General features: G+C 34.7%; 4 protein-coding genes across 4 annotated transcripts; 3 read left to right on the plus strand and 1 right to left on the minus strand.

Annotated features, from left to right (window-relative positions):
* Positions 1-76,185: 76,185 nt before the first annotated feature.
* On the plus strand, positions 76,186-81,172 carry LOC139847080 (probable 26S proteasome non-ATPase regulatory subunit 3). Its single transcript, XM_071836684.1, has 9 exons — positions 76,186-76,289; positions 76,373-76,463; positions 76,640-76,830; positions 78,609-78,743; positions 78,837-78,973; positions 79,376-79,430; positions 79,504-79,614; positions 79,736-79,975; positions 80,398-81,172. Exons 2-9 carry the CDS (start codon positions 76,379-76,381, stop codon positions 80,908-80,910), a joined length of 1,467 nt encoding a protein of 488 aa, XP_071692785.1. The 5' UTR covers positions 76,186-76,289; positions 76,373-76,378; the 3' UTR covers positions 80,911-81,172.
* A 15,608-nt stretch (positions 81,173-96,780) lies between these two features.
* Positions 96,781-97,998, minus strand: LOC139849552 (uncharacterized). Its single transcript, XM_071839194.1, has 2 exons — positions 97,872-97,998; positions 96,781-97,718 (listed from the first exon to the last, which is right to left on the minus strand). The coding sequence occupies exons 1-2, from the start codon at positions 97,996-97,998 to the stop codon at positions 96,781-96,783; spliced, it is 1,065 nt and encodes a 354-aa protein (XP_071695295.1).
* A 20,210-nt stretch (positions 97,999-118,208) lies between these two features.
* LOC139847192 (protein CHAPERONE-LIKE PROTEIN OF POR1, chloroplastic) lies at positions 118,209-121,730 on the plus strand. Its single transcript, XM_071836829.1, has 3 exons — positions 118,209-118,656; positions 120,391-120,748; positions 121,336-121,730. The coding sequence occupies exons 1-3, from the start codon at positions 118,306-118,308 to the stop codon at positions 121,509-121,511; spliced, it is 885 nt and encodes a 294-aa protein (XP_071692930.1). The 5' UTR covers positions 118,209-118,305; the 3' UTR covers positions 121,512-121,730.
* A 118,202-nt stretch (positions 121,731-239,932) lies between these two features.
* LOC139850712 (24-methylenesterol C-methyltransferase 2-like) lies at positions 239,933-241,332 on the plus strand. The gene has a single exon (XM_071840268.1). The coding sequence runs from the start codon at positions 239,990-239,992 to the stop codon at positions 241,070-241,072; it is 1,083 nt and encodes a 360-aa protein (XP_071696369.1). The 5' UTR covers positions 239,933-239,989; the 3' UTR covers positions 241,073-241,332.
* Positions 241,333-576,716: the final 335,384 nt, after the last annotated feature.

A 576,716-nucleotide genomic window follows, 5' to 3' on the forward strand; every position in this document is an offset into this window, starting at 1 on the left:
TTCAAAAGAAGGAATTGAAGTGGATAGAGCTAAAGTAGATGTAATTGCTAAACTTCCACATCCCACCAATGTTAGAGGAGTTAGGAGTTTTCTAGGGCATGCCGGTTTTTACCGACGTTTCATAAAAGATTTTTCTAAAATTGCCACTCCTATGAATAAACTCCTAGAAAAGGATACTCCATTCATCTTTTCAGATGAGTGTATCAAATCTTTTAGTATTCTTAAAGAGAAACTCACTAATGCGCCGATCATGATAACACCAAATTGGAATCTACCATTTGAACTAATGTGCGATGCAAGTGATTTTGCAATGGGAGCCGTTTTAGGACAAAGGATTGAAAAACGATTTCAACCTATATATTATGCTAGTAAGACATTACAAGGAGCACAAAAGAACTATACAACTACTGAAAAAGAACTCCTTGCTATTGTCTTTGCTTTTGACAAATTTCGATCATATCTCGTTCTAGCAAAAACGGTGGTCTATACCGACCATTCTGCTCTTAGATACCTATTTTCAAAACAAGATGCTAAACCAAGATTAATCCGTTAGATCTTACTCTTACAAGAGTTTGATATTGAAATCCGAGATAAAAGAGGAGCAGAAAATCTCGCCGCTGATCATCTTTCTCGTCTTGAAAATCTCGAATTAGAAGTTCTAAATGAATCGGCCATACAAGACAACTTTCCTGATGAATATCTATTGAAGATAGATTATAATGAAATCCCATGGTTTGCAGACTATGCAAACTACTTAGTTTGTGGATTCCTTGATAAAGGATTATCGTACCAAAAACGAAAGAAATTCTTCAGTGATATAAAACACTATTTTTGGGAAGATCCACACCTGTTTAAAAGTTGTCCAGATGGAATAATACGCCGATGTGTATTTGGAGATGAAGCTAGTAAAATTTTAAACCATTGTCACACAGGACCAACAGGAGGGCATTATGGGCCACAACTAACAGCAAGAAAAGTTTATGATGCTGGATTCTATTGGCCTACAATTTACAAAGACGCACACCTTCTTTGCAAATCCTGTGATGCATGTCAAAGGGCCGGAAAAATAAGTCAACGTGATGAAATGCCACAAAATGTCATCCAAGTATGTGAAGTATTTGACATTTGGGGTATTGACTTTATGGGTCCATTTCCAAAATCTCATAATAATCTCTATATTCTCGTAGCCATTGATTATGTATCTAAATGGGCGGAAGCACAAGCTCTCCCAACTAACGATGCACGAGTTGTAGTCAACTTTTTAAAACGTCTTTTTGCAAGGTTTGGAACACCGAAAGCTTTAATAAGTGATCGGGGTACTCATTTCTGTAATAATCAACTTGAGAAAGTTCTTAAAAAATATGGAGTAACTCATAAAATCTCAACCGCATATCATCCACAAACAAGTGGACAAGTTGAAAATACCAACCGAGCTTTAAAACGTATTCTAGAGAAAACCGTAGGATCAAATCCGAAGGAATGGTCCATTAAATTGGAGGATGCACTCTGGGCTTTTAGAACAGCCTACAAAACTCCAATTGGAACCACACCTTTTAGACTTGTTTATGGAAAAGCATGTCATCTTCCAGTAGAAATTGAACACAAAGCATTTTGGGCTTTGAAGACATGTAATCTTGATTTACATGAAGCTGGACGTCTACGGTTAAGTCAACTAAACGAATTAGAAGAATTAAGACATGAAGCATACGATAATTCGTTAATCTATAAGGAAAGAACGAAGAAATGGCATGATAAAAGAATCAGAAGTTTAAAAGAATTTAAAGAAGGAGACAGAGTTCTTCTTTTCAATTCACGATTCATGCTATTTCCTGGAAAATTGAAATCAAGATGGTCTGGACCATTCATAGTTAAAAGAGTTTTCCCATACGGAACGATAGAATTAATAAATTCAAATGGGATTGAATTTAAAGTTAATGGTCACAGAGTTAAACACTACATAGATAGTCCGATGGAAGTCGACAACGAAGTTAATCACAATTTCAACACCACAGCTAACTAAGTGTGGGGAGAATCAAGTCTTTAAAGGATAATATGTATTTCTGTTAGATTTAGATTGTCTATTTTCATGTAGTTCTCGAAAATGGAACCCGAATGGTCTTTCCCTAGCAGACCCTAAAGAACTAGTCTTCTCCCCCCATTCTGAATTTTTATTTTTTTTAGGAAATGAAGACTGCATGTGAACTAAACCATGGTCTAATGCTACACGCTTTGATCACTAAACGTAATAATAACACACTACCGAGTGAAATAGTATCAGTAATCAGAGAAAGATTGGACGGAGTTAGAAAAGAATCCAGATGCGAAGATAATAAGTTACAATTTGGTAAAGGAAAATCAAAATCCGCAGCGAAAAGAAGAGCACGACACCTAGAAAGATGTCACAAATGCGGAAAATGGTCACATGGAGGTAAATGTTCAAATAATCAAACCTATTCAAATACCTAATTTGTTACTTTATGCAGAGACGGACCGTTCATATGTTTAGAAGAAAAAACACTGAATGCTCGAGGTTACGCCTATGTAGCTATGGAAAACCAATTAAACCGACTATCTTATGAATGGGATAGATCATATAACTAAGAATACTATCTCACAGGTAAGTCTGTACAGTTTTTATTTTTATTTTTTAACCTTTTGATAATAAACGCTAATTTGTTCGCTATAAAGTATTAAATTGGTATTGAATAAAATTAGGTTTGGCGACCGAAATTATTGATATCATACAAAAATATATTACATCACTGCGAAATTTAACGTTTATTCTTAAGGTATAAATATCTTTAATCAATCAACACAAAATATTTCAAAAAATCGTCATGAGTTAAATTAGGTTTTGGAACCGAAATTACTATACCGAAAAGAGGGGCGTATATTTTTGATAATATTTGATTGATTAAAGTGGGATAAAAAGCCAAAAAGATTTTTAATTTTATTTTTACCATGTTTTTAAAATTAATATATAAATCTTAAATTAATATTGTAAACTTTGTAAAATCAATATATTTAAAATTGTAAATATTTGAAAAATTAATATAAGTTTGGTGTGAATTTATAATATGAATTTTTAAATTAAGTTTGGTGTGAATTTTTAATTTTTAAAATATGAATTTTTAATTTTATGCATTTCAAATTTTAAGTTTGGTGTGAATTTTTAATATTAATTTTGAATTTTATATTTAAGTTGTGTGAATTTAAAAACAAAAATTTACTTTATCTCATTAAGTTAAAAATATGATTTTTTTAAAATTCGTCGTAAGTTGAAGACTAGGTCTTTGAACCGAAATTGCTTTACCCGAGGGAGGGACGAGAACTTTTATTATCATTATTTTTAATCTTATTGAATTAAAGTATGCCAAAAACATTAAAAAACCCAAAAATCTTTACTTTTAAAAACAGCGCATTTTCAAAGACTAGCATTAAGTTCAGCAAAACCTACTAATTTTGACGACAATATGACAAATAAATGTGATGTAACAACAGACGAAATGAACAAATGATATGCACCATTTATCATTCAGGAAACAAACGCCAATATGTTTGAAAACTTTGGTAAAATTTAATCATTTCTACGCTAATCACCCTCAATAATTTAAATTGTACTGATTTCTTGCAAATGAGGGCATTGCAAGATCTTAAGTGTGGGAAGGGGTTAAATTTTTTCGGATTTTTAAAATTTTTATCTTTATACACTTGGTTACCATTAAAAATACTAGTAACGTAGTAGTTGTATTAGAATCTAGTGCACTCTGATAATAAAGAACAGCCCTAGTCTTATATACTGACTACCCAATTCTAGTAAATTTTTTTAAAATTTTCAATTAAATGAACTCAAAATCATGTTTATACATATTTATGAACGATAAAACTAGGTGTTAACACCGAAATTATTGTTACCTCAGAAAGGACATAAATTGAGAAACAAACCAAAATGTTAAAATTCATTTAAAATGGACAATAAAAAGGAAAATAAAAGCCAAGTGTGGGAAAAATTACCAAGTTATCTTAAACATATGTCACATATTTCTGTAACAAATAACTGAAAATACTTTTGCTTTGGACTAAACTAAACTATTTTACCCGATGAAAGAAAAGAATAGATGGATCTACACGATGAATCAATTCCATCATTAAAAGGAAGTAAAGTCTTCCGAAAAAGAAACACGTTTCTTGAGTTAGGTCATGAAGTTGTCGTCCAGACCAGCTGTAGGTTGACGAAAAACCTAGAAAAGTCATCACTAAAATCAGCAGGAAATCCACGGACCTCAGCATTAAACAGGGTCGCCAAGTGGTCAGATTTATCCTAACCATGAGAAGGATTTATCTCGTAAAATGGGGGGGGGCACCGTGCAAATTAGCTGGATAAGACTAATGAATCAGATCTCCAGAAAGGATAATCTCCTTCAAGATTAAAAATCAGCTTTTAAGCCTGATATTACTCAAGCCTAGAGATTGACCTTAAAGATTGAGAATTCAAACTCATGGAATTCAATGATATCTAAACTCGAGCTTGAACGAGAAAATATTTTGATCAAAATTACAAACCGATTTGTTTTCTGAAAACCCTATTTTCAATGCGTTCATTACCATTGAACGTAAAATTCTAGGAATTCACCTGGAATTCATTAGGTCACGTGAACCAAATCGGGTGTCAACCGTAAGAACGGTGGTTGCATAGTGGTCAAAGACAGGACCTTGTGCCAAACCTACAAATTATAAGGGTGAGCTTTACTATTGCTCCTACAAAGGATAGTAATTGCGTCCGACACGTTATAGACCATAATTAAAAGCATGTCAGGGGACATTGCATTAACAGTTACTTGTTCAACGCTTTCCTTTACAACCGGACGGTAGTTTACCGAAAGGTAATATACGGGAAAAGTAAACTGGACGTGTTGCTTTCCTAATACAAGGTTAGCAAGTGGGTGACACAAAACCATAAGTTTTGAGCTAAAATTTTCAAATCTGAAACCCACCAAGCCCACAAAAATATTTTGCAAACACCGGTGAAGGGTTATTCCGGAAAAACTTATCTAGGGTAAAAACTAGATTTAATTTTTAAAAGATCAAATGTTTTTATAAAGATCCAATTTCCTTAATGGATCTAAATTTTTATAGTCATGTGGGACTGTAAACCATATCGTTACTACCATTGTTTATACCGCCGTATAGAAATCACTGATGTACAAAGTGTGAAGAATAAAGAAGTGATTCTAGTATTTCAAGACGATATTGCTTGAGGACAAGCAACGCTCAAGTGTGGGAATATTTGATAATGCTAAAAACGAACATATATTTCATAGCATTATTCCTCAAGAAAGACAAGCTTTTAGTTGCAATTGTTCTATTTACAAGTAATATTCGTTTAAATAATAAAAGGTGAAGACAAAAGACAGATTCGACGAATTCAAGACGCAAACGACCAAAAAGCTCAAAAGTACAAAATACAATCAACGAGGTTCCAATTATTGATAAGAAACGTCTCAAAATTACAAGAGTACAAGATTCAAAACAAAAAGTACAAGATATTAAATTGTACGCAAGGACGTTCAAAAATCCGGAACCGGGACCAGAGTCAACTCTCAACGCTCGACGCAACGGACTAAAAATTACAAGTCAACTATGCACATAAATATAATATAATATTTAAATAATTCTTATAATTATTTAATATATTATATTTATTTATAAAACCGTCGGCAGAAGAAAACAACCAAATGTGAGCCTCCCCAGCTGGCCATGCGATCGCATGGCCTTGAAGAGCAAAGCTCATGCGATCGCATGAGCTCCTTTTTCAGTTCACAGGTCTATAAATTCGCAGTTTAGTGAACGTAAAATCCATCTATCTTTCTCTTCTCCATTCATACATAATATTTATATTTATAATTTTAATTTTAATTATAATTCTAATAATAAGGGTATTTTAGCGAATGTTGTAAGGGTGTAAGTCGAAATTCTGTCCGTGTAATGCTACGCTATTTTTAATCATTGTAAGTTATGTTCAACCTTTTTAATTTAATGTCTCGTAGCTAAGTTATTATTATGCTTATTTAATCCGAAGTAATCATGATGTTGGGCTAATTACTAAAATTGGGTAATTGGGCTTTGTACCATAATTGGGGTTTGGATAAAAGAACGACACTTGTGGAAATTAGACCATGGGCTATTAATGGGCTTTATATTTGTTTAACTAAATGATAGTTTGTTAATGTCAATATAAAGATTTACAATTGGGCGTCCCTATAAATAACCATTTACACTCGATCGGACACGATGGGCAGGGTATTTATATCTACGAATAATCGTTCATTTAACCGGACACGGGAATGGATTAATAGCCACTAGAATAATTAAAACAGGGGTGAAATTATGTACAAGGACACTTGGTATAATTGATAACAAAATATTAAAACCTTGGGTTACACTCAGTGACATCCTGGTGTAATTATTAAACAAAGTATTAAAATCTTGTTACAGTTTAAGTCCCCAATTAGTTGGAATACTTAACTTTGGGTATAAGAATAATTTGACGAGGACACTCGCACTTTATATTTATGACTGATGGACTGTTATGGACAAAAACCAGACGGACATATTAAATAATCCAGGACAAAGGACAATTAACCCATGGGCATAAAACTAAAATCAACACGTCAAACATCATGATTACGGAAGTTTAAATAAGCATAATTCTTTTATTTCATATTTAATTTCCTTTATTCTATATTTAATTACACTTCTAATTATCGCAATTTTATTTATTATTATTGTATTTAATTGCACTTTTAATTATCGTACTTTTTAATTATCGCAAGTTTATTTTATCGCACTTTTATTATTCGCAATTTCATTATCGTTATTTACTTTACGCTTTAATTTAAGTCTTGTATTTATTTTTAATATTTTACATTTGGTTTTAACTGCGACTTAAGTTTAAAATCGACAAAGTCGCAGTTAAAACCAAATGTAAAATATTAAAAATAAATACAAGACTTAAATTAAAGCGTAAAGTAAATAACGATAATGAAATTGCGAATAATAAAAGTGCGATAAAATAAACTTGCGATAATTAAAAAGTACGATAATTAAAAGTGCAATTAAATACAATAACAATAAATAAAAATGCGATAATTAGAAGTGCAATTAAATATAAAATAAAGGAAATTAAATATGAAATAAAAGAATTATGCTTATTTAAACTTCCGTAATCATGATGTTTGACGTGTTGATTTTAGTTTTATGCCCATGGGTTAATTGTCCTTTGTCCTGGATTATTTAATATGTCCGTCTGGTTTTTGTCCATAACAGTCCATCAGTCATAAATATAAAGTGCGAGTGTCCTCGTCAAATTATCCTTATACCCGAAGTTAAATATTCCAACTAATTGGGGACTTAAACTGTAACAAGATTTTAATACTTTGCTTAATAATTACACCAGGATGTCGACTGAGTGTAACCCAAGGTTTTAATATTTTGTTATCAATTATACCAAGTGTCCTTGTACATAATTTCACCCATGTTTTAATTATTCTAGTGGCTATTAATCCATTCCCGTGTCCGGTTAAATGAACGATTATTCGTACATATAAATACCCCGCCCATCGTGTCCGGTCGAGTGTATATGGTAATTTATAGGGACGCCCAATTGTAAATCTTTATATTAACATTAACAAACTATCATTTAGTTAAACAAATATAAAGCCCATTAATAGCCCATAGTCTAATTTCCACAAGTGTTGTTCTTTTATCCAAACCCCAATTATGGTACAAAGCCCAATTACCCAATTTTAGTAATTAGCCCAACATCATGATTACTTCGGATTAAATAAGCATAATAATAACTTAGCTACGAGACATTAAATTAAAAAGGTTGAACATAACTTACAATGATTAAAAATAGCGTAGCGTTACACGGACAGAATTTCGACTTACACCCTTACAACATTCGCTAAAATACCCTTATTATTAGAATTATAATTAAAATTAAAATTAAAATATAAATTATAAATATAAATATTACGTATGAATGGAGAAGAGAAAGATAGATGGATTTTACGTTCACCAACTGCGAATTTATAGGCCTGTGAACTGAAAAAGGAGCTCATGCGATCGCATGAGCTTTGCTCTTCAAGGCCATGCGATCGCATGGCCAGCTGGGGAGGCTCACATTTGGTTGTTTTCTTCTGCCGACGGTTTTATAAATAAATATAATATATTAAATAATTATAAGAATTATTTAAATATTATATTATATTTATGTGCATAGTTGACTTGTAATTTTTAGTCCGTTGCGTCGAGCGTTGAGAGTTGACTCTGGTCCCGGTTCCGGATTTTCGAACGTCCTTGCGTACAATTTAATATCTTGTACTTTTTGTTTTGAATCTTGTACTCTTGTAATTTTGAGACGTTTCTTATCAATAATTGGAACCTCGTTGATTGTATTTTGTGCTTTTGAGCTTTTTGGTCGTTTGCGTCTTCAATTCGTCGAATCTGTCTTTTGTCTTCACCTTTTATTATTTAAACGAATATTACTTGTAAATAGAACAATTGCAACTAAATTGTCTTTCTTGAGGAATAATGCTATGAATTATATGTTCGTTTTTAGCATTATCAATTATTCCCACACTTGAGCGTTGCTTGTCCTCAATCAATATAGTCTTGAAATACAAGAATCACTTCTTTACTCTTCACACTTTGTACATCAGTGATTTCTATACGGCGGTATAAACAATGGTAGTAACGATGTGGTTTACAGTCCCATATGACTATATAAAAATTTAGATCCATTAAGGAAATTGGATCTTTATAAAAACATTTGATCTTTTGAAAATTAAATCTAGTTTTTACCCTAGATGAGTTTTCCGGAATAACCCTTCACCGGTGTTTGCAAAATATTTTTGTGGGCTTGGTGGGTTTCAGATTTGAAAATTTTAGCTCAAAACTTGTGGTTTTGTGTCACCCATTTGCTAACCTTGTATTAGGAAAGCAACACGTCCAGTTTACTTGTCCCGTATATTACCTTTCGGTAAACTACCGTCCGGTTGTAAAGGAAAGCGTTGAACAAGCAACTGTTAAGGCAATGTCCCCTGACATGCTTTTAATTATGATCTATAACGTGTCGGACGCAATTACTATCCTTGGTAGGAGCAATAGTAAAGCTCACCCTTATGATTTTTCGGGCTGGTACAAGGTCCTGTCTTCGACCATGCTATGCAACCACCGTTCTTACGGTTGACACCCGATTTGGTTCAGGTGACCTAATGAATTCCAGGTGAATTCCTAGGATTTTACGTGCAATGGTAATGAACGCATTGAAAATAGGGTTTTCAGAAAACAAATCGGTTTGTAATTTTGATCAAAATATTTTCTCGTTCAAGCTCGAGTTTAGATATCATTGAATTCCATGAGTTTGAATTCTCAATCTTTAAGGTCAATCTCTAGGATTGAGTAATATCAGGCTTAAAAGCTGATTTTTAATCTTTAAGGAGATTATCCTTTCTGGGGATCTGATTCATTAGTCTTATCCAGCTAATTTGCACGGTGCCCCCCATTTTACGAGATAAATCCTTCTCATGGTTAGGATAAATCTGACCACTTGGCGACCCTGTTTAATGCTGAGGTCCGTGGATTTCCTGCTGATTTTAGTGATGACTTTTCTAGGTTTTTCGTCAACCTACAGCTGGTCTGGACGACAACTTCATGACCTAACTCAAGAAGCGCGTTTCTTTTTCGGAAGACTTTACTTCCTTTTAATGATGGAATTGATTCATCGTGTAGATCCATCTCTTCTTTTCTTTCATCGGGTAAAATAGTTTAGTTTAGTCCAAAGCAAAAGTATTTTCAGTTATTTGTTACAGAAATATGTGACATATGTTTAAGATAACTTGGTAATTTTTCCCACACTTGGCTTTTATTTTCCTTTTTATTGTCCATTTTAAATGAATTTTAACATTTTGGTTTGTTTCTCAATTTATGTCCTTTCCGAGGTAACAATAATTTCGGTGTTAACACCTAGTTTTATCGTTCATAAATATGTATAAACATGATTTTGAGTTCATTTAATTGAAAATTTTGAAAAATTTTACTAGAATTGGGTAGTCAGTATATAAGACTAGGGCTGTTCTTTATTATCAGAGAGCACTAGATTCTAATACAACTACTACGTTACTAGTATTTTTAATGGTAACCAAGTGTATAAAGATAAAAATTTTAAAAATCCGAAAGAATTTAACCCTTTCCCACACTTAAGATCTTGCAATGCCCTCATTTGCAAGAAATCAGTACAATTTAAATTATTGAGGGTGATTAGCGTAGAAATGATTAAATTTTACAAAAGTTTCCAAACATATTGGCGTTTGTTTGCTGAATGATAAATGGTGCATATCATTTGTTCATTTCGTCTGTTGTTACATCACATTTATTTGTCATCTTGTCATCAAAATTAGTAGCTTTTGCTGAACTTAATGCCAGTCTTTGAAAATGCGCTGTTTTACCCTGTTTTGTACAATCGACAATATACATACATACAAATATAATCATGCATGGCAATTTTAAATGGGACTTAATATCCCACTTTCAAATTCTAAATATGAAATATTAGTACACAATAATAATAAAATAATAAAAATTACATAAATATATCCAATAACATAAGTTTAAACATGAAAAAGTCAAAAGATAAAAACATAAAAATCATAAAAATAACCAAATGGAACTAAATCAGTCTGGATAGGGGTTCCAGTTCATCTCATCGGGTGGGTTCCATTGTTGGTTATAGGTGTTCTGATAGGCTTGGTTATAGTCATACCGGTTAAAGGGTGGTCGGATATCGGGGCTATGTGGCGGAAAATGAGCAGGTCGCGTAGGTACATAGTTATTTGGTACCTGATATGATAGCTGGCTCATGATTTGGTGCTGATGAACTAACCAGCTATCGTGTTGGAGTCGCCTATAATCCTCATATACTCGCTCGGAGTTCCACTGCTCATACAAACTATGTCTTGCCGCGTTCGTCATTGCTTCCTCATCTATACGAACGTGGACGTCAAGAATAGCATCTCGAAAGACATCCCTAATGTCTTCCGCCTCCTCCATTTCCTCGTCTGAGCCTCTCTCTACCTGAGGATGAGATCCCTCATAGGGTACTGCCTGGTTACGTCTACTTTTCAATAACTTAGCACCCACATAAACTTTCAATCCTAAGGGCTCAACCTGTTCTCTACAAATCTGTAATGGACCCCCTTGGTTCCTATCAACACCTAAATACTCTCCAATGAGAGTAACAAAAATACCTCCTCCTATTATACTCCCGTCCTGCATTCCCTCTACCATTTTAGATAAATAAAAAGCAACACAGTAAGGGATATTGACAAAGCTTCTAGGATCCCGAATACACTTTAGGTAGAATAAATCATATAAGGTAATTTTTTATTTATTATGACCTCTTTGTGTAATCGAGTTAGCCAAAAATCTATGAATAATACGAAGCTCGGCTCTGTCAATATGTGTATAGGAGTGTCCTCCTGCTCGTGTAAAAACATCAAAATGTGACATACGCCTCCAAATGGCGTCGGCGTCAAAGTTACTATCTACCCGTTCACCATAATGAATCAAGTTTGTACAATCGGGTAATACCAAGGATAGTAATTGCTTCCGACACGTTATAGATCATAATTAAAAGCATGTCAGGGGACATTGCCTTAACAGTTGCTTGTTCAACGCTTTCCTTTACAACCGGACGGTAGTTTACCGAAAGGTAATATACGGGACAAGTAAACTGGACGTGTTGCTTTTCTAATACAAGGTTAGCAAGTGGGTGACACAAAACCGCAAGTTTTGAGCTAAAATTTTCAAATCTGAAACCCACCAAGCCCACAAAAATATTTTGCAAACACCGGTGAAGGGTTATTCCGGAAATCTTATCTAGGGTAAAAACAAGATTTAATTTTCAAAAGATCAAATGTTTTTATAAAGATCCAATTTCCTTAATGGATCTAAATTTTTATATAGTCATATGGGACTGTAAACCACATCGTTACTACCATTGTTTATACCGCCGTATAGAAATCACTGATGTACAAAGTGTGAAGAATAAAGAAGTGATTCTTGTATTTCAAGACTATATTGCTTGAGGACAAGCAACGCTCAAGTGTGGGAATATTTGATAATGCTAAAAACGAACATATAATTCATAGCATTATTCCTCAAGAAAGACAAACTTTTAGTTGCAATTGTTCTATTTACAAGTAATATTCGTTTAAATAATAAAAGGTGAAGACAAAAGACAGATTCGACGAATTGAAGACGTAAACGACCAAAAAGCTCAAAAGTACAAAATACAATCAACGAGGTTCCAATTATTGATAAGAAACGTCTCAAAATTACAAGAGTACAAGATTCAAAACAAAAAGTACAAGATATTAAATTGTACGCAAGGACGTTTGAAAATCCAGAACCGGGACCAGAGTCAACTCTCAACGCTCGACGCAACGGACTAAAAATTACAAGTCAACTATGCACATAAATATAATATAATATTTAAATAATTCTTATAATTATTTAATATATTATATTTATTTATAAAACCGTCGGCAGAAGAAAACAACCAAATGTGAGCCTCCCCAGCTGGCCATGCGATCGCATGGCCTTGAAGAGCAAAGCTCATGCGATCGCATGAGCTCCTTTTTCAGTTCACAGGCCTATAAATTCGCAGTTTGGTGAACGTAAAATCCATCTATCTTTCTCTTCTCCATTCATACGTAATATTTATATTTATAATTTATATTTTAATTTTAATTTTAATTATAATTCTAATAATAAGGGTATTTTAGCGAATGTTGTAAGGGTGTAAGTCGAAATTCTGGCCGTGTAACGCTACGCTATTTTTAATCATTGTAAGTTATGTTCAACCTTTTTAATTTAATGTCTTGTAGCTAAGTTATTATTATGCTTATTTAATCCGAAGTAATCATGATGTTGGGCTAATTACTAAAATTGGGTAATTGGGTTTTGTACCATAATTAGGGTTTGGATAAAAGAACGACACTTGTGGAAATTAGACCATGGGCTATTAATGGGCTTTATATTTGTTTAACTAAATGATAGTTTGTTAATGTCAATATAAAGATTTACAATTGGGCGTCCCTATAAATAACCATTTACAGTCGATCGGACACGATGGGCAGGGTATTTATATGTACGAATAATCGTTCATTTAACCGGACACGGGAATGGATTAATAGCCACTTGAATAATTAAAACAGGGGTGAAATTATGTACAAGGACACTTGGTATAATTGATAACAAAATATTAAAACCTTGGGTTACACTCAGTCGACATCCTGGTGTAATTATTAAACAAAGTATTAAAATCTTGTTACAGTTTAAGTCCCCAATTAGTTGGAATATTTAACTTCGGGTATAAGAATAATTTGACGAGGACACTCGCACTTTATATTTATGACTGATGGACTGTTATGGACAAAAACCAGACGGACATATTAAATAATCCAGGACAAAGGACAATTAACCCATGGGCATAAAACTAAAATCAACACGTCAAACATCATGATTACGGAAGTTTAAATAAGCATAATTCTTTTATTTCATATTTAATTTCCTTTATTTTATATTTAATTGCACTTCTAATTATCGCATTTTTATTTGTTGTTATTGTATTTAATTGCACTTTTAATTATCGTACTTTTTAATTATCGCAAGTTTATTTTATCGCACTTTTATTATTCGCAATTTCATTATCGTTATTTACTTTACGCTTTAATTTAAGTCTTGTATTTATTTTTAATATTTTACATTTGGTTTTAACTGCGACTAAAGTTTTAAAATCGACAAACCGGTCATTAAACGGTAAAAACCCCCTTTATAATAATAATATTACTTGTATATATATTTGTATTTTTATAAAAGTAAACTAATATAGCGTTAAGCTTTGTTTAAAGATTTTCCCTGTGGAACGAACTGGACTTACTAAAAACTACACTACTGTACGATTAGGTACACTGCCTATAAGTGTTGTAGCAAGGTTTAAGTATATCCATTCTATAAATAAATAAATATCTTGTGTAAAATTGTATCGTATTTAATAGTATTTCCTTGTAAAATTTAATAGTATTTTATATACACCTCGCGACAAAAATAACTTGATGTGTCGCGAGGTGTATATAAAATACTATTAAATTTTACAAGGAAATACTATTAAATACGATACAATTTTACACAAGATATTTATTTATTTATAGAATGGATATACTTAAACCTTGCTACAACACTTATAGGCAGTGTACCTAATCGTACAGTAGTGTAGTTTTTAGTAAGTCCGGTTCGTTCCACAGGGAAAATCTTTAAACAAAGCTTAACGCTATATTAGTTTACTTTTATAAAAATACAAATATATATACAAGTAATATTATTATTATAAAGGGGGGTTTTTACCGTTTAATGACCGGTTTGTCGATTTTAAAACTTTAGTCGCAGTTAAAACCAAATGTAAAATATTAAAAATAAATACAAGACTTAAATTAAAGCGTAAAGTAAATAACGATAATGAAATTGTGAATAATAAAAGTGCGATAAAATAAACTTGCGATAATTAAAAAGTACGATAATTAAAAGTGCAATTAAATACAATAACAATAAATAAAAATGCGATAATTAGAAGTGCAATTAAATATAAAATAAAGGAAATTAAATATGAAATAAAAGAATTATGCTTATTTAAACTTCCGTAATCATGATGTTTGACGTGTTGATTTTAGTTTTATGCCCATGGATTAATTGTCCTTTGTCCTGGATTATTTAATATGTCCGTCTGGTTTTTGTCCATAACAGTCCATCAGTTATAAATATAAAGTGCGAGTGTCCTCGTCAAATTATCCTTATACCCGAAGTTAAATATTCCAACTAATTGGCGACTTAAACTGTAACAAGATTTTAATACTTTGCTTAATAATTACACCAGGATGTCGACTGAGTGTAACCCAAGGTTTTAATATTTTGTTATCAATTATACCAAGTGTCCTTGTACATAATTTCACCCCTGTTTTAATTATTCTAGTGGCTATTAATCCATTCCCGTGTCCGGTTAAATGAACGATTATTCGTACATATAAATACCCCGCCCATCGTGTCCGATCGAGTGTATATGGTAATTTATAGGGACGCCCAATTGTAAATCTTTATATTAACATTAACAAACTATCATTTAGTTAAACAAATATAAAGCCCATTAATAGCCCATAGTCTAATTTCCACAAGTGTCGTTCTTTTATCCAAACCCCAATTATGGTACAAAGCCCAATTACCCAATTTTAGTAATTAGCCCAACATCATGATTACTTCGAATTAAATAAGCATAATAATAACTTAGCTACGAGACATTAAATTAAAAAGGTTGAACATAACTTACAATGATTAAAAATAGCGTAGCGTTACACGGACAGAATTTCGACTTACACCCTTACAACATTCGCTAAAATACCCTTATTATTAGAATTATAATTAAAATTAAAATTAAAATATAAATTATAAATATAAATATTACGTATGAATGGAGAAGAGAAAGATAGATGGATTTTACGTTCACCAAACTGCGAATTTATAGGCCTGTGAACTGAAAAAGGAGCTCATGCGATCGCATGAGCTTTGCTCTTCAAGGCCATGCGATCGCATGGCCAGCTGGGGAGGCTCACATTTGGTTGTTTTCTTCTGCCGACGGTTTTATAAATAAATATAATATATTAAATAATTATAAGAATTATTTAAATATTATATTATATTTATGTGCATAGTTGACTTGTAATTTTTAGTCCGTTGCGTCGAGCGTTGAGAGTTGACTCTGGTCCCGGTTCCGGATTTTCGAACGTCCTTGCGTACAATTTAATATCTTGTACTTTTTGTTTTGAATCTTGTACTCTTGTAATTTTGAGACGTTTCTTATCAATAATTGGAACCTCGTTGATTGTATTTTGTACTTTTGAGCTTTTTGGTCGTTTGCGTCTTCAATTCGTCGAATCTGTCTTTTGTCTTCACCTTTTATTATTTAAACGAATATTACTTGTAAATAGAACAATTGCAACTAAAAGCTTGTCTTTCTTGAGGAATAATGCTATGAATTATATGTTCGTTTTTAGCATTATCAGTTAGTCGAGTGTTTTAAAGTTTTATAAGTCACTCTTTTTCTTTCTTATTTTTCGACGCCTTTTATTTTTCAACCCTTTTCTTTTTCGACCTTTTCCGACGCGCTCTTTTTCTTTTATATTTCTCGCCATTCTAGTTTTTAGGACTTAGAATTTTTCTACTTCTTCTCTAAATTTCTTTAAATTACAAAAATTTATTTTAAGTGGTTAAATTGATAGACATCAAAATTTTCTGGTTCGTTGTAATAGTTGGATTTGTACGTGGACCGGGTTATTGAAGCCAAACAGTACTCAATTATATTGAGACCAAACGAATCCTGCCCCTCTGCTGCATCTTTTGGCTATTCGAAACGTGGGCAAAATCAGAAAAGTCTATTAATTGGATAACTTATATAATTTTTCTTTTTTTAAAAAACTAATAGGATATTCAGTGAATGCACCGAGCAAAACGTTCACCACCTTTTGTACGTTCACCACATTTTGTACGTTCACCACCTGTAACTCGATCAAGACATCTAGCAAATATTGTCACCGTTGATTTTTCTTTAGAATCGTCATCCAGTCGACCAAGTACTCCAATTCAAATTTCCGATAATCCATTTTTTGAACCCGACCTCACAATTGAGAATTCGAAGAATATTCAGGGACAATTCATAGATCCTGAACCATTAATTTTTCCTCCGGAATCACCAATCTTTCAAACAGAGATTGTTGAGGAACGAACTATTAAATCAGAATCCTCTAGTGATTCAGCTTCAACAAATTCAATTATGGAGAATCTGGAACCTCTAAGTATGGAAGACCGAATGCGAGCAAAACGCACTGGCCAAGGTCACGCAATTACTCATCAAGACATTAATGCGCCAGATTATGAAATCAAAGGACAAATTCTACACATGGTAACAAATCAATGCCAATTTAGTGGTGCGTCGAAGGAAGATCCAAATGAACATCTTCATACCTTTAATAGAATCTGCACACTATTTAAAATAAGAGAAGTTGAAGATGAACAGATATATCTCATGTTATTTCCCTGGACTTTAAAGGGAGAAGCCAAAGATTGGTTGGAATCGTTACCTGAAGGGGCGATTGATACATGGGACGTTTTAGTTGAAAAATTTCTTAAACAATTCTTTTCGGCATCTAAAGCCGTAAGACTTCAAGGAGAAATTGTTACGTTCACACAGAAGCCAAATGAAACTCTATATGAGGCATGGACCAGATTTGGAAAGTTATTGAGAGAATGTCCGCAACATGGTTTAGACACTTGTCAAATAGTACAAATATTCTACCAAGGATGCAACATCACTACAAGGATAGACATCGATATAGCAGCTGGTGGTTCTATTATGAAGAAAACCGAAACTGATGCTTACAAAATTATTGATAACACTGCTTCCCACTCACATGAGTGGCACCAAGAAAAAGATATCGTTAGATCATCTAAAGCAGCTAGAGCCGATTCTAGCCATGACTTAGATTCCATTTCCGCAAAGATAGATGCTGTCGAGAGACGAATGGAAAAGATGACTAAGGATATACACTCAATACGAATTAGTTATGAGCAGTGTGGAGGACCACATTTGACAAAAGATTGTCTCAGTATTGAACTAACAATGGAACAAAGAGAGAATATTTCATACATAAACCAAAGGCCTGGAAATAATTATCAGAATAATTATCAACCGCCAAGACCGATTTACAATCAAAACCAAAATTATAATCGAAATATTCCATACAACAATCAACAAGGTCCTAGTAATCAACAAGTATCCAATAATACTTACAACCAGCAAAGACCTAATTTTCAAAACAAACCACCACAAACCGATGATAAAAAGCCAAATTTAGAAGATATGATGACGAAGCTAGTTGAAACTCAAACGCAGTTTTTCACATCTCAGAAACAAACGAATGAACAAAATGCTCAAGCATTTTGAAATCAACAAGCTTCTATTCAAAATCTGGAACAAGAAGTAAGTAACCTAGCAAGGTTAATAGGTGAAAGAAAACCGGGAAGTTTACCTAGTGATACAAATGCTAACCCCCGGAATGAAACAGCTAAAGCTATTACCACAAGAAGTGGTATTACACTTAAACCACCTGAAATACCTGTAATTTCTGATGAAGCTATTCCTACTCCACAAGAACCACAACCTGAACAAGATAAGGAAAAAGAACCGGTAGTTGAAAAGATTAATGAAGATAACACAGTTAAGGCTAAACCTTATGTTAAACCATACCAACCACCACTTCCTTACCCGAGTAAAATGAGAAAAGAGAGACTTGAAGCTGAGCAATCCAAATTCTTGGATATGTTTAAACAGATAAATGTAAATCTTCCTTTCATTGATGTGATTTCAGGAATGCCTAGATATGCTAAATTTCTGAAAGATCTGATCACGAATAGAAAGAAAATGGAAGAACTCTCGGCCGTTACTATGAATGCTAATTGTTCAGCAGTATTGTTGAATAAGATACCAGAAAAACTATCTGATCCAGGAAGTTTCACAATTCCATGTTTTCTGGGTAGTCTTAGTTCAATAGAAGCATTGGCAGACTTAGGTGCTAGTATAAATTTAATGCCGTATTCATTATACGCTAAACTAGACCTTGGAGAATTGAAACCAATAAGAATAAGTATACAACTAGCCGATCGATCAATAAAATATCTTAGGGGGATAATGGAAAACATGCTAGTTAAAGTTGGTACTTTAGTATTTCCAGTAGATTTTGTTGTTCTGGACATGGAAGAAGATTCTCAAGTTCCTCTCATATTAGGAAGACCATTCTTAAACACGGCTAAAGCAATGATAGACGTGTTCGGTAAGAAACTGACCCTAAGTATAGAGGACGAGAGTGTTACCTTTTCAGTTGATAGAGCAATGCAACAACCGCAATCTGCAGATGATACATGTTATTATATTCAAACTATAGAATCACATGCAGAATTGTTAGAAGAATTTCCAAAATTACAAGGAACAGGAGAATGTTCTTTAGGAGAAGGAACTGAACCAATTGATGAAACTAAAATGTTAGCTACACTTATGGCTAATGGATATGAACCAACAACAGAAGAAATTCAAATGCTAAAAGAAGAAGACAGATATCGATATAAATCATCGATAGAAGAACCTCCGACATTAGAGTTAAAGCCACTTCCAAATCATTTGGAATACGCTTATTTACATGGTGAATCTGAATTACCTGTAATAATATCGTCTTCTCTTACTGAAAATGAAAAATCTCAACTTATTTCTGTGTTGAAAGCTCATAAACCATCTATTGTATGGAAGATTCTTGATATTAAAGGAATAAGTCCTTCGTATTGCACACATAAAATCCTTATGGAAGAAGGTCATAAAACGTATGTGCAACGCCAACGAAGACTAAATCCTAATATGTAAGATGTTGTTAAGAAAGAAATTATTAAACTACTAGATGCAGGTTTAATTTATCCAATCTCTGATAGTCCATGGGTAAGCCCAGTTCAATGCGTGCCTAAGAAGGGTGGCATGACTGTCATTACAAATGAGAAAAATGAGCTTATTCCTACTAGGACTGTAACAGGATGGCGTGTTTGTATTGATTATAGCAAATTAAATGACGCCACCAGAAAAGATCACTTTCCCTTACCTTTCATTGATCAAATGTTGGAAAGATTAGCCGAAAATAGTTACTATTGTTTTCTTGATGGTTTTTCCGGATATTTTCAAATTCCAATAGCACCTGAGGATCAAGAGAAAACCACATTCACGTGCCCTTATGGTACTTTTGCTTATAAACGCATGCCATTTGGACTTTGCAACGCCCCTGCAACCTTTCAAAGGTGCATGATGGCGATTTTTCACGACATGATAGAAGAATGCATGGAAGTTTTCATGGATGACTTTTCAGTCTTCGGTGATACTTTTGAAACATGTTTAGTTAATCTTGAACGAATGCTTATTAGATGTGAACAATCAAATCTAGTACTTAATTGGGAGAAATGACATTTCATGGTTAAAGAAGGCATAGTTCTTGGACATAAAATTTCAAAGGAAGGAATTGAAGTGGATAGAGCTAAAGTAGATGTAATTGCTAAACTTCCACATCCCACCAATGTTAGAGGAGTTAGGAGTTTTCTAGGGCATGCCGGTTTTTACCGACGTTTCATAAAAGATTTTTCTAAAATTGCCACTCCTATGAATAAACTCCTAGAAAAGGATGCTCCATTCATCTTTTCAGATGAATGCATCAAATCTTTTAATATGCTTAAAGAAAAACTCACTAATGCACCGATCATGATAACTCCAAATTGGAATCTACCGTTTGAACTAATGTGCGATGCAAGAGATTTTGCAATGGGAGCCGTTTTAGGACAAAGGATTGAAAAACGATTTCAACCTATATATTATGCTAGTAAGACGTTACAAGGAGCACAAACGAATTACACAACTACTGAAAAAGAACTCCTTGCTATTGTCTTTGCTTTTGACAAATTTCGTTCATATCTCGTTCTAGCTAAAACGGTGGTCTATACCGACCATTCTGCTCTTAGATACCTATTTTCAAAACAAGATGCAAAACCACGATTAATCCGTTGGATCTTACTATTACAAGAGTTTGATATTGAAATTCGAGATAAAAAGGGAGCAGAAAATCTCGCAGCCGATCATCTTTCTCGTCTTGAAAATCCTGAATTAGAAGTTCTAAATGAATCGGCCATACAAGACAACTTTCCTGATGAATATCTATTGAAGATAGATTATAATGAAATTCCATGGTTTGCAGACTATGCAAACTACTTAGTATGTGGATTCCTTGAAAAAGGATTATCGTACCCAAAACGAAAGAAATTCTTCAGTGATATAAAACACTATTTCTGGGAAGATCCACATTTGTTTAAAAGTTGTCCCGATGGAATAATACGCCGATGTGTATTCGGAGATGAAGCTAGTAAAATCTTAAACCATTGTCACACAGGACCAATAGGAGGGCATTATGGGCCTCAACTAACAGCAAGAAAAGTTTATGATGCTGGATTTTATTGGCCTACAATTTACAAAGACGCACACCTTCTTTGCAAATCATGTGATGCATGTCAAAGGGCCGGAAAAATAAGTCATCTTGATGAAATGCCACAAAATGTCATTCAAGTATGTGAAGTATTTGACATTTGGGGTATTGACTTTATGGGTCCATTTCCAAAATCTCATAATAATCTCTACATTCTCGTAGCCATTGATTATGTATCTAAATGGGCGGAAGCACAAGCTCTCCCAACTAACGATGCACGAGTTGTAGTCAACTTTTTAAAACGTCTTTTTGCAAGGTTTGGAATACCGAAAGCTTTAATAAGTGATCGGGGAACTCATTTTTGTAATAATCAACTTGAGAAAGTTCTTAAAAGATATGGAGTAACTCATAAAATCTCCACCGCATATCATCCACAAACAAGTGGACAAGTTTAAAATACCAACCGAGCTTTGAAACGTATTCTAGAGAAAATCGTAGGATCAAATCCGAAGGAATGGTCCATAAAATTGGAGGATGCACTCTGGACTTTTAGAACAGCCTACAAAACTCCAATTGGAACCACACCTTTCAGACTCGTTTACGGAAAAGCATGTTATCTTCCAGTAGAAATTGAACACAAAGCATTTTGGGCTTTGAAGACATGTAATCTTGATTTACATGAATCTGGACGTCTACGATTAAGTCAACTAAACGAATTAGAAGAATTGAGACATGAAGCATACGAAAATTCGTTAATCTATAAAGAAAGAACGAAGAAATGGCATGATAAAAGAATCAGAAGTTCAAAAGAATTTAAAGAAGGAGACAGAGTTCTTCTTTTCAATTCACGATTCAAGCTATTTCCTGGAAAATTGAAATCAAGATGGTCTGGACCATTCATAGTCAAAAGAATTTTCCCATACGGAACAGTAGAATTGATAAATTCAAATGGGATTGAATTTAAAGTTAATGGTCACAGAGTTAAACATTACATAGATAGTCCGATGGAAGTTGACAACGAAGTTAATCACAATTTCAACACCACAGCTAACTAAGTGTGGGGAGAATCAAGTCTTTTAAAGGATAATATGAATTTGTGTTAGAGTTATATTCCTGTGAATTAAACCATGGTCTAATGCTACACGCTTTGATCACTAAACATAATAATGACACACTTCCAAGTGAATTGGTATCATTAATAAGAGGTAAATTGGACGGAGTAAGAAAAGAATCTAGATGCGAAAATAATAAGTTACAATTTGGTAAAGGAAAATCAAAATCCGCAGCGAAAAAAAGAGCACGACACCTTGAAAAATGTCACAAATGCGGAAAATGGTCACACGAAGGAAAATGTTCGACGAATCAGACATATTCCAATACCGAATTCATTACTTTATGCAGAGATGGACCGTTCATATGTTTAGTAGAAAAAACGTTGAATGCTCGAGGTTACGCCTATGTAGCTATGGAAAACCAATTAGTCCAACTATCTTATGAGTGGTCTAGAGCATATCACTAAGAAATCTATCTCACAGGTAAGTATGTACAGTTTTTATTTTTATTTTTTTATTTTTAACCTTTTGAAAATAAACGCTAATTTGTTCGCTATAAAGTATTAAATTGGTATTCGATAAAATTAGGTCTTGCGACCGAAATTATTGATATCATACAAAAATTTATTACAACACTGCAAAATTTACCGTTTATTCTTAAGGTATAATTATCTTTAATCAATCAACCCAAAATATTTCAAAAAATTTGTCATGAGTTAAACTAGGTTATAAAACCGAAATTACTTTACCGAAAATAGGGGCGTATGTTTTTGATAATATTTGATTGATTAAAGTGAGATAAAAGACCAAAAAGATTTTTAATTTTATTTTTACTTTGTTTTTAAAGTTAATATTAAAATAATATTGTAAACTTTTTAAATCAATATATTTAAAATTGTAAATATTTGAAAAATTAATATTTTTAATATAAATTTGTATGTATAAAAGCAAAAATATAATTTAAGTTTGGTGTGAATTTTTAATATGAATTTTTAATTTTATGCATTTTAAATTTAACTTTGGTGTGAATTTAAAAACAAAAATTTACTTTATTTCGCTAAGTTAAAAATATGATTTTTAAAAATTCGTCGTGAGTTGAAGACTAGGTCGTTGAACCGAAATTGCTTTACCCGAGGGAGGGACGAGAACTTTTATTATCATTATTTTTAATCTTATTGAATTAAAGTATGCCAAAAATATTTAAAAAACCCAAAAATCTTTACTTTTAAAAACCGCGCTTTGAATTGACGAATTTTAAAATTTTGTCGAAGGACGGACTAGGACAACGATCCGAAACGCCCTCGCTCCTAAAAAGAAACAAATTTTTAAAATTTTATAAATTTATGTTTTAGAAATTATAACCTTTATATATATATATATATATATATATATATATATATATATATATATATATATATATATATATATATATATATATATATATATATATATATATATATATGTATATGTATATGTTTGGAAACATTGGTAAAATTTAATCATTTATATGCTAATCACCCTCAATAATTTAAATTGATACTGATTTCTTGCAAATGAGGGCATTGCAAGATCTTAAGTGTGGGAATGGGTTAAATTCTTTCGGATTTTTAAAATTTTTACTTTATACACTTTAGTTATCATTAGAAATACTAGTAACGCAGTAGTTGTATTAGAATCTAGTGCTCTCTGATAATAAAGAACAGCCCTAGTCTTATATACTGACTACCCAATTCTAGTAAAAATTTTCAAAATTTTCAATTAAATGAACTCAAAATCATGTTTATACATATTTATGAACGATAAAACTAGGTGTTAACACCGAAATTATTGTTACCTCGGAAAGGACATAAATTGAGAAACAAAACAAAATGTTAGAATTCATTTAAAATGGAATATAGGACAATAAAAAGGAAAATAAAAGCCAAGTGTGGGAAAATTTACCAAGTTATTTTAAACATATGTCACATATTTCTGTAACAAATAATTGAAGATACTTTTGCTTTGGACTAAACTAAACAGTTTTACCCGAGTTACTGTAATAAAGATGGATCTACACGATGAATCAATTCCATCATTAAAAGGAAGTAAAGTCTTCCGAAAAAGAAACGCGCTTCTTGATTTAGGTCATGAAGTTGTCGTCCAGACCAGCTGTAGGTTGACGAAAAATCTAGAAAATTCATCTCTAAAATCAGCAGGAAATCCACGGATCTCAGCATCAAACAGGGTCGCCAAGTGGTCAGACTTATCCTAACCATGAGAGGATCTGTCTTGTAAAATGGGGATGACGCCGTGCAAAATAGCTGGATAATCTCCTTAAAGATCAAAAAATCAGTTTTTAAGACTGATATTACTCAATCCTTGTGATTGACCTTAAAGACTGAGAATTACAAACTCATGGAATTCGATGATATCTAAACTCAAGCTTGAACAAGAAAATATTTTGATCAAAATTACAAACCGATTTGTTTTCTGAAAACCCATTTTCAATGCGTTCATTACCATTGAACGTAAAATCCTAGGAATTCACCTGGAATTCATTAGGTCACCTGAACCAATTCGGGTGTCAACCGTAAGAACGGTGGTTGCATAGCATGGTCAAAGACAGGACCTTGTGCCAGACCGAAAAATTATAAGGGTGAGCTTTACTATTGCTCCTACAAAGGATAGTAATTGCATCCGACACGTTATAGACCATAATTAAAAGAATATCAGGGGACATTGCCTTAACAGTTGCTTGTTCAACGCTTTCCTTTACAACCGGACGGTAGTTTACCGAAAGGTAATATACGGAGCAAGTATACTGGACGTGTTGCTTTCCCAATACAAGGTTAGCAAGTGGGTGACACAAAACCACAAGTTTTGAGCTAAAAATTTCAAATATGAAACCCACTAAACCCACAAAAAGAATTTGCAAACACCGGTGAAGGGTTATTCCGGAAAACTTATCTAGGGTAAAAGCTAGATTTAATTTTTAAAAGATCAAATGTTTTCATAAAGATCCAATTTCCTTAATGGATCTAAATTTTCATAAGTCATGTGAGACTGTAAACCACATCGTTACTACCATTGTTTATACCGCCGTAAAGAAATCACTGATGTACAAAGTGTGAAAAATAAAGAAGTGATTCTAGTATTTCAAGACTATATTGCTTGAGGACAAGCAACGCTCAAGTGTGGGAATATTTGATAATGCTAAAAATGAACATATATTTCATAGCATTATCCCTCAAGAAAGACAAGCTTTTAGTTGCAATTGTTCTATTTACAAGTGATATTCGTTTAAATAATAAAAGGTGAAGACAAAATACAGATTCGATGAATTGAAGACGCAAACGACCAAAAAGCTCAAAAGTACAAAGTACAATCAAAGTGGTTCCAATTATTGATAAGAAACGTCTCAAAATTACAAGAGTACAAGATTCAAAACGCAAAGTACAAGATATTAAATTGTACGCAAGGACGTTCGAAAATCCGGAACCAGGACATGAGTCAACTCTCAACGCGCGACGCAACGGAGCGAAAGTTACAAATTAATTATATATATAAATATAATATAATATATAATTAATTATATAAATTATATATTTATATTATATTTATATTATAAATTCCGTCGGCAAGAAAGGATCCAAAGATGTGTGAGCTGTAAACATTACCTCCGCAAGTCGCGGAGTTCGAAGGCAACAAGGGCTGCTACTCGCGGAGCCCCAAATTTCAGTGTGGGCCTATAAAAGGCAACGCATTTTTCTGAATTCAACACATCTTTTTCTTTCTCTCTATCATACGAAATATATATATATATATATATATATATATATATATATATATATATATATATATATATATATATATATATATATATATATATATATATATATATATATATATATATATATTAATTTTAATTTTAAGTTTAATTTCTAATAATAAGGGTATGTTAGCGAATGTTGTAAGGGTGTAAGTCAAAATTCTGTCCGTGTAACGCTACGCTATTTTTAATCATTGTAAGTTATGTTCAACCTTTTTAATTTAATGTCTCGTAGTTAAGTTATTATTATGCTTATTTAATCCGAAGTAATCATGATGTTGGGCTAAATATTAAAATTGGTAATTGGGCTTTGTACCATAATTGGGGTTTGGACAAAAGAACGACACTTGTGGAAATTAGACTATGGGCTATTAATGGGCTTTATATTTGTTTAACTAAATGATAGTTTGTTAATTTTAATATAAAGATTTACAATCGGACGTACCTATAAATAACCATATACACTCGATCGGACACGAAGGGCGGGGTATTTATATGTACGAAAAATCGTTCATTTAACCGGACACGGGAATGGATTAATAGTCTATGAAATTATTAAAACAGGGGTGAAATTATGTACAAGGACACTTGGCATAATTGATAACAAAGTATTAAAACCTTGGGTTACACGCAGTCGATATCCTGGTGTAATTATTAAACAAAGTATTAAAATCTTGTTACAGTTTAAGTCCCGAATTAGTTGGAATATTTGACTTCGGGTATAAGGATAATTTGACGAGGATACTCGCACTTTATATTTATGACTGATGGACTATTATGGACAAAAACCAGACGGATATATTAAATAATCCAGGACAAAGGACAATTAACCCATGGGCATAAAACTAAAATCAACGCGTCAAACATCATGATTACGGAAGTTTAAATAAGCATAATTCCTTTATTTTCATATTTAATTGCACTTTTAATTATCGCACTTTTATTTATTGTTATTGTATTTAATTGCACTTTTAATTATCGTACTTTTTAATTATCGCACTTTTATTAATCGCAATTTCATTATCGTTATTTACTTTACGCTTTAAATTTAGTCTTTTATTTATTTATTATTTTACATTAGGTTTTAACTGCGACTAAAGTTTTAAAATCGACAAACCGGTCATTAAACGGTAAAAACCCCCTTTATAATAATAATATTACTTATATATATTTGTATTTTTATAAATTAAAACTAATATAGCATTAAGCTTTGTTTAAAGATTTCCCTGTGGAACGAACCGGACTTACTAAAAACTACACTACTGTACGATTAGGTACACTGCCTATAAGTGTTGTAGCAAGGTTTAAGTATATCCATTCTATAAATAAATAAATATCTTGTGTAAAATTGTATCGTATTTAATAGTATTTCCTAGTAAAATATAAGCTATTTCATATACACCTCGCATAACATCATTTATTTAGTTTACTTTCAAGTTTGTAGCTTAATATTACTAGTAGAACTCATGTATGTGTCGGATCTAAGAACTTGATGTAACTTTGGTTCATCAAACTACATACAACTCTTAAGTGAGTTGTGCTACATATCTTAGACTTACACTAGTGTTATGATGGTCAAACCTTGGTTAAGATGATGCAAACCCATTAACGAGTTGTACACTTGAAGCTATACGCATCAAGGATGAGAACCGTGATGAGTATCAAGCACCAAGAACCCACCGGAACACCTTTACTTACTGTTTCTGGAACTGATCAGACAACCTGGGCTACTATAAAGATGATTTTCAGTTAGTTCAGTTCGAGTAGATGATTTTCCGTTTAGACCTCGTCTTAATCCGAGTTACGGTTTAGGATCTATCGCCTCCCGAAAGTCACTACACCCTATTAACGTTGTGCTTATATTTCTGACCTACTCGCACTTAAACCGTCACCACGGTCAAACGAAGACGAGTTTGGTTCTGGAAATTGGTAAGCCTCTAGGGAACTCATATATGGATCCATGGCCACTGGTCTCACCACATTTCAGTTTTTATAGAGGTCGTAGCAACTGAACGAAGTCAGCCCTTGATTCAAACCCTAGTCTTGACTTAAAACTTACTTTACACTTTTTGTTTAATGATGAATGATGATGGTACTTAAGACCTAATTTACATACTTTTAAACCTTTGGGAATGATTTACTGACTTAGTAACTTTTGACTTAGGTTGAGGAACTTCCGGACCAACCACTTGCTTACTATTCCCGCATATCGACTTTTACTACTTTTCACTGTGAGTTATAGCATCCCTTTTTACTTTAACTATTTTGGGAACTGAGAATACATGCGCATTTTATGTTTTACATACTAGGCACGAGTACTTAAACTTTATATATGTGTGGGTTATACAACGGCATAAACTTTCCCCTTAGCTCAGTAACGTTTAGTCATTGGTTTTTGAACCGGTGAACGCGAATCTTAGATATGGATCCATAGGGTTTGACATCCCCACTCGGGCTAGTAGCGCTAGCATTTAACGGGTGTTTAATACTTCGTAAACATACGTACTCTCCAAGTTTACTTTTAGGGGGTGTTATTTACGTTAAGTTAGTTACCAAGTGCCCACGGTTATACATATACTTTTCATACTGTTTTGAAACGCTGTTAAAGCACTGAAATCTTGTGGCCTACCTTACATTACTATTATACTTAAACTATAGCTCACCAACCTTTATGTTGACATTTTTAAGCATGTTTTTCTCAGGTGCTTAAGGTTTGCTTGCTTCTGCTGTACTAGTCATGCTTTGTAGACACCTGCTGCGCTTATTAGAGATGTCACCGCATGAAACATTTATTTTACATTCAAACTATATTACTTTTGAAACGATGTGCTTGTAACGACCTATGGGTCACGTACTATTATTGCTTGCTATTCGTAGAAGCATACTTTTAGTTGTTAAACATTTGACGTTAGTTAAGACATTACCTATATTCATGAATGCAAACTTATTTTGAAATAGCATATAGTATTTGACCTTGTAATGATCCTATTGTTAATGATTCGTACACGAAGGTTTTGTATGGGGCAACACAATATATTTAATTAGAAACAACTGAACATGAGACAGCGTAGGTGGATTGAACTGTTGAATGATTACGACTTTGAGATTCGTTACCACCCGGGGAAGGCAAATGTGGTAGCCGATGGCTTGAGCAGAAAGGATAGAGAACCTATACGAGTAAAAGCTATGAATATAATTATTCATACTAACCTTACTACTCAAATAAAGGAGGCGCAACAGGGAGTTTTAAAAGAGGGAAATCTGAAGAATGAAATACCCAAAGGATCAGAGAAACATCTTAATATTCGGGAAGACGGAATCCAGAATAGGGCTGAAAGAATTTGGGTACCAAAGTTTGGAGATGTGAGAGAAATGGTACTTAAGGAAGCACATAAAACCAGATACTCAATACATCCCTGAGCGGGAAAGATGTACAAAGATCTCAAGAAGCACTTTTGGTGGCCGGGTATGAAAGTCGATATTGCTAGATATGTAGGAGAATGTTTGACGTTGTAACGACCCGGAAATTTCCGACCAAATTTAAACCTTAAACTCTATATGTTTCCGACACGATAAGCAAAAACCCTAATGTTGAGTATAGAAAGTCTGAAATCTATATCTGGATGATTAGTTACCCTTTGACCAAGCCTGACGATTCACGAACATTTATGTGTATACGTGTTATATATTTATTTATGGATAACAATAATAATGTATTAGATATGTAATATTAGGTATCGATATAAGATTATCATATTTATTGGCGAGAGTAGAAGTTAACGGAATTTTATAAATATTTGGAACTGCCTTTGTCAAATTATGAACGAGTTATTTTAATAAGATTAAAAGTTTTAACGATTTCTTAAAAGTCGGAATTTTCTAGAAACCTTTTGTCTTTTCGTAAACTTTAACGGCCCGTGATTTTTATAAAAATAAACATTTAAATAAAACGTGTTCTTTAAAAATATATATTTACGTATTTTACTAAACGACTAAATATAATACAAAAAGATTTCGATTTAAAAATATATTTTGGAAAAATAATTAGATTCCGATTTATAAAAGTAAATGATCACGGTGTTCAAAAGATTATGTTACATTTTTGGTAAGATTGTTTTCGTGATTTAAATTTATTATTTTTGACAAAGGTACGAGTCCCAAAACATAAACGTTAATTTTCTCAGCATACGAAACTTTATTTGGAAAACTGGAACCGGGACTTTAACTGGGTGACAAAGTAAAAGTAAATTTTGTAAAAAAATTATATTTTTACCATCAACCTAAATAAAATATAATATTTAATTATATAAATTAATAAATATAAATATTAAATAAAACTCATCGGCTAGATATTTTTTTGAAACAAGATGACAGCTCAGGTCTTTAAATACTCGATCAAGTTTACCTACTTCATACTTCATTTCATCAAAACACGCACACAGCCACACTTTTACAATTACTTACACGCATACACTTATGATATTACTTTACATACATATTAATTATTATAATTATTATTATCATAATTATAATTATAATTATTATTATTAATCTAAGATTAATATTATTATTAATCCTAAGATTAGAGATGTTATTGTTATTAAAAATCTCCTATATATTATGACGGGGCTCTGCCCAAGTGTTCCAAAAATGGGTTGATGAGTGGGACAAAATTTAGGAGAATATGGGTAATAGCTAAGGAGATTATGGGTATGGATCGGGGGTTTTGCTCGTGAATTAAACTAGTATATATCGTCTCCGGGTGTTTATATATCTATCCTGCAATATTGAATCTCAATATTGATACGTGAGCACTCTAAACTTAACTTTTATTTAATAATAATGTATCCATGACTAGTGCTCGAGAAATTAGGATCGAGTATGTTTTTAAATTCATTTTTGTCAAATTATATCTTAGGATAGAATCTGAATTAGTTACTTCTGCGGTCAAGATAAGTTATATGAATTATATGTTTTTGGAAAGGTAGCGAAAAACTATAAATTTTTCATTTAGATGTCGAATGGATTCGACGGACGGATTTAAAGTTATAGTCAACTGAACTTTTGTACAAATTATTAAAAATGAATATTTTTATGTCATCGTTAAAATTATCGTTACTACTATAATTACTATCATTAAAATTATTATGATTTTTATTATTATTGATAACTAATATTTTTATCAAAAACTGTAAAATTATTATTTTTGAAATTATTAATATTGTTATTGTTATTATTATTATTATTATGATTATTATTATTATGAGTATTTATGTTAGTAACTATAAATAATTATTATTTTTGTCAACAACTATGAAAATATTATTTTGATTATTATAATTAATAAAATTATTAATTTATTCTTTTTGTTATCATTATTAATATTAAATTATTATATTGATCATTATTAAAAATTATTAATAAAATTATCATTTTTATTTAATGTATCATCTTTAAAGGAAACATTATTATTATAAAATATTAACTCATCGTTTAAAATATTTTAACAAGTGAAGTATATTATTACTAATTTTGTAAAATATTTAAAAATATATATATATATATATATATAAAATGATGATATTTAATTATGTATAAATTTAGAAATTATCTTGAGTCAATGAATTTCTGTTAACTTTTGCATAATAGTCTCGAGCATTAGGATTGTGGTACACTGTAAATTGACTTTATCTGTTAATTAGATATTAATCAATACAAATATATATAATTAACTAGGTTCGTGAATCGAAGGCCAACCATATAAGTTATCAATGGTGTTATATGTATTTTTACTACAAAATACATTAGGTGAGTATATAGATCCCTTTTAAACTCTAAATATTTTTGGGTTGACAATACATGCGCTGTTTTTATAAATGATTTACGATATGGACACAAGTGATCAAAAATAAACTTTACGTTGAGTTGTACCATGGCATATCTCTTTATACTTGGTAACTGCTAATTACGTGAGGAGCGTAAACGCGAATTCTGTTGATAGATCTATCGGGCTGACATCCCCAACCGGGCTGGACGACCAGCATTTAACGGTTGCACAGTACTTCGTTTCGTTACTACACTTTGGTACGGTGTAGGATTTATTTAAGAATATGCTGCTGTGGCTTTTAGTTAAGTATGGTTACCAAGTGTTCAACGTCTTTTCATACACGAGGAGTGTATTATGTATAAACTTTAAATCTTGTGGTCCATGGTTATTATATCGCTGCTAGCATCAAACCTATATATCTCACCAACTTTATGTTGACGTTTTAAAGCATGTTATTCTCAGGTACGAATTAAGTCTTCTGCTGTGCATTAGCTCATGTTAAGGATACTACTTGGGACCATTTAAGCCATGATACAAGGACGTTGCATTTGAGTCATTGAAGTTCATTAGAGATTATTATTAAGTAAATGACAGTTTAGGTCATTTGGTTATTATGAAATGTTAGGTGAATATGTCAATTCTCGATGTAATGATAGATTGCCTTTTAAGAATAAATGCAACGTTTGTAAAATGTATCATATAGAGGTCAAGTACCTCGCGATGTTATCAACTATTGTAATTCGTTTATAATCAATATGGACGTTGTCCAGATGGATTAGTTCGGGTTATTAGAGTTGGTATCAGAGCGGTGGTCTTAGTGAACCAGGTCTTGCATTAGTGTGTCTGACTAGTAGTTGTTAGGATACATTAATGAGTCTGGACTTCGACCGTGTCTACAAGTTAAAAGTTTTGCTTATCATTTTAGTCAGAAATTATCTGCTTATCATCCTTAGGAAATTTCCTGCTCATCATTCCTAAGTCTAGACACGTCTTACTGCATTTAGTGCATCGATAGTGTATAGACAAAATTCATATCCTAGCGTATCTGATAATTCATATCTTGGCACATCTGTAGACTTGCCTGACATATGCCGTAGGTTCCTCTGTAGTCTATGAAATCTTTTGTATTATATATAGATATTCTATATATCTAGAATATCATCTGATATCCGAAAATTATTCTGCATCGAAGATCCATTCCATCCACCAAATTGCCTCTTGGCGACGAATCTAAAACACTTACCGGCGAACCTGTTCGAGAAACCATTTACCCTCTTATCTCTAGAGTATTCCGTCACGATTATATATTATCCTATATTCGAATCTTAATCATTCACTCGCTTCAACCGTCAATCATTCCGTAGTACTAGAAGAAGTTAACGAACTACGCGCTCGTGTGACGACTTTGGAGAATCTGGTGCGAAGATTACGAACACCAGCAGCAGCACCGGCAGCATAACCAGTACCTCCAGTAACATCAACATCGCAATCTTCAGTACCAGCACCATCAACAGCATCACTATCATCAACATCAATGGTATCCTTATCACCCTCAAACCATAACCACGTCGTGAATCTCAACGTCACAAATTACACCTCGAGTATAATCACCGTTCTACGTATCGCTCTATCCACTTTATTTTCGTTCTACATACCGTTCTACCTCGATTATCTTCGATTTACGTACCATTCTACCTTATTACCTTCGTACAATATGACGATTAAGTAATCTCTAATGTTTTAGAGATTATGTAATCTAGTATTAACAATAAACCTGATGAGTTTAATATCTTATTGACTCATTAAATCTATGATTACATCTAAAGAAAATATATATGCAAGTATATTTTCATAAAGATTGTAATTAAAAATTTCTTTCGTACAACTGTTAATGATGAAAATATTTTAACGGGTGGGTAGTACCCGAGGAATATTTAGAATTCACATTAATAAGTTACACTGTATATTCTCCGAATCTGATTCAACGATCGTTTGTTATTCTATTTACAATCACCGATATACGTATCCGTTCATCACAAAATAACCATTTCCATCCAAATTTTATATTCGGATTTTTACCTATCCGAATCCAACAAGTGGCATAAAGAAGAAACATTGGACAAATTAAAAAAAATTGTTAGAAACACACGAATTAACTAATTGAAAATCTGTTAAGGATTCCACGCTAACTGTTCCGGCTAACTGTTCCCAGCTAACTGATTAACATTTAATTTATCGCAATTTACATTCTCGCAATTTTAATTTCTGCACTGTACTACTGTCGGGACACATGTACAACAATACGTCGGATTAATTCTGAGACAACACGTTGTATAATGGGTCATGATATATATTTATTTATTTTACGCAATTTAATTAACGGGACACGTATACAAGGTTTCGACTTATCATATTGACCCATCTATATATATATTTCGGAAAAACCGTAGACACTCTATATGTGAAGGTGGGAGTTGGCTATACAGGGTCGGAGTTGATTCCAAAATATATATATACTTTGAGTTGTGATCGACACCGAGACCGGTACACGGGTCACGATACGTATTAATTAATTATGTATATTAAATTATATATGAATATATTGAACTGTTGAATCATTGAACAATCGGACTATTGGACTACTAACTTTGGACAATTAAAATGAATTAAAATGTTAATTATAACATATAAAACTAAACAATTCTTCAAGTTTGCCACTTGATTTAATTCTAAACCTCATTTGTATCTCGACAATTACAATTCGTATTCAAATCTTTCATGATTCTTGAAAACACCTCGATCGAGAAGTTGAATCAGCCGCACCTCGTCTATAAAAGAAAGATTCATGCATATAGTTAGGCACCTGAAAAACTTTCGAAACCGAAGTTATAGTTAAAACGTATCCGCATCGAATTACTAACACTAAAAAATAACCATACGATTCCTTTTCAAGAAGCTAATTTTGTCACAGCACCACTTCGATTTCTCAGTGAGACTACTCCTATTATAACCTCGATATTTATACCTTGTCCTTTCGCTGTCATTACCAAAGAACCTTTTATATTTCACAACATCATCAGCAGATGTACCAGCAACTTGTTATCTCTTGGGCGGAATCCACAATCAGTATTTTGAAGATCTCGTAGAAATTCTCCCAGTTATACCAAAAACGTCTATTCCTAAGAGTTACATATTTTGAACGTGAAGTTTCTGAAAAACACCCTGGACTGTGAAGTAGTTCTTGAAATGCTGATGAAGCAGTAAAAACTGTAAACGACTTTAACGGTCAAAAGTTTGATGATAAAGTACAGTGTATTGGTAAAGCTCCGAAAAAGAAGGTTGAGAACTGGAAAAGGTTGGAGCAAAGTATGAAGGAGGCCGTAAACAAATCATGAAAACTAAACCTGACTCCAAAGAATCAAAATGATTCAGTGCCTGCTGAAACCGTCAGTAAGAACCCTACTCTTTATCCTAAACCTTGCCCGGATGATATTCTTCATCATCATCTCATCTTAGATAATATAAGATATCTTCATCTCCATATTTCTGGATATATCTTCATCCTTCCGTAACTTCTGCGTTACAATACAAAAGAAACTGTGTTAGTTCCTAAATTCTAAAACCTTCGAGTTTAAAATAGGAATGTTCTGAAGCAGTGTTGGGAACTGATGCATGAATTAGTATAATATAATGAAACTTGATCAACTTCATTATATTACAGTAATACATGTTAAGATTCTAATAAAGCATGATGATTCACAGTACCATCATCATGTGCCATGTTACACAGCTCTTACATTCTATCCAATCTCCAAGCATATTAGAACGTATCACCCTGATAGTTCTAATTTTCCGAAATATTCGGGTAATCTGACAAATTAAAATTGTACCATTCCTTTCTGAGAACATTAGTCATGATACCTACGAATTCCGAACCATTGCTCGCTTGTCTTGAGGACAGGAAGAGGAAATGAAAGAATGAAGCTCCAAAATAGAAACTAGAGTATAAATCGCAGCAAATAGGAGAAAGAGTAGAAGTTGTGGGATATGGAAATAAGGAAACGAAGGGGGTAGTTTTATAAGTGAAATATCCGACAAAGAAATCACAACAGATTTGCCGAAGAACCAAATCTTATTACAAAAGATTTTCTTTAAATTTCGTGAATTCCGGAAATCAATCATAACCACGTCATCAGTTAAAACGATACCATATTACTCATTTCATTCTTTTGTGATAGCTTCACTCGTGCGCTTCACATGATCGAATTGTTTTATCCATATCTTTCAAAAATGATAAAACTCTATCATTACCTCATATTCGTCATGAAAACATTTCTATTGTTATTTATGACAATTCCTACCAAATTTCGAGGACGAAATTTCTTTAACGGGTGGGTACTGTAACGACCCGGAAATTTCCGACCAAATTTAAACCTTAAACTCTATATGTTTCCGACACGATAAGCAAAAACCCTAATGTTGAGTATAGAAAGTCTGAAATCTATATCTGGATGATTAGTTACCCTTTGACCAAGCCTGACGATTCACGAACATTTATGTGTATACGTGTTATATATTTATTTATGGATAACAATAATAATGTATTAGATATGTAATATTAGGTATCGATATAAGATTATCATATTTATTGGCGAGAGTAGAAGTTAACGGAATTTTATAAATATTTGGAACTGCCTTTGTCAAATTATGAACGAGTTATTTTAATAAGATTAAAAGTTTTAACGATTTCTTAAAAGTCGGAATTTTTCTAGAAACCTTTTGTCTTTTCGTAAACTTTAACGGCCCGTGATTTTTATAAAAATAAACATTTAAATAAAACGTGTTCTTTAAAAATATATATTTACGTATTTTACTAAACGACTAAATATAATACAAAAAGATTTCGATTTAAAAATATATTTTGGAAAAATAACTAGATTCCGATTTATAAAAGTAAATGATCACGGTGTTCAAAAGATTATGTTACATTTTTGGTAAGATTGTTTTCGTGATTTAAATTTATTATTTTTGACAAAGGTACGAGTCCCAAAACATAAACGTTAATTTTCTCAGCATACGAAACTTTATTTGGAAAACTGGAACCGGGACTTTAACTGGGTGACAAAGTAAAAGTAAATTTTGTAAAAAAATTATATTTTTACCATCAACCTAAATAAAATATAATATTTAATTATATAAATTAATAAATATAAATATTAAATAAAACTCATCGGCTAGATATTTTTTTGAAACAAGATGACAGCTCGGGTCTTTAAATACTCGATCAAGTTTACCTACTTCATACTTCATTTCATCAAAACACGCACACAGCCACACTTTTACAATTACTTACACGCATACACTTATGATATTACTTTACATACATATTAATTATTATAATTATTATTATCATAATTATAATTATAATTATTATTATTAATCTAAGATTAATATTATTATTAATCCTAAGATTAGAGATGTTATTGTTATTAAAAATCTCCTATATATTATGACGGGGCTCTGCCCAAGTGTTCCAAAAATGGGTTGATGAGTGGGACAAAATTTAGGAGAATATGGGTAATAGCTAAGGAGATTATGGGTATGGATCGGGGGTTTTGCTCGTGAATTAAACTAGTATATATCGTCTCCGGGTGTTTATATATCTATCCTGCAATATTGAATCTCAATATTGATACGTGAGCACTCTAAACTTAACTTTTATTTAATAATAATGTATCCATGACTAGTGCTCGAGAAATTAGGATCGAGTATGTTTTTAAATTCATTTTTGTCAAATTATATCTTAGGATAGAATCTGAATTAGTTACTTCTGCGGTCAAGATAAGTTATATGAATTATATGTTTTTGGAAAGGTAGCGAAAAACTATAAATTTTTCATTTAGATGTCGAATGGATTCGACGGACGGATTTAAAGTTATAATCAATTGAACTTTTGTACAAATTATTAAAAATGAATATTTTTATGTCATCGTTAAAATTATCGTTACTACTATAATTACTATCATTAAAATTATTATGATTTTTATTATTATTGATAACTAATATTTTTATCAAAAACTGTAAAATTATTATTTTTGAAATTATTAATATTGTTATTGTTATTATTATTATTATTATGATTATTATTATTATGAGTATTTATGTTAGTAACTATAAATAATTATTATTTTTGTCAACAACTATGAAAATATTATTTTGATTATTATAATTAATAAAATTATTAATTTATTCTTTTTGTTATCATTATTAATATTAAATTATTATATTGATCATTATTAAAAATTATTAATAAAATTATCATTTTTATTTAATGTATCATCTTTAAAGGAAACATTATTATTATAAAATATTAACTCATCGTTTTAAAATATTTTAACAAGTGAAGTATATTATTACTAATTTTGTAAAATATTTAAAAATATATATATATATAAAATGATGATATTTAATTATGTATAAATTTAGAAATTATCTTGAGTCAATGAATTTCTGTTAACTTTTGCATAATAGTCTCGAGCATTAGGATTGTGGTACACTGTAAATTGACTTTATCTGTTAATTAGATATTAATCAATACAAATATATATAATTAACTAGGTTCGTGAATCGAAGGCCAACCATATAAGTTATCAATGGTGTTATATGTATTTTTACTACAAAATACATTAGGTGAGTATATAGATCCCTTTTAAACTCTAAATATTTTTGGGCTGACAATACATGCGCTGTTTTTATAAATGATTTACGATATGGACACAAGTGATCAAAAATAAACTTTACGTTGAGTTGTACCATGGCATATCTCTTTATACTTGGTAACTGCTAATTACGTGAGGAGCGTAAACGCGAATCCTGTTGATAGATCTATCGGGCTGACATCCCCAACCGGGCTGGACGACCAGCATTTAACGGTTGCACAGTACTTCGTTTCGTTACTACACTTTGGTACGGTGTAGGGTTTATTTAAGAATATGCTGCTGTGGCTTTTAGTTAAGTATGGTTACCAAGTGCTCAACGTCTTTTCATACACGAGGAGTGTATTATGTATAAACTTTAAATCTTGTGGTCCATGGTTATTATATCGCTGCTAGCATCAAACCTATATATCTCACCAACTTTATGTTGACGTTTTAAAGCATGTTATTCTCAGGTACGAATTAAGTCTTCTGCTGTGCATTAGCTCATGTTAAGGATACTACTTGGGACCATTTAAGCCATGATACAAGGACGTTGCATTTGAGTCATTGAAGTTCATTAGAGATTATTATTAAGTAAATGACAGTTTAGGTCATTTGGTTATTATGAAATGTTAGGTGAATATGTCAATTCTCGATGTAATGATAGATTGCCTTTTAAGAATAAATGCAACGTTTGTAAAATGTATCATATAGAGGTCAAGTACCTCGCGATGTTATCAACTATTGTAATTCGTTTATAATCAATATGGACGTTGTTTAGATGGATTAGTTCGGGTTATTAGAGACGTGTTCCAAGGTCAAAGCTGAACATCAGAAACCATCAGGTCTACTTCAACAACCCGAAATCCCGGAATGGAAATGAGAAAATATTGCCATGGATTTCATTACTAAATTGCCAAGGACTGCAAGTAGTTATGATACTATTTGGGTAATAGTCGATCGTCTCACCAAATCAGCACACTTTCTGCCAATGAGAGAAGATGACAAAATGGAAAAGTTGGCGCGTTTATACTTGAAGGAATTCGTCTCCAGACATGGAATACCAATCTCTATTATCTCTGATAGAGATGGCAGATTTGTTTCAAGGTTTTGGCAGACATTACAGCAAGCATTGAGAACTCGTCTAGACATGAGTACTGCCTATCATCTACAAACCGATGGGCAGAGCGAAAGGATGATACAGACTCTTGAAAACATGCTACGAGCATGTGTTATTGATTTTGGAAACAGTTGGGATCGACATCTACCGTTAGCAGAATTTTCCTACAACAACAGTTACCACTCGAGTATCGAAATGGCACCATTCGAAGCACTTTATGGTAGAAAGTGCAGGTCTCCAATTTTTTGGAGTGAATTGGAGGATAGACAGATTACGGGTCCAGAGATAATCCAAGAAACTACCGAGAAAATCATCCAAATTCAACAACGGTTGAAAATCGCTCAGAGTCGACAAAAGAGCTACGCGGACATTAAAAGAAAAGATATAGAATTTGAAATTGGATGGTCATGCTTAAGGTTTTGCCTTGGAAAGGCGTTGTTCGATTTGGTAAATGGGGGAAACTAAATCCAAGATACATTGGACCATTCAAGATTTTAGATCGTGTCGGACCAGTAGCCTACCGACTTGAATTACCTCAACAACTCGCCAATGTACATAATACCTTCCACGTCTCAAATTTGAAGAAATGCTTAGCTAAAGAAGATCTCACTATTCCTTTAGACGAAATCAAAATCAACGAAAAACTACAATTCGTTGAAGAACCCGTCGAGATAATGGATCATGAGGTTAAAAGACTCAAGCAAAACAAGATACCGATCGTTAAGGTTCGATGGAATGCTCGTAGGGTGACCCGAGTTCACCTGGGAGCGTGAAGATCAAATAAAGCTGAAATACCCGTACCTATTTCCAGAAGATGCGTCAACACCTTCAACAGCTTAAAATTTCGGGACGAAATTTATTTAACGGGTAGGTAATGTATTGACCCGAACTTTTCCTTGTTTATATATATTAAATGAAATTGATATTTACATGATTAAATGTTTCCAACATGTTAAGCAATTAAACTTGTTAAGACTTGATTAATTAAAATGAGTTTATGTAGTCAATTGATCACCCAAGTTGACCGGCGATTCACGAACGTTTAAAACTTGTAACAACTACATGATATATATATATATATATATATATATATATATATATATATATATATATATATATATATATATATATATATATATATATATATAGTTAACATGATAATTATTATAAGTAAGTATCACACTAAGTATATTAACAACGAGTTATATACATAAAAATGAGACTATTGAATTAAGAAACTCGAAACGATATATATAACGATTATCGTTATAACAACGTCTTACTAAATACATATGAATCATATTAAGATATTGATACACTATGTTTAACATGATAAAATGATAATTAAATATATCATTAAGTGTGTTAACAATTAACTACATATGTAAAACAAGACTACTAACTTAAGAGTTTCGAAACGAGTTATATATGTAACGATTATGGTTGTAACGACGTTTTAATATATATATATATATATATATATATATATATATATATATATATATTCATACACCATGTTATCATGATAATATGATAATTTAACATCTCATTAGATATAATAAATAATGGGTTAACTACATTAAATGAGATCGTTAACTTAAAAGTTTCAAAACAACACTTACATGTAACGACTAACGGTGTCTTAACGACTCAGTTAAAATGTATATACATGTAGTGTATTAAGATATATTAATACACTTTTGAAAGACTTCAAGACATATATCAAAACACTCATACTTAACAAAAATGGTTACAATTACATTCCCATTTATTTTCATCAACAATTCTACTCGTATTCATTCAGTCTTCTTACTTGTATTATACCCAGCTTCTAGATGTACTTACTATGGGTATATACCAATAAGAACTAGCATGGGATTCAACTCTTGATTATGTCATGCATGACTAATCAAGTTTAACTTCTATCATGAACTAGTCAACTAACTAGAACTTCTTTTAACCCCACTCACCACTCACCACTCACCATTCACTTCATTTCATTTCCATTTTCCTTTCTAATTCTCTCTCAACACACACACATACACACACATATGAACAAATTTTTCCAGTAACTAAATCATAATTTTTTATCAAAAACTACTTCAAGAATCAAGCTATAATCATCATAGGAAGAACACTTCAAGAACACTTCAAAAATCCTTTCAAATTTGCAAGTATACTTCCAAGCTTTCTAATCTATTCCAAGTAATCATCTGAGATCAAGAAACCTTTGTTACTTACAGTAGGTTATCTTTCTAATTCAAGGTAATACTCATATTCAAACTTTGATTCAATTTCTATAACTATAACAAATTTAATTCGGGTGATAATCTTACTTGAACTTGTTTTCGTGTCATGATTCTACTTCAAGAACTTTCATGCCATCCAAGGATTCTTTGAAGCTAGATTATTTCTTATCACTTCCAGTAGGTTTACCTACTAAACTTGAGGTAGTAATGATGTTCATAACATCATTTGATTCATATATATATATAACTATCTTATTCGGAGATTTAAACTTGTAATCACTAGAACATAGTTTAGTTAATTCTAAACTTATTCGCAAACAAAGTTAATCCTTCTAACTTGACTTTTAAAATCAACTAAAAACATGTTATATATCTATATGATATGCTAACTTAATGATTTAAAACCTGGAAACACGAAGAACACCGTAAAACCGGACATACGCCGTCGTAGAGAAACCAGGGGCTGTTTTGGTTTGGATAATTAAAAACTATGATAAACTTTGATTTAAAAGCTATTCTTCTGGGAAAATGATTTTTCTTATGAACATGAAACTATATCCAAAATTTATGGTTAAACTCAAAGTTGAAGTATGTTTTTCAAAATGGTCATCTAGACGTCGTTCTTTCGACTGAAATGACTACCTCTACAAAAATGACTTATAACCTGTATTTTCAACTATAAACCTATACATTTTTATTTATATTCATAAAGTACAGTTCAATATGAAACCATAGCAATTCGATTCACTCAAAACGGATTTTAAACGAAGAAGTTATGGGTAAAATAAAATTGGTTAAAAATGGTTAATTTGACTACTGGATGATTTTACAAAAATCTATACTAACCATATCCTAACTAACTTATATTGTATTGTACATGTATTCTAACATATATTATGTAACCTTGATAGACCATAGACACGTATACAATGTTTTGACATATCATATCGACCCATCTATATATATATTTCGGAACAACCATAGACACTCTATATGCAGTAATGCTTGAGTTAGCTATACAGGGTTGAGGTTGATTCCAAAATAATATATATACTTTGAGTTGTGATCGAGCCTGAGACTTGTATACACTGGGTCGTGGATTGATTCGAGATATTATATATTGATTTATTTCTGTACATCTAACTGTGGACAACTAGTTGTAGATTATTAACGTTGGACTGTTAACTTAACAAACTTAAATCATTAAAACGTAATAAAAAATGTTGTGAATATATTCGATCATACTTTGATATATATGTACATATTTGTTATAGGTTCGTGAATCGACCAGTGGCCAAGTCTTGTTTTTGGCAAAGTAAAAATCTATGAAAGTGAGTTATAGTCCCACTTTTAAAATCTATTATTTTCGAGATGAGAATACATGCAGTTTTATAAATGTTTTGCAAAATAGACACAAGTGATAAAAATTACATTCTATGTTGAATTATCGAACCGAATATGCCCCTTTCTAGCTTGGTAGCCTAAGGATTGGTTTTTATGATAATTGCCACCAATTGACGCGAATCTTAAAGATAGATCTATTTGGCCCAACAAGCCTCATCTGAGTTACGGATGCTTTAGTACTTCGATTTATCATATCCGATGTGAGTCCCGGAATAATGGGGATATTCTATATGCATCTTATTAATGTCGGTTACCAGGTGTTCATCATATGAATGATTTTTATGCAGATTGCATGTTATTGAGAAATGGAAATGAAAATCTTGTGGTCTATTATTATGATTTGATAAATATATAGGTTAAACCTATAACTCACCAACATTTTTGTTGACGTTTAAAGCATGTTTATTCTCAGGTGATTATTAAGAGCTTCCGCTGTTGCATGCTAATTTATGGACAAGAGTTGGAGTCAGCATTCTTGTATAATATTGTTTAAAAACTGCATTCGAAGACATATATTGTTGTGTAATATTATTGTAAACCATTATGTAATGGTCGTGTGAAAATGCTATATTTTAGATTATCATTATTTGATAATCGTCGTAATATTTTAAAGGTTATGGTTTGTTTTAAAATCGAATGCAGTCTTTGAAAAATGTCTCATATAGAGGTCAAAACCTCGCAACGAAATCAATTAATATGGAACGTTTATAATCAATATGAACGGGACATTTCACCTGGTTCGCTAAGACCACCACTCTGATACCAACTTTAACGACCCGTCCTAATTCATCTGGACGAATACATTACATTTGGTTACATCGCGAGGTATTTGACCTCTATATGATACATTTTACAAACATTGCATTCGTTTTTAAAAAACAAACTTTCTTTACATCGAAAGTTGACAGGCATGCATACCATTTCAGAATATATCCAAACTATGAATGACTTAATAATAATCTTGTTGAACATAACGACTCGAATGCAACGTCTTTTGAAATATGCCATGAATGACTCCAAGTAATATCTCTAGAATGAGCAAATGCACAGCGGAAGATTTCTTTCATACCTGAGAATAAACATGCTTTAAAGTGTCAACCAAAAGGTTGGTGAGTTCATAAGTTCATTGTAAACAATAAAATTCATCATTCTGATAGACCACATGATTCAAATACAGTACACCTATCTCGTGTACGAAACCATTTTTCATAATGCTTAGCAGAGTAGGTTCGTATCCTTTTCTCCCCCGTAGGTTGCCTCGCATTTTTAAATAATCGTGCACATATCTCGTGCACAAAACTAATACACATAACCTGTGTATAAAAATCATTCTCTCGACACATAACATTCATTTCGATTTTATTGCTCAACATGGTAACCGACCTTAACATATAATACGCAGCAATAATATTCCCAAAACAGAACATCTCGTCTGTATAATATATAAACTTCGAAGTACTAAACACCACGCCCACTAGCCCTTCCATCTAGTGAACATTCTGGGTGGGGGTGTTAAATCCGATAGCTACCTTTAGGATTCTCGTGAATTAGAGCCATACCCGTTTCTAATTCTTAGGTTACCAAGTAATAATAATCAGGGGAAAATATATTCATCAATTGGTGGCAATTATCATGTCCACCTAATTCAATAATAATCAACAGAACTTCTGTCCGTATAATAATTCATTCGAAGAATGTTTTGCTTGTGTCTATCTCATCAAACATTTATAAAAGCATTTCATGTATTCTCAGTTCAAAATATATTTCAAAAGCATTTAATAAAGCAGTTGTAAAAACAGCGCATGAAACAACCCCAATCCGTTTAACCAAAAACGGAGTACATTTTTTTTTTTTTTTGGTTAGTTCCCAATAGCATCCAAGTACACAACCATTTCAAAATAGTTTTCCGTATACAATTTATCATAATAACATGTTAACGTTTTATCTCGACTCTTGGTTTATAAATGACATCATACATCCTTACGAGAATGTATTTCACATACAAGGTTTGACTCGACATAACCAAACAATACAACCTTGAAACATTTATTCAACACCACGGTTAAGACACAATAGCCCAACCCGATACCAAGAGCATAATCCCGAGGATCTACCAAATCCCCAATCCACATCCGTATCCAAAAGCTACCCCATCGAGCCCAAGCGCTTCTACGCATCTAGTCTAACAACTTGCTAGATTCACAATCACAATACCTGTAAAAAGGTAAACAACGAGAGGGGTAAGCTAACGCTTAGTGAATGCAATAATTATACATATACATATATAATTTACCTACTTGCAATCACTTACACAATTATTGCATACACGCTAGCATTTTAATTAGCATACCATCGCAAGGTATAACGCTAAAATCTCCAATACGCAAGCTAGCACAAACAATAGCATATAATTCGAACAATATAATATGCTACACTACAACACATAACACATTGACGTTCACAACATCCATTAGTAATCAAGATTTCAAGGCTAGCCCCACGAATGGTATCGTCAACATCGAACTTAAATCCCATCCGTCCCAATAAATGTGGTATCGTCAACATCGAACTTAAAACCCACGTATGAGGTATCGTCAACATCGAACTTAAAACCCTCATCAAATGAATTAATGCGGTATCGTCAACATCGAACTTAAAACCCACATATGAGGTATCGTCAACATCGAACTTTAAGCCCTCATCGAATGTCACTACAATAGTGGTATGGCTTCGTCAACATCGAACTTTAAATCCATACATGAGTTATCGTCAACATCGAACTTTAAGCCCTCATCAACACACCAAAATACTCTAGGATATGGTATCGTCAACATCGAACTTTAACCCATACCCCACAAGTAAATAAATCATATACATACATATATAATTATTCCACTCGCCTTGAAATGCCCGCACAAGTCATGTATAACATGATCTCCGTCCTCAAATCTGAGCAAGTAACCACCTATATCACACATAGGTACAATATACACATAAATAGTCATTCTCTAAAAAGAGAACCCGACACAAACATCCCTTGACCAAGGGATTACACCTTGCTCGCCAATACCCGCCCATTTAACACCTAATGGACACAAACCAACTACCACTTCGGGTGGTAATTTAAACCCACTCAACAAAGTACAATTTAGCCTAAATCATACTTAACACTGATTAGACCAACCTAGGTCTTAACACTAAATTACTACTTCGGTAGTAATCATTTCAAACGCCAATGTACACCAAAAACATAACACGTGCAATATCGACCCATATTGCTTTTGACCACATTTGACTTTTGTTAAAATGTCATTTTAACCCAAAATCACTTCTCGCGATAACTTTCATTCAAAAAAACGCCATTTAACACTTAACAAAAGTGTTTAACATCCATTTAATCCAAATTAGAGTCATCATCAATTTTGACCCAATTCAAAGTCGACCCATTTTGACATAAGTCCCAAAAATGCCAAAACTAACCAATAATCACTAGCACAAGTGAAAATGGCCCTAATACACCAATTAAACCAAATCACAAATGTTAAACACTTATCTTACCTAATTTGACACATAAACCCTAATTTTTACCCATTTCAAACTAGTATTTCAAACATACCCAAATGGGTTCCAATACTTCCATAATCACTAAACTAAGTGATTACATTCAAGATCAAAGTCTAATCATGACCAAATCGGTTTTCAACCCAAAACCCGCCTTCATCACTTATAAACCCGAATCTTGGTGTTAACCTTCCATTAACAACTAATGGGGTTTCATTATGAACTCACAATCAAAAACCCCTAAAATATGAACACGAACACAAAAACAAATTTCGAATAGAAGACTTACCGCTAGTATCAAATTGTAGTTAAGAACGAGGAGGACAACGTTGCCTCTTGCACCAAAGATCGAATCACGAATCTTTCTTTCCAAATTTCACTTTGAATCAAATGGGGTTTTGAAGTTTTGAGAGAAAATGAAGAAGAAAAGGAAAAAGAAATGAAGAAATGAAATGAGTGGATGAGATTAAGATCTCAAATCTGGCTCACATATGAAAAGACCAAAATGCCCTTGAACCATATTTAAAATTACAAAAATCTGGTACCAGTTCGCCCAGAACACCGCGTCGCGGCCCTCATCGTCGCGCCGCGAGAATACACGTGTTTTAATGCTTGTTTATCAAGCCTCCTGAAATTGAAACCAGTGAAACCCCGCGTCGCGACGAGCCTTGTCGCGCCGCGACCTTGGCCGTGGTCTGGTGCCTTTTAACCAAGCTACAAACATTCGCATAAAAACCCATTAAAATGCTTAAACAAATCCTTCGATCACCCGCGTACTCTATTTACATACATGTATCATGTATATACCTACTCGATACACCTATAATCATATACGGGGAAAACGGTGTGTTACAACTCTCCCCCACTTAGATTCGATCACGTCCTCGTGATCCTAGTCACTTAACCAATCCAAACCTGCACATTATGGTTCTCAGAAAATCGTTCCAATCCGACTTCCAACACATTTCTCCTTAATCCGAAGATTAACCCATTTACCAAAACACACCAGTGCACGCATTTCGAGATATGCAATGCACAAATCATCCGAAAACTACTACAAACGTTTTGCATACATGGAAACATCAAGCATTTCTTCCAATTCCTCTAGGCGATTTTCCCCAACGAATCATCTTAATCACCAAATCGTCATCCTCGATTTATCAAATCCAAAAATTCGAGCACTAGAACTTGCTCAATCGCTCACATTGGGAAAAACTCGACCAATCTCTTACCGAGAAATCAATTCCTTAGCGTACCCTTACCAAGTACAATGCTAATAGCAACCAAGTCTCAACCTAAGGTCAACAACTCGAACAATGAAGACCGAACATAACGAATCCTTACGGATAACACTTATCACTAAACATCCCTTGTTTAGTGCGCAATACGACTAATACGCGACTATCGTAACATCATAAGCAAACGGTTAAAATCGATAGCGTCTAAAACGACTATGGCAACGCTAATCCCAAGGTGTACAAAATCGACTATTGTAACACCCGTAACAACATGTGAGCGAAACACGGCTATCGCATCACTAGTCACACAACATGGTCCTGACGACCCCACCATCGGTGTATAAAACGACCGATAGTTTTCAACACTAACCACATGAAGGCTTTCTAGTACTAGCACGGAGACTATTCATATACTAGAATCCCATCAACAGCAAATCATCATCACCACAATTTTGCCACTCGACACACGACCCATAAAATATTCACTGATGTCGGGTGAACCCTCCCACCTAGACCGTCCATTAAGGGTGGCCTTGACATTTCCATGCAACCAACGAGTCGCATCACTAGGGAACACACTCTTGCAAACAAACAACAACCACGTGTCTCGACGTGAGACAATAAGAATCGGCACTCCCCGCCTCACAATCATCCACAAAGTGGGATAATCCACTGAAAATTCTCACTATCGCGTTTCCCGACAGGGAAAATACAGTATTCACCACCATCTCGAACTCGTACTCACTCGACAGTACTATCCGAGTTTCACACCAATCCAAGTTTATATCACGAGAGCACACGTAATAACAGTTACATTCTCTCACTCCCGTGATCTCAAACTTCACACTTGGTCTCACACTGCACTTTGGTACTACACGACCACCTTACATAAGAAATTTTACACTTCACTTGATCTAATACCACGGGAGCTTCCTCGAGCGGCAATAAGAACTCCCCCACTTAGGATTTAGCTCCACATTCTTATCGCAAAGATGATAACATCCCGTGGAATTACCATTCCACAACAAACGTGATCATTCTCATCACTAATCATAAACATCGATTCACTGAAAATTCACTTTAGGCTCTCAGAGCTGTCATACAAAATTTCCAGGGATGTCGTACACGCGACGACTTCGCACCTTCATACCACAAATAACAATCGACTGCCTTAATCGTTTGCAAAGTGAACTCCACCAAAGTCCCACATACGTCTCTATGCCTAAGCATACATCACTCCGATAAATCAGTCGTGCATCTCAGTCGAGATCACCGGACCTTCCACTCAACGAACCTTTACCAACAATTGATCACTCTCATGGAGAAGAGTGACCAATCCGACACAATAATTGCGTCAACCGCAATATCAACATTTCATTATAACATTCGATCTTAACCGAACATTAAGTCCGTCACCGGCTCGCCGGTCATCTTCACCCGTCTAACACTTAAGAGCAACAAACTTCACTCATCCGGCACTTCATAAGAAATATTCACCGCAATGCTCTTAAACTTCGACTTTCGCAACCGTCAGATTACCATCACCCATCGATCACTATTGTAATCTCCGCTGCTTCCAAAGATAACTCAAGGACTCCCTAGGCATAAAGTGACCACACCATCATCGGAGTTGAACATTACACCAGCAGGGTATAAGAAGGCACCTGTCGCAGTGTCATGCAAACTCCCACCGCAACCTATCGAGATTTAGAAACTCGATCTTTAGGTTCCATACACCCGATGTCACTCATCTCTCTATGATAATGACCCGAAGTCATACCTACCCGACAAACCTTACGGCTTATTGTCTTCTCGAAAGTTCTAGCGATCACACGCTAGCCACAATTTCCACAAGGCCAAAACGATATAGCCTCACGAACCCTTTCATCTAACACTAAAGAGATGCTTGGAAACACCAAGTCTTACACCCTTCCGCACATCGCCACGACTACCACAACAAGGGATATTCTGTTAGGAATGTTACCTTATAATCCATAACACGCTAACACACTAACGCAATCATCGTCATACAGGTCCCACTCCCATGAGTTTAATGACCCAAAGACTCCTTGATTCACCAATTCCAATGCGACTCACAACTAGAATCCTTACATGATTCTCAAACCAAACACACTCTACCGAGTGTAACCCAAACTACAATCATTAGACTTATCGCCTTCCATTACGGAATTCAAGTCTTCGTCGCACACACACGCTCACATAAATCGGTCATCCAAGTTACGATGGGTAACTACAACCAATCACAATCTCAACAATGCACCCACTACCTGGGGTGACTAAGCACGCACTAAACTCGTGAGTTTACTCACTCACCTTAACTAACCGAATCCACCGTAACACTTCCCGACTCACAAAGAACCCGATGTGACAATAAGTACATCACCCGAGACCATTATATTCTAGGAACCAATAAAAGATTCCTAACTCGTCCCGATTCTACCCCAACCATGCCACGTTTCCTTCGTTCCGTACTCGTCATGTCATGCTTGATGTCAAGATACACTTTCGTAATAATGGTGATCAGTCACTATTACAAATGCGTACCTTACCATTTTCACATGGTCACGCAAAGTACTTTACCCGGACTAACGCAACATTCACACAAGATAACACGCGATAACTCCTAGTACCCGAATGACCAAAGTCCTTACCGCGAACTTGATCACTCAACTGCCAAATATCCGAATCTCTCCAATAGATTCGTCCCTAGGACACCGCACCAAAAGATACCTGTATATATATACACCTACATACAATATAATAATAAATATACACAAGTACACCGCAACAACAAGTCAACCTATAACCTAGGTGACTATCCCTAAAATAACGTCCAAGTTTGCCTACTTACATTAGGCACTAGCTATCTAAGGCACTAATTTACACGCGAAATAAGGCCCCACATAATCACACTTTGGACAAACACAAGTCCTAGTTAGTCACCTACTCTAAGGCACTAACAAATCTCAATCCGACCCGTATTCCTATAAGTCCCGCAAATAACGCACAATCTCCAATAAGTCTAAGACTAGGCACCTATTCCAAGGTCACCTAATTCCCTTAGACTATGCTCTGATACCACTTGAAACAACCCCAATCCGTTTAACTAAAAACGGAGTACATTTTTTTTTATTTGTTAGGTCCCAATAGCATCCAAGTACACAACCATTTCAAAATAGTTTTCCGTATACAATTTATCATAATAACATGTTAACGTTTTATCTTGACTCTTGGTTTATAAATGAGATCATACATCCTTACGAGAATGTATTTCACATACAAGGTTTGACTCGACACAACCAAACAATATGACCTTGAAACATTTATTCAACACCATGGTTAAGACACAATAGCCCAACCCGATACCAAGAGCATAATCCCGAGGATCTACCAAATCCCCAATCCACATCCGTATCCGAAAGCTACCCCATCGAGAACAAGCGCTCCTACGCATCTAGTCTAACAACTTGCTAGATTCACAATCACAATACCTGTAAAAAGGTAAACAACGAGAGGGGTAAGCTAACGCTTAGTGAATGCAATAATTATACATATACATATATAATTTACCTACTTGCAATCACTTACACAATTACCGCATACACGCTAGCATTTTAATTAGCATACCATCGCAAGGTATAACGCTAAAATCTCCAATACGCAAGCTAGTATAAACAATAGCATATAATTCGAACAATATAATATGCTACACTACAACACATAACACATTGATGTTCACAACATCCATTAGTAATCAAGATTTCAAGGCTTGCCCCACGAATGGTATCGTCAACATCGAACTTAAATCCCATCCGTCCCAATAAATGTGGTATCGTCAACATCCAAATTAAAACACACGTATGAGGTATCGTCAACATCGAACTTAAAACCCTCATCGAATGAATAAATGTGGTATCGTCAACATCGAACTTAAAACCCACATATGAGGTATCGTCAACATCGAACTTTAAGCCCTCATTGAATGTCACTACAATAGTGGTATGGCTTCGTCAACATCGAACTTTAAATCCATACATGAGGTATCGTCAACATCGAACTTTAAGCCCTCATCAACACAACAAAATACTCTAGGATATGGTATCGTCAACATCAAACTTTAACCCATACCCCACAAGTAAATAAATAATATACATACATATATAATTATTCCACTCACCTTGAAATGCCCACACAAGTCATGTATAACATAATCTCCGTCCTCAAATCCGAGCAAGTAACCACCTATATCACACATAGGTACAATATACACATAAATAGTCATTCTCTAAAAGAGAACCAGACACAAACATCCCTTGACCAAGGGATTACACCTTGCTCACCAAAACCCGCCCATTGAACACCTAATGGACACAAACCAACTACGGTGGTAATTTAAACCCATTCAACAAAGTACAATTTAGCCTAAATCATATTTGACACCGATTAGACCAACCTAGGTCTTAACACTAAATTACTACTTCGGTAGTAATCATTTCAAATGCCATGTACACCAAAAACATAACACGTGCAATATCGACCCATATTACTTTTGACCACATTTGACTTTTGTTAAAATGTCATTTTAACCCAAAATCACTTCGCGCGATAACTTTCATTCAAAAAAATGCCATTTAACACTTAACAAAAGTGTTTAACATCCATTTAATCCAAATTAGAGTCATCATCAATTTTGACCCAATTCAAAGTCGACCCATTTTGACATAAGTCCCAAAAATGCCAAAACTAACCAATAATCACTAACACAAGTGAAAATGGCCCTAATACACCAATTAAACCAAATCACAAGTGTTAAACACTTGTCTTACCCAATTTGACACATAAACCCTAATTTTGACCCATTTCAAACTAGTATTTCAAACATACCCAAATGGGTTCCAATACTTCCATAATCACTAAACTAAGTGATTACATTCAAGATCAAAGTCTAATCATGACCAAATCGGTTTTCAACCCAAAACCCGCCTTCATCACTTATAAACCCTAATCTTGGTGTTAACCTTCCATTAACAACTAATGGGGTTTCATTATGAACTCACAATCAAAAACCCCTAAAATATGAACATGAACACAAAAACAAATTTCGAATAGAAGACTTACCGCTAGTATCAAACCGTAGCTAAGAACGAGGAGGATAACGTTGCCTCTTGCACCAAAGATCGAATCACGAATCTTTCTTTCCAAATTTCACTTTGAATCAAATGGGGTTTTGAAGTTTTGAGAGAAAATGAAGAAGAAAAGGAAAAAGAAATGAAGAAATGAAATGAGTGGATGAGATTAAGATCTCAAATCTGGCTCACACGTGAAAAGACCAAAATGCCCTTGAACCTTGTTTAAAATTATAAAAATATGGCACCAGTTCGCCCAGAATGCCGCGCCGTGGCCCTCATCGTCGCGCCGCGAGAATACACGTGTTTTAATGCTTGTTTGTCAAGCCTCCTGAAATTGAAACCAGTGAAACACCGCGCTGCGACGAGCCTTGTCGCGCCGCGACCTTGGCCGTGGTCTGGTGCCTTTTAACCAAGCTACAAACATTCGCATAAAAACCCATTAAAACGCTTAAACAAATCCTTCGATCACCCGCGTACTCTATTTACATACATGTATCATGTATATACCTACTAGATACACCTATAATCATATACTGGGAAAACGGCGTGTTACAGCGCATGTATTCTCAGTCCCAAAAATATAAAGAGTAAAAGGGAGCAAATGAACTCATGATACGATATTTTGTAGTAAAAATATGCATACGACGGAACTGAACAATGCAGGGTTGGCCTCGGATTCACGAACATATATCATGTATATATATTAACACATATTATGGTAATCGAACAAATTTATGTATTATTAGTGATATAGTTGTTATTTTAATGTTTCATTAATAACTTAATTAGATATATTTATTCTTATATACTTTAACTAGATAGTTAATGTTTATTACTAAAATATTAATATAGTCATGATTTATGCCATAAATATATTTTTATATAGAAAAATCTTTATTTGATATATTAGTAATTAGTAATACTAATAATAATAATGATAAAAATAATACTAAAAATCATGATAAATCTAATAATAATAATAATAATAATAATAATAATAATAATAATAATAATAATAATAATAATAATAATAATAATGAAGATATTAATAATAAGAATGATAAAAATAATAGTAGTAATAATAATAATAATGTTAGTAATACTAATAATTTTAATAAAAATGATAATAATATTAATTATACTAATAATCTTATTTCTAATATTGGTAATGATAATAATTACTTGATATCAATCAATAATAAATAATAATAACAATAATAATGATAATGAAATAATAATAATAATAATAATAATAATAATAATAATAATAATAATAATAATAATAATAAAAATAATAATAATAATAATAATAATAATAATAATAATAATAATAATAATAATAATAATAATAATAATAATAATAATAATAATAATAATAATAATAATAAGAGTATTAGTAATAACTACCTCAAAGGAATAGCTCCTAAAAAAATGCCCAAGTTCGGGTTTGAACCCGCGACGTCTCGCTAACCCGATAACGCATTTAACCATTCCTCCCATTATGCTATTCTGTTATATCTCCTTACTCAAATATATTTGACCCGTCATCTATAAATAATCTAGCCCCCTTACATATTCAGAATTCTCGGCCCAATGGCTAAACCTCACGGCCCAATTAATCAAGCTACGACCCAACTGAAAATAATCTATTTCGGCCCAACAACTAAGCATGTGCACGTCCCAAGTTAAAACAATTCACGACCCAACAGAAAATAAATAATCTCGGTCCACCATGTAACCAATTACACGGCCCAACTCCTAAGATGAAGGCATGCGGCCTGTTTTCCACTTCGAAGTAAAAAGAAAAAAATATATAGGTTGCAAAGCAATTACATGAATTGTCACGTGAATAAAACAAGTGGGGTTTCGACAAATAGCAGGAGGAAAGAAAAATTTAGTAGCCATCCATTTTGCTCATGGAAGTGTCGAGTTTAAAAAAAAAATAAAAGCTCGACAATTATAGATGGGTGGGGTCTGATACTTTTCGAGTGGAGTAGAATCAAATAAAAAAAATATTCAGCCGATTTAATATCATTATTTGATATTGTGAATTAGGTAGGAAACAAAGTAGGGATGTTCAAGTTGTAAACGTGTAGCATTCATGGATCTCGTACAGCTCGTTACAAAAGGAGTTTAATAATATTAGTGGTAGGGTTGTCGAGCTGGAAATTGTATGTAATTAAAATAACACAAGTGGGTTTCTATGGTAAAATTGAGTCGTTCAAATGGCTGGAACAGAAGCAAAAGTAGAACACAATTATTGAATGACAAGTGGAGTTTAGCTGTATTGGAATTATCGGCCAACTAGTCACTTTTAAATCTAACTTGTAGTAATATATACCTACTCAAGTGAGGTTGTTTGCCAACAACCATAAAATGTAAAACGCATGGTAGCAGCACCTGTGTTCGAGCATACTTCCATTATAATAAATTCGATAACGGTAGAAATTAACAAATTTTACGTGCGGGTGCTTGTAGCTGTGGTTGCCAAACAAAAAGAAACAGATAGTAGCAGCACGTACAGCAGTTTGTTTTAGTGGTTTTGGTTATTCAATGGTTGTGGTTTTCATGGTGGCAATTGTTAATGGGTTTTGATTTAAATATTTTTGAGGGTGGTGAGAGTTTTCAAGATGGCTTTGTGTTTTGTCTCCTGAATATGTTATGTAGGATATATATAGATATAGTTTTATAATAAAATAATAAATATAGTAATAATATATTCTAATATATTTCATTGATTGAAACGTGAGAATATGAAAAGGGTACAGTAATTTGCATAATTTCTAAATTAAACAGTTGATAGATATAGGTAACCAATTGCTAATGTATAATTCACGGATATTTCAATCATCTATCAATCAATTTACATTTAACAATAGGTTAAAATGAAAGAACCCACAGTATAGCCATCCACAGTATAGCCATAGATATTTATCTGTCAACAATTTTGATTTCAGATATAATATCGTGGTCCGTTGTTAATCAGTGGCGGATAAAAGTCCTCAGAAAAATTCCATATTTTTAAATTAACTATATTTATTTATTTTGGTCATTATGGTATAAAATTTGCTCATTAGTTATAAAATAAAAATTACATTAATTATTCACTCCCAACCCAAGTAAAATATAAAAAGTTTTGAAATTTAACAAATAGCTCCTAAATACATTTTTACTAAGCCTATAATTTACAAAACCCATTTTCAGATCACCGTTTATTTTAAAATCACACAAGTTCGTTTCTAACTTGATTATTAACTCTCAAAATGACAAACGAGCGTTTATTAAATAAATTTTAAATCATATATATATATATATATATATATATATATATATATATATATATCTTTTCATATATATATAGATTTATAGTAATATCATATATTATTTTTATTTACACAAATGAATTAAATCACATAAGTTTCTCTTTCATATTTATATATATATCTATATATATATATATATATATATATATATATATATATATATATATATATATATATATATATATATATATATATATATATATATATATAGTGGTTCGTGAATCGTCGGTAATAGTCGAAGGTCAATTGAATATATGAAATAGTTCAAAATTTTCGAGACTCAACATTACAACTTTGTTTATCTTGTCGAAATTATATAAAGATTAAGTTTAAATTTGGTCAGAAATTTTCGGGTCGTCACACTGCTTTTATAGTAATATGGACGGGTCATTTCAGTTGGCATCAGAGCAGGGGTCGTAGCGAACCAGGTCTTGCATTAGTGTGTCTAACTATTAGATGTTAGGATGCATTAGTGAGTCTGGACTTCGACAGTGTCTGCATGTCAAAAGTTTTGCTTATCATTTCTTATCGGAAATTACCTGCTTATCATCTCAAGTCTAGACGCGTCTTACTGCATTTATTGCATAGATAGTGTATAGACAAATTTCATATCTTAAGCATATCTGTTACAGTAAACTCTGTCTAACATCTTCCATAAAATCCCCCGTAACTTATGGAATTCTGGTATTATAAATACATATGTAAATTATGTATTGAGGAATACCAAACTAGTCCTATAATTTATTTCATTTCAAAAATCTTTTCCCTACTCTGTACGAAATGGATCCTTCAACCGGTTTAAGTTCATTGGATTCTGACAGCTATTCTGATATGGATATTCACCTGAGCTCCGAAAGCAGTGTAATCGGAATGGATCAACTAATTAGCCATCATCTCTTCTGGATGGATTGGGGATGGGTTCGTAGCCAACTCAGTCAATGCAGATGAGAAGAAGGCGATCCTTTCCACCCACCAAATTTCCCTCTCGGCGAAGAACCTGAAGCACTTACCGGCGAACCAGTCCGAAACACCATTTTCACCCTCATTTCCAGAGTATCTCACCACGATTATATATTATCTAAACTTCTAGATCTTATTCATCCGCTCATTCCAACCGCCAATCATCCCGGTGTACTAGAAGAAGTCAACGAGCTTCGCGCTAGAGTGGTGGCTTTGGAGAATATGATGCAGAACTTACAAGCATCACAAGCCCCACAAACACCAACTGCACCACCCGCATCAACACCAACAGTACCATTACCACCACCAACAACATCCGCGTCGCAAGCCCCAACATCACAATCTGTCCCACGAGCATCAACGTCATACGCCCTGTAGATAGGAATACCAATAAAATCAAACGATGAAGTATTGATTCATAATTTCATCGGAGAAATATTCTACGATGATTATGTAATCTCTAAAGTTTTAGAGATTATTTATTCTAATCATAACCGTAAATCAAGATGAGTGGATGGATAGAGATGATAGAGGGGAGAATAGAAACCTTGACAGGAATGGTGCGTGCGTTATAAAATAGACTTGTTATACAAGCAGCACCAACAGTACCGACAGCATCACCAGTACCAGTAGCACCTACAACATCACAAGCTCCGCCAGTTCCATAATCACCGACATCATCACAAATCAACAACGAGCATATTGTATCAACGAGTTATGAAGTATTAACTCATTCCCTCTAAAAAATTTATATGTATATTTTATATATATATATATGAGTTTTTAAACCACAATATATCTTTTCGTACTAAGCTATTACGTGTGAATGTTAAAGGGTAGATACTACTCGGTTAATTCATATTACTAATATGCTATGATGTACATCCTTCGTTAATGACTTAACAATCATTAATTATAATCTCTGCTTCAACTCAATAGATCCCATTTCATAATAAACCAAGTGTATTGTTCGAGTACTTGTTAGATTTCACACTTACATTTTCGATGTACTCGAAACTTTCTAGAAAACGTCATTCGTGTCTTGCGAAATTCACAAGAATTCTACGAATACCAACATCAATCACCGAGGAAATATCAATAAAAATGAATAATGAAGTATTGATTCATAATTTCATTTACGTTGAAGAAATACTCCGTAAAAATTATGTAATCTCTAAAGTTTTAGGGGTTATTCATTCTAGCTCCAGCAAAAATCAAATGAGTTTAATAGTATATTAACTCATTAAATCTATATTACATCTGCAGAAAATATAAAAACATATATTTTCATAAAGACTGTAATAAAAATTCTCTTGTACAAAATATTACTTGTGAAACTTTAACGGGTAGGTAATACCCGAGAATTATACAAATTCACAATTAATATGTTATATTGTACATTCTTCAATTCTGATTCAATAATCATTAACCATAGTCACTACTTTCATAACAATATACATTCTTTCATAGAAACCAGAACAACCATTCTCATTCAAATTCAATTACATATTCTGGTTTTGACATATCAGAATCCAAGTCAAGATTAAACAGATGACATCACTCTTAGATTCCTACATCCTTCAAAATCATACTTTAAATTCAAACTATACTAGAACATCACTTTCATTCACAAAAACTCATAAAGATATTCGTATCATTCAAGATTCACGACGAATTCATTATACGGATATTGACAATGACAACCTGTGTCTAAACCCTTCAAAATTCTTGAAAACACCTCAACTAAGGAACAATCGAGAGAATGAACCAATCAGACGATACATACAAAGAATATCTGCATATAGATATGCATCCGGAGGACACTTGGAACCTTAGAAAAGGTTCAACACATATCTGTGTCAGATCCTTTAGCATTATTATTACCCAAAATAACTTTACAATCCCTTTTCAAAATAGCGAATTTTGTCACAGCTCCAACAAGACAACTTCGACTTTTCATCCAGAGTAGCCTTATTATAACCTTGATATATACGTTGTCTTTTTGCCATCATTACCAGGGAACCTTTTATATTCTACCACATTAGTAGTAAGCTTACCAGCAACTTTATTGCTCTTTGACTTAAATCTCTCTGAAAGATCACTATAAAACCTTAACATGTACTCATCTACATCTTGTAACGCCATACCAAACCCCAGGAAGCATCAATAATTATTCTTGAATCTCACATCATTTCTGCATATACATATAACATTATCTCTTGGAATTATAATTCTGAAATCCGGAATAACACTTCAGCCTACGAATCAGTACTATGAAGTTTTGAAAAAGCTGAATGAAGCAGCAGAAACTGTAGACAACCGTAACAGTCAAAAGTTGATGATAAAGAATATTGTGTTAGCAAAGTACAGAAAAAGAAAAGGTCTGGAACTGGAAAACGGATTGAGCAAACCTTGAAGGAGGCTGTGGACAAATCACAAGGACTTAATCTGCCTTCAAAGAATCCAAATGATTCAGTGTCTGCTGAAGTCTTTAGCGAATACCTTGCTCCTTACTCTAAACCCTCGTGAACAATATTCTTCATCATCCTCTGATTTTAGATATTCTAAGATATCATCGTATCTTTCATTATAAATATCCTCCATATTTCTGAAGATATTTTCATAATTATTCTTATCTGAAATCTTTTATCTCTTCGCGCTATCAGTGTTACGTCATAAAGGAAAATGTTTTAGTTTCTAAATCTAGGAAAAATTCAAAATTTAAAATATGAGTGTTGTCGAAGTAGTGTTAGGAACTGAAGCATGAGTTAGTATAATATAATGACGCCTGATCAACATGATTATATTATAGTAAGTCATGCTGAGTTTATAATGGAACATGATGATTCATAGACCATACCGTCATCATGCTCTATGTTACACGACTCTTACATTCTACCTAATCTCTAAACGTATCAAGAACATATTTTCTTGATAGTTCTATCTTTTCTCTTGAATTCTAGTAATTTGACAAATCAAGATAGTGCTATTACAAATTCTCTCTTTGAACATTAGTCATGTTCATCTGAAACTCCATACCTACGAATTCTGGATCATTACTCGCTTTACTTAAAATCGAGAAGAGAAAACAAAAGTATGAACCTTCGAAATAGGAATAGGAGTATAAATCACAGCAAATGAAGGAGAGAGTTAACCGTGAATGAAAATACACAAGCACAGGAGCTCCGAAATGTAAGGAAAAATATAACCACGACAACAACACAGAGAATTACAAACTGTGTATATCAATGCATATAGCAATATAAAGATACGGGAGAACTAAAAACACTATGAACCCAAGAGCATAGTAGAAGTAAACAGATCCCTCCGGTGGTAGATGAAAAAGAAGAATACATATGTGATAGTCAAGAATATATCAAGAATTAGAACTGGATGGAGCATATTGACGAATGTTTTGGAAGTATGAATTAAGGAAGAAAGTATAGAAGATGAGAGATGTGAAAATAAGGAAACGAAGGGGGTGTTAATTTATAGCAAAATATCAGACATAGCAATCGAGGCAGATTACGCATCTAATCGAAGAAAATTCTAATTTCCTTAATTACTGAAGAATTAAATCTTATTAAGATTACAAAGATTTTCTTTAATCCGGAAATCAACCGTGATGACGTCAAAATTTAAGACGAATCTTTACTTTCCTCATTTCACTATTTTGCGATAGCTTCACTCATACACTTCACATAATCGAATTGTTTTATCGATATTACTCACTAATGATATAACTCTAATTTTCAACTCGTATTCGTCATGAAAACATACTTATTGTCAGCCATGACGATCTTGATCAAATTTCGGGACGAAATTTCTTTAACGGGTAGGTACTGTAATGACCCGGATTTTTCCGACTACTTGATTATACTATTTACATGATTTAATAATTCCGACTTGAAAAACAATAAATTTTAATAAGTTTTGAACCTCCGGAAAGAGTTTTACACAAGCTTTTGGTCACCCTTTTATTTCGACGATTCACGAACGTCATAACTTGATTTAATTGTTTAATTGTTTAATTATTGTGTATATATATAGATTTATATATATTTAACTTGAAAATATGATAATTAAATATCTCAGTAAGTATATTAACAAAGTATTATATATATATATTTTTTCATACTACTAATTTAAAGAGTTTTTGAACAATATATATGTTACTATTTAAACGACGTAATTAATTTATGTTAAAATGTATTTACATATAATGTATTACGAGTGTAAATACATCCTTACAAGTATTGAATACACTTTATAATATACCAATACATATAAAGGATAGCTATACTCATATTTTTGTTCAATTTCCTCAAGAATTCTATTCTCATTTATACGGTATTTTTACCCGTATTATACACAGCTTCTAGAAGTATTTACTATTGGTATATACCAATAGAAATCTGCAATTATTTGTGTAATATGTCATCTATGACCTAATTAATTTAATATGTCATCCATGACTTAATACATTTTAACTTATACTAGATATTTTCACTAAAAACCAAATTTTCAAGCCTATAAATAAGCACCATTTCTAACTCATTTTTACACATTCATTTTCCAAATTTTACTTTCAATTTTCACACACACTTGCAAGAACTCTCTCAAGTTTTGTTCTACTAATTCTTTCCAGCAACTTTACATTCTAAACATGAGGTAAAAACTCTACTTCAACCCTTGTTCAATTCATATGTTTATAGCTATCTATATAAGAGTTTATAAACTAGAACATAGTTTAGTTAATTCTAAACTTATTCGCAAACAAAGTTAATCCTTCTAACTTGACTTTTAAAAACAACTTAACACATGTTTTATATCTATATGATATACTAACTTAATGAGTTAAAACTTGGAAACACGAAGAACACCGTAAAACCGGGCATACGCCGTCGTAGTAAAACCGGGGGCTGTTTTGGGTTGGATAATTAAAAATTATCATAATCTTTGATTTAAAAGTTATTCTTCTGGGAAAATGATATTTCATATGAACATGATACTATATCCAAAAATCATGGTTAAACTCAAAATTGAAGTATGTTTTTTAAAATGGTCATCAAGATGTCGTTCTTTCGACGAAAATGACTACCTCTTTAAAATATGGATTATAACTTGTAACTCCAACTATAAACCACCAATTTTTTAGTTTAGTTTCACAAATTACAGTTCGTTACAAAACCATAGCAATTTGATTCACTCAAAACGGATTTATAACGAAGAAATTATGGACAAAATAATATTGGTTAGAAATGGATAATTTGATTACGGGATTAATTCATTAAAATATATACTAATCATATCCTAGCTAACTTTTCTTATATTATACATGTATTCTAACATGTCATGGTTACACAATACGTCAGATAAATCAAAAGACACCACATACACAATACGTGTAACTACATGTACTACTGATTGTGGACTACTAACTGTGGACTACTAACTGTGGACTACTAATTGTGGACTACTAATGTTGGACTGCTAACTTGACAACTTAAACAATCACACGTGATTGAAAATATAAACTTAAACAATCACACGTGATTGAAAATATAAACCTAAACAATCACACGTGATTGAAAGTATGAACTTAAACAATAACATGTGATTGAAGATATGATATGAACTTGCTATATTAATTTTGTTCACATGTATTATTATCTGAATCGTTATTATTGTTATAGGTTCGTGAATCCAAGGACGACGACCATATTTTTAATAAGTTGAAAACTTATTATTAATATACTTTTACTACCGTGAGTATATAGTCCCATTTTTAAACTCTAAAAATATTTTGGGATGAGAATACATGCATTTTATATTTTACGCTATGGACACAAGTACTTAAAATATATTCTATGTTGAGTTGTACCACCTTGCATATATTCCCTAATAGCTTGGTAACTAATATTTACATGTTGTAAGAACATGTAAGCGTGAATCCTATTGATAGATCTATCGGGTTTGACAACCCCAACCGGGCTAGTCGCTCTAGTATCGTAAACGGTTGCATAGTACTTCGTTTTTACTACACTTGGTACAGTGTAGGGAGATTTCATAATAAAGGGAGTATGCCATATTAATGGTTAAGTATGGTTATCGAAGCGCTCAACAACTTATAGAATATCTTTATTGAAATGTTTGTAACTATGAAATCTTGTGGTCTATATTTATATCGATGCTAACTTTAAACCTATATATCTCACCAACCTTTGTGTTGACTGTTTAAGCATGTTTATTCTCAGGTCCTTAAGAAAGTCTTCTGCTGTTGCATTATCTGAGCAAGTTGTGCATGGAGTCTCATTTTTTTAAAATATAGTGTTGCATTCAATAAAACCTTTGTCATGTATTATATTCGACTGTTATATCACGTGTGTAGTATTTGGAAACCGATGTATTATGGGGATTATTTCTTAAATAATTACCCACTTGTTTAAAACATGCATTACGTATAATAATGGTGTGCTTTTTATGAAACGAATGCGATATTTTCTAAATCGTATCATATAGAGGTAAAATACCTCGCTATGGGACCAATGAATAACGTACTGCGTTTATAGTAATATGGACGGGTCGTTTCAGAACTTCTTCCCATTATGAGTTAACGCAGTCAAAGGGCGCGCAATCAAAGAGAAACCTTCAATGAATCTACGATAGTAACCGACGAGGCCTAAGAATTGGCGGATATGAGTAGGAGTAGTGGGAGTTTCCAACTTACTGATAGTTTCGATCTTTTCGGGATCAACTTTGATACCCTGGTCGCTCACAATATGACCTAGAAATTGGACTTCCTTCAACCAAAACTCACTCTTGGAGAATTTGGCATAAAGCTGCTCTTGTCTCAAAAGTTCCAACACTAGTCGAAGATGTTGTTCATGTTCTTCTTCATTTTTGGAGTATATGAGGATATCATCTATGAAGACGATAACGAACTTGTCCAGGTATGGTTTGCATACTCGATTCATGAGATCCATGAATACAGCAGGTGCATTGGTTAAACTGAATGGCATCACGAGAAACTCATAATAACCATAACGGGTTCTGAACGCAGTCTTCATCACATCGCTCTCCTTCACCCTCAACTGGTGACAACCGGATCGCAAATCAATCTTAGAGTAAATGCTTGATCCTTGCAGCTGATCGAAAAGATCGTCAATTCTGAGAAGGGGATACCGATTCTTAATCGTCAATTTGTTGAGTTCGCGGTAGTCGATACACATGCAGAAAGATCCATCCTTCTTCTTCACAAACAAAACAGGAGCGCCCCAAGGCGAAGAGCTTGGTTGGATAAATCCACGGTCTAACAATTCTTGTAGTTGACTCTGTAACTCTTGCAGTTCGGAAGGTGCTAGTCGATAAGGTGCGCGAGCTACATGTGCAGCTCCTAGTACTAGATCAATCTGGAATTCCACTGATCGCGACGGCAGTAATCCAGGTAACTCTTCTGGAAAGACGTCGGGAAATTCATTCACAATTCGTACATCATCAACGCTCTTCTCCTCAGTTTCTAACTTCTTCACATGTGCCAGAATAGCAAAGCGCCCTTTCCTCATGACTTTCCGTGCCTTCATGCAACTAAAAAGGTTCAACTTTGGGCTACCTTTCTCTCCGTATACGATCAATGGCACACCATCTTCGCGAGGTATACGGATAATCTTCTCTCCACAAACAACTTCTGCTCTTACTTTGGACAACCAATTCATACCAACTATCACATCGAAACTTCCCAACTTGATGGGTATCAAATCAATCTCAAAGTCCATACTGGCTAGGTTTATTATACCTCCTCGGCCAATTTGGTCAGCCTTCTCAAGCTTCCCATTGGCTACTTCAACCAAAATACTCTCGTCTAAAGGCACTAACGACCAGCTTATCTTAGAACAAAAATGTCTACATACGTAACTCCTATCGGCACCAGTATCAAATAATACAGAAGCGAGTAGATTATTGACAGTGAATGTACCTGTGACCAAATCAGGATCCTCACGGGCATCCCTGGCGTTCATGTTGAAAACTCTCCCACGTGCTGGTCTGGCATCCTTCTTCTTGTTCGAGCACTCATTCTTAAAGTGGCCCTGTTGACCGCACTCAAAACACTTTCTTGGTCCAGTAGGGTTTGTCTTCACAGCTGGGGTGGTGATCTTGCAGTCCTTTCCAATGTGCCCAGTCCTCTTACACTTTTCACAGACCACGTTACAGTACCCTGTATGATGCTTGTAGCATCTCTTGCACTGCGGGAGACTACCCTTGTAGTTAGGGTTTTAGCTAGGGTTCAGGTTGGGGTTCCTCCAGTCGTTGTTTCCCTTGAAACCCTCATGCCTCTTAGCTGGGTTCTGATCAAAGACCTTCCCTTTGTCGCCTTCCCACTTACGCTTCTCATAACTAGCTCCTGATTCTGATTTCGCTTTCTCTGGTTCCTTGTGAACTATCTGGTTCATCAGGGTGTGCGCCATGCACATCGCTTCCGGGACATCTGCTGGTTTCGAAGAGGTAACATTTCCCTGAATGGTCTTGGGAAGTCCCCACAAGTATCGTTCCATTCGTTTAAATTCAGGGGTAACAATCGTGGGGCACATCAAAGCTAACTCTAAATACCTTCGGTTATAGCTATCAAGGTCGGTTCCCACAACCTTCAGCTCCCAAAACTCAGCTTCCATTTTCTGAATCTCCGTTCTGGGGCAGTACTCCTCGATCATAGCCCCTTTGAATTCCTCCCACGAGGTAGCATAAGCCTCATCAATTCCTTTAGCCTGAGCAAGCGCGTTTCACCAGGTTAAAGCGCTGTCCGACAGGGTACAGGAGGCGTACTTAGTTTTATTCACTTCCGATCAGTTGCTCACACGGAACACAGCTTCCAACTTCTCAAACCACCTTGTCAGTCCAACTGGCCCCTCAGTACCACTGAAATTGTGGGGCTTGCAGCTCTGAAATTCCTTATAGGTGCACCTGTTATGATTGTTCTGGTTAGCGGGTGGAGCTTGGGGGTTGGCATTCGCCATAGCTGCAGCTACTCAGGAAGCAATCATTTCCTCAATCTGTGCCGTTGTGGGCGTTTCCCTTGGGATCCTTCCGTTTTCCATTGTTCCTCTGAACAAAAGTTTTGACTCAAGTCAAAATTTCGCGTTCAACAATATTATAGCATAAGGCACCCAGTATGGAATCAACACAACACACAATTAATTAACTAAAGCAACCAGATACAGATACCACAAAATCATCATACAGTAGCGTAAATAGAACACCGTACAAAATTTAAACAACATTAAGTTCTATTCATTAATAAGAAAGTTGCATACATCCGAATAAGGTTCGTACAATACATGAGTAAAACATGAAACTACTAACAGAGTTACATAAGAAAATCTAATATAATAATCCTACGGTGATGGTGGGTAAATGATGTCCATCAGGTGGGACATCTGTTCCTCGAGCTCAGTTACCCGAGCACGGAGGATATGCACTTCCCTCGTCAGTTCCTCGATGACGGGGGATGTTGGTGGGGCAGGCGGTGCAGATGGTGCAGCCCCAGAAGTAGATGATGCGTAACGGGCAACCTTACGCACGAATGGATCAGCAAGATATGGCACAACCCGCTTATGGGCGGTAACCCTAACTAACTGTCCACGTGTGTCCAAGAATGGTCTACCTCCGTTAACCCCTGGAATAATGGTACCATTGAAACGATACCGCTTCTTTGGTGGGGTAGAGGGCGGCTGCACGGGCGCCTCCTCAGGGTCCTCCTCGAAATCATCCTCGGAATCCTCTTCGGAATCCTCCTCGCTGGAGTCATCAGATGATGAATCGTCTGAATCATCTGAAGGTGGATCTGCCTGGCCGGTGGTCATAAGTCGATATCTGCTAGGTGGGATCGGCACGACACGTCCATCAGCAAGGCGTCTGACCTAATGTCCTCGTTCATTATGGAAAGGACCGTCTCCATTTCCCCCAGGAATCACAGCATCACCGGAATGGTGCTGTGTCTCCGGGAGTCTAGCGCTGGGTGGTGCTGGAATCTCCTCGGGATCTTCGTTTCCATATGAGACGTCCATCAGGTCAAGCACGAGTCCACTGGAAGGTGAATCGCTAGAGTCTTCGAAGGGTAGCAGTGACGGGATCTGTGAGTCAGCAACAATGGTAGGCGAGGCAACAGTCGTCTCTGAGTCACTCTCGAAGTCAAAGGTCATGGGCAGCATGTCTGACATCTGAACAAGGAAAAATAACTTTTTCCATGTTAGTAAGACATATAGCAAGCACGTAATTAGACACTACAACATCCTAGCAGTACATATCATGGCAATATTAACAAAATCCTACAAAAGTATCATGTAATCGAAAGCAGATAGTAGCATGCAGTAGCGAGAATAAGCAGTAGCATACAGCAAGTACACATAGTAGTAAAAGTAAGCAGTAGCAAGCAGTAAGTTCCGCAGAAACAGTTAAACAAGCAAGTTGTAGATTAGTCCTATCAGTGAATCCTACTCGGTCTGGTCTAGACTCACTAATGCAACCTAATTCCCTATAACCAATGCTCTGATACCAAATGTGACGCCCCGTACAAAACCATCGTGTACGATTCGTTAACAACAGGATCTTTACACGGTCAAGTACTACATGCTGTTTGAAAGCCAGTTTTGCATTCGTAAAAAGATAGCGTTTACAAAAGATAACGTGACACAAGGGTCGTTACAAAGTCATTATTTGAAAATAACATAAGTTACGAATGCAAGAAAAAAATTTCATGATTGAGACATCTCTAAGTAATGCAGCGGAAATCTAACACAGCAAGTCCATAACAGCACGTCTATAACACCAAGACAGCAAATCTAACAGCGGAAGCAACATCGTCTAAGCACCTGAGAAATACACGCTTAAAAGTCAACACGAATGTTGGTGAGCTATAGTTTGTAATCAGTAAAGTAATGTAGACCACGAGTTATCTTATTCAAAACAGTATGAAAAGTATATGCTTATCCGTGGGCACCCGGTAACTAACTTAACGTAATAGTAATACCCCCTACAAGTACACTTGGCGAGTGCGTATGTCCTCGAAGTATCAAACACCCATTAAATGCTAGAGCGACTAGCCCGAGTGGGGATGTCAAACCCTATGGATCCATATCTAATATTCGCGTTCACCAGCTCAAAAACCAATGATTAAACGTTACCGTGCTAAGGGAAAAGTTTATGTCGTTATATAACCCACACATATGTAAAGTTTAAGTACTCGTGCCTAGTAAGTAAAATGTAAAAATCGCATGTATTCTCAGTCCCAAAAATAGTTGAAGTAAAAAGGGATGCTATAACTCACAGTGAATAAGCAGTAAAAGTCGATATGAAAAGTATGCAGGTAGTAAGTCGATCTGAAAGGTCGTCAATCTAAGTCAAAGGTCACTAGGTCAGTATGTTGTCCCAAAAGGTTAAAAGTGAATAAATTAAGTTTAAGTGTCATCATTGACATCATCATTATCATCATCATTCATCAACACTAAGGTAAGTTTAACAAGAATAGAGATCGAAACAAAAGGCTGACTTCGAACAGCTGTTACGACCTCTATACAAATCGAAAAGATGCGTAGTCAGTGGATATGACTCCGTATGTGAGTCCTATAACCGCTGACCAATTTTCAGAACCTAACTCGTCTTCGTTTGACCGTGGCGACGGTTTAAGTGCGAGTAGGTCAGAAATTTCAGCACAACGTTACAAAGGCGTAGTGACTTTCGGAAGGCCATAAATCCTAAACCGTATATCGGATTAAGAGGAGGCCTAAATGAAAAGTCATCTAATCGAAACGAACTAGCTGAAAATAAATTTTCCAGAAGTCCAGGAATCAGATCAGATCCCGAAAAAAAGTAAACAAGTGCTCCAGTGGGGTTCTTGGTGCTTGATGCTCATCACGGTTCTCATCCTTGTTGCTTGTAGTTTCAAGTGTACAACTCGTTGATGGGTTAGCATCACTTTGATCAAGATTCAACCATCAACACACAATATATTAGGACCAAGTAAGAACACAACTCATTTAAGAGTCTTAGATGGATGATGAACCAAGGTTACATCATATCCTTAGTCTTAACACAAATACGAGTTCTATTTACAACTAAAGCTACAAACTTTACTTCAATCAAACAAGTATGAACACAATCTTAATCAAATAAAGTGATGGAACCCTAAGCTAGAGAGCTTTGATCCTTTTCACACAAGTTATGAGATTACAAAGCTAGAAAGCTTGAATCTTTGGTGTTCTTGAAGATCTTGAAGCATAAATCTTGGATCTTTAAGTTACATGAAGATTACAAACACAAGTTTGAATCTTTATAAAAAAATAACAAGATTAAAGCTAAAAGATTTAGATCTTCAAAATAGGTGAAGATTCAAAGCTAGAAAGCTTGAATCTTCCGTGTTCTTGAAGGATTCAAATCCATGTTTGAATCTACAAGATATAATCAAGATCAAAGCTAAAAAGCTAGACCCTTTGATGATGATGATGATTTCGTGAGAGAGAAGGGAAGAAGAAGAAGAAAAATCAAATACTTACACTTTTTAGAGAGAGAAGAACTAGAGAGAGAATTAGAGAGTATGTGTGTGTAAATTACAAATGAAATCTAGTGTGAAATGGGTGAAGTAAGGCTTGTATTTATAGGTGGTGAGGAGGTAGGAGGTGTGAGGTGGCCGTGGGTTTTGGTGGGGGACAAAGGGCACACCTTTTTGCTTTTTGGTTAATGGTTGTCTAAAGTTGGTGCTTATGTTAGGATCCCATGCAACATTAAGGATAATGGTGAACAAAAATGCTAGTATGTTCCCTCTAATAAATGGGCATTTGTCTTACTCATTAATGGGTCACTAGTTACTTATAATTGGGCTAATTAAATAGTCCACTAACTAGTGTAGGGTGGGCTAAGGTCCAACAAGGTAGAAAGTCCAACAAGACTAACTAGTAAGCATAAGTAAATTACTAAGCGTAATTAAGCATCCAAAAACCCAAGTAATTGTTATTATAAAATAACAATTAGTATTTCGTAGTCATAATATTCCGATTACGACAAAAGTTAAACGTGTACGCAGTACACAGTTCGTTAAAAACGTCAAGTAACACTAACGGTCATAAAGGCTTCCGGGGGTTAAGTTAAGTATCCTACGTACTTAATGATACGTTTTAACATATAAATGAAAGTAATCAACATGTAGGGAGTTCCTAGAGTATAATATAGCTCAGTACGCACAAATACGCAGTTTCGCGAAAACACAAAGCATAAAAGCAAGTCAAAAAAGTCGGGTCGTTACAAGCACGCACGGTCGCACCACGGTCGACCGTGCAGGCAACCGTGTGTCAACGGCTATTTTTTGAATCCCACTATAAAAGGCAAACATTTAAGAGCATTTGAAGCAGACCCTCTTGCACATTTCAAAGGCTTATCTCCAGTTATCACAAGTGCATCAACTACTACTCAAATGTGATCAAGCAAGAGAAAATTCTACGATCTTATAGATATAGAATTGGGTTGTTGTAAACTTACTAATCAAAATCATTTATCTTGTGAGTTTACTTAATGTAATGTGTGTCCTAGTATTGTGTTAGGATCATCATTGCAGAGTGTATAAGTCTTGTAACTTCAATTAGTGGAAGCATAGGCTAGCTTAGTGATCTATTTCCTTAAAGGGACTTAGGAAGTTGATTAATCTTATTTGGAGATTAATACTTGTCCAAGGTGAAGAAAAGTTGATCTAGGTTGGAGTTTATCTTTCAAAGGGATAGAAAGATTAGGTTTGTTGTCTACTAAAGAAGATTGAAGACTTGTAAATCGGATCTCCACCGGGTTTGGAGAAAAGTGCTTAGTGAAGCAACAAATCCCGATTAGTGTAATCGGGGAGTGGATTAAGGTGGATTAGTTAACATCCACCCGAACCACTATAAGTCATTGTGTCTATGTTCTTTACATTACTTCATTTATCATTTTGAACATATACACTACATACATCAAGTTTGAGTTGAGTTGGTTGATCAAAGTAAAATCGAATTTGGTGATCAATCGAAAAATTGTTAAAAATGTATTAAGTAACTATTCACCCCCCCTAGTTACTTACAAGTAGTGTTTTCCCCATCACCATGCTCGATTTTGTTGGAAATTAAACTAGTCGAGTCGAAACTATCTTTTGATGGTGTAAACGGGTTTTGGTAAACTATTGTGTATGCCCGTTTGAATATTTAAACTTATGTATTAAACGTTTTAAAGTTGTCCAAACTTACTATTGTAGTGGAAGCGTTTTGGAAATATAAATGTGACCTTAATGTTAATAAGATTAATGTATTATGAAAGAAAAATTTTTATGGGCCGGAAAATGACGGGTTGGGTCGTGATGATGCCAGTATAATATATATTACCAACTATAATAATACCTAATACGAAATTAAGGTTACTGAGGATATAGTCTACGTAGGTTGTTTTTGACATGGATATAAAAGTGTAACGACCCAACTCGTTATCCAACCGAAAACACTTGGGAAAAAAAAATTTACAGGGAGGGTGCGCGGCGCGCGGCCCCATGTTGCGCGGCGCTCAAAAACTGTCTGTCCGGATTTTCTAACTTGGGCAAAAAGATCTCCCACTTCCCGACACTTTTAGACGAAACGGTTTTCACAATACATTACAATAAGTAAAACTAAGAGATTTCCAAAATAAAAATGAGTTTTACAACACCGGGCCCACATCATCCCGTATTACGAATTTCGTACAAAATACAAGTTTCGACCACAAAAGTTTAATTTCCAAACGGCACTTAGAGCATGGTGTTTGGGGTTTAAACTACCCGTATCTTGGTCGAACTTCCAAAAGCTAATCCCCCGAGAGCCACTAATCCAAACAAATACCTTTGCCCTTATCCACGTCGGAGCCTAAAAAGGTAAACAACGAGAGGGTAAGCATAACGATTAGTGAATGCAATAATTATACACATACATATATAATCTACTTGCATGCAGTCACTTACACAATTATCGCATACACGCTAGCATGTTAAATAGCATACCTTTGCAAAGTAATACACTAAAATCTCCGACAACACGAGCTAGCACAACAATAGCATATGACACGAAATATAATATGCTACACTACAACACATAACCATGGTTAACCAAAGTACAAAAGGGAACGATTCTCGCGAATGAACCGTTAGCCACGCAGACGCCACTAGTATGCATCACTAGTCCCGTGGGTGGTATCGAACACCCAAACTTTAAACCCACCCGTCACTTGAAATGTGGTATCGAACGCCCGAACTTTAAACCCACACTTCACGCCCGCACACATACATATGATATGGTATCGAACGCCCGAACTTTAAACTCATATCACATGTCACGCATGAAGATGAGGTATCGAATGCCCGAACTTTAAACCCTCATCCCATGCCAACACGATGTGGTATCGCATACCCGAACTTAAAACCCCATCGCATTTCGCACAAGTAAATACATTACATACACACATGTATAATTATTCCACACACCTTAACACCTTTGGTGAATTAGAAATCAAGCTTGCAACCTTCAATGTAACGTACCTATTACATTATTCATATAATCAATCACACAATCAAGTTGGTCAACCAACTCACTCACCATCCTAGTGTCATTTTGACCCATGGTGCAATTTCGACCCAATTGCACCCTTAACCCTAATATTAGGTCAATTTTGGTCTTAATAAGCTTATTAACACAAGGTCATCTCACTTTCACACTCATTAGACAACTTAGGTCACCCAACTCATTTGACCCATTTCAAGGTTAACATACCCATTTTGGGTCATCCACTAACCCAAATAACACCCATTCACTTAACAACCATGTGTGCTAGTGATTAACTAACCATTTAAGACTCATAAACACCAATTATTACTTTAAAACCCTAGGTTAGTTCTTCTTGTGTCCCCATGACTCAATCTTACCCAACCCCCCCCCCCCCCCAAATCACCAACAATGGGTTTCATGTTCATCATTTACCCAAAACATAACCCTTAAATAAATCAAAGTAAGGAAAATCAAGGTTAGGACATACCACCACTATCAAAACGTAGCTAGTGACTAGATGAACAACTTTAATACACGAGCTTTAACCCGAATCAAGCTTCTTCCTCCTTGATTTGAGCTTTCTCTCTCTCAAAGTGTTTCTCACTCTAAAATTGAAGTGGAGTAGGAGATGATGTTGGCGGTTGTGTTGAATGAGTTTCAACCACTAAAAATCTGGCCATAAATGACTTAAACCCGGCTCCAAGCAAAAAGACTCAATTGCCCTTCATTTAAATCTAATTAAAAGTAGGAATCTGTCACAGGAAGGGTGCGCGACGTGCGCCCTCAACCCTGCGCGGCGCGCCACATGCCAGATCAGTTTTCTTTAGCTTTTTAATTACACTACACTCCACACACTTAATGTACATCATATTTACTCTTATGTACAATAAATATTTGGGTCTTACAAAAAGACTATAACCTATATTTTGTAATAAGTTTTCTAGACTATGTTTTTTTATAGTATTAACTACATAAAGACCCCTCTTATTATTAATACCGTCATCAATTAGGTAGGCTAATATCTAAAATTGGGGGTTCTGGACAAAAGAATATTCGAAATCCGCCAATTATATGCCTTCCGTTCAATCCTTCCCAGTTGTGTTCGAATTCTGATCGCTTTTACGTGAGAAAGCGGGTGTTGCCCCACCAAGATACATATATTAACCCTTATAAACTATTTGTCTCACCAATTGTTGTCAATCAAGGATGAAATTGACCTTAGAATAAAACTACAATTGCAACAAACATCATAAGCAAACTGCGTACTTGAACTTCAAGCAAAAAATTTCAAGCAATCAATAAAGAAGCAAATATTGACTATAAATTAGGTAAGCTCAGATTTAATATTGGAGGTTCGGGACAAAAAAAGGGTTCGAAATCCGCTTTAGCTGCAAACACACACAATTGCATCAATTATATGCCTTTTAGGTGTTGGCCCGCCAAGATAAGGATTGAATATCCAATATTCCTTAGACATCTAGTCAGCTAGTCTTATAATAACGACGATCATCACAGTCTTTGTTTAGCACATCTTATTACCATTGATACAATAACAACCATTATATGCACCGTCAAAATATTTTCCCCCAGATAAGAATGAATATAACATCTTTATGTTGATCAACACACATGAATTTAACAACACGAAGTAATCAATAAGATTGATTAAACAACAAAATCGAAAGAAAAGTAATCAAACCCAAAAATATCATATCAATGATAGCAAAATAGATAAATAGCTCATACTTGCAATAGCAATTGAACAAAGAGTAAGTTTATGAGCACTTATAATATTGGCAGTTATATAAAATGGACAACTACAATAGTAAATGTATACCTCCCAAGTTCAAACTGGTAGGAGACTCACAAAACAAACTACAATCGCGATGGTAAGAAACATTCATACAAAACAAAATAATCGAAAGCAATCAATGCATATTTATTATTTGGCCTATACTTAACTACACTACCAAATATATCCTTTATCATATAACACAGTGTACCCTTCCGTAGCCCAAATGTTATTTTACCCTTACAAAATAACTCTACATACAAACACATTCTCAAGCTTTTGGGCTTTGCAATCAAGCATACACAAAAACAAAGTAACAAACAAAGGAACTAAAAGGAGGGACATGTTGCACATAAATCAGAAATAACAAATATAAAACATACTAAACCAACACTTGTTAATCCATTAAATTAGCTTATCTAGAAATCAATACTTTCAATTTCTAGGCAAACACAACATAGGTCGAACACTCTTATCGATTGCTTCAAAAAGCAATATATCGTTGACCCATAAAATCATCGAGACAAAGAGGTACGAACACCCTGAAACCAATATTTAAATCGAATAAACCCAAACTTTAGAAGTAGAAAAGGGTTAACACAAACGAATATAAACCTTAATAGTACTTTTGGTCATTGTAAAGGATCAAATTATCAACAAAAAACCATTCAACCGATGCTCATTAACATTAAGACTAACCGATGATGGCGGTGGCGATTTAAGGTTTTGTTTTATCGTCAACAATCGCATAATCGGCCCGATAAACTTAGGATGAAGCCTTGAACATGGCATGGTGCTTTAGGGTTTTCTTAATGTGTTTTTGTTTGAAGAAATTCGCAAAAGATGGTGCTTTAGGGTTTGTTAATGAGTTTTTGTTTGAAGAAAGTCGTAGAAGAATGTCGAGATAGAAATAGATTAGCGGATATAACTGGAGTAGATAGAATAGGTTAGTGGATAGAAACCAATCAAATAATAAAGATTAGGGGGAATGTCATTTGATGATTCAAACGACATAAATAGGTGAGGCTAATAGTACTTCAAACGACATAAATAGGTGAGGCTAATAGTATATAAGGGGGTTAATATAATATCATTATTAGTTATTTGTTTTTCATTAAATTAAAATAAAAATAAACTGAATTGTTAGTTGGGTGTTTGTATATAACAAATTTTTATAACTAGTGTAATAATTTATATCTTCCATATACTCCAGGGGTTAAAATGGAAATATCGATACATGTAAAGCGAGACCGGCAGACTTGACTTGGGGCAAAAGCAGCCCTAATTCCCCTACCGATTGCTTAAACCTATAGGCTATAGTATCATCAATAATATCAATAGATTGCAATACACCTTTTGCAGGTAATATTAGGGTTTACATCGAGCTGTTGTCGTTAATATCAATCGCTCGTTTCGATTCGTAAAACTTAATTTCAATTTTACAGGAAAAAATGACTCAAGATGTTGAAATGAAAGAGCAACAGGTTCAAGCAGCTCCTTCGAATTCGATTTCATTACCTACTCCTGTTTTACAGCGTAAGTATCGATCAGATCTTGCCTCAGTTATATAACTTATATTTTTATGTAATACTGTTCGGATGTAATTACTTTCGAGTTAAAACTGTATGAATCAGGTCAAGTACCTTTTTTTTTTTGGATGATTATGAAATTCGAGTATAACTTAATTTCAATTATGTGAAATTGATGTTTAGATTTGAAGGAAATTGCGGCATTGATCGAGACTGGAGCTTATGCTCGTGAAGTTCGGAGGATATTGAGGGCTGTTAGGTTAACAATTGCTCTGAGGAAGAAGTTAGAGGCTTCTGTAGTTTCATCTTTCCTGAATATTAGTCTTGCTCCTGGATCTGAAGCACATACTCGGTTATCTGCGTATCTTCCAAAGGTTAGCATCTATGTTATATGAATTTTGTAGTAAATGTTTGGCAAATAAAGTGTAGATTGGCAGGGACACCTTAACCATGTGTTTCATATCGAAACCCACCAATCTTACCTACTAAGGGTTTGATGTCTGTAGAATACCCCCACTGATACCCAATATATGACGGGAATAATACCCCATACATTACTGTACCATTGAGCCACTGGCTCGTTGGTATATGTAGGAAATGTTGGTTTACACGTTTGGCGTCCATTAGAGTGATCACTAGCTTAAGGCTGTAAATGTAGAAAGAGGAATTTTGTTGTAGGTAAATACTTACTTGGTTAGATATCGTCATTGTGTATTTACTTTTATCTATTTGAATGGAGGTTGAAACTTGAGTTATAATATTGGAAGTAGGAAGGGATTGCAGTTTTTAGCCCATTCATGCTAGGTACAAATTTTGTTAATAGTATTGCAAGTCGATAGCTATTACAATATTGTGATGTTAATGTGTACTTGACAACAAGGTTGTAACATCACTAATCAGAAATTAATTTGCTAGAACCTTCTATGGATCAATTGGATTGGACTTTAATACATTTCTATTACGAAATTTATAATTATATATTTGTAAATGTAGAAGAAACCATAAACATAAACTTTAACATTTTTATCTAGTAGAAACATATACATAATCGTTCAATTGTTCAAATACTTCAAAATTCTAATATAAGTTCATATAAAAATGTTGACAAGCTTGACTTTGATCTACTTTGATTGACTAAATATTACTTTGACCAAATAAAGTTGATTTTGACCCATTGACCGGGTCTGACCGTTTAATTGGAGGGAATTTGGAAGATCTAGTCTGCCTACCTCTAAAAGGGGATTAATAGGCATTTATGCAACAGTGCTTAACAACATATTGCACTTGCTTGCAAAATGTAATGATATTGTATATACCAAATATGTTACATAATGTATAAAATAATGGTTCTTCGATAGTAGTTTAATGTGTAAGAATTTGATTAAATGTCCATGATGAAATATGTCAGCAGTAGTAGATTGAAATTGGACCCAACGGATTTAAGGGTGAGCATAGTTAAAAAAACATCTTTTTATGTGATGTTACATGTTTGAGCATCATCATTTTATTGTTTTTCACTTCAATTTGGTGTTTTTGACTTCGGAGACTTGACCCATTAGTTGTGTTAGAGCTGTTTAGTTGTGTTAGGAACTTTCACTTAGAATAGGGTTAGTATACATGGACTTATTCAAAAATGGGCTGAGTACTAAATAATGAAGACTAGGCACACTTTTTCCTCTGTTGCATTGGATATACAATATTACTTATTATTTAATAGTCAGCTAAAAATTATTGCTTGGATGAATATGTGATATTATTTACTTTCTTCAAGAGGATAAAAAATTAGGATAACTTATGAAATTAGAAAATTCTACATCTACGAGGATTGGTATGGTATCTGAGGAGTTACAATCGAATAAACACTGATATTTTGACAAAGTTTCATAAGTAACTGTAATAATCATTCTACTGAATTTAGTTTATTTTGGGTGTTTCACTCTATCATTAAAGAAAAATATAAATTACTTTATATTTCATTTCATTTATAATCTTAATTTGAATTTTTTGTAATATGCATAATTGCGTATACTTTACCTAAATAAAATTTCAAACACCTGTTATGATCAGTGTGTTGGCTTTTCTATTGATTTTTTAATTCGATATGACAAAAAAATGTTAGATTTGTATTAAAATTCTTTTATGTTATGTGAAGGATGACCAACATGATATGGAAGTTGATACAGCATCATCTGCTACTCAAGTTACTGTCAAGCATTCCCCTGAGCTCGAAATATACTGCTACTTGCTCGTTCTCATATTCCTTATTGATCAGAAAAAATATGCTGAGGTCAGCTTGTTTATGACTTTATATGCCCTATTATGTTAAATTTGATTGTTGGTTAATTATTATCTTTTTACTAACTCATCAATTATCAAGCAGGCTAAGGCTTGTTCCTCTGCAAGCATTACCCGTTTGAAGAACATGAACAGGAGAACAGTTGATGTTCTTGCTTCCAGGCTCTACTTTTATTACTCTCTCAGCTATGAACTTACTGGTGATCTCTCTGAAATCAGGGGGTGCGTACTATTTTTTTTATTTTTTTTATTTTTTTAAACATCTCAGTGAAATTGGGATCCTAAGTGTAGCACCAGGTGTCAATGTCAACCCATTTATCTATAAACGGGTAGATATTGTCATATAGGTTATGTTTCATCTTTAATGGGTCAAATGGTGAGTTGAACAAAAAACAAAATGCATCGAAAGTCATCCCAAGTGTCGTACTCAAATGCGTAAAACCTCTTAGTTCACTTTATGATCATGATTTTTTATGGTATTAATGTGATATACTTTTGTAATTAATTTTACTCATTAATTATAAAATTCAAAAGTATAGAGGGCCTAACTTGATATGTTCCGACTGGGGATATTGATATTATTGTTCAATTTGGTCTAATAAAAATTGTGACATTAATGTGCAGTAATCTTCTTGCTTTGCACCGGGTTGCTACATTGCGCCATGATGAATTGGGCCAGGTTTGTTTCTCTTATAATTGCTGGTAATTATTAAAATTACTTATGATCATCAATTTGGGATTCTAATTAACAGGAAACACTCCTCAACTTGTTACTTCGCAATTACCTTCATTACAATTTGTATGATCAAGCCGAAAAGCTAAGGTCAAAGGCACCACGTTTCGAAGCTCATTCAAATCAGCAGGTACTCTTTATGATCATCATTTAAATTTCTTCCACTTATTTCACTGATTTCAATTGAATTATGTGAAATTGACTCTGGTAAATGTTTAGTTAACTTGCATTTGTTCCCGTTTTTGTTTCAGTTTTGTCGCTACCTATTTTACCTTGGAAAGATTAGGACGATTCAGCTAGAGTACACCGATGCAAAAGAATCCCTTCTTCAAGCTGCACGCAAAGCCCCTGTTGCTGCTCTCGGTTTTCGAGTCCAATGCAATAAGTGGGCCGTGATTGTCCGCTTACTATTGGGCGAGATCCCTGAGCGTACCGTCTTTATGCAGAAAGGAATGGAAAAAGCCTTGAGACCATACTTTGAGCTGACAAATGTGAGTTCGGTTTCTCTCTTCCAATTATGGGGTTCAATTTTGCTTACGATGTTGAATTATTCAACACTGAATGCTGAATCATTCAGCATTCAGCGCATTTATTTCTTTGTTTCTGAATGACTGTCATTCATATGATGCTGAATGGTTCAACATTCAGTGCTGAACCATTCACTGTTGAAACACTCTTAACCATTAAACATCTAAAATTTTCTGTTGTATCCTCCTTAATTTATATAAAGAACACTTATCAAACAACTATATTTAATTTTTTATTCATCTAAAAAGTTAATAACGTAACTTTACCTCATTCATATTGTACATTTACAATAATTATCAAACATGTTATTGTCATTCAGTGCTTAATCATGATGTTTTATCAAACCTTGATCTGGTCTTAATCAAGCATAATTCATCTTGTTCAGGCTGTCAGAATTGGAGATCTCGAGCTATTCAAAAGTGTCGCTGAGAAATTCTCAACAACCTTCACCTCAGACCGAACTAACAATCTGATCGTGAGGCTACGCCACAACGTGATTCGAACCGGGCTCCGCAACATCAGCATCTCCTACTCTCGTATCTCCCTTGCTGACGTGGCAACGAAGCTAAGACTCGACTCCCCAAACCCGGTTGCCGATGCCGAAAGTATCGTGTCAAAAGCAACCCGTGATGGTGCGATTGATGCAACACTAGATCATGCAAATGGATGGATGGTGTCTAAGGAAACGGGTGATATTTATTCCACAAACGAGCCTCAGCAGGCCTTTAATTCTAGGATTGCTTTTTGTTTGAATATGCATAATGAGGCTGTTCGGGCACTTAGGTTCCCTCCTAATTCTCATAAGGAAAAAGAAAGCGCTGAAAAAAGGAGAGAGAGACAACAACAGGAGCAAGAACTTGCAAAGCATATTGCTGAAGAAGATGATGACGATTTTTAATTGGTGGTGGTGTTCTACCACTCATGAAGGTAAGCTTAAGCTTTTGATTTGTGTTCTTATCGATGTTTAAAACGTTCAAGTCAAATTCGGGGATATCACCTGATTTTATCAGGAAAGTAAGACTGGTCTAGTGAATTTGATTTGAGACTATGCTTTTTCATGTTATGTTTTGTCTTGTAGACTCGTTATCACAACATGTGAATTTCGGAAATGTTTGATATGTTTCAGACCAGCTTTACATTTGAAAATTTAATTCAACTTTAAGCATCCTATTTTTTATTCTAAGCAATAGGTAATAAATGTTATGAGCCAAGACATTAGGAAAACTTTGTATGTTAATGATGATATTATGAAGGGGTCATTTTTCTCACCATTATGAAACAAAAACCCTTTGGATGAAGATGAGAAAGAAGATCTTGATATTACTTTGTCTACAAACCATGAAGTTAAGTGGGCATAATGGCACTAGTGAAACACTCCAAGTTGATTTGCCTTGTTAAATCAGATTCGAATGAATATTCATGAATTAAGTGGTTTTACTTTTGACATTTAATTCCAGCATATATGCTTACTGAGTTGTGCTAAGCTAATAATGTATGGAAGTCGTTCTAACGGGTCTTTAAAAGGCATAAAAGACACTGAGACTACAACATCTACTCGATAGTTCACTGTTTGGGGCACACAACTCCTTTAGGTTCTTGGAGTGACCATAAAAGGTTTAGGTTTTGGAAATGGTTACGGACTGTTCTGGATATGCCGCGTATATTAGAGAGTGAACATAGAACACCTAATAAATAAAAATAAATACAATAAAATGAACAGATAATTGCAAGCTTTTTTGATTGTTTGATTACAAATACAGAAAGACTTTGCACAGTTTAACGTCTAGCTAAATCAAATCATATTGGAATGCTCGAGAGCAACATATATATATATATATATATATATATATATATATATATATATATATATATATATATATATATATATGGGCAGGATCAATGGGGAAGTAACCAATCGGGGGGAAGCAAATTTTTTTTTTCTTCGTTTTTTTTGAATTTTTTTTCCCGGCATCAAGATCACACGAAAATATGAACATTTAGAAGAGACACTTCGTGATGAATGTTATTATTTAGGCGGGAAAACGATCGACAAAAATAACATTCAAGATAATATTGTTCGTGAAGAATATGAACGTTTTTTTTCTTTCATGTTTTGTGAAGTAAAATTTAGCCCGATTTAGAGTTTAGGGTTTAGGGTTTAGGGTTTGGTGTTTTGGGTTTATTCCATAAACCCTAAACCCTAAACCCTAAACTCTAAACCGTTTGTGTTAAAAACTCAATCTAAATCCTAAATCTAAACCCTAAATCTAAACCCTAAACCCTAAATTTCTAAACCCTAATATCTAAACCCTATAAACCCTAATATCTAAACCCTAATATCTAAACCTCAATAGCTAAAACCTCAACATACGCTCGAAAAACACGATAATTGTTATATATTGCTTCTTCGAGCGTTTTCCCGCCAAAATAAAAACATTTATCACAAAGTGTCTCTACTAAATGTTCATATTTTCATCCCATCTATAATGTTCGTGAACAAAGTTTTTTCAAAAAACGAAAAAAAAAAAAGTTTTTGCTTCCCCCGCTTCCCCCCGATTGGTTACTTCTCTCTTGATCCTACCCTATATATATGTGTGTGTGTATTAAAACTGGGGTTTATAGTAAATGCTTGCTATTAACAACCAAAAACGAACATCATACAAAGATGTAAACGTAGGTCAGGTAATTAAAAAAGATGGTGATATTTGTTAATCATAATTACATATAAGTAACTGTATAGTGCAAAAAGTTAATGCATGAATTGAACCAAGTGGATTTTTAAAAAGAAAGATATATTGTTCGATAGTCTTCTTATCGCAAATGAGGTTGTTGAATGTTGATGATTTGAAAAGGACAATGAAAAAAGATTTTATCTTCAAAGTCGATTTCGAAAAAGCATTTGATTGTGTTAAGTGGGACTTTTCCGAAAAGGGGTACCCGGCAAATTTTATTAATAATTAAAAAGGTACAAAAGGGGCGGGTGTTTTGAAGTGACCACCCGAAACACTTTAACAAAATGGGGACTGATTCGTACACCACTTGAAATTATCCATACACCACTAAATATGCTTTAGAGAGTTGTACAGTACAGCACTGTGTTGCATATTTAGTGGTGTATGGATAATTTTAGTGGTGTACGAATCAGCACCCTAACAAAATACCCTAAACTAGAAAAGAAACCAAAACTATACACTTCCAAAAAAACAAACCAAAACCTAATACTATACATAATTTAACCATCCAACAAAACTACTCTAAAAAGGATCCCAAACAAAAAAGTGATCACATGCACAAAACGCACATTCAATAATATAAATGAAATCTATAGTTAATATTAAATCTCTAAAATGATGATGTAATAAATAAACATTTTCTAAGCATAAAAATAATTCAAAATAAAAAAGAAAAATTTTAAAACATATTTGATGATGTCATTATTTTATATTAAATTTAATTAAAAAATAATACGAAATCTTTTATAAAAGGAAATACTAATCTTCAACAAAATACCAACATATTTACAAATTTTAAAGCATATTGTACAACTTTTATATAATAATAGTATTTTAATTTTTTTTTTAAATTTCAAAAGGCAGTTATTATTACTAATTACTAATAATTATTATTAAAAATATAAATAGCAAACTTTATTATTATTATTTATTTTTATTATAGTAATTATAATTATAATTATAATTATCATATTATTAATATTCAAATATGGATTCTCTTTACGAGATTAATTACGTTATATATGTATGCGAAAGTACATGTCTCTATATATTTATAAAAACAACAAGTTTCTTAGTCGAACAGGTCATTAAAATAAATGACTTTAGCATTTAGATTTAGTTAATACCTAACACATGTAATTAAATTATTTCGTTTAAATAAACCTGTGATTCCACGGGTACCCGTGACTCCACGGATCATTTCACTAGCACTTACCTGAATTCAGCAAACAAGTCCAGCATGCCATATTCTTTAAAACATTCTTCCACTTCGACTTTCTTTGACTTCTTGACTTTATGTCTTCAATATCAGGGATAAAAAAATTGCTCATAAAAACCATTTCCATAATTCTTTCACTAGGATCCAACTGCAATATTTCAAATCTGATCTTTGGAATCTTCAATAAAGAACGTTGACCAGCATTGACTTTGACCATCCAGAAATTCACAGCAACATTAACTTCATTGCCTTGAAAGATCATCAAAACTTCACTTGAAATCGCCATCCTGTAAATAACCACACCACTAAAACAACAAACGTGACACTTTACAAATAATTTTCCTTTTTCCCTTCTAGAATTCATGACATTTAATCTAAAAATCAAAAATAACCAAATAAACAGATCACTAAGGATCCACCATTGCCAAAACAGAATGAAGTAACCAAGACTACAGCCATCCCATAAACATTTGAAACCCTTAGCATTGCAGCAGCTCAATCCATTCCCATTTTGACCAACATAAGTCAACTTCCTCAAACCATCTCCATACCAATTTTCTTTGCAATAAATCATGAACACAATATTAATCATTGATATCGGGCAAAAAGTCACGTTTTTACCCCCTAAATTAGGCCTTAAAACAATAAAGATTAAAATTTTGTCTGCAAAATTATCGTTTTTTTCGGTTGATTTTGTAGATTAAGTAATTACAAAGGCGATGCAAAAAGAATCAAGCAAAACGGAGCTAAAACGAAGATTCTAGAGCGAAAACGGTGAAAGACAAGAAATCAAGTTACGATCCAGTGAATCAAGCCTGACCAAGCAAGCCATACGGCCTGCCACTATGGAAACGGCCTGCCAAATACGTGCCACCACACGAGCCACCATGCGGCCTGCCAAAAACGTGCTGCCATACGCCCTGCCATACGCCTTGCCATCAAGTCTATTTAAAGGGCCTTTCTCCATCCATTCCAACACACACTCAACTTGAAATACAATTTATATTTTCAATATTTTAGGTAGTTTTTAGTAGTAGTTAGCTTAGCTTTTATTTTCCGGAGGATATCCCGGCGAGTCCCTGCGATCCCGGGCAGATTAGTTCGGCTTTTTCAGGTTTTATTCGAAACGCTTGTCTTTTGTATTAAACATGTATTCTTACTCTTTATGTTTAATAATGCGTTCCGATATTGCCATGATAGCTTAATTTATCTGTATGTTGCCATGATGGAAGTTTGGGTTAGCGTAATTATGTTAATATAGTACGATTACTGTTATAATACTGAACTAGGAAGTCTGATAGATTTGTATGCTATCATCTTAAGGATTGACCAACTTAGGTTGTGATCAGGACTTGTCCACCTATATGAAATTAGCTACTTCATAGGATTAAGACCCCTGGTTATACTGTATCTAAAGATTCTATGAACTCGATATGGCCGGAGTTCCCGAGAGGCATCTAATGCACTTTTAGGACACGGAACCTAGGAATTGAGACATGAATGACATAGTATGCCTATTGACTGTTCCGAAGAGACCTCTTAGGAGCTGTTAAGATCTAGTTAGTACCTCTACTGTATGACCCAAGCCTATTGCATGTTCTTGTTTGATTGTTGCCCTAGGTCTTAGTCATATCAACTGTTTAGGTACTTATTAGGTTTCTATCTGCTTTACTATCAGTATATTAACTGAAATGCTGTATAATGTTTGATTTGTTGTGATCTCACTAGTATGATGAAATGGTTTTTAGTCTTCATTTAAGGTTTTTCCAACTTAAACCGACGGACTCCTCCCGTTTGTGATCAGTGTTCAATCAACACGACACGTTGTTATTCAGTTATCTAAACTGATAACGAGGGTTAGGATTAGAGCTTAACTCACTAATAACCTAGTACTCTACTGAGGATAACTTCCGAGGTATTGTTACACTTCAGTTATACGACCAAGTGACATACTTCTCACTGCTCAAAGAGAACTCCGAGAGTTCAGAGATAAGTAGGTCTGTGTAATTGGCTCATCCAACCAGATCAACATCAATCCAAGCATAGTCTTAACATAAGCATAATTACCTTTCCCTAACCCAATACTGATATCTTGGTCAACATTTTGTTGATCTGCATACTCCAGATATCCTCCCACTTTATTTACTTTTTTCTTTCTGCATTTAGGACCTTTAGCTAAAATCAACTACTATCTTTTATCCAGGTAATTTAACTAAAAGACAATTATCCACTTGATCTTCAATTCGTTAATCAGCATAAAATTCGACACTAGGTTAACTTACACCTTCTACACCTTAGAAAGTAAAGTAAATTTAGGCCCCGCAAAATATAAAACGACTGAGTGCTACCTTGATCGACTGATTCAGACGTCCTGCGACCTAACGACACCGCAGAAATAAAATCATCCGTTTCGGCCATATCTTTGTACCCACATCAAGTTTTTTCTGGCACCGCTGCCGGGGAATCGAATATTTTGATCGAGAAAGATTTTAAACAGACAAAGTGTTGTTTAGTGGTGTCTAAGAAAGACAATCATACACGGACTTGGTTATTGGATTTTCCGAACAGTTTCCAATTATATTGGAACTAAAAGGATCCTGCCTCTCCGTAGTCGGCCTGGCCACCTCGATACAAGTAATCTGTGAGAAGTCCTATCAGTTAAGATATCCGATCTGGTTAGCGACCGAATTTTAAGACTAATTGTTTTTATTAAATTATCGATCCTTTTAGTAAATTAATATTTTCTAAAAGTTACTTTTAAGTCTTTTTATTAACAAAAAAAAAAATAGAACAACAAGACACCCTTGCTTCTATGCATAAGTCATGCTTAGAGGAAAGAGGAGGACCAATCACCTTAGGAACCGAAGGAATTCCTGAAATCAGTTCACACATGATTAAACTAGTCAGTATGATCTGTAAATTTCAAGGATTACCGACTGACGATCCTAATTTTCATATAAACAAATTTATCAGTCTGGTTGACTCTTTTAAGAAGGAATCAAACGAGAAAAACATTTTAAAACTTCATCTTTTTCAATATTCACTTTCTAAACACGCTTCAGTATGGTTTGACGCACTTAACCCGAATTCAATCCATACGTGGGAGGAATTAGCCACTAAATTTCTAAATAAATATTATCCACCCTCCCTGCAAACCTGTTTAAGAAATGACATCACTAACTTTTCCCAAAAAGAAAATGAGTCATTGTGTCTAGCATGGAATAGAGTAAAGATGATGCTTAAAAGATGTCTGAATCATTTGTTAAGTCGGGCAAACATAGTCTGTACGCTTTACAATGGTTTGACCAAGGATGATAAGTCTCTCCTAGACATGGCCTCGCAAGGAAATTTCATGTCTCGAACAACAGATGAAGCATGAGATCTCTTGGACACGATAGCTGCACAACAGGAAGACTGGAACAATGAAGCTGCTGAGAAGGATGATGTCTTCGCTCATACGGTAAAAATGCTGGAAACCAGGTTACAAGATCTCACCCTCACTCTTCAAAGTTTACAAATTCCTAAGAACTCCGATGCTACTAGAACCAATCTAAGGTATCCTTACCCTAGATGGGCACACAAACAGCAAAATAGCTCGGATCATAATATAATTTTTCCATTGCACAAACCTACTCTCCACTCTAAGGAAATTTTAGCTGAATTTATGAAAAAGCAATACATGATAAACCTTCAAGTCATAGAATGCCAGAATAAGTTCGACACGTTGATAAAGACTTTTGAAGAATTAATCACTAATTTTCAGCTTACGCTTAAATGTTTAACCACTAAAATTGATATAGAGTGTAGTGAGTTTGATGCCCTAGTAATTACTAAAGGAGGAAAAGAAACAACTGTCAATATACCCATACAAGATTTTTCCGATAAGGAACCTGTGAAAATTAACCCAGTCGTCAATCCACCGGAACCTATCTCTCCTAAGGCCCCGAAAATTATTCCGCGTGCCCGCATACCTTTCCCAGGTAGGCTTAGGAAGGAAAAACAAGAAGCACAATTTGCTAAGTATTGGGATATTATTAAGAATTTGCATTTGAATGTACGTCTAGTAGATGCTTTAGTAGAAATGCCAAACTGCGCTAAATTTTTCAAAGAACTACTTTTAAATAAAGAGAGATAGTTAGCTTGCCCTTAAGTGAAGAATGCTCGTTAGTGTTATAGCATGGAATTCCCCCTAAGTTAGGAGATAAAGGAAGATTTACGGTACCTTGCTACCTGCAAGATGTCCAAATTAGCAATGCGTTAGCAGACTTAGGAGCCAGTGTAAACCTAATGCCCTATTCATTATTCAAGAAGCTAGGATTAAATGACTTAAGGCCAAGCAGAATGACTATCCAACTCCCGGACAGATCAATTAAGATTCCTCGGGGAATAGATGAAGATGTCCTAGTCAGAGTGGATAAGTTCTCATTATCCGTTGATTTTGTCATTATGGATATTGAGGAAGACACGAAGGTCCCACTCATTCTTGGCAGACCATTCCTAAATACTGCCAAGGCCGTAATTGACGTTCACGAGAAATCATTGAAGTTAAGGGTTGGAGGAGAAGAAATCACATTCAATGTTGATCGCCTCATGAACCATCCTGCGGAAGAGGATGTGAATCTCTCTGATTCTTTTCAAGAACTCGTCAACGAATACCTGGAAGAGACTATGGCTATTTGCAGTCAAGATCAAATTTCTAAGGATATGTTCTTTACACCTCCTGAAGGAAATCTCGACAACCATTCAGCCATAGACCTTAGTCATCCCATATCTCCCCTCTCTGAAAGTATCCTTATTGGCCATACTATTCAAATAGCACCGCTAGGACAAGGCATTCCTTTACCTCTACTAAGGAGAAGACCGAATAAAGAAACAGATTTCATTCCGGTACATCAGGAACTCCAGTCAAGGGAAGACTGTGGGGAATTTTCAGAACCTACCTTCGAAACTAAAGAAGCCGTTTCTGAAGAGGAAGCATTAAGGAGGAAAATTTCCAGAAATGAAGAACAGATAGCATCAGTGACCGCTACTGAAGAATCAGAATTCCAGGAGAGGTACGACTCGTTAGACCGTAAGGAGATAGCTAGAATGAAGCCATCTATCGAGGATCCTCCGGAATTGGAATTGAAGAAGTTACCCGACAATCTGGAGTATGCGTTCTTAGAAGGAGAATCGCAACTCCCTGTGGTTATATCAAAAGACCTCACGCCACAAGAGAAGGCGAAATTGATTCAAGTGCTAAAATCATATAAGAAGGCAATTGCTTGGAAGATCTCCGACATCAAAGGGATCAGCCCCAACTATTGCACCCATAAGATCTTCATGGAAGATGATTTCAAGCCATCAGTTCAGAGGCAAAGAAGGGTCAACCCTATGATTCAAGAAGTCGTCAAGAAAGAACTAATCAAACTTCTGGACGCCGGTCTGATCTATCCAATCTCTGATTCACCATGGGTCAGTCCTGTTCAAGTGGTACCCAAAAAGGGAGGGACGACCGTAATTCAAAATGAGAATAATGAACTTATTCCAACTCGGGAAGTTACCGGTTAGAGGGTTTGCATAGATTATCGTAAATTAAACAATGCAACCCGGAAGGATCATTTTCCATTACCTTTCATTGATCAAATGTTGGAACGTCTATCAGGAAATGAATACTACTGTTTCCTAGACGGTTTTTCCGGCTACTTTCAAATTCCCCTCGATCCAAAGGACCAAGAGAAAACGACCTTCACCTGTCCTCATGGAACATTTTCCTATCGACGTATGCCCTTTGGGTTATGCAATGCACCAGCTACATTTCAGCGATGCATGGTAGCAATATTCCACGACATGATTGAACATTGTATGGAAGTCTTCATGGACGACTTCTCAGTCTTTGGCAGTACCTTTGATTCGTGCCTATCAAACCTTGACAAGATGCTCACTCAGTGTGAAGAGTCAAATTTAGTTCTTAATTGGGAAAAATGTCACTTCATGGTAAAAGAATGGATAGTTTTAGGACATAAGATCTCTAAAGCAGGAATAGAAGTTGATAAGGCTAAGATTGTGACCATCACTAAACTTCCAGAACCTACCACGATAAGAGCAATAAGGAGTTTCCTAGGACACGCCAGTTTATACCGACGTTTCATTAAGGATTTTTCAAAGGTCACACGACCTCTCACTCACCTCTTAGGAAAGGAAGTCCCGTTTGTCTTCGATGAAGAATGTCGAAAAGCATTCCACTATCTGAAAGAACAGCTAACACATGCACCGATCATGATAGCTCTTGATTGGAGTCTACCATTTGAGATCATGTGTGATGCGAGAGATTTCGCAGTTGGATCAGTGCTTGGACAACGGGTAGATAAACACTTTCATCCAATCTATTACGCCAGCAAAACCTTAACCGGAGCTCAAGAGAATTACACTATCACGGAGAAGGAGCTGCTAGCCGTAGTATTCGCCTTCGACAAATTTCGTTCCTATCTTTTCTTGTCCAAGACTACGGTCTATACAGATCATTCAGCCCTCAAATATCTATTCACTAAGCAAGATGCGAAACCGAGACTCCTACGATGGATCTTACTCCTTCAAGAATTCGACATCGAGATTAAAGACAAGAAAGGAGCAGAGAACATCGCAGCAGATCATCCTAGTCGTTTGGAAAACCCAACGATGGAAAAACTTGCAGAACAAGATATCAGAGATAAATTTCCGGAAGAATAGCTTATGAGTTTAGGACAAACTCACATAGGATCACAGTTTAATGACACTCCTTGGTATCCTGACATGGCCAACTACCTAGTTGCCGGAGTAGTACAAAAGGGCATGAGTACCTCCCGAAGAAGGAAGTTCTTCAGGGATGCCAATTACTACTACTGGGAAGATCCTTACCTATTTAGAATTTGCCCTGATCAGATAATCAGGAGGTGCGTAGATGAGAAGCAAACAGCAGGGATTCTCCACCAATGTCACCATGGACCAACTGGAGGTTATCATGGAGCAAATTTAACCGCTAGGAAAGTCTACGAATTAGGATTCTACTGGCCATCTATATTTCGAGATGCGTAAGAGCTTGTAAAGCGTTGCGACGCATGCCAAAGGCAAGGCAATATCTCTATGAAGAACGAGATGCCTCGGACTAATATCCAAGCTTGCTAGATCTTCGATATATGGGGATTAGACTTCATGGGCCCATTTTCAAAGTCTAACGGGAAATAATACGTCCTCGTAGCAGTAGATTACGTCTCCAGATGGATCAAAGCTCAAGTATTTCCGACTAATGATGCCAAAGTCGTCACAAATTTCCTGAAGAGACTATTCTGCAGATTTGGAGCTCCCCGTGCAATAATAAGTGATAGAGGCACACACTTCTGTAACACTCAGTTTATGAACGTGATGCAACAATACGGAGTTACCCACAAGATGTCCACTGCCTATCATCCGCAGACCAACGGACAAGCAGAGGTCACGAACAGAGCACTCAAAAGAATCTTAGAACACACTGTCGGCCATCATGGAAATAAATGGGCCGAGAAGCTAGATGATGCTCTGTATGCATTCCGGACTGCTTACAAGAATCCTCTAGGAACTACACCCTACCGAATGATCTATGGAAAAGGTTGTCACCTTCCATTAAAACTCGAATACAAAGCTCTCTGGGCGCTGAAGACCTGCAACCTCGACCCCTCAGTTACCGGAAGACATAGAAAAATGCAATTGAACGAACTCACCGAATTGAGAGACCAGGCATATGAAACGTCATACATCTACAAGGAATGAACGAAACTTACGCATGATGCCAAATTAATCCCTACAAAGTTTGCCCCTGGAGATAAAGTTCTTCTCAATTCTCGGTTCAAGAAGTTCGCGGGAAAATTTAGATCAAGATGGAGTGGCCCATACAAAGTTGTACACGCTTTTCCACACGGAGCCGTGGAATTGGAAGAACCTACTGGTAATTTCAAAGTCAATGGTCACCGGTTGAAAGCCTATTTAGAAGACCACGATAAGGAGGAGCACCTCTTCTCCTTTGATCCATTCTAAAGATCTGAAAAGGAAAAGTCGAGCTGTAACGACTTGATAAACAAAGCGCTCTTAGGAGGCACCCCTTGCTTATCCTTTTTATTATTTATTTTCATTTTAATTATTTTCAATCTTAAGATATTATTTCTGTACTAACAAACTAAGCGCCATACTTGCGCTTAGTGCTTACAAGTTTGTTGAATGTGTTTAGGCGCAATGCCAAGTTTAGGAGCATCAGCTTACATTCCCGTTCGCAGGAGGAGGACTCCTGTAGTTTACTCATCCGGAAGCAGTGCTGATAAGAAAAGGCCATCAACAGGGCAATTAGGCCCAAGGAGATTAGTATTAGAGAGCGTTGAGGAAGACATCCGCACAACACCGCCATCTCCCCCAGTCCAACGATCTAGACGTCTAGCCAGGAGACCGGTCGAGCATATACAGTTTCCAGATGCGGATGAGCCTCAGATGGTGATTCATTATGGAGCTACTTTGAGTGACCCTGATGTTGCATGGGCACTACTCAGAGATCAGCAGAGCCTTTACAAAGCTCTAAGAGCATACCTCCGGCGTGAGGGGATGTCACGCACTCTGGGCCCATCTTCATTTAGGCTAGCACGCCGTGTTCAGCCGACACGACAGTCTACGCCCGGGCATTCCACACCAGCTTTAGTTCACTCTGTTGCCATGCCTGCACACGCTACTCCTACTCCCATCGTGCCGCCTGCCCCAGTTACAGAGCCAGTTCCAGTTGCTGAGTTGCCAGAGGGTTGTCATTTAGTCACTATTCCTATTTCAGTGGAGCCGCCAACGGCCCAGGTATTTGAGATCACTGGGAGCATGCCTGACGAGGAGCTTTTCCCAGACTTATCCCACCTGGAGATGCCGACAGACTTATGTCTATAGTCTTTACTAGGCCCTGAGATGGATATAGGGCAGCCTTTCGAGCACATGCCGAACCTGGAGGATGACATTTTCAGATACTTTGCAGAGCCGACACATATTGACCAGGATAGTATCCCATAGACTACTTTATTTTTATTTTATGTTTTAGTTTTTATCTTTTTGAAGCATTGTATAAAAAGTTATATATAGTGGAAATGCTGCCTTTCTCTTTTTGTTCTTCATGCAGAAATATTATTAAAAGAGACTGGTATGTAGGAGATGGACCATAGGAAGGCCCAGCACTAGGAAAGTAACACGATCATAGGGAAGTAATCCTTCCTCAAACCTATTTCAATTATAACGTACTAAAATCTCTAAGTGTGGGGTAACCCCCGCAACCAACTTAGAATTTTAGAAGTCATGTCCTTAATTTATATAGCATAAATATTCTTTCTAGAGAACATTAGGGACAATGTTCTTCTAAGTGTGGGGTAATGGGTAAGGTTTTTAAGGTCGAAAGTTTTAAGTCAAGTAACCACAAAACGCCAAGTTTTGAAAAATTCTTTTGTCCAAAAGTAATTAAGCAGTGGATATTGGGTAATTTTGAAAAATTTTTACTTTGTTTTTGCCCAAAAGATCTAATAAAATTGCTAGAAATCGGTTTTCGAAACATTTATTAGAACGGAACGATTAAGCTAAAAACTAATGTTTTGTGTCAAAAGATTTCTTTTAAGAAAATATGTTAAAGGCTACGCATGATCAAGCACGACCCCTACTCTAAAAAGTGAGGAATATTGGACCCAAAGTATCTGTATGACCCATCAAATCTACAGTACTTTGTTATTTCAATTGATGAGCGTGCCGGTGTACGGTTCAAGTTAGAACTTGGTTCAGTCATACGTTTCAAGGCCAATGGTTAATGAGCGCCATACGTGGTGCTGGTGCGATACTCCTTTCGAAATCATTCTGAATAGAGAAGACAAAAAGCCATCCGTTTCCTTTTCCACTCCACGTATTTCAACCCGACCAACTCACATAAAGAGTTGATGAATCAGAAATATTCAGCCCAAATTTACTCCCAAAATACACCATTCACATTTCATTCCCCTTTCCATTCACCAAAGATCCAGAGATCAATGAAGAGATAGATCGATCAGATTCACTTTAAAAGCACTAGTCGAAAGATTTCGAACCCCTGATTGTTTTTGATAGGTCAAAGACCTATTTTCAGTAGATTATCACTTCCTCTCTGGGCACCAGGAACGAAAGACAAAAGTTATGAAGAAAGGGTATGCCATAAAAAAAAAGAATGATGAAAGAGCAAAGTCTCTAAGAGCAAAGTCTCTAATAAGGCAAAAAGAAACCCAAGGAGATGCCCTGAAGAAGAATGAAGGAAGAGCAAAAGAAAATTCTAGACAAAGTCTTAGCATAATCCGCCTCTTCCGAAGAAAACCTTTACGGAATTCTCAGCCATTATCTATCCAAAATGGATACTCTGAAGAATTAAAGTCTATCAATTCTCTCAAAATCAAAAGATCTGGATACCTTTCACCAAAACTCATAAATTTCCAACCAAACCCTATAACCCGTCTTCCTCTTGAAAGAATGATTAGGAAGAAGATTAGTGTCGTCCTTACTTAACCGGTGAAGATATCGATGCTTTACCAAGCCTATGATGAGAACTGTTACACGACTGGCTTCTGAGCGACAATACAATTAGAATAGGACACCCTAAACACTTGAGTGATATGAGTGATCCATCAGTGAGGAGCCTGATCATGTATACTCTACATCTGAGAGTTGGAAAGTACGCCTTTTTCCACTATGGACGCAATTGAAATCTAGCGACCAAATCATCAAAGTTCGAAACTTTTTCTAATACTTTCGAAAGATGAACCGACTTCTGATGAAGGCATAATAAAAAGATCTACGGGTGGGGCAAGTAAGAATCTATTAGAAAGATCCCGATATTCCCGCTTTCTTGCTTGAGGACAAGCAAAGCTAAGTGTGGGGTATTTGATATCGGGCAAAAAGTCACGTTTTTACCCCCTAAATCAGGCCCTAAAACAATAAAGATTAAAACCTTGTCTGCAAAATTATCATTTTTTTCGGTTGATTTTGTAGATTAAGTAATTATAAAGGCGATGCAAAAAGAATCAAGTAAAACGGAGCTAAAACGAAGATTCTAGAGCGAAAACGGTGAAAGACAAGAAATCAAGTTACGATCCAGTGAATCAAGCCTGACCAAGCAAGCCATACGGCCTGCCATACGGCCTGTCATACAGCCTGCCATACGGCCTGCCACTATGGAAACAGTATGCCAAATACGTGCCACCACACGAGCCACCATGCGGCCTGCCAAGCATACGGCCTGCCAAAAACGTGCTGCCATACGCCCTGCCATACGCTCTGCCAGGCGTATGCAGGCAAATTCCAAGTCTATTTAAAGGGACTTTCTCCATCCATTCCAACACACACTCAACTTGAAATACAATTTATATTTTCAATATTTTAGGTAGTTTTTAGTAGTAGTTAGCTTAGCTTTTATTTTCCAGAGGATATCCCGGCGAGTCCCTGCGATCCCGGGCAGATTAGTTCGGCTTTTTCAGGTTTTATTCGAAACGCTTGTCTTTTGTATTAAACATGTATTCTTACTCTTTATGTTTAATAATGCGTTCCAATATTTCCATGATAGCTTAATTTATCTGTATGTTGCCATGATAGAAGTTTGAGTTAGCGTAATTATGTTAATATAGTACGATTACTGTTATAATACTGAACTAGGAAGTCTGATAGATTTGTATGCTAGCATCTTAAGGATTGACCAACTTAGGTTGTGATCAGGACTTGTCCACCTATATGAAATTAGCTACTTTATAGGATTAAGACCCCTGGTTATACTGTATCTGAAGATTCTATGAACTCGGTATGGCCGGAGTTCCCGAGAGGCATCTAATGCACTTTTAGGACACGGAACCTAGGAATTGAGACATGAATGACCTAGTATGCCTATTGACTATTCCGAAGAGACCTCTTAGGAGCTGTTAAGATCTAGTTAGTACCTCTACTGTATGACCCAAGCCTATTGCATGTTCTTGTTTGATTGTTGCCCTAGGTCTTAGTCATATCAACTGTTTAGGTACTTATTAGGTTTCTATCTGCTTTACTATCAGTATATTAACTGAAATGTTGTATAATGTTTGATTTGTTGTGATCTCACTAGTATGATGAAATGGTTGTTAGTCTTCATTTAAGGTTTTGCCAACTTAAACCGACGGACTCCTCCCGTTTGTGATCAGTGTTCAATCAACACGGCACATTGTTATTCAGTTATCTAAACTGATAACGAGGGTTAGGATTAGAACTTAACTCACTAATAACCTAGTACTTTACTGAGGATAACCTCCGAGGTATTGTTACACTTCAGTTATACGACCAAGTGACATACTTCTCACTGCTCAAAGAGAACTCCGAGAGTTCAGAGATAAGTAGGTCTGTGTAATTGACTCATCCAACCAGATCAACATCAATCCAAGCATAGTCTTAACATAAGCATAATTACCTTTACCTAACCCAATATTGATATCTTGGTCAACATTTTGTTGATCTGCATACTCCAGATATCCTCCCACTTTATTTACTTTTTTCTTTCTGCATTTAGGACCTTTAGCTAAAATCAACTACTATCTTTTATCCAGGTAATTTAACTAAAAGATAATTATCCACTTGATCTTCAATTCGTTAATCAGCATAAAATTCGACACTAGGTTAACTTACACCTTCTACACCTTAGAAAGTAAAGTAAATTTAGGCCCCGCAAAATATAAAACGACTGAGTGCTACCTTGATCGACTGATTCAGACGTCCTGCGACCTAACGACACCACAGAAATAAAATCGTCCGTTTTGGCCATATCTTTGTACCCACATCAATCATCATTAAGATTCAGCCCAAAATCCCCATTCTCCTTCAAATTCCAAAGTTCAAAGGTCGGTTTTGTTTGCCTTGACTTTTTAATAGTCAACCCTGCCAGTTTTAACATTATAGTCTTTTTGATAATCTTAACCAAATCATTCATTGGTCTAGATTTATTCTGAAATAGCCTCAAGTTTATTTCTTGCCAAACATAATAAACACAAGCACCTAAGATCAGTCTTTGAATAATGCTCCAAATGGACTTATTTATAGGTCTTTTTTCCAAAAATTCAATGATCCCATACCATTCATCAGGAGCAAAGTCCAAATTCCCCAACATTTTAAAATAATTCCATACACCCTTAGGATAATCACATTTGAAAAATAAATGATTATGACTAGCCTTTTGAGTCAAACAAAAAGGGCACCCTTGAGCAAACTGGTGATTCACCACTATATACTTGTCCGGAGTTTTTAATTTTGAATGCAATGCAACCCAAGTAATGAAAGAATGTCTAGGCACACATTGGCTAAACCAAACAAGCTTAGCCCATTTTACATCAACCCATTCATCACATAAATCTTGCCAGGCAACTTTAACTGAAAAAGAAGTAAGCTTTGCATACATAGTCCTCCATTTACACACATCATCTTTATTATTAACAAGAATAGGAGGATCATTATCAAAAATAATCCTATACTTATCTAACCATTCATTGGGGACATTCCACACATCATTTCCCACAATGTCAGATACAACCTCTTTCTTGGAAAAATTAGCTTCATATAGGTCTCTGTAACTAATTATGTTGCCAATAGGCCCACAAGGTAGCCAGTTATCATACCAGGCAGATGTTGAAGTACCATTTCCCAATTGTTTCACAATAAATCCAGCAACACTACTTCTAATATGTAAAATCTTCCTCAAGCTCCAACAAGCATCTAAAGGTGCTTTGTAATCCCAAAAATTTCTATATTTCAATTTAACAGCTTTGATTTACTTAACCCAAATAGAATCCTTGTCATTAACTATATTCCAGATATGCTTGACCATAAGGGCTTGGTTCCTTATTCTCAAAGATTTTATACCTAAACCACCCTTACCTTTAGGTCTACACACATCAGCCCAGTTCACTTTAGCTTTCCCTCTTTTGAATTCTCCATTACTCCACAGAAAATCCCTCATTAACCTTTCAATATCAGCAGTAACATTTACAGGCAGGATAAACATGGAAGACCAGTTAACTTGAAGAGAACACAACACAGAATTAATCAGTTGTAGCCTGCCTGCAAATGATAAAGACTTGTTTTTCCAATCAAAAAGCCTCTTTTTTTACTTTATCTATAAGAGCCATACAATCTTTTCTAAGTAAACAAGATGATAACAAGGGAACTCCAAGGTATCTAACAGGTAATTCACCAATTTGAAAAGGCATAATATCAGTGATGGCATTTTTCATATTATTCCTGACATTGCTAAAATAAATTGTACTCTTAGCAACACTGGGAATCAAACCAGAAACACCACTAAATTTACTTATAGCATCTTTTAGCACAGAAGTAGAATGCACATCACCATGGCAAAATAACAAAAGATCATCTGCAAAGCATAAGTGAGTGAGCTCAGTTTCCTCACACCTCCAGTGATACCTAAAATCCTCATCATTAGCCACTTTCCTTTTAATCATCAAAGTCAAAACCTCCATCATCATTGTAAATAGATAAGGAGATATAGGATCTCCCTGCCTTAGACCTCTCTTCCTTTTGAAATAACCTTTGTGATCCCCATTAACATTGATTGTGAACCAAGTAGAGATGATACAATTCATTATCCACATAACCATCATTGGATGAAAACCAAACTGAATAAGACAATTTCTCAAAAAACCCCACTCAACAGAATCATAAGCTTTCTGTATATCAATCTTAATAGCACACCTAGCTTCACCTCTATTCCTATGATAATTTCTCAACAATTCTTGACTTAATAGAATATTGTCACTTATTTGTCTACCAAGGATAAAAGCACTCTGATTCTCATCAATGATCCCATTCAAAACTCCTTTAATCCTGTTTGCTATAACTTTACTAATGCATTTATATATAGTATTACAGCATGCAATAGGCCTATATTCATTAACCTTTTGTGGAGCTTGAGACTTAGGCACTAAAGCAATAACAGTAGCATTGACCTCACTTAATAACTTACCATTTTGAAAATACTCCCTGACAGCTTTACAAACATCACCACCAATAATATTCCAAGAGGATTTGAAAATTTTTGATGAATAACCATCTGGGCCAGGGGCTTTATCATCATCAATATCAAACATTGCTTCTTTTATTTCATTATCAGAAATAAATTTTACCATGTCATGAGCATCAGCAAAAGATAATTTCTTGGTACACAGCTATTCAGGATTGGAAATAGGTAACACCTGACTACTTTCACCAAGAACATTCTTAAAATAAGCAACAAACTGATCATCAGCCTCATGACCATGATGTTTAATACCATTCATATCTTCAATAGCAGCAATTTTATTCCTGTTAAAATTACCCTTTATAGCTTTGTGAAAATATTTTGTATTATTATCACCTTCCCTAAGACATGTAACCTTTGCTCTTTGTTTAAGAAAGACTTCCTCATCATAGATAGCATCATTATAAGTTTTCAACCAAGCAATTTCTTCATCTCTTAACTCAGAATTTGACAACAGTTTTTTGGATTCTTTCTAATTCCACCCTAATGCATTTAACCTTTTTAGTCAAATCACCCTGTTTAGCTTTCAAAAGTCTAATAGGCTTCTTAAGACTCTTCAATTTAGACACAACTTTGAACATCTCACAACCTTGATATTCCATTCTCCAATACTGATCAACCATTGGAACAAACTCATCCTTATTAACCAAAAAATTTGGAAATTTAAATGGTTTAGGTTTAGCTCTTACAATTTCAGGAATGGTCAAAACCATAGGACTATGATCAGACATCAGAAAAGGTAAGAATTCCACCTCAGCAGCAGGGAAACAAGATAAAAAATCAGCATTACCCATAACTATAACGCCCCGTACAAAACCATCGTGTACGAATCATCAACAACAGGATCATTACAAGGTTAAGTACTATATGCGTTTTCAAAAAGAGTTTGCATTCATTAATAAAGTGATGTCTAAACCAACATCGAATGTTTTACATTCCAAAAGAATGCTTCACTAAGTAGAAGCAAATAATAAGTGTATATGACCACAACGGTCGTTACAAGTCATAGTTCAAAAGTAGTAAAGTATGAATGCAAGATAAAGTAGTTCATGCGATGACAACTCTAAGCAGCGGGTGTCTACAGCACGACTAGTACACTGCGGAAGCTAACCTCAAGCACCTGAGAAAAACATGCTTTAAAACGTCAACACGAAGGTTGGTGAGCTATAGTTTAAGTATAACAGTAAGTAAGGTAGGCCACGAGATTTCAGTGCTACAAAGAGCGTTTCAAAACAGTATGATAATGTATATGTTAACCGTGGGCACTTGGTAACTAACTTAACGTTTATACCCCCTGAAAGTACACTTGGCAAGTGCGTATGTTTACGAAGTATTAAACACTCGTTTAATGCTAGCGCGACTAGCCCGAGTGGTGATGTCAAACCCTATGGATCCATATCTAAGATTCGCATTCACGGTTCAAAAACCAATGATTAAACGTTACCGAGCTAAAGGGAATGTTTATGCCGTTGTATAACCCACACATATATAAGTTTAAGTACTCGTGCCTAGTATGTAAAACATAAAATTCGCATGTATTCTCAGTTCCCAAAATAAGTTAAAGTAAAAAGGGAATGCTATAACTCACAATGATAATGTAGTCGTAAAGTCGAGTCGGGAAAAGGTGTGCAAGTAATCGGTCCGAAGGTCCTCAACCTAAGGCAAATAGTACTAAGTCAGTAAATCGTCTTAATAGGTTTAAAAGTATGTAAATAAGGTCTTAAGGGTCATCATCATTCATCATCAAACAAAAGGCGTAAAGTAAGTTTCGTTTATGAAAGTAGTTTAAAACAAAGACTGACTTCAGTCAGTCACCACGGCCTCTACCCTTACTGAAATAAGGTGAGACCAGTGGCCATGGCTCCGTATACGAGTTCTTTAGGTGTGGTAAAATTTACAGAAGTAAACTCGCCTTCGTTTGACCGTGGCGACGGTCTAAGTGCGAGTAGGTCAGAAATTTCTGCACAACATTAAAGGACATAGTGACGATCGGAGGGCCATAAATCCTAAACCGTAACTCGGATTAAGACGAGTCCTATATGAAAAGTTATCTAATCGAAAATATCTATTTGAAAATCAAGGTCTAAGTAGCCCAGGTCTACTAGTCTGTTACAGAAACAGTAGGACAGAGTGCTGTAAACAGAAAACAGGAAGTTAAAAGTGAGTTCCGGTGGTCTTGGTGCTTGATGTTCATCATGGTTCTCATCCTTGATGCATATAGCTTCAAGTGTACAACTCGTTGATGTGTTTGAATCATCGTGACCAAGATTTGACCATCATAACCCAAGTGCAAGTCTAAGACATGAAGCACAACTCACTTAAGAGTTGTATGAAGTTTGATGAACCAAAGTTACATCAAAGTCTTAGATCTAACACATACATGAACTTTAAGACTAATAATAAGTTACAAACTTGAAGTAAACTTATGAAATCAAGATCTTAAGTAGTAGAACATAGTTCTTAGTTAGATCTTGAAGATCCAAGACTCAAAAGTCTAGATCTAACATAAGTGTACAAAGTTATAATTAAAAAGTTTCATTTACATGTTCTTGAACTTTTAAAGTTACTTTTAGTTCAAGATTAATGAGATCAAAGTTAACTAGTAACATTTGACCAATCACAACCAACAAACAAGAAATTAAAGTGCATAAAATGAAGTGATAAACTAAGTAAACAAGTAAAAGGTTCATGGTTTGTTCATACTTTTAAAGATTCAACCAAGGTTTGATCTTTAAGTAAAGTAAACTTTAAGTTTACTTCAAGAACTACAAGTATGAGTTACAACACAAGAACTTTCTTTCTTTAAACAAGTATTGGAGATCATAAACTAAGAAGTTTATGTCTTGTGTGTTCTTGTTATGAACAAGATAATTATGTAGAATGAAACTAGGTAGTTTGATTCTTGAAACTAATAAAGAACAATAACAACAACAATATGAAACAAGTAACAACAACAAACAAGAAATCAAACAAGCAAGTAACAAAAGATGATGATGATTATGGGGTGACTTGGTTTGGTTTTACCAAGAAAAAGAAAGGAAGAAATGCTTCAAGTTACTTACAAGAATGTAGAAAGAATTGAGAGAGAAATGAAGCAAGTATGTGTGTGTTTTTGAGAGAGTAAACAAGTGAGCAAGTAGTAATGAAAAATGAAACCAAAATGCTCCATCTAATGGCCTAAAGGCCACGGTTCTGCAGCAAAAAGGGAGGGGGGAGTTTGTTTGTTAGGTTCTTGCATGCTAAAGCTAAAAAGGGTGGATAAAAGAGATGGTTACATGGGGATTAAGAGCTAACAAGATTCCAATTGATCTAACCAACTAGTTACATATTCTAAGTAATACTTACAAGGAAGAGTGGGCTAACTAAGTCCACTAATAATGTAGGGTGGGCTTATAAGTCCAAGGTCATAAGTCCATAACACTAATAAAGCCCAAGTTCACTTAATTAACAAATAAACCCAATTAAAGCCCAAGTAACTAACTAATCATCATAGTTACTTAAAATGATTAATAAAACTAATCATGAATGTAAATAATACTTGAAAATATTATTCGTGTAAGTTCCGGGTGTCACAAAGACGTTTCGGGCAATTAAAGTCAAGTACGGGCAATCATGGCAACATGTAAATGTAATAACATACATTCGTTTTATCACACGTATTAATAATAACAATTATTAATAAATAAATGTTGGAAAAATCCAGGGTCGTTACATTACCCACATGTTAAAGAAAATTTCGTCCCGAAATTTAAGCCGAGGTAGATGGAGGAGTCGGGAAAAGGTGAGGATACTTCCGCATCATTTGATCCTCTCGCTCCCAAGTAAACTCAGGTCCTCGTTTGGCATTCTATCGTACTCGTACAATCAGAATCTTGTTGCGTTTCAAAGTTTTGATCTCACGATCCATAATCTCAACTGGTTCTTCCACAAAGTGGAGTTTGTCAGCAATAGTAAGTTCTTCAAGTGGTATGAAAAGTTCAGGTGCAGCAAGGCACTTCTTCAAGTTTGACACATGGAAGGTAGGATGAACTGAGCTCAACTGTGCTGGTAGGTCCAAACGGTAAGCAACGGGTCCAACACGTTCCAGGATCTCAAAAGGACCAATGTATCGTGGGTTCAACTTTCCACATTTTCCAAAACAAATCACACCCTTCCAAGGTGCAACCTTTAACATTACACGGTCGCCGATGTTGAATTCAAAGTCCTTACGTTTAAGATCGGCATAACTCTTTTGACGATCGTGGGCAGTCTTAAGTCTAGCTTGAATCTGAGCAATCTTCTCCGTGGTTTCGTGGACTACCTCGGGCCCGGTGATTTGCTTTTCGCCTACTTCGGCGCAACAAATAGGAGAGCGGCACTTACGGCCATACAACGCTTCAAAAGGTGCAACATTAATGCTCGAGTGATAACTGTTGTTGTACGAGAATTCGGCTAGTGGCAAATGCCTTTCCCAGGCCTTTCCAAAATCAATGACACATGCACGCAACATGTCTTCCAAGGTCTGAATCGTTCGTTCACTTTGTCCGTCAATCTAAGGGTGATAAGCAGTACTCATGTCAAGACGAGTTCCCATGGCCTCTTGCAAAGAACGCCAAAATCTAGAGGCAAAACGGGATCGCGATCTGAGATGATCGATAAAGGTGCACCGTGTCGTGATACAACCTCCTTAATGTATAATTGAGCAAGTCTTTCCATTGTATCAGTTTCCTTCATCGCTAGGAAGTGTGCAGATTTGGTGAGGCGGTCAACAATAACCCAAATAGTATCGTATTTGCCCACCGTCTTCGGCAGCTTAGTAATGAAATCCATTGTGATCCGTTCCCACTTCCATTGTGAGATTTCTGGTTGTTGAAGTAAACCAGAAGGTCTCTGATGTTCGGCTTTAACTTTCGAACAAGTCAAACACTTCCCAACATAAGTTGCAACGTCTTTCTTAAGATTCGGCCACCAATACTGTTCTTTAAGATCATGGTACATTTTGCCCGCTCCAGGATGAATCGAATACCTTGATTTGTGTGCTTCATCAAGTATAAGGTTCCGTAGATCTCCATAAAGAGGTACCCAAATTCTTCCGGCATAACATCGGAGTCCAGACTCCCTAACCTCGAATCGAGAGACAAGTATGTTCAAATATTCGTGAAATATGTTCTCCTCCTTGAGAGCCTCATCTTGGGCTACTCTGATCTGGCTGTTGAGGTTCAAATGGATGGTGATGTTCAGAGCCCTAACACGAAGAGGTGCCGTCCTCTCCTTTCGGCTTAAAGCGTCAGCTACAACATTGGCCTTGCCAGGGTGATAATGGAGTTCACAATCGTAGTCGTTGAGTGTCTCGATCCATCGACGCTGTCTCATATTCAGTTGCTTCTGATCGAAGATGTGCTGGAGACTCTTGTGATCGGTGAAGATAGTGCTCTTAGTTCCATACAAATAGTGTCTCCACAATTTGAGTGCAAAGACAATGGCTCCAAGTTTAAGATCATGAGTAATGTAGTTCTGCTCGTGAATCTTCAATTGGCGGGAGGCATAGGCAATAACCTTTGATCGTTGCATCAGTACACAACCAAAACCACTCTTTGATGCATCGCAATAAACGACGAAATCGTCACTGCCTTCGGGAAGCGATAGGATAGGTGCGGTGGTTAACTTCTTCTTCAAAGTTTGAAATGCTGATTCGTGTGCGGGTTCCCAAATGAACTTCTTGCCCTTGTGAATCAGCGCGGTCAAAGGACGCGCAATCAGAGAAAATCCTTCAATGAACCTTCGGTAGTAACTGGCGAGACCTAGGAATTGGCGAATATGCGTCGGAGTTGTGGGGGTCTCCCACTTGCTGATGGCTTCAATCTTGGCGGGATCAACTTTGATACCCTGGTCGCTCACAACATGACCCAAAAACTGGACTTCCTTCAACCAAAATTCACACTTGGAGAATTTGGCGTAAAGTTGCTCTTGTCTCAAGAGTTCAAGTACTAGTCGGAGGTGTTACTCATGTTCTTCTTCGCTCTTAGAGTAGATGAGGATATCATCTATGAAGATGATAACAAACTTATCCAAGTACGGCTTGCAGACACGATTCATAAGATCCATGAACACAGCAGGTGCATTTGTCAAACCGAATGGCATCACAAGAAATTCATAATGACCATAACGAGTTCTGAACGCAGTTTTCATCACGTCACTTTCCTTCACCCTCAATTGGTGATAACCGGATCGTAAATCAATCTTTGAGTAAATGCTCGATCCTTGTAGTTGATCAAAAAGATCATCAATTCGTGGAAGAGGATACCGATTCTTGATTGTCAATTTGTTGAGTTCACGGTAGTCGATACACATACGGAAGGATCCATCCTTCTTCTTCACAAATAATACAGGTGTGTCCCAAGGCGAGAAACTTGGTTGGATAAATCCACGGTCTAACAGCTCTTGTAGTTGACTCTGTAATTCTTGCATCTTGGAAGGTGTGAGTCTATAAGGTGCGCGAGCTACAGGTGCAGCTCCTGGCACTAAGTTGATCTGAAACTCTACAGCTCTCGGCGGTGGTAATCTAGGCAATTCTTCAGGGAAGACATCGAAAAATCCGTTCACAATTCGAACGTCGTTCACGCTCTTTACCTCAGTTTCTACCGCTTTCATATGTGCTAGGACAGCAAAACGTCCCTTCTTCATGATCTTTTGCACTTTCACGCAACTAATGAGGTTCAGCTTCGAGGTACATCTCTCTCCTTAGATAACCAGTGGTTCGCCATCTCCTTGTGGTATGCGAAGTGCTTTATCTCCACAGATAATATCGGCCTTTATCTTGCTCAACCAATCCATACCGACGATCACGTCAAAACTTCCCAGTTTGATAGGTATCAAATCAATTTCGAAATCTGCACCAGCTATGTTGATAATAGCTCCTCGACTAATGTGGTCAACTTTTTCAAGTTTACCGTTGGTGACCTCGACAAGCATACTCTCTTTTAACGGGACTAATGACCAATTAATCTTATCGCAAAAATGTCTACATACATAACTTCTATCTGCACCAGTATCAAACAAGACAGAAGCTAAAAGATTGTTGATTTTGAATATACCTGTCACCAAGTCAGGGTTTTCGGGTGCGTCCCTTGCATTAACATTGAAAGCTCTAGCGCGGGGTGGTCCGCCGTCTTTTCGCTTGTTTGGGCACGCATTTCTAAAATGGCACGTCTGCCCACATTCGTAGCACTTCTTCGGTCCATTGGTGTTCGGCTTCCCATTCAAAGTGGTAACCTTGCAATCCTTGCCAACATGCCCAGACCGTTGGCACTTCTCACAGACAACATTGCAATACCCAGTGTGGTGTTTATAACAGCTCTTGCATTGGGGTAAGGTTCCCTTGTAGTTCGGGTTAGAGTTGGTGTTGTTGTTGGGGTTAGGGTTTCCACCGTTGTTGTGCCTCTTGGCGGGGGTCTGGTCATAGGTTCTCCCCCTGTTGTTGTGGTGGTTATTGTTGTTATTATCCCACTTTCGCTTTTCGCTACTACCAGCTTCAAACTTAGCCTTCTCCGGCTCATCAATAAGAATCTGATTCATGAGGGTATGCGCCATGCGCATTGCTTCGGGAACATTCAGTGGTTTGGACGAGGTGACGTTTCCCTTGATGCTCTTAGGGAGTCCCCAGAAGTACCTTTCCATTCGTTTGAATTCCGGGGTGACCATTGTCGGACACATAAGAGCTAGTTCCAAAAATCTCCTGTTGTAACCATCAAGGTCGTTCCCAACGGCCTTTAACTGCATAAATTCGATTTCCATCTTCTGGATTTCGGTTCTCGGACAATACTCATCAATCATAGCCGCTTTGAATTCCTCCCATGGCGTAGCATACGCCTCATCGATACCTTTCGCTTGAGCTAACGTGTTCCACCACGTTAGCTCGCCGTCAGATAGCGTGCACGAAGCAAACTTGGTCTTGTTGTCCTCCAAACAGTTGCTAACTCAGAATACTGATTCAAGTTTCTCGAACCATCTGGTGAGACCAACCGGTCCCTCGGTTCCACTGAAGTTATGCGATTTGCAGCTCTGGAATTCCTTGTAAGTACACCCATTTCGAACGGGTGGGATAACCGGTGGTGGTGGTGGTGGAGCTTGGAGGTTTCTTTCTGCTAGGGCTGCCGCTACACGTTCTTGGATCATCTCTTCAATTTGAGCAGCAGTAGGTGTGGATCGACCGTTAGCCATGATGTTCTAAACAAAATTTTTGACTCAAGTCAAAATCTAGTATTCAATATATAATAATATAGTATATAACAACCAACATGTAAACAGCACAACACATGTTAATTAAGTAACGCAAGTTGATACAAGTACCGCAAAACACCATACAGTAACGTAAATAGAACACTTGTGCAAAAAGTAACATCACAAAGTTTCCATTCATTAATAATAATAAGTTTCATACATCTGAATATGTTCGTACAATACATACGTGAAATATGAAACTACAACTAGATTACATAACGAAATCTGAATACAAAAGTCCTACGGTGAAGGTGGGTGAAGGATGTCCGAAACCTGAGACATCTGCTCCTCAAGCTCTGCTACCCGAGCTCGGAGGATCTCCAACTCCCTTGTCAATTCCTCGACAGTGGGAGATGGTGGAGCATGTGGGGCCGGTGGAGCGGATAGTGCTGGTGGAGCGGGTGGTGCAGACCGCACGAAACGGGGTGCAGATGTCCCTGCTCCAGAAATAGTAAGCACGTAACGAGGTGCCTTACGTATGAGTGGGTCGGCAGGGTACGGCACAAGCCGCTTACGGGCAGTAACCCTCTGACGCCGACCAAAAGCGTCAGTGAAAGCACGACCTCCATTCACCCCTGGAATGACGGTGTCATCAGGACGGTACCGCTTCTTCGGCGGGGTGGAGGGTGCCTGTATAGGTACGTCATCAAGTTTCTCTTCGTCGGAGTCACTGGAGTCATCTGTAGAGGAGTCATCGGATGAAGGATCATCAGAATCATGTGGTGGTGATACGGGTGGCTGAACTGGTCGCCCATGAGCGGCCATCATCTGTCTGTATCTGAATGGCGGAATCGGCACTAAACGTCCATCTGGAGCGCGTCGGCACGGCATGCGTATATGGTTACGGAATGGCCCTTCCCCGAACTCCGTGGGGATCACAACACCACCGATGCGGGGCTGTGACTCCGAGGATCCGGGAGCAGACGGAGCTGGAATATTCGTAGGGTCCGCGTGTCCGTCAATAGTAGCCACTGGTGCAGGCGGCTGGCTGCTAGTCCTGAAAGATGAAGCGCCGGGGTCACTCGTGCGTATCGGGATCGTTGGATCGGCAACGGTGGTAGGTGGAGTAGCTGAAGAGTCTAAACTGCCTAAAACGATAGCAGGTGGAACATCCTACATCTGAACAAGGAAAAATAAATTTTCCATGTCAGTAAGTCATAAAGCAAGCATGTATTAGGCCAACAGTTTAAATCATGTATAACAATAAGTAGCATGGCAATAACAGCAAATCGTACGAAGGTAGCATGCAATCGAAAGCAAGTAATATCATACAGTAGTGAAATCATGTAGTAACATATGGCATATAGCAGTGAAAGTAAGCAGCAGCATGCAGTAAGTTCAGCAGAAACACGTAAACTAGCAAGTTGTAGATTAGTCCTATTAGCGAATCCTACTTGGTCGGGTCTTAGACTCACTAATGCAACCTAATTCCCTACAACCAATGCTCTGATACCAAATGTGACATCCCGTACAAAACCATCGTGTACGAATCATCAACAACAGGATCATTACAAGGTTAAGTACTATATGCGTTTTCAAAAAGAGTTTGCATTCATTAATAAAGTGATGTCTAAACCAACATCGAATGTTTTACATTCCAAAAGCATGCTTCACTAAGTAGAAGCAAATAATAAGTGTATGTGACCACAACGGTCGTTACAAGTCATAGTTCAAAAGTAGTAAAGTATGAATGCAAGATAAAGTAGTTCATGCGATGACAACTCTAAGCAGCGGGTGTCTACAGCACGACTAGTACACAGCGGAAGCTAACCTCAAGCACTTGAGAAAAACATGCTTTAAAATGTCAACACAAAGGTTGGTGAGCTATAGTTTAAGTATAACAGTAAGTAAGGTAGGCCACGAGATTTCAGTGCTACAAAGAGCGTTTCAAAACAGTATGATAATGTATATGTTAACCGTGGGCACTTGGTAACTAACTTAACGTTTATACCCCCTGAAAGTACACTTGGCAAGTGCGTATGTTTTCGAAGTATTAAACACTCATTTAATGCTAGCGCGACTAGCCCAAGTGGGGATGTCAAACCCTATGGATCCATATCTAAGATTCGCGTTCACGGTTCAAAAATCAATGATTAAACGTTACCGAGCTAAAGGGAATGTTTATGCCGTTGTACAACCCATACATATATAAGTTTAAGTACTCGTGCCTAGTATGTAAAACATAAAATTCGCATGTATTCTCAGTTCCCAAAATAAGTTAAAGTAAAAAGGGAATGCTATAACTCACAATGATAATGTAGTCGTAAAGTCGAGTCGGGAAAAGGTGTGCAAGTAAACGGTCCGAAGGTCCTCAACCTAAGGCAAATAGTAATAAGTCAGTAAATCATCTTAATAGGTTTAAAAGTATGTAAATAAGGTCTTAAGGTTCATCATCATTCATCATCAAACAAAAGGCGTAAAGTAAGTTTCGTTTATGAAAGTAGTTTAAAACAAATACTGACTTCAGTCAGTCACCACGGCCTCTACCCTTACTGAAATAAGGTGAGACCAGTGGCCATGGCTCTGTATACGAGTTCTTTAGGTGTGGTAAAATTTACAGAAGCAAACTCGCCTTCGTTTGACCGTGGTGACGGTCTAAGTGCGAGTAGGTCAGAAATTTCTGCACAACGTTAAAGGACATAGTGACGATCGGAGGGCCATAAATCCTTAACCGTAACTCGGATTAAGATGAGTCCTATATGAAAAGTTATCTAATAGAAAATATCTATTTGAAAATCAAGGTCTCAGTAGCCCAGGTCTACTGGTCTGTTACAGAAATAGTAGGACAGAGTGCTGTAAACAGAAAACAGGAAGTTAAAAGTGAGTTCCGGTGGTCTTGGTGCTTGATGTTCATCATGGTTCTCATCCTTGATGCATATAGCTTCAAGTGTACAACTCGTTGATGTGTTTGCATCATCTTGACCAAGATTTGACCATCATAACCCAAGTGCAAGTCTAAGACATGAAGCACAACTCACTTAAGAGTTGTATGAAGTTTGATGAACCAAAGTTACATCAAAGTCTTAGATCTAACACATACATGAACTTTAAGACTAATAATAAGTTACAAACTTTAAGTAAACTTATGAAATCAAGATCTTAAGTAGTAGAACATAGTTCTTAGTTAGATCTTGAAGATCCAAGACTCAAAAGTCTAGATCTAACATAAGTGTACAAAGTTATAATTAAAAAGTTTCATTTACATGTTCTTGAACTTTTAAAGTTACTTTTAGTTCAAGATTAATGAGATCAAAGTTAACTAATAACATTTGACCAATCACAACCAACAAACAAGAAATTAAAGTGCATAAAATGAAGTGATAAACTAAGTAAACAAGTAAAAGGTTCATGGTTTGTTCATACTTTTAAAGATTCAACCAAGGTTTGATCTTTAAGTAAAGTAAACTTTAAGTTTACTTCAAGAACTACAAGTATGAGTTACAACACAAGAACTTTCTTTCTTTAAACAAGTATTGGAGATCATAAACTAAGAAGTTTATGTCTTGTGTGTTCTTGTTATGAACAAGATAATTATGTAGAATGAAACTAGGTAGTTTGATTCTTGAAACTAATAAAGAACAATAACAACAACAATATGAAACAAGTAACAACAACAAACAAGAAATCAAACAAGCAAGTAACAAAAGATGATGATGATTATGGGGTGACTTGGTTCGGTTTTACCAAGAAAAAGAAAGGAAGAAATGCTTCAAGTTACTTACAAGAATGTAGAAAGAATTGAGAGAGAAATGAAGCAAGTATGTGTGTGTTTTTGAGAGAGTAAACAAGTGAGCAAGTAGTAATGAAAAATGAAACCAAAATGCTCCATCTAATGGCCTAAAGGCCACGGTTCTGCAGCAAAAAGGGAGGGGGGAGTTTGTTTGTTAGGTTCTTGCATGCTAAAGCTAAAAAGGGTGGATAAAAGAGATGGTTACATGGGGATTAAGAGCTAACAAGATTCCAATTGATCTAACCAACTAGTTACATATTCTAAGTAATACTTACAAGGAAGAGTGGGCTAACTAAGTCCACTAATAATGTAGGGTGGGCTTATAAGTCCAAGGTCATAAGTCCATAACACTAATAAAGCCCAAGTTCACTTAATTAACAAATAAACCCAATTAAAGCCCAAGTAACTAACTAATCATCATAGTTACTTAAAATGATTAATAAAACTAATCATGAATGTAAATAATACTTGAAAATATTATTCGTGTAAGTTCCGGGTGTCACAAAGACGTTTCGGGCAATTAAAGTCAAGTACGGGCAATCATGGCAACATGTAAATGTAATAACATACATTCGTTTTATCACACGTATTAATAATAACAATTATTAATAAATAAATGTTGGAAAAATCCAGGGTCGTTACATTACCCACATGTTAAAGAAAATTTCGTCCCGAAATTTAAGCCGAGGTAGATGGAGGAGTCGGGAAAAGGTGAGGATACTTCCGCATCATTTGATCCTCTCGCTCCCAAGTAAACTCAGGTCCTCGTTTGGCATTCCATCGTACTCGTACAATCGGAATCTTGTTGCGTTTCAAAGTTTTGATCTCACGATCCATAATCTCAACTGGTTCTTCCACAAAGTGGAGTTTGTCAGCAATAGTAAGTTCTTCAAGTGGTATGAAAAGTTCGGGTGCAGCAAGGCACTTCTTCAAGTTTGACACGTGGAAGGTAGGATGAACTGAGCTCAACTGTGCTGGTAGGTCCAAACGGTAAGCAACGGGTCCAACACGTTCCAGGATCTCAAAAGGACCAATGTATCGTGGGTTCAACTTTCCACATTTTCCAAAACAAATCACACCCTTCCAAGGTGCAACCTTTAACATTACACGGTCGCCGACGTTGAATTCAAAGTCCTTACGTTTAAGATCGGCATAACTCTTTTGACGATCGTGGGCAGTCTTAAGTCTAGCTTGAATCTGAGCAATCTTCTCCGTGGTTTCGTGGACTACCTCGGGCCCGGTGATTTGCTTTTCGCCTACTTCGGCGCAACAAATAGGAGAGCGGCACTTACGGCCATACAACACTTCAAAAGGTGCAGCATTAATGCTCGAGTGATAACTGTTGTTGTACGAGAATTCGGCTAATGGCCTAAAGGCCACGGTTCTGCAGCAAAAAGGGAGGGGGGAGTTTGTTTGTTGGGTTCTTGCATGCTAAAGCTAAAAAGGGTGGATAAAAGAGATGGTTACATGGGGATTAAGAGCTAACACGATTCCAATTGATCTAACCAACTAGTTACATATTCTAAGTAATACTTACAAGGAAGAGTGGGCTAACTAAGTCCACTAATAATGTAGGGTGGGCTTATAAGCCCAAGGTCATAAGTCCATAACACTAATAAAGCCCAAGTTCATTTAATTAACAAATAAACCCAATTAAAGCCCAAGTAACTAACTAATCACCATAGTTACTTAAAATGATTAATAAAACTAATCATGAATGTAAATAATACTTAAAAATATTATTCGTGTAAGTTCCGGGTGTCACAAAGACGTTTCGGGCAATTAAAGTCAATTACGGGCAATCATGGCAACATGTAAATGTAATAACATACATTCGTTTTATCACACGTATTAATAATAACAATTATTAATAAATAAACGTTGGAAAAATCCAGGGTCGTTACAATAACCCTGTCTAACTTTTTCAAAATGCCATCAGTACAACCAGGTTTTTGATTCCATGTATGCTTCAAACCAGACCATTTAATGTCAACAATTTCAGTGTCACATACACAATCCATGAATTCACTCATACTTTTAGTAATAAAATAAGGACCTGCAGAATGCTCATTAGGATCTAAAGTTGCATTAAAATCTCCTAATAGCACCCATGGCTTCCCAGAAACAACTCTCTTATGTTTCATTGAACTGTGCCATAAATGCCTTCTACCCACCATTCTATGATAACCATAAATGAAAGAACAAAAGAACCCTTTATCTCCATTAATAGGTTCAACATAACAGTGTAAAGCCTGACTATGCATTTCTAGTACAACAACATCAACATTATCTGTATTCCACCCTACCATGATTCTAGTACCACCATCACAACATGACGCATTTGAAACCCAATCCCAAACACCAAAAACATTACTTGCAACTTTATTGACATTCTTTTTAAGAACATGAGTTTCAACAAAAGCACATATACTAAAATTACCATCATTCAAAAATTTTATCACTTGACCTTGATCAGATATCTTATTCAGGCATCTAACATTCCATGCAGCTATTTTAACTATCATTGGGAACAATAGTATTTGTGGCACCATTAATACTCTTATCATTGACACCTTGTCCCCTTAGATCCTCCCTTGCATCCAAACCCATGAACTTGGCAGTTTCATTAGTATCAGACATAACATCTTCATTATCATCATACTCTTCTGCTCTATCCAATCCAACCCTACCAACTTCTTTACTCTTAAAATTAAAACAGTCTATCATTTTAGAACTCCATTTAAGTTGAAGTTCCTTAGAAGGGTACTGGTTGTTTTCTATAAGCTTATCAATTTCCTTAATATCATTAAAATATAACTCATGCTCTACATCCCACTCATCATCTTCATCATCATTATCATCTTCCATGTCATCATTTTCATTAACAAGAGAAGCAAAAGCATTTTTAGATGCAAATTTATTTAATTCTTCCCCTTCTTCCAAAACCACTTCCTCTAAGACCACATTCTCCTTTAAACCATAGATATTCTTAGGGCTATTCATCTGATTTTTACCAATACTCTTCTTTAAATGAGAAACATCAAGAAGGGTAGATCTATCTTCAATTAGCTTAGCTAAATCAGTGACATCAACATTTTTCTCAGCAATAGAAATACCACTTGAAGACCCCTGCACTTTGCTAACCTTTGAAGGAACCCATTTAGAATAATTCTTCTGCCTTATTTTATCAAACATATTCCCCTGATATGGAAGAGTTCCACTCTTTTTAAGATTTAAATTATTACCCTTATAACCTGTTGACTGCATTTGACCTTTTTTATCACCAAAATTTAATCTATCAAAAACCCTTCCTTTTTTCCCTACTATTTGAAAGCCATCATCATCACAATTATCATGTATCGCAACTGTTTTACCACTTTCATTCACCTTCAGGGCATCTTTTATTACTTGAGCTGCAACTTCATCTGCAGTTTTTGGTCTCATCTTAGAAGCTTTAAAGGAATGACCAAAAACTTTACAATGAGTACAAAGTGGTGGTTTCCATTGGTAAGTAACCTCCAATTTACCCACTTTAGCAGGGAATGACCCAATAGCAGGGTAAGCAAATTCAACAATATTTGGTAACTCCTCTATGGCATTGATTTCTGTAAGCACTCTTGCAAATCCTAATTTGCCACTCTTATTTAAACATCTATCTGCAGTAACTTTATCCATTAATAATGGTTTACCAATACCACTTACTAATTTCCCAATACCTTTACCATTCCATAGTTCAATAGGAATATTATGAATGCAAACCCAAATAGGGACCTTCTCTGGTTCAATCTTTTCTAACCAAACACCTGGTTCCCATTGATTGATAAAAAAGGGACATTATTCACCAACCATGGTCCACTTTCAAGCACATGCTTCATACCTTTTTCACTCTTAAATTTACACAAATAGAAGCCTGCAGGTGTCTTAATCACTTCCTTAAGGTCATACCTCCACCACATTCTTCTTAAATGAGCATTAACATCCCTATAATCCATTGATGTACCAACAAAGTACCCATATAACTGCAATGAAAATGCACTACCCCCTTTTTTAACTTCATCTTCAGTAAATACAACTCTCTTCTGTCCATTAGATAACAAAGTAGGAGGGATAAATTCCATTTTCGACTCAACTTCATCTTTATTCTTCTTAACTAAATCAATAAAGGTGGAATTAGGATCAGTCCAAGCCCTTTGTCTCTTAGAATCTCCATCATTTGAGATATGCTCAGATGGAATAATTCTAATGGGAATAACATCATTAACAGGAGTAGCACTATCCAACCCCTTATCACTACTTTCATCATCACCATCCATAGTATCAGAAGTCATACTAACACATTCTTTGCCTCCTAATTTAAATTGAGAAAAGTCATCAGGAACAACCACAGAAGATTGCAGTTCACTTTTCTTGAACATAAGGGCAGCACTTTCAGCTTCAGCAACTAAATTTACATCAACTTCATTAACATTACCCTCTTTTGTACTTTTAAACACAACCAAAGGTCTTGCAGCTGCAACTTTCTTAGAACCCATAACATTTTCAACAATAGATTTAGCAATAATATTCTCATTGGTAGTAAAATCATCAGCACAAACATTATCAATAACATTATCATTAACAATAGATTTCTTCTTACCACCACTACCTTTCTTTCTACCCCTTTTAGTCTTCGTAGGAAGCACATAATCTTGAATAGGTATAAAAAGATCACCAGCATAAGAAGCACTAGTAACATACTTCTTTGACATCCCAGTACCAGCAATTTCTTCCAAACAATCATTCACTTTGTCCTTCCTCTTCTTAACCCATTCTTTCTTTAGAAAAACACTCTGAACAACAGGAGACAGCTTGTCCTTCTTCTTATCAACATCAATACGTTTCACAGACCTTGTACGTGCTCTAATCTGAGCAGGAGTTAAACTTTTCCCAGTTAGAGGAGTAACAATAGGCCAAGCCTCTGGAGTACTACCACAACCCACCATAGATGAATCAGGCGGATCTGGAGGTCGAATTGGAGTATCAAGAGGTTTAGAAGATGATTCCATGATCGAAAAGGTGATAACAGAGTACAGAACTCAAAAACCCTAATTCAATTTCAAAAACTGTACAAAAATAAAAATATGAACCCTATAATCAAAATTGATTATAAGGAGTAAAGCAAAGGATTCACAGCTCAAAAGAGAATCATGTAACCATACTGAAGCTATTACAAATGATTTTTGAATTCAAGAACACCAGGTGAATCAAAGAAAAACTGGAACAGTGATAACGGCTAGTTCCAAAATTTCAAAACCCAGATTTCAGAAAAATAAGAGAAAATCAATGAAATAAAAGCACAGATTCAGTAATATGAGATGGGAACAAGAATGATTGAGTGATTTGATGTAATTAAATAACAAGATCAGGCTGATAATCGATGAAACAGTGAAAAAAAGAAATTTCGTACACAATCGCCCATACAAACGAGAGAGAATACACACACGTTAAGTGGGACTTTTTGTCAACATAGTATCGGGCTTTGGTAAGAAATGCATCGGAAGGATCAAAACTCGTCTCTAATCTCTTTATCAATCTCAATTCTTGTAAATGGATCTCCAACTAATGAATTTTTAAACGACAAAGAGGAGTGTGCCAATGTGATCCTATATCACCATTCCTAATTATCATCGCGGTTGAGGGTTTAATTTTTTAATTTTATTATTATCATTACTCCGTATTATTATTATTATTATTATTATTATTTATTATTATTATTATTATTATTATTATTATTATTATTATTATTATTATTATTATTATTATTATTATTATATCAAAACGTGCTCTCTCAACGGCTGATTCAAAAAGTTTAGAAATTGGGAACGACAACATATTGATCTCACACCTTCAATACGCGGACCATGCGATTTTTTCAGGGAATGAAGTTGGAGGAATATCTCAAACGCAATGAAAATTTTGAAATGTTTTGAAAATCTCTCAAGGCTCAAAGTTAATTTTCATTAATATAATTTAGCGGTGTAAATTATTATTTTCTTGTACCAAATATAAAGAAATAATCATAATTTTAATAACATAAATATAAATTTATGAACATTATATAGTAGTTTTTATTTGTTAAGCTTTATAGCAATATTATATATAATCTTTTAAACTTGTTCATCATTATTTTATTATTGATATATTACTCTTAGTGTTTCATTACAAGTGTTCATTATAATTTGAATGATTTTGTCTGATTTATTATTTGACTTGATTGGTAAATATAAAATTTGATCGGTAAAAACGTATTTCAGTTAATTGAATTTTAAGATTCTGGACCGAAACTCATAATCATAATCATTATATTATAATTAGATTTAGATTTAGATTAGATGTGCATACTAAATACCAAATGAGTATTTGTTTCCATCGTGATCGAAAAAGTCTACTCGTTTTTCAAAAGTGGAAAGGAAACATGTTGATGGTTTCTAAAAATAAGAAAAGTCTCCATCGCTGTTTTAGAAGTTTCGCGGCTCATATGAATGCTCATATGAATGGCGTTGACGTTGATGGCTCTCCGAGAGAGTAAGGGTCCAACTTTCTTCGGCGTTAGGCAGTTCTTTTTTGTTTGATCGTGTGTTCGTTTTTGTTTTGGGTTTCAGGGTTTGGTGCGTGTATTTTTATAGCTTGTAGTTTCGTTTGGTCATTTGTGGATTGTCGTGTTTTTTATTTTTTGATTTGGTACTTCGGCCCCTCCCCTATATCATTTATGGGTTCTTTAATTCATTCTTTGATGACAGCTTCCTGTTTTATACTCTTTTTCATTAAGATATGATAAGATAAGTTTATTTTATACAATAATAATACGGACTACGGAGTAACCAAGAATTTGTAACTTTTTTTTTTTTTTTTTTTTTTTTTGCAAAGAAACAAAAACTATATATAAAATTTAGTTTTCAAAAAGGAGACCAGAAAACAAGATACAAAGAGACCATCAAAAAAGACTCGAAAACATAAACCAAATACTAACGAAAACACAAAACAAGACGCAAACAACCATCGAACCATAACGCGAGCTAAACAAAGCAAAAGGACCGAAAAAACATATATCAAAGCTACAACCATCCAAACTACGAACAAGAAGAAGGAATTTGTAACTTGAAAGCAATATAAAACCCAACCTTCAATTATCAATTTATCAATTATTCAATAATTTCAATTTCAATAATACAAACAATACGACAATAGATAGATACAATCCTCAAAAACCAACCAACCAACCGATTCTGATTTCCTTTCTTACACGTATGGCTACCACTCCTCTCTCTACACGTCCTTATCGCGCCTCCTTTCACGGCGTCTCCGGCCATATCCGCCACCACCGACAACCGTTAACGCCGGCGAACAATCACACAACTGTTAAACTATTCAATTCTGATAAACTAGGTCTTACTTCTTCTCGCCGGACGTCATTATCACGGTTCGTTGTTCCAGCCGCCAGCGGTGGCTCCTCGGCCGATGAATCGTCGTTTGAGATGTCGGTTGAAACGGCGTTGAAATTGTTAGGTGTATCTGAAGGAGCTTCGTTTGATGAGATACTTAGAGCTAAGAATTCGGTTTTAGCTTCTTGTAAAGATGACCAAGACTCAATTGCACAGGTTTAGTCGGTTAATTTGATACTTAGTTTGTTTAATTAGTTGTAGAATATGATAATTTTATAAGTTCTATCCTAAGTTTGGAAGTTGTGAGGATGGAAGTTGCGAGGATGGAAGTTGCTTGTGTTTGAAGAATTGTGTAATTGATTGAATTACTATTAGGGTTAAAGCCACAAATTGGCTATATATACTTTCTCAAATGTCCCGATGTCACCCACCCATATACCCATTTGCGTCCCACAGTCGTCTACAAACTTTCAAAAATTGTACCGATGTCGCCCACTATACTTTTTTCACCTGTAACGAAAACAATTGATAACGTGGCTTCTAAGTAGTCATGACACGTCGGTGATACATCGGAACGGAAACTGAAAGTATATGGGCGTCATCGGAACACAATTGAAAGTATATAGGTTACATCGTGACATATAAAATGAAAAATAAAAGTTAAATAATTAACTTTACCGGTTCAGCAGGTAACCGGTAACGAAATGTTGACATTGGTTCATTTTTTGAAAGTTTGTAGACGACAGTGGGACGCAAATGGGTATATGGTATATGGGCGACATCAGGACATTTAAGAAAGTATATAGCCAATTTGTGGCTTTAACCCTTATTATTATTGCTCTTAATTTCAAAGCTACGGTTATTAGGCTCGTATACTCGTATGTCTCCTTGATTAATTTGACACGAGTTGAATTTGACCATGCTTATGGTATATGCTTAAGTGGACTGATTTCTCTGTTCTTTTACCTTAATTTCTATTTTGGAAAGTTAACTATTATGTGGACATAACATACTGTGTGTATCTGGGCATCAATTCTTTTACAGTTATTTGTGGGTGATGCCTGAGAGATATGGGGCAGTTTCTAACATAAAATGATATAATGATTTTAAGTGTGGATCATTTTCGGAGGGAAGTAGAATGTGGTATTCTCATTGCATCACTATATTAGTGTATATTTCTTGGAAATTTCATTTATGGGATGTTTAGTCACATTCATGATCTTATTGAGTTTGATTATATAAGTGAGGAAGGTGTTTGTATGTGTGCAGTACATGGTAGAATATGCGTTTTGTTGGTTGGCTAGGTCTCCAGTTAATATCGGATCCAGATTTTTTTTGACAGGGTAAAAACGTTAAATTTTGAAAACAACAATGTAAAGATTTCGAACTTTAACATATAAATACATTAAAATTTTCGGGCGTCAGGTGCGACTGACCTCAATTTTTTTTTTTTAACTCGGTTGAGTTACAAGTATTGTGTATCTGGGCATTAATATAAGAATTTGATTCTCATTTATTCAGTTAATTTGCTACTATTTTATTTGATTAATTACTTGTATGATATGCTAATTTTATTAGTCGTATCATGAGTTTGGAATAGTTATGTTTGAAGAATTGTACGGAGTGTGATTGTCTGAATTACTGTTAATTTCAAAGTTAGGGCTATTAGGCTCGGATACTCGTACGTGTTCTTGAATAATCTGACATGGTTTGGGTTGAACATGCTTATGGTATATGCTTACCTGGACTGATTTCTTAATCTATTTATCTTAATTCTCATTTTAGAAAGTTTTAACTATCTTATCGAGGTAAGATACTGTGTATATCTGGGCATTAATAGAAGAATTTGAATATCTTGCCTATGTACAGTTATTTGCGTGTATCTGGGCATTAATATAAGAATTCGATTTTTGAATATCTACTAACTAATACGGTCCAATTACTTGCCAGGTAGAGACTGCATATGATATGTTGCTGATGAAGAGCTTATCACAAAGAAGAGCAGGGAAAGTTGTAAACAGTAGCATTCGTTATGCCGATGTTAAATCTGTAAATTCACCTCAAATGGGATCAATGCCTCAATGGGTACAAGGTGCCATGAAAAACCCGCCCATTTCAGTTGAAACACCATCTGCTCGTGATTTGGGTATTGAAGCAGGAGTTTATGGAGCTTTAGCCGTGTTAACTTATGTTAATGGTGCATCTTCTCCAGTTGGTTCTCTTTCAGGTGCAGATGTTCCTGGACTTATCTTGGCAAGCAGTTTTGGAGCTTCGTTATATTTCTTGACCAAACGAAATGTTAAGCTAGGTATGAAGTTTTACTATAATCTGAAGTTTGACTTTTTTTCTGAACTTTGACTCTTTTTGGAAATTTGAATTGGCTGATAGTTCTTTGAAAGTATTTGACTACTGTTTAAAACTCAAAAGTGTTGGTCAGTACAGATAAATTTAGGGATCCAATGGTTCCTAATTGTTTCTTAGTAACAATGATAAGTAGAGTTGGTAATTTTGACTGATTGATACGAAGTATATAAAAACTTGTTTATGGGTCACTTAAACCCTCCAACCTGATATGACCCATCTGACTGGCACCAAATTACCCATTTTGACACATTACTTAGCCTGCCCATTTTGCAACCTCTAATGAATGGACAAGTAGAGTATCTTAACTTGGCCACTTTCCACAGATTGAAATATTTGTTTTTTGTGGGACTTGTTCTAAAGGAACCCCATTATGCCTTTTGTTGTGCACAAGCAAACCTTTAGATTGCTTTAATCATCATTATCTGTGTGAAGCACAATGCATGTCTTTTTGATGATGAATTTAACATTATTTTGGATTATTATTCAGTTTAATCTAAAACATTATGTTAATGAATAAGTAACTTTGTTCAGGTAAGGCGGCTGTGATAACTATTGGGGGTCTTGTTGCGGGTGCTGTGGTTGGATCTGCAGTTGAGAATTGGTTGCAAGTAGATATTGTCCCGTTTTTTGGGATACATTCTCCTGCAACTGTGGTAAGCGAATTTGTTCTTATATCTCAATTTTTGGTCTCCTTGTACTTAAGCTAATTAAGGCTCAAAATTTGATGATTACATCATATTTTCTCTTTGAAAATGTGATAATATAGGATGTGTATTCAATGTATTGTACAAAATGGATGTTGTAGAACGTAAATCAGTTGATAACTTTTGCCATCTGTATCATGGAGTTCATAGCGTTATCTTAATTCATCTGCGCCTTCAAAAAAATCTGTATTCCAGTTGATATATGCTCAAGATCTATAAGTGATACACTATGTTTGTTTGGTTCCTTGCATGGACTTTTTAGTTTTTAGGACGCGTTTGACACTCATTTTCGTGCCCGATTTGATCTTTATGTTAACGCATAAAGATGATTAAGTAGCAATCTTGTGGTTTTGATCGATGAATTGAAGTTTTCATGTTCATTAATATTGCTTCCTTGGTTCATGTATGAGCTGTGAACTTGATATTACCTTCATCTTGTTAATTGAATTCTGTTTGGTACATAAAAAAGGAAGTACTGATTAAACTGTAGTCGAATAAAGCATAATCTGTTTGACAATGAGGGTCAAGTTAATATTCTCTCTTAAAAAAGCAATACCTGTTGGTGTCAACTTGTATGTGCTTTCCAGATTTTGTGATTTGAGAAGTGTATAAATGGCCAAACTTTGAAATGTATCGAAAATCGTATTAAGATTTGACATTAAGACCATCCGCAATCATGACTGGGATGTGGAGTCGGATTTTGTACTTTTTGGAAGAGAGAAGAATCTGACTGTGATGTGACAATGTCTATTTTTAACACTCAATACTCGTGGGTTTAAGATGTTATTGTCAAACTTATGGAGCTCCCACTGGTTTTATTATTTGTAAGTTATTTTTACTAAAATAAATAAAAATAAATAAATTGAACAATACCGATAGAATAGAAAATGACATAAATTAAATTTCATTGAATTTAAGATTACATATATTAAACTTAAATGCGAAAATTACATAAGTTAAGAGAATTACATAAGTTAAACGTTAAAATTAAAATTGCATAAACATACTACTAATTATGCGTCGTGAGAAACGTAGGTGGAAGGTGTCGTATGTTCTCGACTTGGTCATCTCTCAATTGGGCGTATACCCGCCTATTTCTTATCTCTCTAACAATGTTTTCACGATCTCTTCCTCTTTCCACGTTCAACTCTGTTTTATTCTTCAGCAATCATTTCTTATACGGTAGAACTAATAACGAATTCGTTATCTTCTTAAATCATGATGTGTAGTATTATCCACAATTGTACATAAGTCGGCGCATCTTGTTTATACTCATTGTAAAAGGAGTCTTTAAAAAATGAAATCGGCCTTTAAGTACATGAAAGGTTCGCTCGACATCCTTTCGAGCACTTGCTTGATATCTAGTAAACTTGCTCGTGACTCATCAGTATGGCACGGCCACCCTTTTAACAAGTGTCACCCAATCGGGTATATACCATAAGCTATTCCTTTGGTATAGTGATGTCCATTTACATCAAGTGGTGCTGGAGAGCAGTGCCTCTTTTTCAGTGTATCAAAGAGCGAAGATTGATTCGACACTTTTATATCATTTTTAGATCCAACTATCATGAAAAAACGCATGCCATATGAACATATCATAAGATGGAACTTCAAGCATGACCGTAGGGCGTTTATAGTATATTGTCTTCCATCCAATTAGACAATTCTTCCAATCCAATGCATACAATTAATGCTCCCCAACATCCCCTTGAACTCGTGTTTCTCTTTATGTACATTACATAAAAGTGCAATATCCGATGCTGTAGGTTTTCTCAAATACTCATCCTGATATAAGTCGACGATACACTTACAAAAGTTGTTCAAACAAAGTAATGAGGACGACTCGCTCATTTGCAAATATTCATCGAACATATCTACAACCGTCTCATACGCCAATAGGCGTAAAACGGAAGTACATAATTGTAAAGTAGTAAAGGATCGTCTATCGTTTGCATCAAAAGTTTGTATAAAATATACAAAATGTTTATGAAGATGTTGGATAGAATATTAACTTATACCTTGACATCTCATAGAGAAGTGTCTTTTAAACATGTTTAGCGGATATTTCAGAGTCTCCGAAAAATAAATCCCATAATCGTTGTGTGGCTACCTCACGAGCCCTCGCAATGTAAAACCAAGATCTTGGAACACGTTCTTCTCGAATCATGTATCGTTGAACAATATCTATAATAGTTTCGTCCTTAGAATCAGACTTGAAAATAATATCGTATGATTCCATTTTGTTATCTGGAAAAAGAATAAAGGTGTTTGATGTGTGAAAAATGAGAAGGAATGAAAGTGTTTGAAGTGTGAAAAATAATGAAAATAGTATTGTTTCATAGATGAAATATAATATATTTTTTTAACGGCCGGAAAATTTTATTAAAACACGCTCCCTAGCAAGACGCTAAGAGAGAAATAGTTACAAAGGCTTTTGGAGCCATAAGTTCCAATTGGAAACTAGATGACCCCGGTTTTTAAGCCAACCAAAAGAATACATTTGAATTAAATCAAAAATACAACTTCTACTACAAAAAGATTCATTAAAAACAACGCCGCTCCGGAACCGCCAAATAATCCAAAGCAAAGTAACCAAGGTCGCAACTAGACGATCTCTCACATCGCTGCGAAAATTGCAGGCTTCGATCCAACTATTCATTTGATCCCAATTGTCGAAACAGACTAAACCACAATCTAACCAAGACCGACACTTGCTCCACACATCGCGAGCCAACGAACAACCAAAAAACACATGATCTCTAGTTTCCACCCCATGATTACATAACGGGCACATGATTGAATTAATAAAAACGCCTCTTGTGGATAAATTCCAACGTAGAGGTAAAGAAATAATAATATTATCGTTTGAAAACAGTAAAAAACGAACAACCAATCACAACTCGCCACGTGAGATGAAACATGTTTTTTTCTTTACTGGCGCTTCCAAGCGTCACCACTAACACCCCATTAACGCTGTTAGTAGGCTTTAAAAATGTCATGTGTTGCCAGATTTGAAAAGCGATGCGTTGGGGGTAGTCTAATAATGTATATTAAATTATTCGAGCTTCCGTTGTGCGTAATAAATGTAATTTTTTTCCCTACTGTATATATTTTGGTGATGTGTCAACTTGAAAGGTGTCGGGTGCACTTTATATAAATTAAACGCTAGTAGAAATACCATACCATGAATTATATAAAATAACAATGAATGACTAGTTCACTGCACAAGATGGAAGCCCGAATGGTTTGTTAGATCTTAGTTTCATACATTAACCCTACATAAGATTATGAAGCTTAAGACAACTAGTATCGATACGTCAAAAATAGCGTCAACCAGAGCTACCTTTTGGCGCCGATACTAGTAAACTTCCTTGCTAGCGCCAATCATCCACCGTACTCCATTTCATGAATTTTGTGCATATTTGGTCACATGCATATTATCGTGTATCGTTTATGAAGTAACGTGCACCTCAGTTATTGTAGGGTGTGGTTATCAAACACAGCAGATGTGTCCATATGATTCGCGCTTACATAGGTAATTTAACATGTTCGAGCTAAGGTCTTTTTGGTCTGTAACTCATGCATTACGTAGTTTATATAATCGTGTCTATAATGTAAATCGTTTCAATGCAGCATGCATTCTCATCCCAAAAATTTAAAGCAATAAAGTGGGATTGTGAACTCACATTTGATTGCACAACTAAGTATTCAAAAAATATGAAATGTAAGCTTTAATTGACCCGTGTACTCAACCTAGAGATACGTTTGGTCAATAAGTGTCTAATAACGCTAAGTCGGGTCTATGCTTGAGATTAGTGCAAAAGTCAACAACAGTCAACAAAGGTCAACACTAGTAAAAGTCAACACTTTAGAACAAAAGTCAACACTAGAAGTCAAACATCCATTTAATAGTCAAGTAACAAAATTTTGACCTTAAAGACACATTTTCTCAAAGGTTTCATCCTTTTCAACAAAATACAACATGATCGTTCTAAAATAATCAGTCATATCTCCCAAAATAATAATAAAGAAATCCCAAGGATCTCCAGATCAGTAGATTATACAAATATTACCAAATTGCCTAGCCATTTTTAAAACAAGCGATATAACTCGTTTCCTCAACAGTAAAATCAGCACGCGCTGTCAGACCAAAATATTCATAATTAAATCACAAAATTTCAAAAGCTTTTGATTTCACCTAGAGAATTTCATAAAAACATAAATCTATCACCATAAAAATAATGAAAGTAATTATTTTAGTCAATTGGTATAGTTTATTCCAATGAGTCAAACCTTCATTTTTTGTAAACAATCCCAGAAACATGCTTTTGTACAGGGCGTAACTTGTTCTTAAAAAATTAGAACACGTGAATGGAAAAATCTCCCTTAATTCGTCCATATTCTTCAATCAAAAGATGAGGTTCTAGTTCCATACCAAATTTTCTGAATCACACGTTTTGTAAGCAAAGGTCGAATTTTGACGCGCAAAAATACAAATTTTATCTTAATCATAACTTAAAAACCATACGTTGAATAAACAAATGTAATAAACAGAAAATCATCTAATCGATGAGTAGAATCTAAATATCAAGTTTTTAAAACCCAAAAATAGTTTAACTAATTATTTACAGCAGATTACGAAAACGAATTTCGAAAAAATTAACGATACGATAATTATAACAATGAATATGCATGCACATAATCACTAACTCGAGCATTAGACCTATCTACACTATTAAGTAATAAAAGTTAGGATTTTGAGATTTATACCCTAGAGCAAAATTGATGGTATAGACGCGTAGAGGAGAGCAAGACTAGCACAAATCCATAATCAATTTTGAGATCAAGCAAGTTTTTGAGGTTCAATCGATGATGAAAGTGGGAGACAATGGTGATGATGATATGTTGAAGATTATGCCTCCAGAGGGAGGTAGGATAAAAAAAAAAGCGTATTATGATTTGTGGATTATGTGGATTAGTATGAGTTTTGTCTAATTAAGATGAGTTTAACAAATGGGCCAAACAAATAATCGAATGGACCATGGGGAGGGGAATTTTGGCTAACTGGGTCCATGGGGATTCCATGGACTTTCAATTTGTTGCTAGGTAATTTCTATGAACTTCCGTTACGTGTCGTTAACTAAAACGCAAACCGAAATGTTTAAAACTAGATTTCTTAGATCCAAAATTTTATAATTTCCTAATTAATTAAATAAATCCTAAAAATCATAAATGCAATTACTATAATTATTAATTGGTCGTTTTGCAGTCAATAAATGACGTTTCATGGTTCTTCACTCACCGAAATGTTTTCATGTGTTTTCCAAGTACTTCTAAACCGAATCATGTAAACACGTAGGTATAAAACATGAAATGCCCCGTTCATATCGATTATAAACGTTTCATATTAATTGGTTTCATTGCGAGGTTTTGACCTCTATATGAGACGTTTTCAAAGACTGCATTCGTTTTTAAAACACATCATAATCTTTATTTTATCGACAAGGTTTAGAAAAACATAACATAGATTATCAAGAAATGATAATCTAAAATATATAGTTTACGCACGACCATTACATAATGGTTTACAATAATAATATGTTACATTAAAACAAGTTCTCGAATGCAGTTTTTAAACAATATTATACAAGCATGCTGACTCCAAATCTTGTCTTTATTTAGCATGCAGCAGCGAAAGCTCTTAATAATCACCTGAGAATAAACATGCTTTAAACGTCAACAAAAATATTGGTGAGTTATAGGTTTAACATATATCATAAACCGTAATAATAATAGGCCACAAGATTTCAAATATTTAACCGCACACGTAACCGTGTACAAAACATGATACACATAACCTGCGTATAAAAATCATTCATATGGTGAACACCTGGTAACCGACATTACCAAAATGCATCTAGAATATCCCCATCATTCCGGGACTCTAATCGGACATGATAAAATTGAAGTACTAAAGCATCCGTAACCCGGATGGGGTTTGTTAGGCCCAATAGATCTATCTTTAGGATTCACGTCAATTAGGGTTTCTGTTCCCTAATTCTTAGATTACCAGACTAAAAAGGGTGATATCCGGTATAATAATCCAACCATAGAATGTAGTTTCAAGTACTTGTGCCTATTTTGTAAAACATTTATAAAACTACATGTATCCTCATCCCAAAAATATTCGATAGTAAAAATGGGACTATAAATCACTTTCACAGATTTTTACTTCGTCGAAAAAAGACTTGGCCACTGGTCGATTCACGAACCTATAACAAATATATACATATATATCAAAGTATGATGGAAATATATTCATATCAATTTTTATTTACGTTTTAACGTATTAAATTGTCAAGTTAACAGTCCAACGTTAGTAGTCCACAATTAGTAGTCCATAATAATCCAATAATATATATATATATATATATATATATATATATATATATATATATATATATATATATATATATATATATATATATATATATATATATATATATCGTGTTAGAATTAACTAACACTATTATACATTGTATACATGTCTCAGACTCGATCACAACCCATGGTATATATATTATTTTAGAATCAACCTCGACCCATTATATGCTAACTCGAGCATTACCGCATATAGTGTCTTATGGGTTATTCAAAATAATATATATAGATGATGTCAACATGATATGTCAAAACATTGTATACATGTCTATGGATATCAAGCCATATATATATATATATATATATATATATATATATATATATATATATATATATATATATATATAGTGTCTTACGATTTTTATTAAGACTATAATATATTGTCGTAGAATTAACCCCGACTATTATAATTTGTATTTCTACTAATAAGGGATCAAGACATGTATAAATACATGTAGGATATAGGATAAGTTAGCTAGGATATGGTTAGTATAAATTTGTTATGAAAATTTTCGTAGCTAAAACTAGTAATTCTATCCAATTTTGTTTTACCCGTAATTTCTTCATTACAAATCCGTTTTGAGTGAATCAAATTGCTATGGTTTCGTATTGAACCGAAATTTAATAATCTAAGCAGAAAAAGTATAGGTTTGTAGTCGGAGTTACAGGTTACAAGTCGTTTTTGAAAGAGGTAGTCATTTCCGTCGAAGAACGACATCTTGATGACCATTTTGAAAAACATATTTTTACTTTGTGTTAAACCATGATTTTTGGATATAGTATCATGTTCATATGAAATATCATTTTCCCAGAAAATAAACTTTAAATTCAAAGATTAAGATAGTTTTTATTTTTCCAACCCAAAACAGCCACCGGTTTTACTACAACGGCGTATGTCCGGTTTTACGGTGTTCTTCATGTTTTCAAGTTTTAAATCATTAAGTTAGCATATCATATAGATATAAAACATGTGTTAGGTTGTTTTTAAGAGTCAAGTTAGAAGGATTAACTTTGTTTGCGAACAAGTTTAGAATTAACTAAACTATGTTCTAGTGATTACAAGTTATATTCTTCGAATAAGATAGTTATATAAGTATGAATCGAACGATGTTATGAACATCATTACTACCTCAAGTATAGTAGGTAAAACTACTGGAAAAGACAAGAAATCATCTTGAGCTTGAATGGATCTTTGATGGCTTGGAAGTTCTTGAAGTAGAATCATGACACGAAAACAATTTCAAGTAAGATTACTACTCGAATTAAGATAGTTATAGTTATAGAAATCGAATCAAAGTTTGAATATGAATATTACCTTGAATAAGAAAGATAACCTACTATAAATAACAAAGGTTTCTTGATCTTAGATGATTACTTGGAATGGATTTGAAAGCTTGAAAGTAATCTTGCAAACTTGAAAGTGTTCTTGATGTGTTCTTGATGTGTTCTTGAGTAGTTGTTTTGTAGGTTGATCAAAGGTTGGATTTATGAGCTAGATTGATGTAGTTTTTGATGAATATGATGAAAAACACTTAGAACATAATCATAGAACAAAAGAGAGATCAAATGGATGAAAGAAAATTGAAAAATGCAAGTGTGTGTGTGAGTGAAGAAAACGTGAACCATGGTGTCCATATATGGTCACATTATTTTGATTTTTAGTGTAATCATTCATGCTAAGGAGCTGATCATTGAGTGTATATATCAATAGTATATACATTTAGAAGCTGGGTATTATACGAGTACGAATACCGAACGAATACGAGTTGAATTCTTTGATGAAAATGTATGAGAATGTTATTGTAACCAATTTTGTTAAGTACAAGTATTTTGATATATGTCTTGAAGTCCTTCAAAAGTGTATTAATACATCTTAATACACTACATATATATGCATTTTAATTAAGTCGTTAAATCAACATTAGTCGTTACATGCATGCGTTGTTTTGAAACCTTAAGTTAATGATCTCGTTAAATGTAATTAATCCCATTGTTATTATATCTAATGAGATGTTAAATTGTTATGTTATCATGATAACATAGTGTGTTAATATATCTTAATATGATATATAAATATTAAGACGTTATTACAACGATAATCGTTACATATAGATATCGTTTTGAATTCCTTAAGTTAGTAGTCTTGTTTTATGTATATAGTTTGTTGTTAATATACATAATGAGATACTTAAATATCATTTCATCATGCTAAATATATATATATATGTCCATATATATTATCATGTCATATACAAGTTATAACGTTCGTGAATCATCGGACAAACTGGGTGGTCAAACGTTTACATAAAAAACCGTTTCAATTAATCAAGTCTTGACAAGTTTGATTGCTTAACATGTTGGAAACATTTATTCATGTAAATATTAATCTCATATAATATATAATCATGGAAAAATCCGGGTTATGACAAAACATATATTAATATAGTATGTTCATAAGAATCAATTCCTAGTATGTCAAATAGTAGAATTCAAGTAATGACCGTTTACAAATGTAACGTATATAAATGAAAAATATTTGAAAAAATCTTAATGGAAAGAAAAACTTATTTTTTTTTGTAAATAGAAAAGAAGAAAAGGTGATGTAACCCAAAGAAGAAAATAATTATAAAAAAATTGTGTAGTGATCGTACCAGATCTGGAATGCGGATAGGATACGAGTGCAAATCACAATCAGGTTAACGGTGAGCGATTTAAGTCCCCGAAAGCTCTCCGAAAATAACAATGATTGCCGGATTCAAAGTCAAATTGCGAATCCAGTCGAGGTCAAACTTGGTCAAACACTTCGAGAAAGAAAGTTCTTCTGTAGAGAGAGAAAGTTCTGCTCTGACAAAGTGATGTAATCTTCCTATAAATGAAATCTAGGTGACCTATTTATAGACGATAAATGTTAAAGGTTCTTCTACGTATCATGTTCTGATTGGTGGGTTAACCCCTTATTCTTCGAAATTTTGACCAGTCAACTCGTATTTTTAGGCATATGAGTTTCGTCTTCATTCGCTATCCGCCATATCTATTCGCAATCTGCTGATGCATTAATTTTTTATGCTTTCATTCACGTTTATGGTGTTCGGTTCTTCTTTGAAAATGTGTTTTCTATACGCTAACTGAATAGCGTATCATTAAGTCCCCCAGTTTGAGAATGATGACTTTTTGAAAGTATCATTGTCAAACTTAAAAGTATGTATTTTCTCTTCGATGTTTGTTACTGCATTAAATGCTTTCTGACATGCTGATTTGACTTCCTCAATGCACTTGATTGCCTACGATGTTATCTTTCCTCCACTTATTACCCTCTGGTTTCCTTTCGTTTGAATCTGCACCGTACACGTGTCCCATGAGTCGTTTTGTATCCGTTTTGCTCTCATATAAATACCCCATTTGTATCATCTAGTTTTTACCTTTGCTTTTATTATCTCTCCAATCTTTTCAAATCTTTAAAGACCTCTTAAGCTTACCGGTAAGATTTACTTATTTCTTTTACTCACTTATTTCTGTAAAATGACTACTAACGAGGCGTCGACCAGCGATTTGCAAGCTAACGTCAAATATATTATTCCACTTACAATGCAAGATTTTCTTGACGATATTTGTTTATCTTACCCTGAATTGAATGCTTTTTCTTCGATCGTTCCGCTACCTTCTCAAAGCACAAATGATCCTCCGAAGGATATGATATCCTTGTATAGTGATGCTTTAGATATTGGCAATGTCTGAATCCCTTTTCCCACATTAATGTTATCTCTCCTTCAATATTATGAAGCTAGTATAAGTCAAATGCATCCACATTGTCTTCAAAAAAATTAGTATTTTCGAAATGTATTGCAGATTTCTTCGTGCCTCTCCCGAAGTGAAAATTTTCTGTGCTCTTTATCGCATTAGGGTTTGTAAAGCGGGCTTGGTTTACATTTGACCGCAAAGCTGGAACTACTTTTACTCTCGAAATGAAAAATAAATTTCTAGATTGGACCAGTTATTTCTTTTTTATTAAATCAACTATTATTCATGTTGATTTTGCATCCATACATTCTTGGGTTTTAACCTATAATCGTAATTTTGGTGAAAATCCAACACTAACCGCTACTGAAAAAAAAGCTGTTGAGCAATTTAAATCTTTGCAGCTCCCCCAACGTTCGAATAGCGATTTTGTTTTGGCGCTTGGTGGCTTGTCGCACCAATGGAGAAACAAAGATGTTACCCATGTTGTAGAATTGAATGGTGTTGGTAGGAATCTTTTTTTCTTATGTTTTTATTTTATCTGTTTTCACTGATTATATTTGTATTATTCTTCTTTTTGCAGCAATGGATCTTTCAAGCATTATCACCTCTAAACAACTTCATTCCACTGTGTGCAAAGAAATTCCTACAGCTCCCTCTACTGGAGAAGAAGTTTCGATTGTTTTACCAATGGTAGATCTGGTAGAGGATTCCAAGCGCCGAAAAAGAAAAGGCAAAGATGTTGCGAAATCCAGCAAGAAGAAACAAAAGAAATCATCCTCTCAGCAAGATGAAAATAGTTTGTTATTTATGATTTTTATTTTTATTTTAATTTTCCTGGTATTATTGTTTTTACATTATTTCCTTCATTTCTTTTTGTAGTGTTGATAGATGAATCCACTTCCTCCGATGTTCAAGCAATTCATTCTACTCGCTCTCCGATTCCTACTCATCATGATCCAATTGATGTCGGTACTCCAGTGACTCCCTTCCCTCTTCAAAATGAGAGGTTGCTTGTTGCTACTCCTGGTTCTTCTGGCTTTGTTCCTGACTTTAACATCAAAGCCATGGAAGCGTTTCTTTGTGCTCCAATGGATCAGCAAGCGGACTGCCACAAATATTTGAAAACTTTTGCGAACCCCCCTCTGATGAATGTTTTTGATGATATCTCTATTGAGGAAGAACGTCAAGCCTTCGAGCGAATCGTGATTCTGAATATGCATGCCATGTTCAACACTTTTCAGTCGGGCAGGGCTGCTGATCATCGTTTAAAACAATATGTGATTATGAAAGAGAAGTTATATGAGTCGAAGAAGCTTGTGAAAGATTTGGAAAGAAAGTTAAAGAAAGCTGTGGATGAGAAGGCAAAGGCGGAAGATATCGCTGCGGAAGCTGAATCAAAATGTAACTGTATGTCGAACCGCATGATGGATCTGGAAGGAAAGGTCGCGGATTCCAACCGCTCTTGCGTCCAATTGGCCTCGGAACTTGATACTTCTAAGGCTGATTTGTCTTTCTTGAAATCCAATGTTCCTGTGTTAATCAAAAAGGTCCTTGTATCCAGAACTTTATCCGATCCCTTTCTTTGCTATCTCTAAGCTATTCAAGCTTTGGAGAAATCCAACATTGTGGCGATGCTGAAGGAAGATGTTCTCAACCTCCGGAGCGGCTAGAAAGTTTGATTGATGTTGATGCTCTTGGAAAGGCACAAGCGTTGGCAGAGGAGATGAAGAAAATAGAATTTAAGGAGTTGTATGCGGTTTGTTCAGATATGTCATCAAGTGTGCAGGATATTTTAAATGTTCCCGTTTAAAAATGTAATGGTTGTAATTATTTTGATAAACAATTAATCTTTGTGAAATGTTGGATATGATTTGTAATAATGGTTTGGTATTTCGTAAATAATCTTGCTATGTTGATTTGTCATGACTTGCATAGTTTCTAGACTATGAATTAGGTTGGTGATGTACGGTTTGCGAATCGCTGCCTTATGCTTCTGGTTGCTCCTATATATTTGTTTTTTATTAAGGTACTGGGAAAACCTCTGCCATCAGGAGCTAGAAAACATCCTTTATGTGGGCAGGCTAAACTTTCATGTATTAAGTTTTCCATATAGATAATGCTTATTATAACATGTTCTTCAAAACGTAAAAACATTATTTATTCAAACATACAGTCGATATTTGCAAACAAAAGCAATCTGTAATAGAGTGATCAATTCTATTCGGAGCTTCAATGTTTTACAATATTTGTCTACTCTGTCTACAGAGATATGTTATCATATTTTGTTGGAGGATATCCCATTACATATTCCTCCATTCTTTGTTGTGCCTCCTCGTTTTTCCAGTTTTTCAAAAAATACCAACTTTCTTAATGCTGCGTGTGTTCGCCTCTCGAACTCCTCCTGAAAATGGGTACGCTCCCTTCTCTAATGGGAAATCCTCCTTGCTTTGTTGCTTCCATGTTATTATCACTTGGTATCGCTGACCGTGCCCTTCTGGTTTAACATATTATGTCTTGATAGTGACTACCCCTCTTGGTGTTGGAAATTTCATTTCACCATGACTGGTTGAGGTAACTGCTCCAAACTTGCGCATCGGTCGTCGTCCCAAAATGGCATTATACCTTGAAATTCCCCTTATAACCACAAAATCTATCATTTCTGTTCGTACCATACAACGTTCCTCCAATGTTACCTCTACTCGTATTCGTCCCAAATGGTATCAGTATAAACTTTTTCAACAAAACAATTGACAAATGTTCCTTTCACAACCACTGCTTCTTTTGGTATTCCCATTTTAATCGGATAGAAGATTATAGGTGTGTTCTGCCATGCTCCTTGATCTTCATATCGCCATCCTTCTTCATCATTTTCTTCATATTCTTCTTCAATCATGTGGATCCTAAACTCTGGTGTCCGCTCTTCATCATAATCTTTCCATCATAATCTTTCCGTTTTCCTTCTTGCCTCCTCTCTTCATCATAGTCTTTCCATGCGTATCTTTTATTTGGATCTGGATTTTTGAAACCTCTTCCTTGAAGCAAGTGATTTAGTGTTTCTGCTTTTATTTACACAATTATTTCTCTCATCAACTGAAATGTCCCGTTCATATTGATTATAAACGTTCCATATTAATTGATTTCGTTGCTAGGTTTTGACCTCTATATGAGACGTTTTTCAAAGACTGCATTCATTTTTAAAACAACCATAACCTTTATTTTATCTATAAAGGTTTAAAAAGCATTACGTAGATTATCAAATAATGATAATCTAAAATATACCGTTTACACACGACCATTACATAATGGTTTACAATAAGAATATATTACATCAAAAATAAGTTTCTTGAATGCAGTTTTTACATAATATCATACAAACATGGACTCCAAATCTTGTCCTTATTTTAGTATGCAACAGCGGAAGCTCTTAATAATCACCTGAGAATAAACATGCTTAAAACGTCAACAAAAAATGTTGGTGAGTTATAGGTTTAACCTATATATTATCAAATCATAATAATAGACCACAAGATTTCATATTTCAATATACATCCCATACATAGAGATAAAAATCATTCATACGGTGAACACCTGGTAACTGACATTAACAAGATGCATATAAGAATATCCCTATCATTTCGAGAAATCCTTCGGACATGATAAAAATGAATTCGAAGTACTAAAGCATCCGGTACTTTGGATGGGGTTCGTTAGGCCCAATAGATCCATCTTTAGGATTCGCGTCAATTAGTAGATCAGTTTACTAATTCTTAGGCTACCAAGCAAAAGGGGCATATTTGGCTTCGATCATTCACCCATATAATGTAGTTTCATTTACTTGTGTCTGTTTCGTAAAACATTTATAAAACTGCATGTATTCTCATCCCAAAATATTAGATTTTAAAAGTGGGACTATAACTCACTTTTACAGATTTTTACTTCATCGGGAGTAAGACTTGGCCACTGGTCGATTCACGAACCTATAACAAATATATACATATATATATCAAAGTATGTTCAAAATATATTTACAACATTTTTAATACATTTTGATGTTTTAAGTTTATTAAGTCAGCTGTCCTCGTTAGTAACCTACAACTAGTTGTCCATAGTTAGATGTACAGAAATAAATTGATATATATTATCTGGAATCAATCCACGACCCAGTGTATACACGTCTCAGGCTAGATCACAACTCAAAGTATATATATTTTTGGAATCAATCTCAACCCTGTATAGCTAACTCAAACATTACTGCATATAGAGTGTCTATGATTGTTCCAAATAATATGTATACATGGGTCGATATGATATGTCAAAACATTTGCATACGTGTCTATGGTATCCCAAGATTGTATAATATATTAGAATACATGTATAATACAATATAAGTTAGCTAGGATATTATTTGTATAGAATTGTTACAATATTTCCCGTAGCTACAACAATCAAAAAAATATCCAATCTTGTTTTACCCATAACTTCTTCGTTTTAAATCCGTTTTGAGTGAATCATATTGCTATGGTTTCATATTGAACTCTATTTTATGAATCTAAATAGAAAAAGTATAGGTTTATATTTGGAAATATAAGTTACAAGTTGTTTTTGTAAGAGGTAGTCATTTCAGTCGAAAGAACGACGTCTTGATGACCATTTTGAAAAACATACTTCCACTTTGAGTTTAACCATGATTTACGGATATAGTTTCATGTTCATAAGAAAAATCATTTTCCCAGAAGAACAACTTTTAAATCAAAGTTTATCAAAGTTTTTAATTATAAACCCAAAACAGCCCGCAGTGTTACTACGACGGCGTATGTCCGGTTTTACGGTGTTTTTCGTGTTTCCAGGTTTTAAATCATTAAGTTAGCATATCATATAGATATATAACATGTGTTTAGTTGATTTTAAAAGTCAAGTTAGAAGGATTAACTTTTGTTTGCCAACAAGTTTAGAATTAACTAAACTATGTTCTAGTGATTTCAAGTTTAAACCTTCGAATAAGGTAGTTTTATATATATGAATCGAATGATGTTATGAACATCATTACTACCTAAGGTTTTGTGGATAAACCTACTGGAAATGAGAAAAATAGATCTAGCTTCAAAGAATCCTTGGATGGCTTGAAAGTTCTTGAAGCAGAATCATGACACGAAATCAAGTTCAAGTAAGATTTCCACTCGAAATAAGATTGTTATAGTTATAGAAATTGAATTAAAGTTTGAATATGAGTATTAACTTGTATTATAAAGATATCTTACTGTAAATAAGAAAGATTTCTTGAGGTTGGATGATCACTTTACAAGATTGGAAGTAAGTTAGCAAACTTGGAAGTATTCTTGATTTTATGAAACTAGAACTTATAGAATTTATGAAGAACACTTAGAACTTGAAGATAGAATTTGAGAGAGATCAATTAGATGAAGAAAATTGAAGAATGAAAGTGTTTTTAGGTGTGTTTGGTCGTTGGTATATGGATTAGATATAAAGGATGTGTAATTTTGTTTACATGTAAATAAGTCATGAATGATTACTAATATTTTTGTAATTTTATGAGATATTTCATGCTAGTTGCCAAATGATGGTTCCCACATGTGTTAGATGACTCACATGGGCTAATAAGAGCTAATAATTGGAGTGCATATACCAATAGTATATACATCTAAAAGCTGTGTATTGTACGAGTATGAATACGGGTGCATACGAGTAGAATTGTTGATGAAACTGAACGAGGATGTAATTGTAAGCATTTTTGTTAAGTAGAAGTATTTTAATAATTGTCTTGAAGTCTTTAAAAAGTGTATGAATACATATTAAAACACTACATGTATATACATTTTAACTGAGTCGTTAAGTCATTGTTAGTCGTTACATGTAAATGTTGTTTTGAAACCTTTAGGTTAACGATCTTGTTAAATGTTGTTAACCCATTGTTTATTATATCTAAAGAGATGTTAAATTATTACATTATCATGATATTATGATATATTAATATATCTTAGTATGATATATATACAATTAAATGTTGTTACAACGATAATCGTTACATATATGTCTCGTTTCGAAATCATTAAGTTAGTAGTCTTGTTTTTACATATGTAATTCATTGTTAATACACTTAATGACATGTTTACTTATCATTTATCATGATTAAACATAGTGTATCAATATCTTAATATGATTCATATGTATTTAGTAAGACGTTGTTATAACGATAATCGTTATATATATCGTTTCGAGTTTCTTAATTCAATAAACTTAATTTTATGTATATAACTCATTGTTAAAATACCTAATGAGATACTTACTTATCATAATATCATGTTAACTATATATATAATTATATATATGTCATCATATAGTTTTTACAAGTTTTAACGTTCGTGAATCACCGGTCAACTTGAGTGGTCAATTGTCTATATGAAACTGATAATGCTAAAAACGAACATATATTTCATAGCATTATTCCTCAAGAAAGACAAGCTTTTAGTTGCAATTGTTCTATTTACAAGAGATATTCGTTTAAATATTAAAAGTGAAGACAAAAGGCAGATTCGACAAATTATAGACAAAAAGGTCCAAAGAGCTATAAAGTACAAGATACAACTAAAAAGGTTCAAAATATTGATGAGGAACGTCTCAAAATGACAAGAGTACAAGTTGCGGAACGCAAAGTACGCGATTTAAAATAATACGCGAGGACGTCCGAAAATCCGGAACCGGGACCTGAGCCAAGAAGAAACGCCCGACGCAACGGACCAAAAATATCTAGTCTACTATGCACAAGAATATAATATAATATATATATAATTATATATAATTATATATTATATATATTATTATTATTATATTACGTCGGCAAGAAGAAAACAAAAGTAGTTGGCTGAATCCAGGGTGGCCATGCGACTCGCATGGCCAGAGGCACAAAACCATGCGAGTCGCATGGTGTGAGATTGCTGGTCAGGTCCTATAAAAAGCCAGTTTTGTGCCGAGTTTTAAATCATCATCCTTTTTCTCTTCCTCTTCAACGTAAATATATTTATATTTATAATTTATATTTTAATTTTAATTATAATTCTAATAATAAGGGTATGTTAGCGAATGTTGTAAGGGTGTAAGTCGAAATTCTGTCCGTGTAACGCTACGCTATTTTTAATCATTGTAAGTTATGTTCAACCTTTTTATATTAATGTCTCGTAGCTAAGTTATTATTATGCTTGTTTAAAACGAAGTAATCATGATGTTGGGCTAATTACTAAAATTGGGTAATTGGGCTTTGTACCATAATTGGGGTTTGGACAAAAGAACGACACTTGTGGAAACTAGACTATGGGCTATTAATGGGCTTTATATTTGTTTAACTAAATGAAAGTTTGTTAATGTTAATATAAAAGATTTACAATTGGGCGTCCCTATAAATTACCATATACACTCGATCGGACACGATGGGCGGGGTATTTATATGTACGAATAATCGTTCATTTAACCGGACACGGGAATGGATTAATAGCCACTAGAATAATTAAAACAGGGGTGAAATTACATTCAAGGGTAATTGGTGTAATTGTTAACAAAGTAGTAAAACCTTGGTTTACACGCAGTCGATAACCTGGTGTATTCATTAAACAAAGTATTAAAACCTTGTTACAATTCGAATCCCCAATTAGTTGGAATATTTATCTTCGGGTATAATAATAATTTGACAAGGACACTTGCAATTTATATTTATGACTGATGGACTGTTATGGACAAAAACCAGACGGACATATTGAATAATCCAGGACAAAGGACAATTAACCCATGGGCATAAAACTAAAATCAACACGTCAAACATCATGATTACGGAAGTTTAAATAAGCATAATTCTTTTATTTCATATTTAATTTCCTTTATTTTATATTTAATTGCACTTCTAATTATCGCACTTTTATTTATTGTTATTTTATTTAATCGCACTTTTAATTATCGTACTTTTAATTATCGCAATTTAATTTTATCGCATTTTTATTATTCGCAATTTCATTATCGTTATTTACTTTACGCTTTAATTTAAAGTCTTGTATTTATTTTATATTTTACATTAGGTTTTAACTGCGACTAAAGTTTTAAAATCGACAAACCGGTCATTAAACGGTAAAAACCCCCCTTTATAATAATAATATTACTTATATATATATTTGTATTTTTATAAAAGTAAATTAAGATAGCGTTGAGCTTTGTTTAAAGATTTCCCTGTGGAACGAACCGGACTTACTAAAAACTACACTACTGTACGATTAGGTACACTGCCTATAAGTGTTGTAGCAAGGTTTAAGTATATCCATTCTATAAATAAATAAATATCTTGTGTAAAATTGTATCGTATTTAATAGTTTTTCCTAGTAAAATATAAGCTATTTTATATACACCTCGTTCGACATCAAGTATTTTTGGCGCCGCTGCCGGGGAATCATCCACCGAAGCGAAACGCCATATTTTTAATTTTTAAGTTATAATTAGTTTTTGTAAAATTTATATTTTTGTTTAAATATATAGAAAAAAAAAAAAAGAGAGCTTTTAAAATCGAAAAAAAAAAAAAAAGTATTTTAAATATATTTTTTTAGTTTTTCTTTTATTTTTACAAAATTATAAAGTATTTTAAGTTTATTTTTAGTTTTAAGATTAAGTTTTATTTTAATTATATATATATTTATATTTAAATAGAAAAACAGAAAAAAAAAAAAAAAAAGAAAATAAATATTAAATATACGTGACCTGTCAAATTGAACCTGTCCAGTTGAACCGGTCCAGTTAGTCATGCGACTCGCATGACCCAACCCCTTAAATCATGCGACTCGCATGAGGGGTCTGACAGGACCACATCTGAACCCTAAAAACGCATTAATTACGGAGTATAATATATTATTATTATATTAAACCCTAATTTGATTTATTATTATTAATTAAGTTTTTAGTTTAATTAATTACTTTTAATTAGTTTTATTATATTTAAAACTTAATACTTTAATATAATTAATATAAAAATAATATTTTAATAAAAATTGTATTTTTTTTTTATCACTTTTTATAACTTTTATATTTTGTCCCTTTTTAATCGTTGTAGCGTAATATTTGTATTTTTTTTAGCTCATAATTAATTTTAAACTTAGTTTTAGCTATAGTTATTTTTACTCCTATATTTTTAGGCTTTGCCGTAGAATTCCTTAAGTGCTTTTTCTTTAGATTAAGATTTAGGTGCTTTAGAATTTTGCGACGCCTTTTTACGTTTTAGTTTCTTTTTAAGTTATTTCCATTTGGGATTTAGTTTTTTCCTGTAAGCTTTAATATTTTTAGACCTTTTACTATGTATCAATTATCATTCCAATTAGTAATTTCAATTTGCGATTATAATTTTAAGTTAGTTGTAGTAATAAGGTTAAATTAGTAAAGTATTTTTAAGTTTTGATAAGTTTCTTTTAATTTTCCGTCACCTTTTATTTTTCAATCATTTTTCTTTTTCGACATTTTTCGACGCGCAATCTTTTTCTCTCTTATTTCTCGCTATTCTAGTTTTAGGACTTAGAATTTTTTCTACTTCTTATCTAAATTTCTTAAAATTACGAAAATTTATTTTAAGTAGTTAAATTGATAGACATAAAAATTTTCTGGTTCGTAGTAATAGTTGGATTTGTACGTGGACCGGGTTATTGGAGCCAAACAGTCCTCAATTATATTGAGACCAAACGAATCCTGCCCCTCTGCTGCATCTTTTGGCTATTCGAAACGTGGGCAAAATCAGAAAAGTCTATTGATTGGATAACTTATTATAATTTTTCTTTCCTTTTTAAAACTAATAGGATATTCTGTGAATGCACCGAGCAAGACGTTCATCACCTTTTGTACGTTCACCACCTGTAACTCGATCAAGACATCGTTTAACAAATATAACCGCCGTTGATTTTTCTTTAGAATCGTCATCCAGTCGACCAAGTACTTCAGTTCAAATTTCCGATAATCCAGTTTTTGAAACAAACCTCACAATTGAGAATCCAGAAAATATTCAGGAACGGTTCATAGATCCTGAACCATTAAACTTTCCTCCGGAACCACAAATCATTCAAACAGAGATTGTTGAGGAACGAACTATTAAATCAGAATCATCTAGTGATACCGATTCAACAAATTCAATTATGGAGAATCTGGAACCTTTAAGTATGGAAGATCGAATGAGAGCTAAACGCACTGGCCAAGGTCACGCAATTACTCATCCAGACATTAATGCGCCAGATTATGAAATCAAAGGACAAATTCTACACATGGTGACTAATCAATGCCAATTTAGTGGTGCGCCAAAGGAAGATCCAAATGAACATCTACGTACCTTTAATAGGATCTGCACACTATTTAAAATACGAGAAGTGGAGGATGAACAGATATATCTCATGTTATTTCCCTGGACTTTAAAGGGAGAAGCCAAAGATTGGTTGGAATCGTTACCTGAAGGGGCGATTGATACATGGGACGTTTTAATTGACAAATTTCTTAAACAATTCTTTCCTGCATCTAAAGCCGTAAGACTTCAAGCAGAAATTGTTACGTTCACACAGAAGCCAAATGAAACTCTATATGAGGCGTGGACAAGATATGGAAAGTTGTTAAGAGGATGTCCGCAACATGGTTTAGACACCTGTCAAATAGTACAAATATTCTACCAAGGATGCGACATCACTACAAGGAAAGACATAGATATAGCAGCTGGTGGTTCTATTATGAAGAAAACCGAAACTGATGCTTACAAAATTATTGATAACACTGCTTCCCACTCACATGAGTGGCACCAAGAAAAAGATATCATTAGATCATCTAAAGCAGCTAGAGCCGATTCTAGCCATGACTTAGATTCCATTTCAGCAAAGATAGATGCTTTCGAGAGACGAATGGAAAAGATGACTAAAGATATTCATGCTATACGAATTAGTTGTGAGCAGTGTGGAGGACCACATTTGACAAAAGATTGTCTCAGTATTGAATTAACAATGGAACAAAGAGAGAATATTTCATACATAAACCAAAGGCCTGGAAATAATTATCAGAATAATTATCAACCGCCAAGACCGATTTACAATCAAAACCAGAATTATAACCGAAATATTCCATACAACAACCAACAAGGTCCTAGCAATCAACAAGTATCCAACAATACTTATAATCAGCAAAGACCGAATTTTCAAAACAAACCACCACAACAAACCGATGATAAAAAGCCGAATTTAGAAGATATGATGACGAAGCTAGTTGAAACTCAAACGCAGTTTTTCACATCTCAAAAACAAACCAATGAACAAAATGCTCAAGCATTTAGAAATCAACAAGCTTCTATTCAAAATCTGGAACAAGAAGTAAGTAACCTAGCAAGGTTAATAGGTGAAAGAAAACCGGGAAGTCTACCTAGTGATACAAATGCTAACCCCCGGAATGAGACAGCTAAAGCTATTACCACAAGAAGTGGTACAACACTTAAACCACCTGAAATACCTGTAACTTCTGATGAAACTATTCCTACTCCACAAGAACCACAACCTGATCAAGATAAGGAAAAAGAACCGGTAGTTGAAAAGGTTAATGAAGATAACACAGTTAAGGATAAACCTTATGTTAAACCATACCAACCACCACTTCCTTACCCGAGTAAAATGAAGAAGGAAAAACTTGAAGCCGAGCAATCCAAATTCTTGGATATGTTTAAACAGATAAATGTAAATCTTCCTTTCATTGATGTAATTTCAGGAATGCCAAGATATGCTAAATTCTTGAAAGATCTAATCACGAATAGAAAGAAAATGGAAGAACTCTCGGCTGTTACTATGAATGCTAATTGTTCAGCAGTACTGTTGAATAAGATACCAGAAAAATTATCTGATCCAGGAAGTTTCACAATTCCATGTTTTCTGGGTAGCCTTAGTTCAATAGAAGCATTGGCTGATTTAGGTGCTAGTATAAATCTAATGCCGTATTCACTATACGCTAAACTAGACCTTGGAGAATTAAAACCAACAAGAATAAGCATACAACTAGCCGATAGATCAATAAAATATCCTAGAGGGATAATGGAGAACATGCTAGTTAAAGTTGGTACTTTAGTATTTCCAGTAGATTTTGTTGTTTTGGACATGGAAGAAGATTCTCAAGTTCCTCTCATATTAGGAAGACCATTCTTAAACACGGCTAAAGCAATGATAGACGTGTTCGGTAAGAAACTGACCCTAAGTATAGAGGATGAGAGTGTTACCTTTTCAGTTGATAGAGCAATGCAACAACCACAATCTGCAGATGATACATGTTATTATATTCAAACTATAGATGCACATGCAGAATTATTAGAAGAATTTCCAGAATTACAAGGAACAGGAGAATGTTCTTTAGGAGAAGGAAATGAACCAATTGATGAAGCTGAAATGTTAGCTACACTTATAGCTAATGGATATGAACCAACAACAGAAGAAATTCAAATGCTAAAAGAAGAAGACAGATATCGATACAAATCATCGATAGAAGAACCTCCGAAATTAGAGTTAAAGCCACTTCCAAACCATTTGGAATACGCTTATTTACATGGTGAATCTGAATTACCTGTAATAATATCGTCTTCTCTTACTGAAAATGAGAAATCACAACTCATTTCTGTGTTGAAAGCTCATAAACAAGCCATTGCATGGAAGATTCATGATATTAAAGGAATAAGTCCTTCGTATTGCACACATAAAATCCTTATGGAAGAAGGTCATAAAACGTATGTGCAACGCCAACGAAGACTAAATCCTAATATGCAAGATGTAGTTAAGAAAGAGATTATTAAACTGCTAGATGCAGGTTTAATATATCCAATCTCTGATAGTCCATGGGTAAGCCCAGTTCAATGCGTGCCTAAGAAGGGTGGCATGACTGTCATCACAAATGAGAAAAATGAGCTTATTCCTACTAGGACTGTAACAGGATGGCGTGTATGTATTGATTATAGAAAATTAAATGACGCCACCAGAAAAGATCACTTTCCCTTACCTTTCATAGATCAAATGTTGGAAAGATTAGCCGGAAATAGTTACTATTGTTTTCTAGATGGATTTTCCGGATATTTTCAAATTCCAATAGCACCCGAGGACCAAGAGAAAACCACATTCACGTGCCCTTATGGTACTTTTGCTTACAAACGCATGCCATTTGGACTTTGTAACGCCCCTGCAACCTTTCAAAGGTGTATGATGGCGATTTTTCACGACATGATAGAAGAATGCATGGAAGTATTCATGGATGACTTTTCAGTCTTCGGTGATACATTTAAATCATGTCTAGTTAATCTGGAACGAATGCTAATTAGATGCGAAAAATCAAATCTAGTACTCAATTGGGAGAAATGCCATTTCATGGTTAAAGAAGGCATCGTTCTTGGACATAAAATTTCAAAAGAAGGAATTGAAGTGGATAGAGCTAAAGTAGATGTAATTGCTAAACTTCCACATCCCACCAATGTTAGAGGAGTTAGGAGTTTTCTAGGGCATGCCGGTTTTTACCGACGTTTCATAAAAGATTTTTCTAAAATTGCCACTCCTATGAATAAACTCCTAGAAAAGGATGCGCCATTCATCTTTACAGATGAGTGTATCAAATCTTTTAATATTCTTAAAGAAAAACTCACTAATGCACCGATCATGATAACACCAAATTGGAATCTACCATTCGAACTAATGTGCGATGCAAGTGATTTTGCAATGGGAGCCGTTTTAGGACAAAGGATTGAAAAACGATTTCAACCTATATATTATGCTAGTAAGACATTACAAGGAGCACAAACGAACTATACAACTACTGAAAAAGAACTCCTTGCTATTGTCTTTGCTTTTGACAAATTTCGATCATATCTCGTTCTAGCAAAAACGGTGGTCTATACCGACCATTCTGCTCTTAGATACCTATTTTCAAAACAAGATGCTAAACCAAGATTAATCCGTTGGATCTTACTCTTACAAGAGTTTGATATTGAAATCCGAGATAAAAAAGGAGCAGAAAATCTCGCCGCTGATCATCTTTCTCGTCTTGAAAATCCCGAATTAGAAGTTCTGAATGAATCGGCCATACAAGACAACTTTCCTGATGAATATCTATTGAAGATAGATTATAAAGAAATCCCATGGTTTGCAGACTATGCAAACTACTTAGTTTGTGGATTCCTTGAAAAAGGATTATCGTACCAAAGACGAAAGAAATTCTTCAGTAATATAAAACACTATTTCTGGGAAGATCCACACCTGTTTAAAAGTTGTCCCGATGGAATAATACGCCGATGTGTATTTGGAGATTAAGCTAGTAAAATTTTAAACCATTGTCACACAGGACCAACAGGAGGGCATTATGGGCCTCAACTAACAGCAAGAAAAGTTTATGAAGCTGGATTCTATTGGCCTACAATTTACAAAGACGCACACCTTCTTTGCAAATCCTGTGATGCATGTCAAAGGGCCGGAAAAATAAGTCAACGTGATGAAATGCCACAAAATGTCATCCAAGTATGTGAAGTATTTGACATTTGGGGTATTGACTTTATGGGTCCATTTCCAAAATCTCATAATAATATATATATACTCGTAGCCATTGATTATGTATCTAAATGGGCGGAAGCACAAGCTCTCCCAACTAACGATGCACGAGTTGTAGTAAACTTTTTAAAACGTCTTTTTGCAAGGTTTGGAACACCGAAAGCTTTAATAAGTGATCGGGGTACTCATTTCTGTAATAATCAACTTGAGAAAGTTCTTAAAAGATATGGAGTAACTCATAAAATCTCCACCGCATATCATCCACAAACAAGTGGACAAGTTGAAAATACCAACCGAGCTTTAAAACGTATTCTAGAGAAAACCGTAGGATCAAATCCGAAGGAATGGTCCATTAAATTGGAGGATGCACTCTGGGCTTTTAGAACAGCCTACAAAACTCCAATTGGAACCACACCTTTTAGACTTGTTTATGGAAAAGCATGTCATCTTCCAGTAGAAATTGAACACAAAGCATTTTGGGCTTTGAAAACATGTAATCTTGATTTACATGAAGCCGGACGACTACGATTAAGTCAACTAAACGAATTAGAAGAATTAAGACATGAAGCATACGAAAATTCGTTAATCTATAAAGAAAGAACGAAGAAATGGCATGATAAAAGAATCAGAAGTTCAAAAGAATTCAAAGAAGGAGACAGAGTTCTTCTTTTCAATTCACGATTCAAGCTATTTCCTGGAAAATTGAAATCAAGATGGTCTGGACCATTCATAGTCAAAAGAGTTTTCCCATACGGAACGATAGAATTAATAAATTCAAATGGGATTGAATTTAAAGTTAATGGTCACAGAGTTAAACATTACATACATGGTCCGATGGAAGTCGACAACGAAGTTAATCACAATTTCGACACCACAGCTAACTAAGTGTGGGGAGAATCAAGTCTTTAAAGGATAATATATATTTCTGTTAGAGTTAGATTGTCTGTTTTCGTATAGTTCTCGAAAATGGAACACGTATGGTCTTTCCCTAGCAGACCCTAAAGAACTAGTCTTCTCCCCCCATTCTGAATTTTTATTTTTTTAGGTTTTTACGAAATGAAGACTGCCTGTGAACTAAACCATGGTCTAATGCTACACGCTTTGATCACTAAAAGAAATAATGACATACTACCGAGTGAATTAGTATCAGTAATCAGAGAAAGAATGGACGGAGTTAGAAAAGGATCCAGATGCGAAGATAATAAGTTACAATTTGGTAAAGGAAAATCAAAATCCGCAGCGAAAAGAAGAGCACGACACCTAGAAAAATGTCACAAATGCGGAAAATGGTCACATGGAGGTAAATGTTCAAATAATCAAACCTATTCAAATACCGAATTTGTTACTTTATGCAGAGACGGACCGTTCATATGTTTAGAAGAAAAGACAATGAATGCTCGAGGTTACGCTTATGCAGCCATGGAAAATCAATTAAACCGACTATCTTATGAATATAATAGATCATATAACTAAGAAATCTATTTCACAGGTATGTCTGTATAGTTTTCATTTTTATTTTTATTTTTAACCTTTTGATAATAAACGCTAATTTGTTCGCTAAAAAGTATTAAATTGGTATTAAATAAAATTAGGTTTGGCGACCGAAATTATTGATATCGTTCAAAAATTTATTACATCACTGCGAAATTTAACGTTTATTCTTAAGGTATAAATATCTTTAATCAATCAACCCAAAATATTTCAAAAATTCGCCATGAGTTAAATTAGGTCTTGGAACCGAAATTACTTTACCGAAAAGAGGGGCGCATATTTTTGATAATATTTGATTGATTAAAGTGGGATAAAAAGACAAAAAGATTTTTAATTTTATTTTTAAAAATTAATATTTAAATCTTAAATTAATATTGTAAACTTTGTAAAAACAATATATTTAAAATTGTAAATATTTGAAAAATTAATATAAGTTTGGTGTGAATTTATAATATGAATTTTTAAAATAAGTTTGGTGTGAATTTATAATATGAATTTTTAAATTAAGTTTGGTGTGAATTTTTTAATTTTTAAAATATGAATTTTTAATTTTATGCATTTCAAATTTTAAGTTTGGTGTGATTTTTTATTAATTTTGAATTTTATATTCATGTTGTGTGAATTTAAAAACAAAAATTTACTTTATCTCATTAAGTTAAAAATATGATTTTTAAAAATTCGTCGTAAGTTGAAGACTAGGTCTTTGAACCGAAATTGCTTTACCCGAGGGAGGGACGAGAACTTTTATTATCATTATTTTTAATCTTATTGATTTAAAGTATGCCAAAAACATTAAAAAACCCAAAAATCTTAGCTTTTAAAACAATCGCTACAAAAAGACAAATTTTAAAATTTTGTCGAGGGACGGACTAGGGCATCGTCCCGAAACGACCTCGTCTTAAAAAGAAACAAAATTTTTAAAATTTTATTAAATTTTATGTTTTAAAAGTTTAAGGTTTATATAAAAAAAAAAAAAAAAAAAAAAAAAAATACCTGGAATTACACCCCATGCGAGTCGCATGGGGATGGGCAGAAGGCCATGCGACTCGCATGGCCATAAAAAGCTGGACAGGATCAAAACTTCCAGCGAGCTGCTCTGTCTCTCACAATAACACACACACACATACACGAAAACTCTCCAAACTCTCTCAATTTTTCACCAATTTTCACCAAATTTCTTGCAAAAATTTCACAATAATCATGCCTAGATTCAGTAGTCTCAACCCCTTCAGGAGAAAGGTAAAGATTTCACCCCTAATCTCTTTAAATTCGAATTTTTGTGTTCTTGAGCTAGAAAATTTATATTTTGATTTTGTTAAATTTAGATGTAATTAGAGCTAAATTGTTGTTATATTATGCATGTATATCCTAGATAGAAGCTATTTAACATGAATTGAAGCTAAAAACTTCAAATTTTTAAGAATCTAGGGTTTGTGTTCTTGAGCAATTTGGGGCTTTTTGTTATAAACAGGTTATGGCCGATTTTTGTCATGAATTGTTGCTAAATTAAGTAGTGTAACATGTTTAGGTAGTTAATTGATCCAAACTTTGAGCCTAAACATGTTTTTGAGAATTAAAGTGGACTTTTTAAGTCCAAAAATTCATGAACTTGGATAATTTGATATAAAGGCTATTTGAAACTTGTTTCATTGCTAGTAGTGATTATTTTGGCATGTTATTTGAGATAAATGCTTATGAACTTGATGTACATTTTTCGTATAGGCTTATTTGACAAAGTGTAGACTTGACAAAAATATGAAAATGAACACTAGTTTGATTTGAATGCCATGTAACAAGTGTTTAATTGCTATAATGATTATTGTTGACATGTTTAAGAGTTTAAATGTGATAAAACATTGTACACATTTTCGTATGTAAAAGTGTAGAATTGTTATTGTTAAGAAAATGTGTATAAAATGTGTTATGAATTGAACAGGTCATCATAATTGTTTCAAGTTATTATTTTGCTAACACTAATGCATATTTGGATGCACAAATTTTGTGTTTAATGTGTTTTGCAGAAAGCCGATACTGGAGGTTCAGGAGCATCATCGTCCAGGCAACCAGAGCCCGAACCGGAAATGTTTCATGAACAGGAACAACATATGCAACAAGAAGAAGAAGAACAGGAGGAGCAACATATTCCTTATCACGATCAAGATCAATTATTCGTGAATCAGTTTCGTCAATTCGCTCCACATCAAAGGATTCTGAGTTTAGACATTAATGAAGATCAGTTACACCCAAATCTGAGATTTGATAGATGTTGGATAGAGTATCCAGATTATCAAAAGAACATGCACATTCTCTACTTTAAGGTTGTTGAAATGCCAAGGGCAATTGACTGGGTACCTTTGGAAACAGTTGACCTTGCCGAACCGATTCGGCAATTATTGGTGCAAAGGTATGGTAATTCTCAGTTTAACGATTGGATGCGCCTATTTTCCATTCGTAGAACCATATATAGGGAATGGTGTATAGAATTACTTAGTACTATTAAGTTAAACAGTGATGTTAGGAGGATAGATGATAGAAGCTTTATTAGGTTTCTGTTAGGTGGACGAATGTACAGAATGTCCATGATAGATTTAGCAAGGGCCTTACAGATTTACACCCCTGCTGAACTTTTGAGCCCCGACTGTAATAGCCTGATTGCCCAAGGAGAAAGGGTAGATAGGGAATTTGATATTAACGCTGTCTGGAGGCGTATGTCCCACTTTAATGAATTTCACGCCAGTGGAAATCATACATACTTAGATATAGACAGAGCTGAACTCCGGGTGATTCATAGATTCTTAGCAAACACAATTACACAAAGGGGTAGGAATAAGGAGAAATTGACCGTAAATGATTTGTTCTACCTCAAGTGTATTAGAGACCCGAGGAGTTTCGTTAACATTCCCTATTGTGTTGGTTATTATCTCGCTAATGTAGTTTCGGGGATGAAATCGGGGAGTATTATAGGTGGTGGTATTTTCATTACTCTCATTGGAGAGTATTTAGGTGTAGATAAGCACCAAGGGGGTTCAATGAACGAAATAGAGGACGGAGGTGAAACTATAAGTTCAAACCTTTATCACGGTGCAAGGGTATTATTGATGAGACGTGGTCGGGTATATCGATACGAGGGACCTCAGCGACAGGTAGAGAGAGGTTCGGATGACGAGATGGAGGAGGCGAACAACATTATAGGAGTTGTTCGGGAGACTGCTCTTGATTTAGGTATTCGTATGGAGGATGAATACATGACGAACTATGATAGGCATATGCAGTACGAGGCATGGCAACGCCGGAATGACTACGAGCATTCCCGGCAACGAGAGCATGGCCGATGGGATTATCATCAGCGCCAAATTATAAGCCAGTTGCAGCCTGGTGAGATGTATTATCCGACCCGACCCGCATACTATCCCGCACATCAGCCAGAGATGAGACCACCCTATGATTCATATGATTATGACGCAGCATACCAGTACACCTATAATCAGCCATGGAACCCGGACGCGAACATGAATTGGGATCCATATCCTAATTTTCCTCCTAACCCACCTCCTGATCAGTAGAGATAAGTTGGTAATTTTTATTTTTTATTATTTTAAACACTTAACATTTCTATTACGTTTATGTAATGTTTGATATTTCTATTATTATTGTGTACTAATATTTTTCTTATAGTTTGAAAGTGGGATGCCAAAGTTCCATTTCAAATTTCATGTATGATTATATTTGTATTGTATGTATTCTATTTTATGCACAAAACAGGGTGAAACAACGCGTTTTCAAAGACTGGCATTAAGTCCAGCAAAAGCAAGTAATTTTGACGACAATGATGCAAAATGTATGTGAAATAACAACAAGACGGAATGAACAAATGACGTGCACCATTTATCATTCAGCAAACAAACGCCAATATATTAGGAAACTTTGGTAAAAATTTAATAATTTTCACACAAATCACCCTCAATAATTTAAATTGTTACTGATTTCTTGCAAATGAGGGCATTGCAAGATCTTAAGTGTGGGAAGGGGTTAAATTCTTTCGGATTTTAAAATTTTAATATTAAACACTTGGTTACCATTAAAAATACTAGTAAAGCAGTAGTTGTATTAGAATCTAGTGCTCTCTGATAAAAAAAAGAACAGCCCTAGTCTTATATACTGACTACCCAATTCTAGTAAAATTTTTCAAAATTTTCAATTAAATGAATTCAAATCATGTTTATACATATTTATGAACGATAAAACTAGGTTTTAACACCGAAATTATTGTTACCTCGGAAAGGACATAAATTGAGAAACAAACTAAAATGTTAAAATTCATTTAAAAATGGAATAGAGGACGATAAAAAGAAAAATAAAAAGCCAAGTGTGGGAAAATTTACCAAGTTATTTTAAACATATGCCACATATATTTGTAACAAATAACTGAAAATACTTTTGCTTTGGACTAAGCTAAACTGTTTTACCCAATGAAAGAAAAGAAGAGATGGATCTACACGATGAATCAATTCCATCACTAAAAGGAAGTAAAGTCTTCCGAAAAAGACACGCGCTTCTTGATTTAGGTCATGAAGTTGTCGTTCAGACCAGCTGTAGGTTGACGAAAAATCTAGAAAAGTCATCACTAAAATCAGCAGGAAATCCACGGACCTCAGCATCAAACAGGGTCGCCAAGTGGTCAGATTTATCCTAACCATGAGAAGGATTTATCTCGTACAATGGGGGGGCACCATGCAAATTAGCTGGATAAGACTAATGAATCAGATCCCCAGAAAGGATAATCTCCTTAAAGATTAAAAATCAGCTTTTAAGACTGATATTACTCAATCCTAGAGATTGACCGTAAAGATTGAGAATTCAAACTCATGGAATTCAATGATATCTAAAACTCGAGCTGAAACGAGAAAATATTTTGATCAAAAATACAAACCGATTTGTTTTCTGAAAACCCTATTTTCAATGCGTTCATTACCATTGAACGTAAAATCCTAGGAATTCACCTGGAATTCATTAGGTCACCTGAACTAAATCGGGTGTCAACCGTAAGAACGGTGGTTGCATAACATGGTCAAAGACAGGACCTTGTGCCAGACCGAAAAATTATAAGGGTGAGCTTTACTATTGCTCCTACCAAGGATAGTAATTGCGTCCGACACGTTATAAACCATAATCAAAAGCATGTCACGGGACATTGCCTTAAACAGTTGCTTGTTCAACGCTTTCCTTTACAACCGGACGGTAGTTTGCCGAAAGGTAATATACGGAACAAGTAAACTGGACGTGTTGCTTTCCAAATACAAGGTTAGCAAGTGGGTGACACAAAACCGCAAGTTTTGAGCTAAAATTTTCAAATCTGAAACCCACCAAACCCACAAAAATATTTTGCAAACACCGGTAAAGGGTTATTCCGGAAAACTTATCTAGGGGAAAAACTAGATTTAATTTTCAAAAGATCAAATGTTTTCATAAAGATCCAATTTCCTTAATGGATCTAAATTTTTATAGTCATGTGAGACTGTAAACCATATCGTTACTACCATTGTTTATACCGCCGTATAGAAATCACTGATGTACAAAGTGTGAAGAATAAAGAAGTGATTCTAGTATTTCAAGACAATATTGCTTGAGGACAAGCAACGCTCAAGTGTGGGAATATTTGATAATGCTAAAAACGAACATATATTTCATAGCATTATTCCTCAAGAAAGACAAGCTTTTAGTTGCAATTGTTCTATTTACAAGAGATATTCGTTTAAATATTAAAAGTGAAGACAAAAGGCAGATTCGACAAATTATAGACAAAAAGGTCCAAAGAGCTATAAAGTACAAGATACAACTAAAAAGGTTCAAAATATTGATGAGGAACGTCTCAAAATGACAAGAGTACAAGTTGCGGAACGCAAAGTACGCGATTTAAAATAATACGCGAGGACGTCCGAAAATCCGGAACCGGGACCTGAGCCAAGAAGAAACGCCCGACGCAACGGACCAAAAATATCTAGTCTACTATGCACAAGAATATAATATAATATATATATAATTATATATAATTATATATTATATATATTATTATTATTATATTACGTCGGCAAGAAGAAAACAAAAGTAGTTGGCTGAATCCAGGGTGGCCATGCGACTCGCATGGCCAGAGGCACAAAACCATGCGAGTCGCATGGTGTGAGATTGCTGGTCAGGTCCTATAAAAAGCCAGTTTTGTGCCGAGTTTTAAATCATCATCCTTTTTCTCTTCCTCTTCAACGTAAATATATTTATATTTATAATTTATATTTTAATTTTAATTATAATTCTAATAATAAGGGTATGTTAGCGAATGTTGTAAGGGTGTAAGTCGAAATTCTGTCCGTGTAACGCTACGCTATTTTTAATCATTGTAAGTTATGTTCAACCTTTTTATATTAATGTCTCGTAGCTAAGTTATTATTATGCTTGTTTAAAACGAAGTAATCATGATGTTGGGCTAATTACTAAAATTGGGTAATTGGGCTTTGTACCATAATTGGGGTTTGGACAAAAGAACGACACTTGTGGAAACTAGACTATGGGCTATTAATGGGCTTTATATTTGTTTAACTAAATGAAAGTTTGTTAATGTTAATATAAAAGATTTACAATTGGGCGTCCCTATAAATTACCATATACACTCGATCGGACACGATGGGCGGGGTATTTATATGTACGAATAATCGTTCATTTAACCGGACACGGGAATGGATTAATAGCCACTAGAATAATTAAAACAGGGGTGAAATTACATTCAAGGGTAATTGGTGTAATTGTTAACAAAGTAGTAAAACCTTGGTTTACACGCAGTCGATAACCTGGTGTATTCATTAAACAAAGTATTAAAACCTTGTTACAATTCGAATCCCCAATTAGTTGGAATATTTATCTTCGGGTATAATAATAATTTGACAAGGACACTTGCAATTTATATTTATGACTGATGGACTGTTATGGACAAAAACCAGACGGACATATTGAATAATCCAGGACAAAGGACAATTAACCCATGGGCATAAAACTAAAATCAACACGTCAAACATCATGATTACGGAAGTTTAAATAAGCATAATTCTTTTATTTCATATTTAATTTCCTTTATTTTATATTTAATTGCACTTCTAATTATCGCACTTTTATTTATTGTTATTTTATTTAATCGCACTTTTAATTATCGTACTTTTAATTATCGCAATTTAATTTTATCGCATTTTTATTATTCGCAATTTCATTATCGTTATTTACTTTACGCTTTAATTTAAAGTCTTGTATTTATTTTATATTTTACATTAGGTTTTAACTGCGACTAAAGTTTTAAAATCGACAAACCGGTCATTAAACGGTAAAAACCCCCCTTTATAATAATAATATTACTTATATATATATTTGTATTTTTATAAAAGTAAATTAAGATAGCGTTGAGCTTTGTTTAAAGATTTCCCTGTGGAACGAACCGGACTTACTAAAAACTACACTACTGTACGATTAGGTACACTGCCTATAAGTGTTGTAGCAAGGTTTAAGTATATCCATTCTATAAATAAATAAATATCTTGTGTAAAATTGTATCGTATTTAATAGTTTTTCCTAGTAAAATATAAGCTATTTTATATACACCTCGTTCGACATCAGAAACCTATTTAAATTAATCAAGTCTTAACAAGTTTGATTGCTTAACATGTTGGAAACAATTAATCATGTAAATAACAATTTCATTTAATATATATAAACATGGAAAAGTTCGGGTCACTACAGTACCTACCCGTTAAATAAATTTCGTCCCGAAATTTTAAGAAGTTGGAGGTGTTGATGTATCTTCTGGAAATAAGTGCGGGTATTTCTTCTTCATCTGATCTTCTCATTCCCATGTGAACTCGGGTCCTCTACGAGTATTCCATCGAACTTTAACAATTGGTTTCTTGTTTTGCTTAAGTCTTTTAACCTCACGATCCATTATTTCGACGGGTTCTTCGACGAATTGAAGTTTTTCGTTGATTTGGATTTCGTCTAATGGAATAGTGAGATCTTCTTTAGCAAAAGATTTCTTCAAATTTGAGACGTGGAAAGTGTTATGTACAGCCGCGAGTTGTTGTGGTAATTCAAGTCAGTAAGCTACTGGTCCGACAAGATCAATAATCTTGAATGGTCCTATATACCTTGGATTTAATTTCCCTCGTTTACCAAATCGAACAACGCCTTTCCAAAGTGCAACCTTAAGCATGACCATCTCTCCAATTTCAAATTCTATATCTTTTCTTTTAATGTCGGCGTAGCTCTTTTGTCTACTGTGGGCGGTTTTCAACCGTTGTTGAATTTGGATGATCTTCTCGGTAGTTTCTTGTATTATCTCCAGACCCGTAATCTGTCTATCCCCCACTTCACTCCAACAAATCGGAGACCTGCACTTTCTACCATAAAGTGCTTCAAACGGCACCATCTCAACGCTTGAATGGTAGCTGTTGTTGTAGGAAAATTCTGCTAATGGTAGATGTCGATCCCAACTGTTTTCGAAATCAATAACACATGCTCGTAGCATATCTTCAAGCGTTTGTATCGTCCTTTTGCTCTGCCCATCAGTTTGTGGATGATAGGCAGTACTCATGTCTAGACGAGTTCCTAATGCTTGCTGTAATGTCTGCCAGAATCTTGAAATAAATCTGCCATCCCTATCAGAGATAATAGAGATTGGTATTCCATGTCTGGAGACGACTTCCTTCAAATACAGTCGTGCTAACTTCTCCATCTTGTCATCTTCTTTTATTGGCAGGCAGTGTGCTGATTTGGTGAGACGATCAACTATTACCCAAATAGTATCAAAACCACTTGCAGTCCTTGGCAATTTAGTGATGAAATCCATGTAATGTTTTCCCACTTCCATTCCGGGATTTCGGGTTGTTGAAGTAGACCTGATGGTTTCTGATGCTCAACTTTGACTTTAGAACACATCAAACATTTTTCTACGTATTTAGCAACATCGGCTTTCATACCCGGCCACCAAAAATGTTTCTTGAGATCCTTGTACATCTTCCCCGTTCCAGGATGTATTGAGTATCTGGTTTTATGAGCTTCTCTAAGTACCATTTCTCTCATATCTCCAAATTTTGGTACCCAAATCCTTTCAGCCCTATACCGGGTTCCGTCTTCCCGAATATTAAGATGCTTCTCCGATCCTTTGGGTATTTCATCCTTTAAATTTCCCTCCTTTAAAACTCCTTGTTGCGCCTCCTTTATTTGAGTAGTAAGGTTAGTGTGAATCATTATATTCATAGCTTTTACTCGAATGGGTTCTCTGTCCTTTCTGCTCAAGGCGTCGGCTACCACATTTGCTTTCCCCGGGTGATAACGAATCTCAAAGTCGTAATCATTCAACAATTCAATCCATCTGCGCTGCCTCATGTTCAGTTGTTTCTGATTAAATATGTGTTGAAGACTTTTGTGGTCGGTATATATAATACTTTTGACCCCATATAAGTAGTGCCTCCAAGTCTTTAATGCAAAAACAACCGCGCCTAATTCCAAATCATGCGTCGTATAATTCTGCTCTTGAATCTTCAATTGTCTAGATGCATAAGCAATTACTTTCATTCGTTGCATTAATACACAACCGAGACCTTGCTTTGAGGCGTCACAATATATCACAAAATCATCATTCCCTTCAGGTAATGACAATATAGGTGCCGTAGTTAACTTTTTCTTCAACAATTGAAACGCTTTTTCTTGTTCATCCCTCCATTCAAATTTCCTCCCTTTAGGCGTTAATGCAGTCAAGGGTTTTGCTATTTTGAAAAAATCTTGGATGAATCTCCTGTAATAACCAGCTAGCCTTAAAAATTAGCGTATGTGTTTCGGAGTTTTCGGGGTTTCCCACTTTTTAACGGTTTCAATCTTTGCTGGATCCACCTGAATACCTTCTTTGTTCACTATATGATCGAGGAATTGAACTTCTTTCAACCAAAATGCACACTTTGAAAACTTAGCGTACAGTTTTTCTTTTCTCAGCAACTCTAGCACTTTTCTCAAATGTTCTTCGTGCTCTTGATCATTCTTTGAGTAAATAAGTATGTCATTGATGAATATAATTACAAACTTATCAAGATATGGCCCACACACTCGGTTCATGAGGTCCATGAATACAGCTGGTACGTTAGTCAATCCAAACGGCATAACCATAAACTTGGAATGACCGTAACGCGTACTAAAAGTAGTCTTCAGAATGTCATCCTCTTTCACCCGCATTTGGTGATATCCAGAACGTAAATCGATCTTCGAATAAACTGACGAGCCTTGTAGTTGATCAAATAAGTTGTCGATTCTCCGTAATGGGTAACGGTTCTTGATGGTAAGTTTGTTCAACTCTCGGTAGTCGATACACAACCTGAATGTACCATCTTTCTTCTTGACAAACAGAACAGGAGCTCCCCATGGTGATGTACTTGGTCAAATGAAACTACGCTCTAAAAGTTCCTGTAACTGACTTTGTAATTCTTTCATTTCGCTGGGTGCGAGTCTGTATGGAGCACGAGCTATTGGTGCAGCTCCTGGTACAAGGTCTATTTGAAATTCAACGGATCGATATGGGGGTAATCCCGGTAATTCTTTTGGAAATACATCGAAAAATTCTTTTGCGACGGGAACATCACTGATGTTCTTTTCTTCAGGTTTAACTTCCTTGATGTGTGCTAGAATAACGTAACAACCTTTTCTTATTAGTTTTTGTGCCTTCAAACTACTAATAAGATTTAACTTCGCGTTGTTCTTTTCTCCGTACACCATTAAAGGTTTTCCTTTTTCACGCATAATGCAAATCGCATTTTTGTAACAAACGACCTCTGCTCTTACCTTCTTCAACCAGTCCATGCCAATTATTACATCAAAACTCCCTAACTCGACTGGTATTAAATCAATCTTAAACGTTTCATCACCCAGTTTAATTTTTCTATCCCTACATATATTATCTGCTGAAATTAATTTACCATTTGCTAATTCGAGTAAAAATTTATTATCCAAAGGCGTCAATGGGCAACTTAATTTAGCACAAAATTCTCTACTCATATAGCTTCTATCCGCACCCAAATCAAATAAAACATAATCAGATTTATCGTCAATAAGAAACGTACCCGTAACAAGCTCCGGGTCTTCCTGTGCTTCTGCCGCATTAATATTTAAAAATCTTCCACGGCCCTGCCCATTAGTATTCCCCTGATTTGGGCAATTTCTAATAATGTGGCCTGGTTTTCCACATTTATAACAAACAGCGTTGGTATTACTTGCTCCGACACTATTCATTCTGGCATTACTTGTTCTGACACTATTTGTTTCATTAGTTATGTTAAACTTTGGTCCTAGACCTCACACTTTGTCGTGCTATGACCATTTCTTTTACACCTGTTGCAAAATGTCGTGCAAAACTCCTGATGATTTTCTTCACACCTATGACATGGCTGTTTTTGGTTTTTGTTGCCATTGTTGTTATTGAGGTTGTTATTGGGATTGTTATTGTTGTTGAAACGGTTGTTGTAGTTGTTGTTGTTGTTGGGATGTTTGTTGTAGTTATTGTTAGGATTGCGGTTATTGTTGCGATTGTTGTTGCGGTTGTTGGGATAGTTGTTGCGATTGTGGTTTTAATTATTATTGTTGTTGTACTGGTGACTCTTGTCAATGTTTTCCTCCCACTTCCTCTTGAGTTGTTTCGTGTTGGCTTCTTCGGCCGCCTGCTCTTTAATTCTTCCCTCAATCTGATTTATGAGTTTATGAGCCATTCGGCTTGCCTTTTGTATGGAAGTGGGCTCGTGTGAACTCACATCTTCTTGAATCCTTACTGGTAACCCTTTTACAAACGCGTCGATCTTCTCTTCTTCATCTTCGAACGCTCCCGGACACAATAGGCACAACTCTGTGAATCGTCGTTCATACGTGGTAATGTCGAACCCTTGTGTTCGTAACTCTCTAAGCTCTACCTTGAGCTTATTGACTTCGTTTCTAGGATGGTACTGCTCGTTCATCAATTGCTTGAATGCCGACCACGGTAGTGAGTAAGCAGCATTTTGTCCTACCTGTTCAAGATAGGTGTTCCACCACGTTAACGCAGTACCTGTGAAGGTATGCGTAGCGTACTTAACTTTGTCCTCTTCAGTACACTTACTTATGGCAAACACCGATTCGACTTTCTCGGTCCACCGTTTCAATCCAATTGGTCCTTCGGTTCCATCAAATTCCAAAGGTTTGCAGGCAGTGAATTCTTTGTAGGAGCATCCTACACGATTTCTTGCGCCGTTAGCTGCATTGCTAGATTCAGAGTTATTGTTGGTATGTAGCGCAGCCTGTACTGCGGCTATGTTTGTAGCAAGAAAGGCACGAAATTCCTCTTCGCTCATATTCATGGTGTGTCGAGTAGTCGGTGCCATTTCCTTCAAAATAGCCAACTGAATCGAGTTAATCATACAGAATATCAAGAGTAGTCAATAGTATTTCGTAGCATAATATGAACTCATTTATAAAAGATTTTTCTTCATATTAGCGTTTTATAAGTTTAAATTCGGGTACTACCTACCCGTTAAGTTCATACTTAGTAGCTAATATACAATTCAACTACTACAATTCCATATGAAAAACTGATTATAATAATATATCACATCTAAATATTCTTCAAACTTACAACATCGCTATATTACATATAACATGAAATATAGTACACTTTGATACATGACAGTTTTGAAGATAAATCTAGTTAATACGCAAGTTGTTCAGCAAAGGAAATAAAGACATGTAATTCATAAGTCCAGAAACAAGTCATGCATTCTGGTTTTACTAAGACGACTTCCCATACTTGGTCTTGTAGAAAATAACCGTTATGACCATTGGCTAGGCAGCATGTTGTAATGTCGTCAAAAGGACGAGGGTTTCGTAATGTCCAAAAGCCCCGTAATAATCTAAAAACCTTGTTTCTCACCCCAACTACTGAATCCGTCACTTGTGGGAAGGTTTTATTTAAAAGCTGCAATCCGATGTTCTTTTTCTCACTTTGGTAAGAAGCGAACATCACTAACCCGTAAGCATAACATGCTTCTTTATGTTGCATGTTAGAAGCTCTTTCTAATTCACGAAATCCTATGTTGAGATATGTTGAGTCAAAATAGGTTCTTAACCCGCAGCGTAAAATTGCATTTGGGTTCCCCGCATTTAACGCTTTAAAGAAAACACGGCGTAACTTATGGTCTCCCCAATGTGATATACCCCACCTATCAAAGGAAAGCCTTTTATAAACTAAGGCATTTCTGGAAAGTCTTTCAAATGTTTGACAAGTTAATTTTGCCATAATTAATTGTGCTGATGAATTCTGACCGACTCTAGACAAGATTTCCTCAATCATATCCTCTGGTAGATCTTCTAAAATATTCGGTTGTCTACCCTTAACGTCCATTTTGTTTTTATACTGTAAAATAGACAAGGATTAGATTCGTAAAAGATAATTAACAAATAATACAATCAATTTTCACATAGAACATAAAAGTACAAGCACACTACAATACATATAATACACAACATGATTACAACCCTCTAATCTGAATCACTGGTTTCTTCTTCTTCGGACTTGGTTCGTTTTCCTAATTTTCTAGGAATATATGGTGTTCCTCTAATACGAGCCGTCATTTTCCACAATGGTTTAGAAAAACCTGGTGGTTTAGAGGTTCCTGGGTCATTGTTACATTTTAGGAAATACGGATGTTGCCGATACATATAAAGTTCATCGGGGTTGGAATCGGGTTTCTCAATTTTTATACCTTTCCCCTTATTATTTTCTTTCGCTTTATTAAATTGGGTCGAGATAATTTCTATAACATCATCGGAATCCTCATCGGGATCCGATTCATCGGAAAATTGATAATCTTCCCAATATTTTGCTTCCTCGACGGAAACACCATTGACTATTATTAACTTTGGTCCGTTGGTTGAGGATTTTCTTTTATTTAATCGATTTGCTATAGGTATCAATATTTCTTCCTCTGGAACCTCTTCTTCTTCCGGTTCCTCCTCTTCCGGTTCCTACACTTCCGGTTCCTCTTCTTCCGGTTCCTCCTCTTCCAGTTCCTCCTCTTCCGGTTCCTCTTCTTCCGGTTCCTCTTCGGGAATTTGTGAATCTTCCCAAAATATATTCGACTCTTCATTATTATTAGGTGAATCGATGGGATTTGTACTAGTGGTAGACATCTATCACACAATATCAAACACATTAAGAGGTTAATATATCACATAATATTTACATGTTAGTAATATATAGTTTTCAATAAAAGTGTTAAGCAATCGTTTTTAAAGAAAACACGGTCGAAGTCCAGACTCACTAATGTATCCTAACAAACTCGATAAGACACACTAATGCAAATTTCTGGTTCTCTGAGACCAACGTTCGGATACCAACTGAAATGTCCCGTTCATATTGATTATAAACGTTCCATATTAATTGATTTCTTTGCGAGGTTTTGACCTCTATATGAGACGTTTTTCAAAGACTGCATTCATTTTTAAAACAACCATAACCTTTATTTTATCTATAAAGGTTTAAAAAGCATTACGTAGATTATCAAATAATGATAATCTAAAATATACCGTTTACACACGACCATTACATAATGGTTTACAATAAGAATATATTACATCAAAAATAAGTTTCTTGAATGCAGTTTTTACATAATATCATACAAGCATGGACTCCAAATCTTGTCCTTATTTTAGTATGCAACAACGGAAGCTCTTAATAATCACCTGAGAATAAACATGCTTAAAACGTCAACAAAAAATGTTGGTGAGTTATAGGTTTAACCTATATATTATCAAATCATAATGATAGACCACAAGATTTCATATTTCAATATACATCCCATACATAGAGATAAAAATCATTCATATGGTGAATACCTGGTAACCGACATTAATAAGATGCATATAAGAATATCCCCTATCATTCCGGGAAATCCTTCGGACATGATAAAAACGAATTCGAAGTACTAAAACATCCGGTACTTTGGATGGGGTTCGTTAGGCCCAATAGATCTATCTTTAGGATTCTCGTCAATTAGTAGATCGGTTTACTAATTCTTAGGCTACCAAGCAAAAGGGGCATATTCGGCTTCGATCATTCACCCATATAATGTAGTTTCATTTACTTGTGTCTATTTCGTAAAACATTTATAAAACTGCATGTATTCTCATCCCAAAATATTAGATTTTAAAAGTGGGACTATAACTCACTTTCACAGATTTTTACTTCGTCGGGAGTAAGACTTGGTCACTGTTCGATTCACGAACCTATAACAAATATATACATATATATATATATATATCAAAGTATGTTCAAAATATATTTACAACATTTTTAATACATTTTGATGTTTTAAGTTTATTAAGTCAGCTGTCCTCGTTAGTAACCTACAACTAGTTGTCCATAGTTAGATGTACAGAAATAAATTGATATATATTATCTGGAATCAATCCACGACCCAGTGTATACACGTCTCAGGCTAGATCACAACTCAAAGTATATATATTTTTGGAATCAATCTCAACCCTGTATAGCTAACTCAAACATTACTGCATATAGAGTGTCTATGATTGTTCCAAATAATATGTATACATGGGTCGATATGATATGTCAAAACATTTGCATACGTGTCTATGGTATCCCAAGATTACATAATATATTAGAATACATGTATAATACAATATAAGTTAGCTAGGATATGATTTGTATAGAATTGTTACAATATTTCCCGTAGCTACAACAATCAAAAAAATATCCAATCTTGTTTTACCCATAACTTCTTCGTTTTAAATCCATTTTGAGTGAATCAAATTGCTATGGTTTCATATTGAACTCTATCTTATGAATCTAAATAGAAAAAGTATAGGTTTATAGTCGGAAATATAAGTTACAAGTCATTTTTGTAAGAGGTAGTCAATTTCGGTCGAAAGAACGACGTCTTGATGACCATTTTGAAAAACATACTTCCACTTTGAATTTAACCATGATTTTTTGATATAGTTTCATGTTCATAAGAAAAATCATTTTCCCAGAAGAACAACTTTTAAATCAAAGTTTATCATAGTTTTTAATTATCAAACCCAAAACAGCCCGTGGTGTTACTACGACGGCGTATGTCCGATTTTACGGTGTTTTTCGTGTTTCCAGGTTTTAAATTATTAAGTTAGCATATCATATAGATATAGAACATGTGTTTAGTTGATTTTAAAAGTCAAGTTAGAAGGATTAACTTTTGTTTGCGAACAAGTTTAGAATTAACTAAACTATGTTCTAGTAATTTCAAGTTTAAACCTTTGAATAAGGTAGTTTTATATATATGAATTGAATGATGTTATGAACATCATTACTACCTCAAGTTTTGTGGATAAACCTACTGGAAATGAAAAAAATAGATCTAGCTTCAAAGGATCCTTGGATGGCTTGAAAGTTCTTGAAGCAGAATCATGACACGAAAACAAGTTCAAGTAAGCTTTCCACTCGAAATAAGATTGTTATAGTTATAGAAATTGAATCAAAGTTTGAATATGAGTATTACCTTATATTAGAAAGATATATTATTTTAAATAAGAAAGATTTCTTGAGGTTGGATGATCACTTTACAAGAATGGAAGTAAGCTAGCAAACTTGGAAGTATTCTTGATTTTATGAAACTAGAACTTATAGAATTTATGAAGAACACTTAGAACTTGAAGATAGAACTTTAGAGAGATTAATTAGATGAAGAAAATTGAAGAATGAAAGTGTTTGTAGGTGTTTTTGGTCGTTGGTATACGGATTAGATATAAAGGATGTGTAATTTTGTTTACATGTAAATAAGTCATGAATGATTACTAATATTTTTGTAATTTTATGAGATATTTCATGCTAGTTGCCAAATGATAGTTCCTACATGTGTTAGGTGACTCACATGGGCTACTAAGAGCTGATCATTAGAGTGTATATACCAATAGTACATACATCTAAAAGCTGTGTATTGTACGAGTACGAATACGGGTGCATACGAGTAGAATTGTTGATGAAACTGAACGAGGATGTAATTGTAAGAATTTTTGTTAAGTAGAAGTATTTTGATAAGTGTCTTGAAGTCTTTCAAAAGTGTATGAATACATATTAAAACACTACATGTATATGCATTTTAACTGAGTCGTTAAGTCATCGTTAGTCGTTACATGTAAATGTTGTTTTGAAACCTTTAGGTTAACGATCTTGTTAAATGTTGTTAACCCATTGTTTATTATATCTAAAGAGATGTTAAATTATTATATTATCATGATATTATGATATATTAATATATCTTAGTATGATATATATACAGTTAAATGTTGTTACAACGATAATCGTTACATATATGTCTCGTTTCGAAATCATTAAGTTAGTAGTCTTGTTTTTACATATGTAGTTCATTGTTAATACACTTAATGACATGTTTACTTGTCATTTATCATGATTAAACATAGTGTATCAATATCTTAATATGATTCATATGTATTTAGTAAGACGTTGTTATAACAATAATCGTTATATATATCGTTTCGAGTTTCTTAATTCAATAAACTCAATTTTATGTATATAACTCATTGTTAAAATACCTAATGAGATACTTACTTATAATAATATCATGTTAACTATATATATAATCATATATATGTCATCATATAGTTTTTACAAGTTTTAACGTTTGTGAATCACCGGTCAACTTGGGTGGTCAATTGTCTATATGAAACCTATTTAAATTAATCAAGTCTTAACAAGTTTGATTGCTTAACATGTTGGAAACACTTAATCATGTAAATAACAATTTCATTTAATATATATAAACATGGAAAAGTTCGGGTCACTACATCAACGACTTACAATCATCTGTAACATGTCCGTAATATTCATGAAACTCATGCCACAAAGTGTTTTTTGGTCCTTCTCTTTTATACATGGGTGCTAGCGGATTGAACTTCTGCTTAATTGGTTCAGTTAACAATATCTCTCATGGAGTTTTTGTTAAAGATCCGATTAACGAATGTCTTTCATATAGTCTTCCTCGATAATATTGACCATCGTTCCTTCTTTGATCATTCCTGCTTCTATAATCATTCCTTCTGGAGTTCTCTCCTCGCGGATAGCCTCGTGACCCATTATCATCTCGTGACCGATAATTTTCTCCTTGTTGACTTTTGGTATCATCTCCTAATCGCAAATATGTCCTTGCAATCTCCATAGCTTGCTAATATGTCTTTGGAATTGTCCATCTTAATTGTCTTATAAGTGACATGTGCCTTCACTGGTCCAAACATAAAATGAAGCCAGAAATTTGTTGGCTTTCTGGTAGGTCTGGAATTTTTTGACATTCCAGGGTGTATCGATTCATGAACTCCTTCAGTGGTTCTGCTGGATGTTGTTTAATTTCATGTGCATCCAAATGAGTCAGTGTATATCTCCTTAAGTTTTGATATTGAAGAAAATTTTTTCCCTTACATCTTGAAAGCTTGTGATGCTTCTTGGTTGTAGAACCTTGAAGCATTCTCTTGCCATCTTTTGTAGCACCATAGGAAACATATGACATGCTACTTCATCCTCCCAATGTTGAGTCCGAATAGCACCTTCAAATAATTGCAAAAAATCTTCGAGATCCGTTGATCCATCATATGTTCCTAGCGTTGATGGGATGTTCAAATTCTTTGGCAATTGATAATTCGAGATTCGTTCACAAAATCTTTGTGTTGTTGTAGACATGGCCATTGACTTTTTCGCCTCTTCCCTTATAATTAATGCGAATAGATTATCAACAGCTGTTTCTCTTGTTTCCGGTTGTGCTAAAGAATGCCTATATTTCTCTGGTGCAGCTCACGAAAGGATTTTGGCTAAGAATTTATTTGCTGATTCCTCAGTTAATTCTCCTTAATCGCTGAGAAACTCTGTTATCGTTTTTCCCTTCAATCCATCGCCTGTCTCTATTAATCTTTTTTGTATTCCTTCATCTCGTTCCTCTCTTATTTTAACCATGATTACTTCCAACAACTGCATTGCCTAGTTCTTCAAGATTTCTCGTTAGTTATTTTTAACTGTTTCATCAAACGTTTCACTTTGCTCCTTTCTTTGCGAATTGCCAAATAACTGCAAAGGTTGTACAGGTAAAAATTTCACATGTTGTATGCTTCTATTTGCTCTTCCTATAATCTCATTACCGTTTTCTTCTTGTATTCTCTTTGAAGACTCTTGAGTTATTGTCTTGCCTTGATCTCCTCCCATCTTCTTATGCTGTTCTCTTTTCTATTTGTAGAAAAATCTCAAAACTAATTAAAACACGGATGGCGCCAAATGATCGTACCAAATCTGCAATGCGAATAGGATACGAGTGCAAATCACAATCACGTTAACGTTGAGAGGTTTAAATCCCTGAAAGCTCTCCGAAACAACAATGATTACCGGATTCAAAGTCAAACGGTGAATCCAGTAGAGGTCAAACTTGGTCAAACACTTAGAGAGAGAAAGTTCTTCTTTAGAGAGAGAAATTTCTGATCTGACAAAGTGATGTAATTTTCCTATCAATGAAATCTAGGTGGCCTATTTACAGACGAGAAAGGTCAAAGGTTCTACTACGTGTCATTTTCTCATTGGTGGGTCAACCCCTTATTCTTCGGAATTTTGACCACTCAACTCGTATTTTTAGGCATATGAGTTTCGTCTTCATTCGCTATCCGCCATATCTATTCGCAATCCGCTGATGTATTATTTTTTGATGCTTTTATTCACGTTTATGATGTTCGATTCTTCTTTGAAAATGCGTTTTCTATACGCTAACCGAATAGCGTATCATTATGTAGTATCCATACAAATATAGTACTCCTTATAACCAATAGGGGAAAAGTATAAAAGAACATTTGAAAGAAAAAAAATAATTCATTTTGTATAAATTAGAAAAACACAAAAATAATGTTATTAAAAGAAAAAAGATGAAAAAAATCAATATAAAAAGAGGGAGAAAAGATTAATCTTAAAAATATATTATATTATTTTATTTGATGAAAAAAAAAAGAAAAGCAAAAATTGAAAAGTGAAAGAAAAAAAAAGTTTAGATATTGGATTTGAATCGGAGCCAAACGAAGACTACCACACCCACTACACCACTATGCTTGGCAATGAATTTACATTTACATATTTACTAATACACAACGCCATGAACAGGACTACGCGTACTCTTGACTCTTTACCTTTTTTTAAATTTTATATTTACTAATAGACAAAAGTTATGAAAAATATCAGGTCATTTTCAACTTTTCACCTTTTTCTTTAGAATTTTAACTAAATTTCACTTTAGCAATAAAGGCCCCCACACTTTTAATTTCAGATAAAATAATACTTAAGGATCACATTTAACGATTTATAACAACAACAAAAAATCAAAAATTTAATATGAAAAAAATTAAGTGAACATTGATATGCCATTTAGTATAGGTTAATCAAATATTTTGGTTATATTAGAGGTTAACTAGTTGTGGAGCCCTCACTTCGCGTCGGGAGCTCCGTTTTGAATGCGAGTTAAAAAAAAATCATTTCCTTTTGTGGATCTATTTTGTAAAAAAAGAATTTTTTTTTCTACATCTAACATTGAAGGGTTGTTCCTTTTGTGAAAGTTACTTCTTTTAGCGTTAAAGTTAGTTGATCTATTTTGTAAAAAAAAAAAAAAATTCGACATCTTTTAAGTAGTGGCATATGTGGATCCTACTGTTTGAGCGCAGTGTAGAAGCCGGTAAAGCGTGGTGGGTGTTTTTGGTGTTAGTGATGGGATAAATAATAATTTATAATATAGGTATAATAAAGTAGGGGATTCGATTTGTATTTTAATGAAAGGGGGTTGGTTTGTAAAAAATGGGAAATTGAATAGTACTATTCATAACAAATAAGACAGATTTTGTCTATTAGTTATATTGGTAATTCTAATTTATTAGGAAACATGTATGCTGACTTAAGAAAAACTACTTCGTTCATCTGACCGATCTTTTGTTTTCCCTTACGTTTTGAAAAAGGTCGGTTAGGTAGGGTTTTTTTTTAATAATTCACAAAAGTTATGATTTGTACCTAAAGTTATGATTTGCACTAATAATTCACAAATTCATGATCAATGCATTTTAGTTTGATACGTTTCAATGTTTTCTTACTATATAGAAACTGATAATGTATCGAGATTATCTTTGAAATTATACATGAAATTGTAATTGTTGTTGGACCCGAAACTTGCTATAGATATGATGGACTTGATTGTGTATGTTTCTTGGTACAAGACGGTCTTAATGAATATTTAGAAAGAATCGAAGGCCACCCACACGATCATCTCCTTGGAGGAACTATTACAGTTCTACCGTTTCTCAGGAGGTAGCCCCTACGAGGAATTTATATGAGCATCGCGTGTGGTAAAATTCCATCGAGCGAGGCTCGAACTCACAGATGTTCAATACCTTTGAGGCCCATGGGTTGGGCAAGTAACCACAATAAAAATATTTTTTAAAACTTATAAGAGTCAAACCGTTGACCTCTCACATGAAAATTCAAGTCACTGCCAATACCGATCTCCCATCACCTTGTAGTTAGACCACTCCATATCGTAACAACATTTCAAAAAACTTCTCTCCTCCACATCATCGCCACATCAGCACACACCTTTAATATTTCTTTCACTAATCCCTCCATATCATAAACTCCACCATCTAACTTTAACACATTTTAATTATTATTTAAATAAAAAATATAAATATAAATTAATTAAAAATAAAAAAATATATTACAAAATTAAAACACGATTGCATAAATTAAACTACGATCACATAAAATTAAACTAAGATTACATAAAACTAAACTACGATTTCATAAAACTAAAAATATGATTAAATAAATTAAACTACGATTAATTATATAATATCACTCAGTCAATATAATATTCATCCTCACTGCGATCAGTCTCGTGAGAAATGTCTCCCTAAATATTCCTGGTATACAACGTGACACCTGTCAAGTTTATTATTGCTTTTTTGAGTATTTCGGTCAATTTATCGTTATCCTCAAGCCATTCGAACACATCCTCGTTTTCATCCGAATACGCAAACTTTGACACCTCGCAATCAACGTTCCATCTTAAATAGTCGAACAAAGTAGATACATAAACGCCGCTAACAACAACATCCAACGTATGAATAGTTCCACCATTGTATTGCTTCATATCGTCGGTAAAAAACCCATTAACATGAACGTCGAAGGTAACAATGTTTGTAAAAATCATATCTTTGAAGTGGAATTGTATAAAAAATGAGGGTGAATGTATATATATGTAAAAATTGAGAGTGAAATAATAGAGTAAATGTTAGAGGTGTGACCCAAAAGTTTTGGAGTGGATAAGTTCTGAGAGGAGTTATAATACTTTAAGGATTATTGATTTATTAAGAAGACCTTATCCAATAGAAATTCTTATTCCTATTCTCCTTGTTCAAGATATCTATAAATATATCCCCTAGCAACCGATTTTATATATACACAAAATTATATGCATAGTTCATCTGCTACGTTATTATCAATTTTAATCAGATTGTAGTCGATCTTATATTCCATTCCAACAGCCTATACACTGTTGGATCCATTGTAATCGAATTTATCTATAGTGGATTGTTGCTTGTTGCCCGTGGTTTTTTACTTCCATTAAATTGGAGGTTTTTCACGTTAAATTACCGTGTTTACTTATACTCATTTTGTTTATTGTCGATATCAGTATTGTTGATTCACAACAAGTGGTATCAAGAGCTTGATCACGATGGTCACCAAATTTGATATCGACAACTTCGATGGCAAAATTAGCTTTGCCATATGGAACATTCAGATGCAAGCAATCTTGACACACCGAGGGTTCAAGAAAGCTCTTAAAGGCGTAGCTCACAAACCGGCAGACAAGAGTAATGACGATTGGGAAGAGTTAGATGAGAAGGCCCTCGCAACAATTCAACTATTCTTAAGTCGTGAAGTTCTTTGAGAGGTTATTCACGAAAAGACTGCGGCTAGCGTTTGGCTCAAGTCTAGCAAACAGTATCTTTATTGAAGTCTAGCAAACAAGCTCCGATTGAAGGACGTCTAAACACGTTTCGAATGAAACCAGGCACAAACGTAAAGGATCACCTGGATGAATTCAACAGTATCTTTATTGACTTAGAAAACCTGGAGGTCACCATTGGAGACGAGGACAAGGCTGTGCATTTAGTTATCTCATTACCAACATCATACAAACACTTTAAAGAGATCATGCTTTATGGCAACCATGAAACTCTCTCCTTCAACGATGTTAAGGCCGCACTATTATCAAAACATAAGTATGATGACGATGATGAGACAGACAGCAGTGTTGGATTATTTGCAAGAGGCCAATGTCAGGAACGAGGAGATAACAGTAACAATAACAGTCACAAAAAACACCGGTCACAATCTCGCGGGAAAAAGTCTAATAAATCATGTAAGTTTTGTAAGAAACTTGGCCATGTGGTGTCTGAATGTTTTAAATTAAAGAACAAGCTGGAAAGAGAAGGTATAACAAATAAGGAAAAGAAGCCCGAGAAAAGTGAAAAAACTGTCGAGGCTGCTGTGGCCGAGGCAGAGTCTGATGGTGATGTGTATGTCACCGTTAATACTGTGAGATCGAAACATGAGTGGATAATTGAATCGAATGCACTTTCCATATGACCCCACATCGAGACTAGTTTTTTTTTTCTCTTATGAAGATTTCGATGGTGGCAATGTTTACACGGGTAACAACACTGTTTGTTCGGTAGTTGGAAAGGGTAAGGAACAAATCAAGATGCACGATGGCATAGTCAGGACCGTCACTGCAGTATGACACGTTCCTGATCTAAAGCGAAACCTCATATCTCTTAGTACTCTTGAAGCAAATGGATACAAATATTCAGGAGAGCATGGCGTCATGAGAATATTCAAGGGTGCTTTAGTGTCCATGAAAGCTTTCCAATCACTTGGCCTGAAATGTCCCGTTCTTATTGATTAAAAACGTTCCATATTAATTGATTTCGTTGCGAGGTTTTGACCTCTATATGAGACGTTTTTCAAAGACTGCATTCATTTTAAAACAAACCATAACCTTTATTTCATCAATAAAGGTTTAAAAAGCTTTACGTAGATTATCAAATAATGATAATCTAAAATATCCTGTTTACACACGACCATTACATAATGGTTTACAATACAAATATGTTACAACAAAATAAGTTTCTTGAATGCAGTTTTTACACAATATCATACAAGCATGGACTCCAAATCTCGTCCTTATTTAAGTATGCGACAGCGGAAGCTCTTAATAATCACCTGAGAATAAACATGCTTAAAACGTCAACAAAAATGTTGGTGAGTTATAGGTTTAACCTATATATATCAAATCATAATAATAGACCACAAGATTTCATATTTCAATACACATCCCATACATAGAGATAAAAATCATTCATATGGTGAACACCTGGTAACCGACATTAACAAGATGCATATATAAGAATATCCCCATCATTCCGGGACACCCTTCGGATATGATATAAATTTCGAAGTACTAAAGCATCCGGTACTTTGGATGGGGTTTGTTAGGCCCAATAGATCTATCTTTAGGATTCGCGTCAATTAGGGTGTCTGTTCCCTAATTCTTAGATTACCAGACTTAATAAAAAGGGGCATATTCGATTTTGATAATTCAACCATAGAATGTAGTTTCACGTACTTGTGTCTATTTTGTAAATCATTTATAAAACCTGCATGTATTCTCATCCCAAAAATATTAGATTTTAAAAGTGGGACTATAACTCACTTTCACAGATTTTTACTTCGTCGGGAAGTAAGACTTGGCCACTGGTTGATTCACGAACCTATAACAATATATACATATATATATCAAAGTATGTTCAAAATATATTTACAACACTTTTAATATATTTTGATGTTTTAAGTTTATTAAGTCAGCTGTCCTCGTTAGTAACCTACAACTAGTTGTCCACAGTTAGATGTACAGAAATAAATTGATAAATATTATCTTGAATCAATCCACGACCCAGTGTATACGTATCTCAGTATTGATCACAACTCAAACTATATATATTTTGGAATCAACCTCAACCCTGTATAGCTAACTCCAACATTCACATATAGAGTGTCTATGGTTGTTCCGAAATATATATAGATGTGTCGACATGATAGGTCGAAACATTGTATACGTGTCTATGGTATCTCAAGATTACATAATATACAATACAAGTTGATTAAGTTATGGTTGGAATAGATTTGTTACCAATTTTCACGTAGCTGAAATGAGAAAAATTATCCAATCTTGTTTTACCCATAACTTCTTCATTTTAAATCCGTTTTGAGTGAATCAAATTGCTATGGTTTCATATTGAACTCTATTTTATGAATCTAAACAGAAAAGTATAGGTTTATAGTCGGAAAAATAAGTTACAAGTCGTTTTTGTAAAGGTAGTCATTTCAGTCGAAAGAACGACGTCTAGATGACCATTTTAGAAAACATACTTCCACTTTGAGTTTAACCATAATTTTTGGATATAGTTTCATGTTCATAATAAAAATCATTTTCTCAGAATAACAACTTTTAAATCAAAGATTATCATAGTTTTTAATTAACTAACCCAAAACAGCCCGCGGTGTTACTACGACGGCGTAAATCCGGTTTTACGGTGTTTTTTGTGTTTCCAGGTTTTAAATCATTAAGTTAGCATATCATATAGATATAGAACATGTGTTTAGTTGATTTTAAAAGTCAAGTTAGAAGGATTAACTTTTGTTTGCGAACAAGTTTAGAATTAACTAAACTATGTTCTAGTGATTACAAGTTTAAACCTTCGAATAAGATAGCTTTATATGTATGAATCGAATGATGTTATGAACATCATTACTACCTTAAGTTCCTTGGATAAACCTACTGGAAAAGGGAAAAATGGATCTAGCTTCAATGGATCCTTGGATGGCTCGAAGTTCTTGAAGCAAAATCATGACACGAAAACAAGTTCAAGTAAGATCATCACTTGAAATAAGATTATTATAGTTATAGAAATTGAACCAAAGTTTAAATATGATTATTACCTTGTATTAGAATGATAACCTACTGTAAGAAATAAAGTTTTCTTGAGGTTGGATGATCACCTTACAAGATTGGAAGTGAGCTAGCAAACTTGAAAGTATTCTTGATTTTATGTAACTAGAACTTGTAGAATATATGAAGAACACTTAGAACTTGAAGATAGAACTTGAGAGAGATTAATTAGATGAATAAAATTGAAGAATGAAAGTGTTTGTAGGTGTTTTTGGTCGTTGGTGTATGGATTAGATATAAAGGATATGTAATTTTGTTTTCATGTAAATAAGTCATGAATGATTACTCATATTTTTGTAATTTTATGAGATATTTCATGCTAGTTGCCAAATGATGGTTCCCACATGTGTTAGGTGACTCACATGGGCTGCTAAGAGCTGATCATTGGAGTGTATATACCAATAGTACATACATCTAAAAGCTGTGTATTGTACGAGTACGAATACGGGTGCATACGAGTAGAATTGTTGATGAAACTGAACGAGGATGTAATTGTAAGCATTTTTGTTAAGTAGAAGTATTTTGATAAGTGTATTGAAGTCTTTCAAAAGTGTATAAATACATATTAAAACACTACATGTATATACATTTTAACTGAGTCGTTAAGTCATCGTTAGTCGTTACATGTAAATGTTGTTTTGAAACCTTTAGGTTAACGATCTTGTTAAATGTTGTTAACCCAATGTTTATAATATCAAAAGAGATTTTAAATTATTATATTATCATGATATTATGATGTACGAATATCTCTTAATATGATATATATACATTAAATGTCGTTACAACGATAATCGTTACATATATGTCTCGTTTCAAAATCATTAAGTTAGTAGTATTGTTTTTACATATGTAGTTCATTGTTAATATACTTAATGATATGTTTACTTATCATAATATCATGTTAACTATATATATAACCATATATATGTCATCATATAGTTTTTACAAGTTTTAACGTTCGTGAATCACCGGTCAACTTGGGTGGTCAATTGTCTATATGAAACCTATTTCAATTAATCAAGTCTTAACAAGTTTGATTGCTTAACATGTTGGAAACATTTAATCAAGTAAATATCAATCTCAATTAATATATATAAACATGGAAAAGTTCGGGTCACTACAGTACCTACCCGTTAAATAAATTTCGTCCCGAAATTTTAAGCTGTTGAAGGTGTTGACGAATCTTCTGGAAATAGATGCGGGTATTTCTTCTTCATCTGATCTTCACGCTCCCAGGTGAACTCGGGTCCTCTACGAGCATTCCATCGAACCTTAACAATTGGTATCTTGTTTTGCTTAAGTCTTTTAACCTCACGATCCATTATTTCGACGGCTTCTTCGATGAATTGGAGTTTTTCGTTGATTTGGATTTCATCTAACGGAATAGTGAGATCTTCTTTAGCAAAACATTTCTTCAAATTCGAGACGTGGAAAGTGTTATGTACATCCGCGAGTTGTTGAGGTAACTCAAGTCGGTAAGCTACTGGTCCGACACGATCAATAATCTTGAATGGTCCAATATACCTTGGATTTAATTTCCCTCGTTTACCAAATCGAACAATGCCTTTCCAAGGTGCAACTTTAAGCATGACCATCTCTCCAATTTCAAATTCTATATCTTTTCTTTTAATGTCAGCGTAGCTCTTTTGTCGACTTTGGGCGGTTTTCAACCGTTGTTGAATTTGGATGATCTTCTCGGTAGTTTCTTGTATAATCTCCGGACCCGTAATCTGTCTATCCCCCACTTCACTCCAACAAATCGGAGACCTGCACTTTCTACCATAAAGTGCTTCAAACGGCGCCATCTCAATGCTTGAATGGTAGCTGTTGTTGTAGGAAAATTCTGCTAATGGTAGATGTCGATCCCAACTGTTTCCGAAATCAATAACACATGCTCGTAGCATGTCTTCAAGCGTTTGTATCGTACTTTCGCTCTGCCCATCAGTTTGTGGATGATAGGCAGTACTCATGTCTAGACGAGTTCCTAATGCTTGCTGTAATGTCTGCCAGAATCTTGAAATAAATCTGCCATCCCTATCAGAGATAATAGAGATTGGTATTCCATGTCTGGAGATGACTTCCTTCAAATACAGTCGTGCTAACTTCTCGATCTTGTCATCTTCTCTTATTGGCAGGAAGTGTGCTGATTTGGTGAGACGATCAACTATTACCCAAATAGTATCAAAACCACTTGCAGTCCTTGGCAATTTAGTGATGAAATCCATGGTAATGTTTTCCCATTTCCATTCCGGGATTTCGGGTTGTTGAAGTAGACCTGATGGTTTCTGATGCTCAGCTTTGACCTTAGAACACGTCAAACATTCTCCTACGTATTTAGCAACATCGGCTTTCATACCCGGCCACCAAAAATGTTTCTTGAGATCCTTGTACATCTTCCCCGTTCCAGGATGTATTGAGTATCTGGTTTTATGAGCTTCTCTAAGTACCATTTCTCTCATATCTCCAAATTTTGGTACCCAAATCCTTTCAGCCCTATACCGGGTTCCGTCTTCCCGAATATTAAGATGTTTCTCCGATCCTTTGGGTATTTCATCCTTTAAATTTCCCTCTTTTAAAACTCCTTGTTGCGCCTCCTTTATTTGAGTAGTAAGGTTATTATGAATCATTATATTCATAGATTTTACTCGAATGGGTTCTCTGTCCTTCCTGCTCAAGGCATCGGCTACCACATTTGCCTTCCCCGGGTGGTAACGAATCTCAAAGTCGTAATCATTCAACAATTCAATCCACCTACGCTGCCTCATATTCAGTTGTTTCTGATTAAATATGTGTTGAAGACTTTTGTGGTCGGTATATATAATACTTTTGACCCCATATAAGTAGTGCCTCCAAGTCTTTAATGCAAAAACAACCGCTCCTAATTCCAAATCTTGCGTCGTATAATTTTGTTCGTGAATCTTCAATTGTCTAGACGCATAAGCAATCACCTTCGTTCGTTGCATTAATACACAACCGAGACCTTGCTTTGATGCGTCACAATAAATCACAAAATCATCATTCCCTTCAGGCAATGACAATATAGGTGCCGTAGTTAGCTTTTTCTTTAATAATCGAAACGCTTTCTCTTGTTCATCATTCCATTCAAATTTCTTCCCTTTATGCGTTAATGCAGTCAAGGGTTTTGCTATTCTGGAAAAGTCTTGGATGAACCTTCTGTAGTAACCAGCTAGTCCTAAAAACTGGCGTATGTGTTTCGGAGTTTTCGGGGTTTCCCACTTTTCAACAGTTTCTATCTTTGCCGGATCCACCTTAATACCTTCTTTGTTCACTATGTGACCGAGGAATTGAACTTCTTCCAACCAAAATGCACACTTTGAAAACTTAGCGTACAATTCTTCCTTCCTCAATACTTCTAACACCTTTCTCAAATGTTCACCGTGTTCTTGGTCATTCTTTGAGTAAATAAGTATGTCATCAATGAAAACAATGACAAACTTGTCAAGGTATGGTCCACACACTCGGTTCATAAGTTCCATGAACACAGCGGGTGCATTAGTTAAACCAAACGGCATGACCATAAACTCGTAATGACCGTAACGTGTTCTGAAAGCAGTCTTTGGAATATCATCTTCTTTCACCCGCATTTGATGATACCCGGAACGTAAGTCAATCTTTGAATAAACAGACGAGCCTTGTAGTTGATCAAATAAGTCATCGATTCTCGGTAGTGGGTAGCGGTTCTTGATGGTAAGTTTGTTCAACTCTCGGTAGTCGATACACAACCTGAATGTACCATCTTTCTTCTTGACAAACAAAACAGGAGCTCCCCACGGTGATGTACTTGGTCGAATGAAACCACGCTCTAAAAGTTCTTGTAATTGGCTTTGCAGTTCTTTCATCTCGTTGGGTGCGAGTCTGTAAGGAGCACGAGCTATTGGTGCAGCTCCTGGTACAAGATCTATTTGAAATTCAACGGATCGATGTGGGGGTAATCCCGGTAATTCTTTCGGAAATACATCGGGAAATTCTTTTGCAATGGGAACATCATTGATGCTCTTTTCTTCAGTTTGTACTTTCTCGACGTGTGCTAGAACAGCATAGCAACCTTTTCTTATTAGTTTTTGTGCCTTCAAATTACTAATAAGATGTAGCTTCGTGTTGCCCTTTTCTCCGTACACCATTAAGGGTTTTCCTTTTTCTCGTATAATGCGAATTGCATTTTTGTAACAAACGATCTCTGCTTTCACTTCTTTCAACCAGTCCATACCGATTATCACATCAAAACTCCCTAACTCTACTGGTATCAAATCAATCTTAAATGTTTCGCTAACCAGTTTAATTTCTCGATTCCGACATATATTATCTGCTGAAATTAATTTACCATTTGCTAATTCGAGTAAAAATTTACTATCCAAAGGCGTCAATGGACAACTTAATTTAGCACAAAAATCTCTACTCATATAGCTTCTATCCGCACCCGAATCAAATAAAACGTAAGCAGATTTATTGTCCATAAGAAACGTACCCGTAACAAGCTCCGGGTCTTCCTGTGCCTCTGCCGCATTAATATTGAAAACTCTTCCGCGGCCTTGTCCATTCGTGTTCTCCTGGTTAGGGCAATTTCTAATAATGTGGCCCGGTTTTCCACATTTATAACAAACTACATTGGCATAACTTGCTCCGACACTACTTGCTCCACCATTACTCGTTCCGACACCATTTGTTCCTTTCGTTCTATTAACCCCTGGTCCGTAGACCTCACACTTCGCCGCGCTATGACCATTTCTTTTACACTTGTTGCAAAATTTGGTGCAGAACCCCGAGTGATACTTTTCACACCTTTGGCATAGCTGCTTCTGATTGTTGTTGTTGTTGCGGTTATTATTGTTGTTGGGATGATTGTTGTAGTTGCTGTTGTTGTTGTTGTTGTTGTTGTTGTTGTTGTTGGGCCGTTTGTTGTAGTTGCGATTGATGTTGCGATTGTTGGGATAATTGTTGCGATTATTGTTGTAATTGCTGTTGTTGTTGTATTGGTGATTCTTATCACCGTTTTCCTCCCACTTTCTTTTGACTTGCTTCACATTGGCCTCTTCAGCAGTCTGTTCTTTAATTCTTTCTTCAATCTGGTTCACTAGTTTGTGAGCCATTCTACATGCCTGTTGTATGGAGGCGGGCTAGTGTGAACTTATATCTTCTTGGATTCTTTCCGGTAATCCTTTCACAAACGCGTCGATCTTCTCTTCCTCATCTTCGAATGCTCCCGGACACAATAGGCACAATTCTGTGAATCGTCTTTCGTACGTGGTAATATCAAATCCTTGGGTTCGTAACCCTCTAAGTTCTGTCTTGAGCTTATTGACCTCGGTTCTGGGACGGTACTTCTCGTTCATCAAGTGCTTGAATGCTGACCACGGTAGTGCGTACGCATCGTCTTGTCCCACTTGCTCTAGATAGGTATTCCACCATGTTAACGCAGAACCTGTGAAGGTATGCGTAGCGTACTTCACTTTGTCCTCTTCAGTACAATTACTTATGGCAAACACCGATTCGACCTTCTCGGTCCACCGTTTCAATCCGATCGGTCCTTCGGTTCCATCAAATTCCAAAGGTTTGCAGGTAGTGAATTCTTTGTAGGTGCATCCTACACGATTTCCTGTACTGCTAGATCCAATGTTATTGTTGGTATGTAGCGCAGCCTGTACTGCGGCTATGTTTGAAGCTAGAAAAGTACGGAATTCCTCTTCATTCATATTCACGGTGTGTCGAGTAGTAGGTGCCATTTCCTTCAAAATAGTTAAATGGAACAAGTTAATCATACAGAATATTAAGAGTAGTTAATAGTATTTCGTAGCATAATATGAACTCATTTATAAAAGCTTTTTCTTCATATTAGCGTTTTATAAGTTTAAATTCGGGTAGTACCTACCCGTTAAGTTCATACTTAGTAGCTAATATACAATTCAACTACTACAATTCTATATGAAAAACTGATTATAATAATATTTCGCGTTCAAACTTTTTCACAATATTTTACAAACTTACAATACCGCTTATTTTACATATAGCATGAAATATAGCACACAATAAATTTGATACAAGATGGTTGTGAAGATAATTCTAGCTAGTACACAAGTCGTTCAGCAAAGGCAATAAAGACACGTAATTCATACGTCCAGAAACAAGTCATGCATTCTGGTTTTACTAGGATTACTTCCCATCCTTGGTCTTGTGGAACATAACCGTTATGGCCGTTGATAAGACAGCGTGTTGTAACGTCGTCAAAGGGACGAGGGTTACGTAATGTCCAACAGTCCCGTAACAATCTAAAAACCTCATTTCTTACCCCAATTACCGACTCCGTCACTTGTGGAAACGTTTTGTTTAATAGTTGTAGCCCGATGTTCTTGTTCTCGTTTTGGTGAGAAGCGAACATTACTAATCCGTAAGCATAACATGCTTCTTTATGTTGCATGTTAGCCGCTTTTTCTAAATCACGAAGTCCAATATTCGGATATATTGAGTCAAAATAATTTCTTAACCCGTTGCGTAAAATAGCATTTGGGTTCCCCGCAATATATGCGTCAAAGTAAACACATCGTAACTTATGGGTTTCCCAATGTGATATCCCCCATCTTTCAAACGAAAGTCTCTTATAAACCAAGACATTCTTGGAACGTTCTTCGAATGTCTTACAAACTGATCTCGCCTTAAATAGTTGTGCCGAGGAATTCTGACCGACTCTAGACAAGATTTCATCAATCATGTCTCCGGGTAGGTCTCTTAAAATATTGGGTTGTCTATCCATTTTGTGTTTTTAAACTGTAAAATAGACAAGAGTTAGATTCATAAAAAAAATACTTATTAATACAAGCAATTTTTACATATATCATAAAGCATAAGCACACTATATTACATATATTACACCACACGAATACAACTATCTTATTCCGACTCGCTCGTTTCTTCTTCTTCGGTTTTGGTTCGTTTTGCCAAGTTTCTAGGGATATATGATGTTCCCCTAATACGAGCCGTAATTTTCCACATTGGTTTAGAAAAACCTGGTGGTTTAGAGGTTCCCGGGTCATTGTTACAACTTAAGGACTTCGGGGGTTGACGATACATATAAAGTTCATCGGGGTTGGAATTAGATTTCTCTATTTTTATGCCCTTTTCCTTATTATTTTCTTTTGCCTTTTTAAATTCAGTTGGGGTAATGTCTATAACATCATCGGAATTCTCGTCGGAATCCGATTCATCGGAGAATTGGTAATCCTCCCAATATTTTGCTTCCTTGGCGGAAACACCATTGACCATAATTAACCTTGGTCGGTTGGTTGAGGATTTTCTTTTACTTAACCGTTTTATTATTTCCCCCACCGGTTCTATTTCTTCATCCGGTTCCGATTCTTCTTCCGGTTCCGATTCTTCTTCCGGTTCTGACTCTTCTTCCGGTTCCTCTTCGGGAACTTGTGAATCAGTCCACGAATCATTCCAATTTACATTTGACTCTTCATTATTATTAGGTGAGTCAATGGGACTTGTTCTAGAGGTAGACATCTATCACATAATATCAAACGCGTTAAGAGATTAATATATCACATAATATTCACATGTTAAAAATATATAGTTTCCAACAAAATTTGTTAAGCAATCATTTTTCAAGTAAACATGGTCGAAGTCCAGACTCACTAATGCATCCTAACAAACTCGATAAGACGCACTAATGCAAAATTCTGGTTCTCTAAGACCAACGCTCGGATACCAACTGAAATGTCCCGTTCTTATTGATTAAAAACGTTCCATATTAATTGATTTCGTTGCGAGGTTTTGACCTCTATATGAGACGTTTTTCAAAGACTGCATTCATTTTAAAACAAACCATAACCTTTATTTCATCAATAAAGGTTTAAAAAGCTTTACGTAGATTATCAAATAATGATAATCTAAAATATCCTGTTTACACACGACCATTACATAATGGTTTACAATACAAATATGTTACAACAAAATAAGTTTCTTGAATGCAGTTTTTACACAATATCATACAAGCATGGACTCCAAATCTCGTCCTTATTTAAGTATGCGACAGCGGAAGCTCTTAATAATCACCTGAGAATAAACATGCTTAAAACATCAACAAAAATGTTGGTGAGTTATAGGTTTAACCTATATATATCAAATCATAATAATAGACCACAAGATTTCATATTTCAATACACATCCCATACATAGAGATAAAAATCATTCATATGGTGAACACCTGGTAACCGACATTAACAAGATGCATATATAAGAATATCCCCATCATTCCGGGACACCCTTTGGATATGATATAAATTTCGAAGTACTAAAGCATCCGGTACTTTGGATGGGGTTTGTTAGGCCCAATAGATCTATCTTTAGGATTCGCGTCAATTAGGGTGTCTGTTCCCTAATTCTTAGATTACCAGACTTAATAAAAAGGGGCATATTCGATTTTGATAATTCAACCATAGAATGTAGTTTCACGTACTTGTGTCTATTTTGTAAATCATTTATAAAACCTGCATGTATTCTCATCCCAAAAATATTAGATTTTAAAAGTGGGACTATAACTCACTTTCACAGATTTTTACTTCGTCGGGAAGTAAGACTTGGCCACTGGTTGATTCACGAACCTATAACAATATATACATATATATATCAAAGTATGTTCAAAATATATTTACAACACTTTTAATATATTTTGATGTTTTAAGTTTATTAAGTCAGCTGTCCTCGTTAGTAACCTACAACTAGTTGTCCACAGTTAGATGTACAGAAATAAATTGATAAATATTATCTTGAATCAATCCACGACCCAGTGTATACGTATCTCAGTATTGATCACAACTCAAACTATATATATTTTGGAATCAACCTCAACCCTGTATAGCTAACTCCAACATTCACATATAGAGTGTCTATGGTTGTTCCGAAATATATATAGATGTGTCGACATGATAGGTCGAAACATTGTATACGTGTCTATGGTATCTCAAGATTACATAATATACAATACAAGTTGATTAAGTTATGGTTGGAATAGATTTGTTACCAATTTTCACGTAGCTGAAATGAGAAAAATTATCCAATCTTGTTTTACCCATAACTTCTTCATTTTAAATCCGTTTTGAGTGAATCAAATTGCTATGGTTTCATATTGAACTCTATTTTATGAATCTAAACAGAAAAGTATAGGTTTATAGTCGGAAAAATAAGTTACAAGTCGTTTTTGTAAAGGTAGTCATTTCAGTCGAAAGAACGACGTCTAGATGACCATTTTAGAAAACATACTTCCACTTTGAGTTTAACCATAATTTTTGGATATAGTTTCATGTTCATAATAAAAATCATTTTCTCAGAATAACAACTTTTAAATCAAAGATTATCATAGTTTTTAATTAACTAACCCAAAACAGCCCGCGGTGTTACTACGACGGCGTAAATCCGGTTTTACGGTGTTTTTTGTGTTTCCAGGTTTTAAATCATTAAGTTAGCATATCATATAGATATAGAACATGTGTTTAGTTGATTTTAAAAGTCAAGTTAGAAGGATTAACTTTTGTTTGCGAACAAGTTTAGAATTAACTAAACTATGTTCTAGTGATTACAAGTTTAAACCTTCGAATAAGATAGCTTTATATGTATGAATCGAATGATGTTATGAACATCATTACTACCTTAAGTTCCTTGAATAAACCTACTGGAAAAGGGAAAAATGGATCTAGCTTCAATGGATCCTTGGATGGCTCGAAGTTCTTGAAGCAAAATCATGACACGAAAACAAGTTCAAGTAAGATCATCACTTGAAATAAGATTGTTATAGTTATAGAAATTGAACCAAAGTTTAAATATGATTATTACCTTGTATTAGAATGATAACCTACTGTAAGAAACAAAGATTTCTTGAGGTTGGATGATCACCTTACAAGATTGGAAGTGAGCTAGCAAACTTGAAAGTATTCTTGATTTTATGTAACTAGAACTTGTAGAATATATGAAGAACACTTAGAACTTGAAGATAGAACTTGAGAGAGATTAATTAGATGAATAAAATTGAAGAATGAAAGTGTTTGTAGGTGTTTTTGGTCGTTGGTGTATGGATTAGATATAAAGGATATGTAATTTTGTTTTCATGTAAATAAGTCATGAATGATTACTCATATTTTTGTAATTTTATGAGATATTTCATGCTAGTTGCCAAATGATGGTTCCCACATGTGTTAGGTGACTCACATGGGCTGCTAAGAGCTGATCATTGGAGTGTATATACCAATAGTACATACATCTAAAAGCTGTGTATTGTACGAGTACGAATACGGGTGCATACGAGTAGAATTGTTGATGAAACTGAACGAGGATGTAATTGTAAGCATTTTTGTTAAGTAGAAGTATTTTGATAAGTGTATTGAAGTCTTTAAAAAGTGTATAAATACATATTAAAACACTACATGTATATACATTTTAACTGAGTCGTTAAGTCATCGTTAGTCGTTACATGTAAATGTTGTTTTGAAACCTTTAGGTTAACGATCTTGTTAAATGTTGTTAACCCAATGTTTATAATATCAAAAGAGATTTTAAATTATTATATTATCATGATATTATGATGTACGAATATCTCTTAATATGATATATATACATTAAATGTCGTTACAACGATAATCGTTACATATATGTCTCGTTTCAAAATCATTAAGTTAGTAGTATTGTTTTTACATATGTAGTTCATTGTTAATATACTTAATGATATGTTTACTTATAATAATATCATGTTAACTATATATATAACCATATATATGTCATCATATAGTTTTTACAAGTTTTAACGTTCGTGAATCACCGGTCAACTTGGGTGGTCAATTGTCTATATGAAACCTATTTCAATTAATCAAGTCTTAACAAGTTTGATTGCTTAACATGTTGGAAACATTTAATCAAGTAAATATCAATCTCAATTAATATATATAAACATGGAAAAGTTCGGGTCACTACATGGCCTGTATGTCCTACAAGGCCACACGATTAGTGGAGCTGATGCTGTCGCTAGTGATAAACCCTAAACAAATGACTCAAAACTTTGGCACTACCGGTTGGGTCATATGGGGGAAAAAGGTATGAATTTTCTAGCCAAGAAGGGTCTACTTAAAAATACATGTAACCTTGAATTCTGTGAGCATTGCGTGTTCGGAAAACAAAAGATAGTAAGTTTCTCCTCGGGAATTCATAGAACCAAACACACACTTGACTACATCCACTCCGATTTATGGGGACCGTCGCTAGTCACTTCGCGGGGAGGTAAACGATATATACTAACCACCATAGATGATTTTTCTCGTGAAGTATGGGTTTTTTTCTTGAAAAGTAAAGATGAGGTTTTTCCTACTTTCAAAGATTGGAAGACCTTAATTGAAAAACCAAACCGAATGAAAAATCAAAAAGATGAGAACGGACAACGGTCTTAAATTTTGAGGGAAAGAGTTCAACAACTTATGCCGTAAAGAAGGTATTGCAAGGCACCATACTCTTGTTAGGACTCCACAACAAAGCGGAGTCGCAGAGAGGATGAATAGGATGATCATGGAAAAGGTAAGATGTATGTTATCTAACGCGAAGGTGGAGAAGGATTCCTGGGCAGAAGCCGCATCAACTGTTATATACCTCATAAATCGAACACCCCACATGTCACTTGATGGTAATATTCCAGAGGCGTTATGGTCAGGTATTTCCCCAGATTATTCACATCTCAGAATTTTTGGTTGTCCTGTGTACGTTCATGTTAACGAAGGAAAGCTTGCTCCACGTGATATTAAATGTGTGTTCTTGGGTTATGGACCCGGAGTAAAAGGTTATCGGGTATGGTTTCATGACCCGAAGTACAGGAAAATCATACAAAGCCGGGATGTAACATTTAATGAAGAAGTCGTGCTATATCCAGACTCTGAAAAGAAGTCAACTACAAAACCTTCTGATGAAAATGAGACCACCTCCACCAGTAAGGTGGAGCTCGAACTCAATGTTAAGGATCAAGTGGTTACACAAACCGAGGGCACTACACAAGCCGAACCTGAATATGAAACTCAATCAGATTAAGTTTTGGTACGTGACTGAGAAAGGCGACAGGTTAATAGACCTCTCAAATTTCAGGACTACGAATGCAATAAAGTTGCTTATAGATTTGCTGCTACCTCAGAAATTGAAAATACTGAGCCCAAATCTTACTTCGAGGCAATATCATGTCTAGATGTGACAAGTGGGTTGCAGCGATGCAAGAAGAAATTGAAAGCTTGTATAAGAATGATACATGGGATCTTGTTAAATTTCCGAAAGGTAAACGTGCAATAAGCTGTAAATGACTTTTCAAAATTAAAGAAGGGATACCTGGCATTGAAAATAAAAGGTACAAAGCTCGTTTTGTAGTACGTCGATTCGATCAGCGTGAGGGTATAAACTTCAACGAGGTTTTTTCCCCGGTGGTCCGACATACATCTATTCGTATCATACTCTCCATAGTTGCTTTACAAGATTTGGAACTAGAACAAGTGGACGTAAAAACGGCCTTTCTTCATGGACATCTTGATGAAGAAATATACATCCATCAACCCGAGGGATTTGAGATATCTGAAAAAGAAGACCAAGTATGCAAATTAAAGAAATCCCTTTATGGGTTAAAACAATCCCCACGTCAATGGTATCGAAGGTTTGATGCGTTCATGACGAGTCACGACTAAACCCGAAGTAATTATGATGAATGTGTGTACTTAAGAAAGTTTCAAGATGGATCTACAATCTACTTAGTTCTCTACGTCAATGACATGATCCTGGCTTCTACAAGCAAATTACACATCATGGAATTGAAGGGACAACTAAGTAGAGAATTTGAGATGAAGGACCTAGGGCCTGCACAACGCATTTTGGGCATTGAAATACATCGAGATCGAAAGGCTGGAAAGCTCACCTTGTCTCAATACAGTTATATTATGAAAGTACTTTACAGGTTTAACATGAAGCATAGTAAACCTGTGCCTACTCCTTTGGTTCCTCATTTTAAATTATCCTCCAGTCAAAGTCCTACATCAAGGGAAGGCAAGGATCAAATGGCCTCAGTTCCATACGCAAATTGTAACGACCCTGGATTTTCCAACGTTTATTTATTAATAATTATTATTATTAATACGTGTGATTAAACGAATGTGCGTTATTACATTTACATGTTGCCATGATTGCCCGAACTTGACTTTTAAGGGCCCGAAACGTCTTTGTGACACCCGGAACTTTCACGAATAATATTTTTAGATATTATTTACATTTATGATTAAATTTATTAATCATTTTAATTAACTAAGGCTATTAGTTAGTTACTTGGGCTTTAATTGGTTTAACTTGTGATTTATTTGAACTTGGGCTTTGTTAGTGTAATGGACTCATGTTATTGGACTTCCAAGCCCACCCTACATTTATTAATGGACCTTTAGCCCACTCTTGCAACTTGTAAGTACCATTTAACATGTAACTAGTTAGTTAACTTAGTAAAGAATCAAGTTACTTGTTCATTCCCATGCAAACACCCATTTTATCCAACTTTTGAAGCTTTACATGCTAGAGACCACCAAACAAAACCCTCCCCCCTTTGTGAGCTGCAGCTGGCCGAAATCTTGAGGCCTTGGGAGTGCCTTTTTGTTTCATTTTATGTAATACTACTTCACTTGTATTCCCTCCCATTCAAACACACACATACTTGCAACTCTTTTTCCTCTCTTTTCTCTCTAAACCTTGTAAGTAACTTGAGTTCTTCTTCTTCTTTTTTTCTTGTTAAAACCGAATCCTAAAGTCATCCATCATCATCATTTGTTAATTGTTACTTGTTCTTGATTATTGTTTAACTACTTGTCTTTGATAATTGTTGCTACTTACTTTCATGTTACAAGAATAAACTTACTAGTTTGATTCTTCATTTTTATCTTGTTATAACAAGAACAACAAGAACATAATCTATCTAGTTATGTTCTACCTTATTTGTTTCAAAAGATTATAAAGTTCATGGTTGAAAGACATACTTGTAAGTCATGGAAGTAAACTTAAAGTTTACTTTACTTAAAGATCAACTTTGGTTGAATCTTTAAAGTATGAGCAACCCTTGAACTAATTACTTGTTTAATTAACTTGTTTCTTTATTTTATACACTTTAATTTCATGTAGTTTGTTTATATAGTCAAGTACTACAAGTTAGTCTTGATCTCATATCTCTTGAACAAATTAAGTTAACTTTGAAAGTTCAAGAACACACAAACAAGTTTTCTTTAAATAGAACTTTGGATCTAGACTTTTGAGTCTTGGATCTTCAAGATCAAACTAAGAACTATGTTCTACTACTTATGATCTTGATTAGTTAGTTTACTTTCAAGTTTGTAACTTGTTATTAGCTTTAAAGTCCATGTATGTGTTAGATCTAAGACTTTGATGCAACTTTGGTTCATCAAACTTCATACAACTCTTAAGTGAGTTGTGCTTCATGTCTTAGACTTGCACATGGGTTATGATGGTCAATACTTGGTTAAGATGATGTAGATACATCAATGAGTTGTACACTTGAAGCTATATGCATCAAGGATGAGAACCATGATGAACATCAAGCACCAAGACCACCGGAACCCTTTTAAACTCACTGTTCTGTCCAAAACCTACTGACCTGATGCTTCTGGAACAGACCAGTAGAACTGGGCTGTTCTAACCTTGATTTTTAGATAGAACTTTTCGAGTAGATAACTTTTCATATAGGACTCGTCTTAATCCAAGTTACGGTTTAGGATTTATGGCCCTCCGATCGTTACTATGTCCTTTAACGTTGTGCAGAAATTTCTGACCTACTCGCACTTAGACCGTCGCCACGGTCAAACCAAGATGAGTTTGCTTCTGTAAATTTTACCACACTTAAGGGACTCATAGACGGAGCCATGGCCTCTGGTATCACCTTAATTCAGTAAGGGTAGAGGCCGTGGTGACTGACTGAAGTCAGACTTTGTTTTAAGCTACTTTCATAAACGAAACCTACCTTACGCCTTTTGTTTAATGATGAATGATGATGACCCTTAAGAACTTAAAATACATACTTTTAAACCTATTAAGACGATTTACTGACTTAGTACTATTTGACTTAGGTTGAGGACTTCGGACCATTTACTTGCACACCCTTCCCGACTACTACCTTACCGCTACATATCATTGTGAGTTATAGCATTCCCTTTTTACTTTAACTTATTTTGGGAACTGAGAATACATGCGGATTTTATGTTTTACATACTAGGCACGAGTACTTAAACTTATATATGTGTGGGTTATATAACGGCAGAAACATTCCCTTTAGTTCGGTAACGTTTAATCATTGGTTTATGAACCGGTGAACGCGAATCTTAGATATGGATCCATAGGGTTTGACATCCCCACTCGGGCTAGTCGCGCTAGCAGTCAACGAGTGTTTAATACTTCGTAAACATACGCACTCGCCAAGTGTACTTTCAGGGGGTATTTTAAACGTTAAGTTAGTTACCAAGTGCCCACGGTTAACATATACTTTATCATACTGTTTTGAAACGCTCTTTGTAGCACTGAAATCTCGTGGCCTACCTTACATACTGATATACTTAAACTATAGCTCACCAACCTTTGTGTTGACGTTTTTAAGCATGTATTTCTCAGGTGCTTGAGGTTGCTTCCGCTGTGTACTAGTCGTGCTGTAGAACCCGCTGCTTAGAGTTGTTATCGCATGACTACTTATCTTGCATTTAAACTTAATTACTTTTGAAACTATGTTATGTAACGACCTTTGGGGTCACGTACACTTATTTATTTGCTTCTACTTAGTGAAGCATACTTTTGGAATGTAAAACTTTCGATGTTGGTTTGACATCACTTTTAATTATGAATGCAAACTCTTTTTGAACACGCATATAGTACTTAACCTTGTAATGATCCTGTTGTTGATGGTCCGTACATGATGATATAGTACGGGGCATCACATTTGGTATCAGAGCATTGGTTGTAGGGAATTAGGTTGCATTAGTGAGTCTAAGACCGACCCGAGTAGGATTCACTAATAGGACTAATCTACAACTTGCTAGTTTACTTGTTTCCGCTGAATTTACTGCATGCTACTGCTTACTTTTTCCGCTATATGCCGTATGCTACTACATGATTTCACCACTGCATGATGCTACTTGCTTTCGATTGCATGCTACCTTCATACGAATTACTGATATTGCCATGCTACTTATTGTTATACATGATTTAAACTGTTGGCCTATTATTTGCTTGCTTTATGACATACTGACATGGAAAATTTATTTTTCCTTGTTCAGATGTCGGATGTTCCACCTGCTGGCATTTCGGGCAGTACAGACTCAGACCCCGTCGCCCTACCTACTGCTACACCTGCTGCTGCTACTGCCGATACACCGGCCCCGACACCCACTAGTGATCCCGGTGCTTCCACTTCCGGAGATGGTACTAGTGCACCTGCCCCAGTTTCTGCTCCCGGACCCTCGAGGTCACAGCCCCGCATTGGTGGTATTGAGATCCCCACGGAATTCGGGGAAGGTCCGTTTCGTAACCACATGCGCACACCTTGCCGACGCACTCCCGACGGACGTTTAGTCGTGATTCCTCCAGGCAGACACAGACAGATGTTGGCCACCTTCGGACGCTTCGGATTACCAGCTCAGCCACCAGTGTCACCACCACACGATTCGGATGACTCATCATCCGCCGATTCTTCATCATCAGACGACTCCAGCGATGATGAGGAACCTGCTGATAGACCTATTCAGGCACCCTCCACCCCGCCGAAGAAGCGGTACCGTTCCGACGGCACCGTCATTCCAGGGGTGAATGGAGGTCGTGCTTTTACTGACGCTTTTGGCCATCGTCGTAGGGTTACTGCTCGTAAACGAGTTGTGCCATACCCTGCCGACCCACAGATACGTAAGGTTCCCCGTTACGTATTGACTATTCCTGGAACCGTACCACCTAGATTTAGATACGGACCGCTTAGAGACGTACCGTCTACATCCGGAGCCGGACCATCTACATCAGCACCACCTGCACCACCCGCCCCACCTGCACTGCCTGCCCCACCAGCTCCCTCTAACGAGGAGCTAATGAGGGAGATTGAGACTCTCCGAGCTCGAGTCACGGAGCTCGAGGAGCAGTTGGCTCGAGGAGCAATTCACCCACCTTCACCGTAGGACCTTGTATTTTGATTTCATGATGTAATCTAGACATAGTTTCATGTATTTCATATGTATTGTACGAACTTATTCAGATGTATGAAACTTATTATTATTAATGAATGGAACTTTGCATTATTTAATTCTTGCACGATATTCTATTTACATTGCTGTACGATGATTCTGTGGTATTTGTACCTAGATGCATTATTTAATAACATGTGATGTTTTGATTCCATGATTGGTCACTATATACTGTATTATTACTACATGCATGCTGGATTTTGACTTGGGTCAAAATTTTTGTTTAGAATACCATGGCTAACGGAAGATCCACACATACCGCCACCCAGATTGAGGATATGATCAACGAATGGGTCGCTGCAGCCCTAGCAGAAAGAAATCTCGAAGCTCCACCGCCACCGCCACCGGTTATTCCACCCGTTCGAAATGGGTGTACATACAATTAATTCCAGAGCTGCAAACCGCATAACTTCAGCGGCACCGAGGGACCAGTTGGTCTCACCAGATGGTTCGAGAAACTTGAATCATTATTCTGAGTTAGCAACTGTTCGGAGGATAATAAGACCAAGTTTGCATCTTGCACGCTATCTGACGGCGCGCTAACGTGGTGGAACACGTTAGCTCAAGCAAAAGGGATTGATGAGGCGTATGCTACGCCTTGGGAAGAGTTTAAGTGTGCTATGATTGATGAGTATTGTCCAAGAACCGAAATTCAGAAGATGGAAATTGAATTCATGCAGTTGAAGGCCGTAGGGAACGACCTTAACAGTTATAATCGTAGGTTTTTGGAGTTAGCATTAATGTGTCCGACCATGGTCACCCCCGAATTCAAGCGCATGGAGAAATACTTCTCGGGACTTCCTAAGTCCATCAAAGGAAATGTCACCTCATCTAAACCACCGAATGTTCCCGAAGCAATGCGCATGGCGCATACTCTCCTGAATCAAATCATCCTTGACGAGCCGGAGAAGGCTAAGTTTGAAGCCGGTAGTAGTGAAAAGAGGAAATGGGACAACAGCCACAACAACCACAACAACCACAACAACAACAACAACAACAGGGGGAGAAACTATGATCAAACCCCCGCTAAGAGGCACAACAACGGTGGAAACCCTAATCCCAACAACAACAACAACAACAACTCCAACCCGAACTACAAAGGCACGCTAACACAATGCAAGAGGTGCTACAAGCACCACACCGGGTATTGTAATGCTGTTTGTGAGAAGTGCAAGAAGAGCGGGCACATCAGTAGAGACTGCAAGACTACCACGATGACAGGGAGGCCGAACACCAATGGGCCAAAAAAGTGTTACGAATGCGGGCAGACGGGCCATTTCAGAAATGAGTGCCCGAACAAACGAAAGGATGGCGGACCACTGCGTGCTAGAGCTTTTAATGTTAATGCAAGGGATGCACGCGATAACCCCGACTTGGTGACAGGAATATTCACAATCAACAATCTTTTAGCTTCTGTCTTGTTTGATACTGGTGCGGATAGAAGTTATGTATGTAGACATTTTTGAGATAAGATTAATTGGTCATTAGTCCCGTTAAAAGAGAGTATGCTTGTCGAGGTCGCCAATGGAAAACTTGAAAAGGTTGACCATATTAGTCATGGAGCTATTATCAATATAGCTGGTGCAGATTTCGAAATTGATTTGATACCTATCAAACTGGGAAGTTTTGACGTGATCGTCGGTATGGATTGGTTGAGCAAGATAAAGGCCGATGTTATCTGTGGAGATAAAGCACTTCGCATACCGCAAGGAGATGGCGAACCACTGGTTATCTATGGAGAGAGATGTACCTCGAAGTTGAACCTCATTAGTTGCGTGAAAGCGCAAAAGATTATGAAGAAGGGACGCTTTGATGTCCTAGCACATGTGAAAGCGGTAGAAACTGAGGTGAAGAGCGTGAACGACGTTCGAATTGTGAACGAATTCTCTGATGTCTTCCCAGAAGAATTGCCTGGATTACCGCCGTAGAGAGCAGTAGAGTTTTAGATTGACTTAGTGCCAGGAGCTGCACCTGCAGCTCGCGCACCTTATAGACTCGCACCTTCCGAGATGCAAGAATTACAGAGTCAACTACAAGAGCTGTTAGACCGAGGATTTATTCAACCAAGCTTCTCGCCTTGGGGCGCACCTGTGTTGTTTGTAAAGAAGAAGGATGGATCCTTCCGTATGTGTATCGACTACCGTGAGCTCAACAAATTGACTATCAAGAATCGGTATCCTCTTCCACGAATTGACGATCTTTTTGACCAACTACAAGGATCGAGTGTCTACTCAAAGATCGATTTGAGATCCGGCTATCACCAGTTGAGGGTGAAGGAAAGTGACGTGATGAAGACTGCATTCAGAACCCGTTATGGTCATTATGAGTTCCTCGTGATGCCATTCGGTTTGACAAATGCACCTGCCGTGTTCATGGACCTCATGAATCGTGTCTGCAAGCCTTACTTGGACAAGTTTGTTATCGTCTTCATAGATGATATCCTCATCTACTCTAAGAGCGAAGAAGAACATGAGCAACACCTCCGATTAGTGCTTGAACTCTTAAGACAAGAGAAACTTTACGCCAAATTCTCCAAGTGCAAATTTTGGTTGAAGGAAGTACAGTTTTTGGGTCATGTTGTGAGCGACCAGGGTATCAAAGTTGATCCCGCCAAGATTGAAGCCATCAGCAAGTGGGAGACCCCCACTACTCCAACGCATATTCGCCAATTCCTAGGTCTCGCCGGTTATTACCGAAGATTCATCGAAGGATTTTCTCTGATTGCGCGTCCTTTGACCGCGCTGACTCACAAGGGCAAGAAGTTCATTTGGGAACCCGCACACGAATCAGCATTCCAAACTTTGAAGAAGAAGTTAACCTCCGCACCTATTCTATCGCTTCCTGAAGGCAGTGACGACTTTGTTGTTTATTGCGATGCTTCGAAGAGTGGTTTTGGTTGTGTACTAATGCAATGATCAAAGGTTATTGCCTATGCCTCCCGCCAATTGAAGATCCACGAGCGGAACTACACTACACATGATCTTGAACTTGGAGCCGTTGTCTTTGCGCTCAAATTGTGGAGACATTATTTGTATGGAACTAAGAGCACTATCTTCACCGATCACAAGAGTCTCCAGCACATCTTCGATCAGAAGCAACTGAATATGAGACAGCGTCGATGGATCGAGACGCTCAACGACTACGATTGTGAACTCCGTTATCACCCTGGCAAGGCCAATGTTGTAGCTGACGCTTTAAACCGAAAGGAGAGGACGACACCTCTTCGTGTTAGGGCTCTGAACATCACCATTCATTCGAACCTCAACAACCAGATCAGAGTAGCCCAAGTTGAGGCTCTCAAGGAGGAGAACATATCTCACGAACATTTGAACATACTTGTCTCTCGATTCGAGGTTAGGGAGTCTGGACTCCGATGTTATGCCGGAAGAATTTGGGTACCTCTTTATGGAGATCTACGGAACCTGATACTTGATGAAGCACACAAATCAAGATATTCGATTCACCCCTGTGCGGGTAAGATGTACCACGACCTTAAAGAACAGTATTGGTGGCCGAATCTTAAGAAGGACGTTGCAACTTATGTTGGGAAGTGTTTGACTTGTTCGAAGGTTAAGGCCGAACATCAGAGGCCTTCTGGGTTACTTCAACAATCGGAAATCCCACAATGGAAGTGGGAAAGGATCACAATGGATTTCATTACTAAGCTGCCGAAGACGGTGGGCGGATACGATACTATTTGGGTTATTGTTGACCACCTTACCAAATCTGCACACTTCCTAGCGATGAAGGAAACTGATACAATGGAAAGACTTGCTCAGCTGTACATCAAAGAGGTTGTATCTCGTCATGGTGTACCTTTATCGATCATCTCCGATCGCGATCCCCGTTTAGCTTCTAGATTTTGGCGTTCCTTGCAAGAAGCCATGGGAACTCGTCTCGACATGAGTACTGCTTATCACCCTCAGACTGACGGGCAAAGTGAACGAACGATTCAGACCTTGGAGGACATGCTGCGTGCATGTGTCATTGATTTTGGAAAGGCCTGGGAAAGACATTTGCCGCTCGCCGAATTCTCGTACAACAACAGTTATCACTCTAGCATTAATACTGCACCTTTTGAAGCATTGTATGGCCGTAAGTGCCGATCTCCTATTTGTTGGGCTAAAGTAGGCGAAAAGCAAATCACCGGACCCGAGGTAGTCCACGAAACCACAGAGAAGATTGCTCAGATTCAAGCTAGACTTAAGACTGCCCGTGATCGCCAAAAGAGTTATGCCGATCTTAAACGTAAGGACTTTGAATTCAACGTTGGAGACCGTGTTATGTTGAAGGTTGCACCTTGGAAAGGTGTGATTCGTTTTGGAAAACGTGGAAAGTTAAACCCATACATTGGTCCTTTTGAAATATTGGAACGTGTTGGACCCGTTGCATACCGTTTGGATCTACCAGCACAATTGAGCTCAGTTCATCCTACCTTCCATGTGTCAAACTTGAAGAAGTGTCTTGCTGCACCTGAACTTATCATACCACTTGAGGAACTTACGATTGACGACAAACTCCACTTTGTGGAGGAACCAGTTGAGATTATGGATCGTGAGATCAAAACTTTGAAACGCAACAAGATTCCAATTGTACGAGTATGATGGAATGCCAAACGAGGACCTGAGTTTACTTGGGAGCGAGAGGATCAAATGATGCGGAAGTATCCTCACCTTTTCCCGACTCCTCCATCTACCTCAGCTTAAATTTCGGGACGAAATTTTCTTTAACAGGTGGGTAATGTAACGACCCTGGATTTTCCAATGTTTATTTATTAATAATTATTATTATTAATACGTGTGATTAAACGAATGTACGTTATTACATTTACATGTTGCCATGATTGCCCGAACTTGACTTTTAAGGGCCCGAAACGTCTTTGTGACACCCGGAACTTTCACGAATAATATTTTTAGATATTATTTACATTCATGATTAAATTTATTAATCATTTTAATTAACTAAGGCTATTAGTTAGTTACTTGGGCTTTAATTGGTTTAACTTGTGATTTATTTGAACTTGGGCTTTGTTAGTGTAATGGACTCATGTTATTGGACTTCCAAGCCCACCCTACATTTATTAATGGACCTTTAGCCCACTCTTGCAACTTGTAAGTACCATTTAACATGTAACTAGTTAGTTAACTTAGTAAAGAATCAAGTTACTTGTTCATTCCCATGCAAACACCCATTTTATCCAACTTTTGAAGCTTTACATGCTAGAGACCACCAAACAAAACCCTCCCCCCTTTGTGAGCTGCAGCTGGCAGAAATCTTGAGGCCTTGGGAGTGCCTTTTTGTTTCATTTTATGTAATACTACTTCACTTGTATTCCCTCCCATTCAAACACACACATACTTGCAACTCTTTTTCCTCTCTTTTTTCTCTAAACCTTGTAAGTAACTTGAGTTCTTCTTCTTCTTTTTTTCTTTTTAAAACCGAATCCTAAAGTCATCCATCATCATCATTTGTTAATTGTTACTTGTTCTTGATTATTGTTTAACTACTTGTCTTTGATAATTGTTGCTACTTACTTTCATGTTACAAGAATAAACTTACTAGTTTGATTCTTCATTTTTATCTTGTTATAACAAGAACAACAAGAACATAATCTATCTAGTTATGTTCTACCTTATTTGTTTCAAAAGATTATAAAGTTCATGGTTGAAAGACATACTTGTAAGTCATGGAAGTAAACTTAAAGTTTACTTTACTTAAAGATCAACTTTGGTTGAATCTTTAAAGTATGAGCAACCCTTGAACTAATTACTTGTTTAATTAACTTGTTTCTTTATTTTATACACTTTAATTTCATGTAGTTTGTTTATATGGTCAAGTACTACAAGTTAGTCTTGATCTCATATCTCTTGAACAAATTAAGTTAACTTTGAAAGTTCAAGAACACACAAACAAGTTTTCTTTAAATAGAACTTTGGATCTAGACTTTTGAGTCTTGGATCTTCAAGATCAAACTAAGAACTATGTTCTACTACTTATGATCTTGATTAGTTAGATTACTTTCAAGTTTGTAACTTGTTATTAGCTTTAAAGTCCATGTATGTGTTAGATCTAAGACTTTGATGCAACTTTGGTTCATCAAACTTCATACAACTCTTAAGTGAGTTGTGCTTCATGTCTTAGACTTGCACATGGGTTATGATGGTCAAGACTTGGTTAAGATGATGTAGATACATCAATGAGTTGTACACTTGAAGCTATATGCATCAAGGATGAGAACCATGATGAACATCAAGCACCAAGACCACCGGAACCCTTTTAAACTCACTGTTCTGTCCAAAACCTACTGACCTGATGCTTCTGGAACAGACCAGTAGACCTAGGCTGTTCTAACCATGATTTTTAGATAGCACTTTTCGAGTAGATAACTTTTCATATAGGACTCGTCTTAATCCGAGTTACGGTTTAGGATTTATGGCCCTCCGATCGTTACTATGTCCTTTAACGTTGTGCAGAAATTTCTGACCTACTCGCACTTAGACCGTCGCCACGGTCAAACCAAGACGAGTTTACTTCTGTAAATTTTACCACACTTAAGGGACTCATAGACGGAGCCATGGCCACTGGTCTCACCTTAATTCAGTAAGGGTAGAGGCCGTGGTGACTGACTGAAGTCAGACTTTGTTTTAAGCTACTTTCATAAACGAAACCTACCTTACGCCTTTTGTTTAACGATGAATGATGATGACCCTTAAGACCTTAAAATACATACTTTTAAACCTATTAAGACGATTTACTGACTTAGTACTATTTGACTTAGGTTGAGGACTTCGGACCATTTACTTGCACACCCTTCCCGACTACTACCTTACCGCTACATATCATTGTGAGTTATAGCATTCCCTTTTTACTTTAACTTATTTTGGGAACTGAGAATACATGCGGATTTTATGTTTTACATACTAGGCACGAGTACTTAAACTTATATATGTGTGGGTTATATAACGGCAGAAACATTCCCTTTAGCTCGGTAACGTTTAATCATTGGTTTATGAACCGGTGAACGCGAATCTTAGATATGGATCCATAGGGTTTGACATCCCCACTCGGGCTAGTCGCGCTAGCAGTCAACGAGTGTTTAATACTTCGTAAACATACGCACTCGCCAAGTGTACTTTCAGGGGGTATTTTAAACGTTAAGTTAGTTACCAAGTGCCCACGGTTAACATATACTTTATCATACTGTTTTGAAACGCTCTTTGTAGCACTGAAATCTCGTGGCCTACCTTACATACTGATATACTTAAACTATAGCTAACCAACCTTTGTGTTGACGTTTTTAAGCATGTATTTCTCAGGTGCTTGAGGTTGCTTCCGCTGTGTACTAGTCGTGCTGTAGAACCCGCTGCTTAGAGTTGTTATCGCATGACTACTTATCTTGCATTCAAACTTAATTACTTTTGAAACTATGTTATGTAACGACCTTTGGGGTCACGTAAACTTATTTATTTGCTTCTACTTAGCGAAGCATACTTTTGGAATGTAAAACTTTTGATGTTGGTTTGACATCACTTTTAATTATGAATGCAAACTCTTTTTGAACACGCATATAGTACTTAACCTTGTAATGATCCTGTTGTTGATGGTCCGTACATGATGATATAGTACGGGGCATCACACAAATGCTGTTGGGAGTTTAATGTATGCTAAGGTATGTACCGTCCTAATTTATCTCATGCTGTTAGCGTAGTTAGCAGATATATGCATAACCCCAGTAAGTGTCATTGGGAAGCAGTTTAACACATCCTTCGATATGTTAAAGGTACAAGAAATGTTGGGCTTTCGTTTGAAAGGGACCGAGCTAAGCAAGATGGTGTACAGGGTTATGTAGATTCTGATTATGCTGGTGACCTCGATAAAAGAAAGTGCCTATATTCATACATATTCTCACATTGTGGATCAGCTATTAGTTGGCATTCGTCCCTACAATCAATAGCTGCGTAATCCACTACTGAAGCCGAATACATTTCAACTACCGAAGGAGTTAAGGAAGCGATAAGGATTCATGGTATGGTTAACGAGCTAGGGCTGCAGCAATCTGTCCTTACAGTGTATTGCGACAACCAAAGCGCAGTGCATTTGTTGAAGAAGAACAAGTTTCATTCAAAGATGAAACACATCGAAGTGAGGTACCATTTTGTTCGAGGTATAGTTGAGAAGGGTGAGGTAGTTATTAGAAAGGTTCACACAAATGAAAATCCGACCGACATGCTCACCAAAGTTCTACCATCAACTAAGTTCAATCATTGTTTGAATTTAGTTGGTATCACACAGGTTTAAACCCTTCAGGGTGCGGCAACGACAACGTTCGGGACTATAGCTTTTGGCTCAAGGTAGAGATTGTTGGAGGTGTGACCCAAAAGTTTTGGAGTGGATAAGTTCCGAGAGGAGTTATAATACATTAAGGATTATTGATTTATTAAGAAGTACTTATCCAATAGAGATTCTTATTCCTATTCTCCGTGTTCAGGATATCTATAAATATATCCCCTAGCAGCCGATTTTATATATACACACAATTATATGCATAGTTCATCTGCTACGTTATTATCAATTTCAATCAGATTTTAGTCGATCTTATATTCCATTCCAACAGCCTATACACTGTTGGATCCATTCTAATCGAATTTATCTATAGTGGATTGTTGCTCGTTGCCCATGGTTTTTTACTTCCATTAAATTTGAGGTTTTTCACGTTAAATTGCTGTGTTTACTTATACTCGTTTTGTTTATTGTTGATATCAGTATTGCTGATTCACAACAGTAAATGTATGTTTTTGAAGTGAAGTTATAAAAAATGAGAGTTATCTATATTGGTAAAAAGTTGTATTTTAGGAAGAAAAAAATTTAAACTCAAACGGTTAAATATATATTCGTTTGATACCATGGGACCCACATATACTCGTGAGATGCCCGTTGCAGGTGTAACAAACGAGCTTGGTGGCGGACTGATGCCTATGGTGGTGAGTCAATGGTGATTGGTGGCGTTCGGGGACAGGCTCGGCTGATGAAAAATCGTGTGTACTTTTACCAAATCAGATTAACGCAGCGGATAGTTAAAATAATAATCTTTTATTATTTTATAAAAAAAAATGTACAAGATTAAATTTTCACTTATTTAATGAAACATGCACACGATTAATCTTTCCCAATGATCCAGTTACACCATAATAATTTTCATGAATATAAAACAAAAGAGGAGTTAACGATATACCTTTCTTGTAGAAATTGATGAGACGGAGAGAAACTTACGATCAAAAGTATGATCGTCTCTTTAAATAGTCCACACTACACTTCAAACAATGCCAATGGATGCTAGTCAAAATCCAAGTAACTAATTAATATAATCAAATTATATTAATCAAATAGAATAGATAAATAATACTCCCGTATAGTAATCTAAAAAAAATAGAAGTGTTTGATTCTTTTTCATTCGTCTGCACTTCTCAAAACAAAACATGGCATGTATATAGAGAATAAAATCAATCCAGTTGTAGACTTGTTAAAAAACGTGTGCTAACAATTAGATTTTCAAATCTAATTTTAAATAAATAAATCTACTTTTAAGATATGATAAAATCAATCCAAAACTCCTTTTGTTTTGTAGCAAATCAAAATGAATCAAAATCATTTCCAAAGTCGTATTTCTCAAATACTTTAGGGGTATATTATGTAACTTATAATTAATAATTTCTATCATGTCGCTTTTATGTGAATAGTAAATTAATTAATTTCGTTTCATTTACTATTTATATGAATAGTAAATGAATTAATTTTGATTTACTATTTTGTTACTTGAGTAATATATATACATCATATATATGTTTTATTTGACATCTCGATGTATATGTGTGTGACCCCGAAGGCTCAAATGAATTTGGCCATATAGTTATATGTTATACCTTGCACATTAATCCTTCAAACTCCCACTTGTGCATGACACAACACCAAGTAACTATACAAAAATGGTAAGCGTCTAGCAACACGTCATTGTCCCTAAATTCACGTGAGGGTAGTTTCTTGAAACTGTTTATGGTAAGTGTTAAATGTCATTCATCCTTTTGTTTCAGATACTTTAGTTAAACTTGAGATATGGATCATCGGTCATTCTCATTTGTTTAACAATTTTGTTTCTCGATCTTAGAACTGAATTAGATCACCAAATTAATTAAGTATCATCTTAATTACATCTGGGTGCGGCCACACAAATATCTTATTCATTCATCGAGGAGCTCAAAATGTATCTAACTCCAAACATTTTAGAGGAACAAATCCTATATTGCATACACGTGTCTATCACGAGCTTTACATTATACCCAATAATGGCCTTTATAACAGCCTTATTCAGGATAGCGTTTAACCATATCAAAGTACAATGCTACACTCATCAAGACGGGCGTGCATCTCAAGTCTAAGTATACAAAGACATAATCACTAAAAGATTCACTACTGACTACGATCCATGTAGTGACATCTCATGGTTGGGTCATTCCAATATTCATTATCAATGAATACATATGAATTTTGGTCTCAACAAGTTAACTATTCATCATCAATGAATATAACCAAAATTTCACATTAATCTTAATTCATGTTATTCCCATAACATGACCGATTATGGAGATTTTGAATAATCAACAATTATTCATGGATTAAACATGCTAATATAGAACACAGTGATATAAATGAAACTGATCATACCAACTATATATCAATTCATTAAGATAAAACTGCTTAATGTTCCAAAAATATATAAATACTAAATTACAATTTAAAAAGATCAGCAGCATAACGAAGTCCAATACTACTAGCATGATCATCATGCTTGTTGTGTGTCATGGGCTTCGTGAACGGGTCAGCCACATTATCATATGTATGAACCTTAAGAATACTAATATCATTCCTCTCAACGACTTCTTGAATGTAGTCAAACTTTTGAAGAATGTGTCTGCTACCTTTACGTACACGTGATTCTTTCGCAAGTATAATAGCATTTGAATTATCACAGTACATTTCCATAGGGGATTCAATGCTGGGAACTACTCCGAGTTCAGCAATAAACTTCCTAATCCAGACAACTTCTTGGGCAGCTTGAGGCAGCAATGTATTCTGCTTCCGTTGTAGACTGTGCAACTGTACTCTGCTTTGAACTTCTCTAATTAACTGCCCCGCCATTCATGACAAAGACATACCCTGACTGGGATCGAGAATCATCTCGATCAGTTTGGAAACTAGCATCTATATAACATCTAATACTCAAATCTTCTTCCAAACCACCGTAAACCAAGAACATATCTTTAGTTCTCCACAAATACTTAAGAATGCTCTTAACAGCAATCCAATGTTCTTCACCCGGATTCTGTTGATAATGACGCGTCAAACTCAAGGCTAACGAGACGTCAAGTCTAGTACATAACATGACATACATAATGGATCCTATAGTCGAAGCATACGGAACACATTTCATTCGTCTTATCTCATCAGGTGTGATAGGACTTTGAGACTTGCCCAATGTTATGACCTTTTGCATGGGCAATGCTCCGCGCTTGGTGTTTTGCATGTTAAATCTTCGTAAGATTTTGTCAATTTATGTACTTTAACTCAAACCAATAAGCCTTTTAGATCTATTTCTATAGATCATAATTCCTAGAATATACTTAGCTTCTCAAGATCTTTCATGGCAAAACATTTTCAAGCCAAGATTTGACATCTTGCAAAGTTGGAACGTCATTTCCAATAAGTAGTATGTCATCAACATACAAGATCAAAAAGAAAACTTTGCTCCCACTAGCTCTAATGTAAACACATGGCTCATCTCCATTTTGAGAAAAACCAAACTCTTTAATTTTTTCATCAAACTTAAGATTCCAGCTCCTGGATGCTTGCTTTAATCCATAAATGGATTTTAGAAGCTTGCACACTTTAGTAGGATGAATAGGATTCACAAACCCTTTCGGCTGAACCATATATACGTCCTCGCTTAGGTCGCCATTTAGGAAAGCGATTTTGACATCCATTTGCCATATTTCATAATCATGAAAAGCAGCTATGGCAATAAGTATCCTAATTGATTTACTGCTCGCGACTGGTGAAAAAGTTTTCTCATAATCAATTCCTTGAGTTTGAGTATAATCTTTTGCCACCAATCAAGCCTTAAAAGTGTTTACATTGCCATCCATGTAAGGTTTCTTCTTGAAGACCCATTTACTGCCCACTGTCTTGCAATTGGGTGGAAGATCAATCAAGTCCCATACTTGATTATCTTTCATGGACTGCATCTCTGCCTTCATAGCATCTCCTTATTTGTCATATTGTGGATTTGACATGGCTTCACCATAACTAGAGGGTTCATCATAATCCCCTAGCTGAGGTTCATTTAAATTAATCAGAAGATTTAACCTCTCAGGTTGATGAAGAGTTCTACTAGATCTATGAAGTATAGGTGCAACACGTTCTGGCTCACCAACAGTGTGTTCAGCTTCAACGTGTGGTTGGCTAGTGCCTTCAGAAGGTATGTTACTTTGTGATTCTTGAATTTCTTCAAGATCTACTTTACTCCCACTAACTTCTCGTAAGAGAAGATCTCTTTCCAAGAATTCAGCAAATCGAGCAATAAACACTTTGTTTTCAGCTTGGTAGTAAAAGTAGTAACCCATTGTTTCCTTTGGATATCCCACAAAGTGACATTTGATACTTCTGGGTTCTAATTTATTTGAAGTGTCATGTTTCACATACGCTTCACAACCCCAGACTTTCAAATAAGACAACTTGGGAGTCTTTCCATGCCATAGCTCATATGGTGTCTTTTTTACCTTCTTGGTTGGAACCATATTGAGTATGCGTGCAGCAGACTCTAATGCATATCCCCAAAAAGACGGTGGTAGAGTAGTCAGACTCATCATAGATCGAACCATATCAAGTAAAGTTCGATTCCTTCGCTCAGACAAGCCATTGTGTTGTGGTGTGTAGGGTGGAGTGAATTATGAAACAATCCCACGATTCTTCAGGTGGTCCAAAAACTCTTGACTCATATATTCCCCTCCTCAATCAGAGCGAAGGGCTTTAATGGTCTTTCCAAGTTGATTCTCTACTTCATTTTGATAGATTTTGAATATTTCAAAAACTTCATGTTTATGTTTCAGCAAATAAACATAACCATATCTACTATAATCATCAGTAAATGTAACGAAGTATGATTCACCATTTCTAGACATAGTTCTAAAAGGGCCACATACATCAGTATGTATTAGTCCTAAAAGATCTTCAGCTCTCTCACCTAAACCGGAGAAAGGAGCCTTTGTCATCTTTCCACATAAACATGACTCGCATAAATCAAATGACTCAGAGCCAGTTGATTCCAAAAGCCCATTCGATCGAAGTTTTGAAATGCGTTGTTTATTTATATGACCAAGAAGACAATGCCATAGATAGGTCTTGTTCAAGTCTTGCTTGAATCGTTTGGCAGTACAGGTATATACAAAATTATTATTTGAAATTACACCATGCATATCAATTTCAAAAATACCATCACGTGGAATAACATTAAAATAAAATATATTATTCTTAGAAACTAAAATACCAAGGTGCGTAAATGTAAGTTCAAAACCAACATCTTTCAAAAGAGAAACTGAAATTACATTGCTCGTAATACTTGGAGCATAACGACATTGCTCCAACAAAACAATAAGACCACTAGGTAAAGTAAGCTCATAGGTGCCAATAGCTTCAACAACAGCTCGAGCCCCATTGCCCACTCTTAAGTCTAGTGTATCTTTCTTCAGTCTCTTACTTCTTCTCATTCCCTGCATATTGTTACAGATGTGAGTACCACAACCAGTATCGAAAATCCAGGAATCACTAGAAAAAGTGTATAACTGTATATGAAATATACCTGATTTGCTGGTCTCACCAGCTTTGCCTTTTCTCAACTAAAATAGGTAGGAAGGACAGTTCCTCCTCCAGTGGCCAACCTTTCCACAGTGGAAACATTTGGCGTCTTTAGCTGGGTTTTCTTTCTTAGGAGGTGGTGAAATTTTCTTCTTAGCAATTGACTTGCCTTTTCCTTTTCCCCAAGTTTTCGGCTTATTCTTTTTCACTCTACCTTCCCTAATCATAAGGACACCTTGAAACGACCCGTCAAAGTACACTTGACGACCATCGTTATCTTGGTCCCACAGCTTGATCATAACTCTAAATGAATTTAATAAATAACCTTGCATTCTTTATTTAAAAATTATTTCCTATAAAGGAAACCTACCAAAATGTATAAGTTTAGAAAAACCATACATAAATACTTTAACCAAAAGTTGACCAAAACAAAGTCAACAACACCCAAAATTTAATGTAACAAAATAGAATGAAAAATTAATGTTTAACAAAAGCTGCAATCATAAATATGCAGACTCTTTCATCACATCGGAAGCAATCAATCATGAACCTGCGAATAAAACATGCGAGTAACTGTCAACAAAAATGTTGAGTGAATTATAGGTTTAATATTACAAACAATATTTAATTTAAACAGTAAAAATTTATGTTTGAAAACATAAAGTCTTATTTTGGACCACAAAAATTATATGCTAGAAAATATATAAAATATTATTCCATTAACCCGTGAGCCACCTGGTAACCACTTAACCAATTCCACCCTTACCAAACACAATATATATACTGAACAGGTGTATCTTCAAAAAAATACGAAGTACTAATACATTCCGTCTTTAAAAAAATTGCTAGCGCGACTAGCACGGAATGGGTTGTCAAACCAGATAGATCTATCCATAGGATTCGCGTTCACCGGTAGAAACCAATGATTGCAGTTACCAGACTAGGAAATATTTTCATTCAACTCACAATGAATAACTTAAACCAACTTCCACTTGTGTCCAATATAGAAAAATAAAATGCATGTATTCTCATCCAAAAGATATAAAATAGAAAAATGGTACTATAACTCACCTTAACGAAAATGAAGTAACCACACAAAAATGCGAACAGCAAATGAAGTAAGTGATCAAGAATGATCACAACGCCGACCTAAAAATAAAGCAGGTCGATATAAATAACTAACTTAGGTCAAGTCTTAGTATGATAGCTATAGTACTTGTTGCAAGTAGAAATAGAACAACACTCAGTATGCTTCGGTTTGATCAGGACAGCGTACGGACACGTACTTTCTATTTTTAGAAAGTTTCTATTTCAGGAAAGTTTCTATTTTAGGAAAGTTTCTATTTTTGGAAAGTTTCTATTTTAGGAAAGTTTCTATTTTTGGAAAGTTTCTATTTTTGAAAAGTTTCCAAATATAGAAAGTTTCCATATTTAGAAAGTTTATATTTTTAGAAAGTTTTTAAGTTAGGAAAGTTTCCTTAATTAGAAAGTCAACAAAAGTTAACTGAAAGTCAAAGTCAACCGAAAGTCAACTCAAAAGTCAACCTTGGTCAAACATAGTCAACATTGAATTTTAAAGTATAAGTTATATTAATAATATAAGTTATAATGTTATTTAAAGTTATATATGTATAATTATGTCATATCATAAGTTTAATTAAATTAAATTGAATTATTAGAGTTAACATAAGTTTAAATGATATAATTAATATAACATAAGTATTTTAATTAATTAATTAAATATTAGTCATAATATAAGTATTATTAATTAATAATAAATTTTAATCATATCATTAGTATTATTAATTAATAATGAATTATTAATCATATCATAAGTTTCTAATTATAATTATTAAATCATAAGTATTTAATAATTAAATCATAATTAAATAATAACTAAGTCTTATAATAATTAAATAATTAATTAATCCTTATTATAAGTCTTATTATAATAATCTCATAACATAAGTTTAATACTTATCATAAGTATTTTTCATTAATAATAAAAGTATTATTAATCATAAGTTTAATTAAATGTTTAATTAAATCATATAGTAATTAATAAATGATATAATAAATATGTATATCATAAGTCTTAAATTAAAATAATTACTTTTTATATCATAAGTAATTTAATAATAATAAAAATCATTATTTATATCATAAGTCTTATTTAATAATCATAAGTCTTAATTAAAAGTTCATCGGGTCATAACTTGAGCCCCGGGTATCGGTTTTCGGCGAGTCTTATATATATCTCTGCCTATCCAAGCCACCCGACACATTAGTGCACTCAAGAACACCCCAAGAACAGTCACCAAGTCGTGACCAACAGCCCTTATTCAACTTGGAGCTTTAATCCGTTCAAAAACATGTTTTAGTCATAACGGGTGATTCGTGGCTCGGATTTTGATGACCCGAACTTGAAAGTTCATCCAATAATCAATCCTAACACACTAGTACACAATAAATACTCCAAAAGTGGTCACAAAGTCAGACCAAACCTGAAACAATTCGTTTTTACATTTTGATTTCAATAAAACACCATTTTAATCATAATTAGAGCTCCGGGAATTGAAATAGCATGAATTCGGAGTCTAAATTCAATGTCTTGATGAGAGGAACACATCTAGACACTTTAATTTTACAAAAACATCAGTTTAGTTCCCTGAAATGGTCAAAAATGCTGCTGTCCAAAATCAATCAAACTGAAATCATGCTATAACAAGTGTTTCTATGCATACAATCAACAGTCCAACAACATACAAGTACTATACAATCATAATAAACATAAAAACAGTAAAATTAAAGAAAAATCAAAAAGTTAGGGTTAGGGTTTATACCCAAATCAAGAATCAAGAAGATGAAGCTTGTAGATCGCGAAAAGGAGAATCCGTTTGTGTATCTAGCTTTGCAAAATGATATACGATTGACTTGTTGATTGTGTTGGCCAATTTTTTATGGTGGTAGTAGCTAGGAGTCGGCCAAAAAAAGAAAAAAGGGAGAGGAGAGAAAACAAGCTAGGTTTAGGAAAGATGAAATGGTGAAAACAAAAATGAAATGAAAAAAAATGGGGGAGTGGGTTAGGCCTAGCATTTGGCCAAATTCCACAAATAGGGTGGGCCCTATTGGCCCAAAATGACAAAAGGTTAAATAGATTGTGGCCCGAGAACTCGAACGAAGCCCAAAACGCGAAAATGCTACTACGCGATTGATTTTTCGGAGAGATAACAAATACGCGACGAATAAAATATATAAACACTATATATAATCATATGACATCAAAATATCATATTTAAAATAATTTGGATTTAAAAATCCCAAAAGTTTAACCGTTGGTTTGAAAACTGAAAAGATTCACCGGATAGAAATCTGCGACGCGTAGAAACGTATAACTTTAAATATGAATACAAATATTCACATAACGCATAATAATTAATATATTATTACAAAAATAATAGTATAGGTCATAGAAATGACGTGGCATGAATAATAGTTAACGGTCGTTAAATAATAAACGGTAAAAGATAACGGAAAAACTAGGATCGTGACAGTACCTTCCCGTTACGGAAATTTCGTCCCAAATTTAAGCAGGTGCAGGGGTTGACTCGGCATCTAAGAGCAAATGCAGGTACTTCTGCCTCATCTGATCTTCGCGCTCCCAAGTGAACTCGGGTTCGCGTCTGGAATTCCATCTCACTCGAACGATAGGAATTCTACTTTGCTCAAGAGTCTTAACCCCCGATCCATAATCTCGGCAGGTCCCTCAATAAAATGAAGTTGCTTATCAACATGAAGTTCGTCAAGAGGAATGGTTTCATCAGCCTCGGCCAAACACTTCTTCAAGTTTGACACATGAAAAACGTCATGAACGACACAAATTCTTGTGGCAATTTCAAACGATAAGCCACGGGTCCAACTCTTTCAATAATCTCAAATGGTCCAACAAAACGAGGATTCAACTTTCCCCTTTTACCAAAACGTACCACACCTTTCCAAGGTGATACCTTCAACATAACACGGTCACCAACCTGAAATTCAATATCTTTCCCTCTCTTATTGGCATAACTTTTTTTCCGACTTCTGGCGATTCTCAATCTTTCTCTAATCTGTACGATCTTCTCGGTAGTCTCATGAATAATTTTTGAGCATGTTAGTTGAGCATCCCCAACCTCATTTCAACATACAGGAGACCTACACTTTCTACCATACAGAGCTTCAAACGGTGCGGCTTTAACACTTGCATGATAGCTGTTATTATAAGAAAATTCAGCTAGTGGCAAAATATCTATCCCACCCATTACCAAAATCAATAACGCACGCTCGTAACATGTCTTCTAACGTTTGAATGGTCCTTTCACTCCGACCATCCGACTGCGGATGATAAGCGGTGCTCATATCCAACTTTGTTCCCAAAGCTTCCTGTAAGGATTGCTAAAACCTCGATGTAAATTGACTGTCTCGGTCTGAAATAATAGATACAGGAACACCATGTCTTGAAACAATCTCCTTCAAATAGAAAAGAGTAAGCTTCTCCATCGAATCTGTTTCCTTAATCAGCAAGAAATGAGCTGACTTTGTGAGTCGGTCAACAACCACCCAAATGGTATAATAACCACCCATAACTCTTGGTAACTTCGTAATAAAATCCATCGTAATACCTTTCCACTTCCATTTGGGAATCTCAGGTTGCACCAAAAGTCCAGACGGTTTCTGATGTTCAGCTTTAACCTTAGCACAGGTCAAACACTTAGCCACATATGTAGCCACATTAGCTTTCAAATTAGGCCACCAATACAGCTCCTTAAGATCATGATACATCTTTCCTGAACCAGGATGAATAGAGTACCTAGACTTATGAGCTTCATCTAAAACAAGTTGTCGCAGATCACCAAATTTCAAAATCCAAAGATGTCTCGCAAAATACCGAGTACCATCGGTTCGTACCTCAAACTGTTTACTCAAGCCTCGAACCTTCCCGTTACGAAATTCTCCTCCTTCAAGGCTTCTTGTTGTACCTCAAGAATCTGCCTAGCAAGGTTAGTTCGAATTTGTCATATTCAAGGCTCTAAACCTACGAGGTTCAACTCTCTCTTTTCGACTCAAAGCATTAGCCACGACATTGGCTTTTTCCCGGAATGGCTAAAGGAGTTCACAATCATAATCGTTCAATAATTCAACCCATCTTCGCTACCTCGTATTCCACTGTCTTTGATCAAAGATATGTTGAAGAATTTTGTTATCAGTGTACACTGTACATTTGACCCCATATAAGTAATGTCTCCAATTCTTGAGTGCGAACACAACAGCTCCCAATTCTAAATCATGGGTTGTATAATTTTGTTCATGAATCTTCAACTGACGTGACGCGTAAGCAATGGCTTTCCTTCGCTGCATCAAAACACAACCAAAGTCTTGACATGAAGCATCACAATAGATAACAAAATCATCATTACCCTCAGGTAGTGATAATATCGGTGAAGAAGTTAACTTCTTCTTCAGAGTTTGGAGAGCAGACTCTTGTTCACTCTTCCAATCGTACTTCTTCCCCTTATGCGTTAAAGCAGTCAGAGGTTTCGCTACTCGTGAAAAATCTTGAATGAGCCTTCTATAATAGCCTGCCAAACCTAGGAACTGACGAATATGAGTAGGAGTTTTCGGAAATTTCCCACTTCCCAATTGCCTCAATCTTAGCAGGATCAACTTGAATTCCCTGTTTACTAACAACGTGCCCAAGGAATTGAACTTCTTTCAACCAGAACGCACATTTAGAAAAATTCAGCATATAACTCTTCTTTTCTTAACAAATCAAGCACTTATCGTCGTGCACTTGATCACTTCTTGGAATAGATAAGGATATCATCAATAAAAATGATAACGAATTTATCTAGATATGGGCTACACACACGGTTCATGAGGTCCATGAACACAGCAGGTGCGTTAGTCAATCCGGACGGCATAACAAGAAATTCGCAGTGACCATAACAGGTACGGAAAGCGGTTTTCGGAATATCAGTTCCTTTAGCCCTCAGTTGGTGATAACCGGAACGAAGATCAATCTTAGAATAAACGGACGAACCTTGAAATTGATCGAACAGATCATCAATTCTCGAAAGAGTGTAACAGTTCTTAACTGTAAGCTTTTCAACTCGCGATAATCAATACAGGGTCGGAACGAACCACATTTATTCTTAACAAACAAAACAGGAGCTCCCCAAGGGGACGAACTGGGACGAATGAAATATAGTTGCAACAATGAAGGAAGAAATATACGGAGTAGTCACATCGGTGGCATAGATATATAAGGCAATTCTCTCAAAAGAGATAACAAGGATCATGGACTTCAAAGTAAATTTTTCATTACATTTCCTAAAGGAAGACGTACGAAAGGTGTGATATTTCAACGAGAGTGAACTTCCTTGTACAATAAGCTAGGAAATCTAGGATTCATCCATATTCTTAAATTTATGTGCAGATGAAAAGAACGCGAATCATGGGTTATAAAGAATGGCCGACTTCAGGTGAGATGAATCTCCCAAAATAATTTCGTTCACCTTAAAGTATTGAATCCTAGGATTGATGTTTACGTGGGTGTTGCGGTTGACTGCGAATATTGAGAGTAGAAACTCCTCAAACGGTCTAGTGTAATATATATCCATGATACCTACTATAACAACAATTGGGGTAGAAACCCACCTAGCGCCTTTTCTACAATAGGGTGACCACCGAGTGTACCCCGAAAAATTGATTTATCGGTCCACATTTCGGCCATGTCCAACCATAAGAGGAAATTTTTTTATGAGCGCAAAGACTTTCCAACAAATTTTATAAAACCGGCATCCAAAGTGGTGTAAGGGTTTCTATCAAAGAACTTAATGGTAAGTTTCATCCTTAAATGGAGGATGAGAAGCACTATGATCCAAACACTCTGTAGAGTAATGCGAAAATTTGATAAAATCAATCAAAGGAGTTTTGAAAAAGCTTTAAACGTTTGATGTGACAACATAAATGGAACGAAGTTCTTAGTAAAATTAGAAGTATGTACAACGTGTACCATTTTATATAAAACAAATTGACTTAGTCAAACAGCTCAATAAATGTGTGGTTTTTTTAAAATAATTTTGAAGGTATGATTTAGTATATACTAGCCAATATAGGTAAGGGTAAATTTATTCATTTGAATCAATACGTACATATATGATTTTATAAATTGCATACATGACAAAATATTTCATTACTTCTATTTGCCCATAAATTCCGTGAGAACAGCCCAATTAAACAAATGTGTAAAACTCCCGATGATAAACAGAGTATCTGTATTTCAGAGGTTACAAGTTGAAGTAAGATCGTGGGAAATTGAGTAAAGGACCTGAATCGTCGTGCAACATTTGACCAACAAATGTTACGAGGTCATGAAAACCAATGAGTTAAATGTTGTTTTGACTATTATCAGGACATAAGTCCTTGGGCCAAAACTGTTCCCGAGCGAAGCTGTAGCTAACAAGCGAGTTATGAAGGATAAAGCATGAGATAGATAATCTGGTTAAAACGAGCTTCTCGTATATCAACAAATAAGATAATGAATATTTTCCCTACCCATGTAATACATCGGAATTTCTGAATGAGTAGTGTAAAAATTTTCTTTGACTCGCTTTCTATTCCTCATGTCACAATATTGGGACTTCTTTATGAATTAATGTAATATAATCATGTTGGCCTGATGCCATTATATTTCACTAATTCATAGTTCCATTCTAATAGCACTACATGAGGTCAGGACACGCGATCAACCTTTAATTTCCACACAATTTCTCTAAAACAATTTCTTAAACAATGTGCTAAGGACAGCACAAGAGACAAAAACATCAAAAGTAATGAATAGGAGTAACGATGACAAAAAAATGTCTTTGAAGTATCAAGATTCTTTAAATGTCAAGAATGACGTTTCCGGTTCGCAACCCAAAGCACAAAGGCACAACGGCACAAAGGCACGTAATATAACAAGAATGTTATATACCTAAACATAATAGCTGACATTGAAATGCCGAGCATTTAGAAGTCAAGAATTACATCTCGCGTAATATAACTCAAACGTTATATACATAACCATAATAGATGACATAGAAATGTCGAGAATTTCAGAAGTCCAGAATGACATCCCTCGGCTTCACTATCCGAGGTGTTCTTATAGAGATAAACTCGCATGAGTCAGAGAATACGTTTAAATCGGAATGGGAGTTCCTCCTGGATTCAGAACATAACAGAGATGTATGTATGATAACAAAATACATACCATAGAATACAAATAATCACATATAATAATATGCTATAGGTCGAGCTGTAGACTAGACTCACTAATACACCCTATTGACTCGGGTAACGACATCAATGTAGCCTAATTCTCTACAACCAATGCTCTGATACCAACTGAAACGACCCGTCAAAGTACACTTGACGACCATCGTTATCTTGGTCCCACAGCTTGATCATAACTCTAAATGAATTTAATAAATAACCTTGCATTCTTTATTTAAAAACGATTTGCTATAAAGGAAACCTACCAAAATATATAAGTTTAGAAAAATCATACATAAATACTTTAACCAAAAGTTGACCAAAAAAAGTCAACAACACCCACAATTTAATGTAACAAAATAGAATGCAAGTTAATGTTTAACAAAAGCTGCCATCATAAATATGCAGACTCTCTAAGTACAGCGGAAGCAATCAATCATGAACCTGAGAATAAAACATGCGAGTAACTCTCAACAAAAATGTTGAGTGAATTATTGGTTTAATATTGCAAACAATATTTAATTTAAACCGTAAAAATTTATGTTTGAAAACATAAAGCCTTATTTTGGACCACAAAAATTATATGCTAGAAAACATATAAAATATTATTCCATTAACCCGTGAGCCACCTGGTAACCACTTAACTAATTCCACCCTTACCAAACACAATATATACACTAAACAGGTGTATCTTTAAAAAAAAAATACGAAGTACTAATACATTCCGTCTTCAAAAAAATTGGTAGCGCGACTAGCACGGAATGGGGTTGTCAAACCCGATAGATCTATCCATAGGATTTGCGTTCACCGGTAGAAACCAGTAATTACAGTTACCAGACTAGGAAATATTTTCGTTCAACTCACAATGAATAACTTAAACCAATTTCCACTCTTGTCCAATATAGAAAAATAAAATGCATGCATTCTCATCCCAAAAGATATAAAATAGGAAAATGGGACTATAACTCACCTTAACGAATATGAAGTAACCACACAAAAATGCCAATAGCAAACGAAGTAAGTGATCAAGAATGATCACAACGCCTACCTAAAAAATAAAGCAGGTCAATATAAATAACTAACTCAGGTTAAGTCTTAGTATGATAGCTATAGTACTTGTTGCAAGTAGACATAGAACAACACTCAGTATACTTCGATTTGATCAGGACAGCGTACGGACACACACTTTCTATTTTTAGAAAGTTTCTATTTTAGGAAAGTTTCTATTTTAGGAAAGTTTCTATTTTTAGAAATTTTCAATTTTAGGAAAGTTTCTATTTTAGGAAAGTTTCTATTTTTGGAAAGTTTCTATTTTTGGAAAGTTTACAAATTTAGAAAGTTTCCATATTTAGAAAGTTTCTATTTTTAGAAAGTTTCCTTAATTAGAAAGTCAACTGAAAGTCAAAATCAACCGAAAGTCAACTTAAAAGTCAACCTTGGTCAAACATAGTCAACATTGAATTTTAAAGTATAAGTTATATTAATAATATAAGTTATAATGTTATTTAAAGTTATATATGTATAATTATGTCATATCATAAGTTTAATTAAATTAAATTGAATTATTAGAGTTAACATAAGTTTAAATGATATAATTAATATAACATAAGTATTTTAATTAATTAATTAAATATTAGTCATAATATAAGTATTATTAATTAATAATAAATTTTAATCATATCATTAGTATTATTAATTAATAATGAATTATTAATCATATCATAAGTTTCTAATTATAATTATTAAATCATAAGTATTTAATAATTAAATCATAATTAAATAATAACTAAGTCTTATAATAATTAAATAATTAATTAATCCTTATTATAAGTCTTATTATAATAATCTCATAACATAAGTTTAATACTTATCATAAGTATTTTTCATTAATAATAAAAGTATTATTAATCATAAATTTAATTAAATGTTTAATTAAATCATATAGTAATTAATAAATGATATAATAAATATGTATATCATAAGTCTTAAATTAAAATAATTATTTTTATATCTTAAGTAATTTAATAATAATAAAAATCATTATTTATATCATAAGTCTTATTTAATAACCATAAGTTTTAATTAAAAGTTCATCGGGTTATAACTTGAGCCCTGGGTATCGGTTTTCGGCGAGTCTTATATATATATCTCCGCCTAACCAAGCCACCCGACACATTAGTGCACTCAAGAACACCCCAAGAACAGTCACCAAGTCGTGACCAACAGCCCTTATTTAACTTGGAGCTTTAATCCGTTCAAAAAAATGTTTTAGTCATAATGGTTGATCCGTGGCTCGGATTTCGATGGCCCGAACATGAAAGTTCATCCAATCATCAATCCTAACACACTAGTACACCTTAAAGACTCCAAAAGTGGTCACAAAGTCAGACCAAACCTGAAAAAATTCATTTTTACATTTTGATTTCAATAAAACACCATTTTAATCATAACTAGAGCTCCGAGAATCGAAATAACATGAATCCGGAGTCTAAATTCAATGTCTTGATGAGAGGAACACATCTAGATACTTTAAGTTTACAAAAACATCAGTTTAGTTCCCTGAAATGGTCGAAAATGCTGCAGTCCAAAATCAATCAAATCGAAATCATGCTATAACAAGTGTTTCTATGCATACAATCAACAATCCAACAACATACAAGTACTATACAATCATAATAAACATCAAAAACATTAAAATTAAAGAAAAATCAAAAAGTTAGGGTTAGGGTGTGATGCCCCGTACAAAACCATCGTGTACGAATCATCAACAACAGGATCATTACAAGGTCAAACACTATATGCGTTTTCAAAACAAGTTTGCATTCATGATAAAAGGTGACGTCATAACTAACGCCAAATGTTTTACATCAAAAGTATGCTTCAATGAACAGAAGAAATCAGTAATAGTGCGTGACCCTTAGGTCGTTACAAATCATTGTTCAAAAATAATTAAGTTTAAGAATGCAAGATAACGTTCATGCAGTGACATCTCTAAAGTAGCGGGTGTCTACAGCAAGACTAGTACACAGCGGAAGCAGCTAACCTTAAGCACCTGAGAAAAACATGCTTAAAAACGTCAACACAAATGTTGGTGAGCTATAGTTTAAGTATAACCATATGTAAGGTAGGCCACGTGTGATGACCCGAAAATTTCTGACCAAATTTAAACTTAATCTTTGTATGATTAACATTTCTGACACGATAAGCAAAGTCTGTAAAATTGAATCTCAAAATTTTTGAACTACTTTTATATATTTAAATACCCTTCGGTTGTTTTCGATGATTCGCGAACAATTATATGTAAATAGATACATATATACTATAACTTGAAAAGGTAACAATGTATTAATTATTTGAGACCGTACATTAAATTTATTGGTTTAAATATTTATTTGAATATATATGATAAGTTGAAATATTTATTATTAAAATTTATTTATAAATAACTTCCAATGTGTATTTAAAAACTGATTTATGTATATTAAAAAGATATATACATATATATAATTTCAAGTTATTTAGTAAACGATAGTAACATTTTCAAATTGCAACAGTACCCAAAATGCTACAGTGTTTTTGAAAATCACTACAGTGCTACAGTGAATTGCAACATTATGGATGATTTAAGATGCATATCGAAATATAAAATGCAAGTTTTCTAAGCGTACAAAAATGCGTTCGAGAAACCGAAACCGGGACATAAGTCGAGTGACGACGTACGACATATCGGAACAAAAATTACAAGTCAACTATGCACGTGAATTTAATATAATATATAATTAATTATATAAATTATATAAATTATATATTAATATTTATATTATGTCGACAAAGATAAAAACAAACGAACCAGGCTGGTGACAGTTGGCCATGCGATCGCATGGCCATATGCTCATGAAACCATACGATCGCATGGAAGGAGAAATCAGGCCACACTATAAAAGCTCGACCATTTCTACTTCTGATTTAATTTAATTTTACTCCGTATTATTTAAATTATTATTATTATTATTATTAATAATAAGATTATTATTAATGTTATTATTTTTATTATTAGTGTTATTATTTTTGTGATACAAAAATAATAATGTACATAAAATATTACGACGGAGTGCTGTCCAAGTAATTTTCAAAACGAATTTCCGAGCGAGCTAGAGCTAAGGAAAATATGGGTTATTACCAAGGAAATTATGGGTAATGTTCGGGGGTATTTTTGTGAATCAAACCTCGTGTTTATCATCTCTGATGCGTCTACGTGCTTTCCTGCAATATTGTATATCAATATTAAACAGTGAGTTTCATTGCTCCCTTTTTAATTGCTTTTGCAATATATATTTTTGGGCTGAGAATACATGCACTTTATTTTAAACGCAATGGATACAAGTACATACTAAATTCTACACTGAGTTTGAACCGAAAATCCCTTAGCTTTGGTAACTGTTAACTGCCAGTTATAAGAACTGGTGGGCGCGAGTAATAGTATATGGATCCATAGGGCTTGATATCCCCGTCCGAGCTAGAGCACTAGCCTTTTAACGGACGTATGCTATTTGAGAAGCGTACACGTTGGTTTGCGTGTATTATTAAGATGATTATACAAAGGGTACAAATTATATATACGTTAAGTTTAGTTACCAGGGTGCTCAATTTCGTAGAATATTTTGATAAACGTTTCGGATGAAACAACTGAAATCTTGTGGTCCACCTTTTATGTAAAACCTATTGATAAACGTTTTGAATAAAACAACTGAGATCTTGTGATCAACCTTTACATACAGATGATTTGAAATGTTAAAACATATTGATAAACGTTTTGAATGAAACAACTGAACTTTTGTAATCCACATTGATATACGGATTATGTGTAATATTAAAACTATGAACTCACCAACCTTTGTGTTGGCACTTGAAGCATGTTTATTCTCAGGTTTCTAGAAGTCTTCCGCTGTTTGCTTATACGTGATACAAGATATGTGCTTGGAGTCATACATGCTATATACAAGAAACTTGCATTCACCAAACCATTACCATGTACCTTATTTTGACTGTATTGTCAACAGATGTATTATTGTAAACCATTTAAATGGTGATTGTCTATACGTAGGAATCATCAGATGTTAAAAACCTGGAATTTATATATTCATTTATGAAATACCTTCTCAAACGAATGCAATGTTACAAAACGTATTACATAGAGGTCAAAACCTCGTAATGGGACCAGATGTTGATGTATTCGTCCAGGTGGATTAGGACGGGTCATCACACCACGAGATTTCAGTGCTACAAAGAGCGTTTCAAAACAGTATGATAAAGTATATGTTTAAACGTGGGCACTTGGTAACTAACTTAACGTTTATACCCCCTGAAAGTACACTTGGCAAGTGCGTATGTTTACGAAGTATTAAACACCCGTTAAATGCTAGCGCTACTAGCCCGAGTGGGGATGTCAAACCCTATGGATCCATATCTAAGATTCGCGTTCACCGGTTCAAAAACCAATGACTAAACGTTACCGAGCTAAAGGGAATGTTTATGCCGTTGTATAACCCACACATATATAAAGTTTAAGTACTCGTGCCTAGTATGTAAAACGTAAAATGCGCATGTATTCTCAGTTCCCAAAATAGTTAAAGTAAAAAGGGATGCTATAACTCACAGTGGTAAAGTAGTGGTAAAGTCGAGTAGGGAAATAAGCAAGTTCGTAGGTCCGTAAAGTCCTCAACCTAAGTCAAATAGTACTAAGTCAGTAAATCGTCCCAATAGATTTAAATGTATGTAAATTAGGTCTTAAGGGTCATCATCATTCATCATCAAACAAAAGGTGTAAAGTAAGTTTCATTCTAGAAAAGAGTTTAAAACAAAGGCTGAGTTCGATCAGTCACCATGGCCTCTATATCTACTGAAATAAGATGAGACCAGTGGCCATGGCTCCGTATATGAGTCCTTTAGTTGTGGTAAAAGTTCCAGAAGCAAACTCGTCTTCGTTTGACCGTGGTGACGGTCTAAGTGCGAGTAGGTCAGAATTTTCAGCACAACGTTAAAAGGACATAGTGACGATCGGAGGGCCATAAATCCTAAACCGTAACTCGGATTAAGACGAGTCCTAAATGAAAAGTTATCTATTCGAACAGAGCTAACTGAAAATCATCTTTACAGCAACCCAGGTCATACTGATCAGACCCAGTAACAGTAAACAGTAGGTTCCGGTGGGTTTCTTGGTACTCGATGCTTATCACGGTTCTCATCCTTGATGCATATAGCTTCAAGTGTACAACTCGTTGATGTGTTTGCATCATATTAACCAAGGTTTGAACATCATAACACAAGTGTAAGTCTAAGATATATAGCACAACTCAATTAAGTGTTGTATGTAGTTTGATGAACCAAAGTTACATCAAAGTCTTAGATTTAACACATACATGAAATGTAAAAGTAATATTGAACTACAAACTTGAAAGTAAACTAACTAATCAAGATCTTAAGATGTAGAACATAGTTCTTAGTTAGATCTTGAAGATCCAAGACCCAAAGGTCTAGATCTAAAGTTATTAAGTTAAATCTAACACAAGTGTATGAAGTTATAACTAAAAAGTTATACTTCCATGTTCGTGAACTTTTAAAGTTAACTTTTGTTCAAGAAAAATGAGATCAAAGTTAACTAGTAACACTTGACCAAGAACAACATAAAGTACATAAAATGAAGAAATAATCTAAATAAACAAGTAACTAATTCATGGTTGTTCATACTTTAAAGATTCAAGCCAAAGTCTTGATCTTTAGGAAGTAAACTTTTAAGTTTACAACATGAGCTTCAAGTATGATTTTAACAACACATGAACTTACAATCTTTTAAAATATTAGATGTAGAACATAAACTAGAGAGTTTAGCTCTTGTGTGTTCTTGTAAATACAAGATAAAATGAAGAATCAAACTAAAGAGTTTGATTCTTGTAACTTGTAAGTAATAATTAACATAGACTTGTAACAAAACAACAAGTAATTAAGTAACAACATGAACAAGTATCATCAAACAAATGATGATGAATGTGTGTGTATATTTACGGTTTTCAAACCAAGAAAGAAGAGAAGAAAAAGCTTCAAGTTACTTACAAGAAAGGAGAGAAAATGAGAGAAAAGTTGAGAGGATTTTGCAAATAAAAGTGTGTGTTTGAAATGAGAGAAACAAGTGAGTGAAGTAAAAAAAAAAAAACACAAAACTCCTCTAAAGGCTTACTATGGCTGACGGCCATTCGGAGAAAAGAGGGAAGGAAAAGAACCACTAGTCACTTGCATGTAAATGTGTTAAAAGTTGGTTATTAGAGGTGTGTTCATGGGGACTAGATGTAATTGTGTAGTAACTATATTCCATAAGCATTAAGCAAGCTAGTTAAGTTTGAAAGCAATACTAGCATAAATAATTGGGCTAACTAATCCATGTAAGGGTGTAGGGTGGGCTTCTAAGCCCATGTACAATTATAAGGCCCAAGTATGTATGTAAATAACAAGTTAAATAAGTAAGCCCAAGTTCAAATAAATAATAATCCAATAAGAGCCCAAGTAATTAACTAGCAAACTTAGTTAATTAAAAATGATTAATAACAATTAATCATGAATGTAAATAATATCTTAAATATTATTCGTGAAAAGTTCATGTGTCACAAAGACGTTTCGGGCATTTTAAAGTCATGTATGATCAATCGTGGTAACAAGTAAATGTAATAACATACATTCGTTAAATCACAAGTATTAATAATAATTATTAATAAATAAACGTTGGAAAATCCAGGGTCGTTACATTACCCACCTGTTAAAGAAAATTTTGTCCCAAAATTTTCAGCTGAGGTAGATGGAGGAGTCGGGAAAAGGTGAGGATACTTCTGCATCATTTGATCCTCTCGTTCCCAAGTAAACTCAGGTCCTCGTTTGGCATTCCATCGTACTCGAACGATCGGAATCTTGTTGCGTTTCAAAGTTTTGACCTCACGGTCCATAATCTCGACAGGTTCTTCCACGAAGTGGAGTTTGTCATCAATTGTAAGTTTTTCCAGTGGTATGATAAGTTCAGGTGCAGCAAGACACTTCTTCAAGTTTAACACGTGGAAGGTAGGATGTAATGAGCTCAATTGTGCTGGTAGATCCAAACGGTAAGCAACGGGTCCAACACGTTCCAAGATTTCGAAAGGACCAATGTATCGTGGGTTCAACTTTCCACGCTTTCCAAAACAGATCACACCTTTCCAAGGTGCAACCTTCAACATTACACGCTCGTCCACGTTGAATTCAAAGTCTTTACGTTTAAGATCAGCATAACTCTTCTGACGATCACGGGCCGTCTTAAGTCTCGCTTGAATCTGAGCAATCTTCTCCGTTGTTTCGTGGACTACCTCGGGTCCGGTGATTTGCTTTTCTCCTACTTCGGCCCAACAAATAGGAGAACGGCTCTTGCGGCCATACAATGCTTCAAAAGGTGTGGCATTAATACTAGAGTGATAACTGTTGTTGTAAGAAAATTCGGCGAGTGGCAAATGCCTTTCCCAGGCCTTTCCGAAATCAATGAAACATGCACGCAACATGTCTTCCAAGGTCTGAATCATTCGTTCACTTTGCCCGTCGGTCTGTGGGTGATAAGCAGTACTCATGTCGAGACGATTTCCCATGGCTTCTTGCAAAGAATGCCAAAATCTGGAAGCAAAACGGGGATCGCGATCTGAGATGATCGATAAAGGTACACCATGACGAGATACAACCTCTTTGATGTATAATTGAGCAAGTCTCTCCATTGTATCCGTTTCCTTCATAGCCAAGAAGTGTGCAGATTTAGTAAGGCGGTCAACAATAACCCAGATGGTATCGTATCCGCCCACCGTCTTCGGTAGCTTGGTAATGAAATCCATTGTTATCCTTTCCCACTTCCATTGCGGGATTTTCGGTTGTTGAAGTAACCCAGAAGGTCTTTGATGTTCGGCCTTAACTTTCGAACAAGTCAAACACTTACCAACATATGTTGCAACGTCCTTCTTAAGATTCGACCACCAATACTGTTCTTTAAGGTCGTGGTACATTTTGCCCGCTTCGGGATGAATCGAATATCTTGACTTGTGGGCTTCATCTAATATAAGGTTCCGTAGATCTCCATAAAGAGGTACCCAAATTCTTCCAGCATAACATCGAAGTACAGACTCCCTAACCTCTAATCGAGAGACAAGAATGTTCAAATGTTCGCGAGATATATTCTCCTCCTTGAGAGCCTCATCCTGGGCTACTCTGATCTGGCTATTAAGGTTTGAATGGAAGGTGATGTTCAGAGCCCTAACACGAAGAGGTGCCATCCTCTCCTTTCGGCTTAAAGCGTCAGCTACAACATTGGCCTTGCTAGGATGATAGCGAAGTTCACAATCATAGTCTTTTAGCGTCTCAATCCATCGATGTTGTCTCATATTTTGTTGCTTCTGATCGAAGATGTGTTGGAGGCTCTTGTGGTCGGTGAAGATAGTACTCTTAGTTCCATAAAGGTAGTGTCTCCACAATTTGAGCGCAAAGACAACGGCTCCAAGTTCGAGATCATGAGTAGTGTAGTTCTGTTCGTGAATCTTCAGTTGACGGGAGGCGTAGGCGATAACCTTTGATCTTTGCATCAGTACACAACCAAAACCACTTTTCGATGCATCACAATAAACGACGAAATCGTCACTGCCTTCAGGAAGAGATAAGATAGGTGCGGTGGTCAACTTCTTCTTCAAAGTTTGAAATGTTGATTCGTGTGCGGGTTCCCAAATGAACTTCTTGCCCTTGTGAGTCAGCGCTGTCAAAGGACGCGCAATCAGAGAGAAACCTTCGATAAATCTTCGGTAGTAACCGGCGAGACCTAGAAATTGGCGAATATGAGTCGGAGTAGTGGGGTCTCCCACTTGCTGATAGCTTCAATCTTGGCGGGATCAACTTTGATACCCTGGTCGCTCACAACATGACCCAGAAATTGGACTTCCTTCAACCAAAATTCACACTTGGAGAATTTGGCGTAAAGTTGCTCTTGGCTCAAAAGTTCAAGCACTAATCAAAGATGTTGCTCATGCTCTTCTTCGCTCTTAGAGTAGATGAGGATATCATCTATGAAGACGATAACAAACTTATCCAGGTACGGCTTGCAGACACGATTCATGAGGTCCATGAACACGGCAGGTGCATTGGTTTAACCGAATGGCATCACAAGAAACTCATAATGACCATAACGAGTTCTGAATGCAGTCTTCATTACATCACTTTCCATCACCCTAAACTGGTGATAACTGGATCGCAAATCGATCTTTGATTAAACGCTCGATCCTTGTAGTTGATCAAAAAGATCGTCAATTCGGGGAAGTGGATACCGATTCTTGATCATCAATTTGTTGAGTTCATGGTAGTCGATACACATACGGAAGGATCCATCCTTCTTCTTCACAAACAGAACAGTTGCGCCCCAAGGCGAGAAACTTGGTTGGATAAATCTACGGTCAAGTAGTTCTTGTAATTGGCTCTGTAATTCTTGCATTTCAGAAGGTGTGAGTCGATAAGGTGCGTGAGCTACAGGTGCAGCTCCTGGTACTAAATCGATCTGAAACTCTACTGCTCTCGGCGGCGGTAATCCAGGCAATTCTTCAGGAAAGACATCGGAGAATTCGTTCACAATTCGAATGTCGTTCACACTCTTCACCTCGGTTTCTACTGTTTTCACATGTGCTAGGACAACAAGGCGTCCCTTCTTCATGATCTTTTGCGCTTTCACGCAACTAATGAGGTTCAGCTTCGAGGTACATCTCTCTCCGTAAATGATTAATGGCTCACCATCTCCTTGTGGTATACGAAGAGCTTTATCTCCACAGATAATGTCAGCCTTTATCTTGGTCAACCAATCCATACTGACAATCACGTTAAAACTTCCCAATTTAATGGGTATCAAGTCAATTTCGAAATCTACACCAGCTATTTTGATAATAGCTCCTCGACTAATATGGTCAACTTTCTCAAGTTTTCCATTGGCTACCTCGACAAACATACTTTCTTTTAACGGGACTAACGACCAATTAATCTTATCGCAAAAATTTCTACATACATAACTTCTATCGGCACCAGTATCAAATAGGACAGAAGCTAAAAGATTGTTGATAGTGAATATACCTGTCACCAAGTCGGGATTCTCGCGGGCGTCCCTTGCATTAACATTGAAAGCTCTACCACAGGGTGGTCCGCCGTCTTTTCTTTTGTTGGGGCACGCATTTCTGAAATGGCCCGTCTGTCTGCATTCGTAGCACTTTTTCGGTCCATTGGTGTTCGCCTTCACATTCAGGGTGGTGACCTTGCAGTCTTTACCGATATGTCCAGTCCGTTGGCACTTTTCACAAACAACGTTACAATACCCAGTATGGTGCTTGTAGCACCGCTTGCATTGTGGTAAAGTTCCCTTGTAGTTAGAGTTTGAGTTGGTATTCGGATTGGGCTTTCCACCGTTGTTTTTTCCTCTGAATCCCTCATGTCGTTTTGCCGGGTTTTGATCATAGGTCCTTCCCCTATTGTTATCCCATTTGCGCTTCTCACTACTACCCGCTTCAGACTTAGCTTTCTCCGGTTCATCGATGATAATTTGGTTCATTAAAGTATGCACCATGCGCATTACTTCCGGGACATTGGGTGGCTTGGACGAGGTAACGTTTCCCTTAATGGACTTAGGAAGTCCCCAGAAGTACCTTTCCATACGCTTGAATTCTGGGGTGATCATTGTCGGACACATCAGGGCTAATTCCAAAAATAGCCGGTTGTAACTATCAAGGTCGTTCCCAACAGCCTTTAACTGCATAAATTCAATCTCCATCTTCTGGATCTCGGTCCTAAAGCAATATTCCTCAATCAGGGCCCCTTTGAACTCCTCCCATGGAGTAGCAAACGCCTCATCAATACCTTTTGCTTGAGCCAACGTGTTCCACCACGTTAGTGCGCCATCAGACAGCGTGCATGAAGCAAACTTGGTTTTATTCTCCTCTGAACAGTTACTAACTCGAAACACAGATTCTAACTTCTCGAACCATCTACTGAGACCAACCGGCCCCTCTGTTCCACTGAAGTTGTGGGGTTTGCAGCTTTGGAACTCTTTGTACGTGCACCCATTACGAATGGGTTGAATAACCGGTGGCGGTGGAGCTTGGGGTTGCATTTCCGCAATGGCCGCGGCTACCCTTTCGGCAATCATCTCCTCGATTTGGGCTACGGTAGGTGTTAATGTTGATTGTCCGTTGGCCATGATGTTCTAAAAAATTTTTTTGACTCAAGTCAAAATCCAGTATTCAAATAGTAATAATACAGTATATGGTAACCAACATGGAATCAACACATCACATGTTTATTAAGTAATACAACCATGTACAAATACCACAGAATCATAGAGTAACGTAAATAGAACATCGTGCAAAAATTAAATAACGCAAAGTTCCATTCATTAATAATAAGTTGCATACATCTGTATAAGTTCGTACAATACATAAGTGAAATATAAAACTACAACTAGATTACATAATGAAATCTACTAAAAAAGCCATACGGTGAAGGTGGGTGTAGGATGTCCAATACATGAGACATCTGGTCCTCGAGCTCGGTTACCCGAGCACGGAGGATCTCCACCTCCCTCATCAGTTTCTCAACAGAGGGAGTGAGTGGGGCAGGCGGAGCAGTCGGTACGGGTGGTGCTGGTGGAGCTGGTGGTGCAGACGGTCCAGCTCCAGAAGTAGAGGCTGCGAGGCGGTAAGGCTTACGGATGAAGGGATCAGCAGGATACGGCACAAGCCGCTTACGGGCGGTAACCCTACAATGCCGACCAAATGCGTCAGTGAATGCTCGTCCTCCGTTGATCCCCGGAATAATGGTGCCGTCGAAACGGTACCGCTTCTTCGGCGGGGTGGAGGGTGGCTGAACAGGTGCATCATCGGGGTCCTCCTCGTTGGAGTCATCGTCACTAGATTCATTTGTAGATGAGTCATCGGATGAAGGATCATCTGAATCGTGTGGAAGTGGCTGCACGGGTGGCTGTACTGGCTCCCCTCGGGCGGCCATCATCTGTCGGTATCTGAAGGGTGGAATAGGTACGAGACGTCCGTCAGGAGCGCGTCGGCACCAATGGCGATACAGGTTACGGAATGGACCCTCCCCAAATTCCGCGGGAATCACAACATCATTGGAGTGAGTCTGTGACCCCGAGGGTCCTGGGGCAGATGGAGCTGGAATCTCTGGGGGGTCCTGGGCTCCGTCTGCAGTACCTACTGGGGCAGGCGCATGACTACTAGCTCCGGAGGATGAAGCGCCGGGGTCAGTAGAGTGTGTCACCGACGGGATCGGGGGATCGGCAACAGCGGCAGGTGAAGTGACTGACGAGTCTGAACTGCCCAAAACGATAGCAGGTGGAATATTCGACATCTAAACAAGAAAAAATAAATTTTTCCATGTCAGTAAGTCATAAAGCAAGCACCTATTAGGCCAACAGTCTAAATCATGTATAACGGTAAATAGCATGGCAATAACAGTAAATCGTACAGAAGTAGCATGCAATCGAAAGCAAGTAATATCATGCAGTAGTGAAATCATGTAGTAGCATACGGCATATAGCAGTAAAAGTAAGCAGCAGCATGCAGTAAGTTCAGCGGAAACAAGTAAACTAGCAAGTTGTAGATTAGTCCTATTAGTGAATCCTACTCGGGCCGGTCTAGACTCACTAATGCAACCTAATTCCCTACAACCAATGCTCTGATACCAAATGTGATGCCCCGTACAAAACCATCGTGTACGAATCATCAACAACAGGATCATTACAAGGCCAAACACTATATGCGTTTTCAAAACAAGTTTGCATTCATGAGAAAAGGTGACATCATAACTAATGCCAAATGTTTTACATCAAAAGTATGCTTCAATGAACAGAAGCAATCAGTAATAGTGCGTGACCCTTAGGTCGTTACAAATCATTGTTCAAAAATAATTAAGTTTATGAATGCATGATAACGTTCATGCAGTGACATCTCTAAAGCAGCGGGTGTCTACAGCAAGAATAGTACACAGCGGAAGTAGCTAACCTTAAGCACCTGAGGAGAACATGCTTAAAAACGTCAACACAAAGTTTGGTGAGCTATAGTTTAAGTATAACATTATGTAAGGTAGGCCACGAGATTTCAGTGCTACAAAGAGCGTTTCAAAACAGTATGATAAAGTATATGTTTAACCGTGGGCACTTGGTAACTAACTTAACGTTTATACCCCCTGAAAGTACACTTGGAAAGTGCATATGTTTATGAAGTATTAAACACCCGTTAAATGCTAGCGCTACTAGCTCGAGTGGGGATGTCAAACCCTATGGATCCATATCTAAGATTCGCATTCACCGGTTCAAAAACCAATGACTAAACGTTACCGAGCTAAAGGGAATGTTTATGCCGTTGTATAACCCACACATATATAAAGTTTAAGTACTTGTGCCTAGTATGTAAATCGTAAAATGCGCAAGTATTCTCAGTTCCCAAAATAGTTAAAGTAAAAAGGGATGCTATAACTCACAGTGGTAAAGTAGTTGTAAAGTCGAGTCGGGAAATAAGCAAGTACGTAGGTCCGGAAAGTCCTCAACCTAAGTCAAATAGTACTAAGTCAGTAAATCGTCCTAATAGGTTTAAATGTATATAAATTAGGTCTTAAGGGTCATCTTCATTCATCATCAAACAAAAGGTGTAAAGTAAGTTTCATTCTAGAAAAGAGTTTAAAACAAAGGCTGAGTTCGATCAGTCACCACGGCCTCTATACCTACTGAAATAAGATGAGACCAGTTGCCATGGCTCTGTATATGAGTCCTTTAGTTGTGGTAAAAATCCCAGAAGCAAACTCGTCTTCGTTTGACCGTGACGACGGTCTAAGTGCGAGTAGGTCAGAATTTTCAGCACAACGTTAAAAGGACATAGTGACGATCGGAGGGCCGTAAATCCTAAACCGTAACTCGGATTAAAACGAGTCCTAAATGAAAAGTTATCTATTCGAACAGAGATAACTGAAAATCATCTTTACAGCAGCCCAGGTCGTACTGATCAGACCCAGTAACAGTAAATAGTAGGTTCCGGTGGGTTTCTTGGTACTCGATGCTTATCACGGTTCTCATCCTTGATGCATATAGCTTCAAATTTACAAATCGTTGATGTGTTTGCATCATCTTAACCAAGGTTTGACCATCATAACACAAGTGTAAGTCTAAGATATGTAGCACAACTCAATTAAGTGTTGTATGTAGTTTGATGAACCAAAGTTACATCAAAGTCTTAGATTTAACACATACATGAAATGTAAAAGTAATATTGAACTACAAACTTGAAAGTAAACTAACTAATCAAGATATTAAGATGTAGAACATAGTTCTTAGTTAGATCTTGAAGATCCAAGACCCAAAGGTCTAGATATAAAGTTATTAAGTTAAATCTAACACAAGTGTATGAAGTTATAACTAAAAAGTTATACTTCCATGTTCTTGAACTTTTAAAGTTAACTTGTGTTCAAGAAAAACGAGATCAAAGTTAACTAGTAACACTTGACCAAGAACAACATAAAGTACATAAAATAAAGAAATAATCTAAATAAACAAGTAACTAATTCATGGTTGTTCATACTTTAAAGATTCAAGCAAAAGTCTTAATCTTTAGGAAGTAAACTTTTAAGTTTACAACATGAGCTTCAAGTATGATTTTAACAACACATGAACTTACAATCTTTTAAAATATTAGATGTAGAACATAAACTAGAGAGTTTAGCTCTTGTGTGTTCTTGTAAATACAAGTTAAAATGAAGAATCAAATTAAACAGTTTGATTCTTGTAACTTGTAAGTAATAATTAACATAGACTTGTAACAAAACAACAACAAGTAATTAAGTAACAACATGAACAAGTATCAACAAACAAATGATGATGAATGTGTGTGTATATTTACGGTTTTCAAACCAAGAAAGTAGAGAAGAAAAAGCTTCAAGTTACTTACAAGAAAGGAAAGAAAATGAGAGAAAAGTTGAGAGGATTTTGCAAGTAAAAGTGTGTGTTTGAAATGAGAGAAACAAGTGAGTGAAGTAAATTAAAAAAAAGCACAAAACTCCTCTAAAGGCTTACTATGGCCGACGGCCGTTGGGAGAAAAGAGGGAAGGAAAAGAACCACTAGTCACTTGCATGTAAATGTGTTAAAAGTTGGTTATTAGAGGTGTGTTCATGGGGACTAGATGTAACTGTGTAGTAACTATATTCCATAAGCATTAAGTAAGCTAGTTAAGTTTGAAAGCAATACTAGCATAAATAATTGGGCTAACTAATCCATGTAAGGGTGTAGGGTGGGCTTCTAAGCCCATGTACAATTATAAGGCCCAAGTATGTATGTAAGTAACAAGTTAAATAAGTAAGCCCAAGTTCAAATAAATAATAATCCAATAAGGGCCCAAGTAATTAACTAGCAAACTTAGTTAATTAAAAATGATTAATAACAATTAATCATGAATGTAAATAATATCTTAAATATTATTCTTGAAAAGTTCATGTGTCACAAAGACGTTTCGGGCATTTTAAAGTCATGTATGATCAATCATGGTAACAAGTAAATGTAATAACATACATTCGTTAAATCACAAGTATTAATAATAATTATTAATAAATAAATTTGGAAAATCCAGGGTCGTTACATAGGGTTTATACCCTAATCAAGAATCAAGAAGATGAAGCTTGTAGATCGCGAAAAGGAGAATCCGTTTGTGTATCTAGCTTTGAAAAATGATATACGATTGAATTTTTGATGGTGTTGGCCAATTTTTTTTGGTGGTAATAGCTAGGAGTTGGCCAAAAAAAGAAAAGAGGGAGAGGAGAGAAAACAAGCTAGGTTTTAGGAAAGATGAAATGGTGAAAACAAAAATGAAATGAAAAAAAAATAGGGGAGTGTGTTAGGCCTAGCATTTGGCTGAATTCCACAAATGGGGTGGGCCCCATTGGCTTAAAATGACAAATGGTTAAATAGCTTGTAGCCCGAGAACTCGAACGAAGCCCGAAACGCGAAAATGCTATTACGCGATTGATTTTTCGGAGAGATAACAAATACGCGATGAATAAAATATATAAACACTATATATAATCATATGACATCAAAATTACATATTTAAAATAATTTGGATTAAAAAATCCCAAAAGTTTGACCGTTGGTTTGAAAACCGAAAAGATTCGCCGGATAGAAATCCGCGACACGTAGAAACGTATAACTTTAAATATGAATACAAATATTCACATAACGCATAATAATAAATATATTATTACAAAAATAATAATGTAGGTCATAGAAATGACATGGCACGAATAACAGTTAACGGTCATTAAATAATAAACGGTAAAAGATAACGGAAAAAGTAGGGTCGTGACACACCTGGATTGGAAACCTTGGATGGAATATTCTGTTCAGCAGTTTTGAGCATCGAATGCACCTCTGCCAGAGATTTCTCCCAACCTTGCATATTGTAATTCATCACAAATTGGTGATACAATTTTGGTAGTGAAACCAAAACCGTGTTCACAGCCAAGTTAGGCGGCAAGGTAGTTCCAAGTTTTTCCAATCGGTCAATGTAGCTTTTCATTTTTAAGACATGAGAGCTCACTGATTGACCCTCCTCCATTTTGCATGTTTGAAGAAGCTTATAAGTTTCATATATCTCTTGACTAGCCTGTTTCTGAAACATATTTTTCAACTCAGTCATCATATCATATGCTGTACGATCTTCCATTTCCTTTTGGAGGTCAGAAGTCATACAAGCAAACATGATTAAAGCTTTCTTCTTTTACTCATCAAACAACTTCTGATAAGCATTCTTTTGAGCAGCAGTAGCTGTCTCAGCAGGAGAATCAGGTAAGGGTTCTTCAATTTTGTTCAACTTCCCTTCATATTTGAGAACAATTCTCAGGTTGCGGTACCAATCGAGGAAGTTTGAACCATTGAGTTTCTCCTTCTCCAACAAAGAAGGGAGGTTATTTTGATTTACGTTTTGATTGTTTGACATCTACAAAAGAACATGGTTCAATTTTAGTATTTTTGATATAATACTTTAATAAATTAATTACCCAAGTTTTAATATATTTAAAAATAATTAATTTACGAAAGCCCAAGATCCACATAGAGGTTCCATAACTACATATGTTGATCAGCTAGTAATTATAGAGTCTACTGGTAGGTAGCGAGTACCAATTGCATCACATGTGCAACTCTTAGATCTTTATGGGACCTTGAGATATGTGTAGTCCAACAAACCACTATTATCTATTGGCATGTTTGTCCCATCCTTGCCTCGAATTCAGGTCTCACTGTGAATACGATTAAGTCGTCCAATTTGGAAACTGTGAAAATTCAGCCTAGTCTCACTCGTAACTGAAAATCCACCTCGTAGCTATAATTCGATTAGGTCTCACCGTAATCAAAAAATAACGAGGAGTGTTTGCAAGCTCATTGGATGGCATGACTTAAATTTGACGGGTATTTTGAAAATGTTTGTGTTAATGAATAATGCATGCACACAAGATTCGCTACACTTGTTAAAAATTATTTTAACCAATTTTATATATGTCGATCGTGTTTATGCGTCTAGTTTGTTATTTTACTATATATAAAAAAATAACAAATACACATTGTGTATCATTTCAAAACATTTTTAAAAGATATCGTCCATATATATTATTTGAGTTTCAAAAAAAAAAATTAACTTTAAACTCGATAGAGTTTAACTTTTTAAAATCATCAATTTTAACCTTTAAAATCACCTTGTCTCAATACAGTTATATTATGAAAGTCCTTGACAGGTTTAACATGAAGCATAGTAAACCTGTGCCTACTCTTTTGGCTCCTCATTTTAAATTATCCTCCAGTCAAAGTCCTACATCAAGGGAAGGCAAGGATCAAATGGCCTCAGTTCCATACGCAAATGCCGTTGGGAGTTTAATGTACGCTAAGGTATGTACCTGTCCCAATTTAGCTCATGCTGTTAGCGTAGTTAGCAGATATATGCATAACCCCGGTAAGTGTCATTGGGAAGCAGTTTAACACATCCTTCGATATGTTAAAGGTACAAGCAATGTTGGGCTTTCGTTTGAAAGGGACCGAGCTAAGCAAGATGGTGTACAGGGTTATGTAGATTCTGATTATGCTGGTGACCTTGATAAAAGAAAGTGCCTATCTTCATACATATTCTGATTATTCGTCCCTACCGAAGGAGTTAAGGAAGCAGTAAGGATTCGTGGTATGGTAAACGAGCTAGGGCTGCAGCAATCTGTCCTCACAGTGTATTGCGACAACCAAAGCGCAGTGCATTTGGTGAAGAACAACAAGTTTCATTCAACGACGAAACACATCGAAGTGAGGTACCATTTTGTTCGAGGTATAGTTGAAAGGGGTGATGTAGTTGTTGGAAAGGTTCACACAAATGACAATCCGACCGACATGCTCACCAAAGTTCTACCACCAACTAAGTTCAATCATTGTTTGAATTTAGTTGGTATCACACAGGTTTAAACCTTCAGGGTGCGGCAACGACAACGTTCAGGACTATAGCTTTTGGCTCAAGGTAGAGATTGTTGGAAGCGTGACCCAAAAGTTTTGGAGTGGATAAGTTCCGAGAGGAGTTATAATACATTAAGGATTATTGATTTATCAAGAAGTACTTATCCAATAGAGATTCTTATTCCTATTCTCCGTGTTTAGGATATCTATAAATATATCCCCTAGCAGCCGATTTTATATATACACACAATTATATGCATAGTTCATCTGCTACGTTATTATCGATTTCAATCAGATTTTAGTCGATCTTATATTCCATTCCAACAGCCTATACACTGTTGGATCCATTCTAATCGAATTTATCTATAGTGGATTGTTGCTCGTTGCCCGTGGTTTTTTACTTCCATTAAATTTGAGGTTTTTCTAAATTGCTGTGTTTACTTATACTCGTTTTGTTTATTGTTGATATCAGTATTGCTGATTCACAACAGTAAATGTATGTTTTTGAAGTGAAGTTATAAAAAATGAGAGTGTTATCTATATTGGTAAAAAGTTGTATTTTAGGAAGAAAAAAAAAAATTTAAACTCAAACGGTTAAATATAGATTCGTTTGATACCATGGGACCCACATATACTCGTGAGATGCCCGTTGTAGGTGTAACAAACGAGCTTGGTGGCGGACTGATGCCTATGGTGGTGAGTCAATGGCGATTGGTGGCGTTCGGGGACAGGCTCGGCTGATGGAAAATCGTGTGTACTTTTACCAAATGAGATTAACGCAGCGGATAGTTAAAATAATAATCTTTTTTTATTTTATAAACAAAAATGTAGAAGATTAAATTTTCACTTATTTAATGAAACATGCACACGATTAATCTTTCCCAATGATCCAGTTACACCATAATAATTTTCATGAATATAAAACAAAAGAGGAGTTAACGATATACCTTTCTTGGAGAAAGTGATGAGGCGGAGAGAAACTTATGATCAAAAGTATGATCGTCTCTTTGGATAGTCCACACTACACTTCAAACAATGCCAATGGATGCTAGTCCAAACCCAAGTAACTAATTAATATAATCAAATTATATTAATCAAATAGAATAGATAAATAATACTCTCGTATAGTAATCTAAAGAAAATAGAAGTGTTTGATTCTTTTTCATTCGTGTGCACTTCTCAAAACAAAACATGGCATGTATATATAGAGAATAAAATCAATCCAGTTGTAGACTTGTTAAAAAACATTTGCTAATAATTAGATTTTCAAATCTAATTTTAAATAAATAAATCTACTTTTAAGATATGATAAAATCAATCCAAAACTCCTTTTGTTTTGTAGCAAATCAAAATGAATCAAGATCATTTCCAAAGTTGTATTTCTCAAATACTTTAGGGGTATATTATGTAACTTATAATTAATAATTTCTATCATGTCGCTTTCATGTGAATAATAAATTAATTAATTTCGTATCATTTACTATTCATATGAATAGTAAATGAATTAATTTCGATTTACTATTTTGTTACTTGAGTAATATATATACATCATATATATATATATATATATATTTTATTTGACGTCTCAGTGTATATGTGTGTGACCCCGAAGGCTCAAATGAATTTGGCCATATAGTTATATGTTGTACCTTGCACATTAATCCTTCAGACTCCCATAATCAGCATCATAAACCTTTGCCTCATCCTCCACATCTGGAGCACTGAACGTTTCGGGGTGGATCGGTTTCGTAGCGTTCAAATCTCTATTATCTGCCATCTGTGCTACAAAACACTAGCACAAAAGCTTAGTGGATAACTGTTAGTTTACTAAACACTAACATGCACAAACATCATACATTCACTTAGCCCCCATCCCGCTGACAGGTTTGACTTAACTCAAGGTTTAGGAACAAATACGTGCACGTACTTGCTGCTAAACCATGCTCTGATACCAAGTTGTAACACCCTGATTTTTTTTTTAATCACAGCGAAAGTACATTTAGTTACTAAAATAACCCTGGTTAATACTTACAAACCATAGTTAACAAATCAACTTAGTTAATGTTATTACAATATTCCAAAACATCGGTGTTACGTAAAAACATCATTAAAATAGAAAACATCAGAGTTAATCACATAGTCAAACATGTCTTCAAACCCGACCGCAACACCCATCCAAAACAGCAGTACCTAAACCTGCAAGGGTGGAAATGTGGGGGAATTAGCATAACTGCTAAGTGAATGGATACTATCTAACAGATCAAGCATAAGAAACTGAACATGCAAAGGCCACAGATATGCTAACGTCCTGAACTAGCATATAACAACAACTAACAATATGAGGATCGGCGGCTTGTACGAGCACACGACTTAGTTGATCAAGCTACAGTCTACCGATAGTCCGCTTTACTGACTCCATTGCATAACCGTCCAGACGCAACAAATGCGTCCTTCTATGCTATACTGAACAATTAGTAAAACCATGACCCGACCAGGCTACCACAGTCGACCTCACATCAAACCTACCTTGCCGCCTCGGTGGGTTCCCAACCTTGCCACCTCGGTTGGTGTCCAACTAACAGTGCGCATATAATTTCACAGATATTCAGTCATGCAATCGTCCTAACTAGCATGGCAACATCTAACTACACATGGCAATCATACAAGACATAAACATAATAATAAAGAGTCTGAACAAGTAGCGTGTCAGCTACTTAATACTCTATCCGGAGATAGACCCACTCACCGAATACCAGTAATAAGCTCATATAATCTATCACTGAGCGGCTTCCTTATCCTTATTACCTGAACATAAGGCAAATCAAGTTAGTTTCTGTCTGTTAACACAAAACAGCACAGTACAGAAAATCAGTCACAAAAAGCGTCGCTAAAAGTCCACCTAACACTTATGCATTTTCAGAATTTACATCCTGATAATCATAAGCCTCGCGGACAGCATAACGGCTAGGAAACAGCTAAACTAAACAACAACTACTGATCTGATATGCATCTGTACGGTTGCACATGTACCCGTACAGTTGCAAGTCCATCCGTACGGTTGCATCATACATCCGTACGGTTGCACACATACTGCCCGGTTGCACCAACACCACTGCATCCGTACAGTTGCACATGCATCCGTACGATTGCACCATGTACCCGTGCGGTTGCAAGCTGCAACCGTACGGTTCTGTTCATCGAGCTGCAGCAGCAGAAAACTGACAGGTTTCGCCCCAAAATCACCCAAATCTCAATTCTCAAAACCACTTATAATTTGTACACAAAACATTTAGAAGTATAAACCCGCAAGTTTTGAGCCAAAACAATATAAAATTAAGCATTAAGACACCAAAATCACTTTTATCAAAAACCTAATTTTAATCTCAATTAAAACACTGATTTGGACATGAAATCGAACAAATCTTACCTTGATAGACTCACAATGACACAAGGAAATCGATTTCAAACACAATTTAAGCTCTAAATCAAGATCTAGAGATTAGGGTTTTCAAGTGGTGAAAGTGTTAGGTACGGGGTGTTTGTTTGGAAGGTTCAAGAAAGTGAGAGAGAAGGCTGGTCACAAGCTTATATAATTAGGCTAAACACAATACCCCATCACACACGGGTATTTACCAGCTATCTAATATCTTTCGTACTTAATTAAACTGCCCTAACAGAGTCCAAATTAAATAAACGAACCTGTTCTGCGACCCTTGTCACAAACTGGTCTTAACCAAATAATAAAATAACACCAAACATATAATTAAAATAAAAGCATAATTAACCACACAATTATGCCTAAGGGCAATAAAGTCATCTTACATCTAGGCCCGATCTGAGGATGTTACATCATGCTATATCCAGACTCTGAAAAGAAGTCAACTACAAAACCCTCTGATGAAAGTGAGACCACCTCCACCAGTAAGGTGGAGCTCGAACTCAATGTTGAGGATCAAGTGGTTACACAAACCGAGGACACTACACAAGCCGAACCTGAATATGAAACTCAATCAGATTAAGTTTTGGTACGTGACCGAGAAAGGCGGCAGGTTAATAGACCTCTCAAATTTCAGGACTACGAATGCAATAAAGTTGCTTATAGATTTGCTGCTACCTCAGAAATTGAAAACACTGAGCCCAAATCTTACTCCGAGGCAATATCATGTCTAGATGGTGACAAGTAGGTTGCAGCGATGTAAGAAGAATTGAAAGCTTGCATAAGAATGATACATAAGATCTTGTTAAATTGCCGAAAGGTAAATGTGCAATAAGCTGTAAATGACTTTTCAAAATTAAAGAAGGGATACCTGGCGTTGAAAATAAAAGGTACAAAGCTCGTTTTGTAGTACATCGATTCGATCAGCGTGAGGGTATAGACTTCAACGAGGTTTTTTCCTCGGTAGTCCTACATACATCTATTCGTATCATACTCTCTATAGTTGCTTTACAAGACTTGGAACTAGAACAAATGGACGTAAAAATGGCCTTTCTTCATGGACATCTTGATGAAGAAATATACATCCATCAACCCGAGGGGTATGAGATATTCGAAAACGAAGACCAAGTATGCAAATTAAAGAAATCCCTTTATGGGTTAAAACAATCCCCACGTCAATGGTATCGAAGGTTTGATGCGTTCATGACGAGTCACGGCTACACCCGAAGTAATTATGATGAATGTGTGTATTTAAGAAAGTTTCAAGATGGATCTACAATCTACTTAGTTCTCTACGTCAATGACATGCTCCTGGCTTCTAAAAGCAAATTACACATCATGGAATTGAAGGGACAACTAAGTAGAGAATTTGAGATGAAGGACCTAGGGCCTACACAACGCATTCTGGGCATTGAAATACATCGAGATCGAAAGGCTGAAAAGATCACCTTGTCTCAATACAATTATATTATGAAATTCCTTGACAGGTTTAACATGAAGCATAGTAAACATGTGCCTACTCCTTTAGCTCCTCATTTTAAATCATCCTCCAGTCAAAGTCCTACATCAAGGGAAGGCAAGAATCAAATGGCCTCAGTTCCATACGCAAATGCCGTTGGGAGTTTAATGTACGCTAAGGTATGTACCCGACCCAATTTAGCTCATGCCGTTAGCGTAGTTAGCAGATATATGCATAACCCCGGTAAGTGTCATTGGGAAGCAGCTTAACACATCCTTCGATATGTTAAAGGTACAAGCAATGTTGGGCTTTCGTTTGAAAGGGACCGAGCTAAGCAAAACCGTGTACAGTGTTATGTAGATTTTGATTATGCTGGTGACCTTGATAAAAGAAAGTGCCTATCTTCATACATATCCTCACATTGTGGATCAACTGTTAGTTGGTATTCGTCCCTACAATCAATATATGCGCAATCCACTACCGAAGCCGAATACATTTCAACTACCGAAGGAGTTAAGGAAGCAATAAGGATTCGTGGTATGGTTAACGAGCTAGGGCTGCAGCAATCTGTCCTCACAGTGTATTGCGAAAACCAAAGCACAGAGCATTTGGTGAAGAACAACAAGTTTCATTCAAAGACGAAACACATCGAAGTGAGATACCATTTTGTTCGAGGTATAGTTGAGAAGGGTGAGGTAGTTGTTGGAAAGGTTCACACAAATGACAATTCGACCGACATGCTCACCAAAGTTCTACCACCAACTAAGTTCAATCATTGTTTGAATTTAGTTGGTATCACACAGGTTTAAACCCTTCGGGGTGCGGCAACGACAACGTTCGGGACTATATCTTTTGGCTCAAGGTAGAGATTGTTGGAGGCGTGACCCAAAAGTTTTGGAGTGGATAAGTTCCGAGAGGAGTTATAATACATTAAGGATTATTGATTTATTAAGAAGTCCTTATCCAATAGAAATTCTTATTCCTATTCTCCGTGTTCAGGATACCTATAAATATATCCCCTAGCAGCCGATTTCATATATACACACAATTATATGCATAGTTCATCTGCTACGTTATTATCGATTTTAATCAGATTGTAGTCGATCTTATATTCCATTCCAACAGCCTATGCACTGTTGGATCCATTCTAATCGAATTTATCTATAGTGGATTGTTGCTCGTGGTTTTTTACTTCCATTAAATTTAAGGTTTTTCACGTTAAATTGCTGTGTTTACTTATACTCGTTTTGTTTATTGTTGATATCAGTATTGCTGATTCACAACAGTAAATGTGTGTTTTTGAAGTGAAGTTATAAAAAATGAGAGTGTTATTTATATTGGTAAAAAGTTGTATTATAGGGGGAAAAAATTGAACTCAAACAGGTATAAAATATATTCGTTTGATACCATGAGACCCACATATACTCGTGAGATGCCCGTTGCAGGCGTAACAAACGAGCTTGGTGGCGGACTGATGCCTGTGGTGGCGAGTCAATGGCGATTGGTGGCGTTCGGGGACAGGCTCGGCGACGTACGATAGGCTGTGACCTTAGAGTATGTTGCAATTGATGGGCATATTGACCGCCAACTAAGGAACTACTCCTATCATAAGATGATTTTTATTAGAAGTTGTTTACATATTTATCTATAGCTATCGATCTATGTTACTAACTTACTGTTATACTTAATTAAAAATAAATGTATAAGCGTTGATTTTTCTAATAAAAAAAAGTAATTTTATCCTTTTTCATGGATCTTTCAACGAAAATATCGTTATCACATTAAAAATTAAAAAGTCTTTCCATTATAACAAGACTCAATCTTGTTCTTCAAATTCAAAAGAATAGATAAAAATATCCGACCTATACTCTGCCCTCCACTCATTCCTTGACGTGGCATAACGTGGTGGGGACAGCCACAAACACCTTCACAAATAAAATATTAAATATAAATATTAGTAAATATTAAATATTAATTAAATAAAATCCTAGAAACATTAATATAAAGAAATCACGTGACATCCAAACAAACAACTCATCATAAAAAGCTTAAAGCCTCATATCACACACCCACACCAACACACACACACACACACACACACACACACACACACATGGATTCACTCACTCTTGTCTGCACCGCCTCACTTCTCGCCGGCGGCCTTTACTGGTTCATCTGCCTTCTCGGTTCCGCCGAACAAAAAGGCAAACACGCTGTTAATCTCACCGGTGGTTCAATCAAACGTGAAAACGTTCAAGATAATTACAATCAGTACTGGTCCTTTTTTCGCCGGCCGAAACAGATCGAGAAGACCGAAAACGTCCCTGCTTTCGTTGATACTTTTTATAATCTGGTGACAGATATTTACGAATGGGGGTGGGGCCAGTCCTTTCATTTTTCTCCCGCAATTCCCGGAAAATCGAATCTGGAATCTACCCGAATTCACGAACAGATGGCGGTAGATCTGATCGGAGTGAAACCGGGTCAGAAGATTCTGGATGCCGGGTGCGGAGTCGGAGGTCCGATGCGTGCGATTGCGGCACATTCGGGTTGTAACGTTGTTGGAATCACTATTAACGAGTATCAAGTGTCACGTGCCAAAGCACATAACAAAAAAGCTGGGTTAGATCACTTATGCGACGTCGTTTGCGGTAATTTTTTAGAAATGCCGTTTGAGGACAATAGTTTTGACGGAGCGTATTCGATTGAAGCCACGTGTCACGCGCCTAAATTAGAAGATGTGTACGGTGAGATTTTTAGGGTTTTGAAACCTGGATCGATGTACGTATCGTATGAATGGGTGACTACTGAGTTGTACAAAAGTGAAGATCCTGAACACGTGGAGGTAATTCAGGGGATTGAAAGAGGTGATGCGTTGCCTGGATTGAGATCTTATAATGAGATTGCTGAGGTGGCAAAAAAGGTAGGGTTTGAAGTTGTGAAAGAGAAGGATTTAGCGAAACCGCCATCGAAACCATGGTGGTCGAGGTTGAAAATGGGGCGAATTGCGTATTGGAGGAATCATATTGTCGTGATGGTGCTTGAAACGATTAAAGTTGCACCAAAAGGGACGATTGATGTTCATGAAATGTTGTTTAACACTGCTGATTATTTGACTAGAGGTGGTGAAACTGGGATTTTTACTCCGATGCATATGATTTTGTTGAAGAAACCAGAGAAGATTCAAGAGTCCTAAAGGAATTTGTTGAGGTTTAATCCGTTTGTTTCTACTGTTTGTTTTGTTTTGTTTTGTTTTTTAATGATTAGTATGAATGAATTATGAAATTATCTGTTTTAACTTAACTATTACATTTTGATTTGCTGTGTTTAAATTAATCGAAACGGACTAGATTTTGCGGATGTTGGGATTGTTTTTATCGAAGTTTACGCAATTTTGTAGTACAGTGTAATTTGTACTGGTTGATTGTTTACTTTATGGAGTTTATTGTTCGTTTAGCATTAGCTTTGTAGTTTATTGTTATTGTTATTGTTACTAGGATTTGAGTGAATGAATTTGAGTTTTATCTTGTTTTCCTGATCCTGACTAAGTGAATTCGTAGTTCTATTAAGTTAACAATGGTTTATCTTTTTACAAATCGTTCTAAAACCACACCAGTATGAATGATAATGAGGTTAGCGTTAGGAGGATTTGTTTTTTACCCTTTTAACAATTTGTTATAATATATAAATATATATATATAAATGGATAGTCAATTATTGATACACAAAAGTAATATTATTGTATTACCTGAACTTGTGATATTTTTGCTATAAATAGCCATGAATGCAAGCATTAAACTTGCACCATTTCTCACACTTACAAAGTGTAGTGTTTCTTTCTTTCTTTCCATTATCATCTTTGTTCTTACACTTCATTATTAGTATTCTTAATCAAGAATCAAATCACTAAAGGTAGTTATAAGCCTACTGAATTATAACATCAAGAATCAAACCACTAAAGGTAGTTATAAGCCTACTGAATTATAACACGTTATCAGCACGATAATCTTAATACTAATTATGGTTGGCTCTGCCACCTAAATGATATATGGTCGGTTATACCACCTGAATAATATATGGTCGACACTGTCGTCTAATTATCATTTATGTTACTAACATTTATATTTCAATTATCTAACATTTATATGGCCGACACTGTCGCCTAATTATCATTTATGTTACTAACATTTATATTTCTATTATCTAACATTTATATGGCCGACACTGTCGCCTAATTATCATTTATGTTTACTAATATTTATATTTATGTTATATAACATTTATTAATGATTGCTTACATATGGTCGACACTGTCACCTACTTATCATTTATGTTATATTAAATTTATGTTTAATGTTTATATACTTATGAATATAAAGTGACTATAATTTATCATGTTGTTTGTTTTAATAGAAAATGTCGAATCTGGAAAAGCTTAAATTTACTCCTTTAGAATCAACTGGAAACAACTACATGCCATGGGTTATAAAAGTAAAAATGCATCTTAAATCAATGGGCATTCTTGAAGCCATAAATGAAAATAACACTTGTTCTGAAAAAGAACAAGCAACGGCATGTTGCTTTATTCATCAACATATTGATGAATGCTTACAAAATAATTATGTGACTGTAGAAGATCCCCATGTTTTATGGGAAGGTCTCAAAAGCAGATTCAATAATCAAAGAGAAATTTTACTTCCAGCTGCTATGGAACAATGGAGAACATTAAGGTTCCAAGACTTTAAGAAAGTAAATGAATATAGCTCAGCTCTGTATAATACATGTTCACAACTTAAATTCTGTGGACATGAAATAAGTGATGCAGACATGATGGAGAAAACTTTCTCCACAATGAATGCTGCAAACATCACAGTGCAAAGAAATTTGAGAATGCTAAAGTTCAAAACATATCCTGAACTTAATTCATATCTCTTAGTTGCAGAGCAAAATGATGAGCTATTAATGAAAAATCAGCAATCCCGTCCTACTGGTACACTTGCAATCCCTGAAGCAAATACTGCAAATAATTATAAACAGGGACAAGGACGCGGGCAAGGTCGTGGTTATAATAACCATCACCATCATCATGCCAAAAGCCATAACTATGGTAGAAACCATCCTTATGGTAATGGTAATGGGCGAGGACGTGGTCGTGGTCGTGGCCGTGGTGGTCAAAGAAATAATAATCCACGAAAATATAAATATCAACCACAAAACAAGCCCACTAAACAAGATGTTGAAGAAAATTCTTCTAAAAATTCTGAAGAATCTTGCTACAGATGTGGTAGAATGGGCCACTGGGCTAATACTTGCCGAACATCTAAACATCTTGTTAAGATGTATCAGGATTCGCTGAAAGATAAAGAAAAGGAAGTAAACTTTGTGGATAACGTCGATCCAACAGTCACTGAGAAACCATATGATTTATATGAAGATTTCTTGAATGTTTAAGTTGTGTGTCTTTCGAAAAATAAACGATTTAATATCGTCTGTCTTTGTCATTATGTTTGCTAAATGTTTCAGTACTATCTATTTGCGTTTAAAATATTGTGTAATATTAATGTACTCACTATTTATTTCTTATATATGAAGTTCAATATGAATTTTGCTGGAATACAACATCAATCAAGTGGTGGAGATCTCTGTATAGCAGACAGTGGAACTACACACACTATACTTAAATCCGAGAAATATTTTATTGATCTAAAACCAACGGAAGGAACTATACATACAATATCAGGACCTGCTAACTTGATAAAAGGGATAGGAAAGGCAAATTTCATACTACCAAATGGTACAAAATTTTTAATAAATGATGCCTTATTTTCTCCCAAGTCAAGCAGAAATTTATTGAGTTTCTCCGACATATACCTTAACGGGTATGATTATCAGTCAGTGACAACAGAAAATGAGAAATATTTAAGTATCACTGACAAGAGTCATGTGATTGAAAAACTGCCAAGACTTAGTTCTGGATTACATTATACACATATAAATGCACCAGAAATACATATGGTAGTTAACGAAAAATATATTGATCCTGGTGTATTCAGTTTATGGCATAACAGATTAGGCCATCCAGGATCAACAATGATGAAAAGGATTATTGAATGTACTCATGGACATCCACTAAAGGATAGAAAAATCCATCATGATACAATGGTTCCATGTACATCTTGCTCTCTTGGAAAATTGATAACTAGACCCTCACCACTTAAGGTTGAGAAAGAATCACCAATGTTTCTTGAAAGAATTCAAGGTGATATATGTGGACCAATTCATCCACCATGTGGACCATTTAGATATTTCATGGTTCTAATAGACGCATCTAGCAGATGGTCTCATGTTTGTCTGTTATCAAGCCGTAATGTGGCATTTGCAAAATTTCTTGCCCAAATTATTAAATTGAGAGCTCATTTTCCTGATTACACTATTAAAAGGGTGAGACTTGATAATGCTGGTGAATTTACATCTCAAGCATTTAATGACTATTGCATGTCTATAGGAATTGTTGTTGAACATTCTGTTGCTCATGTGCATACACAAAATGGTTTAGCCGAGTCATTGATTAAACGTTTACAGTTAATCGCTAGACCATTGATAATGAGAACAAAACTCCCTGTATCTATATGGGGTCATGCAATTTTACATGCTGCTGCATTGATTCGCATCAGACCAAGTGCAAGTCATAAATATTCCCCCTACAACTTGCTTTTGGTCAAGAGCCAAATATTTTCCATCTTAGAACATTTGGTTGTGCAGTGTATGTTCCAATTGCGACACCACAACGTACAAAAATGGGTCCTCAAAGGAGGTTGGGAATATATGTTGGATATGAAACATCTTCAATATTAAGGTATATTGAACCTATGACAGGTGACGTTTTTACAGCACGTTTTGCTGATTGTCATTTTAATGAAACATTGTTCCCTAGATTAGGGGGAGAAATGAAAAATAAAGAAAATGATGTTTCATGGTGTGAACCTCAATTAAAGTATCTTGATCCTCGCACAAAAGAATGCGAGACAGAAGTTCAAAAGATAATGCATATACAAGAACTTGCAAATCAATTGCCTGATGCATTTACAGATACAAAAACGGTGACAAAATCATATATACCAGCAGTAAATACTCCAGCTCGAATTGAAATTCCAAAAGCTGGAAATAACGTCACTCATGAATCTTTGCCACGTCAGAAACGTGGAAGAACAATTGGTTCAAAGGATAAAAATCCTCGAAAAAGAAAATCAGCTGATAATGAAGTAAAAGAAAGTGTTCAAGAAGAACCACAAATCAGTACTCCTACTGCAGAGGAGATTGATGATGTCAATACAGAAATTGCAATCAATTATGCATATTCAAAAATATTATGGAACCGAAATGAAATGAAAAATCTTGATGAGAAATTTTCATTTAATGTTGCATATGACATCATGAATAATGATGATGATCCAGAACCAACATCTATGGTTGAATGTCAAAATAGACATGATTGGGCTCAATGGAAAGAAGCAATACGAGCTGAATTAGAATCACTCAATAAAAGAAAAGTTTTCGGATCCATCATTCTCACTCCTAAAGATGTGAAACCTGTAGGATACAGATGGATTTTTGTCCGAAAAAGAAATGAGAAAAATGAAGTTACAAGGTATAAAGCTAGACTTGTAGCTCAAGGTTTTTCTCAAAGACCGGGAATTGATTATGAAGAAACTTATTCCCCTGTTATGGATGCAATTACTTTTAGGTACTTAATCAGCCTGGCAGTTTCTAAAAATTTAGAAATGCATCTCATGGATGTTGTGACTGCTTACCTATATGGATCACTTGATAGTGATATATATATGAAGATACCTGAAGGATTTAAGGTACCAGAAGCATCAAATGCAAAACCCAAAGAAATGTATTCGATTAAATTACAAAGATCTTTATATGGGTTAAAACAATCGGGACGTATGTGGTATAACCGATTAAGTGATTACTTGATAAGCAAAGGGTATACAAATAACCTTACTTGCCCTTGTGTTTTCATTAAGAAAACAACATCCGGATATGTGATCATAGCTGTTTATGTTGATGATCTTAACATCATAGGTACAAATAAAGAGATCTATGAAGCCATTCAACTTCTAAAGAAAGAATTTGAAATGAAAGATCTCGGAAAAACCAAGTATTGCCTTGGTTTACAAATTGAGCATATGCCTAATGGTTTACTTGTACATCAAACAACATATACTGAAAAGATTTTGAAACGTTTCAATATGGACAAGGCAAAACCATTAAGTACTCCTATGGTTGTTAGATCACTCAATGTTGAAACTGATCCATTTCGTCCATGTGAAGATCATGAAGATATTCTTGGACCAGAAGTACCATATCTTAGTGCAATTGGAGCTCTTATGTATCTTACAAATTGTACAAGACCTGACATTTCTTTTGCAGTTAATTTGTTGGCAAGGTTCAGCTCTGCTCCTACCAAAAGACACTGGAATGGGATCAAACACATATTTCGATACCTTCGAGGAACTACTGATTTAGGATTATTTTATTCTAACGAATCAAAACAAGATTTGGTTGGTTATGCTGATGCAGGTTATTTATCTGATCCACATAAAGCTAAATCTCAAACTGGATATGTATTCCTAAATGGAGGTACTGCAATATCATGGCGTTCTCAAAAACAAACACTTGTTGCTACATCATCAAATCATGCCGAAGTGATTGCATTACATGAAGCTACTCGTGAATGTTTTTGGTTGAGATCAATGACACAAATCATTACTGATTCTTGTGGACTAGAACGCGATAAAAGTCCAACAATTATCTATGAAGATAATGCAGCTTGCATAGCACAGATGAAAGAAGGGTATATCAAAAGTGACCGAACCAAACACATACCTCCTAGATTCTTCTCATACACTCAAAATCTCATTAAGGACAACGAGATTGAAATGAGATATGTTCAATCCAGCAAAAACTCTGCTGATCTTTTCAAGAAAGCACTTCCAACTGCTATTTTCAGAACACGCGTTCATAACATTGGCATGAGACATGTTCAAAAGATGTAACAACCGAAGCGATGTCTACTTGAGGGGGAGTCAACTCCATGCTGCACTCTTTTTCCCTTAGCTAAAGTTTTTCCCACTGGGTTTTCTTTAGCAAGGTTTTTAACGAGGCAGTAACTTACAGTTGATCTTCAACAAACAAAATTGCTATCCAAGGGGGAGTGTTATAATATATAAATATATATATATAAATGGATAGTCAATTATTGATACACAAAAGTAATATTATTGTATTACCTAAACTTGTGATATTTTTGCTATAAATAGCCATGAATGCAAGCATTAAACTTGCACCATTTCTCACACTTACAAAGTGTTTCTTTCTTTCTCTCCATTATCATCTTTGTTCTTACACTTCATTATTAGTATTCTTAATCAAGAATCAAATCACTAAAGGTAGTTATAAGCCTACTGAATTATAACATCAAGAATCAAACCACTAAAGGTAGTTATAAGCCTACTGAATTATAACACAATTGAATCACTTTAAGTGTCTAAGACTTGTTGTAGTGGTTGAGGGCGTGGGTTGTTGGCGTGCGTTGCTTTTTGATGACTAGGATGTGTGGGTTGTTTGTGTGAAGCAGTGGTGGTGTGGGTTTATAGTGTGGGTTAGGAGTATTGTGATGATGTGTTAAAATATAATTGGGTTAAGTATTAAAATGGGATAAATAATAATTTTTAAATATAAAGGTATAAATTCTGGGCCAACCAACTCGCTACACGTGGCACAAAGACCACTCCCCACCCCGTTGCTGGAGCCGTTGCCAGGCCACGGCCAGGCTCCCTTCTTCGATCACCCACGCACCGATACTACATGTGTGGAGGCGTTTCACATTGCCAAATCACCCGCCACGCCGTGGCCACCAAGCCGATACAACCAGTCTAATGATACAACCAGTCTAATTAGCATAACCACATAAGCAGATTATCGATTATGTTAAGTATTTCGAGAAGAGGTCACAAGTTCAAACCTCACTAGCAGCGTTTCATAGTATAATTCTGCTGTAGAACGTGTACATTTAAGTAAAAATACCCACCTGAGGTAAGTTTGAACATAGATAAACCTTATCTGTTTATATAAACTGATAATGTTGGTTATATCAGTTTGATTCTGTTAGCATTTTGGGGATTTGGTTTTGAACATGAAAATCACATTGTAGATCTGATTAGGCTGCTGGCAATATAGCTGTAACTCAGAATATTCCAGCATTATATTTGAAAAAAAAAAAAAAATAAAGATTTTGATTTTCTACTAAACTGATCTTGAGATTAGGCTGATGGGGAGATGGTCACGTGACATTTGAACTGGAAGTTGACAAGTCATGTGGTACTTTCTCATAAACAAGTAATTTAAAAGAAACTCGCATGACATGGATTCGGATCCATGCCTGTGCTTGTCAGAGATTGGTTAATCATTTCTAGTTCTTGTTTCCATTAAATAATACTCGTACTGATTACATTGTTTGTTACGGTTGTTCAGCTTCGGTCATGTAGATCGTAAACTGTTTAAAACGTATCATTCTGTTTTTACACCCTTATAAGCAGTGTTGTAAACAACGTCCGTTGCGTCCATTGCGACGCCCCTTGCGGCGTTTGGTGACTAGTCCGTCTCGAACCCATGCGGGAAAGGTCGAGTCAAATGCGGGAAAGGTCGGGTCAACGTTTGTCAAAAGTCAAAAATTTGGTTAAAATCAGTAAAAAGTTAGTCAAATCAATTAAAATTGACGTAGTTTGGTGTTACTTTTTTGTATTATTATATTAATATTAATGTTGATAGCGATTATAGGTACAAACTAGTCAACAAAAGTTTTTTGTCTTTAAAAAAGTCAGTCAACGTCCGTCTCGATCCCATCTTGACTCCGTCTTGACATTTTAAGGTCCAGACCGTCTCGACCCTGTTTCGCGCCTTTTTCAACCTTGCTTATAAGTGATGATTGCGAGACAAAAATGGAACTTTCAACATCGTTGGTGTCACCATAGTACTAAGATGCTACTTGTAGATAGAATATCGTTATGTTTCCACTTTAGAACCAGATTGATCGTATGTGAGATTCTTACTATGTACTCTTGTTGGTTATGTGATTATATTAATTATCAGCATTACAGCCAGTGTGTCCTGTTCATGGTCCTGAATAGTATATTGTTTTTGCAGCTGTTCATGGTCCTGAATTGTATATTGTATTTGCAGATCTCGATAAAGAGTAGATGCTAATGGGTCCGACAAGCTTTATTTATAGTTACTCACGTCAGGACAATGAATCTTGATTCTTTATGCTAATTGTTCTGTAACGGCTGGTTTTATCAATGGAAAAGGGCCAGTTTTTGTTTGTTTTGACAGCCTTATGTCATTGGATTTGTTGTTAGACATAATGTATCTAGAACTAGAATGTAGGTGTATGGTTTCTTGGCTGTTGACAAAACCAATCAGTTTCGTTGCGTTGTATGGATGGCCGTCCTAGTAAATTTACAAAACTCTGTTCGTGACATAAAAAACGTTAATTTTTTCAGTACATATAACTAATCTTTTTAAGATGAACTAGTTAATTACAATTTAAAATCTTTGTTCAAATTTAAAATATATTTGTTTATAAATTTCAGGTCCTTTCAAAATATTGAACCATGTTAATAATAATATTATATATTATATTGAACCATAGACACCTCTGATTAATTTATAGCTTTGATTATATTTCGTATAGCATGCAACTTATAGCTTTGTTATATTTCGTATAGCATGCGACTTATAGCTTTGGCTTGTCATTGTTGGAAAACCGTGTGTATTTTTACCAATTTCAGATTAACTCTGCGGATAGTTAAAATAATAATCTTTTATTATTTCATAAAAAACATTTACAAGATTATATATTCATATATTTAATGAAACATGCACACGATTAATTTATCCCAATGATCCAATTACACCATAATAATTGTCATGAATATAAAATAAAAGAGGAGTTAACGATATACCTTTCTTGGAGAAATTGATGAGACTGAGAGAAACTTACGATCAAAAGTATGACCGTCTCTTTGAATAGTCCACACTACACTTCAAATGACCGTCAATGGATGCTAATCCAAACTCAAATATCGTATTAATATAATTCAATTATATTAATACATTAATCGATAATATTCTGTATGTTGAGATTTATCAAAGGAAAGCAAAACAAATATGTTATTTTTTTCTCTCCTCTCTTACTGATCTCATAACCCAACGATCGTATATATATATATATATATATATATATATATATATATATGAATATATGATATATATATATATATGAATATATGATATACTCTGTTTGTTTGATAGCAAAAAGCAAATCAAAAGAATATATTATTTTTGATTTCTGTGTCTGTAATATTTTAATTTGGTTTTAAAAAGTCGTATTTCTCAAATACTTTAGGGGTATATTATGTAACTTATAATTAATAATTTCTATCATGTCGCTTTCATGTGAATAGTAAATTAATTAATTTTCTTTGATTTGCTATTCATATGAATAGTAAATGAATTAATTTAGATTTACTATTTTGTTACTTGAGTAATATATATACATCATATATATATATATATATATATATATATATTATTTGACGTCTCGGTGTATATGTGTGTGACCCCAAAGGCTCAAATGAAGTTGGTCATATAGTTATATGTTGTACCTTGCACATTAATCCTACAGACTCCCACTTGTGCATGGCACAACACCAAGTAACTATACAAACAATGGTAAGCGTCTAGCAACAAATCATTGTCCCCAAATTCATGTGAGGGTAGTTTCTCGAAACTGTTTATGGTAAGTTTTAAATGTCATTCGTCCTTTTGTTTCAGATACTTTAGTTAAACTTGAGATATGGATCATCGATCATTCTCATTTGTTTAACAATTTTGTTTCTCGATCTTAGAACTGAATTAGATCACCAAATTAATTAAGTATCATCTTAATTACATCTGAGTGCGGCCATACAAATATCTTATTCATTCATTGAGGAGCTCAAAAAGTATCTAACTCCAAACATTTTAGAGGAACAAATCCTATATTGCATACACGTGCCTATCACGAGCTTTACATTATACCCAATAATGGCCTTTATAACAGCCTTATTCAGGACAACATTTAACCATATCAAAATACAATGCTACACTCATCAAGACGGGCGTGCATCTCAAGTCTAAGGACACAAAAACATAATCACTAAAAGATTTACTACTGACTACGATCCATGTAGTGACATCTCATGGTTGGGTCATTCCAATATTCATCATCAATGAATACATATGAATTTTGATCTCAACAAGTTAACTATTCATCATTAATGAATATAACCAAAATTTCACATTAATCTTAATTCATGTTATTCCCATAAAATGACCGATTATGGAGATTTTGAATAATCAACAATTATTCATGGATTAAACATGCTAATATAGAACACAACGATATAAATGAAAACGATCATACCAACTATATATCAATTCATTAATATAAAACTGCTTAATGTTCCAAAAATATCCAAATACTAAATTACAAAAGAAAAAAGATCAGTAGCATAACGAAGTCCAGTATTACTAGAATGATCATCATGCTTGTTGTGCATCATGGGCTTCGTGAACGGATCAGCCACATTATCATTTGTATGAATCTTTAAGAATACTAATATCATTCCTCTTAGTGACTTAATGAATGTAGTCAAACTTTTGAAGAATGTTCCAGATACTTTTATGTACATGTGATTCTTTCAAAAGTATATTAACACTCGAACTATCACAGTACATATTATAGAAGATTAAATGTTGTGTACTACTCTGAGTATAACAACAAACTTCCTTATCCAGACAGCTTTCTGAGCAGCTTCTCAGTCAACAATGTATTCTGCTTTTGTTGTAGATTGTTCAATAGTGCTCTGCCTAGAGCTCTTCCAATCAACTGTCTTGCCCATCATGACAAAAAAACAACGTGACTGGATTGAGAATCATCTTGATCAGTTTGGAAACTAGAATCACTATAAAACTTAATACTTAACTCTTCTTCCAAACCACCGTAAACCAAGAACATATCATTAGTACTCTGCAAATACTAAAAAATATTCTTAACAACAATCCAATGTACTTCACCTGGATTATGTTGACAATGACTCGTCAAACTCAAAACTAATGAAATATCGAGTATAGTACATATCATGGCATACATAATGGATCATATAGCCGAAGCATATGTGATACATTTCATTTGTCTCATCTCATCTACTGTGATAGGACTTTTGAGACTTTCTCAAGGTTATGCCCTTTTGCATTGGCAAAGCTCCATGCTTGGAGTTTCGCATGCTAAATCTCTGCAAGATAATGTATGTACTTTGATTCAAACCAATAAGCCAATTGGATCTATTGTACAGATCCTCATTCCAATAATATAAGTAGCTTCATCAAGATCTGTTGGTCCCTTGATAACAACAGGAGTATTGTAGGGGGGGGGGGGTGAATACAATTTCTTTTAATTAACTTAACAGTTAAACACGATTAGTATTCAAACATGAAGATTAAATAGAGTCACAGGTAATTTTCAACGGTTATTCTTTATTGATTGAATCACAAAGAATTACAACTATCCTTGGCGGAATGATAGTTGGTTGATACAGATTACCTAGAATATAGCTAAGAGGTAAATTAAAAGCTATAACACATTTTTTGACTCTAAATAAATAAACCCACACCACTAGTTGTTACAATAGTGGATACAACAATTTATAGTAGTCCTATTAACCGTGTAATGGTTCTATTGTCCACTAGTACATAGGATGTCTGTACTTGTGGGGACAACTGCATCAGAGAGCATGCTATCCTCTTTCCTCTTTGGTAGCTATTTGCAGGAACACCCCAATTCGTTTTGGCACCACTATTTGATTAAACAAATAGAATGTTGTGTTCCCTAGGTGTTGACAAAGTATAACCCATGTCTGCACATGCATTAAACTTCTGTATTCCCACATGGTCTTGTAAGGTCACTTGTCAGCCGCCGACGAGTGTCCTTTTCTGTTCAACTTTGTCTTTGACTTCTGTTGAATAGTACCATTGATGTAGACCACTCGGGAAACTACTATGGTTATAATGGAGCATAGCTGTCTTATGTAGTAAGCTGCATTCCAGCTGTGCTGGTTCTTCATTGCTGAGACACTTGATATTCTTGAACTGCTGAGTACACATCCTGTGCTGATTAAAGAACACTGTCTACCTTGTGCTGGTAGACTGAGCAGCAAACTAAACACTCGATACAGCAATATCTGCTGTCTATACATAAACAAACTTGTGCTGACTGCACATAACATTTTAGTGCAAATAAATTACAGTTTTGTCATAATTAAATCCTTAATTATTTTGGGGACTCAACAATCTCCCCCTATTTGATGATGACAAAACCTATGACATATAGAGAAAACACTAAAGCTAGCACAGAGGGACCTAATGAAAAATAGGCAGTAAATTTGTCCCTTTTAAGTTTGTTTTTGGGATCTTTTGCTGAGTTATCTATATCTTATAATTTGATATGATTTTGAAGATAAACTCATTTCACTTTCATTACGACAGAGTATATACAGAAATTACAAGAACATCATAATGAAAAATGAAGTAAACAAAAGATACAATTTAAGCACTAGAGGGCTATCTATCTTTATCTTTATCTTTATCTAATTCCTCTTCAGATAGCTCCTCTTGTTTGATTCTCCAGGCTTCAGAAAACAGGATAGGTATATCAGCAGGATTAAATACAGGAATATGAGGAGGTAGAATGATGCGATCTCTTCTTTGTGGGCCTTCACCAGTAGATTTCTTACCTTTAGGTTTTTGAGAAAGTACTTCTTCTACGTTTACTACTGGTGCATTTCCAAATTTTGTAGCTTTGTTGAAGAGATCTTGGAGTTCTGGCTTCAATGACTTTTTAATACCAGTTTCAGCTTTACCAATGAAATACTCCAATATCTCCATCCATTCACTGAATCCTAAGGATCGTAACTCATCATAATTTATCCTTTCTTGAACATTATTCTCCCTGCTGACATTGAAAGCTCTTTTTGAGCCTCTGTGCACTTTGATGGTCTTGCTGGGATTTGATCTTCTGTTCATCACATCACCATACCTGTTCCTATAATAATGATCAGATAGTTCTATGGTTCGAGCAGTTTCTATAGGAGCAATAGCAGGTGCTTTCTCAGTAGCTTCTAGTTCATCAAGGGCCTTATCCTGTTCCTTGATAATGGCTTTAGCTAATTTGAGGGACTCAGCCTCTAGCTTTCTATCAGCAGCCAATTTGTCTTCAATTTCCTGAAGTCTTACCCTCTCAGCGAGTTCAGCATCAGCAGCCTCCCTTCTCTGTATTTCAGCTTGTAAACCCAACAGATAATCATCGGCAGTAATTTTCAGGGACTTTGCTGTTTCAATCATCTTTCTACCCTCTTCAGTTCTAAGGGCAGCACGATACTCACTTAGGTCCGTGCCCAGCTGGCGAGCCTCTTGAAATTGAGCTTTCTCCTCATCAGTAGAGAGCCTTTGACCACTGTTGTTTAAGTATACACCAATTTCAATGCCATAAGTCAAGGCAGTGATGTAGAGTGGTTGATCAAGAGGATGATGCAGCAATCTAACTTGGCGTATCCTTTCATTAAAAGCTACTTGTCTTTGCTCAAGCAATTTTGGAATAATGATCTCCAACCTGTAAGCATCTCTTTCATCTGGATTCATCTTAAATAGATCTGGCTCACCACGGGCAACTGAATCATCTTCCCAAGTTCTGTGTTTACCATGACATTTTGGGGAAGATGGAGGATACATGATTGATTCACCTATGCCAGATGAACTCACTGGAAACTGATTAACACGATTATCCTGTGTTCTGTTAAAATAAGTGAGGGTCCGGGGAGAGATAGGTGATTGAACAAATAAGTGATCTCCACTACCCCAGACTGTAAAGTCAGCAGGATTAACCGTATCATCATCTTGATTATCACCCAACACATCCACCTTTACTGGGTTTTCAACACTTGTTTCACCCAGCAGAACACTACTGACTGGGTCTTCATTCACAGCACTCCTTGCTGTGTCTTCAGTACCAGCTGACTGATTAGTATCAGCTGGCACAACTCCCTCAGTATCTTCATCAGCTGCCTCAAATAGGGGTCCTTTCCTTAGGGGCTGGTTGTCCCTAGGAGCAGATTTCACCCTTTGTTTGTCAATTGGCATGGGTTCAGCTGATGGTTCTTGTGTTGATACTGGTTCTTGTGGTGGCAGATAGGGAACAATAGCAAGATTCTCCCCCTGAATATCAACATCTGCTGGCTGTTGTTGTGTAGCTGGCTGAATAGACTGATATTGCTCAAATTAGACATATCTTTAGTCGCAATATCAAGTTTTATCGTTGTTTATTTCGTGTGTAAACATAGTATTTTCGTTTGTATTCCATTTTATTGTAAAATAGTTAGAATCATTGTGTAATTAAAGAAATATAGAAGATTTTGGATGAAACTACTCAGAGATCGAAAATAAGTCAAAAAGTCGATGAATAGTAGAGTGCGCCAAGGAGTGCGCCACGGGTGTGCGCTCAGCTCACTCGTCCAAATTTTGAACAGAGAATTCTGGGAGTTGTAGAAATAGTGCGCGCTGCTACAGTGCGCTCGGCGCACTCCTGAGCGCACTCCAGCCTATAAAGCAGATTGAACGCGTAAAGTCGAGCTGTAAAGTGTTTTCGGGGTTGGTGAACAGTGAGCTCAGCGCACCCCAAATAGTGCGCTCGGCGCACTCCACTTTCGGTGCAGATTATTCCCTTTTTAAAACCCTGTCCAGCCTCATTCAAAACACACCACTAAAAGTCTAGACGAGCATATTTATTTAATTTGATATAAAAACTATCTTTTCATTTTTATAAATCTAAAATACCAAAAATATTGTCCTTTAAACTTATTCCTTTATTGATTTTTCCATCGTTAAACGGCAACCCAATATCTTGTATTTGTTTGATTTCATTTTATCTAGTTAAAACTCAATTTAGTTTATACAATATTAACTTGCACATATAACTGTCTTTGGAACGATACACGAATTTTACCATTATCTATACTACTACACGATCGGGTACACTGCCCGTTAGTGTGTGTAATCTTTAAAACCTGTATTTTCTATACAACAATTCATATACCACGTTTCACACATCAAGTTTTTGGCGCCGCTGTCGGGGACAGTTGTGTCAAGATAAGAATTGTTTACTAAGCTGTGATTATTTTTTTTATTTTTTTAGATTTTTTTTATTATTATTTTATTTTTTTATCACTGTTTAGTGCCGGTGCTTTTATTCTTTTCTAGTTTTTGTCAGTTGCAGGGAAAATGGTTGACCACAGGAATATGACAATGGGTGAGAGAATGAGAGTAGAACGGAGGAAACTAATCGAATTATATTTATCTCCTAGTGTTAACGAGGGGTACCAAGAGAAAGAAGAAAATGAAGTTGTGGTTAACACTAAAAACATGTCTATGAAAGAGAGGATGATAGTCGAAGGTTTCTGCCCGTGTTTTTATGGGTCTTGGCAATGTTGCATGAATCCAAACGTAAAACATTCGAGTCCCTTACCCACTGTGCAACTTGCTACCGATCATTATTCACCATTGATTCTGTTTCAAGAAAATTCAAATGTGACAGAGTCCAGTCTAGCTCCACAACTTATAACTTCACAATCTATTTTGCAAGACGAACTGATAGTTGAAAAATGTACTCGTTTAGATCCACTTTCTGAGCTTTTGCAGGATTTCCCCGATTTACATTCTTACTCTTCTAGTTATATAGATGAGATTGTGGTAAAGGAGGAAGATGGTTTGCTACTCGTTCTCATGGCTAATGGTTATGAACCTACAACTGAAGAATTAAAGGAATTGAAGCTGGAAACTGAGCCCCGCTCAATAGTTGAGATTCACAGGGGGTCCACGCTTATTCCAGAGGATGTCAATTTGGAGAAGACAATCTATAAAGACCCATTTGACCAAGATCCACCAACAAGAATAAAAGTTTTACTGAAAACCACACTTAGAGGGGAGTCATGTGTTAACCCTCGGGTTAGGTTATCCTTTTTCGGGAAACTGAAAAAGGATTTATCTCATATAATATACACCACCCGAGGTGTAAATGACTGGCTCACTATTCTTATTCGTGGAACTTTTTCCACTGACTTTACTTCTCGTCCGATAAAGTGTGGGGGAGTTTAACCCCACTGGGCATTAAATTCTGGGGTCGAGTCGAGTGCATGACGCGTTAATAAAAGTGCACGATGTTTTTCAAGGTTTTAGTGACACTAGCATTAAAATTCAGCAAGGTACCTATCAAATTTGAATTTGTGTGATGAAGATCAAGGACTGAAGGATGCGCCATCGCTCATCTATATTCCACGATCTCCGGTTTTTGAACCTAGGTTTTTCGAATTTTTTTTTCTTCTCACTATTGCCCTCTCGAATTTAAATTTTACTGATTTTAAGTAATGAGGGCATTATTTAATCTTAAGTGTGGGGGATGGTATAAATTCTCACGGGTATTCAAACAGTATTCAATTTGGCTCATATTCGTAATTTAATGGGAAATTTAATTTTTTTTTGAAATAAAAGTCTTAACGAAAAAGCCAAGTGTGAGGGATTTTACCAATCTTTTTGAATTACTATCACCAAATTTTGCTAAGAAAAATGTTTAAAATACTTTTGACTTGAAAGGAAAAAGAATAATGTCACTAAACCTAAAGGATGTATCTAGTCCATCCTTGAAAGAAGTAAAGTCTTCCGAATGTTACCTTACTTGATATAGCAAACTTTCTAAACTATGTCATTTCATACCAATATCATTTCACGATATAAAGGTAAAGTGGGAAGGGAAAGTCTTGAACTTTCAAACCCAAAAATAAACTTGGTAGGGTAAATCCAAGTTGCTATCCAGTGTAAGATCGATTACAGTGAATAAGCTGGAGCGGGATCTGTCCCACACGATAGCTTAGTCTTCGCAGTTTTAACCCTTGAATTAAAATGTACAAATTGTCATGAAAGACCGATATTAATATCGTGTCAGGGGGTGCCCGGTTAAGAGTTCCATGATACTACAATCATGGGGGTGGATAGCTTGCTAATCGCCGACTGAGACTTCGGTTTTCAGTTACCCTCAACTGGAATTTGAGGTTAAAACCGGAAAACATGTCTAGTGTAAAAACTAGCATGACATTTTCAAAATCATAAAATGTTTTCACAAGATCCAATTTTCCCTAAGGATCCAAATTTTTCGGAACTTACAACAAAGTTCATTTCTCCCGAGCAATCCAAATGTGTGCGTGTGTTTCATATATTGTGTGTGTACCTCAACGAGTGTGTATTCCCAATTGTGTAACATGTGTTTCATATAGCTTGAGTTTGTGTTCCAAAAGAACGTTTGTGTTTCGTGTACTTCGTGTGACTAGTGTAAACTAGTGTAATATATCGTGTGAGTGTGATTCCTATTATTGTGTTCTCCAATAAATGTGTGTGTTTTCTATTTTTTGTTTTGTATTAGTATTTTTGAAACAAGACTTGCTTGAGGACAAGCAAGAGTTAAGTGTGGGGGATTTGATATTGCTCAAATTAGACATATCTTTAGTCGCAATATCAAGTTCTATCGTTGTTTATTTCGTGTGTAAACATAGTATTTTCGTTTGTATTCCATTTTATTGTAAAATAGTTAGAATCATTGTGTAATTGAAGAAATATAGAAGATTTTGGATGATACTACTCAGAGATCGAAAACAAGTCAAAAAGTCGATGAATAGTAGAGTGCGCCAAGGAGTTCGCCACGGGTGTGCGCTCAGCTCACTCGTCCAAATTTTGATCAGAGAATTCTGGGAGTTGTAGAAATAGTGCGCGCTGCTACAGTGCGCTCGGCGCACTCCTGAGCGCACTCCAGCCTGTAAAGCAGATTGAACGCGTAAAGTCGAGCTGTAAAGTGTTTTTGGGGTTGGTGAACAGTGAGCTCAGCGCACCCCAAATAGTGCGCTCGGCGCTCCACTTTCGGTGCAGATTATTCCCCTTTTAAAACCCTATCCAGCCTCATTCAAAACACACCACTACACATTCATTTTCAGAGGCAGAGGTTACGATTCAAGGTGATCCTTGGAGTAATCCAGGATCAACTAATCCATCATTTCAATCCGAAATCAAGAATCATCAGGATCATCATCCAAGATTGCTTCAAGAGGTTGATTCTTGTTAGTTCAATGAATTCTATCTTTGTTTCCAGTTTGTTATTGTCTTTAAATATAGGTCCCTAGGAAGCAGCCTCTCTGCTCTACAGAATAGGGAGGGACGACTTCCTCTACCTGGGTTCCGATAGGTATCTGTGGGTGGAGGAATGACTTACCTTTTACTTTAGGGTAGAGGAAAGGACTGTCTACATCTAACCTCCCCCATACTCTACTTTAGTGGAATTGGGTATTGTTGTTGTTGTTGTTGTTGTAGATTAATAATCGAGATGTTGATTGTTTACCTTTGTTGATTGATTGTTCTTATGCATGATAGTTTGATGTTTGAATACAAGAACCATTCTTGTTAAGTTTAATCTTTTCGATTCAATTAGTCAGTATACTTGTTCAACTAAGAAACACCATCTTGTTGATTTAGTATATTGATTTGCACCTAGTGACAAGTGTTTGCCCGTCTTTTACCAAAAGGGGTAAGTTGCGTTCAAACGATTAATCTATATAGGAATGTAAGAACGACTATTGTAGATACTTTCGGATAGCTTAATTGATATGTGTAGTTGTCTAGGAGAACGATCAATTCCCTAGAATCTGTTATACATATTTTCATTACTTAATTCCATATAACTAATAGGTGTTAGTAATTTGCCTTATCTAGTGATGTTTATAAGGATCCTATTGCTACATTAAATTGATTACTTGGGTTGGGTAAATTGGACATTTAACCGGACCAAGGGAATGAACTAAGCTAAACCATTAGTTGACATAGGAGTGGATCATGATCAACACATCATTGTCATGATCATCATTCAAGTCTTTAGGCTAGTTGAATTAATTGATTACAAATAGGAGGTCGTAGATGACAAGAACATCACTTGTGTCGTGTAATCCCGTTTGAGTGTTTGCACAAGACTACTCTTGGTAAACCAATTAATTAGTTCTCGTACGTAGTCAATTAATCTAGTCTTAATCCTAAAACAACAATCAACATTCGAGGTTAAAAAGTCCAGACGAGCATATTTGTTTAATTTGATATAAAAACTATCTTTTCATTTTTATAAATCTAAAATACCAAAAATATTGTCCTTTAAACTTATTCCTTTATTGATTTGTCCATCGTTAAACGGCAACCCAATATCTTGTATTTGTTTGATTTCATTTTATCTAGTTAAAACTCAATTTAATTTATACAATCTTAACTTGCACATATAACTGTCCTTGGAAAGATACACGGATTTTACCATTATCTATACTACTACACGATCGGGTACACTGCCCGTTAGTGTGTGTAATCTTTAAAACCGGTATTTTCCATACAACAATTCATATACCACGTTTCACACATCATAGAAGATACTGGTCGAGAAGATGAACTGGTTTCTAACATTGCATCCAGCCATTTCATAAATACATCAGCTCTAACTCCTCCTGACCCAGTAGAAGCTAAATAGTATTTCATCTCTTCAGGAGTCATCTTCTTTATTCTATCTGCTCGCTCAGCATACAGCTTGACTTTCTTTTTATCATACTTGATCATGAACTTAGAATTTCTTTTCAGTGTAGCCCTTTTATATTCTTCAATGCTGATCAGATCATCATCAATTTCACGCTTATCAGGAGTGAGGGTTCGCCTACGCTCCATTTTAAGTCTTTTTAGAGCAGCATAGGCCCCAAACTTAGCGTTGAAAGCAGCATCTAATTCCTGCTGTTTCTTCTGATGTCTCTCCATTTTTCTTTTCAATTTACGTTCAATGGTTTGAGAGACAGCAAAAGATTCAGCAATAGCTAATTCAGAAACGTCACTGGGCTTACTGCCAGAACCAATATCATCCACTAATGTGGCTGACACACTGGGTTGAGATTCACCAGCTGCCTGTACACCAGCTTCAGTATGAGCGTTGCTGGGCTTAGTGCCAGTACCATCACCACCATCATCACCATCTCTCCTCTGCTGTTTAGGAGCCTTTTCATGCTCATGCTCCCCCTCAGACTGTTTTCTCTTTTTGGACTTTTTTCTAGACTTCTTCTCCTCCTTTTTGTCATCAGCAGGGACAGAAGGGTGAGCAGGGGAGACCTGTGCATCAAGGTCACTATCTGACTGAGGAACATAGAAAGCAAAATTGTTCCAGTCAGCAACAGCAGGAGAAAGATGGGCACCAGGATCTACGCCATATTGTATTAGGCAGAGGTTGGAAGTTCGAACTTCATTTCTAGCAACACCCATGGCCATATTTTGGACATCAGCCCTAACACCAGCTTGAAGATCAGCCATGCATTGCATTACCTCCACCATTTGAACATAAGCTGAGGCAAGAATCATTGTAGCCATTTGCTGTTCTTGCGGATCCAATCTCTCTTCTAATACCCTATTTTCTTCATCAAGGAAAAGAATTTTGCGATTAGCAGCATCCAAATCAGCTTGAAGACGAGCAATATCCTCAGTATACTCATTGTGAGAGATGATTCACTTCTTTAAATCCTCCTCCTCTTCATGTTGTTTGACAATGGCTTCCACATCAAGATCTGCAAAGGCACACACTTGTTTGAGCTGGTTCTCAATAGAAGAAATGGTAACCTCCCCAGCTGTGCGTACATCTTCAGACACTCTTTCAACAATAGCAAATCGAATGGTGTTCTGTAGATCCGGTGTGACTTCAGCTAATGTCTTATAGACAGCCAAAGTGGAGATGGCAGCCACCTCATCAGCTTTAAACTTAGTATAGCTGGTTGAGGGGCAATCACTAGCAGCTAACACAAGAGTACCTCCGTGGGGTGGTGGAGGTGGAAGGTCGGAGTCTGACTCGTCACCATGATCACCATCATTTGTACCTTCACTCGAAGGTTTAGAACCACTGGTATCCTTGTCAACATCATTAACAGCATCATCAGTGAGATCCACTGGTTTATCTTTGGAGCCAGTCACATTATCATGAATGACTGGCTCTTCCTTACCAGTACCTTTATCAGCATCACCATCAGATGAAGAATATGATGAGGAAGAAGCTGATGAATCAGAAGGTACTGGCGAATCAGGAAGTTGTTACATGATAAACTTAACAGTAGTAGGATCTCTGATGAACTTGAGAGGCCTCCATGTACCAGGCCATGGAGAAGCAGCTGGAGCCATACCAAAATAGTGATAGTATGGCTGCTCGTTGATCTGTTCTAAATTATCCAGCCTCTCATATACCTCTTCTCTTGCTGGTCGATCAAGCTGAGACAGCATTTCAGTCAGCTCTTCCCTAGGTAGTTTACTGGCTGACACCAGAGCACTTTAGGGATCAATAGTCAGCTGATTCACCAGCAAGGCAACTCTGGGAGTGATGGAGGCTCCCCTATAGATGAAGTTTGGTACAACTTCATCAGGATCTGGTACCTGGCACACATATGGCTGCTGCTCAGCAGAAGTAGTAGCCTGAGACGAATCAGTAGTGGCAGTAGCAGAGGTACCAACATCCATAATGGGTTCCGTAGAACCAGTAGCAGCAGTAGGTGACTGTGCAATAGGTGAAGAAGCAGCATCTGCAGCACCTTTAAAGAAAGTATCCGGTGTTGAATCAGAAACCTGTAGATTACCAGCGGTATCCACAGTAATAAATTATCTCGATTGAAGATCAGAAACATCCGAAATAACAGTAGGAGCAGCAGTTGTAGTAACAGTGGGAGTGGTAGCAGCATCAATATCAAGAACCTCCTTAACAATGTTATCAATAACCTTTTCAAGTACCGGAGGAGGTTCCATTATCATCTCATCAACCACTTCAGAATCAGTGGTTGAAGCAGTAATAACTGACTTTGTAATTCTTTCATTTCACTGAGTGCGAGTCTGTATGGAGCACGAGCTATTGGTGCAGCTCCTGGTATAAGGTCTATTTGAAATTCAACGGATCGATGTGGGGGTAATCCCGGTAATTCTTTCGGAAATACATCGGGAAATTCTTTTGCGACGTGAACATCACTGATGTTCTTTTCTTCAGGTTTAACTTCCTCGATGTGTGCTAGAATGACGTAACAACCTTTTCTTATTAGTTTTTGCGCCTTCAAACTACTAATAATATTTAATTTCGCGTTGTTCTTTTCTCCGTACACCATTAAAGGTTTTCCTTTTTCACGCATAATGCGAATCGCATTTTTGTAACAAACGACCTCTGCTCTCACCTTTTTCAACCAGTCCATGCCAATTATTACATCAAAACTCCCTAACTCGACTGGCATTAAATCAATTTTAAACGTTTTATCCCCCAGTTTAATTTCTCTCTCCCGACATATATTATCTGCTGAAATTAATTTACCGTTTGCTAATTCGAGTAAAAATTTATTATCCAAAGGCGTCAGTGGACAACTTAATTTAGCACAAAAATCTCTACTCATATAGCTTCTATCCGCACCCGAATCAAATAAAACATAAGCAGATGTATTGTCAATAAGAAACGTACCCGTAACAAGCTCCGGGTCTTCCTGCGCTTCTGCCGTATTAATATTGAAAACTCTTCCGCGGCCTTGTCCATTAGTATTCCCTTGGTTTGGGCAATTTCTAATAATGTGGCCCGGTTTTCCACATTTATAACAAACTACGTCGGCATTATTTGTTTCTTTATTTTTGTTGTTCTTTGGTCCGTAAACCTCACATTTTGCCGCGCCATGACCACTTCTTTTACACTTGGTGCAAAATGTTGTGTAAAACGCATTCGGATGGTACTCTGCACACCTGAAGCATGGTTGCTTCTGTTGTTTGTTGTTATTGAGGTTGTTGTTGGGATTGTTATTGCTGTTGAAACGGTTGTTGTAGTTGTTGCTGTTGTTGGGACGTTTGTTGTAATTATTGTTAGGATTGCGGTTATTGTTGCGATTGTTGTTGCGGTTGTGGTTGCAATTGTTATTGTTGTTGTACTGGTGACTCTTGTCACCGTTTTCCTCCCACTTCCTCTTGAGTTGTTTCGTGTTGGCTTCTTCAGGCCGCCTGCTCTTTAATTCTCCCCCAATATGATTTATGAGTTTATGAGACATTCGACTTGCCTTCTGTATAAAAGCGGGCTCGTGTGAACTCACATCTTATTGAATCCTTACTGGTAACCCTTTTACAAACGTGTCGATCTTCTCTTCTTCATCTTCGAACGCTCCCGGACACAATAGGCACAACTCTGTGAATCGTCGTTCATATGTGGTAATGTCGAACCCTTGTGTTCGTAACTCTCTAAGTTCTACCTTGAGCTTATTGACTTCGTTTCTAGGACGGTACTGCTCATTCATCAATTGCTTGAATGCTGACCACGGTAGTGCGTAAGCAGCATTTTGTCCTACCTGTTCAAGATATGTGTTCCACCACGTTAACGCAGTACCTATGAAGGTATGCGTAGCGTACTTAACTTTGTCCTCTTCAGTACACTTACTTATGGCAAACACCGATTTGACTTTCTTGGTCCACCGTTTCAATCCAATTGGTCCTTGGGTTCCATCAAATTCCAAAGGTTTGCAGGCAGTGAATTCTTTGTAGGAGCATCCTACACGATTTCTTGTGGAATTAGTTCCACTGCTAGATCCAGAGTTATTGTTATTTTGCATCGCAGCCTGTACTGCGGCTATGTTTGCTGCAAGGAAAACACGAAAGTCTTCCTCGCTCATGTTCAAATTCTGACGAGTCGTCGGTGCCATTTCCTTCAAAAATAGCCCAAAAGAATTAAGTTAATCATATAGAATTTTAAGAGTAGTCAATAGTATTTCGTAGCATAGTATGAACTCATTTATAAAAGCTTTTTCTTCATATTAGCATTTTATAGTTTTAATTCGGGTAGTACCTACCCGTTAAGTTCATACTTAGTAGCTAATATACAATCCAACTACTACAATTCTATATGAAAAAACTGATTATAATAATATTTCATGTTCAAATTTTTATACAATATTTTACAAACTTACAATACCGCTATTATACATATAGGATGAAATATAGCACATAATAACTTAGCTACTCGGCAGCTATAAAGGCAATTCTAGTTAATACGCAAGTTGTTCAGCAAAAGAAATAAAGACACGTAATTCATAAGTCCAGAAACAAGTCATGCATTCTGGTTTTACTAAGACGACTTCCCATCCTTGGTCTTGTGGAAAGTAACCGTTATGACCATTGGCTAGGCAGCATGTTGTAATGTCGTCAAAAGGACGAGGGTTTCGTAATGTCCAACAGCCCCGTAATAATCTACAAACCTTGTTTCTCATCCCAACTACCGAATCCGTCACTTGTGGGAATTTTTCATTTAATAGTTGTAATCCGATGTTCTTTTTCTCACTTTGGTAAGAAGCGAACATCACTAACCCGTAAGTATAACATGCTTCTTTATGTTGCATGTTAGAAGCTCTTTCTAACTCACGAAATCCTATGTTGGGATATGTTGAGTCAAAATAGGTTCTTAATCCGTAGCGTAAAATTGCATTTGGGTTCCCTGCATTTAATGCTTTAAAGAAAACACGGCGTAACTTACGGTCTCCCCAATGTGATATACCCCACCTATCAAAGGAAAGCCTTTTATAAACTAAGACATTTCTAGAAAGTCTTTCAAATGTTTGACAAGTTAATTTTGCCATAACTAAATGTGCTGATGAATTCTGACCGACTCTAGATAAGATTTCCTCAATCATATCCTCTGGTAGGTCTTCTTAAAATTTTCGGTTGTCTACCCTTACCGTCCATTTTGTGTTTTTATACTGTAAAATAGACAAGGATTAGATTCGTAACAAACAATACAAGCAATTTTTACATAGAACATAAAAGTACCAGCACACTACAATACATACAATACACAACATGATTATAACCCTCTAATCTGAATCACTGGTTTCTTCTTCTTCGGACTTGGTTCGTTTTCCTAATTTTCTAGGGATATGTGGTGTTCCTCTAATTCGAGCCGTCATTTTCCACAATGGTTTAGAAAAACCTGGTGGTTTAGAGGTTCCCGGGTTATTGTTACATTTTAGGAAATATGGATGTTGCCGATACATATAAATTTCATCGGGATTGGAATCAGGTTTCTCTATTTTTATACATTTTCCCCTATTATTTTCTTTTGCTTTATTAAATTGGGTCGAGGTAATTTCTATAACATCATCGGAATCCTCATCGGGATCCGATTCATCAGAAAATTGGTAATCTTCCCAATATTTTGCTTCCTCGGCGGAAACACCATTGACCATTATTGACTTTGGTCCATTGGTTGAGGATTTTCTTTTATTTAATCGATTTACAGTAGGTATCAATATTTCTTCCTCCGGAACCTCTTCTTCTTCCGGTTCCTCCTCTTTCGGTTCCTCTTCTTTCGGTTCCTCTTCTTCCGGTTCCTCTTCGGGAATTTGTGAATTTTGCCAAAATATATTCGACTCTTCATTATTATGATTAGGTGAGTCGATGGGATTTGTACTAGTGGTAGACATCTATCACACAATATCAAACACAATAAGAGGTTAATATATCACATAATATTTACATGTTAATAATATATAGTTTCCAACAAAAGTGTTAAGCAATCGTTTTTACAGAAAACACGGTCGAAGTCCAGACTCACAAATGTATCCTAACAAACTCGATAAGACACACTAATGTTCTGGTGCATTAGCAGCCCTAACCAGAGCTGGGTGGAGATTAAACAGTGGTCCTTGAACAACCTATTCCTCCGGTGCCGGTTGTGGTTGTTGATCAGGTTGTTGTGCCGGTTGTTGTTGCTTTTGTTGTTCCTCTGGATGGTGTTCAACATGTGGTAATTGTGGTTGGTCTGCCATTGATGATGGGTAAAGATGAAGATATGAAGTTGGAAGATTTGAAGATTTTGAGAGAAAGGAATATGTGATTTTGAATAATGAATAACTGAAGGTTATTATGGAAGATAAAACACTCTTTTAACCATTGTAATTGGATGAAAAAGTGCAGGTGAGAGAAAATGGCAACTATCATCTGCAGGCGCGTGGGCAGATGTGACAGACTGACACACTTTCGAGGGGACACAGACTGTTGACATGACGTATATACGGCTTGAACACTCATACCTCCCATTCAGCATTAAATGCAACAGGTTTTAATTCAAAATTGATTTAAAGACCACAAAATAAGTTTTGTATTAAATACAAAATACTTTGTTACATTTAATATGTCATGAATTTAATTTAAATCATTGGGAGTAAATGAGTTTCAGTTTTAAGGAATCATTTAATTTTGTGAGCTATTTATTATTTCATTTAAAACATTTTGAGTAACCAAAGTATAAAAGACCTTGTTGTACTGAGTGTTTGACATGTAGGCAGTAAGTTAACAAATTTGACTTACTGGTTTGCCCTACATGTTGTAAAGCCAGCACAGCAACAAAAATTGTCTTTTATTTAAAGTTCAAGCATACCCAGCTCAGAGAGGAGATAGTTAAAACGTTTCTCATCTAAGGGCTTTGTGAATAGATCTGCTAACTGCTGGTCTGTTGAAATAAAATGTAGCTCCACATCTCCTTTTTAAACATGATCCCTTATGAAATGATATCGAACGTCAATGTGCTTTGTTCTTGAATGCATCGCAGGATTGTTGGTGATAGCAATTGCACTTGTGTTGTCACAGTAGATTGGAGTCTTTGTAACATGAACACCATAGTCTTTTAGCTGGCTTTGAATCTATAGTACTTGAGCAGTACAACTACCAGTAGAAACGTATTCTGCCTCAGCAGTAGATGTGGACACGGTATTTTGCTTTTTGCTCATCCAGCTGACTAGCCTACCACCCAGTAACTGGCAACCACCAGTAGTACTTTTCCTGTCTATTTTACACCCTGCAAAGTCAGCATCTGAATACCCAATTAGCTCAAAATCCTGGTCTTTGGGATACCAGAGACCACGTTTAGCAGTAGCTTTCAGATACCTAAATATCCTTTTTACTGCTAGCAAGTGTGACTCTTTAGGATCAGCTTGATATATGGCACAGAGACATGTGGCAAACATAATATCAGGTCTGCTGGCTGTAAGATAAAGTAGGGATCCAATCATACCTCTATATTCAGTGATATTGACTGGTTCACTATTGGGATCAGCATCTATTTTAATAGATGCTGCCATTGGGGTCCCTATGTCTTTTAAACAGGTCAGGCCAAATTTCTTTAACATATCTTTGATATATATTTATCCTGACTTATAAAAATTCCATCATCAAGTTGTTTAATTTGCAATCCCAAAAAGTATTGTAAATCTCTTTGTAAGCTCATTTCATATGTCTTTGACATAAGTTTTGAAAAATCTTGACAATGTTTCTCATTTTTAGATCCATAAATAATATCATCCACATATATCTGTACCAGCAAGAGATCACCATCTGTCTCTTTTGAGAACAGAGTGGTATCAATTGTTCCAACTTTAAAATCTATACTAGTGAGATACACATGAAGTGTCTCATACCATGCTCTTGGAGCCTGTTTGAGGCCATAAAGAGCTTTGTCTAGCTTGTAGACATGGTCTGGATATTTACTGCTTACAAAACCAGGAGGCTGTTTGACATAAAATTCTTCTTGCAGCTTCCCATTTAGAAATGCAGATTTAACATCCATCTGGAATACCCTAAAGTTCATCTTAGTAGCATATGCCAAGAACAATATGATAGCTTCTATCCTAGCCACTGGAGCATATGTCTCTCCATAATCCAATCCTTCTTCCTGTTTGAAATCTTGAGCTACCAATCTAGCTTTGTTTCTGATCACAATCCCATCTTTATCCATCTTGTTCTTGAAAACCCACTTGGTACCAATGATCTTCTTAGTTTCATCATCAGGTTTAGGTACCAATGTCCAAACCTTATTCCTATCAAACTGGGAGATCTCTTCTTGCATAGCTCCTGCCCAGTGTGGATCTTTGATTGCTTCATCAGGACATGTAGGTTCAATGGTAGATACAAAATTTACATGCATACAAAAGTTGCTGGTTGCATGCCTTCTTGTTTTAACACCACTAGCCAGATTACCAATAACTTGCTCAATTGGATGCTCTTTTATCCATATAGTGTTATGAACAGGTGAGCTTGTCGTGGAACACACAACATCTTGATCATCAGCTGGTTCAAAGGTATGAGCAGCAGTTGGAGACAGCTGTTCATTATTAATGTAACCAGTACCAGCTTGTGATCTTTCAGAACCAGTAGACCTATGCTCAAGTTGTAGGACTTCAGTAGAGCCAGTAGGTCCACTTGGTTTAGACACAGATGGAACAGAGTGTTCCATCTCATCATCAGAGAACCCAGCAACATGGATTGGTGAGGGATTTGCAGCTGGTTCTTCTTCATCTTCAAGAGCTTGCTGAGTAGGCTCTTCAAACAATAACACTTCATATTCTTGACTGGGAGATGAGGCTGGGGTAGTTTCATCAAATGTAATATTAATTGATTCTTCAAAACAACCCCTTCTTTTATTGAAAACCCTATATGCCTTTGACATGTTAGAATATCCCAAGAATATACCTTCATCAGCCTTAGCATCAAACTTGCCTAGCTGATCCTTATTGTTTAGAATGAAACAGGGAGTGCCAAATACATGAAGAAATGAAATTGAGGGTCTTCTTCCTCTGAGAACTTCATAAGCAGTTTTCTGATGTCTTTTCACTATTTAAGATCTATTCTAGGTAAAACATGCAGTGTTCACAGCTTCTGCCCAATATGAATTTTTTAGCTCAGACTCAGCTAACATAGATCTTGTTGCTTTAATGAGAGTTCTGTTTCTTCTTTCTACAACACCATTCTGTTGAGGTGTTCTCACAGCAGAAAAGTTCTGTGAAATACCTTTGTCAGCACATAATTCTTCTAATGTAGCATTTCTGAATTCTGTACCATGATCACTTCTTAGCTGTTTCACCAGTTGCCCATTCAAAAGCTCCATTCTTTTGATAAAATTGATAATTTCATTAGCAGCTTCACTCTTTTGCTTCAAAAAGAATACCCAGGTGTATCTGGAATATTCATCAATAATAACCAGTGTATACTTCTTCCCACTACAGCTAGCCACATTAACAGGACCAAAAAGATCCATATGAAGTAAATGAAATGGTTTCTCAACTGATGAGATTTGCTTTGATTTGAATGAGGCATGGTGATGTTTTCCCTTTTCACAGCCAGGACACAATCTGTCCTTTACATAAGACATGGTGGGTAGCCCAGACACCAAACTTCTACTGGATAATTTGTGAATGTCTTTGAAGTTGAGATGTGAGAGTCTCTTGTACCATAACCACTTCAGGTTGTCTGATGCCTTTGAATAGAAACAAGTATCAGTTGTTGTGACTGCTGTGTTCATGTCAATTTGATACATGTTTTCATGACGTTTTGCAGTCAGCAGTGGCTTCCCTGTCTTATCAAAAATAGTGCCAATTTTCTTTCTGAACCGGACTATCTTATTCTTACTTTTTAGTTGGCTTATGCTAAGTAAATTATGTTTAAGTCCAACGACATATTCAACATTTGAGAACGTGACATTCCCATTTGTCAAAGAACCAAAACCCTTTGTGTAACCCAACGAATTATCTCCATACGAAACAACTGGACCATCCTTTTCTTGATAGTCCATCAGCAGGGACTTACATCCAGTCATATGTCTCGAACAACCACTATCGAGATACCAGATTTGCTTATTTTGAATGCCCTGCACAGTAGCTAAGAGATTAGTTCTTTTTGGGAACCCATCCAAAGATGGGTTCTGGAAGGGTCATCTTTGATGAACTCTTCCTGTCTACTGGTTTGCTTGAAGAAGCAGCAGCAGATGGGGTTAGGGTTAGAGGACACCGGTTGGCTAAGTGAAACTTGCTTCCACATTTGTAGCATTTTCTCACATTTGGTATCGGTGACTGGTCATACACCGAGTAAATGGGTGCAGTAAGATCGGTCGAATTTTGGTTACTGCCTCAATTAGCTGGTCAAGCTTGACTGTCATAATCTCAGTGTTAGACAGCTCATCATTCGAGTCCACTTTTGCTTTTCCCTTAAGGGCAGCTTTCTTCTTGGAACCAGTACCATAGTCATGACGTATTGCTTTGCCTTTATCACTTGACGAGCCAGCGTAGGAAGTTACTGGCTTGTCTACTGAAGCTGATGAGCTAGAAGAAGTTTTTTCTGCTGCCTTGGACTTTCCAGTATTACGTTTGACTGGCTTGTCTACATCTACTGGTTGACCAGTAAGTTTGTCATCAGCTGGCTCAGCACAATTGGAACTCGAACACGAAGGGGAATCAGTTGGTTTAATTTTTCTTAAATTATTTTCAGTGATTTCCCTTTTAATACGTCTTTCTTTTAGAGTCATGTAGTAGATGCTTGAGGGGTCAGTAGTCTCATCAATTGAGGTACTGGCTTCTCTTGCTCTAACTTCATCCTCCAAAATCTCTTTCATGGCAGGTGGTGGGGACACAGCAGGTCTAACAAACTTATTTGGCAAGACCTTTTTACCCTTAACTATCTTAGCAAAAGTATTTGGCAAGACAGCTTCATGATCAGTTTCAAGAATTGAGTCCATGAAAGTAACTTCTGCAATAGCAGCAGCAGCATAGTCACCAGCAAAGAAAGCTTCAACTTGGGCAGACACCTGCTCGTTAACACACTTTACTGTGCGTTGAGCAGATGTACACCATGAAGCGACAACCTTTTTAAGATTATCCAGCTGGTTCTTGACTTCTGCTGCCTCAACGTGAAGAGACTTTAAAGCAAAGTTTTGTTTTTCAAGTTTGGAAATATCATCTTTCAAGATTTTAATTTCATCATTTTTGCTTTTAAGTTTCTCATTTAAAGATTTGTTGTCAGTTTTCAAAACTTCTTCACGTTTGCTGCCTCTACATAAGTCAACTCTTAGGTAGTCAAACATTTCGGATTTTTCATCATCAGTATAAGTTCGAAAATTATCAACCTTATACATCAATTCAGTTTTCCATTAAGGTAAATCTCTTTTCTGATCAGCTTCCGTCATATCAGCCAAAAACTTACTACCACTATCATCCTCATCAGATTCCTTGACCTCCTTGGCCATTAAACACAGCTTTTTATCTGGTGCATAACCAGCACCATCATCATCAGTATCACTATCAGAGGATGACGACGAGCTGGTTTCATCCCAATCATGATGCTCAGCAACTAGAACCTTTTCTGGATTTTTACCCTTCTTATCAGTCTTAGCACTTTCTTTCATCTGAGCTTTCATAGCTTTGTACTTGTTCTTGTACTTGTCAGCATTTGAGAAAGAGTTAGCATGTGAAGTTGAAGGTTTCCTGGACATGCATTCAGCAGCAAAATGTCCAACCTTCCCACAATTATAACACTCAGATTTAGGACCCTTGACTGACTTACTGCTATACCTAGCACTCGGTTTCTTACTCCCTTTGTATGACTTGCTGGTTCTATTACGATTGAACCTTTTGAACTGCCTAGCCAGCAAAGCCATACCTTCAGCAAACCCTTCTACATCACTTTCATCATCACTGCTTTCTTCAGACCCAGTACCACTATCCACATCACTCTCAGCTGTCTCTTCTTCTGCCAACAACTTTTGAACCAGTAAGTCCTTTTGAGCTTTCTTTTTAGCAGCAGCAATAAGAACAGTATCATATTTCTTAGAAGCTTTTGAAGTGGTGGGGGCAGACCTAAAGTTTTCTTTCAAGTTAAGTTCAAATTTAACCTCTGCCTTCTCATGGTTCCAAAGTGAACTGTAGAGAGAAGATATGTTAAAGTTCTTAGGGTCTGAGTGGTTCTTAAAGGGTCAGTAACAGATTTCCATTTAGTAGGCAGTGAATCTATGAATTTGTTTACTTGTTCAAATTCAGTATAGGTAACATTCAAAGTGATCAGGTCTGCAATCAAGGAGTTAAATCTAATGAAGGTTTGCTTAAGGGTTTCATTCTTGTAGGCAAAGAACATTTCATATTCTCTTTTTAAAGCAATCATTCTGTTCTGCCTTACTTCTCCCTCATAGATAACATCTAGATAGTCCAACATAAGCTTAGCATTTTATTTTCCCTTAATCAGTTTGAACAGTGGGTTAGGCAAAGTTATAGCTAACAGGGTTCTAATTTTAGGGTCAAGTCCAACACGACGTTTATCCTCAGCATCCCATCTAGAAGGGGTGAGAATAACCTCTCTTCCAGGAACAACAGGAGTGTCAGCTGTAGCTGGAGCACTACCAATAGTCTCAGTGGGAACAAATGGACCATCTGTGGCAATACCAGGCATGAGTGGGTCAATAGACTCAAGGTGAAACATGAATCTTGCCTTCCAAGTTTCATACTCATCTTCATCAAATTTGGGTGGTCTATTGGATGAGCCATTTTCAAGGTAAGCTGTATTTGAATATGCAGCCATGAGAGAATTCAGATCCAAGATATTAATTATCAGGACTGAAGCTCTGATACCAGTTGTTGGTCCCTTGATAACAACAGGAGTATTGTAGAGGGGGTGAATACAATTTCTTTTAATTAACTTAACAGTTAAACACGATTAGTATTCAAACATGAAGATTAAATAGAGTCACAGGTAATTTTCAACGGTTATTCTTTATTGATTGAATCACAAAGAATTACAACTATCTTTGGCAGAATGATAGTTGGATGATACAGATTACATAGAATATAGCTAAGAGGTAAACTAAAAGCTATTACACGTTTTTTGACTCTAAATTAATAAACCCACACCACTAGTTGTTACAATAGTGGATACAACAATTTATAGTAGTCCTATTAACTGTGTAATGGTTCTATTGTCCACTGGTACATTGGATGTCTGTACTTGTGGGGACAACTGCATCAGAGAGCATTGATGTGTGAAATCGCGTCTATAATTTATATAATGAGAAATACCGGTTAAAAGGATTACTACACACTAACGAGCAGTGTACCCGATCGTGCAATAGTATAAAGTTGGTAAATCCGTATTCGTTCCAAGGACAGTTTAGACGTGAAAATTAAGATTGTAACTAATGGAAATAAACTAAGTTAATCTAGAAAATGGAAATTACGAGATAATAGTTTTGGTGGCTATTTAACGATTAGCCAAATCAAAGATAGCTTTAATTAATAACAAGAAAGAACAATATTTTTGGTATTTTAGAATTTAAGCTTTAAAGCAAACAAACAAGTAAAAATAAGATAGTTTACATCAAATAGGAAAAACGAATGTTCGTCTAGACTCTTTACACCTAGTCTTGGATGCATTTAGTTTAAGCCCCAGTTATTATCTAACCTATGCGAATTATTTAATCGGTTCACCTGGAATTCCCCAGGGCAAACACTTCAATTAAAATTACACGACACGGAATTCCCCGTAGCCTAAGACCTCCTAATTGTGACCAAATATTTCAACTGAGATGAAGACTTGAATCGCAATCACACCAACTCTCGTTGTGTGTAATTCACCCCTATTTCGTCTAGCCTTTTGAATTCAATTTACTCTCGTCTTCGAGTAAGCAAACAACCAATTAAGACAAACCAATTGTAAATTTATGCATTAAATTATTGAACTCTCGTCCTATCAAACAAATACACAACCAATTGAATCGAAAAGTCTAGCTTTAATAAGAATCGTTCTTTAATCCAAATATCAAATCATCATAAATAAAATGAATAACTGTTAACTAGCATCCAAAACATAGGTTTATAAGTGTAGAAAAACATTAAAATAACTAGCCAATAACCATGGCAACAAAAGAAATCAAAGTAATAAATAATAGAGAAAACATTGTTGGATAAGTAAGAATCAACCTAACACAATGAATCTTAATTATCGCTTGAATTGATCCTTGATAGCGGAATGATTGGGGCGTTAAAATAGCCTTGGAATTCCCCAAAAGTACCCAAAAATCGCCCCAAGTGCTCAGAAAATCGGCTGACAAAAAGTGATTAAAAGTTAGGGTTGTATTTCCCTATTTATACCCTGAAAAACCGACCCAGATGCGACCCGCGCCGCGGGCTAACCAGCCGCGCCGCGGCTTAAAACTAGCCAGCACTCCAACCATTATCAATATGCTTGACCCTAAATTGCAGTTATAACCCGCGCCGCGGGCTCCCCAGCCGTGCCGCGGCTTAATACAGGCACATAAATTTCTTCATTTTTCTTCATAAAAATGCCTAAAACCACATCGCTTCATCATATTAAGGCACCTCTGATAAAGTAACATAAAACATACCTCCAAATGATCAAAAAGGCGTATAAAAGATCTTCTCGGCTCTCGAATCATAATCTTCTCAAATTATCGCGAATAAAACTCAAAATCGTATCCAAATGGACTAAAAATGACGGATATTGCCATGATAAATATATGAGAAATGCGCAATATCAAATCACCCCACACTAGAGTCTTGCTTGTCCTCAAGCAAATCCGACTCGAAAATAATCCTCTACTAAATAATAACGTCTTCATAAGTGTAAGTAGAATCAACGAACAATAACCAAATGAGCAACTAGCGTGGGCACGGTTTAAAGAGAACAACCAACAATGTGACTTCCACTTGTAATCCCAAAAATCTCCAACATCCCCAAATAAAGTATTGGCACAATAATAGTACTAACTCGAACAACGTGCACCAAATATGTAATCCAAATAAATGAAGAAGATCTCGAACCTGAATATGTCTTCAAATATAAAATGTGGATAGAAGTGGAAACCATGAGCCGAGAAAGTGAAACCTTCGAACCAAAGAACCATACGGGCTACCCCGCGATTGGTCAAGCCAATGCCTCCCACAGTACCTAACATCGTGAGATGTTGGTAAGAAAATAATGTGCTTAGGAGGATATACATTACGTCCAGATATCATCGATAATCATGAGGTAATCATCTAATCCGTTAAGTCAACCATAAAGATTGAGGTTCATCAGGCTTAAAAGCTGATATCTTACCTTTTCGGAGGTTATCCACTGGGAATCTGATCAATCACTGACATTTTGTGTATCATGGTGCGCTTCCCATTTGGCTAGTAAATCTCCCTCATTGAGATAAGCTTTGACTACCAGTTTCCCTGTTTGACGTTGAGGCCTGGTAGATTTCCAGTCAAATTTAGCAATGACTTTTCAAGATTTTTCGTCACCCTACAACTGGTCTAGACTACAAAAGATTTTTCGTCACCCTACAACTGGTCTAGACTACAACTTCTGAAACAAATCAGCAAGTGTGTCGTTCGGGAGACTTGACTCCCTTTAGGATGGAATAGATACACCCTGTGTGGTTAAATAAAGTGGTCGGGTGCAACATTATCCTTGGTAGGAGAAACAATGATGATCACCCTGTTTAAGTTTTCGATCTAGTGCATGGTCCGGTTTCGACCACACGCTACTATCACCGTTCATACGGTTGACACCCGCCTTGGTGCAGATGACCTACGTATGAATTTTAATGTTCATGTAGGATTTCACATTCAAAATAATGAACATGTTTTGAAAGTTCAAGACTTTCTCCTCTAACAGTACCTCATCGTGAAATGATGGTGATGTTAAAGCTAAGGGGTATAAAATACTATTAAATTTTACAAGGAAATACTATTAAATACGATACAATTTTACACAAGATATTTATTTATTTATAGAATGGATATACTTAAACCTTGCTACAACACTTATAGGCAGTGTACCTAATCATACAGTAGTGTAGTTTTTAGTAAGTCCGGTTCATTCCACAGGGAAAATCTTTAAACAAAGCTTAACGCTATATTAGTTTACTTTTATAAAAATACAAATGTATATATAAGTAATATTATTATTATAAAGGGGGGTTTTTACCGTTTAATGACCGGTTTGTCGATTTTAAAAACTTTAGTTGCAGTTAAAACAAAATGTAAAATATTAAATAAATAAAAGACTTAATTTAAAGCGTAAAGTAAATAACGATAATGAAATTGCGAATAATAAAAGTGCGATAAAATAAACTTGCGATAATTAAAAAGTACGATAATTAAAAGTGCAATTAAATACAATAATAAAAATGCGATAATTAGAAGTGCAATTAAATATAAAATAAAGGAAATTAAATATGAAATAAAAGAATTATGCTTATTTAAACTTCCGTAATCATGATGTTTGACGTGTTGATTTTAGTTTTATGCCCATGGGTTAATTGTCCTTTGTCCTGGATTATTTAATATGTCCGTCTGGTTTTTGTCCATAACAATCCATCAGTCATAAATATAAAGTGCGAGTGTCCTCGTCAAATTATGCTTATACCCGAAGTTTAAATATTCCAACTAATTGGGGACTTAAATTGCAACAAGATTTTAATACTTTGTTTATTAATTTCACCAGGATGTCGACTGAGTGTAACCCAAGGTTTTAATACTTTGTTATCAATTATGCCAATTGTCCTTGTACATAATTTCACCCCTGTTTTAATAATTCTAGTGGCTATTAATCCATTCCCGTGTCCGGTTAAATGAACGATTATTTGTACATATAAATACCCCGCCCATCGTGTCCGATCGAGTGTAAATGGTTATTTATAGGGACGCCCAATTGTAAATCTTTATATTAACATTAACAAACTATCATTTAGTTAAACAAATATAAAGCCCATTAATAGCCCATAGTCTAATTTCCACAAGTGTCGTTCTTTTGTCCAAACCCCAATTATGATACAAAGCCCAATTACCCAATTTTAGTAATTAGCCCAACATCATGATTACTTCGGATTAAATAAACATAATAATAACTTAGCTACGAGACATTAAATTAAAAAGGTTGAACATAACTTACAATGATTAAAAATAGCGTAGCGTTACACGGACAGAATTTCGACTTACACCCTTACAACATTCGCTAACATACCCTTATTATTAGAATTATAGTTAAAATTAAAATTAAAATATAAATTATAAATATAAATATTACGTATGAATGGAGAAGAGAAAGATATGTTTTTGTGGTGCACCAAACTGCGAATTTATAGGAGATGTGGCCTGAATTTTCATGCCATGCGATCGCATGGACTTTCTTCTTCCTGGCCATGCGATCGCATGGCCAGCTGGGAGAGCTCACATGTTGCTTGTTTCCTTGTGCCGACGTTTTATAAATATAATATAATATATATATTAATTTTAAGAATTAATTATATATTATATTATATTCATATGCATAGTTGACTTGTAATTTTTAGTCCGTTGCGTCGAGCGTTGAGAGTTGACTCTGGTCCCGGTTCCGGATTTTCGAACGTCCTTGCGTACAATTTAATATCTTGTACTTTGCGTTTTGAATCTTGTACTCTTGTAATTTTGAGACGTTTCTTATCAATAATTGGAACCTCATTGATTGTATTTTGTACTTTTGAGCTTTTTGGTCGTTTGCGTCTTCAATTCGTCAAATCTGTCTTTTGTCTTCACCTTTTATTATTTAAACGAATATCACTTGTAAATAGAACAGTTGCAACTAAAAGCTTATCTTTCTTGAGGAATAATGCTATGAAATATATGTTCGTTTTTAGCATTATCAAATATTCCCACACTTGAGCGTTGCTTGTCCTCAAGCAATATAGTCTTGAAATACAAGAATCACTTCTTTATTCTTCACATTTTGTACATCAATGATTTCAATACGGTGGTATAAACAATGGTAGTAACGATGTGGTTTACAGTCCCACATGACTATAAAATTTAGATCCATTAAGGAAATTGGATCTTTATGAAAACATTTGATCTTTTGAAAATTAAATCTAGTTTTTACCCTAGATAAGTTTTCTGGAATAACCCTTCACCGGTGTTTGCAAAATATTTTTGTGGGCTTGGTGGGTTTCAGATTTGAAAATTTTAGCTTAAAACTTGCGGTTTTGTGTCACCCACTTGCTAACCTTGTATTAGGAAAGCAACACGTCCAGTTTACTTGTCCCGTATATTACCTTTCGGTAAACTACCGTCCGGTTGTAAAGGAAAGCGTTGAACAAGCAACTGTTAAGGCAATGTCCCCTGACATGCTTTTAATTATGGTCTATAACGTGTCGGACACAATTACTATCCTTTGTAGGAGTAATAAAAAAAGCTCACCCTTATAATTTGTCGGTCTGGCACAAGGTCTTGTCTTTAACCATGCTATGCAACCACCGTTCTTACGGTTGACACCCGATTTGGTTCAGATGACCTAATGAATTCCAGGTGAATTCCTAGGATTTTACGTTCAATGGTAATGAACGCATTGAAAATGGGTTTTCAGAAAACAAATCGGTTTATAATTTGATCAAAATATTTTCTCGTTCAAGCTCGAGTTTAGATATCATTGAATTTCATGAGTTTGAATTCTCAATCTTTAAGGTCAATCTCTAGGATTGAGTAATATCAGGCTTAAAAGCTAATTTTTAATCTTTAAGGAGATTATCCTTTCTGGGGATCTGATTCATTAGTCTTATCCAGCTAATTTGCACGGCACCCTCCCCATTTTACGAGACAGATCCTCTCATGGTTAGGATAAGTCTGACCACTTGGCAATCCTATTTAATGCTGTGGTTCGTGGATTTCCTGCTGATTTTAGTGATGACTTTTCTAGGTTTTTCGTCAACCTACAGCTGGTCTGGACGACAACTTCTTGACCTAAATCAAGAAGCGCGTTTCTTTTTCGGAAGACTTTACTTCCTTTTAATGATGGAATTGATTCATCGTGTAGATCCATCTCTTCTTTTCTTTCATATGGTAAAATAGTTTAGTTTAGTCCAAAGCAAAAGTATTTTCAGTTATTTGTTACAGAAATATGTGACATATGTTTAAGATAACTTGGTAATTTTTCCCACACTTGGCTTTTATTTTCTTTTTTTATTGTCCTCTATTCCATTTTAAATGAATTTTAACATTTTGGTTTGTTTCTCAATTTATGTCCTTTCTGAGCTAACAATAATTTCGGTATTAACACCTAGTTTTATCGTTCATAAATATGTATAAACATGATTTTGAGTTCATTTAATTGAAAATTTTGAAAAATTTTACTAGAATTGGGTAGTCAGTATATAAGACTAGGGCTGTTCTTTATCATCAGAGAGCACTAGATTCTAATACAACTACTACGTTACTAGTATTTTTAATGATAACCAAGTGTTTAAGATAAAAATTTTAAAAATCCGAAAGAATTTAACCCCTTCCCACACTTAAGATCTTGCAATGCCCTCATTTGCAAGAAATCAGTAACAATTTAAATTATTGAGGGTGATTAGCGTAAAAATGATTAAATTTTACCAAAGTTTCCAAACATATTGGCGTTTGGTTGCTGAATGATAAATGGTGCATATCATTTGTTCATTTCGTCTGTTGTTACATCACATTTATTTGTCATCTTGTCGTCAAAATTAGTAGCTTTTGCTGAACTTAATGCCAGTCTTTGAAAATGCGCTGTTTTACCCTGTTTTGTACAATCGACAATATACATACATACAAATATAATCATGCATGGCAATTTGAAATGCGACTTAATATCCCACTTTCAAATTCTAAATATGAAATATTAGTACACAATAATAATAAAAATGATAAAAATTACAAATATATCCAATAACATAAGTTTAAACATGAAAAAGTCAAAAGATAAAAACATAAAAATCATAAAAATAACCAAATGGAACTAAATCAGTCTGGATATGGGTTCCAGTTCATCTCGTCAGGTGGGTTCCATTATTGGTTATAGGTGTTTTGATAGGTTTGGTTATAGTCATACCGGTTAAAGGGTGGTCGGATATCGGGGCTATGTGGCGGAAAATGAGCAGGTCGAGTAGGTACATAGTTATTTGGTACCTGATATGATAGATGGCTCATGATTTGGTGCTGATGAACTAACCAGCTATCGTGTTGGCGTCGCCTATAATCCTCGTATACTCGCTCGGAGTTCCACTGCTCATACATACTATGTCTGGCCGCGTTCGTCATTGCTTCCTCATCTATACGAACGTGGACGTCAAGAATAGCATCTCGAAAGACATCCCTAATGTCTTCCGCCTCCTCCATTTCCTCGTCTGAGCCTCTCTCTACCTGAGGATGAGATCCCTCATAGGGTACTGCCTGGTTACGTCTACTTTTCAATACCTTAGCACCCACATAAACTTTCAATCCTAAGGGCTCAACCTATTCTCTACAAAGCTGTAATGGACCCCCTTGGTTCCTATCAACACCTAAATACTCTCCAATGAGAGTAACAAAAATACCTCCTCCTATTATACTCCCGTCCTGCATTCCCTCTACCATTTTAGATAAATAAAAAGCAACACAGTAAGGGATATTGACAAAGCTTCTAGGATCCCGAATACACTTTAGGTAGAATAAATCATGTAAGGTAATTTTTTCTTTATTATGACCTCTCTGCCTAATCGAGTTAGCCAAAAATCTATGAATAATACGAAGCTCGGCTCTGTCAATATGTGTATAGGAGTGTCCTCCTGCTCGTGTAAAAACATCAAAATGTGACATACGCCTCCAAATGGCGTCAGCGTCAAAGTTACTATCTACCCTTTCACCATAATGAATCAAATTTGTACAATCGGGTAATAGCAACTCACCAGGAGTATATATCTGTAAGGTCCTGGCCATGTCCAACATGGACATTCTGTACATCCTACCGCCAAGGATAAACCTAAGAAATCTTCTATCATCTATTCTAACTATATTTGTATCAAGTGATACAGTACTCATCAACTCAACACACCATTCCTTATATACAGGTCTACGAATGGTGAAAAGACGTTCCCAATCTGTAAAAGAAGAACTGCCATACCTTTGAACTAAAAGCTGTCTAACACGTTCAGCTAGATGGACCGTTTCCAAAGGGGCCCAATCGATTACCCTTGGCACCTCTACATTTTTTGTTACCAATTTGAATTTGTTCCTTTGATATGTCTCGTAATCTCTCCATCTCCTATCAAATCTCAGATTAGGATGCAGAGTATGCTCAGGAATCGTTGGGAATTCTACTGGCGGCCTCATTGGGAATACTATGAATTCATCAACAAACTGTACCGGATCATAATAAGGTATGTGCTGATCAAGCTGTTGTTGTTGTTCCTGTTGTGGTTCTTGTTCATGTTGCATTTCTGGTTCTGGTTCTGGTGCTGGTGCTGGTCGTCTAGATGATGATGCTCCTGAACCTCCAGTATCGGCTTTCTGCAAAACACATTAAACACAAAATTTGTGCATCCAAATATGCATTAGTGTTAGCAAAATAACAACTTAAAACAATCACTATAACATGTTAAATCAAAATTAAACTTATACACATTTTCACAATTTTTCACAATTCTACACTTTTCAAATAAGCACATATGAAAATGTATACAAAGTTCATAAGCTTTTAACTCAAATAACATGTCAAAATATTCATTACTAATAATTAAACAAGTCTCAAATGGCAAATATATCAAATTAATCAAGTTCATGAATTTTGGACTTAAAAAGTCCACTTTAATCTCCAAAAATCATGTTTAGGATCATTGTTTGGATCATTTAACTATCTAAACATGTTACACTACTCAATTTAGCAATAATTCATGACAAAAATCGGCCATAACCTGTTTATATCAAAAAGCCCCAAATTGCTCAAGAACACAAACCCTAGATTTCTAAAAATTTTGAAGTTTTTGGCTTCAAATCATGTTAAATAGCATCAATCTAGGTTATACATGCATAAAATACTAACAATTTAACACTAATTACACTAGAAATTAACAAAATTGCATTAGGTAAAAAATTGGTAATTATCACAAAAACTAGGAATTTATAGAGTTTAGGGGTGTAATTTTTACCAATTTGCTGAAGAATGAGAATCTAGGCATGATTAGAGCAAGAAAAATGACGAATTACGGTGAATTTTGGTGAAATTTGGAGAGAATTTGAGTGTGTTTTCGAGTATGTGTGTGTTTTTGTGGAGAAAGACAGACCAGGCTGCTGTATGTATCAGGCCTGCATTTGGTCCCCATGCGATCGCATGGGTTCCAAGTGCAAACCCCATGCGATCGCATGGGGTGCCGGCTACAGTAATTTTTTTTTTTTTATATAAAACCTTATACTTTATAAAACTTATAATTAATTAAATTTTATAAATTTTGTTTTCCTTTAGGAGCGAGGGCGTTTCGGATCGTTGTCCTAGTCTGTCCCTCGACAAAATTTTAAAATTTGTCAAATCAAAGCGTGGTTTTTAAAAGTAAAGATTTTTGGGTTTTTTTTAATGTTTTTGGCATACTTTAATTCAATAAGATTAAAAATAATGATAATAAAAGTTCTCGTCCCTCCCTCGGGTAAAGCAATTTCGGTTCAATGACCTAGTTTTCAACTTACGACGAATTTTAAAAATTATTTTTTTAACTTAATGAGATAAAGTAAATTTTTGTTTTTAAATTCACACCAAACTTAAAATAAAAATATAAAAAATTCAAAATTAATATTAAAAATTCACAAAAAAATTAAAATTTGAAATGCATAAAATTAAAAATTCTTATTTTTTTTTAAAAATTAAAAATTCACACCAAACTTAATTTTAAAAAATTCATACTATAAAATCACACCAAACTTATATTATATTTTTCAAATATTTACAATTTTAAATATATTGTTTTTACAAAGTTTACAATATTAATTTAAGATTTATATATTAATTTTAAAAACATGGTAAAAATAAAATTAAAAATCTTTTTGGCTTTTTATCCCACTTTAATCAATCAAATATTATCAAAAATATGCGCCCCTCTTTTCGGTAAAGTAATTTCAGTTCCAAGACCTAATTTAACTCATGACGAATTTTTGAAATATTTTGGGTTGATTGTTTAAAGATATTTATACCTTAAGAATAAACGTTAAATTTCGCAGTGATGTAATAAATTTTTGAATGATATCAATAATTTCGGTCGCCAAACCTAATTTTATTCAATACCAATTTAATACTTTATAGCGAACAAATTAGCGTTTATTATCAAAAGGTTAAAAATAAAAATAAATAAAAAATAAAAACTGTACAGACTTACCTGTGAGATAGTATTCTTAGTTATATGATCTATCCCATTCATAAGATAGTCAGTTTAATTGGTTTTCCATAGCTACATAGGCGTAACCTCGAGCATTCAGTGTTTTTTCTTCTAAACATATGAACGGTCCGTCTCTGCATAAAGTAACAAATTCGGTATTTGAATAGGTTTGATTATTTGAACATTTACCTCCATGTGACAATTTTCCGCATTTGTGACATCTTTCAAGGTGTCGTGCTCTTCTTTTCGCTGCGAATTTTGATTTCCCTTTACCAAATTGTAACTTATTATCTTCGCATCTGGATTCTTTTCTTACTCCGTCCAATCTTTCTCTGATTACTGATACTATTTCACTTGGAAGTGTGTCATTATTACGTTTAGTGATCAAAGCGTGTAGCATTAGACCATAGTTTAGTTCACAGGCAGTCTTCATTTCCTAAAAAAAATAAAAATTCAAAATGGGGGGAGAAGACTAGTTCTTTAGGGTCTGCTAGGGAAAGACCATTCGGGTTCCATTTTCGAGAACTACACGAAAACAGACAATCTAACTCTAACAAAAATACATATTATTCTTTAAAGACTTGATTCTCCCCACACTTAGTTAGCTGTGGTATCAAAATTATGATTAACTTCATTGTCGAATTCCATCGGACTATCTATGTAGTGTTTAACTCTGTGACCATTAACTTTAAATTCAATCCCATTTGAATTTATTAATTCTATCGTTCCGTATGGGAAAACTCTTTTGACTATGAACGGTCCAGACCATCTTGATTTCAATTTTCCAGGAAATAGCTTGAATCGTGAATTGAAAAGAAGAACTCTGTCTCCTTCTTTAAATTCTTTTAAACTTCTGATTCTTTTATCATGCCATTTCTTCGTTCATTCTTTATAGATTAATGAATTTTCGTATGCTTCATGTCTTAATTCTTCTAATTCGTTTAGTTGACTTAATCGTAGACGTCCAGCTTCATGTATATCAAGATTACATGTCTTCAAAGCCCAAAATGCTTTGTGTTCAATTTCTACTGGAAGATGACATGCTTTTCCATAAACAAGTCTAAAAGGTGTGGTTCCAATTGGAGTTTTGTAGGCTGTTCTAAAAGCCCAGAGTGCATCCTCCAATTTAATGGACCATTCCTTCGGATTTGATCCTACGATTTTCTCTAGAATACGTTTTAAAGCTCGGTTGGTATTTTCAACTTGTCCACTTGTTTGTGGATGATATGCGGTGGAGATTTTATGAGTTACTCCATATCTTTTAAGAACTTTATCAAGTTGATTATTACAAAAATGGGTACCCCGATCACTTATTAAAGCTTTCGGTGTTCCAAACCTTGCAAAAAGACGTTTTAAAAAGTTGACTACAACTCGTGCATCGTTAGTTGGGAGAGATTGTACTTCCGCCCATTTAGATACAAAATCAATGGCTACGAGAATATAGAGATTATTATGAGATTTTGGAAATGGACCCATAAAGTCAATACCCCAAATGTCAAATACTTCACATACTTGGATAACATTTTGTGGCATTTTATCACGTTGACTTATTTTTCCGGCCCTTTGACAAGCATCACAGGATTTGCAAAGAAGGTGTGCGTCTTTGTAAATTGTAGGCCAATAGAATCCAGCATCATAAACTTTTCTTGCTGTTAGTTGAGGCCCATAATGCCCTCCTGTTGGTCCTGTGTGACAATGGTTTAATATTTTACTGGCTTCATCTCCGAATACACATGGGCGTATTATTCCATCTGGACAACTTTTAAACAAATGTGGATCTTCCCAGAAATAGTGTTTTATATCACTGAAGAATTTCTTTCGTTTTTGGTACGATAATCCTTTTTCAAGGAATCCACATACTAAGTAGTTTGCATAGTCTGCAAACCATGGTATTTCATTATAATCTATCTTCAATAGATATTCATCAGGAAAGTTGTCTTGTATGGCCGATTCATTTAGAACTTCTAACTCAGGATTTTCAAGACGAGAAAGATGATCAGCGGCGAGATTTTCTGCTCCTCTTTTATCTCGGATTTCAATATCAAACTCTTGTAAGAGTAAGATCCAACGGATTAATCTTGGTTTAGCATCTTGTTTCGAAAATAGGTATCTAAGAGCAGAATGGTCGGTATAGACCACCGTTTTTGCTAGAACGAGATATGATCGAAATTTATCAAATGCAAAGACAATAGCAAGGAGTTCTTTTTCAGTAGTTGTATAGTTCGTTTGTGCTCCTTGTAACGTCTTACTAGCATAATATATAGGTTGAAATCGTTTTTCAATCCTTTGTCCTAAAACGGCTCCCATTGCAAAATCACTTGCATCGCACATTAGTTCAAATGGTAGATTCCAATTTGGTGTTATCATGATCGGCGCATTAGTGAGTTTCTCTTTAAGAATATTAAAAGATTTGATACACTCATCTGAAAAGATGAATGGAGCATCCTTTTCTAGGAGTTTATTCATAGGAGTAGCAATTTTAGAAAAATCTTTTATGAAACGTCGGTAAAAACCGACATGCCCTAGATAACTCCTAACTCCTCTAACATTGGTGGGATGTGGAAGTTTAGCAATTACATCTACTTTAGCTCTATCCACTTCAATTCCTTCTTTTGAAATTTTATGTCCAAGAACGATGCCTTCTTTAACCATGAAATGGCATTTTTCCCAATTAAGTACTATATTTGATTGTTCGCATCTAATAAGCATTCGTTCCAGATTAACTAGACATGATTCAAATGTATCACCGAAGACTGAAAAGTCATCCATGAAAACTTCCATGCATTCTTCTATCATGTCGTGAAAAATCGCCATCATACACCTTTGAAAGGTTGCAGGGGCGTTGCAAAGTCCAAATGGCATGCGTTTGTAAGCAAAAGTACCATAAGGGTACGTGAATGTGGTTTTCTCTTGATCTTCGGGTGCTATTGGAATTTGAAAATATCCGGAAAATCCATCTAGAAAACAATAGTAACTATTTCTGGCTAATCTTTCCAACATTTGATCAATAAAAGGTAAGGGAAAGTGATCTTTTCTGGTGGCGTCATTTAATTTTCTATAATCAATACACACACGCCATCCTGTTACAGTCCTAGTAGGAATAAGCTCAATTTTCTCATTTGTAATGACAGTCATGCCACCCTTCTTAGGCACGCATTGAACTGGGCTTACCCATGGACTATCAGAGATTGGATATATCAAACCTGCATCTAGTAGTTTAATAATCTCTTTCTTAACTACATCTTGCATATTAGGATTTAGTCTTCGTTGGCGTTGCACATACGTTTTATGACCTTCTTCCATAAGGATTTTATGTGTGCAATATGAAGGACTTATTCCTTTAATATCATGAATCTTCCATGCAATGGCTGGTTTATGAGCTTTCAACACAGAAATAAGTTGTGATTTCTCATTTTCAGTAAGAGAAGACGATATTATTACAGGTAATTCAGATTCACCATGTAAATAAGCATATTCCAAATGGTTTGGAAGTGGCTTTAACTCTAATTTCGGAGGTTCTTCTATCGATGATTTGTATCGATATCTGTCTTCTTCTTTTAGCATTTGGATTTCTTCTGTTGTTGGTTCATATCCATTAGCTATTAGTGTATCTAACATTTCAGCTTCATCAATTTGTTATGTTCCTTCTCCTAAAGAACATTCTCCTGTTCCTTGTAATTCTGGAAATTCTTCTAATAATTCTGCATGTGCATCTATAGTTTGAATATAATAACATGTATCATCTGCAGATTGCGGTTGTTGTATTGCTTTATCAACTGAAAAGGTAACACTCTCATCCTCTATACTTAGGGTCAATTTCTTACCAAACACGTCTATCATTGCTTTAGCTGTGTTTAAGAATGGTCTTCCTAATATGAGAGGAACTTGAGAATCTTCTTCCATGTCCAGAACAACAAAATCTACTGGAAATACTAAAGTACCAACTTTAACTAGCATATTCTCCATTATCCCTCTAGGATATTTTATTGATCGTTCGGCTAGTTGTATACTTATTCTAGTTGGTTTCAATTCTCCATGGTCTAGTTTAGTGTATAGTGAATACGGCATTAAATTTATACTAGCACCTAAGTCTGCCAATGCTTCTATTGAACTAAGACTACCCAGAAAACATGGAATTGTGAAACTTCCTGGATCAGATAGTTTTTCTGGTATCTTATTCAACAGCACTGCTGAACAATTAGCATTCATAGTAACAGCCGAGAGTTCTTCCATTTTCTTTCTATTTGAGATTAGATCTTTCAAGAATTTAGCATATCTAGGCATTCCTGAAATCACATCAATAAAAGGAAGATTTACATTTATCTGTTTAAACATATCCAAGAATTTGGATTGCTCGGCTTCAAGTTTCTCTTTCTTCATTTTACTCGGGTAAGGAAGTGGTGGTTGGTATGGTTTAACCTAAGGTTTAGCCTTAACTGTGTTATCTTCATTAACCTTTTCAACTACCGGTTCTTTTTCCTTATCTTGTTCAGGTTGTGGTTCTTGTGGAGTAGGAATAGTTTCATCAGAAGTTACAGGTATTTCAGGTGGTTTAAGTGTTGTACCACTTCTTGTGGTAATGGCTTTAGCTGTTTCATTTCGGGGATTAGCATTTGTATCACTAGGTAAACTTCCCGGTTTTCTTTCACCTATTAACCTTGCTAGGTTACTTACTTCTTGTTCCAGATTTTGAATAGAAGCTTGTTGATTTCTAAATGCTTGAGCATTTTGGTCATTAGTTTGTTTTTGAGATGTGAAATACTGCGTTTGAGTTTCAACTAGCTTCGTCATCATATCTTCTAAATTCGGCTTTTTATCATCGGTTTGTTGTGGTGGTTTGTTTTGAAAATTAGGTCTTTGCTGATTGTAATTATTGTTGGATACTTGTTGATTGCTAGGACCTTGTTGGTTGTTGTATGGAATATTTCGGTTATAGTTCTGGTTTTGATTGTAAATCGGTCTTGGCGGTTGATAATTATTCTGATAATTATTTCCAGGCCTTTGATTTATGTATGTAATATTCTCTCTTTGTTCCATTGTTAATTCAATACTGAGACAATCTTTTGTCAAATGTGGTCCTCCACACTGCTCACAACTAATTCATATTGAGTGAATATCCTTAGTCATCTTTTCCATTCGTCTCTCGACAGCATCTATCTTTGCAGAAATGGAATCTAAGTCATGGCTAGAATCGGCTCTAGCTGCTTTAGATGATCTAACGATATCTTTTTCTTGGTGCCACTCATGTGAGTGGGAAGCAGTGTTATCAATAATTTTGTAAGCATCAATTTCGGTTTTCTTCATAATAGAACCACCAGCTGCTATATCGATGTCTTTCCTTGTAGTGATGTTGCATCCTTGGTAGAATATTTGTACTATTTGACAGGTGTCTAAACCATGTTGCGGACATCCTCTTAATAACTTTCCAAATCTTGTCCACGCCTCATATAGAGTTTCATTTAGCTTCTGTGTGAACGTAACAATTTCTCCTTGAATTCTTACGGCTTTAGATGCAGGAAAGAATTGTTTAAGAAATTTTTTAACTAAAACGTCCCATGTATCAATCGCCCCTTCAGGTAACGATTCCAACCAATCTTTGGCTTCTCCCTTTAAAGTCCAGGGAAATAACATGAGATATATCTGTTCATCCTCAACTTCTCTTATTTTAAATAGAGTGCAGATCCTATTAAAGGTACGAAGATGTTCATTTGGATCTTCCTTTGGCGCACCACTAAATTGGCATTGATTAGTCACCATGTCTAGAATTTGTCCTTTGATTTCATAATCTGGCGCATTAATGTCTGGATGAGTAATTGCGTGACCTTGGCCAGTGCGTTTAGCTCTCATTCGGTCTTCCATACTTAATGGTTCTGTTACTTCCATAATTGAATATGTTGAATCGGAATCACAAGAGGATTATGATTTAATGGTTCGTTCCTCAACAATCTCTGTTTGAATGATTGGTGGTTCCGGAGGAAAATTTAATGGTTCAGGATCTATGAATCGTCCCTGAATATTCTCCGAATTCTCAATTGTGAGGTCGGGTTCAAAAAATGGATTATCAACGGTGACAATATTAGTTAGATGTCTTGATCTAGTTACAGGTGGTGAACGTACAAAAGGTGATGAACGTCTTGCTCGGTGCATTCACTGAATATCCTATTAGTTTTTAAAAGGAAAGAAAAATTATAATAAGTTATCCAATCAATAGACTTTTCTGATTTTGCCCACGTTTCGAATAGCCAAAAGATGCAGCAGAGGGGCAGGATTCGTTTGGTCTCAATATAATTGAGGACTGTTTGGCTCCAATAACCCAGTCCACGTACAAATCCAACTATTACTACGAACCAGAAAATTTTAATGTCTATCAATTTAACTACTTAAAATAAATTTTCATAATTTTAAGAAATTTAGATAAGAAGTAGAATAAAAATCTATGTCCTAAAAACTAGAATAGCGAGAAATAAGAAAGAAAAAGAGTGCGTCGAAAAAAAGATCGAAAAAGAAAAATAAGAAAGAAAAATAAAAGGCGACGGAAATATAAAAGAAACTTATAAAACTTAAAAACACTTGACTAACCCAACCTTATCACTACAACTAAATTAAAATTATAATCGCAAATTGAGATTACTAATTGGAATGATAATTGATACATAGGTAAAAGGCGTCTAAAAATATTAAGGCTTATAGGAAAAACTATATTCCAAATGGCAATATCTTAAAAAGGTACTAAAACTTAAAAAGGCATCGCAAAATTCTAAAGTACCTAAATCTTAGTCTAAAGAAAAAGCACTTAAGGGATTTTACGGCAAAGCCTAAAAATCTAGAAGTAAAAATAACTATGGCAAAAACTATGTTTAAAACTAAATATGAGCTAAAAATACAAATATTACGCTAAAACGATTAAAAAGGGACAAAATATAAAAATATACAAAAAGTTGTAAAAAGTACAATTTTTATAAAAATATTATTTTTATATTATTTATTTAATAAAACTATTAATTTTAAACTTTAAATAAACTAATTAAACATAAAAATACAAATTAAATATAAAAACTAAACTTAAATTATATAATAAATAACCCTAATTAGGTTTTAAATATATTAATAATAATAATTACCCGTAATTAATGCAGGCTGCAGTCAACTGTGGCGTGTCAGACGGGCTCATGCGATCGCATGAGTCCTAAGCTACCCAGCCATGCGATCGCATGGGCTAGGGTTTCGGGCCACAGAATGGGCTGCTACAGTACCGGCCGAATTAATTTTTTATTTTTTTTGCTGTCAAATATATTTATAAAATATATTTATAAATTAAATAAAACTTATATTTTTACAAACTAAAAAAAATAGAAATAAAGAAACTTTATAAAACTTAAATATTTACCAAACTCAAAAAAAAAAAATTTTTATTTTTGTTTTTTTTTTATATTAGCGTTGCGCTTCCGGCTTTTAAGCGTAATCCCCGACAGCGGCGCCAAAAATACTTGATGTTAAAGCTAAGGGGTATAAAATACTATTAAATTTTACAAGGAAATACTATTAAATACGATACAATTTTACACAAGATATTTATTTATTTATAGAATGGATATACTTAAACCTTGCTACAACACTTATAGGCAGTGTAACTAATCGTACAGTAGTGTAGTTTTTAGTAAGTCCGGTTCGTTCCACAGGGAAAATCTTTAAACAAAGCTTAACGCTATATTAGTTTACTTTTATAAAAATACAAATGTATATATAAGTAATATTATTATTATAAAGGGGGGTTTTTACCGTTTAATGACCGGTTTGTCGATTTTAAAAACTTTAGTTGCAGTTAAAACAAAATGTAAAATATTAAATAAATAAAAGACTTAATTTAAAGCGTAAAGTAAATAACGATAATGAAATTGCGAATAATAAAAGTGCGATAAAATAAACTTGCGATAATTAAAAAGTACGATAATTAAAAGTGCAATTAAATACAATAATAAAAATGCGATAATTAGAAGTGCAATTAAATATAAAATAAAGGAAATTAAATATGAAATAAAAGAATTATGCTTATTTAAACTTCCGTAATCATGATGTTTGACGTGTTGATTTTAGTTTTATGCCCATGGGTTAATTGTCCTTTGTCCTGGATTATTTAATATGTCCGTCTGTTTTTTGTCCATAACAGTCCATCAGTCATAAATATAAAGTGCGAGTGTCCTCGTCAAATTATCCTTATACCTGAAGTTTAAATATTCCAACTAATTGGGGACTTAAACTGTAACAAGATTTTAATACTTTGTTTAATAATTTCACCAGGATGTCGACTGAGTGTAACCCAAGGTTTTAATACTTTGTTATCAATTATGCCAATTGTCCTTGTACATAATTTCACCCCTGTTTTAATAATTCTAGTGGCTATTAATCCATTCCCGTGTCCGGTTAAATGAACGATTATTTGTACATATAAATACCCCGCCCATCGTGTCCGATCGAGTGTAAATGGTTATTTATAGGGACGCCCAATTGTAAATCTTTATATTAACATTAACAAACTATCATTTAGTTAAACAAATATAAAGCCCATTAATAGCCCATAGTCTAATTTCCACAAGTGTCGTTCTTTTGTCCAAACCCCAATTATGGTACAAAGCCCAATTACCCAATTTTAGTAATTAGCCCAACATCATGATTACTTCGGATTAAATAAGCATAATAATAACTTAGCTACGAGACATTAAATTAAAAAGGTTGAACATAACTTACAATGATTAAAAATAGCGTAGCGTTACACGGACAGAATTTCGACTTACACCCTTACAACATTCGCTAACATACCCTTATTATTAGAATTATAATTAAAATTAAAATTAAAATATAAATTATAAATATAAATATTACGTATGAATGGAGAAGAGAAAGATATGTTTTTGTGGTGCACCAAACTGCGAATTTATAGGAGATGTGGCCTGACTTTTCATGCCATGCGATCGCATGGACTTTCTTCTTCCTGGCCATGGGAGAGCTCACATGTTGCTTGTTTCCTTGTGCCGACGTTTTATAAATATAATATAATATATATATTAATTTTAAGAATTAATTATATATTATATTATATTCATATGCATAGTTGACTTGTAATTTTTAGTCCGTTGCGTCGAGCGTTGAGAGTTGACTCTGGTCCCGGTTCCGGATTTTCGAACGTCCTTGCGTACAATTTAATATCTTGTACTTTGTGTTTTGAATCTTGTACTCTTGTAATTTTGAGACGTTTCTTATCAATAATTGGAACCTCATTGATTGTATTTTGTACTTTTGAGCTTTTTGGTCGTTTGCGTCTTCAATTCGTCGAATCTGTCTTTTGTCTTCACCTTTTATTATTTAAACGAATATCACTTGTAAATAGAACAGTTGCAACTAAAAGCTTGTCTTTCTTGAGGAATAATGCTATGAAATATATGTTCGTTTTTAGCATTATCAGATGGGAAATGAAATGGTATCGCTTAAGAGGTATACGTACCAAGTGAAACAGTCGAAAGACTTTACTTCCTTAATGAGTGGATCTGAGTCACTCGGGAATGCCAATCTATTTCAATTGACACTCGGTTTAAATACCAAAAACCTTTGGGTGCCATAGCTTTTGGCTATGGGTTGTGTTGTCTAAGCAAACACAAGCACGTAGCTATTGTTCCTAAAAAGGACAACACTGGTGAAGCTCTAGGATCCTCTTCCCACATTATCACACCATTAAATGATGTAATAATAAAATGATATAGTTTCAGAAGTCTGCTATACCAAGTAACCAAAAGTTTTTGATCTGGCACGTGATTCGATCACAATCACGTTATGCAATCACCGCTCTCTCACGGTTTACACCCGTTTTGGTACAGGTGACCTACTATTGAGTTCCCCGAACTCGTAGGATTTCATGTCCAAGATAATGAACATGTGGGACAATTTTGGCTCTTTGAAATCACTGATTAGACCACAAAAATTTTTAAATTCCCTAAAAATGGCCTAAAACGTGATGTTTCACTCTTTTTAAAGCTCAAAATACCAAGCCATATGTAAACCAACACTCATATTTCAAACACATATTTTACCAACCCGCAAGAATTTACATCCCCACCCCACACTTGAGATCAAGTAATGTCCCCATTACTTGAAATAAAAAAAAATGGATTAAATTCAGAAGGGTAAAAGGAGAAATAAGGTAAAACTTCCCAAGTTACAACCATGAATCGCGGAATGCTAGTGACAGACCGGCCTGCACTTAATGCCATTCCTCGATAGTTATCACGCAATGTTCATCATCAAAAGTACCTGCAATGAATCTAAACAAATATACAATACTCTATAAAATGGTGCATTTCATTTAGTCGTGCACCCGACTCGACCCTTATAATCAGCCTTTAGTGGGGTCTGAATCACCCACACTTAGCTGACGGTACGAGAAATCAGTAGAATATGTTCCACGAATCAGCAATGTTAACCAATCGTTAACACCTCGAGAAGTAAACATAATATCATGTAATCCTATTGTCTCTTCCCTTAAACACTTCACACTAACCCGAATATCCGAAGATGCGTCACCCTTAAAATCAGCTCGAGATACCCGAATGTTGTAGTGACTCGAACTTTTCCATGTTTATATATATTAAATGAAATTGATATTTATATGATTAAGTGTTTCCAACATGTTAAGCAATCAAACTTGTTAAGACTTGATTAATTGAAATAGGTTTTATATAGACAATTGACCACCCAAGTTGACCGGTGATTCACGAACGTTAAAACTTGTAAAAACTATATGATGTCATATATATGAATATATATATATGAATATATATATATATATATATATATATATATATATATATATATATATATATATATATATATATATATATATATATATATATATATATATATATATATATATAGTTAACATATGATAAGTAAACATGTCATTATGTATATTAACAATGAACTACATATGTAAAACAAGACTACTAACTTAAGAATTTCGAAACGAGACATATATGTAACGATTATCGTTGTAACAACATTTAACTGTATATATATCATACTAAGATATATTAATATATCATAATATCATGATAATGTAATAATTTAACATCTCTTTAGATATAATAAACAATGGGTTAACAACATTTAACAAGATCGTTAACCTAAAGGTTTCAAAACAACATTTACGTGTAACGACTAACGATGACTTAACGACTCAGTTAAAATGTATATACATGTAGTGTTTTAATATGTATTCATACACTTTTGAAAGACTTCAAGACACTTATCAAAATACTTCTACTTAACAAAAATGCTTACAATTACATCCTCGTTCAGTTTCATCAACAATTCTACTCGTATGCATCCGTATTCGTACTCGTACAATACACAGCTTCTAAATGTATGTACTATTAGTATATACACTCCAATGATCAGCTCTTAGCAGCCCATGTGAGTCACCTAACACATGTGAGAACCATCATTTGGAAACTAGCATGAAATATCTCATAAAATTACAAAAATATTAGTAATCATTCATGACTTATTTACATGTAAACAAAATTACACATCCTTTATATCTAATCCATATACCAACGAACAAAAACACCTACAAACACTTTCATTCTTCAATTTTCTTCATATAATTGATCTCTCTCAAGTTCTATCTTCAAGTTCTAAGTGTTCCTCATAAATTCTATAAGTTCTAGTTTCATAAAATCAAGAATACTTCCAAGTTTGCTAGCTTACTTTCAATCTTGTAAAGTGACCATCCAACCTCAAGAAATCTTTCTTAGTTACAGTAAGATATATTTCTAATACAAGGTAATACTCATATTCAAACTTTGGTTCAATTTCTATAACTATAACAATCTTATTTCGAGTGATGATCTTACTTGAACTTGTTTTCGTGTCATGATTCTGCTTCAAGAACTTTCAAGCCATCCAAGGATCCTTTGAAGCTAGATCCATTTGTCTCTTTTCCAGTAGGTTTATCCACAAAACTTGAGGTAGTAATGATGTTCATAACATCATTCGATTCATACATATAAAGCTATCTTATTCGAAGGTTTAAACTTGAAATCACTAGAACATAGTTTAGTTAATTCTAAACTTGTTCGCAAACAAAAGTTAATCCTTCTAACTTGACTTTTAAAATCAACTAGACACATGTTCTATATCTATATGATATGCTAACTTAATGATTTAATACCTGAAAACACGAAAAACACCGTAAAACTGGATATACGCCGTCGTAGTAACACCGCTGGCTGTTTTGGGTTAGTTAATTAAAAACTATGATAAACTTTGATTTAAAAGTTGTTCTTCTGGGAAAATGATTTTTCTTATGAACATGAAATTATATCCAAAAATCATGGTTAAACTCAAAGTGGAAGTATATTTTCCAAAATGGTCATCTAGACGTCGTTCTTTCGACTGAAATGACTACCTTTATAAAAATGACTTGTAACCTATATTTTCGACTATAAACTTATACTTTTTCTGTATATATTCATAAACTTAAGTTCAATATGAAACCATAGCAATTGAATTCACTCAAAACGGATTTAAAACGAAGAAGTTATGGGTAAAACAAGATTGGATATTTTTGCTTGTTGTAGCTACGTAAAAATTGGTAACAAATCTATATTAATCATATCCTAGATAACTTGTATTGTATTATACATGTATTCTAATATATTATGTAATCTTGGGATACCATAGACACGTATGCAAATGTTTTGACATATCATATCGACCCATCTATATATATTATTTCGAACAACCATAGACACTCTATATGCAGTAATGTTGGAGTTAGCTATACAGGGTTAAGGTTGATTCCAAAAATATATATACTTTGAGTTGTGATCTAGCCTGAGACATGTATACACTGGGTCTGGATTTATTCAAGATAATATATATTAATTTATTTCTGTACATCTAATTGTGGACAACTACTTGTAGGTTACTAACGAGGACAGCTGACTTAATAAACTTAAAACATTAAAACGTATTAAAAATGTTGTAAATATATTTTGAACATACTTTGATATATATGTACATATTTGTTATAGGTTCGTGAATCGACCAGTGGCCAAGTCTTACTTCCCGACGAAGTAAAAATATGTGAAAGTGAGTTATAGTCCCACTTTTAAAATCTAATATTTTTGAGATGAGAATACATGCAGCTTTATAAATGTTTTACAAAATAGACACAAGTATATGAAACTACTTTCTATGGTTGAATGATCGAAGCCGAATATGCCCCTTTTTGCTTGGTAGCCTAAGAATTAGGGAACATCACTAATTTTGAGAATTAGTGCACGCCTAATTGACGCGAATCCTAAAAATAGATCTAATGGGCCTAACAAACCCCATCCAAAGTACCGGATGCTTTAGTACTTCGAATTTTATATCATGTTCGATGGATGTCCCGGAATGATGGGGATATTCTTATATGCATTTTGTTAATATCGGTTACCAGGTGTTCACCATATGAATGATTTTTATTTCTATGTATGGGATGTATATTGAAATATGAAATCTTGTGGTCTATTATTATGATTTGATAATATATAGGTTAAACCTATAACTCACCAACATTTTTGTTGACGTTTTAAGCATGTTTATTCTCAGGTGATTATTAAGAGCTTCCGCTGTTGCATACTAAAATAAGGACAAGATTTAGAGTCCATGCTTGTATGATATTATGTAAAAACTGCATTCAAGAAACTTATTTTTCATGTAATATATTCTTATTGTAAACCATTATGTAATGGTCATGTGTAAACGGTATATTATAGATTATCATTAGTTGATAATCTACGTAATGCTTTTTAAACCTTTATAGATAAAATAAAGGTTATGGTTGTTTTTAAAATGAATGCAGTCTTTGAAAAACGTCTCATATAGAGGTCAAAACCTCGCGACGAAATCAATTAATATGGAACGTTTATAATCAATATGAACGGGACATTTCAGTTGGTATCCGAGCGTTGGTCTTAGAGAACCAGAAATTTGAATTAGTGTGTCTTATCGAGTTTGTTAGGATACATTAGTGAGTCTGGACTTCGACCGTGTTTTCTTTAAAAACGATTGCTTAACACTTTTGTTGGAAACTATATATTATTAACATGTAAATATTATGTGATATATTAACCTCTTAATGTGTTTGATATTGTGTGATAGATGTCTACCACTAGTACAAATCCCATCGACTAACCTAATAATAATGAAGAGTCGAATATAATTTGGGAAGATTCACAAATTCCCGAAGAGGAACCGGAAGAAGAGGAACCGGAAGAAGAGGAACCGGAAGAGGAGGAACCGGAAGAAGAAGAGGTTCCGGAGGAAGAAATATTGATACCTATAGTAAATCGATTAAATAAAAGAAAATCCTCAACCAACGGACCAAAGTTAATAATGGTCAATGGTGTTTTCACCAAGGAAGCAAAATATTGGGAAGATTATCAATTTTCCGTTGAATCGGATCCCGATGAGGATTCCGATGATGTTATAAAAATTACCTCGACCCAATTTAATAAAGCAAAAGAAAATAATAAGGGAAAAGGTATAAAAATAGAGAAACCTGATTCCAACCCCGATGAACTTTATATGTATCGGCAATATCCTTATTTCCTAAAATGTAACAATGACCCGGGAACCTCTAAACCACCAGGTTTTTCTAAACCATTGTGGAAAACGACGGCTCGTATTAGAGGAACACCATATATTCCTAGAAAATTAGGAAAACGAACCAAGTCCGAAGAAGAAGAAACTAGTGATTCAGATTAGAGGGTTGTAATCATGTTGTGTATTATATGTATTGTAGTGTGCTTGTACTTTTATATTCTATGTAAAAATTACTTGTATTGTTTGTTAATTATCTTTTACGAATCTAATCTGAAATGTCCCGTTCATATTGATTATAAACGTTCCATATTAATTGATTTCGTTGCGAGGTTTTGACCTCTATATGAGACGTTTTTCAAAGACTGCATTCATTTTTAAAACAACCATAACCTTTATTTTATCAATAAAGGTTTCAAAAGCATTACGTAGATTATCAAATAATGATAATCTAAAATATACTGTTTACACACGACCATTACATAATGGTTTACAATAGAAATATATTACATCGACATATGTTTCTTGAATACAGTTTTTACATAATATCATACAAACATGGACTCCAAATCTTGTCCTTATTTTAGTATGCAACAGCGGAAGCTCTTAATATTCACCTGAGAATAAACATGCTTTAAACGTCAACAAAAATGTTGGTGAGTTATAGGTTTAACCTATATATATCAAATCATAACAATAGACCACAAGATTTCATATTTCAATATACATCCCATACATAGAGATAAAAATCATTCATATGGTGAACACCTGGTAACCGACATTAACAAGATGCATATATAAGAATATCCCTATCATTCCAGGACACCCTTCGGATATGATATAAATTTCGAAGTACTAAAGCATCCGGTACTTTGGATGGGGTTTGTTAGGCCCAATAGATCTATCTTTAGGATTCGCGTCAATTATTGTGTCTGTTCCCTAATTCTTAGATTACCAGACTTAATAAAAAGGGGCATATTCGATTTCGATAATTCAACCATAGAATGTAGTTTCACGTACTTGTGTCTATTTTGTAAATCATTTATAAAACCTGCATGTATTCTCATCCCAAAAATATTAGATTTTAAAAGTGGGACTATAACTCACTTTCACAGATTTTTTACTTCGTCGGGAAGTAAGACTTGGCCACTGGTCGATTAACGAACCTATAACAAATATGTACATATCTATCAAAGTATGTTAAAAATATATTTACAACACTTTTAATACATTTTGATGTTTTAAGTTTATTAAGTCAGCTGTCCTCGTTAGTAACCTATAACTAGTTGTCCAACGTTAGATGTACAGTAAAAAATTGATATATATTATCTTGAATCAATCCACGACCCAGTGTACATACGTCTCAGGCTAGATCACAACTCAAAGTATATATATTTTTGGAATCAACCTCAACCCTGTATAGCTAACTCCCACATTACTGCATATAGAGTGTCTATGGTTGTTCCAAATAATATATACACATGGGTCGATATTATATGTCAAAACATTTGCATACGTGTCTATGGTATCCCAAGATTACATAATATATTAGAATACATGTATAATACAATATAAGTTAGCTAGGATATGATTAATATAGATTTGTTACCAATTTTCACGTTACTACAACAAGAAAAATTATCCAATCTTGTTTTACCCATAACTTCTTCATTTTAAATCCGTTTTGAGTGAATCAAATTGCGATGGTTTCATATTGAACTCTATTTTATGAATCTACACAGAAAATGTATAGGTTTATAGTAAGAAATATAAGTTACAAGTCGTTTTTGTAAAGGTAGTCATTTCAGTCGAAAGAACGACGTCTATATGACCATTTTAGAAAACATACTTCCACTTTGAGTTTAACCATGATTTTTGGATATAGTTTCATGTTCATAAGAAAAATCATTTTCCCAGAAGAACAACTTTTAAATCAAAGTTTATCATAGTTTTTAATTAACTAACCCAAAACAGCCCGCGGTGTTACTACGACGGCGTTGTCCGGTTTTACAGTGTTCTTCGTGTTTCCAGGTTTTAAATCATTAAGTTAGCATATCATATAGATATAGAACATGTTTTTAGTTGATTTTAAAAGTCAAGTTAGAAGGATTAACTTTTTTTTGCGAACAAGTTTAGAATTAACTAAACTATGTTCTAGTGATTACAAGTTTAAAACTTCGAATAAGATAGCTTTATATGTATGAATCGAATAATGTTATGAACATCATTACTACCTCAAATTTTCTGTATAAAGCTACTGGAAATGAGAAAAATGGATCTAGCTTCAAAGGATCCTTGGATGGCTTGAAAGTTCTTGAAGCAGAATCATGACACGAAAACAAGTTCAAGTAAGATTTCCACTCGAAATAAGATTGTTATAGTTATAGAAATTGAATCAAAGTTTGAATATGAGTATTACCTTGTATTAGAAAGATATCTTACTATAAATAAGAAATATTTCTTGAGGTTGGATGATCACTCTACAAGATTGGAAGTAAGCTAGCAAACTTGGAAGTATTCTTGATTTTATGAAACTGGAACTTGTAGAATTTATGAAGAACACTTAGAACTTGAAGATAGAACTTGAGAGAGATCAATTAGATGAAGAAAATTGAAGAATGAAAGTGTTTGTAGGTGTTTTTGGTCATTGGTGTATGGATTATATATAAAGGATATGTAATTTTGTTTTCATGTAAATAAGCCATGAATGATTACTCATATTTTTGTAATTTTTTGAGATATTTCATGCTAGTTGCCAAATGATGGTTCCCACATGTGTTAGGTGACTCACATGGGCTGCTAAGAGCTAATCATTGGAGTGTATATACCAATAGTACATACATCTAAAAGATGTGTATTGTACGAGAACGAATACGGGTGCATACGAGTAGAATTGTTGATGAAACTGAATGAGGATGTAATTGTAAGCATTTTTGTTAAGTAGAAGTATTTTGATAAGTGTCTTGAAGTCTTTCAAAAGTGTATGAATACATATTAAAACACTACATGTATATACATTTTAACTGAGTCGTTAAGTCATCGTTAGTCGTTACATGTAAGTGTTGTTTTGAAACCTTTAGGTTAACGATCTTGTTAAATGTTGTTAACCCATTGTTTATTAAATCAAATGAGATGTTAAATTATTACATTATCATAATATCATGATGTATTAATATATCTTAATATGATATATATACATTAAATGTCGTTATAACGATAATCGTTACATATATGTCTCGTTTCAAAATCATTAAGTTAGTAGTCTTGTTTTTACATATGTAGTTCATTGTTAATATACTTAATGATATGTTTACTTATCATAATATCATGTTAACTATATATATATCCATATATATGTCATCATATAGTTTTTACAAGTTTTAACGTTCGTGAATCGCCGGTCAACTTGGGTGGTCAATTGTCTATATGAAACCTATTTCAATTAATCAAGTCTTAACAAGTTTGATTGCTTAACATGTTGGAAACATTTAATCATGTAAATATCAATTTCATTTAATATATAAAAACATAGAAAAGTTCGGGTCACTACAGTACCTACCCGTTAAATAAATTTCGTCCCGAAATTTTAAGCTGTTGAAAGTGTTGACGAATCTTCTGGAAATAGATGTGGGAATTTCTTATTCATCTGATCTTCACGCTCCCAGGTGAACTCGGGTCCTCTACGAGCATTCCATCGAACCTTAACAATCGGTATCTTGTTTTGTTTAAGTCTCTTAACCTCACGATCCATTATTTCGACGGGTTCTTCAATGAATTGAAGTTTTTCGTTGATTTGGATTTCATCTAACGGAATAGTGAGATCTTCTTTAGCAAAACATTTCTTCAAATTCAAGACGTGGAAACTGTTATGTACAGCCGCGAGTTGTTGAGGTAACTCAAGTCGGTAAGCTACTGGTCTGACACGATCAATAATCTTGAATGGTCCGATATACCTTGGATTTAATTTCCATCGTTTACCAAATCGAACAACGCCTTTCCAAGGTGCAACTTTAAGCATGACCATCTCTCCAATTTCAAATTCTATATCTTTTCTTTTAATGTCAGCGTAACTCTTTTGTCGACTTTGGGCGGTTTTTAACCGTTGTTGAATTTGGATGATCTTCTCGGTAGTTTCTTGTATTATCTCCGGACCCGTAATCTGTCTATCCCCCACTTCACTCCAACAAATCGGAGACCTGCACTTTCTACCATAAAGTGCTTCAAACGGCGCCATCTTAGTGCTTGAATGATAGCTGTTGTTGTAGGAAAATTCTGCTAATGGTAGATGTCGATCCCTACTCTTTTTGAAATCAATAACACATGATCGTAGCATGTCTTCAAGCGTTTGTATCGTCCTTTCGCTCTGCCCATCAGTTTGTGGATGATAGGCAGTACTCATGTCTAGACGAGTTCCTAATGCTTGCTCTAATGTCTGCCAGAATCTTGAAATAAATCTGCCATTCCTATCAGAGATAATAGAGATTGGTATTCCATGTCTGGAGACGACTTCCTTCAAATACAGTCGTGCTAACTTCTCCATCTTGTCATCTTCTCTTATTGGCAGGAAGTGTACTGACTTGGTGAGACGATCAACTATTACCCAAATAGTATCAAAACCACTTGCAGTCCTTGGCAATTTAGTGATGAAATCCATGGTAATGTTTTCCCATTTCCATTCCATGATTTTGGGTTGTTGAAGTAGATCTGATGGTTTCTGATGCTCAGCTTTGACCATAGAACACGTCAAACATTCTCCTACGTATTTAGCAACATCGGCTTTCATACCCAGCCACCAAAAATGTTTCTTGAGATCCTTGTACATCTTCCCCGTTCCAGGATGTATTGAGTATCTGGTTTTATGAGCTTCTCTAAGTACCATTTCTCTCATATCTCCAAATTTTGGTACCCAAATCCTTTCAGCCCTATACCGTGTTCCGTCTTCGAGAATATTAAGATGCTTCTCCGATCCTTTAGGAATTTCATCCTTTAAATTTCCCTCTTTTAAAACTCCTTGTTGCGCCTCCTTTATTTGAGTAGTAAGGTTATTGTGAATCATTATATTCATAGATTTTACTCTAATGGGTTCTCTGTCCTTTCTGCTCAAGGCGTCGGCTACCACATTTTCCTTCCCCGGGTGGTAACGAATCTCAAAGTCGTAATCATTCAATAATTCAATCCACCTACGCTGCCTCATATTCAGTTGTTTCTGATTAAATATGTGTTGAAGACTTTTGTGGTCGGTATATATAATACTTTTGACCCCATATAAGTAGTGCCTCCAAGTCTTTAATGCAAAAACAACCGCGCCTAATTCCAAATCATGCGTCGTATAATTTTGCTCGTGAATCTTCAATTGTCTAGACGCATAAGCAATCACCTTCGTCCGTTGCATTAATACACAACCGAGACCTTGCTTTGATGCGTCACAATAAATCACAAAATCATCATTCCCTTCAGGCAATGACAATATAGGTGCCGTAGTTAGCTTTTTCTTCAATAATTGAAACGCCTTCTCTTGTTCATCCATCCATTCAAATTTCTTCCCTTTATGCGTTAATGCGGTCAAGGGTTTTGCTATTTTGGAGAAATCTTGGATGAATCTTCTGTAGTAACCAGCCAATCCTAAAAATTGACGTATATGCTTCGGAGTTTTTGGGGTTTCCCACTTTTCAACGGTTTCGATCTTTGCCGGATCCACCTGGATACCTTCTTTGTTCACTATGTGACCGAGGAATTGAACTTCTTCCAACCAAAATGCACACTTTGAAAACTTAGAGTACAGTTTTTCTTTCCTCAATACTTCTAGCACTTTTCTCAAATGTTCTTCGTGCTCTTGATCATTCTTTGAGTAAATAAGTATGTCATCGATGAAAACAATGACAAATTTGTCAAGATATGGCCCACACACTCGGTTCATAAGGTCCATGAACACAGCCGGTGCGTTAGTCAATCCAAACGGCATAACCATAAACTCTTAATGATCATAACGCGTCCTAAAAGTAGTTTTTGGAATATCATCCTCCTTTACTCGCATTTGATGATATCCAGAACGTAAATCGATCTTCGAATAAATCGACGAGCCTTGTAGTTGATCAAATAAGTCGTCAATTCTCGGCAGTGGATAACGGTTTTTGATGGTAAGTTTATTCAACTCTCTGTAGTCAATACACAACCTAAATGTACCATCCTTCTTCTTGACAAACAAAACAGGCGCTCCCCATGGTGATGTGCTTGGTCGAATGAAACCACGTTCTAATAGTTTTTGCAGTTGGCTTTGCAGTTCTTTCATCTCGCTGGGTGCGAGTCTATAAGGAGCACGAGCTATTGGTGCAGCTTCTGGTACAAGATCTATTTGAAATTCAACAGATCGATGTGGAGGTAGTCCCGGTAATTCTTTCGGAAATACATCGGGAAATTCTTTTGCGACGGGAACATCATTGATGCTCTTTTCTTCAGTTTGTACTTTCTCGACGTGTTCTAGAACAGCATAGCAACCTTTTCTTATTAGTTTTTATGCCTTCAAATTACTAATAAGATGTAGCTTCGTGTTGACCTTTTCTCCGTACACCATTAAGGGTTCTCCTTCTTCTCGTACAATGCGAATTGCATTTTTATAACATACAATCTCTGCTTTCACCTTCTTCAGCCAGTCCATGCCAACTATTACATCAAAACTCCCTAACTCTACTGGTATCAAATCAATCTTAAATATTTCGCTACCCAGTTTAATTTCTCAATTCCGGCATATATAATCTGCTGAAATTAATTTACCGTTTGCTAATTCGAGTAATAATTTACTATCCAACGGCGTCAATGGACAACTTAATTTAGCACAAAAATCTCTACTCATATAGCTTCTATTCATACCCGAATCAAATAAAACGTAAGAAGATTTATTGTCAATAAGAAACGTACCCGTAACAAGCTCCGGGTCTTCCTGTGCCTCTGCCGCATTAATATTGAAAACTCTTCCATGGCCTTGTCCATTCGTGTTCTCCTGGTTCGGGAAATTTCTAATAATGTGGCCCGGTTTTCCACATTTATAACAAACTACATTGGCATAACTTGCTCCGACACTACTTGCTCTGCCATTACTCATTCCGACACCATTTGTTCCATTCGTTCTGTTAACCCCTGGTCTGTAGACCTCACACTTCACCGTACTATGACCATTTCTTTTACACTTGTTGCAAAATTTGGTGCAGAACCCCGAGTGATACTTTTCGCACCTTTGGCATAGCTGCTTCTGATTGTTGTTGTTGTTGCGGTTGTTATTGTTGTTGGGATGATTGTTGTAGTTGCTGTTGTTGTTGTTGTTGTTGTTGTTGTTGTTGTTGTTGTTGTTGTTGTTGTTGTTGTTGTTGTTGTTGTTGTTGTTGTTGTTGTTGTTGTTGTTGTTGTTGTTGTTGTTGTTGGGCCGTTTGTTGTAGTTGCGATTGATGTTGCGATTGTTGGGATAGTTGTTGCGATTATGGTTGTAATTGCTGTTGTTGTTGTATTAGTGATTCTTATCACCGTTTTCCTCCCACTTTCTTTTGACATGCTTCACATTGGCCTCTTCAGCCACCTTTTCTTTAATTCTTTCCTCAATCTGGTTCACTAGTTTGTGAGCCATTCTACATGCCTGTTGTATAGAGGCGGGCTCGTGTGAACTTATATCTTCTTGGATTCTTTCCGGTAATCCTTTCACAAACGCGTCGATCTTCTCTTCCTCATCTTCGAACGCTCTCGGACACAATAGGCACAATTCTGTGAATCGTCTTTCGTACGTAGTAATATCAAATCCTTGGGTTCGTAACCCTCTAAGTTCTGTCTTGAGCTTATTGACCTCGGTTCTGGGACGGTACTTCTCGTTCATCAAGTCCTTGAATGCTGACCACGGTAGTGCGTAAGCATCATCTTGTCCCACTTGCTCTAGATAGGTATTCCACCATGTTAACGCAGTACCTGTGAAGGTATGCGTAGCGTACTTCACTTTGTCCTCTTCAGTACACTTACTTATGGCAAACACCGATTCGACCTTCTCGGTCCACCGTTTCAATCCGATCGGTCCTTCGGTTCCATCAAATTCCAAAGGTTTGCAGGCAGTGAATTCTTTGTAGGTGCATCCTACACGATTTCTTGCGCCGTTAGCTGCATTGCTAGATTCGGAGTTATTGTTGGTATGTAGCGCAGCCTATACTGCGGCTATGTTTGAAGCAAGAAAGGCACGAAATTTCTCTTCGCTCATATTCAATGTGTGTCGAGTAGTCGGTGCCATTTCCTTCAAAATAGTCAAATGAAACGAGTTAATCATATAGAATATCAAGAGTAGTCAATAGTATTTCGTAGCATAATATGAACTTATTTATAAAAGCTCTTTCTTCATATTAGCGTTTTATACTCTTTAATTCAGGTAGTACCTACCCGTTAAGTTCATACTTAGTAGCTAACATACCATTTCAACTACTACAATTCTATATGAAAAACTAATCACAAAAAAAAAAATCATATTCAAACCTTTATACAATAACTTGCAAACTTACAATACCGCTTTTTTTTTACATATAGCATGAAATATAGCACATAAAACTTTGATACAAAGTAGTTGCGAAGATAATTCTAGTTAATAAATAAGGCGTTCAGCAAAGGCAATAAAGACACGTAATTCATACGTCCAGAAACAAGTCATGCATTCTGGTTTTACTAATATCACTTCTCATCCTTGGTTTTGTGGAACATAACCGTTGTGACCGATAGTAAGACAATGTGTTGTAACGTCGTCAAAAGGATGAAGGTTACGTAATGACCAACAGTCTCGTAATAACCTAAAAACCTCATTTCTTACCCCAATTACCGACTCCGTCACTTGTGGGAACGTTTTGTTTAATAGTTGTAGCCCGATGTTCTTGTTCTCACTTTGGTGAGAAGCGAACATTACTAACCCGTAAGCATAACATGCTTCTTTATGTTGCATGTTAGCCGCTTTTTCTAAATCACGAAGTCCTATATTCGGATATATTGAGTCAAAATAATTTCTTAACCCGTTGCGTAAAATAGCATTTGGGTTCCCCGCAATATATGCGTCAAAGTAAACACATCGTAACTTATGGATTTCCCAATGTGATATCCCCCATCTTTCGAACGAAAGCCTTTTATAAATCAAGGCATTCTTGGAAAGTTCTTCGAATGTCTTACAAACTGATCTCGCCTTAAATAGTTGTGCCGAGGAATTCTGACCGACTCTAGACAAGATTTCATCAATCATGTCTCCGGGTAGGTCTCTTAAAATATTGGGTTATCTATCCATTTTGTGTTTTTATACTATAAAATAGATAAGAGTTAGATTCATAAAAAAATACTTATTAATACATGCAATTTTTACATATAACATAAAGCATAAGCACACTATATTACATATATTACACCACACGAATACAACTATCTTATTCCGACTCGCTCGTTTCTTCTTCTTCGGTTTTGGTTCGTTTTGCCAAGTTTCTAGGGATATATGATGTTCCCCTAATACGAGTCGTCGTTTTCCACATTGGTTTAGAAAAACCTGGTGGTTTAGAGGTTCCCGGGTTATTGTCACAACTTAAGAATACGGGTGTTGACGATACATATAAAGTTCATCGTGTTTGGAATCAAATTTCTCTATTTTTATGCCCTTTCCCTTATTGTTCTCTTTTGCCTTATTAAATTGTGTTGGGGTAATTTCTATAACATCATCGGAATCCTTGTCGGGATCCGATTCATCGAAGAATTGGTAATCCTTTCAATACTTTGCTTCCTTGGCAGAAACACCATTGACCATAATTAACTTTGGTCGGTTGGTTGATGATTTTCTTCTACTTAACCGTTTTATTATTTCCCCCACTGGTTCTATTTCTTCTTCCGGTTCCGATTCTTCTTCAGGTTCCGACTCTTCTTCCGGTTCCTCTTCGGGAACTTGTGAATCAGTCCACGAATCATTCCAATTTACATTTGACTCTTCATTATTATTAGGTGAGTCAATGGGACTTGTTCTAGAGTTAGACATCTATCACATAATATCAAACACGTTAAGAGATTAATATATCACTTAATATTCACGTTAAAAATATATAGTTTCCAACAAAAATGTTAAGCAATCATTTTTAAAGAAAACACGGTCGAAGTCCAGACTCACTAATGCATCCTAACAAACTCGATAAGACACACTAATGCAAATTTTTTGGTTCTCTAAGACCAACGCTCGGATACCAACTGAAATGTCCCGTTCATATTGATTATAAACGTTCCATATTAATTGATTTCGTTGCGAGGTTTTGACCTCTATATGAGACGTTTTTCAAAGACTTCATTCATTTTTAAAACAACCATAACCTTTATTTTATCAATAAAGGTTTCAAAAGCATTACGTAGATTATCAAATAATGATAATCTAAAATATATTGTTTACACACGACCATTACATAATGGTTTACAATAGAAATATATTACATCTACATATGTTTCTTGAATGCAGTTTTTACATAATAGCATACAAACATGGACTCCAAATCTTGTCCTTATTTTAGTATGCAACAGCGGAAGCTCTTAATATTCACCTGAGAATAAACATGCTTTAAACGTCAACAAAAATGTTGGTGAGTTATAGGTTTAACCTATATATATCAAATCGTAACAATAGACCACAAGATTTCATATTTCAATATACATCCCATACATAGAGATAAAAATCATTCATATGGTGAACACCTGGTAACCGACATTAGCAAGATGCATATATAAGAATATCCCCATCATTCCAAGACACCCTTCGGATATGATATAAATTTCGAAGTACTAAAGCATCCGGTACTTTGGATGGGGTTTGTTAGGCCCAATAGATCTATCTTTAGGATTCGCGTCAATTAGGGTGTCTATTCCCTAATTCTTAGATTACCAGACTTAATAAAAAGGGGCATATTCGATTTCGATAATTCAACCATAGAATGTAGTTTTACGTACTTGTGTCTATTTTGTAAATTATTTATAAAACCTGCATGTATTCTCATCCCAAAAATATTAGATTTTAAAAGTGGGACTATAACTCACTTTCGCAGATTTTTACTTCGTCGGGAAGTAAGACTTGGCCACTGGTCGATTCACGAACCTATAACAAATATGTACATATATATCAAAGTATGTTCAAAATATATTTACAACACTTTTAATACATTTTGATGTTTTAAGTTTATTAAGTCAGCTGTCCTCGTTAGTAACTTACAACTAGTTGTCCAACGTTAGATGTACAGAAAAAAAATTGATATATATTATCTTGAATCAATCCACGACCCAGTGTATACATGTCTCAGGCTAGATCACAACTCAAAGTATATATATTTTTGGAATCAACCTTAACCCTGTATAGCTAACTCCCACATTACTGCATATAGAGTGTCTATGGTTGTTCCAAATAATATATACACATGGGTCGATATGATATGTCAAAACATTTACATACGTGTCTATGGTATCCCAAGATTACATAATATATTAGAATACATGTATAATACAATATAAGTTAGGTAGGATATGATTAATGTAGATTTGTTACCAATTTTCACGTTGCTACAACAAGAAAAATTATCCAATCTTGTTTTACCCATAACTTCTTCATTTTAAATCCGTTTTGAGTGAATCAAATTGCTATGGTTTCATATTGAACTCTATTTTATGAATATACACAGAAAAATTATAGGTTTATAGTCGAAAATATAAGTTACAAGTTATTTTTGTAAAGGTAGTCATTTCAGTCGAAAGAACGACGTCTAGATGACCATTTTAGAAAACATACTTCCATTTTGAGTTTAACCATGATTTTTGGATATAGTTTCATGTTCATAAGAAAAATCATTTTCGCAGAAGAACAACTTTTAAATTAAAGTTTATGATAGTTTTTAATTAAATAACCCAAAACAGCCCGCGGTGTTACTACGACAGCGTATGTCCGGTTTTACAGTGTTCTTCGTGTTTCCATGTTTTAAATCATTAAGTTAGCATATCATATAGATATAGAACATGTATTTAGTTGATTTTAAAAGTCAAGTTAGAAGGATTAACTTTTGTTTGCGAACAAGTTTAGAATTAACTAAACTATGTTCTAGTGATTACAAGTTTAAACCTTCGAATAAGATATCTTTATATGTATGAATCGAATGATGTTATGAATATCATTACTACCTCAAGTTTTCTGAATAAAGCTAATGAAAATGAGAAAAATGGATCTAGCTTCAAAGGATCCTTGGATGGCTTGAAAGTTCTTGAAGCAGAATCATGACACGAAAACAAGTTCAAGTAAGATTTCCACTCGAAATAAGATTGTTATAGTTATAGAAATTGAATCAAAGTTTGAATATGAGTATTATCTTGTATTAGAAAGATATCTTACTGTAAATAAGAAATATTTCTTGAGGTTGGATGATCACTCTACAAGATTGGAAGTAAGCTAGCAAACTTGGAAGTATTCTTGATTTTATAAAACTGGAACTTGTAGAATTTATGAGGAACATTTAGAACTTGAAGATAGAACTTGAGAGAGATCAATTAGATGAAGAAAATTGAAGAATGAAAGTATTTTTAGGTGTTTTTGGTCGTTGGTGTATGGATTAGATATAAAGGATATGTAATTTTGTTTTCATGTAAATAAGTCATGAATGATTACTCATATTTTTGTAATTTTATGAGATATTTCATGCTAGTTGCCAAATGATGGTTCCCACATGTGTTAGGTGACTCACATGGGCTGCTAAGAGCTGATCATTGGAGTGTATATACCAATAGTACATACATCTAAAAGCTTTGTATTGTACGAGTACGAATACGGGTGCATACGAGTAGAATTGTTGATGAAACTGAACGAGGATGTAATTGTAAGCATTTTTGTTAAGTAGAAGTATTTTGATAAGTGTCTTGAAGTCTTTCAAAAGTGTATGAATACATATTAAAACACTACATGTATATACATTTTAACTGAGTCGTTAAGTCATCGTTAGTCGTTACATGTAAGTGTTGTTTTGAAACCTTTAGGTTAACGATCTTGTTAAATGTTGTTAACCCATTGTTTATTAAATCAAATGAGATGTTAAATTATTACATTATCATGATATCATGATGTATTAATATATCTTAATATGATATATATACATTAAATGTCGTTACAACGATAATCGTTACATATATGTCTCGTTTCAAAATCATTAAGTTAGTAGTCTTGTTTTTACATATATAGTTCATTGTTAATATACTTAATGATATGTTTACTTATAATATTATCATGTTAACTATATATATATCCATATATATGTCATCATATAGTTTTTACAAGTTTTAACGTTCGTGAATCGCCGGTCAACTTGGGTGGTCAATTGTCTATATGAAACCTATTTCAATTAATCAAGTCTTAACAAGTTTGATTGTTTAACATGTTGGAAACATTTAATCATGTAAATATCAATTTCATTTAATATATAAAAACATGGAAAAGTTCGGGTCACTACATAATCCCTGTCTATTTTACAGTATAAAAACAAAATGGACGTTAAGGGTAGACAACCGAATATTTTTGAAGATCTACCAGAGGATATGATTGAGGAAATCTTGTCTAGAGTCGGTCAGAATTCATCAGCACAATTAATTATGGCAAAATTAACTTGTCAAACATTTGAAAGACTTTCCAAAAATGCCTTAGTTTATAAAAGGTTTTCCTTTGATAGGTGGGGTATATCACATTGGGGAGACCGTAAGTTACGCCGTGTTTTCTTTAAAGCGTTAAATGCGGGGAACCCAAATGCAATTTTACACTACAGGTTAAGAACCTATTTTGACGCAACATATCCCAACATAGGATTTCGTGAATTAGAAAGAGCTTCTAACATGCAACATAAATAAGCATGTTATGCTTACGGGTCAGTGATGTTCGCTTCTTACCAAAGTGAGAAAAAGAACATCGGATTGCAACTTTTAAATAAAACCTTCCCACAAGTGACGGATTCAGTAGTTGGGGTGAGAAACAAGGTTTTTAGATTATTACGGGGCTGTTGGACATTATGAAACCCTCGTCCTTTTGACGACATTACAACATGCTGCCTAGCCAATGGTCATAACGGTTATTTTCCACAAGACCAAGGATGGGAAGTCGTCTTAGTAAAACTAGAATGCATGACTTGTTTCTGGACTTATGAATTACGTGTCTTTATTTCCTTTACTAAACAACTTGCGTATTAACTAGATTTATCTTCAAAACTGTCCTTTATCAAAGTGTACTATATTTCATGTTATATGTAATATAGCGAAGTTGTAAGTTTGAAGAATATTTGTATGTGATATATTATTATAATCAGTTTTTCATATGAAATTGTAGTAGTTGAATTGTATATTAGCTACTAAGTATGAACTTAACGGGTAGGTAGTACCCGAATTAAAAACTATAAAACGCTAATATGAAGAAAAAGCTTTTATAAATAAGTTCATACTATGCTACGAAATACTATTGATTACGAAATACTATTGACTACTCTTAAAATTCTATATGATTAACTTAATTCTTTTGGGCTATTTTTGAAGGAAATGGCACCGGCGACTCATCAGAATTTGAACATGAGCGAGGAAGACTTCCGTGTTTTCCTTGCAGCAAACATAGCCGCAGTACAGGCTGCGATGCAAAATAACAATAACTCTGGATCTAGCAGTGGAACTAATTTCACAAGAAATCGTGTAGGATGCTTCTACAAAGAATTCACTGCCTGCAAACCTTTGGAATTTGATGGAACTGAGGGTCCAATTGGATTGAAACGGCAGACTGAGAAGGTTGAATCGGTGTTTGCCATAAGTAAATGTACTGAAGAAGACAAAGTAAAGTACGCTACGCATACCTTCACAGGTACGGCGCTAACATGGTGGAATACCTATCTCGAGCAGCTAGGACAAGATGCTGCTTACGCACTACCGTGGTCAGCATTCAAGCAATTGATGAACGAGCAGTATCGTCCCAGAAACGAGGTCAACAAGCTCAAGGTAGAGCTTAGAGGATTACGAACGCAAGGTTTTGATATCACCACGTAAGAAAGACGATTCACCGAATTGTGCCTATTGTACCCCAGAACATTCGAAGACGAAGAAGAGAAGATCGAAGCATTTGTAAAAGGGTTAACGGAAAGGATTCAAGAAGATGTGAGTTCACACGAGCCCGCCTTCATACAAAAGGCAAGTCGAATGGCTCACAAATTAGTGAACCATATCGAAGGAAGGATTATGGAACAGACGACCGAAGAGGCTAACATGAAACAAGTCAAGAGAAAGTGGGAGGCAAACAATGACAAGAGTCACCAATACAACAACAATCACAACCACAATCGCAATAACTATCCCAATAACCGCAACATCAATCGCAACAACAACTTCAACAAACATCCCAACAACAACTACAATAATCGTCCCAATAACAATAACAACAACAACAACAATAATAATCAGAAACAGCAATGCCAAAGGTGGGAAGAGAATCACCCGGGGTTCTACACAACATTTTGCAACAGGTGTAAAAGAAATGGTCATAGTGCAACAAAGTGTGAGGTCTACGGACCAATGTATAACAGAACTAAAGGAACAAATAATGCCGGAACGAGTAATGTCGGAACAAGTAGTGTCGGAGCAAGTACGGCCAACGTAGTCTATTATAAATGTGGAAAACCGGGCCACATTATTAAAAATTGCCCAAATCAGGGGAATACTAATGGGCAGGGCCGCAGAAGAGTTTACAATATAAATACGACAGAAGCACAAGAAGACCTGGAGCTTGTTACGGGTACGTTTCTCATTGACAATAAATCTGCTTATGTTTTATTTGATTCGGGTGCGGATAGAAGCTATATGAGTAGAGATTTTTGTGCTAAACTAAGTTGTTCACCGACGCCCTTGGATAATAAATTTTTACTCGAATTAGTAAATGGTAAATTAATTACAGCAGATAATATATGTCAGAATCGTGAAATTAAACTGGTTAGCAAAACATTTAAGATTGACTTGATACCAGTAGAGTTAGGGAGTTTTGATGTGATAATCGGTATGGACTGGCTGAAAGAAGTGAACGTAGAGATCGTTTGTTACAAAAATGCAATTCGCATTATACGAGAAAAAGGAAAACCCTTAATGGTTTACGGAGAAAAGGGCAATAAGAAGTTAAATCTTATTAGTAACTTGAAGGCACAAAAACTAATAAGAAAAGGTTGCTATGATGTGCTAGCACACGTCGAGAAAGTCAATTCCGAAGAAAAGAACATCAATGATGTTCCCGTCGCAAAAGAATTTCACGATGTATTTCCGAAAGAATTACCGGGACTACCTCCACACCGATCCGTTGAATTTCAAATAGTCCTTGTACCGGGAGCTGCACCAATAGCTCGTGCTCCATACAGACTCGCACCTAGCGAAATGAAGGAACTTCAGAGCCAATTACAAGAACTTTTAGAGCATGGTTTCATTCGACCAAGCACATCACCGTGGGGAGCTCCTGTTTTGTTTGTCAAGAAGAAGGATAGTACATTTAGGTTATGTATCGACTACCGAGAGTTGAACAAACTTACCATCAAGAACCGCTACCCACTACCGAGAATCGACGACTTATTTGATCAACTACAAGGCTCGTCAGTTTATTCGAAGATCGATTTACGTTCTGAATATCATCAAATGCGGGTGAAGGAGGATGATATTCCAAAGACTGCTTTTAGGACGCGTTACGGTCATTACGAGTTTATGTCATTACGCGTTACGGTCATAGACCTCATGAACCGAGTGTGTGGGCCATATCTTGACAAGTTTGTCATTGTTTTCATCGATGACATACTTATTTACTCGAAGAATGATCAAGAGCACGAAGAACATTTGAGAAAAGTGCTAGAGTTGCTGAGAAAAGAAAAACTATCCGCTAAGTTTTCAAAGTGTGCATTTTGGTTGGAAGAAGTTCAATTCATCGGTCAATAGTGAACAAAGAAGGTATTCAGGTGGATCCAGCAAAGATTGAAACCATTGAAAAGTGGGAAACCCCGAAAACTCCGAAACACATACGCCAGTTTTTAGGACTAGCTGGTTACTACAGAAGGTTCATCCAAGACTTTTCCAAAATAGCAAAACCCTTGACTGCATTAACGCATAAAGGGAAGAAATTTGAATGGAAGGATGAACAAGAGAAAGCGTTTCAGTTATTGAAGAAAAAGTTAACTACGGCACCTATATTGTCATTACCTGAAGGGAATTATGATTTTGTGATATATTGTGACGCCTCAAAGAAAGGTCTCGGTTGTGTATTAATGCAACGAACGAAAGTAATTACTTATGCGTCTAGACAATTGAAGATTCACGAACAGAATTATACGACGCATGATTTGGAATTAGGCGCGGTTATTTTTGCATTAAAGACTTAGAGGCACTACTTATATGGGGTCAAAAGTATTATATATACCGACCACAAAAGTCTTCAACACATATTTAATCAGAAACAACTGAATATGAGGCAGCGTAGGTGGATTGAATTGTTGAATGATTACGACTTTGAGATTCGTTACCACCCGGGGAAGGAAAATGTGGTAGCCGACGCCTTGAGCAGAAAGGACAGCGAACCCATTCGAGTAAAAGCTATGAATATAATTATTCGTACTAACCTTACTACTCAAATAAAGGAGGCGCAGCAGGGAGTTGTAAAAGAAGGAAAGTTGAAGAATGAATTACCCAAAGGATCGGAGAAACATCTTAATATTTGGGAAGACAGAACCCGGTATAGGGCTGAAAGAATTTGGGTACCAAAGTTTGGAGATGTGAGAGAAAAGGTACTTAAGGAAGCACATAAAACCAGATACTCAATACATCCTGGAACGGGGAAGATGTACAAGGATCTCAAGAAATATTTTTGGTGGCCAGGTATGAAAGCCGATGTTGCTAAATGCATAGGGGAATGTTTGACGTATTCTAAGGTCAAAGTTGAGCATCAGAAACCATCAGGTCTACTTCAACTACCCGAAATCCCGGAATGGAAATGGGAAAACATTACCATGGATTTCATCACTAAATTGCCAAGGACTGCAAGTGGTTTTGATACTATTTGGGTAATAGTTGATCGTCTCACCAAATCAGCACACTTCCTGCCAATAAGAGAAGATGACAAGATGGAGAAGTTAGCACGACTGTATTTGAAGGAAGTCGTCTCCAGACATGGAATACCAATCTCTATTATCTCTGATAGGGATGGCAGATTTATTTCAAGATTCTGGCAGACATTACAGCAAGCATTAGGAACTCGTCTAGACATGAGTACTGCCTATCATCCACAAACTGATGGGCAGAGCGAAAGGACGATACAAACGCTTGAAGACATGCTACGATCATGTGTTATTGATTTCAAAAAGAGTAGGGATCGACATCTACCGTTAGCAGAATTTTCCTACAACAACAGCTATCATTCAAGCATTGAGATGGCGCCGTTTGAAGCACTTTATGGTAGAAAGTGCAGGTCTCCGATTTGTTGGAGTGAAGTGGGGGATAGACAGATTACGGGTCCAGAGATAATACAAGAAACTACCGAGAAGATCATCCAAATTCAACAACGGTTAAAAACCGCCCAAAGTCGACAAAGGAGTTACGCTGACATTAAAAGAAAAGATATAGAATTTGAAATTGGAGAAATGGTCATGCTTAAAGTTGCACCTTGGAAAGGCGTTGTTCGATTTGGTAAACGAGGGAAATTAAATCCAAGGTATATTGGACCATTCAAGGTTATTGATCGTGTCGGACCAGTATCTTACCGACTTAAGTTACCTCAACAACTCGCGGCTGTACATAACACTTTCCACGTCTCGAATTTGAAGAAATGTTTTGCTAAAGAAGATCTCACTATTCCGTTAGAGGAAATCCAAATCAACGAAAAACTTCAATTCATCGAAGAACCCGTCGAAATAATGGATCGTGAGGTTAAAAGACTTAAGCAAAACAAGATACCAATTGTTAAGGTTTGATGGAATGCTCGTAGAGGACCCGAGTTCACCTAGGAATGAGAAGATCGGATGAAAAAGAAATACCCGCACTTATTTCCAGAAGATACGTCAACACCTCCAACTGCTTAAAATTTTAGGACAAAATTTATTTAACGGGTAGGTACTGTAGTGACCCGAACTTTTCCAAGTTTATATATATTAAATGAAATTGATATTTATATGATTAAGTGTTTCCAACATGTTAAGCAATCAAACTTGTTAAGACTTGATTAATTGAAATAGGTTTTATATAGACAATTGACCACCCAAGTTGACCGGTGATTCACGAACGTTAATACTTGTAAAAACTATATGATGTCATATATAGGTAAAACAAGACTACTAACTTAAGAATTTCGAAACGAGACATATATGTAACGATTATCGTTGTAAGAACATTTAACTGTATATATATCATACTAAGATATATTAATATATCATAATATCATGATAATGTAATAATTTAACATCTCTTTAGATATAATAAACAATGGGTTAACAACATTTAACAAGATCGTTAACCTAAAGGTTTCAAAACAACATTTACATGTAACGACTAACGATGACTTAACGACTCAGTTAAAATGTATATACATGTAGTGTTTTAATATGTATTCATACACTTTTGAAAGACTTCAAGACACTTATCAAAATACTTCTACTTAACAAAAATGCTTACAATTACATCCTCGTTCAGTTTCATCAACAATTCTACTCGTATGCATCCGTATTCGTACTCGTACAATACACAGCTTCTAAATGTACGTACTATTGGTATATACACTCCAATGATCAGCTCTTAGCAGCCCATGTGAGTCACCTAACACATGTGGGAACCATCATTTGGAAACTAGCATGAAATATCTCATAAAATTACAAAAATATTAGTAATCATTCATGACTTATTTACATGTAAACAAAATTACACATCCTTTATATCTAATCCATATACCAACGACCAAAAACACCTACAAACACTTTAATTCTTCAATTTTATTCATCTAGTTGATCTCTCTCAAGTTCTATCTTCAAGTTCTAAGTGTTCTTCATAAATTCTATAAGTTCTAGTTTTATAAAATCAAGAATACTTCCAAGTTTGCTAGCTTACTTCCAATCTTGTAAAGTGATCATCCAACCTCAAGAAATCTTTCTTATTACAGTAAGATATCTTTCTAATACAAGGTAATACTCATATTCAAACTTTGGTTCAATTTCTGTAACTATAACAATCTTATTTCGAGTGATGATCTTACTTGAACTTGTTTTCGTGTCATGATTCTGCTTCAAGAACTTTCAAGCCATCCAAGGATCCTTTGAAGCTAGATTCATTTGTCCCTTTTCTAGTAGGTTTATCCACAAAACTTGAGGTAGTAATGATGTTCATAACATCATTCGATTCATACATATAAAGCTATCTTATTCGAAGGTTTAAACTTGAAATCACTAGAACATAGTTTAGTTAATTCTAAACTTGTTCACAAACAAAAGTTAATCCTTCTAACTTGAATTTTAAAATTAACTAGACACATGTTCTATATCTATATGATATCCTAACTTAATGATTTAAAACCTGAAAACACGAAAAACACCGTAAAACTGGATATACGCCGTCGTAGTAACACCGCGGGCTGTTTTGGGTTAGTTAATTAAAAACTATGATAAACTTTGATTTAAAAGGTGTTCTTCTGGGAAAATAATTTTTCTTATGAACATGAAACTATATCCAAAAATCATGGTTAAACTCAAAGTGGAAGTATATTTTTCAAAATGGTCATCTAGACGTCGTTCTTTCGACTGAAATGACTACCTTTACAAAAATGACTTGTAACCTGTATTTCCGACTATAAAATTATACTTTTTCTGTATAGATTCATAAACTTAAGTTCAATATGAAACCATAGCAATTGGATTCACTCAAAACGGATTTAAAACGAATAAGTTATGGGTAAAACAAGATTGGATATTTTTACTTGTTGTAGCTACGTGAAAATTGGTAACAAATCTATATTAATCATATCCTAGCTAACTTGTATTGTATTATACATGTATTCTAATATATTATGTAATCTTGGGATACCATAGACACGTATGCAAATGTTTTGACATATCATATAGACCCATCTATATATATTATTTGGAACAACTATAGACACTCTATATGCAGTAATGTTGGAGTAAGCTATACAGGGTTGAGGTTGATTCTAAAAATATATATACTTTGAGTTGTGATCTAGCCTGAGACGTGTATACACTGGGTCGTGGATTGATTCAAGATAATATATATGTATCGATTTATTTCTGTACATCTAATTGTGGACAACTACTTATAGGTTACTAACGAGGACAGCTGACTTAATAAACTTAAAACATTAAAACGTATTAAAAATGTTGTAAATATATTTTGAACATACTTTGATATATATGTACATATTTTTTATAGGTTCGTGAATCGACCAGTGACCAAGTCTTACTTCCCGACGAAGTAAAAATCTGTGAAAGTGAGTTATAGTCCCACTTTTAAAATCTAATATTTTTGGGATGAGAATACATGCAGCTTTATAAATGTTTTACAAAATAGACACAAGTACATGAAACTACTTTCTATGGTTGAATGATCGAAGCCGAATATGCCCCCTTTTACTTGGTAGCCTAAGTGTAACATCCCACGTTTTTCCGTTAAATTTAATTTTAACACCGTCTTTTTTTTTAAAACATAATCTTTCGTATTTAAATTAATAGTTTCCGTGAGTAACGTTCATTGTATTCCCGCTATTTAATTTTGACATCACCCGTTTACTCGAGCGTTTTAAAAATATTCGTTTGGTTAATTCCCGCACCCGACTACAAACATGAGGGACCTAAGTTGACAAGTGGGCAAAGTGGTGACTAGGTCAACTAGTCAACCACTTCACCTCCTCCATCCATTTCCATCCATCTCCCTCATCTCTCTTTCTCTCTAGCAAGAACACACACACACAACACCCAATTCAATCATTCATCATCTAAATTCGATTTAGGAGGCTTACAACAAAACAAATTACATATTTGGAATCCTCTCTTCATCCTCTACAATTTGATACCAACTTCATCTCGTTTGGGTAACATTTCTAAAACTCTAGATTTCTCTAAATTCGTGTTTTTGATTTGAAATGGTGTTAGTTAGTGTCTATGGCTCAAGTCTAACATGAATATATGTTTGGTTTGCTCGATTTGTTGTTTTTGGAGTAACTAGCATGAACTTGAAATGGGTTTGCTTAATCCTTGATTTTGGATGAGTTAATGTTGTTAGATTGTTAAAGTGCATGTTTTAATTGTGTTACTAGTATCACTAGCTTCGTTTTGATGCGTAGGTTGATTAAGAAAACTTCAAAAACATGAATATTGATTTTGTGATGTTTGACTAGGGTTTGATAGTTCTTGACATGAACTTTTGATGCTTGAATGCCATGGAATGTTAATTGTTAGTGATTAGTTGTAATGTATGCTTAATTACCTTCGAAACGGCATATCGTATGTGTAAATTGGATTCCCGAAACTTAAAATGCAATTGATGAACTTGAAACTTTGAAAATGGACTTTTAAACGATCACTTGACGAGAAATCGGTTATGGAAAATGTTGTTTTTGTTTGATGAAACATGTTTAGTTGTGTTCCTTGTCAAAAGAGCTTTCCAACGGTATAAGATACGCTTCCTAATTGTTTACGGTTTGAGTTTTGCGTTTGTTTGAAATTTTACCAAGCCTTGAACAAGTGAAACAGGCCAGGGACCAGGCCACCGCCATTGTCGCGCCGCGGAGCAATTTGTCGCGCCGTGGCCCAAAGGGTGATTTTAGAACATGTTTTTCAAGCTTTCTGACCTTCAACATAGGCATTTGTCGCGCCGCGGAGCAATTTGTCGCGCCGTGACAATTGCCTGTTTCATCCGAACTTCAGCAAACTTGTTTTGGCCATAACTTTTTGACCGTAACTCCGTTTTCGATGAATCAAATATCGTTGGAAACATAATAAGATTTCCTTTCTAATGGTAAGGTTTTGAAATGTCAACTCAAATTTATTACAATCGTTCTAACATGCTTTTATACTTGATTCTTGCATGAAACTTGACAACGTGATTCACATGCTATACTATTCGAGTCGTAACGAGCCATAGGACTAATTGAACACATTTCACCCGACCTTGTGTCGTAACCGGTTAATTGATATAACTTACTTGTTTAGGTCAAGGCTAAGCAACTTTCATGCACACGTTTACTTGTTGAAGTACTTTTATACTCGTGCACTCAAGGTGAGATCATAGTCCCACTTTTTAATCACTTTTATTCTTTACGTCGTGGGATGAGAAATACATACATTTCATACTTAATTACTTTTCATGCTTTTACATTGTGAACAAATACGAATACAAAGATGCATACGAGTTTGAACAAAAGTCCTCAATCCAATTATCATTAGTTCCACTTGCAAGGTGTAAGTGTAAGCGTGTAATTATGTTGTGTGGCCATACGGGTTTAACAAACCCTCATTCAGACGGTTCGCTACCGTTAGTGAATGAAATATAATTTCAACAATGTATAGTGTAAGTTCTAACACTAAATTCAAAATTCAGAGGGAAGATTCGGTTAAGCCTTGATAATTGGGTGCTCGTGATACAATTACTATTTTGGAATGTGAATGATTCTGGTTGAGCAATTCTTAAAGAACCTTGTGGTTCAATACAATTTACTTACTAAACCTATGATTTCACCAACGTTTTTCGTTGACAGATTTCTATGTTTTTCTCAGGTCTTGCACGATATGTGATACATGCTTCCGCTCATTATTTGATACTTGCATTGGATGTCGAGTATACATGCATTTCATGGAGCGTCTTTTGACTTTACTTTAAACCGTGTCGCCTAGATTTCAATCGTATCTATAACGTTGTAACTTAACTTTTGGTTGAACAATTCTTGTAAACTTTGAAACAACCTTTATTTTGAAATGAAGGCGACATATTTTGGTCAAACGTTATCTTAAAGACTTATAATCAGGTAATGGGACCCACGTAGCCGACGCCGTCACTTGACGATTTGTCGGGGTCGCTACAGGTGGTATCAGAGCTTTGGTTGTAGGGATTTAGAGTTCATTTGTGTCCACCCCGAGTCATAGGGTACATAGGTGAATCTAGACTACAACCGGCATATAGACTGCAGTAGGAATTACTTGACTATTTGTGCATTTATACTCGAACTCTTCTATCATATCTAACTCGTATTCGATCTTGATCTTACGTTGATAAATTTTGTTGACGCGCCACCTTGACTTTATGAAGTAATGTTAAATGCACATGAGAATCAGGGTAATATAATTTCCGGGATTATATTACGGTGATTCACATGGACGTTCCGACATTATGACATAAAGAATTTAGGGCGAGTCAAGGAAAATTTTCTCTCTATCCTTATTCCATACTCCGGTTAGTATTGTTGAAAATACTAACCAACGATATTCTTGTGTCATGAAGGAACAATGGCTCGTCGACGCGCTCCTCCCGAAACTCCCGAACAAGCCCTCCAACGCATGATAGCCGCCGCCATAGGTGCGGCTATGGCTAGTACCTCCTCCGACATCAATAACAACCACAACCACAACAACCATGGAGCCGGAAATTCAAACGAGGGTTGCTCCTACAAAACTTTCATGGGGTGCAAACCTCACACCTTCGATGGGACCGGAGGACCGGTTGTGCTCACCCGATGGTTTGAGCAAACAGAAGCCGTTTTTAGCATAAGCGGTTGTCGGGACCAAGACAAAGTCAAATATTCCACCCACACTTTTGCCGGTATCGCCCTCACATGGTGGAATACGTATGTGCTGTCGGTGGGTATCGATGAAGCCCACACACTCTCATGGGCCGACTTAAAGAAAAAGATGATCACCGAATACTTCCCGCGCGAAGAGACCCGTAAGCTCGAACACGAACTAAGAACTTTAAAAGCGATCGGGAATGACCTAAAGGCATATAATCAACGATTCTCCGAACTTGCTTTGATGTGTCCAAATCTTGTGAACCCCGAATCTTTAAGGGTTGAACTTTACATGGATGGTCTCCCCAAGAGCATCAAACAAGGAGTAATGTCATCCAAACCCGCTAACCACCAAGAGGCTTTGAATATGGCCCGCCAATTGATTGAAACAGTGGACGAAATTGAAGTGCCGGCACCTAAAGCCGAGGATAAATCGGGTGACAACAAAAGAAAATGGGAAGCCCCCCAATCAAGCAATTACAACAACCCCGCCAAGAAGCCCTTCATCCCCAACGACAAGAAAGGTTATACCGGACACCTACCGTATTGTAACGAGTGCTACAAACATCATTTAGGTGAATGTGGCAAACCTTTTTGCTTGAAGTGTCAAAGAAGTGGCCATGTAGCCCACGATTGTAGGAATACCGCTCCCGTCGCTCAAAAGGAGCCCAATGCACCCAAGACGGGTGTTTGTTTTGAATGTGGCCAACCGGGTCATTTTAGGAGTGCGTGCCCAAACAAGAAAATCAACCCCAACGCACGCCGTTGAACTTTCAACATCGACACCTAGGATGCCCGAGACGACGATGGACTAGTCACGGGTACGTTTCTTCACAACAAACAGTATATTTCATACTTATTCGATTCGGTTACCGCTAGACGTATTACAACCGAGGCTTTGACTTGTACTCTTTACATTCCACCTTTTTCCCCTAGATACTACTTAGGCAATTTAAGCGACCAATGGATAAATATTGTGAGCCTATAAATTTTATTGGAGGATATACGTTAAGAATTATGACTTGACGCCTATAGAACTAGGGAGCTCGAAACCTATTTGTTAAGGAGAAATTTTTCCCCTACGATTATGTATAGAATATTGTGAACTAAGTAATTTTCGGTTGGGAACCGATACCCTCTTCCTCGTATCCACAATTTGGGGGTTAAGGGAGACGAGTTTTCCGAACTCGCAACGTTAGTTGTAAATCTCTCTTAGTACCATTCGATTTATTTAGGACTCTGTCCGTATTCATGAACCTCCTAAACCACGTATGCAAACTTATCTAGACAAATCTGTTATCGTATTTATAGATGACATCTTAACTCATTCAAGTAAAGAAGGAAAACGAACAACCTCACCATCTTAGTCTCGAACTTTTGAGAAAAGAGCAACTCTATACCAAATTCTCCGAGTGAGAATTTCTGTTAAACGAAGTCAAATTTTCTAGACCATGATGTTAATGGTCAAGGCATTACAATCAATCTCGAAATCAAGCCACACGTAATCATGAAACTCTCTCAACTCAGACTTGTATTCGTAAAATCCTAGATCTCGTCTATTTTTACCGAAGATTCATTCCTGACTTTTCTCGTGTTACACGACTTTTAAACTCGTTAACTCACTAAGGAAAACTTTAAACCTCTTCATGTCTGAGCCTTGAATGTGATTCTTCACACCAACCTTCCTAGCTAAATGCGTATAGCACTAGATGGAACTCAAACATGGAAATATTTCTACTTGAACGCCGAAAGGCATACTCTCTCGTCTCAAAAATCAACATAACTAAAAATTCGTTATTTTGCACGAAGAATTCGAATACTAAATTGTGGATCCGATCAATTTTCTCGTCATCCCGTACCACACTACCTACCTCTGTTATTTCACCGTCACCGTCTGATATTACTGGGATTTAAGATAACACACAATCCAACGATACTTCACTCTTCTTTGACGTAACGCCCTTGTGTTTCTGATAATCGGTCAACTATTATTCAACCCCGAACTATACAACTACGTGTACTACCTCGTTTCTCTTTCAGACTTCAACTTTTGACAACTAGAGGCACGTTATGGCAACCTCGAGATGTAAACTCATCCTATTCTAAGTCCTCATTTCACTACTATCTTTACCGTTCGCATTTCCGTTTAAAGAAACTCCTTGTAACATTCCTCCATGGATAGAGAAACTCCTCATATTACATAAGTATTCGCCACGAGGGTGAATAGTCCTAACGAACATTTTTTTTCGAACCCTAACTGACTCGTTCAAACATATCTTAAGAGATTCTATTCCAACACGGTGTATCTTTGTTAATTATCCCGTATCGAAATACTCGTTTCACTTCTAGTTTTACAAGAAGCCTCGGGACCGCGTTTAGACATGAGTACCGCGTACCATCCACAACCCGACGGACCGAACAAACATGTGATTTAAACCTTGGAAACCATAATACAAGTTTGTATTACCAACTTCAAATTTACTTGAGAAAAGTATTTTCCTTTAACCGAATCCTCGTACTACAATGATTTTCATTCAAGTTTTAACGTCACTCCTTTTGAAACCACATGTGACCGGAAACGTCATTCTCCCTTGTCGAACCAAGTAAACGATGATCAATTCACCGGGGCCGAGGTTGTTCATGAGCAACCGAGGAAATTTATTCATATTCAGGTAAAACCCTACGCGACTCGTAATCACCAAGATCTACGCCGATGTTAGACGTAAACATTTCAAATTCCACGTGGGAAACCGCGTCACGTTAAGAGTCGCACCTTGGAAAGGTGCAATCCGTTTCGGGAAACGTAGGAAGCTAAATCCGCGATATTTTGATCCTTTAAATTCTTGGGGTGTTTCGGACCCGTCGCTAGCCGTTTAGACTTTTCCGACTCATTTTGGGTCTCCGTTTATCCTACATTCGATGTATCAACTCAAAGACGTGTTTTGCGAAACGAGAACTTGTTATCTCCTTTGATGAACTCACTATCGACGATAACCCTCACTTCCTAGGAGGACCAGTTGAAACCATAAATCGTGAAGCCAAACCTTAAAACATCGTATGATCCCGACCGTCAAAATTCGTTGAAATACCCTAGAACGTACTTCTCCCTCACTCGTAGAATTGGCAACGCAAGGTCTCGAGGAAGATTCAACAACTACTACTTCCAACTAAATTTCGGGACGAAATTTCTTTTGAGGTGTGGATAATGTAACATCCCGCGTTTTTCCGTTAAATTTAATTTTAACACCGTCTTTTTTTTTAAAACATAATCTTTCGTATTTAAATTAATAGTTTCCGTGAGTAACGTTCATTGTATTCCCGCTATTTAATTTTGACATCACCCGTTTACTCGAGCGTTTTAAAAATATTCGTTTGGTTAATTCCCGCACCCGACTACAAACATGAGGGACCTAAGTTGACAAGTGGGCAAAGTGGTGACTAGGTCAACTAGTCAACCACTTCACCTCCTCCATCCATTTCCATCCATCTCCCTCATCTCTCTTTCTCTCTAGCAAGAACACACACACACAACACCCAATTCAATCATTCATCATCTAAATTCGATTTAGGAGGCTTACAACAAAACAAATTACATATTTGGAATCCTCTCTTCATCCTCTACAATTTGATACCAACTTCATCTCGTTTGGGTAACATTTCTAAAACTCTAGATTTCTCTAAATTCGTGTTTTTGATTTGAAATGGTGTTAGTTAGTGTCTATGGCTCAAGTCTAACATGAATATATGTTTGGTTTGCTCGATTTGTTGTTTTTGGAGTAACTAGCATGAACTTGAAATGGGTTTGCTTAATCCTTGATTTTGGATGATTTAATGTTGTTAGATTGTTAAAGTGCATGTTTTAGTTGTGTTACTAGTATCACTAGCTTCGTTTTGATGCGTAGGTTGATTAAGAAAACTTCAAAAACATGAATATTGATTTTGTGATGTTTGACTAGGGTTTGATAGTTCTTGACATGAACTTTTGATGCTTGAATGCCATGGAATGTTAATTGTTAGTGATTAGTTGTAATGTATGCTTAATTACCTTCGAAACGGCATATCGTATGTGTAAATTGGATTCCCGAAACTTAAAATGCAATTGATGAACTTGAAACTTTGAAAATGGACTTTTAAACGATCACTTGACGAGAAATCGGTTATGGAAAATGTTGTTTTTGTTTGATGAAACATGTTTAGTTGTGTTCCTTGTCAAAAGAGCTTTCCAACGGTATAAGATACGCTTCCTAATTGTTTACGGTTTGAGTTTTGCGTTTGTTTGAAATTTTACCAAGCCTTGAACAAGTGAAACAGGCCAGGGACCAGGCCACGGCCATTGTCGCGCCGCGGAGCAATTTGTCGCGCCGTGGCCCAAAGGGTGATTTTAGAACATGTTTTTCAAGCTTTCTGACCTTCAACATAGGCATTTGTCGCGCCGCGGAGCAATTTGTCGCGCCGTGACAATTGCCTGTTTCATCCGAACTTCAGCAAACTTGTTTTGGCCATAACTTTTTGACCGTAACTCCGTTTTTGATGAATCAAATATCGTTGGAAACGTAATAAGATTTCCTTTCTAATGGTAAGATTTTGAAATGTCAACTCAAACTTTATTACAATCGTTCTAACATGCTTTTATACTTGATTCTTGCATGAAACTTGACAACGTGATTCACATGCTATACTATTCGAGTCGTAACGAGCCATAGGACTAATTGAACACATTTCACCCGACCTTGTGTCGTAACCGGTTAATTGATATAACTTACTTGTTTAGGTCAAGGCTAAGCAACTTTCATGCACACGTTTACTTGTTGAAGTACTTTTATACTCGTGCACTCAAGGTGAGATCATAGTCCCACTTTTTAATCACTTTTATTCTTTACGTCGTGGGCTGAGAAATACATACATTTCATACTTAATTACTTTTCATGCTTTTACATTGTGAACAAATACGAATACAAAGATGCATACGAGTTTGAACAAAAGTCCTCAATCCAATTATCATTAGTTCCACTTGCAAGGTGTAAGTGTAAGCGTGTAATTATGTTGTGTGGCCATACGGGTTTAACAAACCCTCATTCAGACGGTTCGCTACCGTTAGTGAATGAAATATAATTTCAACAATGTATAGTGTAAGTTCTAACACTAAATTCAAAATTCAGAGGGAAGATTCGGTTAAGCCTTGATAATTGGGTGCTCGTGATACAATTACTATTTTGGAATGTGAATGATTCTGGTTGAGCAATTCTTAAAGAACCTTGTGGTTCAATACAATTTACTTACTAAACCTATGATTTCACCAACGTTTTTCGTTGACAGATTTCTATGTTTTTCTCAGGTCTTGCACGATATGTGATACATGCTTCCGCTCATTATTTGATACTTGCATTGGATGTCGAGTATACATGCATTTCATGGAGCGTCTTTTGACTTTACTTTAAACCGTGTCGCCTAGATTTCAATCGTATCTATAACGTTGTAACTTAACTTTTGGTTGAACAATTCTTGTAAACTTTGAAACAACCTTTATTTTGAAATGAAGGCGACATATTTTGGTCAAACGTTATCTTAAAGACTTATAATCAGGTAATGGGACCCACGTAGCCGACGCCGTCACTTGACGATTTGTCGGGGTCGCTACACTAAGAATTAGGGAACATCACTAATTTTGAGAATTAGTGCACGCCTAATTGACGTGAATCCTAAAGATAGATCTATTAGGCCTAACAAACCCCATCCAAAGTACCGAATACTTTAGTACTTCGAATTTTATATCATGTCCGATGGATGTCCCGGAATGATGGGGATATTCTTATATGCATCTTGTTAATATCGGTTATCAAGTGTTCACCATATGAATGATTTTTACCTCTATGTATGGGATGTATATTGAAATATGAAATCTTGTGGTCTATTATTATGATTTGATAATATATAGATTAAACCTATAACTCACCAACATTTTTGTTGACGTTTTAAGCATGTTTATTCTTAGGTGATTATTAAGATCTTCCGCCGTTGCATACTAAAATAAGGAAAAGATTTGGAGTCCATGCTTGTATGATATAATGTAAAAACTGCATTCAAGAAACTTATTTTTGATGTAATATATTCTTATTGTAAACCATTATGTAATGGTCGTGTGTAAACGGTATATTATAGATTATCATTAGTTGATAATCTACGTAATGCTTTTTAAACCTTTATAGATAAAATAAAGGTTATGGTTGTTTTAAAAATGAATGCAGTCTTTGAAAAACGTCTCATATAGAGGTCAAAACCTCGTGACGAAATCAATTAATATGGAACGTTTATAATCAATATGAACGGGACATTTAAAATGTACTCCATTTTCATGATCACATTAAACGTGTCACTATAGTTAATCTTTCCCATGCTATACTCACTATGATATCCACCCCAAAATGAACCATTACTCTCCTCAATAACGACATCCTCTGGAATAAGTGTGGACTCGCTCTGAATCTCAACTATGGAATGGGACTCAACCTATAACTTCAATTCCTTCAATTCTTCATTTGTAGGCTTATAACCATTAGCAATGAGAACAGCCAACAAACCTTCTTCATCAACCATATCAACCTCTTCCTCACCAATAAATGAACTAGTATGTAAATCCTGCAATTCTGGGAACTCCATCAATAACTCGGAATGTGTGTCTATAGGGATAGGCTCTTGATCAACTTCATTAATCATCATATCATCCCCAATACCCGTACACTCTTGCTCACTCGGAACATGAACCAACACCCGATTTAGGTTGCTTATCTGTCGCTCTAAATTCTTAATGGATAGCTCCTGATCTCTAAACATTTGTGCATACCTCTCGTTATTTTGTGTTTGAGATGCAATAAACTCTGTTTGAGTGGCAATAAATTTACACATCATATCCTCTAAGTTGGAATTTTGATCATTTAGTTCAACAACATCCTCTACAATTTCATTCCCAAAACTCGTGGTTACAACGCTTAGTTGCTCATCCTGAAGACCATATAACCATCTACAACTTTGATTCAGGTTCTCACGGGATGCCTGCATCTCTTTGTTCATTTGATCATAAAATCGGCTACTTTCTTCATTTAATCTCACCATCTTGTTAATTTCATCGTCTAAATGGCTCCAACAATTAAGCATCTTCCTGCAACTGACAAAAACTAGAAAAGAATAAAAGCACCGACACGCTACAATGTAAAATAAAATAAGACAGAAAGTAAAACTAAATCTAAAATAACACTACTGAAAGCAAATAGACTCAAATAAATCACAAATAGCAAACAATCTCAAATTGACACACAACTGTCCCCGGCAGCGACGCCAAAAACTTGGTGTGTGAAATCGCGTCTATAATTTATATAATGGGAAATACCGGTTAAAAGGATTACTACACACTAATGGGCAGTGTACCCGATCATGCAATAGTATAAAGTTGGTAAATCCGTATTCGTTCCAAGGACAGTTTAGACGTGAAAATTAAGATTGTAACTAATGGAAATAAACTAAGTTAATCTAGAAAATGGAAATTACGAGATAATAGTTTTGGTGGGTATTTAACGATTAGTCAAATCAAAGATAGCTTTAATTAATAACAAGAAAGAACAATATTTTTGGTATTTTAGAATTTAAGCTTTAAAGCAAACAAACAAGTAAAAATAAGATAGTTTAAATCAAATAGGAAAAATGAATGTTCGTCTAGACTCTTTACACCTAGTCTTGGATGCATTTAGTTTAAGCCCTAGTTATTATCTAACCTATGCGAATTATTTAATCGGTTCACCTGGAATTCCCCAGCGCAAACACTTCAATTAAAATTACACGACACGGAATTCCCCGTAGCCTAAGACCTCCTAATCGTGACCAAATATTTCAACTGAGATGAAGACTTGAATCGCAATCACACCAACTCTCGTTGTGTGTAATTCACCCCTATTTCGTCTAGCCTTTTGAATTCAATTTACTCTCGTCTCCGAGTAAGCAAACAACTAATTAAGACAAACCAATTATAAATTTATGCATTAAATTATTGAACTCTCGTCCTATCAAACAAATACACAACCAATTGAATCGAAAAGTCTAGCTTTAATAAGAATCGTTCTTTAATCCAAACGTCAAATCATCATAAATAAAACGAATAACTGTTAACTAGCATCCAAAACATAGGTTTATAAGTCTAGACAAACATTAAAATAACTAGCCAATAACCATGGCAACAAAAGAAATCAAAGTAATAAATAATAGAGAAAACATTGTTGGATAAGTAAGAATCAACCTAACACAATCGCTTGAATTGATCCTTGATAGCGGAATGATTGGGGCGTTAGAATAGCCTTGGAATTCCCCAAAAGTACCCAAAAATCGCCCCAAGTGCTCAGAAAATCGGCTGACAAAAAGTGATTAAAAGTTAGGGTTGTATTTCCCTATTTATACCCTGAAAAACCGACCCAGATGCGACCCGCGCCGCGGGCTCACCAGCCGCTCCGCGGCTTAAAACTAGCCAGCACTCCAACCATTATCAATATGCTCGACCCTCAATTTCAGTTATAACCCGCGCCGCGGGCTCCCCAGCCGCGCCGCGGCTTAATACAAGCACATAAATTTCTTCATTTTTCTCCATAAAAATGCCTAAAACCACATCGCTTCATCATATTAAGGTACCTCTGATAAAGTAACATAAAACATACCTCCAAATGATCAAAAATGCGTATAAAAGATCTTCTCGGCTCTCGAATCATAATCTTCCCAAATTATCGCGAATAAAACTCAAAACCGTATCCAAATGGACTAAAAATGACGGATATTACCATGATAAATATATGAGAAATGCGCAATATCAAGCATGCTCTCCTATTTCCTCTTTGGTAGCTATTTGCAGGAACACCCCAATTCAGTTTGGCACCACTATTTGATTAAACAAATAGAATGTTGTGTTCCCTAGGTGTTGACAAAGTATAACCCATGTCTGTACATGCATTAAACTTCTGCATTCCCACGTGGTCTTGTAAGGTCACTTGTCAGCCGCTGACGCGTGTCCTTTTCCATTCAACTTTATCTTTGACTTCTGTTGAATAGTACCATTGATGTAGACCACTCAAGAAACTACTATGCTTATAATGGAGCATAGTTGTCTTATGTAGTAAGCTGCATTCCAGCTGTGCTGGTTCTTCATTGCTGAGACACTTGATATTCTTGAACTGCTGAGTACACATCCTGTGCTGATTGAAGAACACTGTCTACCTTGTGCTGGTAGACTGAGCAGCAAACTAAACACTCGACACAGCAATATCTTCTGTCTATACATAAATAAACTTGTGCTGGCTGCACATAACATTTTAGTGCAAATAAATTACAGTTTTGTCATAATTAAATCCTTAATTATTTTGGGGACTCAACAAGATCCTTTATGGAAATACATTTTCAAAGCCAAGACTTGACATCTTGCAAGTTGGAATGTTATTTCTAATAAGTAATATGTCATCAACATATAAGATCAAGAAGACTACTTTGCTCCCACTAGCTCTAATATAAATTCAGGGCTTATCTTGGTTTTGAGAAAAATTAAACACTTTGATTTTCTCATTAAACTTAAGATTCTAGCTCCTTGATGCTTGCTTTAATCCATAAATGGATTTTAGAAGCTTTCATACTTTATTAGGATACTTAGGATTCATAAACCCTTCTGGCTGAACCATATATACGTCCTCGCTTAGGTCGCCATTTAGGAAGGCGGTTTTGACATCCATTAGTCATATTTTATTATCATGAAAAGTAACCATGGCAATAAGTATCCTAATTGTTTTAAGGCTCGCGACCGGTGAAAAACTTTCATCATAACCTTTTGTCACCAATCGAGCTTTATAAGTGTTTACATTACCGTCCATATCAGTCTTCCTTTGAAGACCCATTTTTACCTCATTATCTTACAATTGGGTAGAAGATCAATCAAGTCACATACTTGATTATCCTTCTTGGACTGCATAACTGTATTCATAGAATCTAGTCATTTTCAGATTCAAGATCTGATATGGCCTCACGTAGCTAGAGGGTTCATCACAATCCCTTAGTTGAGGTTTATCTGAATTAATCAGATAATTAAACCTCATAAGCCAATGAGTTCTACTAGATCTAGAAAGTGCAGGTGTAACACGGTGTAACACGTTCTGGCTCACCAACAGTGAGCTCAGTTTCAACGTGTGGATTGCTGGTGCTTACTGAAGGTATGTTACTTTAAAGTACTTGAATTTCATTAAGATCTACTTTACTCCCACTGACTTCTTGTAAGAGATGATCTCTTTCCATGAATTCAGCAGACCTAGTAGAAAACACGTTGTCTTCAGCTTGGTAGTAAAAGTAGGAACCCATTGTTTCCTTTATGTATCATACAAAGTAACATTAGATAGTTCTGGGTTCTAATTTGTTTGAAGTGTCATGCTTCACGTACGTTTTACAACCCCAGACTTTCAGATAAGACAACTTGGGATTCTTCCCATGCCATAACTCATATGGTGTCTTTTCTACCTTCATAGTTGGAATCACATTGAGTATGCCTACAGCAGACTCTCATGCATATCCCTAAAAGACGGTAGTAGAGAAATCAGACTCATCATAAATCAAACTATATCAAGTAAAGTTCAATTCATATTACTTAGACACACCATCGTGTTGTGGTGTGTAAGGTAGAGTGAACTATGAGACAATCCTACAATTCTTTAGGTGGTCCAAAAACTCTTGACTCATAAACTCACTTACTCCATCGGAGCGAAGTGCTTTAATGGTCTTTCCAAGCTGATTATCTACTTCATTTTAGAATACTTTTGAATGTTAAAATAGCTTTATGTTTATGTTTCAGCAACTGAACATAATCATAGCTACTGTACTCATCAGTAAATGTAATGAAGTAAAATTAACTAAATCTATACATTGTTCTTAAAGGGCTACATACAACAGTATGTATTAGTCCTAAAAGATCTTTAGCTCTTTTACCTAAATCGGAGAAAGAAGCATTTGGCATCTTTTCACATAAACATGACTTGCATACATCAAATGACTCAGAGTCAATTGATTCCAAAAGTCCATTAGATTTGAGTTTTGCAATGCATTGTTTGTTTATATGACCAATATGACAATGTCATAGATAGGACTTATTCAAGTCTTGCTTGAAGACTTTGGCGATGTAGGTATACACAGAATTCTCATTTGAAATTACACTATGCATATCAATTTCAAAAATACCATTACGTGGTTAGGTATTAAGATAAATATATTATCCTTAGAAACTGAAATACCTAAGTGTGTAAATGCAAGTTCAATACTAACATCTTTCAAACTATGTCGCTCGCAGTATTGAGAGCATAATGCTATTGTTCCAACAAAACAATATGACCACTTAGAGAAGTAAGTTCAGAGGTACCAATAGCTTTAACAAAAACTTGATCCTCCTTGCCTACTTGCAAATCCAGTGTGTCTTTATTCAGTCTATTACTTCTTCTCATTCCCTTCATATTGTTACAGGTGTGAAGACCACAACAGTTAACAAAGATCTAGGAATCACTAGAAGAAGTATATAACTATATATGAAATATACCTGATTTGCTAGTCTCACCAGCATTGCCTTTTCTCAGCTCAGATTGGAAGATAGGACAACTTCCTTCTCCAATTGCCAACCTTTTCACAATGGAAACATTTGGCGTCTTTTGTTGGGCTTTCCTTCTTGGAAGGTGAAATATTTTTTCTAGCAAATGATTTGTCATTTCCTTCCACAAAGTATTCGGCTTATTCTTTTTCACCCTTCAATCCTATTTCTTCATGATCATCGAACAACATTCGATAATCATTTTGCTGAACAGCAACAAATGTCACAACAGGAAGAAAGGATATGGGTTCTATATTTTATTCAACTTCTAATTATGCTTGAGAAAAATTCTCAGATTGTAGTGCCAGTCTAGGAAGTTTGAACATTGAGTTTATCCTTCTTCAACAAAGAAGGAAGTGTGTTTTGGTTTACGTTTTGATTATTTGACATCTACAACAGATATAAGATTCAATTTAGTATTTTCGATATTGAGCTTTAATAAATTAACTACCCAAGTTTTTATAATTTTTTTTAAAAACAATTAATTTAAGAAAGCCTAAGATCCACATAGAGGTTCCATAGCCACATCTGTTGATCAGCTAGCAGTTATGGAGTCTATTGGTAGGTAGCGGGTACCAATTGCATTACAAGTACAACTCTTAGATCTTTATGGGACCTAGAGATATATGTAGTCCAACAAACCACTATTATCTAATGGTATGTTTGTCCCATCATTGCCTCGAACTCATGTCTCACCGTGAATACGATTAAGTCGTCCAATTTGGAAACAGTGAAAATTCACGCTAGTCTCACTAGATCGAAAAATCCACCTCGTGGCTATAATTCAGTCTAGTCTTACTAGATCAGAAAAATAACGAGGAGTGTTTGCAAGCTCATTGGATGACATGACTTAAATTTGACGGGTATTTTGGAAAAAGTTTGTGTCAACGAATAATGCATGCACACAAGATTCACTACACTATTAGTTAAAAAACATTTTAACCAATTGTATATGTCGATTATGTTTGTGATCTAATTTGTTATTTAATTTATAGGATATAAAAATAACAAATACACAAACGTGTATCGTTTTAAAACAGTTTTAAAAGAGGTCGTCTATATATATTATTTGACTTTCAAAATCATTTAACTTTAAATTCGTTGGAGTTTAACTTTTAAAATCATCAATTTTAATCTTTGAAACCGTTTACGGTTTTATTTGATGTTTTCATCAAAAACATATATAACTTGAGTCTCAAAAATTATTTAACTTTAAACTCGTTAGAGTTTAACATTTTAAAATCATCAATTTTAATATTTGAAACTCGTTACCGGTTTTATTTAATGTTTTCATCAAAAACATTTAGCATATATATTCTAATCAACAATTATATATAAATGCAAAATTAAAACACAACTATATCATGCATCACACACACATAGCCTAGCCCAAAAATCATATGCTTGATCCCATGAGCCGACATGGGATCAAGAGGTCAAACTAAGGGTAACCACTTAATTCAAAAATCAAGTGAAAACTTGACAAATGCCATCGTTGTCAACTTGACCTGTTCGCCATCTTCTAAGTCAAACTCCATGTTGCATCTTTATCTTTAATCTTCATCTTATTACATTTATTTAAAATTGAAAAATAAAACTAATCTAATACTTTTACAATTTAGAATAAACTTAAATACAATTATATGAAAATGAAAAATAAATATAATACAACTTTGGCTTCAAAATGGCCTTTCTAATAACATAAATAATCAACATGACATAATATTGCCGTAATCAACAATCACAACAATCACATATAATCAAACACATAGGTCGGGGCATTACGGGCTATGTATGCAATCACAAATTTAATAACTACATTATTAAAACCTATATATGGTTTGTCCATGGTTATAATGCATGTGTATAACCATGGAATATAACAATCAACAATTATAATAAATATTCAAGCCATAATAAATAAATTCAAAATTTATAACAGTGACTTTTTTCCAGATCTTATTCGTGCGTCATGAGGTAATCAACAAATTTGACTTTCAAAACCATAAAGGTTTTGACTCTTACCAATTCACCATAAAGCTAAATCTAAAGAAAATTACGCGACAATTAAGATGGTGTAAAAGCGGCTCTGATACCACTGTTGGAAAACCGTGTGTACTTTTACCAATTTCAGATTAACGCAGCAGATAGTTAAAATAATAATCTTTTATTATTTCATAAAAAACATTTACAAGATTATATATTCATATATTTAATGAAACATGCACACGATTAATTTATCCCAATGATCCAATTACACCATAATAATTGTCATGAATATTAAAAACAAAAGAGGAGTTAACGATATACCTTTCTTGGAGAAATTGATGAGACGGAGAGAAACTTACGATCAAAAGTATGACCGTCTCTTTGGATAGTCCACACTACACTTCAAATGACCGTTAATGGATGCTAGTCCAAACTCAAATATCGTATTAATATAATCCAATTATATTAATACATTACTCGATAATACTCTGTATGTTGAGATTTATCAAAGGAAAGCAAAACAAATATGTTATTTTTTCTCTCTTCTCTCTTACTGATCTCATAACCCAACGATCATATATATATATATATGAATATATGATATACTCTGTTTGTTTGGTAGCAAAAAGCAAATCAAAAGAATATATTGTTTTCGATTTTTTTGTCTGTAATATTTTGATTTGGTTTTAAAAAATCGTATTTCTCAAATACTTTAGGGGTATGTTATGTAACTTATAATTAATAATGCTTTTATGTGAATAGTAAATTAATTAAATTCTTTTCATTTACTATTCATATAAATAGTAAATGAATTAATTTCGATTTACTATTTTGTTACTTGAGTAATATATATACATCATATATATATATTTTATTTGACGTCTCGGTGTATATGTGTGTGACCCCGAAGGCTCAAATGAAGTTGGTCATATAGTTATATGTTTTACCTTGCACATTAATCCTACAGTCATACAATTTGGGTATTCCCTTGACACTTACGAGTTTGGTGTTTCTGTGGTGACGTCGATGTTTTCTCCGTCGACTGGGCGGTCTACTACCCCGCTGGTGGAGGATCCCATAGTTTTGGGTGTGGGAGGAGGTGTTTGTTGCGATTTGGGTTGTATCGGAACAGGTTGCTCTTGGCGGGTTTTTTTTATTCGGGTCCTTTCCTTTCTGGTTTCGTCTTCGGGATTTGGACCAGGGGATGATCTCTTTGTTGGAGATTTGACTTCCTTGCTGGGGTACGCAGTGGCGGAAGTAGAAAATCTTATCACTGGGGGCAATAATTCGCCCAACTATTTTTCGCTATGAGTCAAAACGGGTCGGGTTACATCGGACCGTAAAACTAATGTTCATTATTTATTAAGAACAAACTTGTTAGGTATAAACTAAATATACGTTGAAGCTTTCAAAGTCGTTCAGTTTGAATATTTAAGTTATATTTTCTTACATAAATGATGGATATTGATAGCCTCATTTTATGTCATGTGTTAGATTAATAAGAGGTTGTTTAAAGACTAATCGTCATTAACAATTCAATTGAATAGGTTTGAGTCAGGATGAATTAATCATGCATTGTGATGTTGGTTTGTTTCCCACATCAATAGAGAGAGAATTAGAAAAGGATGTAAAATAATAGAAGTCCCACTCGCCACCAAAGGATCGTTTGCCACTTTTCCTTATCTATATTAATACAACTAGAAGTTTTCATAAGATTAATTCATTTCATTCTTGCTTTTGCATGGACCACTGGGGTCTTTTTTTTTTTTCTTCTTGAGCTACAAATATAAGAGCACTAGGAGTCGTTCGGTGTTAAATTTAACACTGAATCTAACACTAAGGTCAAAACAGGAGAAATCGTTCAGTGTTAAATTCATTATTTAAATACTTTTAATATTATTAAAACAGAAAAACAAAGGAAAAAAAGAAAAAAAAAAACAAACCACGGCATTACCACCGCAACGGTGACCCACAACGGTGGGATTTAACACCGATTTAACGGCGGGAGGGAGTGGGAAACTCCACCGTCCCCACTGTTAAATCCTTTTAACGACAAAAAAACTTCCTTACTCTTAGAGCTCTAAGACTGAAAGCAATTTAAATGACACTAAAAAATATTTTGGGCAGTAGGGTTAACTGCCCCATTTGTTACTAGCTACTTCTGCCCCTAGGGGTACGGGTCTTTTGCAGTTGAGATCCCTCTTGTAGTGGCTTGTGGAGATATGCGGCAACCGGGGCGCACTGACGAAGCTTTTAAAGGGCATGGGTGTGCCCTCCCCCAAAAGTCTCAGTTATAAATATATTTTTTTAAAATAATATAAACAAATAAGAGTTTGGTTTAGTAGCTTTTGGTGATTGTTCAAGTCAGCTTGATAGTGTTTCAGGTTCAATATCGTGCGACCCCCCTTTGTTATTTTTAACCTGTAGTTTGTTAACGAGTTAGTTTGTATAACTATAACCATAACCAAGTTTAAAAATAGGAAACATGTGTATGTTATTAACGTGTAGTTTGTTAACCCGTATACACGTGAAATTTTTTTATAATACTTTAGACGACAATTCTACTTTATACATATTCAATATAATCTCAAGTATTTGCTTTAGTAATATCTCCGTTCCAAATCTTTTATCATCTTTTGACTTTTAAAGTCTTTTTCTTTCAATTTTAACTTTAAATATTTTTGTTTATATTTAATACTATTTAATAAAATTTATATCAATGGATTATTATTTTTATTATATTTTTAACAGTATAACATTCATTAAGTATTATATAACATACAAAAATTAATTTAAAGTCAAAGTTTGAAGAAAAGACATCTAAAATAAAAACATGACAATAGATTTGGGGCGGATGAAGTAATACTTTAGATAACATATTAATTTCCAAATATCTATCAATTCATGATCTAATGCTATTAAATATTGTTATTTGTAAACATTTACACATACTCGAGCAAATATTCAAGCTGGGGGGGGGGGGGGGGGCTCGGCTTTTTCCTGTTGGTTTTGATGATCCGTTAGAAATGGTCTAAGTGCATATGGATTTAAGGTTAGTATTTAGCCTCATTTGTGTTATTAAATGTGTTTCCACTATGTTGTTGGTGTTTATTTATTATTGTAGCTTTTTGTTTCCGCTTTCTTACGGTATGTATTAGGGTTAGATTTTTTATTCTCGTTATTTTGAATTTGCACTTTGTTTATTTTCGAATTCTTTATTTATGTTATTCAGAGTAGTTTTTTAGAAGAAAAAAAAAGTCTTGTATTGTACTTAAGAGTGTTTGAATCATGAATGTGTATTGGTTAATGAAAGTGATTCTGTAGTACGTACGGAATATTAATATCAAGGATTTTATTAAGACCGATTGTAACGGGGTAGAGTGACCCCGTCTCTTTCCATCGTGGCACCAAGAAACGCCATTTAATAGCCGTATCCGTCCGTCACTTTGTGCTGTTACTTCGGCGTTTGGAGCAAAGAGACGCAGCAAGTGACGCATGTCACTCGTTTTCTCTTATTTTTTATTATTTTAAAAATAATATTTGTACCCCTTTTTAATACTTAACTCAATTATATTTTAACACATCAGAGTGCCCTATCTGTGTCACCCCTTGGTAAGAGAAGTCTATCGGATACAACGTAAGATCGACTGAAGCTCACCGGTTGTAGTAAGTCTATCAAGCTTTCGACTCCGACTGAGGACTCTTTCATAGTGAAACATCTGACTAGACCCTTAGTACATTGTCGGTTCCAGACCATGCTAGTGTAGTCACCAAGCATATAAACTTCGTACGTGCATGCTGAAGCACAACGGTTGTTGTAAGCTGTATCTCTGCTAAATAAGGCCATGGAACCCGGTCAATGATGATTAGTACACTGCACCATAACACGGTCTCAAGCATTGCACCCCGCTTGAGGGATTCTTAGTTAATTAAGGAACTGTTTGTTTAAACACATAAAGGATTGGACTATTAGGATAACGGAACGTGTTCATGGAAGTTAAGCTAACTTGACCATGGTTTTATTATGGTTGAACTCTTTTTAAGGGCCTAACTATCTTTTAAAACCAATCATTAACGAAAGCATTGGAACACATCACGTCTCTCGGATATGGTAAACCCTGTATTCTATTATGCTTAAGAAAGTTTAGACCTTTGTGGAATGTTAATACGTCACCCAATCGAGTCGCTCAATTGGATGAGCCGTCTGAACGTGTATGCCTGTAGTCAGACTGCACGGGCGTCGGGGTTAAGGGACGTTGCTGTGTATTCAGAATCTTCAAGTCTATCGCATTACCCAGTGACATGTCTTGCAACAGGGGCGTTTAGGACCAGTGTAATGAATACAAGGCCTCTGCCTATTCATGAGCCAGCATTCCATAATCTCGGCAGAATAACTGATGAAATCATAGTATGCACTTGCTTTAACCTTATCTGAATTACGAATTTTATCGCATTTACTTTATCTGTCTTATAAACTAGAAAACCCCAAAATTAGGTAATCACTACTCCTTCATAACTATCTTAAGCTTTAAATATAGGTTCCATTCTACTGATATCTTAAAAATACGACTCTAGTTCATACTTCCCTTACTCATAATAAGGAGTAGTACGATTTAGGCGCCACTAAATATAAATTTAAAACAGTACCCCCTCTTGGTAGCTGATTCTGACGTGTTGCGACCGAACGACACCGCACAAATAAAACCGTCCGTTTCGGCCATATCAAGGGGAGTGTAAGTTTTTGGCGTCGGTGCCGGGAAACTGGTATAAGATAATACTGCTCTCTATCAAACTTATTTACAAGCATTTAGTGGTATCTAAGAAAGACAATTATACGCGGACTTGGTTGTTGAATTTTTCAAACAGTCTCCAATTATATTGGAACCAAAAGGATCCTGCCTCTCCGTAGTCGGCATGGCCACTTGGTTTGTTGAATAGTTCATGCGAAGCTTTGTTATCGAAATATCAGGGAATCAGCAGCAGAACCAAAAACATATTCAACCTTAGGATAGTTAGTTTATCTTAGACTAAATTAGATTACTTTAAATTAGACTACCTTAGATTAAGATTACCTTAGATTACATTAGAATTACCTTAGATTACCTTAGAAATTTAGTTTATCTGCTTAAAATTAAAAACAAAAAGGCATACCCAGTGTATGACCCAAACCCGATCTAGACCAGGTCTGTTGTTATTCGTACCTGATCCAGACGCAATAATCTCTAAAGCACGCAAGGAAGCACAAATCAGAAATCAAATGGCGTTACGCACTACTTTAGCAGAAAATACCAAACCCTCGATTGAAGGTCGAGGAGGACCAATCAGATATCCAGATATTCAAGGTGTAACGACACGTCAAAATCGCTAATGACGCAGTACATTATTCATTGATTTCATAGTGAGGTTTTGACCTCTACATGATACGTTTTGTAAACATTTTATTCTTTTGAAAAGGCACACCATAAATGAATATCTAATTCCAAGGTTTTTGACATCTGATGATTTCTACATATAGACAATCACCGTAGATAATAGTTTACAATAATACATCCGTTGACAATGCAGTCAAAATAAGATACATGGTGATAATTTTGTGAATGCAATGTTTTCTCGAATAAAGCATGTATGACTCCATGCACATAGCTTGTATAACGTATAAGCAAACAGCGGAAGACTTCTAGGAACCTGAGAATAAACATGCTTAAAAGTGTCAACACAAAGGTTGGTGAGTTCATAGTTTTAATATTGCGCATACTCTGTATATAAATGTGGATCACAAGATTTCAATTATTTCATCCAAAACGTTTATCAAAATATTCTAAAAATTGAGCACCCTGGTAACTAAACTTAACGTATATATAATAAGTACCCATGTTTTAACATACATGCAACCAACATGTACAATACACGCAAATCAACATGTACTAAACTCAAATAGCATACGTCCGCTTTATAGTTCAGGCTATGGTCTCTATACCTGGAACGGACGGGGATGTCAAGCCCTATGGATCCATATACAACTAGTCGCGCCCACCAGTTCATATAACCGGTAGCTACTAGTTACCAAAGCTAAGGGATTTTCGGTTCAAACTCAGTGTAGAATTAAGTATGCACTTGTGTCCATTGCGTATAAAATAAAGTGCATGTATTCTCATCCCAAAAATATTTAAAGCGTTTAAAAAGGGATCTATAAACTCACGTATCAATATTGTGATTCAATATTGTACGAAAAATATGCAGTTCACGATGGTTGTTGATCTACGACTAGCAGTAGCAATAAAAATGACGATGGTTCGAGATAGATGATGGTGGTTTAATGGTGGTTATTGAGTGGTGGTTTGTTGTGGTAGAACAAGATTAGATGATCAGTAGCTAAACATAAGTATAAATGGCAGTAATTATTGGTGTTAGATGGTTGTAGTATGTTTGTGTGGTTCTCGGTCCGTAACTAAAACAGAAACATAAAGGGCGGTCGTGAAGTTTGATGAAAGTGGTGGTTTGGGAGTGGTGTGGTGATGGATGATGGTATGTAGGTTTATATCTTTAAACTAATAGGTGGTGTTCGGTGATGGTTATGGTTGGTGTTCAATAGTTCTAGCTTGTGGGTGGTGGTGGATCTTCAGCCAACAACAACAACAACCGAAGGGGGGTGATTTGACCCGTTTAAGAAGATGTAGTTTGTGATGCTTTTATTTATTGACCGCAACAAATAAACAAGTGGTTTTACTTGATAACATACGGCTGTAGCAAAGGGAGAAGTATTATGTGTTTGATGTTTGAGCTTGGGTCCTGGTCGAATTGAAAGATGACAGAATATAACACATTTGAGTGTGTTTCTTTTCTTGACAGAAAGTTAGGATATATATATAAATTTCAAATCCCATGTGTGTATTTATTTATTGTGTTTTATTTGAACTATCAAAGAAATATAGAGTATATATTTAACTCTGTGTGATTGAGAGGAGAACTAATCAATCATTTATATCAATAATTCAATTAAAAACAAAATGGAGAAATGGGCCACCATATGAGAAAAGTCACGGAGAGCTTCATGCTTAAAGTTGAGTATTTGGACTTTAGTTTTAGAAATTGTGGGGTCTGGTAGAGAAATAATAAGTAAATAAAAAAAACTTAAATTTAAATGGTGATAACGATGTAAGGAAATAATGGGGAAACTGGTACACGAAAGTCATTAGCTAGAAAACAATGATTTTACTTTATTTGTTGGTGCATGCATGGTATCATGTGTATATGTAAAGACCCGTCCTAATCCATAAGAACGAATACAATAACATATGATTACATTGCGAGGTATTTGACCTCTATATGATACATTTTACAAACATTGCATTCGTTTTAAAAGACAAACTTTCATTACATTGAAAGTTGACAGGCATGCATACCATCTCATAATATTCAACTAATCGGTCATTTACCTAATCATAATCTTTACTGAACTCAACGACTTGAATGCAACGTCTTTTGAAATATGTCATGAATGACTCCAAGTAATATCTCTAAATGAGCAAATGCACAGTGGAAGATTTCTTTCAAACCTGAGAATAAACATGCTTTAAAGTGTCAACCAAAAGGTTGGTGAGTTCATTAGTTTATCGTAATCAATCATTTCCATAATTTTAATAGACCACAAGATTTCCTTTATTCAATAATCATACACTCGCAAATGTTTAAAAATCATTCATATGGATTGAACACCTGGTAACCGACATTAACATAATGCATATAGAATATCCCCAAAACAGATTCCATCTGTATTAATAACTCAAAGTACTAAAGCATACCATTTTCCAGTATGGGGGGAGTTAGTGCCCGTAGATCTACCTTTAGGATTCGCGTCAATTAGGGTGTTTGTTCCCTAATTCTTAGGTTACCAAGCTAAAAGGGTGATATTCGATTCGATAATCCAACCATAGAATGTAATTTTTGAGTACTTGTGTCTATTTCGTCAAACATTTATAAAAGCAGCACATGTATTCTCAGTCCCAAAAATATATATTGCAAAAGCATTTAAAAAGGGAGTAATGAAACTCACAATACTGTATTTTGTAGTAAAAATACATATGACGGCATTGAACAAATGCAAGGTTGGCCTTGGATTCACGAACCTATATTAAGTATATGTTGTTCAAATATATGTCTAATAAGCTAAGTCAAGTCATAGTGTATCACAATCCTAGTGCTCGAGACTAATATGTAAAAGTCAACAAAAGTCAACTTGATCTAAAATGACTTCCAAGATCTATACATGATTATTATATATCTTAAATATAGTCATTTTATATATGTAACAAATTTTATTAAAGTAGATAATATAAGTCATTTATTAATAAATAAAAATTTATATTAAAGTTTATATATTATAAAAATATACATTTATATATCTTAAGTAATAAAATTTATAAAGTTCACTTAATATCATAAAAATATAGTGGTATGTATTATTAATGTAATTATATTATGTGTGATAAAAATATCTTTGTATTTGATAAAATAATATTAATAATAATAATAATAATAATAAGTAAAAGTTGTATTATTTTGTTGTAATAATAATATTAATTATAATAACAATATTTATATTTATAAATGATAATAATAATCTTGATAATTAATAATGATCTTTTATAATAATACTAATGCCATAATAATAATAATAATAATATTTTATAAAAATAATAATTCTATGATAATTTTTAATAATAATAATACTAAAATGATAATAATAATAATAATATTTAATAATAACAATGATATTTCTTTTAAAATCATAATTTTAATAAAAAATGATAGTTTTAATATTAATGATACTTTTAATAATAAAAATAATAAAATGATAGTTTTGATAAAAATATTAATTATTTTAATAATAATAATAATAATAATAATAATAATAATAATAATAATAATAATAATAATAATAATAATAATAATAATAATAATAATAATAATAATAATAATAATATTGATTATTAGATAATAATAATAATGACGATAATAACGACGATAACGATAACGATAACGATAACGATAATAATAATAATAATAATAATCATTTTAACAATAATACTTAAAATTATAGATAATTCAATTGACGATATCATTTAATCCGTTCATCGAAATCATACGCTTTCTAAATGAAAAGTTATTAATTTTTCGCCAGCTTTCCAACGACATGCATATCATATACCTTATCCTAGTAGCATATGTAATAAATTCATGATTTATCATAAACTATATAATGACTAAACTAAGCATACAAGCATGCATAATCATATTTAATCGAGCACTAATCAGGGATACACTATTAATATATTAAAATAAGGTATGAATGCTCACGTATCAATATTGAGATTCAATATTGCAGGAAAGGTACGTAGACGCAACGGAGATGATAAATACTAGTTTGACTCACGAGCAATACCCCCGAATCATACCCATAACCTCCATAGCTATAACCCATATTTTCCTTAGCTCTATCCCGCTCATAAAACCCGTTTTGAAATAACTTGTTTCTGACCTTGTCATAACATTTTATGTATAATACTACTAATAATAATCCTAATATTACTAATAATAATATGATTAATAATAATAATAATAATAATATGAATATATAAACGAGAGAGATTGAGATGGAAGATGGAATGGATTCGGCCAAAACTTTGAGCTCTATAGCCCAGACTCGGAACCCACAGCTCTGCAATCGCAGAGCATTTTCACTTAACAGCTTCGCAATCGCGGACGTCCCTCCTCCAGCTCACTCTCAAATGATTAAGTATCACACCCCCAGTTAGGGCCTGGGCGAGATGTGATTCAATATCATAATACATACCAACATATTATAAAATGAGAACAAATACTATATGAATAAAACCAAATTTGCAGCGGAAGGATTAATAATGTCGTTACAAGAATTATAAATTGTTCAAATGCAGAAAAGTAAATATGCGATAAGTCTTGATCCTAGCCAAGTAAGTCATCACATAAGCAGTAGATATAGAGGTCCTGATCATTCAGTACCTGAGACAAACATGCTAAAAGTGTCAACCAAAAAGGTTGAGTGAAATTCATAGGTTTAACAAATATGATTGACCGTTTGTTCTTAGACCACAAGATTTGTTATAAAAGTAGATCACGCAGATCCAAAAGTAGTACTGATTCGTGATATTTTAGACTAAACGTTTGTTTTGTTGCCCCGATGATAGGTTGACAGTACCTTATCACCATGTTTAAATCATTATTAACTAATACAAAGACATCGCGGTCAAATGTATCGGGGACGTTACTCCCGATAGGCCTACCCCCAATAATTAAGAATGCCTTATCCTGAAAGCAATTAAAAAATATCACTGTGGGGTCTTAGTAGCATAAGCTAGTCATAGTACAGTTTAGATTCGTACTGGTGTCTAAGTTGTTTAAAGTATAAAAGCAGCATGTGTCTCACCCCAGTAAGTATAAAAAGTGCTATAGCAATAAGAGTGGGGCTATGAAAGTCACCTTAATAATTCGGTGAGTGAAAGTATTCCTTAAAGAGAAAGTATGGATGATCGAAGCACAGAGAAGTCAACCTAAGAATAAGTTGAGAATAGTTTAGATGTTTTGCCCGTATTATGATAAGTGTACGTATTTTCTTTTATAGTAAGTTTAAAGAAGGTTTATCGTTTTTGAAAGGCTTTTCATACTAGACAAGCTTCCAATCTAACACTTTCAATTTAAAATGGCCTTTTCAGGTCATAGGTTTCTGAGCCACAGGATCCTTTAACTCGGTAATCCAAACTCTCCGCCTAGACTTTCGAGCGTCCATCCACTCGAGAAAGATCAAGATCTATACCCATCTAATATACCGTTCCAATACGTTTTTAGGTGCGTATAGGAATACAACACTTTAAATAATTTATACAATAAGTATTTACCTAAGTTTGATTGTATTATCGTTATTAAGATTGTTTGGTTTTTAAATCCTAATAATAAGTAGGATATATTTAAGTAGGTAAACAAGTGTTATACATAGAAATTGTGTTTTATGAATGGGTATGTATTAATATCAAGTTAATATGTATATATGTATATATATATATATATATATATATATATATATATATATATATATATATATATATATATATATATATATATATATATATATATATATATATATATATATATATATATATATATATATATATATATATATATATATATATATATATTTATCTTATATGTTAAAATATATATAGTTTAATTTTAAGTTTTATGTCAATATAAGTACCAATAATTATATAAAAATGCTAACAAGTGTTTTATTGATTTCATAACAGTAAGTGACATGTATAAAACATTATAAAAATTTTCTATACATAAATATTAAGTTTTATGTATTAAATAATAAATTTTTTTATAGCTAAAATACAAATAAATAGATAAACAAGTTTAACAACACATTTTATATTTTTCTTAGGTTCTACTGACCAAAATAAAGTTAGGAAAAATTTATAAATTTTTGTTATGGTGTAAAAGTATTTATTTCTAATTTCTTTTTTGGTTCAAGATAAATCAAAGTTTATAAAGTAATAATTATTATATCAACTCAATTAATTCATCTAAATTTTTCGTATGCCTAATATAGTGTATTAAGCTTAGAAAAATTATTTGTACATTTATATTAATAGTTTAACTATTTAGTTCAACTTTTGTATTGTTTTTAGTTTAAATTCAGAATTAAATAGAAATATATAATTATTAATTCTAAAAATAATTTTTATAACTTTCTTATTAGTTACTAAGTAATTTCCATTGATTATTGTAGTCATAAACATGTTATATCATTAAATTCTATTTTTGTTTTTAAAACAGATTTTTCGGTACTGTAGCAAAAGTAGAAGAAAATACAAGTTAATTATTTAAAATGACAAATAAATCAAACATAAATTTTTATAATTACTTTTATGACCTAAGGAACAAGAGAAAATTATAAAACATAATATATAAAATTGTTTACTATTTATTTCTTCATTATCTATATATACCGAATATAAAAAAAATCAGTTTTTGTTTTTTAATAAATATAAATTCGAATGTATAATTCATAAAAATAATTTTTATAGTCATTAGGATACTTAATACTAATTATAATGTATTTACATTATTTATTATAATTAATTTCGTATTTATTTGGTATTTAACATAAAACTAGCACAAAAATATGATAAAAACTAAATAAAAACTATAAAAATAATATAGAGAACTTACAAAAATAATTTTTACAGAGGTTTGAGAGAGAATTCTTCAAGTTTTTAGTGTACAAAATTTGTGAACTAGGCTATGGTATTTATAGTTACAATTTTTGGTAAAGAGAAAATAAAAAAATACAAAAGTTTATATAAAAAAATAACTAGTGTCTTGTAAAAAAAATTAAAAGTATTTATGGCCAGTCATGCCACCATTTCAAAATATAAATAAATAAAAGTAAAGTTAAAAGTAGGAATAAAATAAATAAAAGTGGATCTAGATCTAGTTTATATATAAACAAAATACTACTTTTAAAATATATATATATATATATATATATATATATATATATATATATATATATATATATATATATATATATATATATATATATATATATATATATATATATATATATATATATATATATATATATATATATATTCATAGTTCTAAAAATGTTAACTAACTAAATTTCTATTTTTATTTAATTATTAAATACGAATTTTGATAAATATAAATATATATTCGGTATTTATAAAATTATAATTACTAAATGTGGTTTTTATTTAATTAAATTATTACTTTATAATTTTATTAGTTTTATATATGTTACTACATTTATATATACTTGTATTTATTAATTGTATAATATATTAACTAAATACAAAATTAATATAAGTATTTTATATGTAATCATGTTATGACATAAATTTTTTTTTATAAAAATTCTTACGCGTACGTTGTTGAATAAAATTTATTATTCGTTTAACGTTCGTTAATTTCGTATGTATATAACGACCTTTTATTAGTACTTAGAGTTTATTCATTATACTTAAATCTTTTGTTCGGGCATTATATAGATGGAAAAATGAGGGTCGTTATAGTACCTCCCCGTTAATGAAAACTTCGTCCCGAAGTTTTAAGTGGAGTTCCCGTCTGCTTCATCAACAGTTGGGAAGAGATGGGGGTATTTTCGTATCATTTGGTCTTTGCGTTCCCAGGTATATTCGGGGCCTCTACGCGAATTCCAACGGACTTTAACAATAGGTATGTTGCTCTTACGAGTCTCTTTGACCTCTTCTTTCATAATCTCTATAGGTTCTTCGACAAAGTGCATTTGCTCATCAATGCGGATATCATCCAAAGGAATAACAAGAGTATCTTCAGCGAGACACTTTTTCAGATTTGAGACATGAAACACATCATGTACTTGACTTAGTTCAGCTGGAAGTTCTAATCGATACGCAACGGGACCGATTCTTTGAATAACTTTGAAAGGTCCAACATAACGCGGACTGAGTTTACTTCGTTTACCGAAGCGGATAACACCTTTCCAAGGAGATACTTTTAACATAACGTTATCTCCAACTTGGAATTCTAACGGTTTTCGGTGAGGGTCGGCATAACTCTTTTGTCGACTACGAGCGGTTTCTAAACGCTTCTTGATTTGCACGATCTTTTCGGAAGTTTCATGAATAAGTTCAGGACCAGTTAATTGTCTGTCCTCGAGTTCATCCCAACACAATGGAGATCTACATTTGCGACCGTATAAAGCTTCGAATGGTGCAGCTTTAATACTAGAGTGATAGCTGTTGTTGTAAGAAAACTCGACTAAAGGTAGGTGTTTATCCCACCCTTTACCGAAATAGATAACACATGCTCGTAGCATATCCTCCAAAGTTTGGATAGTTCGTTCACTTTGACCGTCCGTTTGCGGATGATAAGCTGTACTCATGTCGAGTCGAGTTCCAAGAGACGCTTGCAAGGATTTCCAGAAATTGGAAGTAAATCGACTATCGCGATCCGAGATAATAGAAGTAGGGACACCATGACGAGTAACAATCTCTTTAACATAGAGTCGAGCTAACTTTTCCATTCTGTCAGTCTCTTTGATTGGTATGAAATGTGCAGACTTAGTGAGACGATCAACTATGACCCAAATCGTATCATTGCCATTTGTAGTCTTAGGCAATTTTGTGATAAAGTCCATAGCTATACCATCCCACTTCCACTGTGGAATATCGGGTTGAGTTAGAAGACCAGAAGGCTTTTGGTGCTCGGCTTTGACTTTCGAACAAGTAAGACACTTACTCACATAAGTAGCAATGTCGCCTTTCATGTTGGGCCACCAGTAGAACTCTTTCACATCCTGATACATTTTACTAGAACTGGGATGAATAGAATACCTAGTCTTATGTGCTTTATCCAAGACTAGTTCATGGAGATTACCATAACGAGGAACCCAAATTCGATTACCAAAGTATCTTGTACCATTGGACTTAACTTGCAGTTGGTTTTCGAAATTTATAGGTCCTTCTCCTTCGATAAGTGTAGGTTTGATAGCTTCAACTTGAACTTCGCAGATTCGAGAGATGAGATTCGATTTGATCTTAAGATTCAAGGCACGAACATGCCTAACTTCGTCCTTTCGACTTAGAGCATCGACAACTACATTTGCCTTTCCCGGATGATACTTTAGTTCACAATCATAATCATTTAACAATTCGAGCCATCGTCTCTGTCTCATGTTTAGCTGTTTCTGATTAAAGACATGCTGAAGACTCTTATGGTCGGTGAATATCGTAAACTTAGTACCGTATAGATAATGTCGCCACATCTTCAGAGCGAATACCACAGCACCTAACTCCAAATCGTGTGTGGTGTAATTAACTTCATGTTTCTTTAATTGTCGGGAGGCATAAGCGATAATCTTCTTGCGTTGCATTAGAACACAACCGAACCCTTGTTTCGAGGCATCGTAGTAGACAACAAAATCGTCAGAACCTTCAGGTAAAGATAAGATCGGAGCAGTGGTCAACTTCTCTTTCAGAATCTTAAATGCAGACTCTTGTTCTTTGGACCACTCGAATTTCTTCCCTTTGTCAGTTAACTTGGTGAGAGGCTTTGCAAGAAGAGAAAAATCTTTAATAAATCTTCGGTAGTAACCGGCAAGTCCCAAAAATTGGCGAATATGCTTCGCAGTCTTTGGCACTTCCCAATTCTGAACAGCGGTGATTTTAGCGGGATCGACATGTATTCCATTACTATCTACAACATGTCCAAGAAATTGTATGGTTCTAAGCCAAAACTCACACTTAGAAAATTTTGCGTAGAGTTTTTCTTTTCTTAAGAGTTCAAGAATCAATCGTAAATGTTGCTCATGTTCTTTCTCGCTTTTAGAATAGATCAAGATGTCGTCGATGAAAACAATAACGAATTTATCAAGGTAAGGCTTGCAAACACGGTTCATACGATCCATAAATACGGCTGGAGCATTGGTTAAATCGAAAGGCATAACACAAAATTCGTAATGTCCGTATCGGGTGCGAAATGCAGTCTTAGGAATGTCGGACTCCTTGACTCTGAGCTGGTGATAACCGGATCTTAAATCAATCTTAGAATAAACGCTTGACCCTTGAAGTTGGTCGAATAGATCATCAATGCGAGGTAACGGGTAACGGTTCTTTATGGTAAGCTTGTTGAGTTCTCGGTAATCAATACACATTCTCAACGTACCATCCTTCTTTTTGACAAATAAGATAGGAGCTCCCCACGGGGACGAACTTGGACGAATAAAACCTAGATCCAAAAGTTCTTGGAGTTGGTTAGAAAGTTCCTTCATTTCGGAAGGTGCTAAACGATACGGTGCTTTAGCAATGGGTGCAGCACCTGGAGATAAATCGATTTGAAATTCAACTTGACGAGGCGGTGGAAGACCAGGGAGATTTTCGGGAAACACATCGGGAAAATCTTTAACAACCAGGACGTTTTCAATACGCGTTTCTTCGGATTCGATCATTTTAACGTGAGCTAGTATGGCGGAGTAACCTTTCACAAGGTACTTACGGGCTTTAAGACATGAGATGATATTAAGATTGGAACAACTTCGTTCGCCTTGGATAATAAGAGTTTCTCCACTTCCTAACGGAATTTGAACGGTCTTATCGAAACACATGATGGCTGCTCTCAATGGACCTAACCAATCCATTCCAACCACTACATCAAAACTACCTAGCTCGACCGGCAAAAGGTCTATCTTGAATTCCTTATCGGCTAGAATTAGGTTGCAGTTTTTATATATTTTATCAACTTTCATTAACTTCCCATTAGCCACTTCTACTAATCGTCTGGTTTGTAGGGTTTGGGGCTTTTCAGTAAAAAGGGTGCAAAACTCATTTGACACATAACTCTTATCGGCTCCCGTATGAAATAAAATAGTGGCATAACAATTATTGACGAGGTACGTACCGGTAATGACCTCATCCTCATCACTGGCTTCTGCAGCAGTAATCACAAAAGCACGACCTTTGGCAGTAGCATTTGCTCCAGTAGCTGGAGTATCTTTCTTCTTTGGACAATTCGGGCTAATATGCCCCTTTTCACCACAAGTATAGCATGTTGGAGGAGCTCTAGCCGGAACAATGGCTCTATTATGAGGTAGGGTTCTACAAGTCTTTGCAGCATGGCCTATCTTCTTACATATTGTACACACAGCAGTGCACTTTCCCGGATGATGCCTTTCACATTTAGAACAAAACGGACTAGTACCCTGATAATCGGGTCTCGTACCATTCGCCGGTTTCTTATTAACATTTTGAGCTGAACCCTGAGATGGTTCAAATTTCCTCTTATTGTCACCGTTTTTAACTTCGACTTGTTTATTAACCGAAACTCTCCTGCGTTTAGCCATCATTAAACTCTGTGCCATGTGGATCACAGCATCTACAGTAACCTTCTCGGCAGAAATCACATTCCCTTGAACATCCTCGGGTAGACCCTCGATATACCGCTCTATCCTGCGGGCTTCAGTTGGGAACATTTCGGGACATAAGGTAGAAAGCTCCAAAAAACGATTGGTATAGCTTTCGATATCGGTTCCTTTAACTCTGAGTTCCCAGTACTCAGCCTCGAGCTTTTGGACTTGACTTCTTGGGCAAAACTTAGTGATCATCATGCCTTTGAGTTCATCCCATGGGGTAGTATTAGCATTATCTATTCCCACAGATTTGGCATGAGCAGTCCACCATGTCATAGCATTGCCAGTGAGTGAACTTGTGGAAAACTTCACTCGATCATTATCTCCGCAGTTACATATACGGAAGATTGATTCTAGCTTTTCAAACCATCGGACCAGTTCTAAGGCTTCTTCTTTTCCACTAAAAGTGGGTGGGTTACAGTTCTTAAAATCTTTATAGGAGCAAGTTTTAGAAGGAACATTATGATTGTTGTTGTTATTGTTATTGCCTTGGGCGGCCGCTAGCAGCAATTGAAATTGCTCAGTAGAAAGAGTGACATTTGGTATAAGATTGTTGTTGTTGTTGTTGTTGTTACCACGAGTTAAGTGAGCCATTGATCTTCAATACATAAATACATTATTAGTTGAAGAATCAAGATGTTATAAGTTTACAATCATGATTTATAACGTTTGCACAACACACATAGGTGAATAAGACAATATGCTTAAATAAACACTTAACATTATTGGAAACGAGGCATTATATAAGCCTTTATTACACGAGTTTGGAATGGAAAAAGTTTAGGCATAAGCCTTTACATAGATGGGTAAATGGAAAATAGGAAAACAAAAGGTAGGTTTTAGTTCTTCTTTTTCTCGTTCTCAGCTTCCTTCATAAATTTCTCTATCTTTTCATTTTTCTCCTTTTGTTTCTCGTGGAGGTATTCAAAATTATCGTAGAGGTTAGTGATGCGGCTGTTGACAAAGTTGTTGTTGAAATCCTTGATAGCCAGTTGATGATTGATTCGGTTTTTCTCTATTTTCATCTTAGACTCAACTAGTTCTTGGAGGTAGGCAAGAGATTGCTTTCCCCAACGGGTATTCCGTTCTTCCTCAGTCTTCACTTTCATTACTGTCTCCATTACTTTGTCCATGTTATTTTTCACAAGTTTTTCTAGTTTTTCAGTTTGAGAGTCGAAGGACTCTTTGATGATTTCTTTCAAGATTGTGTTTTCTTTTTCTAGGTTGTTTAGACGCATTTCTATCCGAGCAACTTGGCGCCTACTATACTCTTTATTCTTATCACAACTTCGCTGAAGGTTGAGGATATCAGACTTCACCCTTACGTGTTTCATGTTATTACAAAATAATGGATCGGCTTCTCTAGTGGCGGCGGGTTCGGGTTGTTTTCTTTTTCGAGATGAGTTTTCAGATGATTCTTTAATAGGCTCTTCTTCAGGCTCATAACCTGAGAAGTCACTATCGTAGTTAGGGAGGTCTTGAAGAGCATTCCGTTTGGGAGTATTCATCGGTTGATGAGAGTCAGCAGTATTGGCATGATGTTTTCCTTTGCTTTCATTTCTCGGGGTTGGATAATATTCGGGAGACCCACGCGAGTTGTAACGAGTGTTCGGGCTATAGTTCATTGGTGGTGAAGGAGGACTATAAAGTGGGCTTCGAACTGATTTTTCGGTAGAAGATCCTTCAGTATCTTTCTCAGCTGGTTTGAAAAGAGTCATTTTATTTATTTGATGATAGCTTGACATCCTAACATTAAGATAGAGATTTTGATTAGATTTTTAAGCTAGGATTGTAAAGAATGAGAGGTAGGGTTGAACCCTTTGCTTTAACATTCTAAGGTAATCCTAAGTGTTTTAAAGTCTAAGGCAGGAAAGGTTATAGTTTCCTAGATCGCTAAGGTACCTTAGCTAACAAGTAAGGCACACATAAAATGCAATCCTGGTTCTCTATAACAGCCTGGTTATGCTCTGATACCAATCTATCACACCCCCAGTTAGGGCCTGGGCGAAATGTGATTCAATATCATAATACATACCAACATATTATAAAATGAGAACAAATACTATATGAATAAAACCAAATTTGCAGCGGAAGGATTAATAATGTCGTTACAAGAATTATAAATTGTTCAAATGCAGAAAAGTAAATATGCGATAAGTCTTGATCCTAGCCAAGTAAGTCATCACATAAGCAGTAGATATAGAGGTCCTGATCATTCAGTACCTGAGACAAACATGCTAAAAGTGTCAACCAAAAAGGTTGAGTGAAATTCATAGGTTTAACAAATATGATTGACCGTTTGTTCTTAGACCACAAGATTTGTTATAAAAGTAGATCACGCAGATCCAAAAGTAGTACTGATTCGTGATATTTTAGACTAAACGTTTGTTTTGTTGCCCCGATGATAGGTTGACAGTACCTTATCACCATGTTTAAATCATTATTAACTAATACAAAGACATCGCGGTCAAATGTATCGGGGACGTTACTCCCGATAGGCCTACCCCCAATAATTAAGAATGCCTTATCCTGAAAGCAATTAAAAAATATCACTGTGGGGTCTTAGTAGCATAAGCTAGTCATAGTACAGTTTAGGTTCGTACTGGTGTCTAAGTTGTTTAAAGTATAAAAGCAGCATGTGTCTCACCCCAGTAAGTATAAAAAGTGCTATAGCAATAAGAGTGGGGCTATGAAAGTCACCTTAATAATTCGGTGAGTGAAAGTATTCCTTAAAGAGAAAGTATGGATGATCGAAGCACAGAGAAGTCAACCTAAGAATAAGTTGAGAATAGTTTAGATGTTTTGCCCGTATTATGATAAGTGTAAGTATTTTCTTTTATAGTAAGTTTAAAGAAGGTTTATCGTTTTTGAAAGGCTTTTCATACTAGACAAGCTTCCAATCTAACACTTTCAATTTAAAATGGCCTTTTCAGGTCATAGGTTTCTGAGCCACAAGATCCTTTAACTCGGTAATCCAAACTCTCCGCCTAGACTTTCGAGCGTCCATCCACTCGAGAAAGATCAAGATCTATACCCATCTAATATACCGTTCCAATACGTTTTTAGGTGCGTATAGGAATACAACACTTTAAATACTTTATACAATAAGTATTTACTTAAGTTTGATTGTATTATCGTTATTAAGATTGTTTGGTTTTTAAATCCTAATAATAAGTAGGATATATTTAAGTAGGTAAACAAGTGTTATACATAGAAATTGTGTTTTATGAATGGGTATGTATTAATATCAAGTTAATATGTATATATATATATATATATATATATATATATATATATATATATATATATATATATATATATATATATATATATATATATATATATTTATCTTATATGTTAAAATATGTATAGTTTAATTTTAAGTTTTATGTCAATATAAGTACCAATAATTATATAAAAATGCTAACAAGTGTTTTATTGATTTCATAACAGTAAGTGACATGTATAAAACATTATAAAAATTTTCTATACATAAATATTAAGTTTTATGTATTAAATAATAAATTTTTTTATAGCTAAAATACAAATAAATAGATAAACAAGTTTAACAACACATTTTATATTTTTCTTAGGTTCTACTGACCAAAATAAACTTAGGAAAAATTTATAAATTTTTGTTATGGTGTAAAAGTATTTATTTCTAATTTCTTTTTCAGTTCAAGATAAATCAAAGTTTATAAAGTAATAATTATTATATCAACTCAATTAATTCATCTAAATTTTTCGTATGCCTAATATAGTGTATTAAGCTTAGAAAAATTATTTGTACATTTATATTAATAGTTTAACTATTTAGTTCAACTTTTGTATTGTTTTTAGTTTAAATTCGGAATTAAATAGAAATATATAATTATTAATTCTAAAAATAATTTTTATAACTTTCTTATTAGTTCCTAAGTAATTTCCATTGATTATTGTAGTTATAAACATGTTATATCATTAAATTCTATTTTTCTTTTTAAAACAGATTTTTCGGTACTGTAGCAAAAGTAGAAGAAAATACAAGTTAATTATTTAAAATGACAAATAAATCAAACATAAATTTTTATAATTACTTTTATGACCTAAGGAACAAGCGAAAATTATAAAACATAATATATAAAATTGTTTACTATTTATTTCTTCATTATCTATATATACCGAATATAAAAAAAATCAGTTTTTGTTTTTTAATAAATATAAATTCGAATGTATAATTCATAAAAATAATTTTTATAGTCATTAGGATACTTAATACTAATTATCATGTATTTACATTATTTATTATAATTAATTTCGTATTTATTTGGTATTTAACATAAAACTAGCACAAAAATATGATAAAAACTAAATAAAAACTATAAAAATAATATAGAGAACTTACAAAAATAATTTTTACAGAGGTTTGAGAGAGAATTCTTCAAGTTTTTAGTGTACAAAATTTGTGAACTAGGCTATGGTATTTATAGTTACAATTTTTGGTAAAGAGAAAATAAAAAAATACAAAAGTTTATATAAAAAAATAACTAGTGTCTTGTAAAAAAAATTAAAAGTATTTATGGCCAGTCATGCCACCATTTCAAAATATAAATAAATAAAAGTAAAGTTAAAAGTAGGAATAAAATAAATAAAAGTGGATCTAGATCTAGTTTATATATAAACAAAATACTACTTTTAAAATATATATATATATATATATATATATATATATATATATATATATATATATATATATATATATATATATATTTCATAGTTCTAAAAATGTTAACTAACTAAATTTCTATTTTTATTTAATTATTAAATACGAATTTTGATAAATATAAATATATATTCGGTATTTATAAAATTATAATTACTAAATGTTGTTTTTATTTAATTAAATTATTACTTTATAATTTTATTAGTTTTATATATGTTACTACATTTATATATACTTGTATTTATTAATTGTATAATATATTAACTAAATACAAAATTAATATAAGTATTTTATATGTAATCATGTTATGACATAAATTTTTTTTTATAAAAATTCTTACGCGTACGTTGTTGAATAAAATTTATTATTCGTTTAACGTTCGTTAATTTCGTATGTATATAACGACCTTTTATTAGTACTTAGAGTTTATTCATTATACTTAAATCTTTTGTTCGGGCATTATATAGATGGAAAAATGAGGGTCGTTATATTAAGGGCTGCCGACGGTTTTATAAAATATTTAATATATAATATATTTAATTTATATAATTAATTATATATAATATAATATTTACGTACATAGTGGACTTGTAATTTTAGTACCGATAATTTGTACGTTGTCACTTGACTTATGTCCCGGTTCCTCGAATGCATTTTTGTACGCTTAGAAAACTAGTATTTTATATTCCGTGTAATGTACCTTTATACATGACAAGACTCAAATCAATGAAAATTATCCCACTCAAAATGTAACTTATTCATTTGAGTGTTTTGGTCATTTGCTTCTATAAATTATCGTTTCGATATATATACATATATATGAAATAGTATTTTTAAATCAAGACGTTTATATATCAAGGTTAATGTTATATTTTATCATTTTGTACAAAAAATATATATATATAATTACATACATATTCATTTAGAATATTAATTTATATATTTTTGAAATATCTATTTAATAATATTTAGTTTTTCAAATACTAATTATATTTCAAAGTAACATTTTAGATCGTTTACATAATAGGAATTATTATATCATATAACGTTTTCATTTTAAAACTTAACTAAGTATATGTGCTAGCGTTTATTTTAACTTCTTAACGTACTAATTGACATATCTAAATATCAATCGAATCAATAAGCGAGTGTTACAATCTTTTACTTAATTAATTTGAAATCAAATATATCTAATATACATAAACACGTTTTAAATACACGTTGCAAGTTATTTATATATTTAACAATCAATATTCCAACTCACGTTAATTAATCAAAAACATTTTAAATAATCAAATTCCATTATAGCGAAAGTTGTTTTCGTACATTTGTAACTAAGTTAATTGATTAATATGAAATTTAGTCTTCCATTAACTTTTGTCTAACCTTCATCAATTGACACATTTGTTCTTACTTGTAAGTCACTTTACCATTTATTCCAAATACCGTTAAAAAGAATAGATTTCTTAAATCATAGTGGACCTTATAACAGAGACTCGTAATCATAATTCAATGTATCTGATAATTCAATCATTTGGAATTATTTTTTAACTTCGTAAGTAAATATATCCAATAGGTATTCAAACCAAGATGTTTAATGTACGGTGACATATACCCTAAACATTTATTAACATTCTCTAGTTATAATATATGTATACATTTATGCACAAAACAAGTTACATATATTGGTTCGTGAATCGTCGGGGTTCGGTCGAGGTTAATGAATACATGAACATAGTTTAAAAATTTTGAGATTCAACTTAACAAACTTTGCTTATCGTGTCGGAATAATATAAAGATGAAGTTTAAATTTGGTCAAAAATTTTCGGGTTGTCACAGTACCTACCTGTTAAAGAAATTTCGTCCCGAAATTTGATCGAGGTCGTCATGGCTAACAATAACTATGTTTTCATGACGCATACTTGCTGAAAATTAGAGTTTCATCATCAGCGAGTACTATGGATAAGACAATTTGCTTAAGTGAAGCGTACGAGTGAAGTTATCACAAAAGAGTGAAATGATTAAGTGTAGATTCGTCATATCTTTTGACGTAGATAGGATTGATTTCAGAGTTTAGGGATTTGGAGAAAATCTTTGTAATAAGATTTGATTCTTCGGTAATCAAGGAATTTAGGATCCGCTTTAAATGCGATCATTTGTTTTGATTGCTCTGCGGATATTTTACTATAAATTCACCCTCTTCGTTTTTCTTATTTCCACAACTTACACCTTCAATTTTTTTCTCCCTCAGTTCATACTTTAAAACATTCGTTAATATGCTCCATCCAGTTCTGGTTCTTGATATACTTCTAACTTTCATATCTGTGATTCTTCTTTTTCATCTGCCACCGGAAGAATCTATTTACTTCTACTATACTCTTGGTTTTATAGTGTTTTTAGTTCTCCCGTGTCTTTATATTGCTATATGCATCGATATATATGGTTTATAATTTCTGGGTTGTCGTTGGGCATTATATCTTCCCTTATATTTCAAACTCTCTGCTCCTGTCTTCTATAATCATTGTCATCCACAGTTAATGCTCTCTTCTATTTGCTGCGATTTATACTCCCATTTTTATTTCGGAGCTTCATTCTGTTATTTTCTCTTCCCGACTTTAAATCAAGCGGATAATGGTCCAGAATTCGTAGGTATGAATCTCGGAATGAACATAATTAATGTTCTAAGAAGGAAATTGTAATGACGCGATCTTGATTTGTCAAATTACCAGAATACCTCGGAAAAGTCCGAATCATCAAGAAAATATTTTCTTGATTTGTTTAGAGTTTAAGTAGAATACAAGAGTCATGTAACATGGCACATGATGACGTTATGATCTGTGAATCATCACGTTCCATTTAGAAACTCAGCATGACTTACTGTAATATAATCACATTAATCAAGTGTCATTATATTATACTAACTCATGCTTCAGTTCTCAACACGACTTCAAAACATTCATATTTTAAACTTGAAGGTTTCCGAATTTTGAGACAAAAATAGTTTCTTTTATGATGTAACACAGATAGCGCGAAGAGATAATTGATTTTAGATAAGAAGAGTTATGAAAATATTTTCAGAAATATGGAGGATATTTATAATGAAAGATATGAAGATATCTTAGAATTTCTAACATCGATGGATGATGATGAAGATTTGTTCGTAAAGATTTAGAGTCAGGAGTAAGATATTCGCTAAAGACTTCAGTAGACACTGAATCATTTAGATTCTTTGAAGGCAGATTTAGTGGTTGTGATTTGTTCACAGCCTCCTTAATGGTTTGCTCAATCCATTTTTCAGTTCCAAACCTTCTCTTTTTCTGAGCTTTTCCAACACACTATTTTTTATCATCAAACTTTTAACTGTTACGGTTGTCTACAGTTTCTGCTGCTTCATTCAACTTTTCCAAAAATTCGGAGAACTAATTCGTAGATTGGGGTGTTTTTCAGAAACTTCACATTCGAAGTATATAAGTCTAGGAGATAGACGTTATATGTACACATATAATTGTTGGCGTAGACATGCTACAAGATTTCAAAATACTGATTGCTGATTCTGTAGCGACCCGACCAAATCATGTTTGATGGCGCCGACTACTTAGGTCCCGTTACGTGGTCATAAGTCTTTAACTTGACGTTTGACCAAAATATGTCGCATTCATTTCATAAGTAAAAGGATGTTTGAAGTTTACAAAAGTAGTTCAAAGACTAGTTACATTACAAAGTATAACATACGAATGAAACCTATGCGACACAATTTAAAAGTTGTCAAAAGACGCTCCAACTATGCATGTATACTCGACATCCAAGCAAGTATCAAAAAGAGTGCGGAAGCATGTATCAAGTAGCGTTCAAGGACCTGAGAAAACATATAGAAAACTGTCAACGAAAATGTTGGTGAAATCATAGGTGTTTTAGTAAACGTTGCATTTGAACCACAAGATTTAATATAATATGATTATCAAAATTATTTGCATTCCAAAGTTGTTATTTGTTTCGCGGGAACCCAATTATCAAACTTAACTGTTTTGCACCCTTTGCGTAGTGTTAGAACATACACTAGACCCGAAAATATATTTCATCCGCTAACGGTAGCGAACCGTCCGAATGAGGCTCGTCAAGCCCATGTGATCACATAATATAAGTTCACGTTTACACCCTGCAAGTGTAACTAATGATAATTGAATTGAGGATTTTTGTTCAAACCCGTACGTGGAATGTTCGTTTTCGTACTTGTGTTCAAGTGTAAAAGTATGATACGTATATGTTTCTCATCCCATAGTTTAAAGCGTAAAAGTTGTTGAAAGATGGGACTATGATCTCACTTTGAGTGCACGTATGAAAAGTACTTCACAAAGTAACGTGTGCAAAGGATAATGCTAGTCTTGACCTAAACAAATAGGTCGTATCAATAACGGTAAACACGATAGGTCAAAGATGTTCAATTAGTCCTATGGCTCGTTACGACTCGATTATGTAGCATGTGAATCAATTTGTCAAGTTTCATGCAAGAAACAAGTATAGAAACAAGCTAGGAAGGTTGCATAATCATTTAGTTAAGTTTGACAAAAAGTCAAACTTTGGTCGGTCAAAGTCAACGAAAAAGTCAACACGTTCGGGTCGGGTCCCGAACTATTTTTCTGAGATTTTTATTCATATATAATCATGTTAGAACAAGTCTCATGTGAATCAGAGGTCCATAGCGTGCCAAACATTTTTCTTATTTTGACCAAGGAGGTCAGAACCTGAACACGCCTTATGTCGCGCCGCGACATAGGCTGGCCGCGCCGCAGCACATAACGTGTGCTGGTGCCTGGTTTGAAATGTCCCATTCTTATTGATTAAAAACGTTCCATATTAATTGATTTCGTTGCGAGGTTTTGACCTCTATATGAGACGTTTTTCAAAGACTGCATTCATTTTTAAAACAAACCATAACCTTTATTTCATAAATAAAGGTTTAAAAAGCTTTACGTAGATTATCAAATAATGATAATCTAAAATATCCTGTTTACACACGACCATTACATAATGGTTTACAATACAAATATGTTACATCGAAATCAGTTTCTTGAATGCAGTTTTTACACAATATCATACAAACATGGACTCCAAATCTTGTCCTTATTTTAGTATGCAACAGCAGAAGCTCTTAGTATTCACCTGAGAATAAACATGCTTTAAACGTCAACAAAAATGTTGGTGAGTTATAGGTTTAACCTATATATATCAAATCGTAACAATAGACCACAAGATTTCATATTTCAATACACATCCCATACATAGAGATAAAAATCATTCATATGGTGAACACCTGGTAACCGACATTAACAAGATGCATATATAAGAATATCCCCATCATTCCGGGACACCCTTCAGATATGATATAAATTTCGAAGTACTAAAGCATCCGGTACTTTGGATGGGGTTTGTTAGGCCCAATAGATCTATCTTTAGGATTCGCGTCAATTAGGGTGTCTGTTCTCTAATTCTTAGATTACCAGACTTAATAAAAAGGGGCATATTCGATTTCGATAATTCAACCATAGAATGTAGTTTAACGTACTTGTGTCTATTTTTTAAATCATTTATAAAACCTGCATGTATTCTCATCTCAAAAATATTAGATTTTAAAAGTGGGACTATAACTCACTTTCACAGATTTTTACTTCGTCGGGAAGTAAGACTTGGCCACTGGTTGATTCACGAACCTATAACAATATATACATATATATCAAAGTATGTTCAAAATATATTTACAACACTTTTAATATATTTTGATGTTTTAAGTTTATTAAGTCAGCTGTCCTCGTTAGTAACCTACAACTAGTTGTCCACAGTTAGATGTACAGAAATAAATCGATAAATATTATCTTGAATCAATCCACGGCCCAGTGTATACGTATCTCAGTATTGATCACAACTCAAACTATATATATTTTGGAATCAACCTCAACCCTGTATAGCTAACTCCAACATTCACATATAGAGTGTCTATGGTTGTTCCGAAATATATATAGATGTGTCGACATGATAGGTCGAAACATTGTATACGTGTCTATGGTATCTCAATATTACATAATATACAATACAAGTTGATTAAGTTATGGTTGGAATAGATTTGTTACCAATTTTCACGTAGCTAAAATGAGAAAAATTATCCAATCTTGTTTTACCCATAACTTCTTCATTTTAAATCCGTTTTGAGTGAATCAAATTGCTATGGTTTCATATTGAACTCTATTTTATGAATCTAAACAGAAAAAGTATAGGTTTATGGTCGGAAAAATAAGTTACAAGTCTTTTTTTTAAAGGTAGTCATTTCAGTCGAAAGAACGACGTCTAGATGACCATTTTAGAAAACATACTTCCACTTTGAGTTTAACCATGATTTTTGGATATAGTTTCATGTTCATAATAAAAATTATTTTCCCAGAATAACAACTTTTAAATCAAAGTTTATCATAGTTTTTAATTAACTAGCCAAAACAGCCCGCGGTGTTACTACGACGGCGTAAATCCGATTTTACGGTGTTTTTCGTGTTTCCAGGTTTTAAATCATTAAGTTAGCATATCATATAGATATAGAACATGTTTTTAGTTGATTTTAAAAGTCAAGTTAGAAGGATTAACTTTTATTTGCGAACAAGTTTAGAATTAACTAAACTATGTTCTAGTGATTACAAGTTTAAACCTTCGAATAAGATAGCTTTATATGTATGAATCGAATGATGTTATGAACATCATTACTACCTCAATTTCCTTGGATAAACCTACTGGAAATTAGGAAAATGGATCTAGCTTCAAAGGATCCTTGGATGGCTTGAAAGTTCTTGAAGCAGAATCATGACACGAAAACAATTTCAAGTAAGATTTCCACTCGAAATAAGATTGTTATAGTTATAGAAATTGAATTAAAGTTTGAATATGATTATTACCTTATATTAGAAAGATAACCTACTGTAAGTAACAAAGGTTTCTTGATCTTGGATGATTACTTGGAATGGATTTAGAAAACTTGGAAGTAAACTTGCAATCTTGGAAGTATTCTTGATTTTATGAAACTAGAACTTTTGGAATTTATGAAGAACACTTAGAACTTGAAGATAGAACTTGAGAGAGGTCAAGTAGATGAAGAAAATTGAAGAATTAAAATGTTTGTAGTTGTTTTTGGTCGTTGGTGTATGGATTAGGTATAAAGGATATTTAATTTTGTTTTCATGTAAATAAGTCATGAATGATTACTCATATTTTTGTAATTTTATGAGATATTTCATGCTAGTTACTAAATGATGGTTCCCACATGTGTTAGGTGACTCACATGGGCTGCTAAGAGCTGATCATTGGAGTGTATATACCAATAGTACATACATCTAAAAGATGTGTATTGTACGAGTACGAATACGGGTGCATACGAGTAGAATTGTTGATGAAACTGAACGAGGATGTAATTGTAAGCATTTTTGTTAAGTAGAAGTATTTTGATAAGTGTCTTGAAGTCTTTCAAAAGTGTATGAATACATATTAAAACACTACATGTATATACATTTTAACTGAGTCGTTAAGTCATCGTTAGTCGTTACATGTAAATGTTGTTTTGAAACCTTTAGGTTAACGATCTTGTTGAATGTTGTTAACCCATTGTTTATTATAACAAATGAGATGTTAAATTGTTATATTATCATGATATTATGATATATAATATATCTTAGTATGATATATATACAGTTAAATGTCGTTACAACGATAATCGTTACATATATGTCTCGTTTCGAAATCATTAAGTTAGTAGTCTTATTTTTACATATGTATTTCATTGTTAATACACTTAATAATATATTTACTTATAATTTAACATAATTAACCAAGTGTATCAATATCTTAATATGATTCATATGTACCTAGTAAGACGTTGTTATAACGATAATCGTTATATATATATATATATATATATATATATATATATATATATATATATATCGTTTTTTGAGTTTCTTAAATTAATAGTCTCATTTTTATGTATATAAATCATTATTAAAATACCTAATGAGATACATACTTATAATAAAATCATGTTAACTATATATATAACCATATATATGTCATCGTATAGTTTTTACAAGTTTTAACGTTCGTGAGTCACTGTCAACTTGGGTGGTCAATTGTCTATATGAAACCTATTTCAATTAATCAAGTCTTACAAGTTTGATTGCTTAAAATGTTGGAAACACTTAATCATGTAAATAACAATTTTATTTAATATATATATATAAACATGGAAAAGTTCGGGTCACTACAGTACCTACCCGTTAAATAAATTTTGTCCCGAAATTTTAAGCAGTTGGAGGTGTTGATGTATCTTCTGGAAATAAAAGCGGGTATTTCTTCTTCATCTGATCTTCACGCTCCCAGGTGAACTCGAGTCCTCTACGATCATTCCATCGAACCTTAACAATTGGTATCTTGTTTTGTTTAAGTCTCTTAACCTCACGATCCATTATTTCGACGGGTTCTTCAATGAATTGAAGTTTTTCATTGATTTGGATTTCGTCCAACGGAATAGTGAGATCTTCTTTAGCAAAACATTTCTTCAAATTTGAGACGTGGAAAGTGTTATGTACAGCCGCGAGTTGTTGAGGTAGATCCAGTTGGTAAGCTACTGGTCCGACACGATCTATAATCTTGAATGGTCCAATGTACCTTGGATTTAGTTTCCCCCGTTTACCAAATCGAACAACGCCTTTCCAAGGTGAAACCTTAAGCATGATCATTTCTCCAATTTCAAACTCTATATCTTTTCTTTTACTGTCCGCGTAGCTCTTTTGTCGACTCTGGGCCGTTTTCAATCTTTGTTGAATTTGGATGATTTTCTCGGTAGTTTCTTGTATTATCTCCGGACCCGTAATCTGTCTATCCCCCACTTCACTCCAACAAATCAGAGACCTGCACTTTCTACCATAAAGTGCTTCAAACGGTGCCATCTCAATGCTTGAATGGTAGCTGTTGTTGTAGGAAAATTCTGCTAACGGTAGATGTTGATCCCAACTGTTTCCGAAATCAATAACACAAGCTCGTAGCATGTCTTCAAGCATTTGTATCGTCCTTTCACTCTGCCCATCAGTTTGTGGATGATAGGCAGTACTCATGTCTATACGAGTTCCCAATGCTTGCTGTAATGTCTGCCAGAATCTTGAAATAAATCTGCCATCCCTATCAGAGATAATAGAGATTGGTATTCCATGTCTGGAGACGACTTCCTTCAAATACAGTCGTGCTAACTTATCCATCTTGTCATCTTCTCTTATTGACAGGAAGTGTGCTGATTTGGTGAGACGATCAACTATTACCCAAATAGTATCAAAACCACTTGCAGTCCTTGGCAATTTAGTGATGAAATCCATGGTAATGTTTTCACATTTCCATTCCGGGATTTCGGGTTGTTGAAGTAGACCTGATGGTTTCTGAGGCTCAGCTTTGACCTTAGAACACATCAAACATTCTCCTACGTATTTAGCAACATCGGATTTCATACCCGGCCACCAAAAATGTTTCTTGAGGTCCTTGTACATCTTCCCCGTTCCAGGATGTATTGAGTATCTGGTTTTATGAGCTTCTCTAAGTACCATTTCTCTCATATCTCCAAATTTTGGTACCCAAATCCTTTCAGCCCTATACCGGGTTCCGTCTTCCCGAATATTAAGATGCTTCTCCGATCCTTTGGGTATTTCATCCTTTAAATTTCCCTCTTTTAAAACTCCTTGTTGCGCCTCCTTTATTTGAGTAGTAAGGTTATTGTGAATCATTATATTCATAGATTTTACTCGAATGGGTTCTCTGTCCTTTCTGCTCAAGGCGTCGGCTACCACATTTGCCTTCCCCGGGTGGTAACGAATCTCAAAGTCGTAATCATTTAACAATTCAATCCACCTACGCTACCTCATATTTAGTTGTTTCTGATTAAATATATGTTGAAGACTTTTGTGGTCGGTATATATAATACTTTTGACCCCATATAAGTAGTGCCTCCAAGTCTTTAATGCAAAAACAACCGCGCCTAATTCCAAATCATGCGTCGTATAATTTTGCTCGTGAATCTTCTATTGTCTAGATGCATAAGCAATCACCTTCGTCCGTTGCATTAATACACAACCGAGACCTTGCTTTGATGCGTCACAATAAATCACAAAATCATCATTCCCTTCAGGCAATGACAATATAGGTGCCGTAGTTAGCTTTTTCTTCAATAATTGAAACGCCTTCTCTTGTTCATCCTTCCATTCAAATTTCTTCCCTTTATGCGTTAATGCAGTCAAGGGTTTTGCTATTTTGGAGAAATCTTGGATGAATCTTCTGTAGTAACCAGCCAATCCTAAAAATTGACGTATATGCTTCGGAGTTTTTGGGGTTTCCCACTTTTCAACAGTTTCGATCTTTGCCGGGTCCACCTGGATACCTTCTTTGTTCACTATGTGACCGAGGAATTGAACTTCTTCCAACCAAAATGCACACTTTGAAAACTTAGCGTACAGTTTTTCTTTCCTCAATACTTCTAGCACTTTTCTCAAATGTTCTTCGTGCTCTTAATCATTCTTTGAGTAAATAAGTATGTCATCGATGAAAACAATGACAAACTTGTCAAGATATGGCCCACACACTCAGTTCATAAGGTCTATGAACACAGCTGGTGCGTTAGTCAATCCAAACGGCATAACCATAAACTCGTAATGACCATAACGCGTCCTAAAAGTAGTTTTTGGAATATCATCCTCCTTTACTCGCATTTGATGATATCCAGAACGTAAATCGATCTTCGAATAAACCGACGAGCCTTGTAGTTGATCAAATAAATCGTCAATTCTCGGCAGTGGATAACGGTTTTTGATGGTAAGTTTGTTCAACTCTCTGTAGTCAATACACAACCTAAATGTACCATCCTTCTTCTTGACAAACAAAACAGGAGCTCCCCATGGTGATGTGCTTGGTCGAATGAAACCACGTTCTAATAGTTCTTGCAGTTGGCTTTGCAGTTCTTTCATCTCGCTGGGTGCGAGTCTATAAGGAGCACGAGCTATTGGTGCAGCTCCTGGTACAAGATCTATTTGAAATTCAACAGATTGATGTGGAGGTAGTCCCGGTAATTCTTTTGGAAATACATCGGGAAATTCTTTTGCGACGGGAACATCATTGATGCTCTTTTCTTCAGTTTGTACTTTCTCGACGTGTGCTAGAACAGCATAGCAACCTTTTCTTATTAGTTTTTGTGCCTTCAAATTACTAATAAGATGTAGCTTCATGTTGCCCTTTTCTCCGTACACCATTAATGGTTCTCCTTCTTCTCATACAATGCGAATTGCATTTTTATAACATACGATCTCTGCTTTCACCTTCTTCAGCCAGTCCATGCCAACTATTACATCAAAACTCCCTAACTCTACTGGTATCAAATCAATCTTAAATATTTCGCTACCCAGTTTAATTTCTCGATTCCGGCATATATTATCTGTGAAATTAATTTACCGTTTGCTAATTCGAGTAAGAATTTACTATCCAACGGCGTCAATGGACAACTTAACTTAGCACAAAAATCTCTACTCATATAGCTTCTATCCGCACCCGAATCAAAGAAAACGTAAGCAGATTTATTGTCAATAAGAAACGTACCCGTAACAAGCTCCGGGTCTTCCTGTGCCTCTGCCGCATTAATATTAAAAACTCTTCCGCGGCCTTGTCCATTCGTGTTCTCCTAGTTCGGGAAATTTCTAATAATGTGGCCCGGTTTTCCACATTTATAACAAACTACATTGGCATAACTTGCTCTGACACTACTTGCTCTGCCAGTACTCGTTCCGACACCATTTGTTCCTTTCGTTCTGTTAACCCCTGGTCCGTAGACCTCACACTTCACCGCGCTATGACCATTTCTTTTACACTTGTTGCAAAATTTGGTGCAGAACCCCGAGTGATACTTTTCACACCTTTGGCATAGCTGTTTCTGATTGTTGTTGTTGCGATTGTTATTGTTGTTGGGATGATTGTTGTAGTTGCTGTTGTTGTTGTTGTTGTTGTTGTTGTTGTTGTTGTTGTTGTTGGGCCGTTTGTTATAGTTGCGATTGATGTTGCGATTGTTGGGATAATTGTTGCGATTATTGTTGTAATTGCTGTTGTTGTTGTATTGGTGATTCTTATCACCGTTTTCCTCCCACTTTCTTTTGACTTGCTTCACATTGGTCTCTTCAGTAGTCTGTTCTTTAATTCTTTCTTCAATCTGGTTCACTAGTTTGTGAGCCATTCTACATGCCTGTTGTATGGAGGCAGGCTCGTGTGAACTTATATCTTCTTGGATTCTTTCCGGTAATCCTTTCACAAACGCGTCGATCTTCTCTTCCTCATCTTCGAACGCTCCCGGACACAATAGGCATAATTCTGTGAATCGTCTTTCGTACGTGGTAATATCAAATCCTTGGGTTCGTAACCCTCTAAGTTCTGTCTTGAGCTTATTGACCTCGGTTCTGGGACGGTACTTCTCGTTCATCAAGTGCTTGAATGCTGACCTTGGTAGTGCGTAAGCATCATCTTGTCCCACTTGCTCTAGATAGGTATTCCACCATGTTAACGCAGAACCTGTGAAGGTATGCGTAGCGTACTTCACTTTTTCCTCTTCAGTACACTTACTTATGGCAAACACCGATTCGACCTTCTCGGTCCACCGTTTCAATCCGATCGGTCCTTCGGTTCCATCAAATTCCAAAGGTTTGCAGGCAGTGAATTCTTTGTAGGTGCATCCTACACGATTTCCTGTACTGCTAGATCCAAGGTTATTGTTGGTATGTAGCGTAGCCTATACTGCGGCTATGTTTGAAGCTAAAAAAGTACGGAATTCCTCTTCATTCATATTCACGGTGTGTCGAGTAGTCGGTGCCATTTCCTTCAAAATAGTCAAATGGAACAAGTTACTCATACAGAATATTAAGAGTAGTTAATAGTATTTCGTAGCATAATATGAACTCATTTATAAAAGCTTTTTCTTCATATTAGCGTTTTATAAGTTTAAATTCGGGTAGTACCTACCCGTTAAGTTCATACTTAGTAGCTAATATACATTTCAACTACTACAATTCTATATGAAAAACTGATTATAATAATATTTCGCGTTCAAACTTTTATACAATATTTTACAAACTTACAATACCGCTTATTTTACATAAAGCATGAAATATAGCACACAATAACTTTGATACAAGATAGTTGTGAAGATAATTCTAGCTAGTACACAAGTCGTTCAGCAAAGGCAATAAAGACACGTAATTCATACGTCCAGAAACAAGTCATGCATTCTGGTTTTACTAGGACTACTTCCCATCCTTGGTCTTGTGGAACATAACCGTTATGGCCGTTGATAAGACAGCGTGTTGTAATGTCGTCAAAGGGACGAGGGTTACGTAATGACCAACAGTCTCGTAATAACCTAAAAACCTCATTTCTTACCCCAATTACCGACTCCGTCACTTGTGGGAACGTTTTGTTTAATAGTTGTAGCCCGATGTTCTTTTTCTCACTTTGGTGAGAAGCGAACATTACTAACCCGTAAGCATAGCATGCTTCTTTATGTTGCATGTTAGCCGCTTTTTCTAAATCATGAAGTCCTATATTCGGATACATTGAGTCAAAATAATTTCTTAACCCGTTGCGTAAAATAGCATTTGGGTTCTCCGCAATACATGCGTCAAAGTAAACACATCGTAACTTATGGGTTTCCCAATAAGATATCCCCCATCTTTCGAACGAAAGCCTTTCATAAACCAAGGCATTCTTAGAACGTTCTTCGAATGTCTTACAAACTGATCTCGCCTTAAATAGTTGTGCCGAGGAATTCTGACCGACTCTAGATAAGATTTCATCAATCATGTCTCCGGGTAGGTCTCTTAAAATATTGGGTTTTGTGTTTTTATACTGTAAAATAGACAAGAGTTAGATTCATAAAAAAAATTACTTATTAATACAAGCAATTTTTACATATATCATAAAGCATAAGCACACTATATTACATATATTACACCACACGAATACAACTATCTTATTCCGACTCGCTCGTTTCTTCTTCTCCAGTTTTGGTTCGTTTTGCCAAGTTTCTAGGGATATATGATGTTCCCCTAATACGAGCCGTCATTTTCTACATTGGGTTAGAAAAACCTGGTGGTTTAGAGGTTCCCGGGTCATTGTTACAACTTAAGGACTTCGGGGGTTGACGATACATATAAAGTTCATCGGGGTTGGATTTAGATTTCTCTATTTTTATGCCCTTTCCCTTATTATTTTCTTTTGCCTGTTTAAATTCAGTAGGGGTAATTTCTATAACATCATCGGAATTCTCGTCGGAATCCGATTCATCGGAGAATTGGTAATCCTCCCAATATTTTGCTTCCTTGGAGGAAACACCATTGACCATAATTAACCTTGGTCAGTTGATTGAGGATTTTCTTTTACTTAACCGTTTTATTATTTCCCCCACCGGTTCTATTTCCTCCTCCGGTTCCTCCTCTTCCGGTTCTGATTCTTCTTCCGGTTCTTCTTCGGGAACTTGTGAATCAGTCCAATATATATTCGACTCTTCGTTATTATTAGGTAAGTCAATGGGATTTGTGCTAGAGGTAGACATCTATCACACAATATCAAACATGTTAAGAGATTAATATATCACATAATATATACATGTTAATAATATATAGTTTCCAACAAAAATGTTAAGCAATCATTTTTAAAGAAAACACGGTCGAAGTCTAGACTCACTAATGCATCCTAACAAACTCGATAAGACACACTAATGCAAATTTTCTGGTTCTCTAAGACCAACGCTCGGATACCAACTGAAATGTCCCGTTCTTATTGATTAAAAACGTTCCATATTAATTGATTTCGTTGCGAGGTTTTGACCTCTATATGAGACGTTTTTCAAAGACTGCATTCATTTTTAAAACAAACCATAACCTTTATTTCATAAATAAAGGTTTAAAAAGCTTTACGTAGATTATAAAATAATGATAATCTAAAATATCCTGTTTACACACGACCATTACATAATGGTTTACAATACAAATATGTTACATCGAAATCAGTTTCTTGAATGCAGTTTTTACACAATATCATACAAACATGGACTCCAAATCTTGTCCTTATTTTAGTATGCAACAGCGGAAGCTCTTAGTATTCACCTGAGAATAAACATGCTTTAAACGTCAACAAAAATGTTGGTGAGTTATAGGTTTAACCTATATATATCAAATCGTAACAATAGACCACAAGATTTCATATTTCAATACACATCCCATACATAGAGATAAAAATCATTCATATGGTGAACACCTGGTAACCGACATTAACAAGATGCATATATAAGAATATCCCCATCATTCCGGGACACCCTTCGGATATGATATAAATTTCGAAGTACTAAAGCATCAGGTACTTTGGATGGGGTTTGTTAGGCCCAATAGATCTATCTTTAGGATTCGCGTCAATTAGGGTGTCTGTTCCCTAATTATTAGATTACCAGACTTAATAAAAAGGGGCATATTCGATTTCGATAATTCAATCATAGAATGTAGTTTCACGTACTTGTGTCTATTTTGTAAATCATTTATAAAACCTGCATGTATTCTCATCCCAAAAATATTAGATTTTAAAAGTGGGACTATAACTCACTTTCACAGATTTTTACTTCATCGGGAAGTAAGACTTGGCCACTGGTTGATTCACGAACCTATAACAATATATACATATATATCAAAGTATGTTCAAAATATATTTACAACACTTTTAATATATTTTGATGTTTTAAGTTTATTAAGTCAGCTGTCCTCGTTAGTAACCTACAACTAGTTGTCCACAGTTAGATGTACAGAAATAAATCGATAAATATTATCTTGAATCAATCCACGAACCAGTGTATACGTATCTCAGTATTGATCACAACTCAAACTATATATATTTTGGAATCAACCTCAACCCTGTATAGCTAACTCCAACATTCACATATAGAGTGTCTATGGTTGTTCCGAAATATATATAGATGTGTCGACATGATAGGTCGAAACATTGTATACGTGTCTATGGTATCTCAAGATTACATAATATACAATACAAGTTGATTAAGTTATGGTTGGAATAGATTTGTTACCAATTTTCACGTAGCTAAAATGAGAAAAATTATCTAATCTTGTTTTACCCATAACTTCTTCATTTTAAATCCGTTTTGAGTGAATCAAATTGCTATGGTTTTATATTGAACTCTATTTTATGAATCTAAACAGAAAAAGTATAGGTTTATAGTCGGAAAAATAAGTTACAAGTCATTTTTGTAAAGGTAGTCATTTCAGTCGAAAGAACGACGCCTAGATGACCATTTTAGAAAACATACTTCCACTTTGAGTTTAACCATGATTTTTGGATATAGTTTCATGTTCATAATAAAAATCATTTTCCCAGAATAACAACTTTTAAATCAAAGTTTATCATAGTTTTTAATTAACTAACCCAAAACAGCCCGCGGTGTTATTACGACGGCGTAAATCCGGTTTTACGGTGTTTTTTGTGTTTCCAGGTTTTAATTCATTAAGTTAGCATATCATATAGATATAGAACATGTGTTTAGTTGATTTTAAAAGTCAAGTTAGAAGGATTAACTTTTATTTGCGAACAAGTTTAGAATTAACTAAACTATGTTCTAGTGATTTAAAAGTTTAAACCTTCGAATAAGATAGCTTTATATGTATGAATCGAATGATGTTATGAACATCATTACTACCTCAATTTCCTTGAATAAACCTACTGGAAATTAGAAAAATGGATCTAGCTTCAAAGGATCCTTGGATGGCTTGAAAGTTCTTGAAGCAGAATCATGACACGAAAATAATTTCAAGTAAGATTTTCACTCGAAATAAGATTGTTATAGTTATAGAAATTGAATTAAAGTTTGAATATGATTATTAAATTATATTAGAAAGATAACCTACTGTAAGCAACAAAGGTTTCTTGATCTTGGATGATTACTTGGAATGGATTTAGAAAACTTGGAAGTAAACTTGCAATCTTGGAAGTATTCTTGATTTTATGAAACTAGAACTTTTGGAATTTATGAAGAACACTTAGAACTTGAAGATAGAACTTGAGAGACATCAATTAGATGAAGAAAATTGAAGAATGAAAGTGTTTGTAGGTGTTTTTGGTCATTGGTGTATGGATTAGATATAAAGGATATGTAATTTTGTTTTCATGTAAATAAGTCATGAATGATTACTCATATTTTTGTAATTTTATGAGATATTTCATTCTAGTTGCCAAATGATGGTTCCCACATGTGTTAGGTGACTCACATGGGCTGCTAAGAGCTGATCATTGGAGTGTATATACCAATAGTACATACATCTAAAAGCTGTGTATTGTACGAGTACGGATACGGGTGCATACGAGTAGAATTGTTGATGAAACTGAACGAGGATGTAATTGTAAGCATTTTTGTTAAGTAGAAGTATTTTGATAAGTGTCTTGAAGTCTTTCAAAAGTGTATGAATACATATTAAAACACTACATGTATATACATTTTAACTGAGTCGTTAAGTCATCGTTAGTCGTTACATGTAAATGTTGTTTTGAAACCTTTAGGTTAACGATCTTGTTGAATGTTGTTAACCCATTATTTATTATAACAAATGAGATGTTAAATTGTTATATTATCATGATATTATGATATATAATATATCTTAGTATGATATATATACAGTTAAATGTCGTTACAACGATAATTACATATATGTCTCGTTTCGAAATCATTAAGTTAGTAGTCTTATTTTTACATATGTATTTCATTGTTAATACACTTAATAATATATTTACTTATCATTTAACATAATTAACCAAGTGTATCAATATGTTAATATGATTCATATGTACCTAGTAAGACGTTGTTATAACAATAATCGTTATATATATATATATATATATATATATATATATATATATATATATATATATATATATATATATATATATATATATATATATATATATATATATATATATATATATATATATATATATATATATATATATATATATATATATATATATATATATATATATATATATATCATTTTTTGAGTTTCTTAAATTAATAGTCTTATTTTTATGTATATAAATCATTGTTAAAATACCTAATGAGATACATACTTATAATAAAATCATGTTAACTATATATATAACCATATATATGTCATCGTATAGTTTTTACAAGTTTTAACGTTCGTGAATCACCGGTCAACTTGGGTGGTCAATTGTCTATATGAAACCTATTTCAATTAATCAAGTCTTAACAAGTTTGATTGCTTAACATGTTGGAAACACTTAATCATGTAAATAACAATTTCATTTAATATATATATAAACATGAAAAAGTTCGGTTCACTACATGGTTAGTTTCAATTGTTCAAGTCTTTTTCCGAACTTCGATCAAACACAAATCACAAACCGTAAACACTTATGACACACATTTTATATCGTTGGAAAGCTAATTTGACAAAGAACACAACTACACACATTTCATTAACCAAAAACATCATTTGCAATAACCGACTTTCCAACATTTAATGCTCAATTAATACTCAAGTTCATAAATGCACAAAATAGGATTAGGGAATTAAATGCATACATATGACACGCCGTTTCGTAGGTAATCAAGCATACAATCTAACTAACCACTTACCAACCACAATTCATGGCATTCAATACATTAAATGTTCACATTCAATTCTATCAAACCTTAACCAACAACATCAAAATCACTAATCATGTTTATGAAGTTTTCTAAAATAACCTACACATCAAATTGAAGCTAGTGATGTTAGGAACACATTTAATACATATTTAACATCATCCACACAACCAAATCACCAAATCAAACACACCAAAGTTTATGTTCATGCTAGTTACTTCAAATAATAAAATCGAACATATAATTCATATATTCATGTTAGACTTGAGCCATAGACACTAATTAACAACTTTATAAGTTAAAAACATCAAGAACAAAAAATCTAGCGATTTTAGAAAGTTACCCAAACTTGATGAAATCGGTATGAAATCGAAGAGGAAGCTGCAAGAATTCCAAATATGTAATTTGTTTTGTAAGACACCCGCTAGCTTGGATTTAGATGATGATTCTTTGAAATGGATAATTGAAAGAAAATGGAGAAGTAGTGAAAGAAAAGGAAAATGAAAATGGAAAAGAAAGGAGGTGGGGTTGACTAGTCAAATGCTAGTCACCTCTCTGGCTCTTTGGCGAAACTAGTCCCTCGAGTTCGGTTGCGGGTGCGTGAATTACCTAAACGAGATATTTTTAAAACGCGTATCAACGGGAGATGTTATAAACATATAACAGAATTTAAATAGTTAAACGGAAAAGTAAACGTAAAAAGGCGGGATGTTACATTACCTACTCCTTAAAAGAAATTTCGTCCCGAAATTTAAGTAGGCGTAGTAGTCGTTGTTTCTTCCTCGGAATTTTGCGTTTCTGGAATCGGGAATAAGTGAGGGTATTCCTTTGGCATCTGATCTTGCCTTTCCCAAGTAAACTCGGGTCCTCTTTTGGCATTCCAACAAACCTTGACAATCGGGATTCGGCTTTATTTCAATGTGTTGACGGAGGTGTCCACAATTTCAACCGGTTCTTCCACAAAATGAAGTTTGTCATCAATAGTAAGTTCCTCGAGAGGGATGACGATATCGGGTTCGGCAAGACACTTTTCAAGTTAGATACATGGAAGGTAGGATGAACGGAGCTCAATTGGGGTGGAAGATCTAAACGATAAGCAACGGTTCCAATACGCTCCAAGATTTCGAAAGGACCAATATACCGCGGATTTAATTTCCCACGTTTTCCAAAACGAATGACACCTTTTCAAGGTGCGACTTTTAACATGACGCGGTCACCGACTTGAAATTCAAGGTCGTTGCGTCTTTTGTCGATATGGCACTTTTGACGACTCCGGGCCGTCCGAAGCCTATCTCGAATTTGAACGATCTTCTCGGTGGTTTCGTGAATGTGTTCGGGTCCGGTGATTTGTACGTCACCTACTTCGGCCCAACAAAGAGGAGAACGGCATTTTCGGCCATATAACGCTCCGAATGGGGCGGTTTTTATACTCGCGTGATAACTATTGTTGTAGGAGAATTCGGCGAGAGGTAAGTGCTTGTTCCAAGCTTTTCCAAAATCAACAACGCAAGCCCGTAACATGACCTCCATGGTTTAAATTGTGCGTTCGCTTTGCCTATCGGTTTGAGGATGATATGCGGTGCTCATGTCTAAACGCGTTCCCAACGCTTCTTGCAAGGTACGCCAAAATCTAGAAACAAAACAGCCATCTCGGTCGGAGATAATCGATAAAGGTACACCGTGTCGGGCTACGATCTCCTTGATGTAAAGTTGTGCAAGTTTCTCCATTTTGTCGGTCTCCTTCATGGCGAGAAAGTGTGCGGATTTGGTGAGACGGTCAATAATAACCCAAATGGTATCATAACCGCCCGTCGTTTTTGGTAGTTTGGTGATAAAATCCATCGTTATCCTTTCCCACTTCCATTGCGGGATCTCGGGTTGTTGAAGTAGTCCGGACGGTCTTTGGTGTTCGGCTTTGACTTTGAAACATGTCAAACACTTGGAAACATAAGTAGCTACGTCCCTTTTGATGTTTGGCCACCAATATTGTTGTTTAAGGTCGTGGTACATCTTATTGGCACCGGGGTGAATCGAGTATCGTGACTTATGGGCTTCATCTAAAATAAGACTTCATAGGTCCCCATAACTAGGCACCCAAATCCTTCCGGCGAAATATCGGAGTCCGGTTTCCTTAGTTTCGAATCGAGAGACGAGAATGTTCAAGAGCTCGTGTGAAATGTTTTCATCCTTAAGAGCTTCATCTTGGGCTACCCGAATTTGGCTATTGAGGTTTGTGTGGATGGTGATGTTTAAGGCTCGGACACGAAGAGGCATCGCTCTTTCTTTTCGACTTAAGGCATCGGCTACTACATTTGCCTTTCCGGGATGGTAACGAAGCTCGCAATCGTAATCGTTTAAGGTTTCAATCCACCTTCGTTGTCTCATGTTTAGTTGCTTTTGATCGAAGATGTGTTGGAGACTTTTGTGATCGGTAAAGATTGTACTATTGGTTCCATAAAGATAGTGTCTCCACATTTTAAGTGCAAAGACAACGGCTCCGAGTTCGAGATCATGTGTCGTGTAGTTTCGTTCATGAATTTTGAGTTGTCGAGAAGCATAAGAAATGACTTTCATTCGTTGCATCAACACACACCCAAAACCATGTTTCGAGGCATCGCAATACACAACAAAATCATCGTTGCCCTCGGGAAATGACAAAATAGGAGCGGTGGTTAGCTTCGTTTTCAAGATTTGAAATGCGGATTCTTGTTCGGTTGCCCAAACGAATTTTCTTCCCTTATGAGTTAACGCAGTTAGAGGACGAGCGACCAAAGAGAAATCTTTGATGAATCTACGATAGTATCCGTCGAGACCCAAGAATTGACGAATGTGAGTAGGAGTTGTAGTAGTCTCCCATTTACTAATGGCTTCGATTTTTGATGGATCGACTTTAATACCTTGGTCACTTACAACATGACCAAGAAATTGAACTTCCTTCAACCAAAATTCACACTTGGAGAATTTGGCATAGAGTCGTTCTTGTCTTAAAAGTTCAAGCACAAGTAGGATGTGTTCCTCGTGTTCTTCTTTGCTTTTAGAATAAACCAAAATATCATCGATGAACACGATAACGAATTTGTCAAGATACGGTTTGTACACGCGGTTCATAAGATCCATGAACACTGCCGGTGCATTAGTGAGACCAAATGGCATGACAAGGAATTCATAACTACCATAACGAGTTCGGAAAGCGGTTTTGGAGACATCTTCCCCCTTAACCCTTAATTGATGATAACCCGAGCGGAGATCGATTTTCGAATATACACAAGACCCTTGTAGTTGATCAAAGAGGTCATCGATGCGAGGAAGAGGATATCGGTTCTTAACCGTCAATTTGTTTAGTTCACGATAATCAATGCACATTCGTAGGGATCCGTCTTTCTTTTTAACAAACAAAATCGGAGCGCCCCAAGGTGAATGGCTAGGTTGGATAAAACCACGATCAAGTAGTTTTTGGATTTGACTTTGCAATTCTTGCATTTCGGATGGAGCGAGTCTATATGGTGCACGTGCTACGGGTGCGGCTCTCGGAATAAGATCGATTTGGAATTCAATTGGTCGATGAGGTGGAAGACCCGGCAATTCGTCGGTAAATACATCGGAATAGTCACTAACAATTGGCACATCTTCAATGTGCTTCTCATCGGACTCGACTTTCTTAACGTGAGCAAGGATCGCAAAACAACCCTTACGGAGTAGTTTTCTAACTTTAATGCATGAAACGAGGTTGAGTCCGGTGCAACTCTTATCGCCATAGACGATCAAAGGTTCACCATTCTCGATAGGAATTTGGATTGCGTTAAGATCACAAAGGTTGTGAGATTTCGTTTTGGCTAGCCAATTCATACCGATTATTACATCGAAGCTTCCTAGTTCCATGGGTATCAAGTCAATTTCAAACTTTTTACCCAAAATGTTTAACGTACACCCCCGGTAATATGTGTCGGCACTCAATAGTTTCCCGTTGGCCACTTCAATGGTATAAGTGGTATCTAGTGGAAGTGGTGGAGTGCTAAAAGAATGAGTCAAAGTCTTGGATACAAAACTCTTATCGGCACCTAAATCGAATAAACAAGTAACATAAGTGTTGTTGAGGAGAAACGTACCCGTGACTAATTCATTGTCATCTCGGGCTTCCTCGGTGTTGATGTTGAAAGCTCATCCGCGTGTGTTGGTGTTGGCTTTCTTCTTCGGACATGCATTTCTAAAATAACCCGTTTGGCCACATTCATAACAAGTACCCGGTTTTGGTGCATTGGGCACCTTTTGAGCGACGGGGGCGGCACTTCTACAATCGTTGGCCACATGACCACCCCTTTGGCACCGGTGGCAAAATAGATTGCTACATTCACCATAGTGGTGTTTGTGGCATTTGTTGCAAAAGGGTTTATTTCCGCCATTACTTTTCTTGGCGTCGGAGGTGAAAGGCTTTTTGGTGAAGTTGTTGTTGTAGTTGTTGCTTGATTGGGGGGCTTCCCATTTTCTTTTGTTACCGCCCGATTTATCCTCGGCCTTAGGTGCCGGAACTACCATTTCGTCAACCGTTTCGATCAACTGGCGGGCCATGTTTAAGGCTTGTTGTAAGTTAGCGGGTTTGGATGACATCACTCCTTGTTTGATGCTCTTTGGAAGACCATCCATGTAGAGTTCAATCCTTTGAGATTCGGGGTTCACGAGGTTGGGACACATCAAGGATAGCTCGGCGAATCGTTGATTGTAGGACTTGAGATCGTTTCCGACCGCCTTTAAAGTTCTTAGCTCTTGCTCAAGCTTTCGGGTTTCTTCACGAGGGAAAAACTCGACGATCAACCTTTCCCTTAAATCGGCCCAAGAGAGGGCGTGAGCTTCGTCGGTACCCACCGATTGTACATACGTGTTCCACCACGTGAGGGCGATACCGGCAAAGGTGTGGGTGGAATATTTGACTTTATCTTGGTCCCGAAAACCGCCTATGCTAAAAACGGCTTCCGCTTGTTCGAACCATCGAGTGAGTACAACCGGTCCCCCGGTTCCATCAAAAGTGTGAGGTTTGCACCCCATGAAGGCTTTGTAGGAGCACCCTTCGCTTGAGTTACCGGCTCCATTGTTGTTGTTGTTATTGTTATTGTTGTTGTTAGAGGAGTGACCGGCCATGGCCGCCTCTACGGCGGTGGCTACCATTCGTTGTAGAGTTTGTTCAGGAGTCTCATGGCGTGGCATTGTCCCTTCAAAACACAAGAATACCGTTGATTAGTATTTTCAATAATACTAATCATGATATGGAATAAGGATAGAGAGAAATTTTCCATGACTCGCCTTAAATTCTTTATGTCATAATGTCGGAATGTTCATATGAGTCACCGTAATATAATCCCGGAAATTATATTACCCTAATTCATATGTGCATTCGACACTATTTCATATAGTCAAGGTGGCGCGTCAATTAAATCAAGTAACATGAGATTAAGATTGAATAATAATTAGATATGATAGAAGAGTTCGAGTATAAATGCACAAGTAGTCAAGTAATTCCTACTTCAAGTCTATATGCCGGTTGTAGTCTAGACTCACTAATGCACCCTATGACTCGGGGTTGACACCAATGAACTCTAAATCCCTACAACTAATGCTCTGATACCATCTGTAGCGACCCGACCAAATCATGTTTGACGGCGCCGACTACTTAGGTCCCGTTACATGGTCATAAGTCTTTAACATGACGTTTGACCAAAATATGTCGCATTCATTTCATAAGTAAAAGGATGTTTCAAGTTTACAAAAGTAGTTCAAAGACTAGTTACATTACAAAGTTTAACGTACGAATGAAACCTATGCGACACAATTTAAAAGTTGTCAAAAGACGCTCCAACTATGCATGTATACTCGACATCCAAGCAAGTATCAAAAAGAGTGCGGAAGCATGTATCAAGTAGCGTTCAAGGACCTGAGAAAACATATAGAAAACTGTCAACGAAAACGTTGGTGAAATCATAGGTGTTTTAGTAAACGTTGCATTTGAACCACAAGATTTAATATAATATGATTATCAAAATCATTTGCATTCCAAAGTTGTTATTTGTTTCGCGGGCACCCAATTATCAAACTTAACTGTTTTTCACCCTTTGCGTAGTGTTAGAACATACACTAGACCCGAAAATATATTTCATCCGCTAACGGTAGCGAACCGTCCGAATGAGGCTCGTCAAGCCCATGTGATCACATAATATAAGTTCACGTTTACACTCTGCAAGTGTAACTAATGATAATTGAATTGAGGATTTTTGTTCAAACCCGTACGTGGAATGTTCGTTTTCGTACTTGTGTTCAAGTGTAAAAGTATGATACGTATATGTTTCTCATCCCATAGTTTAAAGCGTAAAAGTTGTAGAAAGATGGGACTATGATCTCACCTTGAGTGCACGTATGAAAAGTACTTCACAAAGTAACGTGTGCAAAGGATAATGCTAGTCTTGACCTAAATAAATAGGTCGTATCAATAACGGTAAACACGATAGGTCAAAGATGTTCAATTAGTCCTATGGCTCGTTACGACTCGATTATGTAGCATGTGAATCAATTTGTCAAGTTTCATGCAAGATACAAGTATAGAAACAAGCTAGGAAGGTTGCATAATCATTTGGTTAAGTTTGACAAAAAGTCAAACTTTGGTCGGTCAAAGTCAACGAAAAAGTCAACACGTTCGGGTCGGGTCCCGAACTATTTTTCTGAGGTTTTTATTCATATATAAGCATGTTAGAACAAGTCTCATGTGAATCGGAGGTCCATAGCGTGCCAAACATTTTTATTATTTTGACCAACGAGGTCAGAACCTGGACACGCCTTATGTCGCGCCGCGACATAGGCTGGCCGCACCGCGGCACATAACGTGTGCTGGTGCCTGGTTAGTTTCAATTGTTCAAGTCTTTTTCCGAACTTCGATCAAACACAAATCACAAACCGTAAACACTTATGACACGCATTTTATATCGTTGGAAAGCTAATTTGACAAAGAACACAACTAAACACATTTCATCAACCAAAAACATCATTTGCAATAATCGACTTTCCAACATTTAATGCTCAATTAATACTCAAGTTCATAAATGCACAAAATAGGATTCGGGAATTAAATGCATACATATGACACGCCGTTTCGTAGGTAATCAAGCATACAATCTAACTAACCACTTACCAACCACAATTCATGGCATTCAATACATTAAATGTTCACATTCAATTCTATCAAACCCTAACCAACAACATCAAAATCACTAATAATGTTTATGAAGTTTTCTAAAACAACCTACACATCAAATTGAAGCTAGTGATGTTAGGAACACATTTAATACATGCATTTATAACATTTAACATCATCCACACAACCAAATCACCAAATCAAACACACCAAAGTTTATGTTCATGCTAGTTACTTCAAATAACAAAATCGAACATATAAATCATATATTCATGTTAGACTTGAGCCATAGACACTAATTAATAACTTTATAAGTTAAAAACATCAAGAACACAAAATATAGTGATTTTAGAAAGTTACCCAAACTTGATGAAATCCGTATGGAATCGAAGAGGAAGTTGCAAGGATTCCAAATATGTAATTTGTTTTGCAAGACACCCGCTAGCTTGTATTTAGATGATGATTCTTTGAAATGGATAATTGAAAGAAAATGGAGAAGTAGTGAAAGAAAAGGAAAATGAAAATGAAAAAGAAAGGAGGTGGGGTTGACTAGTCAAATGCTAGTCACCTCTTTGGCTCTTTGGCGAAACTAGTCCTTCGAGTTCGGTTGCGGGTGCGTGAATTACCTAAACGAGATATTTTTAAAACGCGTATCAACGGGAGATGTTATAAACATATAACGGAATTTAAATAGTTAAACGGAAAAGTAAATGGAAAAAGGCGGGATGTTACAGATTCCCAGTAATTGGCATGACAATTTTTGTTACAAGACGTGGATGAGTAAATGATGGGGTTTTGATAAATATAATGATTTTTCGGAAAGTCAAAGATCAGTGAAGTTGTTGGTAAGTTTATTGCTAATGTGGTGAGATATAAAAGGTTATGACGAAAGGGCAACGTATATATCAAGGTTATAATAAGACTGTTTCGACTGAAAAGTCGATGTTGACTTGTTGGAGCTGTGACAAAATTTGTTATTTTTCAAAGGAATTACAAAGTTATTTTTTTTGTTAATAAATGCCAAAGGGTTTGACACGGATACGTGTTGAACTATGACTTTGGTTTCGAGGATTTTTCAGGTACAAGTCTGCGGGTAACATGTGGTTGGATCATCATCTCGAGTGTCTTCAGGAATTTCGAGTTGTTTGAACACAGATTATAATTGTTAATATACATATGATGTTCTAGGATTTTGAATGATACAAATATTTTTCTGGGTTCCATGAATAGAAATGATGTTCTAGTACAGTTTTGAAGTCAAAGTATAGTTTTGAAAGATGTAGGGATCTAAGAGTGATGATTTCGGTTATATCTTGAATTGAATTCTGAGGTTTCAAAATCGTAATATGTAATTAGATTTGAATGAGTATGGTTGTTTTGATTTCTATAAAAGAATGTATGTTGTTGTGAAAGTAGGGAGTATAGTTGATGATTTGTTGAATCAGAATCGAAGAATGTAACCTATTAATTGTGAATCTATATATTTCTCGGGTATTACCTACCCATTAAAAGTTTCACAAGTAATATTTTGTACAAGAGAATTTCTATTACAGTCTTTATGAAAATATATGTATATTTTCTTCAGATGTAATATAGATTTAATGAATTAATATTAGATTTTTGGCTGGAATTAGAATGAATAATCTCTAAAACATTAAAGATTACATAATCTTCGCGGAGTATTTCACTAATGCAATCAATACTTCATTATTTATTCTTATTGATATTTCCTCAGTGAATCATGTTGGTGCTCGTGGAATTCTTGCAAACTTCGCAAGTTACGAATAATGTTATCAAGAAAGTTTCGAGTACATCGAAGATGAAAGTGATTAATTAAACGTATAATTGAATTATACACTTGATTTATTATGAAATGGAATTTATTGAGTTGAAACAGAGATTGTGGTTAACGATAGTTAGGTCATTAATCGAAGGATTATAGCATATTAGTAATATGAATTTAACTGGGTAGTATCTACCCTTTTTCAATTCATACATAATAGCTTAGTACGAAAAGATTTATGATGGTTTCAAAATTTATATATATATATATATATATATATATATATATATATATATATATATATATATATATATATATATATATATAAGATATACATATAAATTCTTCAGAGGAATTGAGTCAATACTTCATAATTTGTTGATACACTATAATCGTTGTTGATTCGTAATGATGTCCACGGTGTTTCTTGAATTTGGCGGAGTTTGTGATGTTATAGGTGCTATTGATTCTGAAGATGCTGACAGCACTGACTGTGCTGGTGATGCTAACGGTACTGTTGATGCTGCTGGTAAAACTAGTCTAGTTTGTAAATCACGCATCATTCTTATCAGGGTTTCTATTCTTCCTTCTATCATTTTGGTTCATTCATCTAATTTATGGTTAGGGCTAGAATAGATAATCTTTAAGACTTTGAAGATTACATAATCGCCGCGGAATGTTTCTCCAATGAATCAATACTTCATCGGTTATTGTTGTTGGTACTCCTTGTTATCTACTGTGCGTATGACGTTGATGTTCGAGGTAAAGATTGTGATATTGAGGTGTGGGATGTGGAGATTGTGGTTGATGGTGGTAATGGTATTGTTGGTGTTGTTGATGGTGGTACTGTTGCTGTCGGTGTTGCTGCTGGTGCTTGTAACCTTTGCACCACATTCTCTAAAGCCTCTACCTGAGCGCGAAGCTCGTTGACTTCTTCTATTACACCGGGGTGATTGTCGGTTCGGACGAGCAGATGAATAAGATCAAGAATTCTAGATAGTATATAGTCATGACGAGATACCCTGGAAATGAGAGAGAAAATGGTACTTTGGACAGGTTCGCCGGTAAGTGCTTCAGGTTCTTCGCCAAGAGGGCAATGTGGTGGATGGAAGGGATCGCCTTTTTCTTGTCTCCAATAATTAAGTAGGCTACGAACCCATCCCCAATTCATCCAGAATAGATAATGGCTGATTGGTTGATCCATTCCGGTCACACTACTTTCGGAGCTCGAGTGAAACTCCATATCGGAATCCGAGGGACTTGAACTAGTAGCGAGTTCCATTTCGTACGATTGAATAAAAGATTTTTTGATATGAAATGATTTCCGACTATCGGATGATATTCTAATTACTTAGAATATATATATATATATATATATATACATACATATATATATACATATATATATATATACATATATATACATATATATATACATATATATATATATATATATATATATATATATATATATATATATATATATATATATATATATATATATATATAGAACAAAAGATTTTGTGAATTACGGAGGAATTTACGGAATATATCAGGAAAAGTTTAAAGTAACAGATACGCTAATATGAATTAGCAGGTACGCTAAGATATGAATTTTGTCTATACACTATTCATGCAATCAATGCAGTAAGATGTGTTTAGACTTAAGATGATAAGCATAGTTTCCGACAAGATATGATAAGCAAAACTTTTTAACATGCAACTAAGGTCGAAGTCCAGACTCACTAATGCATCCTAACGACTATCAGTTAGACACACTAATGCATACCTGGTTCGCTAAGATCACCACTCCGATACCACATGTAAATACCCGTCCTAATCCATAGGAACGAATACAATAACATATGATTACATTGCAAGGTATTTGACCTCTATATGATACATTTTACAAACATTGCATTCGTTTTAAAAGACAAACTTTCATTACATCGAAAGTTGACAGGCATGCATACCATCTCATAATATCCAACTAATCGGTCATTTACTTAATCATAATCTTTACTGAACTCAACGACTTGAATGCAACGTCTTTTGAAATATGTCATGAATGACTCCAAGTAATATCTCTAAATGGGGAAATGCACAACGGAAGATTTCTTTCAAACCTGAGAATAAACATGCTTTAAAGTGTCAACCAAAAGGTTGGTGAGTTCATTAGTTTATCGTAATCAATCATTTCCATAATTTTAATAGACCACAAGATTTCCTTTATTCAATAATCATACACTCGCAAGTGTTTAAAAATCATTAATATGGATTGAACACCTGGTAACTGACATTAACATAATGCATATAGAATATCCCCAAAACAGAAATTCATCTGTATTAATAACTCGAAGTACTAAAGCATACCATTTTCCAGAATGGGGGGAGTTAGTGCCCGTAGATCTACCTTTAGGATTCGCGTCAATTAGGGTGTCTGTTCCCTAATTCTTAGGTTACCAAGCTAAAATGGTGATATTCGATTCGATAATCCAACCATATAATGTAATTTTCGAGTACTTGTGTCTATTTCGTCAAACATTTATAAAAGCAGCGCATGTATTCTCAGTCCCAAAAATATATATTGCAAAAGCATTTAAAAAGGGAGTAACGAAACTCACAATACTGTATTTTGTAGTAAAAATACATATGACGGCATTGAACAAATGCAAGGTTGGCCTTGGATTCACGAACCTATATTAAGTATATGTTGTTCAAATATATGTCTAATAAGCTAAGTAAAGTCATAGTGTATCACAATCCTAGTGCTCGAGACTAATATGTAAAAGTCAACAAAAGTCAACTTGATCCAAAATGACTTCCAAGATCTATACATGATTATTATATATCTTAAATATAGTCATTTTATATATGTAACAAATTTTATTAAAGTAGATAATATAAGTCATTTATTAATAAATAAAAATTTATATTAAAGTTTATATATAATAAAAATATACATTTATATATCTTAAGTAATAAAATTTATAAAGTTCACTTAATATCATAAAAATATAGTGGTATGTATTATTAATGTAATTATATTACGTGTGATAAAAATATCTTTGAATTTGATAAAATAATATTAATAATAATAATAAGTAAAAGTTGTATTATTTTGTGGTAATAATAATATTAATTATAATAACAATATTTATATTTATAAATGATAATAATAATCTTGATAATTAATAATGATCTTTTATAATAATACTAATGCCATAATAATATTTTATAAAAATAATAATTCTATGATAATTTTTAATAATAATAATTCTAAAATGATAATAATAATAATAATATTTAATAATAACAATGATATTCATTTTAAAATCATAATTTTAATAAAAAATGATAGTTTTAATATTAATGATACTTTTAATAATAATAACGATAAAAATAATAAAATGATAGTTTTGGTAAAAATATTAATTATTTTAATAATAATAATAATAATAATAATAATAATAATAATAATAATAATAATATTGATTATTAGATAATAATAATAATGACGATAATAACGACGATAACGATAACGATAATGATAACGATAACGATAACGATAACGATAACGATAACGATAACGATAAAGATAACGATAATAATAATAATAATCATTTTAATAATAATACTTAAAATTATAGATAATTCAATTGACGATATCCTTTAATCTGTTCATCGAAATCATACGCTTTCTAAATGATAAGTTATTAATTTTTTCGCCAGCTTTCCAACGACATGCATATCATATACCTTATCCTAGTAGCATATGTAATAAATTCATGATTTATCATAAACTATATAACGACTAAACTAAGCATACAAGCATGCATTATCATATTGACTCGAGCACTAATCAGGGATACACTATTAATATATTAAAATAAGGTATGAATGCTCACGTATCAATATTGAGATTCAATATTGCAGGAGAGGTACGTAGACGCAACGTAGATGATAAACACTAGTTTGACTCACGAGCAATACCGCCGAATCATACCCATAACCTCCATAGCTATAACTCATATTTTCCGTACCTCTATCCCGCTCATAAAACCCGTTTTGAAATAACTCGTTTCTGACCTTGTCGTAATATTTTATGTATAATACTACTAATAATAATCCTAATACTACTAATAATAATAATATGATTAATAATAATAATAATAATATAAATATATATAAGAGAGAGATTGAGATAGAAGATGGAATGGATTCGGCCAAAACTTTGAGCTTTATAGCCCAGACTTGGAACCCACAGCTCCGCAGTCGCGGAGCATTTTCACTTAAAAGCTCCGCAATCGCGAAGGTCCCTCCTCCAGCTCACTCTCAAATGATTAAGGGCTGCCGACGATTTTTAATAATATTTAATATATAATATATTTAATTTATATAATTAATTATATATAATATAATATTTACGTACATAGTGGACTTGTAATTTTAGTACCGATAATTTGTACGTTGTCACTTAACTTATGTCCCGGTTTCGGTTTCTCGAACGCATTTTCGTACGCTTAGAAAACTAGTATTTTATGTTCCGTGTAATGTACCTTTATACATGACAATACTCAAATCAATGAAAACTATCCCACTCAAAATGTAACATTCATTTGAGTGTTTTGGTCATTTGCTTCTATAAATCGTCGTTTCGATATATATACATATATATGAAATAGTATTTTTAAATCAAGACATTTATATATCAAGGTTAATGTTATATTTTATCATTTTGTACAAAAAATATATATATAATTACATACATATTCATTTAGAATATTAATTTATATATAGTTGAAATATCTATTTAATAATATTTAGTTTTTCAAATACTAATTATATTTCAAAGTAACATTTTAGATCGTTTACATAATAGGAATTATTATATCATATAACGTTTTCATTTTAAAACTTAACTAAGTATAATTCATTTATGTGCTAGCATTTATTTTAACTTCTTAACGTACTAATTGACATATCTAAATATCAATCGAATCAATAAGTGAGTGTTACAATCGTTTACTTAATTAATTTGAAATAAAATATATCTAATATATATAAACACGTTTTAAATACACGTTGAAAGTTATTTATATATTTTACAATCAATATTCCAACTCACGTTAATTAATCAAAAACATTTTAATTAATCAAATTCCATTATAGTGAAAATCGTTTTCGTACATGTGTAACTAAATTAATTGATTAATATGAAATTTAGTCTTCCACTAACTTTTGTCTAACCTTCATCAATTGACACATTTGTTCTTACTTGTAAGTCACTTTACCATTTATTCCGAATACCGTTAAAAAGAATAGATTTCTTAAATCATAGTGGACCTCATAACAGAGACTCGTAATCATAATTCAATGTATCTGATAATTCAATCATTTGGAATTATCTTTTAACTTCGTAAGTAAATATATCCAATAGGTATTCAAACCAAGATGTTTAATGTACGGTGACATATACCCTAAACATTTATTAATATTCTCTAGTTATAATATATATACATTTATGCACAAAACAAGTTACATATATTGGTTCGTGAATCGTTGGGGTTCGGTCGAGGTTAATGAATACATGAACATAGTTTAAAATTTTTGAGATTCAACTTAACAAACTTTGCTTATCGTGTAGGAAAAATATAAAGATAAAGTTTAAATTTGGTCGAAAATTTTCGGGTTGTCACAGTATATCTATATATTATATAAATATGATAATATTAATGATATAATAATAATAATAATAATAATAATAATAATAATAATAATAATAATAATAATAATAACTACTTTTAAATTTAAATTTTGAAATGTATTCCAAGAGTTTTAGCCATTTCTTTGAATTGGATCCAATTTTTTTCTTATGTTGTCTTGTGCCCAAATATCGAATAATATAGATACATGCATGATAGTCTCGATTGAAGAAAAATATAGTTTATCTCCCTTTTGTATGGTTCTTGTAAAGAAGAAAGAAACAAAAACAAGAAAATTGAAGTGTGATGTGTGTTTGTCGTTGCATATATATGTATATGTGATGTGCTAAAATAATAATAGAAATTGAAATAATTAAATCCCACATGTTTTAAACGAAATCAAGCTTTCTTTCATTTGTATTATATCTTAAATTAATCTTACATATATAATTATATAAAAATATATCGTATTATATTTTATTAACGTTTTTTCAAATTATTATATATATATATATATACACACACAAATACATATCTATATATAAATTACTGTTCGTGAGTCGTTGGGAATGTACAATGGGTAATTAAATGTACGAAAACATTTCAATGCAACGCTTCGATTTGCTTATCTTGTCAGAATTATCAGAGTTTTAATTTGATTGAAATTTCCAGGTCATGACAGTACCTACCCGTTAAAAGAAATTTCGTCTCGAAATTTGGCAGAGGTCGTCATGGCTGACAACAAGAATGTTTTTATGAATAATATGAGTTGAAAAATAGAGTTTTATCACCATTGAGTAATATAGATAAAACTATTCGATTACTCGAAGCGTATGAGAGGAGCTATCGCAAAAGAGTGAAATAATGAAATCAAAGATTCGTTTCAACTCTTGACGTAGTCACGGTTAATTTCTGAAATTTAAGGAAATTAAAGAAGATCTTTGTAATCTATATAAGATTTGATTCATAGGTGATTAAGGAAATTATGATTTTCTTTGATTAAATGTGTAATCTGCCTCGATTGCTATGTCTGTTATTTCGCTATAAATTAACCTCTTCCGTTCCATTATTTTCATCACTCCTACATCTTCTTCCTCATTTCATACCTTTAAAAGATTGTGAAAGTGCTTCATCCAGTTCTGATCCTTGATCTCATTCTGACTATCACCACAATCATCCTTCTATTCCAACTCCCACAGGAGGAATCTATTTACTTCTACTTCGCTTTTGGGGTAGTGGTTTTCTCAATCCTTCCTTGCATCTGTCTTTCCATAATTATTGACATCTACGGTTAATGATCTCTTCTATTTGCTGTGATTTATACTCCTCTTTATATTTCGAAGTTTTGTGTTATTGTTTTCTCTTCTCGACTTTGTGTGAAGCAAGTAATGGTCCATAATTCGTAGGTATGAAGTTTCGGATGAACATAACTAATGTTCTAAGAAAGAAATGGTAATAGCACGATCTGACTTGTTAAATCACCAGAAAATCACGAAAAAGACCAAATCATCAAGAAAAATATTTTCTTGATATGTTTAGAGGTTAAATAGAATGAAAGAGTTATGTAACATGGCACATGATAAGGGTATGATCTGTGAACCTTTATCACGTTCCATTAAAAACTCAGCATGACTTACTGTAATATAACCACGTTGATCAGGCGTCATTTGTTATACTAACTCATTCTTCAATTCCCAACACTACTTCAAAAACATTCATATTTTAAATTCGAATTATTCAGAATTTAGAAACTAAAGCAGTTTCCTTTATGATATAACACAGATATCGCGAAGAAATGAATATTTCCGGATAAGAATAGTTATGAAGATATCTTTAAAAATATTTAAGATATTCATAATGAAAGATACGATGATATCTTAGAACTTCTAAAATCAGAAGATAATGAGGAAAATTCTTATGTAAGGATGTAAAGAGATTTACATATCTTCTGGAATTTCATCAGAAATCGAATCATCTAGATTCTTTGATTACAGGTTTAGTCCTTGTGATTTGTCCACAGCCTTCTTCATAGTTTGTTCAATCCGTTTTTCAGTTCCAAAATTTTTCTGAGCTTTGCCAACACACTATTCTTTATCCTCAAACTTTTGGCTATTAAGGCTGTCTTACAATATTCGCTGCTTCATCAGCTTTTTCAAAACTCAAAGAATTGTTTACAGATTGGGTGTTTTTAAGAATTTCAGAATTGAAGTGTAGTAGACGTTATATGTATAAGCGCTGCGAGATTCAAAATAATGATTGATGATTCCCGGTATTTGGTATGGTAATTATCGTTACAAGATGCAGATGAGTACATGATAGGGTTTCAATGAATTAATATAGTGATTTTTTTTTGGAGAGACTTAAGTCACAGATTAAAGAAGTTGCTGGTACGTTTACTGTTAATATGGTGGAATATAAAAGGTTCCCCGGTAACAAGAACGTATATATCTGTAACATCCCGCATTTTTCCATTAAATTTATTTTAACGCCGTCTTTTTTTTTAGATAATATCTTTCGTTATCTAAATTCGTATCTTCCGTTGACTAACGTTCTTAATATATCCGTTATTTAATTTTAACATCACTCGTTTAATCTAGCGTTTTAAACTTGAGGGACCGAAGTTGCAAAGTGGGCAAACTAGTTGACTAGGTCAACTAGTCAACTCACTCTTTCCACCATTCATTCCATTTTCACCTCATCATCTTCTTTTCTATCTAGTCACCAAGAACACAATTTTACCATCTTCAAAGATTCATCATCCATTTCAAATCTAGCAATCAAACATCAAAACAAATTACATATTTGTGATCCTTGCATCATCCTCTTCATTTTGGTACCAACTTCATCTCATTTGGGTAACATTTCTAAAACTCTAGATTTCTCAAATTTGTTTTATAGACTTGAAATGGTGTTAGTTAGTGTCTATGGCTCAAGTCTAACATGAATATGTGTTTGGTTTGCTCGATTTGTTGTTTTGAGTAAACTAGCATGAACTTGAAATGGGTGTGCTTAATCTTGAGTTTTGGTTGATTAAATATTGTTTAAATGATAAAGTTCATGTATTAAATGTGTTACTAGCATCATTAGCTTCATTTTGATGTGTAGGTAGATTTAGAAAAGCTTCATTTACAAAATTGATGAATTCATGATTTTGGTTAGGGTTTGATGAGCTTTAAAATGAACTTTTGATAATTGAATGCTATGAAATGTTGTTAGTAAGTGTTTAGTTGTATTGTATGTTTAATTACCTTTGAAACGGCATATCATATGTGTAAATTGGATTCCCGAGTCATGGAATGCATTTTATGAACTTGAAACTTTGATAATGAACTTTTAGCGATCAATCGACGAGCTTTTCATTGTTGTTAATGATGGATTTGAGTGATAAAATGTGTTTAGTTGTATTCCTTGTCAAAATACCTTTCCAACGATATAAGATACGTGTTTTGAATGTCTACAGTTCATAAGTTATGTTCGTTTGAAGTTTAGTTCGAGACTTGTCATTTTTCAGCTTTTTTCACCCGAATCAGGCACAGATGCGGCGCATCCCTTATAGATGCGGAACATCTGATGCAGGCTGCCCAAAATCTTCATTTTTCATTTAATTCCAACTATGCTATGCACCTCCGATTGACATGAAACTTAGCCAACATGCTTATATATGACTTCTAAGCTTAGAAAATTGTCCGAGACCCGACCCGAACGTGTTGAATTTGACTTTGACCAAAGTTTGACTTTTAGTCAAACTTAAGCAAATACTTATGCAATCTTTCTAACATGCTTTTATACTTGATTCTTGCATGAAACTTGATAACATGATTCACATGCTATATATATTCGAGTCATAACGAGCCATAGGACTAATTGAACACATTTCGCCCGACGTTGTGCCGTAACCGATTAATTGATACAACTTACTTGTTTAGGTCAAGGCTAAACAACTTTCATGCACACGTTTACTTTGTGAAGTACCTTTATACTCGTGCACTCGAGGTGAGATCGTAGTCCTACCTTTTCAACAACTCTTATTCTTTAAATCGTGGGCTGAGAAACATATACATTACATACTTATATACATATCATATGTATATATACTTTTCATACTTTTATACTTTGAACACAAATACGAATACAAAGATACAGACGAGTTAGAACAAAAGTCCTCAATCCAATTATCATTTGTTCCACTTGCAGGGTGTAAGTGTAAGCGAGTAATTATGTTGTGTGGCCATACGGGTTTGACGAACCCTCATTCAGATGGTTCGCTACCGTTAGTGAATGAAATATAATTTTATCGGGTATAGTGTAAGTTCTAACACTATAGATTCAAGATTCAGAGGAAAGATTCAGTTAAGCTTTGGTAATTGGGTGCTCGTTATACAAACAACATTCTTTTGAATATATACGATTCGGATAATCAACTATACAAAATCTTGTGGTTCAAAAACAACGTTTACAAATACACCTATGATTTCACCAACGTTTTTCGTTGACAGTTTTCTATATGTTTCTCAGGTTCATGAATGGCTATTTGATACATGCTTCCGCGTACACTCATACTTGCTTGGAGTCAAGCATACATGCATACACTCTGATTACTTGCTTGGAGTCAAGCATACATACATACTTACGCTATTAATAGCATTCGTGATTTACAACTTATATTATGTCGCAAGTTATTTCATTTATACTTTGCAACTTTTGTAAACTTAAACTTGTTGTCGAACCGTTGGTAACTTAAAACTTTGCAAGTCATATTTTTGAAATGAATGCGACATAATTTTGGTCAAACGCTTCTCATTTAGGGACTATGACCACGTAACGGGACCTAAGTTAACGGCGCCATCAATGACGATTTTTTCGGGTCATTACAATATCAAGGTTATAATTCTAATGCCCCGTCCTAATCCATTTGGACGAATACATTACATTTGGTTACATCGCGAGGTACTTGACCTCTATATGATACATTTTACAAACATTGCATTCGTTTTTGAAAGACAAACTTTCATTACATCGAAAGTTGACGGCATGCATACCATTTCATAATATATCCAATTATAATTGACTTAATAATAATCTTGGTGAACTCAACGACTCGAATGCAACATCTTTTGAAATATGTCATGAATGACTCCAAGTAATATGTCTAATATGAGCAAATGCATAGCGAAAGATTTCTTTCATACCTGAGAATAAACATGCTTTCAAGTGTCAACCAAAAGGTTGGTGAGTTCATTAGTTTATCATAATCATTCATTTTCATCATTTTAATAGACCACAAGATTTTCATTTCCATTTCTCATAAATATACGTCCCATACATAGAGACAAAAATAATCATTCATATGGATTGAACACCTGGTAACCGACGTTAACATAATGCATATAGAATATCCCCAAAACAGAAATCCATCTGTATTAATAACTCGAAGTACTAAAGCATACCATTTTCCAGTATGGGGGAAGTTAGGGCCCGTAGATCTACCTTTAGGATTCGCGTTAATTAGGGTGTCTGTTCCCTAATTCTTAGGTTACCAAGCTAAAAAGGTGATATTCGATTTCGATAATCCAACCATAGAATGTAGTTTCGATTACTTGTGTCTATTCCGTAAAACATTTATAAAAGCAGCGCATGTATTCTCAGTCCCAAAAATATATATTGCAAAAGCATTTAAAAAGGGAGCAAATGAAATTCACAATACTGTATTTTGTAGTAAAAATACATACGACAACATTGAACAATGCAGGGTTGGCCTCGGATTCACGAACCTATACCAGTTATATATATTAAAACATATAATAACAAGTAACAAGTTTATATTAATATTATTAATATACTTCTTATATTCATAATTTGTATGTTATTTTGTTAAATAAATTAATAATTAATATTTATATAAAACAGATTCCTATTAAGGTATTTTAATTAGGATATAATATATGTTATTATATATAATATATATAATTGCTTAAAATATATTAGAATTAATATTTATATATATGACTTAACTTAAAATATATTTATATATTATTTGTAACATAATTATAATAACATTTTATTAAAACAAAATAGTACCTAATATTAATATAGATGTAAAAAAAATTATATTTTTATATAGACGTCTTTTAGTTTGTAAAGATTATAATAATTATGATAATAATGTTAATAAGAATACCAATACTTATTTTAATGACAATAATAATAATAATAATAATAATAATAATAATAATAATAATAATAATAATAATAATAATAATAATAATAATAAATGATAATTAATACTTATATTAATAATAATAATAATAATAATAATAATAATAATAATAATAATAATAATAATAATAATAATAATAATAATAATAATAATAATATAAATAATAAAAATAATTATAGAATACAACCTTTGAAGAACTAAGCATTTATAAAGAACACCACTGCCCGGGCTCGAACCCGAAACCTCTTGTTCAACGATTCGTTCCCAACCCACTGAACCATTAGTTATTTCATGTAATAATTAGCGTGTTTAATTATTTAACATATACGAACCCTCATGACTTCATCATCATCTAAACACTATCATCATCATATCTTATCCATCATCATCAACTCATCATATTCATATCATCGTGGCCTCCATCATCATCATGTCATCATCCTTATCATCTCATTCATATCTTCATCATCATGCTCATAACATCATGGTTTCATCTCTTTCATTTCATCATCATCACTTCTATCATTCACGATCATCACAAACATATATCACCGAGCCTGTTTATTGTAATTATCACAACATCATTTGCTAATTACTATCATAACCATTCTCATCTTTCATCATCAATAACGAATCATTTCATGTATCAAAATCACCTCTCATGATCATTATCATCTTCGACTTATATCATTATCAATATCACACGGTCATAATCATCATCAATCATCATTTTACGCTAACAATTTATCCTTCTTAATTAATTAGAAATTGGGTATCAGCTCGCCTAGGACCCACAATTATCACGGACCAATTATACAATCCTTATAGTATTTTAATCGTGAATGTCCCAATAATCACGGTCCACTGTAATTTAACAGATATCGTAGGCCACCATTCTCTCCTTTATCATATAATAATTCAAGTGGGTTACATATAATTGGAGGTTGGCGGTCATAAGGAAATAAAAAGAAACACTCACAAGTAATATAACAATAACCTCATCTTTTCATTCCTCTTCTTTCTTTGATTTTCTTTCTTTCGTGATTGCCTCATTAGGCGAGTAAAACTACAGTAGTTGTTTTAATTAATCATCAAGTTGCATTGTGGCTTAATGAAACAGAATTATTGTAGCGCAGGTTCAATATGATGGCTGGTGGTAACGGTTTGAATCAGTCGAGCAGAAAAAGAGTGAAGCAGCAGTTTTAATGTGGTCTTGAGGTGGTGGTAGAGTTTCAATAACCGACAGCAGGTTTTTACGTTGGTTTCGAACAACATGACTGGAGATCATAGTAGTTTTGTGGTTTTTCATGGGTCTTGGGTTCTTGTTTAAGAAACAAAATAAAAACAGAAGTAATAATAGCCAATAAGTGTTGTTATGGGTGTTTTAGTCGAAGAGCATAAAACAAGTAATATTTATGCATAAGTTTCAATAGCTAAAGTAAAGAAGATGTGTTGAATTGTACAATAAATAAATGGCCCGTATAGTCTTGTGATGGTTTGTTGTGGTAGGCTAAGATGGTGATGAAGATTAATTGTACGAAAGCAGTTATATTCACTCACCATGGTTTCATTTTTTAGGTTAATAAAAGCACACAAAGCACTAGTAATATAGAAGTAAAAGAAATAAGTGGTTATGGCTTCCTGTATCGATTTGTATATATATATTATATATATATATATGATGTAAAATGCATGTGACTTGAATTCATAAAGGGAATATTAAAAAAATAGTAATCATATGGAATTATTAATAGCAAGTGGACGTTGGTGAGTATGATCGAGATACTTAAACAAAAAGTAGGAAAGTGGATTGTGATAATTGAATATATGTAACTATCATATATATAAATATAGATATGTCTCCTAGTAGTAAATAAAATAATGAATGTAATTACAATGATAATACATAATATAATAATCAAATCACATTTAAACATGATTACAACTATAGCAGTCATCAATTAGGATTTTTATCTTCCGTCAATTTTAGAAGGATATTATCTCGAAGTCCATTGATAAACAGTTACGGATAAAGTTATTCGGAAAAATCTCATATTTTTAAATTAAATATATTTATTTATTTTGGTCATTATGGTATAAAATTCAATCATTAATTTATTAAATAAAAATTACATCAACTGTCCCTCTCATTTCTGGGTAAAATATAAAAAGTGTTAAAACTTAACAAATAGTTCCTAAATACATTTTTAATAAACCTAAAATTTATAGAACTCATTTTTAGATCCCCATTTATTTTAAAATCATATAAGTTCGAATTAAACTTCTCTAAATAATAATCAGAACATCCATCAAGTATTACAATTGTTAAATAATTATATTTATTTTTAATATACTTTATTTATATATAGATATATTTTAAATAATAATTAATATAATATCCTATTTTTATTTTATTAATTTTACTAACAACAACATATAATACTTCAAATTATATTTCGAATTATTATTTATATATATACACACATAGCTATTTACAATTAATTATTCATGAATCGTCGGGAATGGTCGAAGGTCAATTGAATATTTGAAACAGTTCAAAGTTTTTGAGACTCAACATTACAGACTTTGCTTATCGTGTCGAAATCATATAAGGATTAAATTTAAATTTGATCGAAAATTTTCGGGTCGTCACAATACCTACCCGTTAAAGAAATTTCGTCCCGAAATTTGATTGGGATGGTCATGGTTGACAATAAGTATGTTTTCATGACACATACAAACTGAAATTTAGAGTTTTATCATCAGCGAATAGTATGAATAAAATAATTTGATTTTGTGAAGGGTACGAGGGAAGCTATCATAAAAGATTGAAATGAGTAAATGCAGATTCGTCTTAACCAATGACGTAATCATGGTTGATTTCCGTAATTTAAGGGATTTATAGAAAATCTTCGTAATAAGATTTGATTCATCGGTAATTAAGAAAATTAGAATCTTCTCTGGTTAAATGCGATAATCTATCTTGATTGCTCTGTCGGTTAATTCACTATAAATCCACCCTCTTCATTTCCTTTATATTTTGGAGTTCTACCCTTTTGTCAAGCGAATAATGATTCAGAATTCGTAGGTATGAAGTTTCAAATGCACATGACTAATGTTCTAAGAGAGAGATTGTAATAACACGATTTTTATTGGTTAAATTGCCTGAATCACTGAAAATAGAACTATCAAGAATATACTTTCTTGATATGTTCAGAAGTTAAGCAGAATGAAATAGTTATGTAACATGGCACATGATGACGTTATAATCTGTGAATCATCACGTCCCATTAGAAACTCAGCATGACTTACTGTAATATAATCACGTTGATCAAGTGTCATTATATTATACTAACTCATGCATCAATTTCCAACACTACTTCAAAAACATTCATACTTTAAACTCGAAGGTTTCAGAATTTAGAAACTAAAACAGTTTCCTTTTATGATATTACACAGATAGTGCGGAGAGATAATTAATATCGGACGAGAATATTTATGAAGATATCTTCAGAAATATTGAGGATATTTATAATGAATATACGATGATATTTTAGAATTTTAGAATCAAATTGTGATGAAGAAATTCATTCACGATGATTTAGAGTGATTAAGGAGCAAGGTATTCACTAAAGATTTCATCAGAAACATAATCGTCTGGATTCTTTATGTACAAGTTTAGTCCTTGTGATTTGTTCAGAGTCTCCTTCATGGTTTGCTCAATTCGTTTTTCAGCATGCCATTCTTTATTATCAAACTTTTGACTGTTAAGGCAGTCTTCAGTTTTCACTGCTTCATCATCTTTTTCAAAACTCAGAAAACTGATTCATAGGCTAAAGCGCTTTTCAGAAATTCAGAATTGAAGTTCACAAATCCAGGAGATAGAAGTTATATATATATATATATATATATATATATATATATATATATATATATATATATATATATATATATATATATATATATATATATATATATATATATATATATATATATATATATATATATATATAATTGCTGTCATAGAAACGCTGAGAAATTTGAGATTATCGATTGATACCTCCCGGTATTTGGTATGGTGATTATGTAGTGACCCAAACTTTTCCATATTTTTATATATTAAATGAAATTGATATTTACATGATTAAATGTTTCCAACATGTTAAGCAATCAAACTTGTTAAGACTTGATTAATTGAAATAGGTTTCATATAGACAATTGACCACCCAAGTTGACCGGTGATTCACGAACGTTAAAACTTGTAAAAACTATATGATGACATATATATGGTTATATATATAGTTAACATGATATTATGATAAGTAAACATATCATTAAGTATATTAATAATGAACTACATATGTAAAAACAGGACTACTAACTTAATGATTTTGAAACGAGACATATATGTAACGATTATCGTTGTAACGACATTTAATGTATATATGTCATAGTAAGAGATATTCGTACATCATAATATCATGATAATATAATAATTAAAATCTCATTTGATATTATAAACATTGGGTTAACAACAGTTAACAAGATCGTTAACCTAAAGGTTTCAAAACAACACTTACATGTAACGACTAACGATGACTTAACGACCCAGTTAAAATGTATATACATGTAGTGTTTTAATATGTATTCATACACTTTTGAAAGACTTCAAGACACTTATCAAAATACTTCTACTTAACAAAAATACTTACAATTACATCCTCGTTCAGTTTCATCAACAATTCTACTCGTATGCACCCGTATTCGTACTCGTACAATACACAGCTTTTAGATGTATGTACTATTGGTATATACACTCCAATGATCAGTTCTTAGCAGCCCATGTGAGTCACCTAACACATGTGGGAACCATCATTTGGCAACTAGCATGAAATATCTCATAAAATTACAAAAATATGAGTAATCATTCATGACTTATTTACATGAAAACAAAATTACATATCCTTTATATCTAATCCATACACCAACGACCAAAAACACCTACAAACACTTTCATTCTTCAATTTTCTTCCTCTAATTGATCTCTCTCAAGTTCTATCTTCAAGTTCTAAGTGTTCTTCATAAATTCTACAAGTTCTAGTTTCATAAAATCAAGAATACTTCCAAGTTTGCTAGCTTACTTCCAATCTTGTAGAGTGATCATCCAACCTCAAGAAATCTTTCTTATTTACAGTAAGATATCTTTCTAATACAAGGTAATACTCATATTCAAACTTTGATTCAATTTCTATAACTATAACAATCTTATTTCGAGTGGAAATCTTACTTGAACTTGTTTTCGTGTCATGATTCTGCTTCAAGAACTTTCAAGCCATCCAAGGATCCTTTGAAGCTAGATCCATTTTTCTCATTTCCAGTAGCTTTATCCAGAAAACTTGAGGTAGTAATGATGTTCATAACATCATTCGATTCATACATATAAAGCTATCTTATTCGAAGGTTTAAACTTGTAATCACTATAACATAGTTTAGTTAATTCTAAACTTGTTCGCAAACAAAAGTTAATCCTTCTAACTTGAATTTTAAAATCAAATAAACACATGTTATATATCTATATGATATTCTAACTTAATAATTTAAAACCTGGAAACACGAAGAACACTGTAAAACCGGACATACGCCGTCATAGTAACACCGCGGGCTGTTTTGGGTTAGTTAATTAAAAACTATGATAAACTTTGATTTAAAAGTTGTTCTTCTGGGAAAATGATTTTTCTTACGAACATGAAACTATATCTAAAAATCATGATTAAACTCAAAGTGGAAGTATGTTTTCTAAAATGGTCATCTAGACGTCGTTCTTTCGACTGAAATGACTACCTTTATAAAAACGACTTGTAACTAATATTTCCGACTATAAACCTATAATTTTTCTGTTTAGATTCATAAAATAGAGTTCTATATGAAACTATAGCAATTTGATTCACTCAAAACGGATTTAAAATGAAGAAGTTATGGGTAAAACAAGATTGGATAATTTTTCTTGTTGTAGCAACGTGAAAATTGGTAACAAATCTATATTAATCATATCCTAGCTAACTTATATTGTATTATACATGTATTCTAATATATTATATAATCTTGGGATACCATAGACACGTATGCAAATGTTTTGACATATCATATCGACCCATGTGTATATATTATTTGGAACAACCATAGACACTCTATATGCAGTGATGTGGGAGTTAGCTATACAGGGTTGAGGTTGATTCCAAAAATATATATACTTTGAGTTGTGATCTAGCCTGAGACGTGTATACACTGGGTGGTGGATTGATTCAAGATAATATATATCAATTTTTTCCTGTACATCTAACGTTGGACAACTAGTTGTAGGTTACTAACGAGGACAGCTGACTTAATAAACTTAAAACATCAAAATGTATTAAAAGTGTTGTAAATATATTTTGAATATACATTGATATATATGTACATATTTGTTATAGGTTCGTGAATCGACCAGTGGCCAAGTCTTACTTCCCGACGAAGTAAAAATCTGTGAAAGTGAGTTATAGTCCCACTTTTAAAATCTAATATTTTTGGGATGAGAATACATGCAGGTTTTATAAATGATTTACAAAATAGACACAAGTACGTGAAACTACATTCTATGGTTGAATTATCGAAATCGAATATGCCCCTTTTTATTAAGTCTGGTAATCTAAGAATTAGGGAACAGACATCCTAATTGACGCGAATCCTAAAGATAGATCTATTGGGCCTAACAAACCCCATCCAAAGTACCGGATGCTTTAGTACTTCGAAATTTATATCATATCCGAAGGGTGTCCCGGAATGATGGGGATATTCTTATATATGCATCTTGTTAATGTCGGTTACCAGGTGTTCACCATATGAATGATTTTTATCTCTATGTATGGGATGTATATTGAAATACGAAATCTTGTGGTCTATTGTTACGATTTGATATATATAGGTTAAACCTATAACTCACCAACATTTTTGTTGACGTTTAAAGCATGTTTATTCTTAGGTGAATATTAAGAGCCTCCGCTGTTGCATACTAAAATAAGGACAAGATTTGGAGTCCATGTTTGTATGATATTATGTAAAAAATGCATTCAAGAAACATATGTCGATGTAATATATTTCTATTGTAAACCATTATGTAATGGTCGTGTGTAAACAGTATATTTTAGATTATCATTATTTGATAATCTACGTAATGCTTTTGAAACCTTTATTGATAAAATAAAGGTTATGGTTGTTTTAAAAATGAATGCAGTCTTTGAAAAACGTCTCATATAGAGGTCAAAACCTCGCAACGAAATCAATTAATATGGAACGTTTATAATCAATATGAACAGGACATTTTAGATTATCGGTACAAGATGCCGATGAGTTCATGATAAGACTTCAATAGATAAATATAGTGATTTGTCGGAGAGATTTATGCCAAAGAGCAACGAGGTTGCTGGTACGTCTGCTGGTAATATAGTGGAATATAAAAAGTTCCCCGGTAACAATAAAAGAGCACGCATATATATCAAGGTTATAATAAGGTTGTTTCGAATGAAAAGTTGAAGTTGACTTGCTGGAGCTGTGACAAAACTGGCTATCTCGAACAGGAGTTGCAAAGTTATTTTCTTTAATAATAACACTAAAGGAATTAGCACATATACATGTTATACGTTTACTCAGGTTTCGAGTGTTTCCAGGTGCATAACTATATGCATCAATCTTTTCTTCCGTAGATGAAGTGCGGTTGGTTCATCCTCTCGATTGAGATGTTTTCAAGAATTATAAAAGGTTTGAACGCAGATTATAATCGTCAAGATACAAATGAGGTTTAAGATGAAATCAAGTGGCAAACTTGAAGAAATGTTTAGTTTCATATGTTATAATCAATATTTTAATTCATTTTAATTGTCCAATATTTGTAGTCCACAATTAGCAGTCCACAGTTACTAATTCAATAATTCATATATAGTTTATAATATTCGAATTAATTAATACGTATCGTGACCCGTGTACATGTCTCAGACTCGATCACAACTCAAAGTATATATATTATTATAGAATCAACCTCAACCTTGTATAGCTAACTCAAAATTACTGCATATAGAGTGTCTATGGTTATTCCAAATAATATATATAGATGCGTCGACATGATATGTCAAAACCTTGTATACGTGTCCCGATATTTAAAGTGCGTAAAATAAATAACAGAAATTAAATGACGATAAATAAAATTGCGAGAATTTAAATTGCGATAAATAAATTGTGATAATTAAATTGCGATAAATAAATTGCGATAAATAAAATGTAATACGGAATTAACAGTTAGCTAGGAACAGTTAGCTAGGATTTTGTTAGCGTGGATTCTTAACAAAATTTCTCATAGTTAATTTGTTTGTTTCTAACAAATTTTATTTTGTCAAATGTTTTCTTCATTATGTCACTTGTTGGATTCTGATAGGTTAAAATCCAAATATGAAATTGAATGAAAATGGTTTTTCTGTGATGAACGGATTCGTATATCCGAGGATGTAAGTAGGATAGTAAATGACTGTTGAATCAGATTCGAAGAATATACAGTGTAACTTATATTGTGAAATCTAAATATTCCTCGAGTATTACCTACTCGTTAAAATATTTTCACCATTAACAGTTTGTACAAAAGAATTTTTAATTACAATCTTTATGAAAACATATATACATATATATATTTTCCTCAGATGTAATCATGGATTTAATGAGTCAATATGATATTAGACTCATTTGATTTACCGTTAGAACAAGAATATATAATCTCTAGAACATTAAAGATTACATAATCGTCATGTCGAACGAAGATAAATGATGTAGAACGTCATGTAAAATGATGATTATGCTCGAGGTACAGATTGTGATGTTGAGGCGTGTTTTGTTGTGGTTTGTGTTGTAGCTGGTGGTACTGTTGATGCCGTTGATGTTGTTGAAGCTGGTACGTTTTGCACCATATTTTCCAAGGCTACAACTCGGGCGCGAAGCTCGTTGACTTATTACTTCGGGATGATTGTCGGTAGGAACGAGCGAATGAATAAGGTTTAGAATATGGCTTGTGATATTGTCGTGGCGAGATACTCCAGAAATGAGAGAGAAAATGGCATTACGAATAGGTTTGCCGGTAAGTGCTTCAGGTTCTTTGCCAACAGGTGATTTCGGTTGATGGAAAGGATCGCCTTCTTCTTGTCTCCAATGATTAAGGAGGATACGAACCCATCAGATAAATTGGGGATGACTGATTGGTTGATTCATTCTGGTGACGCTGCTTCCGGAGCTTAGGTAAACATCCATGTCAGAATAGCTATCAGAATCTGAGAGATTTGAACTAGTTGCGAGTTCCATCTTGTACGATAAAGTAAAGGATTTTTCGATATGAAATGAGTTTCGAATATTGGATGATATTCTAACTACATAGAATATCTATATATATATAGTACTAAAGATTTCGTAGACTACGGAGGAATTTACGGCATATGTCAGGTAAGTCTACAGTAACAGATGCGCTAAGATATGAATTTTGTCTATATACTATTCATGCAGTCAATGCAGTAAAACGTGTCTAGACTAAGAATGATAAGCAGGTAATTTACTAAGGATGATAAGCAGGTAATTTTTGACATGAAATGATAAGCAAAACTTTTGACATGCAGACACGGTCGAAGTCCAGACCCACTAATGCATCTAAACAACTATAAGTTAGACACACTAATGCAAGACCTGGTTCGCTAAGACCACCGCTCTGATACCAACTCTAATGCCCCGTCCTAATCCATCTGGACGAATACATTACATTTATTTACATCGTGAGGTACTTGACCTCTATATGATACATTTTACAAATATTGCATTCGTTTTTGAAAGACAAACTTTCATTACATCGAAAGTTGACGTCATGCATACCATTTCATAATATATCCAATTATAATTGACTTAATAATAATCTTGGTGAACTCAATGACTCGAATGCAACGTCTTTTAAAATATGTCATGAATGACTCCAAGTAATATCTCTAATATGAGCAAATGCACAGCGGAAAATTTCTTTCATACTTGAGAATAAACATGCTTTCAAGTGTCAACAAAAAGGTTGGTGAGTTCATTAGTTTATCATAATCATTCATTTTCATCATTTTAATAGACCACAAGATTTTCATTTCCATTTCTCATAAATATACGTCCCATACATAGAGACAAAAATAATCATTCATATGGATTGAACACATGGTAACCGACGTTAACATAATGCATATAGAATATCCCCAAAATAGAAATCCATCTGTATTAATAACTCGAAGTACTAAAGCATACCATTTTCCAGTATGGGGGGAATTAGGGCTCGTAGATCTACCTTTAGGATTCGCTTCAATTAGGGTGTCTGTTCCCTAATTCTTAGGTTACCAAGCTAAAAGGATGATATTCGATTTCGATAATCCAACCATAGAATGTAGTTTCGATTACTTGTGTCTATTCCATAAAACATTTATAAAAGCAGCGCATGTATTCTCAGTCCCAAAAATATATATTGCAAAAGCATTTAAAAAGAGAGCAAATGAAACTCACAATACTGTATTTTGTAGTAAAAATACATACGACGACATTGAACAATGCAGGGTTGGCCTCGAATTCACGAACCTATACCAGTTATATATATTAAAACACATAATAACAAGTAACAAGTTTATATTAATATTATTAATATAGTTCTTATATTCATAATTTGTATGTTATTTTGGTAAATAAATTAATAATTAATATTTATATAAAACAGATTCCTATTAAGGTATTTTAATTAGGATATAATATATGTTATTATATATAATATATATATATAATTGCTTAAAATATATTAGAATTAATATTTATATAAATGACTTAACTTAAATTATATTTATATATTATTTGTAACATAATTATAATAACATTTTGTTAGAACAAAATAATACCTAATATTAATATAGATGTAAAAAAATATATATATTTTTATATAAACGTCTTTTAGTTTGTAAAGATTATAATAATTATGATAATAATGTTAATAATAATACCAATACTTATTTTAATGACAATAATAATAATAATAATAATAATAATAATAATAATAATAATAATAATAATAATAATAATAATAATAATAATAATAAATGATAATTAATACTTATATTAATAATAATAATAATAATAATAATAATAATAATAATAATAATAATAATAATAATAATAATAATAATAATAATAATAATAATAATAATAATAATAATAATAATAATAATAATAATAATAATAATAAAAATAATAAAAATAATTATAGAATACAACCTTTAAAGAACTAAGCATTTAAAAAGAACACCACTGCCCAGGCTCGAACCCGAAACCTCTTGTTCAACGATTCCTTCCCAACCCACTGAACCATTAGTTATTTCATGTAATAATTAGTGTGTTTAATTATTTAACATATACGAACCCTCATGACTTCATCATCATCTAAACACTATCATCATCATAGTCGACCTCATCATCATAATATCTTATCTATCATCATCAACTCATCATATTCATATCATCGTGACCTCCATCATCATCATCATGTCATCATTCTTATCATCTCGTTCATATCATCATCATCATGCTCATAACATCATGGTTTCATCTCTTTCATTTCATCATCATCACTTCTATCATTCACGATCATCACAAACACATATCACCGAGCCTGTTTATCGTAATTATCACAACATCATTCGCTAATTACTATCATAACCATTCTCATCTTTCATCATCAATAACGAATCATTTCATGTATCAAAATCACCTCTCATGATCATTATCATCTTCGACTTATATCATTATAAATATCACACGGTCATAATCATCATCAATCATCATTTTATGCTAACAATTTATCCTTCTTAATTAATTAGAAATTGGGTATCAGCTCGCCTAGGACCCACAACTATCACGGCACAATTATACAATCCTTATAGTATTTTAATCGTGAATGTCCCAATAATCACGGTCAACTGTAATTTAACAGATATCGTAGGCCACCATTCTCTCCTTTATCATATAATAATTCAAGTGGGTTACATATAATTGGAGGTTGGCGGTCATAAGGAAAGAAAAAGAAACAATCACAAGTAATATAATAATAACCTCATCTTTTCATTCCTCCTGTTTTTTTGATTTTCTTTCTTTCGCGATTACCTCAATAGGCGAGTAAAACTGCAGTAGTTGTTTTAATTAATCATCAAGTTGCATAGTGGCTTAATGAAACAGTATTATTTTAGCAAAGGTTCAATATGATGGCTGGTGGTAACGGTTTGAATCATTCTAGCAGAAAAAGAGTGAAGCAGCAGTTTTAATGTGGTCTTGAGGTGGCGGTTTATAGCTGCAAACCGTGGGTACTAGTGGTGGTTGAGTTTCAATAAACAAGGGTGATAAGTTGATGGTGATTAAGTAGAAACAGGAGCCGAACCGGCAGCAGGTTTTTGCGTTGGTTTCGAACAACATGACGGGAGATCATAGTAGTTTTGATGGTTTTTCATGGGTCTTGGGTTCTTGTTTAAGAAACAAAATAAAAACAGAAGTAATAATAGCCAACAAGTGTTGTTATGGGTGTTTTAGTCGAAGAGCATAAAAGAAGTAATATTTATGCATAAGTTTCAATAGCTAAAGTAAAGAAGAAGTGTTGATTTGTACAACAAAGAAATGGCCCGTAAAGTCTTGTGATGGTTTGTTGTGGTAGGCTAAGATGGTGATGAAGATTAATTGTACGAAAGCAGTTATATGCACTCACCACGGTTTCAGTTTTTTGGATAATAAAAGCACACAAAGCACTAGTAATATAGAAGTAAAAGAAATAAGTGGTTATGGCTTCCTGTATCGGTTTGTATATATATATTTTATATATATGATGTAAAATGCATGTGACTTGAATTCATAAAGGGAATATTAAGAAAATAGTAATCATATGGAATTATTAATAGCAAGTGGACGTTGGTAAGTATGATCGAGATGCTTAACAGAAAGTAGGAAAGTGGATTGTGATAATTGAATATATATAACTATTATATATATAAATATAGATATGTCTCCTAGTAGTAAATAAAATAATAAATGTAATTATAATGATAATACATAATATAATAATCAAATCACATTTAAACATGATTACAACTATAGCAGTCATCAATTAGGATTTTTATCTTCCGTCAATTTTTAATAGGATATTATCTCGCGGTCCATTGCTAAACAGTTACGGATAAAGTTATTCAGAAAAATCTCATATTTTTAAATTAACTATATTTATTTATTTTGGTCATTATGGTATAAAATTGAATCATTAATTTATTAAATAAAAATTACATCAACTGTCTCTCTCATTTCTGGGTAAAATATAATAAGTGTTAAAACTTAACAAATAGTTCCTAAATACATTTTTAATAAACCTAAAATTTATAGAACTCATTTTTGAATCCCCGTTTATTTTAAAATCATATAAGTTCAAATTAAACTTCTCTAAATAATAATCAGAACGTCCAACAAGTATTACAATTATTAAATAATTATATTTATTTTTAATATACTTTATTTATATATAGATATATTTTAAATAATAATTAATATAATATCCTATTTTTATTTTATTAATTTTACTAACAACAACATATAATACTTCAAATTATATTTCGAATTATTATTTATATATATACACACATAACTATTTACAATTAATTGTTCAAATATCATTTTAACCTAAAATTACTTCTCGCGAGTAATTACATTCAAAAACATAATTTAACACTTAACAAAAGCGTTTTAACACCCATTTAATCCAAGTTAGTGTCATCATCAATTTTGACCCAATCAAAGTCAACCCATTTTGACATAAGTCCCAAAAACATCTTTAATCACTAATGGCTAGTGATTAACTTTTCAAAACACCAACTAACATCTAAATCAAGTATTTACATACTTGATTTACCAAAACTTGACTCAAAACTTAATTTGACACCGAATCAAGCTTAATTGACCCAAAATACCCATTTGACCCAAATTAGGGTTTACACCCAAAATCAAGTCAACACATACCAAAATCACTACTACACAAGTGTTCTAAGTTTAACCAACAAATGCAAGATCCAAACTCACAATTTCATCAATCAAAACCCTAAGTCACCAATTCGGGTTTACTTACATGAATCTTACCCAAAAACCCCCAAATTTCACAGTAAGTGGGTTATAACTCTAACTAGCACAAACTCTAACTCAAACAATAATCTTAACATTGAAATTCGGATTTTGAACTTACCAACACTACCACAACGTAGCCGTGAACGAGGTGAACAACATTAACACTCGCGACTCGACCCGATTCACCCTTCTTCTTCCCCAAACCAAGCTCTCTCTCTCTCTCTCTCTCTCTCTCTCTCTCTAAAATGGTCCCTCTCTCTCTAGGAATGGATGAGAGTGTTTGGGAAGGTAGAAATGGGGATAAGAATGAATTTGGATTAGTTTTGATGGCCCAAACGACCCCCAAGTGAAAAGACCCAAATACCCTCTTTTAAAACTTCAAAATATCACAACTGGCCCGTCAGGCCATTTGGACGGCGTCCAAAATGGCTGGAAGGCGTCCCAATGAACTGAGACAGAAACTGGAACTTGTTTTGGTCGTAACTTTCAAACCGTAGCTCCGTTTTTGATGAATCAAATATCGTTGGAAACGTAATGAGATTTACTATCCAATGGTAAGGCTTTAGAACCTCAACTACAACTTTATTTGGGATCCAAATATACGTTTACATGTCTCGTATTTCGAATGACTTTCGAAATAACGCGTAACTGGTAAACGGGGTGTTACAACTCTCCCCCACTTAAATTGGATCACGTCCTCGTGATCCGCACCAACACTAGAAGTTAAGCACTTCTCCCTCGAACATTTCTGCTTCCAACGCGAAGTCACACATGTAGTAATCACGCACCCGAATTCTCGCTTCATGCACTGACTCAAAATTTAACAACAATATCGGGTAATCAACCCTTGAGTCAAAACAACTGCAACCGTTTGCTCCTACGCCGAGTATCCAAACTCGTACTATACACTTCACTATCGTCTTAAAAGTAGAGCATTTCACAGACAACCATCCTCGTCGTGCCTTTCAATCCTACGAAACACAACCAAGCCCGACATCCATAATATCTTCTGTGAATTCTAAGATCTCACCACACGCTAATAATCACTAGTGTGCACTACCGCAATAAGCGATATCTCACACACTCAACGTCCAGAATTTCCATTTAGGAAAATACGAAAAACACCGCATATCCCTTCAGGTTCTCGCTACAACTCGCAACAAGCTACATTCGTAACCATATCACTCAATCAATCGATCCGCACACGACCATTCGTCACTGGATTAATACGGGATGACAATAATACACCACGTGCTAAGCAAAACATCAACACTCGACGCAGGGTTCCTCCTCTAAACCCTACCACACAACCACACAAGACGGCTTCCTAGTACTAGCATGGAGACTAATCGTATACTAGAATCCCGTCAATGGCGAATTATCATCACGAAATTTCCGCAATTCGCCACACGACTCACAGAATATTTACCAACGCCGGGCGAACCTTCCTACTTAGACCATTCATTAAGGATGGCCTCGACATTTCAATGCAACCTACGGGTCACATAACTAAGGTACACACTCTCGCAAACAAACAACATCCCCGTGTCTCTACGGGAGACGGTCAGGACCGACACTTTTTGCCTCACAATCGTCCATAAAATGGAATAATCCACTAACAATTTCCAAGATCACATTTCCAGACAGGGAAAATACAGTATTCACCACGATATCGAACTCTTTCCCATTCAATAATCCTATCCGAGTTTCATGACAACCCAGATTTTCACTACGAGAGCACCCGCAATGACAGCTTCATTTTCTCACTTCCGTGGTCTCGAACTGCATACTTGGTCTCATACCGCACTTTGGTATCGATTCCATCATCACAAACTCTACATAATATATATTCCAGAATCGTAACTCATAATCGTAACGTACGATCTCAAGTCGACATCCATAACCCGTCACTCTTCCTCGTCAGGAACTCCGAATCCCTATTGAGGCCTAGCACAGTACGTTCTGACATTTCTTTATCTTTAACATCACCGGAGCTTCCTCGGGCAGCAGTAAAAACTCCCCCACTAAGGTTTCAGCTCCATATTCTCACCGCCCAGATAATAATATCCTGCGAAAATACCATTCCACGACACACATGACCATTCTCATCATTGGTCATACACACCAAATCGCTGCAAACTCACATTAGGCTCTCAGAGCCGTCATACACAATCACTTGAGATGTCGTACACGCGAAAACCCCGCACTTTCATAACACAATTCACAACTAACAGCCCTTTATCATTCGCAAAGCGAACTCCACCAAGGTCCTACATACGCCTCTAAGCTTAGGCATATGCCACTTCGCTTAATCAGTCGTGCATCTCAGTCGAGATCACCCGACCTTCCACTCAACAAACCTTTATCAACAATTGCTCACTCTCATATAGAAGAGTGACCAATCTGACACAATCATTGCATCGACCGCAATATCAATACCTCATCATAACCTTCGGACTAACTGACCATTAAGTCCTTCACCGGCTCACCGGTCATCTTTACCCGTCTATCTCTTAAGAGCAACAAGGTTAGCTCACCCGTCACTTCATAAGAAGTATTTACCGCGATGCTCTTAAACTTCGACTTCTGCAACCGTCGAATTTCTATCACCTGTCGATCACTATTATAATCTCCGATGCTTTCAAGGGTATCTCACGGGCACCCTAAGCATAAAGTGATCACACCATCACCAGAGTTAAACATTACACTAGCAGGTATAAGAAGGTACCTGAAGGAGTGTCATGCAGACTCCCACCACAAACAATCGAATTTTAGAAACTCGATTTTTTTTTTGGTTCCATACATCCGATGTCACCCATTTCTCCATAATAATGACCCGAAGTCATTCCTACCTGACAAACCCTACAGTTTATTGTCTCATCTAAAGTTCCTAGCGATCACACGCTACCCACAATTTCCACAGGCCAAAACGATATAGCCTAACGAAACCTTTCATCCAACACTAAGGAGATGCTTGTAGACACCAAGTCTTACATCCTATCACAACTCAATAAAACCACTACTACAAGGGATATTCCATTAGGAATGTTACCCTATAGTCCACAATTTACTAAAACAATCATCATCATACGGGTCCCACTCCCATGAGCTTAACGACCTGAAGACTACTCGATTCGCCAATTCCAAGGTGACTCACAACAAGAATCCTAACACGATTCTCTAACCACACACTCAACCGAGTGTAACCCAATACCACAATCATTAGACTTGTTGCATCCTATTACGGAATTTAAGTCCTCAACGTACACACACACACACATTAATCGATCATCCAAGTTACGATGGGTAACTACAACCAATAACAATCTCAACAGTGCACCCACTACATAGGGTGACTAAGCACGCACCAAACTCGTGAGTTTGCTCACTCACCTTAGCTAATCGAAACCACCGTAACACTTCCCGACACACAAAGAACTCGATGTGACAACAAGCACATCACTCGAGACCACAATATCCTATGAACCAATAAAAGATTCCTAATTCATCCCGAATCTACCCCAACCATGCCACGTTTCCTCCGTTCGGTACTCGTCATGTCATGCTTGGTGTCAAGATACACTTTCATAATAATGGTGATCAGTCACTATTACAAATGCGTACCTTACCATTTTCACATGGTCACGCAAAGTACTTTACTAGGATTGACACAACATTCACACCAAATAACACGCGATGACTCCTAGTACCCGAATGACCAAAGTCCTTACCGTGAACTTGATTACTCAAAACCACCAAACATTCGAATCTCTCCAATAGATTCATCCCTAGGACACCGCACCAAATAGATACCTGTATATATACACCAATATACAATATAATAATAAATGTACACAAGTACACCGCAACAACAAGTCAACCTACAACTTAGGTGACTATCACTAAAATAACGTCCAAGTTTGCCTACTTACATTAGGCACTATCTGTCTAAGGCACTAATTTACATACGGGATAAGGCCCCACATAATCACACTTTGGACAAATGCAAGTCCTAGTTAGTCACCTACTCTAAGGCACTAACAAATCTCAATCCGACCCGTATTCGTACAAGTCGCGTAAATAATGCATAACCGCCAATAAGTCTAAGACTAGGAACCTATTCCAAGGTCACCTAATTCCCTTAGACTATGCTCTGATACCACTTGTAACGACCTAACTTCGTTTTACCAAAAACACGACTTAATTTTTTTTTTATATAGACCATCTGGACGGCGTCCAGTTATCTGGACGGCGTCCAGCAGAGAAGGCCAGGATGGCGTCCAAGCCATTTGGACGGCATCCAAATGAACTAAAAGTTCCTGATCAGTTTTACAAATTCACGCGGGCGGAAAACCTGCTTCCCGACACTTTTAAACAAAACAATTTTCACAACATACTATAATAATTATAATTAAGAGATTTCCTCAATAGAATTGAGTTTTACATCACAAACGTTAATTAAAAGTGTTTACACCATAAATACGGGTTAAGACTCAATAACCCAACCCAATACCAAGAGCATAATCCCGGGGACTACCAAATCCCCAATCCGCGTCCATATCTCCAAAAGCTACCCCATCGAGTCCAAGCGCTCCTACGCATATAGCCTAACAACTAGCTAGCTTCATAACAAAATACCTGTAAAAAGGTAAACAACGAGAGGGGTAAGCATAAAGCTTAGTGAATGCAATAATTATATATATACATATATAATCTACTTACTTGCACACACTTACACAATTTCCTCATACACGCTAACATTTTAATTAGCATACCATTGCAAAGTATAACGCTAAATCTCCGATAATACAAGCTAGCACAACAATAGCATATAACACGAGAAATACAATATGCTACACTACAACACATAAAACATTGATGTTCACAACATCCATTAGTATTCAAGTCCCAAGGCTAGCCCAATGAATGGTATCGTCAACATCGAACTTAATCCCCATTCGTCCTAATAAATGTGGTATCGTCAACATCGAACTTAAACCCACATATGAGGTAACGTCAACATCGAACTTAAACCCTCATCATACAAATTTTCACTACAATAGTGGTATGGCTTCGTCAACATCGAACTTTAAATCCATACATGAGGTATCATCAACATCGAACTTAAACCCTCATCAATACGAACAAAACAATATACTCTAGGATATGGTATCGTCAACATCGAACTTTAACCCATACCCCACAAGCAAATAAATCATATACATACATATATAATTATTCCACTCACCTTGGAATGCTCGCACAAGTCATGTATAACATGATCTCCGTCCTCAAATCCGAGCAAGTAACCACCTATATCACACATAGGCACAATATACACACAATCAACATACATTCTCTACAAGAGAATTCGACGCCAACACCCTTAACCAAGGGTTTATACTTACCTTCACAAACTGCCCATTTAGATACCTAAAATGGACTTCACCAATTACCACTACGTGTGGTAATTCCTACCCATTCCAATGAGTACAAACTAACCCAATTTATACACGACACCAATTAGACCAACCGAGGTCTAAGCACTAAATTACTACTTAGGTAGTAATTATTTTAAATGCCACTTACACCCAAAAACCCCAACAAGTGTAATATTTACCCATTTTGCGTTGACCACGTTTGACTTATGTTAAAATATCATTTTAACCCAAAATTACTTCTCGCGAGTAATTACATTCAAAAACATAATTTAACACTTAATAAAAGCGTTTTAACACCTATTTAATCTAAATTAGTGTCATCATCAATTTTCACCCAATTAAAGGCAACCCATTTTGACATAAGTCCCAAAAACATCTTTAATCACTAATGGCTAGTGATTAACTTTCCAAAACACCAACTAACATCTAAATCAAGTATTTACATACTTGATTTACCAAAACTTGACTCAAAACTTAATTTGACACCGAATCAAGCTTACTTGACCCAAAATACCCATTTGACCCAAATTAGGGTTTACAACCAAAATCAAGTCAACAAACACCAAAATCACTAGTACACAAGTGTTCTAAGTTTAACCAACAAATGCAAGATCCAAACTCACAATTTCATCAATCAAAACCCTAAGTCACCAATTCGGGTTTACTTACTTGAATCTTACCCAAAAACCCCCAAATTTCACAATAAGTGGGTTATAACTCTAACTAGCACAAACTCTAACTTAAACAATAATCTTAACAATGAAATTCAGATTTTGAACTTACCAACACTACCACAACGTAGCCGTGACCTTGGTGAACAAAATTAACACTCGCGACTCGACCCAATTCACCCTTATTCTTCCCCATACCAAGCTCTCTCTCTCTCTAAAATGGTCCCTCTCTCTCTAGGAATAGATGAGAGTGTTTGGGAAGGTGGAAAGGGGATAAGAATGAATTTGGATCAGTTTTGATGGCCCAAACGACCCCCAAGTGAAAAGACCCAAATACCCTCTTTTAAAAACTTCAAAATATCACAGCTGGCCTGTCAGGCCATTTGGACGGCATCCAGAATGGCTGGACGGCGTCCCAATGAACTGAGACAGAAACTGAAACTTGTTTTGGTCGTAACTTTCAAACCGTATCTCCGTTTTTTATGAATCAAATATCGTTGAAAATGTAATGAGATTTACTCTCCAATGGTAAGGTTTTAGAACCTCAACTCCAACTTTATTTAGGATCCAAATATACGTTTACATGCCTCGTATTTCGAATGACGTTCGAAATAACGCGTAACTGAGAAACGGGGTGTTACATACTTCGATTTAAATAAGCATAATAATAACTTAGCTACGAGACATTAATTTAAAAAGATTGAACATAACTTACAATGAGTATTAATAGCGTAGCGTTACACGGACAGAATTTCGACTTACAAACTTACAACATTCGCCACTATAACCTTATTATTATTAACTTAATATTAAAATTATAATTATAATTATAATTATAAAATATATATATAAATTGAGAGAGTAAGAGATAGAAAAAGATGTGTTTAAAACGTCGAGCAAACTGCCTTTTTATAATACTTGGCCTGCTACAGTAACTCATGCGAGTGCATGAGTTTTGTGCCTTCTGGCCATGCGATCACATGGCCAGCTGTTCCAGCTCACATTGAGTTTTAAACGTGGGCTGCGCGTATTTATTTAATATATAGTATAATATATATAATTTTATATAATTAATTATATATTATATTATATTCTTGTGCATTGTTGACTTGTAATTTTAGCTCCGTTGCGTTGCGCGTTGATAGTTGGTTCATGTCCCAGTTTCGGATTTTCGAACGTCCTTTCGTACGCGGAGATATCTTGTACTTTGCGTTTCGCGGCTCGTACTTATGTCATTTTTAGACGTTTCTTATCAATAAATTGAACTACTTTGATTGTACTTTGTACTTTTGTGCTTTTTGGTCGTTTGCGTCTTTAAATCATCGTTTTCTTCTTTTGTCTTCGTACTTATTTATTTAAACGAATATTACATAAAAATAGAACAATAGTAACTAAAAGCTTTACATATTGGAAGGATATTGATACTAAATATATGTTCCTTTTTAGCATTATCAAATATCTCCACACTTGAACGTTGCTTGTCCTCATGCAATACAGAACTTGAAATTAAATCACACTTCACTCGAATCACTTTTTTTTATTCTCACACTTTATACATCAGTGATTTTAATACAGCGGTATAAACAATGATAGTAACGATGTAGTTTACAGTCCCACATGACTATAAAAATTTAGATCCTTTAAGGAAATTGGATATTTATGAAAATATTTGATCTTTTGAAAATTCATTCTAGCTTTTACCCTAGATAAGTTTTTCGGAATAACCCTTCACCGGTGTTGGCAAAATGTTTTTGTGGGTTTTGTGGGTTTCAGATTTGAAAATTTTAGCTCAAAACTTATGGTTTTGTTTCACCCACTTGCTAATCCTTGTATTAGGAAAGCACATGTCCAGTTTACTTGCTCCGTATATTACCTTTCAGTGAACTACCGTCCGGTTGTAAAGGAAAGCGTTGAACAAGCAACTGTTAAGGCAATGTCTAATGACATGCAGATGTTCATGGTCTAAAACGTGTCGGATGCAATTACTATCCTTTGTAGGAGCAATAGTAAAGATCACCCTATAATTTTTCGATTTGGCACAAGGTCCTGTCTTCGACCATGCTATGCAACCACCGTTCTTACAGTTGACACCCAATTTAGTTCAGGTGACCTAATGAATTCCAGGTGAATTCCTAGGATTTTACGTTCAATGGTAATGAACGCATTGAAAATGGGTTTTCAGAAAACAAATCGGTTTTAATTTGATCAAAATATTTTTTCGTTCAAGCTCGAGTTTAGATATCATCGAATTCCATGAGTTTGTAATTCTCAATCTTTAAGGTCAATCTCAAGGATTGAGTAATATCAGTCTTAAAAGCTGTTTTTTAATCTTTAAGGAGATTATCCTTTCTGGGAGTTTGATTCATTAGTCTTATCAAGCTAATTTGCACGGCGCCCTCCCCATATTACGAGACAGATCTTCTCATGGTTAGGATAAGTCAGACCACTTGCCGACCCTGTTTGATGCTGAGATCCGTGGATATCCTGCTGATTTTAGAGATGACTTTTCTAGATTTTTCATCAACCTACAGCTGGTCTGCACGATAACTTCCTGACCTAAATCAAGAAGTGCGTGTCTTTTTCGGAAGACTTTACTTCCTTTTAATGATGGAATTGATTTATCATGTAGATCCATCTATTCTTTCAAAGGTATTACAATAAATCGGGTAAAACTGGTTAGTTTAGTCTAAAGCAAATTACCTGTAATAATCTTGTACAAAATATGTGATATGTGTTTTAAAGAAATTGATAAATTCTTCCTATACTTAGCTTTTATTTATTCTTTTTTCTTTGCCTTTTTATTCTCCTCTATTCTATTTTAAATGAATTCTAGCATTTTGGGTTGTTTCTCCATTTATGTTCTCTCCGAGGTAACAATAATTTCGGTGTTAACACCTAGTTTTATCGTTCATAAATATGTATAAACATGATTTTGAATTCATTTAGTTGAAATTTTTTCAAATTTTCACAAAATTTGGCAATTAAACTAAGTGTAAACCCGAGAGAATTTATAACCCTTCCCCACACTTGAGATCATGCAATGCCCTCATTTGCATAAAATCAGACTATAATTATAAATTCATGAGGGTGATTAGTGTAGAAAAGTGATTAAAAATACCAAGTTTGCAAACATATTATTTTATATCACATTTGATGTTTTGCGTCTTGTCGTCAAAATTAGTAGCTTTTGCTAAACTTAATGTCAGTCTTTAAAAGTGCGATGTTTTACCCTGTTTTGTACATAAGATAAACTACAAATATATACATATATATATATATATATATATATATATATATATATATACACATACATATATATATACATATATATATATATATATAGATACATATATATACATATATATATACATATATATATATATATATACATATATATATATATATATACATATATATATATATATATATATATATATATATATATATATATATATTTTATAAAACCTTTATTTATTAAAACAATTTAAATGAATTTTTTTTTTTATTTTGTTTCCTTTTACTTTAGGTAGTTTCGGTATGTTTACCTAGTCCGTCCCTCCACAAAATTTAAAATTTGTCATTTTTTAAAGCGATTGTTTTAAAAGTAAAGATTTTTGGGTTTTTTTAAATTTTTTTGGTATACTTTAGATCAATAAAATTAAAAATAATGATAACAAAATTTTTCGCCCCGCCCTCGGGTAAAGCAATTTCGATTCTATGATCTAATCTTTAACTTACGACGAATTTTAGAAATTATTTTTTTAAACTTAATGAAATAAAGTAAATTTTGTTTTTAAATTCACACAAAACATAAATTTAAAAAGCATATTAATTTCATACAAAACCTACAAAACAAAAATTCAGAATGGGGGCAGAAAACTAGTTCTTTAGTGTCTGCTACTGGAAAAGACCAATCGGATTCCATTCTCGGAACTACACGAGAACAGAACAACTAACTCTAGACAACGTTTTCTTTTTAGAACATTTGAATTTCCCCACACTTAGGTAGCTGTGGTGTCGAAATTGTGATTAACTTCATCGTCAATTTCTTTTGGACCATAATCAACTTGCATATCTGTGACTTTGGTTTAAGCCATTGGTCGGATTCTTGTGTAATATCCACAAATTCAACTAGTTTCGCCTTTTCTTTAGGTGATAGATTGGATACTAACCGATAACATAACTTAAAGTTCCCCTTAGTTCTAGTATCGCGAATCCGTTTAATAAGTTTCTTCATTGAACTATTAATAACGGTGTCATTTAATTTTGTATCAACAACGGGGTTCTTTGTTATCAAGTCATCATTAGGTGTCACTTCATCTTCCCCACACTTAGGTATTTTATTATTATTAAGCACTACCGTTGGAGTTGGTAAAACAATGTGGTTTTTACCAATCGTTTTTGTTGATTCAACGGTTTTGGTTGGTGGAGATTTAGTCTTTCGACAAACAAAGGTGACCGATTTTTCACCATCACTAAGTGTCATTCTACCATCTCTTACATCAAATAACGCCATGGTGGATGCTAATAATGGTCGACCTAAAATTAGAGGAATGTTTAAGTCCTCTTCTATGTCAATGACAATAAATTTTACTAAAAAGGTTAAATTACCCACTTGAATGGGTAGGTTGTCAGCAATTCCAACTGGGTGCCTAATGGTTTGATCAAAGAGTCGAACACTCATCTTCGTTGGACTTAACTCACCTACTCCTAATCTCTTATATAATGAAAGAGGCATAACACTCACACTTGCACCTAAATCTGCTAGTGCATCATACATGACACAATCACTAAGTAGACAAGGAACAATAAATTCACCCGGATCACCCAACCTTGGTGGAAGTTTTGGTGAAACTGTCTTCACCGGGTTTACTTCTACGGTTTTTATTTCTTGCACTTTCTTATTCTTCTTCTTCTTCTTTCCAGAGGTATCACAAACTTTATTACCTATTACTTGCTCATACTCAACTCCTTTTCTTGGAAACGGGATGGGTGATCGGTAGGGTGCCACCACTGGCTTTACATACTCGGGTGGTGGTGGTGGTATTGTAAATTCTTCATTGTCACTCACATTAAAAACCTTCCCATCTTCTGATGATGATTTTTTAGAATTTGTTGACACCATATTAACATTCTCATTCCAAGGATTTACTTCAGTATTACTCGGTAGCTTTCCTTGTTCCCTCTCACTCATCATGCTAGCAAGAGTACCTACGTGTTTTTCTAGATTCAAAATGGAAGCTTGTTGAGTTCTTAATGACTGATCAAACCTCTCATTTGTTTGGGTTTGAGATGTAATAAATTATGTTTGAGATTCCATTAGCTTTGCCATCATTTCTTCTAGATTTGACTTTTTCTCTTCGGTTTGTTGTGGTGGTTTATACAAGCTAGGTCTTTGTTGATTGAAAGTGTTGTTTTGAGTTGGTTGGTTATTTGGACCTTGTTGGTTGTACGAGTTATTGTTTGGCCCATTTGGATTGTAAAGAATGTTTTGATTTCGATTGAAGTTTGGCCTTGGCGGTTGATAATTATTCTGATAATTATTTCCCGGCCTTTGGTTCATGTAAAAAACATTCTCACGTTGTTCCATAGTTTGTTCAATGTGACAATCTTTTGTTAAGTGTGGTCCACCGCATTGCTCACAACCAAGGTTGAAAAAGACGTGAGACGGGGCCGAAACGTTAGCGGCCTCAAAACGTCGCAACGGAAAAAACGGTGTCAAAACGGATGTTGACTAACGGTGACTTATATTATATATATATATATATATATATATATATATATATATATATATATATATATATATATATATATATATATATATATATATATATATATATATATATATATATATATATATATTGACAGTTTTTTCCGTCTTTGACCTTTTTTCCGTCTTTGACATTTTTTACCGTCTTTTAGCGTTGTTGACCTTTTTTTAAGCGTTGACCGTCTTTTTTGCCGTTTCAAGGCCCGTTGCAACGATAGTAAGGCAAATCCGTTGCGGTGCCCGTTTCGGCCGTCTTTTACAACACTGCTCACAACTGATTCGTATTGCGTGAATATCTTTATTCATCTTTTCCATTCGTCTCTCGAAAGCATCTATTTTTGCGGAAACGGAATCAAAGTCATGGCTAGAATCGGCTCTAGCCGCTTTAGATGAACGAAAGATATCTTTTTCTTGGTGCCACTCATGTGAGTTGGAGGCTGTGTTATCTATAATTTTGTGAGCTTCGGTTGCGGTTTTCGTCATAATGGAACCACCAGCTGCTGTGTCGATGTCTTTTCGTGTAGTAACATCGCAACCTTGGTAGAATATTTGTACTATTTGATAAGTGTCTAAACCGTGCCGAGGACATCCTCTCAACAACTTTCCGAATCTTGTCCATGCCTCATATAATGTTTCATTTGGCTTTTGCGCGAACGTAACAATTTCTCCTTGAAGTCTCACGGCTTTAGATGCCGGAAAGAATCTTTTAAGAAAATTTTCAACTAAGACATCCCATGTGTCAATCGCCCCTTCAGGTAACGATTCTAACCAATCTTTGGCTTCTCCCTTTAAAGTCCAGGGAAACAACATGAGATAGATTTGTTCATCCTCAACTTCTCTGATTTTGAATAGAGTACAAATCCTATTAAAGGTTCGAAGATGTTCGTTTGGATCTTCTTTTGGCGTACCACTATATTGGCACTGATTAATTACCATGTGTAGGATTTGTCCTTTAATTTTATAATCTGGCACATTAGTGTCTGGCTTAATAATGGCATGACCTTGGCCAGTGCGTGTAGCTCTCATTCGATCTTCCATACTTAGAGGTTCTATTATTTCCATATTTGAATTTGTTGAATACGAATCACTAGAAGATTTTGATTTAACGATTTGTGGTTCAGGAGGAATGATTATTGGTTCGGGATCTTGGAATTGTCCTTGAATATCCTCCGGGTTCTCAATTGTGAGGTCGGGTTCAAAAAATGGACTATCAGAAATTTAAATTGGAATACTTGGTCGACTTGATGATGATTCTAAAGAAAAATCAACGGCGACAATATTGGCTAGATGTCTTGATCGAGTTACAGGTGGTGAACGTATGAAAGGTGGTGAACGTTTTGCTCGGTGCATTCACAGAATATCCTATTAGTTAAAAAAAATAAAAATTATATAAGCTATCAAATTAATAGACTTTTCTGATTTTGCCCACGTTTCGAATAGCCAATAGATGCAGCAGGTAGCTAGGACCCTTTAAATCGGAAGCCCACAACTCGCCACTAACAAATTCAACTATTACTACGAACTAGAAAATTTTGGATGTCTATCAATTTAACCGCTTAAAATAATTTTTTGTTTTAAAATTTTAGATAAGAAATAGAAAATTCTATGTCCTAAAAACTAGAGCGTCGAGAAATAAGAAAGAAAAAGAGTGCGTCGAAAAACGTCAAAAAATAAGCGTCGAAAAATAATAAAATGCAGCGTCGAAACTTAGCGTCTAAATATATTAAAGCTTAAAATGTATTCTAAACGAAAAACGGCAATTACTTAAAAGGGTACTAAAATTTATAAACGGTGTCGCAAGATTCTAAAGCACCTAAATCTTAATATAAAGAAAACGAACTTAAGGGATTTTACGGCAAAGCCTAAAAATCTAGAAATAAAAATAATTACGGCAAAATACTAAGTTACGAACGATAAATATATAAATTAAGATTAAATGATTAAAAATATACAATTTATAAAAATTACACAATTTATGAAAAGTAATAAAATTACAATTTTATAAAAATATTACTTTTATATTATTATTTTATAAAAGTATTAATTTATATATTAATAAAACTAATTAAAACTTAATATTATAAATTAAATAATAAAACTAAAACTAATATTAAAAACTAATTAAATAATTAAACCCTAATTAGGGTTGATTAATAATAATAATTAATAATACTCCGTAATTAATGTTGATGGTCAAAGGTTTCAGACGTGTCAGAGAGTGCCATGCGGTCGCATGGGTTTTAAGGCCTGGGCACATGCGATCGTATGGGCTTCAGGTTCAGTTTGGATGCAGGCTAAAATCGTGCAGGCTCAGATTTTATTTTATTTTATTTTTTTTACTTTGTTTTCTTCACAAATTAATACAAGTAAAATTTATTAAAGTAAACTTAAATTTTTTTAAAACTAAAGAAAACTACTTGTATACTTTATAAAAAAATATTTTCTTTTTATCTAAACACTTAAATAGATATATATACTTTTTTTTATATTTTTGTATTTCAATATTTATATGAAAAATATTTTTACAAAAATAACTTAAAAACTTAATTTTTTTATATAGCGTTTCGCTTTCGGGTCCCCGGCAACGGCGCCAAAAATACTTGATGTTATGCGAGGTGTATACGATATTTTTATTGCGAAATACTATTAAATACGATACAATTTTACACAAGTTATTTATTTATTTATAGAGTGGATATACCTAAACCTTGCTACAACACTTATAGGCAGTGTACCTAATCATAGAGTAGTGTAGTTTTTAGTAAGTCCGGTTCGTCCACAGGGAACTTGCCAAGTTTAACGCTATATTTTTAAACTATATTTGAATATATATATATATATATATATATATATATATATATATATATATATATATATATATATATATATATATATATATATATAAAAGTAATATTATTATTATTATAAAAGGGGGGTTTTACCGTTTAATGACCGGTTTATCTATTTTAAAACTTAAGTCGCAATTAAAATCTAATGTAAAATATTAAATATAAATACAACTTAATTTAAAGCGTAAAGTAAATGACGATAATTAAAGTGCGATAAATAAAATTGCAGTAAATAAAAGTTGCGATAATTAAAAAGTACGATAATTAAAAGTGCAATAAATAAAATGACAGTAAATAAAAATGCGATGAGATATAAAATAAAGGAATTATACTTATTTAAACTTCCGTAATCATGATGTTTGACGTGTTGATTTTAATTTATTACCATGGGTTAATTGTCCTTTGTCCTGAATTATTCGATATGTCCATCTGGTTTTTGTCCATAACAGTCCATCAGTCATAAATATAAAGTGCGAGTGTCCTCGTTAAATTATCCTTATATCCGAAGTCAAATATTCCAACTAATTGGGGACTTAAACTGTAACAAGGTCTTAATACTTTGTTTAATAATTATACCAGGATATCGACTGCGTGTAACCCAAGGTTTTAATACTTTGTTAACAATTATGCCAAGTGTCCTTATACATAATTCACCCCTGTTTTAATGAGTCCATTGACTATTAATCCATTCTCGTGTCCGGTTAAATGAACGATTATTAGTATTTATAAATATCCCGCCCATCGTGTCCGATCGAGTGTATATGGTTATTTATAGATACATCAAATTGTAAATCTCTATATTAAATTAACGAATTATCATTCAGTTAAACAAATATAAAGCCCATTAATAGTCCATAGTCGAATTTCTACAAGTGTCGGTCTTTTGTCCAAACCCCAATTATGGTACAAAGCCCAATTACCCCGTCTTTAATATTTAGCCCAACATCATGATTACTTCGATTTAAATAAGCATAATAATAACTTAGCTACGAGACATTAATTTAAAAAGGTTGAACATAACTTACAATGAGTATTAATAGCGTAGCGCAACACGGACATAATTTCGACTTACAAACTTACAACATTCGCCACTATAACCTTATTATTATTAACTTAATATTAAAATTATAATTAAAATTATAATTATAAAATATATATATATAAATTGAGAGAGTATGAGATAGAAAAAGATGTGTTTAAAACGTCGAGCAAACTACCTTTTTATAATACTTGGCCTGCTACAGTAACTCATGCGAGTGCATGAGTTTTGTGCCTTTATGGTAAGTTTGTTCAACTCTCGGTAGTCGATACATAACCTGAATGTACCATCTTTCTTCTTGACAAACAAAACAGGAGCTCCCCACGGTGATGTGCTTGGTCGAATGAACCCACGCTCTAAAAGTTCATGTAATTGGCTTTGCAGTTCTTTCATCTCGCTGGGTGCGAGTCTGTAAGGAGCACGAGCTATTGGTGCAGCTCCTGGTACAAGATCTATTTGAAATTCAACGGATCGTTGTGGGGGTAATCCCGGTAATTCTTTCGGAAATACATCGGGAAATTCTTTCTGTTTTGTCGAGCCTTGCTTTGGTCTCTGGTTTGATGGTTGTACGTGCTAAAAATCCGGTACATTCCGTTTTGTTTCCCATCCCAGTCTTTCGCAACACTTCAGGTTTACTTCTTTTGTTAGGTCTCGACTTTTTCGCTATGATCTTCCAAGTAGTTCATATAGGAGCTATAGCCGTTTCATTCCTATTCGTTGTTATGATGTTCCATATTCAAATAGCGGAGATTCACGAAGAAGTATTGCGCTATTTACCAGTGAGTGGTATTATTGGACTGATCTTTTGGTGGGAAATGTTCTTCATTTTAGATAATGAAAGCATTCCATTACTACCAACCTAAAAAAAACGTGGGCTGCGCGCATTTATTTTATATATAATATAATATATATAATTTTATATAATTAATTAATTATATATTATATTATATTCTTGTGCATTGTTGACTTGTAATTTTAGCTCCGTTGCGTCGCGCGTTGATAGTTGGTTCATGTCCCGATTCCGGATTTTCGAACGTCCTTTCGTACGCGGAGATATCTTGTACTTTGCATTTCGCGGCTCGTACTCTTGTCATTTTTAGACGCTTCTTATCAATAAATTGAACCACTTGGATTGTACTTTGTACTTTTGAGCTTTTTGGTCGTTTGCGTCTTTAAATCGTCGTTTTCTTCTTTTGTCTTCGTACTTATTTATTTAAACGAATATTACATAAAAATAGAACAATAGTAACTAAAAGATTTACATATTGGAAGGATATTGATACTAAATATATGTTCCTTTTTAGCATTATCAGTTGAGATGTAAAATAACAATAACTCTGGATCTAGCAGTGGAACTAATTCCACAAGAAATCGTGTAGGATGCTCCTACAAAGAATTCACTGCCGGCAAACCTTTGGAATTTGATGGAACTGAAGGACCAATAGGATTGAAACGGTAGACCGAGAAAGTTGAATCGGTGTTTGCCATAAGTAAGTGTACTGAAGAGGACAAAGTTAAGTACTGCGTTAACGTGGTGGAACACCTATCTTGAACAGGTAGGAAAAAATGCTTCTTACGCACTACCGTGGTCGGCATTCAAGCAATTTATGAACGAGCAATACCGTTCTAGAAATGAAGTCAATAAGCTCAAAGTAGAACTTAGAGAGTTACGAACACAAGGGTTCGACATTACCACATATGAACGACGATTCACAGAGTTGTGCCTATTGTGTCCGGGAGCGTTCGAAGATGAAGAAAAGAAGATCGACGCGTTTGTAAAAGGGTTACCTGTAAGGATTCAAGAAGATGTGAGTTCACACGAGCCCGCTTCCATACAAAAGGCAAGTCGAATGGCTCATAAACTCATAAATCAGATTGAGGGAAGAATTAAATAGCAGGCGACCGAAGAAGCCAACACGAAACAACTCAAGAGAAAGTGGGAAGAAACCAGTGACAAGGGTCACCAATACAACAACAACAACAATCACAACCATAATCACAATAACAATCATAACAACCGTAACAACAATCGCAACAATAACCGCAATCCTAACAATAACTACAACAAACGTCCCAAAAACAGCAACAACTACAACAACCGTTTCAACAACAATAACAATCCCAACAACAACCTCAATAACAACAAACAACAGAAACAACCATGTTTCAGGTGTGCAGAGTACCATCCGAATGCGTTTTGCACAACATTTTGCACCAAGTGTAAGAGAAATGGTCATGGCGTGGCAAAATGTGAGGTTTACGGACCAAAGAACAACAAAAATAAAGAAACAAATAATGTCGGAACAAATAATGCCGACGTAGTTTGTTATAAATGTCGAAAACCTGGCCACATTATTAGAAATTGCCCAAACCAAGGAAATACTAATGGGCAAGGCCGCGTAAGAGTTTTCAATATTAATGCTGCAGAAGCGCAGAAAGATCCGGAGCTTGTTACAGGTACGTTTCTTATTGACAATACATCTGCTTATGTTTTATTTGATTCGGGTGTGGATAGAAGCTATATGAGTAGAGATTTTTGTGCTAAATTAAGTTGTCCACTGACGCCTTTGGATAATAAATTTTTACTCGAATTAGCAAACGGTAAATTAATTACAGCAGATAATATATGTCAGAATCTAGAAATTAAGCTGGTTAGTGAAAAATTTGAGATTGATTTGATACCAGTAGAGTTAGGAAGTTTTGATGTGATAATTGGCATGGACTGGTTAAAAAAGGTGAGAGCAGAGATCATATGTTACAAAAATGCAATTCGCATTGTATGGGAAAAAAGAAAACCCTTAATGGTGTACGGAGAAAAGAGCAACGCGAAGCTAAATATTATTAGTAATTTGAAGGTGCAAAAGCTAATAAGAAAAGGTTGCTATGCTGTTTTAGCACATGTCGAGAAAGTACAAACCGAAGAAAAGAACATCAATGATGTTTTCGTCGCAAAAGAATTTCCGATGTATTTCTGAAAGAATTACCGGGACTACCTCCACACCGATCCATTGAATTTCAAATAGATCTTGTACTAGGAGCTGCACCAATAGCTCGTGCTCCATACAGACTCGCACCCAGCGAAATGAAGGAACTTCAAAGCCAATTACAAGAACTTTTAGAGCGTGGTTTCATTCGACCAAGCACATCACCGTGGGGAGCTCCTGTTTTGTTTGTCAAAAAGAATGATGGTACATTTAGGTTGTGTATCGATTAACGAGAGTTGAACAAGCTTACCATCAAGAACCGCTACCCACTACCGAGAATCGACGACTTATTTGATCAACTACAAGACTCGTCGGTTTATTCAAAGATTGACTTACGTTCTAGGTATCATCAAATGTGGGTGAAGGAGGATGATATTCCAAATACTGCTTTTAGGACGCGTTACGGTCATTACGAGTTTATGGTTACGCCGTTTGGGTTGACTAACGCACCAGCTGTGTTTATGGACCTCATGAACCGAGTGTGTAGACCATACCTTGAGAAGTTTGTCATTGTTTTCATCGATGACATACTTATTTACTCAAAGGATGACCAAGAGCACAAAGAACATTTGAGAAAAGTGCTAGAGTTGCTAAGGAGAGAAAAACTGTACGCTAAGTTTTCAAAGTGTGCATTTTGGTTGGAAGAAGTTCAATTCCTCGGTCATATAGTGAACAAAGAAGGTATTCAGGTGGATCCAGCAAAGATTGAAACCGTTGAAAAGTGGGAAACCCCGAAAACTCCGAAGCATATACGCTAATTTTTAGGACTAGCTGGTTACTACAGAAGGTTCATCCAAGATTTTTCCAGAATAGCAAAAACCTTGACTGCATTAACGCATAAAGGGAGGAAATTTGAATGAAAGGATGAACATGAGAAAGCGTTTCAATTATTAAAGAAAAAGTTAACTACGGCACCTATATTGTCATTACCTGAAGGGAATGATGATTTTGTGATATATTGTGACACCTCAAAGCAAGGTCTCGGTTGTGTATTAATGCAACGAACGAAGGTAATTGCTTATGCGTCTAGACAATTGAAGATTCACAAGCAGAATTATACGACGCATGATTTGGAATTAGGCGTGATTGTTTTTGCATTAAAGACTTGGAGGCACTACTTATATGGGGTCAAAAGTATTATATATACCGACCACAAAAGTCTTCAACACATATTTAATCAGAAACAACTGAACATGAGGCAGCGCAGGTGGATTGAATTGTTAAATGATTACGAATTTGAGATTCGTTACCACCTGGGGAAGGCAAATATGGTAGCCGACGCCTTGAGTAGAAAGTACAGAGAACCCATTCGAGTAAAAGCTATGAATATAATGATTCACAATAACCTTACTACTCAAATAAAGGAGGCGCAACAAGGAGTTTTAAAAGAAAGAAACTTAAAGGATGAAATACCCAAAGGATCGGAGAAACATCTTAATATTCGGGAAGACATAACCCGGTATAGGGCTGAAAGAATTTGGTACCAAAATTTGGAGATATGAGAGAAATGGTACTTAGAGAAGCTCATAAAACCAGATACTCAATACATCCTGGAACGGGGAAGATGTACAAGGATCTCAAGAAAAATTTTTGGTGGCCGGGTATGAAAGCCGATGTTGCTAAATACGTAGGAGAATGTTTGATGTGTTCTAAGGTCAAAGCTGAGCATCAGAAACCATCAGGTCTACTTCAACAACCCGAAATCCCAGAATGGAAATGGGAAAATATTACCATGGATTTCATCACTAAATTTCCAAGGACTGCAAGTGGTTTTGATACTATTTGGGTAATAGTTGATCATCTCACCAAATCAGTACAGTTTCTGTCAATAAGAGAAGATGACAAGATGGAGAAGTTAGTACGACTGTATTTGAAGGAAGTCGTCTCCAGACATGGAATACCAATCTCTATTATCTCTGATAGGGATGGCAGATTTATTTCAAGATTTTGGCAGACATTACAACAAGCATTAGGAACTCGTCTAGACATGAGTACTTCCTATCATCCACAAACTGATAGGCAGAGTGAAAGGACGATACAAATGCTTGAAGACATGCTACGAGCATGTGTTATTGATTTCGGAAACAGTTGGGATCGACATCTACCGTTAGCAAAATTTTCCTACAACAACATCTACCATTCAAGCATTGAGATGGCACCGTTTGAAGCACTTTATGGTAGAAAGTGCAGGTCTCCGATTTGTTGGAGTGAAGTGAGAGATAGACAGATTATGGGACCAGCGATAATACAAGAAACTACCGAGAAGATCATCCAAATTCAACAACGGTTGAAAATCGCCCAAAGTCGACAAAAGAGCTACGCTGACATTAAAAGAAAAGATATAAAATTTGAAATTTGAGAGATGATCATGCTTAAAGTTGCACCTTGGAAAGGCGTTGTTCGATTTGGTAAATGAGTGAAATTAAATCCAAGGTATATTGGACCATTCAAGATTATTGATCGTGTCGGACCAGTAGCTTACCGACTTGAGTTACCTCAACAACTCGCGACTGTACATAAAACTTTCCACGTCTCGAATTTGAAGAAATGTTTTGATAAAGAAGATCTCACTATTCTGTTAGACGAAATCCAAATCATCGAAAAACTTCAATTCATCGAAGAACCCGTCGAAATAATGGATCGTGAGGTTAAAAGACTTAAGTAAAACAAGATACCAATTGTTAAGGTTCAATGGAATGCTCGTAGAGGACCCGAGTTTACCTGAAAATGAGAAGATCAGATGAAGAAGAAATACCCGCACTTATTTCCAGAAGATACGTCAACACCTCCAACTGCTTAAAATTTCGTGACGAAATTTATTTAACGGGTAGGTAATGTGGTGACCCGAACTTTTCCATCTTTATATATATTAAATGAAATTGATAATTACATGATTAAGTGTTTCCCACATGTTAAGAAATCAAACTTGTTAAGACTTGATTAATTGAAATAGGTTTCATATAGACAATTGACCACCCAAGTTGACCGGCGATTCACGAACGTTAAAACTTGTAAAAACTATATGATGACATACATATGGATATATATATACTTAATGAGATACATACCTATCATAATATCATGTTAATATACTTAATGAGATACATACCTATCATAATATCATGTTACCTATATATATATATATATATATATATATATATATATATATATATATATATATATATATATATATATATATATATATATATATATATATATCATGTTACCTATATATATATATATATATATATATATATATATATACACATATATATATATATATATACATATATATATATATACATATATATATATACATATATATATATATATACATATATATATATATATACATATATATATATATACACATATATATATATATATACATATATATATATATATATATATACATATATATATATACATATATATATATATATATATATATATATATATATATATATATATATATATATATATATATATATATATATAGTTAACATGATATTATGATAGGTATGTATCTCATTAAGTATATTAACAATGAACTACATATGTAAAAACAAGACTACTAACTTAAGGGTTTCGAAACGAGACATATATGTAACGATTATCGTTGTAACGACATTTATATATATATATATATATATATATATATATATATATATATATATATATATATATATATATATATATATATATATATATATATCATATTAAGATATATTAATACATCATATTATCATGATAATATAATAATTTAACATCCCATTAGATATAATAAACAATGGGTTAACAACATTAAACAAGATCGTTAACTTAAAGGTTTCAAAACAACACTTACATGTAACGACTAACGATGACTTAACGATTCAGTTAAAATGTATATACATGTAGTGTTTTAATACGTATTTATACACTTTTTAAAGACTTCAAGACACTTATCAAAGTACTTCTACTTAATAAAAATGCTTACAATTACATCCTCGTTCATTTTCATCAACAATTCTACTCGTATGCACCCGTATTCGTACTCGTACAATACCCAGCTTCTAAATGTATTTACTATTGGTATATACACTCCAATGATCAACTCTTAGCAGCCCTAGTGAGTCACCTAACACATATGAGAACCATCATTTAACATCTAACATGAAATATCTAACAAAACAACAAACTAATGGAGGCTATATGGAACCCCCATATTCACGTGAATGATCAACCTCACAAACACATTCTCATTTAATTTTTATGCATCAAATTACTCTCTCTCAAACTCTCTCTTCATGTTCTAAGTTTTTGATGTCGAACGAGGTGTATATAAAATAGTTATTATTTTACTAGGAAAATACTATTAAATACGATACAATTTTACACAAGATATTTATTTATTTATAGAATGGATATACTTAAACCTTGCTACAACACTTATAGGCAGTGTACCTAATCGTACAGTAGTGTAGTTTTTAGTAAGTCCGGTTCGTTCCACAGGGAAATCTTTAAACAAAGCTCAACGCTATATTAGTTTACTTTTATAAAAATACAAATATATATATAAGTGATATTATTATTATAAAGGGGGGTTTTTACCGTTTAATGACCGGTTTGTCGATTTTAAAACTTTAGTCGCAGTTAAAACCTAATGTAAAATATAAAATAAATACAAGACTTTAAATTAAAGCGTAAAGTAAATAACGATAATGAAATTGCGAATAATAAAAATGCGATAAAATTAAATTGCGATAATTAAAAGTACGATAATTAAAAGTGCGATTAAATAAAATAACGATAAATAAAAGTGCGATAATTAGAAGTGCAATTAAATATAAAATAAAGGAAATTAAATATGAAATAAAAGAATTATGCTTATTTAAACTTCCGTAATCATGATGTTTGACGTGTTGATTTTAGTTTTATGCCCATGGGTTAATTGTCCTTTGTCCTGGATTATTTAATATGTCCGTCTGGTTTTTGTCCATAACAGTCCATCAGTCATAAATATAAATTGCAAGTGTCCTTGTCAAATTATTATTATACCCGAAGATAAATATTCCAACTAATTGGGGATTCGAATTGTAACAAGGTTTTAATACTTTGTTTAATGAATACACCAGGTTATCGACTGTGTGTAAACCAAGGTTTTACTACTTTGTTAACAATTACACCAATTACCCTTGAATGTAATTTCACCCCTGTTTTAATTATTCTAGTGGCTATTAATCCATTCCCGTGTCCGGTTAAATGAACGATTATTCGTACATATAAATACCCCGCCCATCGTGTCCGATCGAGTGTATATGGTAATTTATAGGGACGCCCAATTGTAAATCTTTATATTAACATTAACAAACTTTCATTTAGTTAAACAAATATAAAGCCCATTAATAGCCCATAGTCTGATTTCCACAAGTGTCGTTCTTTTGTTCAAACCCCAATTATGGTACAAAGCCCAATTACCCAATTTTAGTAATTAGCCCAACATCATGATTACTTCGTTTTAAATAAGCATAATAATAACTTAGCTACGAGACATTAATGTAAAAAGGTTGAACATAACTTACAATGATTAAAAATAGCGTAGCGTTACACGGACAGAATTTCGACTTACACCCTTACAACATTCGCTAACATACCCTTATTATTAGAATTATAATTAAAATTAAAATATAAATTATAAATATAAATATATTTACGTATGAAGAGGAAGAGAAAAAAAAGATGTTGAAATTTGATCAGAATTCGGTTGGCTTTATAGCCAGACTTGAAATTTGGGGCTCCGCGACTCGCGGCAAAATGCCCTTCAAACTCCGCGAGTCGCGGAGAGATATTTACAGCTCACACCCTTGGAGTTTCCTGCTGCCGACGGTTTTTATTATATATATATAATATATATATAATTAATATAATTAATTATATATTATATTATATTTATATACATAGTTAACTTGTAATTTTTAGTCCGTTGCGTCGAGCGTTAAGAGTTAACTCTGGTCCCGGTTCCGGATTTTCGAACGTCCTCGCGTACAATTTAATATCTTGTACTTTGCGTTTTGAATCTTGTACTCTTGTGATTTCGATACGTTTCTTATCAATAATTGGAACCTTTTTGATTGTCTTTTATTCTTTTGAGCTTTTTGGTCGTTTGCGTCTTCAAATCGTCGAATCTGTCTTTTGTCTTCACCTTTTATTATTTAAACGAATATCACTTGTAAATAGAACAATTGCAACTAAAAGCTTGTCTTTCTTGAGGAATAATGCTATGAAATATATGTTCATTTTTAGCATTATCAAATATTCCCACACTTGAGCGTTGCTTGTCCTCAAGCAATATTGTCTTGAAATACTAGAATCACTTCTTTATTCTTCACACTTTGTACATCAGTGATTTCTATATGGCGGTATAAACAATGGTAGTAACGATATGGTTTACAGTCCCACATGACTATAAAAATTTAGATCCATTAAGGAAATTGGATCTTTATGAAAACATTTGATCTTTTGAAAATTAAATCTAGTTTTTACCCTAGATAAGTTTTCCGGTATAACCCTTTACCGGTGTTTGCAAAATATTTTTGTGGGTTTGGTGGGTTTCAGATTTGAAAATTTTAGCTCAAAACTTGCGGTTTTGTGTCACCCACTTGCTAACCTTGTATTTGGAAAGCAACACGTCCAGTTTACTTGTCCCGTATATTACCTTTCGGTAAACTACCGTCCGGTTGTAAAGGAAAGCGTTGAACAAGCAACTGTTAAGGCAATGTCCCGTGACATGCTTTTGATTATGGTCTATAACGTGTCGGACGCAATTACTATCCTTGGTAGGAGCAATAGTAAAGCTCACCCTTATAATTTGTCGGTCTGGCACAAGGTCCTGTCTTTGACCATGCTATGCAACCACCGTTCTTACGGTTGACACCCGATTTAGTTCAGGTGACCTAATGAATTCCAGGTGAATTCCTAGGATTTTACGTTCAATGGTAATGAACGCATTGAAAATAGGGTTTTCAGAAAACAAATCGGTTTGTATTTTTGATCAAAATATTTTCTCGTTTAAGCTCGAGTTTAGATATCATCGAATTCCATGAGTTTGTAATTCTCAATCTTTAAGGTCAATCTCTAGGATTGAGTAATATCAGTCTTAAAAGCTGATTTTTAATCTTTAAGGAGATTATCCTTTCTGGAGATCTGATTCATTAGTCTTATCCAGCTAATTTGCACGGTGCCTCCCCATTGTACGAGATAAATCCTTCTCATGGTTAGGATAAATCTGACCACTTGGCGACCCTGTTTAATGCTGAGGTCCGTGGATTTCCTGCTGATTTTAGTGATGACTTTTCTAGATTTTTCGTCAACCTACAGCTGGTCTGGACGACAACTTCATGACCTAAATCAAGAAGTGCGTGTCTTTTTCGAAAGACTTTACTTCCTTTTAATGATGGAATTGATTCATCGTGTAGATCCATCTCTTCTTTTCTTTCATCGGGTAAAACAGTTTAGTTTAGTCCAAAGCAAAAGTATTTTCAGTTATTTGTTACAAATATATGTGACATATGTTTAAAATAACTTGGTAAATTTTCCCACACTTGGCTTTTATTTTCCTTTTTATCGTCCTCTATTCCATTTTAAATGAATTTTAACATTTTAGTTTGTTTCTCAATTTATGTCCTTTCCGAGGTAACAATAATTTCGGTGTTAAAATCTAGTTTTATCGTTCATAAATATGTATAAACATGATTTGAATTCATTTAATTGAAATTTTTTTTAAAATTTTACTAGAATTGGGTAGTCAGTATATAAGACTAGTGCTGTTCTTTTTTATCAGAGAGCACTAGATTCTAATACAACTACTGCTTTACTAGTATTTTTAATGGTAACCAAGTGTATAAAGTAAAAATTTTTAAAATCCGAAAGAATTTAACCCCTTCCCACACTTAAGATCTTGCAATGCCCTCATTTGCAAGAAATCAGTAACAATTTAAATTATTGAGGGTGATTTGTGTGAAAATGATTAAATTTTTACCAAAGTTTCCAAATATATTGGCGTTTGTTTGCTGAATGATAAATGGTGCACATCATTTGTTCATTCCGTCTTGTTGTTATTTCACATGTATTTTGCATCTTGTCGTCAAAATTAGTTGCTTTTGCTGAACTTAATGCCAGTCTTTGAAAATGCGTTGTTTTACCCTGTTGTGTACATAAGATAAACTGCAAACATATATACATATTTTTGAAGTTTGGTTTATTACCCCACATTCAAAAATTATTAAAATCTATGAATAAAAGTTAGATAATTATAAAAATGATTACAATATTAACAAAAATATTAAATGTATCAATAATTACAAATTACAAAATAAAAAATAAAAATAAGTAAACTAAGGATGATATTGGTACCAATAGGGGTTCCACGCATAACCATAAGTGCTATAGAATGCTTCGGCAGGGTCATACGTAGGATATGGTGGCTGCATCTCTATCGACCAAGGAGGGAAGACGGGTTTCGGTGTAGGAATATAGTTTCTACCTATATGTTGGCAATGCGCTATGATCTGGTTCTGATGAACTTGCCAATCTTCAAATGCTCTCTGTCTAGCATTTTCGTATTCCTGAGAAGCTATAAACCTATGCATTTCTTGCATCTCATTCCCCCCTCCTACATTACCTTGTTCCTGGTTTCTCTCTACCTGTGGATGTCTACCATTGTATCGTACTGCGGCGTTATTTCGCCGCTTCAAAACTTTTGCACCATGGTATACATTTAAACCTATAGTGTCGCGGGGTTCCGGCTCTTCTACTAATAATCCCCCCCGACTTATATCCACACCGAGATATTCACCAATCAAAGTAATAAAAATACCACCTCCTATTATGCTATGTGGACGCATCCCCCGAACCATAGCTGATAAATAATAACCCACACAATATGGTATACTTACAGCGCTGTGTGGGTCTCGAATACACATATGGTAAAACAAATCTTGTTCATTTACCTTTTCTTTGTTTTTACCCCTTTGTGTAATCGAATTAGCTAAAAACCTATGTATTACTCTTAATTCGGCTCTATCTATATCCAAATAAGAGTAGTTTCCCCCCTTGAAACGGTGATGGCTTGTCATTTGACTCCACACACCGTGTGTATCAAAATTCTCATCTATCTTTCTACCGTTTAGTATCAATCCTCTACAATCGGCAGACGCTAACTCCTCAGGCGTATATATACGTAAAGCCTGAGCCATGTCCAGTAAAGACATGTGGCGCATCGAACCGCCTAACAAAAATCTAATAAAAGAACGATCGGTTAAACTAGCTACCCGATCATTCAACTCTATACTACATAACAACTCTTCACACCATACTTTATATACAGGTCTGCGTATGGTGAATAAACATATCCAGTCATTAAAAGAAGAATTACCATACCTCTGTACCAGTAATTCCCTAATTGGCCCGGCCAATTCTACAGCTTCCAAGGGTCCCCATTCTATGACCCTCGGTACCTCAACAACCTTGGAATGAAGAGTATGCAAACCCCGTTGATATTTTGGATAATCTATCCAAAGTCTGTCAAATCGCAGGTTCGGGTGCAACTGTTCCAAGTGCATATCTGAAAAGGTCATGACTGGATGAGGTACATCCTGCTTGTAGTAGTTATCTACCTCCTGTTGTTCCAAGTTCTCAGCAGGAGCATGACGGGCTTGGGATGAAGATTCACCCCTTTCATTCTGCAAAACACATCAAACACAAATTTTGTGCATCCAAATATGCATTAGTGTCAGCAAAATCATCAATCAAAATAATTACAATGACATTATCAATTTACATCAAACTTAAGCTTATTTTCACATTTTTATCAAATCTACACTTTTTCAAATAAGCATATACGAAAATTTTCGCCAAGTTCATAAACATTCAACTCAAATAACATGTCAAAATAATCATTACTAGCAAATAAACAAGTCTCAAATGGCATTATCTTTCAAAAATCAAGTTCATGAATTTTGGACTTGAAAAAGTCCACTTTAATTCTCAAAATCATGTTTAGGCTCAAAGTTTGGATCATTTAACTACCTAGACATGTTACACTACTCAATTTAGCAACAATTCATGACAAAAATCGGCCATAACCTGTTTATATCAAAAAGCCCCAAATTGCTCAAGAACACAAACCCTAGATTATTCAAAATTTGAAGTTTAAGGCTTCTAATCATGTTAAACAGCATCAATCTAGGTTATACAAGCATAATACATAAACAATTTAAGTCTAATTACACTAAAAAGCATCAAAATCAAATTGGGTAAAAATTAGCTCAAGAACACTAAAATTCGAATTAAATGGTGTTTAGGTGTAGAAATTTACCGTTTTTCTTGAGTAGTTCCTAGATATCATCCTTCTCAACATGATTTTAGCAAAAAATTTGGTGATTAACGGTTAAAAATTGAGATTTTTGGAGTGTTTTTGGGTGTATTTTCGGGTTCTTTTTCGCTGTTAAAATTGCAGTGTTTTTGTGTGGGAGTGAACTGATCGTTCAGCTCCTTATATTTTTTTTTTTAATTTTGTCCCTCCGCGACTCGCGGAGATTTACCCTCCAAACTCCGCGAGTCGCGGAGTTTGGTTTTTTTTTTTTTTTTTTTTTTTTTTATATCATTAACTTATTAAAACAATTAAGTAATTAATTTTAAAATTTTGTTTCCCTTGTTATTTAGGACGAGGTCGTTTCGGATTGATGTCCTAGTCCGTCCCTCGACAAAATTTTAAAATTTGTCTTTTTGTAGCGATTGTTTTAAAAGCTAAGATTTTTTTGGGTTTTTTCAATGTTTTTGGCATACTTTAAATCAATAAGATTAAAAATAATGATAATAAAAGTTCTCGTCCCTCCCTCGGGTAAAGCAATTTCGGTTCAAAGACCTAGTCTTCAACTTACGACGAATTTTAAAAATCATATTCTTAACTTAATGAGATAAAGTAAATTTTTGTTTTTAAATTCACACAACATAAATATAAAATTCAAAATTAATATTAAAAATTAAAAATTCACACCAAACTTAAAATTTAAAATGCATAAAATTAAAAATTAATATTTTAAAAATTCACACCAAACTTAATTTAAAAATTCATAAATTCATACCACACTTATATTAATTTTTCAAATATTTACAATTTTAAATATATTGTTTTTACAAAGTTTACAATATTAATTTAAGATTTAAATATTAATTTTAAAAACATGGTAAAAAATAAATTAAAAATCTTTTTGTCTTTTTATCCCACTTTAATCAATCAAATATTATCAAAAATGTGCGCCCCTCTTTTCGGTAAAGTAATTTCGGTTCCAAGACCTAATTTAACTCATGACGAATTTTTGAAATATTTTGGGTTGATTGATTAAAGATATTTATACCTTAAGAATAAACGTTAAATTTCGCAGTGATGTAATAAATTTTTGAATGATATCAATAATTTCGGTCGCCAAACCTAATTTTATTCAATACCAATTTAATACTTTTTAGCGAACAAATTAGCGTTTATTATCAAAAGGTTAAAAATAAAAATAAAAATAAAAACTGTACAGACATACCTGTGAAATAGATTTCTTAGTTATATGATCTATTATATTCATAAGATAGTCGGTTTAATTGGTTTTCCATGGCTGCATAGGCGTAACCTCGAGCATTCATTGTCTTTTCTTCTAAACATATGAACGGTCCGTCTCTGCATAAAGTAACAAATTCGGTATTTGAATAGGTTTGATTATTTGAACATTTACCTCCATGTGACCATTTTCCGCATTTGTGACATCGTTCTAGGTGTCGTGCTCTTCTTTTCGCTGCGGATTTTGATTTTCCTTTACCAAATTGTAACTTATTATCTTCGCATCTGGATCCTTTTCTAACTCCGTCCATTCTTTCTCTGATTACTGATACTATTTCACTCGGTAGTATGTCATTATTTCTTTTAGTGATCAAATCATGTAGCATTAGACCATGGTTTAGTTCACAGGCAGTCTTCATTTCGTAAAGACCTAAAAAAAATAAAAATTCAGAATGGGGGGAGAAGACTAGTTCTTTAGGGTCTGCTAGGGAAAGACCATACGTGTTCCATTTTCGAGAACTACACGAAAACAGACAATCTAACTCTAACAGAAATACATATTTATCCTTTAAAGACTTGATTCTCCCCACACTTAGTTAGCTGTGGTGTCGAAATTGTGATTAACTTCGTTGTTGACTTCCATCGGACCATGTATGTAATGTTTAACTCTGTGACCATTAACTTTAAATTCAATTCCATTTGAATTTATTAATTCTATCGTTCCGTATGGGAAAACTCTTTTGACTATGAATGGTCCAGACCATCTTGATTTCAATTTTCCAGGAAATAGCTTGAATCGTGAATTGAAAAGAAGAACTCTGTCTCCTTCTTTAAATTCTTTTGATCTTCTGATTCTTTTATCATGCCATTTCTTCGTTCTTTCTTTATAGATTAACGAATTTTCGTATGCTTCATGTCTTAATTCTTCTAATTCGTTTAGTTGACTTAATCGTAGACGTCCGGCTTCATGTAAATCAAGATTACATGTCTTCAAAGCCCAAAATGCTTTGTGTTCAATTTCTACTGGAAGATGACATGCTTTTCCATAAACAAGTCTAAAAGGTGTGGTTCCAATTGGAGTTTTGTAGGCTGTTCTAAAAGCCCAGAGTGCATCCTCCAATTTAATGGACCATTCCTTCGGATTTGATCCTACGGTTTTCTCTAGAATACGTTTTAAGGCTCGGTTGGTATTTTCAACTTGTCCACTTGTTTGTGGATGATATGCGGTGGAGATTTTATGAGTTACTCCATATCTTTTAAGAACTTTCTCAAGTTGATTATTACAGAAATGAGTACCCCGATCACTTATTAAAGCTTTCGGTGTTCCAAACCTTGCAAAAAGACGTTTTAAAAAGTTGACTACAACTCGTGCATCGTTAGTTGGGAGAGCTTGTGCTTCCGCCCATTTAGATACATAATCAATGGCTACGAGTATATATAGATTATTATGAGATTTTGGAAATGGACCCATAAAGTCAATACCCCAAATGTCAAATACTTCACATACTTGGATGACATTTTGTGGCATTTCATCACGTTGACTTATTTTTCCGGCCCTTTGACATGCATCACAGGATTTGCAAAGAAGGTGTGAGTCTTTGTAAATTGTAGGCCAATAGAATCCAGCTTCATAAACTTTTCTTGCTGTTAGTTGAGGCCCATAATGCCCTCCTGTTGGTCCTGTGTGACAATGGTTTAAAATTTTACTAGCTTCATCTCCAAATACACATCGGCGTATTATTCCATCGGGACAACTTTTAAACAGATGTGGATCTTCCCAGAAATAGTGTTTTATATCACTGAAGAATTTCTTTCGTCTTTGGTACGATAATCCTTTTTCAAGGAATCCACAAACTAAGTAGTTTGCATAGTCTGCAAACCATGGGATTTCTTTATAATCTATCTTCAATAGATATTCATCAGGAAAGTTGTCTTGTATGGCCGATTCATTCAGAACTTCTAATTCGGGATTTTCAAGACGAGAAAGATGATCAGCGGCGAGATTTTCTGCTCCCTTTTTATCTCGGATTTCAATATCAAACTCTTGTAAGAGTAAGATCCAACGGATTAATCTTGGTTTAGCATCTTGTTTTGAAAATAGGTATCTAAGAGCAGAATGGTCGGTATAGACCACCGTTTTTGCTAGAACTAGATATGATCGAAATTTGTCAAAAGCAAAGACAATAGCAAGGAGTTCTTTTTCAGTAGTTGTATAGTTCGTTTGTGCTCCTTGTAACGTCTTACTAGCATAATATATAGGTTGAAATCGTTTTTCAATCCTTTGTCCTAAAACGGCTCCCATTGCAAAATCACTTGCATCGCACATTAGTTCAAATGGTAGATTCCAATTTGGTGTTATCATGATTGGTGCATTAGTGAGTTTTTCTTTAAGAATATTAAAAGATTTGATACATTCATCTGAAAAGATGAATGGCGCATCCTTTTCTAGGAGTTTATTCATAGGAGTGGCAATTTTAGAAAAATCTTTTATGAAACGTCGGTAAAAACCGGCATGCCCTAGAAAACTCCTAACTCCTCTAACATTGGTGGGATGTGGAAGTTTAACAATTACATCTACTTTAGCTCTATCCACTTCGATTCCTTCTTTTGAAATTTTATGTCCAAGAACGATGCCTTCTTTAACCATGAAATGGCATTTCTCCCAATTAAGTACTAGATTTGATTTTTCGCATCTAATTAGCATTCGTTCCAGATTAACTAGACATGATTTAAATGTATCACCGAAGACTGAAAAGTCATCCATGAATACTTCCATGCATTCTTCTATCATGTCATGAAAAATCGCCATCATACACCTTTGAAAGGTTGCAGGGGCGTTACAAAGTCCAAATGGCATGCGTTTGTAAGCAAAAGTACCATAAGGGCACGTGAATGTGGTTTTCTCTTGATCTTCGGGTGCTATTGGAATTTGAAAATATCCGAAAAATCCATCTAGAAAACAATAGTAACTATTTCCGGCTAATCTTTCCAACATTTGATCTATGAAAGGTAAGGGAAAGTGATCTTTTCTGGTGGCGTCATTTAATTTTCTATAATCAATACATACACGCCATCCTGTTACAGTCCTAGTAGGAATAAGCTCATTTTTCTCATTTGTAATGACAGTCATGCCACCCTTCTTAGGCACGCATTGAACTGGGCTTACCCATGGACTATCAGAGATTGGATATATTAAACCTGCATCTAGCAGTTTAATAATCTCTTTCTTAACTACATCTTGCATATTAGGATTTAGTCTTCGTTGGCGTTGCACATACGTTTTATGACCTTCTTCCATAAGGATTTTATGTGTGCAATACGAAGGACTTATTCCTTTAATATCATGAATCTTCCATGCAATGGCTGGTTTATGAGCTTTCAACACAGAAATGAGTTGTGATTTCTCATTTTCAGTAAGAGAAGACGATATTATTACAGGTAATTCAGATTCACCATGTAAATAAGCGTATTCCAAATGGTTTGGAAGTGGCTTTAACTCTAATTTCGGAGGTTCTTCTATCGATGATTTATATCGATATCTGTCTTCTTCTTTTAGCATTTGAATTTCTTCTGTTGTTGGTTCATATCCATTAGCTATAAGTGTAGCTAACATTTCAGCTTCATCAATTGGTTCATTACCTTCTCCTAAAGAACATTCTCCTGTTCCTTGTAATTCTGGAAATTCTTCTAATAATTCTGCATGTGCATCTATAGTTTTAATATAATAACATGTATCATCTGCAGATTGTGGTTGTTGCATTGCTCTATCAACTGAAAAGGTAACACTCTCATCCTCTATACTTAGGGTCAGTTTCTTACCGAACACGTCTATCATTGCTTTAGCCGTGTTTAAGAATGGTCTTCCTAATATTAGAGGAACTTGAGAATCTTCTTCCATGTCCAAAACAACAAAATCTACTGGAAATACTAAAGTACCAACTTTAACTAGCATGTTCTCCATTATCCCTCTAGGATATTTTATTGATCTATCGGCTAGTTGTATGCTTATTCTTGTTGGTTTCAATTCTCCAAGGTCTAGTTTAGCGTATAGTGAATACGGCATTAGATTTATACTAGCACCTAAGTCTGCCAATGCTTCTATTGAACTAAGACTACCTGATAGTGCTCCAAATGAACATATATTTAGTAGCAATATCGTTCCAATATGTAAAGTTTTTAAATGTAATTTCCTTATTTTTAGTTGTAATAGTTAAATAAATAAGTGCGAAGACGAAAGACGCAAATCGCTCGAAAATGAAGATTTAAAGACAAAAACGAAGATTTGAAAGACCAAAACGTCCAAAAAGCTCAAAAGTACAAGATACAGTCAAAAAGGTTCAAATTATTGATGAAGAACGTCTAAAAATGACAAGAGTACAAGTTACAAAACGCAAAGTACAAGATATTAAATTATACGAAAGGACGTTCGAAAATCCAGAACCGAGGCATGAACCAACTCTCAACGCTCGACGCAACGGTGTAAAAATTACAAGTCAACTATGCACAAGAATAAAATATAATATTTAAATAATTCATAATAAGAATAATATTAAATAATAAAAAGTTGTTAATTGAGCATAGTTCAGGGGTCGTAAATGAAAATTCAATTTATAATTTCACCTATAAAACGAATGATATGTAACGATGAGAAGGAGGAGATTTTTTTCGATCTCTTTTTTTTCTTCTATCTTTTTCTTATTTTTCTATCTATCAATATCAATATCTATATTCTATATCTCTATCATAATGTTAACTTAATAAGATATAACAATAATCTTAATTTTAATTTTAAATTATGATAATAATAAGATTTATGATAGAGATCTTTTGAGTATGTAAGTCGAAATTCTGTCCGTGTAACGCTACGCTATTTTTAATCATTGTAAGTTATGTTCAACCTTTTTACATTAATGTCTCGTAGCTAAGTTATTATTATGCTTATTTAAAACGAAGTAATCATGATGTTGGGCTAATTACTAAAATTGGGTAATTGGGCTTTGGACCATAATTAAGGTTTGGGCAAAAGACCGACACTTGTGGAAATTGGATTATTGACTATTAATAGATGGGGGGTATTGTCTAATTGAGTGACAACTCATTGGAGTCTGTCGAACCTATCTTCAAATTAATTATCCTAATAATTAATAATGATTATGGTTGTCCTATTTAGTGACGTTCATATGGAATCTGTTATAATCATTTAATTAATCAATTGGGTTGGGTAATTGATTATTCATTCTGATCAAGTGGATGAATTAATATTCATAGACTAATTAAAACAGGGGTGGATTACATACAGTGATAACTGGTGTAATTGTTGACAGAAGTGATAACTGCGTCACAGTTTAAATCCTTAATCAGTTGGAATATTTGACTTCGGGTATAAGGGTAATTTGACGAGGATACTCGCACTTTATATTTATGACCGATGGACTATTATGGACAAAAACCAGATAGACGTATCAAATAAACCAGGACAAAGGACAATTAACCCATGGTAATAAATTAAAATCAACACGTCAAACATCATGATTACGGAAGTTTAAATAAGCATAATTCTTTTATTATATTTCTCATCGTATCTTTATTTACTGTCATTTTATTACTCGCAATTTTATTTACTGTCATTTTATTTATTGTCATTATTTTACGCACTTTAATTATCGTCATTTATCTTTGCGCTTAAAATATAGAATCGACAAACCGGTCATTAAACGGTAAAACCCCCCTTTTATAATAATATTACTACTTATATAATTATATATATTTTGTATAAATATAGTTAAAAATATAGTAAGTATCACCAGCTCCCTGTGGAACGAACCGGACTTACTAAAAACTACACTACTCTACGATTAGGTACACTGCCTATAGTGTTGTAGCAAGGTTTAGGTATATCCCACTCCGTAAATTAATAAAACTTGTGTCATATTTTGTAGTATTTTGTATTAAAAATAATACTATTTCTTACCCTCACGCTACATCATCAAGTTTTTGGCGCCGCTGCCGGGGAGCGCTAAAACGCTATATTTTTAATTATAATAATATTGAAATAAAATATAATAATATAATAATATTGAAATAAAATATAATAATATAATAATATTGAAATAGAATATAATAATATAATAATATTGAAATAGAATATAATAATATAATAATATTTGAGAATATATTTTGAATCGTAAAAGTTTTAAAAAGTCGTATTTATTAAATACTTCAGGGGTATATTATGTAAATTGTAATTAATAATTTCTATCATGTCGCTTTCATGTGAATAGTAAATTAATTAATTTCTTTTCATTTACTATTCATGAATAGTAAATGAATTAAAAAAAAAAGTTTTGAAAAAAAGTAATAATTATAAAAAAAAGTATTAATTTGTAAAAAAAAAAGTCATTTTTTTAAAAAAAAAAAAAAAAAAATTTGTAAAAAAAAAACGTTTTTTTTAGAAAAAAAATTCGTTTTTAAAAAAAAAAACGTAAAAAAAAAAAAAAAAAAAAACTTAAAAAAAAAAACGTAAAAAAAAAACAAAAACGTAAAAAAAAAAAAAATTATTAAAAAAAAATATATATATTTTTTAAGATTTTGTCTATAAAAAAAAAATTGTTTTTTTTAGTTTTATTACCTTTAGATTTTTAGACTATAGTCGCAACTTTTAGTATTAAGTTTAGTTTTGCCATAGTTATTTTTACTTCTAGAATTTTTAGGTTTTGCCGTAAAATCCCTTAAGTGCTTATTCCTTAGATTAAGTTTTAGGTGCTTTAGAATTTTACGACGCCGTATTTCGCACTACTTTCTTATTTTTATTTTTCGACGCCTATTTTTCGACCTTTTTATTTTTCGACCTTTTTCGACGCGCAATCTTTTTCTTTCTTATTTCTCGCCATTCTAGTTTTTAGGACTTAGATTTTTTTCTACTTCTTCTCTAAATTTCTTAAAATTACGAAAATTTATTTTAAGTGGTTAAATTGATAGACATCAAAATTTTCTGGTTCGTAGTAATAGTTGGATTTGTACGTGGACCGGGTTATTGGAGCCAAACAGTCCTCAATTATATTGAGACCAAACGAATCCTGCCCCTCTGCTGCATCTTTTGGCTATTCGAAACGTGGGCAAAATCAGAAAAGTCTATTAATTGGACAACTTATATAAGTTTTTCTTATTTTTATAACTAATAGGATATTCTGTGAATGCACCGAGCAAAACGTTCACCACCTTTCATACATTCACTACCTGTAACTCGATCAAGACATCTAGCCAATATTATCGCCGTTGATTTTTCTTTAGAATCATCATCTAGACGACCAAGTACTCCAACTCAAATTTCCGATAATCCAATTTTTAAACCCTAAATATAAAGGCTCTCACAACCAAGAACCCGGAGGATATTTAAGGACAATTCCAAGATCCTGAACCACTAATCATTCCTCCTGAATCACAAACCGTTAAATCAGAATCTTCTAGTGATTCGTATTCAACAAATTCAATTATGGAAGTAACGGAACCTCTAAGTATGGAAGATCGAATGAGAGCCACACGCACGGGCCAAGGTCACGCCATTATTAAGCCAGAAGTTAATGCGCCAGATTATGAAATCAAAGGACAAATTCTACACATGGTAACTAACCAATGCCAATTCAGTGGTGCACCGAATGAAGATCCTAACGAACACCTTCGTACGTTTAAAAGAATTTGTACACTATTCAAAATCCGAGAAGTGGAAGATGAGCAGATCTATCTCATATTGTTTCCCTGGACTTTAAAGGGAGAAGCCAAAGATTGGTTAGAATCGTTACCTGAAGGGGCGATTGACACATGGGATGTTTTAGTTGAAAATTTTCTTAAACAATTCTTTCCGGCATCCAAAGCCGTGAGACTTCAAGGAGAAATTGTTACGTTCGCGCAAAAGCCAAATGAAACTCTATATGAGGCGTGGACAAGATTTGGAAAGTTGTTGAGAGGATGTCCTCAACACGGTTTAGACACTTATCAAATAGTACAAATATTCTACCAAGGTGTCAACGTTGCTACACGAAAAGACATCGACATAACAGCTGGTGGTTCCATTATGAAGAAAATCGCAACTGAAGCTTACAAAATTATTGATAACACAACCTCCCACTCTCATGAGTGGCATCAAGAAAAAGATATTTTTCGTTCATCTAAAGCGGCTAGAGCCGATTCTAGCCATGACTTTGATTCCGTTTCCGCAAAAATAGATGCTTTCGAAAGACGAATGGAAAAGATGAATAAAGATATTCACGCAATACGAATCAGTTGTGAGCAATGCGGTGGACCACACTTAATGAAAGACTGTCACATTGAACAAACGATGGAACAACGTGAGAATGTTGTCTACATGAACCAAAGGCTGGAAAATAGTTATCAGAATAATTATCAACTGCCAAGGCCAAACTTCAATCGAAATCAAAACATTCTTTACAATCCAAAAGGACCCGACAATAACTCGTATAACCAACAAGGTCCGAATAACCAACCAACTCAAAACAACACTTTCAATCAACAAAGACCTGGCTTGTATAAACCACCACAACAAACCGACGAGAAGAAGTCAAATCTGGAAGAAGTGGTATTTAAGCTAGTTGAATCTCAAACACAATTTATTGAAACTCAAACCCAAACGAATGAGAGGTTTGAGCAGTCATTTAGAACTCAACAAGCTTCCATTTTGAATCTAGAAAAACAAGTAGGTACTCTTGTTAGATTGATGAGTGAAAGGGAACAAGGAAAGCTACCGAGTAATAATGAAGTAAATCCTCGGAATGAAAATGTTAACATGATATCAACAAATTCTGAAAAACCAATACCAGAAGATGGGAAAGTTTTAGATGTAAGTAACAATGAAGAAGTTACACCACCACCACCACCCGAGTATGTAAAGCCAGTGGTGGCACCATACAGACCACCCATCCCGTTTCCAAGAAAAGGAGTTGAGTATGAGCAAGTAATAGGTAATAAAGTTTGTGATACCTCTGGAAAGAAGAAGAAGAAGAATAAAAAAGTGCAAGAAACAAAAACAGTAGAAGTAAACCCGGTGAAGACAGTTCCACCAAATCCTCCACCTAGGGTAGGTGATCCGGGTGAATTTATTGTTCCTTGTCTACTTAGTGACTGTGTCATGTATGATGCACTAGCAGATTTAGGTTCAAGTGTGAGTGTTATGCCTCTTTCATTATATAAGAGATTAGGTGTAGGTGAGTTAACTCCAACGGATATGAGTGTTCGACTCCTTGATCAAACCATTAAGCACCCAGTTGGAATTGCTGACAACCTACCCGTTCAAGTAGGTAATTTAACCTTTCTAGTCGAATTCATTGTCATTGACATAGAAGAGGACTCAAACATTCCTCTAATTTTAGGTCGACCATTCTTAGCGTCCACCGGGGCGTTATTTGATGTAAGAAAGGGTAGAATGACACTTAGTAACGATGAAAAATCGATCACCTTTATGATTCGAAAGTCTAAATATCCACAAACCAAAACCGTTGAACCGACAAAAACGATTGGTAAGAACCATGTTGTTTTACCAACTCCAACGGTAATGCTTAACAATAATAGAACGCCTAAGTGTGGGGAAAATGAAGTAACACCTAATGATGACTTGATAATAAAGAACCCCATAGTTGATACGAAATTAAATAACCCCGTTATTAACAGTTCAATGAAGAAACTTTTTAAACGGGTTATTGATGCTAAAAGTAAGGGAAACTTTAGGTTATATAACCGGTTAGTATCCAATCTGTAGCCTAAAGAAAAGGCGAAGCTAGTTGAATTTGTGGATATTACGGAAAAAGCTGGTCACTGGCTTAAAGCAAAAGTCACAGATATGCAAGTTGATTATGGTCCAAGAGAAATTGACGATGAAGTTAATCACAATTTCGACACCACATCTACCTAAGTGTGAGGAGATTCAAATATTCTAAAAAGAAAATGCTGTTTGGAGTTATTTGTTCTGTTCTCGTGTAGTTCCGAGAATGGAATTCGATTGGTCTTTTCCGCTAGCAGACACTAAAGAACTAGTTTTCTCCCCCCATTCTGAATTTTTTTTGTTTTTTAGGTTTTATATGAAATTAATATGTTTTCTTTTTAAGTTTTGTGTGAATTTAAAAACAAAAATTTACTTTATTTCATTAAGTTGAAAAAAAATAATTTCTAAAATTCGTCGTGAGTTGAAGACTAGGCCGTTGAGCCGAAATTACTTTACCCGAGGGCGGGGCGAAAAATTTTTTCATCATTATTTTTAATTTTATTGATTTAAAGTATGCCAAAAAAAAATATATTTGATTTTATAAATTTTTGAACGTGGGGTAATATACCCAACTTTAAAAATATGTATATATGTTCGTATTTTATCATGTAAACAACAGGGTAAAACAACGCACTTTCAAAGACTAACATTAAGTTCAGCAAAAGGTACTGATTTTGACGACAAGATGCAAAACAACAAATGTGATATAATAAATGAAGGAATGAACGATGAGGCGCGCCATCTATCATTCGACGAGCTTTGTAATTACAAACTGGGTATTTTTAATCACTTTTCTACACTAATCACCCTCATGAATTAATAATTATAGTCTGATTTCATGCAAATGAGGGCATTGCATGATCTCAAGTGTGGGGAAGGGTTATAAATTCTCTCGGGTTTATACTTGGCTTATTTTCTAAATATTATGAAAATTTTAAAAATTTTTAACTAAATGAATTCAAAATCATGTTTATACATATTTATGAACGATAAAACTAGGTGTTAATGCCGAAATTATCGTTACCTCGGAAAGGACATAAATTGAGAAACAACCTAAAATGCTTGAATTCATTTAAAATGGAATAAAGGAGAATAAAAAGGCAAAGAAAGAAACTAAGTGTGGGGAGAATGTACCAAGTTATTCAATTAAAAATTATCTATCACATATCTTTGTACAAGATTATTGCAGGTACTTTTGTTTTGGATGATACTAATCAGTTTTACCCGGTTTACTGTAATATATTTGAAAGAAAGATGGATCTACACGATGAATCAATTCCATCATTAAAAGGAAGTAAAGTCTTCCGAAAAAGACACGCGCTTCTTGATTTAGGTCAAGAAGTTGTCGTCCAGACCAGCTGTAGGTTGATGAAAAATCTAGAAAAGTCATCTCTAAAATCAGCAGGAAATCCACGGACCTCAGCATCAAACAGGGTCGCCAAGGGGTCAGATTTATCCTAACCATGAGAAGGATTTATCTCGTACAATGGGGAGGCACCGTGCAAATTAGCTTGATAAGACTAATGAATCAGATCCCCAGAAAGGATAATCTCCTTAAAGATTAAAAATCAGCTTTTAAGACTGATATTACTCAATCCTTGAGATTGACCTTAAAGATTGAGAATTCAAACTCATGGAATTCAATGATATCTAAACTCGAGCTTGAACGAGAAAATATTTTGATCAAAAATACAAACCGATTTGTTTTCTGAAAACCCATTTTCAATGCGTTCATTACCATTGAACGTAAAATCCTGAGAATTCATCAGAATTCATTAGGTCACCTGAACCAAATCGGGTGTCAACCGTAAGAACGGTGGTTGCATAGCATGGTCGGAGACAGGACCTTGTGCCAGACCGAAAAATTATAGGATGATCTTTACTATCGCTCCTACCAAGGATAGTTCTAGCATCCGACACGTTAATAAGACCATAATCATCTGCATGTCACGGGACATTGCCTTAACAGTTTCTTGTTCATCGCTTTCCTTTACAACCGGACGGTAGTTTGCCGAAAGGTAATATACGGGACAAGTAAACTGGACGTGTTGCTTTCCTAATACAAGGTTAGCAAGTGGGTAACACAAAACCACAAGTGTTGAGCTAAAAGTTTCAAATCTGAAACCCACACAACCCACAAAAATATTTTGCAAACACCGGTGAAGGGTTATTCCGGAAAACTTATCTAGGGTAAAAGCTAGATTAAATTTTCAAAAAGATCAAATGTTTTCATAAAGATCCAATTTCCTTAAGGATCTACATTTTAATAGTCATGTGGGACTGTAAACCACCTTTCAAATGTGCACTTTGCTTTGGAAACCGAAAGTAAATCGGCTATTTGATTGCAAGTGTCGTTGACCTAAACCCGAGGCAACTGTGGATGACACACCCACCTTTAACCATCATTACTGTCATTGTTTATACCGCTATATCAAAATCACTGATGTACAAAATGTGATGAATAAAAAAGTGATTCATGTATGTTTTTATTTCAAGTTCTGTATTGCTTGAGGACAAGCAACGCTCAAGTGTGGGGATATTTGATAGTGCTCCAAATGAACATATATTTAGTAGCAATATCGTTCCAATATGTAAAGTTTTTAAATGTAATTTCCTTATTTTTAGTTGTAATAGTTAAATAAATAAGTGCGAAGACGAAAGACGCAAATCGCTCGAAAATGAAGATTTAAAGACAAAAACGAAGATTTGAAAGACCAAAACGTCCAAAAAGCTCAAAAGTACAAGATACAGTCAAAAAGGTTCAAATTATTGATGAAGAACGTCTAAAAATGACAAGAGTACAAGTTACAAAACGCAAAGTACAAGATATTAAATTATACGAAAGGACGTTCGAAAATCCAGAACCGAGGCATGAACCAACTCTCAACGCTCGACGCAACGGTGTAAAAATTACAAGTCAACTATGCACAAGAATAAAATATAATATTTAAATAATTCATAATAAGAATAATATTAAATAATAAAAAGTTGTTAATTGAGCATAGTTCAGGGGTCGTAAATGAAAATTCAATTTATAATTTCACCTATAAAACGAATGATATGTAACGATGAGAAGGAGGAGATTTTTTTCGATCTCTTTTTTTTCTTCTATCTTTTTCTTATTTTTCTATCTATCAATATCAATATCTATATTCTATATCTCTATCATAATGTTAACTTAATAAGATATAACAATAATCTTAATTTTAATTTTAAATTATGATAATAATAAGATTTATGATAGAGATCTTTTGAGTATGTAAGTCGAAATTCTGTCCGTGTAACGCTACGCTATTTTTAATCATTGTAAGTTATGTTCAACCTTTTTACATTAATGTCTCGTAGCTAAGTTATTATTATGCTTATTTAAAACGAAGTAATCATGATGTTGGGCTAATTACTAAAATTGGGTAATTGGGCTTTGGACCATAATTAAGGTTTGGGCAAAAGACCGACACTTGTGGAAATTGGATTATTGACTATTAATAGATGGGGGGTATTGTCTAATTGAGTGACAACTCATTGGAGTCTGTCGAACCTATCTTCAAATTAATTATCCTAATAATTAATAATGATTATGGTTGTCCTATTTAGTGACGTTCATATGGAATCTGTTATAATCATTTAATTAATCAATTGGGTTGGGTAATTGATTATTCATTCTGATCAAGTGGATGAATTAATATTCATAGACTAATTAAAACAGGGGTGGATTACATACAGTGATAACTGGTGTAATTGTTGACAGAAGTGATAACTGCGTCACAGTTTAAATCCTTAATCAGTTGGAATATTTGACTTCGGGTATAAGGGTAATTTGACGAGGATACTCGCACTTTATATTTATGACCGATGGACTATTATGGACAAAAACCAGATAGACGTATCAAATAAACCAGGACAAAGGACAATTAACCCATGGTAATAAATTAAAATCAACACGTCAAACATCATGATTACGGAAGTTTAAATAAGCATAATTCTTTTATTATATTTCTCATCGTATCTTTATTTACTGTCATTTTATTACTCGCAATTTTATTTACTGTCATTTTATTTATTGTCATTATTTTACGCACTTTAATTATCGTCATTTATCTTTGCGCTTAAAATATAGAATCGACAAACCGGTCATTAAACGGTAAAACCCCCCTTTTATAATAATATTACTACTTATATAATTATATATATTTTGTATAAATATAGTTAAAAATATAGTAAGTATCACCAGCTCCCTGTGGAACGAACCGGACTTACTAAAAACTACACTACTCTACGATTAGGTACACTGCCTATAGTGTTGTAGCAAGGTTTAGGTATATCCCACTCCGTAAATTAATAAAACTTGTGTCATATTTTGTAGTATTTTGTATTAAAAATAATACTATTTCTTACCCTCACGCTACATCATCACTACCCAGAAAACATGGAATTGTGAAACTTCCTGGATCAGATAATTTTTCTGGTATCTTATTCAACAGCACTGCTGAACAATTAGCATTCATAGTAACAGCCGAGAGTTCTTCCATTTTCTTTCTATTCGTGATTAGATCTTTCAAGAATTTAGCATATCTTGGCATTCCTGAAATCACATCAATGAAAGGAAGATTTACATTTATCTGTTTAAACATATCCAAGAATTTGGATTGCTCGGCTTCAAGTTTTTCCTTCTTCATTTTACTCGGGTAAGGAAGTGGTGGTTGGTATGGTTTAACATAAGGTTTATCCTTAACTGTGTTATCTTCATTAACCTTTTCAACTACCGGTTCTTTTTCCTTATCTTGATCAGGTTGTGGTTCTTGTAGAGTAGGAATAGTTTCATCAGAAGTTACAGGTATTTCAGGTGGTTTAAGTGTTGTACCACTTCTTGTGGTAATAGCTTTAGCTGTTTCATTCCGGGGGTTAGCATTTGTATCACTAGGTAAACTTCCCGGTTTTCTTTCACCTATTAACCTTGCTAGGTTACTTACTTCTTGTTCCAGATTTTGAATAGAAGCTTGTTGATTTCTAAATGCTTGAGCATTTTGTTCATTGGTTTGTTTTTGAGATGTAAAAAACTGCGTTTGAGTTTCAACTAGCTTCGTCATCATATCTTCTAAATTCGGCTTTTTATCATCGGTTTGTTGTGGTGGTTTGTTTTGAAAATTCGGCCTTTGCTGATTGTAAGTATTGTTGGATACTTGTTGATTGCTAGGACCTTGTTGGTTGTTGTATGGAATATTTCGGTTATAATTCTGGTTTTGATTATAAATCGGTCTTGGCGGTTGATAATTATTCTGATAATTATTTCCAGGCCTTTGGTTTATGTATGAAATATTCTCTCTTTGTTCCATTGTTAATTCAATACTGAGACAATCTTTTGTCAAATGTGGTCCTCCACACTGCTCACAACTAATTCGTATAGCATGAATATCTTTAGTCATCTTTTCCATTCGTCTCTCGAAAGCATCTATCTTTGCTGAAATGGAATCTAAGTCATGGCTAGAATCGGCTCTAGCTGCTTTAGATGATCTAATGATATCTTTTTCTTGGTGCCACTCATGTGAGTGGGAAGCAGTATTATCAATAATTTTGTAAGCATCAGTTTCGGTTTTCTTCATAATAGAACCACCAGCTGCTATATCTATGTCTTTTCTTGTAGTGATGTCGCATCCTTGGTAGAATATTTGTACTATTTGACAGGTGTCTAAACCATGTTGCGGACATCCTCTTAACAATTTTCCATATCTTGTCCACGCCTCATATAGAGTTTCATTTGGTTTCTGTGTGAACGTAACAATTTCTGCTTGAAGTCTTACGGCTTTAGATGCAGGAAAGAATTGTTTAAGAAATTTGTCAATTAAAACGTCCCATGTATCGATCGCCCCTTCAGGTAACGATTCCAACCAATCTTTGGCTTCTCCCTTTAAAGTCCAGGGAAATAACATGAGATATATCTGTTCATCCTCCACTTCTCGTATTTTAAATAATGTGCAGATCCTATTAAAGGTACGTAGATGTTCATTTGGATCTTCCTTCGGCGCACCACTAAATTGGCATTGATTAGTCACCATGTGTAGAATTTGTCCTTTGATTTCATAATCTGGCGCATTAATGTCTGGATGAGTAATTGCGTGACCTTGGCCAGTGCGTTTAGCTCTCATTCGGTCTTCCATACTTAAAGGTTCCAGATTCTCCATAATTGAATTTGTTGAATCGGTATCACTAGATGGTTCTGATTTAATAGTTCGTTCCTCAACAATCTCTGTTTGAATGATTGGTGGTTCCGGAGGAAAGTTTAATGGTTCAGGATCTACGAACCGTTCCTGAATATTTTCTGGATTCTCAATTGTGAGGTTGGGTTCAAAAAATGGATTATCGGAAATTTGGACTGAAGTACTTGGTCGACTGGATGACGATTCTAAAGAAAAATCAACGGCGGTTATATTTGTTAAACGATGTCTTGATCGAGTTACAGGTGGTGAACGTACAAAAGGTGATGAACGTCTTGCTCGGTGCATTCACTGAATATCCTATTAGTTTTTAAAAGGAAAGAAAAATTATAATAAGTTATCCAATCAATAGACTTTTCTGATTTTGCCCACGTTTCGAATAGCCAAAAGATGCAGCAGAGGGGCAGGATTCGTTTGGTCTCAATATAATTGAGGACTGTTTGGCTCCAATAACCCGGTCCACGTACAAATCCAACTATTACTACGAACCAGAAAATTTTGATGTCTATCAATTTAACCACTCAAAATAAATTTTCGTAATTTTAAGAAATTTAGATAAGAAGTAGAAAAAATCTATGTCCTAAAACTAGAATAGCGAGAAATAAGAGAGAAAAAGAGTTCGTCGCAAAAGGTCGAAAAGAAAAAAAAAATGGTTGAAAAATAAAAGGTGACGGAAAAATAAAAGAAACTTATAAAAACTTAAAAATACTTAACTAATTTAACCTTATTACTACAACTAACTTAAAATTATAATCGCAAATTGAAATTACTAATTGGAATGATAATTGATACATAGTAAAAGGTCTCTAAAAATATTAAAGCTTACAGGAAAAACTAAATCCCAAATGGAAATAACTTAAAAAGAAACTAAAACTTAAAAAAGGCGTCGCAAAATTCTAAAGCACCTAAATCTTAGTCTAAAGAAAAAGCACTTAAGGAATTCTACGGCAAAGCCTAAAAATATAGGAGTAAAAATAACTATAGCAAAAACTAAGTTTAAAATTAATTATGAGCTAAAAATACAAAAGTTACGCTACAACGATTAAAAAGGGACAAAATATAAAAATATACAAAAAGTTGTAAAAAGTACAATTTTTATAAAAATATTATTTTTATATTATTTATTTTATTAAACTATTAATTTTACAATTTTAATAAAACTAATTTAACTAAAATATATAAATAAAAAGTAAAATTAGAATTAAAAATAATAATAATAATAATAATAATTAGGTTTTAATAATAATAATAATTAATAATATCCCGTAATCAATGCTTGATTAGGGTTTTGTCCGTGTGTCAGAAGCCCTCCGCGAGTCGCGGCAAAAAGAGAAGAAAACCCCGCGAGTCGCGGGGATCCTGAATTCAGTTGACAGGTTTTACTTTTTACGCGTTTTTCTTTATTTTTTTTTTTTTTTTATTATTTTCTGTTTTCTGTTTTTTTTATATAAATAAAAGATGTTTAAAACAAAAGTTATATTTTTATAAACTAAAATAGAAATAAAGGAACTTATAAAACTTAACTATTTAACAAAATCTTAAAAATACTAATATTTTTGTTTTTTTCTTTTTATATTTTTCGAATTTTTAAAACGTAATTTTACAAAAACGACTTTTAATAAAAGTAGATAAAAATCTTTTTTTTTTTTTTTTATATTAGCGTTGCGCTTCCGGCTTTTAAGAGTTATTCCCCGGCAGCGGCGCCAAAAATACTTGATGTCGAACGAGGTGTATATAAAATAGTTATTATTTTACTAGGAAAATACTATTAAATACGATACAATTTTACACAAGATATTTATTTATTTATAGAATGGATATACTTAAACCTTGCTACAACACTTATAGGCAGTGTACCTAATCGTACAGTAGTGTAGTTTTTAGTAAGTCCGGTTCGTTCCACAGGGAAATCTTTAAACAAAGCTCAACGCTATATTAGTTTACTTTTATAAAAATACAAATATATATATAAGTGATATTATTATTATAAAGGGGGGTTTTTACCGTTTAATGACCGGTTTGTCGATTTTAAAACTTTAGTCGCAGTTAAAACCTAATGTAAAATATAAAATAAATACAAGACTTTAAATTAAAGCGTAAAGTAAATAACGATAATGAAATTGCGAATAATAAAAATGCGATAAAATTAAATTGCGATAATTAAAAGTACGATAATTAAAAGTGCGATTAAATAAAATAACGATAAATAAAAGTGCGATAATTAGAAGTGCAATTAAATATAAAATAAAGGAAATTAAATATGAAATAAAAGAATTATGCTTATTTAAACTTCCGTAATCATGATGTTTGACGTGTTGATTTTAGTTTTATGCCCATGGGTTAATTGTCCTTTGTCCTGGATTATTTAATATGTCCGTCTGGTTTTTGTCCATAACAGTCCATCAGTCATAAATATAAATTGCAAGTGTCCTTGTCAAATTATTATTATACCCGAAGATAAATATTCCAACTAATTGGGGATTCGAATTGTAACAAGGTTTTAATACTTTGTTTAATGAATACACCAGGTTATCGACTGTGTGTAAACCAAGGTTTTACTACTTTGTTAACAATTACACCAATTACCCTTGAATGTAATTTCACCCCTGTTTTAATTATTCTAGTGGCTATTAATCCATTCCCGTGTCCGGTTAAATGAACGATTATTCGTACATATAAATACCCCGCCCATCGTGTCCGATCGAGTGTATATGGTAATTTATAGGGACGCCCAATTGTAAATCTTTATATTAACATTAACAAACTTTCATTTAGTTAAACAAATATAAAGCCCATTAATAGCCCATAGTCTGATTTCCACAAGTGTCGTTCTTTTGTTCAAACCCCAATTATGGTACAAAGCCCAATTACCCAATTTTAGTAATTAGCCCAACATCATGATTACTTCGTTTTAAATAAGCATAATAATAACTTAGCTACGAGACATTAATGTAAAAAGGTTGAACATAACTTACAATGATTAAAAATAGCGTAGCGTTACACGGACAGAATTTCGACTTACACCCTTACAACATTCGCTAACATACCCTTATTATTAGAATTATAATTAAAATTAAAATATAAATTATAAATATAAATATATTTACGTATGAAGAGGAAGAGAAAAAAAAGATGTTGAAATTTGATCAGAATTCGGTTGGCTTTATAGCCAGACTTGAAATTTGGGGCTCCGCGACTCGCGGCAAAATGCCCTTCAAACTCCGCGAGTCGCGGAGAGATATTTACAGCTCACACCCTTGGAGTTTCCTGCTGCCGACGGTTTTTATTATATATATATAATATATATATAATTAATATAATTAATTATATATTATATTATATTTATATACATAGTTAACTTGTAATTTTTAGTCCGTTGCGTCGAGCGTTAAGAGTTGACTCTGGTCCCGGTTCCGGATTTTCGAACGTCCTCGCGTACAATTTAATATCTTGTACTTTGCGTTTTGAATCTTGTACTCTTGTGATTTCGAGACGTTTCTTATCAATAATTGGAACCTTTTTGATTGTCTTTTATTCTTTTGAGCTTTTTGGTCGTTTGCGTCTTCAAATCGTCGAATCTGTCTTTTGTCTTCACCTTTTATTATTTAAACGAATATCACTTGTAAATAGAACAATTGCAACTAAAAGCTTGTCTTTCTTGAGGAATAATGCTATGAAATATATGTTCGTTTTTAGCATTATCAGTTTTCTTCGTCACCTTCATCAAAATCTACATCAATCTAGTTCATAAATCCATACATAAACCAACTTACAAAACAACAACTCGAGAATACATCAAGAACACTTCCAAGTTTGCTAGCTTACTTCCAATCTTGCAAATCCACTTTGAGTGATCATCCAACCTCAAGAAATCTTTCTTATTTACAGTAAGATATCTTTCTAATACAAGGTAATACTCATATTCAAACTTTGATTCAATTTCTATAACTATAACAATCTTATTTCGACCGGAAATCTTTCTTGAACTTGTTTTCGTGTCATGATTCTACTTCAAGAACTTTCAAGCCATCCAAGGATCCTTTGAAGCTAGATCTATTTTTCTCATTTCCAGTAGGTTTATCCATAAAACCTGAGGTAGTAATGATGTTCATAACATCATTCGATTCATATATATGAAACTATCTTATTCGAAGGTTTAAACTTGTAATCACTAGAACATAGTTTAGTTAATTTTAAACTTGTTCGCAAACAAAAGTTAATCCTTCTAACTTGACTTTTAAAATCAACTAAACACGTGTTCTATATCTATATGATATGCTAACTTAATGATTTAAAACCTGAAAATACGAAAAACACCGTAAAACCGGATATACGCCGTCGTAGTAACACCGCGGGCTATTTTGGGTTAGTTAATTAAAACTATGATAAACTTTGATTTAAAAGTTGTTCTTCTGGGAAAATTATTTTTCTTATAAACATGACACTATATCCAAAAATCATGGTTAAACTCAAAGTAGAAGTATGTTTTCCAAAATGGTCATCTAGGCGTCGTTCTTTCGACTGAAATGACTACCTTTACAAAAACAACTTGTAACCTGTATTTCCGACTATAAACTTATACTTTTTCTGTTTATATTCATTAACTTAAGTTCAATATGAAACCATAGCAACTTTAATCACTCAAAACGGATTTAAAACGAAGAAGTTATGGGTAAAACAAGATTGGATAATTTTGCTTGTTGTAGATACGTGAAATTTGTAACAAATCTATACAAATCATATCCTAGCTAACTTATATTGTATTATACATGTATTCTAATATACTATGTAATCTTAGGATACCATAGACACGTATGCAAATGTTTTGACATATCATATCAACCCATGTATATATATTATTTGGAACAACCATAGACACTTTATATGCAGTAATGGTTGAGTTAGCTATACAGGGTTGAGGTTGATTCCAAAAATATATATACTTTGAGTTGTAATCTAGCCTGAGACGTGTATACACTAGGTGTGGATTGATTCAAGATATATATATATATATATATATATATATATATATATATATATATATATATATATATATATATATATATATATATATATATATATATATATATATATATATATATATATATATATATATATATATATATATATATATATATATATAAATCAATTTATTTCTGTACATCTAACTGTGGACAACTAGTTGTAGGTTACTAACGAGGACAGCTGACTTAATAAACTTAAAACATTAAAACATATTAAAAATGTTGTAATTATATTTTGAACATACTTTGATATATATGTACATTTTTGTTATAGGTTCGTGAATCGACCAGTGGCCAAGTCTTAATTTTCGACGAAGTAAAAATATGTGAAAGTGAGTTATAGTCCCACTTTTAAAATCTAATATTTTGGGATGAGAATACATGCAGTTTTATAAATGTTCTACAAAATAGACACAAGTAAATGAAACTACATTCTATGGCTGGATTATTAAATCGAATATGCCCCTTTTTAGTCTGGTAATCTAAGAATTAGGGAACATATAACCTAATTGACGCGAATCCTAAAGATAGATCTATTGGGCCCAACGAGCCCCATCCAAAGTACCGGATGCTTTAGTACTTCGAATTCATCATTTCCGAAGGAAGTCCCGGAATGATAGGGGATATTCTATATGCATCTTGTTAAGGTCAGTTACCAGGTGTTCACCATATGAATTATTTTTATCTCTATGTATGGGATGTATATTGAAATATGAAATCTTGTGGTCTATTATTACGATTTGATAAATATATAGGTTAAACCTATAACTCACCAACATTTTTGTTGACGTTTAAAGCATGTTTATTCTCAGGTGATTATTAAGAGCTTTCGCTGTTGCATGCTAATATATGGACAAGATTTGGTGTCAACATGCTTGTATAATATTGTTTAAAACTGCATTCGGGATTTATTTTGTTGTAACATATTAATATTGTAAACCAATCTGTATTGGTAGTGTGTAAGTGTGATATTTTAGATTATTATTTCTGGATAATCTAGGTGGTGTCTTTTTAACCTTGTCGATAAAATAAAGGTTATGGTTTATTTTAAAAACGAATGCAGTCTTTGAAAAAACGTCTCATATAGAGGTCAAAACCTCGCAACGAAATCAATTAATATGGAACGTTTATAATTAATATGAACGGGACATTTCATATTTAACTAATGTAATCAATACTTCATTATCTATTCTTATTGATATTCTGAGGTGAAGGATGTTGGTGCTCGTGGAATTCTTGTGAATTTCGCAAGGTACGAATGATGTTTTCTGGAAAGTTTCGAGTACATCGAAAATGAAAGTGTAAAATTAAACATGTAATTGAATAATACACTTGGTTTATTATGAAATGAAATTCATTAAGTTGAAACAGAGTTTGTAGTTAACGATGGTTAAGTCGTTAACGAAGGATGTACATCATAGCATATTAGTAATATGAATTAACCGAGTAGTAGTTACCCTTTAAAATTCATACGTAATAGATTAGTACTAGAAGATATATTATGGCTTGCAAAATTCATATATACATAATATATAAATTCTTTGGAAATAACGAGTTAATACTCCATAACTCGTTATTTCAATATACTCATTGGTGATTGTGGTGTCGATATCGTCGTTGGATATAGAGCTGGTTGTAACATCCCGCATTTTTCCGTTAAATTATTTTAACGCCCGTCTTTTTATTTGTTGATATCTTTCGTATCTAGATTCGTATCCTTCGTTGGTTAACGTTCTTAATATTTTCATTATTGGATTATAACATCTCCCATTTACTTCTGTGTATTTAAAAATAATTCGTTTGGTTAACTCACGCACCCGCATCCGAACTCGAGGGACTAATTTTGTCATTTGATCAAAGATGTGACTAGTTGGACTAGTCAACATCCACCACCACCATTCATTTCATTCATCACCTCGCATCTTTCCCTACTACTTCCATTTTTACTCTCAAACGCCCATTTCACTAAATCATCATCCATTTTGAATCTAGCAAGCTTCAATTAAAACAAAATACATATTTGGAATCCTTGCATCTTCCTCTTCAAATCCATACCAACTTTATTGCATTTGGGTAAATTTCTAAAAACACTAGATTTTGTGTTCTTGATGTTTTTGACTTATAAAAGTGTTAGTTAGTGCCTATGGCTCGAGTCTAACATGAATATATGATTTGTATGCTCGATCTCTTTGTTTTAGTCTAACTAGCATGAACTTGAAGAGTGTGTGTTTGATCTTGAGATTTAGTTGCTTAAACGTTGTTAGATGTTAAAAGTGCATGTATTAAATGTGTTACTAGCATCACTAGCTTCACTTTGATGTGTAGGTTGATCAAGAAAGCTTCACTAACATGATTATTGATTTTGTGATTTTGGTTAGGGTTTGGTAGACTTAATTATGAACTTTTGATGCATTAAATGCTTGACAATGTTGTTTGTAAGTGTTTAGTTGTATTGTATGCGTAATTACCTACGAAACAGCATATTATATGTGAGCATTCAATTCCTGAATCATCAATGTGCATTTATGAACTTGGATACAAATAAATGGTGGACATTCAATTCAGTTTTGGTTGTTATAAATGTTGAATTGATTAATGAAATGTGCTTAGTTGCATTCCTTGTCAAAATACCTTTCCGATGATATAAGATACATGTTTTGATTGTTTGCGGATCATAAATTGTGATTGTTTGAAGTTTGGTTCGTGCACTTGTGTAATTCCAGCAAACGGGACCTGGGTACTGGTTGGGACGCCATCCAAACATCTGGACGCCATCCAGCTCTTCACATCTGGACGCCGTCCAGCCAATCTGGACGCCGTCCAGATGAACTACCAGGTGCTGTTGGACTTGGTCATTTTACGAAAATTTCTAACTATGCTACGCACCTCCGATTAACATGTAACTTGTTCTAACATGCTTATATATGATTAAAAACCTCAAAAAAATAGTTCGGGCCCTGACCCGAACGTGTTGACTTTTTCGTTGACTTTGACTTGACCAAAGTTGACTTTTGTTTAAACTTAACCAAATACTTATGCAATCATCCTAACATGCTTTTACATTTGAATCATGCATGAAACTTGGCAACGTGATTCACATGCTATATGTAATCGAGTCGTAATAAGCCATAGGAATAATTGAACAACTTTGACCCATCGTGTTTACCGTTATTGATACAACCTACTTGTTTAGGTCAAGACTAGTAATTGTTCTTGCACACGTTTACTTGTGAAGTACTTTATTACTCGTGCACTCAAGGTGAGATCATAGTCCCACTTTTACTCTTTTAAACTTACATTTGGGATGAGAAAACATAAACGTTTCATTTTACAAAGTGAACACAAGTACGAAAACAAACATTCTACATACGAGTTAGAACAAAATCCTCAATTCGATTATCATTAGTTACACTTGCCGGGTGTAAGCGAGAACTTATGTTGTATGGCCATACGGGTTTGACAAACCCTCATTCTGACGGTTCGCTACCGTTATTGGTTGAAATATATTTTCGAGAAATAGTGTATGTTCTAACACTATTGTGATGGGGTTCTATGGATGAAAAGTTAAGCCTTGATAATTGGGTGCTAGTGATAACAAATTTTATAATGGTTTACTATTATTTCAATGTTATAAATCTTGTGGTTCATTTGTACTTACTTACTTACTTACTTAAACCTATGATTTCACCAACGTTTTCGTTGACATATTCTATGTTTTTCTCATGTCTTTGAACGATATGTGATACATGCTTCTGCTCATTATTTTGATACTTGCATTGGATGTCGAGTATATATGCATACATGGAGCGTCTTTTGACTTTATTTTAGACTGTGTCGCATAGGTTTTATTTGTACTTATAACTTTGTAACGTAACTAATGGTTGAACTATTCATGTAAACTTTGAAACAATCTTTACATTTGAAATGAATGCGACATATTTTGGCCAAACATTATTTTAAAGACTTATGACCACGTAACGGGACCTAAGTAGACGGCGCCGTCAATGATGATTTTTTCGGGTCGCTACAGATGGTATCAGAGCGTTAGTTGTAGGGATTTAGAGTTCATTGGTGTCAACCCCGAGTCATAGGGTACATTAGTGAGTCTAGACTACAACCGGCATATAGACTTGAAGTAGGACTTACTTGACTACTTGTGCATTTATACTCGAACTCTTTCATTCATATCTAACTCTTATTCCATCTTGATCTCACGTTGTTTAATTTGATTGACACGCCACCTTGACTTTGTGAAATAATGTCGAATGCACATATGAATTAGTGTAATATAATTGTCGGGATTATATTACGGTGACTCATATGAACATTCCGACATTATGACATAAAGAATTTAGGGCGAGTCAAGGAAAATTTTCGCTTTATCCTTATTCCACATCACGATTAGTATTATTGAGAATACTAATCAACGATATTTTTGCGTTTTCAAGGAACAATGGCACACCGAGGTCAACACAATACACTTCCCGAAACTCTCGAACAAGCTCTTCAATGAATGATAGCCACCGCCGTGGATACGGCCATGGCTAGTAACTCCTCCAACAATAACAACAACAATCATGGATCCGGTAATTCAAATGAGGGGTGCTCCTACAAGAACTTCATGGGGTGCAAACCTCCCACTTTCGATGGAACCGAGGGACCGGTTTCTCTCACCCGATGGTTTGAACAAACGGAAGCCGTTTTTTAGCATAAGCGGTTATCGGGACCAAGATAAGGTCAAGTTTTCCACCCTCACTTTCGCCGGTATTGCTCTCTCATGGTGGACAACGTATACAATCTGTGGGTACCGATGAGGTCCACACACTCTCTTGGACCGAATTAAGAGAAAGAATGATCACCAAATACTTCCCGCACGAAGAGACTCGAAGGCTCGAACAGGGACTAAGAAACTTAAAAACGGTCCGGAATGACCTCGAAGCTTACAATCAACGGTTTGCCCAACTAGCCTTAATGTGTCCAAACCTCATGACTCCCGAGTCAATAAGAGTTGAACTTTACATGGATGGCCTCCCTAAGAGCATTCGACACAGGGTAATGTCATCCAAACCCGCTAACCTACAAGAGGCTTTAACGACGGCCCGCTAATTTATAGAAATGGTGGATGAAATTGAAGCGTCGGCACCAACGGCCGAGAATCAATTGGGTGGCAACAAAAGAAAATGGGAAGCCTCTCAATCAAGCAACCACAACAACAATAACTTTGCTAAGGAGCCTTTCACACCCGACGGTAAGAAAGGGTATGCCGAAAACCTACCTTTTTGTAACAAGTGCCACAAACATCATTATGGTGAATGTGGCAAGCCATTTTGCATCAAGTGTCAAAGAAGTGGCCATGTGGCCCATGTTTTTAAAAGTGTCATCCCCGTTGCTAAAAAGGTGCCCAGTGCACGCAGAAGGGGTGCTTGTTTCGAATGTGGCCAACTGGGTCATTTTAAGAATGCATGTCCAAAGAAGAAAGCAAACCCCAATGTACACAAATGAGCTTTTAACCTTAACACTTAGGATGCTCGAGATGACAATGAACTAGTCACGGGTACGTTTCTTCTCAATAACTCTCATGTTTCATGTTTATTCGATTCGGGTGTCGATAAATGTTTTGTATCCAAGGCTTTGGAGCCTACTCTTTGCACTCCACCACTTTCCCTAGATACTACTTATGCCATTCAAGTGACCAACGGAAAACTATTGCGTGCCGACAAATTTTATCGGAGGGTGTGCGTTAAACTTTTGGGTAAGAAAATTAGAAACTGACTTGATATCTATAGAACTAAGGAGCTCAAAACCTATTCGTTAAGAAGAAATGTTTCCCTACAATTATGTGTAGATTATTATGAACTAAGTAATTTCTGGTTAAGAACCGATATCCTCTTCCCCGTGTTAACGACCTCTTGATCCATTACAAGAATCTTGTGTGTATTCCAAATCGACCTCTATTCCGGTTATCATCAATTAAGGGTTAAGGGAGAAGATGTCTCCAAAACCTCTTTCCGAACTCGTTACGAAAGATATGAATTTCTTTAGTGTCGTTTAGTAGCTAAGGCTCTGTCCGTATTCATGGATCTTATGAATCGTGTATGTAAACTTATCTAGACAAATCTGTCATCTTATTCAAAGGTGAAGACTTAACCTATTCAATTCAAGCGAAGAAAAATAGAACTACGTCTCCGTCATACGCTCGAACTCTTGAGAAAAGAGCAACTCTATGCCGAATTCTCCAAGTGAGAATTTTGGTTAAACGAAGTCCAAATTCTAAACCATGTTGTTTGTGGTCAAGGTATTAAAGTAAATATCGCAAAAATAAAAGTCACGCGTAATCGGAAAACACTCACGACTCCGACTTGTATTCATAAAGTCTTAGATGTCGCCGATTATTACCGAAGATTCTGAAATGTCCCGTTCATATTGATTATAAACGTTCCATATTAATTGATTTCGTTGCGAGGTTTTGACCTCTATATGAGACGTTTTTCAAAGACTGCATTCATTTTTAAAACAACCATAACCTTTATTTTATCAATAAAGGTTTCAAAAACATTACGTAGATTATCAAATAATGATAATCTAAAATATACTGTTTACACACGACCATTACATAATGGTTTACAATAGAAATATATTACATCGACATATGTTTCTTAAATGCAGTTTTTACACAATATCATACAAACATGGACTCCAAATCTTGTCCTTATTTTAGTATACAATAGCGGAAGCTCCTAGTATTCACCTGAGAATAAACATACTTTAAACGTCAACAAAAATGCTGGTGAGTTATAGGTTTAACCTATATATATATATCAAATCGTAACAATACACCACAAGATTTCATATTTCAATACACATCTCATACATAAAGATAAAAATTATTCATATGGTGAACACCTGGTAACCGACATTAACAAGATGCATATATAAGAATATCCCCATCTTTCCGGGACACCCTTCGGATATGATATAAATTTTGAAGTACTAAAGCATCCGGTACTTTGGATGGGGTTTGTTAGGCCCAATAGATCTATCTTTAGGATTCGCGTCAATTAGTAGATCGGTTTACTAATTCTTAGGCTACCAAGCAAAAGGGGCATATTCGGCTTCGATCATTCACCCATATAATGTAGTTTCAATTACTTGTGTCTATTTCGTAAAACATTTATAAAACTGCATGTATTCTGATCCCAAAAATATTAGATTTTAAAAGTGGGACTATAACTCACTTTCACAGATTTTTACTTCGTCGGGAAGTAAGACTTGGCCACTGGTCGATTCACGAACCTATAACAAATATGTACATATATATCAAAGTATATTCAAAATATATTTACAACACTTTTAATACATTTTGATGTTTTAAGTTTATTAAGTCAGTTGTCCTCGTTAGTAACCTACAACTAGTTGTCCAACGTTAGATGTACAGAAAAAAAATTGATATATATTATCTTGAATCAATCCACGACCCAGTGTATACACGTCTCAGGCTAGATCACAACTCAAAGTATATATATTTTTGGAATCAACCTCAACCCTGTATAGCTAACTCCTACATTACTGCATATAGAGTGTCTATGGTTGTTCCAAATAATATATACACATGGGTCGATATGATATGTCAAAACATTTGCATACGTGTCTATGGTATCCAAAGATTACATAATATATTAGAATACATGTATAATACAATATAAGTTAGCTAGGATATGATTAATATAGATTTGTTACCAATTTTCACGTTGCTACAACAAGAAAAATTATTCAATCTTGTTTTACCCATAACTTTTCATTTTAAATCCGTTTTGAGTGAATCAAATTGCGATGGTTTTATATTGAACTCTATTTTATGAATCTAAACAGAAAAAGTATAGGTTTATAGTAGGAAATATAAGTTACAAGTCGTTTTTGTAAAGGTAGTCATTTCAGTCGAAAGAATGACGTCTAGATGACCATTTTAGAAAACATACTTCCACTTTGAGTTTAATCATGATTTTTGGATATAGTTTCATGTTCATAAGAAAAATCATTTTCCCAGAATAACAACTTTTAAATCAAAGTTTATCATAGTTTTTAATTAACTAACCCAAAACAGCCCGCGGTGTTACTACGACGGCGTATGTCCGATTTTATAGTGTTCTTCGTGTTTCCAGGTTTTAAATCATTAAGTTAGCATATCATATAGATATAGAATATGTGTTTAGTTGATTTTAAAAGTCAAGTTAGAAGGATTAACTTTTATTTGCGAACAAGTTTAGAATTAACTAAACTATGTTCTAGTGATTACAAGTTTAAACCTTCGAATAAGATAGCTTTATATGTATGAATCGAATGATGTTATGAACATCATTACTACCTCAAGTTTTCTGTATAAAGATACTGGAAATGAGAAAAATGGATCTAGCTTCAAAGGATCCTTGGATGGCTTGAAAGTTCTTGAAGCAGAATCATGACACGAAAACAAGTTCAAGTAAGATTTCCACTCGAAATAAGATTGTTATAGTTATAGAAATTGAATCAAAGTTTGAATATGAGTATTACCTTGTATTAGAAAGATATCTTACTGTAAATAAGAAAAATTTCTTGAGGTTGGATGATCACTCTACAAGATTGGAAGTAAGCTAGCAAACTTGGAAGTATTCTTGATTTTATGAAACTAGAACTTGTAGAATTTATGAAGAACACTTAGAACTTGAAGATAGAACTTGAGAGAGATCAATTAGATGAAGAAAATTGAAGAATGAAAGTGTTTGTAGGTGTTTTTTGTCGTTGGTGTATGGATTAGATATAAAGGATATGTATTTTGTTTTCATGTAAATAAGTCATGAATGATTACTCATATTTTTGTAATTTTATGAGATATTTCATGCTAGTTGCCAAATGAAGGTTCCCAAATGTGTTAGGTGACTCACATGGGCTGCTAAGAGCTGATCATTGGAGTGTATATACCAATAGAACAAACATCTAAAATCTGTGTATTGTCCGAGTACGAATACGGGTGCATACGAGTAGAATTGTTGATGAAACTGAATGAGGATGTAATTGTAAGCATTTTTGTTAAGTAGAAGTATTTTGATAAGTGTTTTGAAGTCTTTCAAAAGTGTATGAATACATATTAAAACACTACATGTATATACATTTTAACTGAGTCGTTAAGTCATCGTTAGTCGTTACATGTAAGTGTTGTTGTGAAACCTTTAGGTTAACGATCTTGTTAAATGTTGTTAACCCATTGTTTATTAAATCAAATGAGATGTTAAATTATTACATTATTATGATATCATTATGTATTAATATATCTTAATATAATATATATACATTAAATGTCGTTACAACGATAATCATTACATATATGTCTCGTTTCAAAATCATTAAGTTGGTAGTCTTGTTTTTACATATGTAGTTCATTGCTAATATACTTAATGATATGTTTACTTATCATAATATCATGTTAACTATATATATATATATATCCATATATATGTCATCATATAGTTTTTACAAGTTTTAACGTTCGTGAATCGCCGGTCAACTTGGGTGGTCAATTGTCTATATGAAACCTATTTCAATTAATCAAGTCATAACAAGTTTGATTGCTTAACATGTTGGAAACACTTAATCATGTAAATAACAATTTCATTGAATATATATATAAACATGGAAAAGTTCGGGTCACTACAGTACCTACCCGTTAAATAAATTTCGTCCCGAAATTTTAAGCAGTTGGAGGTGTTGACGTATCTTCTGGAAATAAATGCGGGTATTTCTTCTTCATCTAATCTTCTCATTTCCAGGTGAACTCGGGTCCTCTACGAGCATTCCATCGAACCTTAACAATTGGTATCTTATTTTGCTTAAGTCTTTTAACCTCACGATCCATTATTTCGACGGGTTCTTCGATGAATTGAAGTTTTTCGTTGATTTGGATTTCATCTAACGGAATAGTGAGATCTTCTTTAGCAAAACATTTCTTCAAATTCGAGATGTGAAAAGTGTTATGTGCAGCCGCGAGTTGTTGAGGTAACTCAAGTCGGTAAGCTACTGGTCCGACACGATCAATAATCTTGAATGGTCCAATATACCTTGGATTTAATTTCCCTCATTTACCAAATCGAACAACACCTTTCCAAGGTGTAACCTTAAGCATGACCATCTCTCCAATTTCAAATTCTATATCTTTTCTTTTAATGTCGGCGTAGCTCTTTTGTCGACTTTGGGCGGTTTTCAACCTTTGTTGAATTCGGATGATCTTCTTGGTAGTTTCTTGTATTATCTCCAGACCCGTAATCTGTCTATCCCCCACTTCACTCCAAAAAATCAGAGACTTGTACTTTCTACCATAAAGTGCTTCAAACGGCGCCATCTCAATGCTTGAATGATAGCTGTTGTTGTAGGAAAATTCTGCTAACGGTAGATGTCGATCCCAACTGTTTTTGAAATCAATAACACATGCTCGTAGCATGTCTTCAAGCGTTTGTATCATCCTTTTGCTCTGCCCATCAGTTTGTGGATGATAGGCAGTATTCATGTCTAGACGAGTTCCTAATGCTTGCTGTAATGTCTACCAGAATCTTGAAATAAATCTGCCATACCTATCAGAGATAATAGAGATTGGTATTCCATGTCTGGAGACGACTTCCTTCAAATACAGTCGTGCTAAATTCTCCATCTTGTCATCTTCTCTTATTGGTAGGAAGTGTGCTGATTTGGTAAGACGATCAACTATTACCCAAATAGTATCAAAACCACTTGCAGTCCTTGCCAATTTAGTGATGAAATCCATGGTAATGTTTTCCCATTTCCATTCCGGGATTTCAGGTTGTTGTAGTAGACCTGATGGTTTCTGATGTTCAGCTTTGACCTTAGAACACGTCAAACATTTCCCTACATATTTAGCAATATCGGCTTTTATACCTGGCCACCAAAAATGTTTCTTAAGATCCTTGTACATCTTCCCCGTTCCAGGATGTATTGAGTATCTAGTTTTATGAGCTTGTCTAAGTACCATTTCTCTCATATCTCCAAATTTTGGTACCCAAATCCTTTCAGCCCTATACCGGGTTCCGTCTTCCCGAATATTAAGATGCTTCTCCGATCCTTTGGGTATTTCATCCTTTAAATTTCCCTCTTTTAAAACTCCTTGTTGCGCCTCCTTTATTTGAGTAGTAAGGTTAGTGTGAATCATTATATTCATAGATTTTACTCGAATGGGTTCTCTGTCCTTTCTGCTCAAGGCGTCGGCTACCACATTTGCCTCCCCCGGGTGGTAACGAATCTCAAAGTCGTAAGCATTCAACAATTCAATCCACCTACACTGCCTCATATTCAGTTGTTTCTGATTAAATATGTGTTGAAGACTTTTATGGTCAGTATATATAATACTTTTGACCCCATATAAGTAGTGCCTCCAAGTCTTTAATGCAAAAACAACCGTGCCTAATTCCAAATCATGCGTCGTATAATTTTGTTCGTGAATCTTTAATTGTCTAGACGCATAAGCAATCACCTTCGTTCGTTGCATTAATACACAACCGAGACCTTGCTTTGATGCGTCACAATAAATCACAAAATCATCATTCCCTTCAGGCAATGACAATATCGGTGCCGTAGTTAGCTTTTTCTTCAATAATTGAAACGCCTTCTCTTGTTCATCCTTCCATTCAAATTTCTTCCCTTTATGCGTTAATGCAGTCAAGGGTTTTGCTATTTTGGAGAAATCTTGGATGAATCTTCTGTAGTAACCAGCCAATCCTAAAAATTGACGTATATGCTTCGGAGTTTTTGGGGTTTCCCACTTTTCAACGGTTTCGATCTTTGCCGGGTCTACCTGGATACCTTCTTTGTTCACTATGTGACCGAGGAATTGAACTTCTTCCAACCAAAATGCACGCTTTGAAAACTTAGAGTACAGTTTTTCTTTCCTCAATACTTCTAGCACTTTTCTCAAATGTTCTTCGTGCTCTTGATCATTCTTTGATTAAATAAGTATGTCATCGATGAAAACAATGACAAACTTTTCAAGATATGGCCCACACACTCGGTTCATAAGGTCCATGAACACAGCTGGTGCGTTAGTCAATCCAAACGGCATAACCATAAACTCGTAATGACCATAACGAGTCCTAAAAGCAGTTTTTGGAATATCATCCTCCTTTACTCACATTTGATGATATCCAGAACGTAAATCGATCTTCGAATAAACCGACGAGCCTTGTAGTTGATCAAATAAGTCGTCGATTCTCGGCAGTGGATAACGGTTTTTGATGGTAAGTTTGTTCAACTCTCTGTAGTCAATACACAACCTAAATGTACCATCCTTCTTCTTGACAAACAAAACAGGAGCCCCCATGGTGGTGTGCTTGGTCGAATGAAACCACGTTTTAATAGTTCTTGCAGTTGGCTTTACAGTTCTTTCATCTCACTGGGTGCGAGTCTGTAAGGAGCATGAGCTATTGGTGCAGCTCCTGGTACAAGATCTATTTGAAATTCAACAGATCGATGTGGAGGTAGTCCCGGTAATTCTTTCGGAAATACATCGGGAAATTCTTTTGCGACGGGAACATCATTGATGCTCTTTTCTTCAGTTTGTACTTTCTCGACGTGTGCTAGAACATCATAACAACCTTTTCTTATCAGTTTTTGTGCCTTCAAATTACTAATAAGATGTAGCTTCGTGTTGCCCTTTTCTCCGTACACCATTAAGGGTTCTCATTCTTCTCGTACAATGCGAATTGCATTTTTATAACATATGATCTCTGCTTTCACCTTCTTCAGCCAGTCCATGCCAACTATTACATCAAAACTCCCTAACTCTACTGGTATCAAATCAATCTTAAATATTTCGCTACCCAGTTTAATTTCTCGATTCCGGTATATATAATCTACTGAAATTAATTTACCGTTTGCTAATTCGAGTAAAAATTTACTATCCAACGGCGTCAATGGACAACTTAATTTAGCACAAAAATCTCTACTCATATAGCTTCTATCCGCACCCGAATCAAATAAAACGTAAGCAGAATTATTGTCAATAAGAAACGTACCCGTAACAAGTTCCGGGTCTTCCTGTGCCTCTACCGCATTAATATTGAAAACTCTTCCGCGGCCTTGTCCATTCGTGTTCTCCTGGTTCGGGCAATTTTTAATAATGTGGCCCGATTTTCCACATTTATAACAAACTACATTGGCATAACTTGCTCCGACACTACTTGCTCCGCCATTACTCGTTTCGACACCATTTGTTCCTTCCGTTCTGTTAACCCCTGGTCCGTAGACCTCACACTTCGCCGCGCTATGACCATTTCGTTTACACTTGTTGCAAAATTTGGTGCAGAACCCCGAGTGATACTTTTCACACCTTTGGCATAGCTGGTTCTGATTGTTGTTGTTGTTGCGGTTGTTATTGTTGTTGGGATGATTGTTGTAGTTGTTGTTATTGTGGTTGTTGTTGTTGTTATTGTTGTTATTGTTGTTGTTGCTGTTGTTGAGCCGATTGTTGTAGTTGCGATTGATGTTGCGATTGTTGGGATAGTTGTTGCGATTATTGTTGTAATTGCTGTTGTTTATTAGTGATTCTTATCACCCTTTTCCTCCCACTTTCTTTTGACTTGCTTCACATTGACCTCTTCAGCCGCCTGTTCTTTAATTCTTTCCTCAATCTGGTTCACTAGTTTGTGAACCATTCTACATGCCTGTTGTATGGAGGTAGGCTCGTGTGAACTTATATCTTCTTGGATTCTTTCTGGTAATCCTTTCACAAACGCGTCGATCTTCTCTTCCTCATCTTTGAACGCTCTCGGACACAATAGGCACAATTCTGTGAATCGTCTTTCGTACGTGGTAATATCAAATCCTTGGGTTCGTAACCCTCTAATTTCTGTCTTGAGCTTATTGACCTCGGTTCTAGGACGGTACTTCTCATTCATCAAGTGCTTGAATGCTGACCACGGTAGTGCGTAAACATCATTTTTCCCACTTGCTCTAGATAGGTATTCCACCATGTTAACGCAGTACTTGTGAAGGTATGTGTAGCGTACTTTACTTTGTCCTCTTCAGTACACTTACTTATGGCAAACACCGATTCGACCTTCTCGGTCCACCATTTCAATCCGATCGGTCCTTCGGTTCCATCAAATTCCAAAGGTTTGCAAGCAATGAATTCTTTGTAGGTGCATCCTACACGATTTCTTGCGCCGTTAGCTGCATTGCTAGATTCGGAGTTATTGTTGGTATGTAGCGCAGCCTGTACTGCGGCTATATTTGCAGCAAGAAAGGTACAAAATTCCTCTTCGCTCATATTCATGGTTTGTCGAGTAGTCGGTGCCATTTCCTTCAAATAGTTAAATGATACAAGTTAATCATACAGAATAGTAAGAGTAGTCAATAGTATCTCATAGCATAATATGAACTCATTTATAAAAGCTTTTTCTTCATATTAGCGTTTTATAAGTTTAAATTCGGGTAGTACCTACCTGTGAAGTTCATAATTAGTAGCTAATATACAATTCAACTACTACAATTCTATATGAAAAACTGATTATAATAATATTTCGCGTTCAAACTTTTACGCAATATTTTACAAACTTACAATACCGCTTATTTTACATATAGCATGAAATATAGCACACAATAACTTTGATACAAGATAGTTGTGAAGATAATTCTAGCTAGTACACAAGTCGTTCAGTAAAGGCAATAAAGACACGTAATTCATACATCCAGAAACAAGTCATGCATTCTGGTTTTACTAGGACTACTTCCCATCCTTGGTCTTGTGGAACATAACCGTTATGGCCATTGATAAGACATCGTGTTGTAACGTCGTCAAAGGGACGAGGGTTACGTAATGTCCAACAGTCCCGTAACAATCTAAAAACCTCATTTCTTACACCAATTACCAACTCCGTCACTTGTGGGAATGTTTTGTTTAATAGTTGTAGCCCGATGTTCTTGTTCTCACTTTGGTGAGAAGCGAACATTACTAACCCGTAAGCATAACATGCTTCTTTATGTTGCATGTTAGCCACTTTTTCTAAATCACGAAGTCCTATATTCGGATATATTGAGTCAAAATAATTTCTTAACCCGTTGCGTAAAATAGCATTTGGGTTCCTCGCAATATATGCGTCAAAGTAAACACATCGTAACTTATGGATTTCCCAATGTGATATCCCCCATCTTTTGAACGAAAGCCTTTTATAAACCAAGGCATTCTTGGAACATTCTTCGAATGTCTTACAAATTGATCTCGCCTTAAATATTTGTGCCGAGGAATTCTGACCGACTCTAGACAAGATTTCATCAATCATGTCTCCGGGTAGGTCTCTTAAAATATTGGGTTGTCTATCCATTTTGTGTTTTTAAACTATAAAATAGACAAGATTTAGATTCATAAAAAAAATACTTATTAATACAAGCAATTTTTACATATATCATAAAGTATAAGCACACTATATTACATATATTACACCACACAAATACAACTATCTTATTCCAACTCGCTCGTTTCTTCTTCTTCGATTTTGGTTCGTTTTTCCAAGTTTCTAGGGATATATGATGTTCCCCTAATATGAGCCGTCGGTTTCCACATTGGTTTAGAAAAACCTGGTGGTTTAGAGGTTCCCGGGTTATTGTCACAACTTAAGAAATACGGGTGTTGACGATACATATAAAGTTCACCGGGTTTGGAATCGAATTTCTCTATTTTTATGCCCTTTCCCTTATTTTTCTCTTTTGCCTTATTAAATTGTGTTGGGGTAATTTCTATAACATCATCGGAATCCTTGTCGGGATCCGATTCATCGGAGAATTGGTAATCCTCCCAATACTTTGCTTCCTTGGCGGAAACACCATTGACCATAATTAACTTTGGTCGGTTGGTTGAGGATTTTCTTCTACTTAACTGTTTTATTATTTCCCCCACTGGTTCTATTTCTTCTTCCGGTTCCGATTCTTCTTCCGGTTCCGACTCTTCTTCTGGTTCTTTTCGGGAACTTGTGAATTAGTCCACGAATCATTCCAATTTACATTTGACTCTTCATTATTATTAGGTGAGTCAATGGGACTTGTTCTAGAGGTAGACATCTATCACAAAATATCAAACACGTTAAGAGATTAATATATCACATAATATTCACATGTTAAAAATATATAGTTTCCAACAAAATTTGTTAAGCAATCATTTTTCAAGTAAACACGGTCGAATTCCAGACTCACTAATGCATCCTAACAAACTCGATAAGACACACTAATGCAAAATTCTGGTTCTCTAAGACCAACACTCAGATACCAACTGAAATGTCCCGTTCATATTGATTATAAACATTCCATATTAATTGATTTCGTTGCGAGGTTTTGAACTCTATATGAGACGTTTTTCAAAGACTGCATTCATTTTTAAAACAACCATAACCTTTATTTTATCAATAAAGGTTTCAAAAACATTACATAGATTATCTAATAATGATAATCTAAAATATACTGTTTACACACGACCATTACATAATGGCTTACAATAGAAATATATTACATCGACATATGTTTCTTAAATACAGTTTTTACACAATATCATACAAACATGGACTCCAAATCTTGTCCTTAATTTAGTATGCAACAGTGGAAGCTCTTAGTATTCACCTGAGAATAAACATGCTTTAAACGTCAACAAAAATGTTGGTGAGTTATAGGTTTAACCTATATATATATATATATATATATATATATATATATATATATATATATATATATATATATATATATATATATATATATATATATATATATATATATATATATCAAATCGTAACAATAGACCACAAGACTTCATATTTCAATACACATCCCATACATAGAGATAAAAATCATTCATATGGTGAACACCTGGTAACCGACATTAACAAGATGCATATATAAGAATATCCCATCATTCCGGGACACCCTTCGGATATGATATAAATTTTGAAGTACTAAAGCATTCGGTACTTTATATGGGGTTTGTTAGGCCCAATAGATCTATCTTTAGGATTCGCGTCAATTAGTAGATCGGTTTACTAATTCTTAGGCTACCAAGCAAAAGGGGCATATTCGGCTTCGATCATTCACCCATATAATGTAGTTTCAATTACTTGTGTCTATTTCATAAAACATTTATAAAACTGCATGTATTCTCATCCCAAAAATATTAGATTTTAAAAGTGGGACTATAACTCACTTTCACAGATTTTTACTTGGCCACTGGTCGATTCACGAACCTATAACAAATATGTACATATATATCAAAGTATATTCAAAATATATTTACAACACTTTTAATACATTTTGATGTTTTAAGTTTATTAAGTCAGTTGTCCTCGTTAGTAACCTACAACTAGTTGTCCAATGTTAGATGTACAGAAAAAAAATTGATATATATTATCTTGAATCAATCCACGACCCAGTGTATAAACGTCTCAGGCTAGATCACAACTCAAAGTATATATATTTTTGGAATCAACCTCAACCCTGTATAGCTAACTCCCACATTACTGCATATAGAGTGTCTATGGTTGTTCCAAATAATATATACACATGTGTCGATATGATATGTCAAAACATTTGCATACGTGTCTATGGTATCCCAAGATTACATAATATATTAGAATACATGTATAATACAATATAAGTTAGCTAGGATATGATTAATATAGATTTGTTACCAATTTTCACGTTGCTACAACAAGAAAAATTATCCAATCTTGTTTTACCCATAACTTCTTCATTTTAAATCCGTTTTGAGTGAATCAAATTGCGATGGTTTCATATTGAACTCTATTTTATGAATCTACACAGAAAAAGTATAGGTTTATAGTCAGAAATATAAGTTACAAGTCATTTTTGTAAAGGTAGTCATTTCAGTCGAAAGAACGACGTCTAGATGACCATTTTAGAAAACATACTTCCACTTTGAGTTTAACCATGATTTTTGGATATAGTTTCATGTTCATAAGAAAAATCATTTTCCCAGAAGAACAACTTTTAAATCAAAGTTTATCATAGTTTTTAATTAACTAACCCAAAACAGCCCGCGGTGTTACTACGACGGCGTTGTCCGGTTTTACAGTGTTCTTCGTGTTTCCAGGTTTTAAATCATTAAGTTAGCATATCATATAGATATAGAACATGTGTTTAGTTGATTTTAAAAGTCAAGTTAGAAGGATTAACTTTTGTTTGCGAACAAGTTTAGAATTAACTAAACTATGTTCTAGTGATTACAAGTTTAAAACTTCGAATAAGATAGCTTTATATGTATGAATCGAATAATGTTATGAACATCATTACTACCTAAAATTTTCTGTATAAAGCTACTGGAAATGAAAAAAATGGATCTAGCTTTAAAGGATCCTTGGATGGCTTGAAAGTTCTTGAAGCAGAATCATGACACGAAAACAAGTTCAAGTAAGATTTCCACTCGAAATAAGATTGTTATAGTTATAGAAATTGAATCAAAGTTTGAATATGAGTATTACCTTGTATTAGAAAGATATTTTACTATAAATAAGAAATATTTCTTGAGGTTGGATGATCACTCTACAAGATTGGAAGTAAGCTAGCAAACTTGGAAGTATTCTTGATTTTATGAAACTAGAACTTGTAGAATTTATGAAGAACATTTAGAACTTGAAGATAGAACTTGAGAGAGATCAATTAGATGAAGAAAATTGAAGAATGAAAGTGTTTGTAGGTGTTTTTGGTCGTTGGTGTATCGATTAGATATAAAGGATATGTAATTTTGTTTTCATGTAAATAAGTCATGAATGATTACTCATATTTTTGTAATTTTATGAGATATTTCATGCTAGTTGCCAAATGATGGTTCCAAAATGTGTTAGGTGACTCACATGGGCTGCTAAGAGCTGATCATTGGAGTGTATATACCAATAGAACATACATCTAAAAGCTGTGTATTGTACGAGTACGAATACGGGTGCATACTAGTAGAATTGTTGATGAAACTGAACGAGGATGTAATTGTAAGCATTTTTGTTAAGTAGAAGTATTTTGATAAGTGTCTTGAAGTCTTTCAAAAGTGTATGAATACATATTAAAACACTACATGTATATACATTTTAACTGAGTCGTTAAGTCATCGTTAGTCGTTACATGTAAGTGTTGTTTTGAAACCTTTAGGTTAACGATCTTGTTAAATGTTGTTAACCCATTGTTTATTAAATCAAATGAGATGTTAAATTATTACATTATCATGATATCATGATGTATTAATATATCTTAATATGATATATATACATTAATTGTCGTTACAACGATAATCGTTACATATATGTCTCGTTTCAAAATCATTAAGTTAGTAGTCTTGTTTTAACATATGTAGTTCATTGCTAATATACTTAATGATATGTTTACTTATAATAATATCATGTTAACTATATATATATATATATATATATATATATATATATATATATATATATATATATATATATATATATATATATATCCATATATATGTCATCATATAGTTTTTACAAGTTTTAACGTTCGTGAATCGCCGGTCAACTTGGGTGGTCAATTGTCTATATGAAACCTATTTCAATTAATCAAGTCTTAACAAGTTTGATTGCTTAACATGTTGGAAACACTTAATCATGTAAATAACAATTTCATTTAATATATATATAAACATGGAAAAGTTCGGGTCACTACATATTCGTTCCCAACTTTCTCCGTATTACTCGACTTTTAACCTCGTTAACCCACTAAGAGAAAATTTTAAACCTCTCCATGTCCGAACCTTGAACGTGATTATTCACACTAACCTTACTAGCCAAATTCGAGTAGCACAATGGAATTCGAATATGAAAATATTTCTACGTGAACGCCTGAAAGGGCATCCTCTCCAGACTCGAAATTCAAGGAAACTGAAATTCGTTATTTTGCTTGACGAATTGAAGTACTTAACTATGGATCCCATCAATATTCTCACCACCACGTACCACGCTACATAACTCCGTTATTTCACTATTACCGTCTGATATTGTTGGAACCCAAATAACACACAACCCAAGGATACCCCTTTCTTCTTTGACTTATCGGCCTTATGCTTCTGATATACGTCCAACTACTACTCAATTCCGAACTATACAACTACGTGTACTATCTCATTCCCACCAGGTCTCAACATTTGGCCACAAGCTGCGCGATATGAGTACATCGAGGTGAAAACTCATCCTATTCTAAATTCTTATTTCACTCCCATCTTTTTTGCTCGTACTTCCGTATAAGGAAATCTTTTATTAAAATTCTCAATGGAGAGAGAGACTCTTCACGTATTACTAGTATTCACCATGCGGGTGAGTAGCCCTGACGAACGTTTTCCGCAGCCGATAAGAAACTTGTTCCAACAAACATTTTCGAGCCCTAACTAACTTGTTCAAACATATCTTAAAGAATTCTATTCCAACACGGTGTACCATTGTCAACTATCTCGAATCACAATGCTTATTTCACTTCTAGACTTACAAAAAGCCTCGGGACCACGTTTAAACATGGGTACCGCGTATCCCCCACAAACCGAAGAACAAAGCAAATGTAAGATTCGAACCTTGGAAACCATAATGCGAGTTTGTATTATCAACTACAAATTACTTGGGAAAAGTTCTTACCTATAACCGAATTCTCTTACAACGATAGTTATCACACGAGTATTAACGCCGCACCTATTCGAAACTTTATATGGCCAAAATTGTCGTTCTCCAATTCGTTGGGCCGAAGTATGTGACAAGAAAATCACCGGATCTGAACTCATTCAAGAAATAATTAAGATCGTTCAAGTTCGAGAAGGGCTCAAGACGGCCCGTAGTCGCCAAAAGAGCTGTACCGAAACCACGAAATGCTAAAAGTCGCACCTTGGAAAGGTGTAATCCATTTTAGGAAAATGAAGGAAGTTAAATCAGCAATATTAATCCTTTTGAAATCTTGGGGCGTATTGGACCCGCTACATACCGTTTAGATCTTCCGCCTCAACTGAGCTCCGTTCATCCTACTTTCCATGTATCAAATTTGAAGAAGTGTTTAGCCGAACCCGAACTCGTCATCCCTCTCGATGAGCTTACTATTGATGACAAAATCCACTTCATAGGAGAACCGGTTAAAATTACGGATCGTAAAACCAAACCTTAAGACAACGTAAAATCCCGACTGTCAAAATTCGTGGGAATGCCCAAGGGCGTATTTTCACTTATTCGTAGAATTGACAACGCAAGGTCTCGAGGAATAGACATCGACTATTACTTCCAACTAAATTTTGGGATGAAATTTCTTTTAAGGTGTGGGTAATGTAACATCCCGCATTTTTTCGTTAAATTATTTTAACGCCCGTCTTTTTATTTGTTAATATCTTTCGTATCTAGAATCGTATCCTCCGTTGGTTAACGTTCTTAATATTTTTGTTATTGGATTATAACATCTCCCGTTTACTCTCGTGTATTTCAAAATAATTCGTTTGGTTAACTCACGCACCCGCATCCGAACTCGAGGGACTAATTTCGTCATTTGATCAAAGATGTGACTAGTTGGACTAGTCAACATCCACCACCACCATTCATTTCATTCATCACCTCCCATCTTTCCCTACTACTTCCATTTTTACTCTCAAACACCCATTTCACTAAATCATCATCCATTTTGAATCTAGCAAGCATCAACTAAAACAAACTACATATTTGGAATCCTTGTATCTTCCTCTTCAAATCCATACCAACTTTATTGCATTTGGGTAACTTTTTAAAAACACTAGATTTTGTGTTCTTGATTTTTTTGACTTATAAAAGTGTTAGTTAGTGTCTATGGCTCGAGTCTAACATGAGTATATGATTTGTATGCTCAATCTCTTTGTTTTAGTCTAACTAGCATGAACTTGAAGAGTGTGTGTTTGATCTTGAGATTTAGTTGCTTAAACGTTGTTAGATGTTAAAAGTGCATGTATTAAATGTGTTACTAGCATCACTAGCTTCACTTTGATGTGTAGGTTGATCAAGAAAGCTTCACTAACATGATTATTGATTTTGTGATTTTAGTTAGGGTTTGGTAGACTTAATTATGAACTTTTGATGCATTAAATGCTTGACAATGTTGTTTGTAAGTGTTTAGTTGTATTTTAGGCGTAATTAACTACGAAACGGCGTATTATATGTGAGCATTCAATTCCCGAATCATCAATGTGCATTTATGAACTTGGATGCAAATAAATGGTGGACATTTAATGCAGTTTTGATTGTTATAAATGTTGAATTGATTGATGAAATGTGCTTAGTTGCGTTCCTCATCAAAATACATTTCCGATGATATAAGATACATGTTTTGATTGTTTACGGATCTTAAATTGTGATTATTTGAAGTTTGGTTCGTGCACTTGTGTAATTCCAGCAAACAGGACATGGGTACTGGTTGGGACGCCATCCAAACATCTGGATGCCGTCCAGCTCTTCACATCTGGCCGCCGTCCGGCCAATCTGGATGCCGTCCATATGAACTACCAGGTGCTGTTGGACTTGGTCATTTTACGAAAATTTCTAACTATGCTACGCACCTCCGATTAACATGTAACTTGTTCTAACATGCTATATATGTGATTAAAAACCTCAGAAAAATAGTTCGGGCCCCGACCCGAACGTGTTGACTTTTTTGTTGACTTTGACTTGACCAAAGTTGACTTTTGTTTAAACTTAACCAAATACTTTTGCAATCATCCTAACATGCTTTTACATTTGAATCATGCATAAAACTTGGCAACGTGATTTACATGCTATATGTAATCGAGTCGTAATGAGCCATAAGACTAAATGAACAACTTTGACCCATCGTGTTTACCGTTATTGATACAAACTACTTGTTTAGGTCAAGACTAGCAATCGTTCTTGCACACGTTTACTTGTGAAGTACTTTATTACTCGTGCACTCAAGGTGAGATCATAGTCCCACTTTTACTCTTTTAAACTTACATTTGGGATGAGAAAACATAAACGTTTCATTTTACAAAGTGAACACAAGTACGAAAACAAACATTCTACATACGAGTTAGAACAAAATTCTCAATTCGATTATCATTAGTTACACTTTCCGGGTGTAAGCGAGAACTTATGTTGTATGGCCATACGGGTTTGACAAACCCTCATTCGGACGGTTCGCTACCGTTATTGGATGAAATATATTTTCGAGAAACAGTGTATGTTCTAACACTATTGTGATGGGGTTCTATGGATGGAAAGTTAAGCCTTGATAATTGGGTGCTTGTGATAACAAATTTTAGAATGGTTTACCATTATTTCAATGTTATAAATCTTGTGGTTCATTTGTACTTACTTACTTACTTACTTAAACCTATGATTTCACCAACGTTTTAGTTGACAGATTCTATGTTTTTCTCAGGTCTTTGAACGATATGTGATACATTCTTCCACTCATTATTTTGATACTTGCATTGGATGTCGAGTATATATGCATACATGGAGCGTCTTTTGACTTTATTTCAAACTGTGTCGCATAGGTTTCATTTGTACTTATAGCTTTGTAACGTAACTAATGGTTGAACTATTCTTGTAAACTTTGAAACTATCTTTACATTTGAAATGAATGAGACATATTTTGGCCAAACGTTATTTTAAAGACTTATGACCACGTAACGGGACCTAAGTAGACGGCACCGTCAATGACGATTTTGTCAGGTCGCTACACTGGTGAAGCTTGTGGTGCTACAGGTGTTGCTGGTGTTGGTGATACTGATGGTGATGCTGGTGGTACTTCTGGTGGTGTTTGTATAACAAGTCTAGTTTGTAACTCGCGCACCATTCTTGTCAGGTTTCTACTCTTCCTTCTATCATATCTATCCATTCACTCGTCAGATTTAGAACTAGTAATCTCTAAAACTTTAGATATTACATAATCGCCGTAGAATATTTCTCCAATAAAGTTATGAATCAATACTTCATCTTTTATTGTTGTTGGTACTCCTTGGTATCTACGGTGCATATGACGTAGATGCTCGAGGTACAGATTGTGATGTTGAGGCTTGCGATGCGGATGTTGTTGGTGGTGGTAATGGTGCTATTGGTGCTGATGCTGGTGGTGCTGTTGGTGCTTGTAAATTTTGCACCATATTCTCCAAAGCCAATACTCGAGCGCGAAGCTCGTTGACTTTTTCTATTACACCAGGATGATTGGCGGTTCGAACGAGTGGATGAATAAGATTTAAAATAGTAGATATTACCTACTCGTTGTGAGCTATTCTGGAAATGACGGTGATAATGGTGTTACGGATTGGTTCGCCGGTAAGTGCTTCAGGTTCTTCACCCAGAGGGAAATGTGGTGGATGGAAGGGATCACCTTCTTCTTGTCTCCAATGATTAAGTAGATTATGAACCCATCCCCAATTCATCCAGAATAGATGATGGCTAATTGGTTGATCCATTCCGGTTTCACTGCTTTCGGAGCTTAGGTAGAAATCCATATCGAAATAGCTGTCGGAATCTGAGGAATTTGAACTAGATGCGGGATCCATCTTATATAATCAGGGAAATGATTTTTGATATGAAATAGATTATAGGACTTAGATTAGTATTCTTCAACACATAATTTACATATATATATATATAATACCAAAATCCCATAAATTACGGAGGAATCTTCGAAAGATGTCAAGCAAAGTTTACAGTAACAGATATGCTAAGATATGAATTTTTCTGTACACTATCTATGAAATAAATGCAGGAAAATGTGTCTAGACTTAAGAATGATAAGTATGTAATTTCCGATAAGAAATGATAAGCAAAAATCGGTAAAAACAGATATGGTCATAGTCCAGAGTCACTAATGCATCCTAACAATTACCAGTTATAATGCTAATTCTGGTTCTCTATGACCTCAAGCTCTGATACCAACTGTAATGACCCGTCAAAATCGCTATTGACGCGGTACGTTATTCATTGATTTCATAGTGAGGTTTTGACCTCTACATGATACGTTTTGTAAACATTGCATTCTTTTGAAAAGGCACACCATAAATGAATATCTAATTCCAAGGTTTTTGACATCTGATGATTTCTACATATAGACAATCACCGTAAATAATAGTTTACAATAATACATCTGTTGACAATGCAGTCAAAATAAGATACATGGTGATGATTTTGTGAATGCAAAGTTTTCTCGAATAAAGCATGTATGACTCCATGCACATAGCTTGTATAATGTATAAGCAAATAGCGGAAGACTTCTAGGAACCTGAGAATAAACATACTTAAAAGTGTCAACACAAAGGTTGGTGAGTTCATAGTTTTAATATTGCGCATACTCTGTATATAAAGGTGGATCACAAGATTTCAGTTATTTCATCCAAAACATTTATCAAAATATTCTATGAAAATGAGCACCCTGGTAACTAAACTTAACGTATATATAATAAGTACTCATGTTTTAACATACATGCAACCAACATGTAAAATACACGCAAACAAACATGTACTAAACTCAAATAGCATACGTCCGCTTTATAGTTCAATCTAGGGTCTCTATACCTGGAACGGACGGGGATGTCAAGCCCTATGGATCCATATACAACTATTCGTGCCCACCAGTTCTTATAACCGATAGCTACTAGTTACCAAAGCTAAGGGATTTTCGGTTCAAACTCCGTGTAGAATTAAGTATGTACTTGTGTCCATTGCGTATAAAATAAAGTGCATGTATTCTCAGCCCAAAAATATTTAAAGCGTTTAAAAAGGGATCTATAAAATCACGTATCAATATTGTGGTTCAATATTATAGGAAAAATATGCAGTTCACGATGGTTGTTGATCTACGAGTAGCAGTAGCAATAAAAATGACGATGGTTCGAGATAGATGATGGTGGTTTAATGGTTGTTATTGAGTGGTGGTTTATTGTGGTCGAACAAGAATAGATAAGCAGTAGCTAAACATAAGTATAAATGGCAGTAATTATCGGTGTTAGATGGTTGTAGTATGTTTGTGTGGTTCTCGGTCTGTAACTAAAACAGAAACATAAAGGGTGGTCATGAGGTTTGATGAAAGTGGTGGTTTGGGAGTGGTGTGGTGATGGATGATGGTATGTGGGTTTATATCTTTAAAAAAATAGGTGGTGTTCGGTGATGGTTATGGTTGGTGTTCAATAGCTCTAGCTTGTTGGTGGTGGTGGATCTTCAGCCAACAACAACAACCGAAGGGGGTGATTTGATCCGTTTAAGAAGATGTAGTTTGTGATGCTTTTATTTATTGACCGCAACAAATAAACAACTGGTTTTACTTGATAACATACGGCTGTAGCAAAGGGAGAAGTATTATGTGTTTGATGTTTGAGCTTGGGTCCCGGTCGAATAGAAAGATGACAGAATATAACACATTTGAGTGTGTTTCTTTTCTTGACAGAAAGTTAGGATATATATATATATATATATATATATATATATATATATATATATATATATATATATATATATATATATTTCAAATCCCATGTGTGTATTTATTTATTGTGTTTTATTTGAACTATCAAAGAAATATAGAGTATATATTTAACTCTGTGTGATTGAGAGGAGAACTAATCAATCATTTATATCAATAATTCAATTAAAAACAAAATGGAGAAATGGGCCACCATATGAGAAAAGTCACAGAGAGCTTCATGCTTAAAGTGGAGTATTTGGACTTTAGTTTTACAAATTGTGGGGTTTGGTAGAGAAATAATAAGTAAATAAAAAGAAACTTAAATTTAAATGGTGATAACGATTTAAGGAAATAATGGGGAAACTGGTACACGAAAGTCATTAGCAGAAAACAATGATTTTACTTTATTTGTTGGTGCATGCATGGTATCATCTGCATATCTATATATTATATAAATATAATAATAATAATAATAATAATAATAATAATAATAATAATAATAATAATAATAATAATAATAATAATAATAATTATTATTATTATTATTATTATTATTATTATTATTATTATTATTATTATTATTATTATTATTATTATTATTATTATTATTATTATTATTATTATTATTATTATTATAATAGTAGTAGTAATAAGAATAATAATAATAATAATAACTTTTAAATTTAAATTTTGAAATGTGTTCCAAGAGTTTTAGCCATTTCTTTGAATTGGATTCAATTTTCGTCTTTTGTTGTCTTGTGCCCAAATATCGAATAATATAGATACATGCATGATAGTCTCGATTGAAGAAAAATATAAAATGATTATCTCCCTTTTGTGTGGGTCTTGTAAAGAAGAAAGAAACAAAAACAAGAAAATTGAAGTGTGATGTGTGTTTGTCGTTGCATATATATGTATATGTGATGTGCTAAAATAATAATAGAAATTGAAATAATTAAATCCCACATGTTTTAAACGAAAGCAAGATGTCTTTGGTTTGTATTATATCTTAAATTATTCTTACATATATAATTATATTCAAATATATCGTATTATATTTTATTAACAATTTTGAAATTGTTATATATATATACACACACAAATACATATCTATATATAAATTACTGTTCGTGAATCGTTGGGAATGTACAATGGGTAATTAAATGTACGAAAACATTTTAACGCAACGCGTCGATTTGCTTATCTTGTAAGAATTATCAGAGTTTTAATTTGATCGAAATTTCCAGGTCATGACACAAGGACACTCGTTTGAGTTAAAACATCACATCATCCAGCTCATCCAAAACAACTGTCAATTTCATGGATTACTGAATGACGATCCTAATTCTTACCTTGATAAATTCATATCTCTTTCGAACTCCTACAAACAGCCAGGGATGGGACAAGATATAGTTCGGCTATATTTGTTCCCCTATTCTCTCACTCATCATGCTCAAACATGGTTCGAAGGACTGGAAAAAGATTCCATCACGTCATGGACGGAGATGGCTACTAAATTCTTAACCAAATATTTCCCTCCTTCTAAACAATCCAAACAAAAGAATGACATCACTAAATTCAAACAAAGTTATGATGAATCTCTTTACACTGCATGGGAGCGATTCAAAACCCTGCTGAAGAAATGCCCTTATCACCAGCTAGAACGGTCAGCTCAAATCTGCACCTTCTACAATGGTCTTATGGTAAATCATAGGACGACGATCGATGCAGCAGTTCAAGGAAATCCGATGAACCAAACCGCAGACGAAGCATGGAAATTGCTCGAGAACATGATAATGCATCATCATGACAGGAACAGTAGTGAAAAAACTTCATCATCTGCACCACTGTCTGCACTTAACAATCAAACGGAGGCCATCAAATCCCTCACGGATAAGATGAAATCTCTTGCTAAATAACTCGGAGAATTGAAGACGCAGCCGTAGCAGGTCAACCAGGCTCAGGCCTGTGTTAATTGTGCCAACCCGCAACCCACTGAAGAATATCAAGTTGAGTACAAAAACCCTGACGGTTCAGTCTGTTACGTTCAGTACCTAGCTAGTCAACCAAAATCCCGGATTCAATCAACAACCTAGGGTTAATGAATCAACCAGCCTTTTCGCTATCATTACCCACCTTATCCACCCCAACAGTCTCAATTGACTTACGATCAACCACTTCCACTCACTGGTCCACCAGTCGAGGAAAATTCCTCAACCACCCAAATTACAAAAGTAACCAACCCCACTCTCGGAGCTTGATGATCAGTTGACTTAGTTCATCCAAGGACAACAACAGCTAAATCAGAGAACTGCATCCATACAAGACCAGACGGAGATACTAATGAGAAATCAATTGGCTCTGCTCAAAAGTCTAGAGACGCAGCTCGGACAGTTATCACAACGCCTTGAAACCCGACCACAGGGAAGGTTACCCAGTAATACTATCCAAAATCCCCATATAGAGGAAGCTAAGCAAATGGATTCCATAATCTCAGAGGAAGAACCACGGAGAAGGTCAGCTAGACTAAAGAACAAATCGACATATACTCAGAAGCTGCCACCTGCAACTACAGTTCGTGTACCCTATCCTGGAAGGCTACAGGAGGAACATCCAAGCTTGATTCCTTCAAACTTGATGGAAGATTCCTGGACACCATGTCCAAAGTTCCCAACCAGAAGAGATACATCTGAAGGCTTCTCTCTACAAAGGAGATGATACCAGATTTTAACAAAATTCCACTGAGTGAAGAATGCTCAGCATTACTAAGAAACTCTCTACCACCAAAGCTAGGAGACACGCGCCGATTCATTTTCCCATGCGCTAGCAGATTTAGGAGCAAGTATCAACCTAATCCCCTACTCTCTCTACAAGAGATTAGAGTTAGGAGACTTGTCACCAACTAAAATGACAATCCAACTTGCTGATTACACAATTCGATATCCTAAGGGCATAGTTGAGAACATCTTGGTGAAAGTCGACAAATTCTTGTATCCTACGGATTTCGTAGTAATGGACATTAGAGAAGACCTACACACCAGTAGTGTTAGGAAGACCTTTCATGAATACGACTAGGACTGTCATTGATGTGTACAATTAAACCTTGATCTTGCGATCACATGGGGAGAGCGTTACCTTCAAAATTGACCGACCTACCGATCTTTCTGGACAGGCAGAGATGTTTGCTATTTCCACCAGACGGATCACTTCGGATGACGAGTCTTCACCACCATCCAATGATATCGAGATGGGTGTCGAATCACAGTCTGTAGATGACCTAGAAATGGAAGAAGAGGATCCCAGCGAAGAAATAGAGGAAGAGGAGGAGGAAATGAATGACGTAAAAGAAACTGCGATAATGCCCTCTCTAATCATTAAGCATCATGAAGAATTAATGAGCCTTGAGATGAAAGATCACAGTTTAATCATTCGTTTCAAGAAGAAGACTGACAAGGTTGAGGTTAAAGATATAGAAATTGATCCTGCAAGTATCAAACTGAAGAATCAGAATACTGAAGAAACCCGTTCATCAGACGAATCCTCAGAAGAACGCTATACCGATGATGATGAGGAAGAGCAACATGAAGACATTCTGGATAATTCATACTCTCCAACCGAACCAGATCTAGGGGAGCCAGACTCTTCTTCAGATCGGATTCCGGTCATATATACACACGTAGACATGATAACCTTCATCAATGATACCGATGATTTTGAAGATATTCTCGAAGCCATCCGTAAATTAACAATTGATTACACACTACGCTTAACGGGACGAATTGTGGCTATCAAAGAAGAATACAACCTCTATCTCCAAAGAGAAAACAATGATGTTGAAATCCTAGAAGAACACATTCAAGACTTTATCAACACTCATCACGATCATATTTACCAAGAAGAAAGGCAACGAGAGCACAATTCAGTGGTTCGAACTATTCTTGATACAAGATTCTGTCGAGATCAGAAGATCATTTACTCTAAGGTTTACAATGCCTTAGCCGGATCTGCACTTCCGTTCTCAGTAAACCAACGAGCACTACTGACTCTTGTGACGCCCTGTACAAAATCAACGTGTACGGATCATCAACAACAGGTCCATTACACGGTACAATACTATATGCTATTTTAAAACAAGTTTGCATTCATGAAAAGATAGCGTTTTACAAAAGATAGCGTGCTTCTACGAATAGAAAGCATTAATATAAGTACGTGACATAAAGGTCATTACAAAGCCATTGTTCAAATGTAACATAAGTTGTGAATGCAAAATAAAAGTTTCATGATTGAGACATCACTAAACAATGCAGCGGAAGTCTAACACAGCAAGTCTAACAGCGAGTCTAATACAGCGGAGGCAACAAACGTCTAAGCACCTGAGAAAGAACATGCTTTAAAATTTCAACACGAATGTTGGTGAGCTATAGTTTTATTGTAATCAACAATGTAATGTAGACCACGAGATTTCGTATTCAAAACAGCATGAAAAGTATATGCTTAACCGTGGGCACTTGGTAACTAACTTAATGTAAAATAATATATCACCCCTAAAAGTACACTTGGCGAGTGCGTTAAAACAGACGAAGTATTAAACACCCGTTAAATACTAGCGCGACTAGCCCGAGTGGGGATGTCAAACCCTATGGATCCATATCTAAGATTCACGTCTACCCGTTCATAAACCAATAGTTAAACGTTACCGAGCTAAGGGGAAAATTTGTGCCGTTATATCACCCACACATATATAAAGTTTAAGTACTCGTGTCTAGTATGTAAAACATAAAAAGCGCATGTATTCTCAGTCCCAAAAAATAGTTCAAGTAAAAAGGAAGCTATAACTCACAGTGAATGTGTGGTAAAAGTCGATACGAGATAAGTAAGCAAGTAGTAAGTCGGTCCGAAAGGTCATCAACCTAAGTCAAAGGTTACTAAGTTAGTAAATTGTCCTAAAAGGTTTAAAAGTAAATAAGTTAAGTCTTAAGTGTCATCATCATCATCATACGTAAAAAGTAAAGTAAGTTTTCAACAAGAATAGAGATCGAAACAAAGGGCTGACTTCGTTCAGCTGCTACGACCTCTATACAAACTGAAATGATGCGCAGTCAGTGGCCAAGGCTCCGTATGTGAGTCCTTTTACCGCTGTCCAATGTTCAGATCCTAACTCGATGTCGTATGACTGTGGCGACGGTTCAAACGCGAGTAGGTCAGAAATTTATGCACGTCGTTACAAAGGCGTAGTGACTTTCGGGAGGCTATAAACCCTAAACCGTATATCGGATTTAGGCTAATCTTAAACGAACATTCATCTAATCAAACTGAACTATCTGGAAATCAACTTTTCCAGAAGTCCAGGAGTCTGATCAGACCCTGAAAAACAGCAAACAAGTGCTCCGGTGGGTTTCTTGGTGTTTGATGCTCATCACGGTTCTCATCCTTGATGCGTATAAGCCTCAAGTGTACAACTCTTGATGTTTTAGCATCACTTTAACCAGGGTTTAACCATCAATACACAAAGTCAAGACCAAGAAATAAAATACAACTCATCTAAGAGTTTGAACATGATGATGAACCAAAGTTACATCAAATTCTTAGTTTCGACAAAAGTATAAGTTTTATTAAGCTATAAACTTTGATTTAAACTAAATAAGCTAGACCTTAAGTTATAGAACTTAGATCTTAGCTAAGTATTAAAGACCTTAGACTAAAAAGTCTAGATCTCATGTTCTTGGTTAAACCCTAAGTCATAGCACTTAGACTTTCAACTTTTACACAACTATAAGTTATGAAACTTAGATTTTGTAAAGTAAAATGAACATAAGATAATGAGCTTTTATTTAAACAAATTAGAAGACCATAAGTTTCACAACTTAGATCAAACACAAAAATGAAACCATGAGCTAGAGAGCTTGGATTCCTAACAACACTTATGAGATTTCAAGCTAGTAAGCTTGTATCTTTTGTTTAATGAAAACACAAGTCACAAATCTAAACTACAACAAATTAAAGAAGATCATAAGTTAGTAAACTTTGATCTTAACTAACGTTTTGTAGAAATCTCAAGCTAGTAAGCTTGTATTTCTAATGTTCTTGAAGATCCATAAAGTAAAAAGTTGGATCTACAAGTTACATGAAGATCATAAACATGAGTTTTGATCTTTTAACATAATTAAAGAGATTTTAAGTTAATAAACTTAGATCTAACAAGATAATAAAGATTCAAAGCTAAAAAGCTTGAATCCTTCATGTTCTTGAAGACTTTTCAAAACAAAGTTTGAATCTTATAAGAGTTATGAAGATTCAAGTTACAAAACTTAAATCCTTGATTATGATGATGATGATTCATGAAAATAAGGAAAGAAAAGAAGAAACAAAAATCAAGAACACTTATAAGTTCTTAAAACTTTAGAGAGAAGTTAGAGTGAGAAGCAACTAGAGAGAAAAGTGTGTGTGTGTTTGAGAAAATGAAGTGAAATTTGAAAAATGAAATGGTGGTGGTGGTGTTAAATGGCTGACGGCCAAAGGAGGGGTGGGGGGGACCATTTTGGCCTCATGTGGTGGTGGCATGGTGTGGTCCATGGTAGTGGTACAAAGTAGTGTTGGTATGTTGGGTGGTTTGAGACAAAATGTGAGTATTAGTACACAAGGCATGCTAGTTACTTGTCTCATTATTTACATGGGCTAACCATTAAGTAAATGGGCTAATTAGTCCACTAATTATTCCACTAGGTTGAGTAGGTTGGGCCATGGGAGTCCATTAAGATAAAAGTCCATTAAGGCTAACTTGTGAGCATTAGTAAACATTAAGCGTAATTAATAAACCATCAAGCCAAGTAATTGTCATTAATAAATAACATTTATGTTTACGTAGTCATAATATTCCAATTACAACAAAAGTTTAACGTGTACCAAGTACGTAGCTCGTTTTAAACAATGAGTGACACTAACGGTCGTAAATGCATTCAAGGATCATGTTAAGTGATTAAGCACTTAATAACATGTTGTAGATATTAATGAAGGTAATTAACATAGTTAATGATCCCAGAAAAAAACTAACTCAGTACGCACAAATACGCAGTTTCGTGAAAGTAATAAATATAATTATAAGTCAAAAAATCTAGTCGTTACATTACCCACCTGTTAAAGAAAATTTCGTCCCGAAATTTAAGCTGAGGTAGACGGTAGAGTCATGAAGAGGTGAGGATACTTCTGGATCATTTGATCCTCTCGTTCCCAAGTAAACTCAGGTCCTCGTTTAGCATTCCAACAGACTCGAACAATTTGAATCTTGTTGTGCTTTAAAGTCTTAACCTCGCGGTCCATGACTTCAACAGGTTCTTCCACGAAGTAGAGTTTTTGTCATCAATCGTAAGCTCCTCTAGTGGTATGACAAGTTCTGGTTCAGCAAGACACTTCTTCAGATTCGATACGTGGAAGGTAGGATGAACGGAGCTCAATTGAGTCGGAAGATCCAAACGGTAAGCAACGGGTCCAATGCGCTCTAAGATTTCAAAAGGACCAATATATCGCGGATTTAACTTCCCACGCTTTTTGAAATGGATTACACCTTTCCAAGGTGCGACTTTCAACATTACGCGGTCACCGACTTGGAATTCGAAATCCTTGCGTTTAAGGTCGGCATAGCTCTTTTGACGATCACGGGCTGTCTTGAGCCTTGCTTGGATTTGAACGATCTTCTCGGTTGTTTCATGGATTTGTTCAGGTCCGGTGATTTTCTTTTCACCCCCTTCGGCCCAACAAATAGGAGAACGGCATTTGCGGCTGATGTTATGCGAGGTGTATACAAAATAGTAGTATTTTTTGCAAGGAAATACTATTAAATACGATATAATTTTACACAAGTTATTTATTTATTTATAGAGTGGATATACCTAAACCTTGCTACAACACTTATAGGCAGTGTACCTAATCGTACAGTAGTGTAGTTTTTAGTAAGTCCGGTTCGTTCCACAGGGATCTTAGCCAAGTTTAACGCTATATTTTTAAAACTATATTTGTAAATATATATATAAATAAGTAGTATTATTATTATAAAAGGGGGTTTTTACCGTTTAATGACCGGTTTATCGATTTTTAAAACTTAAGTCGCAGTTAAAACCTAATGTAAAATATTAAAAATAAATATAACTTAATTTTAAGCGTAAAGTAAATAACAATAATGAAATTGCGATAAATAAAAATGCGATAAATAAAATGACGATAAATAAAATTGCGATAATTAAAAAGTAAGATAATTAAAAGTGCATTTAAATAAAATGACAGTAAATAAAAGTGCGATAATTAAAAGTGCAATTAAATATGAAATAAAGGAATTATGCTTATTTAAACTTTCGTAATCATGATGTTTGACGTGTTGATTTTAGTTTATTACCATGGGTTAATTGTCCTTTGTCCTGGATTATTCAATATGTCCGTCTGGTTTTGTCCATAACAGTCCATCAGTCATAAATATAAAGTGCGAGTGTCCTCGTCAAATTATCCTTATATCCGAAGTCACATATTCCAACTAATTGGGGACTTAAACTATAATTACACCAAGTGTCCTTTTATATAATTCACCCCTGTTTTAATAAGTCCATTAACTATTAATCCATTCCCGTGTCCGGTTAAATGAACGATTATTAGTACTTATAAATATCCCGTCCATCGTGTCCGATCTAGTGTATATGGTTATTTATAGGTACGTCCAATTGTAAATCTTTATATTAAATTAACAAACTATCATTTAATTAAACAAATATAAAGCCAATTAATAGCCCATAGTCTAATTTCCACAAGTGTCGTTCTTTTGTCCAAACCCCAATTATGGTACAAAGCCCAATTACCCAATTTTTATATTTAGCCCAACATCACGATTACTTCGGCTTAAATAAGCATAATAATAACTTAGCTACGAGACATTAATTTAAAAAGGTTGAACATAACTTACAATGATTAAAAATAGCGTAGCGTTACACGGACAGAATTTTGACTTACACCCTTACAACATTCGCTAACATACCCTTATTATTATTAAAATTAAAATTAAAATTAAAATTATAATAGAGAGGTAGATGGTATGATAAATTCGAGCACCAGACTGCCTTTTATAGGGATGTGGCCAGAAAAAGTGTCCCATGCGATCGCATGGAAATATAGCCTCCAAGCCATGCGATCGCATGGCCTGCTTTTCCAGCTCACATTTTGTTGTTTGCTTCTTGCCGATGGTTTTATAAATATATATAATATATATATATATATATATATATATATATATATATATATATATATATATATATAATTTTTAAGAATTATTTATATATTATATTATATTTATGTGCATAGTTAACTTGTAATTTTAGCTCCGTTGCGTCGAGCGTTGAGAGTTGACTCTAGTCCCGGTTTCTTATTTTCAAACGTCCTTACGTACAATTTAATATCTTGTATTTTGCGTTTTGCGTCTTGTACTCTTGTAATTTTGAGGCTTTTCTTATCAATAATTGGAACCACTTTGATTGTAATTTGTACTTTTTAGCTTTTTGGTCATTTGCGTCTTCAATTCGTCGAATATGTCTTTTGTCTTCACCTTTTATTATTTAAACGAATATCACTTGTAAATAGAACAATTGCTACTAAAAGCTTGTCTTTCTTGAGGGATAATGCTATGAAATATATGTTCGTTTTTAGCATTATCAAATATTCCCACACTTGAGCGTTGCTTGTCCTCAAGCAATATAGTCTTGAAATACAAATACTAGAATCACTTCTTTATTCTTCACACTTTGTACATCAGTGATTTCTATACGGCGGTATGAACAATGGTAGTAACGTTGTGGTTTACAGTCCCACAAGACTATGAAAATTTAGATCCTTAAGGAAATTGGATCTTTATGAAAACATTTGATCTTTTGAAAGGTAAATCTAGCTTTTAACCTATATAATTTTTCCGGAATAACCCTTCACCGGTGTTTGCAAATTGCTTTTGTGGGTTTGGTGGGTTTCAGATTTGAAAATTTTAGCTCAAAACTTGCGGTTTTGTGTCACCCACTTGCTATCCTTGTATTGGAAAAGCAACACGTCCAGTTTACTTGCTCTGTATATTACCTTTCGGTAAACTACCGTCCGGTTGTAAAGGAAAGCGTTGAACAAGCAACTGTTAAGGCAATGTCCCGTGACATGCTTTTAATTATGGTCTATAACGTGTCGGATGCAATTACTATCCTTGGTAGGAGCAATAGAAAAGATCACCCTATAGTTTTTTGGTCTGGCACAAGGTCCTGTCTTTAACCATGCTATGCAACCACCGTTCTTACGGTTGACACCTGATTTGGTTCAGGTGACCTAATGAATTCCAGGTGAATTCCTAGGATTTTACGTTCAATGGTAATGAACGCATTAAAAATGGATTTTCAGAAAACAAACTGTTTTGTAATTTTGATCAAAATATTTTCTCGTTCAAGCTCGAGTTTAGATACCATTGAATTCCATGAGTTTGAATTCTCAATCTTTAAGGTCAATCTCAAGAATTGAGTAATATCAGTCTTAAAAGCTGATTTTTAATCTTTAAGGAGATTATCCTTTCTGGGGGTCTGATTCATTAGTCTTATCAAGCTAATTTGCACGGCGCCTTCTCCATTTTACGAGACAGATCCTCTCATGGTTAGGATAAGTCTGACCACTTGGTGACCCTGTTTGATGCTGAGGTCCGTGGATTTCCAGCTGATTTTTGAGAAAACTTTTCAAGGTTTTTCGTAGACTCTACATCTGGTCTGGACGACAACTTCCTGACCTAAATCAAGAAGCACGTGTCTTTTTCGGAAGCTTTACTTCCTTTTAATGATGGAATTGATTCATCGTGCAGATCCATCTTTCTTTCAAATATATTACAATTTACCGGGTAAAACGGTTAATTTTGTCCAAAACAAAAGTATCTTCAATTATTTGTACAAAAATATGTGATATATGTTTTAAATAACTTGGTAAATTTTTCCCACACTTGGCTTTTTATTTCCTTTCTTTGCCTTTTTATTGTCCTCTATTCCATTTTAAATGAATTCTAACATTTTGGGTTGTTTCTCAATTTATGTCCTTTCCGAGGTAACAATAATTTCGGTGTCAACACCTAGTTTTATCGTTCATAAATATGTATAAACATGATTTTGAATTCATTTAATTGAAAATTTTAAAATTTTTTACTAGAATTGGTTAGTCAGTATATAAGACTAGGGCTGTTCTTTATTATCAGAGAGCACTAGATTCTAATACAACTACTGCGTTACTAGTATTTTTTTTTAATGGTAACCAAGTATTTAAATTAAAATTTTAAAAATCTGAAAGAATTTAATCCTTCCCACACTTAAGATCTTGCAATGCCCTCATTTGCAAGAAATCAGTAGCAATTTAAATTATTGAGGGTGAATAGCGTAGAAAAATGATTAAATTTTACCAAAGTTTCCAAACATATTGGCGTTTGTTTGTTGAATGATAAATGGTACACATCATTTGTTCATTCCGTCTTGTTGTTACATCACATTTGTTTTTCGTTTTGTCGTCAAAATTAGTAGCTTTTGCTGAACTTAATGCCAGTCTTTGAAAATGCGCTGTTTTACCCTGTTGTGTACAATGGACAATATACATACAATACAAATAATAACATGCATGGTAATTTGAAATGGGACTTTAACATCCCACTTTCAAATCAAATATGAAATATTAGTACAACATAATAAAAATATTTAAACATTACAATAAAAGTATCACAAATATTATATGTTTAAACATAAATAAATAGAAATAATAAAAATAAAAATCATAGAAATCACCAACGGGAACTATATCAATCTGGATAGGGGTTCCAGTTCATGTCGTCGGTCGGGTTCCATGGTTGGTGATAGGTGTACTGGTAAGCCTGGTTAGGATCGTAGAGATTATATGGTGGTCTCATCTCGGGCTGGTGAAGAGGATAGTAAGCGGGTCGGATTGGTACGTAGTGATCCTGAGGTGATAGCCGACTCATGATTTGACGCTGATGATAGTCCCATCTATCATGCTGTCATTTCCTGGAATGCTCGTACTCATTCCGGGCTTGCCACTGCTCGTACCGTCTATGTCTCTCCTCGTTTGTCATTTCTACCTCATCTATATGCTGGTAGACGTCAGTCATAACCTCCCTAATGACATCCCTAATGTCATCTGCTTCCTCCATTTCCTCATCTGAACCTCTCTCTACCTGAGGATGACTACCATCATAGGGTATTGCCTGATTGCGTCTGCTCTTTAATACCTTAGCACCCTGATAGACCCTCAATCCTAAAGGTTCAACCTGTTCCCTACATACCAAAAGTGGACCCCTTGATCCCAATCTATACCCAAATACTCTCCAATGAGAGTAACAAAAATACCTCCTCCTATTACTCCCCCTTCCTGTATTCCTTCTACCATCTTAGACAAATAAAAACCAATACAGTAAGGGATATTAACAAAGCCTCTTGGGTCTCGAATACACTTTAGGTAAAATAAATCATGTAAGGTCATTTTCTCCTTTTTGTGACCTCTCTGTGTAATCGAGTTAGCCAGAAATCTATGAATTATACGAAGTTCGGCTTTGTTAATATGTAAGTAGGTATGTGTTCCTGCTCGCCCAAAAATATTAAAATCTGACATACGCCTCCAGACGACGTTAGCATCAAAATTCATATCTACCCTTTCACCATAATAAATCAAATTTGTACAATCGGGTAATAGTAATTCAGCGGGCGTATATATCTCTAAAGTCCTGGCCATGTCCAGTATGGACATCCTGTACATCCTATGGCCAAGTATATATCTAAGAAAACTTCTATCATCTAACCTATCTACATCCGCATTTAACGCTATATTACTCATAAGCTCAACACACCATTCCTTATATACAGGTTTACGAATGGTGAATAAACGTTCCCAATCGGGAAAAGAAGAGCTGCCATACCTTTGGATCAGATGCTGTCTAACTGAGTTAGCAAGTTGGACCCTTTCCAAAGGCTCCCAATCGATTACCCTCGGTACTTCTACATTTTTCGGTACCAGTTTGAATTTGTTACTTTGATATGATGGGTAATCTCTCCAACTTCGATCAAACCTTAAATTGGGATGCAACTGTTCTTCATGAATCGTTGGGTGTGCTACTATCGGATGCATCGAAAATACTATGTAGGCATCAACATCTTCTTGTTGCGGATCATAATAAGGTACGTGTTGGTCAGGTTGTTATTGTGGTTCCTATTGTTGCTCCTGTTCAGGTTCATATTGCATTTCTGGTTCAGGTTTTGGAGCAGGTTGTCTAGATGATGATGATGCACCATCAGTATCGGTATTTTTCTGCAAAACACATTAAACAAAAAATTTGTGCATCCAAATATGCATTAGTGTTAGCAAAATAACAACTTGAAACAGTTACAATAACATGTTCAATCAAAATTAAACTTATACACATTTTCACAATTTTTACAATTCTACACTTTTTCAAATAAGCATATATGAAAATGTTTACAAAGTTCATAAGCATTTAACTCAAATAAAATGTTAAAACAACCATTACTAGCAATTAAACAAGTTTCAAATGGCATTTACATCAATTTAATCAAGTTCATGAATTTTATACCTAAAAAGTCCACTTTAATTCTCAAAAATCATGTTTAGAATCAAAGTTTGGATCATTTAGCAACCTAAACATATTACACTACTTAATTTAGCAATAATTATGACAAAAATCGGCCATAACCTGTTTATATCAAAAAGCCCCAAATTGCTCAAGAACACAAACCCTAGATTCCTAAAAATTTTGAAGTTTTTGGCTTCAAATTATGTTAAATAGCATCAATCTAGGTTATACATGCATAATATACTAACAATTTAACTCTAATTACACTAGAAATTAACAAAATCAAATTAGGTAAAATATTGATAAATATCACAAAAACTAGAAAATTTAAGAGTTTAGGGGTGTAATTTTTACCTTCTTGCTGAAAAATCCGAACCTAGGCATGATTAGAGCGAAGTTTTGTGAGAAATTTGGTGAATTTTTGAGAGAGTTTGTGTGTGTGTTCGTATGTATGTGCGTGTAGGTGTGGTGAAGACAGAACACTCGCTGCCTTTTTGTTCCAGACCTGAAATTGATCCTCATGCGATCGCATGAGGTTGAAGGCCAAACCCCATGCGATTGCATGGGGGTCTGGATTTTTTTTTTTAAAATAAAAACCTTATTATACTTTTAAAATATAGATTAATAAATTTTAAAAATTTGTCTCTTTTTTGGAGTGAGAGCGTTTCGGATCATTGTCCTAGTCTGTCCCTCGACAAAATTTTAAAATTTGTCATTTTTAAGCGCAGTTTTAAAAGCAAAGATTTTCGGGTTTTTTAAATGTTTTTGGCATACTTTAATTCAATAAGATAAAAAATAATGATAATAAAAGTTCTCGTCCCTCCCTTGGGTAGAGCAATTTCGGTTCAACGACCTAGTTTTCAACTCACGGCGAATTTTAAATATCAAATTTTTATCTTAACGAAATAAAGTAAATTTTGTTTTTAAATTCACACCAAACTAAAATTTAAAATGCATAAAATTAAAAATTCACACCAAATTTATATTATATTTTTGTTTTTATACATACAAACTTATATTAAAATTATTAGTAATTTTTTTTTCAAATATTTACAAACTTAAATATATTGATTTAAAAAGATTTACAATATTAACTTGGTATATATTAATTTTAAAAACAAGGTAAAAATTAAAAATTAAAAATTAAAAATCTTTTTGGTCTTTTATCCCACTTTAATCAATCAAATATTATCAAAAATATGCGCCCCACTTTTCGGTAAAGTAATTTCGGTTCCATAACCTAGTTTTACTCCTGACGAATTTTTGAAATATTTTTGGTTGATTGATTAAAGATATTTATACCTTAAGAATAAACGGTAAATTTCGCAGTGATGTAATAAATTTTTGTATGATATCAATAATTTCGGTTACGCATACCTAATTTTATTGAATACCAATTTAATACTTTATAGCGAACGATTCAGCGCTTATTATCAAAAGGTTAAAATCAATAAAAATAAAAATAAAAATAAAAACTGTACATACTTACCTATGAGAAAGAATTCTCAGAGACCCGCTTTAGCCGACTCATAGAAGAGTCGTGTGATTTGGTTCTCCATAGCTACGTAAGCATAACCTCGAATCTTCAATATCTTTTCTTCTAAACATATAAACGGTCATTCTCTGCATAGAGTAACAAATTCGGTATTTGAATATGTTTGATTATTTGAACATTTACCTTCGTGTGACTATTTTCCGCATTTGTAACATCTTTCAAGGTATCATGCTCTTCTTTTTGTTGCGGATTTTGATTTTCCTTTACCAAAATGTATCTTATAATAATATTTTCTGAGTTCTTTTCTTACTCCATCCATTTTGCCTCTTATAAATGATACCAGTTCACTCGGAAGTGTGTCATTATTACGTTTAGTAATCATAGCATGTAGCATTAGACCATGGTTTAGATCAAAGGAATTCTTCATTTCGTAAAACCTAAAAAAAAATAAAAATTCAGAATGGGGGGAGAAGATTAGTTCTTTAGGGTCTGCTAGGGAAAGACCATTCGGATTCCATTCTCGAAAACTACATAAAAACAGAATGTCTAACTCTAACAGCAATACATATTACCCTAAAAAGATTCGAACCTTCCCACACTTAGTTAGTTGTGATGTCGAAATTATGATTAACTTCATCTTCAACTTCCATTGGATTATCTATGTAATGTTTAACTCTGTGACCATTAACCTTAAATTTAATCCCATTTGAATTTATTAATTCTACTGTTCCGTATGAGAAAACTCTTTTGACTATGAATCAGTGGCGGATCTAGGATTTGTAGTCACTGGTGTCACCGATTAAAAGCCTAATTTTTTTTTACTAGATAGCTTATTTTAATGACGGATCCAAAGTTTTTTTTGAACAGTGGCAAAAAAATTTACTAAAAAACATTTAAAAAATTACATAAAAATTTAACACATTAGTTAAATTCTCAACAGGGCCGTCTCAACAATTTAAAGACCCTAAACGAAAATAAAAATGGACTCACATATAAGTTAAAATTTTTTACTACGCATAAAAAATAATACTCTAATTTATTTATTCATTTACTTTTAACTATTAAAAACATGGTATTTTAACTTTAATTGACAATTTTTTATTTAATTCAATTAAATATTGAAAAAAATATTTACATATTCAAAATATTGAACCCTTCTAAATTTTTGAGCACTAAACATTTGTCTATCTTGCTTATGCTCGAAGCTGATTCTCAAACATACATCAATAAGTGACATAATACGTAGTAAGACGAATTTTAACAAATTTCTCCTATCAAAATTTAAAACATTTTTTATAAACTTGAGTTAAAACTACATCTTTTAGTTTAATTTTAATGTAGATATTTATATTTATATTTATATCCTTTAATGACATCATTTTTCTTCTATAATATAAAATGACGAACATACTCCTATTATTACTAGGGTCATGTGGGCCTCTCTACTCTCTAAGTAAGAAATAAAATTAAAAAGAATATATGGAGTAATAGACTGGATTACGGAGTAGCACTTATGGGTCATTCACTCATATACGTGGCTTTCTCTTAACCACATGCTATCATCTTCTCCACACCTTCCTTCAAACTCCTGCATCTTCCACCATCTAAACCTTGAAACTCATACATCTTTAACCAATGTCTTTCATAAAAATACATAGAATTTCATAAAAATAAAAATGTAACCACGAGGGGCACCTGACTCTGGTTGCCCAAGCTAGATCCGCCCGTGTTCACTAGTGTCACCAATTAAAAACTTAAAAAAATTTCCACTACATCACATATTTCACTGGTGTCCCGTGCCACCACTCATCACATGGTAGATCCGCCCCTGCTATGAATGGTCCAGACCATCTTGATTTCAATTTTTCAGGAAATAGCTTGAATCATGAATTGAAAAGAAGAACTCTGTCTCCTTCTTTAAATTCTTTTGAACTTCTGATTCTTTTATCATGCCATTTTTTCGTTCTTTCCTTATAGATTAACGAATTTTCGTATGATTCATGTCTTAATTCTTCTAATTCGTTTAGTTGGCTTAACCGTAGATGTTCAGCTTCATGTAAATCAAGATTACATGTCTTCAAAGCCCAAAATGCTTTGTGTTCAATTTCTACTGAAAGGTGACATGCTTTTCCATAAACGAGTCTAAAAGGTGTGGTTCCAATTGTAGTTTTGTAGGTTGTTCTAAAAGCCCAAAGTGCATCCTCTAATTTCATGGACCATTCCTTCGAATTTGATCCTACGGTTTTCTCTAAAATACGTTTTAATGCTCGGTTGGTATTTTCAACTTGTCCACTTGTTTGTGGATGATAAGCGGTTGTGATTTTATGAGTTACTCCATATCTTTTGAGAACTTTCTCAAGTTGATTATTACAAAAATGAGTACCCCCGATCACTTATTAAAGCTTTCGGTGTTCCAAAACTTGCAAAAAGACGTTTTAAAAAGTTGACTACAACTCATGCATCGTTAGTTGGGAGAGCTTGTGCTTCTGCCCATTTAGATACATAATCAATGGCAATGAGAATGTAGAGATTATTATGAGATTTTGGAAATGAACCCATAAAGTCAATACCCCAAATGTCAAATACTTCACATACTTGAATGACATTTTGTGGCATTTCATCACGTTGACTTATTTTTCCTGCCCTTTGACAAGCATCGCAGGATTTGCAAAGAAGGTGTGCATCTTTGAAAATTGTAGGCCAATAGAATCTAGCATCGTAAACTTTTCTTGCTGTGAGTTGAGGCCCATAATGCCCTCCTGTTGGTCCTGTGTGACAGTGGTTTAAGATTTGACTAGCTTCATCTCCGAATACACATCGGCGTATTATTCCATCGGGACAACTTTTAAACAAATGTGGATCTTCCCAGAAATAGTGGTTTATATCACTAAAGAATTTCTTTCGTTTTTGGTACGACAATCCTTTTTCAAGGTATCCACATATTAAGTAGTTTGCATAGTCTACAAACTATGGAATTTCATTATAATCTATCTTTAATAGATATTCATCAGGAAAGTTGTCTTGTATGGCCGATTCATTGAGAACTTCTAATTCAGGATTTTCAAGACGAGAAAGATGATCAGCGGCGAGATTTTCTGCTCCCTTTTTATCTCGGATTTCAATATCGAACACTTGTAAGAGTAAGATCCAACGGATTATTCGTGGTTTGGCATATTGTTTCGAAAATAGGTATCTAAGAGCAGAATGGTCAGTATAGACCACAGTTTTAGCTAGAACGAGATATGAACAAAATTTGTCAAAAGCAAAGACAATAGCAAGGAGTTCTTTTTCAGTAGTTGTATAATTCGTTTGTGCTCCTTGTAACGTCTTACTAGCATAATAAATAGGTTGAAATCGTTTTTCAATCCTTTGTCCTAAAACGGCTCCCATTGCAAAATCACTTGCATCGCACATGAGTTCAAACGGTAGATTCCAATTTGGAGTTATCATGATCGGCGCATTAGTGAGTTTTTCTTTAAGAATATTAAAAGATTTGATGCATTCATCTGAAAAGATGAATGGAGCATCCTTTTCTAGGAGTTTATTCATAAGAGTGGCAATTTTAGAAAAATCTTTTATGAAACGTCGGTAAAAACCTGCATGCCCTAGAAAACTCCTAACTCCTCTAACATTGGTGGGATGTGGAAGTTTAGCAATTACATCTACTTTAGCTCTATCCACTTCAATTCCTTCCTTTGAAATTTTATGACCAAGAACGATGCCTTTTTTAACCATGAAATGGCATTTCTCCCAATTAAGTACTAGATTTGATTATTCGCATCTAATAAGCATTCGTTCAAGATTAACTAGACATGATTCAAATGTATCACCGAAAACTGAAAAGTCATCCATGAAAACTTCCATGCATTCTTCTATCATGTCGTGAAAAATCGCCATCATGCACCTTTGAAAGGTTGCAGGGGCGTTGCAAAGTCCAAATGGCATGCGTTTATAAGAAAAAGTACCATAAGGGCACGTGAACGTGGTTTTCTCTTGATCTTCGGGTGCTATTGGAATTTGAAAATATCCGGAAAAACCGTCAAGAAAACAATAGTAACTATTTACAGCTTATCTTTCTAACATTTGATCAATAAAAGGTAAGGGAAAGTGATCTTTTCTGGTGGCGTCATTTAATTTTCTATAATCAATACAAACACGCCATCTTGTTACAGTCCTAGTAGGAATAAGCTCATTTTTCTCATTTGTGATGACAGTCATGCCACCCTTCTTAGGTACGCATTGAACTGGGCTTACCCATGGACTATCAAAAATTGGATAAATTAAACCTGCATCTAGCAGTTTAATAATTTCTTTCTTAACAACAGCTTGCATATTAGGATTTAGTCTTCCTTGGCGTTGCACATACGTTTTATGACCTTCTTCCATAAGGATTTTATGTGTACAATACGAAGGACTTATTCTTTTAATGTCATGAATCTTCCATGCAATAGCTGGTTTATGAGCTTTTAACACAGAAATGAGTTGAGATTTTTCATTTTTCGTAAGAGAAGACGATATTATTACAGGTAATTCAGATTCACCATGTAAATAAGCATATTCTAAATAGTTTGGAAGTGGCTTTAACTCTAATGTCGGTGGGTCTTCTATCAATAATTTGTATCGATATCTGTCTTCCTCTTTTAGCATTTGAATTTCTTCTGTTGTTGGTTCATATCCATTAGCCATAAGTGTAGCTAACATTTCAGCTTCATCAATTGGTTCAGTTCCTTCTCCTAAAGAACATTCTCCTGTTCCTTGTAATTCTGGAAATTCTTCTAACAATTCTGCATGTGAATCTATAGTTTGAATATAATATGTATCATCTGCAGATTGCGATTGTTGCATGGCTCTATCAACTGAAAAGGTAACACTCTCGTCCTCTATACTTAGGGTCAGCTTCTTACCAAACACGTCTATTATTGCTTTAGCCGTGTTTAAGAATGGTCTTCCTAATATGAGAGGAACTCGAGAATCTTCTTCCATGTCTAGAATAACAAAATCTACTGGAAATACTAAAGTACCAACTTTAACTAGCATGTTTTCTATTATCCCTCTAGGATATTTTACTGATCGATCGGCTAGTTGTATGCTTATTCGTGTTGGTTTCAATTCTCCAAGGTCTAGTTTAGCGTATAGTAAATACGGCATTAGATTTATACTAGCACCTAAGTCTGCCAATGCATCTATTGAACTAAGACTATCCAGAAAACATGGAATTGTGAAACTTTCTGGATCTGAAAGTTTTTCTGGTATCTTATTCAATAGCACTGCAGAACAATTAGCATTCATAGTAACAGCCGAGAGTTCTTCCATTTTCTTTCTATTTATGATTAGATCTTTCAAGAATTTAGCATATCTAGGCATTCCAGAAATCACATCAATGAAAGGAAGATTTACATTTATTTGTTTAAACATATCCAAGAATTTGGATTGCTCGGCTTCAAGTCTCTCTTTTCTCATTTTACTCGAGTAAGGAAGTGGTGGTTGGTATGGTTTAACATAAGGTTTAGCCTTAACTGTGTTATCTTCATTAACCTTTTCAACTACCGGTTATGTTTCCTTATCTTGCTCAGGTTGTGGTTCTTGTGGAGTAGGAATAGCGTCATCAGAGATTACAGGCATTTCAGGTGGTTTAAGTGTAATACCACTTCTTGTGGTAATGGCTTTAGCTATTTCATTCTGGGGGTTAGCATTTGTATCACTAGGTAGACTTCCCAGTTTTCTTTCACCTATCAACATTGCTAGGTTACTTACTTCTTGTTCTAAATTTTGAATAGAAGCTTGTTGATTTCTAAATGCTTGAGCATTTTGTTCATTGGTTTGTTTCTGAGATGTGAAAAACTGCGTTTGAGATTCAACTAGCTTCGACATCATATCTTCTACATTTGGCTTTTTATCATCTGTTTGTGGTGGTTTGTTTTGAAAAATAGGTCTTTGCTGATTATAAGTATTATTGGATACTTGTTGATTGCTAGGACCTTGTTGGTTGTTGTATGGAACATTTCGGTTATAATTCTGGTTTTGATTGTAAATTGGTCTTGGCGGTTGATAATTATTCTGATAATTATTTTCAGGCCTTTGGTTCATGTATGAAACATTTTCTCTTTGTTCCATTGTTTGTTCAATACTGAGACAATCTTTTGTCAAATGTGGTCCTCTACACTGCTCACAACTAATTCGTCTCTCAACAGCATCTATCTTTGCGGAAATATAATCAAAGTCATGGCTAGAATCGGCTCTAGCTGCTTTAGATGATCTAACGATATCTTTTTCTTGATGCCACTTATGTGAGTGGGAAGCAGTGTTATCAATAATTTTGTAAGCGTCAGTTGCGGTTTTCTTCATAATGGAACCACCAACTACTATATCGATATCTTTTCGTGTAGTGATGTCGCATCCTTGGTAGAATATTTGTACTATTTGACAAGTGTCTAAACCATGTTGCGGACATCCTCTCAATAACTTTCCAAATCTTGTCCACGCTTCATATAGAGTTTCGTTTGGTTTTTGTGTGAACGTAACAATTTCTCCTTGAAGTCTTACGGCTTTAGATGCCGGAAAGAATTGTTTAAGAAATTTTTCAACTAAAACATCCCATGTATCAATCGCCCCTTCAGGTAACGATTCTAACCAATCTTTGGCTTCTCCCTTTAAAGTCCAGGGAAATAACATGAGATATATCTGTTCATCCTTCACTTCTCGGATTTTAAATAAAGTACAGATCCTATTAAAGGTTCGAAGATGTTCATTTGGATCTTCCTTCGGCGCACCACTAAATTGGCATTGATTTGTTACCATGTGTAGGATTTGTCCTTTGATTTCATAATCTGGCGCATTAATGTCTGGTTGAGTAATTGCATGACCTTGGCTAGTGCGTTTAGCTCTTATTCGATCTTCCATACTTAGAGGTTCCAGATTTTCCATGATTGAATTTGTTGAATCTGAATCACTAGAGGATTCTGATTTAATGGGTTGTTCCTCGACAATCTCTGTTTGAATGATTGGTGATTCCGGAGGAAAGATTAATGGTTCAGGATCTCTGAATTGTCCCTGAATATCCTCCGAGTTCTCAATTGTGAGGTCGGGTTCAAAAAATGGACTATCGGAAATTTGAATTGGAGTACTTGGTCGACTGGATGACGATTCTAAAGAAAAATCAACGGCGACAATATTGGCTAGATGTCTTGATCGAGTTACAGGTGGTGAACGTATAAAAGGTGGTGAACGTTTTGCTCGGTGCATTCACTGAATATCCTATTAGTTATAAAAGATAAAAATTATATAAGTTGTCAAATTAATAAACTTTTATGATTTTGCCCACGTTTCGAATAGCCAATAGATGCAGCAGGTAGCCAGGACCCTTTAAATCGAAAGACCACAACTCGCCACTAACAAATCCAACTATTACTACGAACCAGAAATTTTGGGATGTCTATCAATTTAACTACTTAAAATAATTTTTCGTTGAAATTTAAAGAAATTTTAGAGAAGAAATAGAAAAAATTCTAAGTCCTAAAAACTAGAGCGTCGAGAAATAAGAAAGAAAAAGAGCGCGTCGGAAAACGTCAAAAAATAAAAGGTCGGAAAATAATAAAAAGAACGTATCGCGTCGAAACTTAAAAGGAACTAAAATTTATAAACAGCGTCGCAAAATTCTAAAGCACCTAAATCTTAGTCTAAAGAAAAAGCACTTAAGGGATTTTACGGCAAAGCCTAAAAATCTAGAAATAAAAATAACTATGGCAAAAACTATGACTGAAAACTAAATATGAACGAAAAATACAAATATTACGCTAAAACAAATAAAAAGTTATAAAATATAAAAATAAACTTAAAGTTGTAAAAAGTACAATTTTTATAAAAATATTATTTTTATATTAATATTTTATAAAAGTATCAATTTTATATTTAATAAAACTAATTAAAACTTAAATTACAAATTAAAACTAAAAACTAAATTAATTAATTAAATAAATAACCCTAATTAGGGTTTATAATAATAATAATAATAATAATAATTAATATTCCATAATTAATGCTGAAATAGGTCAAACTGTGGCGTGTCAGATCAGGCCATGCGATCGCATGGTCTTTGTGTTATAAATCCACGCGGTCGTATGGAGTAGGGTTTCGGGCCAGATGTTGGGCTGCTACAGTCCTCAGCCCGATTACTTATATATATTTTTTTCTATTTTATATTTAATTTTCTGCTTTTATAAAATATATATATAAATAAAAACTTATATTTTAAGAACTAAAATAAAAATAAAGAAACTTTATAATTTTATATATATTTAACAAACTATTAAAAATATATAATTTTTTTGTTTTTGTTTTTATATTTTTGTATTTTTAATAATTAAAACATATTTTTACAAAAGCAAACTAAGAATCTTTTTTTTTTATATAGCGTTTCGCTTACGACGTTTAAGCAGTTCCCCGGCAGCGGCGCCAAAAATACTTGATGTTATGCGAGGTGTATACAAAATAGTAGTAATTTTTGCAAGGAAATACTATTAAATACGATACAATTTTACACAAGTTATTTATTTATTTATAGAGTGGATATACCTAAACATTGCAACAACACTTATAGGCAGTGTACCTAATCGTACAGTAGTGTAGTTTTTAGTAAGTCCGGTTCATTTCACAGGGACCTTAGCCAAGTTTAACGCTATATTTTTAAAACTATATTTGTAAATATATATAAATAAGTAGTATTATTATTATTATAAAAGGGGGTTTTTATCGTTTAATGACCGGTTTGTCGATTTTTAAAACTTAAGTCGCAGTTAAAACCTAATGTAAAATATTAAAAATAAATATAACTTAATTTTAAGCGTAAAGTAAATAACAATAATGAAATTGCGATAAATAAAAATGCGATAAATAAAATGACGATAAATAAAATTGCGATAATTAAAAAGTACGATAATTAAAAGTGCATTTAAATAAAATGACAGTAAATAAAAGTGCGATAATTAAAAGTGCAATTAAATATGAAATAAAGGAATTATGCTTATTTAAACTTTCGTAATCATGATGTTTGACGTGTTGATTTTAGTTTATTACCATGGGTTAATTGTCATTTGTCCTGGATTATTCAATATATCCATCTGGTTTTTTTCCATAACAGTCCATCAGTCATAAATATAAAGTGCGAGTATCCTCGTCAAATTATCCTTATATCCGAAGTCAAATATTCCAACTAATTGGGGACTTAAACTATAATTACACCAAGTGTCCTTGTATATAATTCACCCCTGTTTTAATAAGTCTATTAACTATTAATCCATTCTCGTGTCCGGTTAAATGAATGATTATTAGTACTTATAAATATCCCGCCCATCGTGTCCGATCGAGTGTATATGGTTATTTATAGGTACGTCCAATTGTAAATCTTTATATTAAATTAACAAACTATCATTTAATTAAACAAATATAAAGCCCATTAATAGCCCACAGTCTAATTTCCACAAGTGTCGTTCTTTTGTCCAAACCTCAATTATGGTACAAAGACCAATTACCCAATTTTAATATTTAGCCCAACATCACGATTACTTCGGCTTAAATAAGCATAATAATAACTTAGGTACGAGACATTAATTTAAAAAGGTTGAACATAACCTACAATGATTAAAAATAGCGTAGCGTTACACGGACAGAATTTCGACTTGCACCCTTACAACATTCGCTAACATACCCTTATTATTATTATTATTATTAAAATTAAAATTATAATATATATATATATATATATATATATATATATATATATATATATATATATATATATATATATATATATATATATATATATATATATATATATATATTACGTTGAGATAGAGAGATAGATGGTATGATAAATTCGAGCACCAGACTGCCTTTTATAGGGATGTGGCCAGAAAAAGTGTCTCATGCGATCACATGGAAATATAGCCTCCAGGCCATGTGATCGCATGGCCTGCTTTTCCAGCTCACATTTTGTTGTTTGCTTCTTGCCGACGGTTTTATAAATATATATAATATATGTATAATTTTTAAGAATTATTTATATATTATATTATATTTATGTGCATAGTTAATTTGTAATTTTAGCTCCGTTGCGTCGAGCGTTGAGAGTTGACTCTGGTCCTGATTCCGGATTTTCGAACGTCCTTGCGTACAATTTAATATCTTGTATTTTGCGTTTTACGTCTTGTACTCTTGTAATTTTGAGAGTTTTCTTATCAATAATTGGAACTACTTTGATTGTAATTTGTACTTTTTAGCTTTTTGTTCGTTTGCGTCTTCAATTCGTCAAATCTGTCTTTTGTCTTCACCTTTTATTATTTAAACGAATATCACTTGTAAATAGAACAATTGCAACTAAAAGTATGTCTTTCTTGAGGGATAATGCTATGAAATATATGTTCGTTTTTAGCATTATCAGCGGCCATACAATGCTTTGAAAGGTGCGACATTAATACAAGAATGATAACTGTTGTTCTAAGAGAATTCGGCTTGCGGCAAATGCTTTTCCCAATCTTTTCCGAAATCAATAACACAAGCACGCAACATGTCTTCCAAAGTCTGAATCGCGCGTTCGCTGTGTCCGTCGGGATGCGGGTGATATGCAGTACTCATGTTGAGACGTGTTCCCAAGGCTTCTTGCAAGGAACGCCAAAATCTAGAAGCGAAACGGGCATCTCGGTCTGAAATAATCGATAAGGGTACACCCTGACGAGATACAATTTCCTTTATGTATAGTTGCACGATTTTTCCATCGTATTAGTTTCCTTCATGGCTAGGAAGTGAGCAGATTTGGTAAAACGGTCAATAATAACCTAGATGGTATCATATCTGCCCACCGTCTTTGGTAGTCTTGTAATGAAGTCCATCGTTATCCTTTCCCACTTCCATTGCGGGATTTCGGGTTGTTGGAGTAACCCAGAGGTTTGGCCACCAATATTGCTCCTTGAGGTCATGGTACATCTTACCGGCACCTGGATGAATCGAATACCTTGACTTATGGGCTTCGTCTAGGATAAGGCTTCAAAAATCCCCATATCTAGTCACCCAAATTCTTCTGGCAAAATATCGGAGTCCAGTCTCTTTAACCTCGAATCGAGAGACGAGAATGTTCAAGTGTTCATGAGAAATATTCTCCTCTTTGAGAGCCTCATATTGGGCTACGCGGATTTGGTTATTGAGATTCGTGTGAATGGTGATGTTCAAGGCACGAACACGAAGAGGTACCATTCTCTCCTTTTGGCTCAAGGCATTGGCTACAACATTTGCCTTGCCAGGGTGGTAGAGAAGTTCACAATCGTAATCGTTCAACATCTCGATCCACCGTCGCTGTCTCATGTTTAGTTGCTTCTGATCGAATATGTGTTGGAGGCTTTTGTGGTCGGTGAAAATAGTGCTCTTGGTTTCATAAAGATAGTGTCTCTATAGTTTGAGCACAAAGACGACAGCTCTAAGCTCGAGATCGTGAGTTGTGTAGTTTCGCTCGTGAACCTTCAGTTGTCGGGAGACGTAAGCAATAATCTTTGTTCGTTGCATCAATACACACCCAAAACCTTGTCGGGAGGCATCGCAATACACAACGAAGTCATCACTGCCTTAGGGAAGGGATAAGATAGGTGCGGTGGTTAACTTCTGCTTCAAGGTTTGGAATGCCAACTCTTGCTCGGTTTCCCAAGCGAACTTCTTCCCCTGTAGGTTAATGCGGTCAAAAGACGTGCAATCAGAGAGAAACCTTCGATGAATCTTCGGTAATAATCGGCGAGGCCTAAAAATTGGCGAATATGAGTAGGAGTAGTGGGGGTTTCCCACTTTCTGATGGCTTCGATCTTTGCGGGATCAACTTTGATACCCTGATTGCTCACGATATGACCAAGAAATTGAACCTCCTTCAACCAAAATTCACACTTGGAGAATTTGGCATAGAGCTGTTCTTGCCTCAAGAGCTCAAGCACGAGTCGAAGATGTTATTCGTGTTCTTCTTCGTTTTTGGAATAGATCAGGATGTCATCTATGAATACGATAACGAATTTGTCGAGGTACGGCTTGCATACGCGATTCATAAGATCCATAAACACGACATGTGCGTTAGTTAAACCAAATGGCATCACAAGAAACTCATAATGACCATAACGATTTCAGAACACAGTCTTAAGTACATCGCTCTCCTTCACCCTCAACTGGTGATAACCTGATTGCAAATCGATCTTGGAGTAAACGCTGGATCTTTGCAGCTGATCGAATAGATCGTCATTCCTGGGAAGGGGATACCGGTCCTTGATTGTCAGCTTGTTGAGTTCGCGATAATCGATAGACATACGGAAAGATCCGTCTTTCTTGTTTACGAACAAAACGGGAGCGCCCCAAGGTGAAGAACTTGGTCGAATAAATCCACGGTCTAGCAATTCTTGTAGTTGACTCTGCAACTCTTGCATTTCGGAAGGTGCAAGTCGATAAGGTGCGCGCGCTACAGGTGCAGCTCCTGGTACTAGATCAATCTGAAACTCCACTGACCTCGGTGGGGGTAATCCCGGCAATTCTTCTAGAAAGACGTCAGGAAATTCGTTTACAATTCGCACTTCATCCACGCTTTTCTCCTCAGTTTCTAGCTTCTTCACATGTGCTAAAACAGCAAAACGCCCTTTTTCTCACGAACTTCTGCCCCTTCATGTAACTAGTAAGGTTCAGCTTTGGGCTACATCTCTCTCCGTAAACAATTAATGGCACACCATCCTCGCGAGGTATACGAAGAATCTTCTCTCCACAGATAACTTCTGCTCTTACCTTGGACAACCAGTCCATACAGACTATCACATCAAAGCTCCCCAACTTAATGGGTATCAAATCAATCTCGAAATCCACTCCAGCTAGGTTTATTATACCTCCTCGGCTAATTTGGTCAACTTTCTCAAGTTTTCCGTTGGTTATTTCGACAAGAACTCTCCAGTGAATGTACCTGTAACCAAGTCAGGATCCTCGCATGAAGCGACCCGTCCTAATCCATCGGGACGAAGTCCACATCGATTATAAATGATTCACAATAGTTGGTTACATCGCGAGGTACTTGACCTCTATATGATACATTTTACAAACATTGCATTCGTTTTTAAAAGACAGACTTTCTTTTCATCGAAAGTTGACAGTATGCATACCATTTCATAATACATCCAACTATAATTGACTTAATAATAATCTTGATGAACTCAACGACTTGAATGCAACGTCTTTTGAAATATGTCATGAATGACTCCAAGTAATATCTCTAATTGAGTAAATGCACAGCGGAAGATTTCTTTCATACCTGAGAATAAACATGCTTTAAAGTGTCAACCAAAAGGTTGGTGAGTTCATTAGTTTATCATAAATAATCAGTTCATAATTTTAATAGACCACAAGATTTCATATTTCCATTTCTCATAAACATACGTCTCATGCATAGAGACAAAAATATCATTCATATGGATTGAACACCTGGTAACCGACATTCACAATATGCATATAAGAATACCCCCATCATTCTGGGATCCTCCTTCGGACATGATATAAATTTCGAAGTACTAAAGCATCCGATACTTTGGATGGGGCTTGTTGGGCCCGATAGATCTATCTTTAGAATTCGCGTCAATTAGGGTGTCTGTTCCCTAATTCTTAGATTACCAGACTTAATAAAAAGGGGCATATAAAATTTCGATAATTCAACCATATAATGTAGTTTCGATTACTTGTGTCTATTTCGTAAAACATTTATAAAAATTGCGCATGTATTCTCAGCCCAAAAATATAAAGGGTAAAAAGGCAAATGAAACTCACGCATATAAATATTGTAAAACAGTTAATAAAGCATTTGCATGTATTCTCAGCCCAAAAACATAAAGAGTAAAAAGGGCAAATGAAACTCACCTAATGTATTTTGTAGTAAAAATACATATGACTATATTGAACAACTGAACAATGCAGCGTTGGCCTCGGATTCACGAACCTATATTAATTATATATATTAAAACATATAATTGAAATCTCAGAATTTCATTTATTAATATATTATCTATATATATTTTGTAGTTATATAAGATTTATACTAAATTTTATTTTAATAAAATATATATAAACTTTATTTTATATCTTAAATCTTATGTTGTATATATTTATTTTGTGTATATAATTAAAGTGATTAATATAGTTATGTTGATATCTATATATATTTAGTTTTATATATAAATAAAAAAAACACTTAATTTGTTGTATGTAGGTATTTATATATACAATGTTAATAGAATTTATATATAGAATATTAATATATATGTAAATAATATATTTTATGTACAAAATATTTATTTGTCTAAAAATGATAGTTTTGATATTACTGATTTACTACTAATATTAATAATAACTTTACTAAAATGATAATATTAATAATAATAATGATATTGTTATTAACGATACTTTTGTTTAACAATAATACTAATTATATTAATAGTTACAAAAGTTATACTAATACTAAAATAATGGTAACTTGTACTATTTTCATATTTATAATCCTAACCATAATGATAATAATAATAATGCAACTTATTTGTGATAATAATAATAATAATAACCAATTTATTTATAACACTTAATAATAATAATATTTATACTTATAAAATGATACTAATACTAATATCAATGAAAATCATAATAACTTGTGTTATCTTGTCATAAAAACACTAATAATAATAATACTAATTATAACAATAATAATAATTAGTAATAATAATAATAAAAACATTATAAATAAAATATTGAAAGACTGCCTTCACTGAAAATCGGCCCAAAAAAATATATTGTCTCAACAGGGACTCGAACCCCCGACCTCTCGAATACATATCCCTTCCTTAAACCATCCAGGCTATTGCCTATTCTCTGATTTATAACCCCATAGTAATTAATATAACCCGTAATTAATTCTGAGCATGTTCATCTTCTTCCTCCTTTGAACTCAAATCAAACTCCAACTAAATCCTAACCGTGAATTACATAAATGATTTAAGACTTAATATATAACATATATACACTTATGTGTGATCAATTTTTTTGAAAAAAAAAATAAAAGAAAAAAAATCAGTCCCTGCTCGTCGCTATAATATAAAAAAAAAAATTGGTTTTCGATTTTTAACACATAATGGACTCGGATTATAACACGAAAAAGATTTGAAATCATCATTAGAAACTTTCCAAGTTATCAATTTAACTTAATACATAAAAACGAACTCAATTTTGATGATGAACAAAAGAGTTGACTTTTTAGAAACAAACTTTGACTCCAAAATTCGAAGTCGATTAAACGAATTGGAATTTGATATTTTGCAGAAAGTTTCACTAGAGGATTTATAACACTTCTGCATTAATAGATTTTGACAATTGATACAAAATACCGTTTTGAATAAAAAGTGTTCCTAACAGAGGTTATCGGTTTTTTTTTTTTATTTGCGAAATTCATTGAATAAATTACACTGTATGGTTGAAGTTGGTTTATAAAGGATCCTAGAGAAATTAGAAAGACAATTAAATTATTTTGAGGGGTTATTAACATCGACAGAAGGAATCACGCCAGAAGAAAAAAATACAGAAAAAAAACATATAAAATAAATAAAGTGAAAATGATTTACAACTGAATTTGGATTGTATCAGAGGAAGTCTTTGATTCGTACACTTTTGGAGACATAAACAAAAAATAAAACAAATTTAGATAGAAACAGATATATAGATAGCGTAGGATTCTTTCTTTTTTTTATATAATTATATTTATATTTATATTAATAATTAATTAAAATAATGCTGTTAATAATAATTGATACTAATAAGGATATCTTAATAATATTATTGATAATACTTGTTATTAGTAAATATCATAATAATAATTCAGTTAATATATAAATAATAATATTAGTCATAATTTTAGTATTGATATAATAAATTACTATTATCACATAATTATGATATATTATAAATTTCTATATAAAATATTTATAAATTACTTATATTACAATATTCATTTAAATAACTACGTATAGAAGTTTTTTTGTAAATATATACTATAAAATATCGTAATAGCTTTCATTACAACATATAATATTTTACATGTTTATCTATAATGTCAAATACATATATTAGTTTATTGGTATGTTTAAAATTTATATATACATATTCATCTACAAATAATTGTTCGTGAATCGAAAGGTAAAGTCCAATGGATAGTTAAAGATGTGAAATCATTTTAATGTAAAACGTCAATTTACTTAACTTGCTTAATCTCCATAGAATGATAATTGAGTGTTACCGTCGATTATTAAATAGATTCGAAATTTTCAAAATATATATTTATTATACTTTATTTATATACATAGGTATGTTTTAAATAATAATTATTATAATATCATATTTCATTTTATTTTTTCATAATTAATTTTTAATACTAACATCATATATATTTTTAAATTATATTTCAATTATTATTTATATATATATATATATATATATATATATATATATATATATATATATATATATACACACACACACACACACACACACACACATCTATTTACAAATAGTGGTTCGTGAATCGTCGGGAACAGTCGAAGGGTAATTGAATACATGAACACAAATTTCAAATTTTTGTGACTTCTACATTACAGACTTTGCTCATCATGTCGAAACCATATAAAGATCAAGTTTAAATTTGGTCGGACATTCCCGGGTTGTCACAGTACCTACCCGTTAAAGAAATTTCGTCCCGAAATTTGAGTGAGGTGGTCATGGTTAACAATGAAAATGTTTTCATGACGAATATGAGTTGATAAGTAGAGTTTTATCATTAGTGAGTAATATGGATAAAATGATTCGATTAATCGAAGCGTATGAATGAAGCTATCACAAAAGATTGAGATGAAGAAATGGAGATTTTCCTTAACTTTTGACGTAGTCGTGATTGAATTTCGGAATTCAAGGGATTTAAAGAAAATCTTCGAAATCTAAAAGATTTGATTCTTAGGCGAGTAAGGAAGTTAAGATCTCTATAATTAAATACGGTGATCTGCCTCGATTACTCTGTCTGATATTTCCACTACAATTTACGCTCTTCCGTTCCATTATTCTCACCATTCCTATACTTTCTTTCTTAGTTCATACATTCAAAAGATTGTGAAAATGCTTAATTCAGTTCTAATCCTTGATATTTTCCTAATTATTATTTCTGTCCTTCTTCTGTTCAGTCTCTCACCAGAAGAATCTGTTTACTTCTACTATTACCTTGAGGTGATTCTATTCTTAATTCTACTGTGTCTTTATATTGCTATTTGTATTAATATCCACGATTTGTAACTTCCGTGTTGTTATTGGACTTTATATTTTCTCTTATATTTTGGAGCTCTTTGCCTTTTTATTCTCCTCTCGACCTCTAGTAAAACGAGTAATGGCCAGAATTCGTAAGTATGGAGTTTCGAATGAACTTAATGTTCTAAATAAGAAAGAACATAATAGAACGATTTGATTTGTCAAACTTACCAGAATCACTGAGAATAGAACTATCAAGAATATATTTTCTTGATATGTTTAGAAGTTAATCAGAATGAAAGAGTTATGTAACACGACTCATGATGACGTTATAATATGTGAATTATCATGTTCCATTTAGAAACTCAGCATGACTTACTGTAATATAATCACGTTGATCAAGTGTCATTATATTATGCTAACTCATGCATCAGTTCCCAACACTACCTCAAAAACATTCATATTTTAAACTCGAAAGTTAACAGAATATAGAAACTAACAGTTTCTATATGATGTAAAACTGATAGCACGAAGATATTATTGATTTCAGATAAGAATAGTTATGAAAATATCTTCAGAAATATGAAGGATATTTATAATGAAAGATACGATGATATCTTGGAATCTCTAATATCGAGGGATGATGAAGAAGATTTATCCGTATGGGTTTAGATTATGAAGCAAGGTATTCGTTAAAGATTTCATCAGAAATAGAATCACTTGGATTCTTTGAAGTCAAACTTATTCTTTGTGATTTGTCCACGGCTTCTTTCATAGTTTCGCATAATCCGGTTTTCGGTACTAAATTTTCTATCGAGCGTTCCTAACACTCCATTCTTTATCATCAAACTTCTGATGGTTAAGGTCATTTACGGTTGACTACTGTTTCTGCTGCTTCATTCAGCTTTTTCAACTTCAGAGTATTGATTTGTAGACTGAGTGCTTGTCAGGATTTCAGATGAAAGATCAAAATTCTAAGAGATGAATGTTATACATTTAACTATTGATGTAGATATGTTGTAAGTTTTCAAAGTACTGATTGCTGATTCCCTGTAATTGGTATGTCAGTTCTCGTTACAAGATGTGGATGAGTACATGATGAGACTTCAATAGATAAATATAGTGATTTGTTGGAGAGATTTAAACCAAGGAGCAATGAGGTTACTGGTACGTCTGCTAGTAATATGATGGAATATAAAAGGTTCCCCAGTAACAATAAAAGAGTACACATATAAATCAAGGTTATAATAAGGTTGTTTTGAACAAAAAGTCAAAGTTGACTTGCTGGAGCTGTGACAAAATTTGCTAATTTGGAAAGGGATTGCAAAGTTATTTTGGGTAATAATAACACTAACAAATTAGCATAGCTACGTTTTAAACGTTTACTCAGTTGCCGAGAGTTTCTCAGGTGAAAAGTTATATGCATCAATCTTTTCTTCCGTAGATGAAATGCGGTTGGTTCATCCTCTTGATTGAGGTGTTTTCAAGAATTACGAAAGGTTTGGACGCAGATTGTAATCGTCAAGATACAAATGAGGTTTTTGGGTGAAATCAAGTGGCAAACTTGAAGATTTATTTAGTTTCATATGTTATAATTAATATTTTAATTCATTTTAATTCATTTTAATTGTCCAATGTTGGTAGTCCTCGATTGATAGTCCACAGTTAGCAATTCAACAATTCTTATATAATTTAATATATAATATTCTAATTAATTAATACGTATCGTGACCCGTATTCGTCTCAGACTCGATCACAACTCAAACTATATATATTATTGTAGAATCAACCGCAACCCTGTATAGAGAACTCGATCATTACTGCATATAGAGTGTCTATGGTTATTCCAAATAATATATATAGATGCGTCGATATGATATGTCAAAACCTTGTATACGTGTCCCGATATTTAAAGTGCGTAAAATAAATAACAGAAATTAAATGACGATAAATATAGTGCGTAAAGTAAATAACAGAAATTAAATGACGATAAATAAAATTGCGAGAATTAAAATTGCGATAATTAAATTGCAATAAATAAAATGTATTACGGAATTAATTAGTTAGCTAGGAACAATTAGCTAGGAATAGTTAGCGTGGATTCTTAACAAAATTTCCCATAGTTAATTTGTTTGTTTCTAACAAATTTTATTTTGTCAAATGTTTTCTTCATTATGCCACTTGTTGGATTCTGATAGATCAAAATCCAAATATGAAATTGAATGAAAAGGGTTATTCTGCGGTGAACGGATACGTATATCTGTGGGTGTAAGTAGGATAGTAAATGACTGTTGATTCAGATTCGAAGAATGTACAGTGTAACTTATTAATGTGAAATTTAAATATTCCTCTGGTATTACCTACCCGTTAAAATATTTTCACCATTAACAGTTTGTACAAAAGAATTTTAATTACAATCTTTATGAAAACATATATACATATATATTTTCTTCAGACGTAATCATGGATTTAATGAGTCAATGTGATATTAAACTCATCAGATTTACGATTAGAACTATGATACATAAATCCCTAATACATTAAAGTTTACATAACCGTCATGTAGAACGAAGATAATCGATGTAGAACGATACGTAGAACGATGATTATACTTGAGGTATAGAATGAGATGTTGAGACATGGGTTGTTGATGGTACTGGTGCTGTTGTTATTGGTACTGTTGGTGTCGGTGATGTTGCTGAGGCTGGTAAATTTTACACCATATTCTCCAAATTGATTACTCGAGCGCGAAGCTCGTTCACTTCTTCCATTATTCCGGGATGATTGTCGGTCTGGACGAGCGGATGAATAAGGTTTAGAATTTTAGATAAAATATAGTCGTGGTGAGATATTCGGGAAATGAGGGTGAAAATGGTATTTCGGACTGGTTCACCGGTAATTGCTTCAGGTTCTTTACCAAAAGGTAAATTCGGTTGGTGAAAGGGATCGCCTTCTTCGCGTTTCCATTGATTAAGTCGACTACGAACCCATCGGATGAATTGGGGATGACTTATTAGTTGATTCATTCTGGTGACGCTGATAGGTGAAACTCCATATCGGAATAGCTGTCGGAATTCGAACTGGTTGAGGGATTCATCTCGTACGATCAGATGAAGGATTTTCGATAAGAAATAGATTATAGGATATAGATTAGTACCCTGTAATACATAGTTTACATATGCATATATAATACTAAAATCCCATAAGTTACGGAGGAATTTACGGAAGCTGTCAGGCAAATGTAACGATAACATATAAGCTAAGATATGAATTTATCTATACACTGTCTATGCAATAGAGGCAGTAAGACATGTCTAGACTAAGAATGATAAGCAGATAATTACCTAAGGATGATAAGCAGATGATTTTTGACACAAAATGATAAGCAAAACTTTTGACATGCAGACACGATCGAAGTCCAGACTCACTAATGCATCCTATCGACTTATCAGTTAGACACACTAATGCAGACCTGGTTCGCTAAGACCACCGCTCTGATACCAACTAAAGCGACCCGTCCTAATCCATCGGGACGAAGTCCACATCGATTATAAACGATTCACAATAGTTGGTTACATCGCGAGGTACTTGACCTCTATATGATACATTTTACAAACATTGCATTCGTTTTTAAAAGACAGACTTTCTTTTCATTGAAAGTTGACAGTATGCATACCATTTCATAATACATCCAACTATAATTGACTTACTAATAATCTTGATGAACTCAACGACTCGAATGCAACATCTTTTGAAATATGTCATGAATGACTCCAAATAATATCTCTAATTGAGTAAATGCACATCGGAAGATTTCTTTCATACCTGAGAATAAACATGCTTTAAAGTGTCAACCAAAAGGTTGGTGAGTTCATTAGTTTATCATAAATAATCAGTTCATAATTTTAATAGACCACAAGATTACATATTTCCATTTCTCATAAACATACATCCCATGCATAGAGACAAAAATATCATTCATATGGATTGAACACCTAGTAACCGACATTCACAATATGCATATAAGAATATCCCCATCATTCCGGGATCCTCCTTCGGACATGATATAAATTTCAAAGTACTAAAGCATCCGGTACTTTGGAAGGGGCTTGTTGGGCCCGATAGATCTATCTTTAGAATTCGCGTCAATTAGGGTGTATGTTCCCTAATTCTTAGATTACCAGACTTAATAAAAAGGGGCATATTCGATTTCGATAATTCAACCATATAATGTAGTTTCGATTACTTGTGTCTATTTCGTAAAACATTTATAAAAATTGCGCATGTATTCTCAGCCCAAAAATATAAAGGGTAAAAAGGCAAATGAAACTCACGCATATAAATATTGTAAAACAGTTAATAAAGCATTTGCATATATTCTCAGCCCAAAAACGTAAAGAGTAAAAAGGGCAAATGAAACTCACCTAATGTATTTTGTAGTAAAAATACATATGAATATATTGAACAACTGAACAATGCAGGGTTGGCCTCGGATTCACGAACCTATATCAATTATATATATTAAAACATATAATTGAAATCTCAGAATTTCATTTATTAATATATTATCTATATATATTTTGTAGATATATAAGATTTATAATGAATTTTATTTTAAAAAAATATATATAAACTTTATTTTATATCTTAAATCTTATGTTGTATATATTTATTTTGTATATATAATTAAAGTGATTAATATAGTTATGTTGATATCTATATATATTTAGTTTTATATATAAATAAAAAAACACTTAATTTGTTGTATGTAGGTATTTATATATATAATGTTAATAGAATTTATATATAGAATATTAATATATATGTAAATAATATGTTTTATGTACAAAATATTTATTTGTCTAAAAATGATAGTTTTGATATTACTGATTTACTACAAATATTAATAATAACTTTACTAAAATGATAATATTAATAATAATAATGATATTGTTATTAACGATACTTTTGTTTAACAATAATACTAATTATATTAATAGTTACAAAAGTTATACTAATACTAAAATAATGGTAACTTGTATTATTTTCATATTTATAATCCTAACCATAATGATAATAATAATAATAATACAACTTATTTGTGATAATAATAATAATAATAATAATAATAACCAATTTATTTATAACACTTAATAATAATAATATTTATACTTATAAAATGATACTAATACTAATATCAATGAAAATCATAATAACTTGTGTTATCTTGTCATAAAAACACTAATAATAATAATACTAATTATAACAATAATAATAATTAGTAATAATAATAATAATAATAATAATAATAATAATAATAAAAACATTATAAATAAAATATTGAAAGACTACCTTCACTGAAAATCGGCCCAAAAAAATATATTGTCTCAACAGGGACTCGAACCCCCAACCTCTCGAATACATATCCCTTCCTTAAACCATCCAGGCTATTGCCTATTCTCTGATTTATAACCCCATAGTAATTAATATAACCCGTAATTAATTCTGAGCATGTTCATCTTCTTCCTCCTTTGAACTCAAATCAAACTCCAACTAAATCCTAACCGTGAATTACATAAATGATTTAAGACTTAATATATAACATATATACACTTATGTGTGATCAATTGTTTTGAAAAAAAAATAAAAGAAAAAAAAATCAGTCCCTGCTCGTCGCTATAATATAAAAAAAAAAATTGGTTTTCGATTTTTAACACATAATGGACTCAGATTATAACACGAAAAAGATTTGAAATCATCATTAGAAACTTTCCAAGTTATCAATTTAACTTAATACATAAAAATGAACTCGAATTTGATGATGAACAAAAGAGTTAACTTTTTAGAAACAAACTTTGACTCCAAAATTCGAAGTCGATTAAACGAATTGGAATTTGATATTTTGCAGAAAGTTTCACTAGAGGATTTATAGCACTTCTGCTTTAATAGATTTTGACAATTGATACAAAATAGCGTTTTGAATAAAAAGTGTTCCTAACAGAGGTTATCGGATTTTTTTTATTTGCGAAATTCATTGAATAAATTACACTGTATGGTTGAAGTTGGTTTATAAAGGATCCTAGAGAAATTAGAAAGATAATTAAATTATTTTGAGGGGTTATTAACATCGACAGAAGGAATCACGCCAGAAGAAAAAAATACAGAAAAAAATATAAAATAAATAAAGTGAAAATGATTTACAACTGAATTTGGATTGTATCAGAGGAAGTCTTTGATTCGTACACTTTTGGAGACATAAACAAAAAATAAAACAGATTTAGATAGAAACAGATATATAGATAGCGTAGGATTCTTTTTTTTTATATATAATTATATTTATATCAATAATTAATTAAAATAATGCTGTTAATAATAATTGATACTAATAAGGATATCTTAATAATATTATTCATAATACTTGTTATTAGTAAATATCATAATAATAATTCAGTTAATATATAAATAATAATATTAGTCATAATTTTAGTATTGATATAATAAATTACTATTATCACATAATTATGATATATTATAAATTTCTATATAAAATATTTATAAATTACTTATATTACAATATTCATTTAAATAACTACGTATAGAAGTTTTTATGTACATATATACTATAAAATATCGTAATAGCTTTCATTACAACATATAATATTTTACATGTTTATCTATAACGTCAAATACATATATTAGTTTATTGGTATGTTTAAAATTTATATATACATATTCATCTACAAATAATTGTTCGTGAATCGAAAGGTAAAGTCCAATGGATAGTTAAAGATGTGAAATCATTTTAATGTAAAACGTCAATTTACTTAACTTACTTAATCTCCATAGAATGATAATTGAGTGTTACCGTCGATTATTAAATAGATTCGAAATTTTCAAAATATGTATTTATTATACTTTATTTATTTACATAGGTATGTTTTAAATAATAATTATTATAATATCATATTTCATTTTATTTTTTCATAATTAGTTTTTAATACTAACATCATATACTATTTTAAATTATATTTCAATTATTATTTATATATTTTTATATATATACACACACACACACACATCTATTTACAAATAGTGGTTCGTGAATCGTCGGGAACAGTCGAAGGGTAATTGAATACATGAACACAAATTTCAAATTTTTGTGACTTCTACATTACAGACTTTGCTCATCATGTCGAAACCATATAAAGATCAAGTTTAAATTTGGTCGGAAATTCCCGGGTTGTCACATCGCAGGCATCTCTGGCGTTCATGTTGATGACTCTTCCATGTGCTGGCCCGCCCTCCTTCTTCTTGTTAGGACATTCATTCTTGAAGTGACCTTGTTGGCCGCATTCAAAGCACTTCTTTGGCCCATTCGAATTTATCCTCACAACTGGGGTGTTGATCTTACAATCTCTGCCGATGTGTCCAGTCCTTTTACACTTCTCACACACTACGTTGCAGTATCCAGTATGATGCTTATAGCATCTCTTGCACTGAGGAAGGCTACCTTTATAATTAGGGTTAGGGTTAGGGTTCCTCCAGTCGTTGTTTCCCTTAAAATTCTCATGCCTCTTAGCCGCGTTCTGATCAAAACCTTTACCCTTGTTTTTCTCCCACTTACGTTTCCCATTACTAGCTCCCGATTCTGATTTCATCTTCTCTAGCTCTTGGCGGGTAATTTGATTCATCAGGGTGTGCGCCATGCGCATAGCTTCCGGGACATTTGCTGGTTTCGAAGAAGTGACATTTCCCTGGATGTCTTTGGGGAATCCCCACAGATACCGTTCCATTCACACGGGCTCCTCCTCGGGGTCCTCCTCAGAATCCTCCTCGGGATCCTCCTCGCTAGTCTCATCCGATGACGAACTGTCTGAATCATCGAAGGTGGTGCAGGTACATCATGTACAGGAGAATGTGTCTGGCGGGCGGTCATGAGTCGATATCTGCCAGGTGTAATCGGTACGACACGTCCGTCATTGATGCATCTAACCCAATGTCCACACTTGTTACAGAAGGGACCGTCCCTATCTCCCCCAGGGATCACAGTACCACCAGAATGGTGTTGTGGCCCCTGGAGTCTAGGGCTGGGTGGAGCAGGAATCTCCTCGGGATCCTCGTCTCCATTTGAGATGTCCATTAGGTCAAGCGCGTGTCTACTATATTCCTGAAGATGAATCGCCAGAGTCGTCAGAGGGTAGCGGTGACGGGATCTGTGAGTCAGCAACAATAGTAGGCGAAGTAGTAGATGAATCTGAGACACTCTCTAAATCAATGATAATAGTCGGAATGTCCAACATATGAACAAGGAAAAATAACTTTTCTCATGTCCGTAAGACATATAGCAAGCACGTAATCAGGCACTACAGCATCCTAGCAGTACATAGCATGACAATCGTAATAGTATCATACAATTAAAAGCATATAGTAGCATGCAGTAGCGAGAATAAGCAATGGCATACAGCAACAACAACAACAACAACAGACCCAATCCCACATGAGTGAGGTATGGGGGAGGTGAAACGCAGACAATCCTTCCTCTATCCTAGAATAAAGAGAAATCATTTCTTCACCCCGAGTGAAACACTCACAAGAGTAAGGAAAGTCCTCCCTCTCTGTATTCGCCGGATAAAGAGATTGCTTCCAAGAGGACCTCCGGCCCAAAAAGTAGGAGAAAAAATACAACACACATAAAAAAGAATAGATTTAAATGAAGTAAATAATTTAAATAAAATGAAATTAATAGATAATACAAATAATATAATAAATACTTACATGATTAAAAGTAATAAAAAAGAGACGCCATGAAAATGGTAGAATCAAATTTCAATGGGTTTTAATCAAGCCTGGAGTTCAATTTAGCCCCTAAGCGGCAGTCAAGTCGCCAATAAATCGACGCTTGATGTTGCCTCCTTTAAATAGGGCCGTATATACATACATACATACATACATACATACATACATATATACATACATACATACATACATACATACATACATACATACATACATACATACATACACAAATTCACGCACACATACATACATACCCACTAGCATACCTACATTCATAACCAGTAAGTGGCAGTAAAAGTAAGCAGTAGCATGCAACAGTTCCACAGAAACAAGTAAACAAGCAAGTTGTATATTAGTCCTATTAGTGAATCCTACTTGACTCGGTCAAGACGCACTAATGCAACCTAATTCCCTATAACCAACGCTCTGATACCAAATGTGACGCCCCGTACAAAATCAACGTGTACGGATCATCAACCACAGGTCCATTACACGGTACAATACTATATGATGTTTTAAAACAAGTTTGCATTCATGAAAAGATAGCATTTTACAAAAGATAGCGTGCTTCTACGAATAGAAAGCATTAGTATAAGTACGTGACACAAAGGTCATTACAAAGCCATTGCTCAAATGTAACATAAGTTGTGAATGCAAAATAAAAGTTCCATGATTGAGACATCACTAAACAATGCAGTGGAAGTCTAACACAACAAGTCTAACAACGAGTCTAATACAGCGGAGGCAACAAACGTCTAAGCACCTGAGAAATAACATGCTTTAAAATGTCATCACGAATGTTGGTGAGCTATAGTTTTATTGTAATCAACAATGTAATGTAGACCACGAGATTTTGTATTCAAAACAGTATGAAAAGTGTATGCTTAACCGTGGGCACTTGGTAACTAACTTAACGTAAAATAATATATCACCCCCTAAAAGTACACCTGGCAAGTGCGTTAAAACAGACGAAGTATTAAACGCCCATTAAATGCTAGCGCGACTAGCCCGAGTGGGGATGTCAAACCCTATGGATCCATATCTAAGATTCGCGTCTACCGGTTCATAAACCAATAGTTAAACGTTACAGAGCTAAGGGAAAAATTTGTGCCGTTATATCACCCACACATATATAAAGTTTAAGTACTCATGTCTAGTATGTAAAACATAAAAAGCGCATGTATTCTCAGTCCCAAAAATAGTTCAAGTAAAAAGGGAGCTATAACTCACAGTGAATGTGCGGTAAAAGGCGATACGAGATAAGTAAGCAAGTAGTAGGTCGGTCCGAAAGGTCCTCAACCTAAGTCAAAGGTTACTAAGTCAGTAAATCATCCCAAAAGGTTTAAAAGTAAATAAGTTAAGTCTTAAGTGTCATCATCATCATCATCATACGTAAAAAGTAAAGTAAGTTTTCAACAAGAATAGAGATCGAAACAAAGGGCTGACTTCGTTCAGCTACTACAACCTCTATACAAACTAGCGCAGTCAGTGGCCAAGGCTCCGTATGTGAGTCCTTTTACCGCTGTCCAATTTTCAGATCCTAACTCGATGTCGTTTGACCGTGGCGACGGTTCAAGCGCGAGTAGGTCAGAATTTTTCAGCACGTCGTTACAAAGGCGTAGTGAATTTCGGGAGGCTATAAATCCTAAACCGTATATCGGATTTAGGCGAATCTTAAATGAAAAGTCATCTACTCGAACCGAACTATCTGGAAATCAACTTTTCCAGAAGCCCAGGAGTCCGATTAGACCATGAAAAACAGTAAACAAGTGCTCCGGTGGGTTTCTTGGTGTTTGATGCTCATCACGGTTCTCATCCTTGATGCGTATAAGCCTCAAGTGTACAACTCTTGATGTTTTAGCATCACTTTAACCAAGGTTTAACCATCAATACACAAAGTCAAGACTAAGAAATAAAATACAACTCATCTACGAGTTTGAGCAAGATGATGAACCAAAGTTTCATCAAATACTTAGTTTCGACACAAGTACAAGTTTTATTAAGCTATAAACTTTGATTTAATCTAAATAAGCAAGACCTTTAGTTATAGAACTTAGATCTTAGCTAAGTATTAAATACCTTAGACTAAAAAGTCTAGATCTCATGTTCTTGGTAAAACCCTAAGTCATAGCACTTAGATTTTCAACTTTTACACAACCATAAGTAATGAAACTTAGATTTTGTAAAGTAAAATGAACATAAGCTAATGAGATTTTGTTTAAAAAAAGTTGAAGACCATAAGTTACACAACTTAGATCAAACACAAAAATGAAACCCTAAGCTAGAGAGCTTGGATTGCTAACAACACTTATGAGATTTCAAGCTAGTAAGCTTGTATCTTTTGTTTAATGAAAACACAAGTCACAAATCTAAATTACAAAAAATTTAAGAAGATCATAAGTTAGTAAACTTTGATCTTAACTAACTTTTTGTAGAAATCTCAAGCTAGTAAGCTTGTATTTCTAATGATCTTGAAGATCCATAAAGTAAAAAGTTGGATCTACAAGTTACATGAAGATCAGAAACATGAGTTTTGATCTTTTAACACAATTAAAGAGATCTTAAGTTAATAAACTTAGATCTAACAAGATAATGAAGATTCAAAGCTAAAAGCTTGAATCCTTCATGTTCTTGAAGACTTTTCAAAACAGAGTTTGAATCTTACAAGAGTTATGAAGATTCAAGTTACAAAACTTGAATCCTTGATTATGATGATGATGATTCACGAAAATAAGGAAAGAAAAGAAGAAAAGAAAATCAAGAACACTTACAAGTTCTTCAAAACTTTAGAGAGAAGTTTGAGTGAGAAGTAACTAGAGAGAAAAGTGTGTGTGTGTGTGTGTGTTTGAGAAAATGAAGTGAAATTTTAGATGTATGTACTATTGGTATATACACTCCAATGATCAGCTCTTAGTAGCCCATGTAAGTCACCTAATACATGTGGGAACCATCATTTGGCAACTAGCATGAAATATCTCATAAAATTACAAAAATATGAGTAATCATTCATGACTTATTTACATGAAAACAAAATTACATATCCTTTATATCTAATCCATATAACAACGACCAAAAACACCTAAAAACACTTTCATTCTTCAATTTTCTTCATCTAATTGATCTCTCTCAAGTTCTAACTTCAAGTTCTAAGTGTTCTTCATAAATTCTACAAGTTCTAGTTACATAAAATAAAGAATACTTTCAAGTTTGCTAGCTCACTTCCAATCTTGTAAGGTGATCATCCAACCTCAAGAAATCTTTTTTTCTTACAGTAGGTTATCATTCTAATACAAGGTAATAATCATATTCAAACTTTGGTTCAATTTCTATAACTATAACAATCTTATTTCAAGTGATGATCTTACTTGAACTTGTTTTCGTGTCATGATTTTGCTTCAAGAACTTCGAGCCATCCAAGGATCCGTTGAAGCTAGATCCATTTTTCTCTTTTCCAGTAGGTTTATCCAAGGAACTTAAGGTAGTAATGATGTTCATAACATCATTCGATTCATACATAAAAAGCTATCATATTCGAAGTGGTAAACTAGTAATCACTAGAACATAGTTTAGTTAATTCTAAACTTGTTCGCAAATAAAGTTAATCCTTCTAACTACACTTTTAAAATAAACTATACACATGATCTATATCTATATGGTATGCTAACTTAATGATTTAAAACCCGGAAACACGATAAACGCCATAAAACCGGATTTACGCCGTCGTATTTACAACCGGGGGCTGTTTTGGTTTGGATAATTAAAAACTATGAAAAACTTTGATTTAAAAGCTATACTTCTGGGAAAATGATTTTTCTTATGAACATGAAACCATATCCAAAAATCATGGTTAAACTCAAAGTGAAAGTATGTTTTTCAAAACAGTCATCAAGATGTCGTTCTTTCGACGGAAATGACTACCTCTTTCAAAAATGACTTGTAACTTGTATTTCTGACTATAAACCTATACCTTTTCTGTTTAGTTTCATAAAGTCAAGTTCAATATAAAACCGTGGCCGCTTAAATCACTCAAAACGGATTAGAAACGAAGAAATGGCGAGCAAAACAATATTGGTAAAAACTACTCATTTTAGCTACGTAAAAATTGGTAACAAATCTATTCCAACCATAACTTAATCAACTTGTATTGTATATTATGTAATCTTGAGATACCATAGACACGTATACAATGTTTCGACCTATCATGTCGACACACCTATATATATTTCGGAACAACCATAGACACTCTATATGTGAATGTTGGAGTTAGCTATACAGGGTTAAGCTTGATTCCAAAATATATATAGTTTGAGTTGTGATCAATACTGAGATATGTATACACTGGGTCGTGGATTGATTCAAGATAATATATATCGATTTATTTCTGTACATCTAACTGTGGACAACTAGTTGTAGGTTACTAACGAGGACAGCTGACTTAATAAACTTAAAACATCAAAATGTATTAAAAGTGTTGTAAATATATTTTGAACATACTTTGATATATATGTACATATTTGTTATAGGTTCGTGAATCAATCAGTGGCAAAGTCTTACTTCCCGACGAAGTAAAAATCTGTGAAAGTGAGTTATAGTCCCACTTTTAAAATCTAATATTTTTGGGATGAGAATACATGCAGGTTTTATAAATGATTTACAAAATAGACACAAGTACGTGAAACTACATTCTATGGTAGAATTATCGAAATCAAATATGCCCCTTTTTATTAAGTCTGGTAATCTAAGAATTAGAGAACAGACACCCTAATTGACGCGAATCCTAAAGATAGATCTATTGGGCCTAACAAACCCCATCCAAAGTACCGGATGCTTTAGTACTTCAAAATTTATATCATATCCGAAGGGTGTCCCGGAATGATGGGGATATTCTTATATATGCATCTTGTAAATGTCGGTTACCAGGTGTTCACCATATGAATGATTTTTATCTCTATGTATGGGATGTATATTGAAATATGAAATCTTGTGGTCTATTGTTACGATTTGATATATATAGGTTAAACCTATAACTCACCAACATTTTTGTTGACGTTTAAAGCATGTTTATTCTCAGGTGAATATTAAGAGCTTCCACTGTTGCATACTAAAATAAGAAAAAGATTTGGAGTCCATGTTTGTATGATATTATGTAAAAACTGCATTCAAGAAACATATGTCGATGTAATATATTTCTATTGTAAACCATTATGTAATGGTCGTGTGTAAACATTATATTTTAGATTATCATTATTTGATAATCTACGTAATGCTTTTGAAACCTTTATTGATAAAATAAAGGTTATGGTTGTTTTAAAAATGAATGCAGTCTTTGAAAAACGTATCATATAGAGGTCAAAACCTCGCAACGAAATCAATTAATATGGAACGTTTATAATCAATATGAACGGAACATTTCAGTTGGTATCAGAGCGTTGGTCTTAGAGAACCAAAATTTTGTATTAGTGTGTCTTATCGAGTTTGTTAGGATGCATTAGTGAGTCTGGACTTTGACCGTGTTTACTTGAAAAATGATTGCTTAACAAATTTTGTTGGAAACTATATATTTTTAACATGTGAATATTATGTGATATATTAATCTCTTAACGCGTTTGATATTATGTGATAGATGTCTACCTCTAGAACAAGTCCCATTGACTCACCTAATAATAATGAAGAGTCAAATGTAAATTGGAATGATTCGTGAACTGATTTGATGGAATTCAATGAGTTCATAAAACATGTCAATAACTTTAACATAGTTACAAAACCAACTTATAATTGTTAAGAAAGCGGAAGCAAGATTATCAATGAAACAAGTTTATATGATTAACCATTTATAATGAATTCCATATAGTCATCAAGCCATGAATGTATGCTTACATAAAATAGCAAGGAAGTAAGATTATACCTCCTATATGAAGAGTTAAGAGCTGAATTTGGACAGCAGCTATCTCCAAGGGTTGATGATGAATGGAGCTTCAAAACAATGAAGCCTCAAGAGATAATACCCCAAACCTTACACCAACACCTAATACTATAGTTAGGATTTATGAACACTTGAAGATAAGCTTTCAAACTCACTCAAATAACCCTCTCTTTTGCTGAATGTTTCGGCCAGAAAACTGCACAAGGAAGAGAGAGTGTTTTCTAATTGCTTGTGTAGTTTGAATGCATGTAAGTGTGTTAATACTTGAGTCAAAACATTGGTAAAAATGTTGAGCATGCACATAAGGAGTTGTGTCTTCTTGGAGTACCAAATAAGCATGGGTCTCACCCATTTTTTATGCCAAAACCGCCACCCCTATGGGGATATACAAAATGCAGTTTTTTATTTATTTATGAAACATGTTTATTTGTTAAGATACTTTCATTTTACAAACCATTTTATAAAATATAACACAAATTAATTATTTAAAACCTATAAATAATTATATCCTCATCTTATAAATTATCCAAATAATTCATCTCAAGTAATAATGTTTTAGAAAACTGATTTTCTAAATTTCAAGTGTCGCGTATTTATTTAACGATCCAACCGTTAAGATTAAATAATTGTAAAGTGTTGGTAAGCTTGTTATTGGGTATGACCCGACTTAGATCATAACACATTAGCCACATTAATTTAATATGTCTCTCGGGCATACGAAATACCTTCAATCTCCCACTTGCACGAGAAACATAAGAAATTAATGCAAGTGATGGATACCACCTAATGACCGTCCATCACCCCCAATATGTTATGATTTTGTGCCATTCAATAACATCATCCTTTCGAGTTCCCATCTCGAATATGAATAGGTAAACCTTTCATTATATCCTTTCGTCCTAGATGTCATGTTAAATCCAAGAGATACAGAGTGATCACTCTCTTTTAGATTTAACTTTATTAGGCCTTAGACATCTGACTCTCAATGAATAAGAGGGACAAATTCCTTCTTGATTACATACGTTCTAAATATACACCTTGCATTATACCTGAGCTCTTCCTTATGAACTACCATATTTCAGAATAGCGAAGGAAAGAATCAAGGCACAATACTTGGTAAATATTTGAACCCAATATGTATCTTAGGTCAGAGGATACAATGATATTCGCCTTTAATCAAGACTACATGTGATCAACCACAAAGGCTCCATTTAGTAAATCTTGATGGCGGGTCTTCCAATATTTGCATCCCACAAATATCTATGAACCTTGGTTGCAACCTTGCCCCACATTCATCCCGTGAATGTATACCAATCCAAGTTCATAATAGTCTAAACCTCACACATGCTCCCACAAATGTGATCGACTACGAAATTTAGAATAATTACTTATTCATGGATAAAATATGCAAAATAGGAACCTGACTCATGATTAATGAGTTAACTCCATAATTATATTAATGAGTTTGAACAAATTTCATTCCGTTACAATACTTAAAACAGATCATGACCAATCACTAGAATATCGAAGCCCTAATGCACAAACATGTCCATTATGTTTTGATCCATGTAAGAGCTTCGTGAGAGGATCCGCTATATTAAGATCTGTGTGAACTTTGCGAATACATATCTTTCCCTTTCAACTTCATCCCTTATGTAGTTGAATCTCCGCTCAATGTGACAGGTCTTTTGGTGAGCACGAGGTTCTTTGATTTGAGCAATCGCACCTTCGTTGTCACAAAAGATCTCAAGAGGGTCCTGAATGGAAGGGACTACTCCTAAGTCGTCGATGAATTTCTTCATCCATGCAGCTTCCTGAGCTGCCAATGAGGTGGCGATGTACTCCGACTCTGTAGTGGATAAAGCAACAACATCCTGTTTTGAACTCTTCCAAGAGACCGCACCTCCATTTAACGTGAAGACATAACCGGACTGTGACCGAGAATCATCTCGATCAGTTTGGAAACTCGCGTCCACGTAACCTTTTACGGCGAGTTCCTCATCACCAGACCCATATATTAGAAACATATCCTTAGTCCTCCTAAGGTATTTCAATATACTTTTAACCGTAATCCAATGACTGTTTCCTGGGTTATTCTGGTATCTACTTGTCAAGCTAAGAGCGCATGACACATCCGGTCTAGTGCATATCATTGCATACATGATTGACCCAATGGCAGATGCATATGGGACTTTCTTCATTCTCTCCTGTTCATCTTTCGTGGTGGGGCACTGAGATTAACTGAGAAGTGTTCCCTTTTGAATAGGTACCAAACCTTTCTTAGAGTTCTCCATCTTGAACCTTTTCAAGATTTTTTCAATGTATGCACTTTGATTCAAACCTATCAGTTTCTTGGATCTATCCCTGTAGATCCCAATCCCCAAAACGTATTGTGCTTCTCCAAGATCCTTAATGGAGAAGCATTTACTTAACCAAGTTTTAACACCTTGCATAGCCGGAATATCATTTCCAAATAACAATATATCATCCACATATAGTACAAGGAACATGATTGTGCTCCCACTAGCTTTCTTGTATACACAAGCTTCATCACCATTTTTAATGAAGCCAAATTTCTTGGCCTCCTCATTAAAATGATTATTCCACATTCTAGATGCTTGTTTCAATCCGTAGATTGACTTCTTTAACTTGCATACCTTTTTAGGATATTTCAGATCAACAAAACCTTCAGGCTGAACCATATAGACATCTTCCTAAAGATGTCCATTTAGGAAAGCGGTCTTGAAATCTATTTGCCATATTTCATAATCATAATGAGCAGCAATGGCAAGTAATATCCTAATAGACTTTAGCATTGCCACAGGCGAAAAAGTTTCATCATAGTCAACCCCTTGAGTTTGAGTGAAACCTTTTGCTAAAAGTCTAGCTTTATATGTATCCAAGTTTCCATGTATGTCGGTTTTCATTTTGAAAAGCCGTTTACAATTAACTAGCCTTGAGCCAGTAGGTTGTTCAACAAGTTCCCAAACTTAGTTGTCATACATGGATTGCATCTCAGCGTTCATGGCTTCCTGCCATTTATCCTTATCAATCCTTAATAAAGCATCTTGGTAGTTTGTTGGTTCATCTAAATCAACCACATAGCAACCATCCATGAGAAACCCATATCTCTCAGGAGGATTACTAATCCTACCAGATCTGTGAACGTCTTGTGTATTTTGATCATCCATTTGATCACTCTCAACATTTTCATGTTGAGTGCTAGTGTCAACCAATTGTGTATCATCTACTTGATCTTGAATCTCTTCAAGACTTTTTTTCCTTTCACTTTCGCCTTCCATTAAGAACTTAGTTTCAAGGAATTCCGCCTTCCGAGCAACAAATACATTCTACTCGGATGGATCATAGAAATAATATCCCATATCATCCTTGGGATATCCTATGAAGATACACTTCGTGGATCGAGCATTCAACTTATTAGGGACGTAACGCTTAGGATAAGCTTCACATCCCCATACCTTTAAGTATGATAGAGATGGAGGTTTTCCAAACCACATCTCATGAGGAGTTCATTCCACTTTCTTGGTTGGGGCCATATTTAGAATACGAGCTACGGAGCATAGACAATAACCCCAGAATGATAGAGGTAACGAGCTTTTAGCCATCATAGATCAAACCATATCCATTAGGGTTCGGTTCCTCCTTTCGAAAACCCCATTAAGTTGGGGTGTTCCTGGTGGAGTAAGTTGTGAGATAATCCCACAACTCCTAAGATGATCTTGGAAAGCATCGCTTAGGTATTCACCTCCTCTATCGGTACAAAGTACCTTGATTGTCTTGTTGAGTTGATTTTGTACTTCGTTTTGATATTCTTTGAATGCTTCAAAAGTTTCATCCTTATGTCTTAATAAGTAGACATATCCGAAACGACTAAAGTCATCAATGAAAGTAACAAAGTATCTTTCACCATTCCTAGTCATGGGTTTAAAGGGTCCACATACATCAGAATATATTAATCCCAATAAATCTTTAGCCCTTTCATAGGTCCCTTTGAAAGGTGATTTAGTCATTTTGCCTTGTAAACAAGATTCACATACATCAAACGAGTCCATCTCATTTGATTTCAAAAGTCCATTCTTTTGAAGTGTACGCATTCGGTTCTTGTTTATGTGACCAAGGCGACAATGCCATAAGTAGGAATCACTCAAATCCCTTTTGAGTTTCTTGGTGCTAGTATGGTATATTGAGCTACTAGATGATGTATCATCATGAACCAATTCATAAATTCCATTTGAAGGCGAAGCCTTAAAATAGAATACATTATCTAAATAAATGTGGATATCATCATTAACAAAATTAAGATAAAAACCACATTGTATTAAACGGGAAACTGAAATAATGTTTCGACATAAATCCGGTGCATACAAAACATTATTCAAAATAAGTTCCAAACCACTTGGAAGCTTTAATACAAAGTCTCCTTGAGCCTTCACTTGCACTTTGGCTCCATTACCCATAAAGAGACTTGATGTTCCCACTTGCTTGCTACTTCTTTTGAACCCCTGCAAAGAATTGCAAATGTGAGTTCCACATCCAGTGTCTAATATCCATGTATTAGAAGAAGTAATACTAAGCTCTATATATACCATATATATATTACCTGAGGTTGCCCCGCATCCCTCTTTTCCTTCAACTCCTTAAGGTAGACCGGGCAGTTGCGTTTTCAGTGACCCATTTCACCGCAATCGAAGCACGGGTCTTCCTTGGGGTTTACTTGTCCGGCAACCTTTTGCTTCTTGTTCTTGTTTTTGGTTGTGGTAACCATCCTCCCCTTTCCCTTGCCCTGATGGGCGGGTCCTTTCCTCTTAGCTGCCTTTGGCTTAGAGGTGTTATTACCTTTGGACCCACCATCATTGATCACTAGCACGGGTGAAGCCCTCTTACCCATGCTAGTTTCCGCCGTCCTAAGCATGCCATGAAGTTCGCCAATGGTCTTATCCATCCCATTCATATTGTAATTAATTACAAATTGGTCAAACCTCTTTGACAAGGAGTTTAGGATAAGATCTGTGGCTAGCTCATTAGATATGTTGAGATTAAGACGGTTTGCGCGATCAATGAGGCTTTTCATCTTAAGGACATAAGATGAAACGGATTGGGAGTCGTCCATACGACATGCATGAAGCGCTCGAACGGTCTCGAAGCGCTCGACACGTGCTTGTTGAAGGAACATCTCCTTCAATTGCGTGATCATGTCGTATGCAGTATGATGCTCGAAATCCTTTTAGAGTTCGGGTATCATAGTCCCAAGCATTAGGCAGGTGACTTGCACTGAATCGGCGCAATACTTATCCCAATAAGCCATGCCTTCCGTATCATCCTCGTCGGGTTGATCGGGAATGGGGTCTTCCAACACATACGCTTTATCCTCGAGTTTGAGGACAATCCTAATATTGCGAAACCAATCCATAAATTCGTATGGTTGAGTTTGTCTTTCTCGAGGAGAGACCTTAACGATAGGTTGTTTAAGTTAATAGGTGCGTTTTGCATGTTGTTGTTATTGACGGCCATCTACAAAATTTAACAAAGTTCATTTAAGTATCGATTTTAAATTTAATAAACAATACCCTTTTAAATTTTAATTGACTTATTAAATATTAGAATCCAACGGTAAATCACATTTCGGTTAGGTGACTTTTATCCCGTTATTTGATTTAGCTAGGTAGTCATTTATATGACAATTGCAATCCTTTTGCAACTTCTAAATTATGGGATCATGCAATCCTTTTGCATGGCATATTTTATCCCATCAACGCCTATTTGTTTCTCATGCTTCGGTGACCCTAAGTTCATGATTCCCAAATCAAGTCGTCCTACTTGTGAAAACGTGTAAATTTAGCATACAAGTGGTTAGGTGACCTTTATCCCACAAGTGTGCGAAATTCACCTTAATCATATTAGTTTGTTCATGATGGTTAGGTGACCTTTATCCCATCATGAATTCCCTAATATGTCTAAGTGTCACACAAAAGGATGGCGTTTAACTTGTTTACCTTGTAAATATAGGGATTTTAAGTTTTCATTATTTCTAGTTTAAGAAAACTTTATGCCATACACCAACATGCATTTAGTGTATGGTTTATTTGAAATCCATTTTCATTTCATGTAATTTTAGCCAATTACATGATATAAACCATTTTATATATATATATATATATATATATATATATATATATATATATATATATATATATATATATATATATATATATATATATATATATATATATATATATATATATATATATATATATATATATGATCCTTATCATGTTCTTATTGTCCTTTTAGCCATTTCAATTTAACCGATTGAATTGTGGTTTGGTAAATTTCAAGTTGTTAATAATTTAACCAATTAAATTTTAGTTTTGCTTGTTGTTAACTTGTGTGATAACTTGTTGTAGTAACATACATAATCCATAATCATACAAGAAATTAAAACAACCACGCATGCAAAACAAATGTTCACAATCAAGCCTTTTGGTAGATATTTTGTTTAGCCGAAAACAAAATGCCACCGGTCAATGGGTAAAACACAAAGTAAGAGGTTTTAACCTCCCACTTAACCTTGCATCCACATGCTTCTTGTGTTCTTCCTTGTGATCTTCATGCATCTTCATGTTGTTACAAAATATATCCTAATACATTTTGTCTAGAAAATGAAAATACAACCTAATCTACTTTACATACCAAATATAAAATAAATTACATAACCAAATGAATGAATATTATAACCAAATGAATAAATTAATTATTACATACCAAATGAATAATACAAATCATTCAAACACACATGCATTCAAACATAAGGTCAAGGCTTTGATTGTGAACTACAACATATGAACAAAATGACCAATTTGCAAGTTCCAAACCCTCTTGGAACCTCCAAGAATTCGTCCAACCTTACAAACCCACCCAAACCCGAACATTTTTACATTCCATATTCATGCATGTGCATGGAATGCAAATATAGTGGGTTTAAAGACCATAAAAGAAGCATAATCCATAGACTTCGGCTCTGATACCATTGATGGAATTCAATGAGTTCATAAAAGATGTCAATAACTTTAACATAGTTACAAAACCAACTTGTAATTGTTAAGAAAGTGGAAGCAAGATTATCAATGAAACAAGTTTATATGATTAACCATTTATAATGAATTCCATATAGTCATCAAGCCATGAATGTATGCTTACATAAAGTAGCAAGGAAGTAAGATTATACCTCCTATATGAAGAGTTAAGAGCTGAATTTGGACAGCAGCTATCTCCAAGGGTTGATGATGAATGGAGCTTCAAAGCAATGAAACCTCAAGAGATAATACCCCAAACCTTACACCAACACCTAATACTATAGTTAGGATTTATGAACACTTGAAGATAAGCTTTCAAACTCACTCAAATGACCCTCTCTTTTGCTGAATGTTTCGGCCAGAAAACTGCACAAGGAAGAGAGAGTGTTTTCTAATTGCTTGTGTAGTTTGAATGCATGTAAGTGTGTTAATACTTGAGTCAAAACATTGGTAAAAATGTTGAGCATGCACATAAGGAGTTGTGTCTTCTTGGAGTACCAAATAAGCATGGGTCTCACCCATTTTTTATGCCAAAATCGCCACCCCTATGGGGATATACAAAATGCAGTTTTTTTATTTATTTATGAAACATGTTTATTTGTTAAGATACTTTCATTTTACAAACTATTTTATAAAATATAACACAACTTAATTATTTAAAACCTATAAATAATTATATCCTCATCTTATAAATTATCTAAATAATTCATCTCAAGTAATAATGTTTTAGAAAACCGATTTTCTAAATTTCAAGTGTCGCGTATTTATTTAACGATCCAACCGTTAAGATTAAATACTTGTAAAGTGTTGGTAAGCTTGTTATTGGGTATGACCCGACTTGGATCAAAACACATTAGCTACATTAATTTAATATGTCTCTCGGGCATACGAAATACCTTCATGATTCACAAGTTCCCGAAGAGGAACCGGAAGAAGAGTCGGAACCGGAAGAAGAGTCGGAACCGGAAGAAGAAATAGAACCAGTGGGGGAAATAATAAAACGGTTAAGTAGAAGAAAATCCTCAACCAACCGACCAAAGTTAATTATGGTCAATGGTGTTTCCGCCAAGGAAGCAAAGTATTGGGAGGATTACCAATTCTCCGATGAATCGAATCCCGACAAGGATTTCGATGATGTTATAGAAATTACCCCAACACAATTTAATAAGGCAAAAGAGAACAATAAGGGAAAGGGCATAAAAATAGAGAAATTTGATTCCAAACCCGATGAACTTTATATGTATCGTCAACACCAGTATTTCTTAAGTTGTGACAATAACCCGGGAACCTCTAAACCACCAGGTTTTTCTAAACCAATGTGGAAAATGACGGCTCGTATTAGGGGAACATCATATATCCCTAGAAACTTGGCAAAACGAACCAAAACTGAAGAAGAAGAAACGAGCGAGTCGAAATAAGATAGTTGTATTCGTGTGGTGTAATATATGTAATATAGTGTGCTTATGCTTTATGATATATGTAAAAATTGCTTGTATTAATAAGTATTTTTTTTATGAATCTAACTCTTGTCTATTTTACAGTATAAAAACACAAAATAGATAGACAACCCAATATTTTAAGAGACCTACCCGGAGACATGATTGATGAAATCTTGTCTAGAGTCGGTCAGAATTCCTCGGCACAACTATTTAAGGCGAGATCAGTTTGTAAGACATTCGAAGAACGTTCCAAGAATGCCTTGGTTTATAAAAGGCTTTCGTTCGAAAGATGGGGGATATCACATTGGAAAATCCATAAGTTACGATGTGTTTACTTTGACGCATATATTGCGGGGAACCCAAATGCTATTTTACGCAACGGGTTAAGAAATTATTTTGACTCAATATATCCGAATATAGGACTTCGTGATTTAGAAAAAGTGGCTAACATACAACATAAAGAAGCATGTTATGCTTACGGGTTAGTAATGTTCGCTTCTCACCAAAGTGAGAACAAGAACATCGGGCTACAACTATTAAACAAAACGTTCCCACAAGTGACGGAGTCAGTAATTGGGGTAAGAAATGAGGTTTTTAGGTTATTACGAGACTGTTGGTCATTACGTAACCTTCATCCTTTTGACGACGTTACAACATATTGTCTTACTATCGGTCACAACGGTTATGTTCCACAAAACCAAGGATGGGAAGTGGTATTAGTAAAACCAGAATGCATGACTTGTTTCTGGATGTATGAATTACGTGTATTTATTTCCTTTGCTGAACGCCTTATTTATTAACTAGAATTATCTTCGCAACTACTTTGTATCAAAGTTTTATGTGCTATATTTCATGCTATATGTAAAATAGCGGTATTGTAAGTTTGCAAGTTATTGTATAAAGGCTTGAATATGATATATATATATATATATATATTTTTTTGTGATTAGTTTTTCATATAGAATTGTAGTAGTTGAAATGGTATGTTAGCTACTAAGTATGAACTTAACGGGTAGGTACTACCCGAATTAAAGAGTATAAAATGCTAATATAAAGAAAGAGCTTTTATAAATAAGTTCATATTACGCTACGAAATACTATTGACTACTCTTGACATTCTATATGATTAACTCGTTTCATTTGACTATTTTGAAGGAAATGGCACCGACTATTCGACACACCTTGAATATGAGCGAAGAGGAATTTCGTGCCTTTCTTGCTTCAAACATAGCTGCAGTACAGGCTGCGCTACATACCAACAATAACCTTGGATCTAGCAGTACATGAAATCGTGTAGGATGCACCTACAAAGAATTCACTGCCTGCAAACCTTTGGAATTTGATGGAACTGAAGGACCGATCGGATTGAAATGGTGGATCGAGAAGGTCGAATCGGTGTTTTCCATAAGTAAGTGTACTGAAGAGGACAAAGTGAAGTACGCTACACATACCTTCACAGGTTCTGTGTTAACATGGTGGAATACCTATCTAGAGCAAGTGGGACAAGACAAAACTTAGAGGGTTACGAACCCGTGGTCAACATTCAAGCACTTGATGAACGAGAAGTACCATCCCAGAACCGAGGTCAATAAGCTCAAGACAAAACTTAGAGGGTTACGAACCCAAGGATTTGATATTACCACGTACGAAAGACGATTCACAGAATTATGCCTATTGTGTCCGGGAGAGTTCGAAGATGAGGAAGAGAAGATCGACGCGTTTGTGAAAGGATTACCGGAAAGAATCCAAGAAGATATAAGTTCACACGAGCCCGCCTCCATACAACAGGCATGTAGAATGGCTCACAAACTAGTGAACCAGATTGAAGAAAGAATTAAAGAACAAACTGCTGAAGAGGCCAATGTGAAGCAAGTCAAAAGAAAGTGGGAGGAAAATGGTGATAAGAATCACCAATACAACAACAATAGCAATTACAACAATAATCGTAACAACTATCCCAATAATCGCAACATCAGTCGCAACTACAACAAACGGCCCAACAACAACAACAACAACAACAACAGCAGCAACTACAACAATCATCCCAACAACAATAATAATCGCAACAACAACAACAATCAGAAGCAGCTATGCCAAAGGTGTGAAAAGTATCACTCGGGGTTCTGCACCAAATTTTGCAACAAGTGTAAAAGAAATCGTCATAGCGGCGAAGTGTGAGGTCTACGGACCAGGAGTTAACAGAACGAAAGGAACAAATGGTGTCGGAACGAGTAATGGCGGAGCAAGTAGTGTCGTAGCAAGTTATGCCAATGTAGTTTTTTATAAATGTGGAAAACCGAGCCACATTATTAGAAATTGCCCGAACCAGGAGAACACGAATGGACAAGGTCGCGGAAGAGTTTTCAATATTAATGCGTCAGAGGCACAGGAAGACCCGGAGCTTGTTACGGGTACGTTTCTTATTGACAATAAATCTGCTTACGTTTTATTTGATTCGGGTGTGGATAGAAGCTATATGAGTAGAGATTTTTGTGCTAAATTAAGTTATCCATTGACACCTTTGGATAGTAAATTTTTACTCGAATTAGCAAATGGTAAATTAATTTCAGCAGATAATATATGTCGGAATCGAGAAATTAAACTGTTTAGCAAAACATTTAAGATTGACTTGATACCAGTAGAGTTAGGGAGTTTTGATGTGATAATCGGTATGGACTGGTTGAAAGAAGTGAAAGCAGAGATCGTTTGTTACAAAAATGCAATTCGCATTATACGAGAAAAAGGAAAACCCTTAATGGTGTACGGAGAAAAGGGCAACACGAAGCTACATCTTATTAGTAATTTGAAGGCATAAAAACTAATAAGAAAAGGTTGCTAATATATTCTAGCACATGTCGAGAAAGTACAAACTGAAGAAAAGAGCATCAATGATGTTCCCGTCGCAAAAGAATTTCTCGATGTATTTCCTAAAGAATTACCGGGATTACCCCCACATCGATCCGTTGAATTTCAAATAGATCTTGTACCAGGAGCTGCACCAATAGCTCGTGCTCCTTACAGACTCGCACCCAGCGAGATGAAAGAACTGCAAAGCCAATTACAAGAACTTTTAGAGCATGGTTTCATTCGACCAAGCACATCACCGTGGGGAGCTCCTGTTTTGTTTGTCAAGAAGAAAGATGGTACATTCAGGTTGTGTATCGACTACCGAGAGTTGAACAAACTTACCATCAAGAACCGCTACCCACTACCGAGAATCGACGACTTATTTGATCAACTACAAGGCTCGTCTGTTTATTCAAAGATTGACTTACGTTCCGGGTATCATCAAATGCGGGTGAAAGAAGATGATATTCCAAAGACTGCTTTCAAAACACGTTACGGTCATTACGAGTTTATGGTCATGCCGTTTGGTTTAACTAATGCACCAGCTGTGTTCACAGACCTTATGAACCGAGTGTGTGGACCATACCTTGACAAGTTTGTCATTGTTTTTATTGATGACATACTTATTTACTCAAAGAATGACCAAGAACACGGTGAACATTTGAAAAAGGTGTTAGAAGTATTGAGGAAGGAAGAATTGTACGCTAAGTTTTCAAAGTGTGCATTTTGGTTGGAAGAAGTTCAATTCCTCTATCACATAGTGAACAAAGAAGGTATTAAGGTGGATCCGGCAAAGATAGAAACTGTTGAAAAGTGGGAAACCCCAAAAACTCCGAAACACATACACCAGTTTTTAGGACTGGCTGGTTACTACAGAAGGTTCATCCAAGACTTTTCCAGAATAGTAAAACCCTTGACTGCATTAACGCATAAAGAGAATAAATTTGAATGGAAGGATGAACAAGAGAAAGCGTTTCAGTTATTGAAGAAAAAGCTAACTACGGCACCTATATTGTCATTGCCTGAAGGGAATGATTATTTTGTGATTTATTGTGACATATCAAAGCAAGGTCTCGTTTGTGTATTAATGCAACGAACGAAGGTGATTGCTTATGCGTCTAGACAATTGAAGATTCACGAACAAAATCATATGACACATGATTTGGAATTAGGCGCGGTTGTTTTTGCATTAAATACTTGGAGGCACTACTTATATGGGGTCAAAAGTATTATATATACCGACCACAAAAGTCTTCAACACATATTTAATCAGAAACAACTGAATATGAGGCAGTGTAGCTGGATTGAATTGTTGAATGATTACGACTTTGAGATTCGTTACCACCCGGGGAAGGCAAATGTGGTAGCCGACGCCTTGAGCAGGAAGGACAGAGAACCCATTCGAGTAAAATCTATGAATATAATGATTCACAATAACCTTACTACTCAAATAAAGGAGGCGCAACAAGGAGTTTTAAAAGAGGGAAATTTAAAGGATGAAATACCCAAAGGATCGGAGAAGCATCTTAATATTCGGGAAGATGGAACTCGGTATAGGGCTGAAAGGATTTGGGTACCAAAATTTAGAGATATGAGAGAAATGGTACTTAGAGAAGCTCATAAAACCAGATACTCAATACATCCTGGAACGGGAAAGATGTACAAGGATCTCAAGAAACTTTTTTGGTGGCCGGGTATGAAAGCCGATGTTGCTAAATACGTAGGAGAATGTTTGACGTGTTCTAAGGTCAAAGCTGAGCATCAGAAACCATCAGGTCTACTTCAACAACCCGAAATCCCGGAATGGAAATGGGAAAACATTACCATGGATTTCATCACTAAATTGCCAAGGACTGCAAGTGGTTTTGATACTATTTGGGTAATAGTTGATCGTTTCACCAAATCAGCACACTTCCTGCCAATAAGAGAAGATGACAAGATGGAGAAGTTAGCACGACTGTATTTGAAGGAAGTCGTCTCCAGACATGGAATACCAATCTCTTTTATCTCTGATAGGGATGGCAGATTTATTTCAAGATTCTGGCAGACATTACAGCAAGCTTTATGAACTCGTCTAGACATGAGTACTGCCTATCATCCACAAACTGATGGTCAGAGTGAAAGGACGATACAAATGCTTGAAGACATGCTACGAGCATGTGTTATTGATTTCGGAAACAGTTGGGATCGACATCTACCGTTAGCAGAATTTTCCTACAACAACAGCTACCATTCAAGCATTGAGATGGTGCTGTTTGAAGCACTTTATGGTAGAAAGTGCAGGTCTCCGATTTATTGGAGTGAAGTGGGGGATAGACAGATTACGGGTCCGGAGATAATACAAGAAACTACCGAGAAGATCATCCAAATTCAACAACGGTTGAAAACCGCCCAAAGTCGACAAAAGAGCTACGCTGACATTAAAAGAAAAGATATAGAATTTGAAATTGGAGAGATGGTCATGCTTAAAGTTTCACCTTGGAAAGGCGTTGTTCGATTTGGTAAACGAGGGAAATTAAATCCAAGGTATATCGGACCATTCAAGATTATTGATCGTGTCGGACCAGTAGCTTACCGACTTGAGTTACCTCAACAACTCGCGGCTGTAAATAACACTTTCCACGTCTCGAATTTGAAGAAATGTTTTGCTAAAGAAGATCTCACTATTCCGTTAGATGAAATCCAAATCAACGAAAAACTTCAATTCATCGAAGAACCCGTCGAAATAATGGATTGTGAGGTTAAAAGACTTAAGCAAAACAAGATACCAATTGTTAAGGTTCGATGGAATGCTCGTAGAGGACCCGAGTTCACCTGGGAACAAGAAGATCAAATGAAGAAGAAATACCCGCATTTATTTCCATAAGATACGTCAACACCTCCAACTGCTTAAAATTTCGGGACGAAATTTATTTAACTGTTAGGTACTGTAGTGGCCCGAACTTTTCCATGTTTATATATATATTAAATGAAATTGTTATTTACATGATTAAGTGTTTCCAACATGTTAAGCAATCAAACTTGTTAAGACTTGATTAATTTGAAATAGGTTTCATATAGACAATTGACCACCCAAGTTAACCGGTGATTCACGAACGTTAAAACTTGTAAAAACTATATGATGACATATATATGGTTATATATATAGTTAACATGATATTATGATAAGTAAACATATCATTAAGTATATTAATAATGAACTACATATGTAAAAACAAGACTACTAACTTAATGATTTTGAAACGAGACATATATGTAACGATTATCGTTGTAACGACATTTAATGTATATATATCATATTAAGAGATATTCGTACATCATAATATCATGATAATATAATAATTTAAAATCTCATTTGATATTATAAACATTGGGTTAACAACATTTAACAAGATCGTTAACCTAAAGGTTTCAAAACAACACTTACATGTAACGACTAACGATGACTTAACGACTCAGTTAAAATGTATATACATGTAGTGTTTTAATATGTATTCATACACTTTTGAAAGAATTCAAGACACTTATCAAAATACTTCTACTTAACAAAAATTCTTACAATTACATCCTCGTTCAGTTTCATCAACAATTCTACACGTACGCACCCGTATTCGTACTCGTACAATACACAGCTTTTAGATGTATGTGCTATTGGTATATACACTCCAATGATTAGCTCTTAGCAGCCCATGTGAGTCACCTAACACATGTGGGAACCATCATTTGGCAACTAGCTTGAAATATCTCATAAAATTACAAAAATATGAGTAATCATTCATGACTTATTTACATGAAAACAAAATTACATATCCTTTATATCTAATCCATATACCAACGACCAAAAACACCTATAAATACTTTAATTCTTCAATTTTCTTCATCTAATTGATCTCTCTCAAGTTCTAACTTCAAGTTCTAAGTGTTCTTCATAAATTCTACAAGTTCTAGTTACATAAAATCAAGAATACTTTCAAGTTTGCTAGCTCACTTCCAATCTTGTAAGGTGATCATCCAACCTCAAGAAATCTTTGTTTCTTACAGTAGGTTATCATTCTAATACAAGGTAATAATCATATTCAAACTTTGGTTCAATTTCTATAACTATAACAATCTTATTTCAAGTGATGATCTTACTTGAACTTGTTTTCGTGTCATGATTCTGCTTCAAGAACTTCGAGCCATCCAAGGATCCGTTGAAGCTAGATCTATTTTTCTATTTTCCAGTAGGTTTATCCAAGGAACTTAAGGTAGTAATGATGTTCATAACATCATTCGATTCATACATAAAAAGCTATCATATTCGAAGTGGTAAACTAGTAATCACTAGAACATAGTTTAGTTAATTCTAAACTTGTTCGCAAATAAAGTTAATCCTTCTAACTACACTTTTAAAATCAACTATACACATGATCTATATCTATATGATATGCTAACTTAATGATTTAAAACCCGAAAACACGATAAACACCATAAAACCGGATTTACGCCGTCGTAGTTACAACCGGGGGCTGTTTTGGTTTGGATAATTAAAAACTATGAAAAACTTTGATTTAAAATCTATACTTCTGGGAAAATGATTTTTCTTATGAACATGAAACCATATCCAAAAATCATGGTTAAACTCAAAGTGAAAGTATGTTTTTCAAAACAGTCATCAAGATGTCGTTCTTTCGACGGAAATGACTACCTCTTTCAAAAATGACTTGTAACTTGTATTTCTGACTATAAACCTATACCTTTTCTGTTTAGTTTCATAAAGTCAAGTTCAATACGAAACCGTGGCTGCTTAAATCACTCAAAACGGATTAGAAACAAAGAAATGGCGAGCAAAACAAAATTGGTAAAAACTACTCATTTTAGCTACGTGAAAATTGGTAACAAATCTATTCCAACCATAACTTAATCAACTTGTATTTTATATTATGTAATCTTGAGATACCATAGACACGTATACAATGTTTCGACCTATCATGTCGACACATCTATATATATTTCGGAACAACCATAGACACTCTATATGTGAATGTTGGAGTTAGCTATACAGGGTTGAGGTTGATTCCAAAATATATATAGTTTGAGTTGTGATCAATACTGAGATATGTATACACTGGGTCGTGGATTGATTCAAGATAATATATATCGATTTATTTCTGTACATCTAACTGTGGACAACTAGTTGTAGGTTACTAACGAGGACAGCTGACTTAATAAATTTAAAACATCAAAATGTATTAAAAGTGTTGTAAATATATTTTGAACATACTTTGATATATATGTACATATTTGTTATAGGTTCGTGAATCGAGCAGTGGCCAAGTCTTACTTCCCGACGAAGTAAAAATATGTGAAAGTGAGTTATAGTCCCACTTTTAAAATCTAATATTTTTGGGATGAGAATACATGCAGGTTTTATAAATGATTTACAAAATAGACACAAGTACGTGAAACTACATTCTATGGTAGAATTATCGAAATTGAATATGCCCCTTTTTATTAAGTCTGGTAATCTAAGAATTAGGGAACAGACACCCTAATTGACGCGAATCCTAAAGATAGATCTATTGGGCCTAACAAACCCCATCCAAAGTACCGGATGCTTTAGTACTTCGAAATTTATATCATATCCGAAGGGTGTCCCGGAATGATGGGGATATTCTTATATATGCATCTTGTTAATGTCGGTTACCAGGTGTTCACCATATGAATGATTTTTATCTCTATGTATGGGATGTATATTGAAATATGAAATCTTGTGGTCTATTGTTACGATTTGATATATATAGGTTAAACCTATAACTCACCAACATTTTTGTTGACGTTTAAAGCATGTTTATTCTCAGGTGAATATTAAGAGCTTCCGCTGTTGCATACTAAAATAAGGACAAGATTTGGAGTCCATGTTTGTATGATATTATGTAAAAACTGCATTCAAGAAACATATGTCGATGTAATATATTTCTATTGTAAACCATTATGTAATGGTCGTGTGTAAACAGTATATTTTAGATTATCATCATTTGATAATCTACGTAATGCTTTTGAAACCTTTATTGATAAAATAAAGGTTATGGTTGTTTTAAAAATGAATGCAGTCTTTGAAAAACGTCTCATATAGAGGTCAAAACCTCGCAATGAAATCAATTAATATGGAACATTTATAATCAATATGAACGGGACATTTCAGTGGTGGTACAAAGTAGTGTTGGTATGTTGGGTGGTTTGAGACAAAATGTAAGTATTAGTACACAAGGCATGCTAGTTACTTGTCTCATTATTTACATTGGCTAACCATTAAGTAAATGGGCTAATTAGTCTACTAATTAATCCACTAAGTTGAGTAGGTTGGGCCATGGGAGTCCATTAAGGTAAAAGTCCATTAAGGCTAACTTGTGAGCATTAGTAAACACTAAGCGTAATTAATAAACCATCAAGCCAAGTAATTTTCATTAATAATTAACAATTATGTTTACGTAGTCATAATATTCCAATTATGATAAAAGTTTAACGTGTACCAAGTACGTAGCTCGTTTTAAACAATGAGTGACACTAACGGTCGTAAATGCATTCAAGGATCATGTTAAGTGATTAAGCACTTAATAACACGTTGTAGATATTAATGAAGGTAATTAACATAATTAATGATCCCAGAATAAAATCTAACTCAGTACGCACAAATACTCAGTTTGGTGAAAGTAATAAATATAATTATAAGTCGAAAAAGTCGAGTCGTTACAACTCTCACAAATACACAATTAAACACTAGATAAATACTCCCAAATCTTCAACTAAAACTCCTAAGTGTGAGATACACTAGGAACATTGAGGAAAATGTTCGTCTAAGTGTGGGATGTTGGTATAAACTTTTTATGCTGTATTAAAATAACCCATTACGAAGATTCCAAGTTCTTAAGCCGAATTTTAAAATTTTTAACACGAGAAATGCTTTTCGAAAAAGTATTTTTGAAAACCTAAAACGTTTGTAAATAAAATTAAGGCTTAAGTAGGGTGAAAACCTTGTTAGATTAAACCAAATCTCTAATAAAGCATTGCATGACTAAGGCATTATCGACCTAAATTGATTATGGTGAGGCACCCAAATAAGCTCAGCATTCATCTTTAATGCTTCACTGTTTTCCGTTGAGAGTGCCAATGTCTGTGCTCAGAATCAAAAATTGATTTAGATATACATTTCCAAAGCAGTGAAATGTGATTCGGTTATAATCAGAAGAGTTAGCCATTTATCAAAAATAAGTCTTTCGCACCTCCACTACTTCTACTTCACCACCACATTCACATCATCTTTACTATCACTCGAACAATCCAGAAAATGAGATTCCTTCCGAAACCCGATGTTATAAACCTCTCAAGTATCATGGCAAAGGTCTTGAAAAAGTTTACCGGAAAAAAGTTTCTCGAGATGAAATCTCCAAAAAAAGAAGAAAAAAAAATTCTAAGTTTTGAAAAAAGGAGCAGAACTTATAAAGAGAAACGCCGAAGAAGAACTTGATCAAAAATGATTATCAAATGAAGAAAAGTTCAAAAGTGGTTCTCAAAAATTTCAGCATTCCTATCTATCCGAATAAAAGTCTGCATAAAGGACTATATCACCCTTTTTCTCACCCCTAAAAAACAACTTCACTACCACTATAAAATTCCTTTACATCATTGACAAATGACCTATAAGCTATGGTTAATACCGTTCTCACAGTAGTAGCAAGGATTTGAGTCTTTATCAAGCCTATGACGATGGGTGCAGCATGACTGGCTATGAGTGAATTCATTTCTTAGATCTATAGGGAACCCTAAACACTTATGTGATTTGAGTGACCCGTGAAAGCTAGCCTAAGTCATGTAACCTCCTCGCATTCTTGCAGAGATAGTTTCAATCCTAACGTAGATGACTCACCTTATCTTTCGCTCTTATAATAAAAAGCAAACTGCTTAGGCTATTAGAAAAGAAACACCGAAGATTTCTTAAGGTAAAATGAGAGTTTGCTTGAGGACAAGCAAAGTCTAAGTGTGGGATATTTGATATCGGCTAAAAGTCACGTTTTCACCCTGGTATTAAGGCCCAAAAACTAGAAAGATTCAAACTTTGTAGGTAAAATACCCACTTCGTCAGTTAGAATTGAAGAGCAAGTAATTACAAAGACGGTGCAAAAAGAATCAAGAGAATCGGAGCTAAAACGAAGATTCTAGAGCGAAAACGGTGAAAGACAAGTAATCAAGTTACGATCCAGCGAATCAGCAAGCCAAATGGCCTGCCAAACGGCTTGCCTGGCTTGTAAATGGCCTGCCACATGCCCAAGTTAAATGGCCCTTGCAAATGGCTTGGTCTGGCAAACGGCCCCTGCAAACGGCCTGCCAGCCGTTTGCAGGCAAAATTTCATGCTTATTTAAAGGGTCTTTGTTATTCATTCCAGCACACACTTCAATTCATTTATTTCTCTCTCTTGTACAATATTAGTTATACTTTCAAGGTCTTAGACTCCGTGCGGGAAACCTAGTACCCGGAGAAGAACGCCGAAGATTGTATTAGGAGCGGTCTGGAGTTTGAAGTTGTCACTTTTGTATTCGGAACTCGTTTAATCTACCGGTACTTCTATCCTTTATCTTTATATAATGTCTTCTATCATTATGTTCTGTGATGTTGTTGCCATGATTAGCGAGTAGTTATCTTTAGTGTATGCTATGATGTAACCAGTTATAATGCCGAAATAATGTTATGGTTTGTGTATGTTGTTAAAATGATTTCCGATTATGCTTTAAACTCAATCGCTTTTACAACTAATAGAACGTAGTTATTAGCTCTGTTATTGGGAAGTTGCGAACCCCAATTCAGAGTACACTATCTGTGTCACCCCTTGGTAAGAGAAGTCTATCGGATACAACGTATGATCGACTAAGGCACACCAGTTGTAGTAAGTCTATCATGCTTTGGACTCTGACTGAGGACTCTTTCGTAGTAAAACATCTGACTAAACCCTTAGTACATTGTCGGTCCCAGACCATGCTAGTTTAGTCACCAAGCATATAAACTTCATAGGTGCATGCTGAAGCACAACGGTTGTTGTAAGCTGTATCTCTGCTAAGTAAGGCCATGGAACCCGGTCAGTGCTGATTAATACACTGCACCATAACGCAGTCTCAAGCATTGCACCCCGCTTGAGGGATTCTTAGTTAATTAAGGAACTATTTGTTTAAACAAATAAAGGATTGGACTGTTAGGATAACCAAACGTGCTCATGGAAGTCAACCTAACTTGGCCATGGTGTTCTTTATGGTTGAACTCTTTTAAGGGCCTAACTATCTTTTAAAACCAATCATTAACGAAAGCATTGAAACACATCACGTCTCTCAGATATGGTAAACCCTGTATTCTATTATGCTTAAGAAAGTTTAGACCATTGTGGAATGTTAATACATCACCCAACCAAGTCGCTCAATTGGATGAGCCGTCTGAACGTGTATGCCTGTAGTCAGACTGCACGGGCGTTGGGAGTAAGGGACGTTATTGTCTATTTAGAATCTTCAAGCCTATCGTATTACCCAGTAACATGTCTTACGACAGGGGCGTTTAGGACCAGTGTAATGAATACAAGGCCTCTGCCTATTCATGAGCCAACATTCCATAATCTCAGCAGAATAACTGATTAAATCATAGTATGCACTTGCTTTAACCATATTTGAATTATGAATTTTATCGTATTTACTTTATCTGTCTTATAAACTAGAAAAACCCATAATTAGGTAAATACTACTCCTTCATAACTGATGTGAAAAACGTGTCAAATGATTTATATTAGGAAAAATACCGGTTATTAGAACTATTACACAACTACGGGCAGTGTACCCGATCATGTAGTAGTATAGATAATGGTTTAGTCCATGTATCGTTCCAAGGACAATTGTACGTGTCAAACTACAATTAGAAACTATATTATGATTAACTAAGTTAATGAAATTGAAAGGTACGAAATATTTTGGTTTTGCCCTTTAACGATGGGCGAATCAAGAGGATTTCTAGTTTTACAAGTAAAGGAAATGTTTTTGGTATTTTTGGTTTTTAAACAATTGTAAATAAAGCAAGTAAGATAGTTTGATTTAGATCAAACAGACGAAATGTTCATCTAGATCTTTTACCCTCGGTATTGGATGTAAGTTTTGATATTAAGGCCCGATTGAATGATTTTGTGTGTAAGTTACCTATTAGATTCACCAAGAGTTCTCTTTAGTAAATATGCAAACACAATTACAAGATCAAGGGTTCCCTTTTCACTATAGTACTTGTATTTGTAATCGGATAACTTAGCTAGTTCTAAGGCTTGAAACTTGACTTTTATGTTCATAGTTATCAACAATTGTACAAACATTCATTGCATACAATTTATCCCTATATCGTCTAATCATTTGAATCTAATTTACTCCCTTGATCCGGTTTAGTAAACAATCAATCTAAGACAAGTTGATTGTAAATCAATATGATAAATCAACAAGAGTTCTCTTTATCAACAACATATCAATTAAATAGATACAAATGATTTTTAACATCAATAAGCATGTTCTTGATTCAAGTATTAAAACTATCACACAAATTACATTCAATCCATAAGATTACATCCAATACTTTGGTTATTAATTGTAACGACTCAAACCAATAACTAATTGAATTCGCGAAACAAAATTTTTTTTTTTTTACAGATGAGTGCGCCACGCGCACCACCATAGGGTGCGCGGCGCGCACAGGCCCCAATTCAGTTCTCTCCGAATTTACAAATTTTCAAATAAAGATCTCCCACTTCCTGACATAATTAGACGAAACGCTTTTCACAACATGTTCTAATATGGAAAATGCATACTACCATCCTTCTTCTTAACGAATAAAACCGGAGCGCCCCATGGCGAAGCACTCGGTCGAATGAAACCCTTTTCAAGCAACTCTTGGGTTTGGTTTAACAACTCTTGCATTTCCGTTGGTGCTAAATGATAAGGAGTTTTAGCAATGGGGGTAGCCCCCGGAACCAACTCAATGCGGAATTCAACTTGTCTTTCCGCCGGAACACCCGGTAACTCATCCGAAAAAACGTCTTCAAATTCATTCACCACCGGAATTTCATGAATGGATGGTGGCTCATCTCGAGTATCAACAACATGGGCAAGAAAAGCCATGCCACCACCAACAAGAAAACGATGTGCCCGTGCAAAAGTGCATATCGGCACAAGTCTTCTTCATTTATCGCCATGAATAATTAACTCTCCCCCACTAGGGGTCTTCACTCGAATAGTTTTTCATGGCATGCAATATCGGCTCTATTATGATCGAGCCAATTCATACCAACAACGATATCAAAATCACCCAAAGTCATCGGGATGAGATCGATTTTAAAGTTTTCGACACCAAACACAACATTACAATTTTTACACACATCAACCACTAGCACCGTCTTGCCATCCGCTATTTCAACTTCTACCGGATGACTTAACTTAGCTAACGGTTTATTACGTTTGGGCACAAATTTTGGTGACACAAACGACAAGTTTGCACCACTATCAAAGAGTATCCTTGTCGGATTGGAATTAACCATGAAACTACCTGAGACAACCTCGCTAGATTGCTTGGCCTCCTCATTGGTCATCAAATAATTTCGACCCCTAGTCGTACCCGCCGCCTTCTCTAGTCGCTTAACATTATCGTTGCGCAATTCGGGACACTCCGGCCTCTTGTGCCCCTCTTTGTTACAATTAAAACAAATGATTTTGTTGGAAGATGAGTTCGTACAATTACGGGCCAAGTGCCCTTGTCGACTACAATTGTAGCACGTGGGCCTAAAACTCTTAGAAGCCCCCTTTTTCGCACTACCGACGCTCTCGGTCACACTCATGTTCTTCTTGTTCGAGTGGCTAGTATCTTCACATTTTCGTTTGCCAAAGGTGAAGTCACTCTTCCTTGGAGCAAGCGACTCAAAACCCTTAGCGATATCAAATAGCTCATCAAAAGTCTTCGCCGAATTCCTACTAATCCTTTCTTGACAGTTATCATTCAAGGTTCGGTAGAAATCTTCTTTCAACATGTGATCGTTCCCGTCATACTCCGGGCAAAATTGGGTCTTTGATAAGAAAGTGGACTTGAGAGTGTTCAAATCCATTGACCCTTGCCTTAAAGTACGTAACTCGTCCTTAAGCTTTGAAAGATCGGCCGAAGTTCGGTACTCCTTGAAAAATTCTTCTTTAAACTCATCCCACGTCAAACTCATACTTTGTTCTTCGCCATAAATTCGGATTTTCGCATCCCACCATAACTTGGCATCATCCCTCATCATGCTACTACCAAACCTCATCTTTTTATCGAGAGGGCACTCACTAGTACGGAAAGCCCCCTCCATATCGGAGATCCATCGAGCACTCTTAAGTGGGTCTCGTTCACCTTCAAAGGTGGGAGGTTGAGCATCTTTGAAGTTTTTATAGTGGAAGTCTCGTCTTCCCTCGTTATCCTCTTTAAGAACAATCTTAACTTGTTCCTTGACTAGATTGACTACTTGTTCGTCAATCGAATCCAAGAACATCTTATTAACATCCTCTAAGTAGGCCTCATGACGCCTTTGCATAATGGCCTCAACCTTGGCAGTAAACTCAACATCCTCGCTCGAACCCCCTTAATTGGTCTCGGGTTCGTTTCTCGTCTTCATACTATAAAACGGAAAAGGTTAAGCAACGAACGAGAAAACTTAACACATATGTATATACATATACACCACACTACCCCATCTTGCTCAACAATCGTCCTACATCACTTGTTTGACACAATTTGAACTCATAACAATGGTAGATAATCATTGTTACGCGAGCACGTCGCATTAACTTGCTAGTACAACATCTATCGTGCTTAATGATTGCTAACACAATACAAAACAATTAGCGCAAGGTTAGTTCACATAAAGCTAAGCACTAATCAACCCCCGGTCCGACCCGTCTCCTACAAGTCCCGCATAAAGCGCATACACAAATAAATCTAAGTCTAGGCACCTATCTCAAGTCTCCTAAATCTCTTAGACCATGCTCTGATACCACTTGTAACGACCCAAACCAATAACTAATTGGTTTCGCGAAACAAAAAAAAAATTTACAGAGGAGTGCGCCACGCGCACCACCATAGGGTGCGCGGCGCGCACAGGCCCCAATTCAGTTCTGTCCTAATTTGCAAATTTTCAAATAAAGATCTCCCACTTCCCGACATAATTAGACGAAACGCTTTTCACAACATGTTCTAATATGGAAAACTCATACCATTCAAACATAAAATGTGTTTTACAAAACGGGACCCACATCGGTCGTTTTACGATCGAAGCTATCACATCCCAAAAGCGTCCCCTAAACAACAAGCGGGATCTTTAATCCAATCGAAGGCCCTTACCCTTGTCAACGCTGGAGCCTATAAAAAGATAAACAACGAGAGGGTAAGCAAAGCTTAGTGAATGCAATAATTATACCCATATATATATTAATATATAACATACCTACTTGCAATCACTTACACATATACCGCATACACGCTAGCAATACAATTAGCATACCATCTCAAGTACAAAGCTAATAATCTCCAACAAACCACTACTAGCGTAATCAATAACATATAATCGACATAATATAATATGCTACAAAACGAAATACACAACCATGGTTAACCATTCTCGCGTCATGGTGCTACCGGCTCTTTGGTTCACACCATACGCATTTGTCATGATGCTACCGGCTCTTTGGTTCACATCACAACTCGAGTCATACTCACGCTAGAGTGCTACCGGCTCTTTGGTTCAGACTCTAACAACGCTAAGGTGCTACCGGCTCTTTGGTTCACACCCTAACAAATCGTGCTATAGTGCTACCGGCTCTTTGGTTCACACTATAACACACGTACTATGATGCTACCGGCTCTTTGGTTCACATCATAGCACGCTCGCACATACTATGGCACTACCGGCTCTTTGGTTCATACCATAGCATACAAATAAATACATTACATACATATGCATATAATCATTCCACTCACCTTTAACGATTCGGTGACAATTTTATACTTCTGAAAGCTTCAAAGCAAAGTACCTAATATAATAAGTACTTCAATCAACTCCCAAAACTAGTTGGACTAAATACCAACAATTTCACTTATGTGCATTAAATGACTTAAATGCATTAAATGCCCCACTTTCACCAAAACCGCCCTTTAAGGGTCAAGACCATCATTAATCACTTAAAAGCTAGTGATTAAGGTCCAACAACACTAATCATTACGCAATTAGGGTATTTCATACCCATTTTTCCCAATTAGGTCAATCATTAGCCCTTTGACTAATTTAAAGTCAACACACCCATTTCGGGTTATCTACTAACCCATCTAACACCCATTTACTAATTAACTAGGTGTGCTAGTGATTATCTAACCAATTAGGACTCATAAACATCAATTAACACTTTGAAACCCTAGGTTAGTTACCATTGAGTCTTCATGACTCCATCTTACCCAAGAACACCCAAAATCACCAAATATGGGTTTTATGTTCTTCATTTACCCAACCCCTAACCCATACATAAATCAAAGTAAGGAAATCCAAGTTAGAACATACCACTATAACCAAAACGTAGCTAGAGAGGAGATGAACAACTTTAATACCCGCACTTTGGTCCGAGAAAAACTTCTTCCTCTTGGATTTAAGCTTTCTCACTCAAGAATCACACTCTCGCTCTAAAATTTAAGTGAAGGGGATAAGGTTGTTGATAATGGAGTTAATGATACTCCAAAAACTGACCAACTGGCCTTTAACTCGTACACAAGTGAAATTACCAAAAAGCCCATCAAAATATCTGAATAAAAGAGCTGGATCCGGCTACAGTGAACAGTGCGCGGCGCGTACCATTAGGTGTGCACTGAGCGCACCTAGCCCAACTCAGCTTCTGACTTCTGTTTGATTACACAACTTCACCCACACGCTATGTACCATATATACCCTGCTGTACAATGAAGATTAGGGTCTTACAACTCTCTCCCACTTGAATCGGAGCGCGTCCTCGCGATCCAAGCTGCATGACAAGAGGGAAGGTAAACCAACACGAATTCTTCAGACTCCCAAGTAAACTCGGAACCTTTACTACGATGCCATTGAACTTTATAAGTTCTCACTTCTTTATTTCTCAACCTTTTGACCTTCTCATCAAGTATGGCAATCAGCTCCTCAATATATTCTAACTTATTGTTTAGCTCAATCTCGTCTAACGGCACCCAAGAAGAATCATCCGCAAGACACTTACGGAGATGGGAAACATGAAATGTATTATGGATCCCCGCAAGCTCTTCGGGTAATTCCAAACGATATGCAACTTCACTAACACGAGCTAGAATTTTAAATGGCCCAATAAACCGAGGAGCTAACTTTCCTCATTTTTGAAACCGAATAACACCTTTCCATGGCGAAACCTTAAGCATCACCATGTCACCTTCTTGAAATTTGATCATTCGTCTACGCTTGTCGGCATACGAATTTTGTCTATCTTGCGCCTTTTTCAAATGATCCCGAATCATGTCAATCTTACCATTCGTTTCTAAGACCAAATCGGTACTCCCGATTTCTTTTTGACCAATTTCACCCCAACAAATTGGAGTTCGACACCTCCGCCCATAAAGCATCTCGTAAGGTGGCATCCCGATACTAGTATGATAACTATTATTGTACGAGAATTCCACCAAAGGTAAGTGCTCATCCCAACTACCACCGAAATCAATAATACATGCCCGCAACATATCCTCCAACATTTGATTCGTACGTTCGTTTTGACCGTCCGTTTGAGGATGATACGCCGTGCTCAATTTCAATTGTGTGCCCATATCTTCATGAAACTTTTCCCAAAACCGAGATATGAATCGGGTATCTCGGTCCGAAATAATAGATATAGGAACCCCATGTCGAGAGATGACTTCCTTGATAAACAACTTAGCCAAGGTCTCCGACGATATCACTTCCCAAATGGGAAGAAACGAAGCACTTTTTGTCAATCGATCAACTATAACCCAAATCGAATCAAATTGGGTTCTTGCTGTTTTAGGTAACTTTGTGATGAAATCCATGGTAATGTGCTCCTATTTCCATTTTGGGATTTCTAACGGTTGTAACTTACCATACGGCTTTTGGTGTTCGGCTTTAACTTGCAAACACGTGACACATTGCTCAACATACTTAACAACATCACGTTTCATGCCCGGCCACCAATAATCCTTTCTCAAATCGAGGTACATTTTTGTCGCGCCCGGATGAATGGAATACTTTGACTTATGTGCTTCATCAAGTAGCATTTGTCGATAATCACCCATCTTAGGAACATACACTTTTCCTTGAAAAGACAACAACCCACGCGAGCCCATAGTAATGAACTCCGATTGCCCCACAATTCGTTCTGCATGCTTGTTGTGAACGTAAGCCTCTATTTGAATCACACCAAGTTTTTCAAGAAAATTGTTAGTAATAATCATACGTAACGATCCTACTCATATCGCCGGATGTTGACTCTTTCAACTTAATGCATCCGAGACCACATTCGCCTTACCCGGATGATAAAGTATTTCACAATCGTAGTCTTTCACCACATCCATCTACCTACGTTGACGATAATTCAAATCTCTTTGATCAAAAAGATGTTTCAAACTCTTGTGATCCGAATAAATCATACACTTGACACCATACAAGTAATGGCGCCAAATTTTCAACGCATGAACAACCGCCGCCAACTCAAGATCATGAGTCGGATATCTCGTTTCGTGTTCCTTTAATTGTCGAGAGGCATAAGCGATGACTTTACCCCTTTGCATTAGAACACAACCGAGCCCATTTAAAGAAGCATCACAATAGACCGTCATGTCTTCCACCCCTTCCGGCAAAACTAGCACCTGAGCTTGACACAACTTCTCTTTTAACAATTGAAAAGCAATTTCTTGCTCGTTCTCCCAATTAAATCTCGCGTTCTTTCTCGTCAATTTCGTCAATGGAGAAGCGATCTTAGAAAAGTCTTGGATAAACCGACGATAATAACCGGCCAATCCGAGAAAACTTTAGATTTCCGTAGGCATAGTCGGTCGTCCCCAACTCTTTACCGTCTCAATCTTCCCCGGGTCTACTTGAATACCATTTTCGTTCACAATATGGCCAAGGAATTGAACTTCCCTTAGCCAAAATTCACATTTGGAGAATTTAGAATACAACTTCTCCTTCCGCAACGTCTTTAACACACTCCGCAAATGATGTTCATGTTCCTTCATACTCTTCGAATAGACAAGTATGTCGTCGATGAACACAATTACCGACTTGTCCAACATAGGTTGGCACACTCGGTTCATGAGATCCATGAATGCAGCCGGTGCATTCGTAAGACCAAAAGGCATAACTACGAATTCAAAATGCCCATAACGCATTTGAAAAGCCGTTTTCTCAATATCTTCCTCACGGACCCGCATTTGGTGATAGCCGGACCGTAGGTCGATTTTTGACAAATACGTTGCACCTTGGAGTTGGTCAAACAAATCTTCAATCCTAGGCAATGGATAACGATTCTTGATCGTCACTTTGTTCAACTCCGGATAATCGATGCACATCCGCATACTACCATCCTTCTTCTTAACGAATAAAACCGGAGCGCCCCATGGCGAAGCACTCGGCCGAATGAAACCCTTTTCAAGCAACTCTTAGGTTTGGTTTAACAACTCTTGCATTTCCGTTGGTGCTAAACGATAAGGAGTTTTAGAAATGGGGGTAGCCCCCGGAACCAACTCAATGCGAAATTCAACTTGTCTTTCCGCCGGAACACCCGGTAAATCATCCGGAAAAACGTCTTCAAATTCATTCACCACTGGAATTTCACGAATGGATGGTGGCTCATCTCGAGTATCAACAATATGGGCAAGAAAAGCCATGCCACCACAAACAAGAAAATGACGTGCCAAAAGTGCATATCGGCACAAGTCTTCTTCGTTTATCGCCATGAATAATTAACTCTCCCCAACTAGGGGTCTTCACTCGAATAGATTTTTCATGGCATGCAATATCGGCTCTATTATGATTGAGCCAATCCATACCAACAACGATATCAAAATCACCCAAAGTCATCGGGATGAGATCGATTTTAAAGTTTTCGACACCAAACACAACATTACAATTTTTACACACATCAACCACTAGCACCGTCTTGCCATCCGCTATTTCAACTTCTATCGGACGAGTTAACTTAGTTAACGGTTTATTAAGTTTGGGCACAAATTTTGGTGACACAAACGACAAGTTTGCACCACTATCAAAGAGTATCCTTGCCGAATTGGAATTAACCATGAAAGTACCTGAGACAACCTCGCTAGATTACTTGGCCTCCTCATTGGTCATCAAATAATTTCGACCCCTAGCCATACCCGCCGCCTTCTCTAGTCGCTTAACATTATCGTTGCGCAATTCGGGACACTCCAGCCTCTTGTGCCCCTCTTTGTTACAATTAAAACAAATGATTTTGTTAGAAGATGAGTTCGTACAATCACGGGCCAAGTGCCCTTGTCGACCACAATTGTAGCACGTGGGCCTAAAACTCTTAGAAGCCCCCTTTTTCGCACTACCGATGCTCTCGGTCACACTCTTGTTCTTCTTGTTTGAGTGGCTAGTATCTTCAAATTTTCGTTTGCCAAAGGTGAAGTCACTCTTCCTTGGAGCAAGCGACTCAAAATCCTTAGCGATATCAAATAGCTCATCAAAAGTCTTCGCCGAATTCCTACTAATCCTTTCTTGATAGTTATCATTCAAGGTTCGGTAGAAATCTTCTTTCAGCATGTGATCGTTCCCGTAATACTCCGGGCAAAATTGGGTCTTTGATAAGAAAGTGGACTTGAGAGTGTTCAAATCCATTGACCCTTGCCTTAAAGTACGTAACTTGTCCTTAAGCTTTGAAAGATCGGCCGAAGTTCGGTACTCCTTGAAAAATTCTTCTTTAAACTCGTCCCACGTCAAACTCATACTTTGTTTTTCGCCATAAAGTCGGATTTTCACATCCCACCACAACTTGGCATCACCCCTCATCATGCTACTACCAAACCTCGTCTTTTTATCGAGAGGGCACTCACTAGTACAGAAAGCCCCCTCCATATCGGAGATCCATCGAGCACTCTTGAGTGGGTCTCGTTCACCTTCAATGGTAGGAGGTTGAGCATCTTTCAAGTTTTTATAGTGGAAGTCTCGTCTTCCCGCGTTATCCTCTTTAAGAACAATCTTAACTTGTTCCTTGACTAGATCGACTTCTTGTTCGTCAATCGAATCCAAGAACATCTTCTTAACATCCTCTAAGAATGCCTCATGACGCCTTTGCATAATGGCCTCAACCTTGGCCGTAAACTCAACATCCTCGCTTGAACCCCCTTCATTGGTCTCGGGTCCGTTTCTCGTCTTCATACTATAAAACGGAAAAGGTTAAGCAATGAACGAGAAAACTTAACACATATGTATATACATATACACCACACTACCCCATCTTGCTCAACAATCGTCGTACATCGCTTGTTTGACACGATTTGAACTCGTAACAATGGTAGCTAATCAGTGTTACGCGAGCACGTCGCATTAACTTGCTAGTACAACGTCTATCTTGCTTGATGATTGCTAACACAACACAAAACAATTAGCGCAAGGTTAGTTCACATAAACCTAAGCACTAATCAACCCCGGTCTGACCCGTCTCCTACAAGTCCCGCATAAAGCGCATACACAAATAAATCTAAGTCTAGGCACCTATCTCAAGTCGCCTAAATCCCTTAGACCATGCTCTGATACCACTTGTAACGACCCAAACCAATAACCAATTGATTTCGCGAAACAAAAAAAAAAATTTACAGAGGAGTGCGCCACGCGCACCACCATAGCGCACAGGCCCCAATTCAGTTCTGTCCGAATTTGCAAATTTTCAAATAAAGATCTCCCATTTCCTGACATAATTAGACGAAACGCTTTTCACAACATGTTCTAATATGGAAAACTCATACGATTCAAACATAAAATGTGTTTTACAAAATGGGCCCACATCGGCCTTTTTACGAATTTCATACAAAAGTTCGAGTTTCGACCACACTAGTTTAAATTCCAAACGACACTATGAGCATGGTGTTTGGGGTTAAACTACCCAAATCTCGGTCAAACTCCAAAAGCTATCACATCCCAAAAGCGTCCCCTAAACAACAAGCGGGATCTCTAATCCAATCGAAGGCCCTTACCCTTGTCAATGCCGGAGCCTATAAAAAGATAAACAACGAGAGGGTAAGCAAAGCTTAGTGAATGCAATAATTATACCCATATATATATAACATACCTACTTGTAATCACTTACACATATACCGCATACACGCTAGCAATACAATTAGCATACCATCTCAAGTACAAAGCTAATAATCTCCAACAAACCACTACTAGCGTAATCAATAACATATAATCGACATAATATAATATGCTACAAAACGAAATACACAACCATGGTTAACCATTCTCGTGTCATGGTGCTACCGGCTCTTTGGTTCACACCATACGCATTTGTCATGATGCTACCGGCTCTTTGGTTCACATCACAACTCGAGTCATACTCACGCTAGAGTGCTACCGGCTCTTTGGTTCACACTCTAACAACGCTAAGGTGCTACCGGCTCTTTGGTTCACACCCTAACAAATCATGCTATAGCGCTACCGGCTCTTTGGTTCATACTATAACACACGTACTATGACGCTACCGGCTCTTTGGTTCACATCATAGCACGCTCGCACATACTATGGCACTACCGGCTCTTTAGTTCATACCATAGCATACAAATAAATACATTACATACATATGCATATAATCATTCCACTCACCTTTAACGATTCGGTGACGGTTTTATACTTCCGCAAGATTCAAAGCAAAGTACCTAATATAATAAGTACTTCAATCAACTCCCAAAACTAGTTGGACTAAATACCAACAATTTCACTTATGTGCATTAAATGACTTAAATGCATTAAATGCCCCATTTTCACCAAAACCGCCCTTTAAGGGTCAAGACCATCATTAATCACTTAAAAGCTAGTGATTAAGGTCCAACAACACTAACCATTACACAATTAGGGTATTTCATACCCATTTTTCCCAATTAGGTCAATCATTAGCCCTTTGACTAATTTAAAGTCAACACACCCATTTCGGGTTATCTACTAACCCATCTAACACCCATTTACTAATTAACTAGGTGTGCTAGTGATTATCTAACCAATTAGGACTCATAAACATCAATTAACACTTTAAAACCCTAGGTTAGTTATCATTGAGTCTTCATGACTCCATCTTACCCAAGAACACCCAAAATCACCAAATATGGGTTTTATGTTCTTCATTTACCCAAACCCTAACCCATACATAAATCAAAGTAAGGAAATCCAAGTTAGAACATACCACTACAACCAAAACGTAGCTAGAGAGGAGATGAACAACTTTAATGCCCGCACTTTGGTCCGAGAACAACTTCTTCCTCTTGGATTTAAGCTTTCTCACTCAAGAATCACACTCTCTCTTTAAAATTTAAGTGAAGGGGATAAGGTTGTTGATAATGGAGTTAATGATACTCCAAAAACTGACCAATTGGCCTTTAACTCGTCCACAATTGAAATTACCAAAAAGCCCATCAAAATATCTGAATAAAAGAGCTGGATCCGGCTACAGTGAATAGTGCGCGGCGCGCACCATTAGGTGTGCACTGAGCGCACCTAGCCCAGCTCAACTTCTGACTTCTGTTTGATTACACAACTTCACCCACATGATATGTACCATATATACCCTGCTGTACAATGAAGATTAGGGTCTTACATTAATCTAGACAAACATTATGGAATTAGCCAACAATCGTTTTAACAAACAGAATATCAATCAAACGATAAGTAGAATTCATTGTTTGAGAACAAGAAAACAACCTACTAGGAGAATGTATCTTGGATGGAGAAGGTTTCGATTCTTGATTCTTGGATGTTAGACCTCTTCAAAGAGCTTAGAGTTCTCCAAGATTGCTCCTAAAATCGTCTCTGGAACTGATCTGATCGTGTGTGTGTATCTGGTCTCTCAATCATTCCCTTTTAAAGTGGTAAAAGTGGGTCAAAAAGCAAAAGTAGGCTGAAACCTACTACTGGACGGCATCCAGTACTAAAGGACTTGGACGGCATCCCATTTCTTGGACGACGTACAAGTGTGAAGAGTGGGATGGCATCCCAATTGCTTGGACGGCGTCTAGATCAACTAGAGTTTACTGTCTCATTTTTTTATGTTCTCCCTTAATTTGGACGGGGTCCCAATCATTTTGGACGGCGTCCAACATATCTGAAGCCTTGTTTTACCATTTTAAAGTGCTAATTTGATCATAACTTGTGTCGGGATCAACCATTATGATATCACAACTCATATAATGGTCATAATCATCAAAACTCTTCACAAATCACTTTCCGATACAAATTTGCATATCTTTGTGTATTACTTGTAGAAACCGCCTTAACTATCCTTGATTCGAGAGCATTTATTATATTATTGCGAGAGATATATATGATGAAATCGAGCAATATCAAACACCCCACACTTAAACCTTGCTTGTCCTCAAGCAAATCTTAATATCAAACATACTAACACGATATAGAGTACAAACATTACACAATTCACTCGAAGCACACGAAACACAAACGTTTATATGAAACGCAACTCACGCTATATGAAACACACGCTTTAAGTACAACACACCTACATTGGAATCACACTCACGCTATATACACAATGAGAACACACGCACACATTTTTGGGAGATTAGAGCCAAGTATCCGAAAAATTTGATCCTACGGAAATCAGGACCTTATGAAAACGTTTTATGTTTTTGAAAATGTAGTGCTAGTTTTTACACTAGGCACGTTTTCCGATTTTTTCAAATTTTCTGAATTTTGAAAAATGAGTGCAGGTTTCCCGCTATTGGTCAAGCCAATCCCTCCCACAGAACCTAACATCACGAGATGTTGGTAAGAAAATAATGTGCTTAGGAGGATACACATTACGTCCGGATATCATCGATAATCATGAGGTAATCATCTAATCCGTTAAATCAATCATGAAGATTGAGGTTCATCAGTCTTAAAAGATGATATTTTACCTTTCCGGAGGTTATCCACTGAGGATCTGATCAAACACAGATATTTTGTGTATCATGGTGCGCTCCCCATTTGACAAGACAGATCTCCCTCATCGAGATAAGTCTGACTACCAGTTTCACTGTTTGATGTTGAGGCCTGGTAGATTTCCAGTCAATGTTAGCAATGACTTTTCAAGATTTTTCGTCACCCTACAACTGGTCTGGACTACAACTTCTGAAATAAATCAGCAAGTGTCAATTGGGAGACTTTACTTATAAGGGCTATACAAAGTGGTCGAGTGCATGCATTGCCTGGTTCTGAACAATGAAGACTGCCCTTAGGTTTTTGATCTGGCATGAGATCCGATTTCCGACCACGCTATGCAATCACTACTCTCTCACGGTTTACACTCGTTTTGGTACAAGTGACCTACAAGTTAGCTTTACTAAACTAGTAGGATTTTCATCCAAATAATTGAATGATAATGCAACTTCAAAGACTATTAATAATTTAAAACATAACTCAACATTTCTTTTAGGACAAAATGTATGTAAAATGGTTCTTGGACAATTTTCGCTTCTAAGGCTACCTTAAAGTTTTAAAATTTTAATCATAAACACCTTAATTTTTGTAAAACGAATTCCCGATAAATTTCTATTCTCTCACCCCCACACTTGAGATCATGCAAGGCCCTCATTGCATGAAATCAGAAAAAGGATTAAATTTAGACGGCAAAGTGATAGGGTGATTGAAGAAATTTTCAAATTTTTAACCTGTAAATCGTGGAACATGTAGACGGATGCCGCTGAACTTACTGCCAGCATAAGAGCATCGTCCACTCCGCGATTAGCATCAAACATACATCATAATATCAAATGTTGCTGACTTAATGCCAGTCTTTGAAGTTCAATCACGCTGTACAAAATAACAAACCAAATAAATAATACTAAAAATAACGGTGTTTTTTCAACCACAACCATTATCAAATTAGTTTAAAAATATAAACCAAACATTTGTTTAATACACACCATAACAAATAAATAGATAGTCTCAAAGTAATGTAACAAAATGATAATAGGCACGCAGGCCTTCAGTTGTCGAACGACCAAAAGTAATTTCCTGAGCCATCTCTGCTTGGGCGTCCCTGCGGGTATTGCTGCTCAAACCTGTTCCTGGCATCCTGTAACGCAGCGTTAGAATCATAAATTAGGTAATGAGGAGGTGGGTTTTGAGGATCAGTGTAGTATGTGGGTGTCAGGCGTGTTGTCCAATAGTACTGATCGGGGTTGGAATAAAATAACTCAGTGTTATGGTTATTCCAATCAATACCATAACTGTTCCACCCCTGATTATGTACTTGAGCAATCTGGCGTTGCTCTATTCTCTGTTGACTATCCCACATATGATTGTTATGAGTCCTCTGCTCATTCGGACTCAACCACATGTTGTTCACACTATTAACCAAATTATCCCAACTTGTTTGGGATGGATTCCAAGGCCCTTGATCATGAACATTAGTTTGAGCTTCCATTTCTGCTTCCTCTTCCTCTTCCTCTTGTTGTTCCTGTTGAACATTTGCTCCACTACCACTTGCTCCACCTGCGACAAAAGGCACTAAACGCATATTTTTGTCGTACATAAGAATCTCAGCATTTACATAAGAAACTTTCTTTATAGCTTTCATGGCGTGATCACACTCCATCAATCGGCTGAAATCTATGTTAAAGTGACGAGCAATCCTCGTGATATAGTGGCCCCCAAGAAGCGGCTTTTCTCTCCATGTCTCAGTGGCGATGGCTAGAAAATAATTGCCTATCATCCCCGGAATATCAGTATAGTAACCCCGTTTTATTTGATCCATTATCCATAGATACAACGATTTAACCTTTTCATTTCCCTCGACTCTCGCATTGAAAGTGCATGCGATACGTCAATGAAGGAGTCTATCATCAGGGCTTGCAATTTCATTATACCGGTGCCTACTTGATTTAAATGGCCTAGATGCATTCGGCCCACAAATTCTTCGCCAAAAACCTATCTCTTTAAAGGAACTCTACCATGGTAATCGGAAGTTGTCAAGTAAATTCTCAATTGGTTGTCGTCAAGCTCCTCGAAAATGCCCAACACTGTACATAACTCAACTCTGCTTAACCCTCTATCTACACCCCGTAGTCGAAACCGAAAAATTCATTTGACAAAGGATCACGAACATTATTAAACCTTAAAGTTGAGTAAAATTCCTTTAATAACACCGGATAAATTTGTTCGTGGATGCTAAAAACGTGCTCCCATGCGTAGGAAATGATCCTATTGTAGGGAATGGCTAATAGGTGGGAAACATGGTTGTGCAAACCCGCCTCATCCAATGGGGCCCAAATAAAATACCACGTGGCATTTATTGGCCTACTGTTTATCCTATTAAAAGTCTCTGTGTAATCTTCATCGTTCTGAATTTGTCTTAACCAAACTTGAGGATCATTTAGGTCCTCCTCTTTTTCTTCGGAAGATGATGTATAATGTTGTTGTGGTGGTGGTGGAACATTTCTTGATGTTCTGCCCCTTTTTGGTTGTCCACATCGGCTAAATTGTCCCTGCAAAACACAATAACACCAAACCAAAAGAACATAGAAACCGTTGTGTTATTGTTAGCTAAAAACATAATCGAGTGGCAAAGGAATTTAGTCATTCCATTCAAAGTTCGTAAGCATTGTGATTCATGTAAGAAAAGGTGTATGTTCAAAATATTTAATCAAAGTCAACCAAAGTCAACATAAGCTTGCAAATACACATTCAAAAATGTGGATCACAAAATTAACAATTAGGCATCAACTTAGGACTCAAGCCTGTTGCGTTCATAAATCTAGGTCATAACATGTAAACTTGCATTCTAATGATGAAAACAATTTTTCATTGAAAGCATAACACAAGTAGCACAATTTAGCTCAAAATGACCATTATCTTCTCATAACGCAACTACATTATAGCATGCCATACCATCAATCCACTTCAATAGGTCTAAACATGTGAAAATTCAAGCAAACATCTTTTATAAAAACATTATAATTCAAAGCATGCTATAAATTCAAGAAAATTCAATTGATGACCCCGCCATATTGACATTATTAACACCAACAACATATTAAGCATTCACAATATTCATAAACATCACAAACAAACCCAATATCTTGAAGTAACAACCCTAATTTCGGATTTAATTTCTACAAACCCTAGGTTCATGACCACACCCATTATTGCAAAATCAAGACATAATGGGTAATTAAACAACTAAGGCATGTTAATCTAAGTAAGAATCATGCAAATAAAACACCTCACACTTATCTTTCACATAATCATACATACAAGCATATAAATTGAGAAATCAAGAAAGAAAAGTGTGAAAGGGTAGTAGTATTACCCTAGAAGTCATGATTCAAGAACGAATTTGAAGGAAGAAATCACAAAATTGAAAGAAGAAATTAGGGATTTTGAGAGTTGGTTCGTTTGTAAGAGAGAAAAATAGAGAGGAGTGTGTTTTGTGGTTGAAAAATGGGGTGGATAGGGTTTAAAACGCGTTTTATTTTTTTCTGGGTCAGGTATCTGGACGGCGTCCAAATTCCGGGACGGCGTCCCATTGTTAAGCACTGGACGGCGTCCAAAATTTAGGACGGCATCCAGATGAACTAAGGATTACTGACCTGTTTTTTAGAAAACTCTTTGTATTTGGACGGCGTCCAAGGAATTTTGGACAGCGTCCCACTGGTCTGGTGGCTCAAAATTTTAATAAAACTCATAAAAATTCCCATTTTTAACACACAAAAGTTCATATCACCATCATAGATCATTTTGTACATTAAAAATAATTACACTAATCATAAAACACTCAATTCACACTATTTACACGTGCGAACTTTCTTTAATGAGTCGTTCACCCAACTCGTCCCCATTTTGATTTAAGCTTTGTTCTCGAAGTTGAGGTTAACCTCGTCTTTGATTTGCAGGGGACCATCGACATAGTGTTTGACCCGGTGGCCATTCACTTTAAAAATGTCGCCCTTCCAGTTCACCACTTCAATCGTACCATAAGGGTAAACTCTTCTAACAACAAATGGTCCCGACCATCGAGGCTTGAGTTTTCCTGGTGATAATTTGAAACGGGCATTATAAACAAGGAAACGATCTCCTTCCATGAATTCCTTTGAATTTTTCAATCCCTTATCGTGCCATTGTTTGGTCTTTTCTTTATAAATTAGAGAGTTGTCATAGGCTTCAAGCCTCAACTCGTCTAATTCATTCAATTGGGTCAAACGTAACCGACCCGCCTCTTTGTACTCCAAATTACATGCCCTTAGCACCCAATGCGCTCTGTGTTCAATCTCTAAAGGGAGATG

The sequence above is a fragment of the Rutidosis leptorrhynchoides genome, chromosome 5, assembly GCF_046630445.1.
Source record: "Rutidosis leptorrhynchoides isolate AG116_Rl617_1_P2 chromosome 5, CSIRO_AGI_Rlap_v1, whole genome shotgun sequence".
Lineage (NCBI taxonomy): Eukaryota > Viridiplantae > Streptophyta > Magnoliopsida > Asterales > Asteraceae > Rutidosis > Rutidosis leptorrhynchoides.

Bases quoted from the DNA above. Each gene is read 5' to 3' on its own strand.
- LOC139850712 (XM_071840268.1), top strand. From the start codon at position 239,990: ATGGATTCACTCACTCTTGTCTGCACCGCCTCACTTCTCGCCGGCGGC.
- LOC139847192 (XM_071836829.1), top strand. From the start codon at position 118,306: ATGGCTACCACTCCTCTCTCTACACGTCCTTATCGCGCCTCCTTTCAC. The intron at 118,657-120,390 runs GTTTAGTCGGTT...ATTACTTGCCAG, and splicing joins ACCAAGACTCAATTGCACAG to GTAGAGACTGCATATGATAT. The intron at 120,749-121,335 runs GTATGAAGTTTT...AACTTTGTTCAG, and splicing joins CAAACGAAATGTTAAGCTAG to GTAAGGCGGCTGTGATAACT.
- LOC139847080 (XM_071836684.1), top strand. From the start codon at position 76,379: ATGACTCAAGATGTTGAAATGAAAGAGCAACAGGTTCAAGCAGCTCCT. The intron at 76,831-78,608 runs GTTAGCATCTAT...TGTTATGTGAAG, and splicing joins TATCTGCGTATCTTCCAAAG to GATGACCAACATGATATGGA. The intron at 78,744-78,836 runs GTCAGCTTGTTT...ATTATCAAGCAG, and splicing joins ATCAGAAAAAATATGCTGAG to GCTAAGGCTTGTTCCTCTGC.
- LOC139849552 (XM_071839194.1), bottom strand. From the start codon at position 97,998: ATGTTTATCCTGCCTGTAAATGTTACTGCTGATATTGAAAGGTTAATG. The intron at 97,719-97,871 runs GTAAGGGTGGTT...GGGATTACAAAG, and splicing joins TGATGTGTGTAGACCTAAAG to CACCTTTAGATGCTTGTTGG.